At 44.0% G+C, this 576,716-nt stretch overlaps 1 long non-coding RNA gene across 1 annotated transcript; it reads right to left on the bottom strand.

Annotated features, from left to right (window-relative positions):
- Nucleotides 1-6,697: 6,697 nt before the first annotated feature.
- LOC137320579 (uncharacterized) lies at nucleotides 6,698-21,707 on the bottom strand. Its single transcript, XR_010962591.1, has 3 exons — nucleotides 21,674-21,707; nucleotides 21,494-21,585; nucleotides 6,698-6,821 (listed from the first exon to the last, which is right to left on the bottom strand). It is a non-coding gene; the product is annotated as an uncharacterized lncRNA (long non-coding RNA).
- Nucleotides 21,708-576,716: the final 555,009 nt, after the last annotated feature.

Here is a 576,716-nt window from a genome sequence, read left to right as displayed (position 1 = left end):
TCCCTTACCGGCCGTTTCGGCAGCGACACACTCGCCATCGGCCACCGACAGGCAATGTCGCGTGCGGGCGAGGTCGAGCGCCTCCACCTCTGCGTCGGTGAGCTCCACCACTTGCGGCGGCCCACCTCCGGTGCCTGCCCTTTCGCGGTTGTTCTTGCTCCTCTTCTCCTGTGAAGGCAAAACACAGATGTGTGAGTGGGTGCGTCTTGCATCGTGAGACGCATCGAGCATCGGTGTGGTTGGGTTGAGCGTGGCGCGGAACGGATGGGAGGAAGTGTGGGCCACGTGCCCATCCCATTGCATGGGGATTGGGGTGTGTGGTAGTGTTCGGGTGGGGTCAGGGACGGTGGGTACTTGCGTGCACGGCGAGGATGGTGAATGAGTGGCTGTGAGGATTGCTGATGGAGCGCAGTGGTGGCTGTGCAGGAGGGGGTTGTGATCTGCTTGGCGTGATGGTGGGGACGGGATGTGGGAGGGTGCGTTGGTGTACTCACCTTGCCAGACCTAGTCAGGTCATTGAAGCGCTTGCGGCACTGCTCCCAAGTCCTTGGGGTGTTGCCCCTGCTGCTCACCTCCGCCGCCACCTCTGCCCATGCCTTCCTGGTTGCGGCGGCAGGGAACTTGCGCCCATCCTCAGGGAAGAGTGTTTCCCTCCTCCTCCTCACGCCCTCCAGCATCAGCTGCAGTGCCAGATCTGAAAAACGGGGCGCAGCCTTTCCCCTTTGTTGAGCCATTCTCCCAGACCTCTTGCTTGCAGCAGGAGGGGCTTTGGGAGACTGCCCCTTTAACTGGAGCTCCTACATCGCGTCGACGGTACTGCGCATGCGCAGCCGGCCGGCACGCAGCTGGGGAGCGCAGAACCCGGAAGCAGGCCTTAATGGGTCCAATTATCCCGCGATCGCGTGGGGGACGCACACAATTAGCCGTCCGCGTTTTCCACGCTCCCGGAGGACCACCCGCTGGGAACCCGCAGGCCTGCTAAATTCGAGCCCCTCAACACGTGTCTGCACTTGCACAGAAGAACTTGGCAATGCGGCATTCTGGGTGGCCTTGGGGCAGTGTAGGATCTTTCAAATCCCAATGCTATTGCCAGCAAATGTTTACAAGTCGACATTGTTTGGGAAACGGCAACAGTTGGCAGATGTGATTACACCACCTCTTTTTATTTAATTTTTGTTTTATCTTTAAACATTATTACAATAAATTTGATCAGAATTTTCCGTCAGAATATTACGTTGCCATTTTAGTTCATTATCAAAACAGTATATAGATCAGGAACACAGTGTACAGATCAGGTACCTCAGTTAGAAGTTGCGCTTTTGTATATTTATTTAATTTACAGAGAGTCAGTGTGCTAGATAAGTCAATTTGCATTGAGTGAAAGTTGAGACACTGAAGTAGCATGTCATAATCAAATTAACCTCTCATCCAAATTGCTACTCACAGCACATGAATTATTAGAAGAGGAAGAAAGAACTTGCATTTATATAGAGCCCCTAAGCACTTCACTGGAATTATTTTTGAATTCCAGTCACTGTTGTTATGTTGACAAATGCGGCAAACAGCAAATGAGATGAATAACCAACTAATCTGTTTGTGTTGTTGGTTAAGGGATGAATGTTGGTCAGACCACAAGAGAACTCCTTGCACTTCCTCGAATGGGCTCTTTTTAAGTCCAACTGAACAGGCCCGATGCCTCTGTTTAACGTTTCCTCCATTCCTAACAATGCAGTGCTCTATCAGAATAGCCTAGATTGTATGCTCAAATCCCAGAGTGGGGCTTGAAGCACAACCTTTTGACTCTGAAGTGAAAGTACTTCTAATTGAGCCAATTTGACTGCTTAAGATCACTTTAGGGCCTCACCATTCATGCTGTTGGATGCCTCATATTTGATGATGAGATTGGGAGTGAGCTACTTGTGTGGGTGTGCATGCTCAGAGCTTTGCCCAGCAACAACCTAGAGCATTGTTGGGGCAGTGCAAGAAGACTACTGTGCTGTTTTTGTCAGTCAATGCTGATAATTGGACACTACCTGGAAAACACTGATATCATTATGAAATGGCTGATAGTTGGGATGTGTATGATTCGGCCCAGACTGGAGAAGTGAATGAGTCTGCAAGATGGAGATTGTAAGCTACCAGTGAGTTGCTTTATAGAAAGATTTCAACTGTTGAAGACTACTGAGAGATTACCTTGGAATTGTTGCCTCTGTGCCAGGAATGAGAGTTCTAGATGCACAGTCTTACACTTATGGATTTATTAAAGGAAATTATACTCTCAGACAACATACATCATGATGTGAAGGCTATAGGAGACCTCAAGTTACAGTTGTTGTGCTCACTGGTAACATGATCAGCCTTGTCCTCTTAACTTCGTGTTATATTAATGCTTTTATCCTTTAGCTGTGCTATTATCTTTTATCTCTTGCATGAACTTTACTTTTTGTTTACATAAACTTACATGAGCTCTGCATTCCATAGACTTGCTGGCCTAGAAATTCTCTGCACCCATTTTTCAGGTGCATAAACTGTTTAAATTCTAAGAAATGTCTATCAATTCTGATCATCTGTTATGTTTACCATCTAGTCATAGTGGTAATGAATGTAAAGATACAAAATAAATAATGCTCATTGTTAGCCTTGTCTCAATGTTAGCACTCTAAGCTCTGAATTAGAAGGTTGTGAGTTCAAGCCCCACGAGACAGATTTAAGCATATAATCTAAGATGATATTTCATTGCACTACTGATAAGAGTGCTGTATTGCCAGAGGTCTTTGTGAATGGAAATCCATTTCCAGTGGTGTGCCACAGGGCTCAGTGTTGGGTCCCTTGCTGTTTGTGGTATATATTAATGATTTGGACTTGAATGTAGGGGGCATGATTGGAAATTTGCAGACAACACAAAAATTGGCCGTGTAGTTGATAGTGAAGAGGATAGCTGTAGACTCCAAGAAGATATCAATGGGTTGGTGGAGTGGGCGGAAAAGTGGCAAATGGAGTTCAGCCCGGAGAAGTGTGAGGTAATGCACTTAGGGAGGACAAACAGTAAAAGGGAATACGCAGTAAATGGGAATATATTGAGAGGGGTAGAGGAAGTGAGAGACCTTGGAGTGCATATGCACAGGTCCCAGAAGGTGGCAGTACAGGTAGATAAGGTTGTGAAGAAGGCATACAGAATGGTCTCCGTTATTAGCTGAGGTATAGAATACAAAAGCAGGGATGTAATGATGGAACTGTATAAAACGCTGGTAAGGCCACAGCTGGAGTATTGTGCACAGTTCTGATCACCACATTACAGGAAGGACGTAATTGCTCTGGAGAGAGTGCAGAGAAGATTTACAAGAATGTTGCCAGGACTTGAAAATTGCGGCTATGAGGAGAGATTGGATAGACTGGGGTTGTTTTCCTTGGAGCAGAGGAGGCTGAAGGGAGACTTGATTAAGGTGTACAAAATTATGAGGGGCCCAGATAGAGTAGACAGGAAGTACCTGTTTCCCTAGCAGAGAGTTCAAGAACTAGAGGACATAGATTTAAGCTGATTGGCGGAAGGATTAGAGAGGACATGAGGAAAAACTTTTTTACCCAGAGGGTGGTGGGTGTATGGAACTCGCTGCCCAAATTGGTGGTAGAGGCAGGGACCCTCAACTCTTTTAAAAAGTACCTGAACCTGCACCTAAAGTGCTGTAAGCTGCAGGGCTACGGACCGGGTGCTGGAAGGTGGGATTAGAATGGGCACCTGGTTGTTCTTCGAGCCGGTGCGGACACGATGGGCTGAATGGCCCCCTTCTGTGCTGTATCTTTTCTATGGTTCTATGGTTCTATAGGTGCTGTCTGTTGGATGAGACAATAAACCAAGGCCCCATCTGCCTCCTCAGGTGGGTGCAAAAGATCCCATGGCACTATTCCAAGAAGGGAAGAGGAGTTGTTCTGACCAATATTTATCTCCCAGCCAACATCCTAAAACAGATTATCTGGTCAGCTGTCTCATTGCTGTTCGTGGGACCTTGCTATGTGCGATTTGGCTGTCATGTCTGCTTATATTACAAATTCAAAATTAATTAATTGGCTGTGAAATGCTTTGCGTTGTCCTGAGGATGCGAAAGGTGATATATAAGTGCAAGTTCTTTCTAGACAAATAGAAAATAACAGAAATATATTTGGCTGCTATGATAAATATAAAAATATTGGTAGAAGTTCTGTAATCCACAGTTCAACCTACTTCTGCAGATGCCTTTTAAAACTTAAAAAATATTTTTTTCTTGCCATTTAATGCTCCTTCTCTCCTGATGGTCTTTAATTCGTGCTGAGATAGGGTATCATGGGTGCCAGTTACCCTCCTGTGCCATGTGTGAGCTATGACAGTGAGTGCTGCATTGGAAGGCATTACAATTGAACCTAATGCTATCCTCATATGATGACCACACACGGACAATCTGGTGGCAGAGGTGAATGGAAAGTGAAACCTGACTAATCTTCCATCTCTAACCCAGGATGCTGAGGCCAATCGTAGCAGCTGTACTGCTATACTGGCTGAGATGAACTAACTCAACTCAGATCAGGGACTTTCTTGGTCTGTATGGCTCAGTTACTCACTGGATAAATCTCTCCAGGCACATTGGGGTTGATTTTGCAGTGGTGGCGGGTTGGCAGCGGTGGGGGTGAAGGTACATGTAGCAAGCCCACATGAACAAAGCTTACCATTTCCGACATGATCACATGTTGATTGCTGATGATTAACGCAATGACAGGCTGGCTGCCGTCAGGAGCTACAAGGCGATGGGGGGGGGGAGAGAAAGAGAGAGAGTGAGACGTCATCCGGCCTTGGAATGGAAGACCGGTGGCGGGGCGGGGGGGGAAGGAGAGTGAAAGATCTGGAGGGAGAATGGAAGATCGGTGGAGGGGGGGAGAGGAGAAGATCAGGGGTGAAGAGGGGGACATCGGGGGGGAAGAGGGGGACATCAGGGGGAGAGGGTAAGATCGGGGGCGAAGAGGGGGACATTGGGGGGGAGGGGCGACATCAGGGGAGAGGGGAAGATCGGGGGTGAAGAGGAAGACATCGGGGGGGAGAGGGGAAGATCGGGGGTGAAGAGGAAGACATTGGTGGGGAGACGGGAAGATGAGGGGTGAAGAGGGGGAAGTGGGAGGACACGGAGGGGTGGTGAAGAGGGGATATCGGAGAGGGAGACATCCGATATCGGAGCAGGGTATAAAGGTAGGTTCATTTTGTGTTTTAACTTCCTTCTATGGTGTTGTATATAATTTATTTAGTTTCTTTTTCCCTGATCCGACCCTTCATGCCTGGTTTCACCAGGCCTGAATCAGAAGCGGTGGGCAAGCCGCACAGGTAAGTTAAAAATCATTATAATTACTTCATCTGTCACAGGTAAAATGCCTTAAGTACATCAATCAGGTACATTTGGCTCCTTAACTGTCACCCCGCTAGCTTTAATTGCCGGTGGGACTTCTGTTTTCAGGTCGCCCACGCGCACACAGGTGGGTCCTTGGGAAACTCGGAGTTCGGCGGATTGGAGCCGGCTTCCGAACCTGAACGGGGTTTCCGCGATTTTTGGAGCCCCACCGCCCCCAACGCACCCACAATTGCTCCCTAAAATTGAGCCCATTGTCTGGTTCAAATTGGAACATTTAGCAGGTACCAATGGTAACTGTAAACAGCAACGTATTTTCACCCAACAATGACATTCTACAAATAAACTATTGTACATTATACAGTTGGATAATGCTTTATTTTAATTTCTGAAAAAAGCAATTACATTAATGATGTATTAATATACATTTGCAGCACAGTTCTTAGACAATCCATAGCATTCTTCAAAGACTTTGGGGCCTGATAATTGGTGCAAAATGGTTGGCACACTGGACTGCGTCAGAAGAAAGAAGCCCGAAGACCATCCTAAATTCATCCTCGGGGCTCATTGTCATAATTCCGATGATCTGCAGGTACCAATCGGGCATGCCGTCATAACTCCTTGGTCAAAGCCTAACCAATTTTGGCCTGTGCCGAGGCCCACAGGTAAGTCGGTGGGTTGGGGGGAGGGAGAAGATCGGGAGGGTGAGAACATGGGCCGACAGTGACCAACAATTGTTTTATGGAGCAAGGAGGAGAACTCCTGCTGCTTCTGACTCCACAAAAAATGAAATTTCTCAAAGTTTTGGGGCCTTTTTTCAGCTGCCTCCAGAAGTTCCTTTAAGGTCTGATGGTTAGGCTGCTCAAAGATCTTGTGCAACACAAGCTCTGACTAGTCTATCCAAATTTGGGAATTCGGATTGGAAATGGGTGCAGGAGCCTCGTTCCAATATTGAAATGAGGCCTGTGCTCATTTCAGGTGGCCGCCAGGGCTGCCTAAAAAAAGGCCCCAGCCAATGTAGCAGGGATCTCAACACCTGTGTAGATTTGGCACAAGCCTCTGCTCTGCTAAATTGATTATGGTTGAATTTGCCCCCTTTGCTTTTCATTCCGCTCACAATTCCTAATATTTTTTGGTAATTTCTTTCACCACTCTTTCAACATCACCTTCTCATTCCTATCTTCGACATTGCTAATCATATCAATGACAAATTTCTCTGGAAATCTGACAGAAAATCATTCTCCGCCTTCACTGTTGATTCACAAAAGCAGATGGAGCAGAAACAATTTCCGAAAATTGCTCACTGTTGTCATGTGTTAGCAATCAAACCTGTGGTGTTTGGAAGAGACCATTTCAAAGATAGAGCGAATCTTGCAAAACCTTTAGTCTTTCATCTTTTTGTTTATTGTTTTCTTTGAAAATTTCCGATCACCATTCAATTCGTAGATCAACAAACTGCTGAATAGAATAAAATAAATATATTCATTAATGGCGCATGTTAAAATAAAATTAACTTTGCAGCATTTTATTCAGCCTATGTGAACAGCTTTAAATCAGCCTAGTATTATTGTAAGGTCATAAGGAAAAATGAAATGAGAGAAGGACACCAACTATGTACTAATTGCTCCACCGTGGGTTCCAACTAATTTCATTTCCTGAGGAAAGGTTTTGTAATAGCTATCAATCTAACCTTGCTTCCTATATTATCTGCATGACCTGTTGACTTCCTTAGCGTGACATTTGCATGGTTCCAGCGTTCATGAACCTTCATTTTCCAATTAGCATTCAATTATGTCTATCTTTACTTATCCTTATAACCCTCTAAGCAGTCCCTAACAGGACACTCATTCAGCTTTTTCTTAAAGGAGTCAGGCAACACAGAATTAACTGTTTTAGTTGAGAATCTTGCTATATATCCATTATTCTGCAATCTCAGGCCTTACTTAAGGTTGATCTTATTTTCCTATCCTTTAGTTTTGCACAAACATACCAAATTAAATAGCTTGCATCTACATTAGCCATTCCCTTCAGCATTTTAAAAACCTGGATCATGCCACATCCCAATAAAAAATCAATTCAGTTCTGTGACTCACATAAGTCTATCGGTAGATCCATTACCTCAACAGCAGAGTAGTAAACTTCTGCAATGCTATCGAAACAAGGGAGCTCGGTTTGTTTACATTATGGAGTGCAGCCGATGGCGATCTTATATAGTGTAAAAATGTGGACAACCCTGGTCCCTTTCTAAAGAAGGCATAAAGTGATGCTTAATCTCTGCTTGATCTTTTTTACCTAGATGCCTCATGGTTAAAAAGTTTTAGAAATATCCACACAATGTAAAGTAAAATATTTTTAAAAGATTTTAATCAACCTTTTCTAAATAACTCTTAAATTTATCTTTATTAATTCAGTTTAGTACAGCTATGTTATTTGCCCTGTAATAGAGCCTGATAATTCTGACTGTTGATTATGTTTTTGTTATTCATTTGTTTAATAACTTGAGTGAACCATGTGTCCCAAGTGAGGCCAAAATGTGTCCACCAATAAAAACTTCTTCATTTACAGCTGTGACTAACAAACATTCCCTTAGTGAAACACAAATAATTGCCCCAGATACACTGAAAAGCCATGGTTCAGGATATCAGCTCTCATTTGCAAACCTCAGCGCCCGATATCAACAATTACCTTACAAATTCAAAGATGCTGTCACTCCTGCTGCCCCACACTTCAATTGTATCAAACTATTTTTTTTGAAAAGTCATTTTTTCTTTCTGATAACAGCAACAGAATGATAGATTTTAGTTCAGACTATAAACAAAAATAAATACTTTGACTTCGTAGTTAATCACCACTGAACTGCGAAGCAATTCTCTTTCCTTTGACTTTGACGTTGACTTGTTAGAAACTATGTTGGTGCAGAACTAAAAAACGACGACTATCACAGACTGCAACAAATAATGACTAACTTACCTCCAGAGCATCTTCAATTACTTCCTAAAACCAGCCAAGTAAAACATAAAAAGAAGCTATTCCAAAAAAGATATAGAAACCATTTCTCACCCATAATGAAACCAAAAATGACAATCTTTCTAGTACATGATTTCATGCATAAAATAGAGAACAAAGATTGTATGGAGTGTTTTTTCACTGACTAAATAAAATTCTCAAAGCTTTTTTTCCATTTATATATGAAGATAGATACTGACTTTGAGCCAAACTCAGTCAAACATCTAGGGATTAGTGATCACAATATAATAAAGTTTAAGATAATGATTGAGAGATAGATAGATAGTACAAAGATCAAAGTAATAGATTGGAGAAAAGCGAACTATGAGGGAATGAGGATGGAATTAAGGAAGATAAATTAGAGAAAAATATTGACAAAGGGGTAGAACATCAGTGGGCAATACTTATAGGCAAGATCACCAGTGTTCATGAGAAATATAAAAAGTGAGAACAAACTAGCCAAGAATGGGATGCCATAAATAAAGAGGTGAGGATAAAATTGAATCTAATGAAAAAGGAATGCACAAAGTATAGAAACGACGAAGAAGTGGATGACAAAAGGGAACATGATGAGCTTAGGAAACTGGTGAAAAAGACAATTAGGAAGGCAAAGAGGAACTATGAAATGAAAATATCAAAAAATATAAAAATAAATAGTAAGTTATTCTATAGGCACACAAGTAACAAAAGGAGAATTAAGATAGGGATACAGCCACTAAGGAGGACAAGATTCTGGGTCTAGATGAATTGTACCCATGGATACTCAAATAAACTAGGGAGGAGGTGGTAGAGGCACTAATATGTATATATAAAAAATCAATAGAAAAAGGAATAGTGCCAGAGGACTGGCAAACAGCAAATGTAATTCCTACCTTCAAAAAGGGAGATAGAACAAAACCAGGGAACTATACACCAGTTAGCTAAACATCAGTAATATGATAGATACTAGAACCTTTGCTAAATGAGATAACAAAATATCTAGAGATGGAGAATATAATAAAAAAAGAGTATGGATCTCTAAAACGTAGGTCATGTTTAACCATCCCGATTGAATTCTTTGAAGAAGTAACAGGGCACAAAACAGCAATGCAGTGGGATGTGGTGTACATGGACTTTCAGAAGGCCACCAATAAGATGCCACAAAAAAGACTCATGACAAAGCTCAGGGCACGTGGAGTCAGGTAGCAGAATGGATTGAAAGATGGCTACAAAACAGAAAACCGATGGTAGGAGTTAAGAGAAGTTTCTCAGAATGGCAGAAACTGGGAAGCGATGTCCCGCAAGGATGTGTGCTGGGACAACTGTTGTTCACCATACACTGTACACAACTGTTGTTCACCATACACTGTACACAACTGTTGTTCACCATACACTGTACACAACTGTTGTTCACCATACACTGTACACAACTGTTGTTCACCATACACTGTACACAACTGTTGTTCACCATACACTGTACACAAATGTTTTGGACTCAAAAATTGGAGGTATGATGTCGAAATTTGTGGATAATACAAAACTGGGGGGTATACCTTATAATGTGGAAGACTGCACCAAAATACAAGACAACATAAACAGGCTTGCAGAGCAGGCAAATAAATACAATTCAATGCAGTGAAGTGTGAGATAGTTCATTTTTGAGGAAGGAATAAGGAGCCCACTTGTTCCTTGAAAAGTAAGAAACTAAATGGGGTAGAGGAGCAAAGAGATCTAGGAATACAGATGTGCAAATCACTAAAAGTAGCAAAACAAGTTGATAAGACCATAAAGAGTGCAAACAAAGTACTGGGGTTCATTTCTAGAGAAATAAAGTGCAAAAGCAGGGAGGTTGTGTTAAATGTCAATGGAATAGTGGTTAGACCACACTTGGAGTACTGTGTGCAGTTCTGGTCTCCACATTACATAAAGCATATTGAAGTACTGGAGACAGCGCAGAAAAGATTTAAAAGGATGTTACCAGAATTGAGAGAATGCAACTATCAGGAAAGACTGAATAGGCCGGGACTCTTTTCCCTGGAAAGGAGAAGACTAGAGGAGACCTGATAGAGGCATGTAAAATTATGAAGGGGTTCGATGAGGTGGATGTGGTGAAACTGTTTCTACTTGTGGGCGAGTCTGGAAATAAATATAAGATAGGCAATAACAGATTAAATAAAGAATTTAGGAGGGAATAGAGGGATATAGGGGCTGGGTGGGAACATAAGAACATAAGAAATAGGAGCATGAGTAGGCCATATGGCCCCTTGAGCCTGCTCCGCCATTCAATCAGATCATGGCTGATCTTCAACCTCAACTCCACTTTCCCTCCTGATCCCCATATTCCATGATTCCCCAAGAGTCCAAAAATCTATTCATCTCAGCCTTGAAAATATCCAAAGAATCAGCATCAACAGCCCTCTGGGGTAGAGAATTCCAAATATTCACAAACATCTGTATGAAGAAATTCCTCCTCATCTCAGTCTTGAACGGCCGACCCTGTATCCTGCGATTATGCCCCTAGTTCTAGCCTCTCTAACCAGGGGAAACAATCTCTCAGCTTCTACCCTGTCAAACCCCCTCATAATCTTTCATGTTTCAATGAGATCACCTCTCATTCTTCTAAACTCCAGAGAGTATAGGCCCATTCTACACAAGCTCTCTTCATAGGACAACCCTCTCATCCCAGAAATTAATCTAGTGAACATTCGTTGCACCGCCTCTAAGGTAAGTATCTCCTTCCTTAGATAAGGAAACCAAAACTGTACGCATTACTCCGGGTGAGGTCTCACCAATGTCCTATACAACTGTAGTAAGACTTCCTTACTCTTGTACTCCAACCCCTTTGCAATAAAGGTCAACATGCCATTTGACTTTCTAATTGCTTGCTGTACCTGCACACTAACTTTTTAGTAACTGTTTCTTGTATGAGGACACTCAACAACATTAAATAGTTTCTCACCATTTAAAAAATATTCTGTTTTTCTATTCTTCCTACCAAAGTGAATAACCTCACATTGCCACACTTTATACTCCAACTGCTATCTACTCACTCACTTAACCTGTCTATATCCCTTTGCAGACTCTTTGGGTTCAATTTTGAAATGGTGGTAGGTTGGTAGTGGTTGGGGGGGGGGAGGCAGGGGGACTGTGGTGAAGGTGCGCGTGGCAAACTCGAATAAAAAAAATGATCTTTTCCGATTGACAGGCTGGCAGCCGACAGAAGATCGGGAGGAGAGAGAGAGGTCGGGGGGAGAGGGAGAGATTGGGGGGAGAGGGGAAGATCAGGGGGAGAGGGGAAGATTGGGAGGAGAGGGGAAGATCGGGGGGGAGAGGGGAAGATTGGGAGGGAGAGGGACATTGAGGGGAGAGGGGAAGATCGGAGAGGGAAACATCGGGGGGCAGAGAGGGACATCAGAGAGGGACACCGGTGTGGGGGGAGAAGGGGAAATTGGAGAGGGTGACATTGGGGGTGGGGGATACGGACATCAGAGAGGGAGAGAGTGACATCGGGGGGGGAGAAGGGGAGATCGGAGAGGGAGACATCGGGGGGGGGTTAGTGGGACATTGGAGAGGGAGACATCGGTGGGAGAGGGTCACTTCAGAGAGGGGGACATGGGCGATCGGAGCAGGGGGGACAGGTAAGTTTATTTTGTTTTTTAACTTTGTGCAGTGGTTTTTTATTTAGTATATTTAATTTAATTTTGCCTGATCCGGCCCTTCACGGTTCTGGTTTCACCAGGCGTGAATCGGAAGCTGTGGGAAAGCCGCCTGGGTAAGTTTAAAATAATTTTAACTATCTACTATGTCAGAAATAAAGTACCTTAAGTACCTCAACGAGGTACATTTGTTTCTTTAACTATCATCCTGCCGGTTTTAATTGCCAGCGGGACTTCCGCATTCAGGAAGCACGCACACAGGCGCGTCTGTGGGAAACCCTGAAATCAACGGGTTTTGCCGGCTTCCTCACCCACTCGGGATTTCTCCGATTTTAGCAACCCCCCGCCCCCAATGCACCCGCAATTTGCTTTGAAAATCAAGGCCTTCGCATCCTCCTCACAGCTTACTTTTCCACCTAGTTTTGAATCATGAGCAAACTTGGATACTTTACACTCGGTCCCTTCATCTAAGTCATTAATATAGACTGTAAATAGCTGAGGCCCAAGCACCGATCCTTGCAGCACCCCATTAGTTACAGCCTGCCAATCCGAGAATGACCCATTTATCCCTACACTCTGTTTTCTTTAACCAATCCTCTATCCATGCTAATATATTACCCCCAAACCCATGAGCCCTTACCTTGTGTAACAACCTTTTATGTAGCACCTTATCAAATGCCTTTTGAAAATTCAAATATACTACATCCACTGGTTCTCCTTTATCTACCCTGCCAGTTATATCCTCAAAAAACCAGGTTGACTCTGCCTAATCATATTATGATTTTCTAAATGCCCTGTTACCACTTCCCTAATAATGGATTCCAGCATTCTCCAGACAACTGATGTCAGGCTAACTGGCCTGTAGTTCCCTGTTTTCACTCTCGCTCCCTCCTTGAATAGCGGGGTAACATTTGCTACCTTCCAATCCACTGGGACCGTTCCAGAATCTAGAGAATTTTGGAAGATCATAACCAATGCATCCACTATCTCTGCAGTCACTTCTTTTAGAACCCTTGGATGTAGGCCATCAGGCCTGGGCTTTTAGTCCCATTAGTTTGTCCAGTACTTTCCATTAATTGTTTTAAGTTCTTCACTCTCATTTACCCCTTGGCTCCCCATTATTTTTGGTATGCTTTTTGTGTGTCTTCCACTGTGAAGACAGATACAAAATATTTATGTAACGCATCTGCCATTTCCTGATTCCCCATTATAATTTCTCCTGTCTCTAATGGACCAAGGTTTACTTTTGTTACTCTCTTCCTTTTTACATACTTGTAGAAGCTCTTACAATCCGTTTTTATATTTCTTGCTAGTTTACTTTCATATTCTATTTTCTCTCTTTTTATCAATTTTTTGGTCGTCCTTTGTTGGTTTCTAAAACTCTCCCAATCCCCAGGTGTATTACTCATCTTGGCAACATTATAAGCTTCTTCTTTCAATCTAATACTCTCCTTAACTTCTCTAGTTAGCCATGGGTGGATCACTTTTCCCATGGAGTTTTTATTTCTCAATGGAATGTATATTTGTTGAGAATATTGAAATATTCCTTTAAATGTTTGCCATTGCTTTTCAACTGTCAAACCCTTTAATTTAATTTCCCAATCTACCTTTGACAACTCGCCCCTCATACCGATGTAATTGGCTTTATTTAAGTTTAAGACTAGTTTCTGACTTAAGTACGTTACATTCAAACTCAATGTGAAATTCTATCATATTATGATCACTCTTCCCCAGATGATCCTTAACTGTGAGATTACTAATTAACCCTGTCTCATTACATGATACAAGATCTAAAATAGCCTGTTCCCTGGTTGATTCCATGATGTATTGCTCTAGGAAACCACCTCAAATACATTCCATGAACTCGTCTTCCAAACTACCTTTGCCAATTTGATTTGTCCAGTCTATATGCAGATTAAAGTCCCCCATGATTACTGCATTACCTTTGTTACAAGCTCCTATTATTTCATGATGAATACTCTGTCCAATGGTATAGCTACAATTAGAGGGCCCATAAACTACTCCCACCAGTGTTTTCTGCCCCTTGTTTTTTCTAATTTCCACCCATATTGATTCTACTTCCTGATCTTCTGAGCCAAGATCCTTTCTTACCACTGTCCTTATGTCATCCTTTATTATTAGGGCTGCATCCCCTACTTTTCCGTGCATTCAGATAAGGAGCCTTTACTTTTGACTTTTTATCATTTTTTCCTGTTTTGACCTTACTTGTTGTTGCACTATTATTGGTAAACTCTCTGTCCCTTCCTGCCACACTCTGCTTATCTTTACCCAAGTCTCTATGTTGTTCTATTGTCTTAACTTTTCTCATTAGATTTCTAAATTTCCCCTCACCTGACCCCTCCCCCCACCTTTTTAGTTTAAAGCTCCATCTACAGCCCTAATTATTCGATTCACCAGGATGCTGGCCCCAGCCCGGTTTAAGTGGAGCCCGTCCCATCGGAACAGCTCCCTCTTTCCCCAGTACTGGTGCCAGTGCCCCATGAATCGAAACCCCTTCCTCCCACACCACTCTTTGAGCCACACATTTAACTCTCTGTTTGTCCCTGAAGAGGTAATTATAGTGGGAGGAGGCTCTTGTGGAGTATAAACTTTATGTACCATCTACAGGATGCACTGCAGCAACACGCCAAGGCTTCTTTGACAGCGCCTCCCAAACCCGCGACCTCTACCATCTAGAAGGACAAGGACAGCAGCACTTGGGAACAACACCACCTGCACATTCCCCTCCAAGTCACACACCATCTCGACTTGGAAATATATCGCTGTTCCTTCAACATTGCTGGGTCAAAATCCTGGAACTCCCTTCCTAACAGTACTGTGGGAGAACCTTCACCACACGGACTACAGCGGTTCAAGAAGGTGGCTCATTGTGCCACTTTTTGAAGGGCAATTAGGGATGGACAATAAATGCTGGCCTTGCCGGCGACGCCCACATCCCATGAACGAATAAAAAAAAAACACCGACATAGACCAGTTGGGCATAATGGCCTGATTCTGTGCTGCAGGTTCTACATACTTCTGCAATTCCATTCTTGTATATGTCTTCTGAGAGAGATTTTAAGTGATGTACTTAGGCCTGCTCCATAGCAACGACGGAGCTTTCTGCAACAGTCAAGTTCTTAAGAAAATACGCAAAATTCTTTCAAGCATGAGAAAAAAGGATTAAGTGAGACCTTATCAACAATGTAATAGAGCTGCTGATATGAAGCAGAACTATGAGGATTACAGTCCCTTTTGCCAACAGTGAATATGATGTAGTTCACAAATGCAGGTCAATTTGGTATGCAAGGAGCTACTAGAGAAAATCACATTGGCAAGAGCTGCCACATCCAGGATTGTGAAACTAAGGCCCCAATTTCCTAAGGCTCTGCTGGTGATGGAATTTGTTACTGGTGGTAGGTATGGGTAGAAAAATTGGCACCAACCTCACGTATCCAGTTTGTGGATTAGCTAAATTTTACAGTCGTGTTTGTAATGGAAACAGTGGTTATGTTACAGGGATACACAAGTCTAACATAAATAATATATTTGTACAGTTGGTGGTGAGCATCACTCTGTTTCTGCATTGAAAATTATTCCCCTCTACATTCACTTTTTGCTCAATGTCTAAGACATGGGGGAGGAGGAAATTTCCTCCAAGTGAGTTATGCCACCGCTGTATTTTAAAAAAAAGTGTTGTGTCTACTGGTGTTTTATAGAGGGATTTATACACAGGTTTCCTGGGTCTACTCATTTGCATACCCATTGGGGTAGGCATTGGCATAAAACCTGTGTAAAATGGGTGTAAGTAGCTTAACCGCATGGAAACTCAATGGGCAACCTTTAAAAATGCTGTACAGCCTGCACACTTCAGCAGCACACTGGGGAAAGAACCAGACAAGAATAGAATACTGTTTGGTGCTTTCACTTCACTGTGTGCCTTATTCATACTGTTATAGAATCATAGAATCATAGAAGTTTACAACATGTCCATGTCGCCCAGTTTATACCACTAAGCTAGTCCCAATTGCCTGCACTTGGCCCATATCCCTCTATACCCATCTTACCCATGTAACTGTCCAAATGCTTTTTAAAAGACAAAATTGTACCCGCCTCTACTACTGCCTCTGGCAGCTCGTTCCAGACACTCACCACACTTTCAGTGAAAAAATTGCCCCTCTGGACCCTTTTGTATCTCTCCCCTCTCACCTTAAATCTATGCCCCCTTGTTATAGACTCCCCTACCTTTGGGAAAAGATTTTGACTATCTACCTTATCTATGCTCCTCATTATTTTATAGACTTCCATAAGATCACCCCTAAACCTCCTACTCTCCAGGGAAAAAAGTCTCAGTCTATCCAACCTCTCCCTATAAGTCAAACCATCAAGTCCCGGTAGCATCCTAGTAAATCTTTTCTGCACTCTTTCTAGTTTAATAATATCCTTTCTATAATAGGGTGACCAGAACTGTACACAGTATTCCAAGTGTGGCCTTACTAATGTCTTGTACAACTTCAACAAGACATCCCAACTCCTGTATTCAATGTTCTGACCAATGAAACCAAGCATGCTGAATGCCTTCTTCACCACCCTATCCACTTGTGACTCCACTTTCAAGGAGCTATGAACCTGTACTCCTTGATCTCTTTGTTCTATAACTCTCCCCAATGCCCTACCATTAACGGAGTAGGTCCTGGCTTTTCAAGAAGCATAGTAACATCGGCTCCAAGAAGGGATCAGGGCATTGCACCAAGCTAAAGTAGAACATCACAGGACGTCACTCATTCCAGTCTGCAAGCCCTCCTAGAGGTAATTTGGGCTGGAGGCACAGACTTCTGAGTGTGGGTACCACCAATCCACCCGGAAATATCACTTGTGCCACCTGGAGGGTGAGTGCCAACTCTCTCAACCCCAAAACTGCAGAACAGTGTCGCAAAATGTTCCACATCCTCAGGAAGACAGGCAAGGTAACACATTGAACACCTCTGCCTTTCACTCAATATCTTCTTGCAGGATAAATTGGAACACAATACCTACCACAAGTAGGACACCAGAGACAGCTTCCCCAACCTTAAGTACCTCATCCCCTTGAAGGAGAAGGCCATCGAGCTTGTGGAGAGGCACTCAGCTCTTACTTTGGGACATGGTGAGGTTGTCAGCATCTTACAGGTGTCAGTTTACCAACTGAGCATATCCACTGTCATCCCTGTGAAACACCGCACAGGCACAACCTTCCACCCCTCTCTGTCTCCTTTATGCCAAGGGAGTAATGCTCACTCATTCTTAACTTCTAACTTTCAGCTAGATCCACCACAGCAACGGGCGGCACAGGAAGAGGATGATAATGATGGTGAAGAGAATGATAAGGATCAAGCCACCCAGGAGTCGCAGCTGCATGATCCTGCTGTCTCTCAGGATAGCAGCACATGCCAAACCTCCTGCCGGCCACAGCACAGCACTACACTAGTGGAAGGTGGGAGGCAACACAAACTGGCTAGGAGCAAACTGACATAAGACGAGGGTGACCTCAGTCCCATTACCCTTCTATACAGTATGAGGAGCCAGCCACTTTCTGCGATCCTGGTCCTCAGGTGGCATTTAGAAGGAGCACTAGAATAGGTGATAGAAGGGCACATATTGGCACCCAGAAGAAACAAAGTTTTAGGAAAGGAAACAGTGACTGTGTGCACTTTGCAATTGTATTAAAATAGATTGTGCAGTGACATGGTCCTTTGTTATTCATGGAGGTTAGAGTCATACAGGAAAGACTGCATTACTTTGGTGCTGACTTTTTCACTCAGGCGATGATGACTGACACAGTCATGTCTTACATTACAACAGTGACTATCATAGAATCATAGAAAGGTTGCAGCATGGAAGGAGGCCATTTAGCCCATCAAGTTTGTGCCGGCTCTATGCGAGAGCAATCCAGCTAGTCCCACTCCCCTGCCCTATCCCCGTAGCCCTGCAATTTTTTTTCCTTTCAAGTATTTATCCAGTTCCCTTTCGAAGGCCATGATTGAATCTGCCTCCACCACCCCCTCGGGCAGTGCATTCCAGACCCTAACCACTCGCTCTGTAAAAATGTTTTTCCTCATATCACCTTTGATTCTTTTGCCAATCACCTTAAATCTATGTCCTCTGGTTCTTGACCCTTCTGCCAATGGGAACAGTTTCTCTCTATCTACTCTGTCTAGACCCTTCATGATTTTGAATACCTCTACAAAATCTCCTCACTGTTCCAAGGAGAACAACCCCAGCTTCTCCAGACTATCCACCTAACTAAAGTCCCTCATCCCTGGCATCATTCTAGTAAATCTCTTCTGCAACCTTTCTAAGGCCTTCACATCTTACCTGAAGTGCAGTGCCCAGAACTGGACACAATACTCCAGCTGTGGCCGAACCAGTGTTTTATAAAGGTTCATAGGAACATAGGAACAGGAGTAGGCCATTCAGCCCCTCGAGCCTGCTCCACCATTTGATAAGATCATGGCTGATCTGTGATCTTGCTCTATATACCTGCCTTTGGCCCATATCCCTTAATACCTTTGGTTGCCAAAAAGCTATCTATCTCAGTTTTAAATTTAGCAATTGAGCTAGTATCAATTGCCATTTGCAGAAGAGAGTTCCAAACTTCTACCACCCTTTGTGTGCAGAAATGTTTTCGAATCTCACTCCTGAAAGGTCTGGCTCTAATTTTTAGACTGTGCCCCCTACTCCTAAAATTCCCAACCAGCGGAAATAGTTTCTCTCTATCCACCCTATCTGTTCCCCATCCAGTATCTCATCTATATCTTCCTTTACTGAGACTTCAGCACCCCCCCACCACCCCCGACCCTCTCCCGCCTGCCGTGAGGAGTTAATACCAAGGCCATTGTTTTATCACACAGCATGCTAACATCTATCACTTCATGGTTCACAACCAATGAAGATTAAAGTCAGTTTATGTTATTTAAATTGCATTTGCCTCCATGCTTAGCGTATTGCTTTATCAAACATGCAATATGAAAATTTAGAGGCGATCAATTATCTGACAGTTTCAATTATCGACCAATGGGCTTTACTCCATTCTGGTGCATTATGGAGGTTCCACTGTATAATCCGAACTTCAATGAGTATGATTTATGAATTTGCACTTCTGCCAGGGAGCTTTATCCTCCCCCCCCCCACCTCCTCCCCGAGCACATATGGGCTGCGGAAGTCAGTGGGTTTTAGACCTGCAACTTCTTAATGGCCCAGAAATTGCTCTTAAAATAATGGTGAGCCTATTAGTGGCGAAATCGAAGAACAGTCTTTTAATCTTATGCTCTCCTTATTTTGCTTTCTCTATGTCATTTTATAATACCTTATTGGGCACATCCAAGTTTTTAGTTTGCGCCGTCTGTGAATGAACTGCACTTCCAGGTTTTCACAGCGTAGCTTGCTTCAAGCTGCTTGGTTGAGGGGCCTTAGAGATCCTTTCACCACTCACACAGCCCGGGAAAGAACACTGATGTTGTTTGAATTTGCAGTTCAACAAAGTTGACGCCAAAAGGTCCTTTGCTTTTTGTGGTATATAGTAATGATTTTGAGTTAAATATAGGGGGCATGATTAAGAAGTTTGCAGATGATACAAAAATTGGCCATGTGGTTGATAATGAGGAGGAAAGCTGTAAACTGCAGGAAGATATCAATGGACTGGTCAGGTGGGCAGAAAAGTGGCAAATGGATTTCAATCTGGAGAAGTGTGAGGTAATGCATTTGGGGATGGCAAACAAGGCAAGGGAATACACAATACATGGGAGGATACTGAGAGGTGTAGAGGAACAAATGGACCTTGGTGTGCATGTCCACAGATCCCTGATGGTTGCAGGACAGGTGGATAAGGTGGTTAAGAAGGCATATGGAATACTTTCCTTTATTAGCCAAGGCATAGAATATAAGAGCAGGGAGATTATGCTAGAACTGTATAAAACACTAGTTAGGCCATAGCCTGAGTACTGTATACAGTTCTGGTCACCACATTACAGGAAAGATGTGAGGGTAGAGGATAGAGAGGGTACAGAGGAGATTTATGAGGATGTTGCCAGGACTGGAGAATTTTAGCTATGGGGAAAGATTGGATAGGCTGGGGTTGTTTTCTTTGGAACAAAAGGGGCTGAGGGGAGATTTAATTGAGGTGTTTAAAATTATGAGGGGCCTTGATAGAGTTGATAGGAAGGACCTATTTCCCTTAGCAGAGAGGTCAAAATCCAGGGGGGATAGATTTAAAGTAATTGGTAGAAGGATTGAGGGGAGCTGAGGAGAATTCTTTTCATCCAGAGGGTGGTGGGGGTCTGGAACTCACTGCCTGAAAGGGTGGTAGAGGCAGAAACCCTCATCACATTTAAAAATTACTTGGATATGCACTTGAAGTGCCGTAACCTACAAAGCCATGGACCAAGTGCTGAAAAGTGGGATTAGGCACGATAGCTCTTTTTCAGCCGGCACAGACACAATGGGCTGAATGGCCTCCTTCTGTGCTGTAAATTTCTAAGATTCTATGATTCTATGAAAAGAACACGGTAACTTAGTGGGTGAATTTAAATCTAATGAGCTGTGACCATTGCTGGTTCACCACTTGGAGCAATTTATGGGCCAATATACCAACTACCTCAGCAACCCCACAACTTTTATTATTTACATTTTTGTCTCTGTGTGTTTCTCGCTCTCTGCCAGGTCCATGATGACGGGTCATCCGAAAGAGGAATGTCATGTCGTTTCCCAGGAATAGTGTTAATTGCCAAAATAGTAGAGAAATAAAGAGGGAAATAAAGAGTTAATCTTTATAATATATTACAGCCAACAGTATAGTTTTACAAGCTGAGCTCCACTGTGACATTTAAACCATTAACTCCAAATAAATGCACATTTAGTTCAAATAAAGCATCAAATCGCTTCACAGTCACATTTGCCATACTGAATTCTGATTTAAGCAGATATTTATGAGTATGATTCCATCCAAGTATAACATTTTCCCTACTCATTTGTGTTTCATTGGTAAATATGTTATTGTCAGTCTAATACTGACAAGTACAAGCCAGGTTTATGCAACCTGTCCTCATAATTTAACTAGTTAATCCCTATTATCATTTTGGTGAATCTGCGCTGTACTATTTCAAAGGCTATCTTTCCTGAAGTTCAGTGCCCAAAACTGGAATTAAGTACTCTAGATGGGGTCTAACCAAGGCTCTGTACAACTGAAGCATCACTTCCTTACTTTTGAATTCCAACCCTTTTTACCTTTTTGATTACTTTTTATACCTGTGCACCATCTTTTAGTGATTTGTGTACATGGACACCTAAATCTCTTTGTACCTCCACAGCTCCTAGTCTTCCACCATTAAGAAAATATTTTGATTTGTCTTTCTTGGATCCAAACTGGATGATCTCACACTTCCTCCCATTGAACTCCATCTGCTATAGTTATTTTCAATTCTGTGCACTCTCATTGTTGATAATAATAACCTTATCAAACGCTTTCTGGAAGTGCATTTGGAAGGCATCCATAGACACTCCCCTATCCCCTGAATGCTGGAACTTCACAGCAGGTCTGTCTTCTGTTAAGAGAGAAGATAAGTTAATGTTTTGGATGTGAACCCTTCATGAGAATAGAAAATTGGAAACATTGGGTCACAAATTACTCACCTGAGGACTCCATGTTGCAAGAAAGTCCTCTCCGACTGCCGGCGAATCGATGGAGTAGGTTCGCGAATGCGTGCATGCACTGCAAAATACCAAAATCACAAATTTGTTCCCATTGGTTCACCGGCAGTTTGACAGTTATGAATTAAATGGCCACCTACGCTACAATCAAACACAATCAGGAAACATGAGTAAACTTACCCATCTGCCCAGCTGGAACGAAGATACTTACACCACCAAAAGGTACGCTGGAAAATACCAGCCCTACATTACTTTTTGAAAGTGCGGTGACTGTTAATGACTGCGAAACAACAAAAAATTACATTTTAAAAATGTGGAATGTCAAATTACTCTTAGTTTAATATTTTTGATCATTAAAAAAGATTAAAATTAAAAATTTAAACATTTTTTTTACTTTTAATTTCTGTAAGTTTCAGTAAATTAGATAATTTCCTTAGCTTTTTATAATAAGGTATGTTAAATTTTTATTTACACTATCATAGAGAAGTTCACTTTAAATGAATGAGTATTACTTGCCTGCTTGTGGGCGGGGCTTCCATTCTCACAGCCATTCCCCATATGCATCAGCCCACGCTGTTCAAGGCTGGGCTTATCTCATGATTTCTTTCCAGCCTCTCAATTCAAGCAATTCCACGCCATGGATGTGGAGTAAAGTTAAATCCGTTGATTTCATTCGTTGGGGCTGCTGCGGAGTTTGCCACGTCGGTCGGAGCAATTTCCGGCCCTAAGTGTTCCATTTAATGGAATGGAACACAAAATAAAGAGAGTGGGGTAGACGAGTGATAATGTATGGAATGGCTAAAGTGATTTTATTGAAAAATTGGAAAGAGGTGAAGACTGACGAACGTGTATAAAGATCATCCCAGTGAGGCAATGAAACAACATTAAAAGGACAAGGCTGGGATTTTTGTCGGAACAGCTGCCGCTCCTCCACCATGACTTCGCTGGAGGTACAGCAGATACCCTGTTTTTGATGCATTTCTGGCAAAGTTACTGCGGCAGAGCAGGAGCAGCTACTAGGAAACTGTCAATCCACAAAGGTGTGAAAACAGCTAGTGAGATGATCTGCATATACTTCAGGTTCACGTCAGATTCCACGTGTACACTGATGACACCCAGCTGTACCTCATCACCACCTCTCTCGACCCTTCCACTGTCTCTCATTTATCACACTGCTTGTTTGACATCCAGTACTGGATTAGCAAAAATTTCCTCCAACTAAATATTGGGAAGACCAAAGCCTTAGTCTTTAGTCCCCACCGCAAACTTATTACCCTAGCCATCAAGTCCATCCCTCTCCCTGGCCACCAAGGCTGAACCAGACCATTCGCAACCTTGGCATCCTATTTGACCTCACGATGAGCTTCTAACTATATATCCACTCCATCACCAAGACTGCCATTTCCACCGCCGTAGCATCGTCCATCTCCGCCCCTACCTCAGCTCATCTGCTGCTGAAACCCTCATCCATGCCTTTGTTACCTCTAGACTCAACTATTCCAATGCGCTCCTGGCAGACATCCCATTTTCCACCCTCCGTAAACTTGAGCACATCCAAAACTCTGCTGCCCCTCCTAATTCACACCAAGTCCCGTTCTCCCATCATCCCTGTGCTCACTGACCTACATTGGCTCCCGGTGTGGGAGCACCTCGATTTAAAAATTCTCATCCTTGTTTTCAAATCCCTCCATGGCCTCGCCCCTCCCTATCTCTGTAACATCCTTCAGTCCGACAACCTCCCAAGATTTCTGCACTCGCCAATTCTGGCCTTTTGCGCATCCCTGATTTTAATCGGCCCACCATTGGTGGCCATGCCTTCAGCTGCCTAGGCCCTAGGCTCTGGAATTCCCTCCCTAAACCTCTCCACATTTCTACCTCCATCCTCCTTTAAGACAGTTCTTAAAACCTACCTCTTTGACCAAGCTTTTGGTCACCTGTCCTAATATCTCCTTATGTGGCTCGGTGTCAAATTTTGATTGATAACGCTCCTATGAAGCACCTTGAGACGTTTTACTATGTTAAAGGTGCTATATAAATGCAAGTTGTTGTTCTTTTTGTTGCATTCACTTCCACCAGTTTCACCTCTTTCCAGCTTCTGAATAAATGGTTTGGGACGTTTTACTACATTAAAAGCGCTTTATAAATGTAAGTTGTTGTTGTTGAAGAAAATGTGTTTGGGTCTTCAACCTATTATCTCTCTTTGCCCTCCCCTCTTGCTCTGTACAGTTCCATTAACTAGTTCTCTTATTTCCCAGTTTTTAGTTCCAATGAAGGGTCCACACTCCAAACATTAACCTCCCCTTTCTCTTTACAGATGGCATACTTGATATGTATTTCCAGCATTTTATGTTTTTACTTTTGTCTCCTCTTGATTGTTTGAACATAAGAACATAAAAACATAAGCAATAGGAGCATGAGTAGACCATGCCACCCCTCAAGCCTGCTCCACCATTCAATCAGATCATGGCTGATCTTCGACCTCGACTCCACTTTCCCGCCCTATCCCAATATCCCTTGATTCCCCTAGAGTCGAAAAACCTATCCACCTCAGCCTTGAATATATTCAATGACTCAGCATCCACAGTCCTCTGGGGTAGAAAATTCCAAAGATTCACAACACTCTGAGTGAAGAAATTCCTCCTCATCTCAGTCTTGAATGACTGACCCCTTATACTGTGATTATGCCCCCTAGTTCGAGACTCTCTAGCCAGGTGAAATAATCTCTCAGCATCTACCCTGTCAAGCCCCCTCAGAATCTTATATGTTTCAATGAGATCACCTCTCATTCTTCTTAACGCCAGAGAGAATAGGTCCATTCCACTCAACCTCTCCTCATAGAACAACCCACTCATCCCAGGAATTAATCTAGTGAACCTTTGTTGCACTGCCTCCCAGGCAAGTATATCCTTCCTTAGATAAGGAGACCAAAACTGTATGCAGGTTTCACTAAAGCCCTGTACAACTGTAGTAAGACTTCCTTACTCTTGTACTCCATCCCCCTTGCAATAAAGGCCAACATGACATTTGCATTCCTAATTGCCTGCTGTATCTGCATACTAACTTTTTGAGTTTCTTGAACGAGGACAACCAAATCTCTCTGAACACCAACATTTAATAGTTTCTCACCATTTAAAACATATTCTGTTTTTCTATTCGTCCTACCAAAGTGAATATCTCACATTTCTCTACATTATACTCCATCTGCCACCTTCTTGCCCACTCACTTAATCTGTCTATATCCCTTTGCAGACTCTGCAAACTCTCCGGACTTTGGTGCTGTTGGAGTTTCAAGAAAAGCTCAGCAGAGGATAAAGTTTTAATTGCTTGTTACAGGATGACTCTTGTCTTATGTAAAGGACACTGACTTAAAGGGCATTCATCTTTTTTTTTCATCTTTTCTTTCACAAGGGTGCATTCAATGTATAATGACCTGCAGAATCCCTGTCTTAAATCTACTGTCTAGGTTCAGGCTTGAGGTAACGAATGTGGGTTTGGAGTGAGGTGGGGTAACCAATAAGTCCAACTACTACAGTGAACGTATGAGTTATAAAAATGCCACAAAGTAAGGAAATTATATAATTCTTGAGGAGAAGTGTTAAGATTGAAAATCTGCAGTTCAGCACATCCAAGGTAGCTTTCAATAAAATCCATATCCTATTACAACACTGCGGCATGGAGATTCCGCCAGGGGCACAATCTGGAAAACGGGCCCGGAATGCGCTTGACATTGCACCGGTTTTGCCGAGGTGAAGTTACGCCTATGTTTTCACTCAAACATATTTGCATAAGCCTGTAAGTAAAACCTCGCATGAATCAGCGCATATCGATCGTTATTGATTATTGACTGGAACATAACCAATGGGACCTCAAGATTATGAATTAAACTAATTTAAACTGAAAATTTGTTCAAATAATTGCTGCAGCTGAAAAAACAGGACAATCAGTGGTTTCAATTGACTGCTGGTCACAGGTCTTATGCAGCAAGGGCAGATCAATTGACTAAATTTGAACTCATTTAAACTGAATTTAAAGTAATTGTAGCAGCAGTATGAGAAACAGACCCGAGTGAGTCAACAATTGACTGCTGGTCACTGCAGGTCATTAACGATGGATTAATGTGAGCACGGGTGCCTGTGCGCTCGAAATTCTGAGTGCAAAGTGATGAACACCCCCAAATCAAATCAGGGACAGAAAGAGAAATAAAGAGAGGGGAAAGTATAATTGGATTGAGAGAAAAAAAGACAGAATGGAAAAGTAAGAAAAACATTTAAAAATTAAAAAATTGACATTTTAAAAATCCCTAACAACAATTTGCTAAACTCAGGAATGAGATTGAACAATTTAAATTATTCCCTACCTGAGCCAGAGAGGTTGATTGGCATTGCATTAACAATTATCACATTGTTAAAAAGGTACTTATGTTGTTAAGTTCCATCCCTAACTTTCTGTGGCAAGTTTAATGGACAATTAATGCGCAAATCCAGCAAGTTCTTAAAAATAAAGGGGAGGTTAAGGGCGAGATGCTGTTTGTGCGAAGCAATTGCAGAGCGACGTAAATTGACCAGCAAATTGTGGAGATTCACAACTCACACTGTATCTTTTAATTCCCTGAAGTTGCTGGCTGATTTGTTGGTTAATAATGGCGTATATCGTTAACACACCGTTATTTTTCCAGCAAGATCCAGCCCAATATTGTTGTCTGCTGAAAGCAGCAGATTTAACTTAAATGCCAACATAATGTTCAATGTAATATAACATCCCTCTCTCAGTTCACGACAGAGTGAAACTCACCATCGTTGGCTTTAAAACCCAGTAATTGATCCCGAGGTCAAGTAAACTTGCATGAACCGTGCAGAGTTTACTAAATTGTTTTCGTTCACTTTGAGACTAAGGCAAGACTTGGAATAAAAAAAATCCTATATTTAGCATTATTACCAGATGGAGCTTGCATTTCTAGCCTCCGGCTATGAACTGCTAAACTGAGCTGCGGTTAATTTCAGTTTACACTGTTTCAGAGAGCTCAAAACAAATAACCTGGAGCAACTCCTATCAGGAGATAAGTGCTTCCAATAAACTGTTGAAGATGTGCAAGCCCTGTGTCTAATTTGAGTATTTTATGAAATGATTATGTATACTTATTACCTAAATGATAAACAACAATTTAAATTATTATTTAAATCAGTGTATCTTTAATTACTGAACTGTTCATCAAGTCATATCTGATTAAATTTGAAGGGATTACACAACTAGCATTTGACAGGAATGTGGATAATATGTGTGATCATGTGAATCAATTGTTTATTACATGCATGCCCATGCACATCTTCAGTTTTTTTGCTTCTGGAAGACTGGAGTAACATTTTGAGCCATGAGCAGGAAGAATAAAAGGAAAACAAATCAAAATTTATTTGCAATTTCAGAAATTATGGGAGCAAATAAATTAATAAACTTCACAATTTTCGAGACAGATACTCGCTTTACATTTGCAGATCTCTGGTGATGGTGCTTACAGGAGGTCAGAGGGCAACACACGCAACTGCACTTCAGCAATAGAAAAATCTATAGTCCGTGAGGTGATATAATGCTCTTATCCTTATTGAGCAGTGTATAGGCTGTTTTAGAAAGACGGGAGCATTATGCCACCTCCATTGCCCATCAAGAGAAAAAAAAAATTCTATAACTGTGTCCCTTTGCCTCTTTCCTGCTTTATAATTATTTTATGTCACTCTCTGGCTTTTATCTTCCACTCTTTCTTTCTCTTTCTTCTCCCCATAGCTATTGCGCACTTTTCTCATTGTGGTGTCTACGTTATTCTGTCCAACTTATTATTATTGTTTCTGTTTCCCCCTTTCCATAAACCTTTCCTTTCCTCTCTCTTTGATATGTCTCCAATGTCTCTCTTTGGCTCTACCACATGCTAGAGAGGAAAGATGTGAAGGCCTTAGAGAGGGTGCAGAAGAGATTTACTAGAATGATTCCAGGGATGAGGGACTTTAGTTATGTGGATAGACTGGAGAAGCTGGGGCTGATCTCCTTGAAACAGGGAAGGTTAAGAGGAGATTTGATAGAGGTATTCAAAATCATGAAGGGTCTAGATAGAGAGAAACTGTTCCCATTGGCGGAATGGTCAAGAACCAGAGGGCATAGATTTAAGGTGATTGGCAAAAGAACCAAAGGTGACATGAGGAAAAACTTTTTCATACAGTGAGTGGTTAGGATCTGGAATGCACTGCCTTCACTAGGCTGATGGGGGTGGTACAGACAGATTCAATCATGGCTTTCAAAAGGGAACTGGATCAGTATTTGAAAGGAAAAAATTTGCAGGTCTATGGGAATAGGGCAGGGGAGTGGGACTAGCTGGATTGCTCTTACATAGAGCCGGTGCAAACTTGATGGGCCAAGAGGCCTCCTTCCGTGCTGTAACCTTTCTATGATTCTATGATTTCTATGTTCATTTCCATATGTACTTAATGCCCATCTCATACTATTTTAAGGCCTAGGGTACACTGTAGGATGGAAATGAGGGTGGTGTGATGCCATCAGAGGTGTTGTAACATGGATGGTTGAGAGAGAAGGGGGGCTGTGGGTTAGTCCAGGAGCAACTGTGTGTTGGAGATCAATGGGGATGCAGCCAGGATGAAGCAATGAGTAGGATGGGAGGGAATGGATGGGCTGGCTGGGTTGTAGCAACAATAATGATGGGTAACTAAGGGATGACTGTACTTGGGGGGGGTGGGGGAGTGGAAACTGAGACTACTCAGGAGGTGGAAGAACAGGGGCTACTGGGAGTCTGTGGGTCAACAGGAAATGGGTTTGAGGCAATGGGGGTTGGGATAATGAAGCACTGAGGGGATAGGAGTACTGGAGGTGGGACCAGTGGGGTAGGTGATGTAGGAGGAGAGGACTGGAATAGGATAGAAAGTGAAGGTACTGTGGACTAGAAGGGGACTAGGCTGATGGAGAACTGAGGGGGGAGCTGGGAGCACTAAGGGGAGACCCAGCACTAAGGGGAGACGATGGCTGGAAGCACTGGTGGGGAAGACGGGGAATGGGAAAAAATGTGATACAAACTTTGAAGCAGCCCAGGACCCAAGTAATGGCCTGAGCAGGGAACAGAACACTAGTGCCACCTGGAAGCACAATAGAGGTGCTAGGTTTAGAAGATGTGATGTGGAGATGCCGGTGATGGACTGGGGTTGACAAATGTAAAGAATCTTACAACACCAGGTTAGAGTCCAACAATTTTATTTGAAAATCACAAGCTTTCGGAGGCTTCCTCCTTCGTCAGGTGAATGTGGGAATCCTTGAACTTTTCGCATTTATATTCAGAGAACAATACCTGGTGATTACAGATAATCTTTCCAACTGCCCGTTGGAAAGATTATCTGTAATAAGGTTGAGAAGACACAGTTGAGGAACCTGCAGAGCAGTATTGGTAAATATGCACAACACCAATCAACCTGTCTGTGTCTCCATCTCAAATTTTGTCACTTCCCTCCCTTATCTCTCTCTCCTACCTCCATTTTTATTCTCCCTCCTCAAATTTTCTCTCTCTCCACTTCTGAGTCTCTTCCAAATACAGTAGAAAACAGCTAACTGTAACGTAAATCTCTCTTTGTCAGTCTATGTGTCTTACTCATACAATACTGTTTCACTTTTCACTCTATTTCCTGTTGCCCCCTTTTGCGGTCATTATTGGTCTGATTTAATTGCCTCGATCCCTGATTCATTCTCTTTCTGCCCCACACTTAGTCAATTCAAATCTTGCCTAGACCCAATCTGAGTCTTTTCCCACTGTATCTGTATTTGGCTCTCTTGCAATACTTGTGGACAGTCATTGTGAGAGATGAGCTAGTATGTAGTAGGAATTGTTTTTGCTTTCAAAGTTGCCTTTGAAAGAGTGTAAAAGTCCAAACTTCCATTTTTTTTAATGTGGATGGCTGGTTTGGGAAAAGGAAAATTTGCATTGGTGCAGTAGGGGGTCCTCTCCTGAACTTATGGTGAAGGCATACTGTTGGTATATAGCAGAGAGAGATTAACTCTACAGTTAACTATTCTGTATTTGGGAGAGCCTGATACTGGGGTCCCAAAGTGAGAAAATATTCAATTTCCAGGATTCACCTTAAAAGGTAGGTAAATTATCTTTGTTTTAAAAATAAATGAATTAATGGCTATTCTGGTTTAACACAATTTCATGCGCAACTTAGATCAACTTAAAAAAAGGAAAGAGTTCTGAATTTTTTGAGTAAAGGGTAAGGTCTGTATGAATGAAAGGTGAATGGAAGGTCATTATTCCATTGTGGTAACTATTAATTAATTACACTATTTAGATTCATTTTATATATTTAGCAGTTCACCTGCAAAATACATTTTCCTACATGTCCAAAACTGCAAGTCCTCACTATACAAGTTGTAAGTTCTAATCAAGAGTCTATTAGGGACAATTTATCAATGAATTTGATAATTATATCAGCTTACGTTTAATAATTAAGTTCATTATAAAATAGATGTTCCGTTTAGCTTCACATTTATATAGTTTCTTTGTTAAATTGATATATTTTTCTTCATTTTATTACAGATAATGTGCAGAGGAAAATCAGTGGAGGACAGGGGAAAGGTTCGGCTTAGTGGGTAAGGGGGAGGAAAAAGGCAGCAGAGGGAGCTTAATTGACATATTTTTATTCTACATTATGGAATTGGTGGGTAGTTTGTTTTGTTTCTTTTTCCTGCAGCAGTTGCCACAGCAGACATTGGAATCTGCGTCCAGCTCATGTGTGCTGACATTTTTGCTGAAGGATTAAATGTTTCATTGCAATCATAGAACCATAGAAAAGATACAGCACAGAAGGGGGCCATTCGGCCCATCATGTCCGTGCCGGCTCGAAGAACAACCAGGTGTCCATTCTAATCCCACCTACCAGCAGCCGGTCCGTAGTCCTGCAGCTTTCAGCACTTTAGGTGCAGGTCCAGGTACTTTTTAAAAGAGTTGAGGGTCCCTGCCTCTACCACCAATTCGGGCAGTGAATTCCATACACCCACCACCCTCTGGGTAAAAAAGTTTTTCCTCATGTCCCCTCTAACCCTTCCGCCAATCAGCTTAAATCTATGTCCTCTAGTTCTTGAACTCTCCGCTAGGTACTCCCTGTCTACTCTATCGAGGCCCCTCATAATTTTGTACACCTCAATCAAGTCACCCCTCAGCCTCCTCTGCTCCAAGGAAAATAACCCCAGCCTATCCAATCTCTCCTCGTAGCTGCAATTTTCAAGCCCTGGCAACATTCTTGTAAATCTTCTCTGCACTCTCTCCAGAGCAATTACGTCCTTCCTGTAATGTGATGACCAGAACTGCGCACAATACTTCAGCTGTGGCTTTACCAGCATTTTGTACAGTTCCATCATTACATCCCTGCTTTTGTATTCTATACTACGGCTAATAACGGAGGGCATTCTGTATGCCTTCTTCACAACCTTATCTATCAGTACTGCCACATTCAGGGACCTGTGCACATGCACTCCAAGGTCTCTCACTTCCTCTACCCCTCTCAATATATTCCCATTTACTGCGTATTCCCTTTTACTGTTTGCCCGCCCTAAGTGCATTACCTCCGGGTTGAACTCCATTTGACACTTTTCCACCCACTCCACCAACCCATTGATATCTTCTTGGAGTCTACAGCTATCCTCTTCACTATCAACTACATGGCCAATTTTTGTGTCGTCTGCAAATTTGCAAATCATGTCCCCTACATTCAAGTCCAAATCATTAATATATACCACAAACAGCAGGGGACCCAACACTGAGCCCTGTGGCACACCACTGGAAACGGATTTCCATTCGCAAAGACATCCATCGACTTTCACCCTTTGTTTCCTCTCACTGAGCCAATTTTGGATCCGTTTTGCCACATTTCCCTGTATCCCATGGGCGTTTACCTTTCTGACCAGTCTGCCATGTGGGACCTTGTCAAATGCCTTACTAAAATCCATGTAGACATCATCCACTGCACTACCCTCATCAATCCTCCTTGTCACTTCCTCAAAGAATTCAATTAGATTTGTAAGGCATGACCTTCCCTGAACTCCATACTGACTATCCCTGATTAAACCATGCCTTTCCAAGTGACAGTTTATCCTATCTCTCAGTATTGTTTCTAAAAGTTTGCCCACCACTGAGGTAAGGCTGACCGGCTTATAATTGTTCGGCCTTTCCCTCGTACCCTTTTTAAACGATGGGACTACGTTTGCAGTCTTCCAGTCCTCCGGTACATCCCCTGAATCTAGTGAGGATTGGAAAATGATCCTCAGAGCATCCGCTATTTCCTCCCTGACTTCTTTCAATAGCCTAGGAAACAATCGATCCGGCCCTGGTGACTTATCAGCTTTCAAGTACTCCAGTCCCTCTACTACATCCTCTCTCGTTATGTTTACCTTATCCAATAAAACACTGCTATTTATACTGAATAATAATCTGCAATTTATTACCAGAAAATAACAGTACATATATCCGAATGACTCTATATCATTAAGCTTATAAATGGTGTCAGGGAGATTTGGTCAGACTACGCAGACAACGGAATCGCAACTTTTCATGTAAACCAAAATTGAAATAGTCCCAGCTATGAATCAGGTTTTGACACATTGGGCTCAATTTTCACACCCACGATCGGGTGCGTTCGTGGCGGGAGGGCTGCGAAAATCAGGGATTCCCAGAGCGGGTCCGGAGCCCGGCTCCAACCCGCGCACTTCCGGGTTCCCCAATGACGCGCTGACATGTGCGCGCAGCCCCCGCATGTGGGACTCCTGCCGGCAATTAAAGCCAGCGGGGTGCCACTTGAAGTAATTAACCAGGTACTTCAGGTCATTCACAGACCTGATTGACCTGATATTTTAGGAGGGGTGAGATTTTCAGATCAACTGGGACTGTTTCCCGTATTGGGGGAAACACTCCCAGTTGAAATGGACGTGTTTCAGCAATCAGCCTGTGGCAGCTGCAAAGGTCCATTTGACAGGTGGTGGGGGAGACCCTCACTCACTGCAGGAGGCCACTCTGTCACTTTGGACAAAGTTTGGCCTCCACCACCCTCCTCCTAACAATAAAAGTCACCAACCTGCGCACTTACCAAGGTGTCCAGAGACATTTACCTACTTTGCAGACCCCCTCAAATGTACATTTTCCAGATGGGGGCCGCCGTAGCTGCAGTCATGACCTCCTCGGAGGACGAACAGCATCTCCAGCCTCGCCGGCCACGCCGTCCATCTCTGACACGTGGAGCTCCACAACACAGTACTGTCACAGATCCCCCTGCACAGCAGGAGGGAGGGCAACAGCAGAGAGAGATGCGTCGCAGAAGGCACTACCCTCGCCACACGGTCTACAGACCGAGGCTCAGCTTCCTGGACCTCTCTGAGCAGCAGTGCACATGGAGGCTCAGAGTCACTCAACATGTAGTCGTGGACATCTGCAGCCTCTTTCATGCCGAGCTGCTCCTGGCTGGCCCAAGCACCATCTTCTTACCTGTCGCTGTCAAAGTCACCACTGCCCTCAACAACTTCTCCTCCGCATCCTTCCAGGGTACCACCAGTGACATCATTGATGTCTCTCAGTCATCTGCACAAAAGAGCCCTGCAAATACACCCACTCTGCAGTGACACAATTGGTGGCATCAGTTGTGGGTCTTCATAGTGATCCTCAGGAAAGGGCATTATTGCACAAACCAGGCAAGATTCGCAAAGACATGGCAGTAGTGGTGACAATATAATATGTGATGTGAGTTGATCAGAAATTAAATGGAAGTAAAAACCATGACAAACCCTCAAACACCCTTGTGCATCCCCTTCATGCTCACGACTCGTTTGCCTTACACTTATCTACTGCACATATGTGATGCATGCCCTGTGGCTGCAGCACAGGTAGTTGCAGGTTGAGTGAGGCTGACCGTGAAAGAGATGCACGAGAGGGTGAGTATGAGATAGAGCCATGAGATTGTATGAGGATTGGGTTGAGTGGTAGTGTTGGGATGAGTACTGGCGAGGTGACTAAGTGCAGGTAAGATGAGGATGAGCTTTGAGTGGGCGTGAGGGGTGATGTGACAGAGTAGTGTTGGCAGTGCAGAAAGAGATGTGGGGTGGGGGCGGTGATGTGGCAGACGGAGTGTAGGGGAATGAGTAAGTGTACTCACTTGGCTGACCTACTTAGGTCATTGAAGCGCCTCCTGCACTGTATGCAGGTGCGCGATATGTTGACGGTGCAGGTGACCTCCTCTGCCACCTCGAGCCAGGACTTCTTGGTGGCAGAGGCAGGCTGCATCCTCCCGCCCGCCGGGGGGAAGATCTCTGTCCTGCCCCTCCTCCTCACCCCATCCAATAAGACCTGGAGTGAGGCATCATTAAACCTGGGAGCAGCCTTCCCCCTGGGCTGCTCCATGCTGTAATTTTGCCTATTTTCTGCAGCATCAGTCAGTGGAGGACTGCCCCTTTAAATAGGGCTCCTCCAGCTGACACCCTATGCTGCCTTTGCGCAGTCCGCCCGCTGTGCAGCTTTCCAGCGCGAAACCCGAAAGCAAAGGTAAGTACCTTCAATCAAGGTGCGATTGCGTGCGGAGCACGCCGATTTCACCGGGTGCGTTACCCATGCGTCCAGTCGACCCCCCGCTGCCAACCAGCCGCCCTCCTAATATCGGGCCCATGATGGCAAGTTTCAGCTACCAGAAGAGTGAGCTGCTTTCATTGGGAATCTCCCTGACATTTTGGGAGAATTTGAGGCAATATTAATTGCATGAGAACTCATGGCACAGCCTTTTTTAAAAAATATTTATGATTTGCCTATATTTCCCATTATTCTTATCCTAGCTCCCTATTTTAAAAAAATTATTTGCTTCACTTTTATTTTTAATTTTCTCTCAAAATTATTTTTGATATCTGATTTTTTTAAAAAAAGTGACATTATTTTCCCACGGATCCAGGTCATGCTCACTTAAGCTCTCTCCTATGCCTGATCTAAGTCTCCTTTCGCATCTGAGTATGGCTGCAGACTGCATACCCCAGCTCAGTCAGCCTCCCTTTCTGACCTAAACTCCCCATCTTGCCCATGACAGTTCTTCATCCATCTGATTGTATATGTCTAATAATAGCATTTCTAACCAACAGGAAAAATTCAACAATTCAGGGGAAAAAAATCACAATCTTGCCCATAAACGTAATTCCTAAAACTTCCCCTGACTTCCATGAATAGCAAGGTAAACTTTCCCCCTTAATTCACGATCCCCACCCATTTAACTGATCCCCCGCATGCACGTCAATCAGATTTAACAAAACAAAACACTGATTAGTATATAAGGAATGACACTTAGGTGAGGATTGGAGAACAGCAGTCACCTGCAACGCTATTATGACTCCAACAGTACTATGACATTCAACTTGGTAGTATGAAATTAAAATAATATCAGGCTTTGGATTTATTTTTCTCCCCCCTTCTGGTGGTTAAGATCTATTTCTGGGGCTCAAAAGGACACCTTCAATAAAGTGGGTGAGCAACCAACCATTTAATTTTCCTCAGTGTATATAGCAAATCCTTCATGTCTGACGTAATAGCTGGAATCATTTTGCTGGCTGCCGCTCGGCACAGTTGGAGATCAGAACAACAGGATTTAAGCCATGCAACTGGTGCAGTTTACATTAATAGCCTCTTTCCTCTTGGTTGGACATACTGCACCAATAGATTGAGGCAAATGGTTGTAGTTAAGTAGAAACTTACATATTTAAGTTTAGCTTTTGGCACCATAAAGAGAAATCATAAAATCAGAGGGTCATGAGTTTATTCATCATAAAACAACAATAAAATGTATCTAATACAAATTTAAGATTGTTCCTAAAGTTGACTGTACATAAGAGAATTTTTTAAAAATCTCCCCATTAATAAGGAGTTCCAGGTAGCCTTCATTTGCTTGTTAGTTCTAAGTGTTTCATTTTTGTGATAGAACTGTTTTCTCTCACGATTATTGGTGATGTCCAATGTATGTACCAAGGGAAGATTGAACATTGTACCTTTAAAGCTTCTAGCTAACTTCTGACCTGAGGCCTATCTCCTCGGCACTAAGGAAAGATTTGAACATCATGCCTTGACAGCTGTTAGCCTACGCCTGACTTGATTTAAAATAGCTTAACTGTTCTAACTTTCAAAGGAGAGTATTGTAAAAAGAACATATTGGGCCGGATTTTGCTGTGAGAATAATGGTGAGGCTAACAATGCTCAGTGTTAGTTATGTGCAAATCGGACAGCAACTTCCCACGAGCACACATGTGCTGTTAAACACAAGAAACGGGAAGATACTGCCTGAGATGCATCGCCCCTTCGTAAGTTGCGCGAAAATGGCATCTCATCCCATTCAAATGAATTGAACAGCATGAAGATCCTGCACTGATGTCGTAGATATGGACTAAACTCGCCAGAAAAGGTTAGGACTTGTTTGAACTGACGCAAGGAGCCTGTCTTGCCACCATTTAAAGCTTGTGCATATTTAATTAAGCCAGTATTCAGCCGGAGGGAGCTTTTTAGCTGTCAGGGACTTGTACAAAAAGTCTGTGAGAGCCGGATGTCAGATTTTTTCACATTTTTTCCAAATTTATGTAACATCAAAAGAGTCGTGGAAGTGCTTAAAGAAGCCTGTTTGAAAAAGAAGGGCCTGTACGCTTTGGAGTTTAGAAGAATGAGAGGTGACCTCATTGAAACGTACAAGTTTCTGAGTGGGCTTGACAGGTAGATACTGAGAGGTTGTTTCCCCTGGCTGGAGAGTATAGAATTAGGGGACATAGTCTCAGGATCAGGGGTCGGCCATTTAAGACTGAGATGAGGAGGAATTTCTTCGCTCAGAGGGTTGCGACTCCTTGGAATTCTCTGCTCCAGAGGGCAGTGGATGCTGAGTCGTTAAATATGTTCAAGGCTGAGATGGATAGATTTTTGGACTCTAGGGGAATCGAGGGATACAGGGATTGGGCGGGAAAGCGGAGTTGAGGTACAAGGTCAGCCACGATCTTATTGAATAGCGGAGCAGGCTCGAGGGTCCATATGGCATACTCCTGCTCCTATTTCTTATGTTCTTATGTAGGGGAAAAAATGCCTTTTCCACTCTGGATCTCACCGTTTATAAAAAGTTTTCAAAATTTATTTACAATTTTCTATATTTAAGAGGTCATTTGAAGACTCTATTCATTTCTCTGTAAGACTCCTGGTTAAATTGGTGGGCGTGTCTTCTCTTCACTGTTTTTTGTCCCATATGATTAGACTTTCTCTTGCACGTTTCCAAACACTGCTCAGATGCCGTGTAGAGGGCACCGCACTGTATTGCGCTCCCGATGACAGGAACTTTCCATGCATAAACCCATGGAATGTCTATGGGCAAGTGCAAGTTTTACAGAAGTGCTCACAGGCAAAGCTGAGAAATCTTACCTTGAAAACTACAGGACATTCCTAATTCCCTTTGTCAGCCAGTTAATTGCATTTAGAAAGGGAGTGAAACTACATATAATTTTAAAAAGTCTAATTTTTGTAAGAAGTAATAGGCTTAAATCTCTGATTTGCTAATCAGAATTACAATGGATGAGCATTAAAAAAAAATGTACTTTGAATTGCAATGTTGCAGCTTTAACATCAAATCCTCTCATGAGGTAAATATCAAAGAAAAGGTCATCCAAACCAAACTGGTCGTGTCAGCTGCTTTTTCCTAGCAAGCAGTCTTCTGTTTGATGTGTCCAGATATTGCTGTATGAGCAAGTCAGGAAAAGTCAAGGACTGGCTCATTTATTTCAATTTCAGTGTTTTGCTCATCAAGGGCAATTCATCCTGGTCTACGCTGTATAAGAGAACTGAGGTAACTCCAAAAAAACATATTTGCAAAATGTTAACCAGGATAGAAAAAATAATGTTAAACAGCTGCCAAACTCAGTATCACATCTATATACAAAGAAAATGTCAAAGGTGAGAGTAGTGATGATCTGTTATCACGTTCAGCTTTTGCAGCAAATATGCGACAGCTCATCAAGATAAAGGCTGCGAGAAGGGACATCATATTTATTTTTGTTGACTGTGAAATGATAGAAAACTATATGTTTCTACTGAATTGGAGCACTATTGTGACAGATACTGTAATCAGTGTAAATGTTAATGTTGGCAACAATCTCCTAAAAGTGAACAATTTTGCAATCACAGCCTGCGCAAAATAAGAAAAAAAATATTATATTTATATTTACAAAAAGCTAACCCTAATTTGGTTAAAACTTACCAGTTGTAAGTGAAACTCTCTGGGCAACAGTAACATAGGATTACATATGATTTTGAGTTTAAAAACTTTAATTATCTCTGCTCCTCTCATGCTTTCAGATGAGACCAAGATCTCCTCTGCCGATTCAGACGAATCTTAACGACACTATTTAGAATCATAGAACCATAGAATGGCCTCAGCACAGAAGGAGGCCATTCGGCCCATCGAGCCTGTGCCAGCTCTTTGTAACAGCAATCCAGTTAGCCCTATTCCCCCACTCTTTCCCCGTAGCCCTGCAAATTTGAAGAACAGGGAATTCTCCCGGTGTCCTGGTCAACATTGCCTGCATTTCAAATCTAGTTTATGTAAAGCCCTTGAGATTTTTTACCAGAGATCTGTTAAGGCACTATAAAAACATGAATCATTTTATTTTTAGTTTCAGAGACATCAGCAGTTTGCTGTCTCAGGAATCAAAAAGAATCTAAGACTGACAGTAACATTTATAGGGGACTCGCTTTATAATGTTCCTTTCTCAACTTTCACATAAGATAACAAGGATATTAAGAACAGCGAATAGCTAGCCACCCACTTCAGGGAGTGTTGGGCCACATCACCTGGTTAATACCTTCCAGATGATTCCCTGAAGGTTGAGATGTTCCTTAAAATTCAGCTAACACCACCGAGGGATTATTGTAGGCTCCTTTAAAGGATTTTTTTAATCTGGAAAAGAAAGAGAATCCAATACATCAATTGACAGCTTGGAGCACATGAAGGTTACTCTCAGTAAAGGTAAGGAATCTTACAACACCAGGTTATAGTCCAACAAATTTATTTTAAAATCACAAGCTTTCGGAGATTATCTCCTTCGTCAGATGAATGAATGAAAAGGTTCTCAAATCGCATATCTTATACTATGTTGGGACAGCATCACACCAATCAAAAGGTGTCGTTGTTATTCAAACAGGCCAGTCACGGAGAACAGCACGTCCCAGTACACTAGATATACATTGTGTCTATTACACAGGCAGGCAGAAAGAAACTCAAAATGGCAGAGAGAGAGAGAGAGAATTTTAAAAAACATATAATTTTTTTCCCCCCTTCTTCACTGCACAGGACCTCCAACCAACGCTATACACCAGATACATCGACGACATTTTCTTCCTATGGACCCACGGCGAAGAATCACTGAAGAGACTACACGATAACATCAACAAGTTCCATCCCACCATCAAACTCACCATGGACTACTCCTCAGAATCGGTTTCTTTCTTGGACACACAAATCTCCATCAAAGACGGGCACCTCAGCACCTCACACTACCGCAAGCCCACGGATAACCTCACGATGCTCCACTTTTCCAGCTTCCACCCCAACCACGTCAAAGAGGCCATCCCCTATGGACAGGCCCTACGAATACACAGGATCTGCTCAGACGAGGAGGAACGCGATGGACACCTACAGACGCTGAAAGACGCCCTCGTAAGAACGGGATATGACGCTCGACTTGTCGATCGACAGTTCCGACGGGCCACAGCGAAGAATTGCATAGACCTCCTCAGAAGACAAACACGGGACGCAACCAACAGAGTACCCTTTGTCGTCCAGTACTTCCCTGGAGCGGAGAAACTACACCATGTTCTCCGCAGCCTTCAACATGTCATCGATGACGACGAACACCTCGCTAAGGCCATCCCCACGCCTCCACTGCTCGCCTTTAAACAGCCACCCAACCTCAAACAGACCATCGTTCGCAGCAAGTTACCCAGTTTTCAGGAGAACAGCGTCCACGACACCACACAACCCTGCCACGGCAACCTCTGCAAGACATGCTAGATCATCGACACGGATACCACCATCACACGAGAGGACACCACCCACCAGGTACATGGTTCATACTCCTGTGACTCGGCCAATGTTGTTTACCTCATACGTTGCAGGAAAGGATGCCCCGGAGCATGGTACATTGGCGAGACCATGCAGACGCTGCGACAACGGATGAACGGACACCGCGCAACAATTGCCAAACAGGAGGGTTCCCTCCCAGTCGGGGAACACTTTAGCAGTCAAGGACATTCAGCCACCGATCTTCGGGTAAGCGTTCTCCAAGGCGGCCTTCGAGACACACGACAACGCAAAATCGTCGAGCAGAAGTTGATAGCCAAGTTCCGCACCCATGAGGACGGCCTCAACCGGGATCTTGGGTTCATGTCACGCTACACGTAACCCCACCAGCAAAAAGGGGGGGAAAAAATTATATGTTTTTTAAAATTCTCTCTCTCTCTGCCATTTTGAGTTTCTTTCTGCCTGCCTGTGTAATAGACACAATGTATATCTAGTGTACTGGGACGTGCTGTTCTCCGTGAGTGGCCTGTTTGAATAACAACGACACCTTTTGATTGGTGTGATGCTGTCCCAACATAGTATAAGATATGCGATTTGAGAACCTTTTCATTCATTCATCTGACGAAGGAGATAATCTCCGAAAGCTTGTGATTTTAAAATAAATTTGTTGGACTATAACCTGGTGTTGTAAGATTCCTTACATTTGTCCACCCCAGTCCATCACCGGCATCTCCACATCAGTAAAGGTGTTTGGGAACTAAATGAGAAAATAAAGGTTAAAAAGTCTATGCAATGAAGGAATGACTAATTGTGATTGTAAGGGAATAAGGGACTGTAAGGGGAGGGGGCAAGGTTTGGATTGTGAGGGAACTATAGGAGGTGATTCCATGACCCACTGGGAGCACAAAAAAAGGATAGAACAAGAGCTTACAACAGTGCGACACCAAACCTTCGATCCATGCTCCCTGTGAGCGTGTCACCCAACTGGAAGTGTGGGATCATGGGACCACCCCTTACATTCCATCATCAACATAAGCACATGGGTTGGTCAGTAGCACCCAGACTTATTGAAATCCTAACTTCCTCCAGCCTTTCAATTAATCTTTGAATGTTAAGTGATACCATAAGTCAGGTTACATTAAAGCAGGGGATAGTCAAAAGGCCATGGTGAAGGTGTGGACCAATATCCAGAAGCCAAACAATAGCTATTTTGTTCTCGTTTTCTGTTGGTAGGGGATTGTTATATGGTTAGGGAGGAGGATTTACATGAGCTGAGCAGAAGTGACTTGCAAAATACATTTTACAGTTGCTGAGCTCCTGCTGTGCTGTTGGTTGGCACTGATGATGAACACAGTGTTCACCTTTGCTGGAATCAGCAGACCACAATTCCAAATTTGCTTTAAACTTCTCACAAAAATCAGAACGCATCCGTTTGTTAAATTACAACTCCAAAACCATTATGTGCCAGACCTATCAATAAAATTCACCTCTTGTCCATAGATCCTGATGGAAGTTTCCTTTCTCTGATTTTGGCCATTTTTGAATCACAAATACCTTTTTGCTTTTGCAGTGTCTCCTGTGAAATTTTTATTCTATTTAATTTATTCATGTTGCTCTCTGTGGCATAAACAACGTTGTTGTAACTGGAATTTAACCATCACTGAAATGGTTAATGGAATAGGCTGAATTTTATGAGTTGAGAGTTCACAGCATGGATCCTGGCTATACAGAAGTAATGATTGGACAATCGAGTGTGGGGCTAGCACACCTGATTTGTGACCCTCCTGATCTTCTGGCCCTATAACGGGTAACATCAGGAAGGCTGCAAATCAGCTGCACTGATATCTATGTCCAATTGTCCGATCCGCCCTGCTCTCTACTGAAGTTCCACGCTGGGAGTGATAACTCAGAAAATTCACCCCAGCGAATTTCGAACAGCAAGTACCAAAGTGATTAACATGTGCATAATTTAACAGTGCAGTGTAGTAGAAGCAAAATATGTGTATACACTTGGAGCAGCTGTAAAATATACCACTTTTTAAATAATAGTGCAAAATAAAGCTTGTCAATGCAAACTGCACTCAAAATCTTTATTTTATTTTATTCATTCTTGGGATGTGGGAGTTACTGGCTAAGCCCATCCCAGCCTATTGCCCACCCCTAGTTGCCTGAGTAGTGGTTTTGATACAAGTGAGTGGCTTGCTAGGCCTCTTCACAGGGCAGTTAAGCATCAACCACGTTGGTGTGGAACTGGAGTCACAAATAGGCCAAACCGGGTAAGGACAGCAAATGTCCTTCTCTAAAGGACATTAGTGGAACAGTTGGGTTTTTACAACAATCTGATAGCTTCATGGTCACTTATGTTGATACCAGCTCTTTATTTACAGATCTTTTTAAACTGAATTCAAATTCTCAAACTGCCATGCTCTCTGGATTATCAGTCCAGGTCTCTGGATTACTAGTCCAGTAACATAACCATTACACTACTGTATGCTATCATTATATTATGTAATATGAAAGAGAATTGTTGATTTGAACCAGTAAATTGTCTAATTTAATAGCAATGACTGAGAAAATAAAATTCTGAAGAACATGTATATGCTATAAAAAGTTGGTAATAAATGAGTATTAAGTGTTTGTTACTCATTATTCATTAATGATCCTATTCTCTGTTGTTTGGAATTCAGAAACTTTCTTCTGATATCTTTAGTCTGCAGCATAGCAGCAACTATATACCCTCTGTACACTGTTAGGCTGTATACCAGATGAAAAATAGGTGGAATTACTTCAACAACATTATTATAAATGCTTATTATTTTATATATTTTTTGGCATTTGGTGAAAGCACTGATGAAAGACGTTGGGTTAGATCTTGACGTTGTACGATAGTGCAAAGCGGGTGATAGCGAGTCGGCAGCCCGTTTTACATCTCTCCTGATTTTTATTTCCATGGGGAAAATGTAAAATGGGCTGCCGACTTGCTATCATTTTACAGTATCACACAAAGTCAAGATCTACCCCATTGAGTCAAATAAGGGGCGAAAGTGTCACAATATTTCATTTGTGCCAAATAACTATTACATACAGTGTATAATGAGACAATGATTTTCAAAGCACAAAATAAATGCCAGGGTACAATTGAAACATTTGTTATTGTTGAACTAATTGATGTTACCCATTTCCAGTTGCAATGAGCACTGCTTACAAAATACCATTCAAGGACCATGTAAAATAGCTAACATCTTTGTGTGGAACCAATCCATATAGGATTACCATATGTCAGGATAAATAGTTCATAGATAACCTATCATTTAAGTCATCAAGGGAACGTTATGAAATGAAGTAACAAGATAACCCTGTTTACTGTTATATGTTTGGATATTTTGTTGTTGTTTTTGCATGCTGTAATGAGAACTATCCAAAGCCAATTTAAACAATCATGGGTGAAACTATCCTGTCTGTGGTAATCTGCCTAGCTATTTAATGATTAATGTATGTGGTTGTTTGGCATGAACCACACTTTTGATATTATTAGCATAAACTAACATTTTTTACGGTTAATTACAACCATAATAGATTAGCAGCACAGGAGTAAAACAACAGTTAAACCTATTATTAAGGGGTCAATGTGATTATAATAACCAACCAGTCATTGTGTTCAGCTTTGTGTTACAATAAAAGTAGAAGAAAAAAGGGTAAAGTTGGAAGTATGTTTTTACACAGATAGTTATCAGAGCATGGAATGCTTTACCACAAGTGGCGATTGAGGCAGAGACTATTAAATTATTTAAAAGGAAATTAAATAAGTATTTGAAAAGGAAGAATATCAAAAGGATATGGGGAAAGGGCAGGGAATGGTATTAGACACTCTAGTTGAAGAGCTGGCACTGGGAGCGGTTTGATGGGCTGAATGGCTTCCTCCAGTGCTCTAATTTCTATGAGAGCAGACTTATGTCCACGGTTGCCATCTTTTGCAATCATTAGGAGGCAGGCTAGGAGTGAATAAGATCCAAGAAAGGAGTGGGTCAGATCCAAGAGAGGAATGGAACATACCCAAGAGAGGTGGATGGTGTGGGGAGAGGGGGGGATCATGCATTAAGTGCAGTGGTTGTTTTCCTTGTCATTTAGCTCAGTGAATTAACCAGTGTGTAGCTGAGTAAATCAGAGTGGAAGGCTTTAGATTTGATGCTAAGTTAGCTCATCTCAGCTAGGCTGGCGGTGGTGCTGCAATTGACCTCAGAGCTCTGGGATAAAGGGCTGGAAAACCAGCAAGGCACAAAGCATTTTCTATTTTAGAGATTTGGAGATATATCAGTTGGGTCCAGAAATGTACAGGTTGGAGATCGGCCCTGTGCTAGATTGGCATTGGCCACCTTGATTTCTTTTCTCCTTCACAGTGCCTTTTATGTCCATTGGAGGCTCACTGTAGGCCACTGCTCGGATCAGAGAGTTGACCCAGTCTCGCATCCCTCCTCTGCAGTGCTCTGCAGTGCCAGGGAATGTTGGCAGACTCCGCCAGAGCTGGGGAGGCAGTTATTTATCACATTTTTTATTCATTCTCAGGATATGGTCATCGCCAGCAAGGTCAGGATTTATTGTCCATCCCTAGTTGCCCTTGAGCCACTGCAAAGAAAGAACTTGCATTTATACAGCACCTTTCTCAACCTCAGGACGTCCAAAAGGGCTTTAAAGCCAATGAAGTACTTTTTCTTGAAATGTAGTCACTGTTATAATGTAGGAAATGTTGCAGCTAATTTTATGCACAGCAAGGTCCCACAAACAGCAATGTCATAATGACAAGATAATCTGTTTTAGTGATGTTGGTTGAGGGACAAATATTGGCCAGGACACCAGCGAGAATGCCCTTGCTCTTCTTCGAATAGTGCCAAGGAATCTTTTACGTCCACCTGAGAGAGCAGACAAGACCTCGATTTAACGTCTCGTCCGAAAGACAGCATCTCCGACAGTATAGCACTCCCTCGATACTGCACTGGAGTGTAGGCCTAAATCTTGTGCTCAAGTCTCTGGAGTGGGACTTGAACCTGCAACCTTCTAACTCAGAGGTGAGAGTGAGCTGCAAGTCAAATACAACTGCAGCTAACAAAGCTTCCCTCATACCTATGGTAGACATTCATGAAAAGTGGCAGAAAAACATTCATGAGAAATACAGTGAAGCTATCTGCCAGTCAAATGAGTGAATGTTTCTCAGGGGCAGAGTTTGCCTTGTGGGGGATCCCTGCAATTATACTTAAACTTGTCACTGGATCTGCTCGGGGCCCCTGACTGGCTCAGGGCCATATCCAATTGCACAGGTTGCATGGAACGAATGCCACCCCTGCTGTTTCTTACTCAGCTGCTTCCCCAGACTGCTGCTCCAATCTTCAGCCAGAACTGTCTTTTTAAAGGCTGCACTCTAATTTCTGTGCAACTCAGCAGATTATATGGGTTTTATGCCAATGGGTATGCAAATGAGCTGACCCAAGAAATTCTCGGTTAAACACCTCTCCAGATCATCGGTGGGTGCAACAGTTTGTCCTTCAGCATGAAACCGGTGTAGCTCACCATGTAAGCATTCTCTCTCTTTGAATCCAATCTTATCAGCTAAACCACAGCTAGCAACTTGAAGGAAAAACTTCTACAGAGTTCAGGATTTGTGTTGGGGAAAAATATATAGCAGCAGATATAGAGAAATGTTTTTTAACACTAAATCTATTCTTGAGTTCAAATTAGCGCAGACTATCAATTTCTCATTACACTGTACTCATAAATAAAAATGTAACCAAATTAAGCGTACAATTTTAAATAATGCACAGCAAACAAACTGAGTATGATGGTGCAGAGAAGAAATATTTGTAGATCTCCTTTCTTTTTGAGATCTTTCTACGTAATATATTTTTATTAATTTTCCTCTGTGCGCCAGTAGAGGGCTCTGTTACTGTGCTTTGTCTGTAAACCTGTTTTCGCTGTACTGAAACATTTATATGCCAGCAATTGCGTAGTTCAAAAATCATACCATAAAAGGTGTTGAATTTCACTCCACTTTGATTGCAACATGTCCACTGAGCCCTGGATAAGGTGATCACCTGATAGTACAATGATATTCCATTAATTCTAGTACAAAGGCTGGAATGAACACAATGCGCCTTTATAGTTTACATAAGAACATAGGAATTGCTGGACGAAAATAGACCAAAGTCCATCTAGTTTGCCTTCCACCATCCTGGTAGTCTCATGATACAATGATAATGGAGTAGTTGACTGATCATAGCAATCAATCTCCATCAATTAGTCTACAACAGACCCAGAAATAACACGAGGAAAACCCCAGTGGTGGAGAGCCTTGGGAACGACAGGTCCAAAGTCACCTGTTCTCCCCAAGCATTCCACACTTACCACATGCCATGTCTCAAATTACTCATAAACTGTATCCCAAAATGTTATTTTCTGAAAGAAATCTGTCTAATTTGCATTTGAATGAATACATACTAACTGCTTCCACTGTCTCCCGAGGGAGTCTGTTCCATAGAATGACCACTCGCTCACTGAAATATTGGCCTAGGTATTAACCCATGCCACAACCCCACGATGCCCGGGGGAGAGGGTCGAGGGGGGGTGGGGGGGCGTTAAATCGACAAATACGCAAAACGCGACGTTACTCGTGCGCCTGTTGCCTTTTTAACAGCGGCGGATATCGGGGTGCCCGAGAATCCTGCTGTGGGGAGAAGGGTCCATCATTAACATACTTAAATCAGGCTCCTATAATACAATTGGGCACCCGATTTGGAATTAACAGATGCTGCATGGATTTTCCGTGGGTCGGGAAACTTGGCAATGAAACCGAGGCAAGATTGAGGGGCACTTTATCGGGAATGGTTAAAGGTCAGGAGGCCTGATCTGAATAAAGGTTCAGTGCTCACAGCTGCTTTCTCAGTCCCCTCTGGGAAACGGTTTGGTGAGAGTACTTGTTGTGAGAGACTTATTTGTAGCGTTTGGAGGTGTTCACACAGAGAAGATCACAATGGGTGGGGCCATGGCTGCTTTTTTGATTGCACTTTGGAAGAGGAGGAGAATGAGGTTCACCGGCAGCAAGGGCCTGCTGTGGAGGGAGCTGCAGGTGGCCAGCAGAGAAGGGAGCAACAGAGGGGTCGAGGTCACAGGAGGCCCTACCCACCTAACAGGGTCTACAGACAGAGGATCAGCGTACTTGACCTGTTGAAGGAGCAGTGCTTCCAGAGGCTCAGATTGTCATGTCAGGTGGTCGCAGAAATCTGCAGCCTCCTGGAAGAAGACCTGCTGCCTGCTGGACCTGGTGGCCACGCATTACCAGTGGCTGTGAAAGTCACCACCGCCCACAATTTCTTTGCCTCTGGTTCCCTCCAGGGGCACTACAGGAGACATAGCAAGGGTTTTGCTGGCGGCTGCACATAAATGCATAAGGCAGGTGATGGATGGATTGTTTGCCAGGGCTGGGAGTTATGTAAACTTCCCCTGTGATGACAATAGCCAGAATGAGCGGGCACTCGGATTCGCCTCTCTGGTTGGCTTTCCACAGGTGCAGGGTGCCATAGACTGCACACACGTGGCAATTCGAGTACCAACAGATCAACCAGGAACATTCATCAACCACAAAGGATTTTATTCCATCAATGTTCAGCTGGTGTGCAGCCACAAGAAAAGGTTCTTGCAGGTCTGTGCCAGTTTCCCTGGGAGCTTCCACGATGCTTTCATACTGCGGCAGTCCAACATCCCCAACCTGTTCAGACCTGGAACCATCCTTAAAGGGTGGCTGCTAGGCAACAAAGGATACCCCTTCAAACCGGGCTGATGACACCTCTGAGGAACCCTACCGATGAACACCAGGAACCAGGAGCGGTACAACGCGAGCCATATGACAACCATAAGCCACTCAGCATTCCTCATCTGATGAGGATTTCAATGGAGAGGAGGAGGAAGATGGGGAGCACAATGCCAGACTAGCCAATCACGTTGCTGCTCGAGATGCCAGGGATGCCCTAACACCTTGAAGGTTCAGTTAGTCACTCACACTGGACCAAAGTAACTAACACATCCCCCACCCCCCCACCACCACCACATCTTACACAAAGAAGTCCTTTAACTATCCATACGTTCGTTGCACATCCACCAACTGGTCTCAGACAATTCCATGTCTTCACATTCAGCACCAAACAAATGTAAAGCAGAGTTGGCACTCGCCATTCAAGAATGGGGAACAGGGGAAAGTGGTGCAAAGTAATAAATTTAATGTAACTAAATCAATTAAATGTATTAACATATTTTCAAAAACACCCACATACACACCCTCGGTGAATTACAAAGCTTTTCTCTTTCTTTCTCTGGCGCTCCTACATGGTGCAATCCCTGCGGATTCAGCAGAGGTAGTGGTAGGCTGCTCTGATCCTTGATCTGACTTCTGTGATGCTCTTGGTCTACGACTTCTGGGTGTTGGAGCCCTTGAGGGCCCCACCAAAGACTGATCCACCTGTAACTGTGCAAGGGCAGACTGGGTCAGTGGGAGAGGAGGCAGTATTTTGGGCACTGGTTGAAGGGGGGGGAGGGGCAACGGGTGAGACATGAAAACACTTTGAGAGGTGTTTGCACTTTCATTTCCTCTATCACCATCATCCCTCTCCTAGGCCAGTGGCACATCACTCCTGCCTCTTTGTGGAAGAGCAGCTTGGAGAAGATCAGTGGTTCCTTGGAAGTCCACGCCTAATCTGTCTGTCATCATGTGTAAGATGGTCGACATGTTGGCGTCAGAGTTTGCAAGGCCGCCATCAGGGCCTGCAGGGACTCATTAGTGTGCCATGATACAACTTCCACGGAGGAGGCCAGTCTCTCATTGAAAGATTGTATCATCGAAAGGGCCTGTGACATCACACCACAAATGCTTGAGCTGGTCTCCTCCATCCTCTGGAACATTGTAGTTAGTCTGCCTGCTAGGACTGCTAGTACCTCGCACAGTTGCTGCTGACCCTCTATCATTCTCCTTTTCATTGATGACCCCCCGGATTCAGCATCTCTGTCCAACTGAACAGAGCTTGGAGATGACTGCGCCCTCTGACACGGACTCTCCACAGCTATCCCCATCACCGTTCTCTGCTCGTGCTCACTTGTGAAGTCTGATTCACCTGATGAGATTCCACCTAGCTCTCTAAGAGGACCCACAGAAATGCTCCAATCTGCGCTGGTGCCTGGCACACATGCGTCATGTAATAGTGCACCATCAGCTGGAATCAGCTCCTCTGAGGAATCGTCTTCATCTCCAGGCAGGGGCTGCTGCTCTTCACGTGAAGATCCAGGAGGAGAAACGAGAGAGGTATGATTTAATCATGGTACTGTACAAATGTTGAAATGCAAATGATTAAGTTGATCAGATTTCATTAAGTGCTGAAGTCAAGTTTTGTAGGAGATGTGGGTCTGAGAGATTAATTCTGTCACCTTGCAGCAATGCACTCGCCAATGCTGTAGGAGGCAGAGATGCCACTTATGTTCAATGCCTCCTCTTCCGCTATCGTGAGTCCACGATCTGTGGGGGCCCGCCTCCAGTTCTCACCCTCTCCCTTGTATTTTGTGCTCTCTTCTCCTGCAAGGGGGTACAACAGACCTATGAGTGGCTCTAAGGCATGTGTGCATCCGATGAATGCAGTGCATTCGGTGAGGGTCATAATCAGGCAGATGCATCATGAGTGGCACTGGCATACATTTGAGGAATGTGTTGACAGTGCCCTTTGAGGATGTATGCTGAGATCCAAATGAGGTGGTAGTAGATTACATGAGGATAGGGGTGAGTAGCAGTGATGGATGGAGGAAGCGGGAGGTGAGGAAGTGCTTTGAAATGGAACAATGGGTGCTGCTGAAATTTAAGTGGGTGTGAGGAGTAATGTGAATGGAGTACACTTGATAAGACAGAGTGAGGTGCACTAAAGGATGTAGGTGAACCTGCAACTTTGTTCATCTTTCCTGACCTGGTTAGGTCATTGAAACGCTTCTTGCACTGAATCCATGTCCACATTATGATGCTCCTGCTGCTTACTTGTTGCACCACCTCCAGCCACGTCTTCTGCTGATATGGTTAGATGAAGTAGGGAGGGAGGAGGCTCACATGGAGCATAAACACCGGCATGGACCTGTTGGGCTGAATGGCCTGTTTCTGTGCTGTACATTCTATGTAATTTTATGTAATTCTTTGTTGTGGCTGCATGTTTCTTTTTCCCATTGCTGGGAAACAGGACCTCCTTCCTCACCCTTACTACACACAGCAGTAAATCCAGGGGTGCCTCATTGAACCTGGGCGCAGCCTTTGCCCTCCTTCCTTCCATATTCTGCTTCTACTTTTCACAAGACAATGCACAAAACTCCAAACCATCTTCATCAGTGAACTGGGCCTTTAAATAATTCAGGTGAAATTACATCATGCAGGTCCGTGTCACGCCCACTCGCGCATTGGAGATGTGAAGCCCGGAAGTAAAATGATAATGAGACCTCCCTGTTGAAATCGGACATTCCCATGCATCCCACGATGTTGCGCGTTTGTCACCCCGTGTTGCCCTCCCACCCCCCCACCCCGCTGATCCTGGCTCCATGTCCATGTTAATATCGAGCCCATTGTTTCTGCAGGTTAGTTTTGATTTACCCCATTTAAGCACAGGCTGTGTCCTCTGGTTCCATTGTTCTGGACAAGGTGAAATAGCTTGTCATGGTCTACATTATCTAATCCCTTTAGAACCCTAAATGCAGCTATCATATCACCTCTCAACCTTCTCTTTTCCAGTGAGAACATGTCCATCATGACGTATCATGGCACACATTGAAGCTGCCCCATAATTACATAATGTGCAAGTCCACGCAATCAAGCACCTAGGAGGCAGACATAATGGTCCTGATATTTACGGGGAGGGACCGGGGAAGCATGTTTGTGGAGGGGAAACCTGGAAATCCCGGGAATGTAGAGGTCCTGCCGAATTTAACTAGATCTGGTTTTTAGCAGTGACCCTATTGCTGTATCAAACCTTCATGTTGGGGAACACCTGGCCAGCTATGATCGTAATATAATTAGGTTTCATCTTATTGGCCAATCTAATGCTGGTCCCAGAATTTAAGAGTTCTAACTTTACAAAAATGGCTGAAGATCTGGCAAAAGTTGACTGGACAACTCTACTAGATAGGCAATCAAGTACTGAGGACTAATGGTTCTATTTAAAACCATTCTCAAACAAAATGAAGCCATGTTTGTCACAATGGTTAAAAGAAGGGCACATGTTAAAACAAAACCATTATGATTGACTAGGGATGAACAGAGGCTAATTTGATTGAAACAGAAGGTATTCTACATATTTAAAGCATTTAACACACAGGAGAACAGAGAAAAATATTGCATGCAATTAAGGAAGACAAAAACAGCCGTAAGATTAGCTAAGAGATCTCTGAAAAGAAGATGATGAAGAAGTAATTGTGGCAGTAATAGCAAAAGCTTTTTTGCATGTTCAGAAGACCATAAAGGATCATGCAGTGCCAGTAAAGGATACTGTAGGGCAGATTCAAACCAATTCTCAGGCTATGGAAGAGCTGCTAAATTACTATTTTGTATCAGTCTATACTCCTGTAGATGATTCTTATGTTCCAGATGAGGGGTGCTCAGTATTGAATAGCATTATTAATATTAAAATAGATAGTGATGTCATAAGAACATAAGAAATAGGAGCATTTTGGATAAATTAGGAAAGTTCAAAATTGATGGGGCTCCAGGTCTGGATAATATCCATCCAAGGGTAATTAAAGAGATGGGACAGGTGCTTTGGGAACCCTTTGCCCATATCTTCAATAGTTCAATAAAGTCAGGGATAGTTCCCTTAGGCTGGAATCTAGCTCATGTAATTCCTTTTTTCAAAAAAGGGGACAAATCAGAGCCAGGGAACTACAGGCCTATCAGCCTGACATCCATTATTGGGAAGATGTTAGAAGGGATCATAAGAGATGCCCTTTATGATCACTGGGAAAGGGAAGGGGCCATTTGAAATTCACAACACGGCTTCCGAGAAAATAGCTCATGCCTAACAAATTTGGTAGAGTTTTTTGAGGAAGTCATTAGAGTAGTTGATGAGAGAAATGCGGTAAACGTTGTCTACCTGGACTCGCAGAAAGCTTTTGATAAGGTATCTCATACTAGGTTACTTCACAAGATAGAATCTTGTGGTATCAGTAGGAATTTGAAACATTGGATTAGGAATTGGCTCCAATCCAGCAGCCAGAAAGTTGTAGCTTGGAGACCTGCTACTTGTGGTGTCCCCCATGGATCGGTCCTAGGCCCGCTACTCTTCATGGTCTTTATTAATGAGTTGGACAGCGGTGTTGGGAGTATGGTAAGTAAGATGACACAAAATCTGTGCAAGGGTTAAGACAGTAGGGGAGTGCAAACTAATCCAAAAAGATTTAGATATGCCAGGGGAGTGAGCCACACATTGACAAACAGCATTTAATTTAGAGAAATGTAGTACCATGCCTATTGATATGGCCAACACGGAATATATGTATCATTTGCAGGGAACAATACTGAATTAGATTGAGAGAGAAAAAGATTTTGATATTATTGAACATGGATCACTAAAGGTTCACGACCGATGTAGACAAACTGTAACTAACAAGATATTGGATTGTATTAATAGAATCTGTCAGTATACACGTCGCTGTTCAGACCACATCTAGAGTACTGTGCCCAGTTTTGGTCCCCCCACATGGTGAGTGATATAGTGGCCTGGGAAAAGGTCCGGAGGAGAGCTACTAGAATGATTCCTGGCTTAAAGAACTTCAGCTATTCAAATAGGCTCATGGACCTTAGTCTATTTACTTCAGAGCAGCGTAGACTTAAAGGTGACCTGATAGAGATCTATAAAATAATTAAAGGGCTGGCTAGCGTTCCCACTGATAGATTATTCCAGTTTAACTGATTGGGGAGGACCAGGGGACATGAGTTTAAACTATGCAAGAGTATGAATAGACTGGATGGTAGGCAGTTCCTTTTTCCCACAGAATTGTGAGCCTCTGGAATACATTGCTGGCTGGTGTGGTGGGTGCTGACTCTCTGCATGCCTTCAAGAGGGAGCTGGACCGGTCCCTGACTGGGGCAGAGATCGCATCATATAGAAGTTAAGTGCCTTTATAGATAACACTTGGTCCAAATAATCGCCTGGACTGGTTTTGATCACCTGAGGGGGTCAGAGAGGAATTTTACAGAGTATTTTTTCCCTTATTGGCCCTGTTTTTTTTCTCTGATGGTTTGCCCCCTCCCCCCCCTCGGAGATTACATGGCTGCTGGGTTGGGTGTGAGGTGAAGGGTTGGGGGGCAGGTCAGGGGAGGGAAGAAGTAGCCTTGATGGTCCTGCCATCATGGTGTGGAGCAGACTTGATGGTCTTTTCCTGCCCATCAATTCTGTATGTTCGTACGTTCGTATGTCTAGGTGAAAATGAACCATAGTTTTATTTATATATTACATTGCATTTAAATAAAGCACAGGCTCTGTGGGAGCACTCTCACCTCTGTGTCAGAGTCATGGACTCAAGCCCCTTGAGCACACAACCCAGGCTGACACTTCAGTGCAGTACTGTGGAAATGCCGCATTGTCTTTTAGATGAGACATTAAACCGAGGCTTCGCCTGCCTGCTCAAGTAGACGTAACAGACCCCATGGAACTATTTGAAGAAGAGCAGGGAAGTTTATCCCTCAACAAAGACCACCAAAACAGATCATCTGGTCATTTGTCTCATTGATGTTTGTCGGACCTTGCTGTGCCAACTATGCTTGATTTCCTGAGCGCAACCATAATTAATTATTCACAGCGAGGTCCAAGCCAATATTGGGTCTGGCGCTGGGAGCTCTCCAAAGTAGGGTGGCGGGTGTTGTGGGGGAGGGGGGAGAAATTATCAGCGTAAATAGAACTTGGACACTGCAACCAAAATTGAAAGGGATGCAGCCATAGGCAATGGGAGAAAAATAGTTTTAGATTTTCCAAAGGTTATATGGGGCAAAACCCAAGGGAAGGCAATTATATGTGAAGACAGGAAACAGAGCTGTGGCCAAGTGTTGGATCCCTTTTGGATGGCATGAGCTAAAGTTGCTGTTTGGAATGAGGTTTCTTTGTGTCACTGAAGGGGAACTGATGTTCTCATCAGGGAGATATTTATAAGTCACTTTGATGCTCAGTTCAGACATTGCAGGCAGAGTGAGTCAGTCAGGCATGGAGCATGGCATGTGATCACTTGTCATTGTGCTGGTCATTGAAGACTTGATACTGGGAGAAGCCCATCTGGTACAATGCTAGGAACGTAGGAACAGGAGTAGGCCATTCAGCCCTTCGAGCCAGTTCTGCCATTCAATTAGATCATCGCTGATCTGTACCTCAACCCCATTTACCTGCCTTTGCTTGATATCCCTTGATACCCTTACCTAACAGAAATCTATCGATCTCAGTCTTGAAAGCTTCAATTGTCCCAGCATCCATTGCTTTTTAGGGGCAGACTTCCAGATTTCTACTACCCTCTGCGTGAAGAAGTACTTCCTGATCTGGCTCGCAAAAATAACTTCAGGAACAGTTACCGTGGGCAAGTAAGGGGATAAAAAGGTAAATTTATAATCATACAAGTAACTGAGAAAAATTAGGAAGTACCAACACATAAATAAAGTTTTGACATTTCTATCGTGAAAGGTAGAGCAAAGAAAAAGATACTCTAAATAAGTAAGAATAAGAGGCTTTAGAAAGGGATAAAGAAAGTCACTTGCTACTTAAAAAAGTTTTGTTAAGTGGTTAGCAATAGTATTGTAAATATTATGTCTGTGAAACCTTTATCTTTCAGTATCAGTGAATTCCGTAATATTTTTGCCTCCGGTTAATCATGTGATAAAATGCTTTAGTAAATTTGCTGTGATACAGTGATGGGCAAACCACGGTCATGTTTACATGGGATTACATGGAATTCCATAGAATTTACAGTGTTATATATTCTCTATGTGTAGAGTACCAGTAGTATTAATCTAGTTAATGATCATAACAATAACCATCCTCGTTTCTGGCGTGAGATACTGCTGATTAATTGGAAATAAGCACAACTGTTGCCAAAAAAACAATGGGTAGAACCACTAGGATAAATGAGGCAATTTCCTTTGTTGCATTTTGGCAACAATATTGGAAGCTGAACTTTAATTATGTGCTACCACCTGGTTACATGCTACCGAGTTGTCAAATCAAATGATTCAGTAACCTTATACTGTGCTGCCCTTTATCTTGAATATTTCTATCAATAGCAGAAGCACAATAGTTCATCATGTTCCAGGGTTTAGAAACTTAATGCAACTCTGGAAGAAGGAGTAGTGAAGCTAAAAGCTAATCTCAATACTAGCTACTTGTGCAAGACACTGCAGTCCACCAGAGAATATTATTGCAGCCCTTGCTTGATTATAGGCCCACTAGTCCCACGATCGACAGACTGCCAAGACCATTAACACCCCCATATAGCACAGATGCAGAGCTACCATGAGACCGTCAGAGAATATGGATCAGATTTACAGTGGCAGTGCCCTGGATTGGGCACTCACTCTAGTAACCATGAATTCAAATCTTTTTAAAGGGGATTTGGCAACAGAAATCACATTCAAACCCATTAGCTATAAGTGTATTTATTTTTTCCTGCATTAACAATTCGATTTTTTATTTGTTGAACAACTGTCCTGCATATGGAGTATGTTCCACCATTACAGTCTTCCCATGGTCATTTTTGGAGTTCTATGCCACTTGAATATTATAAAGAATGACACGGTAGCAACAAATGGGTGCTCAGCCCCCACTCTCCCTGCTCATCTTTCTCCAATCCTGAGGTGTCAAATTGAGATAAAATGCGATTAACCTTATGCTGTTATCCTAGCAGTTATTTTCGGAAAAAATGTAACTGGACTGTCCATTGTGAAGCCAAATTATTGTTACAGTAAGATTTAAAATATCATTAATTTTAGCTCCCCAAAGGCTCAGTAGGTAAATGCACTCCATGATATGGTATTGATCATCAAGACCTGAAAGGTTCGATCAATTTGTGTGGAATTAGCTAATCTCAGGTGATCTCAGAGAAACAGCCACTGCTGATTGCAACCAATTGATTCCTACTGAATAATATATGTGTGTGGGTATCAGGTGAACACAGAATCGAACATGGCAGTGATGTCTCCTGTGTCAAATAGTCTGCCAAAATTCAGTGGCCACTTAAGGGAAATACTGGAATGTTGCCAACACCGGTGGTAATGTACTCAACCGCCTTCTGAGGGGAGGGGTAAAGATTTTTGTAATACTGTGCCAGGATCAGTATTAAAATGAGTGGGGTTTCAGGATGCAGCATGTCCACAACTTTCTGTCACAGTCCAAGTCCACAGCAATCCAAAAATGAGAGACAGAAGACTCTAATGACAGGCATACCCTTCCTCATATGTGGGTCAGCTGTTGCTTCAACAAGAAAAGATGAATTGCATACAGAGCATTCCTTGAACTGATGCATCTATATAAGGACATGATTTTTGTGAGAAGCTCCTTGCAGAATATTAATTTCTATCATACTGGCATACTATTTTAAAATAATATATTCGCAATCAGATATCAATTGGATTTAATAGCTTCTACGCTACTCCTCCAATTTGGCAGGGATTACTGCCTGATGGGATCTTCTTCTTTTAAATTTGCTGCTGCACAGATTGATCTTTGCATTGCAATTTCCTGATGCCATCCAATTCTCCAGTATCATTATCATTGATTTAAAATGGGTTACAGTAGGGGACTCATCATCCGCATGCTTTTATTGTATATATCTTTACTATTTCTACAAAGTTGCTACCCATATACAAAATGATGGAACTCTTTGAATACTATTATGAAAGTTTGAGACCGCACCTCTTTGGCTTCAAGCCATACTTATTTAAACTTTGTCTGATCCTGATCCATGTCTGGTGACGTTGGAACTAATATTTACTGTTTCTGAATGTTGTTTCTTGTGACTGGTTGTTAATTCACTTAATGGACTGTTTATTTATCACCAAAAAAAAAGGTATACTGCACTAGCTGACAGCATGTTTAATCTAAGATTAGAGACACCGGACAGACATCCCTACCAACTGCAGACATAAAAGATCCTGAGCCCAAAATTCTACAATCCTTTTCAGGCAAAAATGGTGCATTTATGGCATAAGGGGCTAGAATGTGGGGTGCAAGTCAGATACATCTGAGTTACACCTATTCTAAAGTACATGCTAAATTCCAATAGAACTGGCGACTGGCAGAAGATATGCCCGTCCCCAAATTGCTGCATGTTTGCAAATAACAGGATAATGAGAGACAAACCTACTGTCCCAGAAATTCCACCATTTACACCAGATAGCATCAGACTTAAGTGACGCTTGTGGAAAAGAGAGTAACTTAACTGCAGGACTTGTCAAACCAGAAATTGGTTGAATTCATAGGCTTTGACTTCCTGCAAACTTTGTCTGAAATAACAGCTTTGACTGGAGCAATTACAAAAATCTTTTCTCAGCCATGCTGACAAAAAGTGATTCTGCAAACTGTCCTTCAGCAGTTTCAGAGTGGGAAATCTTTCTCTTCCTAACCTTTCATCATGAAGCCCTTACCAATGAGTTCACTATGGCCATTCCGAAATATGCCATTATGATGGAGGCAGAACAGGAGTAATAGGAAGAGCAAATGACAGAAGCATGCAATATTATCCCACATCAAAGGACAAGAAGACTCACCAGAAAGTACTCTTCCAGCAGCGCCTATAGATTATGTCACTTCATTAAGAATGCATCAGAAGAAATCTACTTAAGGAGACAATTTTTTAAAATTATTTGTTCATGGGATGTAGGCATCGCTGGCAAGACCAGCATTTATTGCCCATCCCTAATTGCCCTTGAGAAGGTGGTGGTGAGCCGCCTTCTTGAACCGCTGCAGTCCGTCTGGTGAAGGTTCTCCCACAGTGCTGTTAGGTAGGGAGTTCCAGGATTCTGATCCAGCAACGATGAAGGAATGATGATATGTTTCCAAGTCGGGATAGTGTGTGACTTGGAGGGGAACGTGCAGGTGGTGTTGTTCCCATGTGTCTGCTGCCCTTGTCCTTCTAGATAGTAGAGGTTGCAGGTTTGGGAGGTGCTGTCGAAGAAGCCTTGGCGAGTTACTGCAGTGCATCTTGTAGATGGTACATACTGCAGCCAAGGTGCGCCGGTGGTGGAGGGAGTGAATGTTTAAGGTGGTGAATGGAGTGCCAATCAAGTGGGCTGTTTTGTCCAGGATGGTGACGAGCTTCTTGAGTGTTGTTGGAACTGCACTCATCCAGGTAAGTGGAGAGTATTCCATCACACTCCTGATTTGTGCCTTGTAGATGGTGGAAAGGCTTTGTGGAGTCAGGAGGTGCGTCACTTGCCGCAGAATACCAGCCTCTGACCTGCTCTTGTAGCCACAGTATTTATGTGGCTGGTCCAGTTAAGTTTCTGGTCAATGGTGACCTGCAGGATATTGATGGTGGGGGATTCGGCGATGGTAATGCCGTTGAATGTCAAGGGAAGGTGGTTAGACTCTCTTGTTGGAGATGGTCATTGCCTGGCACTTATCTGGCGCGAATGTTATTTGCCACTTATCAGCCCAAGCCTGGATGTTGTTCAGGTCTTGCTGCATGCGGGCACAGACTGCTTCATTATCTGAGGGGTTGTGAATGAAATTGAACACTGTGCAATCATCAGCGAACATCCAACTTCTGACCTTCTGATGGAGGGAAGATCATTGATGAAGCAGCTGAAGATGGTTGGGCCTAGGACCTGCCCCGAGGAACTGCTGCAGCAATGTCCTGGGGCTGAGATAATTGGCCTCCAACAACCACTATCAGCTTCCTTTGTATTAGGTATGACTCCAGCCACTGAAGAGTTTTCACCCTGATTCCCATTGACTTCAATTTTTCGAGGTCTCCTTGATGCCACACTCCATCAAATGCTGCCTTGATGTCAAGGGCAGTCACTCTCACCTCACCTCTGGAATTCAGCTCTTTTGTCCATGTTTGGACCAAGGCTGTAATGAGGTCTGGAGATGAGTAGTTCTGGCAGAACCCTAACTAAGCATCGGTGAGCAGGTTATTCGTGAGTAAGTGCCGTTTGATACCACTGTCGACGACACCTTCCATCACTTTGCTGATGTTTGAGAATAGACCGATGGGGTGGTAATTGGCCGGATTGGATTTGTCCTGCTTTTTGTGGACAGGACATTCCTGGGCAATTTTCCACATTGTCGGGTAGATGCCAGTGTTGTAGCTGTACTGGAACAGCTTGGCTAGAGACGCAGCTAGTTCTGGAGCACAAGCCTTCAGCACTACAGCCAGGATGTTGTTGGGGCCCATAGCCTTTGCTGTATCCAGTGCACTCAGCCATTTCTTGATATCATGCGGAGTCAATCGAATTGGCTGAAGATTGGCTTCTATAATGGTGGCGATCTTGGGAAGAGGCCGAGATGGACCATCCACTCGGCACCTATGACTGAAGATAGTTGCAAACGCTTCAGCCTTGTCTTTTGCACTCACATGCTGGACTCAGCCATCATTAAGGATGGGGATGTTCACAGAGCATTTTCCTCCCGTTAGTTGTTTAATTGTCCACCACCATTCACAACTGCATGTGGCAGGACTGCAGAGCTTTGAACTGATCCGTTGGTTGTGGGATCGCTTAGCTCTGTCCATAATATGCTGCTTCCGTTGTTTAGCATGCATGTAGTCCTGTGTTGTAGCTTCACCCAGGTTGGCACCTCATTTTTACGTACGCCTGGTGCTGCTCCTGGCATGCTCTTCTACACTCCTCATCGAACTAGGGTTGATCCCCTGGCTTCTTGGTAATGGTAGGGTGAGTAATATGTCAGGCCATGAGGTTACAGATTGTGCTGGAATACATTTCTGCTAATGGCCCACAGCCTCTCATAGATGCCCAGTTTAGAGCAGCTAGATCTGTTCTGACTCTATCCCATTTAGCATGGTGGTAGTGCCACACAACATGTTGGATGGTGTCCTCAGTGTTTAGGCGGGACTTCGTCTCCACAAGGACTGTGCGGTGGTCACTCCTACCAATACTGTCATGGACAGATGCATCTGCGACAGTTAGATTGGTGAGGACGAGGTCAAGCAGATTTTTCCCTCATGTTGGTTCACTCACCACCTGCTGCAGGCCCAGTCTGGCAGCTATGTCCTTCAGGACTCGGCCAGCTCGGTCAGTAGCGGTGCTATTGAGCCACTCTTGGTGATGGACATTGAAGTCCCCCACCCAGAGTACATTATGTGCCCTTGCTACCCTAGTGCTTCCTCCAAGTGTTGCTCAACATGGAGGAGGACTGATCCATCTGCTGAGGGAGGGCAGTAGGTGGTAATCAGCAGGAGGTTCCTTGCCCATTTTTGACCTGATGCCATTACACTTCATGGGGTCCGGAGTCAATGTTGAGGACTTCCAGGGCCACTCCTCCGTGACTGTGTACCACTGTGCTGCCACCTCTGGTGGGTCTGTCTCTGCTGCTGGGACAGGACATACCCATGGATGGTGTTGGAAGAGTCTGGGATGTTGGCTGAAAGGTATGATTCTGTGAGTATGGCTATGTCAGGCTGTTGTTTGACTCGTCTGCGGGACAGCTCTCCCAATTTTGGCACAAGTCCCCAGATGTTAGTGAGGAGGACTTTTCAGGGTCAACTTGGTTTGCTTTTGTCTTTGGCGCCTGGTAGTCCATCCATTTTTTAAATTCTTATTATGACCTTTTGTAGCAGGGTTGTACAACTGAATGGCTTGCTAGGCCATTTCAGAGGGCAATTAAGAATCAACACATTGCTGTGGGTCTGGAGTCACATATGATTGGATGGAGAGAAATTTGTTGAGTGTATTCAGGAGGAATTTCTCATTCAGTATGTGGATGGCCCGACTGGAGAGGGGGCAAAACTTGACCTCCTCTTGGGAAATAAGGAAGGCAGGTGACAGAAGTGTTAGTGAGGGATCACTTTGGGACCAGTGATCATAATTCCATTAGTTTTAAGATAGCTATGGAGAATGATAGGTCTGGCCCAAAAGTTAAAATTCTAAATTGGGGAAAGGCCAATTTTGATGGTATTAGACAAGAACTTTCAGAAGTTGATTGGGAGAGACTGTTGGCAGGCAAAGGGACGTCTGGTAAGTGGGAGTCTTTCAAAAGTGTGTTAACCAGGGTTCAGGGTAAGCACATTCCTTATAAAGTGAAGGGCAAGGCTGGTAGAAGTAGGGAACCTTGGATGACTCGGGAGATTGAGGCCCTAGTCAAAAAGAAGAAGGAGGCATATGACATGCATAGACAGCTGGGATCAAGTGGATCCCTTGAACAGTATTGAGATTGCCGGAGTAGAGTCAAGAGAGAAATCAGGAGGGCAAAAAGGGGACATGAGATTGCTTTGGCAGATAAGGCAAAGGAGAATCCAAAGAGCTTCTACAAATACATAAAGGGCAAAAGAGTAACTAGGGAGAGAGTAGGGCCTCTTAAGGATCAACAAGGTCATCTATGTGCGGAACCACAAGAGATGGGTGAGATCCTAAATGAATATTTTGCATCGGTATTTACAGTTGAGAAAGGCATGGATGTTAGGGAACTTGGGGAAATAAATAGTGATGTCCTGAGGAGTGTATATATTACGGAGAGGGAGGTGCTGGAAGTCTTAACGCGCATCAAGGTAGATAAATCTCCGGGAACTGATGAAATGTATCCCAGGACGTTATGGGAGGTTAGGGAGGAAATTGCGGGTCCCCTAGCAGAGATATTTGAATCATCGACAGCTACAGGTGAGGTGCCTGAAGATTGGAGGGTAGCAAATGTTGTGCCTTTGTTTAAGAAGGGCGGCAGGGAAAAGCCTGGGAACTACAGACCGGTGAGCCTGACATCTGTAGTGTGTAAGTTGTTAGAGGGTATTCTGAGAGACAGGATCTACAGGCATTTGGAGAGTGAGGGACTGATTAGGAACAGTCAGCATGGTTTTGTGAGAGGAAAATCATTTCTCACGAATTTGATTGAATTTTTTGAAGGGGTAACCAAGAAGATAGATGAGGGCTGTGCAGTAGATGTGGTCTACATGAACTTTAGCAAAGCCTTTGACAAGGTACCGCATGGTAGGTTGTTACATAAGGTTAAATCTCACGGGATCCAAGGTGAGGTAGCCAATTGGATACAAAATTGGCTTGACGACAGAAGACAGAGGGTGGTTGTAGAGGGTTGTTTTTCAAACTGGAGGCCTGTGACCAGCAGTGTTCCTCAGGGATCGGTGCTGGGTCCGCTGTTATTTGTTATTTCTTTAATGATTTGGATGAGAATTTAGGAGGCATGGTTAGTAAGTTTGCAGATGACACCACGATTGGTGGCATTGTGGACAGTGAAGAAGGTCATCTAGGATTGCAACGGGATCTTGATAAATTGGGCCAGTGGGCCGATGAATGGCAGATGGAGTTTAATTTAGATAAATGTGAGGTGATGCATTTTGGGAGATCGAATCGGGCCAGGACCTACTCCGTTAATGGTAGGGCGTTGGGGAGAGTTATAGAACAAAGAGATCTAGGAGTACAGGTTCATAGCTCCTTGAAAGTGGAGTCACAGGTGGATAGGGTGGTGAAGAAGGCATTCAGCATGCTCGGTTTCATTGGTCAGAACATTGAATACAGGAGTTGGGATGTCTTGTTGAAGTTGTACAAGACATTAGTCAGGCCACACTTGGAATACTGTGTACAGTTCTGGTCACCCTATTATAGAAAGGATATTATTAAACTAGAAAGAGTGTAGAAAAGATTTACTAGGATGCTACCGGGACTTGATGGTTTGACTTATAGGGAGAGGTTGGATAGACTGAGACTTTTTTCCCTGGAGAGTAGGAGGTTTAGGGGTGATCTTATAGAAGTCTATAAAATAATGAGGGGCATAGATAAGGTAGATAGTCAAAATCTTTTCCCAAAGGTAGGGGAGTCTATAATGAGGGGGCATAGATTTAAGGTGAGAGGGGAGAGATACAAAAGGGTCCAGAGGGGCAATTTTTTCACTCAAAGGGTGGGGAGTGTCTGGAACGAGCTGCGAGAGGCAGTAGTAGAGGCGGGTACAATTTTGTCTTTTAAAACGCATTTGGACAGTTACATGGGTATAGAGGGATATGGGCCAAGTGCAGGCAATTGGGACTAGCTTAGTGGTATAAACTGGACGACATGGTCATGTTGGGCCGAAGGGCCTGTTTCCATTTTGTAAACTTCTGTAATTCTATATAGGCCAGACCAGGTGAAGGCAGCAGGTTTCCTTCCCTAAAGGACACTAGTGAACCAGATAGGTTTTTACAACAATCCGGTAGTTTCATGGTCACCATTACTGCTATTAGTTTTTTTGTTCCAGATGGTATTTAATTAACTGAATTTAAATTCCTCAGTTGCCATGGCAAGATTTGAACTCATGACTCAGGATTATTAATGCAGGCCACTGAATTACCAGTCCAGTAACATAATCACTACACTACCATACCCAATGGATGCATAAGGAGGCATCAAAGGATCATGTAGCTCATCGCAAACTGACATCCAACGGTCTTCTCAAACACAAAATCCAAAGGGCAGGCATAGCTTGGAACACTGAACTCCATCGGAACAGAAGTAGGTCATTCAGCCGCTCTAGTCTTTTTTTTATTCATTCATGAGATGTGGGCGTCGCTGGTGAGGCCAGCATTTATTGCCCATCCCTAATTGCCCTTGAGAAGGTGGTGGTGAGTCGCCTTCTTGAACCGCTGCAGTCCGTCTGGTGAAGGTTCTCCCACAGTGCTGTTAGGTAGGGAGTTCCAGGATTTTGACTCAGCGACGACTCCCCCATTCAATTAGATCATGGCTGATCTGTACCTCAACCTCATCTACTCGCCTTCAGTCCATATCCCCTGCAACCCTACCTAATAAGAAACTGTCAAACTCAATCTTGATAATCTCAATTGACTCAGCATCCACAGACTTTTGGGGGAGAGAATTCCACATTTCGTCTGAAAAAGTGCCTCCTGCTTTAATTCCTGAATGGCCTAGCTCTAATTTCCAGTTTGTGCCCCTTTATTCTGGATTCCCCCACCAGAGGAAATAGCTTCTCTGTATCTACTCTATCAAATCCATTTATAATTTTAAACAACTCAATTAGATCACCCCTCAACCTTCTAATTTCAAGGTAATACAAGCCAAGTTTACGAAACCTGCCCTCACAGCTGATACCTACATGGGTAGTCATCTGAGGGGGCTGGCTGGAAAGGTCAGCAGAAGAGGACAGGGGAACATGACTGCAAGCCCTATCCACACCACTTGTGCTGGGTCCTGGATTTGAGGTGTCCACTGGTCAATACGAGGGCAGACCTAATGGTGTCTGTTAGAGATGGTGCCCCAAAGCTCTTGGAAACCAGTTGCCATTGTTCTCCCCAAACAATTTCTCAGGGTTTCCCAGTGGTCAAAATATCCATGTTGGAGGTCTAGAGGCTTCTCTGTTGGAGGCGTATGAATGCAGTTGATCCTGGTCCTGCAACTCACTCCCAGTAGCATTCATTGTGTCAAATCTTTTACTGGTATTGGCAATGAGGATGGCATTAGGCTCTGCATTGATTTCTGCCATCTGTCTCAGATCTTTCGAGATAGTCCTTACTGCCTCTAGTTGAGTATGATTCTCATCCAGCATCACTTTTGGAGCAGGACCCCAGAAACTGAGTCTACAAGCTTTGGAGCCAGTGACTGCTTTGTGTGGAGCTTCTGTTCTCCAGTATAAAATCCCAATTTTGTTTCTGATTCCTCTGGTCTCATATGTTGTATCTCAAGCAGTAAAAAACCCTCATCAGAACTATCTACATCCCCCTGGGTGTATTTCTCTAGACTGGTGAGAGACAAAAGTGGGTGAATAACAGTATGGGTGAGGATGTGGCTGATTGGGCAGAGGTGGAATACTGCTTGCAATTTTCTTTCTCCTCTCCTCCTCAGTGACATCTTGCTTTGGGTTATCTAGAGGAAAAGAAAGTGAGGAAATGCTAAAATGTTATGCAACTATCATGATGGTTCCTCTGTAACTTTTGAAGGTGCCTGATCATGTTTCTTGCTGGTGCATTTATACAGCCAAACCATTATACAGGCAAGCTGCACAGGGTGTAGATAAACCTGCAGATGCTACTGGCCCTCCTATGTCTCTATCCCCAATAGGTTCAGCCACATGGCTCCTCAGGATCTCCAAGGCTTATGTATCACAGGTCAGAGGTCTGAGATTCCTGGTACCTATGGGCCAGGTTGTCCTGTGAGAAAGAACAAAAGAAGACATGAGTATTGCAGTGAAGGCTGGGTACAGTCTTTTGTTATAACAGTGTGACACATAGTGTTGTAAGAGGAGCAGAAAGCAAGAAAGGATGGGTGTGGTTAGTTAAGGAAGCCTTGATCTTGCATGGCACATTGTGAGGGAAGGCACATTTGTAGGTAGCAGGAGAAACAGGAGGGGAGACAGGATCAAAGATTCATGGTACAATCCTAGACCACTTTGACGACAATGAATAAATATACAGCAAGGAAGGTTCAGGGTTGCAGGTAGCTTACCCTAGTTGGTCTGGTAAGGTTGTTAGATGTCTTCCTGTACTGCAAAGGAGTCTTGGCAGTCAAGGACACACTGCCACCGCCACCTCCCTCTAGAAAGTGCAAACCACATACTTGTCATGACTCTAGCCCAACCCAACACAATCCATCCCTCCTGTTCCATGTCTTCATTAGAAGGACACCCAGGTCAGACTCCCTGAAGTTTGTTGCTCCTCTCTTTGATCTGGCTACCATCCTTCTCGTTTAGGTTGCTTGCTTGCTGCAGTATGGCCATTGCCATTTTAAGCAACAATTGATATTATATCCTGCGCCGCATTATGTATTTGACTTCCCTCCCACTCATCTGGCAATCATTCAATGTGCACTTGGGCCCTAACTCCCACCTTTTCATCATTTTTTCCCACCCTTCCCCAGTGTGCCTGAGGCATTGCTGACTGGATTTACGCAGCTTCCATGTCTCCCAGTATTAAAATGATGTGACCCCACAACTTAGAGAGGTTAGAGCTATGGCATCAGGCCGGTCAGATGTTCCCCTCTGACTCACTTCTGATGGTGTAATGCCACTGACAGAATTTTAGGCCCTAGTATTTCAGTTGATTCATTTTGAGTGTTTGGGGGCTTCCCGATTTAAAGATGATTTTCTCTCCCTTTTATGTTTCTCCACTCCCACAGACAGTATTCTTCAGCTGTGAGGATGCATAGAAATACATAGAAGTTACAACAGTGAAACAGGCAATTGGTCCAACCAGCCCATGTCTGCGTTTACTCTGCACACTTGCAAATAGTCCAAATCACATTTATCCACCGTGTTCCCATATTCCTACATCGATCTATTGAATCTAATTTTGAATGTTGACATAGTTTCTGCCTTGACCACTTACCCTAGAAATGAATTCCACACCCTCACAAATATCTGTGTAAAGAAGTTTCTCCTGCCTTCAGTTCTAAATCTTGTATTTATGGCCCCGAATTCTAAGGCTCTCAACTACTGGAACCAATCTGCTTCAGGAATTGTCCCCTTGGATTGAAAAATTGCCAATGTCACTCACTATTTAAGAAGGTTAGGAGAGATAAACTAGGAAATTATAGGCCTATTAGTCTAACGTCAGTTGTGGGGAAGATACTAGAATCTGTTGTTAGGGACAGAGTGATGGAGCATTTGGACAAATATGAGGTGATCAGAGAGAGCCAGCATGGATTTATAAAGGGTCGGTCATGTCTAACGAACCTAGTTGAATTTTTTGAGGGGTAACAACGTGGTTATTTTCAAATCCCTCCATGGCTTCGCCCCTCCCTATCTCTGTAACCTCCTCCAGCCCTACAACCCTCCAAGATCTCTGCGCTCCTCCAATTCTTATCTCTTGCACATGCCCAATTTTAAATGCTCCACCATTGGCGGCTGTGCCTTCAGTTACCTAGGACCTAACCTCTGGAATTCCCTCCCTAAACCTTTCCGCCACTCTATCTTTCTCTACTCCTTTTAGACGCTCCTTAAAACTTAACTCTTTGACCAAGCTTTTGGTCACCTGTCCTAATGTCTTCTTATGTGGCTCGGCATCAAATTTTGTCTGATAATGCCCCTGTGAAGTGCCTTGGAACATTTTACTACATTAAAGGTGCTATATAAATGCAAGCTGCTGTTGTTTGTTTGTTTGTTTGTTTGTTTGTTTGTTGTTGTTGTTGTTGGTGGTGGTGGTGGTGCTGCTGCTGCTGCTGTTCATATGGACTTCCAGAAAGCATTCGACAAGGTTTCATTTAAGAGACTGTTAACAAAAATGAGAGTACAGGGAATTGGAGGCAACCTATTGGCTTGGATAGGGAATTGGTTAGGAGGTAGGAGACAGCGAATAGGGATAATGGGCCCGATTTTACCAGGAGTGCGGGTTCTCGGCGGGTGGTCCTTCGGGCGCGTGAAAAACGCGGCGTGCGAATTGAGTGCGTCCCGCACGCGATCGCAGGCTGATTGAGGTAATTAGCCGGCAGTTACGGGTTCTCCGCTTCTCAGCTGCGCGCCGGCGGGCTGCGCATGCGCACTGACGTCTGAGCGATGGTGGAGCTCTATTTAAAGGGGCAGTCCACCAAAGCCCTTCCAGCCACAACCAAGAGGTATCGCAATATGGATCAACCCAGGGGTAAGGCTGCTCCACGCTTCACAGACCACGCCCTCCAGGTGCTGCTGGACGGGGTCAGGAGGAGGAGGGAGACGCTGTTCCCCAGTGACGGAAGGAGGTGCCCTGGCTCCGCCACCAAGAAGGCATGGGAGGAGGTGGCGTCGGAGGTTAGCAGCAGGGGCAACACCACCCGAACTTGGATACAGTGTCGCAAGAGATTCAATTACCTCACCAGGTCCGGGAAAGTGAGTACACTAACGCACTCTGCCACACTCCGTCTTCCACATCACCTCAAACACCTCACAACCCCATCTCCACTGACACCACAGCACTCCCGCAACAATCCTCACAGCCACTCAACTATCATCCTCACCGTGCCTGCACGTACCCACCGTCTCTGTCCCCACTCGACCACTACCACACACCCCAATCCCCATACAATGGGATGGCCATGTGGCACACGCATCCTCCCATCCATCTGCCACACGCTCAACCCACCCACACCAATGCTTGAAGCGTCTCACAATGCAATCATCACTCAATTACGCTTTTGTGTTTTGCCATCACAGGAGAAGAGATGCAAGGACGCCCGGGAAAGGGCACGCACCGGAGGGGGCCCGCCACACAAGGTGGCTCTGACGGACGCTGAGGTGGAGGCGTTGGAGATTAGCCACACGCTACATTGCCTGTCCGTGGCGGATGGCGAGGCTGGGTCTGCAGAAACGTCAGGTAAGGGAAAGCTGACACTCAGCACTCATGATCGCGAATGATCTTAGCATCACATGGCATCTGCCGCACCGCCACATTTGTCCACATGCCTGATATTGCCCTCTGTTGTCTTACAGGGCCGTCTGCGAGCGCCGTGTCCGTTGAGGGCGATTCCTCAGAGGACATGCCGGTCTCTGAGGGTGCATCGTCACATATGAGCCAACCATCCACCAGCGCAGATACACACACCTCGGTGGGTCCCCCCCCCCTCAATTAGTTGGGATTGCACATGGTGAGTCACCGCGCACATGTGAGCATGAGCAGACCCTGGTGGCAGGGTCAGCCGCGGAAGGTCCGCGTCAGTGGGAGCACTCTTCTCCAGGCTCTGCTCAGCCGGACCCAGATGCTGAACCCAGGGGGCCACCAGTCAAAAGGAGAGTCGTCGAGGGGCACCAGAACATTGCTGAGGTACTGGGAGAGGTGCCATGCGCACTCTCCACAATCGCACAGAGGATGGAGGAGTCCAACTCCTGCATGAGGGGAATGGTGGCACAGGTGCAGGAGGGTATCGCTGAGATAGTGTCGCAGGGACGTGAAGGCATCTCTGAGATAGTGTCGCGGGTAGGTGCGGGAATGTCTGCGGTGGAGGACAAGCTAGCCTCCCTCGAGTGTCACGCACAGCTCAACATTGAGTCCATGCAGGCCCTCACAACGGCTGTTCGGATTCAGGGTGAGCAACATTCTGCCGCCATAAACAGGTTGACAGATACATTGGAGGTGGCCTTGCAAGGTCTCACACACGTCATCCTAAATGCCGACCAGCAGGGTGGAAGGGGTGATGTGGGCCTTGGCCATGAGAGGGAAGATGGTGAACGGGGACATGGAAGTGGGGACGCTACTCAAGGTGCCCCCATGTCTCACCCGTTGCCCCCCTCTCAACCAGTGCCCGCAATGGTGCCTCCTCTCCAGGTGGCCGAGTCTGCCCCTGCACAGGTGCAGGAGGAGCAGTCTGTGGAGGTGCCCTCATGGGCACCGAAACCCAGGGGGCGTCGGCCCAAAGCATCTACCCGGTCAGGGCACGACCAGGAGCAACCTGCCACTACCTCTGCTGGAGCCACAGGGGTAGCACCACGTAGGGGTTCCCGAAAACGTAAAGCCAAGGTTTTGTGAACACACAGGGAATGCACCAGGGTGTCTGACGAATTGTTATCTTTTTATTTCTAGTCCTTGAATGGACATACAGAATAAACACAACTTTTATCACCAATGCTGCCACCTCTTGTCCATTCTTCTGCGGCTTGTGCAATAGGTCCCTTCCATGCGCCTCATCATGATGACGAAAACCTGGTCCCACCCATTGGGCATAATACAGTGGGTGCAGGAGTACAGGCACCACTCTTCTGTGGAGGGGGCTTGTATAGACCCTCGTCTGTGCACGTGATGATACGTGAACGCCTCACACAGTGTGATGTTAGGAAAACCGTTGGCATATGAGTGCCTCCCTGGCCTGACGAGCACGCAGGTGAGCCGGTGTTCGGCCCATGGGTCGTTCCTCCTCATCTCGCTCGTACCCCTCCTCGTCCTCCTCCTCCTCCTCATCGTCGTCCTCAATGTGGGTGGTGGGTGTGCATGGGGCCTCCTCCAGCGGCACCCCTCTCTGTTGTGCCATGTTGTGCAGGGCACAGCAGACAACTATAATTCGTCCCACTCTGAGTGACGTGTATTGGAGCGCTCCCCCGGAACGATCAAGGCACCTGAAGCGCATCTTGAGCAGCCCTATAGCCTGCTCAATTGTAGACCTGGTAGCAATGTGGCTGTCATTATATCGACGCTGCGGCTCGGTAATGGGGTTCCTCAGAGGTGTCATAAGCCACGTGTGCAGGGGATATCCCTTGTCGCCGAGGAGCCAGCCGTTGCCGGTGTTGGGTGCGTGGAAGAGGGGCGGGACGGTGGACTCCCTGAGGACGAAGGCATCGTGGCAGCTGCCAGGATATCTGGCACACACGTGTAGGAATCTCTGGCGGTGGTCACAAATGAGCTGAGCGTTCATGGAGTGATACCCCTTCCTGTTGATGAACAGCCCTGGCTCATGTGAAGGTGCCCGTATTGCTATGTGGGTGCAATCGATTACACCCTGCACCCGTGGGAAGCCAGCCACAGCATGGAATCCAACCGCCCTCTCCGTCTGGCTGCGCTCATCCATGGCGAAGTTGATGTAGTTCGAGGCCCTGTGGAACAACCCATCGGTGACCTGCCTTATGCACTTGTGTGCAGATGACTGAGAGACCCCGGTGATGTCCCCCGTGGCACCCTGGAAGGATCCGGAGGCGAAGAAGTTGAGGGCAGTGGTGACTTTGACGGCGACGGGTAAGAAGATGCTGCTTGGTCCATCCAGGAGCAGCTCGTCGTTCAGGAGGCTGCAGATGTCGGCGACTACCTGGCGAGTGACTCTGAGCCTACGTATGCACTGCTGCTCAGAGAGGTCCTTGAAGCTGAGCCTCGGTCTGTAGACCCTGTGCCGGAGGGTAGTGCCTCCTGCGACGCATCTCTCTCTGCGGTCGCTCTCCCTCCAGCTGTGCAGGCGGATGTGCCACAGCACCGTGTTGTGGGGATCCACGTCTCTGAGGCGGACGGCGTGGACTGCGAGTCTGCTGAGGCTGGTCATGCTGTTCGTCCTCCGAGGATGTCAATGCAGCCCCCATCTGGCAGGTGTAGGTTTGCGGGGTTGTGCACGGTAGAAAAGTGTGTCCTCGCACAGGGGTTGCGGTTCCATGTCGGTGAATCTTCTTGCTAGGAGGAGGGTGGTGGAGGGCAGGCGTTGACCTATGTTACGGAGTGTCCTCCTGCGTTGGTGAAGGGTCTCCCCCCCAACCTGTGGAATACACCTTGGCAGCTGCCACAGGCTGCTGGCTGCAACACGTCCGTTTGGAGTGAGAGTGTTTCCCCCAGTATGGGAAACAGTCTCAGTTCAACCTAAAATCCCACACTTCCCAAAAAAACATCTCAATCAGGTCAGTTAATGACCTGAAATAGCTACATAAATACTCTCAAGTGGAACCCCGCTGGCTTTAATTGCCTGCGGGATTCCCACCTGCGGGGTCTGCGCGCGCACGCCCCCGGAAGTGGGCGGGATCGAGGCGGGATCTGGTCGGGGTCCTCCATTTCGCGATTTTCGAGGCCCCCCCGCCGAGAACGCACCCGAGAGCGGGTGCTAAAATCGGGCCCAATGTGTATGTACTTAAATTGGCACGATGTGACTAGTGGTGTCCACAGGGATCTGTGGGATCTGCCTCAGCTTTTCATCATATTTATAAATGACTTGGATGAAGGAATAGAGAGCCGTATATCCAAGGTTGCTGATGACACTAAGTTAGGTGGCACTGTAAATAGTGTAGATGGGAGCAGAAAGTTGCAAAGGGACATTGATAGATTGTGTGAGTGGGCAAAACTGTGGTAGATAGAGTTCAATGTGGGAAAGTGTGAGGTCATCCACTTTGGCCCTGAGAAAGATAGATCAGTGTATTTTCTCAATGGTGAGAAGCTAGGAACTGTGGATGAGCAGAGAGATTTAGGGGTCAATGTACAGAAATCACTAAAAGCTAGTGGACAGGTACAAAAATTAATTAAAAAGGCTAATGGAATGTTGGCCTTTATCTTAAGGGGGCTGAAATACAAAGGGATGAAAGATATGTTACAGCTGTACAGAGTTCTTGGTTAGACCCCATCTGGAGTATTGCATTCAGTTCTGTGCAGGAAGGATAGTTTGGCCTTGGAGATGGTGCAGCGCAGATTCACCAGAATGATATGTGTACGTAAAAGATCGCACGGCACTATTCGAAAAAGACCAAGGGAATTATCCTGGACAACATTTATCCCTCAGCCAACACCGCCAAAGACAGATTATCTGGTCATTTATCTCTGCTTCTTTTGGGACAGAGTGATGGAGCATTTGGACAAATATGTTTCCATACATTACAACAGTGACAACAATTCAAAAGTACCTGATTGTCTGTGAAGTGCTTTGGGGTGTCTTAAAGTTGCGAAAAGTGGTGTATAACTATAAATTAATTTAAAATCAAATTTTAAAATATAAAACCAGCAGAGGTCCTGACCCCTTTGTAGGGTGCTGGGCAAAGTTGGATAAAACAAAAAGTTTATTAAGACATTAGAATCAATTTAGGAACAAGCATACAAAAAGTGGCTAAAAAGTACAACTATGGCACTCAAATTTCAGGGGGTTCAATAGACCTGAAAATGTTCCTTAGCTTTTGTTCTATCATATACAACTCCGTCACATTCAAATTTCAAACTTTTCCTCAAATGTATCTGCTCTTAGCACAAAGATTAAAAAGCATCTTATCACTCAGTAAAATTAGTTCTCCATGCCACACTACAGATGTTTATCAAGCACCCACAGCAGGGAGCCAAACCCAGTTGTGGTGCTGAGAGCAATGAGATTCTTTGGTCTCCACACTATCTGCCAATTGGATCTTTCAATTCCATTAGTGGATTTGAAAGAATTAAAAATATGCTGTTTTGAAATTGTTAATTTTCCCAAGTCTTAAATTGTACCACAATATTGATATGTGTAGTCAGAACAATCCAATTTTGATAGTTTAGCAAACTCTGGACTATTTTCCTTCATGACTTTGAAAGATCTGTTCTCTATTAAAGACCTTCATTAGTTGGGGGCGTGTGAGAATAAAAGCAGAAATACATCTTGGTACTAAATTCAATTTCTTTAATGTGCATCAGACTTGTGGTCCAATGGGACAGATTGATGCATGAGCATTTTTCTGGTTCAGTGCTGAGGGCACGGATGCTTTTCCAACTACTGTATGAGTTCAGGCAGAAGTTTAGTGCATCTAACAATTCTGTGCATCTTGATAATAAGTCAAAAATCTGTGCATAATTTTGCATCTGATGTCATGTGGTGTTCTGAATGGACACATTCATCTTTTGCATCCTTAGAACAAAAAAAATGGTAGGACAGTACCTCAGAATCTTAGTATCCATTAACATTTAGATTTACAAACTTGCAGGCATAAATAATTGTTGAAAATATATCGAAGAACAAAAGGCATCTTATTTACAACAGCCTTACTCACTAACCTAAATTTACCATTTTACCACGTAGTTTAGTATAAATGGCCTTTGACAGGTTTTCCACAGATTTAAATGGAAGTGTGCATTTGCACCCAATGCTCTGTCATCAGCTTATTCACATAGCTTCAGATGTAGATTTGGACAGGTTAGATTTGGACAGGTGTCAATTTGGACAGGTGTAGGGAGCACACTAGTGATGGGAGCTGAAAACTGTGACATTTGAAGAGATGGGGACAATTAAAGGGAGGTATCACAACAGGGTTACAAAAAGTTGGAGAGCCTCAAAATCTATCTCATGCCATTAGCAGCTTTTGCCAACGCTGAAGGGACAATGGACTAAGAAGAGACAGGCAAAAATGATGGCAAAGAAAACCTAAGGTTCAAGGCTAATTCTGCAGGCAAGTGATGGAGCACCCCAGCAGCTAACTTCTTGTTTAATTACTTCTGAAGTGGAGGTGGTTGTGAGGAGGGTTGAACTCTATGCCACCCCATGGGACTATCCTGCAGGTCCACATGCTTGTGTAAAGTTGGAGCCAAGTATGAGGCCACTCCTGATTACTACTATCACTGGATGTGGTAGTCCTAGGCTGCATTGGAATATAGGAACAGGGCCAGAATATAGGCCATCCTGCCTTTAGAACCTGTTCCGCCATTCTTCTAGATCATGGCCGATCTGTATTTCAACTCCATTTATCCATTTTCTCCATATCCCTCGATATCCTTACCTAACAAAAATCTATCGATCTCAGTCTTGAAAGCTCCGATTGACCCATCATCCACAGCCTTTCGGGGGAGAGAATTCGATGTGTCCAAGACCCTTTGTGTAAAAAAGTGCTTCCTGATTTCACTTCTGAATGGCCTAGCTCTAATTTTAACATTATGTCCCCGTTCTAAATTTCCCTACTGGAGAAAATAGCTTCTCTGCATCTACCCTATTGAATCCTTTAATCATTTTAAACACCTCAATTAGAACACCCCTCAACCTTCTAAACTCAAGAGAATACAAACCACAATTATGCTTACTGTCCTCATATATTTTAATCCTTTACGCCCCTGTATCATTCTGTAGTTGCAGATATCCCTGCAGCAGATGGAATAGCTCTGCATATACTTTTCTGATCCAGATCTAAGGAGACAGTTCTGCAGGGTCATTGCCAAAGCGTTATGCCAGGGTTCTACAGAAATGATTGGTAGCACATTGGTGGGTCTAGCCATTAAGGGTACACTAGAACTTGATCACCCTGGAATGCTTTTCATTCAGTGCCTTGAAAGCATGACATACTGAGCAAGCATCCAACATTACAGTTCTTCTGGCATTCATATATCTTGATGGTGCCATTGGGTTTGCTGTCCCAGCTCCCTTTGGGAAGAGGAGCCTGGACCTCCTCTAATCCTCTACCAAAGAGAAGGATATTCACCTCTGCCTCCTGAGGCAGGTGTTTGGATCCTGGTGGGTGGGCACCAAGCATTTCTTGTGCAGTCTTAGCTGCCTGCCATCTTTCTGTAGGTCCTTCTCTTCTTCCAGACAAATCAGAAAGGGAAACACATTGCTACCAGTAATGGTGCTGGGAGAAAAACATAAAGAAGGTACAGTTGGCACAAAAGTCATGAGAACCTAAGTGACAACGGGGGTAAAAAAGAAAAAAGGAAAGAAAGAAGCAAAACAGTTAAGAAATGTTGAATGAACTCACCTTAATATTATGATGCTGTTTCTATGACCTCCAATTTACTTACCCCTGCCTAGCAACCCTGGATGTTCATGTGCAAATGGAGCATGTTTAATATCTTACATCCTGCAAAATAGAATGATGTATATCCAATTTAATATTAAAATGAAGTACCCTCCTTTTTGAGCTGGGCACACCCATTGGAAACTGCATTAGAGTTATAGCAGGGCAGGACTTCAACCCATTTTATGCTCTTGGCCACAAAATCAGGTGGATCACTGTTTTTATAAATCTAGCAGAGAGTTGCTGATGAATGCGATGCAAACTGAAACAGGAACTATATTGATGACGGCACTCAGAAATGATTTGTCCAGAATGGTATAAGTAAATTAATTTGTATTCATTGCAAGTTGGAGGAACTGGAGGATACACATTCATTTACCCAACTGCCCCCTCAGAAGGAATAGAGTAGTCTCTAGCCAGGAACATGCGCAGCAAGTTAGCCTTCAACAATTCCTGATGTTTACATTATATTTGACATTGGTGTCCAGGCTGGGAGGGATATACAAGACTGCAATAATTGCACCACCAAGAGGTATTTGAAGGATGCCACAGGGCACTTGTTGATTATTCTTTCAGGTTTGTGGAATTAAGACTAAGTCTCGAGCTATGATTTTAGATTGTTTCACGTGATGAAGAGGGAAGGGTATTGATTACACAGAGAACAGAACATGCAACAGAGCACTCTTTCACCTTGCAGCCAATCACCAGTTAACAGGCCTTCAAGAAAACTCTTGCTCAAATGAGTAATTAGCACATTATTTGTGATAGCAACATTCCTAGAATCAAATAATATCTGGACATTTACTGAGTAGAAACCTTTTCCGTTACAGCAGCTGCATTCATGAAGATCACATACACGAATGGATATTGGATTTATCTGATAGATTTTTGGGAGAGAGGGAAATAAGAGATAAAGGGAAGAGAGGAGAAAAATGAAGAAAGAGATAGAGGGAAGAAGAAAATATGTCCAACAGATATACCCACATACTCATACATCTGTTGCTTTTGACTCAATAAATGTACAGATTGTACTCAATTCCAGAAATATCAATATCACAGAGAGGGGCACCCATTTACTTTAGACACAACTCTTTTCTTTCCTTTACCTTTATCTGTACAGGTAGGAAAACTGTTGTGAAGGTAATTGTAACATAATGCAAATATTGAGACATGACATGTGGTAAGTGTAACATATTTGGGAAGAACACATTTGGACCTATGGGGGTAAATTTCAACCCCACCAAAGGGTGGGTTGGGGGGCGGGTGGGAAGGTAAAAATTGTAAAAGCCGACTGCAACCCGCCTCCAACCTGCCCACTTCCGTTGTTAACGGAGGCGGGTCGAGGGGTGGGCGACCAACCCACTGTCAGGTGGCAGGTCGGTCAGTACAATCTGGGACTCCACTTCAAGAGGTTTTTTATTTTTAACTCCTGCGGGCCGGGATTCCTGGGCCTTCTGATTCATGCCACGTAAGAGGAGACGAGAAGGCCCAGATCAACAGGTAAGTGTCTTTAGTGCACTGCCTGTGGGCCAGGATGAGCAGGAATATTTCTTCCAGGCCCAACAAGCTCACCTGCCGCGATCTGACACATGCAATTAACCAAAGTCTCCCCCCCACCATCTCCAACCCCCTCACAAACTCCGATCCCTGCCACGATCTCCGATACTCCCATGATATCCGACCCCCCACACCTGATGACCAGCCCCCCGATGACCGACCCCCCACCCCCCATGACAGATTCCACCACCCCCCCCACCCCCGATCTAAGACTTACCTGCTGACATCCGCTCCCTGGCTGCTCGCCCGTCCGACTGACAGCCAGCCTGTCAATCTGACTGGCTGTCGGGTGGGAAACCTACTGAAAAAAATTGAAAGATATCCTTACGTCAAAATCGTAAGGACGCCCGGGAAACCCATATTTCTGGATGCCCCACCAGGAAATCACCCCCACCCCCCCCCCCCCCACTGTTGTCTTCCCGCCTCCCGTGTTTCCCAAAGCTCTCCATATTGGTGTTTTCCTCAGTCTGGGCCTGTTGTAGACTAATTGAGATTGATTGCTATGATTAGTCAATAATTGCACTGTCATAGTATCATGTGACTACCAGGATGGTCTTTTTTCATCTAGCAATTCCTATGTAAAAAAATACTGTGATCAATTATAAATTATATTTCCCAGTAGGTGGTGTAACTATAAGACTTTAGTTGTACTGAGTGAACCCTGATCTGCTGCTATAGGCAGACTGCAGTTTTTGGTGGTGTGTTTTGTTGTTTGTTATTTTCTTGTAAAAAATTATTTTCTCAATATATTGGGCGCTAAATTGGACCGTGTAACGCCCGTTATTTCAGCGCTACACGGCCTCTCCGACATCCAAGATGGCGTCCGCCGCACGTCACGGCGTGCACATCCAAGACGCCATCTTGGATGTGCACGCTGTGACGTGCGGCGGACGCCATCTTAGTATAGCAGTTAGCGCAGGTGCAGATAATGAACGCTGGAATCATGTAAAGTAGACAGAAAATGTCTTCAATCAGTGTGCAACGCTGATTTAAAGTGATAGACACCATTTTGGGACTTAACGCTCAACTCAGCGCACAGTTTTAACCTCGAACATCTGAACGTGTCTTAGAGTGCCTGGAAGTCCCCCCACCAGCGTTATTTAAATGGACCATGCAGGATTTACAGGTTAGTGGCTGGATTATTGCTTCTGGCTGCCGAGACATTTGTAACTGTTTTTGGAGGTCTCCTAGACTTGAATACTAGGACACAGGGACATAGCCTAACATTTAGAGCCAGAACGTGCAGGAGTGAAATTAGGAAATGCTTCTACACTCAAAGGGTGGGATACATTTGGAACGCTCTTCTTCAAACGGCAGTTGATGCTAGCTCACTTGTGAATGTTAAATCTGAGATTGATAGATTTCTGTGAACTAAGGGTATTAAGGGATATGGGGCTAAGACGGGTATATGGAGTTAGGTCACAGGTCCACCATGATCTCATTGAATAGTGGAACAGGCTTGAGGGGATAAATGTCTCTGCCACTTGTTGCCTCCTGATATGTGCCACCTTCTCCTGCAAGAAAGCGGGACGTGTGTCTGGGTGATTTGCCTGTCATGGTTGAATAGCTGCCAGTGTGTGTGGCCTGTGAGTTGTGGGTGGGTGGCTTTAAACAGTGGTAATGTGTAAGGGTGAGAGGAAACATCTGGTTGGAAGCGTTGAGTTGAGTACCGATGGAAAGAGTTTGATGGTATGTGGGTGATGGGGGTGTAGTGCGTGGTGCAGTTGGTAGGAGACGCCACTTGTCAGTTGACCTCACTAATTTCGACCATCCATGTCAAAGCATTGAACTTCTTCCTGCACTGCATCCGTGTTCATGATGCTGTGCGCCTGGCATTGACTTTGTCCCCCACTGCCTCCCACTGTGTTTTGGATATATGTCTGGTGGTCCTCTTGCACCACCACTCACCCCAGCCCCCTTCAGAAATAGGATGTCCCTCCTCCTGTCCACCTCTTGTACTAAGATCTCTAGTGCATCAGCAGAGAACCTTGGTGCATGCACTCTCGCAGGCCTGGTACCAACTCAGATCGGCAGATTGGTGAGGTCTGGCGTGCACATTGGAGGATGTGGGATTTAGTAGTGCGCAATCTTTATTCAATGTTTTCAGAAAATAACAGGTACCTGCTACCTTTAAGAGATTTCTAAGCAACTCCCTCGTATTAAGAGATTGAGCTCCCCCTGTTGGTGGAAAGTGCAAATTGCATTGATTCCATGAGCAAGGCCCGGAATGGGTGGGCCTAAACTTGCGCCCTGCCTGCTCAGGGGCCATTGGGCGCGGGGTAATATCACATCATGCTACCCTTGCCCAAAAACAGCCCCTATCCAATTTTCCCCCCATTGTGTCCAATGCTTCATTAAGAAGTATGAGTAAAGAAATTCAAGCCCTGATGGAGGGATTTAGAAATTTATGCAATGATCAAAAGTGTATATCGTTCCAAAAAAACCCGATAAACATTCTGTGTCATTCCTTTCAGGCCATTACTCTTATCCTTTTTTACTATTGATTCTTCAGTATACAGATTATGTATTGATTTTCTTGAAACTATATCCACGAGAAGAAAACGACAGCTGGTCGACAAAAAAGCTGTCTCATTACAAGAGATTGTTAAAGCGATAGTATCCCCTTTGCAAGTGATCTATGTGTGTTTGGAACGCAAGACATAATTAGTGCAAGAAAATGAAAACAACCTTTCAGTAGACAAGTGGTTGAGAATACTAAGTGAAAGCAGTTTACAGTATTTTGTAACATCGTTCTAGATGTCAATACATGCCTATAAAAGGCATTGGGATAGAACTCAGCAGAGCTGGAAAGTACCATTGGAGAAAATTATAATAAAAAGGAAATTAAGGTCATTGTACATTCTGTATGCTGGAGAATTATAAAACTAAAATTCTGACAAAGTTACTTCGAATCATTCCCAAATCCTTCAGCGATTGTTTGCTGTTTGCTTTTAGGGTTGACAATTCTGGTTGAATGTATTCCTGGAGGTTTCATCACCTCCCACCTCCAACTGCCCCACTCAGTCAAATAGCTTTTATTCCCCCAGCTCCAATATTTTATAGCTAACAAACAAAAGTGTTAAAAGAAAATGAAAGACGCAGCATTTTTTTAATTGCCTCTATGATTTTTCTCCCAGGTTGCTCGCAGCAGTATCCAGGAAATTAATCTTTAATTCCTGGAGACTCCAGGACAATCCTGGAGGGTTAGCAATCCTAGTTTGGCCCGAGTGTAGGCTCTCAATTGCACCTAAGCCTTCTCTCAGCAGACATAGGTTCTGCCGGGTCGATTGAGACATTTCTGCTGGAATTCCTGAGGAAGTCTGGGAATGCCTCCAGAAATGCTCACAGAATGCTGCAAAATGATGTAAGGGAGGGGTGGGCAAAAGAAATGCAATTTGTTGGTTAATCCTAAAAGTGACAAATACCTGGAAGATCCGGGTTCTGCCCCAAATTCCAACCCCTCCCGCCACCAGAATTACCTCACAATTGTGCAATTTCTGTCCTGTAATCTTTACTGAATACTTTTGATTTAATCTGAGTAGTGCAAAGATATGTTGTGGTGCTAAATTTCAAGCAGGTGTAGTTTTAGAAAAGATTATTCTGGCTCATTATTTATAGCTAGCGCGTTTCCCATGGTTTTGGTCACAGCTAATCTCTGATATGGAGCACAGTTGTGATGCTCAGTTACTAACCTGGCCTGTGTCATTAAGGCCGCTGTTCCAAATAGGCAAATTCAGGTAATTGTTGCTATTTATAAACAGCTAAGATCAATGAGAAGGCAGTTGTAACTACTTGTAAATCTCTGGCTTCCAGTGAATGACTAGCTTTCTTTTTTAATATTGTTTTGTAGCTGTAACAAAATGTGATGTCTGGTATGTAATATCTGACGTAAGATGTCTGCAGTTTGTCCCACAAGTGCTAGATACAAGACTATATCCAGACTGATAAATAGATTGACAGACAGACGGATATCATGGTCGTATTTAAGTGAGCTTGAGAAGGATTTCCATTCTTATGCAATTGTAGGTAAAAAATGCAATAAACTGAACAAGGTCTTAAATCATACTCCAAAAGTCAATCATGACATAGCACTAATTAACTTTTAAAACATATTTTCAATGCAGAAGCTTATAGAAATATAGAAAAATCAGCCTGCTTTATATGCAAGGCTAAGCAAAAAGACAAATCTTGCCACTTTCAAAGCAATCCAAGGTTAGATTGGTTGCAACCAATTCAAGTTTAGTCTGGACTTGACCCAACTGAATGCTCAAAACAGAAACAATTCAAATTTTCCAGCCTAGATATGTACTCAGTTGCTTTAATTATTGGCCCAGATTTTCCTGTGGACTTGCATCTACATTGTAAAGAATCCTTGAATAGCGCAAAAGAAAGAGGCAATTATGGAGCAAGTGACTTACACCATTAATTATGCCATTCCATATTTTCCTGGGACTTTTGTGCCGCTCCGCAGATACCTTTGCCAAAAACAGTTAGAAGGTAATTATCATAGCTTCGTCTCCAATAAAACCAATGGCGATTGCAATTTTGCTGTATTTAAGCTAGTTTTTATTCAGCTGACACTTAGACTTAAAAATAATGGTCTCAGTGGCCTGGCAGCAGAGTGATTTATTGCTCCAAGATCGGGTTTAAATTCCCAGTTGTTAATAATGTATTACCGTTGCAAAGATTAAACAACTAGGATCCAGGATCCTGCACCTGGGATTTTCAATTTTAATATTGCCACACCATATGTCAGAAGCCCATTCAATTTATGAGATTGTTTTCAGAATTTAAATGACCCCTTCTCTGCTTTCCCCACAGTGCTCAACCTCACTAAAGCCGCTAACACAACAAACATATCTTTTCCAATTACTCTAATTTGCTTATTAATCACTACTGTTTCATCAGTTATGAGTAAATTAATGTACATAAACCTCAAAAACATTTCAAGCCAATTTACTCAGGGGAAAATGAGCAAGTCATTATGTAAATTTTTGCTGTCCACAGACATTTGCGATCTTCAGTCTCATTCAAGCCCAGAACTTTTCAATAAATTAAGAATTCAAGGTTAGCTTTCCTATTTCATTTTATACCCTTTAAACCACAAAAATAAAAATAAATCATTATTTTATTCCTAAATTATTAATCATTTATAATGTAGTGACATTACACAAAACAGAGAAACTGACAAAAATCTCAAAACTCAAAAGGGACATTACAGCTTAAAATAATTGTGGATTAAAGTTTATTTAAAGAGATACACTTCCATTCACTCAAACTGAATGGACGGACCTGTGTCAGTTGGTGAAAGAACTCACAGGAGGGACATATATGTGACTTCATCCTCAGCAACCTTTGTGTTACAGACACGTCTGTCCATGGTAGCTCTGGTAGGAGTGACCACCACACATTCCTTATGAAGATAAATTCTAATTGTTTACCGTGAAGACACCATCTATCATGTGTTATGAAATTACTGCCATGCTAAGTGGAAAATCTATGAGGTGCTGTAGGCCATTAGTCACAGCAGAACTCTATAGCACCACAATCTGTAACCTCATCACCTGATACAGGCCTCACTCCTCCATCACTATTAAACCACGTGATCAACCCTGGTTCAATGGGAGGCGTAGAAGGATGTACCAGAAGCAGCACCAGGCATACTCTAGAATGAGAGACTAAACGTATAAAGTTCCACACAGGGCCACCTGCATGTTAAACACCAAAACAACAAGCCATAGACAGAGTTAAGCAGTCACATGACCAACAGGTAAGAGCAAGGTTCTGTAGCCCAGTTATGAATGGTTGTAGATAATCAGGCAACTAACAGGCGGTTCCTTGATCAACCATCTTCAAATATGGTGGAACCCCGTACCTAAGTGGAAGAGGCAAGCCGCCCCCCAGCCAAACTACTCTAGAACAGCTCTGACATGGCATTTATCTGACAATGTGGGAAATTGCAAAAGTATGTCCTATCCACAAATAGCAGGATAAATCTAATCCACCCTCTTCCAAATCATTAGCAAAGTGCTGGAAGGAGCTAACTCACCTGTAACCTGGTTCAATGAGAACTGGGTCGATGGGTGTTCTTGTAACTGAAAGGCTGTTTCCAGTGGGGTCCGTAGGGATCGCTACAAGTCCCTTGCTTTTTGTGGTATATATTAATGATTGAGACTTAAATGTAGGAGGCATGATTAAGAAGTTTGCAGATGATACAAAAATTGGCCGTGTGGTTGATAGTGAGGAGGAAAGCTGTAGACTGCAGAAAGATATCACTGGACTGGTCAGATGGGCAGAAAAGTGGCAAATGGAATTCAATCCGGAGAAGTGTGAGGTAATGCATTTAGGGAGGGCAAACAAGGCAAGGGAGTACACAATAAATGGGAGGATACTGAGAGGTGTAGAGGAAGAGAGGGACTTTGGAGTGCATGTCCACAGATCCCTGAAGGTAGCAGGACAGGTAGTCAAGGTGGTTAAGAAGGCATATGGAATACTTTCCTTTATTAGCCAAGGCATAGAATATAAGAGCAGGGAGGTTATGCTAGAACTGTATAAAACACTAGTTAGGCCACAGCTACAGTTCTGGTCACCACATTACAGGAAAGATATGATTGCACTAGAAAAGGTACAGAGGAGATTTACGATGATGTTGCCAGGACTGGAGAATTTTAGCTATGAGGAAACATTGGATAGGTTGGGGTTGTTTTCTTTGGAACAGAGGAGGCTGAGGGAAGATTTAATTGAGGTGTATAAAATTATGAGAGGCCGAGATAGAGTGGAGAGGAAGGATCTATTTCCCTTAGCAGAGAGGTCAATAACCACGGGGCATAGATTTAAAGTAATTGGTAGAAGGATTAGAGGGGAGTTGAGGAAAAATGTTTTCAACCAGTGGGTAGTAGGGGGGTAGGGGCCTGGAACTCAATACCTGAAAGGGTGGTAGGGGCAGAAACCCTCATCACATTTATGAAGTACTTGGATATGCACTTGAAGTGCCATAACCTACAAGGCTACGGACCAAGAGCTGGAAAGTGGGTCTAGGTTGGTAGCTCTATTTCGATTGGCATGGACATGATGGGCCAAATAGCCTCCTTCTGTGCCGTAAATTTTCTATGTTTCTAACCTGCTTGCCAATGCTATTCTTGAGCTAGACTTATCACAGTCTTGAGTCAAGAACGCACACGAGCTGAATGCAGCATTTGATTCAAAATGGCACCAAGGAGCCCCAGCAAAACTATAGTCAATGGAAGTCAAGTGGCAGAGTTAAATTTGACACAAAGGAAGATCTCTGCAAGATTTCCTCAGGGTAGAGTTGTCAGCCAAATCATATTTACCTGCATCTCTCCAGCATAGGGTCAGGTGCGGATCTGTTTACTAATGATTTTAGTGTTCAGCTCCATTGACACCTCCTCCAATAATGAAGCAATGCATGCCAATCCACAGCAGGACTTGGGCAATATCCAGTCTTAGTCTGACAAGTGGTAATATTTGCACTACATAAATGGCAGGCAATGAACATCTCCAACAAGAAAAGGCCCAACCACCTTTTCCTGATCTTCAGTGCCACTACCATCGCCAAATCCCTCATCAGCATTCTGGGGTCACAATTCACTGGAAACTTAATTGGACCAGTCATATCAACATTATGGCTACATAAGCTGGACAGGAGCTGGGTACTCTGTGGTGACTCCTCACCCCTCAAAGTTTCTCCACCATCTACAAGGCTCAAGTCAGGAGTGTGATGGATTACTCAACACTCACCTGGATGGGTTCAGCTGCCACAACACTTAAGGAACTCAACATCAGCCAGGACACAGCAGTCTGCTTGATCAGCACCTCAGCCACTGGACTCAATAACTGGTGCACTGTGACGACAGTATGCACTACCTACAAAGTGCATTGCAGTCAGTCACCAAGCTGACTCCCAGTCCCGCAACCTCTACCATCAAAAAGGACAAGAGCAGTAAGATCTTCCGAATGCCATCACTTCCAAATTACACCATCCTGAATTGGACATGTATCACACAAGAATAAAGAAAAAAGACACAAGTACAACTAGCATATAGGAACATAGGAACAGGAGTAGGCCATTCAGCCCCTCGTGCCTGCTCCGCCATTTGATAAGATCATGGCTGATCTGTGATCTAACTCCATATACCTGCCTTTGGCCCATATCCCTTAATACCTTTGGTTGCCAAAAAGCTATTTATCTCAGATTTAAATTTAGCAATTGAGCTAGTATCAATTGCCGTTTGCGGAAGAGAGTTCCAAACTTCTACCACCCTTGCAGAAGCACAGATAAATGACATTTTGCTGATCTGCAACACTGTAAATACCCACAGTCTTATCCAGATGTTCTACAATGTCAAATATAGCCTTACAACTCAAATCTGAAAGTAATATCCTACTGTTTTCTAAGGCAGTGATAAACTGAACCACCAAATTAAGTTGTTGACAAAACAATGCAGCCCCATAGACGTATAATTTTCTATTGAGTAAGCTTGTTGAAGAGGGAACCTGTGCAAATGACGACTCTAAATAAAATCATTGAGAAAGTATATGGAGTTAGATCACAGATCAGCCATGATCTACTGTTGTGGTACTGAAGCCAAAGCAACCTCATATGATGTGTTGATATGCAACTGCCCAACTTAACAATCAAGCATGATATACATTGGCCTGGATTTTTTGTCCACTATCCCACCACAAATCGGGTGGTACAATGGCAGAGGAAGTGGGAAAATCGGGCAGTAAGGCCGACTCCTGTGCTCCCACCCCAACTTCAATTTTCCTCCCACTGCCCTAGTCGGAGGGCCACCTGCTGCCCATTCCTCGTCCATGGCACATAAATGTCAACAGAGAAGCATGGTCCAGAAATCTACCCCATTTTCTTGCATTCTGCTGATCCTCCTGACCCCAGGAGAGGGGTGACAATAATCCCTGGTGCAGTGGTGGAAGGCCGGCTGAAGCCCCTTATAGAGGGAGAGGGCTCAATAGAGAGCACCCATTCCTTCTTTCAGACCTCAACCACTCAACTTTATGGACCTCAGCCCAGTCTGAGGCCTAAAAAAAAAATCACTTCTAAATTTTAAGACTCTTCTGTCCTCTTTAAATGTTCTTCTCCTCTTCAGCTACTGCATTATTGGTGTTGGAGTGGTAGGCCCCAGCCCGAACAGGAATCTCCAGGCTATTATCGCTACAGTGAATGATGTCATTGCAGATCTAATTGGAAGGAAAAACAGAAAGGCAGAATATTATTTAAATGGTGATAGATTGGGGAATGTTGATGTACAAAGGGACCTGGGTGCTCTTGTACACCAGTCACTGAAAGCAAACATGCAGGTGCAGCAAGCAGTTAGGAAGGCAAATGGTATGTTGGCCTTCATTGCAAGAGGCTTTGAGTATAGGAGCAAAGATGTCTTACTACAGTTATACAGGGCCTTGGTGAGACCACGCCTGGAGTATTGTGTGCAGTTTTGGTCTCCTTACCTAAGAAAGGATATACTTGCCATAGAGGGAGTACAGTGAAGGTTCACCAGACTGATTCCTGGGATGGCAGTACTGCCGTATGAGGAGAGATTGGGTCAACTCAGCCTATATTCACTCGAGTTTAGAAGAATGAGAGGGGATCTCATTGAAACATATAAAATTCTGACAGGGCTAGACAGACTGGATGCAGGGAGGATGTTTCCCCTTGTTGGCGGGTCTAGATCGAGGGGTCACAGTCTCAGGATACGGGGTAGGGCATTTAGGACTGAGATGAGGAGAAATTTCTTCATTCAGAGGGTGGTGAACCTGTGGAATTCTCTATCACAGAAGGCTGTGGAGGCCAAGTCATTGAATATATTTAAGGAGCTAAATAGATTTCTAGACACAAAAGGCGTCAAGAGGTATGGGGAGAGAGCGGGAATATGGTATTGGGATAGAGCATCAATCATGATCATATTGAATGGCGGAGCAAGCTCGAAGGGCCGAATGGCCTACTCCTGCTCCTATTTTTCATGTTTCTAGAAAGGTTATCTGAAAGCTAGGCTTAAACTCAGCATGTGAACTGACTGGAGCTCCATCCTAAGCCCAGGTATATTGCTACATACACAGCCTCCACAAATGAAAGCATTTATATTTAGACATTTCATCAGCTACTAAAATCTTCTTGAATGTCATCAGAGAAATAATATTTGGAACCCTGGAGTGTACAGTATCACCAACAACATCTTGCTGTTCAAAACTTACCACACAAATAAATACAAATATGACAGGAATAGCCTAGAAATTTTTGGTTGTATTTTCTCAGGAAAAAAGTGCATTAACTGATCCAAAGAAATTATGGAGCTGAACTATTGCCCTCTTCCATGAAGAACACCATGGCATAGCATAGTTAAAACCAAGAAACTCCTTAGAAAAAAAGAAATGATTGTCTGCATTAACAGCTGTCTACTTGTCAAGCTACAACTGATAATTCCAAAGCACTGTTACAGATGACAGAATTGCTAACCAGCCCGAGGATTGAAGTCAGTATTGGTATCCAGGGCCTCCCTAATGGGAAGATATCTGCTGCTTGAAATGGATGACTACTTGAAATTTCCCAAAAATTGACATAATAATAACAACTTAAGTTAAAGTAATCATGCTAAAGCTCAACAACATCTTTTAACAGATAGCATTCCACGCGTCATTAGAAGTAACAATGTCCCACCCTTTAATGGTACCAAATTTGCCATATTTGCTGGCTATCTTACTTTTCAACACACAAAAACCCTGCATTGCCTCAAGCTAATGGGACGTTCATGGGAATACTGAAGAATTCACTAAGAAGGTGTGCTATGTTTTGTGGGGCAGAAGGAAAGGTGTAAATTAGGAATTATAGAAGTTTCTCAAGAGTCTCTACACAACTCAAAACTTAGCTGATGCTCCACCAGTCTGTCTCTGTTGAATAGACCCTTAGGAATTAAAATTCCCATTCCTACCCATGAAAGAGAAAGATGCTGAGATCTATCAGAGAGGAATAACTATTACAGAGATAAGAAGATATGATGCTCGGCACAAGAATATCAAAGTTAGCAATGAATGAATCCATCACCTCACAACAAGCTCCCAAGCCCTCTTACTCTCAACTTATCTGGTCAATGAGTAAAAAAGGAATGATAATTACTGCCCAGAAGAAAAACCATATGATTAACAGAAACATCTCCATTTTAAGTCTGCATCAGTTAATGCCACTGTTAAAATAGCAATGTAATTTCATATGAATGCATTAAGCAGTCACATGCTAATATTGTTCATTTCTAGGCCTAAGTTTTCAAACATCATATTCATTTGAACAAGTATTAAAAAAAATGGAATGTCAATCCAACCATTACAATAGATACCTGGGAATTAAGAAGGCAATAGATTTAAACCATTTTAACTGCAAGTACTTTTGTGACTGAAAATCATTTATCAGAAAAAGAACTCAAAGACCTTCAACGTTAATAGAAATTATTTTATTTTTCCAAGATTCATCCATGTTTCACCTCATTACATTTCCATTTTAATTGGACTCTCCTATCTTTAAAGAGCTTGGTTAGACCACACTTAGAATACTGTGCACAATTCTGGTCTCTATATTATAAAAAGGATATAGAGGCACTGGAAAAGGTGCAAACAAAATTTATAAGGATGATACCAGAACTGAGAGGTTATACCTATCAGGAAAGATTGAGCAGGCTGGGGCTCTTTACTCTAGAAAAGAGACGACTGAGGGGAGACCTAATAGAGGTCTTGAAAATTATGAAAGGGCTTGATAGGGTAGACATAGAGAAGATGTTTCCATTTGTGGGGGAGACCAAAACTAGGGGCCATGAATATAAGATAGTCACTAATAAATCCACCAGGGAACTCAGGATAAACTTCTTTACCCTAAGAGTGTTTAGAATGTGGAACTTGCTACCACAAGGAGTAGTTGAGGTGAATAGCAGATGCATTTAAGGGGAAGCTAGATGAGCAAATGAGTGAAAAAGGAATAGAAGGATATGCTGATAGGGTTAGATGAATACTGGTGGAAGGAGGCTCGTGTGGAGCGTAAATGCCAGCATAGACCAGCTGGGCCAAATGGCCTGCTTTTGTGCTATAAGTACTGTGTAATTCTATGTACTATTTTCACTATATATTATGTACAGGTTTCATATAACATAAGTTATTTTAAGTAGTATCAGTATGCATGAAACAATTTTTCAAGAAATCACTATTTTTGATGCTTTGGAGAAGTATTTAATGGGTATGTGCATCTTATTTCTCAAATGTAAAAATGGAGTGTAGGGATGATGTCACTGTGAGCCTGAGGCTACTAAAGGTCTGTTCAAATTTAAAAACATCAGAAAAGGTTTCTTGTAAATGTTTTCTGAGCACAGCAGCACATCAGTCACATACTGGTATGTGGCATAGTTGACCGATCATGAAACCATGGTTTGGATGTCACCGTCCAAGCGCTGTGATTTTTGATGCTAAACCTAATTTGCTGTAATTATGATAAACTCTCATTTTCTGCAGTAAAATTACAAAACTAAGGCATTCATCCATAATGAGAAAAACATCAGTGAAACAGTTTAGTGGTTAAAAAAAACATAATTTTCCACAACCATTTGAATGCTGAACGTGTAAAAAGCACATTTGAAGGAGTATTTGTAACGTCTCTTTGTTACAGTTGAAAGTGGTGTGATTTACAGAACAATTGGAATTCTTAATTATATACTTTGTTAAATTTTTTTTGAATTGTTCATGGGATGTGGGCGTCACTGGCAAGGCCAGCATTTATTACACATCCCTAATTGCCCTTGAGAAGGTGGTGATGAGCTGCCTTCTTGAACCGCTGCAGTTCGTGTGGTGAAGGTTCTCCCACAGTGCTATTAGGAAGGGAGTTCCAGGATTTTGACCCAGCGACGATGAAGGAACGGCGATATATTTCCAAGTTGGGATGGTGTGTGACTTGGAGGGGAATGTACAGGTGGTGTTCCCATGTGTTTGCTGCCCTTGTCCTTCTAGGTGGTAGAGATTGCAGGTTTGGGAGGTGCTGTCGAAGAAGCCTTGCCGAGTTGCAGCCTGTGGATGGTACACACTGCAGCCACAGTGCACCGGTGGTGAAGGAAGTGAATGTTTAGGGTGGTGGATGGGGTGCCAATCAAGCGGGCTGCTTTGTCCTGGATGGTGTTGAGCTTCTTGAATGTTGTTGGAGCTGCACTCATCCAGGCAAGTGGAGAGTATTCCATCACACTCCTGACTTGTGCCTTGTAGATGGTGGAAAGGGTTTGGGAAGTCAGGAGGTGAGTCACTCGCCGCAGATTACCCAGCCTCTGACCTGCTCTTGTAGCCATAGTATTTATGTGGTTGGTCCAGTTAAGTTTCTGATCAATGGTGACCCCCCAGGATGTTGATGGTGGGGGATTCGGTGATTGTAATGCCATTGAATGTCAAGGGGAGGTGGTTAGACTCTCTCTTGTTGGAGATGGTCATTGCCTGGCACTTGTCTGGCACGAAAGTTACTTGGCACTTATCAGCCCAAGTCTGGATGTTATCCAGGTCTTGCTACATGCAGGCTCGGACTGCTTCGTTATCTGAGGGGTTGCGAATGGAACTGAACACTGTGCAATCATCAGCGAACATCCCCATTTCTGACCTTATGATGGAGGGAAGGTCATTGATGAAGCAGCTGAAGATGGTTGGGCCTAGGACACTGCCCTGAGGAACTCCTGCAACAATGTCCTGGGGCTGAGATGATTGGCCTCCAACAACCACTGCCATCTTTCTTTGTGCTAGGTATGACTCCAGCCACTGGACAGTTTTCTCCCTGATTCCCATTGACTTCAATTTTACTAGGGCTCCTTGGTGCCACACTCGGTCAAATGCTGCTTTGATGTCAAGGGCAGTCACTCTCACCTCACCTCTGGAATTCAGCTCTATTGTCCATGTTTGGACCAAGGCTGTAATGAGGTCTGGAGCCGAGTGGTCCTGGCGGAACCCAAACTGAGCATCGGTGAGCAGGTTATTGGTGAGTAAGTGCCGCTTGATAGCACTGTCGACGACACCTTCCATCACTTTGCTGATGATTGAGAGTAGACTGATGGGCGGTAATTAGCCGGATTGGATTTATCCTGCTTTTTGTGGGCAGGACATACCTGGACAATTTTCCACATTGTCCGGTAAATGCCAGTGTTGTAGCTGTACTGGAATAGCTTGACTAGAGGCGCAGCTAGTTCTGGAGCACAAGTCTTCAGCACTACAGCCGAGATGTTGTCGGAGCCCATAGCCTTTGCTGTATCCAGTGCACTCAGCCGTTTCTTGCTGTCATATGGAGTGAATCGAATTGGCTGAAGACTGGCTTCTGTGATGGTGGGGATATCGATAGGAGGCTGAGATGGATCATCCACTTGGCACTTCTGGCTGAAGATGGTTGCAAACGCTTCAGCCCTGTCTTTTGCACTCACATGCTGGACTCAGCCATCATTGAGGATGGGGATGTTCATGGAGCCTCCTCCTCCCATTAATTGTTTAATTGTCCACCACCATTCACGACTGAATGTGGCAGGACTGCAGAGCTTTGATCTGATCCGTTGGTTGTGAAATCGCTTAGCTCTGTCTATAGCATGTTGCTTCCGCTGTTTAACATGCATGTAGTCCTGTGTTGTAGCTTCACCAGGTTGGCACCTCATTTTTAGATACGCCAGGTGCTGCTCCTGGCATGCTCTTCTACACTCCTCATTGAACAAGGGTTGATCCCCTGGCTTGTTGGTAATGGTAGAGTGAGGAATATGCCAGGCCATGAGCTTACAGATTGTGCTGGAATACAATTCTGCTGCTGCTGATGGCCCACAGCACCTCATGGATGCCCAGTTTTGAGCTGCTAGATCTGTTCTGAATCTATCCCATTTAGCACGGTGGTAGTGCCACACAACACGTTGGATGGTGTCCTCAGTGTGAAGATGGGACTTCGTCTCCACAAAGACTGTTTGGTGGTCACTCCCACCAATACTGTCATGAACAGATGCATCTGTGACAGGTAGATTGGTGAGGACAAGGTCATGTTAGTTTTTTTCCTCGTGTTGGTTCACTCACCACCTGCTGCAGGCCCAGCCTGACAGCTATGTCCTTCAGGACTTGGCCAGCTTGGTCAGTAGCGGTGCTACCGAGCCACTCTTGGTGATGGACATTGAAGTCCCCCACCCAGAGTACATTCTGTGCCCTTGCTACCCTCTGTGCTTCCTCCAAGTGGTGCTCAACATGGAGGAGGATTGATTCATCTGCTGAGGGAGGGCAGTAGCTGTTAATCAGCAGGAGGTTTTCCTGCCCATGTTTGACCTGATGCCATGAGATTTCATGTGTCCGGAGTCAATGTTGAGGATTCCCAGGGCCACTCCCTCCTGACTGTATATCACTGTACCGCTACCTCTGGTGGGTCTGTCCTGCCGGTGGGACAGGACATACCCAGGGATGGTGATTGAAGATTCTGGGACTTTGGCTGAAAGGTGTGATTCTGTGAGTATAGCCATGTCAGGCTGTTGCTTGACTAGTCTGGAGGACAGGTCTCCCAATTTTGGCACAAGTCCCCAGATGTTAGTGAGGAGGACTTTGCAGGGTCGACTGGGCTTGGTTTGCCTTTGTCGTGTCCGGTGCCTAGTGGTCCGATGCAAGGTTGTCCATCCGATTTTATTCTTATAGTAGCTTTCTATAGCGAGATTGTACAACTAAGTGGCTTGCTAGGGCATTTCAGAGGGCGATTAAGAATCAACCACATTACCGTATGGTAATGATAAAGAAGTTTTGCTGCTCTGAAGCAATCTTGACTTTTACAAACTAAGTACGGTGAAACAACTATATATTTAACCTCTTAATTTTTTTAATAAATATCAAACTGTCATCTAGACTGCTAGATATCACTCTAGGTGTGGTACTGCGCTGTTTTCTTCGATCCTCGAGTTCAATAGTCACTGCAATGTCAGAACCTCTTCAAATGTTAGATTACCATGTTTTCTCTGCATATCATATTGTGGACTAGTTTGTACACAGGATAAAGAATTTTATTCTAAAGAATATTATTTTCTAAACAGATTGGCCAGTGGAAATTCAGGAATCAGACACAACAGAATGTGAGGCTTTTAGATGAGGAGCCACAAGTAAGTGATGATGTAGAGACTCTTCCCCAAAATTATTTTAGAAGGGGAATCTTTTCAGACACTGTTTCATTTCTTGATTGTGTTGTTTCAACTTTGCAATGTTTGAATAAATATTTCAATTTGTATTGTTTGGTTTATACTATGAAATGTGATTTACATAAAATCACAAAGATGACATAAATAGAAGTTGCACTCTGTACAATTGTTTGAATAATTTGTTTGCTAAAAGGCACGTTATGTTATACATACATAGATTGACAAAATGAGGTGCAGAGGGATGAACACACAGCAAGTTTACTAGAGGACTCCAGAAGATGAAAGTGCAGGAAAACCTATAACACTGACTCATCAAAATAACACTTTAGAAAGATTGCAAATATTCCCGTATTTCTGGCATTGAAGAAAAATAAAATTGATACAGAACAGATTTTTTTTACTAAGCAGAAATTGGATTGGGCTCACCCAATTGTTTAGCAAATAACTGTACCTCCTGGTCCTGCAGGTGATTCCAAGTTTGATCTCTAATTTCTTCTAAGTTAGCTGATTTCAGTCAGGTCTCTTTTGGGGATCCTATAGTTGGGTTAGGAAGTAACTAAATCAGCTCATGTTCCAATCCTGCTAGAACATGTACAACTGTGAATGTTGGGTTACAGCAGGATTAGGATCAACTATGATTCTCTCCGCCCTATGGTTGATTGATATGAATTAGTCTCAGGAGGATGTCAGGGCCACAGATGCCTTGTAGAGCCTTCCATAGGAATCAAAGGCTGCCTTGAGGTCTACATATGCAACTGCCAGATGATCTAGAATAAGACAGGGACATGTCCTGGCTCCAACCCTGTTTTGTTATACAATAGACTGGATCCTTGATCGCATATCTGCAAATATCAGCACTATCTTCGATCAGACCAGGACTACACGGATGATGTCGCCTTCCTCGGTCAAGGTGTAAGCCATCTCAGAGACACACTAGAAAGCTTGCAGCGCAAGGCAGCCACTGTTAGACTACTGGCTTCTTAGGCAAAGACTAAAGTCCACAGTTCTATCACAAACACTATGTTACAAGACATTTAAGTTGATGGACTGAATGTGGAGGCAGTGGGCGACTTGATCTTCCTTTGTAACAAACTTTTATCAGATGGGCGTAGGAAACCAGATGGACTGAGGAGAATTGGCTTAGTGGCTTCAGCAATGAAGGACCTGCACAGGGTCTGGAGTCAAAAGATGAAAACCCCTACAAAACTGCAAATTTATCAGACTGCCATCCTTCCAATACTTTTGTATGGATCTGAATCATGGCTGCTGCTTAAGCAAGACATCAAGAGACTGGAAGCATTTCATATAAGCTGTCAAAGGCAGCCGCTGGGAATTAGATGGTTTAACTTCGGTGGCAACACAGATGTAACAACGAGAACCGAACTTGTGAAGATAGAAGTTATTATTAATCGTCGCCGCTGGGCTCTCTTTGGTCTCATAGCCTAAGTTGGAGACAAAATCGGGCACTGAAGATTGGAATGGAGGTCAGGAAGGGACATCAATCTGCTCCGGATTGGAAGTGGTTACGGAGTCGCCCTCGGTTAACCTTGTTATATCAGATCAGTAATGATCCAGTGGAACTCTCTGACACTTGGAATGAAGCCATATAGCATGGTCATGGGCAGTCAACACTACGGACCTCTGCTATCTAAGTGTAATTGCTTGCTTGCTTGACTAGCCTGCCAACACACATTATACAAAGTAGCAGAGGGTCGCCAGTGTGCATCGAACTGCATTCCATGCTGAATCACACTTTCAGGAAAGGATGAGAGAAAGTGAGGGAAAATAAAGCATTTGATAAGTAGGTAAATAGATTAAATTACTATTTTGTATGTTTAAAGAAACATAATTATTTGTCAACTGATGAGAGGGAAAAACTCTAAAGGCTATTTAAAGTAGAACTTGGGAGGTGGCATCACTATAAGGTACCTTCACAGGATGCCTTGGGGTGGAATAGCACATGAGCCGCACTGTACTTGAGGTCAGTGCAAAATCCCATCAGGCTGGTCATCGAGTGATCGGGTGATCACTATGGCAACATCCATGATATAAGCAAGTGAGTGGGACAAGTGGTGGACTTGTGCTGCAAGCAACGGAGCTAATAGCAATGACCATCTCCAACAAGAGAGAGTCTAACCACCTCCCCTTGACATTCAATGGCATTGCCATCGCCGAATCCCCCACAATCAACATCCTGGGGGTCACCATTGACCGGAAACTTAACTGGACCAGCCACATAAATACTGTGGCTACAAGAGTAGGTCAGAGGCTGGGCATTCTGCAGCGAGTGATTCACTTCCTGACTCCCCAAAGCATTTCCACCATCTACAAGGCATAAGTCAGGAGTGTGATGGAATACTCTCCACTTGCCTGGATGAGTGCAGCTCCAACAACGCTCAAGAAACTCGACACCATCCAGGACAAAGCATCCCGCTTTATTGGCACCCCATCCACCACCCTAAAGTTTCACTCCCTTCACCACCGGCGCACAGTGGCTACAGTGTGTACCATCCACAGGATGCGCTGTAACAACTCGCCAAGGCTTCTTCGACAGCACCTCCCAAACCCGTGACTTCTACCACCTAGAAGGGCAAGGGCAGCAGGCACATGGGAACAACACAGTTTTTCCCTCTGCACGTTCCCCTCCAAGTCACACACCATCCCGTCTTGAAAATATATCGCCGTTCCTTCATCGTTGCTGGGTCAAAATCCTGGAACTCCCTAACAGCACTGTAGGAGAACCTTCACCACACGGACTGCAGCGGTTCAAGATGGCAGCTCATCACCACCTTCTCAAGGGCAATTAGGGATGGGCAATAAATGTCGGCCTCTCCAGCGACGCCCACATCCCATGAACGAATAAAAAAAACTTACTCTGCTAACCATGTCCAGCCAACACAAGGGTGGAGCATTACTGTGCATCAAGATTCAGACAGAGCAAAGCATATTTACTGCTGCAGAGTCCCACAGCCCATCCAATCAGTGTGCTGGTCAAAAGTAGGAATACTTGAGCAGGAGGAAAAGATCAGGTGCTGAGAGTTATGGAGAAGTCAAATTTTAATATGAAAACATTGTGTCATTACTCAGATGCTGGATCCAGCCATTGGTTCACGGACCACATCTCTAAATAAAACAGATTTTGTCAAAGGCAGTCATCCAAAATCAAAGAGAATGTTATTCAGTTCTTTTTGACGCATGTTTCCAGTAACACCATAGAAAAGAATTTCTCTATTCTTAAGTGATTGTGATTCACAACATTACGAGAATTCAAGGTTGACATTCATAATTTATTTCTCACTGGATGGATTTCCAATCAAAGTTGAAATCTAAATCAAATCAAAAAACTCTTGATGTAAAATTTGTTGATATCTGAATTTTGCCTTAATTTGGATGGTTCCGTTCCAGCTGTCCCATCAATGTGAAAAAAGGTTCTGGTATTATTAAACAGCAGTTTGATTTTTTTGCTACTTTTTTTAAAGTATCACACATATTTGACTATATGTTTCTAATTATATATAAGGAATGCAATCAATGTTCATAGAATCATAGAATCTTACAGCACAGAAGGAGGCCATTCGGCCCACTTTGCCTGTGCCGGCTGTTTGGAAGAGCTGTCCAATTTTGTCCCATGCCCCAGCTTTTTCCCCATAACCCTGCAGATTAGTCCTCTGCAAGTACATGTCCAATTGCTTTGTGAAATGGAATCTGCTTCTGCCACCCTTTAGGTAGTTCATTCCAAATCTTAACAACCCAGCTGAGGCCCAACCAGTGATTTGTAAAGCTTCAGCATGACTTCCTTGTTTTTGTATTCAATGCCCCTATTTACAAAGCCAACTATCCCATATGCTTTCTTAACCGCCTTATCAATTTGCCCTGCCACCTTCAAAGATTTTGGAATATGCACGTCCAGATCCCTCTGCTCTTGCATCCCTCTCAAAATAGTACCATTTAGATTATACCATGCTGTTCCTCCCAAAGTCCATCACTTCACACTTATCAAATTAAATTGCATCTGCCATGTGTCTGCCCATTTCACCAGTCTGTTTATGTCCTCCTGAAGTCTGCTACTATTCTCCTCACTATTTACTATGTTGCCAAGTTTTGTATCATCCTCAAACTTCAAAATTGTGCTCCCTTAATCCAAATCCAGGTCATTTATATATAACATTAGAATGGGCACCTGGTCGTTCTTCGTGCCGGCGCGGACACAATGGGCCGAATGGCTCCCTTCCTTATGTCCTTATGAGCCGTTAATTAGGTTTTTTTAAATTGAATTTTACTGACCTTTAAATTTAACGTCTCCAGCGCGGGGGTTTCCGGGGCTCGTGAATCTTGTCAGTGCAGCAGAGGCGAGATTGAGCTGCAGTTCATGGGGTATTTAAAGTTGTGATTGCCCCATCTGAATAAAAACTCAGTTATTACAACTGGTGTCTCAGTTCCCTCTGGCAAACATTTGGCAGAGCGTTCTTGTGTTGATACAGCTTTTTAAAACTTTGGAGCCTTTCAAACTGACAAGATCAGGATGGGGGGGGGGGGGGGGTTGCAGGGGGCGAGGGGGGCCGGAGCGCGATGGATGTATTTGAGAGGACACGGAGGAGGAGGAGGAAAATGACCATCCACAGCAGCATCATGCTGTGTTGGGATCTGCAGGTGCTCTAGAGAGAGGCATACAATAAAGATCTGGAGAACAGCAGACAGGGGTGCTGAGTGGAGAACAGCAGAGAGGAGAGCAACAGAGGGGCCAAGGTCACAGGAGGCACTACCCACGTGAGAGGGTTTACAGGCAGAGGCTGAGCTTCCTGGACCTATCTGAAGAGCAGGGCCTACGCAGGCTCAGATTGAGCCGGTGTGCGGTCGCAGACATCTGCAGCCTCCTTGAGGAAGAGCTGCTCCCGGCTGGACCTGGTGGCCATGCATTGCCCGTTGCTGTGAAAGTCATCACTGCACTCAATTTCTTTGGCTCTGGCTCCTTCCAGTGCGCCACCAGAGACATCTCTATGGTGTGTCAGTTGTCTGCATGTAAATGTATAAGGCAGGTGACGGATGCGTTGTTTACCAGGGCATTGGCTTATGTGAACTTGTTCCGCGACGACAATAGCCAGATTGAGAGGTTTTGCCTCGCTAGCTAGCTTCCCATGGGTGCAGGGTACAATCAATTGCACACAAGTGGCAATCCAAGGACCACCACATGAACCAGGAGTTTTCATCAACCACTAGGGGTTTCACTCGATCAATGCACAGCTAGTGTTCACCCACAAGAAGAGATTCATGCAGGTGTGCACCAGATTCTCTGGCAGCTGTCGTGATGCCTTTATGTCATTACCTGTCATGATGTGGCAGACCAACATTCCAGACCTCTTCCTGCCAGGAGACAGACTTCAGGGCTGGCTCATTGGAGAGAAAGGATACCCCCTTCAAACTTGGCTCATGACATCTGTGAGGAACCCCACAAATGAGGTGCAAGAGCACTACAACCAAAGCCACATGACCACCAAGTGTGTCATTGAGCAAGCCATGAAGCGCTTCAGGTGCTTGAATAGGTCTGGTGGCCCCCTTCAGTACTCGCCAGTGAGGGTGTCGAGATTCACAGTGCTGCGTTCTGCACAATGTAACGTAGCACAGAGGATTAGAGGTGGAAGACGATGAAGCTGCTCGTCAATCATCTTCTGATGACGAGGACATTGAAGAAGGAGGAGGAGGACCATGAGCAATATGAAGATGGAGCATCCATTGCCAGACCAGCCATATATATTGCTGCCTGGGATGCCAGGGATGCCCTCATATCTCTAAGGTTCTCTTAATCAGAGTGGGAAAAAGAAACATTAAAATATTACGTCCGGCTCCCACCAGCATCACCACAACCACCAACCCACCAACGCCAAACACACCTCCCCCTTTTCACAAAACAGTGGTGCTGATCAATAAATTTTGTGTGCCGATATAAAAAAAGTAAACTTCACAACATAACATTTCTTTAAACACCCATGTGCGTACTCTTGATGATTTTTTTTTTTATTCGTTCATGGGATGAGGGCATCGCTGGCAAGGCCAGCATTTGTTGCCCATCCTTAATTGCCCTTGAGAAGGTGGTAATAAGCCGCCTTCTTGAACCGCTGCAGTCTGAAGGGATTCGCAAAATTTCACATGTTCCCCCCACCCCGAAGATTTATTGGAGTTATTAAAGAAACCCTGGTGTGACTGTTTTAAAAAATCCAAGGTCTCTCAAAATGGCTGCAGTCAGACACATGGCCGAGGACCGGCAGATTTGAAATTGCATTCTCAACAACTTGGCAGGCTTCGTGTCTCAGACAGGTTTCTTTAAACAATGCAGCTGCATTCTAGCCCTGAGGCAAACTATCAACATGGCCGGCCAACACATCAAAATTCGAGCAGGAAGTGATCGCAGGACAAAAGGTGAACCATCAAGGTACATTCGGAACAATGGTAAAGCAGTTAGCGAACAGATCGATACAGGAAATGGCCATTAATGTAAATGGGCCAGAGATGGGGTCCTTTGTCTTACGTTTCGTGCTTAAATCAAACAATGAAGCAAGCTGATAAGGTATGAGAAAAAAAACCTGTTACCAAGAGGGTATAACTGGGGCTGCCCAGTATCTCTCTCTTCCTCTTCTCTCTTCGCCTCTTGGCCCTGTCCTGTCTGTCTGCTAGCAACTAAGAAGGAAGGCCATTCAGTAAACCTCGCAACCACATGTCGACGGCAACAGCAGGCACAGAGGCCAGGCCTTTTCATCTGTTTTCACCGGTGAGCATTAATTTTCTGGCCGCCACAAGACAACCTAGCATAAGTGTAAGGTTGGGGGTTAAGGGATATTGCTAAACTTGTGATTTTAGAATTTTCCCTCGATGTGTCCGTTTCTTTCAACCCGATAAGTGTAAGACTGTATTACATCCATAGCGATTTCTTTATCTTCTGTATTATACTGTTTACCTTGTAGTTTTAGTTTTCTTATTAATAAACATTGGTTTTCCTTGTACCAATCCACTGGTCTGTTTGTCTGTCTTTGTTACCACTCGATAAGTCCTCAGCTCAGAATCAGGAAGGGGTAAGCGATTCGCAACCGCACTGCGGGCAGGGCAGCTCAGGAAAACATAACTGGCTGACCTATTATAAGCCCGAGTAACAGTAAAAAAGAAACCCCTTACAAGTCCATGAGGTGAAGGTTCTCCCACAGTGCTGTTAGGTAGGGAGTTCCAGGAATTTGTACCAGTGACGACGAAGGAACGGCGATATATTTCCAAGTCGGGATGGTGTGTGACTTGGAGGGGAACGTGCAGGTGGTGTTGTTCCCATGTGCCTGCTGCCCTTGTCCTTCTAGGTGGTAGAGATTGTGGGTTTGGGAGGTGCTGTCAAAGAAGTAATTACAATTATTTTCTCTTATGTGTCCTACCACTTTTACATGGTGCATCCCCTGTGACTTCAGCAAAGGTAGAGGCTCTGCTCAGATCCCTACCCTGACTGCTGAGATGCTTTTGGCGTATAACCTCTGGGATTTGGAGACACGAGAGCCACGCTAAAGACTGCTCCACCTGCACCTGTGCAGGTGCAGACTCGGCCATCAGGAGAGGAGGCAGCAGTTGAATATTTGTTGAGAAGGTTCAATGGGTGAGACGTGGGAGTGCTTTGAGTGGAGTTCCCACTTCTATGACCCCTTTCTCAATCATCCCTCTCCTGGGCCAGCGCCACATCACTCCTACCACCCTGCTGGAGAGCAACTTGGTGCAGATCAGTGATATGTTGTAAGGTCATGGATAAGGTATCTGCCATCTTGGTTAAGGCGGCAGACATCCTGGCTTCCAAAGTGTGCACAACCATGAACACGGCCTGCACATTTGAAAGCTGTGCCTGAAGCTCCATGGAGGCGGCCACTCTCTCCATGGTAGTCATTCTCGCAATTACCTACGACATCAATCCACTACTGTTGGAGTTGGACTCCTCCATCCTCTCCGCTATTGTGGCACATTTTCCAGTACCTCGCAAAGTTGCTCCTGTACCTCTATTATTCTCCTTCTCAATGATGGCCCCCGGATTCAGCATCTATGTCCTACTGAGCAGAGCTTGGAGAGGAGTGCGCCCTCCAACGCCAGCTCTCCACAACTGTCCCTGCCACCATTGTCTGCTCGTGCCCACTTGATGAGTTGTGAATCATCAGTTGAAAATCCAACTGTCTAACATGACCCATCGAAGTGCGAGTATTTATGCTGGTGCATGGCTGTATGTTCTATAATGGTGCAGCCTAGAAGGAATGAGGTCCTCTGAGGAATGTCAGGAAGCTCCGAACATTCATCTTGTACGCGTGAAGGAACTGGAAGACAAAAGAAAGCAATATGAATTAGTTCTGGAAAAGTAACAATCTTGCCAATTCAGTCTTCTCATAGATTAGTCAGTCATTGATAAAATAAAGTCATTATGTGTGTCAAAGATGTTGAAATTCTGTCACCTGGAATCTGCAAGTTGCCAGTCTCTCCATCTCCAATTGAGAGGGGTGCAGATTCGCCATTTATCTCTATGGCGTCCTCCTCTACATCTGTGAGCTGCATTATTTGTAGAGGACCACCTCTATTCCTTTCCCTCTCCCTTGCGTTTTGTGTTCTCTTCTCCTACAATGGGTGAAAGAACAGACCTGTGAGTGACTGAAGTTCACGTATTCACTCAATGGACACAGTGCATTGGGTGAGCGTGACTATCAGATAGATGCAAAACATTGTATAAGGATTGGGGTGAGTGGCAGCGGTGATGGTGAGGAGAGGAAGTGCAAAGAAAGTGAAGGATCGGTGCTGCTGAAACTTAAGTGGGTTTGAGGAGTGATGTAATGGAGTAGGCTTGGCAAGATAGGGTGAGAGGGGGAGTGTTGTACTCCACAGGATGTAGGTGAATCAGCAACTCTACTCACTTTTCCTGACCTGGTTAGGCCATTAAAGCGTTTCCTGCATTGCATCCAAGACCAGTGCTTCTGCTCCTCACCTCCTCAGCCACCTCCAGCCATGTTTTCTTGGTAGCAGAACCAGGTTTCTTCCTCCCATTGCTGGGGTAAATTATTGCCCTCCTGCTCATCACTGCACCCAGCAATACTTCAATGGAAGCATCTGTGAAGCTGGGTGCTGGCCCTGCTCTCTGTGAATCCAGGGCTTCATTTCCTCCTTTGTCCTCCAAATTCCATTTTTGCATTGTCCCTTTAAATTGTGGGCTTCAGATTGCATCATGTGAGTGTGTGAGTGCGCATTACGCCCACTGCGCAACTTGGAGACGCAAAACCCGGAAGAAAAAATGTATTTCTTCAATTAAGTTGCGATCGCAGATTCTGACCCGCTAACTTCACTTCCGGGTTTCGCTTCCGATAAACCTCTCCCCCCCTCTCTTCCTGGCTACAAGTTAAAATTCCAGCCCACCACTCTCTGCCTTCTATCCCTTAGTCAATTATGCATCCAAGTTACCACCGTCCCTTTAATCCCATGTGCTTCTATTTTCCAAGTAGATTTATGGGGGATAGAAGATGGGAGGCCAGCCTGGAGAGCATTGGGATAGTCGAGTGTAGAGGTAACAAAGGCATGGATGAAGATTTCAGCAGCAAATGAACTGAGGCAGGGGCGAAGACGGGTGATGTTACGGTGGTGGCCTCTTCACTACACCTATCTCTTCTTTCAGATTCCTGCTCAACTCCTGAATCATACTCTCCACTGTCACAGACCTCACCCATAACCCTCCACCCAATGCCCCACTCACCCAAGGCAGCTGATGAGAGGCCAGCACCCCCTCACCCTCAAATAGTTTAACCTCCCTCCCTCCCCTCCCATTCTCCGACCCTCTCCTCTCATCCTCGTTCTCGGTTATTTCCCTAAAAAGAGGCTGTGTTTGTTTTCAAAATTCATCTTTGTATTTTTTTAAGAAATCACATTAAAATGAGGGAAGACATTGTCTGTCTATCCACCTTTCTTTCTGTGTGTCTCCATCTGTTTCAGAGGTGTAAGTAATAATTAGTATTGACTTTTTCTGACTGTCCACAAAAAATATAGGTTAGGTAATTAATTAGTCTCAAAGTTCAACTTTTTTTTTAGCAAGTTGATCTAACATTAACATTTCAGCTTAATACACTTTCTGAAGTTTTGGATGAGCTCAAGTTTATGGAGGCTGGAAAATAGGAAACTGGCCTGGGAAGCTTTGGCATAGTCAAGTCCACAGGTAACAATGGCATGGATGAGGATTTCAGCAGCTACCTCTTTTTTAAAACAACTCAAAATAAATTTTATCTCAACAAAGCTTTTGAAATTTATATTGTTTTTCAAAATTATTTGAAGAAAAGCTACCAAGTAGGAAGTGCTAGAAATGAAAGTAACCTATTTCATGAGTACAGCTGACAGAACACTGCTGATACATCCTGGGGAACTAGGTAGACTGCCATGCTTAGACTGCATAATCTAAATTCTTGTAAACAATTTTACAACACCAAGTTATAGTCCAACGATTTTATTTTTAATCCCACAAGCTTTCGGGGGCTTTCCCCTTCCTCAGGCGGTTTTTCCACACCGCCTGAGGAAGGGGAAAGCCCCCGAAAGCTTGTGGGATTAAAAATAAAATCGTTGGACTATAACTTGGTGTTGTAAAATTGTTTACAATTGTTAACCCCAGTCCATCACCGGCATCTCCACATCATAATCTAAATTCAGCATAGAGTCACAGCTCTGGGTAAAACAATCATGTCCAAGCTTAAGCTTTTTGGAGAAGCTGAGGCCTTCAAGTAAAAATGTTAATGAAGACAGTAAAAGGCACAAGACAATTTAGTAACCCATTGAATCATGTATTGTGAAATATGTAATTTAAAAAAAATTGTTCAAATCTTTATTTTGCACGTTAGACACATAATTACTGCAAGAATAAAAAGACATGAAAAAAATTCAGAAAGTATTTTGAACAACTTATGGGAACCTGGTGGCCAAATTGCGCAATTGTGGTGATATACTCGCTATAAAAGAGCAGCTATTGTATGTTACAATGTGACTCCTATAACATTGAAAACAACTATCACAGGGCCACCTACAGGAGTAACAGGTGCGAAGTAGTGAGTTTTCAATGAGATGTACACCCCACATACAGAATGTCATGTATAATAGATATATTTCTATCACTCTGATTTGCAGTCCTTCTCAATATCCCAATTTAAAATGATTATATTAAAATTGCCAAGAGCTCAGAGCTCAAAATTTATATAATGACCGTGGCAAAATATGTGGAGCACTGATTCAGATTGTTCATGTATTGAATGAGTTCATAGAGCCTAAAATGTTTCAGAAACAGGGAAATTATCATTTGGCTGAAGAAACCTGTCATTTTTTGATTTATCTCAATCTCACTTGTCCACTCTATCACCACATACCTCAATCCCTTCTCTCCAGAAAAGCTTCTGGATATATATTGAATTCATTCATAATATTTGCTTTAATGACCTACTTTAATAACTTACCTGACAAGTCCATTAGCCTTTATGTAAATGTGTTCTCTCTGACTTCCCTTCTTAATATTTTTCTTCCATCCCCATCTTTCCCAAAGGGTTTGAACTGAAACTCACTCAGAACCCGACCTTTCTTCTAATATTTGCAATTATTAATGCGTGTTCCATGGTATTTGAACCCAAATTAAATATTTTTTTTTAAATGACAGGCTATCAAAAAAACAAAAATGGAGGGTTCCCCAATGGTTCAATGAGCAAATAAACTAATGGCAAACTGACCTATGAAGATTGAGTAGGTCCCTGGGTCAAACATTACAACTCAGGTTGTAATCAAGTAAGTTTTCTCAAGGTCAATACAGAAGGGAAACTTCATTCGCTGTTAACTGAAGTGTGACCTAAGGTGCAAAGCCATCTGGGATGTGGATGTGCAACAGCTCAACAACAAGCCTGTTAACCATTAATATGTACACTTGAAATAATTACCATAAGCTCTTGACCTTTCTGACTGATGAACAAATAACACTCTGGCAGACCATATATCTCAGGTTACAAATTATAAATCAGGTTCATTAAGACATAGAATCATACAGAGGTAACAACAACAACAACAACAACAACATGAAGTATTAATATAGCGCCTTTAAAGTAGTAAGCTGTCCCAAGGTGATTCTCAGGAGCGATTATTAAACAAAATTTGACATCGAACCACATATGGGGATATTAGGACAGATGACCAAAAGCTTGCTCAAAGAGGTCAGTTTTAAGGAGTGGCTTAAAAGATGAGAGAGAGAGATAGAGAGGCAGAGAGGTTTAGGGAGGCAATTCCAGAACTTAGGGCCTAGGCAGCTGAAGGCACAGCCTCAATGGTGGAGCGAAGAAAATGGAGGATGCACAAGAGGCCAGAATTGGAGGAGCGCAGAGATCTCCAAGGGTTGTAGGGCTGGAGGAAGTTACAAAGGTGGGGAAGGGTGAGGCCATGGAGCGATTTGAAAACAAGGATGTGAATTTTAAAATCAAGGTGTTCCCAGCCCGGGAGCCAACGTAGGTCAGCGGGCACAGGGGTGATGGGTGAATGGGACTTGGTGCGAGTTAGGATATGGGCAGCAGAGTTTTGCATGAGCTCAAGTTTATGGAGGGTGGAAGATCGGAGGTCGGTCAGATGAGCATTGGAATAGTGGAGTCTAAAGGTAACAAAGATGAGAGTTTCAGCAGCAGAGCAGCTGAGGCTGGGGGTCGGGGTGGGGGGGAGACATGCGATAATATGGAGGTGGAAGTAGGTAGTCTTGGTGATGGAGAGGATATGTAGTCAGAGCAAACATAGCAGATTTTTCTTAGATTAGAGTAAATGATAGCAGACTTGATTTTTCCTCTCTTTAGATCTCTTACTCTCCATCTTCACGTAGGTTTTTGCTGCTGTTGGTGTCAATAGATTGGAATTTTAAAATGACTGCTAATGGATATGATTTGTTCTTATCACTTTGAACAGTTAATTAGTCATTTTTCTGAAAGTAAACTCACCTTTGCCAATGCAGTTGTGAGATTATTTTAAATGTGAGGATTTGAGTAAAATTTCTTCACACCTGTGGATGACTGGAATGTGGTCAGCGAGTGACTAGATACAATAAAAAAGCAATTCACACTATTTGGACAGCTATTTAGGATACGTAATTATTGCAAAGCAATAAAACAGACAATTTTGCCACTTTCTCTTGGATCTAACTTGCTACTTTCCCTTGGATCCCATGGGCTTTTACTTTTCTGACCAGTCTGCCATGTGGGATCGCATCAAAAGCCTTGCTAAAATCCATGTAGACTACATTAAATGTGTTACCCTCATCGACCCTCCTTGTTACCGCCTCAAAAATTTCAGTCAAGTTAGTCAGACACGACCTTCCCTTAACAAATCCGTGCTGACTGTCCTTGATTAATCCGTGCCTTTCGAAATGATGATTAATACTGTCCCTCAGATTTTTTCCAGTAATTTGCCCACCACCGAGGTTAGACTGATTGGCCTGTAATTACTCGGTCTATCTCTTTCTCCCTTTTTAAACAATGGTACAACGTTAGCAGTCCTCCAATCCTCCGGCACCATGCCTGTAGCCAGTGAGGATTGGAAAATGATGGTCAGAGCCTCCGTTATTTCCTCTCTTACTTCTTTTAACAGCCTGGGATACATTTCATCCCGGCCTGGCGATTTATCTACTTTCAAAGATGCTAATCCCCTTAATACTTCCTCTCTCACTATGTTTATCCCATCCAATATTTCACACTCCTCCTCCTTAACTACATGTCTGCATCATCCCTCTCTTTCATGGAGACAGGCACAAAGTATTCATTAAGAACCATACCCATGTCTTCCGCCTCCACACACAAGTTACCTTTTGGTCTCTAATAGGCCCTACTCTTTCCTTAGTTATCCTCTTGCTCTTTATGTTTTTATAAAACATCTTTGGGTTTTCCTTGATTTTACTTGCCAATATTTTTTCATGCTGCCTCTTTGCTTTCCTAATTTCCTTTTTAACTTCACCCCTGCATTTTCTATACTCTCCTAGCCTTTTTGCAGTATTGAGCTCTCGGTATCAGACGTAAGCTTTCCTTTTTTGTCTTATCCTACCCTGTATGCTCTTTGACATCCAGTGGGCTCTAGATTTGGGAGTTCCACCCTTTATGTTTGTGGGACTATATTTGCTCTAAACCCTTACTATCTCCTCCTTGAATATCTCCCACTGCTCTGACACTGATTTATCTTCAAGTAGCCGTTTCCAGTCTACTTTTGTCAAATCACATCTCAGCTTAGTAAAATTGGCCTTTCCGCAATTGAGAACTTTTACTCCTATCTCTGTCCTTTTCCATAAGAACATAAGAAATAGGAGCAGGTGTAGGCCACGTGGCCCCTCGAGCCTGCCCTGCCATTCAATCGGGTCATGGCTGATCTTTGACCTCAACTCCACTTACCTACCCAATCCCATATCCCTTGATTCCCCTAGAGTCCAAAAATCTGTTTATCTCAGCCTTGAATATATTCAACGACTCAGCATCCACAGCCCTATAGGGTAGAGAATTCCAAAGATTCACAACCCTCTGAGTGAAGAAATTCCTCCTCATTTCAGTCTTAAATGGCCGACCCCTTATCCTGAGACTATGCCCCCTAGTTCTAGATTCTCCTGCCACGGAAAACAACCTCTCAGCATTTACCCTGTCAAGTCCCCTCATAATCTTATATGTTTCAATTAGATCACCTCTCATTCTTCTAAACTCCAGATAGTATAGGCCCATTCTACTCAATCTTGCCTCATAGGACAACCCTGTCTTCCCAAGAATTAATCTAGTGTACCTTCGCTGCACCGCCTCTAAGATAAGGAGACCAAAACTGTACACTGGGGGTGGGATTTTCATCTCAACTGAGCGTGTTTCCCCTACTGGGGGAAACACTCCCAGTTGAAATGAACATGTTGCAGCCACCAGCCTGTGGCAGCTACAAAGGTCCATTTGGCAGGTGGGGGGAGAGACCCTCACTCATTGCAGGAGGCCACTCTGTCACTTTGGACAAAGTTTGGCCTCCATCACCCTCCACTTAACAATAAAATTCACCAACTTGGAACCTCAACCCCGGTGTGCAGACACATTTACCTACCTTGCGGACCCCCTCAAACGTACATCTTCCAGATGGGGGCCGCCATAGCTGCAGTCATGACCTCCTCAGAGGACGAACAGCATCACCAGCCTCGCCGGCCACGCCGTCCACCTCTGACACGTGGAGAGCTCCACAACACAGTGCTGTGACACATCCACCTGCACAACAGAAGGGAGGGCAACCGCAGACAGAGATGTGTCATAGAAGGCACTACTCTCGCCACAGGGTCTACAGACCGAGACTCAGCTTCCTGGACCTCTCTGAGCAGCAGTGCACACGGAGGCTCAGAGTCACTCGACATGTAGTTGTGGATATCATAGAATCATAGAATCATAGAAGTTACAACATGGAAACAGGCCCTTTGGCCCAACATGTCCATGTCGCCCTGTTTATACCACTAAGCTAGTCCCAATTGCCTGCACTTGGCCCATATCCCTCTATACCCATCTTACCCATGTAACTGTCCAAATGCTTTTTAAAAGACAAAATTGTACCCGCCTCTACTACTGCCTCTCGCAGCTCGTTCCAGACACTCACCACCCTTTGAGTGAAAAAATTGCCCCTCTGGACCCTTTTGTATCTCTCCCCTCTCACCTTAAATCTATGCCCCCTCGTTATAGACTCCCCTACCTTTGGGAAAAGATTTTGACTATCTACCTTATCTATGCCCCTCATTATTTTATAGACTTCTATAAGATCACCCCTTAACCTCATACTCTCCAGGGAATAAAGTCCCAGTCTGTCTAACCTCTCCCTATAAGTCAAACCATCAAGTCCCGGTAGCATCCTAGTAAATCTTTTCTGCACACTTTCTAGTTTAATAATATCCTTTCTATAATAGGGTGACCAGAACTGTACACAGTATTCCAAGTGTGGCCTCACCAATGTCTTGTACAATTTCAACAAGACATCCCAACTCCTGCATTCAATGTTCTGACCAATGAAACCAAGCATGCCGAATGCCTTCTTCACCACCCTATCCACCTGTGACTCCACTTTCAAGGAGCTATGAACCTGTACTCCTAGATCTCTTTGTTCTATAACTCTCCCCAATGCCCTACCATTAACGGAGTAGGTCCTGGCCCGATTCGATCTACCAAAATGCATCACCTCACATTTATCTAAATTAAACTCCATCTGCCATTCATCGGCCCACTGGCCCAATTGATCAAGATCCCGTTGCAATCCTAGATAACCTTCTTCACTGTCCACAATGCCACCAATCTTGGTGTCATCTGCAAACTTAGTAACCATGCCTCTTAAATTCTCATCCAAATCATTAATATAAATAACAAATAACAGCGGACCCAGCACCGATCCCTGAGGCACACCGCTGGTCACAGGCATCAAGTTTGAAAAACAACCCTCTACAACCACCCTCTGTCTTCTGTCGTCAAGCCAATTTTGTATCCAATTGGCTACCTCACCTTGGATCCCGTGAGATTTAACCTTATGTAACAACCTACCATGCGGTACCTTGTCAAAGGCTTTGCTGAAGTCCATGTAGACCACGTCTACTGCACAGCCCTCATCTATCTTCTTGGTTACCCCTTCAAAAAACTCAATCAAATTCGTGAGACATGATTTTCCTCTCACAAAACCATGCTGACTGTTCCTAATCAGTCCCTGCCTCTCCAAATGCCTGTAGATCCAGTCCCTCAGAATAACCTCTAACAACTTACCCACTACAGATGTCAGGCTCACCGGTCTGTAGTTCCCAGGCTTTTACCTGCCGCCCTTCTTAAACAAAGGCACAACATTTGCTACCCTCCAATCTTCAGGCACCTCACCTGTAGCTGTCGATGATTCAAATATCTCTGCTAGGGGACCCGCAATTTCCTCCCTAACCTCCCATAACTTCCTGGGATACATTTCATCAGGTCCTGGAGATTTATCTACCTTGATGCGCGTTAAGACTTCCAGCACCTCCCTCTCTGTAATATGTACACTCCTCAAGACATCACTATTTATTTCCCCAAGTTCCCTAACATCCATGCCTTTCTCAACCATAAATACCGATGTGAAATATTCATTCAGGATCTCACCCATCTCTTGTGGTTCCGCACATAGATGACCTTGTTGATCCTTAAGAGGCCCTACTCTCTCCCTAGTTACTCTTTTGCCCTTTATGTATTTGTAGAAGCTCTGCAGCCTCCTTCATGCCGAGCTGCTCCCGACTGGCCCGAGCACCATCTTCTTATCTGTCGCTGTCAAAGTCACCACTGCCCTCAACAACTTCTCCTCCGCATCCTTCCAGGGTGCCACCGGGGACATCGCCAACATCTCTCAGTCTGCACAAAAGAGCCCTGCAAATACACCTACACCCACTCTGCAGTGACACAATGGGTGGCATCAGTTGTGGGTCTTCATAGCGATCCTTAGGAAAGGGAATTATTGCGCAAACCAGACAAGATTTGCAAAGACATGGCAGTAGTGGTGACAATATAATGTGTAATGTGATCAGAAAACAAATATAAGTAAAAACCATGACAAACCCTCAAACACCCTTGTGCATCCCCTTCATGCTCACGACACGTTTGCCTTACGCTGCCTACTGCACATATGTGATGCATGCCCTGGGGCTGCAGCACAGGTAGTGGCAGGTTGAGTGAGGCTGACTGTGAAAGAGATGCATGAGAGTGTGAGTATGAGATAGAGCCATGAGATTGTATGAGGATTGGGTTGAGTGTTAGTGGTGGGATTAGTATTGGTGAGGTGAGTAAGTGCAGGTAAGATGAGGATAAGCTTTGAGTGGGTGTGAGGAGTGATGTGATAGAGTAGTTTTGGCAGTGCAGAAGGAGGTGGGGGCGGTGATGTGGCAGACAGAGTGTAGGGGAAAGAGTAAGTGTACTCACTTCGGCTGACCTACTTAGGTCATTGAAGCGCCTCCTGCACTGTATGCAGGTGTGTGATATGTTGGTGGTGCTGGTGACCTCCTCTGCCACCTCGAGCCAGGCCTTCGTGGTGGCAGATGCAGGCCACTTCCTCTCGTCCGTCGGGGAGAAAATCTCTGTCCTCCCCCTCCTCCTCACCCCATCCAGTAAGACCTGGAGTGAGGCATCATTAAACCTGGGAACAGCTTTCCCTCTGGGCTGCTGCATGCTGTAATTTTGGCTCCTTTCTGCAGCATCACTCAGTGGAAGATGGCCCCTTTAAATAGGGCTACTCCAGCTGACAGCCTATGATGCGGGTACGCAGTCCGCCCGCTGTGCAGCTTTCAACGCGAAACCCGTAAGCAAAGGTAAGTGCCTTCAATTAGGCTGCGATCGCATGCGGAGCACCCCGAATTCACTGAGTGTGTTACCTACACGCCCAGTTGACCCCCCGCTGCCAACCCCCTTCCCTCCTAATATGGAGCCCCTTGTGGCCTCCTCACAGCTTACTTTCCCACCTAGCTTTGTATCATCAGCAAACTTGGATACATTACATTCGGTCCCTTCATCTATGTCATTAATGTAGATTGTAAATAGCTGAGGCCCAAGCACTGATCCTTGCGACACCCCACTAGTTACAGCCTGCCCGCCTGAAAATGACCCGTTTGTCCCTATTCTCTGTTTTCTGTCCATTAACCAATCCTGTATCCATGCTAATATGTTACCCCCAACCCCATGAGCCCTTATCTTGTGTAACAACCTTTTTTGTGGCACCTTATCGAATGCCTTTTGAAAATCCAAATATACTACATCCACTGTTTCACCTTTATCTACTCTGCTAGTTACATCCTCAAAAAACTCTATTGGTTTGTCAAACATGATTTCCCTCTCATAAAACCATGTTGACTCTGCCTAATCATATTATGATTTTCTAAGTGCCCTGTTACCACTTCATTAATAATACATTCCAGCATTTTCCTGACAACTGATGTCAGGCCAACTGGTCTGTAGTTCCCTGTTTTCTCTCTCTCTCCTTTCTTGAAGAGCAGGGTTACATTTGCTACCTTCCAATCCGTTGGGACCCTTCTGGAATTTTGGAAGATCATAACCAATGCATCCACTATCTCTGTCGCCACCTCTTTTAGAACCCTCTTTTAGGATGTAGGCCATCAGGTCCAGAGGATTTATCATCTTTTAGTCCCATTAGTTTCTCAAGTAATTTTTCTCTACTGATATTAAATACTTTAAGTTCCTCACTCTCATTAGACCCTTGGTTCCCCATTATATCTGTTATGTTTTATGTGTCTTCTACTGTGAAGACAGATACAAAATATTTGTTTAACGCATCTGCCATTTCTTGATTCCCCTTATAATTTCTCCAGTCTCAGCCTCTAAGGGGCCAATGTTTACTTTTGCTACTCTCTTCCTTTTTACAAACTTGTAGAAGCTCTTGCAATCCGTTTTTATATTTCTTGTTAGTTTACTTTCATATTCCATTTTCTCTCTTTTCATCAATCTTTTGGTCATCCTTTGTACGCTAAATCTAACTGAATTATGATCACTACCACAAAAATGCACCGGCGCAGATACTTACATGTCGGTGGGTCCTACTGGAGAGTTAGTTGGATTGTCACCTGGTGAGTCAACACTCACAAGTGAGCACAAGCAGACACTGGTGACAGGGCAGCTGTGGAGAGTCCATGTTGGTGGTTGCACTCCTCTCCAAGCTCTGCTTAGCTGGACACAGATGCTGATCCCCGTGAGTGATTGTTAAAAAGGAGAATGATCGAGGTACAGCAGCATCTTTGCGACGTAATGGAAGAGGTGCCACACTCAGTCTCCACATTAGCACAGAGGGTAGAGGAGTCCATCTCCAGCATTAATGTAATGTTGGAGGAGGCACGTGCGGGAGTGTCTGCAATGAAAGGAATGGCAGCCTCCATGGCACTTCATGCACAGCTCATAAATGAGTCCATTCAAGCCTTGGAAACGGCTGTGCGGACTCAGGGTGAACAACATTCTGCCACCTTAAACAGGCTGACAGATACATTAGAAGTGTCCTTACAAGGCATCATACATGTCCTCTGAGCTGTTGTCCAGCAGAGTAGTATGAGTGATGTGGCCCTGGCCTAGGAGAGGGATGATGGAGAAAGGCGACATGGAAGTGGGGACTCCACTCAAAGCGCTCCCAAGGGTCCCCCGTTGCCCACCCCTCAACCAGTACCCACAATGCTGCCTCCTCTCCAGATGGCCCAGTCTGCCCCTGCACATGGCGGGGCCCTCATGGGCTCCAAAACCCAGCGGGCAAAGGACGAATGCATGTAAGCAGTCGGCATGAATCTGATTAGCCTGCCACTAACTCTGCTAAAGCCACAGGAGAAGCGCCACATAGGAACAGTAGAAAGAGGAAGGCTAAGGTTTTGTAATCATGAAAGGTTTGCACAAGGGTGTCTGCCAGAATGTCATGTTTTTCATTTATATTTGTTTTTGTTAAATGCACATTAAATCTTATAATTGTCACCACCACTGCCACGTCTTGCCCATTCTTGAGTCCCTTTTGTGAAAGCGCCCTTCCACATGCTTCGTCATGAACGGTGAGCCTTGATGCCACCCATTGGGTATGTTCACAATGGGTGTATGTGTGGTTGTAGGAATGTTTTGTGCAAGGGTTGGGGGGGCTGGTGTTGGTGGTGCTTGTTCCAGATGGTCTGAGCACTTGACTATCTTCACTTTGTAGATCTCCTTATGAGAATCTGTCAAATATGAGTGACTCCCTGGCATCACGAGCAGTCAGGTGTGCCGCTGCTCTGCAGATGGGTTGCCCATCGCCCTCCTCCTCCTCTTTCTCCTCTTCAATGTTGATGGCAGATGCAGATGCTTCATGAGCACATGGGACCTCAGCCACTGGTAACCCTCTCTGTTGAGCGACGTTGTGCAGGACGCAACAGACGACTATTATTCTACACACCCTCACCGGTGAGTACTGAAAAGGCTCCTCCAGATTGAGCCAGGCACCTGAAGAGCATTTTGAGCATTCCTATGGCTTGTTCAATGACAGACCTGGTGGTGATGTGGCTGCTGTGCCTCGCTGGTGGGACTTCTCAGAGATGTCATAAGCTATATCTGCAGGGGGTATCCCTTGTCTCTTAAGTTTTTTTTGTGCATGGAAGAGGGCCAGGATGTTGGATTCATGCAGAATGAAGGAATCATGACAGCTGCCAGGGAATTTGGCACACACCTGCAGACCTCCGGTGGTCGCAAACCAGCTGTGCATTGATGGAGTGATATCCCTCTCAGCTGATGAACAGTCCTGGCTCATGTGGAGGTGCTCGGATTGCTACATGCATGCAATCAATTGCACCCTGTATTTGTGGGAAGCCAGCCAGAGAGTGGAAACCCATTGCCCTCTCAGTCTGGCTGATGTCATTGATGGGGAAGTTGACGTAGTCGGATGCCCTGGCAAACAAGCCATCTGTGACCTGTTGTATACACTCACATGCAGACAACTGAGAGACCCCAGCGATGTCACCGGTGCCGCCCTGGAAGGATCCAGAGGCAAAGAAATTGAGAGCGGTGGTGACTTTAACTATGATGGGCAATGCATTGCCACCAGGCTGAGCCGGGAGCAGCTCTGCATGAAGGAGCGTGCAGATGTTTGCAACCACCTGGCGAATCAATCTGAGCCTTCGTAGGCACTGCTCCTCAGAGAGGTCCAGGAAGCTGAGTCTCTGTCTGTAGACCCTCTCACACAGGTAGTGCCTCCTGCGACCTCGGCCCCTCCGTTGTTCCCCTCTCTGCTCTTCTGCAGGTCCTTGTGGCGCACTTCTGTCTTGTGGAACTGCAAGTACCAGAAATGCACGCTGTGCCTGCCATGGATGCTGACATGCCTCCCCCTCAGATGCACTGCTGAATAAATCCATTCCGCCCCCACCCCATCCTGATGGCGTCAGCTTGACGGGGTCCAAAATGTAGGTAAATATGTGTGAATACAAGAATTCTGAGTGTGAACAAAGAAATCTCAGTCTAAACACAAACAACTCTCACCCAAAGGTTTGCCTGAGCGAACTGATTGCCCTGCTGCAAAAACTCACCTTTTCTTCACATGTGTCAATCACTGGTTTGAAGGTCCAAATGGCTGCTGGATGCAACTCACCTCCGTTTCCATGGTGTCTTTCAGAGGCCATGGGAAAAGTGTTGAGGCAGAGTTAAAATCGTTTCCCTGCCTCAATAAACTAAAAATTAAGCCCCTTAAATAGTTTAAGTATCTTAATCGAAACTTTAAATATTGGCCTACGGGCTTTAGTTGCCGGTGGGACTTTCAGCTTGCTGAAGCGCGCGTACGCCCAGATGTGTCTGGGTCGAACGCGGATGTCGGCGGCCTGGAGCCGGGATTCGATCCCCCTCCAAAAAATCATCGCTTTTCATTGCCGCCCCGCCCCCAACCCACCGATCTTGGGGGCTAAATTCATGCGTCTTGGGTTTGCAGGCCAAGCGTGCTCACAATCTGAGAGTTATGATGGTCCCAGGAGCTGGCTATTCCCAGCAAAGATCACTGATCATAGATGACCATCAAATTATTGAACTCAAAATCAAAATACTGCTGATGCTGGAAATCTGAAAATGTAAAACAGAAAAAGCTGGAATTTCTCAGCAAGTCAGGCAGCATCTGTGGAGCGAGAAACAGAGTTAATGTTTCAGGTCAATGACCCTTTGTCAGAACTGGAAGAAGTTGAAGGTTAAACAGTTTTTAAGCAAATACAGAACCAGGGAATGGTGGGGGGGTGGAGGGAGGAAAGAACAAAAGGGCTGGTCTTCGATAGGGTGGAGGGCAAGAGCGATTAAATGACAAATGGGATGATGGTGTAAGGCAAGGAAAGTGGTAATGCGACAGGTTAAGAAACAAAAGATGGGTCTAGAGGAGCTGTAAATGGCCACATCAGAACCATTACCTGCACCTGCTGTCTGAAAAAATGGGAGCAGTGTTTATGATCTGAAGTTATTAAAATCAATGTTGAGTCCAGAAGGTTATAAAGTGCTTTCTCCACTCCCTCCGTGACGCCCTGGTCCATTATTCCATTACCCCCAACACCCGCTCTCCTCCCCAAGACACCGCCCCGTGCGAGCGCAGGAGATGCAACACCTGTCCTTTCCCCTCTTCACTTCCCACTGTTCAGGGCCTCAAACATTCCTTCCAGGTGAAAAGCGATTTACTTCTTTCAATTTAATATACTGTATTCGCTGCTCACAACGTGGTCTCCTCTACATTGGGGAGACCAAACGCAGATGGGTGATCGCTTTGCTGTTCACCTCCGCTCAGTCCGCAAGCGTGACCCTGACTTGCAGGTCGTTTGCCATTTTAATTTCCCGCCCCACTCCCACTCTGACCTCTCTGTCCTCAGCCTCTTACACTGTTCCAATGAAGCTCAACGGAAGCTCGAGGAACAGCACCTCATCTTTCGATTAGGCACTTTACAACCTTCTAGACTCACCACTGATTTCAATAACTTCAGGTCATAATCACTGCTCCCATTTTTTCGAACAGCAGATGCTGGTAATGGTTCTGATGTTGCCATTTACAGCTCCTCCATACCCATCTTTTGTTTCTTTACTTGTCCCAATAACATCCTCCTTACCTTGCACCATCATCCCTTTTGTCATTTAATCACTCCTGCCCTTCACCCTGTCAGAGACTTTCCCTTTTGTTCTTTCTTCCCCACCTTTCCCTGGCTCTGTACTTGCTTAAAAACTATTTAATCTTCAACTTCTTCCAGTTCTGACGAACGATCATTGACCTAAAAGGTTAACTCTGTTTCTTTCTCCACAGATGCTGCCTCACTTGCTGAGTATTTTCCAGCATTTTCTATACATTATTGAACTGTTTGGCCAAGAAGTATAAGTTGGAATTGAGCTTGCAGTTGTCACCAGTATAAGATGACCCATTATTATTTACAAATTCAATACTTAGCACTTGTTCTTCATGTGCTTTCTTCATGGATCAAGGAGAGGCCATCAACTTAAGAGCCACTGAAGAATAACATTTGTCATCACAGTACCATTCAACTGTACATCGCCACCTCTTAGTACCTGTTCAAATACAAACTGAGTTGGATGTCATTGGGAATTAGCAGAGGAATCAAATGATTGTGAATCACCAAGCACTGGTGAAGGCAAGACAGTAGTGCTGGAGAGCAACAAGAGGTAAAGTTTCCTTGCAAAGCTCTAAGCGACTTAAGATCCCTTGACAGCTCTAAGAGGATGCAAATCTCTGGGCCACCCTTGAAACAGAGGCCGCTACAGTACAGTGAATTTCTAGTCACTTGGATTCATGAACAATTCAGTAGAAGGTGCTATGATTCTGTTGTATGGGTCTAATCTCTGTTACCCCCTGTTTAAAGGATTCAGAGATGAACAGTTGCCTTATATAACACATCTCTGCTGCGAAAATTGCTGCACTTGTGGCAACTGGTACGTCAATCTCTCTAACACAGACATTAGTCACAATGCAGCCATCTCTCAGGACTGTTCTCAGTGATGCTATGGACGCTTTAGGCAGTAACAGAAGCCAGATTTACATGATTGATACCAGACAAGGGGCAAAAATTTGTAAGGACATTCACATACTTATCTGCTGCCCAAAATTCGCTTTAAACTTGGACCAGTGTGGCTGAGGGGCAATTCACTCCACCAATTCATGAATGGAATAATTTGGTAATCCATCAAATGTTGGTCACAGGTCCTTGGGCATACAACAACATAAATATCGATTGCAGCCATAGACATTTTGGCACTGATGCTGCATCAGTCTTCCTAAGAGAGAGAGATACTGTACCTCCTGTGTCCTCTGCAGTTAAAGCTTCACATAGCTCCAGCACCAGTACTCCTTACAGTAGGGGAGTCTTTTTTAAAAATTTGTTCATGGGATGTGGGCGTCGCTGGCGAGGTCAGCATTTATTGCCCATCCCTAATTGCCCTTGAGAAGGTGGTGGTAAGCCGCTTTCTTGAACCGCTGCAGTCCCTGTGGTGAAGGTTCTCCCACAGTGCTGTTTGGAAGGGAGTTCCAGGATTTTGACCCAGCGATGATGAAGGAACGGCGATATATTTCCAAGTTGGGATGGTATGTGACTTGGAGAGGAACATCCAGGTGGTGTTGTTCCCATTTGGCTGCTGCCCTTGTCCTTCTCGGTGGTAGAGGTTGCGGGTTTGGGAGGTGCTGTCGAAGAAGTGGTGGTGAGTTGCTGCAGTGCATCCTGTGGATGGTACACACTGCAGCCACTGTGCGCCAGTGGTGAAGGGAGTGAATGTTTAGGGTGGTGGATGGGGTGCCAATCAAGCGGGCTGCTTTGTCCTGGATGGTGTCGAGCTTCTTGAGCTGCACTCTCCAAGCAAGTGGAGAGTATTCCATCACACTCCTAACTTGTGCCTTGTAGATGGTGGAAAGGCTATGGGGAGTCAGGAGGTGAGTCACTCGCCACAGAATACCCAGCCTCTGACCTGCTCTTGTAGCCACAGTATTTATATGGCTGGTCCAGTTAAGTTTCTGGTCAATGGTGACCCCCAGGATGTTGATGGTGGGGGATTCGGCGACGGTAATGCCGTTGAATGTCAAGGGGAGGTGGTTAGACTCTCTCTTGTTGGAGATGGTCATTGCCTGGCACTTGTCTGGCGTGAATGTTACTTGCCACTTATCAGCCCAAGCCTGGATGTTGTCCAGGCCTTGCTGCATGCGGGCACGGAATGCTTCATTATCTGAGGGGTACAGAAAGAAAAAGTAAGAAAAAAATTAACTTATAAATTTTAAGTTTTAAAAATCTCGAACAACAATTTACTACCTGTAGGAATGGTCCACTTTTCCGTTACCCCCAACACCCGCTCTCCTCCCCAAGACACCGCCCCGTGCGAGCACAGGAGATGCAACACCTGTCCTTTCCCCTCTTCACTTCCCACTGTTCAGGGCCCCAAACATTCCTTCCAGGTGAAAAAGCGATTTACTTCTTTCAATTTAATATACTGTATTCGCTGCTCACAACGTGGTCTCCTCTACATCGGGGAGACCAAATGCAGATGGGTGATCGCTTTGCTGTTCACCTCCGCTCAGTCCGCAAGCGTGACCCTGACTTGCAGGTCGTTTGCCATTTTAATTTCCCGCCCCACTCCCACTCTGACCTCTCTGTCCTCAGCCTCTTACACTGTTCCAATGAAGCTCAACCGAAGCTCGAGGAACAGCACCTCATCTTTCAATTAGGCACTTTACATATCTGAGTGTGTGCAGAAAGGCACCAACAGGTAGATTTATATAAAATGTTACGCCACAGCAAGGACCACCAATATGTTAAAAAGAAGCTCTGTTTTGTTTGCCAATTAAACTGTAGATTTAAAAATAATCACTGAACAATGTTAAAATAAAGGGAAAAGAAAGTTCTGTGCCTATATTCATTGTATGTTCATATTGTTACAATTGTATGTTCATATTGTAACATTGTATGTTCATATTGTTACAAATGTGGCATTATTTCCATGGTTCATATTAGACAAAGAACTGTGTCATGAGTTGGTTCTATACCTATCTTGCTATCTGATTATTCTGACAAACATCTCAGGAGAACGTTGTTCATCATATTCTGTCCTGTCTCAAAACTGCTCTTCTTTTCTAGTGATATATATTAGACTTCTTTGCATTTCAGTGTTAAGTAGCATGCAGCAGATTAATTTTCTTCAGCTTTGACTAACCAGTACTGTAAGGCCCCTCATCCTGATTATTCCAAGCATCTGAAGCATTGCTTCAGTTCTCTGAACATATTTGTTCTCTGCAACATTCATGGTAGCAGAATGCCACTTTATAGTTGTTCTCATCTGTGTTTGTGGATTTTTAAAAATTTGTTCTCAGGATGTGGGTGATATTGGCAAAGTTGCATATATGCATTAATTTCCAATTAAACTCGCCACAGAAAGTTGGGGCTGGAACTTAACAAGGTAAGTACCTTTTTAATGATGAGATTTATGTTCCTGCAATGCCACTCAGCCTCTCTGGCCCAGAAAGGGAACAATTTAAACTGTGGTGTCTCATTCCTACAGGTAGTAAATTGTTGTTAGAGATTTTTAAAACTTAAAATTTAAAAGTTAATTTTTTTCTTACTTTTCCTTTCTGTCCCTTTTTTCTCTCTCTTTTACTCCAATTTTTCTTTCCCTCTATTTATCTTTCTGTAACTGATTTGACTTAATTCACCCTATTTCCTTCTGTTTCTTTCTCAATTCTTAAATTTCATTGGTTAATGAGATAGACTGTTGGTCCCGTCATTCACCATTAACCGTTACCAGCTCGCATTTCCAGTGACATGCAGGACAAAAACTTTTCGAGCTGAAGGTTGAGTCTAACTGATGGGACATGTCACGAGATGTCGTGCTCCAGCAAATTGTGGACCAATGTCTTTCTTCTGCTGCTGATGCTGTGGGTCTCTACTAAAGTAAATGTAGGCTTGCATTGCTAGTGCTGCAGTTGGTAATGACACCTCCACGGTGTTACTAAGTTGTCATTTGACAAGGTGCATTGGACTGACGCTGACTTTTCTTCACATACCTGAATTCCACATTTAAGATCTCACAGAATAGCTTATCATTAGTGAAAGCTTATCATTAGTGTTCTTCTCCAAGTTGTCCTACTCTGTTTACAATAACATTAGTTAAGCTACGTTTAACACAAGATAGGGAGAGGACAGGAATTGGATCAGTGTGACTAATTGGGAGGCTGGGTTGCTACATAGAGAGTATCTATTTTTGCTCTTCCCTAACTCTCAATTAATCACTTTGATGAAATTCCTGCCCCTTTCCTGTTCCAGAGGTAGAAGTTGTTTCTGACCTAGTTCTCAATGTTCTTGAACTTCTCATAGAAACATAGAAACACAGAAAATAGGAGCAGGAGTCGGCCATTTGGCCCTACGAGCCTGCTCCGCCATTCAATATGATCATGGCTGATCTCCTATCTCAATACCATATTCCCATATTCTTATTGGAAGTTATGGAAAATTAGTTGCTGGACTGTTAATTCCATCATTCAGTCTATAGTGGTAACATTCCCTTTAATAATGCCCAGTGGATCCTCAAATGCACATCCAAGTACTTTTTAAATGAGTTGAGGGTTTTGGCCTCTACCACCCTTTCAGACAGTGAGTTCCAGACCCCCACCACTCTCTGGGTGAAAAAAGTTCTCTTCAGCTCCCCTCTAATCCTTCTACCAATTACTTTAAATCTATGCTCCCTGGTCACTGACCCCTCTGCTGAGGGAAATAGATCCTTCCTATCCACTCTATCTAGGCCCCTCATAATTTTATACACCTCAATTAAATCACCCCACAGCCTCCTCTGTTCCAATGAGCTCCCTGCTCTTATATTCTATGCCTCGGCTAATAAAGGAAAGTATCCCATATACCTTTTTAACCACCTTATTTACCTGTCCTGCCACCTTCAGGGATCTGTGGACATGCACTCCAAGGTCCCTCTCTTCCTCTACACCTCTCAGTATCCTCCCATTTATTGTGTATTCCCTTGCCTTGTTTGACCGCCCCAAATGCATTACATCACACTTCTTCAGATTGAATTCTATTTGCCACTTTTCTGTCCACCTGACCAGTCCATTACTATCTTCCTGCAGTCTACGGCTTTCCTCCTCACTACCGACCACATGGCCAATTTTTGTATGATCTGCAAACTTCTTAATCATGCCTCTTACATTTAGGTCTAAATCATTAATATATACCACAAAAACCAAGGGACCTAGTACTGAGCCCTGCGGAATCTCACTGGAAACAGTCTTCCAGTCATAAAAACATCCGACGACCATTACCCTTTGCTTCCCACCAATTTTGGATCCAACTTGCCACTTTCCCTTGGATGCCATGGGCTTTTACTTTTTTGACCAGTCTGCCATGTGGGATCTTGTCAAAAGCCTTGCTAAAATCCATGTACACTACATCAAATGATCTACCCTCATCAACTCTCCTTGTTACCGCCTCAAAAAATTTAATCAAGCTAGTCAGACACGACCTTCCCTTAACAAATCCATGCTGACTGTCCTTGAAAACCCGTGCCTTTCTAAATGACGATTTATACTGTCCCTCAGAATTATTTCCAATAATTTGCCCACCACTGAGGTAAGGCTGACTGGCCTGTAATTACTCGGTCTGTCCTTTTCTCCCTTTTAAAACAACGGTATGAAATTAGCAGTCCTCCAATCCTCTGGCAACAGGCCTGTAACCAGAGAATATTGGAAAATGATGGTCTGAGCCTTCCTCCCTTGCTTCTTTTAACAGCCTGAGATACATTTCATCCAGGCCTGGTGATTTATCTACTTTCAAATATGCTAATTTCCTTAATATTTCCTCCTTCACTATGTTTATCCCATTTAATATTTCACACCCCTCCTGCTTAACTACAATGCCTGCATCATCCCCCTATTTTGTGAAGACAGGTGCAAAGTATTCATTAAGAACCATATCCACATCTTTCGCCTCCATCCATAGGTTAGCTTTTGACGACAAGGCGGAAGTGCGGGAAATAGGATGGACACGGTTGAGGGCCCTGTCAACTGCAAGACCTCACCCCTTCCCCACCCTCCCAGAATCACAATAAGGTCCCCCTTGTCCTCACCTTTCACCCCACCAGACTCTACATTCAACACATCATCCTCCACCATTTCCGCCACCTCCAGCGCGAGCCCACCACCAAACGCATCTTCCCCTCCCCTCCCCTTTCAGCATTCCGAAGGGACCGCTCCCTCCGCGACACCCTAGTCCATTCTTCCCTCACCCCCAACACCAGCTCTCCTCCCCACGGCACCTTCCTGTGCGAGCGCAGGAGATGCAACACCTGCCCCTTCACCTCCTCCCTTCCCACCGTCCACGGCCCCAAACACTCCTTCCAGGTGAAACAGCGGTTTACTTGTACTTTTTTCAATTTAGTGTACTGTATTCGCTGCTCACAATGCGTCTCCCCTACATTGAGGAGACCAAACGCAGACTGGGTGAACGCTTTGCTGAACACCTCTGCTCTGTCTGCAAGCGTGACCCTGATCTTCCATCGCTTGCCATTATAATTCCCCTTCCCATTCCCACTCTGACCTCTCTGTCTACGGCCTCTTACACTGTTCCAATGAAGCTCCATGGAAGCTCGATGAAGAGCATCTCATCTTTTGTTTAGGCACTTTACAACCTTCCGAACTCAACATTGATTTCAATAATTTAAGATCATAACCACTGCTTCCATTTTTTCAGTCAGCTGGTGCTGGTAATGGTTCTGCTGCTGCCATTTACAGCTACTCCTGATCAATCTTTTGTTTCTTAACCTGTCCCATTACCACCTTCCTTGCCTTGCATCATCATCCCTTTTGTCATTTAATCACTCGTGCCCTCTACCCTATCAGAGACATTCCCTTTTGTTCTTTCCTCCCCTCCTTCCACCCCTTTCCCTGGCTTTGTACTTGCTCAAAAACTCTAACTCAATTTTAACATCGTCCAGTTCTGAGGATAGGTCTTTGACCTGAAATGTTAACTCTGTTTCTTTCTCTGCAGATGCTGCCTAACTTGCTGAGCTTCTTCAGCATTTTCTGTTTTTATTTCAGCTTAGTAAGATTTGCCTTTCCCTAATTGAAAATGTTTACTCCTGTTCTATCTCTGTCCTTTTCCAGAACTATGCTAAATCTAACTGAATTATGATCACTGCCACCAAAATGTTCTTCCATTGATACTCCTTCCACCTGCCCAGCTTCATTCCCTAAAACTAAGTCCAGAATTGCCCCCTCTCTTGTTAGACTTGCTACGTACTGGCTAAAAGGTTTTCCTGAATGCATTTTAATAATTCTGTACCTTCTATACTTTTTACACTGATTTTATCCCAGTTAATATTAGGGGATTTGAAATCCCCTACTATTACTGCCCTATTATTTTAGCACTTCTCAGAAACTTGCCTACATATTTGCTCTTCTTTCTCCCTTTGATTGCTTGGGGGTGTATAGTACACTCCCAGTAGTGTGATTGCTCCTTTTTGTTCTTCACCTCAACCCATATGGCCTCATTTTGTGGATGACACAAAACTTGGAAGTGTAGTGAACAGTGAGGAGGATAGTGATAGACTTGAAGAGGATATAGACAGGCTGGTGGCATGGACGGACACTTGGCAGATCAAGTTTAACGCAGAGATAAATGTGAGGTGATACATTTCGGTAGGAAGAATGAGGAGAGGCAATATAAACTAATGGGCACAATTCTAAAAAGGGTACAGGAACAGAGAGACCTGGGTGTATAAGTACACAAATCATTGAAGGTGGCAAGGCAGGTTGAGAAAGTGGTTAAAAAAGCATACAGGATGCTGTGCTTTATAAATAGAGGCATAAAGTACAAAAGTATGAAAGTCATGATGAACCTTTATAAAACACTGATTCGGCCACAACTGGAGTATTGTGTCCAGTTCTGGGCATCACACTTTAGGAAGTATGTAAAGGCCTTAGAAAGGGTGCAGAAGAGATTGACTAGAATGATTCAAGGCATGAAGGACTTTAGTTACGTGAATAGACTGGAGAAGTTGGGGTCATTCTCCTTGGAACAGAGAAGGTTGAGAGGAGATTTGATAGAGGTATTCAAAATCATGAAGGGTCTAGACAAAGTAGATAGAGAGAAACTGTTCCTCCATTGGTGGAAGGGTCAAGAACCAGAAGACATAGATTTAAGGTGATTGGCAAATGAACCAAAGATGACATGAGGAAAACATTTTTACACAGCGAGTGGTTAGGATCTGGAATGCACTTCCAGAGGGTGTGGTTGAGACAAATTCAATCATGGCCTTCAAAAGGGAACTGGATAAACACTTGAAAGGAAAAAAATTGCAGGGCTACGGGGATAGGGCGGGGGAGTGGACCTAGCTGGATTGCTCTTGCATAGAATGGCCTTCTTCCACGCTCTAACCTTTCTATGATTCTATGATTTGATGATCCTTCTAACATATCATCCCTCCTCACAGCTGTAATTGTTTCCTTTACTAATATTGCCACCCCCTCCTTTTCTATCCCTCTCTCTATTGTGTCTGAAAACCCTGTAACCAGGATCTGCTTCAGAATGACATGCATACCAATAAAGGCATAATGGGTTCAGCCAACCCAGCAAAGGTTATTTTGTGACAGCAGAGATTGCAATTACACAAAATTAAAATTGCAGTATAATGATCATAATTGTAGTTTACATCAGTAAAATGATTACATTTATAGGAATGTATACAGTGCTGCTTTTGAGGTATAGTTTCTTTCTAGAATTTTGAATGATCCCGTTGGTTAGAATCATAGAATGGTTACAGCACTGAAGGAGGCCATTCGGCCCATCGAGCCCGTGCCAGCTCTTTGTAAGAGCAATCCAGTTAGTCCCATTCCACCGCTGTTTCCCCGTAGCTCTGCAATTTTTTCCCCTTCAAATATTTATCCAATTCCTTTTTGAAAGCCATGATTGAATTTGCTTCCACCACCCTCTCAGGCAGCGAATTCCAGATCGTAACTATTTGCTGCGTAAAAACGTTTTTCCTCATGTCACCTTTCGTTCTTTTGCCAATCACCTTAAGTCTGTGTCCTCTGGCTCTCGACCCTTCCACCAATGGGAACAGTTTCTCTTTATTTACTTTATCTAAACCCTTCATCACTTTGAACACTCCTATCAAATTCCTTCTCAACCTTCTCTGCTCTAAGGAGAACAAGCTCAGCTTCTCCAGACTACCCATGTAACTAAAATCCCTCATCCCTGGAACCATTCTAGTAAATCTTTTCTGCACCCTCTATAAGACATTCACATCCTTCCTAAAATGCAGTGCCCAGAATTGGACACGATACTCCAATTGTGGCTGAAACAATGTTTTATAAAGGTTCAACATAACTTCCTTGCTTTTATAGTCTATGCCTCTATTTATAACCACTTTTTTAACCACTTTCTTAACCTGTCCTGCTCTCAGTTCCTGCATCCCCTTTAGAATTGTACCATTACGTTTATATTGCCTCTCCTTGTTCTTCCTGTCAAAATATATCACTTCTCACTTCTCTTTGTTAAATTTCATCTGCCATGTTTCTGCCCATTCCACCAGCCTGTCAGTGTCCTCTTGAAGTCTATTGCTATCCTCCTCACTGTTGACTACACTTCCAAGTTTTGTGTCATCTGCAAATTTTGAAATTGTGCCCTGTACACCCAAATCCAAGTCATTAATATATATATATAAAAAAAAGCAGTGATCCTGGTACCGACCCCTGGGGAACACAACTGTACACATTCCTTCAGTCCAAAAAATAACTGTAAACCATTACTCTCTGCTCCTATCACTTAGCCAATTTTGTATCCATGCTACCACTGCTCCTTTTATTTCATTGGCTTCAATTTTGCTGACAAGCCTATTATGTGGCACTTTACCAAATGCCTTTTTGAAAGTCCATATACACATCAACCGCATTGCCCTCATCAACCCTCTCTGATACCTCATCAAAAAACTCAACAGGTTAGTTAAACATGATTTGCCTTTAACAAATCCATGCTCGCTTTCCTTTATTAATCCACACTTGTCCAAGTGACTATTAATTTTGTCCCAGATTTCCGTTACTAAAAGTTTCCCCACCACCGAGGTTAAATTGACTGGCTGGTTATGAGGCAAAAAGGGACTAAAGGGATCTTGTCGAACTTCAGATTGATCCTTACAATGAATTTGTCTACATGTCACATGTCTTGTATGTTATGAGTGCCAAACATGGTTATAATTCTACATGGGGAATGTTATTGGAATTTTGCTCTGAAATATTGGATAAAATTTACATTTGGGCTGCTTCTGCCAATTATAAACCTAAATGGACAATTCACCTTCTTCTGTATTTTGTATGTACTGTTCACCATAGTTCAATAGTAAAATGGCATTTCCAGTGGCGACAGCTGCACTCAGCTCCTCCTCCGTGGCTTTATTATGGTATGGAACTAAGACAGAGTTTGCAATTGCAATTCACTGTGGATCCCGGGGATATTGTTCCTCATGTGTTTTGTTTATACTATAATATAAATGTAAGGAATCTTACAACACCAGGTTATAGTCCAACAGTTTTATTTGAAAATCACAAGCTTTCGGAGGCTTTCTCCTCCGAAAGCTTGTGATTTTCAAATAAAACTGTTGGACTATAACCTGGTGTTGTAAGATTCCTTACATTTGTCCACCCCAGTCCATCACCGGCATCTCCACATTATAATATAAATAAGTAGCTACAAAAAACAAAATTGTAACTATATATTTTAAGTACAAAGTATATGGATCACATGTAGCTTAGATGTGTACTGATGATTTGACCCTCTAGCTTACAGCACTGGAGATAAGCAACAGTCCTAATTCCACAAAGCTAAGCTTCTATCAAGCGCCATCTCTATTTTGATCATAAATCCAGGCTCCTGTTTCACTGCTTAGTTGTGTTTAAGGTGGAGAGATGAGTTATAAAACAAGTAGCACAATAGAAATTGTCATACTTGAGTCATCAATGGAATTGTGTAATGACCTCAGTAGTTTCTAAAAAAGATTTAGAACCTGACTGAAGATAAACCCATCAATTATGACTTGGTTGGAGTGAGGCTCAGTCGTTTGGATTTAAAAGAGACACCTATTTTGATGTCCCTCACTTTTAAAGTTACACTATTTTGTGCAATCTGTTTCAATCTTTTTAAGCAAAATTCACATTTCCTTGATGTTAAAAGTCCTGATAAAGATTTTTAAAACATTTAAAATGCCCCAATAAGAACTTGTAACTGGTGATTAAACTGATTTAAGACCCTTAATATACTGGAAATTTACTGGATCGCACTTATGCAGAAAATACATCAAAATTTACTTCAGTTTCTATGCCGACCTTATCAACAAGAACATACGCTGAAATTTCCTGAGAATTGCACTGGCATATGCTGTGATGGAAAAACCGGTGTAAAACAAACGGAAGTCATTGAAGACAATCGGGGAAAACGCGTAACAAAATTAAAGTTTGAAGCCACTAAACAATTATTTATTTACATTAAGCACAGCATGTTTAAATAAATGCAATTGTGGAAGTTTTTCTGTTTTTAATGTAACAGATTCTGATTCCATAAAGAAAGCATTCTAAAATAAATAAAGTGCATTGCAGGAGAAATGAATAAAAATAATAAAAACAATTGTTATAAAACACCAGAAATTGTGACTTCAGGTCCTGTTGCACCTAAAATTCTGGGCATAAGTTTATGTCTGTTCAGGAAACATATGTAATATGGCCTTTTGCAGGGGGCAGAGCTATGTTAATAAGCTAAGTGGGGTTTCGGCAAATGTAAATCAGGTGCGGTGCAAATGATTGAGGACATTTTTGCATGGTGATGCTTTGGTGTAAAACCAGCGTAAATTAGTTCCTTAAATATTTTTTGGAAAAAAGGCGCAACTCACCTCTTATGTCGTAGTTACCCCAAAACTTTCCAGGAAATTCTGAATAAATTGTGTCTGCTCCTTCATTAATTTATTAATTTGTGCTTTCTGCTCTGAAACTTTTAAGAAATAGGAGCAGGAGTAGGCCATATGGCTCCTCGAGCCTGCTCCGCCATTCAATGGCTGATCTTCTACCTCAACTCCATTTTCCTGCCCTATCCCCATATTCCTTGATTCCCTTAGTGTCCAAAAATCTATCGGTCTCAGCCTTGAATATACTCAACGACTGAACATCCACAACACTCTGAGGTAGACAATTCCAAAGGTTCACAACCCTCTGAGTGAAGAAATTTTCCCTCATCTTGATCCAAAATGGCCGACCCCTTATCTTGAGGCTATGAGCCTTAATTCTAGACTCTACAGCCAGGGGGATCAGCCACTCAGCATCTACCGTGTCGCACCCTCTCAGAATCTTATACGTTTCAATGAGATCACCTCTCATTCTTCTAAACTCCAGAGAATATAAGCCCATTTTACTCAATCTCTCATCATAGGACAACCCTCTCATCCCAGGAATCAATCTAGTGAAACTTTGTTGCATCCCTCTAAAGCAAGTATATCCTTCCTTAGATAAGGAGACCAAAACTGTACACAGTATCCAGGTGTGGTCTCACCAGAGCCCAATATAATTGCAGCAAGATTACTTACTCTTATATTCCAGCCCTCTTGCAATAAAGGCTGATATACCATTTGCGTTCCTAATTGCTTGCTGTACCTGTATGTTAACTTTCTATGATTCGTGTACAAGGACACCCAAATCCCTCTGAATACCAACATTTCATAGTCTCTTACCTTTTAAAAAATATTCTGCTTTTCTATTCTTCCCACCAAAGTGGATAATTTCACATTTCCCCACATTATACTCCATCTGCCACCTTCTCACCCACTCACTTAACCTGTCTATATCCCTTTGCAGTCTCTTTGCATTCTCCTCACAGCTGACTTTCCCACCTAGCTTTGTATCGTCAGCAAACCTGGATACATTACACTTGGTCCCCTCATCTAAGTCATTGATATATATTGTAAGCAGCTGAGGCCCAAGCTCTGATCCTTGCGGCACCCCACTACTTACAACCTGCCAACCTGAAAATGACCCATTTATTCCTACTCTCCGTTTTCTGTCCTTTAATCAATCCTCTATCCATGCGAATATATTATATCCAATCCCATAAGCCCTAATTTTGTGTAACAACCTTTTATGTGACACCTTATCGAATGCCTTTTGAAAATCCAAATATACTACATCCACTGGTTCCCTCTTATCTACCCTGCTTGTTACACCCTCAAGAAACTCTAATAGATTTGTCAAACATGATTGCCCTTTCATAAAACCGTATTGACTCTGCCTAATCATATTATGATTTTCTAAGTGCCCTGTTACTACATCTTTAATAATAGATTCTAGCATTTTCTTTGCTGCTGATGTCAGGCTAACTGGCCTATAGTTCTCTGTTTTCTCTCTCCCTCCTTTCTTGAATAGCGCATTTACATTTGTTACCTTCCAATCCACAGGAACTGTTCTAGAATCTAGGGAATGCTGGAAGATCACAACCAATGCATCCACTATCTCTGCAGCCACCTCTTTTAAAACCCTAGGATGTAGGCCATCAGGTCCAAAAGATTTGTTGGCTTTTAGTCCCATTAATTTCTCCGGTACTTTTTCTTTACTAATCTTAATTACTTTAAGTTCCTCACTCTCATTAGACCCTTGGTTCCCCACTATTTCCGGTATGTTTATTGTGTCTTCTACTGTGAAGACAGATATAAAATATTTGTTTAATGTCTCTGCCATTTCCTTATTCCCCATTGTAATTTCTCCTGTCTCTGCCTCTAAGGGACCCATGTTTACTTTTGCTAATTTTCCTTTTTAAATACTTGTAGAAGCTCTTACAATCTGCTAGTTTACTCTCATATTCAATTTTCTCCCTCTATCAATTTCTTGATCATGCTTTGCTGATTTCTAAAACCCTCCCAACCCTCAGGCTTACTACTTTTTTTGGCAACATAATAAACATCTTCTTTTAATCTAATACTATCTTTAACTTCTCTAGTTAGCCATGGTTGGATCACATTTCCCGTGGAGTTCTTATTCCTCAAGGGAATGTATATTCATTGAGAACTATGAATTATTTCTTTAAAAGTTCACCATTGCTTATCTACCATCATTTATTTTAATCTAATGTCCCAATGCACCATAGCCAACTCACACCTCATACCTACATAATTGGCTTTGTTTAAATTTAAGATTCTAGTTTCAGACTTAATATGAAATTCTATCATATTATGATCACTCTGCCACAGAAGATCCTTAATTATAAGATTACTAACTAACCCTGTCTCATTACACAATACTAGATCTAAAATAGCCTGTTCCCTAGTTGGTTCCTCAACATATTTTTCTGGAAAACTGTCTCAAATGCATTCTATGAACTCGTCCTCCAAACTACTTTTGCCAATTTGATTTGCCTGGTATATATGAACATTAAAGTCCCCCACGATTATTGCGTTACCCTTGTTACATGCTCCTCTACTTTCCTGATTCAAACTCTGTCCAACACTATAACTACTGTTAGCGAGCCTATAAACTATTCCCACCAGTGTTTTCTGCCCATTGTTATTTCTTAGCTCCACCAATACTGATTTTACATCCTGATTTTCTGAGCTAAGATCAGGTTTTGTTGGTGTGTCTATGAATTTGTTATTTAACTGGTGTCTGCTGTTCCAGTAATTTGATCTGTGCTTGTTGCTCCATTCATTTATTGGTGTGCCCATTCCTCCATTAATGCATTGATTTGTTGATTCCATTGGTCTATGAATTTGTTGCTTCGCCAATGCCTGCTGTTACTGTAATTTAATTTTCATTTGGTCTGCCCCTTATTGATGTGCCACCCTATTCATTAACAGGCGCTTTCTACTCCATTACTTTATTCATGTTTGCCTGCAGCCCCTTTAAATTACTGCTTTATTGCCGTGTCCACAGTTTTATGAATTTATTGATTTGTTTTTGTGCTTGCTGGTCTATGAATTTATTAATTTACTACTTCTGGACTTAATAATGCTGATACACATTGGTGTATTAACTTATTAATTGGTGTCAGCTCCTCCATTATCATTAATCATTGGTGCCTACTTAGCTGTGCTGAAATATTCATCAGTATGCTTTTGTTGTCAGTGAGTCATGATGCATGTGGTTTGTATTGGTTTCTAAGGATTCAGTTTTCCTATTGTGATTATATAGTGTCAAAATAATCAGTAAAATATTTATTCTAATTTAAGTTCTCAAGTTTATTCAGTTATATTTAATCTCCATATTACTGATGTAGCATCTTGTTTTGTCCACCATTTTAGCGGGTATTGTCATCGCATTCTTTATGAACATAGAGATAGAACTTTTCAACCCTGTTCACATCTTAAGAACATAAGAAATAGGAGCAGGCCAAACGGCCCCTTGAACCTGCTCCGCCATTCAATCAGATCATCGCTGATCTGCCACCTCAACTCCACTTTCCTCCCCAGTCCCCATATCCCTTGATTCCCCTAGAGTCCGAAATCTTGAGTCTCTGTACAAAATCCTGCAGGAAATCAATTAGTATGTATAGAATACTATTCAGCAGCTAAACAACTGAGCATCGGTTACACTAAGCAATATTGGATAGAAACTCCTGTTCGCAATTTAAACAAGTAAATGTATAATACACTTGTGTGACACTCCGTTATTCACAATTTTAACTGAGGCATTAACCCATTCAAAATAAACTGGTTAATGCCTCTCAGTAAACACATCAGGGGCTAAATTAGGCCGCTTAGCACCCGTTGTGTAGGCGCTACAAGGACCCCTTAAGTCCTGAAATTGGCATCCGAGATGTCACGCACACTTCCAGCGTGACGTGCGCAGGATGCCATCTCGGTAAAGATGGTCACCTAACGACTGCCGGCAGCATGTAGAGTAGGGAGATTATGCCGTTAATCAGTGTGCAACGCTGATTTGAAGCAGATGGCATCATTTTCGAACTCCCTGCTCCAGCCAACACACTGTCCTAATCTCGCACAACTGAACTGGATTTAAAGGGCATGAAGGACCCCCACACCAGCGCTATTTAAAGAGAGCATGATGGAGGTACAGGTTAGTTGCTGGATTAGTTATTCCAGCTGCTGGTACAATTGTGGGTATTTGTGGAAGTTTCCTATACTTGGTGAAATTTGCAATATTATATAAGAGAGTGGTCTGGCTGGTCGTGTAGTAGCGTCAGTGGCATTTAAAATAGTGTGCTGAACAAGGTTGCTGATAGACATAGGTGGCCTGCTAGGGCTTCCTCTGGGAATTGAACATAACTGGGAGCATGCAGAGAGGCCACACAGAGCAGGACAACTGCCAGAAGAGGGAGGAGGAGGTGGCGCAGGGCACTCAGCAGGAGGCCATATCCAACGTAAGCTTTCAGGGACCAATTCTCTTATCTCAACTTCAGCGATGACCAGTGCACCTGACGGCTGCGGTTCACTAAAGAAGTCGTGACTGAGATCTGTCAAACGCTGTAGCCAGAACTGCAGCCCCAGAGCAGGGCAAGGACAGCATTGTCTGTGGTTGTCAAGGTAACCATGCTGCTTAATTTTTACAGCTCTGGCTTCTTTCAGGCTGCTGCTAGCGATATAAGTAACATCTCGCAGTTTGCAGTGCACTGCTGTATAAGGGAGGTCATGGAGGCTCTGTACACACTCTGAAACAGATTCATCATGTTCCTTCTGGACAGAGACAAGCAGCATGAGTGAGCACAAGGGTTTGCTCGCATTGCAGGCTTCCCTATGGTGCAGGGTGTCATTGACTGTACGCATATTGCCTTGCGGGCTCCACATCTGAACTCAGCCATAATCATGAACATAAAGGGATCCCACTCCCTCAATGTGCAGATGGTGTGCGACCACACGCAGCAAATCATGCAAGTCAATGCCCGCTACCTTGGCAGCAGTCATGACTCCTTCGTTCTACAGCAATCCAAAGTGCCATCTATATTTCAACCAGCACAGCAAGTCAAAGGCTACTGGGCAACAAGAGTTATCCACTCATGAAGTGGCTCATGACTCCAATCAGGAACTTGTGCACACATGCACAGCAGGCGTACAATGAGAGCCATGCTGCCACACGGAACACCATCGAGCACACCGTAGGCATCCTCAAGCAAAGCTACCATTGCCTGGACCACTCTGGAGGAGCTCTGCAGTACTTAGCTGAGCGGGTCATCAAGATTTGCCGTTGTATGCTGCTTGCTGCACAACCTGGACATTATGAGGGAACAGCCCTTGCCACCGACTATCAGGTGAGAACTTGAGCAAGAGGAAGAGGCAGAGAAGGAAGAGGTGGAGGAGGCAACAAGGTAGACAGGCCCTGTCTGCCAGGGCTCTGGGTCATCAGCTGATTAATGAGCAATACCAGTAACCTCAACAACATCTCCTCATTCACCAACAGCCCCACACTCCTTACCTTTCCGCTCCTACATGAACAACAAATCCTCCTCCTTATGATTACACATTACTGCCTCCCTCAGCCCATTGCAGAAATGAAAACCAACATCAAATGTAAATTCAAATCCAAATTTATAAATTAACACATGTCAAAATGTAAACAAAATGAGACTATTCACCCTTGTGCATTCCCTTAGTGCCTGTCGTTCATGTGCCTTTACCTTTCCTGGTGCTCTTATGAGGCTGGAGCATGGGTGGTGGAAGGCTGCTGACCTTCAATTGAGGAGACTGCAGATTGCCTTGGAGGCCGACCTCGAGCAGCTTTGGGCCTAGAGGGCCCGGCTTCAGATTGCACCATCGCGGCCTGGGCTGCAAGGGCACTGGCGGAGTGGCAGGGATGGGAGTAGGAATACTGTCATCCTGAGAGAGAACAGCAGGTTCCTGTTCCATAGAATGACTGCCACTCTCCTGGGGTGGCTCCTCAGCAATCCTGGTGATCTGTTGGAGAACAGATTGCTGGACTGCTGTGACGCCTGGAAGCTTCTTTCAACCATGGTATCCAGAGCCACGATGGCAGCATTCTAAGCTTCCAAGGCAGTAATCAGAACTTTGATAGAAGTTGTTTGTGCTGCATAGGGAGCTGTGACATTGGTCATCAGATGTTGCATCATGGTGGGTTCCACAGGTGTGCTGATGGAGGTGACCGACCATTCCATGTTGGAAAGGATGGGCTCCAAGCTCTGTGCAAAACCATGCACCGAGTTAGAGGTGGATTATTCCATGCTCCTTGACCTTGTGTGTAGAATATCTGGCAGGCTTTCCAGTGCATCAAGCATTTGGTTGTGTACACCCATCAGCCTTCTTCTATAGTCTGGGCCATCAAAGTCTTCATCTGAGTCCTCTGCAGCAGAACTAGTGTGCAACCTCACCCTCCGATGAGCTGGCACCTGTGTGTCCTATCCTCCTGCCCTGGGTCCTGCGCACTTGTGCCCGGTGTCTCACCATGTGCAGACTCCTCCTCTAGCCTAGCTTCTAAAATATACGCAGTGTCACTCTCGGAGCTGGTGGCTGCGAGTGTAAGATCGAGTGACGAGATCTCTTCATCATCACTGTCGTCTTCCTCTTCCTCCTCTGACTGGGAAGGTTCCGGTTCTTGGGTATCTGAAATGAAAACTGGACAAGGTTTGGTTTGTGGTGAGGAGAAAGTAAGAAGTGCGTGCTTACACCATCTGCAGCTAGTGAGTCAGAAGAGATTGTGGGATGAGGGAGAAGGGAGAAGTGAGAAGAGAGAACTAGGATTCGGAATGTAGAGACCCTCATCACCGATCGCTCCAGCGCCGCCAGTGGCCACGACCTCAGAGATGTCCCTTCCCATAATGGCCAGCACTGTCTCCTCCAGGGGGTTAAAATGTGTCCTTCTTCAGTTGCTCGCTGCTGCCTCCTGTTATGCACCACCTTCTCCTGAAAGAAAGAGGGAAGTTGGTTAGTGAGTGGCTGGCATGGTTGAATAGCTGCCAGTGTGTGTGAACCGTGAGTTGTGGGTGAGAGGCTTGCAACAGTGCTATGCGTGAGGGTCAGGTAAAGCATGTGAATTGAAGGGTTGAGTACTGATTGATAGAGATTGTTGGTAGGTGGGTGATGGAGGTGTAGGGAATTGAGCAGCGGATGTGGCTAATGGTGCAGTTGGTAGGATATGCCATTTGAAGATTGAACTCATTCGCCTTGATAACATTTGTCAGATCATTAGACTGCTTCCTGCACTGCATCCATGTTCTTGGAGCTGTACCCCTGGCGTTGACCTTCGCAGCTACTTTCTCCCACCGCCTCCTGAGCATATGTCTCGAGGGCCTCCTGCCCCCCTGCGGATAGAGGATTTCTCTCCTTCTCTCCACCTCTTGTACCAAGGCCTCCAGTGCATTATCAGATTCAGTTCACAAATGACTCCCATCACTTCTTGCAGTAACAATACACCTCCCCTTTAAGAGTTGCAGGCTGCCTTTAAGTAGTGCTAGCCATTCGCGATAACGGCCCCCTGCTGATGCGTGCAGCCAAAGAACAGCTCAGGTACCACTGGCTGCATGCAACAATCATTTAAAACTGCAGGCAGCACAAATTTAGTGTACCGCCTGCAGCGCAATGAATTCCCCATTTTAACCCCCAATTTAATCCCCATTAAATGTTCATTTGTTAATACTGGTAACAGGAAAGTCATGCCACATTCACCTGTTAATACTGATAACAGCCTTATAACAACGACTGGGACAGCTTTAATTGCACAGTTCACTCTTGTCTCAATTTTATTCAAGCAATCTCAAATTAATAACTAACTTAAATTAGAAGTCAGCTCTGTGGTTATTGCTCATTCCCCAGTTCTCATATTCTGTAGCTATAAGAAAGTAAGATTCTTTTCAACACAATTCTCCTTTGACTGCAGCAATTCTTTTATTGGATAATACAAACTTCATGTGAAGTCAGTCAGTCATAATAGCTTTATTTCTTTGACCTCTTTTGAATGACTATATACCCAACTTCTGTTAGAAAGACATTGTATAACAATCTCCCTTTTCTCCAAAAGCTCTCTACACTTCTATTAACCAAAGCCTTTCTTAAATTTCTTCTCTTGTTTAGATGTTATTTAATTACTTGCCCAACTTTTGTATCATCAGACTGGTCTAATGCAGTGTATGCCATTTTTCATTGTGTACCTACAGAAGCAATAATGGCTCACGATGTCTGTAAATAGAGGGTAGTACCCAAATTTAATGGTCACTCCATACTTATTTATCTCTTAATTCAGTGTCTTTCTCTGCTATCAATCAATAGTCCAAATAAATCAACGTTGTTCCATTGATTTATGCTGCAATATGATACCACAAAGACCACTCCTACTACTGTTGACCCGAATGATTCTAGTTGGGTTGTCCATTCAGGTGAATCCAAAGTTTGATGAATACTATGAGACAACATGTCACCTGTGAATGGCCCATCCTATTTCAAATCCTAAGAATCTCTGTATTTTGTTGGAATTGATAGTTATGCCAGCACTGCAACGACTTCAAAATTATTTCTGTATTGCATTCTGGGAGAGATTTTCTGCTGCCTTTGTTTTCATGTAATGGAGGCAGATGGAGAATCCACAACCCTATGTAGATTCACCTTTGTTTATGTTGCTTGCATTAGAAGCATTAGAAGGAACAAAGACTGTCCAGGTAATAAAAATAATTCAAATTAATCACCAGGCTATCCGTTGCCACTGTAATAGCTATTCATCATAGACCTGCAAGCAAAATTCTTTGAGTTTTACTTCACCCTGGAGGTGAATGAATTATTTGAGTCAGGCTTCTGAGAGGCCGCTCTTAATACATTTTTATTTTGACTAACCATTTTGATTCATCGTGAAGATAACTTTTCAGCTTCCTTTGTGTTAATTTGGACTTCAAACAGAAAAATGCCACATAGCCTCGGCTGAGAGCTATTGTTCCTCAGTGCTTTCCTACTTTGTTGTACTGCTGCCTGGGCTGTGGACTAGTAGGGCACTCCATGTTGGTTCAGTCCCATGTAAAATTTATCATCAACAAACTATGGCGTATGTCGCAGAAGACAACAACAACAGCTTGCATTTATATATCACATTTAACATAGTAAAATGTCCCAAGGTACTTCTCAGGAGCATAATCAGACAAAAATTGACACCGAGCCAAAGAAGGAGACATTAGTACAGGTGATCAAAACCTTGGTCAAAGAGATAGGTATTAAAAAGCATCTTAAAGGAGGAGAGAGAGGTGGAAAGGCTTAGGGAGGGAATTCCAGAGCTTAGAGCCCAGAAGGCTGATGGTACGGCCGCCAATGATGGGGCAAAGGAAGTGGGTGATGCACAAGAAGCCGGAGTTGGAGGATCGCAGAGTTCTCGGAGGGTCATCGGGCTGGAGGTGGTTACAGAGATAGGGAGGGATTTAAACACAAGAATGAGAATTTTAAAATTGAGGAGTTGGTGGAATGGGAGCCAGTGTAGGCCAACGAGCAAAGAGATGATGGGTGAACGGGACTTGGTGTGAGTTGGGATACGGGCAGCAGAGTTTTGGATGCACTTAAGTTTATGGAGGGTGCAAGGGTGGAAGATGGGAGGCTGGCCAGGAGAGCATTGGAATAGTTGAGTTTGGAGGTAACAAAAGCATGGATGAGGATTTCATCAGCAGATGTGCTGAGGCAGAGGTGGAGATGATCAATATTACGGAGGTGGAAGTAGGTGCTCTTTGTGATGAAGAGGATATGGGACAACAAGCAAAGGAGTGTAATTAAGCAAAGTAATGTATTCTATTTAAATCTGCTGTCCACTTTAATGCTTCTATGTAATCAACAACATTTATTTTTAGCCTGAGCTGATGGATCTGAAAGCATGTTTTTTCATAGAATCATAGAAAATTTATGGCACAGAAGGAGGCCACTCGGCCCATCGTGTCCGCGCCAGCCGAAAATGAGCCACCCAGCCAATTCCACTTTCGAGCACTTGGTCTGTAGCCTTGTAGGTCACAGCACTTCAGGTACTTTTTTAATGAGTTGAGGGTTTCTGCCTCTACCACCCTTTCAGGCCGTGAGTTCCAGACCCCCACTACTCTCTGGGTGAAAACATTTTTCCTCAGCTCCACTCTCATCCTTCTACCAATCACTTTAAATCTATGACCCCTAGTTATTGACCTCTCTGCTAAGGGAACTAGCTCCTTCCCATCTACACTACCTAGGCCCCTCTTAATTTTGTACATCTCAATTAAATCACCCTTCAGCCTCCTCTGTTCCAAAGAGAACAACCCAGCCTATCCAAACCTTCCCTCGTAGCTAAAATTCTCCAGTCCTGACAACATCCTCGTAAATCTCCTTCGTACTCTCTCTAGTGCAATCACATCCGTCCTGTATTGTGGTGACCAGAACTGTACACAGTGCTCAAGCTGTGGCCTAACCAGTGTTTTATACAGTTCCAGCATAACCTCTCTGCTCTTATATTCTATGCCTCAGCTAATAAAGGAAAGTATTCCATATGCCTTCTTAACCACCTTACCTACCTGTCCTGCTACCTTCAGGGATCTTTAGACATGCACTCCAAGGTCCCTCACTTCCTCCACATCTTTCAGTGTCCTCCCATTTATTGTGTACGCCTTTGTCTTGTTTGCCCTCCCCAAATGTATTACCTCACACTTTTCTGGATTGAATTCCATTTACTACTTTCCTGCCCACCTGACCAGTCCATTGATATCTTCCTGCAGTCTACAGCTTTCCTCCTCACTATCAATCACATGGCCAATTTTTGTATCATCTGCAAACTCCTTAATCATGCCCCTTACATTTAAGTCCAAATCATTAATATAAATCAGAAAAAACAAGGGACCTAGTACTGAGCCCTGCAGAACCCCACTGGAAACAGCCTTCCAGTCACAAAAACACCCGTCGACCATTACCCTTTGTTTCCTGCCACTGAGCCAATTTTGGATCCAACTTGTCACTCTCCCTTGGATCTCATGGGTTTGTACTTTTTTGACCAGTCTACAATGTGGGACGTTGTCAAAAGCCTTGTTAAAATCCATGTGCACTACATCAAATGCACTGCCCTCATCGACCCTCCTTGTTACCTCCTCAAAAAATTCAATCAGGTCAGTCAGACACGACCTTCCTTTAACAAATCCATGCTGACTGTCCTTGATCACTCCATGCCTTTCTAAGTGACAGTTTATCCTGTCCATCAGAATTGATTCCAATAATTTGCCCACCACCCTTGTTAGACTGACTGGCCTGTAATTACTCAATCCATCCCTCGCTCCCTTTTTAAGCAATGATACAACGTTAGCAGTCCTCCAATCCCCCAGCACCACGCCTGTATCCAGTGAGGATTGGAAAATGATGGTCAGAGCCTCTGCTATTTCCTCCCTGGCTTCTTTTAACAGCCTGGGATACATTTCATCTGGCCCTGGTGATTTTTCTACTTTCAAAGATGCTAATCTCCTTAATACTTCCTCTCTCACTAAGTTTATCCCATCCAATATTTCACACTCCTCCTCCTTAATTACAATATCTGCATCATCCCTCTCTTTTGTGAAGACAGACGCAAAGTATTTATTAAGAACCATACCAACATCTTCTGCCTCCACACATAGGTTACCCTTTTTGGGGCCCGATGTTAGCAGGGCTGCGGGTTCTTGGCAGGGGGGCTATCGGGCGCGTGGGTAACGCGCCCGGCGAAATGAGTCAGCCACCCGCCCGATCGTAGCATAATTGGATCCACTTACCTGTTCCTCCGGGTTCCCCACTGCTGATCTGCGCGTCGGGCGGGCTGCGTATGCGCAGTAAGATCTGTCAGCTGGAGGAGCTCTATTTAAAGGGGCAGTCCTCCACTGACAGATGCTGCAACAAACAGAAAAAATTACAGCATGGAGCAGCCCAGGGGAAAGGCTGCTCCCAGTCTAATGATGCCTCACTCCAGGTATCAATACATGGGGTGAGGAGGAGGGGGAGGACAGAGATCTTTCCCCCGGCAGGCGGGAGGAAGCGGCCTGCCTCTGCCACCAGGAAGGCCTGGCTCGAGGCGGCAGAGGAGGTCACCAGCACCACCAACATATCGCCCACCTGCATACAGTGCAGGAGGCGCTCCAATGACCTCAGTAGGTCAGCCAAAGTGAGTACACTTACTCTTTGCCCTACACTCCGTCTGCCACATCACCGCCCCCACCCCACATCTCCTTCAGCACTGCCAACGCTACTCTGTCACATCACACCTCATACCCACTCAAACCTTATCCTCATCTTACCTGCACCTACTCACCTCGCCAGTACTCATCCCGCCACTACCACTCAACCCAATCCTCATACAATCTCATGGCTCTCTCTCATACTCACCCTCCCATGCATCTCTTTCACGGCCAGCCTCACTCAACCTGCCACTACCTGTGCTGCAGCCACAGGGCATGCATCACATATGTGCAGTAAGCAGCGTAAGGCAAACGTGTCGTGAGCATGAAGGGGATGCACAACGGTGTTTGAGGGTTTGTCATGGTTGTTACTTATATTGAATTTCTGACCAACTCACATTACATATTATATTGGCACCACTACTGCCATGTCTTCGTGAATCTTGTCTGGTTTGTGCAATAATGCCCTCTCCTGAGGATCACTATGAAGACCCACAACTGATGCCACCCATTGTGTCACTGCAGAGTAGGTGTAGGTGTATTTGCAGGGCTCTTTTGCGCAGACGACGGAGAGACGTCGGTGATGTCCCCAGTTGCACCCTGGAAGGATGCGGAGGAGAAGTTGTTGAGGGCAGTGGTGACTTTGACAGCGACAGGTAAGAAGATGGTGCTCGGGCCAGCCAGGAGCAGCTTGGCATGAAGGAGGCTGCAGATGTCCACGACTACATGTCGAGTGACTCTGAGCCTCCGTGTGCACTGCTGCTCAGAGAGGTCCAGGAAGCTGAGCCTCGGTCTATGGACCCTGTGGCGAGGGTAGTGCCCTTTGCGATGCATCTCTCTCTGCGGTAGTCCTCCCTCCTGCTGTACAGGTGGATGTGTCACAGCACTGTGTTGTGGAGCTCCACATGTCAGAGGTGGACGGCGTGGATGGAGAGGCTGGTGAGGCTGGTGATGCTGTTCGCCCTCCGAGGAGGTCATGACTGCAGCTACGGCGGCCCCCATCCGGACGATGTACATCTGAGGGGGTCCGCAAGGTAGGTACATGTCTCTGGACCCCGGGGTAAGTGTGCAAGTTGGTGATTTTGATTGTCAGGAGGAGGGTGGTGGAGGCCAAACTTTGTCCCAAGTGACAGAGTGGCCTCCTGCAATGGGTGAGGGTCTCCCCCCCCCACTTGTCAAATGGACCTTTGCAGCTGCCACAGGCTGACAGCTGCAACACGTCCATTTGAACTAAGAGTGTTTCCCCCAGTGTGGGAAACAGTCCCAGTTTGCTCTAAAATCCCACCCCTCCTCACATAATCCCTTAATCAGGTCAGTTAATGACCTGAACAAGCAAAATAAATACCTTCAAGTGGAACCCCGCTGGCTTTAATTGGATGTGGGATTTCCACCAGCGGGGGCTGCGCGCGCACGCCGGCGCGTCAGCGGGGAACCCGGAAGTGGGCGGGTTCGAGGCGGGCTCCGGTCCTGCTCCAGGATTTCCCGATTTTCGGGGCCCCCCCCGCCAGGAACGCACCCGCTGGCGGGTGCTAAAATGCTGCCCCTGGTCTCTAATAGGCCCTATTCTTTCCTGAGTTATCCTCTTGCTCTTAATGTATTTATAAAACATCTTTGGGTTTTCCTTAATTTTACTTGCCAATATTTTTTCATGCCCTCTCGTTGCTTTCCTAATTTCCTTTTTAATTTTACCCCTGCGCTTTTTATACTCCTCTCGGCTTTCTGTAGTATTGCGTTCTTGGTGTGTGACATGAGCTTTCCTTTTCTGCCTTATCTTACTCTGTATGCTCCTTAACATCCAGGGGGCTGTAGATTTGGCAGTCCCATCCTTTTTCTTTGTGGGAACATGTTTACTCTGAACCCCTTGAATCTTCCCCTTGAATGTCTCCCACTGCTCTGACATTGATTTACATTCAAGTAGCTGTTTCCAGTCCACTTTTGCTAAATTACTTCTTACCTTAGAAAAATTGGCCTTTCCCCAATTGGCAACTTTTAACTCCTGTTCTATCTTTGTCCTTTTCTATAACTATGCTAAAACTAACTGAATTATGATCACTACCACCAAAATGCTCTCCCACTGATACTCCTTCCACCTGCCCAGCCCCATTTCCTAAAACTAAATCCAGAACTGCCCCCTCTCTTGTTGAGCTTGCTATGTACTGGCTAAAACAATTCTCCTGGATGCAATTTAAGAATTTTGCACCCTCTATACCCTTCACACTGTTTGTGTCCAAGTTAATTTTAGGGTAGTTGAAATCCCCTACTATTACTGCCCTACTGTTTTTGCACTTCTCAGAAATTTGCCTACGTATTTGCTCTTCTATCTCCCTCTGACTGTTTGGGGGTTTACAGTACACTCTCAGTAGTGTGACTGCCTCTTTTTTGTTCCTTAGCTCAACTCACATGTCCTCATTTGATGATCCTTCTAACATATCATCCCTCCTCACAGCTGTAATTGTATCTTTAACCAAAATTGCCACCCCCCCTCCTTTTTTATCTCCTTCTCTATCTCGTCTGAAAGCCCTTTTTTCCATCAGTCAGAGACATGCAGAGTTTATGGTGGTATTCTATATTCTGTTCAGTTTACACCCCAACAGTATAAAGGTTCTTCATTCACCCTGTGGCTGCTTTCCTAGTCTTTTTATGCACAACGTCTTCTTTTGATTCCTTGGAGTCAAATGTTTGCCTTTAGAAACTGACTTTTAAATTGAGCATGAATAAAAAGTATCTGGAGTGACTTGAATTGATGAGAGGGAGAAACGGTTTAATCCCTATACTTAAACACTGTTGGTAGGGATTGCGGTCTCATAATCTATTAGACTGCGACTCTAGTTACATAGAGTAACCTATTATCTACCACCGAAATAATGGCAGGGGAGCTGGCAGAGGGACCAGGAGAATGCATTGTTCCTCGGTCCATGTTATTAATTAAACCTTTAGTTCCTGTGAGCTGACCACATGATAATCATTGTTTAAAGGATTAATATTATAAAACATTTAACTTCATATTTGATGTGTAGCTACTTGCAAAACCTTGGGCTCTTTTGGGGAAGGTAATCAATTAGCCAAGAAAAGAAAATTGCAAATGTTGAAAATCTGAAATTAAAAACAGATGGTGCTGGCAATCTGAAAGAGATAGATAATATTCTGGGTGCAAGTCCAATGAAGGGACACACTCGATGTTTCTCTTTCCGACATTGATTGATTTCCAATGTTTTCTGTTTTTATTTCAGGTCAGCAATGAGCTGGTTCAAATAAGAAATTTGCAGCTTGACATGAAATGGAACAATTTGGATTATAAAGTCAATTCAGAGTTCATTATTAATGGCTGGAGCTGTTCTACTGGTGACAGTGTTCCATTACTTTAGTAATGGGGAGAGATGTTCAGGGTGTTGGAATTGGTTGTGGTGTTGGGAATAACGGGTGCTAATATCTTTTGTCAATGCCAATGTTATTTAGATTAAATGTAGGGACAAATCAGGAAGTAGGTATTTTTCACTTGGTGATTTGTTTTTTGGCTGTTGGGGTGAATGGAACATTTCTACTTTTGCCATCTGACATTCACATCACTACATTTGAGATCAGATGTTGTCTATTGCAGTAATTAGGATTGAAACTATTTCTAATAGTGAGGATCTTGTTATTGGTGATTCTTGATTTTTTTACACTGAACAAGATTGGGCCTGAAAAAGATCCTACAATGACTAATCTGCAACAAGCTACCTATAGTGGAACATGACTTTTCAATTTAGCTCCCATTTGTGTGAGTTTTGTCAGATCTGAATTTCCTCAGAGGTGAACCAGCCCAGCCAAGGAACCTGACACTGTGGTTGCTAATCATTGTTTCAGTAAATAGTTCACCTCTGCTTACCTTCAAGTTTGACATAACTTCTTCTAGTTCATCTGTGAATCAGATCTTGATTACAATAGCATCACAGTTTGTAATACCATTTCAAATTTATGCTTTCCAGACGATTTGTTCAATTGTTATTGTGTTCCTGTTCAATCAGTTTGCTGTGCTGCATGTGACAGTGCTTTCAAACTCCTAATGCTCCTGACAGTCCAGCAATGTCCTGTAAATAGTGTTTTATCTTTTTGTCACTGCATACATAAATGTCTTTAAAGGTAATGTTTCAAGCATGTCTCTCTTTTGTTGATTCCTTTAATTCAATTTTTTCCCTAGTGTTTTTTATTAACCCTACCCAATTGCCACCAATTTCTAAGTATTTATCAGTGTAGCAAAAAAAATTGGAAAAATTTGTGTTCTTTGGTGGTCCGCAAAATAGTTTGCGATTTCTAGAACCGTTGCTTCAGTTCAAAGGGGATGCATGTTCTGATCCCAAAAAGCTACCTGGGAACAAAAGATAGATGTGACCCAATTACTAATTTGTGTCAAATTATAACTTTTTTATTGAGTACACAGACCCAACTCATTTTCTGGAAATCTTACAGCACAGAGAGAGAAGATGTTTACCCTCATCAGCCTAAACTGCATTTGAACCCTGGTCCCTGAGGTAAACGGACAGAGGTGACAACCAGTCAATTATCAAAATCCTCTAATTTTATTTCAAGCTCAATGGGGTAGATCTTGACTTAGTACAATTGTGTATTTCCATTGAAGTCAGTGAGAATAAAAATCATGAGAGATGTAAAACGGGCTGCAGACAAACTATCACCCGTTTTACACTATCGCATCAAGTCAAGGTCTACCCAGGATTTGTTTTTACTATGTGTAGTTTCCTTATTTGGGCTGATGTTTGATTTCCTTCTTTTTCTGGAAATGATTTAACTCTCGAAATGGTAGAATTGAGATCTAGGGGGTGAGGTTCCTTGCCGCTTTTGGTGTATTGGCAGTGTATAAACGGGGCAAGAAAGTTTTTGTAGTCGGAAAATCGGGCAGAAGTTGTTTCCACCCATTTTCTACCATTAAAATACATCACTCGAGTTTCCTCACATGTTTTGGCCTTTAAATAAGGACTGTGCTGTGTTGACCGAACAGCCCAATTATCACGTGTTGAGTTCACAGAAAATGTAAACACTAATTGCTAACATCTGTCAGACATGGTATCTTTCTTCATTTAATTTAAACCGAATGTTGAAGGATCTAATTAGCTGCTCTTGTTTTAGAGCAATTAGAATATTTACATTTTCTGACAGCTGTTAAGGAGAGAGGGAAGGAGGACACTGAGATAAATATCCAGGAACCAATCGCAAAACACAAAGTTGAAGGTTTACAGAGGTCCTTTAGAAAGTCACAAACTAGTGCTGTCAGGCCATGCGCTGCCCTTTCTCTCATTGTTGATAGACACCAGGAATCGACCACTTAGTCAAACTTCAGATGAAACCTCCAGTTGCAGTAAACCTCATCTCTATCTTCCACAGTTCTGATAAAACCATAGATTTCCCTCCACAGTGATGCGAGATTCCCCATTGCTGCCAAACTCCAGCAACCCCCCTGCAATGCTGCTAAACTTCAGAACCCGCATCCCAGTCTTGCCAAACTGACAACCATACCACAATGTTACCAAAACCCAGGACGGTTGCCATTGCTACCAAAGTAGAGGACTGCTTACAAGTGCTGTTAATCCCTACTCCACTTCCCAGTATTGCTAAATACCAGTTATCCATCTCCAGTTGATGCATCTTGCATACCAATTTTTGGATATTCTCAGCATTAAAATGGTAAAGCATAAAAATTAAATATATAGGTGAAGGAATATATATATAAAATATTAGTCAATCTCCTATGGCGTTGCATACAGAGAGTGAAAACTAAGTGGGCTCCCAATGTGAAGTGAGGTTAGAGGGCAGCAGAATTTTACAGCAGGTTTTAGGGAGAGCTATGATGGTAGAGGCTATAGAAAGATACTGGGGCAACGTGCGAGGGAGGGGAAATGTAGCACAAACTTGGGGGGGGTACCGGGGGAACCATATTGGGTTTGGTGGGTGGGGGATGGTAGAGGAGGGTTAAAGGTTGGGGCAAGGAGGTGGAAGGGAATGGAGGCAAGACAGAGCATAGAGAGTGGTAGAAGAGAGAGGTGAGCAGGTGTGAAAGAGGAAAAGGAGGGGTGAGGCAGGAAGTGAAAGGGGAAAGGATGAACAGGAGGTGTATCGTGGGAAGAAAATTGGCCCTATATTGAGCTCTGGCCCTTCCTTCCCCCTCTTTGCAGCACTCACTGAAAGGGCCTCTCCATACTGTTATATGCCTCAGACTCTATAACACGTTGGAGGTGGGTAGCAAGCAGTAGAGAATAGGAGTGACAATTGGGAATATCATGGTTCAAGAGAACAAGCTGTTGTGCAATATGCAGCAGACCACTGCGATCTGGGGCTTATTGCAGGGAGCCCTCCCATTCACTCCGACATCCATGCTGTATACGGATCCTGGTTGCGTCCTGGCTTTGATTGTATCTGTGCTGCTTGGGCATGGTACGGTTGCACCAGGTCTGCAGGGGATAACCCTTGTCCTCCAGCTGCCATAATGTCACGCTCCTCCTAGGATCGAATAGCAGGGTGGAGTGTCTGAGAGTAAAAGCATCGTGGCAACTGCCTGGGTACCTTGCACAGACCTACATGATGTTACTCCTGTGATCAGCCACTAGCTGTACATTGATGAAGTGGTACTCTTTTCTATTAATGAATGTTGCTGGCTTGTGTTTCGGTGCCCCGATGGCCACATGTGTATAGTCAATCTACAGTTGAGTAGATTGGGACTCTACTCATTGGAGTTCAGAAGAATGAGAGGCGATCTTATTGAAACATATAAGATTGTGAAGGGGCTTGATCGGGTGGATGCGGTAAGGATGTTCCCAAGGATGGGTGAAACTAGAACTAGGGGGCATAATCTTAGAATAAGGGGCTGCTCTTTCAAAACTGAGATGAGGAGAAACTTCTTCACTCAGAGGGTAGTAGGTCTGTGGAATTTGCTGCCCCAGGAAGCTGTGGAAGCTACATCATTAAATAAATTTAAAACAGAAATAGACAGTTTCCTAGAAGTAAAGGGAATTAGGGGTTATGGGGAGCGAGCAGGAAATTGGACATGAATTTAGATTTGAGGTTAAGATCAGATCAGCCATGATCTTATTGAATGGCGGAGCAGGCTCGAGGGGCCGATTGGCCTACTCCTGCTCCTATTTCTTATGTTCTTATGTTCTTATGTAATCATGCCCTGCATGTGAAGGAAGCCAGCAATTGCCACAAAGCCACAAGCTCTCTCCTGTTGTCTGCTGAGGTTAGTGGGGAAGGCGATGGACGATAAAGGTGAAGAAATACTCCAAAATACTACATGCGGACATTTATTTATGTAAGTGTAGTTTGTGAGGCAAATTGATTTATCTGGATAAGAAAAACTCTAAGCCCGGAATTTCCTCAATCCAATTTACACCAAAAATTATGTTGAAATTTACATCAGTTTCTATGTCGATCTTGCCAACGGGAACTAACACAGACATTTCCTGCAGAGATTATTTAGCTCTTCTGCTCCCCTTCCTCTTCAATTATAATTCAGGACAGAATATGCCCGTTGGGCAGGCCACTGCAGCTGCTTCATCCTTCTGAATGAGTGGGGAGGGGGAGCAGGGCCTGAAAAAATTTGGGTGCACCGAGACTTTGGTTAAGTACAGTGCAGTAAGAAAAATTCAAAAATAAAATTGAAAGAAAATCACTGCCAAGATGCAGAAATCTCAGTTGCACCAATATTAGGTGACAGCACCTAAATATTTGGGCATAATTTACACCAGTGCATTACTGGCGTTATTACAAGCAACTCATACGAGCTGGTCTTTTAATGGGAGCAGAACTATGTAAATGAGTGGCAGAGGGCCCTGCTGGACATATCTCAGAAGTGACGCAAATGGTCGAGGAAATTCCTGATGTTTCAGCGTAAAATCGGTGTAAATCAGTTATGCGCGAGTTTCCTCACAAAAACGCACTATGCTGCTCTTACACTGTAGTTACGCCAATGTTTAGTCAATCTTGTTGTGCAATGTTTAAATTCACATAAAATGCCTAGTTTAACATTTTTTTAATAAATGGTATCAACTTTTTTTTTAACTTTTTAACCTTTCTATTGGGGCTAATTATAATTTATAATCTTTATGTTGTTAGTTCGACTGATTGTTAGAATTTTTATGATGTGTGACATTTAAGTCCTACAACATAGAAAATGGCCATAAAAAGGATGTCTTCAAAACAGCTTCTGCAAGATTTTAATGAATCTGTTTTGCTGTTGCTACATTTCCTTCCTCCCATATATATTGATATATTAAAATCTTAGATCTGTCATCCTTTCCATTATAAATTGTAATGTCCCCATTTAAAACTGAAACTTACCTATGTGAACTTGTTAGGCTTTAATGATACCCTCCTGCCAGTGATGGTGCTATAAGGCTTCAGTGTTGCTTCTCTCAGCCCCGCTGCCTGCACTGCAAAGAAACTTCCTTGCTCCAAACAACTCTACTTCTCTGCTTCTGAAAATGCCCTAAGTTTGCTATTTAATGATATATAATATCAAAACATAAAAATAAGGATAGAATATATTATTTTAAAATGGAGACTGAACTAAGTCAAGTATGACCTGGTCCAATAACCCCATGCCTGCTCATTCCACTTGCCCTGCAGACTTCCTTTGGTCTTCACTTCCCGGGAGATCGACTAGTCTGTAATATAAATTCTGGATATTGAGTGGCTGTCCGACAGATTTATAACTATTTTCCCCACAGACATCGAACACTTTCTTCAACACAGCAATCGGTAGTTAAATCATGGAACAATGCACGCTCACAGATAATCACTTTGATTAAAGTATTTATTCAGCACTTAACCTGGATAGCACCTTTCAGGAGGTGGTCACCCCGCAGCTTAAGAGAGTGCAGGCAGAGAGGGACTGGGTGACTGCCAGACAGACAAGGAGGACCAGACAGGTCGTGCAGGAGTCCCCTGAGTGCATCTCACTCTCTAACCGGGTGAGGGAGAGGGTTCCTCTGCGGAGTGCAGCCAGAACCAAGATCACAGCACCATGGATGGCTCAGCTATTAAGGGGGGGAGGAGAATGGTCAGGAGAGCAAAAGTGATAGGGGATTCTATAGTTAGGGGTGCAGACAGGCGTTTCTGCAGCTGCAGACGTGATTCCAGGATGGTGTGTTGCCTCCCTGATGCCAGGGTCAAGGATGTCACTGAACGGGTGCAGAACATTCTGGGGGGGAGGGTGAACATATGAACAAACATACATACGAACATACAAACATGGAGAGCAGGAGTAGGCCACGCGGCCCCTCGAGACTGCTCTGCCATTTGATAAGATCATGGCTGATCTGATTGTGACCTCAACCCTACTTTCCCATCTACCTACTACAACCTTTGACTCCCTTCTTAATCAGGAATCTATCTAACTCAGCCTTAACAGCCAGAGGTTGTGGTCCATATTAGTACCAACGACATAGGTAGAAAGAGGGATGAGGTCCTGCAGGCAGATGTTAAGGAGTTAGGAAAGAGATTAAGAAGCAGGACCTCAAAGGTAGTAATCTTTAGATTTCTGGGGCAATAGGACCAGGTCTAGGGAAGGTGGGACCTGTACAAGCCGGATGGGTTGCACCTCAACAGATCTGGGACCAATGTTCTCGCAGGGAGTTTCGCTAGTGCTGTGGGGGGGCGGGGGGGGGGGGGTTAAACTAATTTGGCAGGGGGTGGGCACCAGAATGTAGCAATGGAAAGGAGAAACAAGGGGCACAAAGGATCGGGGGAGAAAGATAGCACTAGAGCAAGTAATAGTACAGTATTAGGTGGGATCAATCTAAGAGAGAGTACAAGAAAGCCAAGACTGGTTTGCAGTGTATGTGTGTAAATGCACGAAGCATGATAAACAAGGTTGTTGAGCTGCAGCGCTAATAGCCACATAGGAATATGATGTTGTGGCAGTAACGGAGAGCTGGCTCAAGATAGGGCAGGATTGGGTACTAAATGTTCCTGGATAGGGAGGGAAAGAAAGGAGGGTGGGGGGTGGGGGTTGTGGCAGTATTGATTAAGGAGAATACTGCAGTACTGGAGAGAGAGAGAGTGTCCTGGAGAGGTCAAGGACTGAATCTATTTGGTTAGAGTTAAGAAATAAAAGAGGTGCCATTACGCTACTGGGTGTATTCTATAGGCCACCAACTAGTAGGAAGGATATAGAGGAGCAAATTTGCAGGGAAATTACAGAGGTGCAAAAGCAATAGAGTAGTGATAACGGGGGACTTCAACTATCCTAATATAGACTGGGATAACAATAAAAATATGAGGGGCACAGAGGGGGAGGAATTTTTGAAATATGTTAAGGATAACTTTCTTAACCAGTACGTTTCTGGCCCAATGAGGAAGGAGGCATTGCTGGACTTGGTTCTAGGGAATGAGGTGGGCCAAGGGGAGCAAGTGTCAGTGGGGGAGCATTTAGGGAGCAGCAATCATAAAGTTTAGAATAGCTATGGAAAAGGACACGGACCATTCTAAAGTAAAAATACTCAATTGGAGGAGAACAGATTTGGCCCAGGTAAATTGGAATCAAAGATTGGCAGGAAAAACTGTAATTGAACAGTGGGCGGTCTTTAAGGAGGAGATGGTTCAGGTACAGTCTAGGCACATTCCCACGAGGGAGAAATGTAGGGCAACTAAAGCCAGAGCTCCCTGGATGACAAAAGAGATAGAGAGTAAGATGAAGCAGGAGAAAGGGGCGTATGACAGATGTCAGGTTGATAACACAAGTGAGAACCAGGCAGAATATAAAAAGTTCAAAGGGTAAGTGAAAAAGGAAATAAGAGGGGCAAAGAGAGAGTATGAGAATAGACTGGTGGCCAACATAAAAGGGAATCCAAAAGTCTTCTACAGGCATGTAAACAGTAAATGGGTAGTAAGAGGAGAGGTGAGGCTGACTAGGGACCATAAGGAGATCTACTTATGGAGGCAGAGGGCATGGCCGAGGTATTAAATGAGTACTTTGCATCTGTCTTTACCAAGGAAGTAGATGCTTCCAGAGTCTCTGTAAAGGAAGATATAGTTGAGATACTGGATGGGCTAAAAATTGATAAAGAAGAGGCACTTGAAAGGCTAACTGTACTTAAATTAGATAAGTCACCCGGTCTGGGTGGGATGCATCCTAGTAAGGGAAGTAAGGGTGGAAATTGCGGAGGTACTGGCCATAATCTTCCAAACATCTGTAGATACGGGGGTGGTGTCAGAAGATTGGAGAATTGCAAATGTTACACCCTTGTTCAAAAAAGGCAGAAGAATAAACCAAGCAACTGTAGGCCAGTCAGTTTAACCTCAGTTGTGGGGAAACTTTTAGAAACAATAATCCGGGACAGAATTAACAGTCACTTGGACAAAGGTGGATTGATTAGGGAAAGCCAGCATGGATTTGTTAAAGGCAAATCATGTTTAACTAACCTGATAGAGTTTTTTGATGAGGTAACAGAGAGGGTAGAAGAAGGCAGTGCATTTGATGTGGTATATATGGACTTTCAAAAGGCGTTTGATAAAGTGCTGCATAATAGGCTTATCATCAAGATTGTGGCCCATGTAATAAAGGGGGCAGTAGCAACATGGATACAGGCTAAGGGACAGGAAACAGAGAATAGTGGTGAATGGTTGTTTTTCGGACTGGAGGGAGGTGTACAGTTCCCCAGGGGCAGTGCTGGGAACATTGCTTTTCTTGATATATATTAATGACTTGGACTTGGGTGTACAGGGCAGAATTTCAAAATTTGCAGATGACACAAAATTTGGAAGGGTAGTAAACAGTGAGGAGGATAGTGATAGACTTCAAGAGAATATAGACAGGCTGGTGGCATGGGCGGACACGTGGCAGATGAAATTTAACACAGAAAAATGCGAAGTGATACATTTCAGTAGCAAGAGCAAGGAGAGGCAATATAAACTAGAGGACATGATAAACTAAAAGGGGTAGAGGAACAGAGAGATCTAGAGGTTTACGTGCACAAATCATTGAAGGTGACAGGGCAGTTTGATAACGCAGTTAAAAAAGCATACGAGATCCTGGGCTTTATAAATAGAGGCACAGAGTACAAAAATATGGAAGTTATGATGAATCTTTATAAAACACTGGTTCGGCCACAACTGGAGTATTGTGTCCAGTTCTGGGCACTGCACTTTAGGAAAGATGTGAAGGCCTTAGAGAGGGTGCAGAAGAGATTTACTGGAATGATTCCAGGGATGAGGGATTTTAGTTACGTGGATAGGCTGGAGAAGCTGGGGTTGTTCTCCTTGGAACAGAGACGGTTGCGAGGAGATTTGATAGAGGAATTCAAAACCATAAAGGGTCTAGACAGAGTAGACAGAGAGAAACTGTTCCCATTGGTGGAAGGGTCAAGAACCAGAGGACGTAGATTTAAGGTGATTGGCAAAAGAACCAAAGGTGACATGAGGAAAAACTTTTTTTACACAGCGAGTGATTAGGATCTGGAATGCACTGCCTGAGGGGTTGGTGGAGGCAGATTCAATCATGGCCTTCAAAAGGGAACTGGATAAATACTTGAATGGAAAAAAAATTGCAGGGCTACGGGGAAAGGGCGGGGGAGAGGGACTAGCTGGATTCGGTCGGCTGAATGGCCTCCTTCTGTGTTGTCACCTTTCTATGATTCTAACCTTCCATTTAAAATATTGAAAATAGGACAGATAAAACATGAAAACTAATTTCATCTGTGAGTGTCCTTTGATTTTTTTTAAACTAGCCAAATCACATGGGTGATATCCCAATTTATGGACATTAAAGCACGTTAGACAGATTTCTGTCATTAACTGGTAACACTTGCCACCCAGGAATGCTGCAAATTCCTAAAGATATCTTAACTGGCGACCGGCAACAAGTTAAGACATTTAATTAGAAATTAGTTGGACTTTTTTAACGTATTATCTCTATAAGCGAGATGAGGTACTTCATCTACACCAATGCAATGATGTCACATGCTGCCGGTGGCAGTGAAGGATGAAAAATGGAGACTAGAACCAAAGTGTAAAGGTCACCACTTTTTTCAAAGATTGAACTGTTTTTTTAGATGAAGCAACTTATCACATCCAAAGATACTTTCGTATAGCTAAGCGAGCCCAACCAAAAGGACGAAAACAATTATGGACCATAATATCTCATAAAGCTAAAGTATTATATATTCCATAACCATCACAGGATTGCCACAGATGGAGATGGATTAATAACCTCAAACGGGTGAAAAAGAGGAAAGTGCATTACAATGAAGAGCACAGCAAAGAAGACCATGTGTTTGTCTAAAAACACTTGGGCCCTGATATTAACACAGGTGGGGGGGTGGGGCAGAGGGCGATAGGGGACAACAAACGCACAACATCGTGGGATGCGTGAGAATGTCCGATTTCAACAGGGGTGCCTCATTATCAATTTACTCTCCACTGCGCATGAGCGGGCGTAATACAGACCAGCATGACGTGATTTCAGCTCAACTATTTAAAGGCCCAGTTCACAGATGGAATGGAAGAGGGGGTTTGTAGTTTTGTACATTGTGTTGAAAGAAGCAGAAGCAGAGTTATGGAAGGAAAGAGGGCAAAGGCTGAGCCCAGGTTCCATGAGGCGTCCTTGGATATATTGCCGGGTGCAGTAAGGGCGAGAAAGGAGATCTTGTTTTCCAGCAATGAGAAAAGAAACCTGCAGCCACTACAAAGAAGGTGTGGCTGGAGGTGGTGCAGGAAGTAAGCAGCAGGAGAGTTATAATGAGAACATGGATACAGTGCTATGAAGCTTTTTAATGACCAAACCAAGTCAGGAATGGTGAGCAAAGTTGCATATTCACCTACATCATGTAGTGCACTCCCTCTGTCTTGTCAAGCGTACTCCATTCACATCACTCCTCATGCCCACTTAAGTTTCAGCTGCACCCATCGTTCCATTTCAATGCGCATCCTCACTTCCCCCTTCCACCATCCGCCACTGCCACTCACCCCAATCCTCATGTAATCTGACACCACCTCCTTAAATGCATGCCAGTGCCACTTGTATCACTCTGCTTGATTGTCACCCTCACCAAATACACTGCACCCATTGGATGCACACTTACCTTACTGCCACTCATGGGAAGTCGTGCCCTTTGCAGCAGAAGAGGACACAAAATACAAGAGGGAGGGTGAGGACCACAGGTGGAGTCCCACAGATCATGGAGCTCATCAAAGCGGAAGAGCGGCATCTCTGCCTCCTTCAGCATCGAAGATGGCGAGACTGGTAGTTTATTGCTGCAGGGTGACAGAATTAATCTCTCAAATCCATATATCTGACAAGACAAATTCATCTTGGCTTGACTTCAGCACTTAATGAAATATGATCACCTTAATCATGCGCCTTCAACATTTGTACAGTCCCATGACTAAATTAGATCCGTCTCTTCTCTTCTCCAGGACCATCACATGAGGAACAGCACCCCCTGCCCGTAGATGACGAGGAGTTCATTCCTGCTGAGGGCACACTGTCACAGGACACGTGCGCCAGGCACCAGCGCAGGTACAAGCACTTTGGTGGGTCCTCATAGAGACTCAGGTGGGATCTGATCAGGTGAATCACACTTCACAAGTGAGCACAAGCAGAGAGTGGTGGTAGGGACAGCTGTGGAGAGTTTGCGTTGGAGGGTGTAGCCATCGCCAAGCTCTGCTCAGCTGGACAGAGATGCTGAACCTTGGGGAGGGTTTATTGGAAAGGAAAATGATAGAAGGTCAGCGGTAGCTGTGAGATGGTACTTGCAATCCCACCAGGCACACTAACCAGAATGTTCCAGAGGATGGAAGAGGCCAGCTTGAACATTTGTGCAGTGATGTCACAGGCCCTTTTGAAGATAGAGTCTTCTGTTGAGAGTCTGGCCTTCTCTGTGGAATTTGAATCATGACACACTAATGAGTCCCTAAAGGCCCAGATGAAGGCCTTGCAAATTCTGAATGCCAACATGTCTTCAGCCTTACACAGGCTGACAGATAGATTAGATATGGGCTTCCAAGGCATCACTGATTCCTACCAAGCTGCTCTCCTGCAGAGAGGCAGGACTGATGTGCCTCTGGCCCAGGAGATGGACTATGGCGATAGGGGAGATGAAAGTACAAACTCCTCTCAAAGTGTTTCCAAGTCTCACCGGTTGCCACCTCCTCAACCAGTATGTGACATACTGCCTCCTCTCCCACTGGCCCAGTCTGTCCCTGCACAGGTGCAGGTGGAACAGTCTTTGGCAGGGCCCTCACGGACTCCAACACCTAGAGGTAATCGGCTGCGAGCACCTCAAAATTCAGATCAAGGATCAGAACAACCTACTACTACTGCTGCTGAAATCACAGAGATTGCACCATGTGGAAGTGCCAGAGAGAGCAAGAGAAAAGCTTTGTAGTTCACCGAGGGTATGTACATGGGTGGTTTTGAAAATTTGATAATACGGATAATTTATTAAGTCACATTAAATTTATTACTTTGCACCACTTCCCTGTGTTCCCCATTCTTGAATGGCGAGTGCCAACTCTGCTTTGCATTTGTTTAGTGCTGAATGTGGAGACATGAAGTGACTGACACAAATTGGTGGATATGGAACGAGTGGATGGATGGTTACAGGATTGCGTGTGTAAGGCGGGGCAGGGTGGGGGGGGGGGTTGGTGAGCATAGGATGTTATTGTTACTTCGGTCCAGTGTGAATGACTAGCTGAACCTTCAAGCTACTAGTGTATCCCTGGCATCTCAAGCAGCAATGTGATCGGCTGGTCTTGCGTTGGGCACTCCATCTTCCTCCTCCTCATTATCCCCCTCACCGTTGGAATCCCCATCAGATGAGGAGTGCTGAGCAGCTTGTTCCCCCTACACCTCTAGTCCTCGCTGCTGTGATATGTTGTGCAGAAAGTAGCACCACGATTATCCAAGGGACCCTCGCTGATGAGTATGCAAGGGCACCTCCAGACCTGTGCAGGCACCTGAAACGCAACTTGAACGTACTGATGGCTTTCTCGATGACACATCTGATTGTCATATGTCTTACATTGTAACGCTCCTGGTGTTCATCAGTGGGGCTCCTCACAGGTGTCATCAGCCAGGTTTGAAGGGGTATCTTTTGTCGCCTAGCAGTCACCCCTTAAGGCTAGTTGTAGGTCTGAACAGGTCGTGGATGTTGGACTGACGCAGTATGAAAGCATCATGGGAGCTTCCAGGGAATCTGGCACAGACCTGCATGAACCTTTTCTTGTGGCTGTACACCAGCTGAACATTGATGGGATGAAATCCCTTGTGGATGATGAATGCTCCAGGTTGATCTGTTGGTGCTCAGATTGCCACGTGTGTGCAATCGATGGCACCCTGCACCTGTGAGAAGCTAACCAGAGACGCAAATCCAAGTTCCTGTTCATTCTGGCTATTGTTATCTCAGGGGAAGTTTACATAATTCCCAGCCCTGGCAAACAATTCATCCATCACTTGCCTTATCCACTTATGTGCAACCGACTGCGAACCCCTTGCCTATGTCTTCGGTAGCACCCTGGAAGGATCCAGAGGCAGAGAAATTGGGGGCGATGGTGACTTTCACAGCCACTGATAATGCGTGGCCACTGGGTCCAGCAGGCAGCAGGTCTTCTTCCAGGAGACTGTAGATGTCTGCGACCACCCGACATAACAATCTCAGACTTTGAAAGCACTGCTCCTCTGACAGTCAAGGAAGCTGATCCTCTGTCTGTAGACCCTGTTAGGTGGGTAGTGCCTCCTGCGACCTTGACCTCTCTGTTGCTCTCTTCTCTGCTGGCCACCTGCAGCTCCCTCCACAGCCTGCCCTTGCTGCTGATGATGCTAATTCTCTTCCTCATCCGAAGTCCAATCAAAAGAAGCCATCGCGCCACTCATCGTGATATTCTCTGTGCGAACACCTCCAAACGTTACAAATAAGTCTCTCACACCAAGTACTCTCACCAAACCGTGTCCCACAGGGAACTGTGAGCACTGAACCTTTATTGGGATGTGGGCATGGCTGACAAGGCCAGCATTTATTGCCCATCCCTAATTGCCCTTGAGAAGGTGGTGGTGAGCCGCCTTCTTGAACCGCTGCAGTCCCCGAGGTGAAGGTTCTCCCACAGTGCTTTTAGGGTGGGAGTTCTGGGATTTTGACCCAGCGACGATGAAGGAAAGGCGATATATTTCCAAGTTGGGATGGTGTGTGACTTGGAGCGGAACGTGCAGGTGGTGTTGTTCCCATGCGCCTGCTGCCCTTTTCCTTCTAGGTGGTAGAGATTGTGAGTTTGAGAGGTGCTGTCGAAGAAGCCATGGCGAGTTGCTGCAGTGCATTGTGGATGGTACACACTGCAGCCACAGTGCGCCGGTGGTGAAGGGAGTGAATGTTTAGGGTGGTGGATGGGGTGCCAATCAAGCGGGCTGCTTTGTCCTGGACGGTGTCGAGCTTCTTGAGTGATTTTGGAGCTGCACACATCCAGGCAAGTGGAGAGTATTCCATCACACTCCTGACTTGTGCCTTGTAGATGGTGGAAAGGCTTTCGGGAGTCAGGAGGTGAGTCACTCGTCGCAGAATACCCAGTCTCTGAACTGCTCTTGTAGCCATAGTATTTATGTGGCTGGTCCAGTTAAGTTTCTGATCAATGGTGACCCCCAGGATGTTGATGGTGGGGGATTTGGTGATGGTAATGCCGTTGAATGTCAAGGGGAGGTGGTTAGACTCTCTCGTTCGTGATGGTCATTGCTTGGCACTTGTCTGGCGCGAATGTTACTTGCCACTTATTACCCCAAGCCTGGATGTTGTCCAGGTCTTGCTGTATGCGGGCACAGACTGCTTCATTATCTGAGGGGTTGCGAATGGAACTGAACACTGTGCAATCATCAGCGAACATTCCCATTTCTTACCTTTTGATGGAGGAAAGTTCATTGATGACGCAGCTGAAGATGGTTTGGCCTAGGACACTGCCCCGAGGAACTCCTGCAGCAATGTCCTTGGGCTCAGATGATTGGCCTCCAGCAACCACTACCATCTTCCTTTGTGCTAGGTATGACTCCTGCCACTGGAGAGTTTTCCTCCTGATTCCCATTGACTTCAATTTTACTAGTGCTCCTTGGCACCACACTTGATTAAATACTGCCTTGACGTCAAGGGCAGTCACTCTCACCTCGCCTCTGGAATTCAGCTCTTTTTTCCATGTTTGGACCAAGGCTGTAATCAGGTCTGGAGCCGAGTGGTCCTGGCAGAACCCAAACTGGCATCGGTGAGCAGGTTATTGGTGAGTAAGTGCCATTTGATAGCACTGTCGACGACACCTTCCATCACTTTGCTGATGATTGAGAGTAGACTGATGGGGCGGTAATTGGCCGGATTGGATTTGTCCTGTTTTTTGTGGACAGGACATACCTGGGCAATTTTCCACATTGTCGGGTAGATGCCAGTGTTGTAGCTGCAGTGGAGTAGCTTGGCTAGAGGTGTGGCTAGTTCTCGAGCACAAGCTTTCAGCACTACAGCCGGGATGTTGTCGGGGCCCATAGCCTTTGCTGTATCCAATGCACTCAGCCTTTTCTTGATTGGCTGAAGACTGGCTGCTGTGATGGTGGGGATATCGGGAGGCGGCCGAGATGGATCATCCACTCAGCGCTTCTGGCTGAAGACCTTTTACCACCCCAATAAAGTGGTGCTGAATCTTTCCTCGGTTTCACTGCTGAGTTTCCCGATCTCCGGAAATCCCAGGCAGCATTCGTTAATTCCAAAGCGGGTTCCCAATCACATTATAGAAGCCTGATTTAATTATGTTGATGACTGACCAGCCTCTCCATGGTGCGATACTTGGACGCCCCATTTTGCTGAATTCTAAACTGTTCCCAATCTTCAGGCTTGCCGCTTTTTCTGGCAATTTTATATGTCTCCTCTTTGGATCTAATACTATCCATAATTTTTTTTGTAAGCCACGGTTGAGCCACCTTTCCTGTTTTATTTTTGCACCAGACTAGAATGAATAATTGTTGTAATTCTTGCACACGTTCTTTAAATATTAGCCATTGCCTATCCACCGTCATCCCTTTTAGTAAAGTTCCCCAATCTATCATAGCCAACTCGCACCTCATACTTTCGTAATTTCCTTTATTTAGATTCAGGACCCTAGCTTCGGATTCAACTACTTCACTCTCCATCTTAATGAGGAATTCTATCATGTTATGGTCGGTCTTCCCTAAGGGATCCCGCACAACAAGATTGTTAATTAATCCTTTCTCATTGCACGATACCCAGTCTAGGATCACCTCTTCACTAGTTGGTTCCTCAACGTATTGGTCTAGAAAACCATCATGTACACACTCCACAAATTCCTCCCCACAGTATTATTGCTAATTTGGTTTGACCAATCTATATGTAGATTAAAGTCACCCATGATTATAATTGTACCCATCTTGCATTCATCTCTAATTTTCTGTTTCTGTCAAGGCTGATACACTTTGCCATTAAAACCAGTGCATGTTTAGTCAAAACTCATCACTAGATCAATTCAGTTGGACCAAAGATTGATGACTTTAACTCCCTTTAAAGCTTAAGTGTGGGACTTGAATACTACTCCCCTATCTAGAGAATCTTTTTAACATTTTTCATGTTTAACATTTAATAGGTGCCATATCCAACGATCTATTGAATTTAGTGCACACTTCCAGCGTAAGAATGCTTATATTTATTATAGCGCCTTTCAAAACTTCAGGACATCCCAACATGCTTCATAGCTGATTAAGTATTTTTGAAGTCATATTGTAATGTAGGCAGCCAATTTCAATACAGCAAGGTCCCACAAACAGCAGTGACAGAAATGATCAATTAAATGGTTTTAGTGACGTTGGTTAAGAGATAAATGTTGGCCAGGACACCTGGAAACTTGTCTGCTCTTCGTTGTTCTTTTACGTCAACCTGAGAGAGCAGATGGGATCCTGGTTTAACATCTCATCTTAAAGATGGCACCTCCAAAAGTGTCACACACCCTAAGTACTGCATTGGAATGTCAGCCAAGATTATATCCTTCAGTCTCTGGATTTGGCCTTGAACCTATGTCCTTCTGACCCGGAGGCAAGAATGTTACCCAGTGTGTCAAGGCTGATACCCATTACCAATAAAATAGAGGAACTAGAGTACAAACCTAGCTAGACAGGAATGATGTGGTAACCTGTGCAAGGTTGTGAGTAAATGCACCAATGTGCAAGATTTATTATTAGTATGGATAGGGAAAAGAGGAGAGGAAAGGAATGGAGGTATAAACAAGGGACATATTTGTAGTGGTGGAAAGGAGGCATCTAAATGAATCTAATCAGTAGGTGAAATCACTATAGGTAGGCCTAAGAAACATGAAAGGTTATAAGAAATTGGTATAGAAGTGCTTTATAGACCCCTGATTCATGATTTAGCAGATGAATGTATGTAGAGACAGCAAGGCCTATAAGAAGAAAAATGTGGTAATAGTGGGAGATTTTAACTTGCATGTAGATTCAGATAGAAGTAGAAGCACAAGTAGAAAAAGGAATAGATTTATTGAGTACATTCAAGATAATTTCCTATAGCATTATGTTTTAAATCCAACAAGAGAGCTATATTTTATTTCAGTTCTGAATGAGAGCCAGAAATAGTTCATAACCTGGTGGTAAGAGAGCATCTGGGGATTAGTGAACATAATATGATTGAATTCGCGATTAATGCTGAAGGAGGGAAAGGATGACCACAAACTGAGTGAGGTTCCAGATTTAACCAAGGTTGATTTTAATAGGATGAGAAAGGGATTGACTGCAATAGGGTGGGAGAAATTGTTACACAGTAAATTTACAGATCAACAGTGCAATCTGTTGAAATTCATCAGTGGTTTACAAAACAAGCATATACACAGCTGAAAGGAAAAAGTAGTATTCTGTAGTGATGCAGCCAGGATATATGAGAGGTACTGGACTAGTATTAAAAGGAGAAGGCTCATTATGTAAGGGCGAAGAATAGTGACAAAAATAAGGACAACAAGGATTATAGAAAGCAATGAAATAGTAACCAACGAAATGATGAGAACTTATGAGTGAATATGAAGCAAACCTTAAAAAAGGTATTAAGTGTAATAGCAAAAGGTTTTGTAAGCACATGAAGAAAAAATACTAGTAAGGGAGGTGGTGAGCACATTAAAGTGGATTTAGATATGTGGAGGAAAATTTCATGGTGGAATTGCTAAATGAAGATTTTGCATTGATCTTGACAAAAGAAAAGGAAGTCTCCAGATCAGTGAGAGAGAGAGAAACTTACAGACATTAGTCTATAAACAGAAAAATTGGGAAAAAATAATGGGAAAGAAGCCAGACAAAACACCAACCTAGACAGTCTCTATCCAAAGTTATTAAAAGAAAAGAAAAGAGGAAATTGAGGACACATAAGTTAGTTTCCAAAGTTTACTTGATTCAGAAATGGAACCAAAGGTTTTGAAGATAGAAAACATTACACTATTGTTCAAAAAGGAGATAGAAACAAACAAAGGGTATGAATTGTGTTGGATAATTTCTTCCTTATCCTTTTAATAGATTCAAAAAGCTAGAGACAATAATATGTCTGACAATTAACTTAATTTATTATTGTTTCTAAACATTCATCTTAAAACTTCATATAGAGCAGTACACATTAGCCCCACGTCTAATACTTGAGTGTAGGGACCTTAGCAGGAATCGTGAGCATTGTTTATCCAAGTCTGGTCATGCAACCTCATCTTTAAGGTAGCCAAAGTTCCTACTGAGTGAAACTTTTTATCTTTTTATACCATTTTCTTTCCTTGTCTAGTTCTTGCTGGATTCAACTTTACTCGGTGTTTTATGACACTGAGATCATTGAACAGATTGCTAGATAATTATTGGGGGCCTTATGTCTTGTTATATTGTATCTTTGCTTTCCATCTTTGCTCTTCCTGAATTATGGCCTTTGTGGTACATGCCTTTGACAACTTGGGCCCGATTTTAGCACCCGGTCTCGGGTGCGTTCTCGGCGGGGGGGCCTCTAAAATCCCGAAATCGAGGAGAGGGACCGGATCGCGCCTCGATCCCGCCCACTTCCGGGTTCCGCGCTGACGTGTGGGGGTGCGTGCGCAGCCCCCGCTGGTGGGAATCCTGCAGGCAATTAAAGCCAGCGGGGTTCCACTTGAGTGTATTTATCTAGGTATTTCAGGTCATTAAATGACCTGATTGAGCTGTCTTTTTAACAAGTGTGGGATTTTACCGTGAAATGAGACTGTTTCCCATACTGGGGGAAACACTCACACTCCCAACGGACGCGTTGCAGCCAGCAGCCTGTGGTAGCTGCCAAGGTGCATTCCACAGGTGGGGGGGGGAGGGGGGGGGAGAGCCTTCACCAACGCAGGAGGACACTCCGTAACATTGGGCAACGCCTGCCCTCCATCACCCTCCTCCAAGCCAGAAGATTCACCGGCGTGGAAGTGCAACCCCTGTGCGAGGACACACATTTCTAGCGTGCACAACCCTGCAGACCTACACCTGCCAGATGGGTGCTGCGTTGACATCCTCGGAGGACGAACAGCATGACCAGCCTCAGCAGCCTCGCAGTCCACGCCGTCCGCCTCAGAGACGTGCATCCCCACAACACGGTGCTGTGGCACACCCACCTGCACAGCAGGATGGAGGGCATCCGCAGAGAGAGATGCGTCGCAGGAGGCACTACCCTCCGCACAGGGTCTACAGACCGAGGCTCAGCTTCATGGACCTCTCTGAGCAGCAGTGCATACGGAGGCTCAGAGTCACTCGCCAGGTAGTCGCCGACATCTGCAGCCTCCTGAACGATGAGCTGCTCCTGGATGGACCAAGCAGCATCTTCTTACCCGTCGCCGTCAAAGTCACCACTGCCCTCAACTTCTTCGCCTCCGGATCCTTCCAGGGTGCCACGGGGGACATCACCGGGGTCTCTCAGTCATCTGCACACAAGTGCATAAGGCAGGTCACCGATGGGTTGTTCCACAGGGCCTCGAACTACATCAACTTCGCCATGGATGAGTGCAGCCAGACGGAGAGGGCGGTTGGATTCCATGCCATGGCTGGCTTCCCACGGGTACAGGGTGTAATCGATTGCACCCACATAGCAATACGGGCACCTCCACATGAGCCAGGACTGTTCATCAACAGGAAAGGGTATCACTCCATGAACGCCCAGCTCATTTGTGACCACCGCCAGAGATTCCTACACGTGTGTGCCAGATATCCTGGCAGCTGCCACGATGCCTTCGTCCTCAGGGAGTCCACCGTCCCGCCCCTCTTCCACGCACCCAACACCGGCAACAGCTGGCTCCTTGGCGACAAGGGATATCCCCTGCACACGTGGTTTATGACACCTCTGAGGAACCCCATTACCGAGCCGCAGCGTCGATATAATGACAGCCACATTGCTACCAGGTCTACAATTGAGCAGGCTATAGGGCTGCTCAAGATGCGCTTCAGGTGCCTTGATCGTTCCGGGGGAGCGCTCCAATACACGCCATTCAGAGTGGGACGAATTATAGTTGTCTGCTGTGCCCTGCATAACATGGCACTACAGAGAGGGGTGCCGCTGGAGAAGGCCCCATGCACACCCGTCACCCACATTGAGGACGACAATGAGGAAGAGGAGGAGGAGGAGGAAGAGGAGGAGGGAGAGGAGGAACGACCCATGGGCCGAACACCGGCTCACCTGCGTGCTCGTCAGGCCAGGGAGGCACTCATATGCCAACGGTTCTCCTAACATCACACTGTGTGAGGCGTTCACATGTCATAACATGCACAGACGAGGGTCCATACAGGCTCCCTCCACAGAAGAGTGGTGCCTGTACACCTGCACCCACTGTATTATGCTCAATGGGTGGGACGGGGTGGTCGTCGTCATGATGAGGCGCACGGAAGGGACATATTGCACAAGCCGCAGAATTATGGACAAGAGGTGGCTGCATTGGTGAGAAAAAGTGAGTTTATTTTGTGTTGACATTCAAAGAGTGGAAATTAAAAAAAAATAGACAAACACCCTGGTGCAATCCCTGTGTGCTCACGGAACTTTAGGCTTTCGTTTCCGGGTACCCCTACGTGGTGCTAGCCCTGTGGCTCCAGCAGAGGTGGTGGCAGGTTGCTCCTGTTCGTGCCCTGATCTGGTAGATGCTTTGGGCCGACGCCCCCTGGGTTTCGGTGCCCGTGAGGGCACCTCCACAGACTGCTCCTCCTGCACCTGTGCAGGGGCAGACTCAGCCACCTGGAGAGGATGGACTATTGCGGGCACTGGTTGAGAGGGGGGCAACGGGTGAGACGTGGGGGCGCCTTGAGTAGCGTCCACACTTCCATTTCCCCGTTCATCATCTTCCCTCTCATGGCCAAGGCCCACATCACCCCTTCCACCCTGCTGGACGGCAGTTTGGATGACGTGGGTGAGACCTTGCAAGGCCACCTCCAATGTATCTGTCAACCTGTTGATGGCGGCAGAATGTTGCTCACCCTGAATCCGAACAGCCGTTGTGAGGGCCTGGATGGACTCATTGGTGAGCTGTGCGTGACGCTCGAGGGAGGCTAGCCTGTCCTCCACCGCAGACGTTCCCACACCTACCCGCGACACTATCTCATTGATGCCTTCACGTCCCTGCAACAATATCTCGGCAATACCCTCCTGCACCTGTGCCACCATTCCCCTCATGCAGGAGTTGGACTCCTCCATCCTCCGTGCGATTGTGGAGAGTGCGCGTGGCACCTCTCCCAGTGCCTCAGCAATGTGCTGGTGCCCCTCGACGACTCTCCTTTTGACTGGTGGCCCCCTGGGTTCAGCATCTGGGTCCGGCTGAGCAGAGCCTGGAGAAGAGTGCTCCCACCGACGCGGACCCTCCGCGGCTGACCCTGCCACCAGGGTCTGCTCATGCTCACGTGTGCGCGGTGACTCACCATGTGCAATCCCAACTAACTGAGGGGGGGGACTCACCGAGGTGTGTGTATCTGCGCTGGTGGATGCAAGGCTCATGTGTGACGATGCACCCTCAGAGACGGGCATGTCCTCTGAGGAATCGCCCTCAACCGAAACGTCGATCGCAGACGGCACTGCAAGAGAACAGAGGGCAATATCAGGCATGTGTCCAAATGTGGCGGTGCGGCATATGCCATGTGATGCTAAGATCATTCACGATCATGAGTGATGAGTGCCAGCTTTCCCTTACCGGCCATTTCGCCAGAACCAGACTCGCCATCCGCCACCGACAGGCAATGCAGCGTGCGGCTGATTTCCAGTGCCTCGATCTCGGCGTCTGTCAGGGCCACCTCGTGTGGCGGGCCCCCTCCGGTGCGTGCCCTATCGCGTGCGTTCCTGGCCCTCTTCTCCTGTGAGGGCAAAACACAAAAAAGTTATTGAGTGATGATTACAATGTGAGACGCTTCAAGCATTGGTGTGAGTGGGTTGAGCGTGTGCCAGATGGATGGGAGGATGCGTGTGCCACATGGCCATCCCATTGTATGGGCATTGGAGTGTGTAGTAGTGGTCGAGTGGGGACAGGGACGGTGGGTACGTGCAGGCACTGTGAGGATGATAGTTGGGTGGCTGTGAGGATTGGTGCGGGAGCGCAGTGCTGTCAGTGGAGATGGGGTTGTGAGGTGTTTGAGATGATGTGGAAGACGGAGTGAGGCAGAGTGCGTTAGTGTACTCACCTTCCCGGACCTGGTGAGGTCATTGAATCTCTTGCGGCACTGAATCCAAGTGCGGGTGGTGTTTCCCCTGCTTGTGACCTCAGCGGCCACCTCCTCCCATGCCCTCTTGGTGGCGCTGGCAGGGCACCTCCTTCCATCCGTGGGGAACAGCGTCTCCCTCCTCATGCGGACCCTGTCCAGCAGTACCTGGAGGGCGTGGTCCGTGAAACGGGGAGCAGCCTTACCCCTGTGCTCCTCCATCCTTCATGGAGTATGAAGGGATTCGCAAAATTTCACATGTTCCCCCCACCCCGAAGATTTATTGGAGTTATTAAAGAAACCCTGGTGTGACTGTTTTAAAAATCCAGGGTCTCTCAAAATGGCTGCAGTCAGACACATGGCCGAGGACCGGCAGATTTGAAATTGCATTCTCAACAACTCGGCAGGTTTCGTGTTTCAGACAGGTTTCTTTAAACAATGCAGCTGCATTCTAGCCCTGAGACAAGCTATCAACATGGCCGGCCAACACATCAAAATTCGAGCAGGAAGTGATCGCAGGACAAAAGGTGAACCATCAAGGTACATTCGGAACAATGGTAAAGCAGTTATGGAACAGATCGATACAGGAACCGGCCATTAATGTAAATGGGCCAGAAATTAGGTCCTTTGTCTTAAAGCAGTTATGGAACTCAGAAATACAGGAATTGGCCATTAATGTAAATGGGCCAGAGATGGGGTCCTTTGTCTTAACTTTCGTGCTTAAATCAAACAATGAAGCAAGCTGATGAGGTATGAAAAAAACCTGTTACCAAGAGGGTATAACTGGGGCTGCCCAGTATCTCTCTTCTCTGCTCTCTTCGCCTGGTGGCCGGGGTCCTGCTGCTCACTAGCTCAGACTTGAGAAGGAAGGCCATCCAGAAAAACCTCGCAAACGCAGCAGGAGGCCAGGCCTTTTCATCTGTTTCACCGGTGAGCATTAATTTTCTGGCCGCCACAAGACAACCTAGCATAAGTGTAAGGTTGGGGGTTAAGGGATATTGCTGAACTTGTGATTTTAGAATTTTCCCTCGATGTGTCCGTTTCTTTCAACCCGATAAGTGTAAGACTGTATTACATCCATAGCGATTTCTTTATCTTCTGTATTATACTGTTTACCTTGTAGTTTTAGTTTTCTTATTAATAAACATTGGTTTTCCTTGTACCAATCCACTGGTCTGTTTGTCTGTCTTTGTTACCACTCGATAAGTCCTCAGCTCAGAATCAGGAAGGGGTAAGCGATTCGCAACCGCACTGCGGGCAGGGCAGCTCAGGAAAACATAACTGGCTGACCTATTATAAGCCCGAGAAACAGTAAAAAAGAAACCCCTTACAAGTATAGTTTGTGGCTGGAGGGGCTTTGGTGGACTGCCCCTTTAAATAGAGCGCCACCATCGCTCAGACGTCAATCCGCAGGCCGCCGGCACGCAGCTGAGAAGCGCGGAACCCGTAACTGCCGGCTAATTACATCAATCATCCCGCGATTACGCGCGCAACGCACTCAATTCGCACGGCGCGTTTTCCTCGAGCCCGACTGACCACCCGCTGCCAACCCGCACCCCCGGTAAAATCGGGCCCCTTATCTCTTGTAATCTCTATAGTAAAAGAAACCAACCTAGTCCCTTATTTATACTGCAGTAATATCCTTCCTTTACACTCTCCCCTCCCCTCTGTGATAAAAAAGCCTGCCTTTTAAAAGCTTACGTGTGTTAACCTGACAACCCTTTAGCCTCATATCATATCATTAATGCCAACTAATTAATTTATTTAATAATCTATTTGTGCCTATCCTTACAGAGTACAATGTCTTTGGCCCTGAAATTCATATCAAAAGATAAGATTTGCGAGCACACAGTTTAAATCAATTCTGTCTGCATTCGCTTTTCTGTCTGTATTAGAATAATGTAAAAACATATCTATATACATACAAATTGTCTTGGAGGTTCTCCCGCTCATCCTAAGGATCTTCAGTGGAAGAGCTCTGGAAACTCCAGAAAAATGGCACAAACTGATTGTCTGGGCTTTTCATGACTCTTTCGCCAGATGAGCTGGAGAACAGATGCGGAAATCCATCCTATGAGTAATCTGTTAAAAGTTTGATCCCTTGTACAAAGAGACTAGAGGCTGTTTTGTTTCAAAGTACAAAGGTTTTATTAAGAAGTTACAATATAAAGATGTTAAAATACAAAAGTACAATTATAACATACCAAATAAGACATTAGGTTACAACCTGGCAAAGCTAACATTGACAAGATTCCAAAGGTCGTTGTGATAACATTTGAGTGGTCCAGTCATGTTCCGAGAACATTCTGACAAATACGATTTTGGTCTCGATTGATATATGTTATTATAATCATCCATTAGTTCTTCCAGGACGTTGAGAACCCCCTCCTCCATTTTTGAATCCGCACCGCAATCATTCCTTCTGCCACATTCCACAAGAAGGCAGAAACAGACAGCTAATGGTTTCCCATGCAATGATCCTATACACATGAGATAATAATGGAGACAGGGTGCCTCATTACTTGGACACATCGAGGACACACTATTATAACAAGATTTAAGCAATCTTTAGCTGAAGGTTGACAATATTCAGTAGAAATCCTGTAAACTGCTTTTCTTACATATCCCACCTGTTGAGCCTACACAAGTATCCCCCTTAGGCTCACATTTCCACCCCAACCTTAGCTCACGGCTCGGTAGTGCAATGCATCCATTTGCATATTCACCTTTTTATACATTGAGGATACTGCACAAAACATTACAATAGCAATTACAATGAGAACAAACTGGGTAAGAATTAAAACCTGTGAGAGGATTTTAGCCCATGGATGTTGTCCGACATTATACGCTGTTTCCCACCATCGATGCTCTCCTAGCTGTCCTATATCCCTTTCTATGGCCGCATTACATTGTTATAGATCAATTAGATGGTGCTGTAATGTGACCGTCCAGTCAAGTATAGTTTTAAGACTCAATGACTGTGGTGGAATCGGATGTCCAAACTGTATAACCGCCTTCTCGGCCTACCGGTTTCCATTTAAATTTCCGTAGCATTATGAACGTTCACTGGGATCAGGACTGAGCTTGCAATGGTGATAAGCAAAGTCCGATGTCGTTACACAGTAACGACCTCTTCCCATGTATTTGTGTCTTGCTCGTCCTGATTTCCATCTTTGAACACTAAAAGTACAATTAGGGGAGTTCTCATCGAGGGTGAAACCACAAGCCGGGACACTATTTTGGGTGACATCACACTGATACATCCACGTGGCCTTGATCAGAGTACAGCAAGATAAAGAATTCTTTATACCCCTCTGCTCATGCAAGTTCTCCTTTATCTGGATTTGTTATTCACATTATTTGACCCTTTATCAGAACTGCTCAGGGTTTGTGCGTACACAAGCTCCCTGTATCTTGACATGCTCGAGGTCCACTTTCCATAAAACTAAAAGCTATTTCTAGACAGTTTTGTGTATTGGTTTTCTTCCCTATCATAAGAAATTCTTTTAAAAAGCTGTCTGAAGCCAATTTTAAATCACATTATTATGTCTATATAACATAATCATATGTTAAAAAAATACAGATTTTTTTTCCCCTTGATTTGAGGTATGTTGGAGCAGGAGCTCAGCTTCCATTATTCTGGCCTCGGAGAAAATCCAACACCAATTCAGCAGGATAGTATCTGGGATGAAAAAATTTAGCTATGATGAGAGGCTGGAGTCCGTAGCGATGAAAAAGTTAAGGGATGATCTGTTGAGGATTTTAAAATAATGAAGGAAATTGATTTGATAGTAGAGGATTCCAAAACAAAGGGAGATAATGTAGAATTGAATTAAGTCAAATAAAAGAGAATGCAGAAAAAAAATCACAAAGGGTTGTAAAAATGTGAAATGTACTGCCCCATATATGTAGAATCAATTGAAGTGATTAAAAGGCAGATAGGTAGTTGGGATGTAAGGATATTAAGTGATATAGATAAAGAGCATGAAGTTCCAATTAAAAGGCTAGAGTTGCCATGACTAACAAAATGGCAGAGCAGGCTTGATAGGCCAATGTATCAATGTATTCTGTTCCTGTGTAATGCTGAAACAGTCATCTTTATGTGTGTTTGAAGTGTCTTAAATATTTTCTGATCGAAGCCTTTCCCCCTCTGGGGCTAGAGTTCATGGGGCTTCAAGAGTCAGCTGAATGAAAAGGTTCAACCAAGAAACAGACTGCATCTTGTAGAATGTAACACAAGTACAAGTAGCCTGCCTCCCTTTGAGTCTAATGAACAGTACATTTTGGAGCTGGGGATGCAAGATGTGCATTGTTTTTTTAATTGTATACGGCCAGTTTTGTCTTTGGAGCATGCCAGGACTCTGTAATCCACTCCCCCTCCCTCTCCAATCCAGCAATGGAAAAGCCTTGACAGCACTAAAACCAGGGAAGCTATTACCAGCAGGAGTGAGTGCTTGAAGAGATTTTTTTTGTATCAGAATGAGAAAACCCAGACTGAAATTTTGACTTCCATGTGAGAAAACTGCATTCAGTGATATGCATGGTTGAATTGCAGTGAATGAAGGACCTTTAATTTTATTTTGCATGCATTTGAGGAAGACACTATATAGCTATGTAACATTATTGGTATCATTAGATAGGCAGCCATGTGCATATCATTGTGCATTATTAAGTCACCATTAGAGATAACTGAATTATGCACTGTGACCTACTTTAAATACCCAAACTACTTTGAGTCAGCCTTGAGTCAGTGTTTTAGGTTGAATGTTTAATGAAGAATTGGTGAGAAATGAAGAGATACAGAGTAGTGAAGAACCTACTGAGTGAATTGTGAATGGAGACATCATTGCAATACCAATTCATTGTTCAAGTGTGGTTCAAATTATTCTCGAAAGCTGTTCACGCCGTGAACCAATAATAATTTACAAACGTGTACTAATTTGTTTTCTTTGATATGGGAAATCTCAGCTTAATGTTCCAGACTAAGCAATTGTAAAGGAATTCATTGTAAAAATACCACAGCGGGAAAAGATTGATCTGTAAAACTAGACATAAATTATTGAATTTAAAGCAGTTTTTAAAACTCAAGCCATCAAAATGTAATTTAAATACCATATCGGAATATTTTGAGGAATTGTACTCACCAAATTTATTATTTAAAATGTAATAATTCTTGTAGATCAAAACTCTTCATTTAAAATGTTTATCACATTGATTCTATTAATCAATGTTAAAACATCCTTGTCCACTCAGAGGGAATTGTTATTTGCATAAAATTCTAATTAGTGTTTTATTTTCAGTTTAGAATTTGTGACTGTGAGAGATTGCTCATGACCTCCTTTAAGACTAATAGCATTCAGAATGATTTATTGTTGTACTTTGATCTAAGCCAGTGGCTTCTGTTTGTCGAAATCATTCTCTTATTTAGAGACATACAGATCAAAATTAGTGGTGTATTCAGTGTATCTTTTGTATCATTATTAGGTTCTGATGTGTAATCAATTATGACTAATTAATCAAATTCAGGAGCTACCTATTCCCTGAAATATTTCTGTGTTATGATCTGGATAGTGAAGTAAGTTAGGACACTCCTTTTTTCAAGAGCCCTTGGGGGGTAATTTTAACTTTAGATGACGGTGTAAAATGGATGATATCGAACTGGCTGCCTACTATACACGCCTCCTGATTATCCCTTCCATTCACTTCAATGGAAAGGAAAATCAGACGTGGTGTATAATGGGCGGCTAATTCAATATCGTCCGGTTTACACAATCATCTAAAGTTAAAACTCCCCCTTGAGTTCACAATCTAGCCTGACATTTCAGTAAAGAAGGAAGTGCTGCGTTACTAATCTTTTGGGAGAGATTAAATTGAGGTGCTATCTGCCAGTTGACTCTTCAAAGAACAACAAGAAGTTCTCCTGGTGCCCTGGGCAACATTCTTCCCTCAAATAACACCACCAAAAACAGATTAACTTGTCACTAATCTCATTTGCTGTTCATGGCATCTTGTGCACAACTTAGCTGCTGCATTTACCTACAATTCAAGAGTAATTCATTGGATCAGAAGTGATTTGGGACCTCCTGAGGATGTGACTCGATGGTATGCCAATTCACTTCATTCGTTCTTCTTAATTCTGGCATCTGAGTCAATGAAAGTCTCATACCTCTGTAAAGGCACTAAATGAAATGAGTTTGGACTATTTTGAACATGTTTTCTATCCTATAAATTCTAAGTATACAATGAAAACTGACCATAATTCAGCAACTAAGTGAATCATTTCACTTTGGGCACAACAATGGCTGATATGAGAAATGGAAACATTACACTGATGTTGAAATGGGTGCTCTTCAATGATTTGAGGTACATCTACATCAGTTTCTTTAAATTATTTTTTTACATAGAATTACATAGAATCTATAGCACAGAAACAGGCCATTCAGCCCAACTGATCTATGCCAGTGTTTATACTCCACATGAGCTTCCTCCCACACTAATTAACTCTTCCCACCCTACACCCATGTCTCTCTATTCCCGTCTCCCTCCACTATTCATCAAGCCTCTCCTTAAATGAAGTAATGCTATCTGCTTCAACCACTTCATGTGACAGCGAGTTCCACATTCTCACCACTCTGTGTAAAGAAATTACTCCTAAATTCTTTATTTGATCTGTTAGTGGCTATCATGTATTTCTGCCCCTTTGTTCTGGACTCACCCACAGGTAGAAACAGTTTCTCCACATCAATCCTATCAAACCCCTTCATAATTTTAAAGGCCTCTGCATCAGGTCTCCTCTTAATTTTCTCCTTTCCAGAGAAAAGAGTGCTAGCCTACTCAATCGTTTCTGAGAGTTGCATCCTCTCAATTTTGGTAACATCCTTGTAAATCATTTCTGCACTTTCTCCAGCACTTGAATATTGTTTTTGGAGACCAAAACTGTACACAGTACTCCAAGTGTGGTCTAACCATGGTTGTGTAGAAATGTTAACATTACCTCCCTGCTTTGCATTCTATTTCTCTAGAAATTAACCCCGATACTTTGTTTGCACTCTTTATGATCTTATCAACTTGAGTTATTGCTTTTAGTGATTTATGTATCTGCAGTCCCAGATCTCTTTGCTCCTGAACTTGTAAGGAATAAGTGGCCTCCATATTCCTCCTACCAAAATGAACTACCTCACACTTTGCTATATTGAATTTCATTTGCCATTTATCCACCCACTATGCAAGCCTATTTACATCTTCCTGTATTTTGGTGCAGTCCTCCACATTATTAGCTAAACCCCTCCCCCCAATTTAGTAACATCTACAAATTTCGACACCATAACATACCTCCAAGTTCTGAGTCCAAATCATTAATGTATATGGTGAACAACAGTGATCCCAACGGGACACCCACTTCCCACTTTCTGCCAGTCTGAGAAACTTCCCTTAACTCCTACCCTCTGTCTTATAGCCATCTTTTAATCCATTCTGCTATCTGATCCCTGAGTCCACATGCCCTGACTTTTGTCAGGAGTCTTTTATAAGGCACCTTATAAGAGGCCTTCTGAAAGTTCTCCCTCAATCAGTAGTAATTCTGAGTGCAATTATCAACTGTAGCCTTATTTTATGCATGGTGCTAATGTTTCTTTAAGAAAAACAGGTAGTGTTTATTTTTCCTCATGTTCTGAGTGATAGCATTTAAAATCACTGCAGTCTTTTGATGAAGGCAGTGGTGGGGTGGGTGGGGTGGGTGGGGGGGGCGGGGGCGGTGGACTTCAAGTGGGTAGGTAGACAATAATATTTTCTTCAGTGTGATAGTATAACTGGCAGGGGAAATTAGATTGGTTAAAAGTTGGCACTGTCTGTTAGCATCCTGATTACTTTTCATAGCTAAGAAGGCAAAGAAGTGGAACAGGACTCCAAGATTGCTCAACTGTTATATGAAATTCAAAGTGGCCCACTTGCACCTTGGGAGGAAACAATACCCATGAGAATCCTGCAAATGCTAAAACAAATATCCCCCAGTCCAAGTGTTTGCACATGTCAGTCCATGCTACTTTTCCACCAGTGAAGAATGATCATTTGGGTAATGGCAAACGAGGTTGGGGTTACAATATATTAAGCTGGATGTTACACTATGTCATTTTCTCAACCACTGCAGCGGTATACTGTAGTATGGAACTTGTACAATAGTGTATGTGCTGATGAAAGTTATTTTTGTGAAAATCCAGTTGTCGCATACATAATTGAACAAAGCTATTTATTAACTTGCAAAATATAATTATTCTGTGCAAACTGTAAATGAGAAGCTTCTCTTTAATATTTGTATCTTCCTTATGTATTTAGTTTTGACCCAGAATCAGTTTAAAGCTGAGGATACGCAACAAGATGTTATGCAAGATGTATCGGTTGGAGTTAGATATCTGATCGTTAACAGTGCTGGGTAGGGGAAGTGGCATTTGGCTGCATTGAGGATGGCCCTGGGCTTTGGTAGCAATGGGGGATGGTGTTGGACTTTGGCAGAAAACTGTGGGGGGAGGAAGGTCCCGGAGTTTGGCAGCATTGCATTGGGGTGGAATGTAGGGTTTGGCTCACTGGTGGATTCCTAGTGCCAGTCAGTAGTGAAGGAAAGGGGATGACATGGGGCTGACAGCATTGCCGAGGAGCAGATCTGGCAGCACCAGTTTGTAAGAGATCTCTGCAAAAATTAGAATTTAAAAAAAAAATTGATTTGGTTTTCAAAGTCTCTATCTCTGTTTCTCTCTCCACTGGTCCTATAGTCGCACCTTCTTTCTGCAGGGCTGTGGCATGGGATACTGACCATTCTATTGTGTATTCTGTTGCCGCCAGGTAAAACTCTTGAGAGTGTCTAAGGTAGTGCTGTTTCTGCCTATCCCCTATCTCCATGCGGGAATCCTGGCTTATGAAAAAGTTCAGTCTTTTATTCCTCAACTGCTCCTATGTGGATCTTGAATGTGGTTCTGAGAAAACAATCACAGTCTTTTGAACCTAGGGGTTCCAGTGGGTTGAAGTCTGTTCTCATGGAAGACAGTAACTTTACTTAGTTTCATCTCAGCATGGAAGGTTAGTGAACTGCATACTTTAGTGGCAGTCCCAATTTATCTTGTCTGGAATGTTGACTAGGGAATTTGCAAGCCCCGTCTCTCCTTTATGAATAAAATTGATTCTGAGTGGTTCTATGGGGAAATCCATTGCTGAAGTTTTAAAGGCTGCTTCAAGATTTTCCGTCAAAAAGAATTATCGCTAAGCTGATATGCAGAAGGCATCAGGCTTTTATGTAGATAGAATAAAAGCTTCTTATGAATCTACAACAACATGCATTTATATAGCACCTTTAACATAATAAGAAGTCCCAAGATGCTTCATAGGAGCATTATCAACCAAAATTTGACATCAAGCCACATGAGCTGTTAGGACATGTGACCAAAAGCTTGGTCAAAGAGGTAGGTTTTAAGGATCATCTTAAAGAAGGAGGGAGGAGCAGACCAGTTTAGGGAGGGAATTCCAGAGTTTAGGGCCGAGGCAGCAATAGGCATGGCTGCCAATGGTAGAGCGATGAAAATCGGGGATGCACAAGAGGCCAGAATTGGAGGAGCACAGAGATCTAGGAGGGTTGGAGAGGTTACAGAGATAGGGAGGGGCAAAGCCATGGAGGGATTTGAAAACAAGGATGAAAATTTTCAAAATGAAGCATTTCCAGACCGGGAACCAAAGTAAGTCTGCGAGCACAGGGGTGATGGGTGAATGGGACAGTGCGAGTTCGGATATGGGCAGCAGAGTTTAGGATGAGCTCATGTTTACGGAGAGTGCAAGGTGGGAGTCTAAAGGGCGCAAAGGCATGGATGAGGTTTTCAGCAGCAGATAAGCTGAGGCGGGGGCTGGGACGGGCCATGTTACGGAGGCAGTCTTGGTAATGGAGAGGATGTGGGGTTGGAAGCTCAGCTCTGGGTCAAATAGGATGCCAAGTTTGCGAACGGTTTGGTTCAGTCTCAGACAGTGGCCAGAGAGAGGGGTGGAGTCTCTACTAAATTGTATAATTCAGAAACAAGACATTAGGTAAACCCATTACACGGTCTGTTGTCCTTTCTTTAGTAGTGAAGTGCATCTCGGTAGGTCATAGAGTCATAGAGTCATAGAGTCATAGAGTTATACAGCACGGATAGAGGCCCTTCGGCCCATCGTGTCCGCGCCGGCCATCAGCCCTGTCTACTCTAATCCCATATTCCAGCATTTGGTCCGTAGCCTTGTATGCTATGGCATTTCAAGTGCTCATCCAAATGCTTCTTGAATGTTGTGAGGGTTCCTGCCTCCACAACCCTTTCAGGCAGTGAGTTCCAGACTCCAACCACCCTCTGGGTGAAAAAGTTCTTTCTCAAATCCCCTCTAAACCTCCCGCCTTTTACCTTGAATCTATGTCCCCTTGTTATAGTACCCTCAACGAAGGGAAAAAGCTCCTGAGTATCCATCCTATCTGTGCCCCTCATAATTTTGTACACCTCAATCATGTTCCCCCTCAGCCTCCTCTGCTCCAAGGAAAACAAACCCAATCTTCCCAGTCTCTCTTCATAGCTGAAGCGCTCCAGCCCTGGTAACATCCTGGTGAATCTCCTCTGCACCCTCTCCAAAGCGATCACATCCTTCCTGTAGTGTAGAGCTAACTTTCTTCACTGTGTTACTCCGTGGCAAGGCAGGACCTTGCCACGGAGTAACACAGTGAAGAAAGTTAGAGTTTTATCTACGTGTGGTTTGGATCAATCTTGGGCTAAAGTTTAGAGGTTTCCATTCAAGGCCATCTTTAAGGTAGCAATATGGAGAACTGTATAAGGTTTAACTAAGTGCTACTGACTGGACTTGACAATTAAGGAAAGTAAATAGTTTGCCAGTGCTGTGCTCCTAGCTGACCTGAAGACGTAAATCCTCAGAATCCCATTACCAATTTTCTGCAGCGCTTTGGTGTATATATGTGGAGGTTGAATAAATGAGGAAGAATATTTGATTGCCCACCTTAGGTGTGTTGTCCTCATTATTTGAAATAGGTTTAAACTTCACATTAGAGCTTCCTCTGAGGCTATCCTTCATTTTCTTTCTAATCCAGCTTGAAACTACTCCACTGTTTTACGTTTCAATGGGCTCTCGGATCCTTGAAAATTCATTAGGCCACAAATCGCTTCTGAAATAATGGAGGAGTTGAGCAGCGCTGCCTGTTGTTAGTGGTGAATTGAAGGAGCAAGTTCTGGCCTTCGCACATGCGCAATGAAACGTGGGAATCCAGAACTTGCTCCTCGTGGTTCGCCGGCAATATGACAGCTTTGAATTAAAGGGACATCGCACGCTGCAATCAGAGAAATCATTGAAAAAGCACCAACTTGCTTATCTGCCCAGCTGGAAAGTAACTAATTACGGCAGCAAACAGGTACGCTTAAAAATACAGGTCTAATCTACGTTTTAACAGTGCGGTAAGTCTTAATGACTGCCAAACAGCTAAAAATTAACTTTTAAAAACATGGAGTCTCATATTACTCCTTGTTTTTTTTCACTTTTCCCTTCTGTCTCTAATTTAATTCAATTACTACTTTGGCTTTTTATAATGAAAATGTAATTTTTTTATTTACAATTACATACAGAATACTAACTTTAAATGAATGAAGTCTGCCTGCCTGTTTGCATAATGCGGCCCGAATCTGTGGGCGTGACTTCTCTTCCTGACAGATTTTGTGGGCGTGTCTTCTCCTCTCAGACTTTTCTAGCGGCGGCAACTCACGCTGCTCAGAGGCTGGGTTGATAGTGCACAATTTTTTTAAAGTTCAAATTCAAGCAATTCGACACCACAGAGCCCGCAGTAAGTATTTTTGTTAATTTAGTTCACAGGAGCGGCGGTGACTGTTGCCTCGCCACTCAGAGCGATTTCTGGCCCACTATTACTCACTTCAGGTGGAGAACTGAGGGCACAGGCCAGAATGAGGCAGGTGTATACAGTAGACTAGGGGGAGGAGTGCTTTACCACTCAGGGCAAATATTTCTTAAAGGGATATCGTCCCTTTGTATTTTTCTTCTCTGGAATGACGGTAATATTTTATGCGTATGTGGAAACTGATCTTCCTTCAAACATGGATATTTTAATATTTTTCTCTTATGATAAGAATACTGTTATGCATACCTTGAAACTGCCTTGGTTACCTTCTTTCACATTTTGTTTGTTGACGCAGGGTAATGATCAAAGATTCACAGTAAATCAATACATCTGTTCTTTCCCTTTCAGGATATATTAACTGCTGTCTTATATAAAAATCCTCTCAGCAGGATTGGATTTCTGAAGAAAAGCTCTAGTCAACAATCATGGGTCTCTCGGTATGGCTTAGACTTCTGCTGTGGTGAAACTTCATCCTTAGAAAGAGGCTAATGGTAATACTTAAGTGAAAATGGATTGAAATGGATTTTGAAAATAGTTTTCATTTTTGAAGCAGCATAGTAAGTTTGCTTTTATTGCTTTCTTTCTTCATATGCAGTACCTCATGTCAAGTTTTCCATGAATATTTAGTCTGTAATTTAAGGACAGAATGGACCGTAATAACATCTACCACCTGTGGTACTATCGGTGTTTCTTTCATCAGGTTGTATAATTCTTCCCTATCTCTGTATTGTATATTGTTCTTGGCGAACAGTGTTTATAGTTAGTTCAACCAGCTGGTTGTTAGCTGAAACCCCCAGTACAATTTATGTCTTAAATATGATGGCTTCTGGCAATTAGAGGAAAAGAGCTATTTAAAAAGACAAAATCTTCTTTAAGAAGTATTTGCAGATAAGTTTTTCTTCTACTGAATTACACAAATGCAGCGTCCAAGTGATTTCTCCAACTCCAAGCTTTCCCTTCCTCTTGCCCAACATGTACAACATGATTGATACTTCCATCGGTTTGCTCCACAAGTATTTTGCCTCCATCTTCGATGGCATGATCCTGACAGATTCTGGATGGTCTTTCCACCCCGTACATTTCCCTTGATATAACAGCCATCTTCCATGGTCTCAAATCTTAGAGCTGCAGTCTTGAATGTACTTAGTGTGCAACCACCCAGTGTTGTTCACCGCCGGATCTGGGTTGAGCACCTCAAGTACATTATGTCCTTTCCGCAACCAAATCCTATTATTACCATTTTTCCAAAATCACCCTGGAAACCCATAATAGCTCCAAACTCCTCTTCTCAATCACAAACCACCTCTCTCCCTGCACCCTCCATCCTCATCTTGGATACTAAATTCAAGGAGCTCATTTTCTTTCTCATGTCCAAAGTTGAAGCCAGCCATGCAACTACTTCCTCCAAAGATTTCTCTCCACTCCACGTTTCTTCTTATCCCAACTTCATCCCTCCTCCATTTTGCAACACTCAACAGTTTTTCCTCTAGGCCTAACTATACTTATCACTGCTGTTCATTCACCACCTGCTTCATTAACCCCACCCCTTTCCTAACCTAGCCCTTGACTCTCCAGCTTACAATACTGGACTCCGTGCTCATCAATGACATTATCAATCACCATTCTACAGTTTAATCTCCACAGCACTTACACAGCCTTGGTCAAAGTCACCAATGGCATCCTCTGCAACTGTGACCATGACACAGTTGACCACTCTAATTCTCTTGGACTGTTTTCCCTCTGCATTCCAACTGCACGACTTTCTTACAGTCCCAACCATACCTGTGTCAATACAGTCATACCGTCTCCTCCCATGACCACATGGTCACATCTGGTATTCCCCAAGGCTCCATTATTGGCCCCTTCTTATTTTTTATATACTGCCTGTTGGTGACATCATCCGTAATCGTGGAGTCAGTGTCACAGAAGAGCCCATGATTCCTCCCTGCCGTAAGCAGCAATTTCAAGGCTATTGCTATTCTCTTCAACTGCCTGTACTACATTGTCCGAAATGAGCCAAAATGTTCCTAACTCAATGCTGGTAAAACTGATAACACCTTCCTCAGCTACTAATAGAAACTATATGTGTCTGACCTCAAATTCACCAACCTTCTAAATGATCAGTTTATGTTAAATATGGAGGTACAGAATCTCAGCACCTCTTTTGACCTCAAGTTAATCATCAAGCCTATTCTCCTCTGGAACATTTTCCGCCTACACTTAACCTCTTCCTCACTGCTGCTAAATCACTAATCCACATTTTCAGCACCTCGATACTCAAGTTCACCACTGCTTTCCTTCCTTGGCTCCATGCCTCTGCAACTTCCGATTGATGCAGAATTTCGTACGCTGTGGCCCTGATTTTAGAATGGAGGTGGGATGGCAGCGGGAGGGGGTGAATGGGCGTGGGTAACCCAATGAATAAAATATGTCTGTTTCCCACGCAATTGCAAGTGAATTGGTGCCACTTAACGTGGCTTCCGTGTTTGCCCCAAGAAAACTGCGCAGCAGGCGGACTGCACACCCGCATCACAGGCTGCAAGCTGGGGGAGCTCTATTTAAAGGGCCATTGCTCCAAAGGCTTTTGCTGGAGCAAAGACCCAGAAATCACAATGGAGCAGCACAGGGGCAAGGCTTCTCCAAGGTTCAACGATGCCTCACTGCAGCAGCTACTGGACTGGGTGAGGAGAATGAGGGAAGTCTTTTACCCGGCGGACGGGAGGAAGTGGCCTGCCTCTGCCACAAAGAAGACCTGGCTCAAGGTGGCAGATGAGGTCACCAGCAGCAGCAACATCTCCCGCACCTGGATCCAGTGCAGGAAGCGCTTCAATGACCTAATTAGGTCAGCAAAAGTGAGTAGACTTATTGATTCTCCTACATTCCGTCTTCCACATCACCCCCCCCCCCCCCACCCCCCCAACTCATTCTGCACTGCCAACACTACTCTATCACATCACTCCTCACACCCACTTAAAGCTCATCCTCAACTTACCTGCACTTCCTCAGCACGTCCTCACCTCCCCATTAGTCACCCCACCACTACCACTCACCCCAATCCTGATCCAATGTCATGGCTCTGTCTCATACTCACTCTCTGATGCACCTCTTTCACGGTCAGCCTTACCCAAAGCAATGCATTCATCGGTTGGCCACTTCACCATCACTCACTCACATGTCTGTACTTTCTCTGTAAAGTGCACGAGAGAGGGCGAGGACTGGAGGGGGGGCCGCAACAAGTAGTGTTCCTCACAGAGGCGGAGGAGGAGGCCCTGCAGATCAGCCACGCCCTCGAGTGCCTGTCTGTCGGGGATGACGAGACTGGCATCCCACAAACGTTGGGTGACACAACTGTAACATTCATCACACACAATATGAATTTGTTAACAATGCCTTGCCACGTTCAACACCTCAGTATGCTCATCGCAACATGACACATCTGTGATGATGCTTAATATTGTCTTCTGTTCTCTTACAGGCAGTTCAACAACCGCAGTGATGGCAGAGTGTGATTCCTCAGAGAACCTGCTGGCCTCTGAGGGCGCACCGTCACATCCTAGTGAGCCATCCACCATCGCAGATACTCACACCTCGGTGGGTCCTAGTAGTGAGTTAATTGGATTGGCATCTGGTGAGTCACCACACACAAGTGAGCACGGGCAGACACTGGTGGCAGGGACAGCTGAGGAGAGTCTGCGACGGTGGGAGCACTGCTCTCCAGGCTCTGCTCAGCTTGACACTGATGCTGAACCCCAGGGGCCATCCTTTAAAAGGAGAATGATCGAGGGACAGCAGCACATTTGCGAGATACTGGAACAGGTGCCACGCGCACTCTCCACAAAATTGCAGAGGATGGAGGAGTCCAACTCCTGCATTAGTGGAATGGTGGCACAGGTACGGCAGGGAATCTCTGAGATACTTTAACAGGAACGTGAGAAAGTGTCTGGGATAGTGTCACAGGTAAGTGCGGGAATGTCTGTGGTGGAGAGAAGGCTAGCCTCCGTTGTGCTTCAAGCACGGCTAACAAATGAGTCCATTCAGGCCCCAACAAAGGTCGTTCGGACTCAGGGTGAACAACATTCTGCTGCCTTAAACAGGCAGGCAGATACTTTACATCTGGGTTTCCAAGGCCTCATACATGTCCTCCAAACTGTTCTCCAGCAGCGTGGTAGGAGTGATGTGGGTCTGGTCCACGAGAGGGATGATGGCAAAAGAGGACATGGAAGTGGGGACGCCACTCAAAATGCTCCCACCTCTCACCCATTGCCCCCCTCTCAACCAGTACCCGCAATGATGCCTCCTCTCCAGGTGGCCAAGTCTGCCCCTGCACTGGTGCAGGTAGAGCAGTCTTTGGAGGGGCCCTCACAGGCTCCAAAACCCAGAGGGTGTGGGCCCAAAGCATCAAATCAGTCAGGGCATGAACATGAGCAACTTGCCACTACCTCTGCCACAGCTACAGGGGATGCACCAGGTAGAAGCGGTAAGAAGAGGAAGCCTAAGGATTTGTGAGCACGAAGGGTATGCACAAGGGTGTCTGACAGATGGTCATGTTTTTCATTCATATTTGGTTTTGGTTAAAGTGACATTAAATATTATCATTCTCACCACTACTGCCACATCTTGCCCATTCTTCACTGGCTTTTGTGATAGGGCCCTTTCATGAGCTTCATGATAAACGGCGACATTTGATGCCACCCTTTGGGTCACTCGACAGTGGGTGTATGTGTAGTTGCAGGACTGTTTTGTGCGGGGGGGATGGTGGGTGGCGTTGCTGGTGTTGGGGCTGCTCTTTCCAGGTGGTCTGAGGACTGGACTCTTCACACTTTCTGATGTTCGGAGAACCATTCACATATCACAAGCAGCCAGGTGAGCCGCTGCTCTACCCATGGGTTCATCCTCCTCCTCCTCCTCCTCCTCCTCCTCCTCAATGTGGATGGCAGATGTGGATGGGGCCTCCTCAAGCAGCACCCCTCTCTATTGTGCCATGTTGTGCAGGACACAACACACTACCATAATGCATCCCATTCTGTCTGATGCGTATTGAAGCGTTCCCCCAGAACGATCAAGGCACCTAAATCGCATCTTCAGCAGCCCTATAGCATGCTCAATTGTCGGCCTGGTGGCGATGTGGCTGTCGTTATATCGACACTGTTGCTCGGTGTGCAGGAGGTATCCCTTGTCCCGAGGAGCCAGCCCTTAAGGGTGTTCAGTGCGTGGAAGAGAGGCAGGATGTTGGATTCCCTCAGAATGAAGGAATCGTGGCAACTGCCAGGAAATCTGGTGCACACGTGAAGGAATCTTTTGCGGTGGTCACAAACCAGCTGAGTGTTGATGGAGTGTTGATATTGATGAACACTCCTAGTTCCTGTGGAGGTGCTCAGATTGCTATATGGGTGCATTCGATTACACCCTGCACCCATCGGATGCCAGCCACTGCGTAGAATCCCACTGCCCACTCCGTCTGGCTGAGGTCGTCCATGGGGAAGTTGACATACTGCGAGGCTCTGCGTCGGTGACCTGCCTTATGCACTTGTGTGCAGACGACTGAGAGACCCCGGTGAGGTCACCGGTGGCACCCTGGAATGATCCAGAGGCGAAGAAGTTGAGGGCAGTGGTGACTTTAAATGCGACAGATAATGAGATGCTGCTCGGCCCAGCCGGGAGCAGCTGGGCATGAAGGAGGCTGCAGATATCTGCGACCACCTGGTGACTCACTCTGAGCCTCTGTATGCACTGCTCCTCAGAGAGGTCCAGGAAGCTGAGACTTAGTCTGTAGACCCTGTTACGAGGTTAGTGCCTCCTGCAACGTTGCTCTCTCTGTTGTTGCCCTCAATGCTCTTGTGCAGGTGCCTGTGGCGCAGCCCTGTGTTGTGGAGCTACAAGTGGCGAAGTGCACGCCGTGCCTGGTGAGGATGGTGACGTTGCTTGTCCTCGGATGTAGTGGTGAATGCCAAGGCGCCCCCCCATCCTGATGGTGTGAGTTTTAGCGTGTCCAAAAAGTTGGTAAATATGTGTGAACAGAAGAATTCTGGGTGGAAACTAAGAATTTTCAGTGAAAAACACAAAGATCTCCCAGCCAAAAATTTGTCTGAAAGAACTGAGTGCCCTGCTGCAAGAACTCAACTTTTATCCTCATCTGTCAAACAAGCATTTGAATGTCCTATTGGCTGACGGCTGAAACACATCTGGTAGAACATGGAGTGTTTCCCACAGCACGGGAAACGCACTGAGGATGTTTGAAAATTGGACCCCTGCCTCAATGTGGACAAAATTAAGTACTTCACATACTTCAAGTATCTAAATAACTCTCTTAAGAATCATCCCGCCGGCTTTAATTGCCGGTGGGACTTCCGCATTCGTGAGGCCCGCGCACCCAGACACATCAATGGGGAACCCGGAAGTCTGTGGGTTGGAGCCAGGTCCTGAACCCGCTCAGGATTTCCCCAATTTTCGGAGCCCCCACCCCCCCGCCCCCAACGCTACTTCATTCTAAAATCGGGGCCTGTGTCTTCTTCCACATATGATCTTACACAACCTATCACATCTGTCCTTTCAGCATTCAATGGCTTCCTGTGCCCCAGTTAATTAACTTCAAGATCCTCATCCTAGTGGAGGGTGCGAGCCAGGATGTACAGCTGATCTCTGCCAGGTCTACATCCCCACACATGCCTCTGACATCAGGTTACTGTTCATTACCCATTTTATCCAATCTACCATTGATGGCTTTCAACCACTCTATCCCTGCCCTCTGGAAGTATCTATCAAAATCGTCATCCACCTTCAACCCTGCCTTCAAAAGTTTCCTAAAAGCCTTTTTATTTGACCATGTTTTTGTGTCCCCCTCTCCACCATCAGAATGTTTCTTTTCCCTCTTTGACTCTGCTTGGTGTCCACCTTTTCAAAAACTTGTTAAATGCTCTGAGGTGTTTTCTTTCTGTAAAGAGCACTATAGAAATATAAGATGTTGAATGTAAATTGTAAATTAAAACATAATATCCTCTGAAATGCAATGCACTACCACCAGAGCTACCAGGTCACCCAGTACTGAGGACAACCATCAGTCTAAGAACCAATGATTGTCCTTGGTATTGGGCAAACTGGCTCAAGACCTGCATTACATAGAATTACATAGAACTTACAGCACAGAAACAGGTCATTAGGTCCAACTAGTCCATGCTGGTGTTGATGCTCCACACAAGTCTCTTCCCACCCCTCTCCATCTAACCCTATCAGCATATTCTTCTATTCCTTTCTCTCTCATGTGCTTATCTAGCTTCAGCTTAAATGCATCTATGCTATTCACCTCAACTACTCCTTGTAGTGGCGTGTTTCACATTCTTGCCACTCTTTGGGTAAAGCATTTTCCCCTGAATTCTGTATGGGATTCATAGGCGATTACCCTATATTTATGGCCTCTAATTTTGGTCTCCCCCACTATTGGAAACATCGGGGTTAAATTGGTTAACCCCTGAAAATGGGCGTGGGGGTTACTGTGTGCGATAAACCTGCGCCTAGTCGTTGAGATGCAGGCAGCATGTAACATTCATGCTGCCTGCTGTTTTACATGATTGCTACGTACAGCCAGCCCTATCTGCGCTGTTAAGTGGCTGCTCACCAGCAGGGGGCCCAGGTATCGCGAGTGGCTAGCACGACTTAAAGGTAGACTGCACCTCTTAAAGGGAAGGTGCACTGTGGCTGCAGGAACTGGTGGAAGTCAATGGTGAAGTGAATCTGTGCTGTAATATAATAAAGCATGGTGATGATGGGAACTCTGAAATTTTAATGAGCAACAACTTGGTTGATCAAAGTTTGTGGAACTCTTATATTTTCAAAATATAAGATACGGGTCTGAACGGAGATCAGACATCAAACACAGTTCCCCAGGGGCAGTGCTTTTCTTGATATATATTAATGACTTGGACTTGGGTGTACAGGGCAGAATTTCAAAATTTGCAGATGACACAGAACTTGGAAGGGTAGTAAATAGTGAGGAGGATAGTGATAGACTTCAAAACAGGCTGTTGGCATGGGCGGACACGTGGCTGATGAAATTTAATACAGGGAAGTGCGAAGTGATACATTTCAGTAGGAAGAACGAGGAGAGGCAATATAAACTAAAGGGCACAATTCTAAAGGGAGCGCAGGAACAGAGAGATTCTGGTGCTTTATGTGCATAAATCGTTGAAGGTGGCAGGGCAGGTTGAGAAAGCGGTTTAAAGAGCACACGGGATCCTGGGCTTAATAAATAGTGGCATAGAATACAAAGGCAAGGAAGTCATGATGAGCCTTTATAAAACATTGGTTCGGCCACAACTGGAATGTTGTGTCCAATTCTGGGCACCACTCTTTAAGAATGATGTGAAGGCCTTAGAGGGGGTGCAGAAGAAATTTACTAGAAAGGTTTCAAGGATGAAGTTACGTGGACAGACTGAAGAAGCTAGGGTTGTTCTCCTTAGAGCAGAGAAGGTTAAGAGGAGATTTGATAGAGGTTTCAAAATCATGAAGGGTCCAGACAGAATAGATAGAGAGAAACTGTTCCCATTGGCGGAAAGGTGAAGAACCAGAGGACATAGATTTAAGATGATTGGCAAAAGAACCAAAGGTGACATGAGGAAAAGCTTTTTTACACACTGAGTAGTTGTGATCTGGAATGCACTGCCTGAGGGGGTGGTTAAGGCAGATTCAATCATGGCTTTCAAAAGGGAATTGGATAAGTATTTGAAGACAAAAGATTTGCAGGGCAACGGGGAAAGGACGGGGGAGTGGGACTAGTTGGATTGCTCTTGCAGAGAGCCAGCACAGACTCGATGGGCCGAATGTCCTCTTTACGTGCTGTAACCATTCACTATTTCTATGATTCTATGATAATCCTTTTTATAATATGGAGACCAGAACTATGCACAGTACTCTCAGTGAGGTCCAACCAAGTTTCGATGCAAGATAACTTCTCTTCTTTTCAATTTTATCCCTCTTGCAATAACCCCAATGATTTTTTTTTGCTGTTTTTATGGCCTTAATAACTTTCATAGCTGCTTTTAGTGATTTGTGTATCTGTACCCCTAGATCCCTTTGCGACCCTAGCCCATTTAGACTCTTATTTTCCAAATGGTATGTGGCCTCCTTATTTTTCCTATCAAAATGTACCACCTCACACTTAATTATATTGAAATTGAATTGCAAATTGCACGTCCATTCTGCAAATTTATTAATGTCCTCTTGTAATTCTCTGCGTCTTCCTCAGTATTAACTACACCCCAATTTGTTGTCATCCACAAATTTTGAAATTGTACTTCCGATTCCCGAGTCCAAATCATTTATGTAAATTGTGAACAACAATGGTCCCAGCTCCGATTCCAATGGAACACCACTTCCCACCTTTTGCCAATCTGAGCAACTACCCTTAAACCCAACTCGTTGTTTTCTGTTCTGTAGCTAGCTTGCTATCCATTTTGCGATTCATGCCCTGACTCCACATGCTCTGACCTTAGTCATGGGTCTACTATGTGGTACCTTATCGAAAATCTTTTGAAAATCCAAATATATTACATCTACTACATTACTCTTGTCTGATCTTCCTGTTACTTTTTCAAACAATTCAATAAGGTTGGTCAAGCATAACCTTCCCTTTTGAAATCCGTGCTGACTATTCTTTAATATATTTTTGTTTTCTAGATGTTTTTCTTTTACATTTTTCAGTAAAGATTTCATTATTTTTCCAATCGATTATGGTCTAGTTCCCTGGCCTTATTCTATCTCCCTTTTTAAATATAGGTACAATCAGACACAAATATCCCCAGAACATCACTAGGCTCCTAAGAGTTCAAATAGATAGAATCCTCCATCCAGTCACCAGGAATAATCCCCAAATAAAAATATTCTTGAGCATTTACCTTTTGTGGCTCCAACCACAGATGTTTACTACAAAGAATACATTTTAGTCGCATGTCAAAACCTGTGCAGGTGAATAGACTGGGGACATTTTGGCATTGCAGAAAGGAACTTTTATTCTTATTTGCTTTTGGTCTGCCATTTTGTTGAGTCAGATTTAGATTTTTCTGAATTGATTTGAAGAGGCCAAATTCAGGCCAGATTACATTAAAACTTTGGATTTCTCACACATCAATGACAGGGGTGTGTCAGATTGACTGAAGTTTAGATTTTTTTTTAAAAATTGCATTTAAAATATTGTTTGGAACCAATAATTGAAGAGATAAAAATATAGGGCATTTGCAAAGATTAAAAAGTAATCATGGGTTTTCCTTTAAAAGCAGCATCATAGATAAAAGTTGTCTTAAAAACAAATGCACTCTTTTGCAGTGTGGAGTGTTTGTAAATTTATCTTTAGAAAATGTCTGTATAATGCAGTAAATGGGGGAAAGAAAGGTACACTGTAACCAACCATTTGAAACATGCCAAGTGCAGCTCGCTAACAGTTTAATGACCTTTTTATAATTTTTGTGTTAAAATTCACCTGATGATTGAACTTCTCTGCCTGCTGTTTCTTTTCTTCATTCTCATTTGTTCAACTAACTTATCCATAAATCAGGGACAGTGTAAGAACACTAGAAAATACACGTCATTATATTTTTTGTGTCTTCTCCATCCTGAGCACCATACCCACCAAGTAAAAACTGATTGATTGTTCTCTCGCATCTGCTACTGTAGGACTCATCTGCAGTGCATCTCAATGTGAATCCATGTGTATTAATGCAACAAACTTGGCACGTAGTATATTCATCATGGAAGTGGAGACTTTGAATAACGGAAGAACATGCTGTGTTAATGATGAAATGTATGGCATTAATTTGTCTAGCATCTCAGACTGACACAAAAGCTGTCTCAATAAAGTACATTACCTGTACAAAAAGTGTTTGTTTCCTTTGGCGATAGCATACAGTGCCTCTTTTGACACATGGATGATATCCATCAAAATATGAGATTTTATACCATCTGTATATGTTAGAATGAAAAAGTAGCCACTTAACCAAAATATTTCATCTTACTAAGTCTCATGGGTACTGGTAACAGGAAGTCATTTAAATAAAACATGAGTGATATAATGCTGTGACAGTGTACTATGATTTAATGGTACAATGTAAGCTGATGTATAATAACATATTTTACCGAAGGAGCACAACGCTATAAATAAAGGAAGTAATATTTCTTTTAAATACTTCCCTGCTGTATTTGTTACTTCATGAAAGTGGTAATTACTGTTCACACTCCAATTAAATTATCGATTCCCTGTGGTGATTCTGTAATATTACATCAAGATATCAACAAAATAATTTTGAATAAAGTCAATAAGTATTATTAAGATTCATACGTGTCTGAAAGCTTGCTAATCAATTTCCATGGGAAGCTCTCATGTGGATAAAATGTCAGAAACACAGTGTTAGTATTTGCAGTGACTTGGCATTGTAATCCTTAATATCAAGTAGATGCATTCACCTAATTACTTGATTAAATTAACACATCACTATGCTTAATGTCACTTCAGCATGATTTCCCAAGTAACATCCATCAGCAAATGTTAATGTGAACTTGCTGATGTCAAGCATTATCACCAAGGCTATAACTGACTTTTTTTATTAAAACCACCGTGGTTCAATTCTTATGTCGAAACAATTTTAATTTTTATTAATAAATTGAACCTGGTTTCTATTCTACTTCCTTCTCTTCTTAAAGATTTGGCCTCTCCTAAAATAAGTAGAGAAGGTATGAGCTCTAAGTCAGTTGGAATATGTTCATATATTGGCAAATCTACAGTTCAGTTTGGCTTTGCCTGTATTAAGTTATGAAGTATAGGAGTAAGGAGGAAGTGGTGACATCAGAGGTATGTCATTATTCACTATTAAAAGCTCTTGGTTTTAAAGATTGTAAAATACATTAAATATACAGACTCTAAAATTTACAAGTGGTACAACGGATTACATATGAAAACTGAAGAGAAAATACCACAATTTTAAAAATGGAGCAAGGTTAAAAAGTCATATCTGCCTGCTCTGCTGTAATAATATACAATCTGCTTGTTCATTGTATGTTAAGAAAGATGGCAAATCTATTCCAAGAATTTCAGCAGACCATCTAACCGTTCTCTTGCTGTTGCAAGTCATTATCAAAACAAGGCGTTGCATTCTGCTGGTTTAGTGCCATGAATACGGAGCATCATCTGGAACATGAACAACCTTTGCCTTAATTACCCAACCCCAGGAGAGGCACCAGGCCAAGTAAACAACTTTAATACCTCGCTGTGAGTAAATGTTAATTGCTTTAGTGCAATACGTAACTTGTTTCTGTCAGCTGCAGGTATTTTAAAATAAAGATGTCCCATTACATTTATTTATAATCTTTTTTCTTTGCAATTGTGGTTGCTTGAAATCGCATATATGTGGAAATGTAATTCAATTCAGTACAGTTTTCACGTATTTCATTAGAAAAGTGATTACTGGACCCAATCATTCATGTCCCTTGCAGCTTTTAAAACCTGCATTTTCACTATAATTAGAGGGTATTGTCTATCAATTTGTCTTAAAGTGTGAATGTACTTTATTTAAAATAAGTATAAGTGCCGACTATTACAAACATACATTTTATTGTAAAGATAATGGTATTATGATCAGGTTACTGTACATTAAGATAAAAAACATGTATTTATATAGTGCCTTTAACGTAGTAAAATGTCCCAAGGCACTTCACAGGACCGTAATCAGGCAAATATTGACACTGAGTCAAAGTAGGAGACACTAGGACAGGTAAAAGCTTGGTGAAAGAGGTAGGTTTTATGAAGCATCTTAAAGGAGGAGAGCAAGGCAGAAAGGTTTAAGGAGGCAATTCCAGAGCTTAGGGCCGAGACAGCTGAGGCTGGGGCTAAGGAAGTGGGGGACGCATAAGAGACCAGGGTTGGAGGAACGCAGAGTTTTTGGAGGGGTGTAGGAGGATACAGAGATAGAGAGAGGCTATGGAGAGATTTGAACACGAGGATGAGAATTTTAAAATTGAGGTATTGGTGGACCTGGAGCCAATGTAGGTCAGCGAGCACTGGGGTGTTGGGTGAGCGGGACTAGGTTTGAGTTAGGATATGGGCAGTAGAGTTAGGATGAGCTTAAGTTTATAGAGGGTAGAAGATGGGAGGCCGGCCAGGAATAGATAAAATTCCAAGTTAATTAAGTGATGCGCATTGCTATTCCTGAGTAAACAGCGTTTACCACTCCTCCAGATTCTATGTATAAACAACCCATTAGAACTATTTTGTGCTAAACACGTTCTGTATTTTTAGCTGTTACATTGCTTTCATGTTGTTTTAGTTACAATTATTAATAATTTCACTTTCAGCCTCAGTATGTAAATAGCTGTGGCTCAGTGGTTAGCACTCTCGCCTTTGAGTCAGAAGATTGTGGGTTCAAATTCCACTCCAGAGACTTGAACACATAATCTAGGCTGACACTCCCAGTGCAGTACTGAGGGAGTTCTGCAATGTCAGATGATGCCCTCTCAGCTGGATGTAAAAGATCCATTGGCTCTATTTCGAAGAACAGCAGGGGAGTTCTCCCTGGTGTCCTGGCCAATATTTATCCCTCAACTAACATCACTAAAAACAGAATATCTGGTCATTATCACATTGCTGTTTGTGAGAGCTTGTTGTGCACAAATTGACTGGTGCGATTCCTACATCACAACAGTGACTTCACTTCAAAAATACTTAATTGGCTGTAAAGCACTTTGGGATGTCCTGAGGTCATGAAAGGCGATATATAGATGCAAATCGTTTTTCTTGGTTATGTAAATATTAATCAAAAAATTCTTAATGAGGATGTTATAGAATAGAATCATAGAAAGGTTACAGCACAGAAGGAGGCTATTCAGCCCATTGAGTCCATGCTGGCTCTTTGCAAGAGAAATCCAGCTGGTCCCACTCCCCCACTGTATCCCTGTAGCCCTGCAATTTTTTTCCTTTCAAGTACTTATCCACTTCTCTTTTGAAAGCCATGAGTCAATCTTCCTCCACCACCCTCTCTGGCAGTGCATTCCAGATCCTAACCACTCGCAGCGTAAAAAAGTTTTTCCTCATATCACCTTTGGTTCTTTTGCCAATCACCTTAAATCTATATCCTCTGGTTCTTGATCCTTCTGCCAATGGGAACAGTTTCTCTCTATCTACTCTGTCTAGACTCTTCATGATTTTGAATACCTCTATCAAATCTCCTCTTAACCTTCTCTGTTCCAAGGAGAACAACCCCAGCTTCTCCAGTCTATCCACGTAACTAAAGTCCCTCAACCCTGGAATCAATCCAGTAAATTTCTTCTGCACCCTCTCTAAGGCCTTCACATCTTTCCTAAAGTGCGGTGCCCAGAACTGGACACAATACTCCAGTTGTGGCCGAATCAGTGTTTTATAAAAGTTCATCATGACTTCCTTGCTTTTGTACTCTATGCCTCTATTTATAAAGACCAGGATCCCGTATGTTTTTAACCACTTTCTGAACCTGCCCTGCCACCTTCAATGATTTGTGCACATATACCTCCAGATCTCTCTGTTCCTGTACCCTCTTTAGAAATGTGCCGTTTAGTTTATATTACCTCTCCTCATTCTTCCTACCGAAATGTATCACCTCGGAATGTTTCTGCGTTAAATTTCATCTGCCACCTATCCACTCATGCCACCAGCCTGTCTATATCCTCTTGAAGTCTATCACTATCCTCCTCACTATTTACTACCCTTCCAAGTTTTGTGTCATCTGCAAATTTTGAAATTGTGCCCTGTATACCCAAGTCCAAGTCATTAATATATATCAAGAAAAGCAGCGGTCCCAGCACCGACCCCTGGGGAACACCACTGTACACCTCCCTCCAGTCCAAAAAACAACTATTCATCACTACTCTCTGTTTCCTGTTCCTTAGCCAATTCTGTATCCATGCTGCTACTGCCCCTTTTATTCCATGGGCTTCAATCTTGATGACAAGCCTATTATGCATCGCTTTATCAAACGCCTTTTGAAAGTCCATATATACCACACCAAATGCATTGCCCTCATCTACCCTCACTGTTACCTCCTCAAAAAACTCTATCAAGTTAGTTAAACATGAATTGCCTTTAACAAATCCATGCTGGCTTTCCCCAGTCAATCCACACTTGGCCAAGTGACTGCTAATTCTGTCCCAGACTATCGTTTCTAAAAGTTTCCCCACCGCCGAGGTTAAACTGACTGGCCACTAGTAGTCCATTAGTAGTTGATGGAAAGTGTCTAAGGTATATACAAGACACAGAAATTCTTAGGAATAAGCTGCAGGTTATTTCTTGATCAAACATGACGCAGTAATTATGCTGCATTGAAATATGTGACATGAGTGTAGATGTGCAATGCTTACCAGGAGCAAATACATTTTTTTCTGTTTGATGCATTGTCTACTGACCTCTTCTAAACAATATCAGTGCATCATTTAAGGGAAGAATGGATAAATATTTGAAGCAGAGGAAGCCACAGTGCTATGGGAAGAGAGCAGGGCAATGGGATTAGTTTTGGATTGCTCGAGCTAACAGCTGACCCAGAGCAATGGGCTGAATGGCCACCTACCTTTGCTGTTTTATGATTCTAAATTACAAATGGTATATTTGGTACAAATCTATTCAACATTATTATACTTCCAGCTGTAAGATGGGAGAGATACCACGATGGTAAATCTGAGAGCTATGTCATGATAGAAAAGGAAATTCTTTAAAGAGGCTCTCATATTGAAGTTTATCTCCCATACTTTATCATTATTTATTTTCAGAATGTGGGCTGCATTTATTGCCCATCTCTAGTTGTCAAGAGAAGATGGTGGTGGGCTGGCTCCTTTTTTCCTTTATTTTCTTCCATCCCCTTTTCCTCTCCTCAAGATGTTGACACCTGGACAACAGTTGCATGGGTGCCGGTTGCCCTCCAAGACCTCGCCTGAATGGCCATTTTTCATGTGCAAGCCTAGACAGTGAGGGGTGACCAGTTATTTGCCTGCAGGGAGCATCAGGGCCAAACTTGATCCTACTTCTTGGAACATACATCTGAATAGCCCAGTATGTCTTTCTTAAACAACTTGCATGAAGAAGGTCATCTGTTTAACTTCCCGCTGCTGCAAAAATGGTTGATTATTGCGGTTAGCACATGCAGTCCATTTTCCAGACTTTGTGCATACTCAGCTTCTACGTACATTATGAGGGATGTAGAAGGGAGGAATATTTTGTTTTTGACAGTCAGAAAAGGCATTTATTTGACTTTGGTGGGGGTGGGGGTGTTATACGGTGGGTTGTTGTTATACGGGTAGCCAGACTTGTCTACTTGAGTACAGTTGCATGGATCCTGCTACCTCAGCAAAAGTGGACATTCTTTATGTGTGAATTAGGTGCTGACTATCAACAGGCTACTTGAACATAAAGGGTATCACAACTGGGCTAATTCAGTTTTTATCTTACGCATGTGTGTGCAAATATGAGACGAAATATACTCACAATGAAACTCTTACTTACCAGTAGGGTTCACTGGTTAATGATCAAGAGCAGGATCCTGGCTAATTCCCCCTGCCCCCTGCAGTTTGGGATCCTGAGACTAATTGCAGCAACTTTAACACTTCCCCAGATGAGATCCATTAACTAAGCACAACCCAAGGTTCCTACTTGGAAAGTTCATATATGGCTTGATGTCATGCTATCCTTGATCATTCAGCTATTGGGAAACTGCTGAAGTGTTATCAAAGGGAAAGATGTACAGAATGAATGAGCAAACTCAAATTAACATAGTAACATAGCAAATTAACATCAAAACATTCCACAAACCATAGATGAGATAAATGCGAGTTGAACTGTTTTTAAGTGGTGGTGTTTGAAGGAGGGATGTTGACCTGGACAATGGGAGAACTCCACTTTTCTTTGAGTACTGCTGTGGAATATTTTATGGTCACCTGAGCAGGCGAATGAGGCTTTAGTTTCCAACTGTGCACCTGAATGTTGACACTTCCAAAAATGGAGCGCTCCCTCAGTGCTGGACTAGAGTGTCAGCCGATGTGCTCAAGTCCTGGATTGGGGCTTGAACGCTAACTTTCTGATGGAGAGGCAACAGTGCTACCAACTGAGCCAAACTGACAGATGTAACTACATAACATATATCATGTTTTTTCTGGGCACAATATTTACCTTTGCTTACACAGATTAGCAGATCTGTAGAATTTAGTTGCAAATCTATCTGATTGAGAATTATTAAACAAAATCTGGAGGGATTAACATTCCTAATTATCCTAATAAGACACAAGGTAAAAACAAAACCCTCTTATAACCCTCCTTCCGTTTTGATGACAGTTAGTGGGTCTTCCCCAGCCCATCCAATGTCCTCCCCGGCTCAATCAGGTTGGCTGCTGGGTGCAAACCCCTGAAGTGAAATTTGTTGACCTCATTAAGCGATCACGACCCGCCAACTTACCTTCCGGGTTTCACACCCGAAAATCTTCCTCCCCCGCTCCCTTCCCTGCTCAAGGTCAAAATTCTGGCCCATGGTGTCAGGATTGGATATTGTCTCTAAGAAAAAAGGAAGAGACCAAACCCAGGAGAGGGAGAAGAGGCTCAAGCTGGGGCGGCAGGTGGTCTTCCTGCAGGCTCAGTTGGCAAACAGAGAAAAGAGGCTGGTGCTGGTTAGACAGATCCATGAGCTGCATGAGGAGTGCAAGCACCTCAACAAGCAGCACAGGACCGAGATGAGGACCCAGCTGGAAAAGCTGGAGAATGAGCTGCAGGCCACTGAGGACGCCAAAATCCACATGGAGGTCTCCCTGAAGGCTCATTTGGTGGATGTGAAGAAGAAGCAATCCATCACTGAACAGGTGGAAAGATGTGCAAAAATATTGCTGTTCTGACGATGGCCAAGGAAATTGAAGGCGACTTGAAAGAGTACAGGAACAAGTTGGCAGGTCTCGATGAGAGTTCTCGGAATAACAAGACCCTCCAGGAGCAACTCACTTCTCTGCAGGGGACTTTTGGAGGGGGAGAAAACAAAAAGGTGGAAACACAAATAGTTGGGGCCATTTGAGATGACAAACTTGATGTCCTGCAATCAGCGCAGCTTAAAGGAATCAAAGTGGAAACCCAAATGGACCTCAGACAAGAAACAGATATGTCGGGACTTCAACAGTGTAAAGACACAGAAAGGGCTGTTAAGGCACCAAAAGAGGATGAAGTGGAGGTAAACAATGGAGCGACCGATAAACCCGTAATCAGGTTGGAGTCTCTGGGAGATTGAGCCTGCACTAAAACTTCAACTGAAGGGTGTAAAGAAAAATCAGTACCTCAGAGGTCAAATAAAGATGAAAACCAGGGAAAGGGGAAGAAGGATTCCTCTGGGGTAAGAGGAACAAAGCACAAGGGTAAAACCCACAGGAGGACCAAATCGAGGGGCAGGCACAAACCACCAGAATCAAGTGGAGTGAGGGATGGTTGCTTCAACATGGAGGATGAAGTCAAATGCTTGCAGTCTGAAAAAGCGATGCAGTCGCTCGTCATCCTGCAAAGTATGGCCAAGGAGCAGCGGCTGGAGCTGGGATGGTTAAGGAGAAACCCCAAAAAAACAGTTCCAATCTCTGAAAAACCCAAGGAATGGACTCCATGGCCATTACCTGAATTTGTTCACAATGTTATAGGATTGAATGCTGGTGCGGACACTGGAGAGTTCCGTTTCTAAAAACATTTAGGTCAAAGAGGGAAAAATTCAAGGAGGAAAAGTCCAAAGATGTAACAGCAACAGAAGTTATTAAGCAGTGGAAAGAGAAAAAGAAGAAAGTCGACCCCAGTGAGAGTGCAGAAGAAACGCTAAAGGTTATTTCTGAGGTAGTAATAACACCAGAGTACCCAGTGGAGGAGTCCTTTACTGAAGAGTCAATTGAAATGGATTCCGCAGTCTCACAGTTGACTGAAACCCCGGTGATGTCCGCAGAAGGCAATTCTATACGGGAATGCAGTTGCCCTCTCGAAAGTTATACCTTACGGTAGAAATCACTTAAACCCCTGGCTCTTTGCTTAACAGAGTGAGAGAGTCACATCCAAGATAGGGATATCACTTTATGACCTTAATTACTTTTAATAACTTCCAGCCTGAGTATAAAAGTCTGGAGGTGGGGAAGAGAGAGAGAAAAAAAAAGAAAGTAAACTGAACTAAACTGAACTGTGAGGGAGAAGTGGAAAGCTGGAAAGTACTACCCATCTATTGCATTGAATTATGTAAGGATTGAATGTGGGTGATTAATCCGCATGGAGAAGTGTGAAGCAGAAGCAACAGAGAAAGTTAAGTGGTAGGATGGAATGTACTACCGATAAATATCTGGTGCATTGTATCATATAAAGACTCAATGTGGGGGAATAAACCACACTTGGAGATATGGTCTTCGTGTATAATTGATTCCTGGAACCTGAGTCTGTATCGGCTGGTTACATAACATAAAATTACATAGAATCTATAGCGTAGGTGTTCTGCCCAACTGGTCTATGACGGTGTTTTGTATACTCCATGTGAGCCTCCTCTCTAATTGCCTCTTCTCATATGCATCAAGCCTCCCCTTTAAAAGCATCAATGCTATCTACTTCAACCACTCCATGTGGTAGCAAATTCCACATTCTCGCCATTCTCTGTGTGAAGAAATTGATCTGTTGTTAAGAGTCCAAGAGCGAGAGGAGAGTCCGAGAGGTGAGCGCAGTGCAAAAGGAGAGCGCGAGAGGAGAGTCCGAAAGGTGAGCGCAGTGTAAAAGGAGAGTCCCGAGAGGAGAGTCCGAGAGGTGAGCGCAGTGTAAAAGGAGAGTCCCGAGAGCGGGAAGAGACTACGAGAGGTGAATGCAGTGTAAATCTAAGGCTTGTCATGGCAGCAGAGCTCGGACCCATGATATGCTCCTCCTGCACTATGTGGGAAGCCATGGACGCTACAGGTGTCCCTGGCGACCATGTGTGCAGGAAGTGTGTCCAGCTGCAGCTACTGGCTAACCGTATTTCGGAGCTGGAGCTGCGGGTGGATTCACTGTGGAGCATCCTTGATGCTGAGATTATCGTGGATAGCATGTTCAGTGAAGTCGTCACACCGCAGGTAACAATTACACAGGCAGAAAGGAAATGGGTGACCACCAGACAGAGTAAAAGGACTAGGCAGGTAGAGCAGGAGTCCTTTGGGTCCTTCCCCCTCTCAAATAGATATACCGCTTTGGATACTGTTGGGGAAGATGGATTATCAGGGGAAAGCAGCAAGAGTCAAGTTTTTTTTTTATTCGTTCATGGGATGTGGACGTCGGTGGCGAGGCCAGCATTAATTAATCATCCCTAATTGCCCTTGAGAAGGTGGTGGTGAGCTGCCTTCTTGAACCGCTGCAGTCCGTGTGGTGAAGGTTCTTCCACAGTGCTGTTAGGAAGGGAGTTCCAGGATTTTGACCCAGCGACGATGAAGGAACGGCGATATATTTCCAAGTCGGGATGGTGTGTGACTTGGAGGGGAACGTGCAGGTGGTTTTGTTCCCATGTACCTGCTGCTCTTGTCCTTCTAGGTGGTAGAGGTCGCGGGTTTGGGAGGTGCTGTCGAAGAAGCCTTGGCAAGTTGCTGGAGTGCATCCTGTTGATGGTACACACTGCAGCTACTGTGCGCCGGTGGTGAAGGGAGTGAATGTTTAGGGTGGTGGATGGGGTGCCAATCAAGCGGGCTGCATGTCCTGGATGGTGTTGAGCTTCTTGAGTGTTGTTGGAGAGTATTCCATCACACTCCTGACTTGTGCCTTGTAGATGGTGGAAAGGCGTTGGGGAGTCAGGAGGTGAGTCACTCGCCGCAGAATAACCAGCCTCTGACCTGCTCTTGTAGCCACAGTATTTATATGGCTGGTCCAGTTAAGATTCTGGTCAATGGTGACCCCCAGGATGTTGGTGGTGGGGGATTCGGCGATGGTAATGCCATTGAATGTCAAGGGGAGGTGATTAGACTCTCTCTTGTTGGAGATGGTCATTGCCTGGCACTTGTCTGGCGCGAATGTTACTTGCCACTTAAGAGCCCAAGCCTGGATGTTGTCCTGGTCTTGCTGCATGCAGGCTCGAATTGCTTCATTAGCTGAGGGGTTGCGAATGGAACTGAACACTGTGCAGTCATCTGCGAACATCCCCATTTCTGACCTTATGATGGAGGGAAGGTCATTGATGAAGCAGCTGAAGATGGTTGGGCCCAGGGCACTGCCTTGAGGAACACCTGCAGCAATATCCTGGGGCTGAGATGATTGGCCTCCAACAACCACTACCACCTTCCTTTGTGGTAGGTATGACTCCAGCCACTGGAGAGTTTTCCCCCTGATTCCCATTGACTTCAATTTTACTAGGGCTCCTTTGTGCCACACTCAGTCAAATGCTGCCTTGATGTCAAGGGCAGTCACTCTCACCTCACCTCTGGAATTCAGCTCTTTTTCCATGTTTGGACCAACGCTGTAATGAGGTCTGGAGCCGAGTGGTCCTGGCGGATCCCAAACTGAGCATCGGTGAGCAGGTTATTGGTGAGTAAGTGCCGCTTGATAGCACTGTCGATGACACCTTCCATCACTTTGCTGATGATTGAGAGTAGACTGATGGGGTGGTAATTGGCAGGATTGGATTTGTCCTGCTTTTTGTGGACAGGACATACCTGGGCAATTTTCCACATTATTGGTTAGATGCCAGTGTTGTAGCTGTACTGGAACAGTTTGGCTGGAGGTGCAGCTAGTTCTGGAGCACAAGTCTTCAGCACTACAGCCGGGATGTTGTCGGGGCCCATAGCCTTTGCTCTATCCAGTGCATTCAGCCATTTCTTGATATCACCTGGAGTGAATCGAATTGGCTGAAGACTGGCTTCTGTGATGGTGGGGATATCGGGAGGAGGCCGAGATGGATCATCCACTCGGCACTTCTGGCTGAAGATGGTTGCAAACGCTTCAGCCTTGTCTTTTGCACTCACGTGCTGGACTCCGCCATCATTGAGGATGGGGATGTTTGCAGTGCCTCCTCCTCCCGTTAGTTGTTCAATTGTCCACCACAATTCACGACTCGATGTGGCAGGACTGCAGAGCTTTTATCTGATCCGTTGGTTGTGGAATCGATTAGCCCTGTCTATAGCATGTTGCTTCCGCTGTTTAGCAAGCATGTAGTCCTGAGTTGTAGCTTCACCAGGTTGGCACTTCATTTTTAGGTACGCCTGGTGCTGTTCCTGGCATGCTCTTCTACACTCCTCATTGAACCAGGGTTGATCCCCTGTCTTGTTGGTAATGGTAGAGTGAGGAATATGCCGAGCCATGATGTTACAGATTGTGGTGGAATACAATTCTGCTGCTGCTGATGGCCCACAGCACCGCATGGATGCCCAGTTTTGAGCTGCTAGATCTGTTCTGAATATATCCCATTTAGCACGGTGGTAGTGCCACACAACACGTTGGATGGTGTCCTCACTGTGAAGACGGGACTTCATCTCCATGAGGACTGTGCGGTGGTCACTCCTTCCAATACTGTCATGGACAGATGCATTTACGACAGGTAGATTGGTGAGCATGAGGTCAAGTAAGTTTTTCCCTCGTGTTGGTTCACTCACCACCTGCCGCAGGCCCAGTGTATCGGCTATGTCCTTTTGAACTCGGCCAGCTCGGTCAGTAGTGGTGCTACCGAGCTACTCTTGGTGATGGACATTGATGTCCCCCACCCAGAGTACATTCTGTGCCTTTGCTATCCCCAGTGCTTCCTCCAAGTGGTGTTCAACATGGAGGAAGACTGATTCATCATCCGAGGGAGGGCGGTAGGTGGTAATCATCAGGAGGTTGCCTTGCCCATGTTTGACCTAATGCCATGAGATTTCATGGGGTCCAGAGTCAATGTTGAGGACTCCCAGGGCCACTCCCTCCTGACTGTATATCACTGTACCGCCACCTCTGGTAGGTCTGTCCTGCCAGTGGGACAGGACATACCCACGGATGATGATGGAAGTGTCTGGGACGTTGGCTGAAAGGTATGATTCTGTGAGTATGGCTATGTCAGGCGGTTGCTTGACTAGTCTGTGGGACAGCTCTGCCAATTTTGGAACAAGTCCCCAGATGTTAGTTGCAGGGTCGACTGGGCTTGGTTTGCCTTTGTCATGTCTGGTGCCTCGTGGTCCGATGCCCGGTGGTCCGTCCGGTTTTATTCTTATTGTAACACCACGGGTGGCTCTGCTACACAGGAGGGGAGGAATAAGAGTGGCAGGGCTATATTGATAGGGGATTCAATTGTAAGGGGAACAGACAGGCGTTTCTGCGGGCGCAAACGTGACTCCAGGATGGTATGTTGTCTCCCTGGTGCTAGGGTCAAGGATGTCGTGGAGCGGTTGCAGGGCATTTTGGTGGGGGAGGGTGAACAGCCAATAGACGTGGTCCATATTGGTACCAACGACATGGGTTAAAAAAAGGGATGAGGTCCTGCAAGGTGAATTTAAGGAGTTTGGAGATAAATTAAAAAGCAGGACCTCAAAGGTAGTGATCTCAGGATTACTACCAGTGCCATGTGCTCGTGAGTATAGGAACAGGAGAATAGACCAGATGAATGCATGGCTGCAGGGATGGTGTCGGAAGGAGGGATTTCGATTCCTGGGACATTGGGACCAGTTCTGGGGAAGGTGGGACCTGTCCAAGCGGGATGGGTTATACCCGAGCAGGACCAGGACCGATGTCCTCGCGGGTGTTTGCCAGTGCTGTTGGGGAAGGTTTAAGCTAGAATGGCAGGGGGTTGGGAACCTGAGCAGGGAGATAGAGGAGGTGGAAACAAGGATAGAAACAAAAGACAGAAAGGGAAGAAGCAATAGTGGAAGGCAGAGAAAACAAGGGCGAAAGACAAATAGCGCCATAGTGAAAAATAAAACTAAGATGACTGGTAATCTTAAAAAGATAAGTCTAAAGGCATTGGGCCCGATGTTAGCAGGGCTGCGGGTTCTCGGCGAGGGGGGCTATTGGGCGCATGGGTAACGCGCCCGGTGAAATTAGTCAGTTTCCCGCGCGATTGTAGGATCCAATCCACGAATTGGATCCACTTACCTGCTCCTCCGGGTTCACCGCTGCTGATCTGCGCGTCGGGTGGGCTGCGCATGCGCAGTAAGATCTGTCAGCTGGAGGCGCTCTATTTAAAGGGGCAGTCCTCCACTGACAGGTGCTGCAACAAATAGCAAAAATTACAGCATGGAGCAGCCCAGGGGGAAGGCTGCTCCCAGTTTTATGATGCCTCACTCCAGGTATCAATACATGGGGTGAGGAGGAGGGGAAGGACAGAGATCTTCCTCCCGGCGTGCGGGAGGAAGTGGCCTGCGTCTGCCACCAGGAAGGCCTGGCTCGAGGTGGCAGAGGAGGTCACCAGCGCAACCAACATATCGCCCTCCTGCATACAGTGCAGGAAGCGCTCCAATGACCTCAGTAGGTCAGCCAAAGTGAGTACACGTAGTCTTTCCCCTACACTCCGTCTGCCACATCACTGCCCCACCCCACATCTCCTTCAGCACTGCCAACACAACTCTGTCACATCACCCCTCATACCCACTCAAACCTCATCCTCGTCTTACCTGCACCTGCTCACCTCGCCAGTACTCATCCCGCCACTACCACTCAACCCAATCCTCATACAATCTCATGGCTCTCTCTCATACTCACCCTCTCGTGCATCTCTTTCACGGCCAGCCTCACTCAACCTGCCACTACCTGTGCTGCAGCCACAGGGCAGCGTAAGGCAAACGTGTCGTGAGCATGAAGGGGATGCACAAGGGTGTCTGAGGGTTTGTCATGGGTGTTACTTATATTGACTTTCTGACCAACTCACATTACATATTATATTGGCACCACTACTGCCATGTCTTCGCGAATCCTGTCTGGTTTGTGCAATAATGCCCGCTCCTGAGGATCACTATGAGGACCCACAACTGATGCCACCCATTGTGTCACTGCAGAGTGGGTGTAGGTGTATTTGCAGGGCTCTTCTGCGCAGACGACTGGGAGACATCGGCGATGTGCCCGGTTGCACCCTGGAAGGATGCGGAGGAGAAGTCGTTGAGGGCAGTGGTGACTTTGACAGCAACAGGTCAGAAGATGGTGCTTGGGCCAGCCAGGAGCAGCTCGGCATGAAAGAGGCTGCAGATGTCCACGACTACATGTCGAGTGACTCTGAGCCTCCGTGTGCACTGCTGCTCGGAGAGGTCCAGGAAGCTGAGCCTCGGTCTGTGGACCCTGTGGCGAGGGTAGTGCCCTCTGCGACGCATCTCTCTCTGCGGTAGCCCTCCCTCCTGCTGTACGGGTGGATGTGTCACAGCACTCTGTTGTGGAGCTCCACGTGTCAGAGGTGGACGGCATGGATGGCAAGGTTGGTGAGGCTGGTGATGCTGTTCGCCCTCCGAGGAGGTCATGACTGCAGCTACGGCGGCCCCCATCCGCAAGATGTACATCTGAGGGGGTCCGCAAGGTAGGTACATGTCTCCGGACCCCGGGGTAAGTGTGCAGGTGGGTGACTTTGACTGTCAGGAGGAGGGTGGTGGAGGCCAAACTTTGTCCAAAGTGACAGAGTGGCCTCCTGCAATGGGTGAGGGTCTCCCCCCCCCCCCACCTGTCAAATGGGCCTTTGCAGCTGCCACAGGCTGACAGCTGCAACAGGTCCATTTGACCTGGGAGTGTTTCCCCCAGTGTGGGAAACAGTACCACTTTGTTCTAAAATCCCTCACAATCCCTTAATCAGGTCAGTTAATGACCTGAAATGCCTAAATAAATACTGTCAAGTGGCATCCCGCTGGCTTTAATTGCCTGCGGGATTCCCACCAGCGGGGGCTGTGCGCGCACGCCGGCGCGTCAGCGGGGAACCCGGAAGTGCGCGGGTTCGGGGCGGGCTCCGGTACCGCGCCGGGATTCTCCGATTTTCGGAGCCCCCCCGCCAGGAACGCGCCCGGTAGTGGGTGCTAAAATAGAGCCCATTGTGTCTTAATGCACGGAGCATTCACAATAGGCTAGATGAATTAACAGCGCAGATAGATAGTAACGGTTATGATATAGTTGCGAATACGGAGACATGGCTGCAGGGTGACCAAGGATGGGAACTGAACATCCAGGGGTATTCGATATTTAGGAAGAATGGGCAAAAAGGGAAAGGAGGTGGGGTAGTGTTAGTAAAGGAGGAAATCAATGCAATAGTGAGGAAGGATATTGGCTCGGAAAATCACGATGTGGAATCTGTATGGGTGGAGCTATGAAACACCAAGGGGCAGAAAACATTGGTAGGGGTTGTCTATATGCCCCCAAACAGTAGTGGAGATGTAGGGGAGGGCATTAAACAGGAAATTAGAGACGCACGCAAGAAGGGTACAACTATAATAATGGGTGACTTTAATATATATATTGATTGGTCAAACCAAATTAGCAACAATAATATGGGGGAGGAATTCCTGGAGTGTGTAAGTGATGGTTTTCTAGACCAATACGTTGAGGAACCAACTAGAGAACAGGTGATTCTAGACTGGGTATTGTGCAATGAGAAAGGATTAATTAACAATCTTGTTGTGCGGGGTCCCTTGGGGAAGAGCGACCATAACATGACAGAATTCCTCATTAAGGTGGAGAGTGAAGTAGTTGAATCCGAAACTAGGGTCCTGAATCTAAATAAAGTAAATTATGGAAGTATGAGGTGCGAGTTGGCTATGATAGATTGGGGAACTTTACTAAAAGGGATGACGGTGGATAGGCAATGGCTAATATTTAAAGAACGTGTGCAGGAATTACAACAATTATTCATTCCTGTCTGGCGCAAAAATAAAACAGGAAAGGTGGCTCAACCGTGGCTTACAAAAGAAATTAGGGATAGTATTAGATCCAAAGAGGAGGCATATAAAATTGCCAGAAAAAGAGGCAAGCCTGAGGATTAGGAGCAGTTTAGAATTCAGCAAAGGAGGACAGAGATTGATTAAGAGGAGAAAAATAGAGTATGAGAGTAAACTAGCAAGGAACATAAAAACTGACTGTAAAAGCTTCTATAAATATGTCAAGAGAAAAAGATTATTGAAGACAAATGTAGGTCCCTTACAGTCAGAAATGGGGGAAATTAGAATGGGGAACAAAGAAATGGCAGAACAATTAAACACATACTTTGGTCCTGTCTTCACAAAGGAGGACACAAATAACCTTCCGGAAATGTTAGGGAACCAAGGGTCTAGTGAGAGAGAGGAAATGAAGGAAAGCAGCATTAAGAAAAAAAATAGTGCTCGGGAAATTAATGGGCCTGAAAGCTGACAAATCCCCAGGGCCTGATAATTTACATCCCAGAGTACGAAAGGAAGTGGCCCTGGAAATAGAGGATGCATTGGTGATCATCTTCCAAAATTCTATAGACTCTGGAACAGTTCCTACAGATTGGAGGGTGCCAAATGTAACCCCACTATTTAAAAAAGGAGGGAGAGAAAAAAAACAGGGAATTACAGACCAGTTAGCCTAACATCAGTAGTGGGGAAAATGTTAGAGTTTACTATAAAAGATGTGATAACAGAATACTTGGAAGGCATTAACAGGATTGGACAAAGTCAGCATGGGTTTATGAAAGGAAAATCATGCTTAACAAATCTACTGGAGTTTTTTGAGGATGTAACTAGTAGAATAGATAGGGGAGAACCAGTGAATGTGGTGTATTTGGATTTTGATAAGGTCCCACACAAGAGGTTAGTGTGCAAAATTAAAGCACATGGGATTGGGGCGAATATATTGGCATGGATTGAGAATTGGTTGACAGACAGGAAACAGAGAGTTGGAATAAACGGGTCTTTTTCCGGGTGGCAGGCAGTGACTAATGGGGTACCGCAGGGACCAGTGCTTGGGCCCCAGCTATTCACAATATATATCAATGATTTGGATGAGGGAACTAAATGTAACATTTCCAAGTTTGCAGATGGCACAAAGCTGGGGTGGAATGTGAGCTGTGAGGAGGATGCAAAGAAGCTCCATTGTGATTTAGACAAGTTGGGTGAGTGGGCAAGAACATGACAGATGCAGTATAACATGGATAAATGTGAGGTTATCCACTTTGGTTGTAAAAACAGAAAGGCAGATTATTATCTGAATGGTGGTGAATTGAGAAAAGGGGAGGTCCAACGAGACCTGGGTGTCCTTGTACACCAGTCGCTGAAAGTGAGCATTCAGGTGCAGCAAGCAGTTAGGAAGGCGAATGGTATGTTGGCCTTCATTGCAAGACGATTTAAGTACAGGAGTAGAGATAACTTACTGCAGTTGTATGGGGCCTTGGTGAGGCAACATCTGGAGTATTGTGTGCAGTTTTAGTCTCCTTATCTGAGGAAGGACATCCTTGACAAGGAGGGCGTGCAACGAAGGTTTACCAGACTGATTCCTGGGATGGCAGAACTGACATATGAGGAGAGATTGGGTCGACTAGGCCTATATTCACCAGAGTTTAGAAGAATGAGAGGTGATCTCATCGAAACATATAAAATTCTAACAGGTCTAGACACACTAGACGCAGGGAGGATGTTCCCAATGGCTGGGGAGTCCAGAACCAGGGGTCACAGTCCCAGGATACGGGGTATGCCATTTAGAACCGAGATGAGGGGAAATTTCTTCACTCTGAGGATGGTGAATCTGTGGAATTCTCTACCATGGAAGGCAGTGGAGGCCAAGTCATTAAATCTATTCAAGAAGGATATAGATATATTTCTTAATGCTAAAGGGATCAAGGGATATGGGGAAAAAGCGGGAACAGGGTACTGAGTTAGACGACCAGCCATGATCATTTTGAATGGCAGAGCAGGCCCGAAGGGCCGAATGGCCTACTCTTGCTCCTATTTTCTATGTTTCTGTGGTTTCTATGTTAATGGGTATCTTATATTTATGTCCCCTTGTTCTGGACACATCCACAAGTGGAAACAGGATGGATGTGGAGAACTATCAAACTTGTGGGAGCCTTTCCAGTTCTCCTGAGATTGATTTTGGACCAGTACAATTTGAGATATTTAAACCATTCATCTTTTATACTGGATTTCTTGGGGAAAATCTATATTTGACAAGGCTCAGTGGAGCAGAGGTGAAACATTGGTTTACACTTATCTGCATTTGCAGAAAACAAACTTTGCCTGAGATTATTTCAGTGTGCATTTAATCTAAACACAAATAAGTTTATTGATGGGATATGATTCCTACTGGTATTAAAGGAACACTCCAGGGATGCTCACAAAAGTCATGTTTGTGAGCCACTGCTGGAATCTGTCAGCAGCTTAATTAAACAATTAATGCAAACTTCACAATGTTTTGCTTTTCAGCTCACAAATTGATGTCTCAATTATTCTTATGGTAGTAGTTGTTATAATGTTTCATGCTCATTTTCAGAGCACTAGAACATTAAAATCTGTGGTGAAAAAAGATGTCAACTCTACATACCCAACTCTGGTGCTGACACTGGCACTGAGCTGAATTAAAATTTGATAGTACAAAGGCTTTGCAAACATTGTTTTTGTCTCAGATATTATTTGTGTATGTGCTCCCCCAGGTCTCTCATGCTTCCTACCAAAATTCATCACTTCACACTTCTGTGTTAAATTTCATCTGCCGCATGTCTGCCCATTTCACCAGCTTGCCTGTCCTCTTGAAGTCTATTACTATCCTCCTCACTGTTTACTATAGGGGTGTAACATTTGCAATCCTCCAGTTCTCCGGCACCATCCCCATATCTAAGGAGGATTGGAAGATTGTGGCCAGAGCATCTGCAATTTCCACCCTTACTTCTTTCAGTAACCTGGGATGCATCCCATCTGGACCGGGTGACTTTTCTACTTTGAGTACTGCCAATCTTATAAGTACCTCCTCTTTATCTATTTTTATTCTATCCAATATCACTGCTACCTCCTCCTTTACTGCTACATTGGCAGCATCCTCTTCTCTAGTAAAGACGGATGTGAAGTATTCATTTAGTGCCTCCGCCATGCCCTCTGCTTCCACAAGAAGATCTCCTTTTTTGTCCATAATTAGCCCCACCCTTCCCTTGACTATACTTTTCCTATTTATATGTTTATAAAAGACTTTTGGGTTCCCTTTTATGTTTGCTGCTAATCTATTCTCATACTCGCTTTTTGACCCTCTTATTCCCTTTTTTTCATCTCCTCTGCACTTTCTGTATTCAGCCTGGCTCTCCACTGTATTATGGACCTTACATTCATCATAAGCCTCCTTTTTCTGTTTCATTTTTATCTCTATATCTTTATTCATCCAGGGAGCTCTGACTTTGGATGCCCTTCCTTTCCCCCTCATAGTGATGTGTCTACTTTGTACTCAAACCAACTCCTCCTTGAAGGTGACCCATTGATCTATGCACTAGAACGCCCAGATCTCTTTCTTTCTCCACTGACTTCAGTACTTTTCCCTGAAGGGTGGTACATATATTCAGCATTCGCCCTGCCCACATGCATAACACTGCACTTTTCTAATTTAAACTTAATTTGCCAGCCACAAGCCCAGTTCCTCAGCGCATCTAGATCCGCCTGTAGTAGTCAAGGATAGTCTACAGTCCTGACTCTCGCACATGTCTTGGTATCATCTGCAAACTTGCAGATCATTCCCCCAACATCTAGAGCATTAATAAAAATAGTAAACAGCAACAGTTCTAACACTGACCCCTTCGGGACATCACTGGACATCAAGCAGATCTAAATCCACTTACAACCAATTTCTGCCTGTGCATGCTTTAGACATTGTTTTCCACAATTTTTCTGTCTATCACATTTTCACATTGTTCTCAATGATTGATGTTAATTTAAGGATAAGCATCTGCTTGACATGTGTTTTCAACTACTGATGCCCAACAGCTAGAGAAACGTGAAAAGCACAAGCTTTAGGGCGACATCAAATGCACGACAGTGCATTTAGAGAATAAATAGCAAATATCAAGTTATCCCAGGTTGCTGTGGTCCAGCGCATTGTGCCATGGAATGGTTGTGATTTCACATAATGCATAATCACGTTTTCCGACTAGGGGAAACTAAACATTTCTCAATAATCTGAGGGAAAGTCACCGTGGACTACTCACATGCATTTTCTAACATCCAAATCAAGATTCACATTTTGCAGAAGTTTTGGCCAGGCTTACTTGCTCTCTTTATCAGGATATGGGCTATGGCCCAAATTGAGCAAAAAGAGAATGGATGAAAAATTAATATATATTAGGTAGAAATAGACAATTACTTCACTTCCATTTTCTGAAAAGATCCACATCTACATACACGAGATTTAGGCTCTTTTGAATATCTGATTTTTGACACAAAAGTAATTTGATGCTTATCCTTTCTCTTCAAGATACATCTCTTCATAAATATGAAAATGTCGCTGTTAATTAGAACATTTGAATTGAATATCATATCATTGTCTGTAGTCTTATTATTTCCATTTATTGTTGCTCCATTATGTTTTTGTTTGAATATGTTCTGCAAGCTCCAAACCTGAATATTTCCCCGATCTTGTGTAAGGTAGCACTGTTGAATCAGCACATAGAAATGAAGCCAGAAGGAATGGCAGGAAAATCGGTTGTTATCAACAAACAAATGGCCAAGGAAGAGTATCTAATGAATGTTGACGTGGCTAAGTTTATTCACAGTGTAAGTTCTTCACCTGTATAGAAATCATAATATAATGTACAGTCATGTTGGAAGATTTTGATCCAGGAAAAGATATTAAATAATTATGATCATCCACTTATTGCAACAGCCCTCAGTGAAGCATACTTGGCTTCATGCTGTTCCTTAGGTTCAATAAATTGCTCTTGTTGCTGACAACATTCAACTCTTAAATTGCTAACTTCCTTTTAGAAAGACAATAACAATCAAATCTCAAACTCTCTCCCACACAATAATGTTATTTTGTTCACTGATACTTGTGTGTCTTTCAGAGACAAAGTTCATCATCAACTGCTGAACCAGAGTTGTTGGAATGTGCTTTAAAATATGGTGAAGCTCTGAACTTGCCTTTTGGCATCAAACTCGAATCCGTCGGATCTTCACTGTGGGGTGGGTGGGGAAAAAAAAATCACTGTTACTGCGTTTCTTTAAAGCACTCACATTTGGGCCATACAATAGGTCAATAGTAACTAACAGTGACAATTGAATCATTGCATAGTTTGATAACACTGCCAACCAGCAGATATAAATGTTGGTGCTGCACTTTGTGCTGCAAATCTATTTTACAGTGATGCAGTTTACTATACCATCTATGCCTTCCCTTGGAATTGGAATGCATATAAATAAATGTATACTTGCACCTGATGTAGCAAGTCCAAAAAAGGTCTTGGTGCTTTGTGTTTTTCTTTAAATGATGCAATTGAGAAAGTCAATGTCAAGTTAACTCATTTCTTCCACTACACCAATATGAAAATGTATCAAAAATAAAAGTAAATGGGCTTATTGATAGTCAGTGGTGTGAAAATTATTTTTGCCTCAAAATAAATAGGTAAAATAGAGCCTCAAAGCACACCAAGGGATAGACCTTAATTAGATTTTTACAAAATAAATTGGGGGATGAAAGTTATGCTTATCAAGGTCAAGGGTCTTTCTGGTCTGGGGAATGGAACATCTTGTCACTTTTTGCTGGCACTTCCAGCGTTAAGCACTCCCAGGTTAGGTATAACATGGCCAGATGCAACTTCATCTACTTATTGTTATAACAATGTGCCTTGACCAGAGGTTTGCCCTGTACTGCAAAACTGACATTTTGCATTTCCCACATCAGCCATCCTTTCCATCCTATGACTGAGAAAATCAATTTTATACCATTTGTTATGAAACCATCAATAATGTTTTTACTGATATGCATCTGATATTCGACAAAGCAATGCAGTATTTCCACCTTCACCATAAATCTATTTAATTGCTGGTGCCTGAACACTCCATTAATTCTGTTTCGATCCCCTCTTTCATAGGATTCAGAGTAGAAAGAATAAGGCGATTAAGGCATCAAGGAAAATGTGTCTGCATTGTCGTGAGACAAAAGGAACACGATTCATCTTGTAATGCATGAGTGTTAATGCACTATCAAGAAGAAGAAAGCATGTTATGTTTATTGTATAACATGTTGGACAATTTCATGTCTTTGTAATCTCTTCTTCATTTTTTTATCCATAGTTGTCATGTTTAGAGGGAGTCAACTCTGTCTTCATCTTAAATGGAAAAGGTTGAAAAATATTAGTTATCTAATGGCATTGGTGAATAAGTGAAGCTATGTCTACTCTTTGATGTTTTGTTAAAGAATTACTTGTGTGCCATTCAAGCAAAAAGAGAAACAGATAAATGTCACTACAGAGCTGATTCCTCAACTAGCCAATAGACTCTGAAACATTCTTGATCAGTGAGGCAACGATTGATGAGAAATTCTCACAACTCAGTGTTTTCCAAAAATCCAACACTTGCAAAGTATTATAACAAATGTTAACATCTTATTGGAGTACTTTTCCTGTTGGTGTTTGTGTTTGCAATATTTTGTGTTTAAGTAGTTAGTGCTGACAACATCTTTGGGAATCGGCTGGGAAAGACTACTGAGCCCAAATTTAACAATCGATTCAACAATTTATTTAGTTTGCTGATTTATTCTGGCTGAATTGAATAGTCAAAATACTGAAATATTGTAGGTGAAAGAAATAGATCGTATGATTATTTGGAATGTCAAAGTACTTATTCCTGGATATAATTTATTCTCAGAATGTGAGTACTGCTGGCAAAGCCATATTTATTGCTCATCCCTAGCTGCCCTGAGATCGTGATGGTTGCTGCCTTCTTTTACAGCTGCAGTCCGTATGGTAGTTGTGCTCCCACAATTGTGTTACTGACCAAAGAAAGAAAGATTTATAGTGCCTTTCACAACCTCAGGACATCCCAAAGCGCTTTACAATGGAGTACTCTTGAAGTGTAGTCACTGTGTAATGTAGGAAACGCGGCAGCCAATTTGTGAGCAGCAAGCTCCCACAAACAGCAATGTGATAATGTGATAATTGCTTTTAGTGGTGTTTGTTGAGGGATAAATGTTGGCCAGGACCCCAGGGAGAACTCCCTTGCTCTTTGGAATAATGCCATGGGGTCTTTTACATCTACCTGAATGGGCAGATGCGACCTCGGTTTAACGTCTCATCTGAAAGGAATCTCAATATATGTTCAAGTGAGGATGGTACTTGACTTGAAGGGGAACCCTGAGGTGATGGTGTTCCCAAAACATTGCTGCATAGCAAGCAATTGCGGTGCATCTTGTAGATTGCACATACTACTGAGAATCCCTACGTGGTCAGTTTTCAGTAAAATATTAAAATGTCTACGTGGCAAAGAAGCAGAATGCAAAATGGTTAGAAAGGGTTAATTAGTTAGTAACTGAGATTGATACAAGTGGCCTGGCCCTCCTGCTGGGCCATATGTTTGCTTAGTCAGCAGGCCTGCATTGTCTTATCAATGATAGGTCTTTGATGTGAGTCAAGGACTGGTCTGAATGTCTCCATGTTTATGGCAGATCAATATAGGGAACGAGCTTAGCCAAAGTTGAAAGACATTCCAGGTTGGGAGATAAGGAACAGAAGGAACAGGGAAGAACATTCTAAGTTGGAAAGTGAGGAAGTTATCCCCTTTGATGTCTAACAGCAGCATGATCAGCACATGGACGATTTATGATTGGTCGGAAATAATGTAACCTCGCATGGCAACCTGTGCCCGGCTTATGATTGGTGTTGACCCTCGTTAAGTATGTTCCAACCCTATTGATTTGTATAAAAACGTGTGGATTTCTGTATGTTTCTTGTTCTTGCTCTGCCAGCATAGAGGGACTCTATCAGGAGTCCAAATCAATGCTGCAGACTAAGAACCCTGCTATTAAAGATGTGTTGGACTTTAAAATGTATTCGACTTCAGTTATTACTGAACCAGACTGAGGGGAAAGAATCCGGATCGTCACTACAAGAGAGGCTTTGGGGAGTCAAGAGGTGAGTCACTCGCAGCATATCCAGTTAAGCTTCTAGTCACCAACTGCCCCAAGATGTTGATTATGTGAGGCCATTGGAAATCAGGGGTGTTTGCTAGGCTTTCTCTTGTTGCAAATGGTCACTGGCACTTAGTGGTGTGGATGTTACCCACCACTTTTCTGCCCAAACCTCGATGTTGTTCATGTGCTGCTGGGTGTCCGTAAAGTGACTCAAAATTGTGTTTAATTTCACAGCTCCATGCAACACTCTCCACCCCAGCTCCGTAATGGTGCAGGAGAAGATCGCCGAATATAAAGCCTTCTATTGCGGGCTCCCGCCTTTGCCGGACGGCCTATTGGTTTGTTTTCAAATAGTCCTGCTCTTGTTTGAGCAGTGCTGTCGGATCTTTTACCTGTAGTTGAGGGGGCAAATGGGGCCTTGTTTTAACGTGGTATCAGCAAGATAGCGCCTCTGACAATGTAGCACTTCAGTATTTCACTGAACTGCCAGCCAGTATTATGTGCTCATGTTCTGGAGTAGAGCTTGAACCCATAACCTTCTAACTCAGGCAGGATGCTACCACTGAACCAAACCTGACACTGTTCTTTTATGTGCAAGTTTTAGCTAAAAACTAGATGTGAGTATAAAGCAGGTAGTAGTATTTTATACACGCACTTAGTTTTTGATTATAAATAGCCAACAGATGAATATACCTCAGTGTTCAGACTATTTGCGTACTGATTGGGGTTCACTCAATCCTTTCCAATTCAAATCCCATATCTAACCTCCTTTTCATCTCCAAGGTCCTTGAACACATTGCCAGTTCAATCAATGCTCATGCAGCTTTGTGCTTACCTCTCAAAATTCCCTCTTTAAATCTCTACACAGCAGGAAGACAGCCTAAATAAATCACTAATGATGTCCTCTGTGATTATGACTATGTCGCATTCTCTCTCTCTGTCTTGCTTGACCTTTCTGTGGTGTTGCACACAGTCATCCATTCCTGTATCCTATATTGTGTTTCCACTGTAGGACCACCCAGGCCTGGTTCCATTCCTACGTGTCTTGACAAAGTCATCACATCTTCAACAGTGGTTTCTCTTTCCACCCTACCTACCTCTCTGGAGTACCCCAAGATTCCATTCTTGGTCCATCCTCTTTAGTGTTTATGTGAGGATCCTTGGAGACAATATCTGCAGACATGGTTCAGTTTTTAAATGTATATGCATCCAGCTCTACCCTTTCACTATCAGCTCAATTCCATGATCAGCTCTGCCATTTGCAGACAGCCTTTATGACATCAAGTGGTTGGATGAGCCAAAGTATTCTCCAGTTGAACTGTCATCTCATTTGGCTCCTGTCTAAAAACTCTCTATACCTTTACTCTTGACTCCATTGCCTTCTCGAGCTGCTCACTTAGATTAAAATATAGAGGATATGCAACTTCATTGTCCTGTTTGAATTGGAGTTCAAACCTCACATCCTATCCATTGTAAAGATGATATCTTTCCTCCTCTGGAGGATTGTCCATCTTTGCCCCTACCTTATCTCCACCGGATACCCTCTGTGAGTAAAATGTGTTGTAAAGTTACTTGCATCTTATGCACATTTTGTAAAGTGATAGTTAAGTAATAGAAATTGTGAGGCCTGTATCTTTCAGTATCTGTAAGATAAGTAATATTTTTACCTCAAAACGGTGATAATATATCTATAATGGGCCAGAAATCGCTCCGAGTGGCGAGGCAACGCTCACCGCAGCTCCCGCAAATTAAGTTAACGAAAATACTTACTGCGGGCTCTGTGGCATTGAATTGCTTGAATGCGAACTTTAAAAAAAATGTGGGCTATCAACCCAGCCTCTGAGCAGCTTGAGTTGCCGTGCGGCTGGAAAAGTGTGTGAGGAGAAGACACGCCCACAGAACCTGTCGGGAAGAGAAGCCACGCCCACAGATTCAGGCTACACTGCTCAACCAGGCAAGCAGACTTCATTCATTTAAATTTAATATTCTATATGTCATTGTAAATAAAAATTTTAATTTTTTTGCTAAAAAGTCAAAGAAATAATTGAATTAAAGAGACAGAAGGGAAAAGTAAAATAAAAGCTTAATTTTTAATTTAAATTTTATTTTTTAAAAAAAACTATTAAAATAAGGAGTAATATGAGACTTCACATTTTTAAAAGTTAATTTTTAGTTGTTTGGTAGTCATTAAGACTTACCATGTGTTATGTTAGACACTTTTATTGAGTACTATAGCAGTACTCAATATAGAAGATTCATATTCATGAAAAGTTTATGGTAAGTTCTTAATTTTTGTGGCAGCTGTAATTTTCTTGCATTCTGTCTGTACATTTCTAGGTCTCCACTTTGTAGACTCCCAAGGTTTTGAGTTCAATGTTTGACTTATCAAGGTCAAGATACACATTGGACTCTCCCGAGCAAATGTTTTGCTGACTGAGTTGCTGTGTGACAATGTTGATATGAGGGAATGGGGACAATCACAAGACTCCGAGAGGAAGAAACTTTAATTTGACTGGTTTAGAAAGCATCCATGAAAATTAAAAACTCCCAGCTGATAAGTATCCCATAGTCACTACATTGTTCCTCACATTGGACAACTGGTATGTGGTTCTTAGTGTTGTTTAATGGTATTATGGCAGTCTGCTCATACTTAGGATAAGACAAACATTAACTCTTTGAATTTATTTAACTAATGGTTTAGGAGAAACTTTTTAAAAAATGGCCTCTGCTGACTGTTGTAAAAGCTTTGTTTAAAATGATTTGTGAAGCAATCACATCTGTAAAGTGCTTTGCCTTAGGATTCTACATAATGTCTATATTGCAGAAAAAGGCACTAAACTATAATGAATCTCTATGAAAGTAACATTCCAGTATACAATCTGATCACATGAATCTTTTAAGCAGTTTGTGATGATTTATTTTGGATTGTAGATTATGGTCAATAAAACAATATTCAGGCCTTAAATGCAAAGTACAACAATGCCACAATATGAATATCAGACAAAATGGGAGTGAAAAAGTATATTTAGAAATGTATTCCTCTAATATACTAGCTCTCCCATCATGGTATTTGAATAACGCCAACATTTTTTCACTATTAAGCAGAAAGGAAACAGTTTGGTTTTAACCTGTCCATCAGAATATGATTTAAGTATCTATGAAGGGAACATCATTAAAAGAAAAGACAGCAAAGCAATTGGCTTCCAATAGTCAGCGTATATTCTAGCTGTGCAATAGACTCAGCCCAGTAGCATTAAAAATTGACAGCATAGTCTTTTATACTTGTGTATATATGAACATACAAAATTGATGGGCAGGAAAAGACCAACTGGTCCATCAAGCTTGCCCCACACCTCATGATGGCTGGGGCATCAGGACTAGACACCCACTCCCCAGAGCCATGTAATCTCCTGGGAGAGGCAAAAAAAAAGTGAAAAGTCCCAGGGCCAATAAGGAAAAAAAATAATCTGGAGAATTCCTCTCCGACCCCCTCCAATGATCAAAACCAGTCCAGGAGATCACATGGACCAAGTATTATCTGTAAAGACACCTTACCTTCTATATGATGCGATCTCTGCCCCAGTCAGGAACCGGTCCAGCTCCCTCTTGAAGGTATGATGTGGAGATGCTGGTGATGGACTGGGGTTCCTGGATCACAATGTCTTCACCTTCAATAACCAGTTCTTTACCCAAACACACGGAACAGCCATGGGGAACAAATTCGCACCCCAATACGCCAACATTTTCATGCACAAGTTCGAGCAGGACTTCTTCACTGCACAGGACCTCCAACCAACACTATACACCAGATACATCGACGACATTTTCTTTCTATGGACCCACGGTGAGGAATCACTAAAGAGACTACACGATAACATCAACAAGTTCCATCCCACCATCAAGCTCACCATGGACTACTCCTCAGAATCAGTTTCTTTCTTGGACACACGAATCTCCATCAAAGACGGGCACCTCAGCACCTCACTCTACCGCAAGCCCACAGACAACCTCACGATGCTCCACTTTTCCAGCTTCCACCCTAACCACGTCAAAGAGGCCATCCCCTATGGACAGGCCCTGCGAATACACAGGGTCTGCTCAGACGAGGAGGAACGCGATGGACACCTACAGACGCTGAAAGACGCCCTAGTAAGAACAGGATATGATGCTCGACTCATCGATCGACAGTTCTGACGGGCCACAGCGAAAAATCGCGTAGACCTCCTCAGAAGACTAACACGGGACGCAACCAACAGAGTACCCTTTGTCGTCCAGTACTTCCCCGGAGCGGAGAAACTACACCATGTTCTCCGCAGCCTTCAACATGTCATCAATGATGACGGACACCTCGCTATGGCCATCCCCACACCTCCACTACTCGCCTTTAAACAGCCACCCAACCTCAAACAGACCATCGTTCGCAGCAAATTACCCAGCTTTCAGGAGAACAGCGTCCACGACACCACACAACCCTGCCACGGTAACCTCTGCAAGACATGCCAGATCATCGACACAGATACCACCATCACACGAGAGGACACCACCCACCAGGTGCACGGTTCATACTCCTGTGACTCGGCCAACGTTGTCTACCTCATACGTTGCAGGAAAGGATGCCCCAGAGCATGGTACATTGGCGAGACCATGCAGACGCTGCGACAACGGATGAACGGACACCGCGCAACAATCGCCAAACAGGAGGGTTCTCTCCCTGTCGGGGAACACTTCAGCAGTCATGGACATTCAGCCACCGACCTTCGGGTAAGCATACTCCAAGGCGGCCTTCGAGACACACGACAACGCAAAATCGTCGAGCAGAAATTAATAGCCAAGTTCCACACCCATGAGGACGGCCTCAACCGGGATCTTGGGTTCATGTCACACTACACGTAACCCCACCAGCGAACAAATGTTATCTGTTTTAATATAACGGGTCATTGACTGTCTTCCTTCTCTCTCTCTCTCTCTTTTTTTTTGGGGGTTGTATATTCAGTGGCCTTTTAGATGACACCTTTCTGTCTGCTCACTGTGATTGCCTTGGCAACGGGCAGTAATCACCAGGCATTGTTCTATGTTTTTCAAATGCGAAGGATTCGAAAATATCATTTCCACCATCCGCCCGACGAAGGAGGAAGCCTCCGAAAGCTTGTGGAATTTAATTTAAAATAAATTTGTTGGACTATAACTTGGTGTTGTAAAATTGTTTACTCTTGAAGGTATGCAGAGAGTCAGCACCCACCACACCAGCCGGCAATGTATTCCAGAGGCTCACTACTCTCTGGGAAAAGAAAAACTGCCTAACATCCAGTCTATTCCTACTCTTACATAGTTTTAAACCAACAAGTATGTGTGTGTAAGTGTAATCTACCTTTATAGTTAAAAAGTTTGTGCCTAGCGCATGTCTGAGTGCTTGAGAAAATGTAGTTCACACATGATAACAAAAAATGTCACACTTGCAAAGGGTCACATTCCCTCTCAATACCAGCACCAAGCTCCAGAATGGGGGGCAAACAGAAAGACAGAGTACATAAAAAGAATCAGAGAGTGGGAAGTAAGAAAAGAAACAGTTATATGAAGACAGACACAATTTTTATTTTGTCCATAACCAAAGTTAAAGGAGATCCCCCAGTATGATATAATATTACATTGAAAATGTGGTGGTATAATGTACCTGTTGTAAAACATCATGTCCTCCAATTTAGTGTGAACAATGCCACAGAAAATCCACCAGAGTATATATTGCAACATGTTGATGCAGGCCCAGGACCCAGTGGTCAATTGGACATACAAACTAGATTTTAAAACAAGTGAGGTTTATTCAACCACGTTGTGTCTTTACTTGCAGTGATGAACAAGACAGTGCTAGGTATTACTTTCCAGTCTCCCTCTTATTCATCCCTATTCCTTCCTTTCACCAACAGAACCATTTCCCTGTCTTTTATCCTTACAGGCTGGGAGTCGTTCCCGATTAAAGGTCAATGATTTCTTAAAACTAAACCGCCTTTTATATAAATTCTTAAAGTTGTATCACTATCTCGGATACAGAGCTCCCAACATCCTATGGCTTGCATATTGTCCTTCTCACCCTGTTATATATCCCCCCCACCAGCAAAGAGCCAGAGGCTTGAGCGATTTCTGTTGTAAGGCACGACATTCGAGGGAGGGCACCCGCGTTCCCATGCGCTGACCCAGCTCTTTGTGCAATTGTAAAGGCATATAGTTGGAGGGACAAAAACCAACATGTAACCCATGCATTCTTTACCTTATTCGTTCACACCCACCTAAGGGAGGCATGATCCTCTACCAGCCAGAAGGTTCTCCCTAATAAATAACACTTTAGTGTCTCCCACCCACCATTTGTTCTCTAAACACTCCTTCTCGACTATAGCATAGTTGCGTTCTCGAGGTAGCAACTTTCTACTCAGGTACGTTATGGGATGCTCGGCCCCTTCGATAACCTGGGATAGTACTGCCGCTAACCCAATATCCGATGCATCCGTCTGGAGGATGAACTCCCAGGAGAAATCCGGAATGATCAGTACTGAGTCGGAGCATAAGGCATCCCGGAGGTCCCCAAATGTAATTCCCCCTCTAGGGTTCCATCGGACTATATTTGCCTCCCAAGATTTGATTAGATCTGTCAAAGGGGCTGCTCTGGTGATGAAGTCTGGGATCATTCACCGATAATATCTGACAAGGCCCAGAAAAGTATGTTCTTGTGTTTTTGTGGTGGGTCTGGGCCATTTCCTGGGCCTCTACTTTGTCAAGTTGGGGTTTAACTAGTCCGTCCCTGACTGCAAGTAACACACCCCAACAAACCCAAATGGCATTTCTCTCTTGGCCGTCAAACCTGCCTTTTTTAAGCTATCCAGTAGCACTTCTGATTTTTGTTGATGGGACTTCAAGGAGGAATTGGTTCGGGTACAGAGTAAACATGTTCCCATAAGGGGGAAAGAAAGGGCATCCAAAGCTACAGCTCCATTTTGTGGAGTATCAAAAGGCTCAAAGACTTGGATGAAGGGACCGAATGTATGGTTGCTAAAGGTAGGTAGGAAAGTAAGCTGTGGAGGGGACATAAGGGGCTCGATTTTACCGGCGGGTTTCCTGTGCGTTTCCAGCGGTGGGGCCTCGAAAATCCCGATCTCCAGGCACGTGACCGGATCGCGCCACGATCCCGCCCACTTCTGGGTTCCCCGATGACGTGCGGGGGTGCGTGCGTAGCCCCCGCTGGTGGGAATCCCGCAGGCAATTAAAGCCAGCGGGATGCCACTTGACAGTATTTATTTCGCTTGTTCAGGTCATTAACTGACCTGATTAAGGGACTGTGTGTGATTTTGGAGAAACATGGGACTGTTTCACAAACTGGGGGAAACAGTCCTAGTTGAACTGGACGTGTTGCAGCCGTCAGCCTGTGGCAGCTGCAAAGGTCCATTTGACAGGTGGGGGGGGGGGGTGGGGGGGGGGGAGACCCTCAGCCATTGCAGGAGGCCGCTCTGTCACTTGGGACAAAGTGTGGCCTCCACCACCCCCCTCCTGACGGTCAAAGTCACCAACCTGCACACTCACCCCGGGGTCCGGAGACATGTGCCTACCTTGCGGACCCCCTCAGATGTACATATTGCGGATGGGGGCCGTCGTAGCTGCAGTCATGACCTCCTCGGAGGGCGAACAGAATCACCAGCCTCACCAGCCTCGCCATCCACGCCGTCCACCTCTGACACATGGAGCTCCACAACAGAGTGCTGTGACACATCCACCTGTACAGCAGGAGGGAGGGCTACCGCAGAGAGAGACGCGTCGCAGAGGGCACTACCCTCACCACAGGGTCCACAGACCGAGGCGCAGCTCCCCGGACCTCTCTGAGCAGCAGTGCACACGGAGGCGCAGATTCACTCGACATGTAGTCGTGGACATCTGCAGCCTCTTTCATGCCGAGCTGCTCCTGGCTGGCCCCAGCACCATCTGCTTACCTGTCGCTGCCAAAGTCACCACTGCCCTCCACAAGTTCTCCTCCGCATCCTTCCAGGGTGCAGCCGGGTACACTGCCAATGTCTCTCAGTCGTCTGCGTGGAAGAGCCCTGCAAATACACCTGCACCTGACACAATGGGTGGCATCAGTGGTGGGTCCTCCTAGTGATACCCAGGAGCGGGCATTATTGCACAAAACAGACAGGATTCGCGGAGACATGGCAGTGGTGGTGCCAATATAATGTGATGTGAGTTGTTCTGAAATTCAATATAGGTAACACCCATGACAAACCCTCAAACACCCTTGTGCATCCCCTTCATGCTCACGACACGTTTGCCTTACGCTGCCTACTGCACATATGTGATGCATGCCCTGTGGCTGAAGCACAGGTGGTGGCAGGTTGAGTGAGGCTGGCCGTGAGGAAGATGCACGAGAGGGTGCGTATGGGATAGAGCCATGAGATTATATGAGGATTGGGTTGCGTGTTAGTGGCGGGGTGAGTACTCGCGAGGTGAGTAGGTGCAGGTAAGATGAGGATGGGGTTTGAGTGGGTATGAGGGGTGATGTGACAGAGTGGTGTTGGCGGTGCCGAAGGAGATGTGGGGTGGGGGCAGTGTTGTGGCAGACGGAGTGTAGGGGAAAGACTACGTGTTCTCACTGTGGCTGACCTACTGCGGTCATTGGAGCGCCTCCTGCACTGTATGCAGGTGGGCGATATGTTGGTGGTGCAGGTGACCTCCTCTGCCACCTCGAGCCAGGCCTTCTTGGTGGCAGAGGCAGGCCGCTTCCTCCCGCCGCCGGGTGGAAGATCTCTGTCCTCCCCCTCCTCCTCACCCCATCTGGTGATACCTGGGGTAAGGCATCATTAAACTGGGAGCAGCCTTCCCCCTGGGCTGCTCCATGCTGTAATATGTTCTATTGGTTGCAGCATCTGTCAGTGCAGGACTGCCCCTTTAACTAGAGAGCCTCCAGCTGACAGATCGTACTGCGCATGCGCAGCCCGCCCGACGCGCAGACCAGCAGCGCGGAGCCCGGAGGAGCAGGTAATTGGATCCCATTAGTGGTTTGCCTGCTACGATCGCGCGGGCAACCCACTAATTTCACCGAGCGTGTTGACCACCCTCCCGAAACCCAACCCGCCGGAAACCCGCAGGCCTGCTAAAATCAGGCCCAAGGAGTCTGCAAAGGGATATCGATAGATTAATGAGTGGGCAAAAATTTGGCAGATGGAGTATAATGTGGGAAAATGTGAACTTGTCCACTTTGGCAGGAGGAATAGAAAAGCAGTGTATTATTTAAATGGAGAGATTGCAGAACTGAGAGGGATCTGCGTGTCCTAGTACGTGAATCACAAAAAGTTAGTAAGCAGGTACAACAAGTGATTAGGAAGGCAAATGAAATGTTGTAATTTATTGCAAGAGGAATGGAATATCAAAGTAGAGACATTTGCTACAGTTGTACAGGGCATTGGTGAGACAACATCGAGAATACTGTGTGCAGTTTTGGTCTCCTTATTTAAGAAAGGACATAATTGCTTTGGAGGCAGTTCAGAGAAGGTTCACTCGACTGATTCCTGGGATGAGGGGGTTATCTTATGAGTGGTAAATGCTGAGAGGATGTTTCCCCTTGTGAGAGAGACTAGAACTAGTGGACACAATTTTAAAATAAGGGGTCTCCCATTTAAGACGTAGATGAGGAGAATTTTTTTCTCTGAGGGTCGTAATTCTGTGGAACTCCCTTCCCCAGGGAGCGATAGAGGCAGGGTCATTGAATATTTTTAAGGCTGAGTTAGATAGATTCCTGATTAACAAGGGAGTCCAAGGTTATAGTAGGTAGACAGGAAAGTAGGATTGAGGTCACAATCAGATCAGCCATGATCAAATAATGATGTGGAGATGCCGGTGATGGACTGGGGTTGACAATTGTAAACAATTTTACAACACCAAGTTATAGTCCAGCAATTTTATTTTAAATTCACAAGCTTTCGGAGGCTTCCTGCTTCGTCAGGTGAACGATGTGAAAAATCGTCACATCGTTCACCTGACGAAGGAGGAAGCCTCCGAAAGCTTGTGAATTTAAAATAAAATTGCTGGACTATAACTTGGTGTTGTAAAATTGTTTACAATGATCAAATTAAATTGCAGAGCAGGCTCGAGGAGTCAAATGGCCTACTCCTGCTCTTAATTCGTATGTTTGTATGCTCCCAGGATGACTATAGATATAGAGATTAAAATGAAACAGAAAAAAGAAGCTTATGATGAATGCAAAGTTCATAATACAGTAGAGAACCACGTTGAATATAGCAAGTACAGAGGAGATCTAAAAAAGGAATAAGAGGGGCAAAGAGAGAGTATGAGAATAAATGGCTAACATAAAAGGGAACCCAAAAGTATTTTATACACATATAAATAGTAAAAGGGTAGTCAAAGGAAGTGTGGGACCAATTTGGGACAAAAAAGGAGATCTTCTTGTGGAGGCAGAGGGCATGGCTGAGGCAGTAAATGAATACTTCACATCCGTCTTCACTAGAGAAGACAATGCTGCCATTGTAGCAGTAAAGAAGGAGGTAATAGTGATATTGGATAGGGTAAAAATAGATAAAGAGGAGGTACTTATAAGATTTGCAGTACTCAAAGTAGAAAAGTCACCCGGTCCAGATGAGTTGCATCCTAGTTTACTGAGGGAAGTATGGATAGAAATTGCAGAGGCTCTGGTCAATGCTCCTTAGATATGGGGATGGTGCCAGAGAGCTGGAGGATTGCAAATGTTACACCCCTGATCAAAAAAGGGGAGAGGGTTAAACCTGGCAATTACAGGCCAGTCAGCCTAACGTCATGGTGGGGAATGTTTTAGAGACATTAATCCTGGACAAAATAAATTGGCACTTGGAAAAGTATGAGCTAATAAATAAATAAAAGTCAGCATGGATTTGTTAAAGGAAAATTGTGTTTGACTAACTTGATTGAGTTCTTTGATGAAGTAATGGAGAGGGTTGATGAGGGTAATGCGGTTGATATTGTGTATATGGACTGTCAAAAGGCATTTGATAAAGTACCACATAATAGACTTGTTAGCAAAATTAAAGCCCAAACGGACAGTGGCAGCTTGGATACAAAATTGGCTAGGGGACAGAAAGCAGAGAGTTGTTTTTCAGACTAGAGGGAAGTACACAGTGGTGTTCCCCAGGGGTCAGTATTAGGATCACTGTTCTTTTTGATATATATTAATGACCTGAACCTGGGTATAGAGGTTAGAATTTCAAAGTATGCAGAGCATACAAAACTTGGAAATGTGGTAAACAATGTGGAGAATAGTACCAGACTTCAGGAGGACATAGACAGACTGGTGAAATGGGCAGACACATGGCAGACGAAATTTAACGCAGAGAAGTTTGAAGTGATGCATTTTGGTAGGAAGAACGAGGAGACACAAAATAAACTAAATGGTACAATTTTAAAGGGGGTGCAGGAATAGAGACCTGAAGATGGCAGGACAAGTTGAGAAGGCTGTTAAATAAGCATATGGGACCCTGGGATTTATTACATATGAACATACAAATTAAGAGCAGGAGTAGGCCATTCGGCCCCTCGAGCCTGCTCTGCCAATTGATAAGATCATGGCTGATCTGATTGCAACCTCAACCCTAGTTTAAATAATATACTGCTTTTCTATTCCTCCTGCCAAAGTGGACAAGTTCACATTTCCCCACATTATACTCCATCTGCCAAATTTTTGCCCACTCACTTAACCTATCTATATCCCTTTGCAGACTCGTTATGTCCTCTTCACAACTTACTTTCCTACCTACCTTTGTGTCATCAGCAAATTTAGCAACTATACATTGGTCCCTTCATCCAAGTCATTGATATCGATTGTAAATAGTTGAGGTCCAAGCACTGATCCCTGTGGCACTCCACTCGTTACATTGTATCAACCTGAAAATGACCCATTTATGCCAGCTCTCTGTTCCCTGTTAGCTAAACAATCCTTTATCCATGCTAATATGTTAACCCCTATACCATGAGCTCTTATTTTGTGTAGTCGCCTTTGATGTGGCACCTTGTCAGAATCCTTCTGGAAATCCAAGTGCACCACATCCACAGGATCCCCTTTATCCACGTTGCTTGTTACTTCCTCAAAGAACTCGAATAAAGAGTTCAAGCACGATTTCCCTTTCACAAATCCATGTTGATTCTACTTGATCGCATTGAGATTTTCTAAGTGCCCTGCTATAACCTCCTCAATAATAGATTCTAGCATTTTCCCCATGACAGATGTTAGCAGCTAACTGGCCTGTAGTTTCCTGCTTTCTGTCTCCCTCCTTTCTTGAATAGAAGAGTTACATTTGCCCTTTTCCAATCTGATGGGACCCTTCCAGAATCTAGGGAATTTTGGAAAATTAATACCAATGCATCTACTATCCCTGCAGCCACTTCTTTTAAGACCCTAGGATGAAGTCTGTCAGAACCTGGGGACTTGTCAGCTTTTAGTTCTAATAATTTTTTCAGACTCCTTTCCCTGGTGATTGTAAATGTTTTAAGTTCCTCCCTCCCTTTATCTCTTGATTCACAATTATTTCTGGCATGTTATTTGTATCCTCTACAGTGAAGACGGACCCAAAATATCTGTTCAATTCATCCGCCATTTCCTTATTCTCCATTATTAATTCCCCAGACTCACTCTCTAAAGGACCAACGCTCACTTTACTTACTCTTTTCCTTTTTGAATACCTGTAGAGACTCTCACTATCTGTTTTTATATTTCTAGCTAGCTTTCTCTCCTTCTCTGATGTCTCCCTCCTTATTATTATTTTAGTCATTCTTTGCTGTTTCTTATATTTTGTCCAATCTTCTGACCTGCCACTAATCTTCGCTGAATTGTATGCTTTTTCTTTCAATTTGATACTATCTTTAACTTCCTTAGTTAGCCACGGATGGTACGTTCTTCCCCTAGAGTCTTTCTTTCTCACTGGAATGTATCTTTGCTGAGTGTGATGAAATATCTCATCAAATGTCTGCCACTGCATCTCTACTGACATATCCCTTAACCTAAGTTCCCAGTTCATTTTAGCCAGTTCTGTCTTCATGCCCTCATAATTGCCCTTATTTAAGTTTAAAATACTAGTCTTAGACTTACTCTTCTCTCCCTCAAACTGAAACGAAATTCAATCATATTGTGATCACTGCTACCCAGAGGCTCCTTTACAATGAGGTAATTAATTAATCCTGACTCATTGCACATTACCTGATCTAGAATAGCCTGCTCTCTGTTGGCTCTAGAACTTGCTGCTCGAAGCAACTGTCCCGAAAGCACTCTATGAACTCATCTTCCAGGCTACCTTTGCCAATCAGATTCTTCCAATCTATATGTAGATTAAAATCACCCATGATTATCGCTGTTCCTTTAGCCAAGCCCCCATTATTTCTTCCTGTATATCCTGTCCTACAATGTGGTTACTGTTTGGGGGCCTATAAACTGCACCCAAAAGTGACTTTTCGCCTTTACTATTTCTTATCTCTACCCAAACTGATTCTACATCTTGATCTTTAGAACTAAAAGAGGTAATGAGTACAAAAGCAAGGAAGTTATGCTAAACCACTGGTTAGGCCTCAGGTGGAGTATTTTGTTCAATTCTGGGCACCATATTTTAGGAAGGATGTCAAGGTCTTAATTTGCAGAAGAGATTTACTAGAGTGGTAAGCAAAATACTGCAGATGCTGGAAATCTGAAATAAAACCAGAAAATGCTGGAGAAGCTCAGCAAGTGAGGCAGCATCTGTGGAGAAAGAAACAGAGTTAATGGGGTCGATTTTCGGATGGCCAAGCAGGTGCATTCGTGGTGGAGGGGCTGCCAAATTCGGGATTCCCTGGGCGGGTCCGGAGCGCGGCTCCAACCCACCCACTTCCGGGTTCCCCAATGACGCGCTTAGATGCGCGTGCAGCCCTCGCATGCGGGACTCCCACCAGCAATTAAAGCCGGCAGGATCTCACTTAAACCAATTAATGTGATAGTTCAGGTTGTTTGCAGACCTGATTGGGAGGATATTTTAGGAGGGGTGGGATTTTCATCTCAACTGAGTGTGTTTCCCGTACTGGGGGAAACACTCCCAGTTGAAATGGATGTGTTGCAGCCACCAGCCTGTGGCAGCTGCAAAGGTCTATTTGACAGGTATGGGCAGGGCGGGGGGGGGGGGGGTGGAGACCCTCATTGCAGGAGGCCACTCTGTCACTTTGGACAAAGTTTGGCCTGCACCACCCTCCTCCTAACACTAAAATTCACAATCTTGGAACCTCAACCCCAGTGTGCAGACACATTTACCTACCTTGCGGACCCCCTCAAACGTACATCTTCCGGATGGGGGCCGCCATAGCTGCAGTCATGACCTCCTCGGAGGGCGAACAGCATCACCAGCCTCGCCGGCCACGCCATCCACCTCCGACACATGGAGCTCCACAACACAGTGCTGTGACACATCCACCTGCACAGCAGGAGGGAGGGCAACCGCAGAGAGAGATGCATCGCAGAAGGCACTACCCTCGCCACAGGGTCCACAGACCGAGGCTCAAATTCCTGGACCTCTCTGAGCAGCAGTGCATATGGACGCTCAGAGTCACTCGACATGTAGTCGTGGACATCTGCAGCCTCCTTCATGCCGAGCTGCTCCCGGCTGGTCCAAGCACCATCTTCTTACCGATCGCTGTCAAAGTCACCACTGCCCTCAACAACTTCTCCTCCGCATCCTTCCAGAGTGCCAGCGGGGACATCGCCAGTGTCTCTCAGTCGTCTGCACAAAAGAGCCCTGCAAATACACCTACACCCACTCTGCAGTGACACAATGGGTGGCATCAGGTGTGGGTCTTCAGTGTGATCCTCAGGAAAGGGAATTATTGCACAAACCAGACAAGATTTGCAAAGACGTGGCAGTAGCAGTGATAACAAATTTTAATGTGCTTGGCAAAACAAACAGAACTAAATGAAAAACATGACATTCTGTCATACACCCTTGTGCATCCCCTTTGTGCTCACAAAACCTTCGCCTTACGTTTACGGGAACCCCTATGTGGTGCTTCCCCTGTGGCTTCAGCAGAGGTAGTGGCAGGTTGCTCTTGCCCATGCCCTGACCGATGAGATGCTTTGCGCGGACGCCCTCTGGGTTTCGGTGCCCGTGTCCAAAGACTGCTCCACCTGCACCTGTGCAGGGGCAGTCTCGGCCACTTGGAGGGGAGACAGCATTGCGGGTACTGGTTGAGAGGGGGACAATGGGTGAGACGTGTGAGCGCTTTGAGTGGCGTCCCCACTTCCATGTCCCCTTTCGCCATCATCCCTCTCCTGGCCCAGGCCCACATCACTCCTTCAACCCTGCAGGACGATAGTATGGAGGACTTGTGTGAAGCCTTGAAAGGCCAGTTGTAATGTATCTGTCAGCCTGTTTAAGGCGGCAGAATATTGCTCGCCTTGAATCCGAATGGCCGTTGTCAGGGCCTGAATGGACTCATTGTTGAGCTGTGCTTGAAGCTCGATGGAGGCTAGCCTTTCCTCCATCGCAGACATTCCTGCACCAACCCGCGACACTATCTCATAGATGCCTTCATGTCCCTGTGACAGTATCTCGGAGATACTCTCCTGTATCTATGCCACCATTCCACTCATGCAGGAGTTGGACTCCTCCATCCTCTTCGCGATTGTGGAGAGTGCGCGTGGCAACTGTTTCAGTACCTTGGCAATGTGCTGCTGGCCCTCGATGGCTGGCCCCCAGGGTTCAGCATCTGGCTCCAACTGAGCAGAGCCTGGAGAACAGTGCTCCCACCGACGCGGACTCTCCATGGCTGCCCCTGCCACCAGGGTGGTGGCAGGGGCAGCCATGCTCGTGTTCACATGTGCGTGGTGACTCACCATGAGCAATCCCAACTAACTGAGGACGGGGACCCACCGAGGTGTGTGTATCTGCGCTGGCGGATGGCTGGCTCAGATGTGACGATGCACCCTCAGAGACAGGCAGGTCCTCTGAGGAATCGCCCTCCACAGTCACGGCGTTCGCAGATGGCCCTGCAAGAGAACAGAAAGCAATATTAAGCATGTGGACAGATGTTGAGGTGCTGCAGATGCCAAGTGATGTTAAGATCATTCACTATCATGAGTGCTGAGTGTTAGATTTCTATCACCAGCCGTTTGTGCGCTCCCAGTCTCGGCGTCCGCCACGGACAGGCACTCCAGCGTGCGACTTATTTCTATTGCCTGCTGCTCCGCGTCTGTTAGGACCACCTCCAGTCCTTGCCCTCTCCTGGGCATTCTGGCATCTCTTCTTCTAACAAGGCAAAACACAGAGAGGCGTGATTGAGTGATGGTTGCATGGTGACCCACTGTATGCATTGGTGTGGGTGTGGTTGAGCGTGAGGGAGATGCATGGGAGGGTGCATGTGAGACATAGCCATGAGATTGTATGAGGATTGGGTTGCGTGGTCATGTTCGAATGGGAACTGGGGCGGTGAGTAAGTGCAGGCAAGGTGAGGATGATGGTTGAGTGGATGTGAGAACTGATATGAGAGCGTTGTGGTGGCAGTGCAGAAGGAGTTGTGTGGTGGTGGAGGTGATGTGGAAGACGGAGTGTGGGAGAATGCGTACGTATACTCACTTTGGCTGACCTGGTTAGGTCATTAAAGCGCTTCCTGCACTGGACCCAGGTTCGGCCGACATTGCAGCTGCTGACCTCCTCTGTCACCTCGAGCCAGGTCTTCTTGGTGGCAGAGGGAGGCCACCTCCTCCCATCAGATGGGAAAAACGTTTCCCTCCTATTTCTCACACCATCGAGCAGCACCTGGAGTGAGGAGTCTGAGAACCTTGAAGCAGCCTTGCCTCTGGCCTACTCCATTCTATTATTTTGGTTCTTGGATGCAGGAGGAGCATTGGAGGACTGCCCCTTTAAATAGGGCTCCTCCTGCTGACAGCCTATGATGCGGGTGCGCAGTGCGCCCGCTGCGCGAGTCTGCAACGGGAAACCTGGAAGCACGCGTAAGTACATTCAATTAGGCTGCGATCGTGTGCGGAGCACCCCGATTTCACTGGGCGCGTTACCCACGCTTGCAGTCGACCCCCCGCTGCCAATCCGCCTCCCTCCTAATATCAGGTCCAATGTTTCAGATTGAAGACCTTTCGTCAGAACTGGAAGATTTTAAAGAGTTAAAGTTTTTAAGCAAATACAGAGCCAGAGAAAGGCGGGAGGAGGAAAGAGAGGGGTGGGAAGGGTGGAAATTGGAAGCAAAGTTGATGAAATTTCCAATTTCCAATTTCCACCCTTCCCTCGCCTTCACATGGTCCATCTCCATTTCTCAACTTCTCCAACTCCATTTCTGGGGATAGGCTGTCAACCAATATCTACTATAAGCCCACCAACTCCCACAGCTATCTAGATTACATTTCCTCCCACCCCGCTTCCTGTAAGGACTCTATTCCCTTTTCCCTGCTTCTCCGACTCTATCGCAACTGTTCTGACAATGTCACCTTCCACACCAGTGCTTCCGATATGTCTCCCTCAACCGAGGATTACCCTCCACTGTAGTGCCCTCGACCGTGTCCATCCCATTTCCCGCACTTCTACCCTCATCCCTTTCCCTCCCCCCCAGAACCATGATAGGGTCCCCTTTGTCCTCACCTTCCACTCCACCAGCCTCCACATTCAATGTATCATCCTCCGCCATTTCTGCCACCTCCAGCACGATGCCACCACCAAACACATCTTCCCCTCCCCTCCCATTTCAGCATTCTGAAGGCACTGCTCCCTCCATGACACCCTGGTCCACTCTTCCATCACTCCCAACACCCACTATCTTCCCCACAGCACCTTCCCGTGCGAGCGCAGGAGATGCAACACCTGCTCTTTCACCTCCTCCCTTCCCACCGTTCAGGGCCTCAAACACTCCTTCCAGGTGAAACAGTGGTTTACTTGTATGTCTTTCAATTTAGTAAGCTCGAGTAACAGCACCTCATCTTTCGTTTTGGCACTTTACAACCTTCCGGACTCAACATTGATTTCAATAACTTCAGATCATAACCACTGCTCCCATTTTTTCGGCCAGCTGGTGCTGGTAATGGTTCTGCTGTTGCCATTCACAGCTACTCCTGACCAATCTTTTGTTTCTTAACCTGTCCCATTATCACCTTCCTCGCCTTGCATCATCATCCCTTTTGTCACTTAATCACTCTTGGCCTCTACCCTATCTTGCACCTTCCCTTTTGTTCTTTCCTCCCCTCCCCTCCCTCCCCCATGTCTTGCTTAAAAACTTTAAATTTTTATCATCTTCCAGTTCTGATGAAAGGTCTTCGATCTGAAATGTTAACTCTGTTTCTTTCTCCACAGATGCTGCCTCACTTGCTGAGCTTCTCCAGCATTTTCTGTTTTTGTTTACTAGAATAACTGAGGGACTTCAGTTATGTGGAGAGATTGGAGAAGCTGGGGTTGTTGTCCTTAGACCAGAGAAGGTCAAAGGGAGAATTGATAGAGGTGTTCAAAATCATGAATGGTTTTGACATAGTAATGAGGAGAAATTGTTTCCAGTGACAGAAAGGTCAGTAACCAGAGGACACAGATTTAAAGTGATTGGCAAAAGAACCAGAGGCGACATGAGGAAATATTTTTTTACGCAGCAAGTTGTAATGATCTGGAACGCACTGCCTGAAAGGGTGGTGGAAGCAGATTCAGTAGTAGTTTTGAAAGGGGAATTGGATAAATACTTGAAGGGGAAAAAATTCCCTTCACGTATTTATCCAATATATACTGGGGATATGGGGAAAGAGCAGGGGAATGGGACTAATTGGAAAGCTCTTTCAAAGAGCCGGCACAGGCACATTGGGCCGAATGGTCTCCTCCTGTGTTGTACCTACTGTGAAACTATGACTCCCGGTCATCGCTGTAGATTACGATATCATCTAGGTATGCAGTGGTGTACTGAGCATGAGGCCTCAAAATCCAATCCATTAACTGCTGAAAAGTGGCAGGAGCCCTGTGCAGCCCAAAAAGCATCACTCAGTACTGGTATAGCCCTCCAGGTGTTACAAAGGCCGTTTTATCTTTGGCAGAATCCGTTAACGGTATCTGTCAATACCCTTTCGTAAGGTTCAGGATAGACAAGAAGTTGACATTTCCCAGACGTCCAATTATCCACCCTAGGCATGGGGCAAGCATCAAACTTGGATGCGTAGTTTAATTCTCTAAAATCATTACAGAATTTCCACGACCCATCGGATTTTGGTACACTAACTATAGGATTTGCCCATTCACTGAGACTTTTCTATTACCCCGAGCTCTAGCATTGTCCTGATCTCTTGGGAGACCTCCTGTCTCTTCACCTCAGGGATCTGGTACGGTTTCACCGGGACCGTTTTCCCCAGAGGTGTTACGATATCATGTTTAATAACATGAGTTTGCCCTGGATCGAGAAGTAAAAACATCCAAATTTCTTTCGACTAATTTTAGCAGCTTTAGTTGCTGCTGTGCCGTTGGTTATTCAGCCAGGTGAACTTCCTGGGTTTCTCAGGTCTTAGTTTCCAAATGATGTTCCAGCTCGAAACTGAGGCCAAGACTCAGACAGAAGGCTCTCCTGATCTCTCCATGGTTTTAGCAGATTAGTATCATAGACCTACTCCTTCCGTCTTCTCCCAGGCTGACTAACTTTGTCGTTTACAGGCCCTACTTGTTCCACAATCTCGTATGGGCCCTGCCACTGAGTCACTAGTTTGCTCCTGGGCGTGGGAAGCAGAAGCAAAATTTGGTCACCCTGACGGAATGGCCTCACCCTGGCCTGCTTATTGTAGTAGACCTATTGTTTTTCTTGGGCCTTTTCCAGGTGTTCCCTTACTATAGGAGTGACTGTCTCCACCCTCTCCCTCATTTTCAGGATGTGTTCCACCACATTCCGCGAAGGACTATTCTGTTGCTCCCATTCCTCTCTAATAATATCTAGAAGCTCACGGGGTTGTCTCCCATGGAGAAGCTCGAAAGGTGAAAAGGCCATGGAGGCCTGGGGATCTTCTCCAATTGCAAATATTTTGTACGGTAACAAGCCATCCCAGTTCTTGCCATCTCTGTCTATTACTTTCTGTAATATACTTTTCAAACTTTTATTGAAACGTTGTAAAAACCCATCAGTCTGGGGATGATATTTTGAGATTCATAGAGCCTTAATCTTTAACAATGCACATAGGTCTCCCGTTAGTTTCGATAGAAACAGAGTTCCCTGATCTGGCAGAATCTCTTTGGGAATTCCTAGAAAATACCATTACCAATTCATTGCCAAAGTTTTTTGATGCCATGGGAATAGCTTCTGGACACCTGGTCGCATAATCAACTATTACTAGAATATACTGGTATCTCTTGGCAGATCTTTTCAAAGGCCCCACCAGGTCCATAGCAATTCTTTTGAAGGGTACATCAGTTATGGGTAGGGGGACAAACGGAGTATGGAGACAAGGTTTAGGTTCTGTCAATTAACATTCTGGACTGGAATTACAATACATTAGCACTTCTGTATAATTCCCTAGGCAAAAAGAAATCGTAAGATTTTCTCCTGGGCTTTTTCTGCCCCAAGATGTCCGCCAAACAAGTGTTTATGGGCCAGATTTAATACTAGCTGTCAAAAGGGTTTTGAAACCAATAGTTTTTCTACCTCTACCTCGTGCTCACTGGTCACTCTGTACAATAAATCATTCTCAATTATATAGTAAGGCCCAATCCTTTTTATTTTACCTTCAACCGGGTGTCCATTAACTGATACTACATCAGTTTTCACATTCTGAAAAGCCGAGTCATCAGCCTATCCCCATTTAAAATCTGTCATACCCATGGGATACTCCACGAGGGAGTCTTCCCTTCTCCTAAGGTCCTTTAGTGCTCTTCTAGAGGAAGGGGTCTGAGTTGATCTCATACTAAAATAGTAGGGACCTGTTCTCTAGCTCTTTGAGCCTTATCTTGCCTCCGCTCTCCTTTAGATTTTCATTTCTTCCCAACCCCCTGAAATAGGTTGGGGTCCACAAAAGGAAAATTGAGTGAACTCCTCATTAGTGTCTATGTCTGACATGGGCCTATTCTGGACCTCGTTTGTAAACGAGAGCTTCAAATTCCAGAAAATCCCTTCCCAGGATCATTGGTTGATGAAGGTCTGGAACAACCCCTGCGGTAGTCGCCTGACTTTTCCCATCATATGCCAAAGTCACCATAGCAATGGGGTATTACTGCATATCCCCATGCACACACCAGACCCCTGTTATGGACCCATGAAGTAATTGGGACAGTCAGACCAGATTGGCAGCTACCAAGGTCATGGCACTATCAGAATCAGTCAGCACAGTGACCTCTTTACCGTTTAACTTTATGGGCTTTAATAAAACACAATGGGTGGCCTCCACATGGCTCATGGTTTGCACTAGGCCAATCCAATAATCCTCACCAGAGGCTGGGTTCTGGTTTCCAAGACGACAGTCTGTACGTTCCCTAACGTTAAGACATCATGTTGCAAATGCCCTAACCCATCACAACGATAACACCTTAACAGCCTATTAACATTTTTAACTTTGTTATCAAAAATGTTACAATGTCCCTTCACAGCTTCTTGCTGCACTTCAGAACACCACTGCCAACGCCCCCCCACCACCCCCCAACACAGTTTTACCAGGATTTCCACATTTCTTCAGACTAAGAGGACACCATCGGGTCCTGGTGGAAGGGACATCTCCTCAATCACAAGCCAGTTCCTCTGTCACCAGATGTCGCTCTACTGCAACTCTCCAGTGGCTGGAGTCATACCTCGCACAAAGGAAGATGGTAGTGGTTGTTGGAGGCCAATCATCTGAGCCCAAGGACATTGCTGCAGGAGTTCCTCACGGCAGTGTCCTAGGCCCAACCATCTTCAGCTGCTTCATCAATGACCTTCCCTCCATCATAAGGTCAGAAATGGGGATGTTCGCTGATGATTGCACAGTGTTCAGTTCCATTCGCAAATAATGAAGCAGTCCGAGCCCATATGCAGCAAGACCTGGACAGCATCCAGGCTTGGGCTCATAAGTGGCAAGTAACATTCGCGCCAGACAAATGCCAGGCAATGACCATCTCCAACAAGAGAGAATCAAATCACCTCCCCTTGACATTCAACGGCATTACCATCGCTAAATCCCCCACCATCAACATCCTGGGGGTCACCATTGACCAGAAACTTAACTGGACCAGCCATATAAATACTGTGGCTACAAGAGTAGGTCAGAGGCTGGGTATTCTGCGGCGAGTGACTCACCTCCTGACTCCCCAAAGCCTTTCCACCATCTACAAGGCACAAGTCAGGAGTGTGATGGAATACTCTCCACTTGCCTGGATGAGTGCAGCTCCAACAACACTCAAGAAGCTCGACACCATCCAGGACAAAGCAGCCCACTTGATTGGCACCCCATCCACCACCCTGAACATTCGCTCCCTTCACCACCAGTGCACCGTTGCTGCCGTGTGTACCATCTACAGGATGCACTGCTGCAACTCGCCAAGGCTTCTTCGACAGCACCTCCCAAACCCTCGACCTCCACCAAGGGTAGCAGGCACATGGGAACAACACCACCTGCACGTTTCCCTCCAAGACTTGGAAATATATCACCGTTCCTTCGTCGTCGCTGGGTCAAAATCCTGGATCTCCCTAACTAACAGCACTGTGGGAGAACCTTCACCACACGGACTGCATCGGTTCAAGAAGGCGGCTCACCACCACCTTCTCAAGGGCAATTAGGGATGGGCAATAAATGCTGGCCCTGCCAGCGATGCCCACATCCCATGAACGATTTCTTTTAAAAAGCGTACGAAGCTCTGGGCTTTATAAATAGAGGCATAGAGTACAAATGCAAGGAAGTTATGTTGAACCTTTATACAACTAGTGTATTGTATCCAATTCTGTGCACCATACTTTAGAAAAGATGCGAAGGCCTTACAGAAAAGATTTACTAGAATAATTCCAGGGATGAGGGATTTCAGTTACATTGCTAGACTGGAGAAGCTGGGGTGTTCTCCTTAGAGCAGAGAATGTTGAGAGGAGATTTGATAGAAGTGTTTAAAATCATGACAGGTTAGGATAAAGTAAATAAAGAGAAACTGTTCCTATTGGCGGAAGGGTCGAGAACCAGAGGACACAGATTTAAGGTAATTGGCAAAAGAACCAAAGGTGACGTGAGGAAAAACTTTTTTATTCAACAAGTAATTATGATCTGGAATTCATCTGAAAGGGTGGTGAATGCAGATTCAATCATGGCTTTCAAGAAGGAATTGGATAAATATTTGAAGGAAAAAATTTGCAGGGCTACAGGGAAAGACCGAGGCAATGGGACTAACAGGATTGCTCTTACAAAGAGTCAGCATGGGCTCGATGGGCCAAGTGGCCTCCTTCTGTGCTGTGACCAATCTATGATTGTATGATTCTATGATAGGTGTGTCATTATGATGGAATCGATGATGCCTGATGTGACCTGCCCAAGCATGCATCTGTTTGCTGACAGAATTTCAATCGGGGTTGTGGTTAAGGAAAATATTATTATTCTGGGCTCTCTATATCCAGCAATTCTCATCTTTGCTGATCCGCCCATGAGTTCGGGCATGCCTACTGAGGGGACGTGAAGGTTGGTACAAAAGGATTGAAGCCACATCTCAATTTTACACTTGATTTCAGAGGATGGAGAGCAAACTGTGGTTGACGTCTTTAGACACTAATCTTCTGGAGAAGACCATCAGTGATATTAGTACACTTATGGACAGTAACACTGATGCTCCTAAACTTCCTAAACTGTTACAGTTTAAAATAAAAAGGGTACAGTCTTCATGAAGAGGTGTTTGGCAAACCTCCATCTGTTTGCAAGCATGAATAAAAAAAAACTAAATTGTATTGAAATGCATCACAGTCATATCATGTCATTGGGCCAGATTTTCCTGTGAGCGGCGAATGAATGGCGCCTACCTTTCGTTAGATTTGCACTTGCCCATAGACTTTTCATGGGCTTTTGCACGGCAAGTTCCTCTCATTGGGCATGCAATCCAATGTGGCGCCCTCTACTGGGCATCAGGGACTTGTGTGAACGGTGCAAGCAATTGTGTATCACCTTAACTAATCAGATTTAAGCATCGTTAATGAGCAGCGCAGGGTCAGGACCAGGAAGTGTAAGTAAGAATATTGAATTCAGTGTCAAATCAGGTACAGAAAGCGAAATAAAGACTTGGTAAGAAAGATTGAATTAAGAGACAGGGATAAAAGAGACAGAAAGAAAAAGTAAAAAAATAAAAATGTTTAAATTTCTGGATTTCTGCCTTTAACTGCGTATGTCCAGTCGCCGTTCGTTGCTCTACCATTTGCACAGAAATAATGGTGAGCTCTGTTAGGCTCGCCGTTATTTTCACAGGAAAATCCGGCCCATAATGACAAAATTATGGTGCTTTAATTTTCCAAGCAAAAATATTTGCTGCTCATGAAAACAGTGCCCCTTTAGGAGGGTTCTCGCAGTTCTTGGGATTTAACTGGATGTGGTTCTTCAACATAAGATTAGGTTGGTCCTTGTTCTGTGAAAGTGACCACTTGCCTGATATCCCATTGAATGAAAAGATTTGTACTGCTCGGGAAATTTACCAAACCAAAACAAATCCAAATTTTTATTTTAGTTATTTACAAAATACTGTTAATAGAGTAAAATTATCCAGAACATAGGATGTAAGAAAATATGGACTAGGAGAATCTATTCTGCCCAAAAACCTGTTTGTTCCACAGACCATGTGCAATTTATCCTACTGCAGATTCTGTTGCAGTTACTCAATCTCTTGAATCAAAAAAACTTCCAAGAAAATGAAACTGAAATTTCTCCCTGACTCCCAAAAATACAAGTACTCCAGGGGATCAATTTTCTAGATGTCAGCTACTCGGGCCTTCAGTGGAGGAATTACTTGTGTAACACAAGTTGTCTCTTCTAATACATCAAATGGTGTTATTCAATCCATTATCAGCAGTGTCACTTCTCTGCGTCAGCTTAACAGATCTAACCTTTGCAAACATTCTTGGCCCCCTTTCTAATGACTGTCATATTTTGTGATGCTAATAATGTCAGTAATTGTGTTGTCTATTTCTAATTCTTATAATTTATCCCGAATTCCCCTTGTATATCTACCTGTATATTCTTAAAAATCTTGCACATAGTGTGTACTTCTTGTATCCGTTAACATTCCTGTGTCACTCTTTAAATATGAAACACTGATATGTCAGCATGTCACAATGGAAAAACTTACCTAAACATGTCAACATGGAACCACCTTGGTTTGTTGATGAACTAATTGAATCGCTCAGTGTTTTTCAAAAAAAAACTGCCATATTTTTCTCATTTCATGTCCAGAATCAGGTTATAAACAAAATTTTTAAAAATGACAAATTTCACAAAGTGTGATTAAAGCTATCATTGAATTGATTTTGTGTGTGTCACGTTTCAGGATATTTTGTCTATTTTTCCACAAAATGGATTTGGAAAAAGAGTTACTTTAATTGTTGCGTTTTAAAGTACAGTGCATTTATGCAATTTAAAAATGGGAGGAGGGCAAAATGATAGGTGGTCAAGATGCTAATGAGCCAGCTTTGATGAATGTAAATAAGCAATTTTTTAGCTTATTTCTATAATTGATAAAGACTTCACACCCACTCTATATGAAAAGTCATCAATCCCTTTTCATGGCTGTGAACAGTGAGATATGTAAGACAGACACAAGGGCAGGCACCCATTACAAACTGGATGTTGTACATGCAGTGAGATTTACAGAAACAGAAAGCAGTGAAGCAATGAGGCCAAAAAGGATATGATGCAGAGGGAATTAGAAATGAATTTGTTGAAGTGAAGCAGGACAGCACACTGATATGGGGAATCAAAACACATTGTACCGATTGAACGAAGTGAATCTGATCATAATTGTTTTTTTGCACATTCAATTGCTGTGAAATAAAGCAGCTTAATGATTTGTATCGAGCCTCATATCACTATGTGTTTGTTCTATCCTCCCTTGGACAGATTATAGAAATACACATATGAAAGACATGAATATCTGGCTCAGGTCTCTGCAAGGGTATTATTGTTGCCACAGCCCCGCCCCTCCCCCCTCCGGGTTATGCTATAATGCAACTGGGCAGAGTGAATCAACTCCCATAAAAGTAAAATGCTCAAAGCACTTGTTGGAGTGATTGATGCCACTGAATCTGAGAACGTATCAATGGCAAGAAAAATCAGGCGGGCTGTATAACAGGCAGCAGATCCAATACCACCAGTTGAAAGTTACCCCCAATATCTTTCCTCATCTTAATTTGAGTTCTTTAAATAATCAGCTAAATTCAGAAGGTAACAGAAAACGTCTGTGTTTTGTTGATGGTTAGAAAATGTAAACATTCTAAAACCTGACAACTATGACAGAGAAATTCATAGAGATACAGTTACAGGAGCCAATCACAAATCAAATTTAAAGTTTGCAGAGATCACTTAGAAAAAGTTACAAACTAATGCCACCAGATCTGGGATGTTTGCCATTCATTCAATGCTGTTGGGGCCATGCCATATCCTTCCCCTCATTTCTAACAGAGAGCATGACTCTACCAGTGAGCCAAAACCCAATTTCCACTCTTTCTCCCAAACATCCAGTTCTCTTTCCACGGGACCAAAAGGATCCCCTCCATGCTGCCACACACCATTGATGTGATGTCAAACTTAAGGACTCCCAACCTAGTTTCTGCCAAAAGTAGGACCATTCTTTGGTGATACCAAAGCCCAAGATTGTCCCCCAGTGCCACCAAAGCAGATGACCCTCCCCAATGCTACTGAAGCATAGGTCTGCCCCAGTGCAGCCAAACCGCACTCCCCAAATCCAGTAACTACCAGATATCTAACTGCAGCCGATACATCTTGCATACCCCCTTGCTGTATATTTTCAGCTGTAAAACTGGTAAGGGATAAAAATTAAGTACATAGATAAAGGAATGTATTATATAATATATATGCCATTCATTTATGGTTTTCACAGAATAATGGACAAAGTCATGGAATTCGATCTCCAAAACACCATGATATCATTTAATAAAGTTGAAATTTATCTTACTCGAGAGCTGTGAATTAATGGCCCTGATACTATCCCCTAAATCGCATTAACACCTCAATTGTTATAAAACAGAGATTCCACTGTATCACAGTGAGCAATGCCACAGGTGATTTGCTGTTTAGTATGAAAACATGCTGAAATTCCATCTTATCTCTGAATCATTTATTATCTGTCTATTACATATTAAATGCAGTATGTGGGGCACGTGCTTTATTATAAGTATCTGCAGTACCTGTTACTGATGATTGTGATGGACTTTTTCAATGTTAAAGGTTTCAAACTGATGCACGATAGCTGCCAACTTATATTGGAAGAATATCATGCTGAGATTGCACAATCTGGTCACTGGGCTCTTATAAATCACTCAAGAAGCTTTACAAATGTTTTTCATCTACCATTGTTTTTCTCATTAGCTGAAATTTCTAAAACAAGGGTTTAAACAAAAAAAAACATACTTCACACTAGAACATGATTAAAATCATCCATTGGACATCTTTGTTAAAGTTTTTACATGAAGGTCTCAGACTCTGTCAAAAATCTAAGCTTTATCCAGATGATTATAAAGAGCATCTCTTATAATCCCTTCAAGCATCTTACCTGTAAATGACGTCATACTAATGTGGCTGTAGTTCCTTTGATCTAACTTGTCACCATTTACTGAAAATCGTAACTACATGACCATCCTTCCAATACAAAGGAACAATCGCAGACTCTAGTGAGCTGTTAATGATATGACCAAGGGGCTTGCAAAGCACATGTCCCCTCTCTTTAATCACTCTCGGATGGATGCAGTCTGGTCCAGCAGCCTGATCTATTTTAAGTTCCTTATTCTGTCGAGTATGATATCCTCAGTTATTTTAATAATTAAATTTCAATTTTTCTATCTATTAATTACTTAGCTGGAGATTCAGACTTTTAGTTAATATATATTGAATTTCTTTGAAAATGTTTTACAGTTTAAGAGAGATAAAGTTAACTAACAGTCATTTTACTGAGTGCACTTTACTGTCATAACACTATGACTCAATTTTCAAAGTGAAAAACAAGTGGATTGGGGGCAGGGAGGCATTGAAAATTGCCACCATTTCAGATCCGTCCCCAACCCGCCTACAACCCACCCATTTCCGGTTTTCACTGGGACGGGAAGAGGGGCGGGTGAGCAACCCGCTCCCAGGAGACAGAACGCGCCTTAAAACCTTTCAAGTAGGCTTCGGGCCTCCATTTTTCTGGACTTTCCGATTTCAACCCCGGGAGGCCGGGATTTCTGGGCCTTCTGTTTTACGCCTCTTGAAAGGAGGCGAGAAGGCCTGAAACTAACAGGTAGCTTGTGGGCCCGGAGGAGCAGAAGTGCTTCCCCAGGCCCAACAAGCCTACCTGCACCAACCCCCACACCGATCGCGGACCGCAGACCACGATCCTCCCCCATACCCCCGGCCCCGATCCTCTCCCCACTCTGATCCTCCAATCCCCGATCCTCCCCCCACTGCGATCCTCCCTCCCCGACCCCCGATCCGCCCCCCAACCCCCGATCCTCCCCTTCAGTGATCGCGGACCCCAGTGATGACCCCCGATCCCAACACCCCTCCCCGTGACTGACACCTAATCCTATCCCCCATGACTCACAACCCCCATGTTAACCTATGCCCACCAATGCCAACCTATGCCCACCCATGCCCCTGTGCCCACCCATGCCTCTGTGCCCACCCATGCCCCCCCCCCACCATCCATACAAGCAAAGACTTACCTGTCCTTTCCCTGGCTGGTCTCCCATCTGACTGAGACCAGCCTGTCAATCAGGCCGGTCAGTCAGGAGGGAAACCAACAAAAAAAAATAAAAGATGCTCTTACGTCAAAATTGTAAGGACGTCCGGGAATCCCGTACTAATGGGTTTCCCTACCTCAATTTGACATCCCTACCCACTTCCCGGCTCAGTTTTAAAGCCAATCAAAAAATACATTATGTACAAAAAAGTCCTCCATGTGGGCAAGTACCTCTAACTATCACCAGGGAAGAATAAACATGACGGGCGCTAAATTGGGCCATGTAGCGCCCGTTGTTTCGACGCTACACAGCCTCTCCGACATCCAAGATGGCGTCTTGGATGCGCACGCACGTTTCCTGCGTGACGTGCGCCAGACGCCATCTTGGTATAGGAGTTAGCGCAGGTGCAGATAAGGAACACTGGAATCATGTAAAGTAGGGAGAAAATGGCTACACTCAGTGTACAACGCTGATTAAAAGTGATACAACTCAACATACAGTCTTAACCCCGACCATCTGAACGTGTCTTAGAGTGCCTGAAGGACCCCCCACCGGTGCTATTTAAAGGGACCATGCAAGATTTACAGGTTAGTGGGTCAATTATTGCCTCTGGCTGCGAAGACATTTGTAACTGTTTTTGGAGGTCTCCTAGACTTGAATACTAGGACTAGGGGACATAGCCTAACATTTAGAACCAGGACGTGCAGGAGTGAAGTTAGGAAATGCTTCTACACGCAAAGGATGGGAGACGTTTGGAACGCTCTTCTACAGACGGCAGTTGATGCTAGCTCACTTGTGAATGTTAGATCTGAGATTGATAGATTTCTGTGAACCAAGGGTATTAAGGGATATGGGGCTACAGTGGGTATATGGAGTTAGTTCACAGGTCCACCATGATCTCACTGAATGGTGGAACAGGCTCAAGGGGCTAAATGCCACTGCCACTTGCTGCCTCTTGATATATGCCACTTTCTCCTGCAAGAAAGCGGGACGTGTGCCTGGGTGATGTGCCTGTCATGGTTGAATAGCTGCCAGTGTGTGTGGTCTGTGAGTTGTGGGTGGGCGGCTTGAAACAGTGGTAATGTGTAAGGGCGAGAGGAAACATCTGATTGGAAGAGTTGAGTACTGATGGAAAGAGTTTATTGGTATGTGGGTGATGGGGGGCGTAGTGCATGGTGCAGTTGGTAGGAGACATCACTTGACAGTTGACCTCACTCACCTTGCCCACTCATGTCAAAGCATTGAACTTCTTCCTGCACTACATCCATGTTCATGATGCTGTGCGCCTGGCATTGACTTTGTTCCCCGCTGCCTCCCACTGCCTTTTGAGTATATGTCTGGAGGGCCTCTTGCACCCCCCACCACCCCATCACCCCTACCCCCTGCGGATATAGGATGTCTCTCCTTCTGTCCACCTCTTGCACCCAAGGTCTCTAGTGCATCAGCAGAGAACCTTGGTGCATGCACTCTCACAGGCCTGGTACAAACTCAGATCGGCAGATTGGTGAGGTCTGGCGTGCAGATTGGAAGATGTGGGATTTAGTAGTGCGCAACCATTATTCAATGTTTTAACATAACTCATCAGTGTGTAAACATAGGGATGGGATCTGCATCTGTGTTTTACGTGTGCAATGTCTGATCTCTGTTCAGACTCCATGCAGACAGTAGACTGTTATTTTCAGCAAATAACAGGCACCAGCTACCTTTAAGAGATTTCTAAGAAACATCCTCCCTTTAAGAGATGGAGCTCCCTCTGATGGTGGAAAGTGCAATTGCATTCATTCCATGTGCAAGGCCTGGAAAGGAACACTGATTGAAGGTAAGTGCTCCCTTGGGACCAAACTTGCGTCCTGCCTGCCCAGGGTCCGTCGGGCGCGGGGTGTTAGCACATCGAGCTACCATCGCCAGAACGGACCCTTATCCAATTTTTCCCCCAATTTCTGTTCCTGCCTGTCATAATCAAAAAATGATTTTTATCACTTTGCTAAAGGTAGACATTTAAATGTTATTTTTCAGATCTCTGACAATGCTTAGATCACTAAGTTATAGTCCAACAAATTTATTTTAAATTCCACAAGCTTTCAGAGGCTTCCTCCTTCCTCAGGTGAACGGTGTGGAAATTGTTGGACTATAACTTGGTGTTGTAAAATTGTTTACAATTGTCAACCCCAGTCCATCACCGGCATCTCCACATCAATGCTTAGATCATTCAGCTACCTACATATAATCCCCCCCAGTGAAAACTCCCAGCAGTCACAGATATTCCAGCGGTTGACAGCTGTGCCACTGACATCATAATTACATTTTTAACCATTTCCTTCTCACTTTAACTTTCACAGTTTATCTTTTATCATTCTGCTCCTGTCTTCCAATATTTACTCCATATTTTCTTACCTCCCTTTGTCTTTCATTTAATTCCTCTTCACTTTATTCTCTTGCCGTCTTTATTTCAGTCTTTATACTCACCCTTTTAATTTCCTATTTTACTTGGCTTTGCTTTAATTTTGATCCTTTTTTATATTTGTCTTTTTATTTCCTTCACTCCTTTTACTTACCTTGCATTCATTTATTTACAATTCGTTCAGCCCCAGTTTCTATTTCTTTTACGCCTCTTCCCCCACCACACGGTGATCACAGGTGGAAGTTTCTCGCACCAAGGCCCCGATATTTAGGGGTAGGCGGGGAGGGAGGAGATCAGGTTCGGGGGAAGAGATCGGGTTTGGGGGAAGAGATCGGGGGTCGGGGAAGAGATCAGGGGTCGGGGAGAGATTGGGGGTCGGGGAAGTGATCGCGGATCGGAGGACGAGATCACGGGTTGGGGTAGAGATTGGGAGTTGGGGAAGATCGGGGGTTGCGGGAAGAGATCGCGGGTCGGGGTAAGTGATCGCGGGTCGTGGGAGATCTCACGGCTTGGGGAGAGATCGCGGGTCGGGGAGAGTTCGCGGGGGCTTTGAAGAGATCGCAGGTCGGGGGAGACATCGCAGGGGTTTCAAGAGATCGCAGGTCAGGGGAGAGATTGAGGGTCGAGGGAGAGATCTTGGGTCAGGGGAGAGATTGCAGGTTGCGGGGGGAGATCGCGGGGGGATGAGAGCCTGGGACAGAGAGGCTTTGGATCGTGGGTCAGAGGGGGCTGCGGTTTGTGGGTCGGCCTGGTGATCGTGGGGAGGGAAACCGATCAAAGGTTTGCTTGGGGGTCCGGGGGAAAGCACCCCTGCTTCTCCAAGCCCATTAGTAATGCTGGAAAGGCACTTACCTGCTGGATCCAGCAGTTCTCGCCTCCCTTTACCTGCTGGGTTTCTCGAGCCCTGGGAAACCCTTCCCACAGCCGTTAAATCTAAAAGTCTGTTTAAAATTTGAGACCTCATGAACATTTTCAAATAACTGACCCACCTCTCGAGAGCAGGTTCGTCCCCTGGCTCCCCCCCCCACAACCCACCTCTGTTGAAATGGGATGTTCGAGGCCGTTGGTGTCGGATTTCAGATTTTTGAAATTTTAACCACTGTCCTGGCCATCATGGGGGGGTTAAAACTCCTCCCAAGTCTTTCAGTTAGTGACAGAAATAACTTGGAATTATATCGCCGTTCCTTCATCGTCGCTGGGTCAAAATCCTGGAACTCCCTTCCTAACAGCACTGAGGGAGAACCTTCACCACACGGACTCCAGTGGTTCAAGAAGGCGGCTCACCACCACCTTCTCAAGGGCAATTAGAGATGGGCAATAAATGCTGGCCTTGCCAGCGACGCCCACATCCCATGAACGAATAAAAAAAAATCTTAATTGCTTCTGAAGATTGATAGGTTTCACATTGCTATTCCAGTTTTCTCTGAGCTTGATGTACAGAATGGTCCAGATACTTCAAGCTGTAACTTGTCCAGAAAGTTCACGTTGTAACTTCCATTAGTAAATTATGTCCAATAACTTGTCTAACAATCGGTGCAAATACAAACAGTCATTTCGAACTCTCTGCAGAAGACAGTTCCTAATCCGGGATTGAATTTTCTATCATCAGTGGAAATAAAAAAGAAAATTTGTATATGGGAAATCTGAAATAAAAACACTAATGCACAGCAGGTCTGTTGACAATTGAAAAAAATAAGACAGGTTTTCTTTTTTTAAGATGCTACCAGACCTGCTGTGAATATCAAACATTTTTTGTTTTTATTTCTGCAGTCAGATGTTCTCAGGGAATAGGATATTGACTCTTTATTTGAGTATTACTGAAATAAGCATGTACAGAAAAAAATGACAATGAAGTGAAGACTTTCTAAAACTGTTTTTCAACTCAACTTTTTCTAACTTAAATTGTTATGACTGGAGCTACAAGGTTAGATAGATTCAGTACTTTGCAACAATAGCAATTCTGTTGCAATTTAGATTCTTTAACAAAGTAAATGCAATAAAATTAATCAAAAATTAAATGTTAATTTTCTACCATGCAAACCTCTATTTTTTTAAAGGACGCGCCCGGTTGTTTCTTCTCACTAATGCACCGCTGACTGCTTTTATGTTCAGTAGTCAATGGAGTTTGCTCATTTGACAGTGTGAGGTTGCTCTGGGGATGCCTACTGTTTCTGTACCAGCCTGAGGAAGAGAAGATCAAATCGAGTAATTACTAAGATAAAAAATGATTACTTCTCCCTGTTTAAAAGAAAACTAAACAGAACAGCCCTGAAAATACCTCAGGCTTTTGTGGCCTGAGTGTGACGTGTGTATTTATAACCCGCATCTCTCTTTTTTCAATATAAAACAGAAAATGCTGGAGAAGCTCAGCAAGTGAGGCAGCATCTGTGGAGAAAGAAACAGAGTTAACATTTCAGGTCGATGACCCTTCGTCAGAACTGGAAGAAGTTGAAGATTAAACAGTTTTTAAGCAACTACAGAACCAGGGAAAGAGGGGGAGGAAGGGGACGGGAGGAAAGAACAAGAGGGAAGGTCTGTGATAGGGTGGAGGGCAGGAGTGATTAAATGACAAACAGGATGATGGTGCAAGGCAAAGTGGGTGGTAATGGGAGAAGTAAAGAAACAAAAGATGGGTCTAGAGGAGCTGTAAATGGCAACATCAGAACCATTACCAGCACCTGCTGTCCGAAAAAATGGGAGCAGTGGTTATGATCTGAAGTTATTGAAATCAATGTTGAGTCCAGAAGGTTGTAAAGTGCCTAAACGAAAGATGAGGTGCTGTTCCTCGAGCTTCCGTTGAGCTTCATTCGAACAGTGTAAGAGGCCGAGGACAGAGAGGTCAGAGTGGAGTGGGAAGGGGAATTAAAATGGCAAGCGACCGGCAGGTCAGGGTCACGCTTGCAGACAGAGCGGAGGTGTTCAGCAAAGTGATCACCCCGTCTGCGTTTGGCCTCTCCAATGTAGAGGAGGCTGCATTGTGAGCAGCAAATACAGTGTACTAAATTGAAAGAAGTACAAGTAAATTGCTGTTTCACCTGGAAGAAGTGTTTGGGGCCCTGGACGGTGGGAAAGGAGGAGGTGAAGGGGCAGGTGTTGCATGTCCTGTGCTCGCATGGGAAGATGCAGTGGGGAGGAGAGCGTGTGTTGGGGGTGATGGAAGAGTGGATCAGAGTGTCTTGGAGGGAGCAGTACCTTCGGAATGCTGAAATGGGAGGGGAAGATTTTTTTTGGTGGTGGCATCGTGCTGCAGGTGGCAGAAATGGCAGAGGATGATACATTGACTGTGGAGGCTGGTGGGGTGGAAGGTGAGGACAAGGGGACCCTATCGTGGTTACGGGATGGAGGGAATGGGATGAGCATAGAAGTGCGGGAAATGGGATGGACACGGTCGAGGGCCCTGTCAACTACATTGGAGGGGAATTCTCGGTTAAGGAAAAAGGAAGACATATCAGAAGCACTGGTGTGGAAGGTGGCATCGTCAGAACAGTTGCAATAGAGACGGAGAAACTGGGAGAAGGGAATAGAGTCCTTACAGGAAGCAGGGTGGGAGGAAGTGTAATCAAGGTAGCTGTGGGAGTCGTTGGGTTTATAGTAGATATTGGTCGTTAGCCTATCCCCAGAAATGGAGATAGAGAAGTCGAGGAAGGGAAGGGAAGAGTCGGAGATGGACCATGTGAAGGCGAGGGAAGGGTGGAAATTGGAAGCAAGGTTGATGAAACTTTCCAGTTCGAGGCGACAGCTGGAAACGGCACCGATACAGTCATCAATGTACTGGAAAAAGAGGTGAGGGAGGAGACCCGAGTAGGACATGGAACAAAGAATGTTCCATGTATCCCACATAGAGGCAGAGATAGCTAGGACCCATACGGGTTCCCATAGCGACACCTTTTATTTGGAGGAAGTGAGTGGAGTCAAAGGAGAAGTTGTTCAACATAATAACAAGTTCAGCCAGGCAGAGGAAGATGGTGGTGGTGGGTGGGGACAGATTGGACCTCCATTCAAGGAAGAAGCGGAGGGCCCCCAGACCGTCCTAGTGGGGGAAGGAGGTGTAGAGGGACTGGACATCCAGGATGAAAAGGAGACTGTTAGAGCCGGGGAACTGGAAACTGTAGAAGTGGTGGAGGGTGTCAGAAGAGTCGCGGATGTTGGTCGGAAGAGATTGGACAAGGGGAAGTTAATGTGTTTTTTCTCCTCCACAGTTGTATGGAGATTTTTATTTTGGTTGCCCATTCTGATTTGATAACAAACCAGTTCTTATGTTTCAAAGTAATTGTATTAAATCACAATGAAGGCCTATCTTCACCTTCTCTTGGACTAGACAATAAATGCAGCTTTGCCAGCATATGCCACATCCTGAGAACAAATAAAAAGAATTGAGTTTCCTACATTTGTTGAGCATCCACATAGAAATGAAAAACTGCTATCCCAATAATATTTAAATCATTCTGATCCTTTGAGACTTTAAAATCTTCCCCGTATCTGCACAAACAGTGTGCTCTCCCCCCAGCCTGTACTTCTGGACTTCAGTTTCCTTATTCTCCAGTCATCAGTAATGTTCTTACTGTTGTTCCTCACCAGGAAAATGTACTTCAGAGTCATTGTTTACTTGGTTGACTTTCTGAGTACACAGTTCAATTAGTCTCCCAATTAATTCTTTGCAAGTACCTTTGAACAAGTTGTAAGTTTTTATAGATTTTCCCTGCCAGTTAGGATTCATTTTTGATGTTAATACTTTGTCTTCAGCTTATTTTGTTTTGCATTACCTCTTCTAATCAAGGCCTGTGTTATATATTGTTACTTTACTTGAGTTTCTTCCCTCAATTGATTCAACCGGGTACCAGTTAACGATACAAATATTGATGAAACCTGTACTAAATTATTATATGGGATCTGGGATTCATTGTGTAAAGCAGTCAACTCATATGGGTACTGATCGACAAAGAGCATTTAGGTAAATTATGGAAACACATACATGTTCCTCATGGATATGTTACCTAAAGAGACCTCAGAGCAACTTTAGCATTGCAGTGAGGTTCCTTTTGAGGTTTTTAACTTGTACTCTGTTATCAAAGTTGATCATCAGTTCCAAAATATTAATGATATATTTACTGTGATAATTTTTTGGTTTATGAAGAACAACAAAGTGATTTGCCAAATGTTAGGCCTCTTTCATAATTCCCTGAAAGCATCCAAATGTCCTGTGAAGTAACGTTCCTTATAGTTTGCAAACATGTCAGTGTGTGTAAACTTTTAGATTCCATAACAGGATATTTTTCCATTTTATCTTATTTCCTGAATTCCCTTCACTGTGTGACACTTAAGCTCCAATTTTAACTCGAATTAGGAATCGGGGTTGCAGGGCCGAAGGGCTGGGAAGTCGAGCATGAGGCCAGGGAGATTTTAACTCCCAGGCCTCATTTACACACCCCAACACTGACTCCCACCCGAAGCTGGTGGGAATGATGTCACTGCCGGTGGGCGGGAGTCAAAACTCATGGGGTGGGACAGCCGCCACCGGGGACCCACGAAAACAGTTCTCGGCAGTGTAAGTAAGGAATTGGGGAGGGATTCGAAAGTCTGTGATTGGTTGGGGGTGGGGAGGGGGGGTGGTGGAGAGCTGTGGTAGGGGGAGCCCGAGGTATCCTTTAAAGGAAACTTTAAAATTGAGAAAAAAGACACTTGCCTGGGCCTCCTCTGGCCAGGACCCTTGCTGCCGCCAGGTTTCACTGGCAGGTTTGAGATCGTGTGTGCATTAGTTAGGCCCATGGTTAAAATGGAGTGCACTTGCTGATGATTTCATCGGGACGCAACTTTGCCATTCCAAGTAGTTCTTGGCGGCTAGTTAAAATGGTAGGGGGCAGGAATGTGGCAGGATCCCCACTGTCGGCCCAGTATCAAGAGGGAATGACATGAGGAATCAAAAAATCAAGAAAAAGTCAAAAAGTAACATCACAAGACAAGGAGGAACGCCAAGGGTAAGACAATAAGTATTTATTTTTTGATTAGTTTTTAGTGGTTATTGTTTTTAGTGATTAGTGTCTTTAGTGGTTGGTTAATGCTTTTAGAGGTTAGCGTTTTAGTGTTAGCTAAACAGTAAATTGCTTTAAAGCTAAACAAGCAGTTTAAATAACTGTTAGTTAACATGGCAGGACAGCTGGGGCCTGTCGCCTGCACATCCTGTGCCATGTGGGAACTCCAGAACACTTTGTGTGTCCTGGAAAACCACATTTGCAGGAAGTACCGCCAACTGCTCAAGCTCGAGCTCCGAGTTTCTGAACTTGAGGGGTGGCTGGCATCATTACAGAGCATACGGGAAGTTGAGAATTTTGTGTATAGCACGTTTCAGGAGGTGGTCGCCCCACAGCTACAGAGAGTTCAGTCGGAGACGGAGTGGGTGAACACCAGAGAGACTAGGAGGTACAGGCAGGCAGTGAAGGAATCCCTGGGTGTGTGGCACTCACAAACCGGTATTCAGTGTTGAATGCCAGTGAGGATGTTGACACGTCGGGGGAGTGCAGTCAGGAACAAATCCACAGTATCGTGGGAGACTCGGCTACACAGGGGGCAAAAGAAATGCAGTTGTTATAGGGGATTCGATAGTCAGGGGGATAGACAGGCATTTCTGCAACTGCTGACATGTGTCCCTCATGGTATGTTGCCTCCCTGGTTCCAGGGTAAAGGACATCACAGAGAGGGTGCAGAACGTTTTGAGGGGGGAAGGGGAACAGCCAGAAGTCATGGTCCATGTGAGAACCAATGACATAAGAAGGAAAAGGGTTGAGGTCCTGTAGTTAGAGTTTCAGGAGCTAGGGAGGAAGTTAAAAAGCAGGACTTCAAAGGTAGTAATCTCTGAATTACTCCCAGTGCCACACGCAAGTGAGTATAGGAATAATAGGATAAGACAGGTTAATGCATGGCTGAAGAAATGGTGCAGGAGGAAGAGCTTCAGATTCCTGGGGCATTGGGACCAGTTTTGGGGCAGGAGGGACCTGTTCAAGATGGGCAAGGTTGCACCTCAACAGAGCTGAGATCAATGTCCTCGCAGGGAAGTTAGCTAGTGCTGTGGAGAAGGGTTTAAACTAATTTGGCAGGGGGATGGGCATCAGGATGAAACATTAGAGAGGAGAAACAAAGTGCACAGAGGACTGAGAGGGACAAATAGTAAAGAATAGTTTAGAAATAGGAGGCATCAGACAGGGGGCAAATGCAAGGCAGTCTAAGATGAGTTTGGAGTGCATGTGCTTAAATGCACGTAGCATGGTAAATAAGGTTAATGAGCTGCAGTGGCAATAATAGAGACCTGGGTCAAATAAGGGGAGGATTGGGTATTTAATATTCCTGGCTACAAGGTATTCAGTAAAGGTAGAGAAGGAAAGAAAGGAAGGGGTGGCAGTATTAATCAAATAAACTATTATAGCATTGGAAAGGAATGATGTAGGTGAGGGATCAAAGACAGAATCTATTTGGTTAGAATTAATGAACAATCGAGGAACTAGTCGCTACTGGCTATATATTATAGGCCAAACAAATGGTGGGAAGGAGATAGATGCACAAATTTGCAGGCAAGTTACAAAAAGATGCAAAAACTATAGAGTAGAGATAATGGGTGATTTTGATTATCCCAATATAGACTGGGGCAATAACAATTTAAAGGGCAAAGAGGGGGAGGAATTCCTGAAATGTGTATAAGAGAACTTTCTTGATCAGTGTGTTTCCAGCCCAATGAGCAAGGAAACAGTGCTGGATCTAATTCTGGGGAATGAAGTGGGGCAAGTAGGGGAGTATTTGGGGAACAGTGATCATAATATCATTAGGTTTAAATAGTTATGGGAAAGGACAAGGAACAATCAAATGTGAGAATATTTAACTGGAGGAGGACTAATTTCAGTGAGTTAAAAGGGGATCTTGTCCAGTTGGAATCAAGTTATGATCACTACTCTTTTTGATATCTATTAATGACCTGGACTTGGATATACAGGATGTAATTTCAAAAATTGCAGGTGACATGAAACTCTGAAATATAGTAAACAATGTGGAGGATAGTAACAGACTTCAGGACATAGACAGACTGGTGAAATGGGCAGACAGATGGCAGATGAAATTTAATGCAGAGAAGTGTGAAGTGATACATTTTGGTAGGAAAAATGAGAAGAAGCAATATTAAATAAATGGTACAATTTTAAAGGGGGTGCAGGAACGGAGAAGCCTGGGGGTGTATGTACACAAATCTTTGAAGTTGGCAGGACAAGTTGAGAAGCATATTGGATCCTAGGCTTTATTAATAAAGGCATTATAAAAGCAAGGAAGTTATGCTAAACTTTATAAAACACTGGTTAGGCCACAGCTGGAGTATTGTGTTCAATTTTGGGCACCACACTTTAGGAAGGATGTCAAGGCCTTAGAGAGAGTGCAGAAGAAATTTACTAGAATGGTGCCAGGGATGAGGGACTTCAGTTGTGTGGAGGGATTGGAGAAGCTGGGGTTGTTCTCCTTAGAACGGAGATGGTTAAGGGGAGATTTGATAGAGGTGTTCAAAATCATGAATGGTTTTGACAGAGTAAGTAAGGAGAAACTGTTCCCACTGGCAGAAGGGCCGGTAACCAGAGGACACAGATTTAAGGTGATTGGCAAAAGAGCCAGAAGCGACATGAGGAAACATTTTTTTACGCAGCGATTTGTAATGATCTGGAATGCACTGCCTGAAAGGGTGGTGGAAGCAGATTCAATATTAACTTTGAAAAGGGAATTGGATAAATATTTGAAGGGAAAACATTTGCAGAGGTATGGGGGAAATGCAGAGGAAAGAGCAGGAGAATGGGCTAATTTGATAGTTCTTTCTAAGATCAAGTTTATTTGGGTGAGAGATGGGAAGCCAGCAAAGAGAACATTGGAATAATTGAGTCTAGTGGCAACAAAGGCATGAATAAGGGTTTTAGCAGAAGATGAGCTGAGGCAGGGGCAGAAGCGGGCAATGTTACGGAGGAGGGTCTTGGTGATGGAGTGCATATATGGTCGGAAACTCATGTTACAGTTCAATAGGATGCCAAGGTTGCGAACAGTCTGATTCAGCCTCAGACGGTGGCCAGGGAGAGCGATGGAGTCGGTGGCTAGCGTATAGAGTTTGTGGCTGGGACCGGAAACAATGGCTTCAGTCTTCCCAATATTTAGTTGGAGGAAATTTCTGCTCATTCAATACTGGATGTCGGACAAGCAGCGTAACAAATCAAAGGCAGTGGTGGGGTCGAGAGAGGTAGTGATGAGGTAGATCTGGGTGTCGTCAGCATATATGTGGAACCTGACATTGTGTTTTTGCTCAATGTCGCTGAGGGGCAGCATGTAGATGAGAAATAGGAGGGGTCGAAGGATAGATGCTTGGGGGACTCCAGAGTAACAGTGTGGGAGCAGGAAGAGAAGCCCTTGCAGGTGGTTCTCTGGCTATGACTGGATAGATAGGAACTGGAAGCAGGCGAGGGCAGTCCCACCCAGCTGGACGACAGAGGAGAGGCATTGGAGGAGGATGGTGTGGACAGCCATGTCAAAGGCTGCAGACAGGTCAAGAAGGATGATAGGGATTGGTTACCACGGTCACAGCCACTTAGGATGTCATTTGTGACTTTGATAAGGGCTGTATCAATACTGTGGCAGAGGAGGAAACCTGATTGTAGGAATTTAAGATGGGCATGGATTTGGGTGGTGACAATACCTTCAAGGACTTTTGTAAACAATTTTACAACACCAAGTTATAGTCCAGCAATTTTATTTTAAATTCACAAGCTTTCGGAGGCTTCCTCCTTCCTCAGGTAAATGTTCAGGAGCTCCTTGAAGCCTAGGCATTTATACATATAGAACAATACATGGTGTTTACAGACTGCCCCTGCAACTGCCCGTTGCCAAGGCAATCACCGTGTTCAGACAGAGAGGTGTCACCTGCAGAACCCCCGAATACACATTCAACAAAAAAACAAACAGGAAAAAAAAACAGAGAGACATTCATCCACCGACCTTCGGGTAAGCGTACTCCAAGGCGGCCTTCGAGACACACGACAACGCAAAATCGTCGAGCAGAAATTGATAGCCAAGTTCCGCACCCATGTGGACGGCCTCAACCGGGGTCTTGGGTTCATGTCACGCTACACGTTACCCCACCAGCGAACAAATGTTATCTGTTTTTAATATAATGGGTCATTTGCTGGCTTTCTCTGCCTTCCGGATGTTTCTGCCTCTCTCTGTTTTTTTTTCCTGTTTGTTTTTTTGTTGAATGTGTATTCGGGGGTTCTGCAGGTGACACCTCTCTGTCTGAACACGGTGATTGCCTTGGCAACGGGCAGTTGCAGGGGCAGTCTGTAAACACCATGTATTGTTCTATATGTATAAATGTGTAGGCTTCAAGGAGCTCCTGAACATTTACCTGAGGAAGGAGGAAGCCTCCGAAAGCTTGTGAATTTAAAATAAAATTGCTGGACTATAACTTGGTGTTGTAAAATTGTTTACAATTGTCAACCCCAGTCCATCACCGGCATCTCCACTTCAAGGACTTTGGAGAGGAAAGGAAGGTTGGAGATGGGGTGGTAATTTGCAAGGACAGAGGGGTCAATGGTGGGTTTTTTGTGGAGGGAGTGATGACGTTAGGTTTAAAGCAAAGGGGGACAGTACCTGAGGAGAGTGATTCATCAATAACATCAGCTAATATCAGCTAACAAAAGTAGTTTGGAGGACAAGTTCATGGAATGCAAAGAAAAAAGTTTTCTAGAACAATATGTTGAGGAACCAACTAGGGAGCCGGCAATTTTAGATCTAGTATTGTGTAAGGTGATAGGGCTAATTAGTAATCTTACAGTTAAGGGCCCTCTGGAGCAGAGAGATCATAATATGATAAAATTTCATATTGAGTTTGAGAGTGATGTAGTTAAGTCCGAAACTGGAGTTTTAAATTTAAACAAAGCCAATTATGTAGGTATGAGGGGCGAGTTGGCTAAGATGGATTGGGAAATTAGATTACAAGATATGACAGTAGATAAGCAATGGCAAACATTTAAAGAAATAATTCATAATTCTCAATGAATATACAATACTTTGAGGAATAAAAACTCCACGGGAAAAGTGATCCAACCGTGGCTAACGAGAGAAGTTAAAGATAGTATTAGATTAAAAGAAGATGCTTACAATGTTGCCAAAAAGAGTAGTGAGCCTAAGGACTCTAAATCTTTAACCCTAAAGTTTTAGAAATCAGCAAAGGATCACCAAAAAATTGATAAAGTGGAGAAAATTGAATATGAGAGTAAACTAGCAAGAAATATAAAAACAGATTGTAAGAGCTTCTACAAGTATGTAAAAAGAAAGAGATTAGCGAAAGTAAATGTGGGTCCCTTGGAGGCAGAGACAGGAGTAATTATAATGGGGAATAAGGAAATGGCAGAAATATGAAACAAATATTTTGTATCTGTCTTCACAGTAGAAGACACAATAAACACACCAGAAATAGTGGGGAACCAAGGGGCTAATGAGAGTGAGGAACTTAAAGTAATTAAATTTAGTAAAGAAGAAGTACTGGAGAAATTAATAAGACTAAAAGCCAACAAATCCCCTGAACCTGATGGCCTAGGGTTTTAAAAGAGGTGGCTGCAGACATAGTGCATGCATTGGTTTTGATCTTCCAGAATTCCCTAGATGCTAGAACGGTCCCTGTGGATTGGAAGGCAGCAAATGTAATCCCAATGTACAAGAAAAGAGGGAGAGAGAAAACAGGGAACTTTAGGCCAGTTAGCCTGACATCAATAGTAGGGAAAATGCTAGAATCTATTATTAAGAACGTAGCAACGGGGCACTTAACAAATCATATTATGATTAGGCAGATTCAACACAGTTTTATGAAAGGGAAATTGTGTTTGACAAATCAATTAGAGTTTTTTGAGGGTGTAACTAGCAGGGTAGATAAGGGGGAACCAGTGGATGTAGTATATTTGGATTTTCAAAAGGCATTCGATAAGGTGCCACGCAAGAGGTTGTTACACAAGATTAGGGCTCATGGGATTAGGGTAATATATTAGCATCGGTTGAGGATTGGTTAACGGACAGAAAATAGAGAGCAGGAATAAATGGGTCAGTTTTGGGTTGGCAGTTTGTAACAAGTGGGGTGCTGCAAGGATCAATGGTTGGGCCTCAGCTGTTTACAATATATACCAATGACTTAGATAAGAGGACCGAATGTATTGTATCCAAGTTTGCTGACGATACAAAGCTAGGTGGGAAAGTAAGCTGTGAGGAGAATGCAAAGAGGCTGCAAAGAGATATAGACAGGTTAAGTGAATGGGTGAGAAGGTGGCAGATGGAATATAATGTGGGGAAATGTGAAATTATTCACTTTGGTAGGAAGAAAAGAAAAGCAGAATATTTTTTAAAAGCTGAGAGACTAAGAAATGTTGGTAGTCAGAGGGATTCGGGTGTCCTTGCACATGAATCACTGAAAGTTTACACGCAGACAGAGCAAGCAATTAGGAAAGCAAATCGTATGTCAGCCTTTATTGCAAGGGGGCTGGAGTATAAGAATAAGGAGGTCTTGTTGCAATTATATAGGGCTCTGGTGAGACCACACCTGGAGTACTGTGTACAGTTTTGGTCTCCTTACCTAAGGAAGGATATAATTGCCTTAGAGGGGGTGCAACAAAGGTTCACTAGATTGATTCCTGGGATGAGAGGGTTGTTTTGTGAGGAGAGATTGAGTAGAATGGGCCTATGTTCTCTGGAGTTTAGAAGAATGAGAGGTGATCTCATTGAAACATACAAAATTCTTAGAGGGCATGACAGGGTAGATGGTATTTCCCCTGGCTGGAGAGTCTAGAACTAGGGGTCATAGTCTCAAGATAAGGGTTCGGCCATTTAGAACCGAGGTGAGGAAAAGTTTCTTCACCTAGTGGGTTGTGAATCTTTGGAATTCTCTGCCCCAGGGGACTGTGGTTGCTCATTCGTTGAGTATATTCAAGACAGATTTTCGGACATTAAGGGAATCAAGAGCTATGGGGATAGGGCGGTATGTGGAGTGGAAGTAATAGATCAGCTATGATCTCATTGAATGATGGAGCAGGCTCCTGCTCCTACTTTCTTATGTTGCTATGTTTTTATGTTCTACCATGCTAGAACACTTTCTTATAACTTCCTCAAACAAGCAATGAACTTTAAATTCACAGGCTTGTGCTTTATTGATGGAATGGGTAAATATACTACTTACAGTGTTTCTGAGCCAGTCTGCTACAAATGCCTCAGATTTAACCCCTGGTCTGTACTAAATTAGTAGATTGCAACTGTGGCAGCAACTTGCTTCATCTTTAGCCTGCTGATATTAGACATAGGGAATAGAAAAATATTTGGCTTCCTCCTCATGACTGCTATCCCGTGGCCCCTGCTTGAAAATGTAATTGTTTGGATGTCAGATGAGGACTGCAATGCCCACCTTGCGCCTCAGTTCAACAACCTGACAGCACTTGCTCTCTGGACTTGCACAAGAGAAATGATCATTAGGGTAATAAAATGGTGTGGGCTGCTGACACACTGCTCATGGAAGTATGTTGCCCCGGTTAAGATAAATTAATTAAACACAGATCAGGTATTGAATTGTTTTGTCTTGGTGATATATTAAGCCACGTCTTTATCAATTAGCCAATAGGAATAATCCTTCTGGATTCTTTATAAGCCATCTCTACTCCATAAAGATCTTAGGGAGCTTTTTAAATCTAATTTAACTTGAAACTTACTTAAACAATACTCTTATTTTTGTAGATCTGCTATGTTGGGTATTCAGCTGAAAAAGAGTTTTTCAGATAGTCATACGTATCAACCTAGAAAACTAAAAACTAGACCAACAGTTTCAAAAAAGCTGACAGCTCAAGAACAAGCCTGCTTATAGCCAGTGACATGAAAACAAAGAGTTACAGACTTGTAACTTAAACATTTCTGAATGAGTCCAGAGGGCATGCTCCTCTGGAAAATTTTGAATTTTAACAGTAAAAATGGTACAGTGTGGCTAATTTGAGGACTTTAATACTTCACAATTAATAGATTCTTGTTTTACAAAAAGAGAAACAAAGTGACAGTTGGGTTTTCAACCAAGTGATCAGCCTGTCACTTCTCCAGAAATTAGCTCAAAGATCTTGTAGTGGGTGCTGTAGTGGGTGGTGGTGTGTGTCAGCTTCACCTCTGACTACTGAGCGGTCCAAATCGCTCCCATTCCCTGGGTTCTAGACCTTGGACTTATTTGGGGGTTGTGACAAAGTGCAGCAGACAACTGGTTTTGGTACAAGAAAAGAAACTGGGTTTATTGAAGTCACAAATGAACTTATAACATTAGGATAACACTGAGATTATGCAGACCAACAAAGTACACTTAGTTAAGAATGGGGAACACACGGCATAACGAGGGAAAATCACCCTACTAATCCCCTTACCCTTGTCCCACCCCAAAACCTAACTAAATTGAACTAGGAGAGGTCAGGGATCATGCTCACCAAAACCAGGGTTCCTTGACAGTTCGAAATCCAGCCAGGTAAGCCGGTTGCAGTTTTGGGGTACGCTCTTTGTGTCCTCTGGGCCCTGCCGTCCCCACCTGGTCCTGGTCTGTGGAATCTGCGAAGGTTCTTCAGTTGGATAGAGTCTGTTGGTACGGTAAGGCGCAGTTGTGGGTGGACGATCTTCGTGGAGGATTGCGGTTGCCTTGTTGCTGCTCCAAAACTGCTGTTTAAAACTGAACTGCCTCGAACCTGCTCCAAAACCAACTCCTTTGTTTCGTAACTGGACCCCCAGTTATACTGTTTTTCGAATTTCTTGTCTGATTCCAAAACAAGGTTAGTTCTTTGTCTGATTATGGTGGACTTCTTCCGGTGATTGTTGGTTTCCTGTCCCCATAACTAGGCTTGAACTGAAAGCCATTGTATTGATGGGTTTGCATAATTGCATTGATTGCTGAGCGATAATTTATGCAAGGTTTTGATGGGCTTTAGTTTCGTGTAAGCTGAAGTCTTTCTCTGGGTTGATAGTTTTAAAGGGAAGAATGCGTATTCTGTCTACTCTCATTGTCTGGTTTTCAGGAACAATCCACACTGTCCCAACAAGCCCGGGCATGTCTGCAGGGATCCATATTTAACCCAGCAGTTGGGTCCTCTGCCATAAAAGTCCAAAAGTCATATCCTCGTTGATGATATGAAAAATGTGGGAATTTTGAGAACCCTTCAATTTCCATGTCCAACCCTACTACTCCAGTCAGAGAGGTACTCTATTCCGTCCATGATCCAGTTCACCGAGGCATTCTACTCTTGTGTATTGGACTAGAAACAAATTGATCATGAGTTGAAATCCCTCCATGGTAAATTGTGAAATTGATTTAAATATTTCTGGTTATTTGTGGGATACAACCAGAAAAATAACCATGAAAGCTTCTAGTAAATTGCAAACTTGTTCACTCAGGTCCTTTAGGGAAAGGAGCCCACCACACCTCCCTCCCCCCTCCCCGCCAACCCCCCATTACCCGGTCTGGCCTACAGGTGGTTGATTCTTAATGGCCTTTTTGAGTGGCCTACCAAAATACTCTGTCGTAAGCAATCGCAACCAAATTTAAAAATATTCAGATCTAGGCCTCATTGTAGCCTTGATCCAGAAATGTTTACAGGTGCTGAATGCCTGAGGAAAGGTGAGAGTAGCTGCCCTCGACATCAAGGCAGCATTTGACCAAATTTGGCACCAAGGAGCCCGAGCAAAACTGAGGTCAATGGGGGTCAAAGGGAAAACCCTGCAGTGGGTGGAGTCAGACCTGACACAAAGCATGGTTGCCGGAAGCCAATCATTGCTACCTTAGCAGCTCCTCAGGACTTCAAATTCCTCTGTCCGTTATACATCATCTTGACTTGGACATGTCACCATTTCTTTCTTGTCGTTAGGCCAAAACCCTGGAATTACTTACTTAATGCTATTGTGAGAGCACCATCACCACAGAGAAGGTCCACTTTCTCAGGGCAACTAGGGGTGGGCAATAAATGCAGTGTTGCCCACATCCCAAAAACAAGTTTAAAAAAGATACCCCATTCACAGAGCCACTATCGTCTATCCAACTCCAAACCCTTTTACAGAAATATTTACTCCCCTCCAACCTTCCCAGTTAATTCTGGCACTCGTTTACCTCCCTTCCCCCGACCCAAATTCAATTTCCCATTCTCCTTCCACCCTCAGTTCTAGCTAGCATTCTCTATCCTCCCCAGCCCTTTCAGTTTAATTTGGCAGTCCCCACCCTTCATTGTTATCTCCTTCTTCCCCCCATCTCCTTCCTCCTTGCCGTTTCCTTCCCCCCAGGTGCTACTGATGGTTTTGCGCTTTGCTCTGCTGATTATCTGTATTGATTGCACATGATTAACATGTGTTGATAATGGATCTAATAGCTGTATCTCCAGTCAGATGCAATTAACGTGAACAGGGATTAGTGTTCTTCCTCATCCTTTCCACACCAGTTCTTGATCCTGGTGCTGTAATGTGAATAGAAAGAAAGAACTTGCATTTATATAGCGCCTTTCACAACTTCAGGACATCTCAAAGCACTTTACAGCTAATTAAGTACTTTTGAAGCATAATCACTATTGTAATGTAGGAAATGTGGCAGCCAATTTGCACACAGCAAGTTCCCACAAACAGCAATGTCATAACGACCAAATAATCTTCTCTTTTAGTACTGTGTTAGTAATGGGTTAGTAATGTTTCATTTTAGCTATGAGAAAAGATTGGATGGGCTGGGGTTGTTTTCTTTGGAACAAAGGAGGCTGAGGGGAGATTTAATTGAGGTATATAAAATTATGATGGGACTAGATAGAGTGGATAGGGAGGACCCATCTCCCTTAACAGAGAGGTCAGTGACCAGTGGCATAGATTTAAAGTAATTGGTAGAAGGATTAGAGGGGAGCTGAGGAGAAGTTTTTTCACCCAGAGGGTGGTGGGCGTCTGGAATCACTGCCTGAAAGGGTGGTAGAGGCAGAAACCCTCAACTCATTTAAAAAGTACTTGGATGAGCACTTGTAGTGCCGTAACCTACAGGGCTACAGACCAAGTGCTGGGAAGTGGGATTAAGCTGGATAGCTCCTTTTCGGCCAGCACGGACACGATGGGCCGAATGGACTCCTTCTGTGCTGTAACTTTCTCTGATTTTATGTTGATTGAGGGATAAATATTGGCCAGTCACTGGGCAGAACTCCCCTGCTCTACTTCAAATAGTGCCATGGGATCTCTTACGTCCGCCAGAGAGGGCAGATGGGACCTTGATTTAACGTCTCATCTGAAAGATAGCACCTCCGACAGTGCAGCATTGCATCAATACTGCACGGGAGTGTCAGCCTAGATAACATGCACAAGTCTCTGGAGTGAGACTTGAACCCACAACCTTCTGACTCAGAGGTGAGAGTGATACCAATGTGACACAGTTGACACCTAATGGCTAGAACTAGATAGACCCAATACACTTCAGGTCTACAATGTATGTCCAGTGCCGGGGCAGACGGGGAACCTGGAAAATCAACCCCCAAGATCTCCTCTTGGGTACTTTTTGGATTGAAAGCACTTGCCCAAAAAAATAAATTTAAAGTTGAATTTACATTTTTTTTAAAAGTCCCATATTTTGAGGAAACCTTGTGTAGATGCTGCTTTCGATTTAAAGCAAAGGTTGTTTCTGGGTAATGGATAGAAGATTCTGAGGAGGAGCAATAGTGGGGACTGGAATAATGTGCTGGAATGATAACAAATTGGTAAAATTAACCATAGAAATGTTATATTCATTTTATGGCACAAACCAGGATAACCTTTTACTCACATTGAAGCAGGGAATAAATCTCATCCATTCTTTTGAGACCAATTAAAACAGAAAGAACATCACACAAGATGTTAGAACTGGAGGACAAATTTCACGATAATGGTATTTAATGGCTAAACTGCAGCCCCCTCAACAGATTTACTGTCTTCAGGTTGCTGACTGTGTAAGGCTTTTTATATCATTCACTGTAACTGGTTTAATTTGATTAAATCTTCACACACGCTGAAAATAGCTCCTGCGCCAAAGATTTTATTTTACCTCATTCATTTGGTGGCCAAAATGTATAACTTTAAAAAATAGCAGATTATCCTTTTAATATTTCGTACTTGTTTTATTGACTACTTTTGGTGTATTTGGAGACGCTTGCTTTATTTTTCAAGAAGCTTTGTTAATCTTTTAGTGATGCTTTGCTTGTGAATTACTGCAGCTTTTATAAAGTTGGAGGAAGAATTGTTGCACCTACGTATTGTAGCAAAGTATTGTACATTTTAATCCACCAGTGCCAATAAGTCCCATTGGGTCTATGAATAAGTACTGAATTATATTTTTACCATGCTTTCACATGGGCATATTGTGAGGTCTAAAAGCAATGAGAGCTTTAGTGCCAGCATCACAGGGGTTGCATGAACAATTAAGAGAAAATTCATATAGCAAATGGTCATGTCTCTCAGAAAAGTCTCCAGAGTAAGTCACTGTGTAGAACAAAGTACAAGGACTTATTATGTCGGCTATTGCGGCAGCCATTTTATGCCAATAGCATCTCACAAACCATCTCTCGGTCCATTCCTCTTAATCGCATTAAACTTACGGCATTCTAGAAGAGGAAGAATCAGAGACACAACATATGTGTGCCATAAAAACCTGCTTCCTTCAAAATTCTCACCCGAATGCAACTTGTCCTGGAAGTCAGATTTATCTTTATATTGATTTTAAACTGCTGCTAACATTTACTTAACACGGAATTGTTGCCACTCTTGTAAATTTGCTGTTAAAATTGTGATGCGTTGATGTCCTCTCTGATGCAATGATACTGCTTTTGTTGCTAAAACATCACTCATCTCGGGCATAATAACTTGTCCATCGCATAATTATGTGGTGAAAATAGTGCTAATTTCTTCTTGTAATATGCCAAAACAAAATATTTGAAATTACCCTCAAGACATCCACAGTCCCTCTTGAATTGAACTTTTTTTGTGCAATGTTGCCTGATTTCCATGATGGTCTAGTGATTATTTTGTTTCAAGATGCAAATTTCTCTGCTTGTCTAGGGAGACTTTTACTCCTGCAGAGCCAGTACTTTGTTGTAGATTTTAGATATGCATCATCCAAATTTCTAGGGTATAAATTCAACTTAAAATTCGACAGTCATCTGAATGCTCATCCCTTCCTTTTCATGTTTTATTTAAACTTTTGAGGGGAAAATAACAAGGAGACTGAACATGGCTCAGATGCCTCTCCTTTCTCTGTTTATAGATTTGAGAAAAAAAGGGTATCTTTGCAAGAGACCCTGATCAGTTCCTCAGAGAAGCTGCTCAGGTGAAATGAATATACAGTGAAGACTGCTTACTGTCAGAAGAAAATTAAATAAATGTCATTGAAATCAAAACTTAAGCAGAGAAATGCTCAGAATACGATTTGTTAAACTGAAATGCATATCGAAATAAATGCATAGGTTACCGAAAGGATTTATGAAGATTATTTAAAAGGTCAGTATTAATGCAGAAAATTACACTAATAGTCTTCATTTACCAGCTTAATTATTACACTCAGGAAGGGTATGGAATGTAAATGTCTATGGATATGTGCTAATTAGATACTTATGCCTTGACCTAAAACAGATGAATAAAATTGAGATGCATGTGCAGTTGCAGCTGGCCATAAAATTTCTGAACAACTTTTAGCTTGCTGTGAAGCTCAAGTCTGTTGAAGACTTGAATACTGCTCCCATATCTGGGAGACCTTTCAAACACCTCTCAAATTTTGGACCATATACAAAAAAAAACTGTTAGGCGACTCCTCTGACCTGCAACTCAATCTCTGTCTCTCTGTCTCTATTTGTGTGTGTCTGTCCCTTTCTTTTTTTTAGTCTCTCTCTCCCTCACTGTCTCTCTGCTCTTTCTGCCTCCTTCCCCCTCTCCTCACACAACCTTTCTTGTTTTTGTCAATTTGCTTTGGACAGTGCTTCTCTGAGCTTACCTCTCTTATTCTTTGTGTGACTTTAAGGAGCTAATGGACCTTTTCACCTCCAAGATTGCAACAATTTGTATGGCTGCATGTGTCTCCTTCAACCCTATCCTTGCTCTAGAGCTGCTCCTCATTTTTATCCCAACCCTGAAGGTCATTTCTATGAGACCCGTCTCTTCCTCCCTTGATCCCCATCTCCCTAAATCCTGATGTGGAGATGCCGGTGATGGACTGGGGTTGACAATTGTAAACAATTTTACAACACCAAGTTATAGTCCAGCAATTTTATTTTAAATTCACAAGCTTTCGGAGGCTTCCTCCTTCGTCAGGAACATTTACCTGACGAAGGAGGAAGCCTCCGAAAGCTTGTGAATTTAAAATAAAATTGCTGGACTATAACTTGGTGTTGTAAAATTGTTTACAATTCCCTAAATCCTGACCACTCAACTACCTTTCCTTGTCCTAGAGCTTGTTGATATTGTTAAAAGTACCCGGACCTGCACCTAAAATGCTGTAAGCTGCAGTGCTATGGACCGGGTGCTGGAAGGTGGGATTAGAATGGGCACCTGGTTGTTCTTCGATCCGACGCGGACACGATGGGCCGAACGGCCCCCTTCTGTGCTGTATCTTTTCTCTGGTTCTATGGTTCTATGTTAATAGCACCTTTGCACGGGTATCATTCTTCTCATTCAAAACTGCCAACATCACTCCCCCCTCAAAATGTCTTGCCTCAACCCTTCCAACTATTGCCCAATCACTAACTTCCCTTTTCTCTCTAAGGTTCTCCTCAAATGCTTTGTCGCCATTGCATGCTTGCAATTTTCTCTTTGAACCTGGCCAGCTTCAACCTGGCTTCCATTCTACTTCTGGAACTAAAGGTTTACTAGTCTAAGCCACCAACGACATCCTTTGTGATTGTGACTATGGTGCTTTGTTCTTTGATGTCTCTACAGATGACCACTCCATTCTTGTCCACATCCACGGGACAACCCCCACGTAGTTCAACTCCCACTTGTTAGCTGTTATATCTCCAGCAATGATTTTCCTTCCTGCCCCTGCATTGTCACCTCTGGAGTACCCGAGGTTCCATACCTTATACCCCTCCTTTTCCTTGTTTACATATTACATGTTGATAACTTTATCTGTTGGCATGTGGCCAATGTCCATACGTGTGCTCATGAAACATATCTCAATTTTTCCACCATCACCCTTAATTCCATGATCAGCTCTATGGTGTCAGACTGTCCAACACCAAATCATGGATGAGTTAGTATACCCTCCAGTTGAACACTAGGAAGACCAAAGTCATCTTATTTGGTTCCTGCCAAAATCTCTGTACTCTCATGGTGATTCTATCCCACTCCCTAGCTGCTCATTCGTCCTTTCTTGTGTTGAAACACTTGTCCACGTTCTTGTTACCTCCAGGCTCAACTTCTCCAATGCTCTGCTCGCTAGCTTTCCAAGCTTCACCATACAAGTAGGAGTGGAACAGAGGGGCGGTTCCACAGAGGTGGACTATGGAGGAGGATGGAGTGGCCAACTGTGTCAAATGCAATAGAGAAGTCAAGGAGGGACCAAGCACCATGTTTACAATCAGATGTTATTGGTGACTTTAACCAGGGCGGTTTCAACGCTGTTAATAGCGCAGAACCCAGATTGAAGAGATTCAAACAGAGAACTTGCCTTAAACTCTGTCTCATATTAAGTTCTACTCATCCATCACTCCATCCTTGCAGACATCCATTGGCCCTTTATTCCACCAAAGCATCAAATTCAAAATCTTAATTCTCATTTACAAATCCCTATGCTCTATAACTTCCTCCAGTCCCATGTTCTAGCCCATGCTCTTTGATCCTCTGACTCTGGCCTCCTATAGACCACCTCTCCAACCCTAGTCTACTATTGGTGGCAGAGCCTTCAACCATCTCAGCTCTATTCTTTGGAACACTCTCCCTAAACCCCTCCACTTTTCACCTTGTTTTGACAATTTCTTCAAATTCTTCCACAACTCCTTGGTGTCCGTTGGTCTTTTGTGACATCTCTTGGGGCAGTTTCTATTTTAAAGGTGTAATATAAAGTTAAGTTATTGTTATTGGTTCAAATGCACTATCCCATATACTTCTCCTACCCTCTGCATCCTGACTCTGTTGAAACCAAGACTTGTTGCACAATATCTTACTTAAAATTATTCTCTTCAAGAATCTCAAAACTATAGTATAACTTTTTTCATTAGTTTGAATGATCTGATAGCAATTTGAATGATGGCTAGTTTTCCTAAAGTAGATAAGTCACCTGGTCTGGATGGGATGCATCCTAGGTTGCTGAGGGAAGTAAGGGTGGAAATTGTGGCCATAATCTTCCAAACATCCGTATATATGGGGGTGGTGCCAAAGGACTGGAGAATTGCAAATGTTACCCCCTTGTTCAAAAAAGGGTGTAAGGATAATCCCGACAACTATAGGCCAGTCAGTTTAACCTTAGTGGTGGGGAAACTTTTAGAAATGATAATCCGGGACAGAATTAACAGTCACCTGGATGAGTGTGGATTGATTAGGGAAAGCCAGCACAGATTTGTTAAAGGCAAATCGTGTTTAACTAACCTGATAGAATTTTTTGATGAGGTAACACAGAGGATAGGTGAGGGCAATGTAATTGATGTGGTATATACGGACTTTCAAAAGGCGTTTGATAAAGTGCCACATGATAGGCTTATCATCAAGATTGCAGCCCATGGAATAAAGGGGACAGTAGCAACATGGATACGGAATTGACTAAGGGGCAGGAAACAGAGAGTAGTGGTGTTTTTCGGACTGGAAGGGGGTGTAAAGTGGTGTTCCCCAGGGGTCGGTGCTGGGACCACTACTTTTCTTGATATATATTAATGACTTGGATTTGGATGTACAGGGCACAATTTTAAAATTTGCAGATGAAACAAAACTTGGAAGGATCTGGAATACATTGCCCAAGGGGGTGATGGAGGCAGATTCAATCATGGCCTTCAAAAGGGAACTGGATAAGTACTTGAAAGGAAAAAGTTTGCAGGGCTACAGGGAAAGGGCGGGGGAGTGGGATGAGCTGGATTGCTCTTGCATAGAGCCGGCACAGACTCGATGGGCTGAATGGCCTCCTTCCATGCTGTAACCTTTCTATGATTCTATTCTATGCTCCTTACCTCTTTATCTTTCCTTCCTATTGAAATTTTCAGGCTCTTAAAACCCAAGCATAACCTTCTCACTAATTTTTGATCGCTCCCATCTTCTCGTTTACTATTTCTGACCTTGGTGATGTCCCACACTGTTGCATTGGCCCTTCACCTTGGTTTTTCAATAAAATAAAAAGATCTGGACTAGCTGAGTGTAAAACATTTTTTTTTTAAAAAAGCTAAATTATATAAACAAGTTAATGCTATATTGGGCGGTAAATGGCCAAAACAATGGGCGCTACACGTCCTCTCTGACATCCAAGATGGCGTCTTGGATGCGCACGGTGACGTCGCCAAACACCATCTTGGTATAGGAGTTAGCGCAGGCGCAAATACCGAACACTGGAAGCATGTAAAGTAGGGAGAAAATGCGTGCAATCAGTGTGCAACGCTGATTTAAAGTGATAGACACCATTTTCGACCTTAACGCTCAACTCAACGTACTCTCTTAACCCCTGAACGTGTCTTGGAGTGCCTGAAGGACCCCTATCAGCTCTATTTAAAGGGGCCATGCAGGTGTTGCAGGTCAGTTGCTGGATTATTTCTTCTGGCTGCTGGAGGAGTAGAAAGTGTTTTTTGAAGCTCCCTATTCTTACTGAGAGTTCCTAGACTACTTTTGAGAGTGCTTTACTGGTCGGAAAGTTACAACCCTGGTGGAACAACATTCCTGCCAACCATGGGTGGTCTGTTGGGGCATTGAGCATGACTGGGATCATGCAGAGAGGCCACGAATAGCAGGTCAAGCTACGAGGAGACGGAGGACTAGGAGGCGCAGGGCACTGAGCAGGAAGCCCTACCTAATGAGGGCCTTCCGGAACCAATTCTCTTACCTTAACATGACCGAGGAGGATTACATCCAATGCCTGAGGTTCACCGAGGAAGCCGTGACCGAGATCTGTCAACTGGTGCGGCCACAACTGCAGCCTCAGAGCAGGGCGAGGACAGCATTGCCTGTGGCTGTGAAGGTCACCGTGGCGCTGAATTTCTTTGGCTCAGGATCATTTCCGGCCTCAGCTGGTGACATGTGCAACATCTCGCAGTGTGCAGTGCACTGCTGCATAAGGGAGGTAACAGACGCATTGTACCATATGAGGTACAGGTTCATCACCTTCCCTCTCCACAGGGAGAAGCAGAACGAGCGAGCACGGGGGTTCGCCCACATTGCTGGCTTCTCCGTGGTGCAGGGTGCCATTGACTGTATGCATATTGCCCTGCGTGCCCCGCACATCAACTCAGCCGTCTTCGTCAACCAAAAGGGCTTCCACTCCCTCAATGTGCAGCTGGTGTGCGACCACATGGAGGTCGATGTCCGCTGCGCTGGGAGCAGTCATGACGTCTTCGTCATGCGGCAGTCCAACGTGCCAGCTATCTTTTACCCGACTCGGCAAATCAAAGGCTGGCTACTGGGTGACAAAGGATATCCCCTCATGCCGTGGCTCATGACACCAGTCAGGAACCCACACACATGTGCACAGCAGGCTATATTGAGAGCCATGCTGCCACATGCATCATCATGGAGCACACCATAGGCTTCCTCAAACAATGCTGCCTGGACCGGTCTGGAGGAGCCCTGCAGTACTCCCCTAAGCGGGTGGGCAGATTTGTGGTGGTCTGCTGCATGCTGCACAACCTCGCCATTATGAGGGACCAGCCTTTGCCACCAATGATTGCAGAAGACCCTAAGCCAGAGGTGGAGGAGGAAGAGGCTGAGGAGGAGGAGGACGAGGAGGAGGAAGTGGAGGACGGAAGAGAAAATGGAGGAAGACGCAAGGGTGCAACAGGAACCACACGCCTTGTCTGCAAGGGCTCTGCGTGCTCGCCTGATCCGTGCCCGCTATCAATAATTTGAACTACATCCCCCAACTCACCAACAGTCCTACACTCCCCACCTTTCCCCTCCCACAAGACAATCAAATCGCCCTCCATCTGATTACACATTGGTGTCCCTCTCACCTCATTGCATAAATAAAAACCATCACCAAATGTAAAATCAAAGTCTCATTTATCAATGAATAAATCAAATTATGCAAACATAACAGAACTATTCACCCTTGTGCATTCCCTTAGTGCCTTTTGTTCGTGTGCCTTTACCTATCCTAGTGCTCCTACGAGGTGCTTTCCCAGTGGCTGGAGCATGGGTGGTGGGAGGCTGCTGGCCTTCAATGGAGGAGTGTGCAGATGGTCTTGGAGGACGACCTACAGAACATTTTGGAGGGGGAGGGCGAACAGCCAGCTGTCGTGGTGCACATAGGCACCAACGATATAGGTAAAAAAGGGGATGAGGTCCTAAAAGCAGAATATAGGGAGTTAGGAGGTAAATTAAAAAATAGGACCTCAAAGGTAGTAATCTCAGGATTGCTGCCAGTGCCACGTGCTAGTCAGAGTAGAAATAGGAGGATATTTCAAATGAATACGTGGCTAGAGGAATGGTGCAAGGGGGAGGGATTCAAATTCCTGGGACACTGGAAACGGTTCTGGGGGAGGTGGGACCAGTACAAACCGGACGGTCTGCACCTGGGCAGGGCCGGGACCGCTGTCCTAGGAGGAGTGTTTGCTAGTGCTGTTGGGGAGGGTTTAAACTAAAGTGGCAGGGGGTTGGGAACCTGAGCAGGGAGAGAGAGGAAAGCGTAACAGGAAGGGACAGAAGGTATGGAGTAATAGGTAAAGTGTTAAAAAAGGAAAAAGCAGGAACTAAGCGTCACAAAACAGATTTGAAAGTTCTTTATCTGAATGCACGTAGCATTCGTAATAAAATGGACGAGTTAACGGCACAAATAACTACGTATGGGTATGATCTTGTGGCCATTACAGAAACATGGCTGCAGGGTGACAACGACTGGGAATTAAATATGCCAGGGTATTTAACAATCAGGAAGGACAGGCAGGAAGGAAGGGGAGGTGGGGTGGCTATGTTAATAAAGGAAGGAATCACTGTAATACAGAGAAATGATATTGGGACAAAGCATCAAGATAATGAAACAGTTTGGGTGGAGATAAGGAATAATAAGGGAAAAAAAACATTAGTGGGCGTAGTATATAGGCCTCCTAATAGTTGCAACTCTGCTGGAAGAAGTATTAATCAGGAGATAGTCGGGGCATGTAATAAGGGAACAGCCATAATTATGGGGGATTTTAATTATCATATTAACTGGACAAATCAAATTGGGCAGAGCAGCCTTGAGGACGAGTTCATTGAGTGCATCAGGGATGGATTTCTTGAGCAGTATGTAACTGATCCTACAAGGGGGCAGGCAACCTTGGACCTGGTCCTGTGTAATGAGTCAGGATTAATTAATAATGTCCTAGTTAAGGATCCCCTTGGAACGAGCGACCACAACATGGTTGAATTCCATATCCAATTAGAGGGTGAGAAGGTTGATTCTCAAACAAGCGTACTGAGCTGGAATAAAGGAGACTATGATGGTATGAGAGCGGAATTGATTAAAGTGGACTGGGAAAATAGATTAAAGGGTAAGACGGTACATGAGCAGTGGTGTTCATTTAGGGAGTTATTTTACAACTTTCAAAATAAATATATTCCACTGAGGAAAAAAGGGTGTAAAAGAAATGACAGCCACCCGTGGCTAAGTAAAGAAATCAAGGATAGTATCCGACTAAAAACAAGGACATATAAGGTAGCCAAACTTAGTGGGAGGATAGAAGATTGGGAATTCTTCAAAAGACAGCAAAAAGTAACTAAAGGATTGATTAAGAAAGGGAAGTTAGATTATGAAAAGAAATTAGCAAAAAATATAAAAACAGATAGCAAGAGTTTCTATAGTTATATAAAAAGAAAAAGGGTGGCTAAGGCAAACATAGGTCCCTTAGAGGATGAGACCGGGAAATTAATGGTGGGAAACATGGAGATGGCAAAAATGCTGAACAAATATTTTGTTTCAGTCTTTACAGTAGAGGACACTAAGAATATCCCAACACTGGACAAACAGGGGACTCTCGGGGGGGAGGAGCTAAATACGATTAAAATCACTCAAGAGATGGTACTCAGTAAAATAATGGGACTCAAGGCGGATAAATCCCCTGGACCTGATGGCTTCCATCCTAGGGTCTTGAGGGAAGTGGCAGTAGGGATTGTGGATGCTTTGGTGATAGTTTTCCAAAATTCCCTGGACTCAGGAGAGGTCCCGGCAGATTGGAAAACTGCTAATGTAACACCCTTATTTAAAAAGGGTAGTAGGCAGAAGGCTGGAAATTATAGGCCAGTTAGCTTAACATCTGTGGTGGGTAAAATTTTGGAGTCTATTATTAAGGAGACAGTAACGAAACATTTAGATAAGCATAATTTAATAGGACAAAGTCAGCATGGCTTTATGAAGGGGAAGTCATGTCTGACAAATTTGCTTGAGTTCTTCGAGGATATAACGTATAGGGTGGATAAAGGGGAACCAGTGGACGTAGTGTATTTAGACTTCCAGAATGCATTCGACAAGGTGCCACATAAAAGATTATTACTTAAGATAAAAAATCACGGGATTGGGGGTAATATTCTGGCATGGGTGGAGGATTGGTTATCGAACAGGAAGCAGAGAGTTGGGATAAATGGTTCATTTTCGGACTGGCAACCAGTAACCAGTGGTGTTCCACAGGGGTCGGTGCTGGGTCCCCAACTCTTTACAATCTATATTAACGATTTGGAGGAGGGGACCGAGTGCAACATATCAAAATTTGCAGATGATACAAAGATGGGAGGGAAAGTAGAGAGTGAGGAGGACATAAAAAACCTGCAAGGGGATATAGACAGGCTGGGTGAGTGGGCGGAGATTTGGCAGATGCAATATAATATTGGAAAATGTGAGGTTATGCACTTTGGCAGGAAAAATCAGAGAGCAAGTTATTTTCTTAATGGCGAGAGACTGGAAAGTACTGCAGTACAAAGGGATCTGGGGGTCCTAGTGCAAGAAAATCAAAAAGTTGGTATGCAGGTGCAGCAGGTGATCAAGAAAGCCAACGGAATGTTGGCTTTTATTGCAAGGGGGATAGAATATAAAAACAAGGAGGTATTGCTGCAGTTATACAAGGTATTGGTGAGACCGCACCTGGAATACTGCATACAGTTTTGGTCTCCATACTTAAGAAAAGACATATTTGCTCTCGAGGCAGTACAAAGAAGGTTCACTCGGTTAATCCCGGGGATGAGGGGGCGGACATATGAGGAGAGGTTGAGTAGATTGGGACTCTACTCATTGGAGTTCAGAAGAATGAGAGGCGATCTTATTGAAACATATAAGATTGTGAAGGGTCTTGATCGGGTGGATGCAGTAAGGATGTTCCCAAAGATGGGTGAAACTAGAACTAGGGGGCATAATCTTAGAATAAGGGGCTGCTCTTTCAAAACTGAGATGAGGAGAAACTTCTTCACTCAGAGGGTGGTAGGTCTGTGGAATTTGCTGCCCCAGGAAGCTGTGGAAGCTACATCATTAGATAAATTTAAAACAGAAATAGACAGTTTCCTAGAAGTAAAGGGAATTAGGGGTTATGGGGAGCGGGCAGGAAATTGGACATGAAGCTGAGTTCGGATCGGTCAATGCCCTGTGGGTGGCGGAGAGGGCCCAGGGGCTATGTGGCCGGGTCCTGCTCCGACTTCTTGTGTTCTTTAGATTTGTGGTTGGGATCAGATCAGCCATGATCTTATTGAATGGCGGAGCAGGCTCGAGGGGCCGATTGGCCTACTCCTGCTCCAATTTCTTATGTTCTTATGTTCTTATGACCTCGAGCAGCTCTGGGCCGGGAGAGCCCAGCTTCAGACTGCACCACCTCAGCATGGGCTGCAGCAGTCTGGCCTGGCTGGCCAATAGGCAACAGCAGGGGCAATGGCGGAGTGGCAGGGATGGGAGCGGGAAGGCTGTCGTCCTGACAGAGGACGGCAGGTCCGACTCCCATGGCGCCACTGCCACTCTCCCAGGGCGGAGTCTCAGCAATCCTGGTGATCAGCTGGAGAACGGATTGCTGGAGTGCCGAGATGCCCTTAAATCTCGTTCCACTGTGGTCCCCAGACCCACGTTAACAGCAGTCTGAGCTTCCATGGCAGCAGTCTGAGCTGAAAATGCAGCAGTCAGACCTTGGATGGCAGCTGTTTGTGCCTCAATGGAAGCTGTGACGTCAGTTGTCAGACGCTATATCATGGTGGGTTCCACAGGTGCGCTCATGGAGGTGACCACCCATTCCATGTTGGAAAGGATGGGCTCCAAGCTCTGAGCAAAGCTCTGCGCCAAGTTGGAGCTGGACTCCCCCATGTCCCTTCTCATTGTGTGCAGGCTTTCTGGCAGGCTTTCCAGTGCCCCAAGCATTTGTTGGTGTACGCCCATCAATTGTCTTCTGTAGCCTGGCCCATCGAAGTCATCATCTGACTCCTCTACAGCAGAACTAGTGAGTGACCTCGCCCTCTGGCGAGCTGGCACCTGTGATATCCGTTCCCCCCGCCCCGGCTCCTGCGCACTTGTGCTCGGTGTCTCACCACGTGCAGATCCCTCCTCTAACCTAACCTCTAAAGGACGCGCAGTGTCAGTCTCTGAGCTGGTGGAAGCAAGTGTCAGGTCGAGTGACGGTGTAGCTTCAGTGTCCTCCTCCTCCTCTTCCTCCTCCAGGGTGCCACCACATGTTCTTGGGTATCTGCAATGAGAAAGGGAAACAGGTTGAGTTGTGGAATGGGGAGAGGAGCAAGTAAGACATGTGTGCTGACAGCATATGCAGCACATGAGTCAGAAAAGATTATGGGAGGAGGCTGATGTGGAAAAGGAGAAGGAGCATTAGATATGCAGACCCCCTTCACCGGGACCTCGGCACATTGTGATGGCTGCAGCGACGGCCCGCCCAATGTTCCTAAGCACTCTCTCCTCTAGGGAGGTGAGGATGTGTAAATGTGCCTGTCCACCCTCAGGTCCCTCCTGCTGCCGGCTGTTATGCTCCACCTTCTCCTACAAGACAGAGGATGGTGTGTCAGTGAGTGTCCAACAAGGTGTGTAGGTGATGTGCCTGTCATGGCTGAATAGCTGCCAGTTTGTGTGACTTGTGAGTGGTGGTTGTGTGGCCTGCAAGTGTGGTACTATGTGCTGGTGAGATGCAGCATGCCGAGTGCAGCATTGAGTATAGATGGGGGGTGTTTGTTGGTGGGAGGGTGGGTGACGGTGAGTGTGATGCGTGGTGCAGGGTTATAGTTGGTAGGATGTGCCACTTGACACTTGCAGTCGCTCACCTTGACCACTTGTGTCAAATCATTGAACTTCTTTTGGCACTGCACCCACGTGCGTGCTGCCATCTGACCCCAAATGTGCCAGGTACAGAAGCAACAATCAATTAAAAAAATGCTTCTACACTTTTTGTTTAAAAATCATGGGAGGAAATGGAAGGAGTGTTTATGTTGCATCACAAAAGGAAATTTTGCTCCCCAACGTCGCTCAAGGGTTTTGCCAAGCAGACACAAAAACATAATAAGTCCATTCAGAAGGAATTTGAATATTTAATAGTGCCTTTCTCACCCTGCACAGAATAATTAATTTAGTGCACTGAAGCACTGAGAAGCAGGGACCAAGCATTACCTACCATGGCAGCATTCCCATAATTAACCCCCCTGGCACCACCGATGTAATAAGTCTCTTTAATGGCACTCGGTTCCCTGCACAACTGATGAGTTATTTTGTCAGGTTATCAGATGACTCATGCTTATGAATGTTTGCTTGATTTCCATGTCATTGTTACATCTGGTTGTCCCAACAACAGGCAGATCAAATAACAATGTGCACCTTTCCTGATTAGCAAAGAAAGAATCCTGCGATTTGCTTAATTACTAGAGTCCCAGCTTGATATAATGCTTAGGATGGAGGTTTCACAACAGTGGTCAGAATCTTAAACCGTGTGCACGTGTTTTGACTTCAGGCATCACAGCTTCCTATGTGCAAATCCTCCATCTGATTGGCCAAAATTTCATAGGCCTAAAACAACAACAAATCGCAAGTGAACAGGTGGACAATATATCAACTGATTGTGGAGAAAGCAGACCAATGTATGCCTATTGAAGAACTGTTAAGGACTTTGACCAAGCTTTTGGTCACATGACTCAATATGTCCTTATGTGGCTTGATGTCAAATTTTGATTGATAAAGCTCCTGTGAAGCGCCTTGGGACATTTTACTACTTTAAAGGCACTATATAAATGCAAGTTGTTGTCGTTTTTCATATGTTCGTTCATTAAAAGGCATGCTCAGACAACATTCACTATGGACCGTCAGGATGCTACTTACAGGCTTGTTTCAACGAGAGCTGCAGCACTCCTGGGATGGGAATGGGATAGTGGATAAATAAGGGGCAAAGATGTTAAGAATTGCTAAAGACCTGATGATCTTCAAGTAAGTTGTCAGCTGTGGCTCAATGCTAGCACTCACACCTCTATCAGAAGATTGTGGATTCAAGTCCCATTTCAGAGACTTGAGCACAAAATCCAGGCTGTTACTCCATAGTGATGGAGTGCTGTACCATCAGAGGTGCCATCTTTCAGACGAGACGCCCTCTCAGGTGGATGTAAAAGATTCCAAGGCACTATTTCAAAGAGGAACTGTGGAGTTCTCCCTGGTGTCCTGGTCAATATTTATCCCTCAACCAACAGCACTAAAACAGATTATCTGATCATTGTGGGATCTTGTTGTATGCAAATTGACTGCCATGTTTCCTACATCACAACAGTAACTACACTTCAAAGTATTTAATTGGCTGTGCAGGATATTCCTTATTTCGTGTGATTTTTGGAACTGGAGAATAGTCAAGCAAAGAAAGTCACCCTCACTCACGGTAGTTTCATTAATCAAAAGTAATTATTTAATGATGTTATCATTCTTACGATCATTCATGAAGCAAAATCAAACCATACATATGACTTTCCTCTATAAAATCCTGCTATACACTTAATAATTCATAACGTTATTATGTAATGACTTAACAATTCATACACACATCAGGCAAATCATCAATACATATACCACCTTTAAACCAAAGCTTTTGCTCATCGGGCCTGAGGGTTGATCAGCTCTTCAGTCCTTGAGGTCCTTTTCGTCTTGCGTGATGTTCAACTGCACTGCGTGTTCCTTGTGACTGCCGGGTGGTGAAGAGGCTGCTCTTCTCTCAAAGTCTTCTTTTTATATTATTTTTTACCAATAGGACATAGAATTGGGGAGTGTCATTCCTTTTGCCCAATTGCTCCCTGTTGCAAGGCCTCAATCATTAACATATCTCAATGATTGACAGTTTAGGCTTTGATCATGTGACCGGAGACCCTTTTGATGTAGAAAAGACCATGTGCTCGAACCATGAAATGTAAAAGATCCTTTTACTATCTCTGTTTATGGCCTTTCATGTAGAGATAGCCCCTTTGATGCCTATACACAGACATCCTTAATGGTCCTGATGTCTCCAATTTTGATTGCTTCATTGATTTCAAATCCATTTCTTATACCATTTGACCATATGCTGGATGTAATACCACTTGATGTTACACAACTCCCAGCTCTTTGAACAGACTACCAGATAGGAATGAAAGGGCCAATGCCTTTTCACACCTATCATTGCTTTCCTGATCCGAAGCCTTTGATGTATGCCCTTGTTGCCTTTTCTTACATTACCCCCTGCTGTGTTGAAAAGCTTGTGTTTCAAAAAGCCTATGTGTTTTGAAAGCCTGACAATGCTTTAAGCTCAATATGATCCATCTAGCTTATTTATTTAATAATCTAGATATCTATCCGCAGTACAATGTCCTCGATCCCGAAACTCATACTTATCCAATGCCATCAGCGTCATTGAGGGAAAATAGGATTTGCGAGAACAAAGTTTTTGCAGGTTTTCCAATATCTTTGTTTAAAAGGGGCACAGTTAACCCTTTCCTTCAAATGTCTTTTGTTAAAGGGGTTTTGAACCCCACAGCTGTAAAGTGCTTTGGGACGTCCTGATGTCTTTCTTTCTTTCTTTCATAAGATAGGAGGTTATGAGGGCAGTGAAGAGTCAGCTCATGAAAGCATGGAGCCAACAGGATTTAAATTCTAAAGAAGTCGATCTGCCTATTATTAACAATACTCAATGAATTTCCGATAGCCTTATGGAAGGTTCACAAAGACAGTAGATGACTTTTGCGAGGAAATTTTTAGAAATTTGGCAAAATTAAAGCCAACCCATTCTACACTTTAAAGTCATCAACTGGATTTGCCCAAGTTTTATAACATTTGATTCCAAAGTTTCATTAACTTTTGAGTTCACAGTGTGCAGATCCAATTTTCTTTTTCTTTTGCTTCCCTATATGGGAGCACCATCACCACAGTGATTCAAGGAGAAAGCCCACCACCACCTCGGGGCAACTAGGGATAGGCAATGAATGCGATAACACTTCTGAGAAAAAACATCTCCGTTTCCACTCCTCTCCTGAAGGCATTGTACTATCCTGTTCCACAACTGCCAGTCACCCTCTGATACCTTGCTAAAATGACCATTCATTTATCAGAGATTCTAGATTGTGAGTACTAGCTGACAAGTTGACCACATCATAGGTACCATCGCAGGCAACCTCGATCCTGTCCTTCCTATACGTCCACAGGGGCACTTTCCAAGAGGAGTCACTGGGTGGCGATTAGGAGTGGGAGCCCAGGCTGTTTTCCCCTCCCTAACCCAGGAGCACTATGACCAATTGTAACACCCTTTTTGCTGATTTGATTATGATCACCTAACTCAGCACTGGCAGGTTGGAACTTGGCACCTTCCTGTCTGTATGGCTAGCAACTCAATGGATAAACTTGTTGCATATTAGTTGCGAACAAGGTAACTTTCTTGAATATATTTTGGGGAAATACTGCATTCCAGTCTGTAAAGACAAATATTTTGAACTTTCGATATGTTCTGTACGTCTGTATTCATGCCTAATAAAGTTACATGCAGATGAAGGTGCACCAGTCCTGGATACTAAGTCTACTATTCTTTTATCTGTGAGCATTTTTTAATTCATTCTCCAGATGTGGGCATCACTGACAAGGCCAGCATTTATTGCCTATTCCTATTTTTCTTGAGAAGGTGGTGATACAACTGAATGGCTTGCTGGACCACTTCGGAGGGCAGTTAAGAGCAGTTGGAGTTGGCCTGGAGTCACATTTAGGCAGCAGGTTTCCTTCCCTAAAGGACATTAGTGAACCGGTTGGATTTTTACGACAATCTGACAGCTTCATGGTCACTTTTTATTGTACCGGCATTTTTATTGGCCCAATATCAGAACCAGTGCGCTAACGTACCTTGCCAGGAGACACCACTAGAATTACTTAACATTTCTAAACTGTTATCATGGAAATACAACATCTGTCCGAAATGGGCGCAGTCAGAAGTGCGGCTGCTCCGCTCGCTCATTCGTGCCAGCGTGAGGCCCAGACCAAATTCGGGTTCGAGCCTCATTTAAGTGCCGCTGGCAAGCTGATGTTTATTTTTTTTAAAAAGCTGCAGTGTTTAAGTGTCAAGCTGAGACCCTGTGCACATTTAATGTAGGAGACCCTTAGACAGTGTCATGAGCCTGGTTTTCTTGCTCCAATAGCCTACCAACAGATGTTGAAGTGACAGTTCAATGGTACAGACTGCAGAGCTATGGAAATGACACTGATGAAAAGTGAGAGTAACTAATGAGAGTGGTTGAGCTGAAATATAATTGGGAAACCAGTTAAATGGCAATGTAGAGGGTTGAATTTTTATTAAGTCTCTCTAGCAGAATCTGCTTTGAGTCAAAAGATGAAAAGATAATATGGCAATCTAACCTTTTTATAATTTACCTTTATAATAATTTAGTGACACATAGTTGATTTAAAATTCAGTTACACACTAATTGGCAGTGTTGCAGAATGAATAAAGCGCAGAATTAATTGCTCCCCAAGGTATGGAACACCGCCTCTGACTGAATATATGTCTTCCTTAAAAAAAAATGACATTTTATAACTTATTCAGAGCTTGGATCTGTGCATGTAAAGTAGCAGAAAATTAAAACAAAAACAATGTCAAGGTTCACTTGTAAACTGTGCATTATTAACATGTACCTACTTTGTCTGAACTGTATTATACAGGTGATGTTAACAGACAACATTTTTTTTTCTGGGAACACAAAATCAATCCCAATACTTGAGATTGCCAGTCCTTTCATTAAACACCACTGTGCCACCTGTTACTGTTTATCCTTTGCACAATTATTTTATATAGTAAGATAAGTTAAAGGCTCAAGCTGCAAAAAAGTGAAAAGACCCAAGTGTGCTTTTTTTGTTATTTTCCTAAACATTCTTGCAGAGTTTGTGAACTTTAGACTATAGTGATAATGCAGGTAAAGATTGCAGACTGGTAACAAAAGCAAAATACTGCAGATGCTGGAAATCTGAAATAAAAACAGAAAATACTCAGCAGGTCAGGCAGCATCTGTGGAGAGAGAAACAAAGTTAATGGACTCGCTTTAAACTCTTTGTGGCCATGAGGAGCAAAACTGCTCCCCCCAGGCCCACCAAGGAATACTTAGACTTCCCCAGCTCTGGCATACCCTGGTCTTTGGGCAATTCCTAGCCCCGGAATCCTCCCGTTTGCAACATGAGAAGGGAACCCGCAGTCTTCCCCAACATCCAATCGTGCAATGGGAATGCCTAGGCCTTTCCCTGATCCCAACACGATTGCATTGCAACTTCTTCACCCATTGACTGCTGGGGACCGTTCCCATGGGTTCCTGGCTGCGGCCTCCTGCCGCCAGATTCCCACTCCTGCCCGCTGGCCAGGTAGTCAATCTGGCCGTGTTTCAGGCGGAAATCAGCAAATATTTATTCAAATGAGGCTTCGATGTTAAAATCGGCAGGGTCTCCTCACCCCTGACATTGCCGTGTTTTTCCCCTGCTACCAGGCTCCCGTGTATCCCTCTTGACCTCCTGTAAAAATTGAGGCCAATGTTTCAGGCCGATGACCTTCCATCAGAATGTTATCTGGCATGTAACATACAATTGGCCCACTGGAGTAATACTGCCCTCTACACAGCCCTTCAGGTCACTGCAAGCTCATCAAGAAAAGAGTCTAGACCAACTAATATTTAATGTTAGGAAGGGGAGGTTGGGAGGCAGCTGTTCTTTCCGAACATTGAAAACATTCCACACAAAGTTGTTTAAGTTCACACTTTTGAAATATGTCTGTGAATCTGGTGTGAGATGGTCTGCTAACCATTCGTCTGAATCTGAAAAAAAATCACACAACTTCCCCACAACCTTATCCAAAACATTCTTCAATGCCTCCAACAATTTCCCTCCGCAGTGACTTTCCCTTCCTTAATGGCCTTAGCTTTATCTTGCCTTCTATGGGGTTTTGATATTTGAGATGATCAACTATTATAATATTTTTTTAAAAGACTGTCCCAGGCCTTGGACTACAATTCCATGAGCCATCACATGACTTGCTTGGCACAAAAATGCATGTGCAGGCAGTGGCAGTGGTGTGCATTTTGAAAATAACAATTTTCCAATATGTTGCCACATTTGCACAGTTTTATGTTTGTTTTCTAGCACATCTACTGTCATTTGCATGGGATAGGATGGCCAGATCTGACTTTGCTTTGAGAGACCACTGCATTATCTGTGCCTACTCCAGCCATGTTCCTGCTGCAGGACACTACCTTGGCATTTTTACCTGGAGCAGATCTCCAAAAAGTAGAAGAGCACCATGTATTATAATGCTGGCTGCAAAATAACCTTTCAATCAGTGCCTACATATCAATATATTGTGTTATGTGGTGGTGTTCTTGAGGGTCTGCTTGTGTACAGTGAATGGTTATGGGGTGGGAGAACCGAACAAAAGCCTCAAAAGGCTTTCAGGTTCATCTTCTCCCATTGTTCTATGTTCTCATTGCCAAAAGGCTGTGGATGTTGAGTCAATGGAAATTTTAAGATTGAGATTGATGGACTTTTGTTTGGTAAGGGTATCAAGGAATATGCAGCAAAGGCGAGTAAATGGATTTGTGGTACTGATCAACCATAATTTAATTGAATGGTGGAACAACCTCAAGGGGCTGTATGGCCTAATAAAGTTCCTACTTTCCAATAATGTTCAGTTTGGCCTGCTCAAAAACTATCAGAGGATGGAAGCTTGAGGAGATTCCTCCCATCTGCATTTGTTCTCACTTGTTAAGAGCTAACTTGTCTTTTAAGCATAGAGGTTCAAAATTTGAAGAACATATAGACTGGGGGAGGGCGTGGGATGTTATAGTTACTTTAGTCCATTGTGAGTGACTAACTGAATCTTCGAGCTATTAAGGCCTGCCTGGCACCCTTGAGCAGCAATGTGATCGGCTGGTCTGGTGTTGGGCACCACATCTTCCTCTTCCTCACCATTGGAATCCTCATTAGATGAGGAGTGCTCAGTAGCTTGTTCCTCCTGCACCTATGGTCCTCGCTGCTGCGTTACATGTGCAGTACACAGCACACTACGATTATCCTAGAGACCCTCGCTGGTGACTACTGAAGGGCACCTGAAACATAACTTGAACCTACTGATGGCTTGTTCAATGACACATCTGGTTTTCATATGGCTCACGTTGCAGTGCTGCTGGTGTTCATCGGTGGGTTTCCTCAGAGGTGTCATCAGCCAGGTTTGAAGGGGTATCCTTTGTCACCTAGCAGCCACCCTTTAAGGCTGGTTGCAGGTATGAACAGGTCGGGGATATTGGACTGGCACAGTATGAAAGCATCGTGGCAGCTCCCAGGAAATCTGAACTTTTCCTTGTGGTTGCACACCAGTTGAACATTGATGGGATGAAATCCCTTGCAGTTGATGAATGCTCCAGGTTCATCTGCTGGTGCTCGGATTGCCACGTGTGTGCAGTCGATGGCACCCTGCACCTGTGGGAAGCCAACCAGAGACATGAATCTGAGTGCCCACGCATTCTAACTATTGTCATCACAGGAGGAGGTTTACATATCTCCCAGCCCTGGCAAACAATCCATCAGTCACCTGCCTTATGCATTTATGTGCAGCCGACTGCGCAACCCTCGCTATGTCTCTGGTAACACCCTGAAAGGAACCAAAGGCAAAGAAATTGAGGCCGGTAGTGACTTTTGCAGCCACTCGTAATGTGTGGCCACCAGGTCCAGCAGACAGCAGGTCTTCTTCTAGGAGGCTGCAGATTTCTGCGACCACCTGACATGACAATCTGAGCCTCTGGAAGCACTGCTCCTCCAACAGGTCAAGGAAGCTGATCCTCTGTCTGTAGACCCTGTTAGGTGGGTATTGCCTCCTGTGACTTCGACCCCTCTGTCGCTCCCTTCTCTGCTGGCCACCTGCAGTTCCCTCCACAAATCGCCCTTGCTGCTGATGATGCTTATTCTCTTCCTCGTCCGAAGTCCAATCAAAAGCAGCAATGGCACTACCCATTGTGATCTTCTCTGTGTGAACACCTCCAAATGCTACAAATAAGTCTCTCACACCAAGTACTCTCACCAAACCGCTTCCCAGAGGGAACTGAGAAAGCAGCTGTGAGCAGTAAACCTTTATTCAGACCTCTAACTGCCCCGATAAAGTGCCGCTCAATCACACCTCGGTTTCACAGCTGAGTTTTCCTACCCCCAGGAAACCCATGCAGCATCCGTTAATTCCAAATCTGGATCCCAATTGCATTACAGGAGCCTGATTAAAATATGTTAATATCCGTCCCGCCTGTCCACGGCGGGATACTCAGACATCCCGATATCTGCCCGCTGCAAAAAAGGCGGCGGGTTAGAATTGTGTTTCACATATTTGACAGTTTAACCACTCCCCCGACCCTCTCCCGCCCGACTTGGGCGGGGTTATTACCGAGCACAGCGTTTACCCTGCTCTCCTGTACCAAAACAAGTTAACCCTCCTCAAACACATGTCATACAGCAGCATCTCCACTTCACCACCTATACATCTGGGCAGGGGTTCAGTTGCTATGGTATTCCGTGGATTCTTCAGAAACCGCGATGGTGGATGAAAAATCCCCGCCCCCTCAGAATGATCACTTCCCTTTAAATGACTACTGCAGCGTAAAAAATCCTGCTTACCAGTGTAAGAGCTCCCAGGTGCAACCTGCTTTGCAGGCAGAACAATTAGGGAGGCCTGAACCCAAACAGACAGGAACATCTGTACTCAGTCCATCAGGTGGAAGCCTCAGTGTACACTATACCTTTTCTGGATATGCACTCAGCATAAAATCTGCCCAACAGTTTTATTTTGCCTGTGAACAATAGCATGGGATATCAATTAGTTCTAAACCCCACTGCTGCCATCGCTCCCCCCAGAAATGTGAGAATAACTTCAAATATTTAATATTATTTCAGGGTTCAGGTGATATTTATAAATAGTTCTAGCTGAAATTGCTGCCTTTCATCCACACAACTTAATATCATTTTCAGCCAGATGTCTTTAGTGAGGAGGACAACTTGCAGGCAGATGTATGCCTTCAATGCCATTGAATCAACCAGCCATGAGACAGTGTGAAAAGGGAGAAATAGGTTTGCTGGCGTATTTCAATCTTTACTCATCAACCGGCAGAGACTGTCAAGTTTCCCTCCTAATTGAAGATTGAACACAATTGTGAGTTTAGACCCAGAATTTGTCTTGTGTTTGCCTCTAGGCAATTCACCTACTACATTTAGAGATGTTGGCTCACCCCAGAGAAATGTACCATCTACTGACTGAAATTGATTGTTTTACAGAAAATGAGGAACTTTAAAAAGTGTGTGTTTATTTCATGGCTATTGGTCTTTGTAATTAATTAAGTAATTGGGGAGATCAGGAGAAATTTTTTACACAGCGAGTTGTTATGATCTGGAATGCACCGCCTGAAAGGATGGTGGTAGCAGATTCAATAGTGACTTTTAAAAGGTAATTGGATAAATACTCAAAATGGAAACATTTTCAGGGCTTTGGTGAAGGTGAAAGAGAAGGGGAGTGGGGCTAATCAGGTAGCTTTTTCAAAGAGCCACACAGGCATGATGGGACGAATGGCCTCCTTCTCTGCAGTAAGATTCTATGATTCTATGAACATATGACTTGATTTTCTGTTGAGATATTAGAGGTGCTAAATTTGGCTGTGTAACGCTCTGACATCCAAAATGCGTCTTGGCTGCGCACGCACGTTTCCAGCGTGACGTGCACCGGACGCCATCTTGGTATAGGAGTTAGCGCATGTGCAAATACCGAAGCATGTAAAGTAAGGAGAAAATGCGTGCAATCAGTGCGCAACGCTGATTTAAAGTGATAGACACCATTTTGGAACTTAATGCTCAACTCAAAAGCACAGTCTTAACCATGGCCATCTGAACATGTCTTACAGTGCCTGGAGGAGCCCCCACCAGCACTATTTAAAGGGACCATGCAGGATTTACAGGTTGGTTGCTGGATTATTGCTTCTGGCTGCTGGTGGAATAGGAAGTGTTTTTTGAAGTTCCCTATTCTTACTAAGAGTTCCTATAGTACATTTGAGAGTGGTTTGGCAGGTATTGTCTTACGGTTCGGAAAGTTACAACTGTGGTTGCACAACATTCCTGGCAACCTTAGGTGGTCTGCTAGGGCTCCCACTGGGTATTGAGCATGACTGGGAGCATGCAGAGAGGCCACGCATAGCAGGTCAAGCTGTGAGGAGAGGGAGGACGAGGAGGAGGCGCAGGGCACTGAGCAGGAGGCCGTATCAATGAGGGCCTTCCGGGACCAATTCTCTTACCTCAACATGACCGAGGTGGATTGCATCCGATGCCTGAGGTTCACCGAGGAAGCCGTGACCGAGATCTGTCAACTGGTGCGGCCAAAACTGCAGCCTCAGAGCAGGGCGAGGACAGCATTGCCTGTGGCTGTGAAGGTCACCATGGCGCTGAATTTCTACAGCTCAGGATCATTTCAGGCCTCTGCTGGCGACATGTGCAACATCTCGCAGTATGCAGTGCACTGCTGCATAAGGGAGGTCACAGACGCACTGCACCACATGAGGAACAGGTTCATCACCTTCCCTCTCCACAGAGACAAGCAGAACAAGCGAGCACGGCGATTCGCTCGCATTGCTGGCTTCCCCATGGTGCGGGGTGCCATTGACTGTACGCAGATTGTCCTGAGTGCCCCGTATATCAACTCGTCCATCTTCATAAACCAAAAGGGCTTCCACTCCCTGAACTTGCAGCTGGTTTTCTGTACACATTGAATCATGGAGGTCGATGCCCGCTACACTGGGAGCAGTCATGACGCCTTTGTCATGTGGAAGTCCAACGTGCCAGCTATCTTTCACCTGCCTTGGCAAGTCAAAAGACGGCTACTGGGCGACAAAGGCTATCCCCTCACGCCGTGGCTCATGACACTGGTCAGGAACCCACGCACACGTGCACAGCAGGCCTATAATGAGAGCCATGCTGCCACACACAACATTGTGGTGCACACTATAGGCCTCCTCAAACAACACTTCCGCTGACTGGACTGGTCTGGAGGAGCCCTGCAGTACTCCCCTGAGCGGGTGGGCAGATTTGTGGTGGTCTGCTGCACAACCTCGCCATTATGAGGGACCAGCCTTTGCCACCAATGATTGCAGAAGATCCTGAGCCAGAGGTAGAGGAGGAGGAGGCTGAGGAGAAGGGGGAGGAGCCGGAAGAGGAAGTGGAGGAAGATGCAAGGGTGCAACAGGAACCACACGCCTTGTCTGCAAGGGCTCTGCGTGCTCGCCTGATCCGTGCCCTCTGTCAATAATATTAACTACATCCCCCAACTCACCAACAGTCCTACACTCCCCACCTTTCCGCTCCCACAAGACAAATCAAATCGTCCTCCATCTGATTTCCCCCTCAGCTCATCGCACAAATAAAAACCACCACCTAATGCAAATTCAAAGTCACATTTATCAATGAATAAATGAAATTATGCAAACATAACAGAACTATTCAACCTTGTGCATTCCCTTAGTGCCTGTTGTTCGTGTGCCTTTACCTATCCTAGTGCTCCTACAAGATGCTTTCCCAGTGGCTGGAGCATGGGTGGTGTGAGGCTGCTGACCGTCAATGGAGGAGCGTGCAGATGGCCTTGGAGGACGACCTCGAGCAGCTCAGGGCTGGAAGGGCCCGGCTTCAAACTGCACCATCTCAGCATGGGCTGCAGCAATCTGGCCTGGCTGGCCAATAGGCAACAACAAGGTAGCATTCATAGAGGGTGGGACATATTGTGTCACCATAAGTGCGCCTCACTACCAGCATAGACAGCACATCTGGTGTCCGGTGAGTGACAGCAGTTTCTGCTTTAAACCGGAGGCAAAAGTTCAAGTGGCCCAGGAACGGATTGTCCCCATTCCTGAACCCTCCACTGTTCACCTCACTGTCAGGGAAAACATAACCAATCTGCAAGACTATGTCACATTCTTCGGCTATAAAATGCCCCCTCTACCCGAACATCTTACTGCCCTACTCAAAGCCGTAGAAATATCACAAAAACATTTCTATACTCCAGAACAAAAGACAGTCGAGATAGGGTCCGAGATTTCGGATATCATAGTTCCACCCTGGTGGGATATTTTTGAAAGTATAGAGATCCCTTCCTGGATCAGAATGGCTTCCCATATTTTAGTGGTCTGCCAGCTCGGTATAGTTTTCTACTTACTGGGCACAAAGTGCAAGGGGAGGGATAGAATGCTCCGATCCCGACATGAGAGAGCATGGGACGAGCATTACAATAAAGTCTATGACCAGGTATGGGACGAGCCTTAATCGTTATTAAGATAAAGTTTTGTGACCGTGTATTATTTTTTGATGTATGTACCATATTTTCCAAGTGGTGCAGGGGTGTTGGACCCCTTCCGTGCTTGGATATGAATGTAACTGAATTCTTACCTGTGTCTGCATTTGAACACTACACCTAAAGGGGAATGTATGTTTTGGGTCTTAGATAGGTAAACTACAGGGGAAGGTTGGCTCTCGAGGATTGAGAATTTTGCTCACCCAGCATGATACTCTAGCAAGAAAAGTATCACAGGGGAGACTGTAAGATTCTCAAAATTCACAGATCCCCCAAAACTCGGAGAAAAACCCTAAAAAAAAGGACTTTGGACTCTTTTCTCACCATTTCAGGGTGATGAAATATTGAGCCTAACAAAGGGTGATTCAACGTCAAAAACCAAGATTTGGTATTCTAAAAAGGCATGTTTGGGCTTGTAAAGGAAAAAAAAGGCTGCAACAGGAGTGGGATCAACCTCTGTAATACACGGTTTGAGTATTGGAGTTAATCAAACTGTCTGGGGAACTGTGTGACCTCACTCAGCCCCTACCAGACATTTACATTCAGACAATAGACCCACGGAAGAGCAGTCTCCACCCAAATTACAGGACCCATCCAAAACATGCATAAAACAAATCCGATCAGCCCACTCCATAGAAATCTCAGGCCCAGTCAGGAAACTCGAAACCTGAGCACAATCACTACAATCAAACAAGAGCTCAACAACTCATGAAACCATCCCGAAACCACTTCACACATTTCATAAACAAGTTACTCTTAACGAGCCAGCCAAAATCTTACAATAAACCAGGTCAGATTTGGCACGCAGATAAGGAGGCTTCAATTAGTATAACTGAAGGCCCATTTTCTCAAGAAGTTCAGTTCAGCCAGGAGCTCGACAGCTCGGGAGACAACAGTTCAACAAGGCGAGGGGGCAACATAAAGAAGTTCAACAGAGAAGGTCAGCAGCTCTAGGAGCAGGCCGACACACAAGAAGAAACCAGAGCAACAGCCCCGGTGACCATCGGACACCTCGCGGCAACAAGGGCCTTACGAAACAACCAACCGAATATTAGCACCAACCAACCGGGTAATACAACCGGATAATATTGAGCCACCGCGACCAAAGAAAACCAAATTGGGAGAAAACTGAAGATCCGCAAAGTTTCCACACTACAGTCTATTCCTGACTTACCCCTGAGTGAGTTTTCTACTCAAAAGACTCTAAATCCTATCACTTTATGAGATAGGGGCCGAGATTTCGGATATTATAGTTCCACCCTATCGCATCAGCGGACTTATGAAGACTGACCAGCTACGCAGTTGAAGTCCTCTACCGCGTCCGGGGTACGGCAGACACCAACCAACATATACAGCGAAGCCCGAAATCGCGAACCAGCTCAACTGTCAAGGATTCGTTTGGTGAGCATTATCTCTGGCCCTTTAGAGCCCAACTTAGCTAGTAAAGTGGGATTAGGAGGGGTGAGGTATCTTTCTACTGTAATTTCCCTCGTGTGTACTGAAGTGTTCCCCATTTTATTAGAGTGTTAAGATTGTTGGGTTGTATTTTCTCTCTTGAATAAAGGTCAAAGTTTCTTGCACCAAAACCAGTTGTCTGCTGCACTTTTGTCACAACCCCCAAATAAGTCCAAGGTCTAGAAACAAGGGAGTGGGAGCGATTCGAACCGCTCAGAAGTCAGAGGTGAAGCTGACACACACCACCACCCCCTACATCGTATTGCTTGTCCAACATGAAGTCATGGATTAGCCACAGTTTTCTCTTATTGAACATGTGACAAACCAGGGCCATATTATTTGGCTTGTGCTAACAAACTCTGTACTCTTAGCTCAGGCTCTACCTCCCTTCCTAACTGATTACTCAGGCTGAACCAAATGGTTCACAATAATCCTCTTGAGGGTTTGTTTTTTTCAATTGTCATGCCTAACAACTTAAACTCCCTCTGCGTGATCTCAAATATACTTCTAGTTATGTCATTAGTTCCGATATGGACCACATTTTCGGCTGCTCGCCCTGTCTTTCCAGAATTTTTCCGCCTGTCATTCACCCAGGCACCAAAGAAGCAATGTACCATTTGGAATTCCTGGTGACGACCTCAAAAAAGGCTGTCTGTACCACTCATTAAAGAGTTCCTCACTACTACCACACTCCCCTTCTTGTAGTCCACCTGCCTCTGACCTCCTTGTATAGCGCCACATTGTTTTTCAAGACTGCTTTCCTCTGATTTACAGTCACTGTCTGCCTCATACGTGTCCAAAACTAAGTATCTACTGCATATTGGACACTTTGGCACCCTTTTATGTCTGCAAAACGGACACAGCGTCAACCAATTCCTAGGCCTGCATCTTTTTCTGCACTCACCTTCTGCTCACAATGGTTTCTTATGCAGATTATTCAAATGAGCTACTGAGTGATAAGGAAAGGTGCCAGCCTTTATCCATCTGTCGAATTCTATCGCTTAAAGTCACCCAGCTAGGTATATTCAACCAAAGAACCCTGAGAGAACTGTTTAGCTGAATTTTGAGTTGCAGAAGGGAAATGAGTAATGCACAGCAGTTTGCAATATGCAGGTAAAACCATTTGAACAAATTTATGATTAAGGTGCTTTAAGGCAAGGTCTGCTGCAGTAAATTTATATTAATTTAATACCTCTTTATAGTAGACCCAGGGGTAAATTTTAATCCGGAGCTGGGAAGAGGGCGGTGGTGGGGGGTGAATTTTTGATGGGAAACGATTTTGACGTAAGGACGTCTTCTAATTTTTTTTTGTCGGTTTTCCGCGGGACAGTCCAGCCAAATTGATAAACTGGCCATCAGTCAGACGGGAGAAGGACCAGGAAGCAGATGGTGCCAGCAGGTAAGTCTTAGATGGGAGGGTGGGTCGGGGTTCATCGGTGGGAATCAGGGTCATTGTGGGGTCGGTCATCGGGGAGGGTCATCGGGGGGGAGTCATGGGGGGGGTCGGAGGTTATCGGGGGGTTAGGAGTCATCGGGGGGTTAGTCATCGGGTGTCATGGGGGGGTCGGTCATTGGGGGGTCAGGAATCAGTGGGGGGTCGGTGATCGGGAGGAGTCCTCGGGGGGGAAAACGGTCATGGGGTCAGAGGTCACCGGGGGGCCGGAAATAGTGGGGGCCTGGTTGGAGATCGTGGGGGGGTGGTGGGAGATCGTAGGGGGTCGGAGATCGTGGGGGGGGGGGGATTGGAGGTGGGGGGAGGGGGTCAGTCGATCGCATGTGTGGGATCCTGCAGGTTAGGTTGTTGGGCCTGGGGGAACTACTCCTGCTCCTCCGGGCCCACAAGCTGTGCAATAAAGGCAATTACTGCTGAGCTGGACCTTCTCGCCTCCTCTTACCTGGCGTGAAGTAGAAAGCCTGGAGTTAATAATAAAAAACTGTCAAAGTGGAGGCCAGCAGCCTCCTTAAAAGCTTTCACTGACCGACCCGCCTCCTGAGAGTGGTTTGATTGCCTGCCTTTCGACCTGCCTCTGTGAAAACTGGAAGTGGGTGGGTTGGAGGCGAGTTGGGGTCGAGTTTTAGTTTTTTACAATTTTTACCTTCTCACCCACCCCCAACCTACCCATTGGTGGGGTTAACATTTCTGGTTTCTCTTGACAAAAGTAGTATTACGTTGGTGAAAGCTATAAGATTGTTCTAGGCACAGCTTGTGTATCCTTTCTCCAATTTTGATGCTCAGAAGAACTGCTTCACTTCACACAGAGACCTGTGACAATGCTGAGAGATGCAAAGCTTTTTCTGCTCCATTTAAGATACAGGTATACAATTTGTGACTGGACAGTTTGCTGCTGTTAGCATATATTCTGTTGGTGCAGACTCGCATAGCCAAATGAATCCGTGGCTGTGAAAACTGATATAAGTGGAGAGATTCAATCCCAATCCAAACATGAGGAGAAGTGACAGAGATTAATCTCCAAATCAGTTAGCCCACCAGTGCACTGATTATATTCTGTTTTATTGTAAGCAGCAAAAGAACCACGTTGCTGTCCATCAGAAATATGTGGCGTGCTTATTTATCTGATATTTTATCTTTTCATTTTGAAAATGTGCACTTTTTAATTTCAGTTCATCATACCTCAATGATTTTTTTTTTAGTACCTTTTCATTTCATAATCTTCCATTACATGTACAGGCAACTGTTACACTGAGTTGCTTAGGGATCTAATGTATTCTTTTCCTGAAGCCAGAATGGATTTTTTTTTTAAAAGACGATTCTCTGGTAGCTTTCAGCAATCCTTGGAGAATGAAACTGAATACAGTACAAGCACTTTGGATTAAAATGTGGCTTTGTAAATGTTTTGTGTTTCTTTATTGAACTATGGATTATTTTAAAACCTCCAGTACTTATTTAGTTGAATTATATAATTCAATTTGTATGAGCCAAATAGCTGGTTTTAACATATCAACAATACTCTTTTTCTTTGAGTATTCATTTTTGATTGCCAACATTTTTTCTCTCTGTTGGCCTTCTGAAGAATTTAATCTGATGTTCAAAGTTAAATATATGATCAATGTACTTTGTAAACTTCCCGCTGTAGATTCCCAATGAACAGTCCTGTATTGCGATGCTGCTATGTGACTGAAACATAATTCTTACAAAGGCACAATAGTAAAACATATGTTCATAGCCAAGGAAACTAATGCCAGCCATATTTTCTCTATTTTGTTTCAAAATACAGAAAATATGATATTGTAAATTTGAGTTTCATAGTAGACAAGTACAGTGAAATGAAATGTATTCCTCTGAAACTCATTTAGTTCAAATTTTAATGGATTTGAATAGCTGTGGGCAGTTCTAGGTCTTCAACCAGCCCACTCACTGTTATAAACTGTTTAAATAGGAATTAATTTAAATTTTAATAAAATATGAATATGTACAAAACCAGAATTTTCTCATGATATGTCCCATTACTGACTTGTTTGCTTTGATTCTTTCAGCTAGTTTCTGTGAGTCTGCCATTCAGCCACTGGAGAATACATCATCTCTCAAATTGCTGTGGAATATTTTCCATTCTCTGCTGATGAGAAAGATCATTTACACTCCTGATGCTCCCATTGTTCAGTGCATTGTTAAAGGGATACACCAAATGGAATAATACTGAATAAAAAGAAAATTGGTGTGTCTCTTCTTGTAACTATCTGCTTGTCTGCTATTCTCAAATTCTCTGCTCTCCCTCTCCTCTCTCTTTTTCATTTTCTCTCTCTCCTTCTCTCTTCTACACACAACCAATGAGGAATAAGAACATTGACATAGTCACTTGTAAATTCCGTACAGTTACAAAACTTATTGTCCTAACAGAATGCATATGGTGGTATTCTGTAACCTATGGTGTCTTATCGTGTAATGTGTGATGTTGCTGAAATTTAGTGCCATTGTGGTATTTAACATGGCCACATTCTGAGCTATAGAGTGGGGATATTTGACTATGGCTCTTCATTCAGCCAAAGCCCAGGTACACAATCAAAGGAAATGTAGCAGAACAAAAACCTCAACTTATAGAGAGAGAGAGGACCAGACTTGTACAGCGGAAATCTTTTTATTTATAGCATATAATAATTTACTTTATGGATAAATTGGATTTTTTAAAAGCTATTTAATTTCTTAATGTATTATGTTATGCAATTTATATGGTTATATGTTCACCTGGGCCTGAATCAAGATGGCAGCTGAAACCAATTTGAAAAAGTAATTTGATTAATATGATTCGTTTATTATGCAGTAGCAGATTGACACCTTTATAAAAAAGAATTAACAATTGAATTAATTGGTTTTGTGCAGTTTCCTTGTTAGCTTTTCAGGACCTGTCTAGATTTGACTGAATCAACATAGTTAACTTAACAGATAACTGGTTATTGGAGCCAATTGAAAAAACATGAATGATTTTTTTTCATGCTATGGGAAAAGTTAATTTGCTATCTTACACATTAAATATATAATGTGCACGGAATAAGAACTCTGTTAATGACGATATTTATGGTCGTGACATGAAACTCAATCTTGGTGGTCCAGAAAGGGAACAATTGAAACTGTGGAGTTTCACTCCTGCAGGTTATATATTTGGCCAGAATTTGCTGTCAAAATAATGGTAAGGTTAATGGCGCTCAACTTTATTTATGGGTAAATGATACAGCAATTTCAGACGAGGAGCAGATGAGGTTAAATGTGAATATCCAAAAGTTGTTGACTGAGTTGCGCCGCTCTGCCGTTAGCTTCGCGATAAAGGCTTCCCGCCCTTTACCTCCCAGGTTTTTTTAGGAACTTGCCATATTTGCCCATTAATTGCCCATTAAACTTGCCACAGAAAACTGAGTCTTGTCATTACAAGTATAAGTACCCTTTTTAACAATGTGATAAGTGTTAATGGTTGTCAATCAACCTCTCTGGCACCAAAATTAAATATTACAAGTGTGGAGTCTCATTCCTTCAGGTTTTGAATTTTTCGGGGAGATTTTTAAGACGTCAAATTTAAAACAAAAATCTTTATTTTCCTTTCTGTCTCTTTTCTCTCTTTCTCTTAATACAATTTTTCTTTCCCTCTCTTTATCTTTCTTTCTGTATCTAATTTGACTCTAATTCACCCTATTTCCTTCTCCGTCGTTTGCTCTGTTTCTTCCTCTATATTTAAATCTCACTGGTTAAGGAGATAGACCGTTGATCTCATCATTCACCAAGGTCCTAGATAACCCATTGACCTCACCACTTCATTATCAATTTGCACATCCAGCAATTTGCAGCATAAAAATAATTGGAGCTGAAGGGCGAGGAAAAAAATCTAACTCACGGCGCTCACCATGAGATGCCCCGCTCCAGCAAATTCTGGGCCAATGCCTGAAATAGGGCGTTTAAAAGAAGTAATCGATGTCTAAACAATGCAAAGAATGTTTGCAAATGAAGAGTTTGGAAGGAGCAAATGAAGTTCAGTGTGCAGCTGATAAACTATCAGCATAAGTGCAAGTAACATTTTAAGTTACCCTCGTGTTGTAGATATTATTCTCAAACAGCATTTAGTTATAAACATTAAAAGTTTGTGTATGTTCTACATTTCCAGTAAAGCAAATACTTCCTGCAATAATTTCCTGTCACACTTTCTTTGTTACACTTTTTCCATTACACCTGCCTGTCAGACTTAAGACTTGCCTCTTTGTTATACTTTCAAGACCTCAAAACCCTCTCCCAAACAACTGAGGTCTCCCCAAACCCCCAAACACCCTTCACTCCTCCTAAATCCCATCACTGTCTTCCAACTGCTCCCAGACCACACGCATCACCCTCCCAACTCTATCAAACCACATGCAGCTCTACTCAGCTCCTTTCTACACATTTACCTACCTACGAACCTGCAATCAGAACATTTTCCCTACCATCATCCTGTGTAACTGCCATTAAAAAAGTAAGACATCAAATTCAGTACATTGGTAAATAAACATCTAATAATCAAGGTCACTGATTTGCAATTTCCATGAAAACATGGACATAATCAAATAATTTGAACCCAAAAATATCTCCAACATTCCCATAATACTTCAAATAAACAAAATTGCACTTTTATTACAAACATGATAAATCAGTGAGCCCGATAATATGACATGTAACGATGTATCTTCTGATGTGCCATGCGACTGTCATGGGAGTTAGGTTCATGTAATTGTGTATACCTATTTACAGTAGGTACACTCATCTTTTATGTCACATCTCTCTGTCACGCTTAATTACTGACAAGTGTATTCCAGGTAAGTTTCTTGCAGCTGTTTGGCTTATATACAAATTTCTTCCAACAATTTTAATCTAATGACGTCAGCCATTTGGAATGTATTGAGGGACTCCACCAGCAACACAAAACTCTGGTTATGTGGAGAGGTATCAATCCAATGTGTGATGGTGCAGTTGGTAACAAAATATCTTTAGTTTCTGAAAGTCCAGAGGGATTGGTGCCCTCCTGGTAATACATTCATCTGATCAACATTACGGAAGTCGACATCTTACTGGTTCTAATGAACATATCGATATTAGACTCTGTGTTGCCTAATCCCCAGCCATGGTGACATTGCATCCTAGCAATGATAACTCACTGCCCATCATAATGTGGTCACTCTGAGAAACATACATCAGGATGAGAATTGGTAAATGGTGGGCACCTAGAGAGGCAGACTTTCTTTTTAAGGCATATAGGCTTCTGTGCTGATGACATATTTTCCGATGCATTACCAAAAGAGGACCCCTCTTTCCAGCATGCTGCGAAGAATGGCTTTATTAAAAATGGTACAGTGGTGATGTTCAAGCACAGAGGTACGTTTTACCTTCTGTGGCTGCGGATTGCTACATTGAGTTACATCGAAACTACAGCACAGAAACAGGCCATTCGGCCCAACTGGTCTATGCCAGTGTTTATGCTCCACACGAGTCTCCTCCCTCCCTACTTCATCTAACTCTATCAGCATACCCTTCTATTCCTTTCTCCCTCGAGTGCTTATCTAGCTTCCCTTAAATGCATCTATGCTATTTGCCTCAACTACTCCTTGTGGTGGCGCATTCCACATTCTGACCACTCTTTGGATCAAGAAGTTTCTCCTGAATTCCTAATTGGATTTATTAGCGACTGTTTGATATTTATGACCTCTAGCTTTGGACTACCCCACAAGAGGGACCATGTTCTCTATGCCTACGCTATCAAACCCGATCATTATCTTAAAGACCTCTATCAGGACACCCCTCAGACTTCTCTATTTTAGAGCAAAGAGTCTCAGGCTATTCAACTTGTCCTGATAAGGATATCCTTTCAGTTCTGGCATCATCCTTGTGAATCTTTTTGCACCCTCTCCAATGCCTCTATGTACTTCCTACAATATGGAGACCAGAACTGTGCACAGTACGCCAAGTGTGGCCTAACCAAAGTTCTATACAAGTTTAACATAACTTATTTGCTTTTCAATTCTATCCTTCTAGAAATGAACCCTGGTGCTTGATTCCCCTTTTACATTGGTGTTGCTGCTTTTAGTGATTTCTGTATCCGTACCCCTAGTTCCTTTGTTCCTCTATCTCATTTAGAATCTTGTTATCCAAGTGGAATGTGGCCTCCTTATTCTTCCTACCAAAATGCACCACCTCGCACTTATCTATAATTGCTGCTTGTTTATCTTTAGGTTCTTACCTACAGTATTTTGAATGCAGAATTTTCTTGCGTGATGCCAGGATTCTATTTGAATGACTTTGTATTATTAAATCAGCTCATCCCTAATTCTTAGCTCCTAATTCTGCGCTGAAATGGTCATTAAATAAAATGCAATTCTGGGATCTTCTGCACTCAACTTTATAGCTCTATTTTGCCAACCTCAGGGAGTCCAGTGCAGCATTACTGTTTACATGCTGGAAATAATGCTGCATAAGAGTCATATCTTTTCACATGAACCTAGATATTTTAGTACCAAAGATCAAACCTTAAAACAGTGAATCTGTCTCCAGTGGATGTTATTGCCTCACACGTTGCTTTGAAAACAAATAGAACTTCATAAAAAAAATGATTGTGCCTGCAGTAGCTGGAATGCATTGCCAGAAATGAGCATTTTACGATGAGCGAAAACATCAAATAATATCTAACACAATCTATATGTGATTTAACTGAAATTTTCCATTTAAAGAGTTATTTTCATTTTTTTTCACATTTCCAAGGCGAACAGTACTTTTCAAGCAACAGGAACTTTGAAGGAGTTGGCTGAAGCTTGGCATCAATAATGTCTGTGGATTTGGAAGATACCATTCAAATAAATGGATTGAGGGTAAGTATAGGACATCCATGTGTGCATGTTAGATTTTGAATCGGTTGCATACTATTGTAACTATTTTCATACAGAGATCTACACTGAAATCAGTTAATTCATGTATTGTGCAACTTTGGTGAGTCCTTACTAGTTTAGTTATAAATTTTAGGCTCTAAGTTTGGGTGTTAGCAGACATTGTTAAGAACATGATATTGTTCAACCAGTTTGTGTATTATTTAACTTTCCGAATTTGCATGGATCCTTCAGATTGATATGCCTGAACATCTCTTTTACATGATCCAAAAATTACAAAAATGTAGCACTTATGCATTAATATCTTGGGCATCTGCAGTCATAATTGAGATCTTCATGGCCTTGCTACTCATCAGACCCTGACCCATTCTGTTGTCATTTTTGAGATAGAGCGCTGGACACAGTTGGATATATTCATTCAGATATAATGTACAAAATTACAAGATTGTACCAGATTGCTTGGTATGATATTAAGTATAAATCATGGTTAGTTTGAATACAGTTGCTGCTGCAGCATTGCCAACTGCTAAGAGGTGCAAGAGATTGATCTGGGGTGATTGGCCCTCTAATTTTAGCCTCCCTCCTCTTGGGGAAACATTTACACAATTTGCACCTTCACTAACGATGCAACTGTGGATCAGAAACCGTAAAGAGTGCAAACTAAGTAATGGGGTTCATCTCCAGAAGAATAGAATACAACAGTAGGGAGGTAATGTTAAATTTATGTAGAACCTTGGTTAAACCACACTTTGAGTACAATGTGCAGTTCTGGTCTCGATAGTACAAAAAGAATATTGAAGCACTGGAGAAAGTGCAGAAAAGATTTACAAAGATGATACCAGAATTGAGAGGGTGCAGTTATCAGGAAAGAATGAACAAACTGAGGCTATTTTCTGTAGAAAGGAGAAGACTATAGGAGATCTGATAGAGATCTTTAAAATTATGATGAGATTTAACCAATGAGGAAGCAAAATAAAAGTTGTGCAACCGATGAAGAAATAACAGGGGTTATTCTGTGATTGAAGGGTACGGTAGCATAATGGTTAAGTTACTGGACTAGAAATCCAGAGGCCTGGACTAATAATCCAGAATCATGAGTTCAAATCCTGCTATGGCAGATGGGGAATTTGAATTCAATTCATTAAATAAAAAATCAGGAATTATAATACTAGTATCAGTAATCGTGGCGATGAAACTACCGGATTGTCGTAAAAACCCATTTGGTTCACTTATGCCCTTCAGGGAAGGAAACCTGCCATCCTGACCCGGTCTGGCCGAGATGTGACTCCAGACCCATAGCAATGTGGTTGATTCTTAATTGCCCTCTGAAATGGCTTAGCATTTGTAAAATCCACTCAGTTGTAAAATCTCGATTTTAAAAAAAAGTCAAAATAAGAATAAAACCGGATGGACCACAAGGCACCGGACTTGACAAAGGCAAACCAAGCCCAGTCGACCCTGCAAAGTTCTCCTCACTAACATCAGGGGACTTGTGCCAAAATTGGGAGAGCTGTCCCACAGACTAGTCAAGCAACAGCCAGGCATAGCCATACTCACAGAATCATACGTCCCAGACTCTTCCATCACCATCCCAAGGTATGTCCTGTCCCACCGGCAGGACAGACCCACCAGAGGTGGCGGTACAGTGATATACAGTCAGGAGGGAGTGGCCCTGGGAGTCCTCAACATTGCCTTTGGATCCCATGAAATCTCATGGCATCAGGTCAAACATGGGCAAGGAAACCTCCTGCTGATTACCACCTACCGCCCTCCCTCAGCTGATGAATCAGTCCTCCTCCATGTTGAACACCACTTGGAGGATGCACTGAGGGTAGCGAAGGGCACAGAATGTACTCTGGGTGGGGGACTTCAATGTCCATCACCAAGAGCGGCTGAGTAGCACCACTACTGACCGAGCTGGCCGAGTCCTGAAGAACATAGCTGCCAGACTGGGCCTGTGACAGATGGTGAGCGAAACAACACGAGCGGAAAAACTTACTTGACCTCGTCCTCACCAATCTACCTGTCGCAGATGCATCTGTCCATGACAGTATTGATCGGAGTGACCACCGCACAGTCCTCGTGGAGATGAAGACCCGTCTTCGCACTGAGGACACCATCCAACGTGTTGTGTGGCACTACCACCGTGCTAAATGGGATAGATTCAGAACAGATCTAGCAGCTCAAAACTGGGCATCCATGAGGCGCTGTGGGCCATCAGCAGCAGCAGAATTGTATTCCACCACAATCTGTAACCTCATGGCCCGGCATATTCCTCACTCTACCATTACCAACAAGCCAGGGGATCAACCCTGGTTCAATGAGGAGTGTAGAAGAACATGCCAGAAGCAGCACCAGGCGGACCGAAAAATGAAGTGCCAACCTGGTGAAGCTACAACTCAGGACTACATGCTTGCTAAACAGCGGAAGCAACATGCTTTAGACAGAGCTAAGCGATTCCACAACCAACGGATCAGATCAAAGCTCTGCAGTCCTGCCACATCCAGTTGTGAATGGTGGTGGACAATTAAACAACTAACTGGAGGAGGAGGCTCTGCAAACATCCCCATCCTCAACGATGGCAGAATCCAGCACGTGAGTGCAAAAGACAAGGCTGAAGCGTTTGCAACCATCTTCAGCCAGAAGTGCCGAATGGATGATCCATCTCGGCCTCCTCTCGATATCCCCACCATCACAGAAGCCAGTCTTCAGCCAATTCGATTCACTCCACGTGATATCAAGAAACGGCTGAGTGCACTGGATACAGCAAAGGCAATAGGCCCCGACAACATCCCGGCTGTAGTGCTGAAGAATTGTGCTCCAGAACTAGCTGCACCTCTAGCCAAGCTGTCCCAGTACAGCTACAACACTGGTATCTACCCGACAATGTGGAAAATTGCCCAGGTATGTCCTGTCCACAAAAAGCAGGACAAATCCAATCCGGCCAATTACCGCCCCATCAGTCTACTCTCGATCATCAGCAAAGTGATGGAAGGTTTCGTCGACAGTGCTATCAAGCAGCACTTACTCACTGATAACCTGCTCACTGATGCTCAGTTTGGGTTCCATCAGGACCACTCGGCTCCAGACCTCATTACAGCCTTGGTCCAAACATGGACAAAAGAGCTGAATTCCAGAGGTGAGGTGAGAGTGACTGCCCTTGACATCAAGGCAGCATTTGACCAAGTGTGGCACCAAGGAGCCCTAGTAAAATTGAAGTCAACGGGAATCAGGGGGAAAACTCTCCAGTGGCTGGAGTCATACCTAGCACAAAGGAAGATGGTAGTGGTTGTTGGAGGCCAATCATCTCAGCCCTGGGACATTGCTTCAGGAGTTCCTCAGGGCAGTGTCCTGGGCCCAACCATCTTCAGCTGCTTCATCAATGACCTTCCCTCCATCATAAGGTCAGACATGGGGATTCGCTGATGATTGCACAGTGTTCAGTTCCATTCGCAACCCCTCAGCTAATGAAACAGTCCGAGCCCGCATACAGCAAGACCTGGACAACATCCAGGCTTGGGCTCATAAGTGGCAAGTAACATTCGTGCCAGACAGTGCCAGGCAATGACCATCTCCAACAAGAGAGAGTCTAACCACCTCCCCTTGACATTCAACGACATTGCCATTGCCAAATCCCCCACCATCAACATCCTGGGAGTCACCGTTGACCTGAAACTTAACTGGACCAGCCATATAAATACTGTGGCTGCAAGAGCAGGCCAGAGGCTGGGTATTCTGCGGCGAGTGACTCACCTCCTGACTCCCCAAAGCCTTTCCACCATCTACAAGGCACAAATCAGGAGTGTGATGGAATACTCTCCACTTGCCTGGATGAGTGCAGCTCCAACAACACTCAAGAAGCTCAACACCATCCAGGACAAAGCAGCCCGCTTGATTGGCACCCCATCCACCACCCTAAACATTCACTCCCTTCACCACCGGCACACATTGACTGCAGTGTGTACCATCCACAGGATGCACTGCAGCAACTCGCCAAGGCTTCTTCGACAGCACCTCCCAAACTCGCGACCTCTATCATCTAGAAGGACAAGAGCAGCAGGTACATGGGAACAACACCACCTGCACGTTCCCCTTCAAGTCACACACCATCCCGACTTGGAAATATATCGCCGTTCCTTCATCGTCGCTGGGTCAAAATCCTGGAACTCCCTTCCTAACAGCACTGTGGGAGAACCTTCACCACACGGACTGCAGCAGTTCAAGAAGGCGGCTCACCACCACCTTCTCGAGGGCAATTAGGGATGGGCAATAGATGCCGGCCTCGCCAGCGACGCCCACATCCCGTGAACGAATAAAAAAAAAGGATCTACTTGGGGAGTAAATCTGGCAGGAAACATTTCTCAGGAAGTTGTGAGTGTTTGGCCTGTGATGTTCCATCCATTCATTTTAAAGTTGGAATATTGCACAATTTGCCAAGATGCACTCCCTGTGACCACTGCTCCCCCCAGATCACAGATTCACTACTAATGTATCAACTCACATTTCTCTAGTGACTTTAACAAGTGACAATGATGTGCCAAGGTGATTCATGCAGGTGAACACAGGTGCCAAGCATCAGTAGTTATCTTATGATTTTGTGAGCAAGAAAGATTTGCCAACACTGGAACTGGTATAACACAAGGGCCAGTGCAGCCTCACGAATAGGGCTAATAGGGCCTCATTCTCAGAGCCCAATACCTCTGTTGTTCCTTTTCCTCTTCCATTATTATGCAGAACAGGGCTATGGCCATTGGGACAGTCATTTTAGCTGCTTAGTTCTTCTGAGCGCATGAGGGAGGGTTGGAGGTTGAAACAATTGTGGGTGTACTGAGACAGCACTTTGGTTAAGTGTAGTGAGAAAAATTAGAAAAGAATCACCAAGAAAGTCTTTATCAAACTCCAGAAATCTCAGTTATGCTGATATCAGTTGACTTTGGGCGTAAATCTATGCCAGTGTATTGCTGTCGAAAATGAAGGAAACTGGCTTAAGTTGAACTTTTGCATGGGATAGAGTTTCAGTGGATGTATCCGGCCCAAACGATTGAGGAAATTTGCACGTGCCAATGTTTCAGCGTAAAACTGACGTAAATCAGTTACGTGGTAATTTCCTTGGAAAAAAGGTGCAAAAGGTGCCACTTTGACACCATGGCATTCAAGGAAATTATTTTCACATGTTCAAATAAAAAACCTTTTGGACATTTTTGACAAAGAAGACTGTCACAAACTAGAATTATGCTTCAAACGGTACTAGACTCAAGTAGTATGAGACAGGCTTCTTGAAGAGGCCTTGGCTTTCGTGTGTATCAAAGTCAGATCGGGACCTAATTCTGGAGTTATGCTAGCAGTTTCCTGTTGATAGGCATGTGAAATCACTTAACATTGATATGAAAGTGATAGTGTAAGTGCAGGCTAATAAGCAAATAAAACAATTACAGTGATTGTACCAGATTCCTGTCAGTGTTATTTTAAGACAGGCATTAATCTGTTTGCATCAAATGTGTTAATACCTTAAAGTAATGATGGGAGGAATTCTGTGCATGAATCCTAAATGCTCACACGAAAAGATCACCCGTTGGGAAATTTTCCCTATATTGGCTGTAGGTGTGGGTGACTCCGAGGTAAGCAAATGTGGTTTTACCATCCAGACAAAAAGAAATCGAAGATATCCAGCAAGAAAGATCACGGACCTCTCTTTTGCAGATGACACTGCTCTCTGCTGTGACGCAGTACAGATGGACAGAAGTTATTAAACAAGGTTCAAATAGAACCAACACGAGTTGGTCTTCAAATGAATGGAGAGAAAATCAAATGTATGATGCTGATCACCAACGAAGAAACAAGAGAATTGAGAACCATATAACATAAAGTATTAGATGAGGGCAGCAACTTTAAATACTGGGGATCATGGTTTCGAGAAACAGAGAAGGATGTCAACTCTAGAATAGTGAGGCTTGGTCAGTTTGCAATCAAATGAATAAAGTCTGGAAGTGCAAAGAGCTGGGCAGAAAAGATATGATCAAGATATTCAGAAGCACAATGAAGTCAATGTTGTTATATGGTGCTGACACTTGGACATTTACGAAGAAACTGGAAAAGAAACTGGATGGCAGCTACACAAGACGATTGAAAAAACCTTAAATGTCAGCTGGAAAGATTATATTGCCAATGAGATACGATAGTTGGGCTAAGAAGTTTGCAGATGATGCAAAAATTGGCCGTGTGGTTGATAGTGAGGAGGAAAGCTGTAGACTGCAAGAAGATATCAATGGACTGGTCAGGTGGGCAGAAAAGTGGCAAATGGAATTCAATCCAGAGAAATATGAGGTAATGCATTTGGGGAGGGCAAACAAGGCAAGGGAATATACAATAAATGAAAGGATACTGAGAGGTGTAAAGAAAGTGAGGGACCTTGGAGTGCATGTCCACAGATCCCTGAACATAGCAGGACAGGTAGATAAGGTGGTTAAGAAGGCATATGGAATACTTTCCTTTATTAGCCGAGGCATAAAATATAAGAGCAGGGAGGTTATGCTGGAACTGTATAAAACACTAGTTAGGCCACAGCTTGAGTACTGCGTACAGTTCTGGTCACACAGAGGAGATTTATGAGGATGTTGCCAGGACTGGGGAATTTTAGCTATGAGGAAAGATTGGATAGGCTGGGGTTGTTTTCCTTGCAACAGAGAAGGCTGAGGGGTGATGAGGTGTACAAAATTATGAGGGGCCTGGATAGAGTGAATAGAAATGGCCTATTTCCCTTAGCAGAGAGGTCAATAACTAGGGGGAATAGATTTGAAGTGATTGGTCGAAGGATCAAAGGGGAGCTGAGGAAAAATGTTTTCACCCAGAGGGTGTTGGCGTCTGGAGCTCACTGCATGAAAGGGTGGTAGAGGCAGAAACCCTCAACTCATTTAAAAAGTACCTGGATGTGCACCTGAAGTGTTGTAATCTACAGGGCTACGGACCAAGTGCTGGAAAGTGGGATTCAGCTGGATAGCTCTTTTTTGGCTAGCACGGACACACTGGGCTGATTGACCTCCTTCTGTGCCGTAAATTTTCTATGGTTCTTTGGTTCTATGATTCTAATCAGCCTAAATGTTACTAAATATGGGAAACTGTAACCTGTGTGCCATAATATGCGTGTATTAATCTTGCCATCATTTTGCTTGTTGCAGGCCAAGTTCAAACACTATGGCAATACATAGGCAGGAATGGATGGTGGTCATTCCGAGTGAAACCCCTGCATTTGTGGCTTTATTGAGCCTGCAATCCTCATTGGAGTTGTTCCGCACTGGAGGGGGCGTCTACTAAAAGGTGTGCATTTGTTTGGCGAAGTTGGAATGATGAGAGATCGGCTCAGACTTCAGAACCATGTTAGCCCCCTCTTCTACATCAGTGGTATTGCTATGATTACCACATGTTTACAGCAGCTTAGGGTACTCTCTCCACAGATGAGGACAGTGCCTTAGTGGCACAGGAAACTGAAATAACGAGACAGATGTGCCCCCACACCCACGCTATCAATTTCACTGAACACTTGGCATTGTCCTAGGGGTACTAATACCTCACTTTCTGAGCAAGACTAGACCTCGTCCAGTGTGGTAGCACAGCAGACCAGATGTTGGATCTGGTGAAATGTACAGAGATAGCAATAGATTACACAGATCTGTGTCACCTGCTGCAGCTCTTGTTTTGATAGAGGTAAAGGCCCCTTAGCTGATCCTTTGTTAGATCAGCTGGCTTAGAACCATGGAGGTAGGGTTCTCTGGATTGCATTCTAATATAGTGCACATTGCGTCTGCAATATCTGGAAGCACAGCTCTAACATGTGAAAGCTCAATGTTTGCACACAGAGCTGCTCTGGATGCAGAGGATGTCAGATTATAAGAAGCTGTCAAGGCCACTTTTAATTCTTTAGGGGAAAGAGCCTTTGAGATGGAACAAAGGAGTTTGTGTAGCCGCAAGGGTTTCTGTTGGTGCCGGTCCAAGAACTGTCCTGAGTCCATGCATTGATTGTCATGATTGGCATGGTTGGTGAGTCTCCTGTGCAACTACAGAGTGTGAATGACTATCTGGCTTGCAAAACTTCAGATCCTTGCCGAGGGTCAACAACATTCCATGCCAGTCCTGGGAATGATGCAGTGCATTGTTTGCACATGGAGGCAACAGGCCTTATTTATCTAGGCTGCAGCAAATATGGCAGTGTCTGCAAATATACCCTTGGGCTAGGAAGCACATGGAGTAAAGCGAGAGGAACACCAGTCATTGTTGTTATTGTACATTAAACATTTGTTGTTTCTCGTCCCTTCTGCAAACACATTACAGCCTTTACACTGCCTCTGTAGTCAGCACATGCGAAACATTGCATGCTGATTTCATGGCTGAGGTGGAGACACACATGTTGACCCTCACTGCAGTTTGGATAGCCTCTTAGAAGTAACCAGGATACAACAAAACCAGAATTATCCCACAGGAATTTCACCTTTGTTGGAAAACACTTGGCAGCTATCAGCTCCAGCAGGGGACAGAACCTTTCCTAAAGCTGTTTCGGGGGGGAATTCAATTCGCCCAGATCAGGCCCTGCCCACAAAACTGGCCACGCCCCCAGGTCAAAATTGCGAGATTCAATTGCAATTACATTCTACTGTGCTGCCCGATTGCGCTGGTTCATTGAAGATTTTATATTTGTAATTATGCAAATGAATTTTAGCGGAAACTTGAACTGTAACCTAACCAGCGCAATTTCAAGCACATTTAGAGCGCAATTTCCCGATTGCGCCCAAAGCGGAAACTTTACCCCCAGATGTTTAAGGTCCAACGCTATTAATATATGTGCTGTGTATTCTTTTTCAAGGTGTTCTTCTAGCTTCCCGAAGGACAAACGGAGAACAGTAACAATGTTGAAGCACAGCTGATGAATGTCACAATGATTTGCTGGTGTTACTAGCTGCTTGGCAACAAAGGTTTGTCCACATCAATCACATCCTTGAGACTCCTTTTTGCTCTGCTTATCTCCTGAAGGCTGCAGCTCATTAGTCTCCAGCATGCCTATGCCACTCGCAGTTGTAATATTGTGGAGCATACAGCACACCGTCACTAGTTTGCATACTTGAGCACGTAATTTAGACTGACACTCCATTGTACTGAGGGAATGCTGCATTGTCAAAGCGCTTTCTTTTTCAGACAGTAAGTCGAGACCCCATCTGCTCTCTTAGGTGGACATAAAAGGTCCTATGGCACTTTTCATTGCCTGTATAAAAGCCTCCAGCCATTTAAGAATATAAATACGACAACACTTCAACTCAATCAACAGAATTATGGTTTGAAGAGCACATTTATTGTCATGCTTGACTAAAGAATGGAGCTCAAAAGAGGTAAAAGAGGAAATAGATCACATGATCAGCGATGTTGGATTATCACACAAACGCAAAGATATGGTGAGAAATCTCTTGGGTATGAAAATAGGTATATGCTATGATGTATTTTATCTTTACAGGTGTCAATTTTGACTCTGAGTCAGAAGGTTGTGAGTTCAAGCCCCAATCCAGAGAATTGAGCACATAATCTGTGCAGACACTTCTTGCAATACTGAGGGAGTGCTACACTGTGATAGTAATTCTCTTTTTGAGATGTTAATTTGAAGCCCCAACTGCTCCCTCAGGTGGACATGAACGATCCCATGGGACTTTTCGAAGAAGACCAAGGATGTTCTCCTGGTGTCCCAGCAAACATTTATCCCTCAAGCAGCATTTCAAATAGATTATCTGATCATTTATCGCATTGTTGTTTGTTGGGAATTTGCATCAAATCAGGACACGACAAAGGCACACCCAGTGTAGCCCAGTCAACCCTACAAAGACCTCCGCATTAACATCTGGAGACTGGTGCCAAAGTTGGGAGAGCCAAGCAACAGCCCGACATAGTCATACTCACAGAATCATACCTATCAGCCAATGTCCCAAACTCCTCAATCATTATCCCTGGGTATATCATGTTACACTTGCTCTCTCAGATGGACATGAAAGATCCCATGGCACTATTTTGAAGAAAAGCAGGGGAGTTTTCCCCAGTATTCTAGCCAATATTCACCCTTCAATCAACCTCATTAAAATAGATTATCTGGTCATTATCAGCTTGTTGTTTGTGAGAGCTTGCTGTATTCAAATTGGCTGACACATTTCCTGTATTACAACAGTGACTACATTTCAAAAGTGCTTCATTGGCTTTAAAGCACTTTAGGATGTCTGGGGGTCATGAAAGGCACTATATAAATGCAAGTCTTTGTTTCTTTCTTTCTATCTGCAGGCCGCACTGCAACAACTCGCCAAGGCTCCTTCAGCAGCACCTTCCATAACCACAACCTCCACCGCCTAGAATCACAAGGGCAGCAGGGGCATGGGAACACCATCACATCCAAGTTTCCCTCAGAGTCACACAGTGTCCTGACTCGGTCCATGTATCTATGGATAGTGTGCAATATAATAGGTTAACGGCTTGGCACTGGTAAAGAGCATCATGGGTTAATTAGTATAGGGAGTCACAGTGAAAGCATAGAAAGAGAGACAAACTGAATTCTGCTGAATACATAGAACAGACTGCTTGAGCAAGAATAAATACAAAACAGAACTTAAAAAACTGCAATCAAAGCTAATTATAAGATAAGTAGAGTGCTTAGCTTAGATGGAATTTGTATCATAAAACCTTGGTACTGTAGCAGATAAATAGAGTTGCCAACTCTGGTTGGGTGTATTCCTGGAGGTATCATCACATGACTTTCCATTTCTAGCCGTTCCATCCCCACGCTTCCGCCATTGGTCACCCAACACATCCATCCTTGCTGCACACTCCCTTCCCACATCAATTGGAAAGCCAATACGCTATCAGTTACCCAATTTGATTATGCTTGACTGTCAGTCACACAGCCATTTTAATCCCATCTCCAAGATTTTTATAACAAATAAATGTTCAAAGAAAATGAAAAAAATCACACAATTTTTTTTAATGTCCCTATGATTTTTCTCCTGGGTTGCTCGCAGCAGTGCCCTGAAGATGAATCTGTAATACCTGGAGACTCCAGGACAATCCTGGAGGGTTGGAAACCCTAGGGATAAAGTACTGACATGGATACAAAATCCGGGCCTGGTGAAACAGGTCACAGAAGCATTCCTAGATTCAGCAGAAAGTCAGCAGGAGTTTGCATCGAAACAGATCGTGTATGGGGCTGAAGAACCAGAGTGAGTGGTTTGAGTCTGTTTTAAACAAACAAAATAGCACTTGGTGCTAAAGGTAGTGGACGTTAGAAATAATTAATTCTTATCTATTACAATGAAGATGAGCTCAGACCAGGGGTATGAGGAGGCTAAGACCAATGGGAGGGGGTTAAGTATATGGTGGACAAAATAATAGACCATAAGGCTAGAGGTTCAGGCCTCAAGAACTAATTTAATCTGGTTTTGCCAAAGGAGAAGACCTAACATTCATGAGGGACTAGACTATTTTTTATTCGTTCATGGGATGTAGGCGTCGCTGGCAAGGCCAGCATTTATTGCCCATCCCTAATTGCCCTTGAGAAGGTGGTGGTGAGCTGCCTTCTTGAACCGCTGCAGTCTGTGTGGTGAAGGTTCTCCCACAGTACTGTTAAGAAGGGAGTTCAAGGGTTTTGACCCAGCAACGATGAAGGAACGGCGATATATTTCCAAGTTGGGATGGTGTGTGACTTGGAGGGGAACGTGCAGGTGGTGTTGTTCCTATGTGCCTGTTGCCCTTGTCCTTCTAGGTGGTAGATATTGCGGGTTTGGGAGGTGCTGTCGAAGAAGCTTTGGCGAGTTGCTGCAGTGCACCCTGTGGATGGTACACACTGCATTCATGGCGCGATGGTGGTGAAAGGAGTGAATGTTTAGATGGTGGATGGGGTGTCAATCAAGCGGGCTGCTTTGTCCTGGATGGTGTCGAGCTTCTTGAGTGTTGTTGGAGCTGCACTCATCCAGGCAAGTGGAGAGTATTCCATCACACTCCTGACTTGTGCCTTGTAGATGGTGGAAAGGCTTTGGGGAGTCAGGAGGTGAGTCACTCGCCGCAGAATACCCAGCCTCTGACCTACTCTTGTAGCCACAGTATTTATGTGGCTGGTCCAGTTTAGTTTCTGGTCAATGGTGACCCCCAGGATGTTGATGGTGGGGGATTTGGCAATGGTAATGTCGTTGAATGTCAAGGGGAAGTGGTTAGACTCTCTCTTGTTGGAGATGGTCATTGCCTGGCACTTGTCTGGCACGAATGTCACTTGCCACTTGTAAGCCCAAGCCTGGATGTTGTCCAGGTCTTGCTGCATATGGGTACGAACGGCTTCTTATCTGAGGAGTTGCAAATGGAACTGAACACTGTGCAATCATCAGCGAGCATCCCCATTTCTGACCTTATGATGGAGGGAAGGTCATTGATGAAGCAGCTGAAGATGTTTGAGGCTAGGACACTGCCCTGAGGAAAGCCTGCAGCAATATCCAGCAGCTAAGATGATTGGCCTCCAACAACCACCACCATCTTCCTTTGTGCTAGGCATGACTCCAGCCACTGGAGAGTTTTTCCCCTGATTCCCATTGATTTCAATTTTACTAGGGCTCCTCAGTGCCACACTCGGTCAAATGCTGCCTTGATGTCAAGGGCAGTTACTCTCACCTCACCTCTGGAATTCAGCTCTTTTGTCCATGTTTTGACCAAAGCTGTAATGAGGTCTGGAGCCGAGTGGTTCTGGCGGAACCCAAACTGAGCATCGGTGAGCAGGTTATTGGTGAGTAAGTGCCGCTTAATAGCACTGTCGACGACACCTTCCATCACCTTGCTGATGATTGAGAGTAGACTGATGGGGTGGTAATTGGCAGGATTGGATTTGTCCTGCTTTTTGTGGAGAGGACATACCTGGACAATTTTCCACATTGTCGGGTAGATGTTGTGTTGTAGCTGTACTGGAACAGTTTGACTAGAGGCACAGCTAGTTCTGGAGCACAAGTCTTCAGCACTACAGCCGGGATGTTGTCGGGGCCCATAGCCTTTATTGTATCCTGTGCACTCAGCCGTTTCTTGATATCACGTGAAGGGAATCGAATTGGCTGAAGACTGCCTTCTATGATGGCTGGGATATCGGGAGGAGGCCGAGATGAATCATCCACTCGGCACTTCTGGCTGAAGATGGTTGCAAACGCTTCGACCTTGTCTTTTGCACTCACGTGCTGGACTCAGCCATCATTAAGGATGGGGATGTTTACAGAGCCTCCTCCTCCCGTTAGTTGTTTAATTGTCCACCACCATTCACGTTTGGATGTGGCAGGATTGCAGATCTTTGAACTGATCCGTTGGTTGTACAATCACTTAGCTCTGTCTATAGCATGTTGCTTCCGCTGTTTAGCATGCATGTAGTCCTGTGTTGTGGCTTCACCAGTTTGGCACCTCATTTTTAGGTACGCCTGGTGCTGCTCCTGGCATGCTCTTCTACACTCCTCATTGAACCAGGATTGATCCCCGGCTTGTAGAGTGAGGAATATGCCGGTCCATGAGGTTACAGATTGTGCTGGTATCCAATTCTGCTGCTGCTGATAACCCACAGTGCTTCATGAATGCCCAGTTTTGAGCTGCTAGATCTGTTCAGAATCTATCCCATTTAGCACGGTGGTAGTGCTACACAACACGTTGGATGGTGTCCTCAGTGTGAAGACAGGACTTCATCTCCACAAGTACTGTGCGGTGGTCACTCCTACCAATACTGTCATGGACAGATGGATCTGCGACAGTCAGATTGGTGAGGATGAGGTCAAGTATGTTTTTCCTTCCTGTTGGTTCACTCACCAGCTGTCGCAGCCCCAGTCTGGCAGTTGTCTCCTTCAGGACTCGGCCAGCTCAGTCAGTAGTGGTGCTACCGAGCCACTTTTGGTGATGGACATTGAAGTCCCCCACCCAGAGTACATGCTGTGCCCTTGCTACCCTCAATGCTTCCTACAAGTGGTGCTCAACATGGAGGAGGACTGATTCATCAGCTGAGGGACGGCAGTAGGAGGAAATCAGCAGGAGGTTTCCTTGCCCATGTTTGACCTGATGCCATGAGATTTCTTGGGGTCCGGAGTCAATGTTGAGGACTCCCAGGGCCACTCCATCCTGACTGTATATCACTGTACTGCTACTTCTGGTGGGTTTGTCCTTCCGGTGGGACAGGACGTACCCAGGGATGGTGATGGAAGAGTCTGGAACATTGGCTGAAAGGTATGATTCTGTGAGTATGGCTGTGTGAGGCTGTTGCTTGAGTATTCTGTGGGACAGCTCTCCCAATTTTGGCACAAGTCCCCAGATGTTAGTGAGGAGGACTTTGCAGGGTCGACTGGGCTTGGTTTGCCTTTGTCGTGTCTGGTGCCTCGTGGTCCGATGCCGGGTGATCCGTCCTGTTTTATTCTTATTATGACTTTCATTTCGCGAGATTGTACAATTGAGTAGCTTGCTAGGCAATTTCAGAGGGTGATTAAGAGTCAACCACATTGTTGTGGGTCTGGAGTCACATGTAGGCCAGACCGGGTAAGGACGGCAGATTTCTTTCCCTAAAGGGCGTTAGTGAACCAGGTGGGTTTTTTACAACAATCCGGTAGTTTCATGGGCACCATTACTGATACTAGTTTCTTTTTATTCTAGATTTTATTTAGTTAATTGAATTTAAATTCCCCAGCTGCCATGACAAGATTTGAACTCATGACTCCAGAGGTATTAGTCCAGGCCTACCATGAGATTACTCGTCCAGTAACATAACTACTACGCTACCACTACATCGTTATAATCAATGTTAATGAAAAGGCTAGTGTTTTACTATAAGTGTGTGATGCCTATGAGGGTCAGCAGTAGATCCTAATTGAGGAGCTTGGAATAAGGCAGTCCTTGGTTCTTGGAAATTTCCCATTTGCAACTAACTAGACGTAGTGCTTGCATATATGTAAACTGCAACCATTTAACTTAATATAATCTTGGAGAATTTCACTTTAGCCTCTCAACCATATTTTGAAATTCTACATTCCAGCTGTATTGTACTTCCTTCATTGTCTCTGGGTCAAAATGCTGGAACTACCAGCCTAACAGTATTGTTTCAGTACCTTCGCCATATGGACTGCAGACGAAAGCCCATGAACATCTTCTCAAGGGCAACTATGAATGGGCAATGAATGCCAGCCTTGCCAGTGTCGCCCACATCCTGAGAATGAGTAATTTTAAAAATTCATATCAACAGAACCTTTGTTTTATTTTGGATGAACAGGGCACCAATTAGAGGCTTGCTCCTATCAAATCCCCATGGCAGCTTGAAAAGACCCTGAATAATAAATATTCAGCAGCTGTGTTCACAGAGGATTGATCCATTAACTGGAGTCCCACAAGATGGCAAAACTCAATAGCTATCTCCCTCAGTAACCACAGGCATCACATGCACTGCCATGGAGTTGTATTTAGATATATTTTTCTGTGTGTGTCTGATGCCAGGAGCTGTGAGGTTTTATGTAGTCTGCACTCCCTTTGAGCCCTCTGCCTTCCGTGGCTACACACTAAATCCAAATAAATACTTGTAATGAAGCTAATTTGCGAATATTTACTTTTGCTTCAGTTCAAAGAAAGGGCAAACAATGCACCATTTTATTTTCAAGGTAATTTCCATGTAACCGAGTTATGCTGGTTTTACATGAAAACATCGCTGTGCATGAATTTCCTCGATCATTTGCGCCACTTCCGAATTAGGTCCGTCGAAACCCCACTTATCTCATTAATGTAGGAGGGTGTGGGGATGGTCCCCGCACTCGGAAGGGAGCATCAGCTCCAGGCTCGCGATCGGAGATGGAGGGAGGCTGGAGATCGGGAGGGAGGGGGGAGGCTGGAGATCCGGGGGAGGGCTCGTGATCAGGTGAGGTGGGGGAGGATGGAGATCGGGAGGGGGGCTCGCAATCGGGAGAGGGGGAGAGGTCGTGGATCGGGAGAGGGGGAGGCTGGAGATCGGTGGGGGGAGGCTGGAGATCGGAAGGGAGGTGGGGGAGGCTGGAGATCGGGAATGGGGGCCCGCGATCGGGAGAGGGGAAGAGGCTGGGGATCGGGAGCGGGGGGGAGGCTGGAGATCGCGGCCGGCTGGTAGGATCTGGCCATGATCGGTAGGGGAGTAGCCCGGTTCATAGGAGGCCCAGGCTTCTTTGTGAGGCCTGGAGGAGCACACCTGCCCCTCTTGGCCCACAAGAAAACCTAAAACGGCAGGAAGTAAGTGGGATTGGTGGGGATAACTCAGATTCTTTATTTTAACTGCGCCCCACCCCACCCCTCGCCCCGCTATGTTTCCACCATGGTGGGGGCAGTTAAAATTGGGACCGTTATTTCTGGTGTTTCATATGTCAGGGGTTTCTTTTTTACTGTTTCTCGGGCTTATAATAGGTCAGTCAGTTATGTTTTCCTGAGCTGCCCTGCCCGCAGTGCGGTTGCGAATCGCTTACCCCTTCCTGATTCTGAGCTGAGGACTTATCGAGTGGTAACAAAGACAGACAAACAGACCAGTGGATTGGTACAAGGAAAACCAATGTTTATTAATAAGAAAACTAAAACTACAAGATAAACAGTATAATACAGAAGATAAAAAGAAAGAAATCGCTATGGATGTAATACAGTCTTACACTTATCGGGGGTGGAAGAAACGGACACATCGAGGGAAAATTCTAAAATCACAAGTTTAGCAATATCCCCTTTAACCCCCAACCTTACACCTATGCTGAGCTGTCTTGTGGCAGCCAGAAAATTAATGCTCACCGGTGAAAACAGATGAAAAGGCCTGGCCCCTGTGCCTGCTGTTGCCGTCGACATGTGGTTGCGAGGTTTACTGGATGGCCTTCCTTCTTAGCTGCTAGCAGACAGACAGGACACCGGGCCAGGAGGCGAAGAGAGAGAGAGATACTGGGCAAGCCCCAGTTATAGTCTCCCTATAATGGGTTATTCCATTGTCCGATTTGGGCTGAAAACGTAAGACAAAAGGGGTCCCAATCTCTGGCCCATTTACATAATGGCCGGTTCCTGTCCATAACTGCTTTAAGACAAAGGACCCCAATCTCTGTCCCATTTACATAATGGCCGTTTCCTGTACTGATCTGTTCCATAACTGCTTTACCATTGTTCCGAATGTACCTTGATGGTCTATCTTTTGTCCTGGGATTTCTTCCTGCTCGAATTTTGATGTGTTGGCCGGCCATGTTGATGGCTTGCCTCAGGGCTAGAATGCAGCTGCATTGTTTAAAGAAACCTGTCTGAGACACGAAGCCTGCCAAGTTGTTAGAGAATGCAATTTCAAATCTGCCGGTCCTCGGCCATGTGTCTGACTGCAGCCATTTTGAGAGACCCTGGATTTTTAAAACAGTCACACCAGGGTTTCTTTAATAACTCCAATAAATCTTCGGGGTGGGGGGAACATGTGAAATTTTGCAAATCCCTTCACTCCCCCCTGTGGATACTTAAACTTGCTTGAAGTGTCCATGCAAGGTGAGCAAAGATTTCTGACCGTCGCAAACAACCTTCCCCTTTATTTACCTATCCCTAATCCCTCGACACATACATTCCCTTACTTGGAGAGAACCCCAGTGTATGGCAGGCATTCGGATAGAAAACAAGGTTGAATTACAACAATCCCAGCACGGAGGGGTCCAAATACCCCTGCACCACTTGGGATGAAACAGTATTTCGCATACTATACAACACAACAATGAACAATCTTTATTCAAAACAACATCAAAACGAAAACTTACTTTATTGAAAACAACAAACGGAAGGGACCATCTTTATTAAAATAATGAAACAGGCTGCCATCACTCGCAAGGGATGCGTCCCCGAACTCACACGGGTGTTTCGTCTACCCGAGCATACTGGTCCTTCCATACCCTTTGTGTTGTAACTACTACCTCGAGACCCCTATTCCTACACTGGACGCAAACCAGGTAGAGGACGATCCCGAGCTGACAGATTACTAGCACGTGTGATGCCAGACGAATCCAGGAGGGGACCTCTATATTCTCAAAGATGTCCCACCAGGGTGGGGTCGTAATACTCAGAATATCGGCCCCTATCTGGACAGTCTTCTGTTCCAGCGTGTAAAAATGTTTTTGGGACACCCCTACTGCTTTTAATAATTTAACGAGGTGTTCTGGGAGAGGGGGGATCTGGTAGCCGAAGTGGGCTACATACTTTTGGAGGTTGGTGAAATTCTCTTTCACAGTGAGGTGAACAGTGGATGGTTCAGGGATGGGGACAATTCGTATCTGTGCCACTTGAACTTCTGCCTCGGGTTTAAAGCAGAAACTGCTGTCACTCACCGCACACCAGCTGTGCTGACCGTGCTGGTAGTGAGACGCTGCTGTGGTGACGCAATATGTCCCACCTCCTATATACGCCACCTGTGGGGGAACATGGGCTTGTGCCATGGCTTCCATGGTGCAGTTTATAGGCTTCGCGTCAGCAGCTTTGAATCCGCACTGCGGTTTTGAATAGGCGTTCAAGTGCTGGGGACACAGGATTATGTGTGATCCCCGGCTCTGGCACCCCGAGAGGTCAGTACCCGTCATAGCGTGCTCCCACTTTATGACGTAGGGCGGGACCGCTGTGAAACGAACGTGTGCACCCCCCTGAATGACACCAATGTTCTCCACCCTGTACACCGGCTTAAATTGCGTTTTTAAACCATTAATCTGGGTCCGCAGCTCGATGTCATCTCAGCTGTTGATGACAGAAGACCCCGTGTTAAAACCAGTTAAGACATCGTTAAAAACACCCCTTCTTTGTCTCCCAATCCCGTCCAAAAGCTCGTGGGTGTTTAGTCTGGTTCTGTCACCGTCTGAAAAATCAAACTGATAAAATTTAACATCTGGCCGGGCCCCATACAGGCTGCCTGGCTCGGGTGAAGTGTGAGCGGGTCCCTGGACCTCGGCTCACGTAGACAACACTGGAACGGTTCCATCTTAAAATTACATTACGGTTCCACACCTTATAATAAACCTATACATCTTAACTTAAAACTACAAACTTAACTGCTAAAGTTATATACATCCGCCGCCCGTCTCCGAGCGGCCAGCTCAAATTCTGTCAGGACTGCTGCAGGCTGCTCCCTGCGGCTTGGCTGTACTGAGCTTTACTCCGGTCCCTCACAGCCCGCGACTGCTGGCTGAGGACCTTTGTCTTTCGACTTAACTTTAACGCGGGAGGTAGCCCTTTTAAACTGGGGAGCCGGTGACCATGTCTTCCTAGGCTGGGGTGTCCGAGGGGACCTCCTAGGAAGTGCTGTTGGTGGGGCTACCCTGGCGAGTGGACCCTTGCTGTGGGTCGCAGTCCTCGCTGGCTGGGAGCTTTTCCCCTGTGGCTCCTCCCTTCCCAAGTCTGAGCTGGGGACAGGCAACCCCTCGCTGCCTGCTGCCGGTTGCTGAGAGTCTTCCTCTCCAGGTTCAGAACCTGGGTCGGGGGCGGGGCTACCTGCCTCGGGCTCCTCCTCCTCCCCACCTGAGTCCCAGAAGAGAGGGGGAATGGTTTGGACAGGGGTCTGGGTGACTCCTCCCCTGACGCATGTGACTGTGCCTGCATGTGCTGCCTGTGAGCTGGGAGCTGCTGGGAGCTGGGGATTTCTAACCTCGGGTTGGATCCCAGCTGCCTGCTTTTTCGCCTCCACAGTACTGTCGGTAGCTCTTGGACCGCTCCCCTCCGAGCCTTGTCTATGGCTCTTTCCCCTGCGCGGACGGTCAGGCCCAGGAATTTCACCTCCTTCTGGTCGATCTGCACTTTTTTTTCTAGTCATAGCGGGGCATCGTCAGGGGGGGCTGAGGGAGCTACCACACCAGTAGTGGCTGCTATTCTTCCCTGGCTGGCCATAAAAGATCGCATGGCCTCAAAAAATGACTCCATGGCAGCGGGGGCAATTCCTGTCTCTGCCTCCCCCGTCGCTGCCTTTTGGGCTGGGGCAGTGGGATTCTTTCCCTTGGTATCCTTCCAGGGGTTTTTACAATCTTTGCGCCCGTGACCGTTCTTCCCGCACCCATAGCAGTTTAACTTAGCCTGGGCGGGACGATTCCCTTCCTGGTGCCATTCCCTTTTATACTGGGTCCCTTGTTTAACCTCGTGGACTTTCCCCTTGGGTTGGGGCGTCTCGATACCCCTGATATTTTTTAATGCTATCGTGAGCTGGCGGATCACCGTTTCCTCGGTGGTCTGGGGGCTACGGGGGTCAAACCAGGCCGCAGCTCGTGTTCGAATTTGGGGCAGGCAGTTTGCAATGAGACAGCGGAGCCAGTGGGCCGATTGATCTCTGTCCAGGAATGTCCGCCCTGGCATTCCCGGGCATGTGCTCCGGTAGACTGGCCACAGCCTGTCTGCGAAAGCCTGTGGGGACTCCCCAGGGAGCTGTACCGTTTTTCCCACCCGGGCAAACGGACTCCCGTCATTTAGTCCCATGGCCTCCAATATCTCATCCCTTAACTCCTTGTAATCTTTCTGCCCCCTTTTGCACTCATCTGATAAGGTTTGGAGGAGGTCACCCCCCAGAGAAAACAGCAGCATTTTTGCTTGTTCTGCTTCATCGCAGTCATTAACGCATGCTGCCTGCTCTATCTCACGGAAGTGCAGAGAGGGGTCTCCCTCCACTGTAAGCTTAGGGATATGGCTCACCATGGCCCTGAGCTGTGGGGTGCCATGCGGCACTACAAACTGGTTCTGGATGGCCCCTAGGTCCTCGCCATCGGCGGGCGGGCCGTACCTCCGTTGTCGGAGGGGGTACACTGGTCCCGGTCCTGGTCTATCTACCAGGGCTTGCTGGGTCTCCCCTAATGCTTCATCCTCCACCCCACCCTTGCTGCCAGACCTCCTGAAAACTCGGGGCTATGGGTGATGGCCGTGAAGCCTCTGGTTCCCTAACCAGTGTCGTTCTGGGAGCTGCCTGTGGGACTTTCCTGCTTGGGTTGCCGGTAAAATCCGACTGGCCCGCCTTCGGGCTAAGGAGGCATACCATGCCCTTCGCCCTCGCTAAGGCCATGCCCAAACGTTCTATTTCTTGCCTGCAGGGGCCATGATCTGCGTCTTCAAACCCCTGGGCACAGGCCAGCTTATATGCTGCCTTTACCTCACCTACTTTCTCCTCCTGCTCTTTTAATTCTTGCGTGAGGCTGTGGATCTTATCCATTAACCTAACCTCACTGCCTCTCACCTCTCTGACCTGGTATTCCAGGTGTTCCATTCTACCTCTAGCGCTACTTTTGAGCTCAGCGATCTGGTATTCCAGGCGCTCTACCTTTGCCTGGTGGTCCCTTGCCATCTGCGCCCTTTCTTGGTTTATTGCCTCGAGCGCTGCTAACCCTTGCTCTTCGGCTGCTGTCTTTTCCTGCAGCTCTCGGGTCAACTGTTTAATCTTGGCTGCTCGCGCTGCTACAGCACGGTCTAGAACTAAGACCTGCTTTTCAAAACACAAGAGCCAGACCGCCTTCTCAATACCTTTCTTATACTGTTTACTTGCTGTCCACTGGATGGCTGCATCTATGGGACGCTCGGCCTTTAACATATCGCCCACCCACTTTTTCGCGATATTTACCTTGCCGCACACATAGGCAGACAACCTTATCTCCATTGCGGATTCCTCCTCCGCACCACTGTCTGCCTTGTTACACACTTTCGCCTCAGCTCCTGCCTGACTCGCCATTTCTGTAAGGGGTTTCTTTTTTACTGTTTCTCGGGCTTATAATAGGTCAGCCAGTTATGTTTTCCTGAGCTGCCCTGCCCGCAGTGCGGTTGCGAATCGCTTACCCCTTCCTGATTCTGAGCTGAGGACTTATCGAGTGGTAACAAAGACAGACAAACAGACCAGTGGATTGGTACAAGGAAAACCAATGTTTATTAATAAGAAAACTAAAACTACAAGATAAACAGTATAATACAGAAGATAAAAAGAAAGAAATCGCTATGGATGTAATACAGTCTTACACTTATCGGGGGTGGAAGAAACGGACACATCGAGGGAAAATTCTAAAATCACAAGTTTAGCAATATCCCCTTTAACCCCCAACCTTACACTTATGCTAGGTTGTCTTGTGGCAGCCAGAAAATTAATGCTCACCGGTGAAAACAGATGAAAAGGCCTGGCCCCTGTGCCTGCTGTTGCCGTCGACATGTGGTTGCGAGGTTTACTGGATGGCCTTCCTTCTTAGCTGCTAGCAGACAGACAGGACACCGGGCCAGCAGGCAAAGAGAGAGAGATACTGGGCAAGCCCCAGTTATAGTCTCCCTATAATGGGTTATTCCATTGTCCGATTTGGGCTGAAAACGTAAGACAAAAGGGGTCCCAATCTCTGGCCCATTTACATAATGGCCGGTTCCTGTCCATAACTGCTTTAAGACAAAGGACCCCAATCTCTGTCCCATTTACATTATGGCCGTTTCCTGTACTGATCTGTTCCATAACTGCTTTACCATTGTTCCGAATGTTCCTTGATGGTCTATCTTTTGTCCTGGGATTTCTTCCTGCTCGAATTTTGATGTGTTGGCCGGCATTGTGCAAGGAAACCTGTCTGAGACACGAAGCCTGCCAAGTTGTTAGAGAATGCAATTTCAAATCTGCCGGTCCTCGGCCATGTGTCTGACTGCAGCCATTTTGAGAGACCCTGGATTTTTAAAACAGTCACACCAGGGTTTCTTTAATAACTCCAATAAATCTTCGGGGTGGGGGGAACATGTGAAATTTTGCGAATCCCTTCACATAGCAATTTTTTTTGTGATTTTTAAAACATTCTCCTCACTGAGACCTGCACTGTATTTTCCACAACTTTGAATGTTTTTTTATCCGAATCTGTTACATTAAAAGGAGAAAATCTTTTACAATTGTATTTTTTTCAACACACTGTACTTAATGTTCATAAATGATGCTTTGATGCCTTCAAACTTTAATTTTCATAACATCAATAAGCTAAAAAAGGACTTAAAGAAGAAAGATGGTGTATGTTCTGCACTTTCTTGGGTCCCGATTGTTTATACTGATTTCCACTTGTTTTACGCCGATATTTACGACGTATGCTTATGAAATTCTCAGGAAATTTCGACGTAAGCTCATGTCGGCCAGTTCAGGATAGAAACCAATGTACTTTCGGCATAAGTTGAATCAAGGATATTGTAGCCCAGGGCACCAGGGCAAAACCCTAGCTGAGAAATGAACCCCAGAAAATAAAGAGGAAACCTACATTTATGTAGCACACAGATACAAAGCTTTCTAAGCTTGGTTGTTGAACTGTAGTTTGCTAAGTATTATTTTTAGCTGCGAGGATTTTTTTTCCTGAACAAGCATGCTTCCTGCAAAAAGACCTTCGATTTAACTCTTCTTTTGGCAACAATTTGGTTGTGATTTCCCCTGTGACTCCTTGCATGAAGACAACAGATGGCGTCTTTATGCATGACCATTTTTCTCAGGAAAGACCAAATGTTGTCAGTCTAAATTTTGTCTATTTCTTAATTGGCTGATAGAAATATTTGCTTGTCAACAAGAATCAACGAGCAGCATATAGAACCAGTGGCATATAACGTCTTGATTTAATTCTACATAATTTATATGGCACTGCTCACAGACAGAATTTTCAACATAATTTTGAAATATTAAACTGAACATTACAAATCCATATCCCCTAATATATGTATATCATTTGCTCGCCATTATCAACTTATGAGGCTTGAAATTACTGTTGATATCGACGTATGGCATTCCTCTCTCCACTATTTTAAAGGAGGCATTAATACATTTATTTTAAGTCGGTTAATGCTTCTGTTAAAATAGTGTACAGAAGAATATCATACAAATACATTAAGTGTTCATCCATTAATATTGCCAACAGTAATTTCTTGTTTTAAAATGCCTTCTCTAACTTGGAGCCCTCAGTTTACTTTTTTATTCAATACAATTATCCTCATTTATCATTCCTCCTACTGATTCAAAATATATTTGTGCAAAATTATGTTTATCTTTTATTTTAATAACCTATGCATTTGCACATAGATTATATTCTCACCCCTTAACAGAATACATTACATTCCATCCTTCAAAACTGAGATCCAATGAGCAGGATTTTAATATGCCCGTGGGAAGAGTCCAGGGCGGCATGATTTGCGGGTGTGAAACCCGGAAGGGAAGTAGGTGGGTCGCGAATGTGGCAATCAAAGCCTCTTCCGGGTTTTGCGCCCGGCAGTCAGCCTGATTGACAGGCTGGCTGCTGAAAGGAGCTGCACATCCGTGAGGGGGACGGGGGAGAAAGAGAGAGAGAGACACCTCATCGGCAGTTAGGATAGAGATGGTGAGGGGGGAGCAAAGATCAGAGTGGAGACATCGGACATTGGGATCAGAGTGGAGACATCGGACATTGGGATCAGAGTGGAGACATCGGACATTGGGATCAGAGTGGAGACATCGGACATTGGGATCAGAGTGGAGACATCGGACATTGGGATCAGAGTGGAGACATCGGACATTGGGATTAGAGTGGAGACATCGGACATTGGGATCAGAGTGGAGACATCGGACATTGGGATCAGAGTGGAGACATCGGACATTGGGATCAGAGTGGAGACATCGGACATTGGGATCAGAGTGGAGACATCGGACATTGGGATCAGAGTGGAGACATCGGACATTGGGATCAGAGTGGAGACATCGGACATTGGGATCAGAGTGGAGACATCGGACATTGGGATCAGAGTGGAGACATCGGACATTGGGATTAGAGTGGAGACATCGGACATTGGGATTAGAGTGGAGACATCGGACATTGGGATCAGAGTGGAGACATCGGACATTGGGATCAGAGTGGAGACATCGGACATTGGGATTAGAGTGGAGACATCGGACATTGGGATCAGAGTGGAGACATGGGAGATCAGGGTTTTTGGGGGGGTGGGGGTTGGTTGTTCAGGCAACATCGTTTTTAAGGAATGTTTATTTGTTTTTTTTTACAATGGGAAATGTAATTTTATTTAATTTATTTAGTCTGTTTATCATTGATCCGGCCCTTCCCGTCTGGTTTCACTAGGCGTGAATTGGAAGCTGTGGGAAAGCCGCCCAGGTAACGTTAAAATCCTTTTAAGTGTCCATTACAGAAAAAGTAAACTACTTTAAGTACCTCAATGAGGTAAAGTTGCCCCTTTAATTATCGGCCCGCCGGATTTAAGTGGGGGCGAGACTTCTTGGTGACTGATGTGCGCATGCACACAGATTTGCTTGAGTTTCATTCAAAAATGTACAGGTTCCAGCCAGGATGTCTGCCCTGCCCCCTCCCAAAAACAGTGATTTTGATTCCCCCCCGCACCAACCCACCCGTTTTTCCCTTTTAAAACCTTGTCCAATGCTTCTGGTGGAATTTCAAGATCCCAGTATTTGAAGAAAAGCAGAAAGTTCTTCTGGTGTCTTTGACTGACATTTTCACCCTCAACCGACCCTAAATACATGTTTGGGAGCAAGACCTCATAAATTGTCATAAAGGGGACGTTTTATTTGTGATACGTTATTTGCAGCATCTGCATTTGATTGTTGAATGCAAATACTGCCAAATCAAAACTAGCATTTGTGACCAACTTACGCAAATTAATTGAATCAAAAAATGCTTCATTATTGGATTATTTGATCATAGTGAATTTATTGTAACAGTGAATGTTTTGCAATTGCTAGAATCTATGTTTCAGGAGTCAAACAAATAGGGGATGAATTTCCATGGAGGTTTTCCCGCTCATCCGTCATAACTTTGGCAGAAGAGGCTCGGGATCCCCAGACAAATTATATCCTCAGGCTCTCCACTAAGTTTAGTAATCAATGGACCGCGGGCAGTTTTATGACATGCACTGGAGATAGGCGAGGCTCCCTGCCACAGGCATGTATTGGAAAATTATCCTGATATACAGGTTAAATTGTTTTAAATTCGTGATGTGGAGATGCCGGTGATGGACTAGGGTGGACAAATGTAAGGAGTCGTACAACACCAGGTTATAGTCCAACAGCTTTATTTGAAATCACAAGCTTTCGGAGCTTTTCTCCTTCGTCAGGTGACGAAGGAGAAAAGCTCCGAAAGCTTGTGATTTCAAATAAAGCTGTTGGACTATAACCTGGTGTTGTACGACTCCTTACATTTGTTTTAAATTAATTTTTCATGACTTTTTTCATTTATATGTTCCTAAAAAATATACATTTCCTCTAAAGATTCTGGTACCCAGGTGCAACAGATGATATTCGTTACATCGGGGGAGGTTTTGCACATACCCTGGATATGATGGACCATGGAATTATTCAAGCATATTTTAATGCTACCCAACCTCTTGGAGTCTATGTACAGCAATTGCCTTATCTGTGTTATGATGAAGATGTAGATAAGGATCAGTCATGTTAAAAAAAATTGTATATTTACACACTGTACTGTTTTACCACTGGGCAAACTTATGTCAGTGCTTCTCTTGAGCTATTTTTTTATTCATTCATGGGATGTGGGCGTCGCTGGCGAGGCCAGCATTTATTGCCCATCCCTAATTGCCCATGAGAAGGTGGTGGTGAGCCGCCTTCTTGAACCGCTGCGGTCCGTGTGGTGAAGGTTCTCCCACAGTGCTGTTAGGAAGGAAGTTCCAGGATTTTGACCCAGCGACAATGAAGGAACGGCAATATATTTCCAAATCGGGATGGTGTGTGACTTGGAGGGGAACGTGCAGGTGGTGTTGTTCCCATGTGCCTGTTGCTCTTGTCCTTCTAGGTGGTAGAGGTCGCGGGTTTGGGAGGTGCTGTCGAAGAAGCCTTGGCGAGTTGCTGCAGTGCATCCTGTGGATGGTACACACTGCAGCCACTGTGCGCTGGTGGTGAAGGGAGTGAATGTTTAGGGTGGTGGATGGGGTGCCAATCAAGTGGGCTGCTTTGTCCTGGATGCTGTCGAGCTTCTTGAGTGTTGTTGGAGCTGCACTCATCCAGGCAAGTGGAAAATATTCCATCACACTCCTGACTTGTGCCTTGTAGATGGTGGAAAGGCTTTGGGGAGTCAGGAGGTGAGTCACTCGCCGCAGAATACCCAGCCTCTGACCTGCTCTTGTAGCCACAGTATTTATATGGCTGGTCCAGTTAAGTTTCTGGTCAATGGTGACCCCCAGGATGTTGATGGTGGGGGATTCTGCGATGGTAATGCCGTTGAATGTCAAGGGGAGGTGGTTAGACTCTCTCTTGTTGGAGATGGTCATTGCCTGGCACTCACCTGGTGCGAATGTTACTTGCCACTTATGAGCCCAAGCCTGGATGTTGTCCAGATCGTGCTGCATGCGGACTCGGACTGCTTCATTATCTGAGGGGTTGTGAATGGAACTGAACAATGTGCAATCATCAGCGAACATCCCCATTTCTGACCTTATGATGGAGGGAAGGTCATTGATGAAGCAGCTGAAGATGGTTGGGCCTTGGACACTGCCCTGTGGAATTCCTGCAGCAATGTCCTGGGGCTGAGGTGATTGGCCTCCAACAACCACTACCATCTTCCTATTACATTTTACGTGCCTGACATACCAATTTCACCTCCTATGAAAAAGTGCTTGGCACCTGCTCAGTGTCTCTATTCAACAACAAAAGAATGATCTGGAATTCATTGGGCTCGATTTTGCAATGATGGCGGGTTGGCAGCGGGTGGGGTAAAGGTGCGCGTGGCAAACCCTCATGAACAAAACATACTGTTTCCGACGCGATCGCATGGCGATTGCTGATGATTAACGTCCTCTCCGGGTTTCGTGCCCGGCAGCCAGCCTGATTGACAGGCTGACTGCCATCAGGAGCTGCAACGCGACGGTGGGGGGAGAGAATGAGAGAGAGCGAGAGGTCATCTGGTGCTGGACTGGAAGACCGGGGCGGGGGAGAGAGGGGAAGATCAGGGGAGAGAGGGGAAGATCGGGGAGAAGAGGGGAAGATCGGGGAGGAGAGGGGAAGATCGGGGAGGAGAGGGGAAGATCGGGGGGGAGAGGGGAAGATCGGGGGGGGGGAGAGGGGAAGATTGGGGGAAGATCAGAAGGACATCGAGGAGGGTGAAAAGTGGGACATCGGAGAAGGAGACATCGGACATCAGAGCAGGGTGCAAAGGTAGGTTCATTTTGTGTTTTCACTTCTGTCTATGGTTTTTTATTTAATTTATTTAGTTTGTTTTTCCCTGATCCGTCCCTTCACACCTGGTTTCACCCGGCGTGAATCAGAAGCAGTGGGCAAGCTGCCCAGGTAAGTTAAAAATCGTTCTAATTACTTCATCTGTCACAGGCAAAATGCCTTAAGTACCTCAATGAGGTACATTTGGCTTTAATTGCCGGTGGGAGTTCCGTTTTCGGGTCGCCTGCGCGCACACAGGTGGGCCCCTGGGAAACTCAGAAGTCGGCGGGTTGGAGCCAGCTTCTGAACCCGAACGGGATTTCCACAATTTTCGGAGCCCCCCCGCCCCCAACACACCCGCAATTGCCCCCTAAAATCATCCCCACCGTGTGGGTAATTCAGGGGTGTGAACCCACAAACTGTGGCTCAGCAAGTTTCAACTCCAACCTGTTCTTCAAAATGACAGGGGTTTTTACAATGGGTCCTGGACTGTTTCCTTTATCAGTATGTTGATATTCCAGCAAGGAGGTATGTAGTGCTAGAACTGGATCTGGGTGATGGAGCAGGTCAAGTAAATAACCTGAAGGCATCATCTGTGGCGGAGTTGGTAGTATTCTTGTCTCTGATGTTAGAAGGTTGCGGGTTCAAGTCCCACTCCAGATACTTGAGCATAAAACCCAGACTGACATTTCAGTGCCATACTGAGGGAGTGTTGCACCCTCAGAGGTGCTGTCCTTCGGCTGAGATGTTAAACCAAGGCACCTTCTGCCCTCTCAAGTGGACAAAAAGATCCCATGGCACTATTTCAAAGAAGAACGAGGGACTTCTCCCTGGTGTCCTGGCCAATATTTATCCCTCAACCAACATCACTAAAACACATCATCTAGTCATTATCACATTGCTATTTGTGGGACCTTGTGTGCAAATTGGCTTTGGCCTTACAACAGTGACTATGCTTCAAAAGTACTTCATTGCTGTAAAGCACTTTGGGATATCCTGAGGTCATGAAAGGCGCTATATAAATGCAAGTCTTTCTTTATTTCACTTGGGAGACATCAGCAACAATAACAACTCACATTTTAAAAAGTGCCTTTAACATAGAAAGACGCCCCAAGGCACTTTACAGAGGCATTAGTAATGCAGACGTCGAGCCAAAGAAGGAGAGATTATGAGGGGCTAACCAAATGTTTGATCAAAGATTTGGGTTTTAAAGAGGGTCTTTAAGGAGGAGAGAGAGGCAGAGGAGTTTATGGAGTGTGGAGAATGAAAGATTGGAATAATCGGGTCTAGAGGTGACAAAGGTTTCGATGAGGGTTTCAATGACAGATGGGCAGAGGCAGATGATATTATGAAAGTGTAAATCGGTGGTCTTTGTGATGGAAAGGGTATGAGATTGAAAGCTCAGCTTGGTGTCAAACAGGACGAAAGGTCTTCGACCTGAAATGTTAACTCTGTTTCTTTCTCCACAGATGTTGCCTGACTTGCTGAGTTTTTCCAGCATTTTCTGTTTTTATTTCAGATTTCCATCATCTGCAGTATTTTGCTTTTGCCAAAGTTGTAAGCAGTCCGGTTCAGCTTGAGACCATCACCAGGGAAGATGAAGTCTATGGTGATGATATGGAATTTGTGGTGGGGCTGAAAATGAAGGCTTCTGTTTTTCCAGTGTTTAACTGCTGGATGTTGCAGCTCATCTAGGACTGGATATAGAACTAACAGTCTATTAGCACAGAAGCAGTGGAGAGGTCAAGACAGATGATGGAGAGGTAGAACTGAGTGACAACTGCGTGCCTGTGACAGCTAGCCATTTGTTTGTGGATGATGTTGAAAAGAGGTAGCAAAGAGATGAGCAGCAGGAGAGGGCCAATGATGGATCCTTGGTGATGGTGCAGGAGTGGGTAGAGAAGCCAGTGCTAGAGATGGTCTGGTTGTAATTGGATAGGTAACAGTGGAAACCAAATGAGAACAGTTCCACAGAGCTGGACAATGGAGGAAAGATGTTGGAGAGGGATTGTATAATGGACCATATCAAATGATGCAGAGGACAAGGAGGGATAATACAGTCACGGAAAACATTGTTCATGATTTTGGTTCAGGCCGTTTCTGTTCTGTGGGATGGGAAGAACTCTAATTGTAAAGATTCCAACAGGAAATTGTGGGAGAAATAGGCATAGATGTGGAAGGTGATGATGTTTTCAAGGACCTCGGAGAGGAAAGTAACCAGCAGTGGGAGATATTTAAATCTGAGATAGTTAAGGTACAGGTTAAATACATTCTAAATAAACGTAAAAGGTGGATTCATCAAAGACTGGGGTTCAATGGATGAATAGAGAAGTTAAAGTAAAAATTAGATTTTTAAAAAAGTTATCTAATAAATAGAGGGAGAATAATACAGAAGAAAGCCTTAGAAATATAAATATAGAAGGAAAGCAAAAAGGGAAATTAGGAAGGTTGAAAGTAAATATGGACAAAGAATGGCATTTAGGGAAATAACAAGAGCTTTTATAAGAATATAAATAAAAGGACCCGTGGAGGATGTAGAAGAGTCACTTCTGGAGATAATTATTCAAAAGAAAACTGTACTAATAAAGTTAATGGGACTAAAAGAAGACAAGTCACTCGGTTGCAGTGCTGTGCATCTCAGAATACTAAGGGAGGTTGGGGAGGAGATAGCAGAGATAGCCATCATCATTTTCCAGAACTTTTTGGGAATCTGAAATTGTGCCAAAGAACTGGAAGATGGCAAATGTTCAAGAAAGCAGAAAAGGATATGCTAGCAAATTGTAGACTAGTTACCTCTCTGTGGATAAACTTCAAAAAGCAACCAATGTGTGCTGCACCTGTCTTGTCCAGGGTAAGGTGTGCCTGTCCCAAACCATTAACACCCCCAGTGTTGGCCTATGTCTTGGTAGAGCCTTGCACCAGCAAAAAGGGGAGGAAAGTCAAGCAGGCTTAGAAAAGCAGCAGCCAGAAGGCCCCAAGGCCCGAAGATCCCTTGGATAAGCTTCAGAAATGTTTTAACGTACCTTTTGGGTCGTCTTCAACTGCTGTTGGACTCAACAGAACCTTCGGTTTACCTCCTTTTTATTAAACTTTGTGCCTGGTGATGACCATTCTCCAGGGGCAAACATCAGGAAGATTAGTGCTCTATAGTCCATAACATGGAATGAAATTTGATGAAAACTGAGAATGAAATCCATGCTGCCTAATCAAGGATAGGCAGCATGGATTTATAAGGAGAGCTTTATTCAACTCATTTAATTGGGAATTTCAAGGAAATCACCACATATAGATGAAGAGAATGTGGTTTATTAAGATGTGGATTTTCAGAAGGCTTTTTACAAGGTGTCACATTAGAGATCTGTTGGAAAAATTAAAGTATGTAGGATTAAAGGCAATGTAGGCAGATGGATAAAGAGATGGACATGTGAAAGGAAGCAGAGAGTAGGAATAAGTGGATATTTTTCCAGATTGGTGGCATATAGGTGGTGGTGTGCCTTAGTGATCTGTACTGAGATGTTTTTTGTTTATGGAACTGATTTTAACATAACACAAGGGGAATGATATTAATGCTTCTTGATGATGCCAAATTAGGGGACGTGGCAAAATATGAGAAGAATACGAGAAATTGCAGGAGGGCATGGACAGGTAAGGAAGAGAAGGCAAATGCAGAGAAAGTGAAGTTTTATGTTTTGGAGAAAAAGAACTATGAAGGGAGATATAGTGGTGTAGATACACAGAACTTTGGGAGTGCTGGTAGAAAAGGCCACAGAAAGGCAAATGGGAATTTGCGTTTTATATCGTGACATTGAATATAGAAAGAAGAGATGTTGAATTTTTTACATAAGCATTGATTAGCTCACAGATGGAATATTGCATGCAGTTTTGGGCACCTCATTATAAGAAGGATATTAAAGCCATGAAAAGGGCATAGAAAAGATTCAGTAAAATATTATGAGGAATGAGAGGTTATGTTTGTGAAAAAAGATTAGAAAAACTGGGACTTTTTCCATCGGAGTAGAGAACGTTAAGAGGGAGTTAAGAGCTATTCAACTTTCTGAAAGGTTCTGAGTGTAAATCGTGAACAATTGTTTCCATGACCAAATTGGTAACAAAGAGTAAGGATCATCGCTAGAAGAATTAAGAGAAAAATTAGAAGATTTTTTTCACACAAAAGGTTATTAGAATATAGAATGTCTAACCGCATAGCTTTTGAGGCAAATATTATGACATCATTTAAAAAGGAGCTGGATAAGTATTTGAAAATGAAGAGCATAAAAGGATAAAGGGAGTGGGCAGGAAAGTGACATTGAAGCAGATAGCTCCAGTTAAGGAGCAACTGCAAAAGCTCGATGGACATAATGGCCTCGATATTTACAGGGAGGCGGGGAGGACGTGGGGGAGCACAGTGGCACGGGGAAAACCCAGCAAGGTCGGGAATGCGGAGGTTCTGCCAGATGGTCCCCAGCAACTGGAAGGGGGGAGGTAGCGAGAGATTAGAGCCTGGGAGGGAGGTCGGTCGCCGATCACAGGAGGAAGGGAGGAAGGGAGCAAGTGATCAGGGCTGGAGGGAGGGTGTTCGGCGATTCCAGCTGGAGAGAGAGAGGCTGAAGGCTTCGTTGAGGGGCCGGGGGGAGCACTCCTGTTCCTCCTGGCCCACAAGGTGTGCTGTAAAAGGCACTTACTTTCTTGAACCGGCAGCTCTCACCTCCCTTTCACTCCTAGGTTTTCCAAGCCCGGGGAAACCAGCACTGCAAATGTTAAGTTTAAATCAGGCTCGCAATTGCACTGTGGAAACCTGATTTAAATATGTTAGTGAAGTGCCCCGCCTCTCGGGGGGCGGGACACTCGCACGTCACAAAACCTGCCGCCGTAAAAACGGCAACAGGCGCGTACACAGTGGGTTGGGGACCCGTTACTCATTTAAAATTTTTAATCCCTCTCCCATCCGTCATGGGGGGGTTGTTATCGAGTTTAATGCCTCTTTCTCTGCTGTAATTTCTATGATTTGGCTTTGTTATATTTGATTTTAAAAGCAGGATTTTATTTGTTTTAAATATTGCTTTGTAGTAACTTTTTGGAAACGCCAGAATATGTAAAACTATTTTGTTGTGTTTAGGTTGGTACATTGTTTGTGGTTTCTGCAAGAGAACAAATGAGATACTTCATCTCTCAACAGGTCTCTTCTATTCTAATTATTTAATATTAACTTTTTATTTATTTGTTTTGAGTGATTAAAGTCTTTTGAGATCCTTGCCTAGTGGATAATGAATAATTATAAGTTGACTTAACAGTAATCGCCTTCATTGTCATAATTAACTGTGAACCATGCCATCAGAACCTATTGTAACAATTACTCGAAATACTTTTGCAAATCACTTTGATTTGATCCTAATGACAAGAATCTGCATTAATCAAGAGCACAAGATGGGTAACAGAAATTGGCTGAACTCTTCTTGGAATTTGAGCAACAAAACTGTTTTTGTACAAATTGTTATAAATTAAGAATCTGTTTCCCTAACGTACATAAGTTATGAACTTCAACTTTTGCTGATTTTAATTTGAGCTATTTCTAATTTGATGAAATATTTTCTCCCACTCATTCTTCAAAAACAATGCATGATTCGACTGACATTTTATTTGCATAGTTAGTTTCTAATGGATTGAGATTTAGATAGCCAAGTTTAGAAAATCAATCCTCTCACGTATTAGCTCCCATTTGTGCTTTATTTTCCTGCTGTGCTTTTTGGGAGGAACTCTAAGTTTAACTCCAATTGAGAATCCTTTGTGGAAAAAGATGACCAGGACTATGGGGATCTGTAGTTCATCTGATTTCCTATAATGATGTGCACATATTTGTTCACTCTAGAGAACGTTGATGTGATGCTGCAGGCAATATTTGAGCCACATTCATTAGAATTAGTTTCAGGTCATCTGCAATTAGTTAGATATGTTTAGTTGGAGATGGTACTGGAAACCACATTACAGGAAAGATGTGATTGCACCAGAGATGTTACAAAGGAGATTTATGAGGATGTTGCCAGGACTGGAGAATTTTAGCTATGAGGAAAGATTGGATAGGCTGAGTTTGTTCTTTTTGGAACAGAGGAAGCTGAGGGGAGATTTAATTGAGGTGTATAAAATTATGAGGGGCCTAGATAGAATGGATAGGAAGGACTTATTTCCCTTAGCAGAGATGTCAATAACCAGGGGACATAGATTTAAAGTAATTGTTAGAAGGATTAGAGGGGAGCTGAGGAAAAATGTTTTCACCCAGAGGGTGGTTGGAATCTGGAACTCACTGCCTGAGAGGGTGGTAGAGGCAGAAACCCTCATCACATTTAAAAAGTACTTGGATATGCACTTGAAGTGCCGTAACCTACATGGCTACAGACCAAGAACAGGAAAGTGAAATTAGGCTGGATAGCCCTTCTTCGTCCGGCACAGACATGATGGGTGAAATGGCTTCCTTCTGCGTCGTAAATTTCTATGATTCTATGATTCTATCGTACTGACACACAGTAATTTTGGCAGAAACAATTGGTACATTTCTATTATTTGGTAATATAGCCAGTTAAGGAAGTTACCATAATGAGGGAAAAATTGGATAAGGCTCCGTTTTGGGTGGTGATAGCATGATGCACTACCACGCCGTGCCCGACGGACCCTATGCAGGCAGCAGGTGAACTTCTCCGTGCAGCCAGCGCAACCCGCGCTGCTGAGAGGCTGCACGGAGAATGAGGAAGTTGGAAAAGGAGCGTGCACAGCGCACGTCATCAGCAGCCTGCACTACTTAAAGGTGCAGGCACATTTCAAATGGCAGATACACAGCTTACTTGCAGGAGGGAAAGATGGCCAGGAGAATAACTGGACCGGCACGAGAGAGGGCGCCACGCTTCTCGGATGATGCTCTGGAGGCCCTGGTAGAAGGCGTGGACGATAGGAGGGTCGGCAGCAGGAGGGACCTGAGGGTGGATGGGCACATTTGCACCCCCTAGAGGAGACAGTGCTCAGGATCATTGGGCAGGCCGTCGCTGTAGCTGTCAAAACATGGAGGTCCCGGTGAAGGGGGTCTCTGCATATCTAATGCTCCTTCTCCTTTTCCACATCTCCCTCCTCCCATAATCGTTTCTGACTCACGGGCTGCACATGCTGTCAGCACACACGTCTTACTTGCTCCTCTCCCCATTCCACAATTCAATCTGTTTCCCTTTCTCATTGCAGATACTCAAGAACACGTGGCGGCACTGTCTGAGAAGGAGGAGAGGGAGAAGGACACTGAAGCCACATCATCACTCGATCTGACACTTGCTTCCACCAGCTCAGAGACTGACACTGCGCGTCCTTTAGAGATTAGGTTAGAGGAGGGATCTGCATGTGGTGAGACACCGAGCACAAGTGCACAGGAGCCGGGGCAAAGGGAACGGATACCACAGGGGCCAGCTCGCCAGAGGGTGAGGTCACTCACTAGTTCTGCTGCAGAGCAGTCAGATGAGGACTTTGATGGGCCAGGCTACAGAAGACAGCTGATGGGCATACACCAACAAATGCTTGGGGCACTGGAAAGCCTGCCAGAAAGCTTGCGCACAATGAGAAGGGACATGGAGGAGTCCAGCTCCAACTTGGCACAGAGCTTTGCGCAGAGCTTGGAGCCCATCCTTTCCAAATGGAACGGGTGGTCACCTCCATCAGCGCACCTGTGGAACCCACTGTGATACAGCGTCTGATGACTTACGTCACAGCTTCCATTGCAGCACAAACATCTGCTATCCAGGTTTTACTGCTGCATTTGCAACTCAGACTGCTGCCTTGGATGCTCAGACTGCTGCTATCGTGGCTCTGGGGACCACTGTGGAACGGGGCTTCCAGGGCATCACAGCACTCCAGCAATCCATTCTCCAGCTGATCAACAGGATTGCTAAGGCACCGCCCTAGGAGAGTGGCAGTGGTGCCATGGCAGTCGGACGACAGCCTTCCTGCTCCCACCCCTGCCTCTCTGCCAGTGCCCCTGTTGTTGCCTATCAGCCAGCCAGGCCAGAATGCTGCAGCCCAGTCTGGAATGGTGCAGTCTGAAGCTGGGCTCTCCCGGCTCAGAGCTGCTCGAGGTCGTCCTCCAAGGCCATCTGCGCGCTCCTCCATTGAAGGCCAGCAGCCTTCCACCACCCATGCTCCAGCCACTGGGGAAGAACCTCATAGGAGCACTAGGATAGGTAAAGGCACACGAACAAAAGGCACTAAGGGAATGCACAAGGGTGAATAGTTCTGTTATGCTTGTATAATTTCATTTATTCATTGGTAAATGAGACTTTGATTTTGCATTTGGTGGTGGTTTTTATTTATGTGATGAGGTGAGAGGGACACCAATGTGTAATCAGATGGAGGGCGATTTGATTGTCTTGTGGGAACGGAAAGGTGGGGAGTGTAGGACTGTTGGTGAGTTGGGGGATGTAGTTCAAATTATTGATAGCGGGCACGGATCAGGTGAGCACGCAGAGCCCTTGCAGACAAGACGTGTGGTTCCTGTTGCACCCTTGCGTCTTCCTCCACTACCTCTTCACCCCCTCCTCCTCCTCGTCCTCCTCCTCCTCAGCCTCTTCTTCTTCTTCCTTCTCAGCCACTTTCTCCTCCTGCTCCTCCGCCTCTTCCTCCTCAGCCTCTTCCTCCTCCACCTCTGGCTCAGGGTCTTCTCCAATCATTGGTGGCAAAGGCTGGTCCCTTATGATGGCTAGGTTGTGCAGCATGCAGCAGACCACCCGCTCAGGGGAGTACTGCAGGGCTCCTCCAGACCGGTCTAGGCAGCGGAAGTGTTGTTTGAGGAGGCCTATGGTGTGCTCCATAATGTTGTGTGTGGCAGCATGGCTCTCATTATAGGCCTGCTGTGCACGTGTGCGTGGGTTCCTGACCGGTTTCATGAGCCACAGCATGAGGGGATAGCCCTTGTCGCCCAGTAGCCAGCCTTTAACTTGCCGAGTCAGGTGACAGATAGCTGGCACGTTGGACTGCCGCATGACGAAGACATCGTGACCGCTCCCAGGGTAGCGGACACCGACCTCCATGATTCGATGCGTGTGGTCGCACACCAACTGCACGTTGAGGGAGTGGATGCCCTTTCGGTTGACGAAGACGGCTGAGTTGATATGCGGGGCATGCACGGCAATATGTGTACAGTCAATGGCACCCTGCACCATGGGGAAGAAAGCAAACCGGGCAAACCCCCGTACTCACTCGCTCTGCTTCTCTCTGTGGAGAGGAAAGGTGATGAACCTGTTCCTCATGTGGTACAGTGTGTCTGTGACCTCCCTTATGCAGCATTGCACTGCATACTGCGAGATGTTGCACATGTCGCCAGCTTGAAATGCTCCCAAGCCATAGAAATTCAACAGAGGGGTCAGTGACCAGGGGGTATAAATTTAAAGTAAACTAAAATCCATGTGGACTACATCAAATGCGTTACCACAATCGACCCTCCTTGTAATCTCCTCAAAAAATTCAATCAAGTTAGTCAGACACGGCCTTCCCTTAATAAATCCATGCTGACTATCCTTGATTAATACATGCTTTTCCAAACAACTATTTATGTTGTCCCTCAGAATTGATTCCAATAATTTGCCCATCACTGAGATTAGACTGACTGGCCTGTAATTACTCGGTCTATCCCTTTCTCCCTTTTAAACGATGGTCCAACATTAGCACTCCTCTAATCTTCCGGCACCATGCCTATTGCCATGGAGGATTGGAAAATGATGGTCAAAGCCTCCGTTATTTCATCTCTTGCTTCTCTTAACAGCCTGGGATACATTTCATCCGGGCCTGGTGATTTATCTACTTTCAAGGATGCTAAACCCTTTAATATTTCCTTCCCACTATGTTTATCCCATCCAATATTTCAAACTCCTCCTCCTTAACCATAATCTCTGCATCGTCCCTCTCTTTTGTGAAGACAGAAACAAAGGGGTCAATTTTCGGATGGCCGAGCGGGTGCGTCATGGCGGGGGGGCTCCTAAAATTGGGGATTCTCGGAGCGGGTCCAGAGCCCGGCTCCAACCCGCCCACTTCTGGGTTCCCCAATGACGCAAATCGGTGCGCACGCAGTCCCCGCATGCGGGACTCCCACCGGCAATCAAAGCCGGCGGGATCCCATTTAAGGTCATTATCTGGGTATTGAGGTCATTGACAGACCTCATTAGTTGGAAATTTTAGGAAGATTCCAATTTTGGACTACCCAGAGCGTGTTTCCCATGCTGGGGGAAACAGTCCCTGTTTAAACAGACGTGTTGCAGCCAGCAGCTGCAAAGGTCCATTTAACAGATGCGGGGTAAACCCTCATTCATTGCAGTAGGGCACTCTGTCACCTCAGACAAAGTTTTGCCTGCCACACTGTTGTCTCCACACTCCAAATTATTAAATCATACCCTAAACTCTGCTGTCCAAACACATTTACCTACTTTGTGGACCCCCTCACACTCACGCCATCAGGATGGGTCGTGGGGGGGGGTCCATTGCTGCATTCATCACTCCATTGGAGGACGAGCAACTCACCAGCCTCGCCAGGCATGCCGTCCACCTCCGTCACGTGGAGCTACACAACACAGTGCTGCGCCACAGGCACCTGCACAAAGTCATCGTGAAATTATACATACACCCACTGTAGGGTGACCCAATGGGTGGCATCAAGGGTGTTCATGGAGAACCTCATAAAAGGGCATTATCGCACAAGCCAGTCAAGAATGGCCAAGACGTGGCAGTAGTGGTGACAATATAATATGTAATGTGAGTTGATCAGAAATCAAATATAAGTAAAAACCATGACAAACCCTCACACACCCTTGTGCATCCCCTTCATGCTCACGACACATTTGCCTTGCGCTTCCTACTGCACATACGTGATGCATGCCCTGTGGCTACAGCACAGGTAGTGGCAGGTGGGGTGAGGCTGACCGTGAAAGAGATGCATGAGAAGGTGAATATGAGATAGAGCCATGAGATTGTATGAGGATTGGGTTGAGTGGTAGTGGTGGGACGAGTACTGGCGAGGTGAGTAAGTGCAGGTAAGATGAGGATGAGCTTTGAGTGGGTGTGAGGAGTGATGTGATAGAGTAGTGCTGGCAGTGCAGAAGGAGATGTGGGGTGGGGACAGTGATGTAGCAGACGGAGTGTAGGGGAATGAGTAAGTGTACTTACTTCGGCTGACCTACTTAGGTCATTGAAATGCCTCCTGCACTGTATGCAGATGCGTGATATGTTGGTGGTGCTGGTGACCTCCTCTGCCACCTCAAGCCAGGCCTTCATGGTGGCAGAGGCAGGCCACTTCCTTCCGTCCGCCGGGGAGAAGATCTCTGTCCTCCCCCTCCTCCTCACCCCATCCAGCAGGACCTGGAGTGAGGCATCATTAAACCTGGGAGCAGCCTTCTCCCTGGGCTGCTCCATGCTGTAATTTTGGCTCCTTTCTGCGGCATTAGTCAGTGGAGGACTGCCCCTTTAAATTGGGCTCATCCAGGTGACAGCCTATGAAGCGGGTGCGCAGTCCGCCCGCTGCGCAGCTTTCCAGCGTGAAACCCGAAAGCCAAGGTAAGTGGCTTCAATTTACTTACGATCGCGTGCGGAACCCATCGATTTTACTGGGGGGTTTACCCACTCGCCCAGTCGACCCCCCACTGGCAACCCGCCTCCCTCCTAATATCAGGCCCAAAGTAAGAAACGTGCATGATGCTGACAAGGGGTGCCTCAAATGAAAATGGAAATGTTTTCATTTCCCAGCATTATACATGCTGCACTTTGATAAGCACAAAACAAATTCTGTTATTTACATTCCCAACACTGGAAGAAAATCACTGCCCTCATATGGAATCTATCTTAAACTGCACTTCTACTACAACAAGCTTTGCACCAATGCCACGATGCTGTAGTGTAAATCTAGAAGCAGGACCCAACCTGATCCACTAGAGCAAAGTGGATTGAGAGTCATCGTCCCAAGGAGTTTCAATCCCTTCACTCCAGAGCCAAGTCGGGCTATGCTTCAAAATTCACACTACAAATTTAGCATTACTGCTAAGCTAAATTACTTCACATCGATGTCACAGTATAAAAGCAGTTTGGAAGCAGAAATCCGTATTATCAATTTGTTATTAAAAGCTGTACTTTTGTGGTGGAGCACAGTTTGTAAAGATGTTATTAAAACAAATCAAAGCACTCTTTCACCTCCTCGACAATCCTTATGTTTTTAAATTGCAATTACAATGCTTACATTAATTTTTTCACAATGTATGAAATATATTAAATGCATAATAACCATTATTTGTATTTAATGCACCGTTGTATGATACCTGTTCTAACAGCCATGTTTGTAGTATATGAAGATATTAAATTCATAAAGAAAGCTATTATTATGATACTGTGACAGTAAAGATCAAATGAATGCGAGTCCTAAAAAATGTTATAGCTCTGATCCTTTATCAATTATATTTCACCTTAGTTGTCTCCATGGTGCTGTTTAAATTATTAAGCATTGACATTATTTTAGGCATTAATTATTTAGCATGTAAAATGGATCAGAGAGTAAGAGATACTCAAGGTTTGATGATAGAGCCGAAGTTATAGGTTCAATGCCTGCAGTCTGAAAAATGTTAAGTGAGACTGGCAATGAATAGAATGGAATGTCTCAATTGATATTAGTGGCAGAATCTTGATATAGAGTAACATTCATTTATTTTAAAGCAGTAATAAGGAGACAACATTTCTACCTATCTTTGGCACTATTTTAAATTTGGACAGGTTGAAGGAACTTTCTGCATTCCAACTCATCCAAAGCCTGACTTACTTTGGCCCAGGAAATGGTACAATAGAAGCAGTATGCTCACTATTATATCTATATCTGTACTTGAGTCAGAGGTATAATCAAAAGAGGCAGCATTGCCTGGTTTCAAAATCTGCTGAATCAAATATTACAAATTAAAAAAAATAGTATCCTCTAGGTAGATAATAGTACAAATTAAAATAAGAGGTTTTCTTTGGCCTGGTTTTAAAAGCTGATAGTGTTAATTATTTTTTTTAGGTCACCACATAAGTATGTGTGTCTCTTCTTTCGTGTCTGCTTCTCTATCCTTTCCTATGTTGTAGATTTCTTTTTGCTTGTCTCAAATTCATTCCATCCCCATCCCTTACCTATATCTTTCTTCCATTCTCTTCTTTCCCTTTATGCTTGATTGGCAGCTATTGAAAGAAGACAGATAATAAACGAAGGCTCCCACTAGAATTATCACTTACCATCAAGTGTCTGAAGTCAAGGAAAGCATCCTTATGGTCTCGGTACATTCTTTGCATGCTGGTGAATATTCTTTGCCAAAAATGTAATTAGTACATTGCAGGCAGGTCTATGGGTGATCATGTGAATCAAGTCCTCTTTCATGAGTTGGAGGAAACTCTCAACTGCTTTGCATGGGCTGCAAGATGAAGGATAGTAACAGAGAGTCATGCCAGACAAGTTTTGATTAGAAATTTGTTTCCAGCATAGATGATTTTTTTTAGAAGATCTGTGTGATATCAATTGAAAGTCAATCTCTTTGGACCACACTTTTTTTTCCCATTGTTTGATCTTGGCATTATGTCTGTATGCTTCAAATTAAAATTTCAGACTTTTAATATTTGATCTAAAATTAGAGCCACATCTTTTTAGTAACTAGGTTAGAGGGAAACTTATGTCAAGTTATACTTTTTGTTACACCAGCTATTTTTCAAAGAATATGTTTGTTTCTTCAATTCCTGATAGCAGAAGTTTCATCATGTAAATGAAATGCTGTCTTAAAAAAGAGCTAGCTACCCTAAGCTGGTCTCTCTCATGCCTGATAGTGGATTCTGGGTGACGTTCGCAGAACATAAGAACATAAGAAATAGGAGCAGGAGTAGGCCACATGGCCCCTCGAGCCTGCTCCACCATTCAATCAGATCATGGCTGATTGTCGACCTCAACTCCACTTTCCTGCCCGATCCCCATATCCCTTGATTCCCTAGAGTCCAAAAATCTATCCATCTCAGCCTTGAATATCGGTCTTGAAGCTCCTACTTTCTTGGCCCTGGTAATGTCACCTGTTATAGGAAGATATGTAAGGTAGGGACAAAACTACATTTAGAAATGCAGAAAAAAAGGATACTTAGTGCATCTCCAAGTATGCAATTAATGAGAAGTGATTTTTCAGCAAAAATCAACATGGGGTTTACTTTAAATGTTAGATATTCTGTTGCAGTTTAAGATGCATCTTTAGGCATTTTCTGTACATGTTTTTCCAAACAGATCCACACAGTACATTGGGAGCACACTTTCCATGTTCATGACACTGGCTTTTATGTTTTAAATCTACTTGATCAGCAAATGGATAGTATACAAAAAAGGAAAGGTGTTTGAAGGTGATGTCAAAGATGGTGAGTCCGAGAAACAGCTTATTTTGGTTTGCATGGTTCACGGACTGTATAGTCATTCTAGCTATATCATCAGCATTACTCACTGTGTTTTGAAAGGTTAGTTGAGTATTTTAAATTTAATGAGATGCCATCTTCATAATTACAAAATGTAGAGCAAAACTGTTGTTGTTTTGTAAATGATTTGCACACAATGCACTCTATGATTATCAGTCTTAATCAGGAAGAAAAGATAATGTTGAAGAATTTTGGTTAATTGTATCATGGAATCTATCATGTTCACTTTTTTTGTTGAGAAAACATGACTTGCGAAACTGCTTACTATCTCATTCTCTGCCTCTCCATTATGACTTTGGCCTGGATTTATTCTGTGGCCTTTGACATTGCAATTGGCTGTTTGTCAGATACAAGCTAGCTCATTCGATGTATTAATTCAGACTCTGCAATACACAATTTCATTGCTTGTCTACCAGCTGTCAGAGTTCGTTAGCTATTTTCTGAGTACTTCGCTGAAAGGATCAGTTACAAATATCGTCCTCTTCAAATATTATACATTAGACGTTGTTCACTTATTTTTGGATGCATCATGCAGATGTTAACTGTCAAGTTTGTGTATTTTAATTTCATCATGAACTAGAATTAATTATTTAAACTGTCAATGGAAAATCTTTTGAAAACATGAATTGTTCAACTAACTCTTTATTTAATGTACCACAAGACCAGATAAGTAATTCCACAAGTGTTCAACAGTGAACATAACAGATGTCTAAAATACAATTGTAAACCACTTTAAAATGGGATAAGTAAGAGATTCCCCAATGTCCCAGCATGTAAATACATAGTTTCAACCCTGGCCTCAACCATGAGAAAAGAGGTCCATTAAAATTGGCCTCTATGTCCTCGGGCTAGAGGGGATATCAGCCATGGTTCTTGCTTCTGATTGCTATGCAGTGACCCCGGCTGCCAAATATGGACATAAGATGAGGAGTTGATGAGGCTTAGCTGAAATGCTCTCACCCATGGTTAAACAGCTTGGATGCATTTGCTGTCTGGGGTCCCACATGAAGAATGGTCATATTGGTGAGGTACCAGAGAGTTGCGAATGCCTGTTGAACTGAGTAAGAGTCATTGGGGGTAATTTTGAATTTGGGTGACAATGGGTCGGCCGCCCGTTATACATCTCTCCCAATTTTCTTTTCTATTAAAGTCAATGGAAATGAAAATCGGGAGAAATGTATAACGGGCGGCTGATCTAATATCGCCCGTTATATACTATTGCCCAAAGTCAAAATTACCCCCATTGTCTTCATAACAGGATAGAAGAATGATTAACCAACTTGACAAACAAAGCAATGCGACATTTTTAATATCGGTGTAACTACTTGTATTGTTTCCTAGTGTATTCAATACACATCAACTGTGAATTAATTATAATCAGGAGACAATATGGAGACTAAGCATTATGTTCATTAAATAGCAGTAAAAATGCAATCATTAAAATGGTACATATTAAAGTGCACAATAACTAATTATTGTTTATAAATTATTATTAATTTTCATGGTAAATCCGTGGATTAAGGTGCCTTAGCCAATTAAATTTCATCATTTATAAACCTAATTTCTGTCAAGAGCAAAAACATCTGTATTAAATTATTACTAGAAGATTTTAGAGATTCCAAGAGACAGTGGTTATGATGAATCATTTGTGCTGTTGCAGTGTGAAATCCAATCTCTGATTAGTTCATATTCATAAATAATGTCTCCTGAGCTTGTATCCACAAACAAGCCTTAATCTTATTTCCTTTTGACAAAACAACTCAAGGGATGCCTACATTTGTAAAATCTATGAGATTTCTATGACATTGCCAAAATGAATGCAATTACCACAGGAGAATGAATCATCATAGCTTGTCTGAAATGCAGTCTTAATATTTGTCATTTTGGATTTTTGGCTCGCATGTAGCTGTAAAGCAATGTGGGCTAATGAATCCATTTATATATATGTATGGTGTTTGTATGTTTATTGTCTTCATCTGACAGTGAAGCAAATTCTCATGTCTGCAAAGTGCAGTGGAGTAATGAATGCAGAATGGGAATATCTGAGTATTAACCCGTCCGCCAAATGAGTTAGTGAAAAGTTAGGCTTTAGAGTGACTACTGTTACTCGGGAAAACTGACCATGGTCACTTATGCAACCATATTACACACCGGTATCTGGAAATACTTCGCTCTTAGCAGGGCCTGGTGTGTGGATCTCCACTAATCTACACAATTTCACTGTTAATTGACAGTAATTGTATTTTACTTGTCAGGATAATATCTGATGCATTTCAATTCTTTTGCAGCAGAATGACAGGATTCTATTCCATTTCAGGTCTATCTAGCTAGTAAAATCATTATACCATGGACTGTTAAATTATAAATGTCTATAATCCTTCCTCTCAATCTGTTGTTTAATTTCCTTGCTTACTCTCAGGTTTTTGCGCTCGCTATCTCATTCTCTGTCTCTGTATTATGACTTTGGCCTGGATTTACTCAGTGACCATGATTGTCAAAGGAATAGTGTATGAGAATGAAATTCTTCTGAAAGAGATGGCGGGAATGAAGACACTGAGCAATGGCACCTATTGGCTGAGCTGGTTTATCAGCAGCTTCACCCCACTTTATGTCAGTCCATTACTGCTCACAATCATACTGAAGGTGATCAATCCCAATAATTCCAAATATAATTTAAGATTCAGTTATGAATTTAGATGCATTCATACAAAATCATTTTTTCTTCTGTTTTTAAAAGAGTTTACGTTCTATCGCATTTGGTTGGCACATAGGCACACAGGTTTTATTTGCTATTTGTCATGAAATTTCCCCAAATTATTTGTGATTCACATTTTTCACACTTCTTCAATAAATTGCACCAGTTGAAATTTCCATCTGAATTATTGACTCAGTCTTGCTTGCAGGGCACATGGGCGAGGCAAGTACAATGAAGTTAAATTCATTCTATAAAGTAGCATTACAAATTGCCTGCTGGATGGGGAATGATTGGCACTACAATTCTGCATAAAAGCGTTTGATCTGTCACTTAATTGGCTAGATACTGATGTAATGCCTTCAGCTTCAGCTTTTTAATGACACCCAGTAATTCTTAACTTGCAGACTAGCTAAGGAAAAGAAAATTGTAACTTCCATATACCTGATTGATACTGTGGGTGGAACAGTGTAAATTTGGGACTTAAATTAGAGTCTAGAAAGCAATGCTCTTATGTGAAGCTGTTATTGCTTTAAAACTCAGTACCCACGGACCAGTTGAACCAGGAACACTTCTCACCACGATGGACGTCTCGGCACTATACACCAGTATCCCCCACGATGACGGCATCGCTGCGACAGCATCAATACTCAACACCAACAACAGCCAATCTCCGGAAGCCATCCTACAACTCATCCGCTTCATCCTGGATCACAATGTCTTCACCTTCGATAACCAGTTCTTTACCCAAACACACGGAACAGCCATGGGGACCAAATTCGCACCCCAATACGCCAACATTTTCATGCACAAGTTCGAGCAGGACTTCTTCACTGCACAAGACCTCCAACCAACACTATACACCAGATACATCGACGACATTTTCTTTCTATGGACCCACGGCAAGGAATCACTAAAGAGACTACACGATAACATCAACAAGTTCCATCCCACCATCAAGCTCACCATGGACTACTCCTCAGAATCAGTTTCTTTCTTGGACACACGAATCTCCATCAAAGACGGGCACCTCAGCACCTCACTCTACCGCAAGCCCACGGACAACCTCACGATGCTCCACTTTTCCAGCTTCCACCCTAACCACGTCAAAGAGGCCATCCCCTATGGACAGGCCCTGCGAATACACAGGGTCTGCTCAGACGAGGAGGAACGCGATGGACACCTACAGACGCTGAAAGACGCCCTAGTAAGAACGGGATATGACGCTCGACTCATCGATCGACAGTTCCGACGGGCCACAGCAAAAAATCGCATAGACCTCCTCAGGAGACTAACACGGGACGCAACCAACAGAGTACCCTTTGTCGTCCAGTACTTCCCCGGAGCGGAGAAACTACGCCATGTTCTCCGCAGCCTTCAACATGTCATCAATGAGGACAAACACCTCGCTATGGCCATCCCCACACCTCCACTACTCGCCTTTAAACAGCCACCCAACCTCAAACAGACCATCGTTCGCAGCAAATTACCCAGCTTTCAAGAGAACAGCGTCCACGACGCCACACAACCCTGCCACGGTAACCTCTGCAAGACATGCCAGATCATCGACACAGATACCACCATCACACGAGATGACACCACCCACCAGGTGCATGGTTCATACTCCTGTGACTCGGCCAACGTTGTCTACCTCATACGTTGCAGGAAAGGATGCCCCAGAGCATGGTACATTGGCGAGACCATGCAGACGCTGCGACAACGGATGAACGGACACCACGCAACAATCGCCAAACAGGAGGGTTCCCTCCCAGTCGGGGAACACTTCAGCAGTCATGGACATTCATCCACCGACCTTCGGGTAAGCGTACTCCAAGGCGGCCTTCGAGACACACGACAACGCAAAATCGTCGAGCAGAAATTGATAGCCAAGTTCCGCACCCATGAGGACGGCCTCAACCGGGATCTTGGGTTCATGTCACGCTACACGTTACCCCACCAGCGAACAAATGTTATCTGTTTTTAATATAATGGGTCATTTGCTGGCTCTCTCTGCCTTCCGGATGTTTCTGCCTCTCTCTGTGTTTTTTTTCTCTGTTTTTTTTTCCCTGTTTGTTTTTTTGTTGAATGTGTATTCGGGGGTTCTGCAGGTGACACCTCTCTGTCTGAACACGGTGATTGCCTTGGCAACGGGCAGTTGCAGGGGCAGTCTGTAAACACCATGTATTGTTCAATATGTATAAATGCGTAGGCTTCAAGGAGCTCTTGAAACATTTGCCTGAGGAAGGAGAAAATCTCCGAAAGCTTGTGAATTTAAAATAAAATTGCTGGACTATAACTTGGTGTTGTAAAATTGTTTACAATTGCTTTATATGTAGCAAGCCTCAAAGGAAAGAAAGTATCTGAGCAATGGAAAATATTGAGCTTTTTCAATATTGAGCTGATTCAATATTGAGCTGCTTCTTGAGCTGCTTTTGAAGGGAACATACTGATATTCGCTGTATCATTAAGCCCACGTGTGCTTATGTAATTTTAATCAACTAAACAAGTGAAACAGAGGTGATCATTGATTTCCTGGCTACTGCTTATTTTGAGAAATAAATGGAAATGATATCAATAAGGTAACTCACCATGTTTATTAACTGCTCCTGTGCTGCACAAGCTAACTCCAAGCAAATGACAAGAATGTGAAAACCAAATGTAAGCATTAAGAATTGAATTTCAAAAGCGCTCAAAACCAGTAAGCGGTCAGCTACCTGCTGGATGATTGAATGTCTCAGAAGAGTACTTTTTCATCTTGGAGAGCTTAGTGAGAATCCATCCAAAGGGAGGATGAAGAAAGGGTCCTCTCTTTGACACCCTAACGGATATATAAAGCCCTTGAAAGACTATTACAAGAAAAGATTTACTAGAATGGTTCCAGGGATGACGGACTTCAGTTACGTGGATAGACTGGAGAAGCTAGGGTTTTTCTCCTTAGAGCAGAGAAGGTTGAGAGGAGATTTGATTGAGGTGTTCAAAATCATGAGGAGTCTAGGCAGAGTAGATAGAGAAAAACTATTCCCATTGGCGGAAGGGTCAAGAACCAGAGGACACAGATTTAAAGTGATTGGCAAAAGAAGCAAAGGTGACATAAGGAAAAACTTTTACACAGCCAGTGGTTATGATCTGGTATGCACTGCCTGAGGGGGCGATGGAGGCAGATTTAATCAAGGCTTTCAAAAGGGAATTGGATAAGTGCTTGAAGGGAAAAAAATTGCAGGGCTATGGGGAAAGGGCAGGAGAGTGGAACTAGCTGGATTGCTCTTGCAGAGAGCCGGTAAAGTTTCGACGGGCCGAGTGGCCTCCTTCTGTGAAGTAACCATGTTATGATTCTTTAAGATCTCAATGATAAAGAAAGCAACATCAACCCAATATAAGTAACACTGTGCTCGATGCCCCAACCTTTGCAGAAGCAACACCACTAGTAATGCATTTAACTTGTCAGTAATTTCATTCTTATTAACTGAACTTTAGATAATTTTTACAGTTACCCAAAATGTAAAATTTAATAAAATGGCTTCTCTCTGTTAACTATACATACACCCAATCTAGAGTTAAATCATATGACAGAATTTCAAGAAATCTAATGCTTCATTTTTCATTTTACAAATTAAAAGTGGCAGTACTGTATATCAATCTCAATTCGACATCCAAAATATATAATGCTAGGATGCAAGAATCTCAACTAAAATGATCCAATGACGAATCTGTGTGGACCTTTCTTGGCTTCCTTCACGACCTTCTGCCTGTCCATCGCCTCTTCATCAGTTACATCAGCTTTTCTTAGAGTCTCATCACCTTGCTCGAGAGGTTTTATCGCAATAGTCGGAAGGCTCATGAACATAGGTGCAAAGAATTCATTTAGACTACTTATTATTCCTTAATCACTCAATATAATGTCATCTTTGGATCCCTTCAGGGACTGCCTGACTTACTGACTGCCTGTTTGCTACCTATATGTTTATAAAATCCTTCCACATTGTGTTTTATTTTTGCAGTAGTGTTGATCTCGTATGTTTTAGCTCTCTTAACCAGTTTCTTAATCTCTCTGATGTTATTATAATCATCCCTGTCCTTTGGTCTTCTTGTAACTTTGTACTTTAAAAGGTCTCTTTTTTTTGTCCTTGTAAGAATTTTGGACATTGGGTCAAACCCCATTTTATTCTTTTGAACTACTGGACGATTCAATATAAAGGGTTAACCAGTCTCTTTAAGGATTTGGACATTCACTTGGATACTACATTTACAGTACATTTGAAAGCAACGGTTAACTTGCCCTGGATATTACAGTACAAATGCACAATTGCAAAACAGCGAAGTGCAGACCATTTAAACTGGACAGTTGGACATCAGTTTAACACTACAGGAGCAATAAAGTACAGAAACTGTATACAGGCTGTGACTTTCAATAACAACTGATAAGGAAAAGCTTCCAGAAGGTTTTCAATGTCAACAACTGCGAAGGACAAAGAACTGATAGGACACCTGGCTTCATGTAGAGGGGAGGATATAAGGGGTTCATACAGTTCATGAGTGATCCAACCAGCCATCCATCTTAATGCTATGGACAAATTGGGCCTTCTCGTCTCTTAGTTCACACCTATTTGCTCAGAAGCAAAGAAAGATAAGACATTGTAGCAGTCAAGACAACAGACAACATCGGAGAAGCTGGAAGAAGTTTCAAGAGTTAATGACTACAGCATGAGTTCCTTCAACAAAACTTTGTCACTGAACTTTGACAAAAAGACTTTGATTCTGACCTTTGATCAAACCACTTTGTCTCTAAACTTTGATGAAAAGACAAGCCTTGATGAGAATAATTTCAACACAACACCTGTTACCACAATAATCAACTCCCTACTTTTGGACCTAAACGACTGATTTGAACTAGACGACTGCTTTAATGCATAAGGTTGTATCTGTTACTTGCTCGCTTTGCTTTATGCCTGCTCATATCCTCTTTTAAATCATTAAGTAAGGGACGTTGCAAACCCCCACTTGTATTATCGGGTAGAATAATCCTTGTATTAATTGAACTGCTTCATGCTTGCTATGTGCTCTTTTTAAATTACTAAATAAAGAATCACTTTGATTCACAAAACTACCATGTCAGGTGGATTTCTTTGCATGAAATATCGTCCAGATCCATGAATCTCTGGGAAAGACCCTAAATTCCCTACAGGAAGCAATTCAAGTGGATACTCCTTCCCTTGGGCCTATCTTTGGTGGTCCATTGGCTGAGCCTGCTGAGTCGACTATGCTGTATGAGAGGACATGGCCGCCAGCAGTCTTTCAAGTGTGCATTGGAAAAGAGACCAAATGGCTGGAAAGGTGAAGCGATCAGCAGGGCCGATCATGTCCTTTCGCGAAATGGTGACAGCACCAGAAATGCAAGGCAACAGACACGAGTGGAAGCCAGAAATTTCCACAGGAAAAACCCAGCGTGGGAACTCCTGCAAAATGGAGATGCCAGAGTCCGCACGAAAAAGAAAAGCTGAAAACTCAGAGGCTGCGTCAATTACCTTTGAAATAGCCAAAGGGACTGTCCATGAGGCATGCGAACATAGAATCATAGAATCATAGAAAGGTTACAGCACGGAAGGAGGCCATTTGACCCATTGAGTACGTGCCGGCTCTATGTAAGAGCAATCCAGCTAGTTCCACTCCCCTGCCCTATCCCCGTAGCCCTGCAAATTTTTTCCTTTCAAGTACTTATCCAGTTCCCTTTTGAAGACCATGATTGAATCTGCCACCACCACCCCCTCGGGCAGTGCATTCCAGATCCTAACCACTCGCTGCGTTAAAAAAAGTTTTTCCTCACGTCACATTTGGTTCTTTTGCCAATCACCTAAAATCTATGTCCTTTGGTTCTTGACCCTTCCGCCAAAGGGAACAGTTTCTCTCTGTCTATTCTGTCTTGACCCTTCATGATTTTAAATACCTCTATCAAATCACCTCTCAGCCATCTCTGTTCCAAGCTTCTCTGGTCTATCCCAGCTTCTCTGGTCTATCTACGTAACTAAAGTCCCTCATTTCTGGAATCATTCTAATAAACCTTTTCTGCGTGGCAAGAACTTGGGTGGCAAGAACTTGGTGAAATGATTGAGATGGCAATTATTGGGCATGGATCCGGGTCAGCACAGGGTAATGCCAATGCCTTCTCCAAGGCATACTGCCTTGCAATGCAGGCCGCTAGAGCCAATGGCTCGATGCTGGACGGGGAGGGAAGAAAGATTTGTAGCAGGGTAACTGAGGACCGGTAGGTCAGCTGTAGGTTGATGAGGGCTCTGATCCCCGAACAAGGGTATGACCCTTTTAAGAAACCTCATCTTTAAAAAGTAACTGACGCTGAAGTGGGTGGAGACGTTCTCCAGTCAGGTCCAGAGAAGTAAGACCCCTGAACTGGAAGCCGGAAGCCAGCTGAGGTCAGATATAGTTGTGGCTGGGCCCTGAGAGCTGAAGGCAGCTGGAAGGACCAGGGAATTGTAGAGTGTTCTAGATGTTGCCAACATCAACTGTACTCTGTAGTGTGGCTTTGTGTTGCTGCAAGGGAACCCTGAACAGAGCCTTAGAACAGGAAGCTGGAAGGCAGCTGGGGCTGGCCTGGGCTCTGAGACCTGAAAGAAGCTGATGAGCTGAAATGCAGTTGAGGGTCAGCTGAGGACAGCTGAAAGTGCCTGGGAGTGGGAAAGAGTACTAGGTGTTACCAAAGGCACTGTGTAGTGGGAAAGTGCACTAGCCATTGTCCTAGGTAGTGTGACTTTGTGTTGTATGAATTAAAAGAAAAGTATTTTGAATTACGAATTGGTTCAAGGACTCTCATTTGTTGGACGAAGAAGGCTACAAGATGGTAGGACCCTGTGACAAAGGGTTTTCACCCACTCAATGTCCAGATGGTGTGTGAAGCCAGCCACATTATTCATTACATGAATGCTTGCGATCCAAACAGCTGCCATAATGCTTTTGTGCTTTGCCAATCTACTATCCATAATTATTCAGCCAGATGCATGTGTCTGGATGGTTTCTTGATAACCAGGGATACTCTGTGGAACTATGGTTGATAAACGCATTTTGTCATCCAAAAACAGCAGAGGAGAGTAGGTACAATGAAGCACTCGGTGCAATGAGAATTCTAATTGAGTAGTTCTGCTTCAGATGTGTGAATTGGTCTCGATGAACTGCTACATTGCAGCCTTTCAAGGGTTCTGAGAATCACAGTATTATGCTGCACAATTTGGTAATTGCAAAGGATTATAAGAACATAAAAACATAAGAAATAGAAGCAGGAGTTGGCCATACGGTCCCTCGAGCCTGCACCACCATTCAATATGATCATGGCTGATCTTTTACCTCAAGATTGATCTTTCTTTCTGTAGGTGAGGAAGTGAGAGAAGAACAAAGTCCACAGGATCAGCAACAGGAAGACGTTTTGAATGTGGAGGAGGAGGAGGTGGTACTGACTGCCAATACCACATTCTTGTTTGGCTTCCCGCCCCCTGTGACAAGAAACCGATCCCTCCTTGCCTTTATTTCTTCAAGAAGAGCCTCCACAGAGTCACCTGTGAATTTTGGGGTGCTAGCCATTGCTGCTGTCCCAGAAGCTGCTGCGCTTTCAGACGTTGATTTATGTACTGTCAGGATTTCCAAAAGTTGCCTGCCCCTTTAAGCAGCTGCAACAATTTATATTTACAGCTGCGCTGCATTTCTCCCTCCCTGGAGGCAGTCAGATACTATTCTAAGCCCACCCTGAATATTAACTTAACCCTGTCCCATTTTCCTGGCGCAGGGCTACCATGGGGTCAAACTGGCAGGCAGACATCTTGCTCTGCTGCAATTCTGGAAGGAAAATCCAAGCCATTTTCTCTCCTGTCACTTCCATTATAGTCATCTCAATTTATCCATATTAAATTGAAAGTCACCCATAACAATTGTGTTTGGTCCCCCCCATAATTCTCTTTTTTTGAATACAAAGTTTCACATCCGGTATCTCTTCTTGGTGGCCAATAACAAAATTCCAATCTTTTAGGGTTTTCCCCCTTGGTATCATCAAACCACAACACTTTCGCCTCATCTGTGCTTGATTCTGATTTGTCTTAGTGCTTTATCACTATGTTCTCTTCAACAGAAAAAGCTACCCCTCTTAGCTTATTCTTTCTTTCCGTATGGAGCAATCTAGATCCTCTTTAAATTTACCCTCCACTTTATCATTATTTAGCCAAGTCTCTGATACCCATAATGTTATAACCTCCATTGTTATCACAGGCTTAGAAATCTCCAATTTTATGTCTAAGGCTCCTAATATTTGCACATAGAATTTTGAAGGCTTATTCCTATACCTCAGCCTGGCACGTCATTTAATGTTATCACCTTTTTTTTAACAGCTGTATCACTACAGTGCACCACCGTTTTAGTTGTCACCTTCCCTACACTTGTGCTGCCTTACACTGTCCCTTCCTCTGTACTGTATCTTCTGTGCTCTCTATCATCACTTGTTATAATATCCACTATTCTAACCATCACGAAGCCTTTAATTGGCCCTGCTCTCTGCCTTGAAAGTTTCTTATACAATCCTTGCCACTTGTTAAAGTTAAATAACAATCCATGACTAAACCTTCACATTCAATGTTGTTAATGTTGGGCCAGATTTTGCAGCAGCAGGACATCTAACAGTGTCTGCCATTAGTTAGATTTGCCCTTGCATCGTTTAGATCAAAACATTTTTGCCCACTAATTTGCTGAAAGTGCAAGCTGATCAAGTGCAGTGAGGGTAACAGGGCATCTGGAACCTGAGTGAACAGGGAAACCAACAGGGTAAATCCTTAACCTAATGAGATTTAAGCATTGGGAAATAAATAGTGGAAGGACTAAGAAGGAGGGTGAATTAAAGGAGGTGGATTCATTGTCAAATCAGATAGAGAAAGAGAGGGAAAGATTGGATTAGGAGAGGGAGAAAAAGTGACAGAAAGGAAAAGTAAGAAAAAGAATTTTAAAGTTTAAAATTTGACATTTTTAAAATCTCCTAAAACAATTCACATGCAGAAGAAATGAGACTCCATACTTATAATAGTTAATTTTCACTGCCAGAGAGGTTGATTGGCAGTCATTAACACTTATCACTAAAAGGGTCATTAAAAGGGTACTTATGCTTGTAATGACGAGACTTAACTTTCTGTGGCGGATTTAGTTTATATCTAACGAGCAAATACAGCAACTTCATGACATTCATAGAATTCCATAGGATTTACAGCACAGAAACATGCCATTCGGCCCAATTGGTCTATGCTGGTGTTTATGCTCCACATGAGCCTCCTCCCTCCCTACTTCATCTCACCCTATCAGCATATCCTTCCATTCCTTTCTTCCTCATGCACTTATCTAGCTTCCCCTTAAATGCATCTATGCTATTCGCCTCAACCGCGCCCTGTGGAGGCGAGATCCAACATTTGTTTTTCTACTTTACAGAAACTCTATAAATGTAGGTGGTGATTTTGTTGTTGTGAGCAGCCGAGGCCTGGCGTTAAGCCTTTCAGTGATACTGGATTGAATGATTCCAACCTCCCTTCCCCTTGATCCGACCCCTGGTGCAGAGACTCACCGACTACCTGGGGCCCTCTGGAGATAAAGGGGGAAAAAAATTGGATAAGGGTCATTTTTGGGCGCGGGTAGCATGATGCGCTAGTACCTCGTGCCCAATGATCCCTGCGCAAGCAGGACGCGAGTTTCGGCTGGCCCGAGGACTCACCTGCAATCAGCGTTCCATTCCGGGCCTTGCACATGGAATCAATGCAATTTGCACTTTCCACCAGCAAGGGGAACTCAATCTCTTAAAGGGAGGATGTTTCTTAGAAACCTCTTGAAGATAGCTGGTACCTGTTATTTGCTGAAAATAACAGTCTCCTGTCTGCATGGAGTCTGAAAAGAGATCAGACATCGCACACATAAAACACAGATGCAGATCCCATCCCTATGTTTACACACTGATGAGTTATTGAATAAAGGTTGCGCACTACTAAATCCCACATCCTCCAATCCGCATGCCAGACCTCACCAATCTGCCGATCTCAGTTGTTACCAGGTCTGCGAGAGTGCATGCACCAAGTTTCTCTGCTGATGCACAAGAGACCTTGGTGCAAGAGGTGGACAGAAGGAGGGACATCATATATCCACAGTGCGGGGGGTGGGGGAGCAAGAGGCCCTCCAGACATTTATCCAAAAGGCAGTGGGAAGCAGTGGGGGACAAAGTCAATGCCAGGTGCACAGCATCATGAACATGGATTCAGTGCAGGAAGAAGTTCAATGCTTTGACACGAGTGGTCCAGGTGAATGAGGACAACTGTCAAGTGGAGTCTCCTACCAACTGCACCACGCACTACACCCCCCATCACCCACATACCAATAAACTCTTTCCATCAGTACTCAACTCTTCCAACCAGGTGCTTCCTCTCACCCTTACACATTACCACTGCTTCAAGCCGCCCACCCACAACTCACAGGCCACACAAACTGGCAGCTATTCAACCATGCCAGGCACATCACCCAGACACACATCCCGCTTTCTTGCAGAAGAAGGTGGCACATAACAGGAGGCAGCAAGTGGCAGTGGCATTTAGCCCCTCGAGCCTGTTCCACCATTCAGTGAGATCATGGTGGACCTGTGACCTAACTCCATATACCCGCCTTAGCCCCATATCCCCTAATACTCTTGGTTCACAGAAATCTATCAATCTCAGATTTAACATTCACAAGTGAGCTAGCATCAACTGTCACCTGCAGAAGAGCGTTCCAAATGTCTCCTAGCTTTTGCGTGTAGAAGCATTTCCTAACTTCACTCCTGCACATCCTGGCTCTAAATGTTAGGGTGTGTCCCCGCGTCCTAGTATTCATGTCTAGGAGACCTCCAAAAACAGTTACAAATGTCTCGGCAGCCAGAAGCAATAATCCAGCCACTAACCTGTAAATCCTGCATGGTCCCTTTAAATAGCGCTGGTGGGGGGGGGTCCTCCAGGCACTCTAAGACACGTTCAGACAGTTGAGGTTAAGACTGTGCGTTGAGTTGAGCGTTAAGTCCCAAAATGGTGTCTATCACTTTAAATCAGCATTGCACACTGATCGAAGCCATTTTCTCCCTACTTTACATGATTCCAGCGTTCAATATCTGCCCCTGCACTAACTCCTGTACCAAGATGGCGTCCTGTGCACGTCACGCTGGAAACATGCATGCGCATCCAAGATGTCATCTTGGATGTCAGAGAGGCCGAATTAACGGGCGCTACATGACCGAATTTAGCACCCAACATCTTTGATCTAAAAAAACACCATTCAGGGGTTCCTGGCAGGTCAGCTTGACGTTCGAGGGAAGGAGGGAGGCAGGGGCCATCTGGTTACTCTGGGCCCGCCAGTCTGTCATTTAACGCATGTCAACAGTGAGGCAGCCAGCAAAATTTTCGCAAAGCTAACAACGGAGCGGTGCAACTCGGACAGCGACTTTTGGATATTCACATTTAACCACGCATCTGCCACCCGCCTGAAGTTGCTGTGTGATTTATACATAAATAACGCTGAGCACCAATAGCCTCACCGTTATTTTGACAGCAAAATTGAGCCCATTACTTGCATTGTCATTGTTTATCTCCACAGACACACTTCTAATCACTAACTTTCTTGCATGCACATAAACTAATTCCCAGTGTCCTGTTCATGCAGACATAGTTTCTGCAGTTCCCAACTCCTTAAGGATTTGCCTGCTAATTATAGAAAAATCAAAGCTATAGAGCTTTTGGGAGAAGGGAAATCAAATCCATATCCAAACAAAATATATTCTTCATTGTATCTAGAACATGTTTTCTTAGCAATATCCCAAGGGTTATTTTTGTGACACTTTAACAAGATCTACACTGAGGCGTGTTTGCCATTTAAGATCAGATTTGTTTTGTATTTTAAAAGATCAGTACCTTGACATAGAAAAGCTGCCCGCACACAAACAGATACACGCGCGTGAGTGAGTGAGTGTGTGTGTATATCTATATATGTGTGTTGCAGGGTCTCCTTTCTCCTCTGCATACAGATGGGTTTTTATACATTTGAAAAGAATGAAACTGGACAAATTTGCATGGGACATACAGCATTGAGATATAATTCCTCCTTCTTGAGCTGACGACACAAAACTGTATTCTTCGGAATTTGTTTTTATTTTATTTAATTTTATCCTTTTGCTGTTTTCCAAAATCATGTTGTCTTTCTTCAGCTAGCCAGCCAGGCAGTCAGCAATAATTTGTTTGACAGAAGGTTTAAAATAGGCATCCCTAATGATTTTTCCCTACCTTGAGATGGAGCAATCTGTTGCCTTGAGGCACCCCATCTAATGATCCAGGAAATAACCAACACAACTGGTTGATCAAGAATAGACCCATATGAATGTCAGTGGAGGATGGGAATGAACTCAGGGCTCTTTTGGGACTGTGCCTTTCTGCTATTAAAGTTATTGGCTGCTCAAGTCAATGACATATCTGAATTACCATGCTTCTACCAAGCAACTGATTTACTGTTTCTGCCTTAGAGTGCTCCAGTCCATTTGATTCCTTTCTCTACCTGTCTCACATTTAAATGGATTCCTCAGGGAAGTGTGCTTATTCGCATTTTGTTTTTCATCTTGATCAATGACCTGGTGGACATCATCAGAAGCAATTTTGCTTTATTTTCTAATTGATTGTGCCATCCTCCATAAATCGGTTAACTGAAAGATTATTGGCAACTGAGCCTTTGAAGGCAGATATAGGCAGAATGGGACAACAACAACTTCCATTTATATAGCTCATTTAATGTGGTAAAACGTCCCAAAGCGCTTGACGGGAGCATTATCGAATAAAATTTGACATTGAACCACATAAGGAGATTTTAGGACAAGTGACCAAAATCTTGGTCAAAGAAGTTCGTTTTAAGGAGTGTCCTAAAAGAGGAGAGAGAGGTAGAGAGTCAGAGGATTAGGGAGGGATTTACAGAGCTTAGGGCCTAGGCAGATGAAGGCACAGCCGCCAATGGTGCAGCGATTAAAATCAGGGATGTGCAAAAGGCAAGAATTGGAAGAGCGCAGAGATCTCGGAGGTTTGTAAGGCTGGAGGAGGTTACAGAGATCGGAAGGACAGAGGCCATGGAGGGATTTGAAAACAAGGATGAGAATTTTAAAATCGAGGCATTGCCGGACCAGGAGCCAACGTAGGTCAGCGAGCACAGGGGTGGATGGGTGAACGGAACTTGGTGCGAGTTAGGATATGTGCAGCAGAGTTTTGGATGAGCTCAAGTTTATGGAGGGTGCAAGGTGGGAGGCCAGCCAGGAGAGCTTTGCAATAGTTGAGATTAGAAGTAACAAAGGCATGGATGAGCATTTCAACAGCAGATGAGCTGAGGCAGGGGTGGAGACCTGCGATGTTATGGAGATGGAAGCAGGCGGCCTTGGTGATGGATAGGATATGGGGTCGGAAGCTCAGCTCAGGGCCAAGGTTGCAAACAGTCTGGTTTAGCCTCAGACAGTTGCGTGGGAGAGAGATGGAGTCAGGACAGTAAAAAGACATGTGACATGTCGCCTATGATATGGAGAAGGCCGATACAGTAACTCAGCTAACAAAAGCTGACCATGATTTAACATCCCAGCTCTGCTCTTTTAAGTTATCAAGCTCTGTTCAGTTATAGAGATTTAGTTATTTGACTTATGCTAATCACATTTTGTCTGTGATGGAGAAAACAAATAGCAAAGGTGGTTGAAAAATTTACAATAGTGGTAATCCTCAAAAAAAAAGCTTGAACCTACTTGTGACCATATAATTTTGATATTCTATAAAACCTATACCTGTCCAGTAACAGAATGTTCCAATAATGTTTGGAAGGCTGCAGAGAAAATGTATCACTTGATTCTAAGTTTACTGCAATTCGAAGTCACTAGCCTAGAAATTGGATTGTGCTTCACCAACTTTATAGGCATAAAATAGGTGGCTAAGGGTCCAATATGGCGTGCAGCGTGCGCATGTTCATTCCATCCTGGAAGTGCGTCGCCTACCATATTGATAGAATCATAGAATCATAGAAAGTTACGGCACAGAAGGAGGCCATTCGGCCCATCGTGTCCATGCCGGCCGATAAAGAGCTATCCAGCTTAATCCTACTTTCCAGCAATTGGTCAGAAGCCCTGTAGGTTACGGAACTTCAAGTACACAACCAAGTACTTTTTAAATGAGTTGAGGGTTTCTGCCTCTACCACCCTTTCAGGCAGTGAGTTCCAGGCCCCCTCGGCCCTCTGGGTGAAAACATTTCTCCTCAGCTCCCCTCCAATTCTCTACCAATTACTTTAAATCTATGCCCCCTGGTCACTGACTCCTCTGCTAAGGGAAATAGGTCCTCCCTAGCCACTCTATCTAGTCCCGTCATAATTTTATATACCTCAATTAAATCTCCCCTCAGTCTCCTCTGTTCTAAAGAAAACAATCCCAGCCTATCCAACCTTTTCTCATAGCTAAAATTCTCCAGCCCTGGCAACATCCTTGTAAATCTCTTCTGTAACCTCTCTAGTGCAATCACATCTTTCCTGTAATGTGTACTACTGTACACAGCACTCCTGTAATACTACTGTACGCAGTACTCAAGCTGTGGCCTAACCAATGTTTTATACAGTTCTAGCATGACCTCCCTGCTCTTATATTGTAGGCATCGGCTAACAAAGGAAAGTATCCCGTATGCCTTTTTAACCACCTTATCCACCTGTCCTGCTACCTTCAGGGATTTGTAGATATGCATTCCAAGGTCCCTCACTTCCTCTTCACCTCTCAGTATCCTCCCATTTATTATGTACTCACCTGCCTTGTTTGCCCTCCCCAATGCATTACCTCACACTTCTCCGGATTGAATTCCATTTGCCACTTTTCTGCTCACCTGACCAGTCGATCGATATCTTCCTGCAATCTACAGCTTTCCTCCTCACTATCTACCATACAGCCAATTTTTGTACCATCTGCAAACTTCTTGATCAAGCCCCCCACATTCAAGTCCAAATCATTAATATATACCACAAAAAGCAAGGGACCTAGTAACAAGCCTGGTGGAATCCCACTGGAAACAGCTCTTCAGTCGCAAAAACACCCGTTAGCCATTATCCTTTGCTTCCTGCCACTGAGCCAATTTTGGATCCAAACTAGCCACTTTCCCTTGAATCCCATGGGCTTTTACTTTTTTGATCAATCTGCCATATGGGACCTTGTCAAAAGCCTTATTAAAATCCATGTAAACTACATCAAACACGTTACCCTCATTGGCCCTCCTTGTTAACTCCTCAAAAAATTCAATCAATTTAGTCAGAGACAATCCTCCCTTAACAAATCCATGCTGACTGTCCTTGATTAACCTGTGCCTTTCTAAATGATGATTTATGCGATCCCTCAGAATTGATTCCAGTAATTTGCTCAGCACCGAGGTTAGACTGACGGGCCTATAATTAATTGGCCTGTCTTTTTAAACAATGGTACAACGTTAGCAGTCCTCCAATCCTCCGGCACCAAGCCTGTAGCCAGGGAGGATTGGAAAATGATGGCCAGAGCTGCTTTTATTTCCTCCCTTGCTTGTTTTACAGCCTGGGATACATTTCATCCAGGCCTGGCGATTTATCTACTTTCAAAGATGCTAAACTGCTTAATACTTCCTTTCGCACTCTGTTTATCCCATCCAATATTTCACACTCCTCCTCCGTAATTACAATCTCTGCATTGTCCCCCTCTTTTGTGAAGACAGAGGCAAAGTATTCATTAAGAACCATACCAACATCTTCTGCCTCCACACATAGGTTACCTTTTTGGTCTCTTATAGGTCCTACTCTTTCTTTAGTTATCATCTTGCTCTTTATGTATTTATTAAACATTTTTGGGTTTTCCTTAATTTTACTTGCCCGAAGCATGTGAAGTAAGGAGAAAATGGATACAATCAGCGTGCAACGCACAGTCTTAACCCCGACCATCTGAACGTGTCTCAGAGTGTGTGGAGGACCCCCACCTGCGCTATTTAAAGGGACCATGCAGGATTTACAGGTTACTGGCTGAATTATCGCTTCTGGCTGCGGAAAGATTTGCAACTCTTTTTGGAGTTCTCCTATACTTGAATACTAGGACACGGGGACATAGCCTAACATTTAGACCCAAGACATGCAGGAGTGAAGTTAGGAAATGCGTCTACTTGCAAAGGGTGGGAGAAGTTTGGAACGCTCTTCTGCAAACAGCAGTTGATGCTAGTTCACTTGTGAATTCTAAATCTGAGATTGATAGATTTCTGTGAACCAAGGGTATTAAGGGATATGGGGCTTAGGTGGGTATATGGAGTTAGGTCACAGGTCAACCATGATCTCATTGAATGGTGGAACAGGCTCGAGGGACTAAATGCCACAGATACTTGCTGCCTCCTGTTATGTGCCACCTTCTTCTGCAAGAAAGCGTGACGTGTGTCTGGGTGATGTGCCTGTCATGGTTGAATAGCTGCCAGTGTGTGTGGCCTGTGAATTGTAGGTGTGCGGCTTGCAACAGTGGTAATGTATAAGGGTGAGAGGAAGCATCTGACTGGAAGAGTTGAGTACTGATGGAAAGAGTTTGTTGGTATGTGGGTGATGGGGGGTGTAGTACGTGGACCAGTGAATGTGGCTAGTGGTTTAGTTGGTAGGAGACGCCACTTGACAGTTGACCTCACTCGCCTTGACCACTCATGTTTTAGCATTGAACTTCTTCCTGCATTGCATCCATGTTCGTGGTGCTATATGCCTGGCATTGACTTCATCCCCCGCTGCCTCCCACTGCCTTTTGGTCATATGTCTGGAGGCCTCTTGCCACCCATCCACCCCACGACCCATCCACCCTGGCGTATATAGGATGTCCCTCCTTCTGTCCACCTCTTACACCAAGACCTTTAGTGCATCGGCAGAGAACCTTGGTGCATGCACTCTCGCAGGCCTGGTAGCAACTCAGACGGGCAGATTGGTGAGGTCAGGCATGCAGATTAGTAGTGCGCAACCTTTATTCAGTGTTTTAACATAACTCATCGGTGTGTAAACATAGGACGAGACCTGCATCTGAGTTTTATGTGTGCGATGTCTGATCTCCATTCAGATTCCGTGCAGACAGCAGACTGTTATTTTTAGCAAATAACAGCTAACGGCCACCTTTAAGAGATTTTAAAAGACATCCTCCCTTTAAGAGATTGGAGCTCCTCCTGCTAGCTGGAAGTGCGAATTGCATTGTATTATCGTGCAAGGCCTGGATTGACAGTGAGTTCTGAGGCCGGACGAAATTCTCGTCCTGCCTGTGCAGGGGCCATTGGGCGCGGGTTAATACCGGATCACGCTACCTACACCCAATAATAGGCCCTATGGAATTTTTCCCCCACTGTTTCCATTTGTGGGGAGTCCAAAAGTAGGGGCCATAAATATAAGATAGTCACAATTAAATCCAATAAATAATTCAGGAGAAATTTGTTTACCCAGAGGGTGGAATTTGCTGCCATAAGGAATAGTTGAGGCGAACAGCGTAGATGCCTTTAAGGGGAAGCTAGATAAGCACATGAGGGAGAAAGGAATAAAAGGATATGCAGATCGGGTTAGATGAAGTAGGGTGGGAGGAGGCCCGTCTGAAGCATAAACACCAGCACAGATCAGTTAGGCTGAATGGCCTGTTCCTGTGCTGCAAAGTCTATGTAATTCTATATAATTCTATGTAAGTAAACACAGGCAATGGCACAAAGAAAGAAGGGAATTGTTCTTGGGATGTGGGTAACACTGGTAAAGCAGCATTTATTGCCCATTCCCAGTTGCCCTGAGCACGTTAGCAGTCAACTGGAGTCACATGTAGGCCCGAGCAAGTATTCCCTGAAGAACAGTAATGAACCAATTGGATTTTAATAGCAATCTGACAGCTTTCATGGTCATTTTTTTCTTGATTCCAGCCCAAACATTACGATTGACTTCAATTTCATAACATAATGGGATTTGAGTTCAAACTACTTGAATTACTTATCCAGTACCATGACTATTACACTTCTATATCTGCTTCATCTATAGCACCAATTGTAGATTTCTTATCTGATGTACTAAGCAAAATATATATTGTCCATAGTTAAAACTAATGACTATTTGAAGTGTTTATCTCAGTAATGTTTGAATACAGAGAATAATGAGAATACCATCTATTACAATAATAGTCACTTTTGCAGTATAATGATGAAATTTGATTTTCATAAGGTGTTGAGAGCATCATTTTCGCACACAGACCCATATCCCACAATGACCTAACAGAACTTCAAACACTCTGAACGCTGAAAATTAAGCTGACTGACTTCTCCAGCAATGCCATCTTTCATTTTATGAGTACCATAAAAATGCATTCCACCAAAGGAAATAGGATATTGATTTTATTTTTATTATAAATCAGTAGTAATGTTTGATTTATACTAAGCTTTCATAACAAAATGTACATGACGTGCATGTAATACTTTCACTTATACAAGAATTGTGTTTTGCAAGCAAACCTCTCTTAGTTGTTGTAATTCTCCATTTTGTTGCATGTCCTGTATATATTTTGTCTGTTTGTAATTCCAAATGGACGTAACATTTTTCCATTTGAGTAAAAGTGAACGTGCGTAATATCTTAGACTAACCTTAACATATTACTTGCAGTTTTGGGTAAATTGTTCATTGCTCGTCCATTCCTTAGACTCTTGTTTTCTTACTAGAAATCTGTACTTAAAACAAAATAGCATATAACAAAAAGAGCTAATGAAAAAATATCGTGATCTATTGAATCAGGATGATGATTGTTTAATGAAGCCAAAGTGAAAATTTATGATTTTTACATAGAAATGATGTTTAGCTGCAAACAGTGCAAAATCTATGAGAACAAAAACAGCTTTCTGCAATGAAAGTAATAATTGGGAGCTTGAACACTTGCAAATGTGCTGAATATCTTAAATTGTAATTCATAATGAAACCAAATCCCAACAAGTATCACTCATTGGATTTACAGCTACTCATTTTGTTGAAAAATGTGACCTATTTTTATATGTGCTGCTCTTAAACATAAAAAGCAGGTTCCAAATATTTAAATGGTTTGCAATCTGTACCACTCTCGCTGATTATAATTGCTAGTCCTCATTCCTAACAGCTTTTTAACGTTGACAGTTCTGGGTAACCACTCTAACAATTACCTCTTGAGTTGACTTCAGGTCATCTTCAGGTGGATTTGAGAGTTGAGTTTCTGGACATCAGTCATGTTTCCTATCACCTACTGATTCCCCGAAAAAAAGCAGTGCCTTGTTCATTGAATCAGCTTTCTGATCCCAGTGGAGTTTACCAGTTTGTGATGTAGGGTATCTTTCGGATAAGGAATGGAAGCTTTAGCCACACAGGTGCAGGGTTTACAAGAAGAGACTATAGCTGAGCGAGGCAGTCTACAGGATGAGAAGATTCTACTTGGGAGTAACAAGGAGTCGTGACTGAGCAAGTTGAGCCTCTTCAAAATGTTTCAATTTTGAAGATATTAGGAATGATCTTTATGGTTAAAAACAGAGTCTTAGATTTCAGACACATTTAAATATAAACATATATATTTGTCCCAGTTCTTGAGTTTTTATACCGGATATTTTCTTGCTTTTGATGATTACCCCCATAAGTGAAATTTGTGTCCTCTACAATCTGGAAGGCAACCTTTTTTCCGCCGAATATCTAGATAAACAAAAATGTCACCCAAGGATCCTAACAGAACCTATACTCCACACATTGGTTACTGAAAAACATCACGTACTACCATGTAAATTCTGCTCTTATTATAGACAACAAACAGTATAAATATTCTTACTAAATTGAGTCACAGGCTTCAAACCAACAAATGGCTTTATTTACATAAGGTAGATAAATGAACAGTACATACTTTCATACAGTGAGCCAACTTTCCCTACACAAGTCGATATATAAAGAAGTGACTGGCTGACCCGTTAAACATGGGTCCTAAAACGCTTAATCCTTCCTGACTAAACTGGTTTAGGCTTTTAAAACTTAGACAGCCTTTTTGCTGCTGGCTGGAACATTTATATACAATCTAACTGCCCATTCTCTCTCTGAATGAGAGCTATCACTATAAGTCTATGAGATAAGGTCTCTGCCAACTGAGCTGTCAATCACAGAGTTCCAGCCAATCAAAGGCCCATGCTTTTTCTCATTAGTCACAAACCGTGTCAGTCAAGGTCACTATCTCCAGGTTGAGAGCGTATCCTATGATGTGTGACCAGAGTGCCTCCAGGTGTCTGTTTGGCTGCATGCTCTACTCTCTTAAATGAATGGAAGGACCCTGCAAAGAGCAAAGTGTCACAAAGATATTTCTGTGGAATAATGGGGCCACCTCTGATAATTGTGTAATATTTTTGTGGCTGTAAATAATTACTTCCTCTAGGATGATTAAACTATTAAAATTACAAACCAATATTGTGTGGACCAAAACAACTTACTCCTCTCCCTGACAACTGGCTGGTTTGAGCAGACAGTTTCTGTTGACAAGATGCTTTATGTATCCTTGATAGTTAAGCCCTTACATACCAGAAAAAGTTTTTAAAATTCAAAACAAGCAAACATCCATTCTGCCACATTCTTTATGAGATGTGATAAAAGAAAGCATCAAATATACTTCCAAACAACAGGTCTGCTGAAATAACAAAGTTGCAGCCAGACACACAGTCATTGAATAAACCATTGTGTCAAGGTGATTTTGGTATTTGAATCATTTATCAGCAGGTAGGGCCTTTACAATATGATCTAGTTAAACTGTGCAGAATCATAGAATCATACAGCACAGAAGGAGGCCATTCAGCCCATTGAGTCTGTGCCAGCTCTTTGAAGAGCTATCTAATTAGTCCCACTCCCCTGCTATTTCCCCATAGCCCTGCAAATTTCTCCTTTTCAAGTATATATCCAATTGCCTCCAATTCCCAGAAGGGTTGAAGTATTTAGCAAACTGCTTTGCCTTATCATTAAGAAGGGCTTGAATGAGAAAATAAATCTGATCTATGACCATGGAGAACAAAGACTGCAACTCCCTGCAGCAGATGTTGAGGTTCCATTAGAAGAGGTTGTTAGAAGCAATCTGATTGCCATCCATTTCAATTAAGGGAATCTCAACTGCCAAGGCAAGAAACGCTATATACTGATCTAGCTGGTATCTTTGGACTCATCTTACCAACCTTGCATCCCTAAGAAATTTAAAACACCATTCCCATCAATATTTCCCTATGCCTAGTCATCTGTACGTATGATGATGATTGTTTGTCCATCATTGTCGATGATGACAGCTTTTGATTTAATACAGGTTGTGGGTTCTCAAATCCAATTTTCGCAAGGAATGTTTTCCCTCACACAGGACATCGGATGTCAGATTGGCCCAAGGGTTGATCTTTCCTTGATTTCCTTTGGGATTTCTTTTCTTCGGCTAGCTGGATACGACTTGCTTCAAGCTTTGTTGTGCCATTGTGAATCATCTTTTGTTACTTATGCCTGTCACAAGCATCATGTTCCCATGTGTCAGTTGAGATGCCACATTTTTTTAGATTGGTCTTTAGGCAATCCTTACATCTTTGAACTAACCACCACAAGAGCATTTACCAAACTTCAGCTCACCGTAGAATACCTTCTTGGGTAGTCTAGTATCAAGCATTTGGACTAAGTGACCAGCCCACCTTAGCTGCACCTTTATTACCATTGCCTCTATGCCTGGCATGCTTGCTCTTCTAAGGATCTCAGTGTCCAGAATCTTGTGCCATCATCAAATTTTCATGGTCTTACTGAGGCAATCTAGGTGTAAATGATTGAGTTTTCTGATGTAGTGACTGTAGGGGGTACAGCTATCACACACATACAAGAAGGATGTTATAACTAATGCCATGTCAACCTTAAGTTTTATTGCCAATTTAATGCCCTTTTTATCCCATAACCTCAAACAAAGCCTTCCTAAAGCACGACTGACTTTAAACAATCTGTGGTTCATTTCATCATCTAGGAGTGCATCACGTGACATGGTGCTGCCTAGGTAGGTGAACACTGCAGACAGCATTTGCCCTTCGATGATAATATTGGGTGGCACATAAGGTTTTCCAAAGGTCGGCTGATATATAACTTCCGGAGGAGTCGCTGCCCTAAGCTTGACATGTATGCTCAAGCTGTCAGGAAATGCGTCAACGCCAGATTCATCAGCCGCACTCACAAGACAGTGCAGAATGTCACCCGAGCACAACGCAACGCCATCGACGCTCTCAAGACCAACCACAACATCGTCATCAAACCAGCGGACAAAGGAGGCGCCATCGTCATACAGAACAGAACGGACTATTGCAAAGAAGCATACCGACAATTGGACAACCAGGAATACTACAGACGGTTACCCGCAGATCCGACCTAAGAACACACCCACCAGCTCAACAAACTGATCAAGACCTTCGATCCAGACCTTCAAATCATCCTACGTGCTCTCATCCCACGCACTCCCTGCGTGGGAGACTTCTACTGCCTCCCAAAGATACACAAAGCCAACATACCCGGACGTCCTATCGTATCAGGCAACGGAACCCTGTGTGAGAACCTCTCTGGATACGTTGAGGGCATCCTGAAACCCATCGTACAGGGAACCCCCAGCTTCTGTCGTGACACTACAGACTTCCTACAAAAACTCAGCACCCACGAACCAGTTGAACCAGGAACACTTCTCACCACGATGGACGTCTCGGCACTCTACACCATTATCCCCCACGATGACGGCATCGCTGCAACAGCATCAATACTCAACACCAACAACAGCCAATCTCCAGACGCCATCCTACAACTCATCCGCTTCATCCTGGATCACAATGTCTTCACCTTCGACAACCAGTTCTTTACCCAAACACACGGAACAGCCATGGGGAACAAATTTGCACCCCAATACGCCAACATTTTCATGCACAAGTTCGAGCAGGACTTCTTCACTGCACAGGACCTCCAACCAACGCTATACACCAGATACATCGACGACATTTTCTTCCTATGGACCCACGGCGAAGAATCACTGAAGAGACTACACGATAACATCAACAAGTTCCATCCCACCATCAAGCTCACCATGGACTACTCCTCAGAATCAGTTTCTTTCTTGGACACACGAATCTCCATCAAAGACGGGCACCTCAGCACCTCACTCTACCGCAAGCCCACGGACAACCTCACGATGCTCCACTTTTCCAGCTTCCACCCTAGCCACGTCAAAGAGGCCATCCCCTATGGACAGGCCCAGCGAATACACAGGATCTGCTCAGACGAGGAGGAACGCGATGGACACCTACAGACACTGAAAGACGCCCTCGTAAGAACGGGGTATGACGCTCGACTCGTCGATCGACAGTTCCGATGGGCCACAGCAAAAAATCGCATAGACCTCCTCAGAAGACTAACACGGGATGCAACCAACAGAGTACCCTTCGTCGTCCAGTACTTTCCCGGAGCGGAGAAACTACACCATGTTCTCCGCAGCCTTCAACATGTCATCGATGACGACGAACACCTCGCTATGGCCATCCCCACACCTCCACTACTCGCCTTCAAACAGCCACCCAACCTCAAACAGACCATCGTTCGCAGCAAATTACCCAGCTTTCAGGAGAACAGCGTCCACGACATCACACAACCCTGCCATGGCAACCTCTGCAAGACATGCCAGATCATCGACACAGATACCACCATCACACGAGAGGACACCACCCACCAGGTGCATGGTTCATACTCCTGTGACTCGGCCAACGTTGTCTACCTCATACGTTGCAGGAAAGGATGCCCCGGAGCATGGTACATTGGCGAGACCATGCAGACACTGCGACAACGGATGAACGGACACCGCGCAACAATCGCCAGACAGGAGGGTTCCCTCCAAGTCGGGGAACACTTCAGCAGTCAAGGACATTCAGCCACCGATCTTCGGGTAAGCGTTCTCCAAGGCGGCCTTTGAGACACACAACAACGCAAAATCCTCGAGCAGAAATTGATAGCCAAGTTCCGCACACATGAGGACGGCCTCAACCGGGATCTTGGGTTCATGTCACGCTACAGGTAACCCCACCAGCGAAAAAAAGTTATCTGTTTTTAATACAACGGGTCATTCTCTCTCTTTCTCTTCCTTTCGGATGTTTTTCTCTCTCTCTCTCTCTCTGTCTTTTGTTCTGGCCGTTTGTATATTCGGTGGTCCTGTATGTAATGTCGCTCTGTCTGAACACTTTGATTGCCTTGACAACGGGCAGTTGGAAAGATTATCTGCACTCACCAGGCATTGTTCTCTGACTATAAATGCGGTAACGTTCAAGGAATCCCACACTTCACCTGACGAAGGAGAAAGCCTCCGAAAGCTTGTGATTTTCAAATAAAACAGTTGGACTATAACCTGGTGTTGTAAGAGTCCTTACATTTGTCAACCCCAGTCCATCACCGGCATCTCCACAAAATAGAAGAACATTACCTCTTGACAAATTACCTAGTCAGTAGCCCAGGCAGCGAGATTGTGCCCTCGTGATATAACACCTCAGTGGTGGAGAAGGACTAACTCTATTGGTGGTGGTAAAGTCTGGTCTGAGTGTAAAATGTAGCACTGACGGCATGCACCATTTTAAAATTTGCAATATGCAGTGCTATTTCATTTGATTGGATTTTCTTCATGATAATTGGTTTTATTAATATTTTCAATCATTGATGGTGTTGTTTTAGTGCTGTGTTAAACCTATGTCAGAATGTGCAGGGTACTGCAAAATATTATTGCAAAATACTGTACTAGCATATTCTGCTGTACAGTAATTGGCTGCTAAAAGCAAACATTGAATATTTACCCCTTTCTTTATGCTCTATATTTTTATTTTTGTGTTACTTTCACCATCACAGGTATGTAAATTGCCTCGCTTACATGATTTTCTCTTTTTCTGATTTCTGTTGCAGTGCGATTTACCTGCTACCATTATCGCTGTGTTCTTTGCTTTCAGTTTGAGATTACTGTTTCATCCTTCCCTGTTAACCTTTGTCAGAAGTCTCTGCATATAGTTTACATACGGGAGTCATGAGGGAAGTTAAAAATAGTTGTTTTTTGGGTCATAAACACAACATTTTCTGACTTTGCATTCCCGGTGTGAAGCCCACGTTAAATCCAGAAGTGGAGCCAGGAAACCCAATGAACAGCCATTTCAACTCCCACTTGCCCTCAACCCACCCGTTCTTCAGGGTTAAAATTACACCCGTCATCTCAGAATGAAGAGGAACTTACCTTCATAGATAAGCAGAATAAAAGTGAAGATGATTGTTGAACTGTTTAATTAATATTCATTCATCTAGCATTGCTTAGAATAGTCACAAATAGGTTAGATTTCATGACCTGATACAGGGATGAGTAATCATCTGCCATAATTAAGTCATTTTAATACTCATTTTCACCTATCTGCTTGAACCTTTAATTCTCCACAGCTTTGGATAAATATTTCCAAATTGATTTTAATTACATATAATTATATTATTGCTAATATTTTTGTTCTTAAGCTAAAACCACCTATCCTGGAAGTGGGCTTATCCATATGAAACCTGGTGAAGACATACAAAACTGGTAAAAAAAAGTTGCAGTTGATTGTCCTATTGTGAACTTCTATGAAGGTCGAATAAAATCTTACCTTGGACATAAACGGAGCTGGAAAAACTACTACAATGCATGGTTTGTGATTTATTTCAGTCATTTGTCTTCAATTTTAGAACACAGTGAAATTCTTTTCATAGTGAAATCTAGGTTGCTGTGACACATTGTCATTATATCAGGAGGGAGCTGCTTGACTGTTACTGACTGACAGTTACCTGTAATGGAGAAAGCAGCAAGTTAAAACTCAATTATAGTATGCAATCAACCTAACTTGAAATTATTGTATTCTTGACTCTGGTTCAAAAATGGCCTAATCCATCACATGTGCCAAAATCCTCTGCTCCTTCAGATTGTGAGCCTGACATCAAACTTTAGCTGCTTTAATAATATATTTTAATCCCAAGACTGACTCCATGGGGCAAATTTTAACACCCCAGGATAGGTGGGAGGGGGGGCAGGGGGTTTAAAATTTCAAAAATTGGAAACCCGATCCAAACCTGCCTTCAACATGCCTCTGGTTTCAATGAAGGCGAGAAGGGAGGCAGGTGACTCACCTGCTCTTGAGAGGCGGATCATTAATTTAAATATTTTAATGAGGCTGCGTGCCTCAAATTTTACCAGCGTTTTACTTTTAACGGCTGCGGGCCAGGTTTCCCAGGGCTCAGGAAACCCAGCAGCTGAAGGGAGGTGAGAACGGCTCTATCTAGCAGGTAAGTAACAATGCCTGTGGGCTAGTAGGAGCAGGAGTGCATCCCCCCGGCCCCCCAAGCTAACTTGCTTCCCCCCGCCCCCCCGTGATCCGTTGACCCCCACTGCGCTCCATCGACCCCCCCCCCAAGCGATCCGCCTCCCTTCTGATGCCATTCCCGATCTTTCCCACAAACCACAATCTCCCTCCCTCCCCTCCCGACCCATGATCTCCCCTCCCCAACCCACGATCCCCCCCCCGACCCACAATCACTCCCCTTGACCCACGATCTCCCCCTCTCGACCCACGATCTCTCCAGCGCAGGCCCTCCCGCACGGCAGACAGTGTTTCAATCTGTCTGGCTGCTGGACAGAAAAATTTTTTGTTAGTTGCCCGCTACGACTGCCCCCTCCCCCTCCACCCCGCTTCCTCGCCACCTCCCCGTAAATATCGAGGTATGTACATGCTGGAATAAAGGCTTTCTTCAAAAGCACAACCATGAGTAGATACAGACAATGTTAAAAATAGATTTTGTGACTAAAAACAATAGTTTTGATTCTCGTAGATTTCCCATTTAAACATGAATATACCAAAAAAATGTTAATGGCTTTTGGTTTAAGAACATAAGAACATAAGAAATAGGAGCAGGAGTAGGCCAATCGGCCCCTCGAGCCTGCTCCGCCATTCCATAAGATCATGGCTGATCTGATCCTAACCTCAAATCTAAATTCATGTCCAATTTCCTGCCCGCTCCCCGTAACCCCTAATTCCCTTTACTTCTAGGAAACTGTCTATTTCTGTTTTAAATTTATTCAATGATGTAGCTTCCACAGCTTCTTGGGGCAGCAAATTCCACAGACCTACTATCCTCTGAGTGAAGAAGTTTCTCCTCATCTCAGTTTTGAAAGAGCAGCCCCTTATTCTAAGATTATGCCCCCTAGTTCTAGTTTCACCCATCCTTGGGAACATCCTTACCACATCCACCCGATCAAGCCCCTTCACAATCTTATATGTTTCAATAAGATCGCCTCTCATTCTTCTGAACTCCAATGAGTAGAGTCCCAATCTACTCAACCTCTCCTCATATGTCCGCCCCCTCATCCCCGGGATTAACCGAGTGAACCTTCTTTGTACTGCCTCGAGAACAAGTATGTCTTTTCTTAAGTATGGAAGTTTCGTATAATGGTAGAATTTTATAGTCCCTAATTATTTCAGCATTGGAAATGGAAATTCTTATCATCCATTTGGTTGTGTTGGAATTCTCGTTTAACTTACTAAATCGTTAAATTATTGGGCCGAATCTTGCAGGAAATATAACGGCGTGTTAACGATGCACGCCGTTATTAATGTGCAAATCGGCCAGCAACTTCAGGGGATTAAGAGATACAGTGCGAGTTGCAATTCTCCAGAACTTGCTGATCGATTTACACAGCTCTGCCATTAGCTTCTTAGAAATGGCATCTCGCCCTTAGCCTCTCTGTTATTTTTAAGAACTTGCTAGATTTGCACATTAATTGTCCGTTAAACTCGCCGCAGAAAGTTAGAGCTGGAACTTAGCAGCGTGAGTGCCTTTTTAACAACTTAATAATTGCTAATGTGAGAACAATCAACCTCTCTGGCCCATGTAGGGAACAATTTAAACTGTTCAATCTCATTCCTGCATGTAGTAAATTGTTGTTAGACATTTTAAAAATGTCAAATTTTTAATTTTTAATTTTTTTCTTACTTTTCCTTTCTGTCTATTTTTTTTCTCTCTCTCTTAATTCAATCTTTCTTTTCCTCTCTTTATTTCTCTTTCTGTACCTGATTTGATTCAAATTCACCCTCCTTCTCTGTCATTACTCTATTTTGTTCTCAATCCTTAAATCTCATTGGTTAAGGCGATACACCGTTCACTAAGGTCCCAGATGCCCCGTTGCCCCCCCCGCGCTGCTATCAGCTCACACTTCCATCAAGTTAGGCGCAAAAAAATTTCGAGCTGAAGGTACAGTAAGAAGTCTAACTGTGGCTACAAGAGCAGGTTAGAGGCTGGGTATTCTGCAGTGAGTGACTCACCTCCTGACTCCTCAAAGCCTTTCCAGCATCTACAAGGCACAAGTCAGGAGTGTGATGGAATACTCTCCACTTGCCTGGATGAGTGCAGCTCCAACAACACTCAAGAAGCTCGACACCATCCAGGACAAAGCAGCCCGCTTGATTGGCACCCCATCCACCACCCTAAACATTCACTCCCTTCACCACCGGCGCACAGTGGCTGCAGTGTGCACCATCCACAGGATGCACTGCAGCAACTCGCCAAGGCTTCTTCGACGGCACCTCCCAAACCCGCGACCTCTACCACCTAGAAGGACAAGAGCAGCAGGTACATGGGAACAACACCACCTGCACGTTCCCCTCAAGTCACAAACCATCCCGACTTGGAAATATATCGCCATTGCTTCATTGTCGCTGGGTCAAAATCCTGGAACTCCCTTCCTAACAGCACTGTGGGAGAACCTTCACCACACGGACTGCAGCGGTTCAAGAAGGCGGCTCACCACCATCTTCTCAAGGGCAATTAGGGATGGGCAATAAATGCTGGCCTCACCAGCGACTCCCACATCCCATGAACGAATTAAAAAAAAATAATGGCCTACGCCGCGAGATGCCCACTCCAACAAGATCTGGCCCATTCTTTTGATTTGGTTTGCAGTATTATTCTTCTGATCAAAAAGAACTTGGTAATTCTATTAAAATTTCCATGTTCCACATAGACATAGAAACTGTTTGTATCACTTAGTTGTTGCTGGCATTCTCACCATTACATTTGTGACAACTCTTTAATATTTTTAATCAGATATAAATGTATGATTTATGTTTGCTGTGAAGCCTCTAAATCAAAGAGTTAACAAGATGTATTTCACACACATGGGATCAAAAGCTGGGGGTTTCAAATAGCTCTGGATATCTTTCAACAACTGGCGTTTGATTAGAACAGTTTAGGTAACACTCACTGCTCGAGGGACAAGCTAATACAAAAAGGCTTATGAGGGGCACAGTCTTGCTGAATTCCCTGTACCATGAGAAAAATAATTGCTCATTATTTAACTGAGCCTCTTGACCTCAAATCAAAGAAATTGATTTTTACAAATTCTCTGATAATATAGTTTGTTTTTTCCCTTGCTTTGTTTGCACAATTTCTCTCTCCTTCACAGTGACTCATCTCTCCCATATCATTCCCATTTCCTATACGTCTGTCACATACATACCATGGGGGGAGTTTTAAACCCCCTTGACGAACGGGATCTCCCCAATGCCTCCGCTCACCCCCCCGACCTCTGATCTCCACAAGGCTTCTGACCTCCAACCCCGACCTCCGATTCCCCCCCCCCGATCCGCCTCCCAACCTCTGATCCCCCCGACCTCCAATCCCCCACAACCTCTGATCCCTCCCGACCTCCGATCTCCGCCCCCGACCTCTGGAGTCCCACCGACCTCCAATCTGCCTCCCATCTCCGCAAGGCCTCAAATCCTCCCCGACCTCTGATCCCCCTCCTACCTTCGATCTCCTCCCACCCTCCGATCTCTCCAAGGCCTCAAATCCCCCCCACCCCGACCTCCGACCTCAACACGGCCTCCAATCTCCCCAATGATTCCAATCTCTGACACCGCCCCCCCCAACCACGACCTCCAATCTCCCCAAGGCCTCTCCGAGCTCCTCAAGTCCTTTTTGATCTCCTCCCAGCCTTTCCAATCTCCGCAAAGGCTTTCCAATTTCTCCCTCCCTTCCTCTCTCATCTCCCCTCCCCGGCTACGGCCTGTTGCCGCAGGCCTTCCCGCATGGCAGCTAGTCAGCCTGTCAAACTGGCTAGCTGCCTGCCGGGAATTGGAGACAAAGGAGGTGATTTTAGACCCCAAGAATGGGTGGGTTGGGGACGGGTAGGAGTTGAAAATAATTGTTTTTTTTGGGTCGCAACTGCAAAATCTTTGGACTTTGCGTTCCCAGTGGGAAGCCTGTACTTTTACGCGCCAACGTTAAACCCGAAAATAAAACCGGGTTGTGGTTATGACCCAAAAAGCAACAGTTTTCAACTCCCACCCACCCCCAACCCACCTGTTCTTGTGGTTTAAAATCACCCCCCAAAAAATTTAAATGGGGTCCTACCATTGAATTCGTCAGGACCTCCGGGTTACCCGCATTTCCGGGTTTCTCGGCCACTATGACCCCCGCTCCCTCCCCACCTCCCTGTAAATATTGAGGCCCGTCTCTCTTACTCTCCATATGTATTTCTTTCCTCTCCAAATATCTTTCTCTCATCTCCATATGATATTTTTTTATTCATTCATGGGATGTGGGCGTCGCTGGCAAGGCCAGCATTTATTGCCCATCCCTAATTGCCTAAAAGGTGGTGGTGAGCCACTTTTTTTTTTTTATTCGTTCACGGGATGTGGGCGTCGCTGGCAAGGCCGGCATTTATTGCCCATCCCTAATTGCCCTCGAGAAGGTGGTGGTGAGCCGCCTTCTTGAACCGCTGCAGTCCGTGTGGTGACGGTTCTCCCACAGTGATGTTAGGAAGGGAGTTCCAGGATTTTGACCCAGCGACAATGAAGGAATGGCGATATATTTCCAAGTCGGGATGGTGTGTGACTTGGAGGGGAACGTGCAGGTGGTGTTGTTCCCATGCGCCTGCTGCCCTTGTCCTTCTAGGTGGTAGAGGTCGCGGGTTTGGGAGGTGCTGTCGAAGAAGCCTTGGCGAGTTGCTGCAGTGCATCCTGTGGATGGTACACACTGCAGCCACAGTGCGCCGGTGGTGAAGGGAGTGAATGTTTAGGGTGGTGGATGGGGTGCCAATCAAGCGGGCTGCTTTATCTTGGATGGTGTCGAGCTTCTTGAGTGTTGTTGGAGCTGCACTCATCCAGGCAAGTGGAGAGTATTCCATCACACTCCTGACTTGTGCCTTGTAGATGGTGGAAAGGCTTTGGGGAGTCAGGAGGTGAGTCACTCGCCGCAGAATACCCAGCCTCTCACCTGCTCTCGTAGCCACAGTATTTATATGGCTGGTCCAGTTAAGTTTCTGGTCAATGGTGACCCCCAGGAGCTTGATGGTGGGGGATTCGGCGATGGTAATGCCGTTGAATGTCAAGGGGAGGTGGTTAGACTCTCTCTTGTTGGAGATGGTCATTGCCTGGCACTTATCTGGCGCGAATGTTACTTGCCACTTATGAGCCCAAGCCTGGATGTTGTCCAGGTCTTGCTGCATGCAGGCTCGGACTGCTTCATTATCTGAGGGGTTGCGAATGGAACTGAACACTGTGCAGTCATCAGCGAACATCCCCATTTCTGACCTTATGATGGAGGGAAGGTCATTGATCAAGCAGCTGAAGATGGTTGGGCCTAGGACACTGCCCTGAGGAACTCCTGCAGCAATGCCCTGGGGCTGAGATGATTGGCCTCCAACAACCACTACCATCTTCCTTTGTGCTAGGTATGACTCCAGCCACTGGAGAGTTTTCCCCCTGATTCCCATTGACTTCAATTTTACTAGGGCTCCTTGGTGCCACACTCAGTCAAATGCTGCCTTGATGTCAAGGGCAGTCACTCTCACCTCACCTCTGGAATTCAGCTCTTTTGTCCATGTTTGGACCAAGGCTGTAATGAGGTCTGGAGCCGAGTGGTCCTGGCGGAACCCAAACTGAGCATCGGTGAGCAGGTTATTGGTGAGTAAGTGCCGCTTGATAGCACTGTCGACGAAACCTTCCATCACTTTGCTGATGATTGAGAGTAGACTGATGGGGCGGTAATTGGCCGGATTGGATTTGTCCTGCTTTTTGTGGACAGGACATACCTGGGCAATTTTCCACATTGTTGGGTGGATGCCAGTGTTGTAGCTGTACTGGAACAGCTTGGCTAGAGGCGCAGCTAGTTCTGGAGCACAAGTCTTCAGCACTACAGCTGGGATGTTGTCGGGGCCCATAGCCTTTGCTGTATCCAGTGCACTCAGCCGTTTCTTGATATCACGTGGAGTGAATCGAATTGGCCGAAGACTGGCTTCCGTGATGGTGGGGATATCGGGAGGAGGCTGAGATGGATTATCCACTCGGCACTTCTGGCTGAAGATGGTTGCAAACGCTTCAGCCTTGTCTTTTGCACTCACGTGCTGGACTCCGCCATCATTGAGAATGGGGATGTTTGCAGAGCCTCCTCCTCCCGTTAGTTGTTTAATTGTCCACCACCATTCACGACTGGATGTGGCAGGACTGCAGAGCTTTGATCTGATCCGTTGGTTGTGGAATCGCTTAGCTCTGTCTATAGCATGTTGCTTCCGCTGTTTAGCATGCATGTTGTCCTGAGTTGTAGCTTCACCAGGTTGGCACCTCATTTTTAGGTACGCCTGGTACTGCTCCTGGCATGCTCTTCTACACTCCTCATTGAACCAGGGTTGATCCCCTGGCTTGTTGGTAATGGTAGAGTGAGGAATATGCCGGGCCATGAGGTTACAGATTGTGCTGGAATACAATTCTGCTGCTGCTGATGGCCCACAGCGCCTCATGGATGCCCAGTTTTGAGCTGCTAGATCTGTTCTGAATCTATCCCATTTAGCACGGTGGTAGTGCCACACAACACGTTGGATGGTGTCCTCAGTGCGAAGACGGGATTTCATCTCCACGAGGACTGTGCGGTGGTCACTCCTACCAATACTGTCATGGACAGATGCATTTGCGACAGGTAGATTGGTGAGGACGAGGTCAAGTAAGTTTTTCCCTCGTGTTGGTTCGCTCACCACCTGCCGCAGGCCCAGTCTAGCAGCTATGTCCTTAAGAACTCGGCCAGCTCGGTCAGTAGTGGTGCTACCGAGCCACTCTTGGTGATGGACATTGAAGTCCCCCACCCAGAGTACATTTTGTGCCCTTGCTGCCCTCAGTGCTTCCTCCAAGTGGTGTTCAACATGGAGGAGGACTGATTCATCAGCTGAGGGAGGACGGTAGGTGGTAATCAGCAGGAGGTTTCCTTGCCCATGTTTGACCTGATGCCATGAGATTTCATGGGGTCCAGAGTCAATGTTGAGGACTCCCAGGGCCACTCCCTCCTGACTGTATATCACTGTACCGCCACCTCTGGTGGGTCTGTCCTGTCGGTGGGACAGGACATACCCAGGGATGGTGATGGAAGAGTCTGGGACGTTGGCTGAAAGATATGATTCTGTGAGTATGGCTATGTCAGGCTGTTGCTTGACTAGCCTGTGGGACAGCTCTCCCAATTTTGGCACAAGTCCCCAGATGTTAGTAAGGAGGACCTTGCAGGGTCGACTGGGCTTGGTGTTTTGCCGTTGTCGTGTCCGGTGCCTAGTGGTCCGATGCCGGGTGGTCCGTCCGGTTTTATTCTTATTATGACTTTTCGTAGCGAGATTTTACAACTGAGTGGCTTGCTAGGCCATTTCAGAGGGCAATTAAGAATCAACCACATTGCTGTGGGTCTGGAGTCACATATAGGCCAGACCGGGTAAGGGCGGCAGGCTTCCTTCCCTGAAGGACAGTAGTGAACCAGATGGGTTTTTACGACAATCCGGTAGTTTTATGGCCATCATTACTGATACTGGTATTTTAATTCCAGATTTTTATTTAATTAATTGAATTTTAATTAATTAATTGAATTTAAATTCGCCAGCTGCCGTGGCGGGATTTGAACTCATGACTCTGGATTTTAGTCCAGGCCTCTGGATTACTAGCCCAGTAACATAACCACTATGCTTTGCATATGCAAATACATCGACTAACACCTGCTTCAGGTCCCCGCTGCAATATTGGTTTTCCCCGAGGCACACTGCCTGCACTCGGAAACCAACTGTGCATGAGGAAAGGTAAGTTACTTACCTGTAAACCACCCTCCCAATCGTCGCCGCTCCCCACCCCTCCAGCCCCGAGATCCCCCACCTCCAGGCCCTGGCCCTGACCTCCGGTCTCTACCCTGACATCCCCGACCTCCAGGCTCCCTGATCTCCCACTTCCCTCTGCCCCGGCCACCGCTCACTTACCTGTGGGCAGCTGCAGTGCTAGCAGCAGCCCAAACTTGCAGCACTTACCTGCGTGGCCTCCTCCCGCAGCATTGTCTCTATTTGAATGAGGTCCGATGCCCAATATCAGGGACTCTTTGGACCTACCATTCATGTCCAGGGTAAGTACCCTGCGTGGGAGGTGCACCCAAAAATGGGCACTCCCGAATTTCTAGGTCAAGCTGTCTATTTCCTCACCAAACTGAAGAAATTTGTGATGCATCTTACACAAAGTTTCCGATTCTAAAGCTTTATTCCTATTGCCATCACTGTCCCTTCCCTCTTTTGTTCTGTGCTTCTGGTTGTACTATTGGAAAGAAAAACATGCTACACTCCTTACAATTGTATTCTCTCTTACCTGTAAAATATAGGTCACATCTCATCTTATACTCATTATCTTCCAGAACTAGCATCTGGAATAATGCTGCTGATATTTGCTACAAACTGTCCTGTTCGGAAGTGACTGGTCTCACTTGTATTGATAGTGATACTTAATTAAAGCCCCTGGATTTTTGTCCAAAAGTTCACTTTGTCAACTATCAGTTGCTTCAAAATTGCCAATTAAGGCTAGCTTCATGTCGCAACTCAAAAATGTGCCCACTTTTCTCATATTTGTGATCTGGCAAAACAAACTTCAGCCGAGAAATGACAATTACTGATGTTAGCAGACACATGTATTTTTGTGAAATCCCTCCATTTGCTAATTTAGCAGAGGCCATTCTCCCATGTAAAATAAATGGGTTAACGGCCATGTTAAAATAATAGACTGTTATATGAACATGTTAAGCATCTCTCTGCAAATATCACCAACAGTATTTTCTAAGCTCTAGAGTAGACTCCAGCGTGCGTTGTGTAACAGTGCTAAAAACCGTACAGCTTAAAAAGGTTTAAAAGGCAATTTGGGGGTGATAAGTAGTGAGCACATGAGTATACTGTGGTGCTGTGCCATTGGTTCTCAGTTCCCCTGAGACAAGGAAAGTTGAAAGGAGAGTCAATTTACTCCAATTATTTTTATTTGTATGAAAAATGCTTACAGTTTTGAGCAGATGTTGTACAATTTTATTACATGGTGCTTTCAGGCAAATGCAATGACACATTGGGGATGCTGGTACAGTTAAGTGTGAGCTGAAAACAATATGTTTTGCGGTGGTCAGTGAGATTTGGTTGTGTCTGTCAGGTTCAGCTGAGTTGGGAAGGCATCCAGGGTTTTGTCTGCACAGGAGGTGGAGGCGATTTTTGTTTATCTACCTCTCTGATTTCAAGCTTGAACAAGTAAAATGAAAAAATCAATGATAAACTAGCATTGACTTCCCACCCGAGGCCTGCCCAATCCCTGATTTTTGAGCAGGCCTCAAATTAGGCCACAAACATTCCCCTAGGTGGCAGCCTCATTATTCCATGCAAATCAGAGTCTTATGATGTCTTTAGGACCCTGATGCCATTTTCATCTTCACCAGCACGGCGTCCACTCTGTGAATATTATTAAATTATTGATTTAGCAGTTTTAAGCCTTCAGGATTTAGCCATGAAGTAAGAATAGTGGAAGCAAGTTCATCTGCACACAAAAGATACTCCAGAATTGACTGTTTAATCATGAAGGAGATGCACCTTTCCTGAGTCAAGAGGTGCCGTTTAGGGCCCATAGCAATCACCAACTCATCCTAACTTACCCATCACCCCACCTCTAGCCCTGGTGCCTAAATCCCACACTCTTTAGTGACCCAAAGTTTATGTCAGTGATTTTCAACTGCCACCTGCTCCATTTTCCAGCATAAACAGAATGGCTGGGAGTTGAAAATTGGAAAAGAAAATCACCAACCCACTAGCTGCCCAAGGCCTGCCCGACCCGATTTTCAGGTGGGCCTCTAAATGGGTGGCCAGCACTCCTGTCCAAAACAATTACTCCTCCACCAAGAAACATGGATCACTGTAAATTCAGAGAAACCTGGAAAAAAGATTCCACCACCTTACCAATCTTTTTCTCTCCCAGCTCTTCCCAAAGGTGGCACAATCATTGGACTCCCCAATATCAGCCAAGGAGATCAATCCAAAAATTCTTGTCCAGAAAATCCACCAAACTAAAGAGCTACCCAGCTGAGTCTTACAAGGTCCTGCTTCCTGAAATGCTAAACCTCTTCTACCACATTGCATAGCCAGGCATCCTCCCAGACACTTTTAAGGCAGATATAATCCATAACACGGAAAAGCCTCCAATTTTTGTTCACACTGTGAACTCAACACTGACTACAAAACAATTTCCAAGATCCTGCCTACCAAACTGGACATAGTTACCCCACCCCAATTTAGTTCACCCAATGGGCTTTATATGGGGCTGCTATTCTGGGGAAGCACTAAACTCCTGCTGACTATGATTTAGCACTGCAACCACAATAACTGCCCTGCCCTGGCACTCTCTTTGGACACAGAAAAAGTTTTCAACTGTATGGAATCCCTTCTTGCTGTACTTGGATGGATGGCTGAAAGTGAATTTTGAAAAAATTGCTCCAAACCTGCGTCTAACAGGTGCACCAATGGCCTAAGCAACCCTGCATTCCTCTTCAAAGAGGGACCATACAAAGATTGCTATTTTTCCTTTTTACTCTTTGTCTTGGCCATAAAGCCCCCAGTTGCAAGCATCAGGGCGAGCACAAAAATTCATGGAGTAGATGATGGAGGTGCTGAATACAACATATTACTGTTTGCTGATGGTATCCTTCATTATATAACTAACTTCTCCACCTCACTCGCCTTCCAAAAAATCAAGAATTCAGCCTACTTTCAAGGGCATCACAACAATCAAATGTAAGTCAGGACCTGGCCTCAAATACCTCCAAGTAACAGTAACTTCCAAATGCACTAGCCTTTACTCCACTCTCTGAAGGATGGGTCAACTTATTCCATTTTCTGCAACCTGCTAGTTACTATATTAAGAGTAGCAAAAGTAGAGACTTGGGGCTAGTGGACCTTTCCCATCCCATCAGAAATAGTATATGATGTGAAGGGGCATGAAACATATAGTAGACAATAGTGAAGGAAGAAAAAACAAAAGTGTAAATCTTGCTCAAATTGGATTCCTGCTGAAAATAAGTTTGAGAATTTGGTGCTTTTAAACCGAATGACTAAATCTCCCAAGATTTGATATGATATACTAAGAAGTTATAAAAGACTTCCACACGAGTGGTATAGCTTCATGTTGCATTGCTACCCATTATTTATACCAATTATTTATTGTACCATTGTGGGAACACAGCTGGGATAATTTTTCAAGACTGATAAAGCGAGGAAGTTGAATTAATATTACCAGACTCATTAGTCAAGGTGGGTTTCAACAAATCGTATAATTTCAGCTGTGTTTGCTAATTCAACTCCCTCAGTCTGTTGGAATTCGTTACACTCTCAAGCTAGTTTCCATCATCACCTCCTGTTTCAACAAAGAAAATGAACAAATCAACAGAAATAAATGGGGAAAAATAGTTTAATTTTCAAATTTGGTAATGATATTAAGTTTTTTGTTGATCTGATGAAATCTCTGCCAGACCTAGGAGCTTCCGTGACATGCCATAGCGTTGTCATGCTAAGTAAATGGTAACATTGTTTTTTTTTATCAAAAGTCCAATCATCACTACCTCATTTCACTCCTTGTAATCAACAACAATATAAAAGAAGTGTTTTGGCTCACTGGGATAAGCTGATGCTGGCAGAAGTGTCTAATTTAAAGGAGATCTCACCCTGGAGAAACTTTGCTGGTATCTCAGCTTTGTCTCAATATATTTCCTTATTTTCCCCCTTGAGGAGCAACTGAGGTATACTTTAAACTGCCAAAGTGAGGAACTCTCTGGTCACCTGCAAATTTTTGACATGTCTACTCATTGTAAAGGAACATGGGCTTCCCTGTGGGGCTCTTCTGCATGCCAAGTTAATAGAGGAGGACAAGGATTTCCAAAGATACCAAAGAAGAGCATGATGGCATAGCAGATGGATGAGATGAACTCATCATTTGCCCAGAGCATGAGTGAAGGTATATACCTTGACAGACAGATTCACCAATGAAGCCTTGTGTCAGCTTTTGCAATGAGACCTGCAGCCCATATCAGATGCTTGAATAGCTCTACCAATGAATGTCTTAACCATTTTTGACACTGGCTCCTTCCAAGCTGCAACAGGGCATCTGTTTAACATCATCCAGGGTGCCTGAATTCACTAGATAATGAATGCCCTCTAAGGAAAGCTAGGGAAGTAATCTATTTTGGAATTACATCAAAACAACAGTATGAAAGGGCCATTCAGTTCTAAAGTTCAAGAGGCAGTAGATGGATATCATGTTTCATTTTAGGCCCTTACTGTTAATTCATCAAATTTCTGAACATACAAATAGTTTATGATTAGCAGCAACTGAGTATCTGTGCAAATGCATGATTTTCTAGAAGTTGACACAATTTTTTGTCAAGAGGCAGTCCAGCCTCCTAGCTCTATTCAGGGAAAGCAGTCTGGATGATGAAGCATTCCTCTTGCTTCTCAATTACCACTCCAGCAGCTGAATTTGTCTCAATGTTCAGTTGCTGAGGATGCCACTTAAAGTGGAGTCATAAGACTGGAAACAAGGAGAATAATAAAACTTACTTGGCTTCCTCCGACCACTCTGCTGCCTCCCGCTAGGTTTCAAGCTAAAACCATGTTAGCCCACCGATGGCTTTATTGGGCCACAACTTTCACATTTTAATTAGGCCCCCGCCTGCGTCTGACAGACAGCCTCCACGCTACCAGAATCCCAGCAGTTAAAATGGCAGGAGCACAGCAGCTTCCCCCCGGCTGTCATTTTAACACTCTGGCCGCACCATTCTCGCCAGGCGGGCTTGGTTTAAAATAAAAGCTTGTGTTTCTGTCCTGGTAATTCTCAATTTAATTCTTTTAGTGCGTTCTCTATTTTTGTTTCTTTTCCATTCCATTGTTAAAAAGTTAATTTGTATGTGTTTATTTGTATGCTTGGAAACCAAGAAGCTTACTGACATGTAGTTGAGAAAGTATTTTCAGTGTTGAGGTCACCCTTTATTCAGTGACAGAACTCTTCCCCTCTGAGTCAGAAGGCTATGAGTTCAAGCCCCACTCCAGAAACTTAAGCACATAATCCCGGATGACACTACCAGTGAGGGAGTGCCGCGCTGCCCAAAGTGACATCTTTCAGATGAAACGTTAAACCGAAGCCCCGTCTGCCCTCTCAGGTGGATGTAAAAGATCCCACGGCACTATTTGTAGAAGAACAGGAGAGTTCTTCATGTGTCCTAGCCAACATTTATCCCTCAACCCATTACTAAAACAGTTTATCTGGTCATTTAACTCATCGCTGTTTTTGGGACCATGCTGTGCATAAATTGACTGCCGTGCTTCCTACATTATAACAGTGAATACACTTCAAAAGTATTTCATTGGCTGGTAAGCACTTTGGGACATCCTAAGGTCATGAAAACCGCTTTTTTTGATTTGTTGTTTTTGCAGTTGTAGGTCCTGATTGGCAGAATTTCTCAACTGTCCATACTTGATTGAATCTACATGGCTAAAATAACATATGGTGGTTAATAGACTCAATCAAAAAAAACATTACAACTGATTTTTCATGAAACAGATGCATTTAAAGTGTGACTTACAAATTTAAGGTATGATCATGCTATAAGCAAGATTTTGAATTATGTAGATGTCTTCAAACTTGTTATACAGTAGGCCCTAAATCTTCATAGGTAAGATGTAATGAATTGTTTTCATTTTTTTTAAATTCAATCCAGGGATATGGGCCTTACTGGCATTTATTGCCCATCCCCATTTGCCCTGACTGAGTGGCTTGCTAGGCCACTTCAGAGGGCAGTTAAGAGTCAACCACGTTGGTGTGGGACTGGAGTCACATATAAGCCAGACCAGGTAAGGTCGGCAGGTTTCCTTCTGTAATGGACATTAGTGAACCAGTTGGGTTTTTACGACAATCTGACAGACTCATGGTCACTTTTAATCGTACCAGTTTTTTATTTTTAAAATGCGATTTACTCAAAGTTTTAATTTCAGATGAAGATTGTTCCAAGGCTATTAGCTCAGATATATCACATTATTGTTGAGAAAGCTTTATTTTGCAGTCTGATCTCACAGGACGACTTTGATATCTCCTCCAATGTACATGATTCATGACCTGGATTCATAATTTTGGGGTAAATCATTGTGGAGAACAGGATGATTCGTAACCAGTTCTTCATGGCTCCTCATAATGAATCTATTGTTGAAAGGAACCATAGCATTGTGCACACATACTGTAAGAAACAAATGCTTAGCTTTGGCCCTCAAAAGAAAATTGCTTTTCACAACTCGTGAGGTGGAGTGCGAGACTGCTGATTAAACTCAGCAAGGTCCTTCAGTAACTGATTTTGCGCGAGTCACTCATTTTAGATTAAAGCTGTACTTATCAGAGAATGGCTAATAAACTTCAAATACCCTCTACTCTTGGAAAATGTATTCAAACTGTTAAAGATCTTTTGTACAATCGTGTAAATATATCCTGTGTAGTGAAGAGTAAAAATCAAGCCAAAATACAACAGTGAAGGAAAGATAAGGCTTTGTTCTCCACCTTCAAATTTGAATAAAGTTGAATTACACCCAATTTGAATCTGTGTGTGATATTGGAATTGTCTCTTGCTGCTGGGTTAGAATGATTAAGATTCGAATAACGTGCTAAAGGACGGAAGGCACACTTGTGTACCCTTGGCTGCCATTTCCATTGCCTGTTCCCTTGGGTAGAATCGACCAAAGAATCCCTTCACGGTTTAAAAAAAAATCTCCTGCAAGAAGCTTAGCAGTTTCAGGATGATGTTGCTTCTGGTATGTACAAAATATAAATCTCAGTTTTTGGAAAGACTGTTCATTATCTGGAAAGAACAACTCAAGAGTTTAAAAGATTCTGAGCCTTAATTTCTAATATGCCCATGGGAGCAATGACAGCATTCATCCCATATAGTATCATGGTATGGTGCATCACAAGAGGAAGCCATTCAGCCCATCGTGCCTTTGCCGGCTCTTTGAAAGAGCTATCCAATTAGTCCCAATCCCCTGCTCTTTCCCCACAGTCCTGTGAATTTTTTCCCTCCAAATATTTATCCAATTCCCTTTTGAAAGTTACTATTGACTCTGCTTCCACCACCCTTTCAGGCAGCGCATTCCAGATCATAATAACTCTCTGCATAAAAAAATGTTTCCTCATAGCTTCTCTGGTTCTTTAGCCAATCACCTTACATCTGTGTCCTCTGGTTACCGACACTTCTGCAACTGGAAACTGTTTCTCCTTCTTTACTCTATCAAAACTGTTCATGATTTTGAACACCTCTATCAAATCTCCTCTCAACCTTCTCTGCTCTAAGGAAAACAACCCCAGCTTCTCCACATAACTGAAGTCCCTTATCCCTGGTACCATTTTAGTAAATCTCTTCTGTACCCTCTGGAAGGCCTTGAAATCCTTCCTAAAGTGTGGTGCCCTGAATTGAACACAATACTCCAGCTGAGGCCTAACCAGTGTTTTGTAAAGGTTTTTAGCATAATTTCCTTGCCTTTGAACACTGTGGGCTCAATTTTAAAAAGGTGGCGGGATGGCAGCGGGGGGTTGGGGGGGGAAATCAATGGGCAAGCCCAGATAATAAAAACTTATCATTCCCCATGCGATAGCAACTCAATTGGTGGCCCTTAACGTGGCTTCCGGGTTTGCCGTCCGAAAGCTGCGCTGCGGGCGGACGGCGCACCCGCATGACTGGCTGTCAGCTGAAGCGTCTCTATTTAAAGGGCCATTGCTCCAATGGATTTTGCTGGAGCAAAGACCAAAAAGACACAACGGAGCAGCACGAGGGCAAGGCTGCTTCAAAATTTAATGATGCCTCACTTCAGGTGCTACTGGCCGGGGTGAGGAGGAGGAGACAACTATTTTACCCAGCCGATAAGAGGATGTGCCGGGCTTCTGCCACCAAGAAGGCCTGGCTCGAGGTGGCAGAGGAGGTCACCAGCAGCAGCAACACCTCCTGCACTTGGGTCCAGTGCAGGAAGCGCTTCAATGACCTAACCAGGTCATGAAAAGTGAGTACACATTTTGATTCTTCAGCATTCCATGGTACACATCACCTCCCCCACCCCCCCCAACTCATTCTGCACTGCCAAGATTACTCCATCACATCACTCCTCACACCCACTTAAGGCTCATCCTCAACTTACCTTCACTTCCTGAGCACTTCCTCATCTCCCCATTTGTCACCCCACCACTACCAGTCATCCCAATCCTGATCCAATGAGATGTCTCTGTCTCATACTCACTCGCTGATGCACCTCTTTCACGGTCAGCCTCACCCAAAGCAATGTATTCATCGGCTGACCACTTCACCATCACTCACTCACACGTCTGTACTTTCTCTCCTTCTAGGAGTAGAGAGCTTAAAATACACGTGAGAGGTCGAAGACAGGAGGGGGGGCAAAATAAATAGTGGGCCTCACAGAGGCAGACGAGAAGGTGTTCAGCCACACCCTCGAGTGTCTGTCTGTTGGGGATGGTGAGACTGGCACCCCACAAATGTCTGGTGACAAAAAATTAACATTCATCACATACATGAATTGATGTTAACAATGATTGGCATATTGAACACCTTAGTATGCTCATCACAACAGGACACATCTGTGATGATGCTTAATATTGCCTTCTGTTCTCTTACAGGCCATTCAATGCGCAAAGGCGGGAGAGGGCGATTCCTCAGATGAGCTCCCGGCCTCTGAGGGTGCATCGTCACATCATAATGAGCCTCCCACCAGCGCAGATACTCACACCTCAGTGGGTCCTAGTGGTCAGTTAGTTGGGTTGGCACCTCGTGAATCACCACACACATGTGAGCACGAGCAGACACTGATGGCAGAGACAGCTGTGGAGAGTTCACGTCGATGGGCATACTACTCTCCAGGATCTGCTCAGCTGGATGCAGATGCTGAACCCCAGGGGCCATCCTTTAAAAGGAGAATGATCGAGGGACATTTGTGAGGTACTGGAACAGGTGCTATGCACACTTTCCACAATAGTGCAGAGGATGGATGGAGTCCAACTCCTGCATGAGTGGAATGGTGGCACAGGTACGGGAGGGAATCTCTGAGATGGTGTCACAGGTACGTGAGCCACTGTCTGAGATGGTGTCGCACGTAACAGCTGAAATGTCTGAGATAGTTTCGCAAATAAGTGCGGGAATGTCTGCGATGGAGAGAGTGGCAGCCTCTATTGAGCTTCAAGCACGGCTCACAAATGAGTCCATTCAGGCCCTGACAACGGCTGTTCGGACTCACGGTGACCAACATTCTGCTGCCTTAAACAGGCAGACAGATACTTTAGACGTAGCCTTCCAAGGTATCACAGATGTCCTCCAAACTGTTGTCCAGCAGGGTGGTAGGAGTGATGTAGGCCTGGCCCAGGAGAGACATGATGGTGAAAGGGGATATGGAAGTGGGGACGCCACTCAAAGCGCTCCCACGTCTCACCCGTTGCCCCCCTCTCAACCAGTATCCGCAATGCTGCCTCCTCTCCAGGTGGCCGAGTCTGCCCCTGCATAGATGCAGGTGGAGCAGTCTTTGGAGGGGCCCTCACAGGCTCCAAAACCCAGAGGGCGTAGGCCCAAAGCATCTCAGCAGTCAGGGCAAGAACATGAGCAACCTGCCACTACCTCTGCTGCAGCCACAGGGGATGCATCACGTAGAAGTAGTGGAAAGAAAAAGGCTAAAGATTTGTGATCACGAAGGGTACGCACAAGGGTGTCTGACAGACTGTCATGTTTTTCATTTATATTTGTTTTTTATTAAAGTCACATTAAATGTTATCATTCTCACCACTACTGCCACGTCTTGCCCTTTTGTGATAGCGCCCTTTCATGTGCTTCATCATGAACGGCGACACTTGATTCCACCCAGTGGGTTACTTTACAGTGGGTATATGTGTAGTTGCAGGATTGTTTTGTGCAGGGGGGAGAGGGGCTGGTGTTGGTGCTGCTCTTTCCAGGTGGTGTGAGGACAGGACTCTCTTTACTTTCTGATCTTACGAGAATCGTTTACATATGAGTGACTCTCTGGACTCACAAGCAGCCTGGTGAGCCGCTGCTCTGCCCATGGGTTCATCCTCCTCCTCCTCCTCCTCCTACTCCTGCTGCTCCTCAAAATGGATGGTAGATGTGGAAGGTGGATGAGGGGATCGGGCCTCCTCAATCAGTACCCCTCTCTGTAGTGCCATGTTGTGCAGGACACAACACACTACTATAATGCGACCCACTCTCGCTGGTGCGTATTGAAGTGCTCCCCCAGAACGATCGAGGCACCGGAAACGCATCTTGAGCAGCCCTATCGCATGTTCAATTATAGACCTGGTGGCGATGCGGCTGTCATTGTATCGATGCTGTTGCTCACTGATGGGGTTCCTCAGAGGTGTCATGAGCCATGTGTGCAGGGGGTATCCCTTGTCCCTGAGGAACCATCCCTTAAGGGTGTTCGGTGCGTGGAAGAGGGGCGGGATGTTGGATTCCCTCAGAATGACCGTATCATGGCAGCTGTCAGGGAATCGGACGCACACGAGAAGGAATCTTTTGCGGTGGTCACAAACAAGCTGAGTGTTGATGGAGTGATACCTCTTTCTGTTGATGAACAGTCCTGACTCGTGTGGAGGTGCTCGGATTGCTGTATGCCTGCAGTCGATTGCACCCTGTACCCATTGGAAGCCAGCCACAGGGTGGAATCCCATTGCCCTCTCCGTCTGGCTGAGGTCGTCCATGAGGAAGTTGACGTAGTGCGAGGCCCTGCGAAACAAGCCGTCGGTGACCTGCCTTATGCACTTGTGTGCAGACGACTGAGAGACCCCGGCGATGTCACCGGTGGCACCCTGGAACGATCCGGAGGCAAAGAATTTGAGGGCAGTGGTGACTTTAACAGCGATGGGTAATGTAATGTCGCCAGGCCCAGCCGGGTGCAGCTTGGCATAAAGGAGGCTGCAGATGTCTGCGACCACCAGGCGACTCACTCTGAGCCTCCGTATGCACTGCTCCTCAGAGAGGTCCAGGAAGCTGAGCCTCAGTCCGCAGACCCTCTGGCGAGGGTAGTGTCTCCCGCGATGTCACTCCCTCTGTTGTTGCCCTCTGTGCTCTTGTACAGGTGCCTGTGGTGCAGCACTGTGTTGTGGAGCTCCAAGTAGCGGAAGTGCACGCCGTGCCTGGTGAGGATGGTGAAGTTCCTCGTCCTTAGATGTACTGGTGAATGCAGCCATCGCGCCCCCCCATCCTGATGGTGTCAGTTTGAGAGGGTCCGAAAAGTTGGTAAATATGTGTAAACAGAACAATTCTGAGTGGAAACCAAGAATTTTCGGTCTAAACACAAAGATCTCCTAGCCAAAAGTTTGCCTGAGCGAACTGAGTGCCCTGCTGGAATAACTCACCTTTTATCCCCATCTGTCAAACAGGCATTTAAATGTCAAATGGCTGCTGGCTGAAACACAGCTCCTTCACCATGGTATGTTTCACACAGCACGGGAAACATGCTGAGGCAGCATTGAAATCGCTTGCCTTCATAGTTAATTGGATTTATGTACATTTCAAGTACTTTAAGTACTTGATTTAGTGTTTTAAATACCTTCCCGCCGGCAAATAAAGCCGGCAGAACTTCCGGGTTCTGGAACGCGCACGCACCCAGATGACTCTGGGTCGTGCACGTTCTTCAGCATGTTGGAGCCGGGATTCCTGCCCGCTCCAGAAGATCCCGATTTTCATTGCCCCGCACCCCCGCCCCCACGCACCCGAACTTTTCTTTTAAAATTGAGCCCTATGCCTCTGTTAATAAAGGCAGCGGACAAAGGAGGAGCCATCGTCATACAGAACAGAACGGACTATTGCAAAGAAGCATACCGACAACTGGACAACCAGGAACACGACAGACGGTTACCCACAGATCCGACCAAAGAACACACCCACCAGCTCAACAAATTGATCAAGAACTTCGACCCAGACCTTCAAAGCATCCTACGTGCTCTCATCCCACGCACTCCCTGCGTGGGAGACTTCTACTGCCTCCCAAAGATACACAAAGCCAACACACCCGGACGTCCTATCGTATCAGGCAACGGAACCCTGTGTGAGAACCTCTCTGGATACATCGAGGGCATCCTGAAACCCATCGTACAGGGAACCCCCAGCTTCTGTCGCGACACTACAGACTTCCTACAAAAACTCAGCACCCACGGACCAGTTGAACCAGGAACACTTCTCACCACGATGGACGTCTCGGCACTCTACACCAGTATCCCCCACGATGACGGCATCGCTGCAACAGCATCAATACTCAACACCAACAACAGCCAATCTCCAGACGCCATCCTACAACTCATCCGCTTCATCCTGGATCACAATGTCTTCACCTTCAATAACCAGTTCTTTACCCAAACACACGGAACAGCCATGGGGAACAAATTCGCACCCCAATACGCCAACATTTTCATGCACAAGTTCGAGCAGGACTTCTTCACTGCACAGGACCTCCAACCAACGCTATACACCAGATACATCGACGACATTTTCTTTCTATGGACCCACGGCGAAGAATCACTGAAGAAACTACAAGATAACATCAACAAGTTCCATCCCACCATCAAGCTCACCATGGACTACTCCTCAGAATCGGTTTCTTTCTTGGACACACGAATCTCCATCAAAGACGGGCACCTCAGCACCTCACTCTACCGCAAGCCCACGGACAACCTCACGATGCTCCACTTTTCCAGCTTCCACCCTAACCACGTCAAAGAGGCCATCCCCTATGGACAGGCCCTGCGAATACACAGGATCTGCTCAGACGAGGAGGAACGCGATGGACACCTACAGACGCTGAAAGACGCCCTCGTAAGAACGGGATATGACGCTCGACTCATCGATCGACAGTTCCGACGGGCCACAGCGAAAAATCGCATAGCCATCCTCAAAAGACTAACACGGGACGCAACCAACAGAGTACCCTTCTTCGTCCAGTACTTCCCCGGAGCGGAGAAACTACGCCACGTTCTCCGCAGCCTTCAACATGTCATCGATGACGACAAACACCTCGCTAAGGCCATCCCCACGCCTCCACTACTCACCTTCAAACAGCCACCCAACCTCAAACAGACCACCGTTCGCAGCAAATTACCCAGCTTTCAGGAGAACACCCTGCCACGGCAACCTCTGCAAGACATGCCAGATCATCGACACAGATACCACCATCACACGAGAGGACACCATCCACCAGGTACATGGTTCATACTCCTGTGACTCGGCCAACGTTGTCTACCTCATATGTTGCAGGAAAGGATGCCCCGGAGCATGGTACATTGGCGAGACCATGCAGACACTGCGACAACGGATGAACGGACACCGCGCAACAATCGCCAGACAGGAGGGTTCCCTCCCAGTTGGGGAACACTTCAGCAGTCAAGGACATTCAGCCACCGATCTTCGGTAAGCGTTCTCCAAGGCGGCCTTCGAGACACACGACAACGCAAAATCGTCGAGCAGAAATTGATAGCCAAGTTCCGCACCCATGAGGACGGCCTCAACCGGGACCTTGGGTTCATGTCACGCTACACGTAACCCCACCAGCGAATAAAAGTTATCTGTTTTTAATACAACGGGTCATTCTCTCTCTTTCTCTTCCTTTCGGATGTTTCTCTCTCTCTCTCTCTCTCTCTGTCTTTTGTTCTGGCCGTTTGTATATTCGGTGGTCCTGTAGGTAACACATCTCTGTCTGAACACTTTGATTGCCTTGACAACGGGCAGTTGGAAAGATTATCTGTAATCACCAGGTATTGTTCTCTGAATATAAATGCAAAACGTTCAAGGATTCCCACATTCACCTGACGAAGGAGAAAGCCTCCGAAAGCTTGTGATTTTCAAATAAAATTGTTGGACTATAACCTGGTGTTGTAAGATTCTTTACCTCTGTTAATAAAGCTAAGGATCCCTAAGGCGATCTTATTGAAACATATAAGATTGTGAAGGGGCTTGATTGGGTGGATGCGGTAAGGATGTTCCCAAGGATGGGTGAAACTAGAACTAGGGGGCATAATCTTAGAATAAGGGGCTGCTCTTTCAAAACTGAGATGAGGAGAAACTTCTTCACTCAGAGGGTAGTAGGTCTGTGGAATTTGCTGCCCCAGGAAGCTGTGGAAGCTACATCATTAAATAAATTTAAAACAGAAATAGACAGTTTCCTAGAAGTAAAGGGAATTAGGAGTTACAAGGAGCGGGCAGGAAATTGGACATGACTTTAGATTTGAGGTTAGGATCAGATCAGCCATGATCTTATGGAATGGCGGAGCAGGCTCGAGGGGCCGATTGGCCTACTCCTGCTCCTATTTCTTATGTTCTTATATTCATATGCTTTTTAATCGGCCTTCACAACTTGTCCTGCCACCTTCAAAGATTTGTATACATACACTCCCAGGTTTCTCTGTTCCTGCACTCCCTTTAAAATTGTACCATTTAGTTTAAATTGCCTGTCCTCATTCTGCTTTCCAAAATGTATCACTTCACAATTGTCTGTGTTAAATTTCATCTCTGCCCATTTCACCAGCCTGTCTATGTCCTTCTGAAGTCTGTTACTATCCTCTACATTATTTACTACATTTCCAAACTTTGTGTCATCTGCAAACTTTGAAATTATACCCTCTATACCCAAGTCCAAGTCATTAATATATATCAAAACGAGCAGCGGTCCTAATACCGACCCCTGGGGAACACCATGGTATTCTTCCCTCCAGTCTGAAAAACAACTGTTCACCACTACTCTCTGCTTTCTGTCCCTTAGCCAATTTTGTATCCACATTGCCACTGTCCCTTTAATCTTATGAGCTTTAATTTTGCTAGCAAGACTATTACGTGGTACTTTATCCAATGACCTTTGAAAGTCCATATACACAACAACAACCATACTACCCTCATCAATACTCTCTGTTACTTTATCGAAGAACTCAGCCCATACTTTTCCAAGTTCCAATTAATTTTGTCCCGGATTATTGTCTCTAAAAGTTTTCCTACCACCAATGTTAAGCTGACTGGCCTGTAATTGCTGGGTTTATCCCTCCCCCCTTTTTCTAGCAAGGGTATAACATTTGCAATCCTTCAGTCCTCTGGCACCATCCCATATCTAAAGAAGATTGGAAGATTGTGGCCAGAGCCTCTGTAATTTCCACCCTTACTTCCCTCAGTAACCTAGGATGCATCTCATCTGGACTGGGTGACTTTTCTACTTTGAGTACTGCCAATCTTCTAATTACCTCCTCTTTATCTATTTTTATCCATCCAATATCATTACTACCTCCTCCTTTACGGCTACATTGGCAGGGGCATCCTCTTCTCTAGTGAAGACTAGAGGTGAAGTATTCATTTAGTACCTCAGCCATGCCCTCTGCCTCCACAAGAAAATCTCCTTTTTTGTCTCTAATTGGCTCCAACCTTACTTTGACTATCCTTTTACTATTTATATGTTTATAAAAGACTTTTGAATTCCCTTTTATGTTAGCCACTTATCCATTCTCATACTCTTTGCCCCTCTTATTCCCTTTTTTAGATCTCCTCTGTACTTTCTGTATTCAGCTTGGTTCTTTACTGTCTTATGAACCTTACATTTGTCCTAAACCTCCTTTTTCTGTTTCTTTTTAAGCTCGATATCTTTATTCATCCGGGAGCTCTAGTTTTGGATTGTCTTTCCTTTCCCCCTCGTGGGAATGTGTCTACTCTGCACCCAAATCAACTCCTCCTTGAAGACCTCTCATTTTTCAATTACTGTTTTGCCTACTAATTTTTGATTCCAATCCACCTGGGCAAGATCCCTTTTTAACTCACTGAAGTTAGCCCTCCTCCAGTTAAGTATTTTTACTCCTGATTGTTCCTTGTCCTTTTCCATAACTATTCTAAACCTAGTGATATAATAATCACTGTTCCCCAAATGCTCCCCCACTGAAACGTGCTGCACTTACCAGAATTAGTTGTTGTTCCTTAATTCTAACCAAATAGATTCTAACCAGATAGATTATGTAAGTGAAAAGGTAATACCTTTAATGTTTGAGTTGAAAATCTCTTATAGTACTATCATTTTAATGAGGAACAGTTCAAGAGTTCCCCTCCAAGTCACACACTATCTCGACTTGGAAATATATCGCCATTCCTTCATCGTCGCTGGGTCAAAATCCTGGAACTGCCTACCTAGCAGTACTGTGGGAGAACCTTCACCACACGGACTGCAGCGGTTCAAGAAGGTGGCTCACCACCACCTTCTCAAGGGCAATTAGGGATGGGTAATAAATGTTGGCCTTGCCAGCGACGCCCACATCCCATGAACGAATATTAAAAAAAGTTCAAGAGTTTTGGCGCAGAAATTATATTGCCTTTAAATTGGGAGCTCTTGCTCCCTGTTAAGGGACTTTCCTTCTTAAACCATGCTGGAGGCTGATTTTGCTGCTTTAACATACACAGTGCTTCAGTAAATTATGGTCGCTAATGCAAAAAGGAACAGGCCTGGAGTGTATTATATTTTTGCCTGAATGCAAAGATAAATATGGCCACCATTAACAAGGGAAAGTCTCCCTTGCACTTAACAAGATGTTAAGCAGGGAGGCGGGGTGGAGAGGACACTTGCTTTACTCTTGCTATAATGGGACATTTTTGTTTAATTTGGTCTTAAGTAGAAAATAAAAAGTCACCCTCCACAGATGAGACTTGCTTTGGGTATTTTTTTTTCCATATGCATACAAGACCTTGTTTGGGGACATTGTCCTGCCAGGTGCTTCCAGTGACTCCTCAAGCTGCTGCGTGTCTTTTATTTTGTTCTTTCAACCCACGTCCTTCCCGTGAGCTCAGCCGTGTGCTTACATTGGGAAAAATAGTCATCTGTAGTAAGTTTTGCACTTGTCCTGGGAGTAGTACAGCACACGACAATGGAGTTCATCGAGCTTTCTGACACAACATTTTTACTAGTCTTGTTACAATGTTTGACAACCTGTAGGAAAGTTTACATCTGTTGGCTAAGTGCAGAAAAGTTTTAAACATGTTTATAAACAACGGGTTTATGGATTTTCTACAATTAGCACAGTGGGCAAATCTCCCCCATCGTTCAAAAATTTTGCTGTGTTATACAGTAGAATAAAAAATATAATGCAGAATAAGCATATTACAAATTAAACCTGTGTATGCCAATATGCTAGTGTAACACAATATTTAAGAACAAAGTTATATAAAAGCATCCAACCATTCAAAAATATAAATACTGCAACTCTTCAATTCTATCAGCAGGCTTATGGTGGAAGAGCACATTTATACTTTTGTTCACATGAAGGAATGATGCTCAAAGGAGGTGAAAGAAGAAATAGATCACATGATCAGTGATGTTGGATTACCACATAAGTGCAAAGATATGGTGAAAAATCTATGTTTAAAATGTGTTTAGTTTGAGTGAATGGTTGTTAACCATTTGCTTCACACTATACTTAGATATTTGAAATGATTTTAACAAAGATTCAAGTTCCAAATTAACATTTCCCTTCCCCACCTTCAACAAATCCTAACTTTTTAGATGGATAGAATATAAAATCTGGCAGCAAAACTAAGTGTTGAAGTGTGTTACATTAGAACATAAGGAATAGGAGCAGAAGTAAACCTTACAGCCCCTCGAGCCTGCTCCATCATTCAATCAGATCATGGCTGATCTTTGACCTCAACTCCACTTTCCCGCCTGATCCCCATATCACTTGATTCCCCTAGAGTCCAAAAACCTATCTATCTCAGCCTTGAATATACTCAACGACTGAGCATCCACAGCCCTCTGGGGCAGAGAATTCTAAAGATTCACAACCCTCTGCATGAAGAAATTCCTCCTCATCTCAGTCTTGAATGGCCGACCCCTTATACTGCGATAATGCCTCCTAGTTCAAGTCTCTCCAGCCATGGGAAATAACCTCTCAGCATCTACCCTGTCAAGCCCCCTCATGATCTTATATGTTTCAATGAGATCACATCTCATTCCTCTAAATTCCAGTGAGTATAGGCCCATTCTGCCCAACCTCTCTTCATTGGACAACCCTCTCATCCCAGGAATTAATCTAGTGAACCTTCATCACACCGCCTCGAAGGCAAGTATATCCTTCCTTAGATAAAGAGACCAAAACTGTACGCAGTACTCCAGGTGAAGTCTCACTAAAGCCCTGTACAATTGTAGTAAGACTTCCTTACTCTTGTACTTCAACCCCCTTGCAATAAAGGCCAACATGCCATTTGCTTTCCTTATTGCCTGCTGTATCTGCACACTAACTTTTTGAGATTCTTGTACGAGGACACCCAAATCTCTCTGAACACCAACATTTAATAGTTTCTCACCATTTAAACAATATTCTGCTTTTCTATTCTTCCTACCAAAGTGAATAACCTCACATTTCCCCACATTATACTCCATCTGCCACCTTCTTTCCCACTCACTTAATCTGTTTATATCCCTTTGCAGACTCTTTGTGTCCTCCTCATAGCTTGCTTTGCCACCTAGCTTTGTACCATCAGCAAACTTGGATACATTACACTCAGTCCCTTCATCTAAGTCATTAATATAGATAGTAAATAGCTGAGGCCCAAGCACTGATCATTGCGACACCCCACTAGTTACAGACAGCCAACCTCAGAATGACCCGTTTATCCCTAATCTCTGTTTTCTGTCCTTCAACTAATCCTTCATCTAATATACCAATGCTAATATATTACCCCCAACCCCATGAGCCCTTACCTTGTGTAACAATCTTTTATGTGGCACCTTACCGAAAGCCTTTTGAAAATCCAAATGTATTACATCCTCTGGTTCTGCCTTATCTACCCTGCTAGTTACATCTTCAAAAAACTAATAAATTTGTCAAACACGATTTCTCTTTCATAAAACCATGTTGACTCTGCCTAATCATATTATGATTTTCTAAGTCCCTGTTGCCACTTCCTTAATAATGGGTTCCAGCATTTTCCCGATGACTGATGTCAGACTAACTGACCTGTAGTTCCCTGTTTTCTCTCTCCCTCCTTTCTTGAATAGCGGGGTAACATTTGCTACCTTCCAATCCACTGGGACCGTTCCAGAATCTAGAGAATTTTGGAAGATCACAATCAATGCATCCACTATCTCTGCAGCCAGTTCTTTTAGAACCCCAGGATGTAGGCCAACAGGCCTGGGCTTTTAGTCCCATTAGTTTGTCGAGTACTTTTTCTTCAGCGATATTAATTGTTTTAAGTTTCTCACTCTCATTTACCCCTTGGTCCCTTATTATTTTTGGTATGCTTTGTGTGTCTTCTACTGTGATGACAGATACAAAATATTTGCTTAACGCATCTGCCATTTTCTGATTCCCCATTATAATTTCTCCTGTCTCAGCCTCTAAGGAAACAACATTTACTTTTGCTACTTTTTACATACTTGTAGAAACTCTTACAATCTCTTTTTATATTTCTTGCTAGTTTACTTTCATATTCTATTTTCTCCCTTTTTATCAATTTTTTGGTCATCCTTTGTTGGTTTCTAAAACTCTCCCAAACCCCAGGCTTATTACTCTTCTTGGCAACATTATAGGCCTCTTCATTCTATCTAATATTCTCTTTAACTTCTTTAGTTAGCCACATGTGGATCACTTTTCCTGTGGCGTTTTTATTTCTCAATGGAATGTATATTTGTTGAGAATATTGAAATATTTCTTTAAATGTTTGCTATTGCTTTTCAACTGTCAAACCCTTAAATTTAATTTCCCAATATACCTTTGACAACTCGCCCCTCATACCTATGTAATTGGCTTTATTTAAGTTTAAGACTCTAGTTTCTGACTTAAGTAGGTTACTTTCAAACTCAATGTGAAATTCTATCATATTATGATCACTCTTCCCCAGAGGTTCTTTTACTATGAGATTACTAATTAAGCCTATCTCATTACATAATACAAGATCTATAATAGCCTGTTCCCTGGTTGGTTCCATGACATATTGCTCTAGGAAACCATCTTGAATACATTCCATGAACTCGTCTTCCAAAGTACCTTTACCAATTTGATTTGTCCAGTCCAGATGACTGCATTTCTTTTGTTACAAGCTCCTATTATTTCATGATTAATACTGTGACCAGCAGTTTTGCTACTATTAGGGGGTTTATAAATTACCCCCACCTGTGTTTTCTGCCCTTTGTTTTTTCTAATTTTCACCCAGATTGATTCTACTTCCTGATCTTCTGAGCCAAGATCCTTTCTCACCACTGTCTTTATGTCATCCTTTATTATTAGGGCTGCACCCCCTCCTTTTCCATTCTGTCTGTCTTTTCTAAACGTCATGTACCCTGGAATATTTAGTTCCCAACCTTGGTCATTTTGCAACCATGTCGCCGATTTTTGGGTGACGGAGCAAGTGCATTGGGGGTGGGGGGGGTCCGAAAATCGCTAAAATGCAGAGAGGGTTCGGAGCCCGGCTCCAATCCACTGACTTCCAGGTTCTCCAGTGACGCGTCCGGGTGCGCGCGCCTCCCAAATGCAGGAGTCCCACCGGCAATTAAAGCCGGCGGGATGATAATTTGCATAGTTTCTCCGATAGTTGAGTTACTTGAACTACTTGATTGAGTAGACATTTTGGCAGGCGTGTGATTTTCAAGGATCCTCAGTGTGTTTCCCGTGCTGTGGGAAACACTCCCTATTGGAGCAGACGTGTTTCACTCAGCAGCCAGTGGGAGATGCAAATGATTATTTGACAGGTTGGGAGAAAACCTCATTTATTGCAGCAGAGCACTCTGTCACTTCAGACAAAGTTTTGGCCGCAAGACCTTTGTGTTTTCACTCAAAATTCTTACTTTCCACCTAAAACTCTGCTGTGCAAACATATTTAACTACTTTGCGGATCCCCTCAAACTCACACCGTCAGGGTGGGGGACGTCATGGTTGCATTCACCACTTCACCCGGGGACAAGCAACATCACCAGCCTCGCCAGGCACAGCATCCACCTCCGCCACGTGGAGCTCCACAACACAGTACTGCACTACAGGCACCTGCACAACAGCACAGAGGGCAACAACAGAGAGAACAACATTGTAGGAGGCACTATCCTCGCAACAGGGTCTACAGACCGAGGCTCAGCTTCCTGGACCTCTCTGAGGAGCAGTGCATACGGAGGATCAGAGTCAGACGCCACGTAGTCGCAGATATCTGCAGCCTCCTTCATGCCGAGCTGCTCCCGGCTGGGCCGAGCAGCATCTCCTTACCTGTCACTGTCAAAGTCACCACTGCCCTCAACTTCTTTGCCTTCGGATCATTCCAGGGTGCCACTGGGGACATCGCCGGGGTCTCTCAGTCATCTGCACACAAGTGCATAAGGCAGGTCACCGACAGCTTGATTCGCAGGGCCTCGCATTACGTCAACATCCCCATGGACGACCTCAGCCAGACGGAGAGGGCAGTGGGATTCCACGCTGTGGCTGGCTTCCCATGGGTGCAGGGTTTAATCAATTGCACCCATATCGCAATACAAGCACCTCAACAGGAAGGGCTATCACTCCATCAACACTCAGCTCATTTGTGACCACCGCAAGAGATTCCTTCACGTGTGCGCCAGATTCCCTGGCAGCTGCCACGATTCTTGCACCCGGGAGTCCAACATCCCACCCCTCTTCCACGCACCGAACACCGGCAAGGGCTGGCTCCTCGGGGACAAGGGATACCCCCTGCACACGTGCCTCATGACACCTCTGAGGAACCCCATCACCGAGCAACAGCATTGATATAATGACAGCCACGTCACCACCAGGTCTACAATTGAGCATGCTATAGGGCTGCTCAAGATGTGCTTCAGGTGCCTTGATCGTTCTGGGGGAGCACTTCAGTACGCACCAGACAGAGTGGGATGCATTATAGTCGTGTGTTGTGCCCTGCACAACATGGCACAACAGAGAGGGGTGCCGCTTGAGGAGGCCTCATCCACATTGAGGAGGAGGAGCAGGAACAACCCATGGGCAGAACAGGGGCTCACATGGCTGCTCGTGAGGCCAGGGAGTCACTTATATGTGAACGGTTCTCCTAACATCAGACAGTGTGAAGAGTCCAGTCCTCACACCACCTGGATAGAGCAGCGGCCACACCAACAAACCCCCTCATCGCTGCACAAAACAGTCCTGCAACTACACATGCGTCCACTGTAGAGTGACCCAATGGGTGACATCAAGTGTCGGCGTTCATGGTGAACCTCATGAAAGGGCCTTATTACAGAAGCCAATCAAGCATGGCCAAGACGTAGCGGTAGTGGTGACAATAATAATATTTAATGTGAGTTTAACAAAAAGCAAATATAAATAAAAAGCATGACCAACCGTCAAACACACTTGTGCATCCCCTTCATGCTCACAAAACCTTCGCCTTTTGCTTCCGGCTACTTCTACATGGTGCATCCCCTGTGGCTGCAGCAGAGGTAGTGGCAGGTTGCTCTTGTACAGGGCCTGACCGATTAAATGCTTTGGGCCTAAGCCCTTTGGGTTTTGGTGCCCGCGTGGGCCCCTCCAAAGACTGCTCCACCTGCACCTGTGCAGGGGCTGACTTGGCCACCTGGAGAGGAGGCAGCATTTGCGGGCACAGGTTGAGAGGAGAGCAACGGGTGAGACGTGGGGATGCTTTAAGTGGCATCCCCATTTCCATGTCCCCTATTGCCATCATCCCTCCCCTGGGCCAGGACCACCTCACTCCTATCACTCTGATGGACGACAGTTTGGAGGAGATGTGTGAAACCTTGTAAGGCCAGTGCTAGTGTATCTGTCTGCCTGTTTAAGACGGCAGAATGTTGTTCACCCTGTGTCCACACAGCCGTTGTCAGGGCCTGAATGGACATATTTGTGAGCTGTGCTTGAAGCTCCATGGAGCCTAGCCTTCCCTCCATCACAGACATTCCTGCACTTACCCACGACACTATCTCAGAGATGCCCTCCCTTACCTGTGCCACCATTCCACTCATGCAGGAGTTGGACTCCTCCATCCCCTGCGCGATTGTGGAGAGTGCGCTTTGCACCTGTTCCAGCACCTCGCAAATGTTCTGCTGCCTTTCGATCATTCTCCTTTTAAAGGATGGCCCCCAGCGTTCAGCATCTGTGTCCAGCTGAGCTGAGCCTGGAGACGAGTGCTCCCACTGACGCGGACTCTCCACAGCTGCCCCTGCCACCAGTGTCTGCTCGTGCTCACGTGTGTGGTAACTCACCATGTGCGACCGAAACTAACTGCGAACGGGGACCCATCAAGGGGTGAGTATCTGCGCTGGTGGATGGCTCACTCAGATGTGAAAGTGCACCCTCAGAGGCCGGCAAGTCCTCTGAGGAATCGCCCTTCGCTGTCACAGCAGTCACTGAAGGCCCTATAAAAGAACAGGAGACAATATTAAGCATGATCACAGCTGTGTCATGTTGTGATCAGAATACTGAGGTGCTGAAGATGGCAAGGCATGTTAACATCAATTCATATTGCGTGTGCTGAATGTTAAAGTTCTGTCGCTAGACATTTGTCGGGTGCCAGTCTTGGCATCCCCAACGGACAGGCACTCGAGGGTGCGGCTCAGCTCCAGCGCCTCCTGCCCCGCATCTGTGACGACAACGATCTGTTGCGGACCCCCTCCGGTCCTTGCCCTCCCCCGTGCATTCTGCGCTCTCTTCTCCTATAAGGGGAGAAAGTAGGGACGCATGAGTGAGTGATGGTGACGTGGCCAACCGATGAATGCATTGGTTTGGGTGAGGCTGACCGTGAAAGCGATGCATCAGAGGGTGAGTATGAGACAGAGCCATGATATTGTATGAGGATTGGGTTGAGTTGTAGTGGTGGAGTGAGTAATGTGGAGGTGAGGAAGTGGTGAGGAAGTGCAGGTAAGTTGAGGATGAGCTTTGAGTGGGTGTGAGGAGTGATGTGATAGAGTAGTGTTGGCAGTGCATCACGAGTTGGGGGGTGTGGGTGGTGATGTGGAAGACGAAATGTAGGAGAATGAGTAAGTGTACTCACTTTTGCTGACCTATTTAGGTCATTGAAGCGCTTCCTGCACTGGATCCAGGTGTGGGAGATGTTGCTGCTGCTGGTGACCTCCTCTGCCACCTCAAGCCAGGCCTTCTTGGTGGCAGAGGCAGGCCACTTCCTCCCATCCGCTGGGTGAAAGGCATCCCTCCTCCTCACCCCATCCAGTAGCACCTGGAGTGAGGCATCACTGAATCTAGGAGCAGCCTTTCTCCTGTGTTGCTCCACTGTGTTGTCAATTGTAAACAATTTTACAACACCAAGTTATAGTCCAGCAATTTTATTTTAAATTCACAAGCTTTCGGAGGCTTCCTCCTTCCTCAGGTAAATGTTCAGGAGTTGTCCTTGGGAAGGTGGTGGTGAACCTTTTTTTTATTCATTCATGGGATGTGGGTGTCACTGGCGAGGCCAGCATTTATTGCCCATCCCTAATTGCCCTTGAGAAGGTGGTGGTGAGCCGCCTTCCTGAACAGCTGCAGTCCGTGTGGTGACGGTTCTCCCACAGTGCTGTTAGGAAGGGAGTTCCAGGATTTTGACTCAGTGACGATGAAGGAACGATGATATATTTCCAAGTCGGGATGGTGTGTGACTTGGAGGGGAACGTGCAGGTGCTGGTGTTCCCATGCACTTGCTGCTCTTGTCCTTCAGGTTGGTAGAGGTCGCGGGTTTGGGAAGTGCTGTCGAAGAATCCTTGGTAAATAGCTGCAGTGCATCTTGTAGATAGTACACACTGCAGCCACGGTGGTGGAGGGAGTCAATGTTTAGGGTGGTGGATGGGGTGCCAATCAAGCGGGCTGCTTTGTCCTGGATGGTGTCAAGCTTCTTTAGTGTTGTTAGAGCTGCACTCATCCAAGCAAATGGAAAGTATTCTATCACACTCCTGACTTGTGCCTTGTAGATGGTGGAAAGACTTTGGGGAGTCAGGAGGTGAGTCACTCACTGCAGAATACCCAGCCTCTGACCTGCTCTTGTAGCCAGAATATTTATGTAGCTGGTCCAGTTAAGTTTCTGGTCAACGGTGATCTTCAGGATATTGATGGTGGGGGATTTGGCGATGGTAATGCCGCTGAATGTCAAGGGGAGGTGATTAGACTCTCTCTTTTTGGAGACGGTCATTGCCTGGAACTTGAAATGCTGCACTCTGTGTGGTGATGGTACTCCCACAGTGCTGTTATGTAGTGAGTTCCATGATTTTGATGCAGCAACGATGAAGGAATGGCAAAATATGTCCAAATCAGGATGATGGGGGCTTGGAATTGATGGTGTTCCCAAGCACCTGCTACCCTTGTTGATTGAAATAACTTGGATTGATTTATGTTCTAGTTAGCTCTCCAGGGCATGCAATTAAAGATTTAAATTCTTTGATCTAAGAGATGTTCACACTGGGGAAAGCAGATTATAAGTTTGGACATGCTGCGCTAGCTGTTTAGAAAAGACATGCTCTTTCTAATATTAATATTTGATGATGTTCTTGAAGGTGAGATTGTCAGTATAATACTTGACTGCGTAGTTCTTGAAGGTGAATTGAAAATATCTTTGATGTTCTCCCAGGCAGTGCATTGTAGCAACAATGTTAGAGAGCTGCTAGTTTAGTCTGCCACTTATGTAGATTTGTCGATCGCCTATAATATATATTGTTTTTGCAGTTTTTCCACAAATTATGTTTGTTTTAAAAATTCTACATTATTAGCAGAAAATGTACCATAAATTTTAGAAGTACAGAAGTGCTTGGGCAGATCAGAAAATCTTTATGAACAAGAGCTGTTTGATGCCAACAACAACAACTTGCATTTATATAGTGCCTACAATGCAGAAAAATGTCCCAAAGCACTTTACAGAGACGTAATCAGACAAAAATGGATGCCAAGCCGAAGAAAATGATACCAGGAGGGGTGACCAAAGAGGTGGGCTTTGAAAAGGACCTTGAAGGACCAACAACAACTTGCATTTATATAGTGACTTTAACATAGTAACATGTCCCAAGGAGCTTCAAAGGACCGTAATCAAAGAAAATTTGACACCGAGCCACATATTAGGACAGGTGACCAAAAGTTTTGTCAAAGAGGTAGGTTTCAAGGAGCGTCTTAAAGCACGAGAGAGAAGTAAAGATGCAGAGAGGTTTAGGGAGGGAATTTCAGAACTTAGGACCTAGGCAGCTGATGGCATGGCCGCCAATGGTGGGGCGATGGAAATCAGGGATGCGCAAGAAGCTGGAAGTATAGGAGCACAGAGATCTTGGAGGGTCTGGAGGAGGTTACAGAGATGGGAAGAGAGTAAGTTGGAGAGGCAAAGGTTTAGGGGGCAATTGCATAGGCAGCTCAAGGTACAGTGAATGGAGGCAGGATGCGTAAAAGGTCAGAGTCAAAAGGAACGGAAAGTTCAGGGGTGAGTTATAGGGCTGGAAGAGGTTACAGAGATCGGGAGGATGAGGCCATGCGGGGATTTAAACATGAGCATGAGAATTTTAAATTTGAGATGTTGGGGAGGCAGTGTAGGTCAACAAAGACAGAGCTGCTGTGGGATAGGATACAGGCAGCAGAGTTTTGGATGAGCTGAAATTTACTGAGGATGGAGAATGAGAGGCTGGCCAGGAGAGCATTAGAATAGTCAAGTTTAGAGTTGACAAAGTTATAGATGAGGGTTTCTGAGGCAGTGGCAGAGGCAGGAGATGTTATGGAGGTGGAAGTAGGCACTCTTTGTGAAGGAGCAAATATGGAGTTAGAAGCTCAGATCGGAGTCGAATAGGAGGTCAAGATTGCGATCAGTTTGGTTCAACCTGAGGCAATGGTTGGGCAGAGCGATATAATTGGCGGTGAGGGTACAGGGTTTGTAACAGGGGCCAAAGAGGTAGGCTTCAGTCCTCCCAATGTTTAACTGGAGGAAATTGCAGCTCATCCATGGCTGGATATCGGAGAAGCAGTCTGACAACAAAGAGACAGTGGAAAGGTTAGGATAGGTGGCGGAGAGGTATAGCCCCAAATACACCTATGTAAATGCCAAGGGGGTTTGTGTACGGCATCTTTCTGGAGGGAAGGGCGCTGCCTTTATTCCGTAAAAATAGTCACTTCACTTCAAAAGTAATTCCTAATGTGAAACACTTCAGCCTCGATTTTAACCCCCCATGATGGGAGCCCGATTTAAAATTCACTGCTGCTGCGTGGGTTTCCCACGAATTTGGAAAACCGGCAGTGAAAGGGAGGCGGGAGCTGCTGGAGTGCTCCCACCAGCCCTTCAAGGAAGCCTTCGGGCTCCTCCCTGCAGATCATGGCCTCTCTCACCCCCTTCCCGATCAGCGAACCCCCCCCCAACCACTCCAGCCCTGATGGCTTCTCTCTCCCTCCAGCCGATCGTGGCCAATACCACCCTCCGATCCAAGCCCCGTTCGCCGATCTTCCTCTCTCCCGTGATGGCCTTTCCCCCCATCCCACTGGCCAAGCCCCGATTGCCGACCTCTCCATGCTGTGATCATGGCCGACCTACCCCCGCCCCAAGCCCTAAACACTAACCTCTGCAGCCAACCCCCCCACCCCCCCCCCGATTGCCGGGGGCCGCCTTCAAGGCTCCCTGGCTGCGGCCGGGCAGATGGTCAGCCTATCAATTTGGCCGGCTGCTGGGCAGGAAATGGAAAAAAAATTATAATAAGGTACTGCCATTAAATTCTACAGGACATCCACACCTCTGGCCTTGCTGGGTGCTTCAGCCATTTTAAACCTCCACTGCACCCTCCCCGCCTCCCCGTAAATATTGGGGCCTTTGAAACATTTCAATGTGAAAAGTTGTTATATCAATGCAATTACTATTTATTTATAATTACAGGTAATAACTGACAAAAAGTAAGCATTTTCATCATAGATTTAGGTTGGTACTGACTTATTTAATTCTGATACAGTACTAAGCTGATAAGAATCAGTTTCTATCACAGAAATCTTATCTTGGCTTAGCTCAATACAGTGTTGTGATGAATGTTCAGCTTTCACCAGGCAGTTTGTTTAAGGGAGAAACCAAGTCACTCAATTCAATTACAAACACATTATGTGACTTATTCAAAAATAGATCTGATTTATGTCTCGTTGAATTGAACAGTTTTAAGTTTTGCCTGGCACCAGTTTCTGTTTTGAAGTAATTTATCAGCCTGCCTTTTTCTAATCACTGAGATTGATTTAGAGTTTTCAAAGAGACACAATTAGATAAGGCAGACAATTTGCTATAGTTGGTGAGAATTTAAGAACCACCGTGTAAAAAAATAATTTCTAACATAGCCTTCGCACAGAGTTGCAAGCTATTTGTTACAGCTACTATGCAAGGAGTTAGCAAATTTTAAAAACTGTAAAAATACATGTTTTGTTATCGCTGTTATTCATTTGCTTCACTAGTTTTGTAAATTTGTTTATCGGTTAAAGCCCATAACAAGGTCTAGTGTAGTGTTATTCTGCTGCTTTCAAAGATAAGGATGAGCTCATGGAGGCACAGGATAGAACTAGTAGCTGAAGTAATTTAAGAAATAAGACCTCCATTTGTCTTCTGGGGACAATATAATAATTAACCTAGATTTCCAGGCAAGTGGAAATACTCTTGAGAACTAAGGAAACTAGGGCTTACCGACAAGAATAGGTTGAAAAATAGAAACCATTAATATTTAGAGTATAAAAGGTAAAAGAAACCAAAATATGACAATAATGACCTCAATTTTAGATCAAAAATCAAGCTTCAGATGTAAATAACTTCAAATTGCAGCCAAACTCTTTCCTATGAATGAGTGCAATCAAAGCATTTTTTTATAAATGTGCATATAATACAATTATGATTTCCTTATTTCCAACTATTTAGAAGTGAGTTTGATGTTGATAATGTTTATAAATTGTTGCGTAAATAAACTACAAAATCCATCTAGATTCTTTCAATCATCCATGCATATAAATTCATCATCAAAGTATACAAGACATCTAAGATTAATTCCTCTAAATTTGAGTATCTAGCAAATGTAAATGACTTTATGGCTCGAAATTGCATGGAACCTTTCAGCGTAACTATGGTGTAAGAGCAGGGTACTACCTTTTTTGTGAAGAAATTTGCATGTAACTAATTTGCACTGGTTTAATGCTGAAACATTGGAACTCGTGAATTTCTTCGATTGTTTGCCCTGCTTCTGAGATGCTTCTGCTGAAGCCCTATGCTGCTCATTTACATAGCTCTGCCCCAAAAGACCAGTCCATGTGAGTTTCCTGCATTTACGCCACTATCACACTGACGTAGATTTACGCCTAAACATTTAAGAACAGCACGACCCGAAGTCATCTGATATCAGTGTAACTAAAATTTCTGGAGTTTGATAGCAATCTTCTTCTTGAGTTTTTCATACGAAGGCCTGCACTATATTTAACCAAAGTGCTGCGAGTCTTACTGCATCTGAAATTGTTTGAACCCCTCTCCCATGCATTCAGAAGGACAAAGTAGCTGGAATGGCCTTCCCAATGGGCGTACCCCTGTTCTGAATAATAGTGGAAGAGGAAGAGGAGCAGCAGAGGCAAGAGGCCCTATGGGTGAGGCGCCATGGCACAAGACAGCTGCCCACTCGCTATTAGCCCTAATGGTGGTGGTCCATTTGCGCTGGTTTTTATGTTCCATCATAGACAAATGAGCTCCACAGGAAATTTAGGTGTCAGTTCCTGTTGGCAACATCTGCATAGAGACCGGTATAAATTTTGATGTAGCTTATATTTAAATTACAGGCCTGTATCTTTAAATGCCTATATAGATCCATAGCTAGATAAAATGCTTGCTTCTGCTTTATTTTTGTCGCAATAGAAATTTTGACATAATTAAGGTAACTTTCATTTTTGCTTACAGTGTAGGGGGAATGCAGAGGGAGCTGTCGGTCATCATTGCTTTTGTGGAGGGATCTAAAACTGTGAAATTAGATAAACCCGTGTGCTGGAAGAGGAATTTGGGAGCTGCTTCTAAAGCAAGGCACAGTTAGTTGGCCAAGGTCAGATAGGATTTATTGACCCACAGTAAAAGTAACTAGGGGTATGCGGCTGACCAAACCTGTGCTTACAATTTCAAATCAACCCTCACAGATCATTTTATGCTGCAAAGTTTGGCTCATGATACAGCGCCAACCGATGTTCTTGCAGGGCAAAGTACACAACATTAAGCTATCATATTAACTCATTTTAATTGCTTGTCTCTTTTCAAATGTCACAGGAATCATTATATGCTCCCTGTTGCATCTTAAATCATGTTAAAGCTAACGGAGAAAAGAGTTTTATGTTGATTGATAATGTTTGTTAATTTTTGTGTAAGCATGTATCAAGGTGAGGGCTCACAGTACTGGGAAATCAAACATTTTCTCATTTTTGCATCTAGGGATAACATCAAGGATTGCCTTATCAGGGAATGCTTATCTTGAATTTGTTTTTATGTCATAAATGTAGTCTGGGAACTATGATTTTTTTTTACACTTCCAAGGTCTTAAAAAACCATAAATTTAGTTTAGAAATTATATTTTAAACATGAATCATGCCACCACTTGTAAAAATGACCCTAACCTGCTCTTGACTCTGTTGCAAGTCAGCTAACTAGTCAGCTTCCCTTGTGGAGTTGTATATTGTACCTCACTGTAATCTTTGGCATGTCCTCATTGTTTCCTGAGTGATATACGTCATACTTGTATACTGCTCCATATCCAAAGATTCCTGCAATTGATGTGTTTTAATTTGTACTGTTACTTCAGTTCGACCTAAAAAATAAAATTAAACCCACACAATAGAATTCTAAACAACTTGCATGTATTGGTTTTAATAATATCTTACTAATTAAGTGGTGCTTTTCAGTTTAATATTGTACACTCTCAATACTCCTTTCATGCATACACTGTCTTTTTCAAAACCTAGTAAATGAATACTTAAGTGCTTCAACAGCTAGAAGATGGTGCCAGCGAGGACCAGTGAGGTTCAAAGATCATTGCAGTGCACAAAATGTTCTGTGAATACTGATTCATATCTAAATTAAATTGAACTGATAATTACAATTCTCATGCGGTCTGGATGTTTCTGTAGTCATTCAAATGACAGATGACATGTGTCAGCAAGTATTGTCTCTCTTCCTGAACAAACCTGGTGGACAATCTAATTTCTTACATTTGACCCTTATTTGTAAGTTCAATGAGGCCATTTATGCTACATAAATTATTAAATATCAGTTTTGTTTCATTTATTGTCTTTATTACCTCTGTTGCTGTCCAGATGGAGTGGAGCAAGCCTTTTAAAATGGGTTTCTTCAGATTAACTGTGCAAGATGAAATCATTTAAGGAAGGTTTTTAAGTTCTGCTTCAAAATATGGTTTAATGTTGTCTTTCAGACATCTGTTTTCAAATTACTAAGTTTGTTGTACAATTTGAAATGAGTGCTCAGTATCTTGTTGAATCAACAGTCACTGGTTGATTTATGGATTTTGTTTTATTATTTAAAATTCTTCAATTTACAATTGACTTAATTTATAGACATAATTAATAATGCATATAAATTCTTATTCTAGACCACTTCTGTTCCTAACCAATAATGCAGTGACTCAATAAAGCAATTACAAAAACATTTTACATTGGTTTAAGAAAACTTCAGATTAAATTATATCAATTTACACTGAAAGTGAGACTGAAATTCCCCATCCTCATAATAATAAAGTTCTCCACAGCCAACCATTTTACATGCTATGAGTGTTTGATATGTAAAATCAACACCCCATTGTTAGAGATTAAGATTGAGAAATAGTAATGGAAACCATTTTACACCAAATAATCATTTATATTGTGATAATATATTCCATTTTTAGACTATTTCTGTAGTTAAAAAAATTAAAATTGAAAGACTGCAAAAAGGCTGAAATTGGGGCAGGAATTGCTTCCGAAATACGGAGAGCTCAACGGCGCTGTCCGTTGTTAGTGGCAAAATGGAGGAGCAAGTTTTGGTGTTCGCACATGCGCAGTGAAACGCGGAAATCCAGAACTTGTTCCTAGTGGTTCGCCAGCAATATGACAGCTTCAAATTAAAGAGACATTGCATGCTGAAATCAAAAAAATCATTGAAAAAGTGCAAATTTGCTTATCTGCCCAGCTGGAAAGTAACTACTTATGCCACCAAAAGGTACACTTAAAAATACAGTTCTAAACTAAGTTTTAACAACGCGTTAAGTCTTATTGACTGCCAAACAAGTTAGTGGGCTAGTGTAAATCTATGAAGCGGCGAGGAGCATTGGTTGGACGCTCCGAGCGATTTCTACCCCAATGTGCCTATACAGAGGTTGTGTGTAGCCTGCTTCTGGGCCGGGTCACATATTATTTACATTTAGATTTGCTTTATCACCTCAACTGGAATCTCAGTTCTCTTTTTATACCTTAGTAACCCAAACATGCTTTCTGTGCAACATTAGGATCATAATACTTGGTAGGCCTAGGGACATCTTGCTGGGGGCTGGTACCGGAAGTGGTTATAAGGTTATGGATGCAAAGGCTATAAATTAGAAACTGTATAAATGGAATGAGATCATAGCCATAAAAGGGGAAAGATGAAAAGGAAGGAAGAAGTTAGAAGGAGTAAGTCGAGGTTAGACAGTTGTAACAGACTATTGTTCTAGGGCAGCATCCTTTGTATCCTCGGTGTTGGGCGTGAGTATATGTAACATCTAATCTTTAATAAATCTGCAAGCGTTTTTGACTTCATGTTTAAACTTATTATTAAGGCAGACACAGGACTGCGGCGTTTCCCTATAATATTACAAAATTCACATTCCTGACACCCATTGTGCACCTTGAAAAGTTGGCAGCGAAAGGTCCTGTAGACTTATGAGAGAGGTAGTGCCCAATATGATTGAGAACTGTATAATAAAGGTGATGCAATATAAAATTATCCTAGTTTGTAGTTGACTTCAGATAAATATCTGATCCACAGAAGTAACTGTGGTATTCCAAACTACTTCCCACTCACTCTGGCCAAATTCCTGATCCAAAGGGTGTGGTGCAGTGGGTTAGGCATTGGCCTTTCATGTCTGGGACCAGATTTTAAATCCAGCCCACAATGCTGAGATGAAAGATTTCTGGCTGTATGTGAAATTCCTGGCCAGTATTCCTAGCCTGTATGTGAAATCAATTTGGACAGTTTCAAGTCAGTTCCTGGTGGATTTGGACCCACAGCACAAAACTGCCCCTACTTTGGTACCAATTACCACTAAATTAATAAACCAACTTAAAGTGCATTTACATTGCAACTATCACTCAACACCAATGCTGCAGTTACTGTGCAAATGCAGCCTGAATCCAGAGTTGGGGTCTGACTTGACGCCAGAGTGAGATAACCTGGAGTAAGCAGTCTCACTCCACTTTACTTCAGAGTCAATTTGAGACTTAGCTCAAGTCATGGACAAACCAAACCACCGTTAGCAAAATCAAAGCCATTCTCTTTGGTTCATGACTGCATTTGCAAGCCTCTGGCTTCAACTCCAACAACCTCCCCACTACACATTCAGGCAGAACCAGATAGTGTGTGAGCTCTGTGTTTCGCTCAATGCTGAGCTGACCTCTTTCCCACACAGAGTCGGTTGACAACTCTGCATTCTTCCACCTCCTGAACATTGCTCACTTGCCTCCCTATTTCTCTTCCTCAGCTTCAGAAATCCTAATCCATGCCTATAATATCAGATTGATTGGTCCACCCCCCTTTCTCCACCCTTTGCAAGCTTCAGTCAATCTAAAATTTTGCAGTCTGAGCATTTTCTTGCACAAGCCCCATATTACGTGATTGACTCTGAAGTGGCTTAGCAAGTCACTCAATTATAAACAATTGCTACAAAGTTCACTAACATCATAAGCACTGTATTATTTCAAGAAGAAAGCCTACCACCAACACCTCAGGACAATTAGTGATGCACAATAAATGTGACCTTATCAGTGTCACTGACATCCTACAAACAAATAGGTAAAAAATCAGTCCTATCCGAGCCAAGCTCTTATGACCCAACATATTTACTTCATCTAATCTGGGGGATCCTCTTCAACTGTATATCCCACCCACGATGCTCAGTATCAGCCTTAGCTCAGTCGTAACCCTCTTATCTCTGAGTCAGAAGGTTGTGGTTGCAGTCCCTCTCTAGAGACTTGAGCATGTAATCCAGGCTGACACTTCAGTGAGGGAGTGCTGCACTGTTGGAGATGGCGTCTTTCAGATGAGATGTTAAACAGAGGTCAATTCTTTATGTTCGCGTCACCACGGGATCAGTCTACTTAAAAATTATTCCAGATTTCCTAGTCCACCTCCATTGGTGGGGGGGAGGGGGGAGGGCAGAAGCTATCACTTTCCAGCAGCTGCTGCCACCGTGCCTTCCTCCTGGAGACCACCACCCACGGGCTCAGGGATATGCGAGTCTAGATCCTCCAGTCCCATGGGCATCTCATCTGCCAAGTTAAGGGTGATGTGAAGATGCCGGTGATGGACTGGGGTGGACTGGGAAGCCTCTGAAAGCTTGTGATTTCAAATAAAGCTGTTGGACTATAACCTGGTGTTGTAAGACTCCTTACAGTTAAGGGTGAGCCATTTCTGTAGGGCAAAATCGTGTGGTGTGCAACAGACCACCATAATCTTCATTACTTTATCAGGAGCTTATTGTAGAACACCCCTTGACTTGTACAGGCACCTGAAGATGGTTTATGCACCCCAGTGGGCCTCTCCACCACCAGGTCACCGTGTGTATGTGGTTGTACCTTTCCTGTGCTGCATTGTTGGTGATGCGAATGGTGTCAACAGCCATGGCTTGTCCCCCAGGATCTATCCACCTCCTTGTCTATCCCTGCTGAATAAGTCAGGAATGTTGGAATGGTGAAGGACAAATACATTGTGAGTGCTTCCCCAATACTCTGAGTTAACATGCAGGATCCTTAGTTGGACATCGCAGACAATTAGCACATTTGACGAGTTGTAACCCTTCCTGTTGATCAAAATGACAGGTTCCTCACGTCGAGCCTTCAGTACCATGTGGGTCCCACCAATAGCCCCCTGCACTCTGGCAATCCTGTGGAAGTTAATGGACCTATCTCTGCTCCGCAAGGGACATGACATATTTCATGAAGTCGGATGCGCTGCTGAAGAGGGCATCTGTCATCTGTTGAACGCAGGTCCTCACATCTCCTTGGCTGATATTACAGATGTCTCCAATGTCCGACTGGAAGGAATCGGAGCTGTAGATATTGAGGTGTGCAAATGTCCCAGCACCTTATGGCACAACGCAAATAATGGCATAACTCACCTACTCCATTATTTCCTCGAACTTTTACATTAAAATAATGGCGCATGTTGTTAATGATGTTATTACTGTGGTGCAATTTCCAGCAAATTCAGGCTCTATATGTTTAGCGAGATTTAGCTGTTTAAAAATCCTGAGTAAACAGTTGAATCACCACAATATCTAATGTGGCATTATTTTTTCTTTCTCATGAGGTGTAGATTGTACTGCTCACAACCATTTAACAAAATTTTCCCTTTGAGCCAATCATTCTGAATTTGGGCCAATACTAGCATTTATATGAATATCTGAGTTTTAGCCCAGTTTGGATTTGAAAATCTTTTACTACTTATCCGTTACTGGCTATTATTTTTTGTCTTCCGGGTGACGTAACATTCCCCACAATGTGAGTCCGCAAATGAAGCAGTCACTTACATATTTATGAAAATAAATCCAAACAGAGCTATCTAGCAATAAATAGATTTAGAAATGCATAAATTGCATTTATTCTGACCAATTCTTCCTTCGTGGCAGTGTCAAGGAGCTTTATTTATTCTCTCTCGCTCTCTCCCCATTCCACATCTTTTTGTTTGTGGCTCGGTGTCAAATTTTGTTTGATAACGCTCTTGTAAAGAGCCTTGGGACGTTTTACTATGTTAAAGGTGTTATATAAATGCAAGTTGTTATTTTTGTTGTTATGGAATATGATTTCTGATTTCTGTACCCTTTCTCTAATGGATGCTGCTGTTGTGAATAATTTGCTCCATTACTGATCTATAGATGCACCAGTCAATAGCAGTTCAGAGACATTGGCCAAGACGATTAGTAACAAAAACACACTCCATGATCAAATAAAAGACCAAATGTTAGGTGGCACAAGGTTCATGGGAACTACCTGATATAATGATTCTCTCTGTATAGCTAGCTTTGTAATGTGCTATTTGTAATACTGGTATTTTTTTGAAGATTTACACAGCAGATGCAGGAAAGCAAATAGGTTTCAGTTGTGCAGTTCTTTCTCAATAAACATCCATGGAATAATTTCTCTCATTTAACCCTCATGATTTTAATATTCGGAACTCAGATGAAAGTATTGGTCTTAATATAACTGTGGAATAGGATAGAATTTCAAATTAACTTGTTTATCTTTTTCTAAATATTTATCTATTGAAAGTAGCTTAAATTATGTTTCACTTATGTGACGATTATAGGTCATACAATCAAACTGCCTACCTACCAAATGGATGTCACTGATATTTTGGGAGGTCACAATGCTATAATTTCACACAGAAAGCTGTGCTGTTGTCGTTCATCCATGTTTGTGAAGAAATGCTTTGGCATTGGATATTTCCTCACTATTGTAAAATCTGATGCTGATAAAACGTCAACACCTATGTTGCAAACAAAAGTCAACATGACTTCAGAGGTAATGTTTTAGTTTCAGTATTTTGGGTAGATGAGAATGCTTTTGATAAACCACTGTTACTTAGAACTATGTATAAATGACAGCACAGAAATAGGGTCAATGTTGGTGCTTATCCTCCAAATGAGTAGTAGTTCTAACCCCATGTGCCTGCTCAGTTCCCATAGCCCTTTATTCCCCTTTCCTTCAATTATCTATTCTTAAGTGTTGACTTGGTCTCTGCTTCATTCACTAATTCTGGTAATGCATTCCATAGCCTCACAACCCTCTGTGTGTAAAAAAAAGTTTATTTTGCTCTCTGTCCTAAATCTCTTACGTTTAATCTGATATCTATGTGCCCTTATTGTAGACCCCTCAATCACTGGAAATGGTGGCCTAGAAATTCAGGTGGCCCATTTTTGGTACAATCCCTGCGTCTGAATGGTGAGGCCCGAGGCCCCCCTGATATTGGTCCTCGAGCTTCATTTCCATCAAACCAGCGAGGCGCAAAGAACCCGCTGGCAAAAAGTGAATGAAGGTAGGGGATCGGGGGAGAGGAGCAGCGGTGACCCACGTTTTTTACATGTGGGGTTGGGTGGACCATTCCTGCTTCTCCCAGCTTCGCATTCAGGTAAGTGTATTTCAAATACTTACCTTGTTTGTTGCAGCTTAATAGACCATCCCAAGATTTGGTTTATCTGAGTGCTAGGCAAACCAATCTTGCAGTGGGGGGCCTCAAACAGGCATCCGGCCTTTCATTTACATATGCAAAGGGTCTAATACCTGTTTCAGTATGGGCACGGCACAATGGTTTTTGGCCTTTCCCATATGGCTGGCGGTGTACTTCGGGCCGGAAATGTTTGTGTGCTTCCTGCCTGCCGTAATGGGGGCTGAGTAGGCCAGTTAGTGCCCTAAAAACAGACGCTGCATGCCTGAATTTATAGGCCTATCTGTCTCTATCTGCTCGACCCCATTCCTTCATAATTTTAAACGCCTCTATCAAATCATCCTGTAATTTCCTCTGTCCTAATGACAACAGCTCCAATTTTTTGCTTCTTAAGTGAACTATTGCTTCTTCTTTTCCTCTCACTCATTACATGATCACATTTGGGGGACATAATTGTGTTACGTACTGCTCTGGCTACTGTCTGCTAACTGCAACCATTGTCTGGCACATCAGTGACTGTCATTGAGAAAACATTACCATTAGAGATAAATCAGAGAGGGCACTCTCTACAAGTTATCAGTGAACATAATATCCTATTTTCCAATTTTCTGCAAATGCAGAAATCTATTCTGTATGGGAAAAGAATTGACAGTCTTTCCAAATGCTGTATGTTTGAAATATATTAAAATATAATTCTCAAAAAATATGAAGCTGTCATTTTTAACAGCCTTTGGACAGGTTTGGTTTTCCATAAAATACATGTTAGATTACTTCATAGAAACTTCCAACCTGCACTATTGAATGTGGGGCAAGGCCTAAGGTTTTGCATTGCTGAGAAATGCTATCCTTGAACCAGGATTTTCCTTTGAGCTAACATTTTTATAATCATGTTACCCTATTTTCAGATCTTTACATGGCAGCCCGTTTAACGACTCATTTTGAGCAAACTAGAGAAATTAAAGTCCAGTATTTTCAAATGTAATTGCTTTTTAGATCTTCAGGTGGACCCATATCCAGATATTCAAGGTAAGACTATTACTCACACGCATGTATGTGTCAATAAAAATTAGTAAATCCTAGTTAATCACTTGTGGCATTGGGAGCAAGTGAAGTCTTCAGGTGATTTGTGTTTAGAGAGTCACAGATAATTGGACTGGAGACATAGCTGTAACTCAGTCACCATTTAAAAGTTATATATTCTGTTATTTTCATATAATAGTTTGATTTCATGTTATTACTAGTTGATATCCTGCGGTATTGCAGGCAGAAAATGTGGTCTCTTTCATACCTGTCTCTGATGTCTTTGTGCTGCTGTTTCTCTCTGTCTCTCCTCTTCTACTTTAGACTTTCTTTTTCTACTTTTGTCCCTCTTCCTTCTGTTCTGATTTTTTCCTTCTCTGATCTCTTCTGCTTCTCTCTGTTTTTTTCTTCATAGCTTCTTTCCTTAGTTGGGAGGTGGTGAGTGGCACGGAGTAGTGTGAGGACAAAAAGGACCTCCACTACCTGCAGGGAAAATGAATTCATTCATGGCTTTTTACCATCCTGTCTCTCTATCAATCAAGTTTCCCCCCGCAATGTCACTCCCATCGCATCCTCTTCCCATTGCCCTTCCCACTATCCCTCCTCTTCTTATCACTCTCTCACTTCCATCAGTAAGCCTACCTCTTCCCCTTTGAACTACTAGTTCAATGCTAGTATCCTCCCCTCCCCCTTCACCTCTGCTCAACTCACTTTTAACTATCCATCCAATTCGCCACCCCCTCACTACCCCCAACGGTGGATAGTGAGAAGCCTGCTCACTTTCAACCAGTTTCCCTCATGCCGGCCCCTTTCTACCATCCCTGCATATCTGTTTCCCTCAAAGGGATCTCATTTGACTTCAAAATTCAAATTCTTCTTTAAAAAAAATCAAATTAGAATGACAAAAGTCACTACCTGACCCCTACTGTCCTTTGCCTTTGCCTTTGCCCCTGCCCCTGCCCCTGCCCCTGCCCCTACCCCTCCTCTATCTCTATCTTTGTTTGTGTATCTGTCTCTCCCTGTCTTTTGTAGGTATTATCAATTAGAATCTCGGAATCACAGGTGTAAACAATTAGGACATTTATTTTTTCTAACTGTCAACAAATACAGATGAAATAATTTGTTGGCTTCAAAATCTAACTAGTTTATTTCTAAACTTGAACTGTCTGATAGTATTAACGATGGGCATTTTTTGATAGGTTCAGGTGTAGGCTTGGCTTAGGGTAGCACTTTTGCTCTTCAGTCAGAAGATTATGAGTTCAATCTCCAATATGAAACTGCGCAAATTATCCAAGCTGACACTTCAGTGCAGTATTGACCTCCCATCTGCCTGATCAGGAGGATGTAAAAGATCCCACAGTACTATTCAAAGAGGAGTTCTACTACCCTCCTGGTCAACTCTCGCACTCAACCAACAACACCAATAATAGATTATCCAGGCATTCATTTATTTCCTATAGCTCTGAGCAAATTAGCTCTGCATTTGTCTGTACAACAATAATGAATAACTTCAAATGCAATGCTGTGATTATAAACTGCTTTGGGATTTTTGAAGGGCGTGAAAGGCACTATATAAATTCATGTTCTGTCTTTTCATTCATACAGTATAAAGCTTGTTGGCAGACGGAAACCTGCTTCCTGAAGACATTCAATCTTGTATTTTTAAATTGAAACCATTTGAATGTTTGATCTATCACAATTGGTTATATATTGCTGTTCCATGCCTTACTATAAAAACTAGCCATTCATTAATTTTTATATACGGACTTGTGAGAATGCTGAGATCAGTAAACCGTTAAATCTTGCAAGGAATACTAATCAAAGGGCACTAGATGAATCTTTAACCTCTTTACCTTAACTCCTCCGTAAAGAATTGTCTGGAAAATAACCATCCACATCTAAAGTTTGTTAGATGCCGAAAATTTAGCTCACTTGAACAATCTCACATAAAATGGTCCAAAATATATTGACAATCACACAAACCAACCAGTCTTCAGAGACACAGTACACTACTGGGTGAATGATTTAACCTCTTCTTGCCAAAATGATCAAAAAGGAAGTCGGACCATGAAGTCATAAAGGAGCATTTCTTTAATAATATTTAAGATAATAGAATTAACACCATATTAAAACTAAACATTAATTTTTACACAAAGTACTTGAGCATATATTATTAACTATTACAATCAGAAGCCCTTTAAGTAATTTAAGTGTATCACAATAACTCAGCATTAGCTGGACTCTACTTACTATATACAATAAATTAGTCTCAGTGTTCAAGATTGACATAAAGTTTGCATGGTTAGTTTACAGTTAGACTCCTTGTATAGTTGATAAATTAATAGTTTTATATAAAATGTTTACAATGTATGTTTAGTTTGGTCCAGCATGTTGCTGATACACTCATAGCTTTAGCAAAATTATTCCTTACTTTCATACAGCCTTGTCCTTCCAAGCTGGTCATAGTACATTTGGCTGTGTCGCTTCCCTCTCTGCATGTGTTACCTCGGGGCCATTGACGTGTTGAATTTCTATCTGTGGATATGGTATCCATTTCCTCCAGAGACGACTGCCTCTCTTCCGGATAGATCCAACCTTGCATGTCTGTTGTTACCCCTGGACGAAATTATAATTTCTGTTTCCTTGTTCTCATGGAAACTGAATGATTATATAATAGGTGACACCTTTTAAATGACTGCCTATGACCTGCTAGACTTCTCAAACGTTGAAGTCTTGCTCTTTACAGTTGCTCAGCTTAGAGGTCTTGCTTCACCAACTATTATTTTCTGAACTCTTTTCCAGATTTAGCCAAGCCTCTGTGAACTCCTATAACTTTTTTCATTCACTATCTGTTCGGTTTTGTTGTCAAAAACACAATCTTTAATTAATTTATTTAATTCATTCTCGGGATGTGGGCATCGCTATCAAAGCCAGCATTTATTGCCCATTCCTAATTGCCCTTGAGAAGGTGGTGGTGAGTGGTCTTCTTGAAATGCAGTAGTCCATGTGGTGAAGGTTCTCCCACAGTGCTGTTGGGATTCCAGGATTTAATCCAGCAACGATGAAATGACAACCATGTAATTCTAGAAGGTAAAATCCCTTTCCCACCTATTCCAATAGCTGACCAATTTGAGTGATACATTTTATTGCAAGGATATCTATTTTTGGTATTGATAACTTAGACAAATACATGTCCAATATATGATGAGCAAATTTTAATTACTTGATTGAGGCCAGAACTGCTAATTAACAGTGACCAGAGCTGATTGAATATACTTAACAGGAAAGGCTGAACAGGCTGGGGCTCTTTTCTCTAGAAAAGAGAAAGCTGAGCGATTACCTGATAGAGGTCTTTAAGATAATGAAAAGGTTTGATAGAGTAGACGTAGAGAAAATGTTTCCACTTGTTGGGGAATCCAAAACTGGAGGTCATATACGTAAGATCATCACTAATAAATCCAATAGGGAATTCAGGAGAAACTCCTTCACCCAAAGAGTGGTAAAAATGTGGAACATACCAAAAGGAGTAGTTGAGGCAAATAGCATAGATGCATTTCAGGGTAAGCGAGATAAGCACACGAGGGAGAAAGAAATAGAAGGGTATGCTGAATGGGTCAGATGAAGTAGGGAGGGAGAATAAATGCCGGCATAGACCAGTTGGGCTGAATTGCCCTTTTTCTCTGCTGTAGACTCGATGTAACTCGATGTAATTCGATGTAACTCCTTTCACTTACTGCAGTACGAGAATCCAATATAAGGATTTCTTTGCTTTTAGCTGGGCCTGTTACTTCTTATCTTGGTCAGACAACATAACCCTGTACCTAAGTCTTGGCCATTAACTTCGCCTAGCTGCTCTTCTTTTTATACTGCTGCTTTAGCATTAACTCTAAGTTTTCCTAAAGTTCAGCGACATTGTTGCAAACCCCATTTTTAGCTTCTTTAAGCTGTTTTTCCCACAGGCTATTTTTAAAAATTCATTCATGGGATGTGAGCGTTGCTGGTGAGGCCGGCATTTATTGCCCATCCCTAATTGCCCTTGAGAAGGTGGTGGTGAGCCGCCTTCTTGAACCGCTGCAGTCCGTGTGGTGAAGGTTCTCCCATAGTGCTGTTAGGAAGGGAGTTCCAGGATTTTGACCCAGCGACGATGAAGGAACAGCGATATATTTCCAAGTCAGGATGGTGTGTGATTTGGAGGGGAACGTGCAGGTGGTGTTGTTCTGCCATGGTGTTGTTCAGTGGTTGTCTGGCTCCTGGACTACAGTTGTTGATGTTTACCATGGTCCAGCCACTGCCTAAACAAGACAGCAATTCATCCATCACAGTAATGCAGCAAGTCTGTTGAATAAACTGATTCAAAATAAAAATATTGCATAACTTGCTAATACTAAAAGATATGGGCTTCACATCTACATAAAATTTATTATACAGCTTATTTACCACTTTACAAAAATTGTTTAAGATGCATTCTTTTCTTATTGTTTCTCTAAAACCTTTTATTCCCAGTATTTACATTATCATTTTTGTTTTGGCTTCACCATCCATGATAGATTTGCAGAATTTGTGTTATATGCAAATACTCCATCGATCCATCTTGCCTACCCAAAATTTTCCTTCTTTTCCTTGGTTATATACATGATTATAAGTTTTTATCCCCCTCTCTTTTACTTGCCGTGGTATCATAGAATCATAGAATCAGAGAAAGGTTACAGCACAGAAGAAGGCCATTCGTCCCTTCAAGCCCGTGCCGACTCTTTGTAAGAGCAGTCCAGTTAGTCCCATTCCCCCACTCTTTCCCCGTAGTCCTGCAAATTTTTTCCCTTCAAGTATTTATCCAATTCTTTTTTGAAAGTCATGATTGAATCTGCTTCCACCAGCCTTTCAGGCAGTGCATTCCAGATCATAACTGCTCGCTGCGTAAAAAAGTTTTTCCTCATGTCGCATTTGGTTCTTTTGCCAATCACCTTAAATCTGTGGCCTCTGGTTCTTGACACTTCTGCCAATGAGAACAGTTTCTCTTTATTTACTTTACCTAAACCCTTCATGATTTTGAACACTTCTATCAAATCTCCTCTTAGCCTTTTCTGCTCTAAGGAGAACAACCCCAGTTTCTCCAGTCTATCCATGTAACTGAAATCCCTCATCCCTTGAACCATTCTAGTAAATCTTTTCTGCACCCTCTCTAAGGACTTCACACCCTTCCTGCAGTGCCCAGAATTTAACACAATACTCCAGTTGTGGCTGAACCAATGTTTTATAAAGATTCAACATAACTTCCTTTCTTTTGTACTCTATGCCTCTATTTATAAAGCCCAGGATCCCATATGCTTTTTTAACCGCTTTCTCAACCTATCCTGCCACCTTCAAAGATTTGTGCACATATACCCTCATGCCTCTCTGGTCCTGAACCTCCTTTAGAATTGTACCATTTAATTTATAATGCCTCTCCTCGTTCTTCCTGCCAAAAAATATCATTTTGCACTTTTCTGCATTAAATTTCATCTGCCATGTGTCCGCCCATTCCACCACCTGTCTATGTCCTCTTGAAGTCTATCACTATCCTCCTCCCTGTTTACTACGCTTCCAAGTTTTGTGTCATCTGCAAATTTTGAATTTGTGCCCTGTACACCCAAGTCCAAGTCATTAATATATATCAAAAAAAGCAATAGTCATAGTACCGACTCCTGGGGAACACTACTGTATACCTCCCTCCAGTCTGAAAAACAACCGTTCACCACTACTCTCTGTTTCTTGTCACTTAGCCATTTTCATATCCATGTTGCCACTGCCCCTTTTATTCCATGGACTTCAATTTTGCTAAGAAGCCTGTTATGTGGCACTTTATCAAATGCCTTTTGGAAGTCCATATACACCACATCAACCGTATTGTCTTCATCGACCCTCTCTGTTACCTCATCAAAAAACTCAATCAAGTTAGTTAAACACAATTTGCCTTTAACAAATCCATGTTGGCTTTCCTTTATTTATCCAAACTTGTCCAATTGACTATTAATTCTGTCCCGGATTATCGTTTCTAAAAGCTTCCCCACCACTGAGGTTAAACTGACTGGCCTGTAATTGCTGGATTTATCCTTACACACTTTTGAACAAGGGTGTAACATTTGCAATTCTCCAGTCCTCTGGCACCATCCCCATATCTAAGGATTGGAAGATTACGGCCAGCACCTCTGCAATTTCCACCCTTACTTCGCTCAGCAACCTAGGATGCATCCCATCTGGACCAGGTGACCTATCTACTTTAAGTACAGCCAGTCTTTCTAGTACCTCCTCTTTATCAATTTTTAACCCATTCAGTATCTCAACTACCTTCACTTTTACTATGACTTTGGCAGTATCTTCTTCTTTAGTTAAGGCAGATTCAAAGTATTCATTTAATACCTCAGCCATGCCCTTTGCCTCCATGCGTAGATCTCCTTTTTAGTCCCTAATCGGCTAAGGTAGATTTGTCTTTTCCTTGATGATGCTGTTACCGGTGTAGCACTGCAAAGGGAAGTTTTTCCCACAATTCAGTCACCATTGACTAGGACCTGACTAGATGGCCATGGTTCAGCCTGGCTAATGACTCAAGCAGCAGTGTCTGAAGTTAATCTCACAACACCTCATAAGCATCCCCTTCTAGCCTTGGCAGATGTCAGTCCCCTCCAGCAACACAGAAAACTTCATCCCAAACAACACAGTTCATTCAGAATTTTAATTTGATGGCTTATACTGCTCGACAAACCATTCACATTTCATAGTTGTTATTAAAATGTTCTGCCCGTGTCACAGTGTGCTCTTGTTTCTGTAGTTCCACAGGGGCAGAGGCAGAACTGTAACTATTATGGCATCTCCTCCATGCTCTCCCTCTCGCACTCCCAGGTGTGGGTAAAGGATGTGTCTTGTTTTTTCTTACACAATATGGCAGGTGGTGGACTTCCCTTTTGGGGCCTTAGTAGTCTGAGCAGCATCTAAAAAACAGGCACTGCACAGTCCAATTTCGAGGCCAAGATGTTTGATTACGTATAAATAATAGGGCAGGCCAGTAATGTATTGGTATTGATATTTGAAATGCCACACTGCTGTGTAGTACCTGTCTCTCACTGCTACTAGGGGTGAAAGTATATGCAGTGTTTGGTGTGTAAGTAGGGATAGTCTATAGGGATAAACTTTTGGCCATTTCTTACCACAATTGAACATTGAACTGGTGAGTAGCTCATTGACTGTTCGAGAAGCACTAAAGGCTCATTATTACAGCTAACTGAATCTTTGGCCCCAATTTTGATTGACCCCACCTGGCAGTAACCGGGCCAGGAAGCCGGGGGCTGTTAAAATAACACCAGTCAGTTACCCCCACTGATCTTGCTTCCTTCCCGTCATGTCCCAATATTAACCTGCTCTGAGCAGGACACCCGCAGGAAGGAAGCTGGATCCTGCTTTAAATATGCAGTGCTGGTCCGATGATGTTATCAGGACCTAATCTGCAATTTCAAGGTGAGGCCTGGGCTGGGGGACAGTGTCAGTTCTCCCATCAGGCCAAATCTGCCAGGAGCCGGATCCTGGGCCAGAAGGGCCCAGAAGGTAAGTTTTACATTTGCTTTTCAGGTTCCTTTTGGGCCAGGAGGGGCAGGAGTGCTATTCCGTGCCTCATAAGGAAGCCTTGGGCCTCCCTTCAACCGGGCTATCCCTATCGTGGCCAGATTGTCCTCTCCCTGATCAAGGCCAGACCCCCTTCCTCCTCTCGACCACGGTCAGACTCCCCCACCCCAATCACAGCCAGACCCCCCCTCCCCTAATCATGGCCAGATTCCTCTCTCCCCGATCACAGCCAGACCCCCCTCTCCCCCGATCACGGCCAGACCCCCCTCCCCCCGATCACGGCCAGATCCCCCTCCCCCCGATCACGGCCAGATCCCCCTCTCCCCCGATCACGGCCAGACCCCCCTCTCCCCCGATCACGGCCAGACCCCCCTCCCCCCGATCACAGCCAGACCCCCCTCCCCCCGATCACAGCCAGACCCCCCTCCCCCCGATCACGGCCAGACCCCCCTCCCCCTGATCACGGCCAGACCCCCCCTCCCCCACCCCGATCATGGCCAGACCCCTCCCCCAGTAACTTCCCGGGACCATTCCCATTGGTCCCCAGCTGCCGCTTATTTGCGCTCCCACCCCACTGGTCAGACTGTCAATCTGGCCGGCTGTCAGGCGGAAATCTACAGCAGATTATTTAAATGAGGCCCTACCTTTAGGATCACGTCCTGGGCCTTGCCGGGTTTTCCCCGTGCTACCCTGCTCCTCCGCACACTCCCGCCTCCGTGTGAACATCGGGGCCATTCTCTCAGAACCATACATTTCAAAATCAAAATTTGTTCCTAGGTTTCTGTTAGTGATGTCGGTATATCCACTAATATCTCTCTTACAGATACATTACTCCTTCGTTCTGTTATAAGAATAAAAATATACAGCTTCACTGTTAAATTATCATTTTCTGTGTGGATTTACAATCATTGGCCTTATGAAATAGTTTTTAAATGAAAAAGTGACTTATTTTATTGTTTCCTATCTGAAAAGTAAATACCACTTCACATATCTCACATATCTCCTCTCTCTCTCTCTCTCCCTCCATAAATTTCAGTCCTAACATTTCCCCAATCTTATGCTGGACATGTACATTGGATGCTAGGATTATCTCGGGAACTTAGAGCACAATGTGTCATTTATGTTATCGATTCTGGGGTCTTTGTCAATTTTTACACTGAAGTTAACACAATATGCACACCTACTATCTGAGGTAGGTTGTGCTCTTTTCAAAGTCAGGGGTAGCACTGAGCGCTTGGATCTAAACTAGAGGTTGGAAAATACAATGATGTTAAATGACAAATGCTCATTTAATTTTGATGATGTTCCAATGTCTGTTATTTTAACAAAGGTTGAAGAAACAGGATACAGTTGTGATGAGAGACTAAAAACTGGGGCTGAATTAATTGGAGTGGAGAAGATTAAATGGGAAATATAGAAGTGGTCAAAATTATGAAAAGATTTGAGAGGATAAAGGGTAAAAGATTGATCAACCAGTGAAAATAATCAGAAACAAGAAAACATTGGGAGGTAATTTTAACCCCAAAGAACAGGCGGGCTGCGGTCGGGTGGAATGTAAAAATTATATTTTTTTGAAGTGGGATCGCAAACCGGCTCCAATGCACCCACTTCCAGATTTAACCCAGGCATGTTTGGTGCGCACACATCCAAAACCCAGAAGTCCCATCCCCACTTAATGACAGTGGGCATATTGTTAAAGGGGCAATGTACCTCATTGCTATAGTTGAGGCATCTAATTTTTTGTGCATTAAAAAGGTAAAATGAATTTAACCTTACCTGTATGGGTTTCTCTTCGCTTCCGATTCTCATCAGATGAAAGCATGCGAGAAGGGCTGGATCCAGGAGATGAGTGCCTTTATTTCATTGCTTATGGGCCCAGAGGAACAGGAGTGTGTAATCCAGGCCCAACAAGCTCACTTGGTGCAATTGGACCCATGTGATCACTGCCCCCCCCCCCACAGATGGTCGATCACCCCTGTTGGTGGCTGGCCGGTGGTCGCATGGGGAACCCAGAATTACTAATACTTACCTTTAATTGAGTTGCGATCACAGAATGGACTCACTTGGCTTCTGGATTTCCTACATGAACATGCGCTGAGTTCCCGGCTCCAAGCTAAAATCATATCCACAGACTCAGAATTATTTCTAGAGCTTAAAGGCAGAAGTTTGAAAGAATTTATTTTAATGCACAGGGTTATTATAATATGGAATTCTTAATAGCATTGGTTATTGAACCTGAATGAGTAATGATATCAGAGCGGGAACCAGAAACACCAACACCAACTCAGGCACAAAGAGCCAAATGGGCTCCTCTTGTCTTGACATTTCTATGATTCCATGAAAAATAATGTGGGGCCTGAGCAGCAAGAGTTCAAAGATGAAGTTAATAGTCAGTTAAAAGAAAGATTTGCACAGTCCCTTCTCATGTCTGTCAGAAATGTCTCAGAGCACTTCACATCCTTTCAAGTGCAGTGATTGTTGTTAAGTAGGGGAATGTTGAAGCTATTTGTCATGTAGTAAGATCCCACAAACAGCAATTAATCTATAGAGAGATGTTAGTAGCATTAAACACATTCTGCCGGTACTTCACCCACTGATCAATGGCCTATAGTTTTGGATTGAGTTGCCTTGCAGCTGTAGTTTGGTTAACTGGTCTTGAGATAAAGTGGTAGATGATTTTATCTGCAATCGTATTGATATTTGTCTCCAGTTCAACTAACAATTCATCAATAAAGGCCAGTGAGACAATTCAATCAATCTTACTTTCATTATGTATCATTGCCATTGATAGTATTGGAGAAAAAAGAAGACTTTGCATTTCTATAGAGCCTTTCATGACCCTAGAATGTCCCAAAGGGCTTTACAGTCAATGAAGTACTTTTGAAGTATAATCACTGTTGTAATGTAAGAAAACAGCAGACAAACTGTTCGCAAAAATGAAAGTGCATTAAATTGGAGGCAACCTTTTCACATGGGTAGGGAATTGGTTAGGAGATAGGAGACAGAGAATAGGGATAATGGTTACGTACTCCAATTGGCAGGATATGACTAGTGGTGTTTCCCTGGGATCTGTACTGCGGCCTTATCTTTTCACTCAATAACTTAAATGAAGCATTAGACAGGTCTATGTTCAAGTTTGCTGACGAGACTAAGTTTGGTGGCACAGTAAGTAGTGTAGATGGGAGCAGAAAGTTGCAAAAGGACATTGATAGATTGAGTGGGCAAAACGGCAGCAGATGGAGTTCAACGTGGGGAAGTGTGACGTCGTCCACTTTGAACCTAAGAAAGATAGATCAGAGTATTTTCTAAATGGTGAGAAGCTAGGAACTGTGGATGAGCAGAGAGATTTAGGGGTCAATGTACAGAAATCACTAAAAACTAGTGGACATGCACAAAAAATAATTAAAAAGGCTAATGGAATACAAAGGGGTGGAAGTTATGTTGCAGAGCTTTGGTTAGACTCCATCTGGAGTATTGCGTTCAGTTCTGGGCACCGCACCTCAGGAAGGATATATTGGCCTTGGATGCAGACTGATAGCGGGGCTAAAAGGGTTAAATTAGGAGAACAAATTGCATAGACTAGGCTTGTATTCCCTTGAGTATAGAAGATTAAGGGGTGATCTAATCGAGGTGGTTAAGATGATTAAACTATTTCCTCTGGCAGGGGAGTCCAGAACACGGAAGCATAATATTAAAATTAGAGCTAAGCCTTTCAAGGATGATGTCAGGAAACAATTCTTCACACAAAGGGTAGTAGGAATCTGGAACTCTCTCCCCCAAAAAGCTGTTGAGGCTAGATCAATTTAAAATTTCAATACTGAGATTGATAGATTTTTGTTCGGTAATGTATTAAGGGATATGGCACCAAAGTGGGTAAATGGAGTTAAGGTACAGATCAGCCATGATCTAATTGAATGGTGGAACATGCTCGATGGGCTGAATGGCTTAATCCTATGTAACTATGCAGAGCAAGGTCCCACAAACAGCAATAGGATGAATGACCAGATAATCTGTTTTAGTAATATTGATTGAGGGATAAATGTTGGCTAGGCCACCAGGAGTACTCCCCCTGCTCCTCTTTGAATAGTGTCATGTTATTGTTTACATCCACTTGACAGCGCAGACAGGGCATTGGTTTAATGTCTCATTAGAAAGACAGCACCTCCAACTGTGCAGCACTCCCTTGGCACAGCACTGTGTCAGCCTGGATTATGTGTTCAAACCTCTGGAGTTGGGCTTGAACCCACAACCTTCTGACTCAGAGGTGAGAGCGTTACCACTGAGCCCAGGTTGGCACCTTGAAGGATGTTGAAGTTAGATAATAAATTGACTACAAGTTCTATTCATCTTCATTTCTGTTGAGAGGGGGAACAAAGCTAGATAACAAGCTAAGACACTGGAGCCTTTGCATTGCTGTGTGCTTTTACAGTCTTTTTGTAACATGCCAATCTTTTTAGCTGGCGAGGTTCAGGTCAATTAGGTGGAATTCAACCCCTATTATTGGGGTTGCTTAAACAGAGTCTTCCACAAAAAAGATGATTTGAAGTGGAAATATTCCAAGGGAGTTAAATTCGATAACCCCCGAATCCGGGTGCAGGGGTCGCGGTGTGTGATTAACCCACGCCCGGTCGTTCAGATGCGGGCAGCACATGAGAATCGTGCTGCTGGCATATCTCCATGATTGCTACAAGCAGCCAGCGCTGTTGAGCGGCTGCAAACATCAGCAGGGGGCCGATGTGGGGCGTGGCCAGCACTGCTTAAAGGCAGCCTGCACCTCTTAAAGGGGAGGTGCACTGTCAATGCAATCGGTGGAGGAAGACAAGTGGAATGGCTGGACATGCAAGATAACGTGCATCGAGGTTCTCCAATGACGCACTGGAGGCCATGATGGAGGAGGCGGATGCACAGAGGGCCAATCTGTACCTATAGGGCAGCAGTCGACCCTCCAGATATCAACTGCGGAGGCAGTGGGAGCAAATGTCCCTGAAGGTGAGTACCAGGAGCATTGCACTCACGCACATGGATGCAGTGCAGGAAAAAGTTCAATGATTTGACACGAATGGTCAAGGTGAGTGAATGCAAGTGTCAAGTGGCACATCCTACCAACCACAACACTGCTCCACGCACAACAACCCCGTCACCCACCCACCAACAAATGCTTCCCATCTGTACACAATACTGCATTTCGGATGCTGCATCTCACCCTCACATAGTACCACTCTTGCAATCCACGCACCCATAATTCACAGGTCACAAACACTGGCAGCTATTCGACCATGACGGGCACATCACCCAAATATCATGTAGGACACTCGCTGACACACTTCCCTCTGCCTTGCAGGAAAAGGTTGCGCATAACAGTCGGCAGCAGGAAAGAATGGACGGAAGACAGTCACACCTACACGTCCTCATCCCCATGGATGAGACCGTGCTGCGGATCATTGGGCGGGCCATCGCTGCGGCCGTGACCACTGGCGGTGCTGGAGGTATCGAAGAGGTGGGGGGGGGGGGTCTCTGCATACCTAATCCTCCTTCTCGTTTCCCACATCTCCCTCATCCCACAATCTTTTCTTACTCACGTGCTGAAGATGGTGTCAGCTCACATATCTTACTTTCTCCTCTCCCCGCTCCACAACTCAACTCGTCTCCCTTTGTCATTGCAGATACCCAAGAACTGGAGCCGGCACCGTCCGAGGAGGAGGAGGAGGAGGAGGAGGAGGAGGACACTGACACTGAAGACACACCGTCAATTGTTCTGACACCCGCTTCTGCCAGCTCAGATACTGACACTGTGTGTCCTTTAGGTTAGAGGAGGGATCTGCACATGGTGAGATACCGGGCACAAGTGCGCAGGAGCCGATACCACAGGTGTCAGCTCGTCGGAGAGCAAGGTCACTCACTAGTTCTTCTGCCGAGGAGTCAGATGATGACTTTGATGGGCCAGGCTACAGAAGACGGCTGATGGGCGTACACCAACAAATGCTTGGGGCACTGGAAAGCCTGCCAGAAAGCCTGCAGACAATGAGAAGGGGCATGGAGGAGTCCAGCTCCAACTTGGCACAGGGCTTTGTACAGAGCTTGGAGCCCATCCTTTCCAACATGGAACAGGTGGTCACCTCCATCAACACACCTGTGGAACCCACCATGATGCAGTGTCTGATGACTGATATCACAGCTGCCATTGCAGCACAAACAGCATCCACTGCAGCAGAAACAGATACCATCAAAGGTCTGTATGCTTCATTTGGAGCTCAGACTGCCGCCTTGAAAGCTCAGACTGCTGCAATCGTGGTTCTGGGTTCCATTCTGGAACGGGACTACCAGGGCGTCACAGCACTCCAGCAATCTGTTCTCCAACAGATCACAGGATTGCTGAGATGCCGCCCCGGGAGAGTGGCAGTGGTGCCATGACAGTCGAACCTGCTGTCCTCTCTCGGGATGACAGCATTCCTGCTCCCACCCCTGCCACTCCGCCAGTACCCTTGCTGTTGCCCGTCAGCCAGCCAGGCCAGACTGCTGCAGCACCACGTCAAGATGGTGCAGTCTGAAGCCGGGGCCACCTGGCTTAGAGCTGCTTGAGGTCATCCTCCAAGGCCATCTGCACTCTCCTCAATTGAAGGTCAGCTGCCTCCCACCACCCAAGTTCCAGCCACTGGGGATGGACCTCGTAGGAGCACTAGAAAAGGAAAAGGCACACGAGCGACAGGCACTGAGGGAATGCACAAGGGTGAAAAGTGTAATGTTGTATACATGATTTCATGTGTAAGTTTATAAATTTGTATTTGACGTCACAGTTGGTGGTGGTTTTTATTTATGCGATGAGCTGCAGGAGGAAGCAATGTGTAATCATGAGGAGGACGATTGGATGGTCATGTGAGAGGAAAAGTGAGGAGTGTAGGACTGTTGGTGACTTGGGAGGTGTCGTTGAGGTTACTGATATCGCTCATGAATAAGATGAGCACGCAGAGCCCTGGCAGACAGGGCCCGTGCACCTTGTTGCCTCCTTGCCTCTTCCTCCACTTCCTCCTCCGTCTCCTCCTCCTCCTCCTCTTCCTCTGCCTCTGGCTCAGGCTCAGGGTCTTGCGGATAGGCGGTGGCAAGGGCTGTCCTCTCATAAGGGTGAGGTTGTGCAGCATACAATGATGAAACTTAATACCCGCTCAGCGGAATACTGAAGGGCTCCTCCAGAACGGTCCAGGCAGCGGAAGCGTTTCTTTAGGATGCCTATGGTGTAGGCCTGTTCTGCACGTGTGCATGCGTTCCTGACCAGAGTCATGAGCCACCTCATGAGGGGATATCCTTTGTCGCCCAGTAGGCAGCCTTTGACTTGCCGTGCCGGTTGAAATATAGGTGGGACATTGGACTGCCGCATAATGAAGGCGACATGACTGCTGCCAGGGTAGCGGGCATTGACCTGCATGATGCTCTGTGTGTGGCCACATATCAGCTGAACATTGAGGGAATGGAACCCCTTTCCGTTCATGAAGATGGCTGAGTTGGGATGTGGAACATGCATGGCAATAGGTGTGCAGTCAATGGCACCCTGCACCATTCGGAAGCCTGCAATGCATGCAAACCCTCGTGCTCGCTCATTCTGCTCCTCTCTGTCAAGAGGGAATGTTATGAATCTGTTGTGCAGCTCATACAGTGCCTCTGTTGCCTCCCTTATGCAGCAGTGCACTGCAAACTGCGGGATGTTTCACATATCGCCACCAGCGGCCTGAAAGGATTCAGAGCCGTAAAATTTCAGCACCACGGTTACCTTCGCAGTGACAGGCAATGCTGTCCTTGGCCTGCTCTGAGGCTGCAGTTGTGGCTGCTGCAGTTGACAAATCTCCGTCACGAACTCTTTCATGAACTGCAGCCGTTGGATGCATTGATCTTCGCTCAAGATGAGGTAAGAGAATGGGTCCCTGAAGGACTTCATTGAATATGGCCTCCTGCTCAGTACCCTGTGCCTCCTCCTCCTCCTCCCTCTCCTCGCAGTCCTGGTCTGCGTGGCCTATCTGCATTTTCCCAGTCATGTTCAATGCCCAGTGGGAGCCCTGGCAGGCCACCTATGGTTGGCAGAAATCTTGTTCAGCAAACTGTTGTAATTGTGACCAACTGTAATGCAGGATCTGCCAGACCACTCTCTATATAATATTGCAGCTTTCTCCAAATATAGGAAGCTTCAACAAACACATACAAGTGCATCAACAGCCAGAAGCAATGATCCAGCAACTAACCTGCAACACCTGCTTGATCCCTTTAAATAGCACTGGTGGGGGATCCTCCATGTTGTCTACGACCTGTTCAGCTATGCATTAGCTGGAGCTTTGAGCTCCAAAATCGTATCTGTCTCTTTAAATCAGCGTCACACACTGATCTAATGCATATTCTCCTTACTTTACATGCTCCCGGCATTCGTTATCTGCGCGTGTGCCAAGATGGCGTCTGCCGCACATCGCAATAGAAGCGTGCATGCACATTCAGGACATCATTTTGGGTCCTTAGATGGCCGCGCAGTGCCTACAAAATGGGTGCCATACGGTCCAATTTATGGCCTTAAATGTTTTAAGACAAGTAATGACCAAATTATGAGAAAACAGAGTTTCATTACATTACAATGATGCACTGATTGATTGGAGACACTGGGGGTGACCTTGGTTTTTAATCTCCAAATAACAGTGTAGCAATGGTGATTTGCAGCCACAGTGGAACACTAACATTTTACAGCTACACCACTGTTTGGACCACATAAAATAAAAATCAATTGAGACCATTATCATTAGACTTCATGGCAACCTGGTTATCTGAGCTTCACTTCCAGGTGTTCTTCACTTAATGCATTTTATGTCAGTTTGCTGCAGGGAAAGTTCTCCGTCCAACTCGAGACATATTCAGACAGTTAATTTTAATCAATCAGGTTAGATGAATGAGTTTTATTCTAACCAGAGGGGTTTCAATAATCATCATCAATCTTGAGAGATAGTTGATAATTGCTTAAATGATTACAATAATGATTATTATGAGTATGAATGGAATTCAAACTATCCAAACTGATTTGTGTCATGTGAAGGTCTATTGGGTTGAATTGAAACATATAAAATTCTGAGACGGATTGACAGGGTAGATGCTGAGAGGCTGTTTCCCCTGGCTGGAAGTAGGGGGCATGGTCTCAGGATAAGGAGTTGGCCATTTACGACTGAGATGAGGAGGAATTTCTTCACTCAGAGGGTTGTGAATCTTTGGAATTCTCGACCCCAGAGGGTGGTGGATGCTCAGTTATTGAATATATTCAAGGCTGAGATCGATAGATTTTTGGACTCTAAGGGAATCAAGGATATGGGGATCGGGCGGGAAAGTGGAGTTGAGGTCGAAGATCAGCCATGATCTTATTGACTGGCAAAGCAGGCTCGGGGGTTGGGGGGTGGTGCAGTATGGTCTAATCCTGCCCCTATTTCTTATGTTCTTATGTTTATATGAATGGTGCCATTGAATATTTAGATAGACTAAAATTCATGAGTGCAGAAATAGTGCAATTGGACCAACTGGTGCATGTTAGAACTGAATCTGCACACAAAGCAATGATAAATATATTTAAAATCCATGCTGTATGTTTCAATTAAATTTTTTAAGTGTTAATGTAAAATTGTTACATATTGAGCAATTTATTTTTATATGTTAAGATCTTTCAACCTTACCTTATAGCTCAGATGCCTTAAACTAGCTCTCAGTGTGGTTGCCTTTTGCTGCCCTGTTTTCAGTGTCTCGATATCCTTCAGGTGCCATGTCAGCTAAAAGTGCAAACAGTATTTCAGGTGTGGCGAAGCCTTGTACAGAATTGATATCACCATCTGGAATTGTGCATCTGGTTATCTTTCCCTTACTGCTGCCACACATACGTTATTAGTTTCAGTGAGCTATCTATACATACACTCAGATCCCTCTACTGTGTTGTGTCCAATGATCTAGAGGCATTTAGTTTATACTTCCACTGTTTATTTATTTTGCCTAGTCTCATACCTTCCATTTCTCACGTTAAATGCTATTTTCAGCTCACTTTCACAACCTCTGCTTTGTATCTGTATTTGTTTGCCTCTTCCCTACTATTTGAAACCCTCTCCCCTCAATTGGTTATCATCTGCAGACTGAGAAGTTTGCCTTCTGTCCGCAGATCCAAATCAATTTTATACACTGTAAACAGCAATGGTCCCCAAATTGACCCAGCCTGAGACCCTTTACTTAAACTCTATTCACAACCACCATTTACTTTTTCTGGTTCAGCCAAAGTTCAGTCCAAAAGTAAAAGTGAACCTGTACAATAGTTTTGCAGTTTTTATTCCATGACAGATGACTAATATGATAAGAAATCTTTTACATCAGTGGATTAAAAGCACAATTTTTAGAGTGAGAGTGGCTTCAATTCATATCAGTAAAACGGCAAATGCAGAATCATTCTATGGCATACATCACTCATGCCACGTCCGACAGTACGTTGATGCAGTAAAATCAGTGCCATTAAAGGCAAGGTGAATTTGAAGACTTTTGTCATTATGTCATCCAGCCATGTGAGGTTTTTTTTTTAGTAGGACTGAGTCTCTTTGATGCAATTAGGATCTTTGAGCATTACAACATTCTCCTTTCTCCATCCTTTGTGGAAGTTAATGTAGTTCCTACAGTTCAGTAGCAGTTAGTTTTAGAAATGTTACTGTATTTCTCAATTAATGTTCACCTTTATCCTTCCAGAATTCGGAATAGGTAATGTCATCTCAGTTCTGAATAAAGAACATAAGAACATAAGAAATAGGAGCAGGAGTAGGCCATCCGACCCCTCGAGCCTTCTCCGCCATTCAACAAGATCATGGCTGATCTTCTACCTCAACACCATTTTTCTGCACCATCCCTCTATCCCTTGATGCCTTTAATATCTAGAAATCTATCAATCTCTGTTTTGAATGTACTCAATGACTGAGCCTCCACAGCCCTCTGGGGTAGAGAATTCCAAAGATTCACCACCCTCTGAGTGAAGAAATGTTTCTTCATCTCAGTCCTAAATGGCCTACCCCTTATTCTGAGACTGTGACCCCTGGTTCTAGACTCCTCAGCCAGGGAAGATATCCTCCTTGTATCTACCCTGTTGAGTCCTGTAAGAATTTTGTAAGTTTCAATGAGATCACCTCTCATTCTTCTAAACTCTAGAGAATACGGTCTAGTCTACTCAATCTCTCCTCATATGACAATCCCGCCATCCCAGGAATTAGTCTGGTGAACCTTCGTTGCACTCCCTCTATGTCAAGTATATCCTTTCTTAGGTAAGGAGGCCTAATCTTACATAGGCATTGAAATATTGGGAGAGCAAAATGGAGTAAGGAAGTTAGCAGTAGAATAACATTTCTGGCACTCTAGAAAGCCAAGGTAAGGTGAACCACAGGAAATTTGAGTCTTCAAATATGGATAAGTGAGCCACCAAGTTCCAGTAACAAACCAGGAAAGACTCTTGTTGGAACTTCCTTGATGGTTCTTTTGTCCACATTTATAATTAAATCAGCGGATTCAAATTTCCTGTGTTCTCGGGTGCTGTGTTGCCTCAACTGAAATGCCAAGGTACCCAAGTGGGCCGATAGCTGGCAAGTGCCAGCAATGAGCCAATATTTTTCCTCAACAAGGCAGGTAAATACCAACAATGGGACCACCTTGATGAGTGAGGCAACCATCTTAAATTGGAGTATCATTGCACCCCCATTATTCACATGGGGGCAGCAGTAGTTTGCCCTGTCAGCACCTATGGCATCTTTTCATTTGAGAATGATTTAACCAAAATAAGGATTCAAATTGAGAGAAACATGGTTATCTCTGACTTTCTTAAGACTATATTGTTAGCAGTAAGTCAAGCAGCTGTTTTCCAGTGACTGCACTGATTTCTGTTTGAGTATAAGTGAAAACATTTACTGTCACATAATTGTCTAAAGGGCCTTAATGCCCCCAAGACAGATTATCACCTTTACTTCTTTTACCAGCATTTTTATGCAAAAGTTCAGCAGCACAAGTTGAGTTTTAACGATAAGATTGATATCAGCCTTTTCATGCAGCAAATAACACAGAATGGTGGAAAATGAATATGAACACAAAAATCCAGGACTATCCAACTCTGGGGCCCTGATATTTACGGGGAGGTGGGGACGGTGCTGGGGAGGCTGAAAACGGCCAAGGAACCCAGCAAGGCCGGGGATGCAGATGTCCTGCCGAACTTAACTATCATTTTTTTTGTTTTGCCTCCCGCACGGCCAAATTGACAGCCTGGCCGGCAGCTGGGAGGGAGGACTAGTGGCAGGAGGCTGCAGCTGGGAACCCTTTTGGACGGTCTCCAGCAATCGGGAGGGCAGAAGGTCTGCAATCGCGGCAGGGGGGAGAGAGGGGCCATCATAGCCACCTCTCCACAGCGGGACACTCGAACGCCATGTTACCAGCCACCGTAAAAAAGGCAGGTGGGCGTGATGAGATCGTGTTCCCCATATTAAAGTCTTTAAACCACCCCCCCCCCACCACCTGACCCTCTCCCACCCATCGTGGGGTTGTTAATATCGAGGCCTGGATCTCTGGATTAATGCTGCATTCAGCGATTTCCAACACTTTCTAAATGACAATTTTAAACTTTCAATTATCGCAAAGAGGCTGTGAGGGATATAAACAGGTTAAGTGATTGGGCAAGAAGGTGGCAGATGGAGTATAATGTGGGGAAATGTGAAATTATCCACTTTAGTAGGAAACATAGAAAAGCAGAATATTTTTTAAAAGATGAAAGACCAATAAATGTTGGTATTCAGAGGGATTAGGGTGTCCTTGTGTATGAATCACATAAAGTTAACATGCAGGTACAGCAAGCAATCAGGAAAGCAAATATTATGTTAGCCTCTATTGCAAGGGGGTTGGAGTATAAGAGTAAGGAAGGCAATTATATAGGGCTTTGATGAGACAACATCGTGATAGCAATAGTGATAGGGGACCCAATAGTTAGGGGAACAGACAGGCGTTTCTGCGGCCGCAGATGTGTAAGATTCTCAAAATTCACAGAACCCCCAAAACTCGGAGAAAACCCCTAAAGAAATTCACTTTTTCCCTGAGTATGGAAAAACTTTGGCCATTGACTGAAATCCTAAGATGGAAGGAAAGGTGAGAGGTCACCAGATGAATCCACAACACACACGTGGAAGGTGGGAGAATTACTGCTTCAGACATGTCTCTGTTTTAATGCAAAACCGACAGCAGGGGGTCGACACTCAGCAGTAATTCGAAAGGCAGTCGGCCATTGAAAGAGGTAACTGCTCCAGACATGGTGGGGCCATGTCTTTGTTTTAAGCAACACCTAGGACGTTGGATACAAAAGGAAGCCTTGTGTGACAAGCTCTAAAAAATCGGAATTAACAATGACACCATCGGAAGAAGCAATTGCAACATGATGAGGGACCATCAAAAAGCCATCAAAGATTCTTAAGGACTTTGTAAGAACTGTTTAAACAGAAATGAAGTGCCTTTTTTTAAAAAAAAGGTGACGAAGACCATTGTAAGAGAGGGATACACAAGTGGAAACTCAAAACCTCTCTCTCTCTCTCTCTCTCTCTGGCTTGCTGGCTTTGCTGGGCTGCTTGTGTTGGTTCTGACTGGAAGGAAGAGCAGCTTCCAGAGAACAACAAGGAAAGGAATTCTACAGAGAAGATCAGCAGCTCTAGAAGCAGGCCGACACACAAGAAGAAACCAGATCAACAGCCCCAGTGACCATCGGACACCTCGCGGCAACAAGGGCCTTACGAAACAACCGACCGAATATTGCCACCAACCAACCGGGTAATATTGGGCCACCGCAACCAAAGAAAACCAACTCGGGAGAAAACCGAAGATCCGCAAAGTTTCCACTCTACAATCTATTTCTGACTTACCTCTGGATGAATTAGTGTCAAAGATTCGTTTGGTGAGCATTATCTCTGGCCCTTTAGAGTCCAACTTAGCTAGTACAGTGGGATTGGGAGGGGTGAGGTATCTTTCTACGGTAATTTCTCTCATGTGTACCGAAGTGTTCCCCATTTTATTAGAGTGTTAAGATTGTTGTGTTGTATTTCCTCTCTTGAATAAAGGTCAAAGTTCTTGCACCAAAACCAGTTGTCTGCTGCACTTTGTCACAACCCCCAAATAAGTCCAAGGTCTAGAACCCAGGGAGTGGGAGCGATTCGGACCGCTCAGAAGTCAGAGGCGAAGCTGCAACACACCACCACCCACTACAGACGTGATTCCAGGATGGTATGTTGCCTCCCCTGGTGCCAGGGTCAAGGATATCACTGAGCGGCTGCAGAACATTCTGAAGGGGGAGGGTGAACAGCCAGAGGTCGTGGTCCAAATCAGTACCAACGACATTTGCGGAAAAAGGAATGAGGTCCTGCAGGAAGAGTTCAGGGAGTTAGGAAAGAGATTAACAATCGGGACCTCAGAGGTCGTAATCCCAGGATTACTCCCGGTGCCAAGCGCTAGTGAGTATAGAAATAGGAGGATAGAGCAGATGAATGCGTGGCTGGAGACATGGTGCAGGAGGGAAGGCTTTAGATTCCTGGGGCATTGGGACTAGTTCTGGGGGAAGTGAGCCCTGCACAGGCCGAACGGGTTGCAGCTCAACAGAGCTGGGACCAATGTCCTTGCGGGGAGGTTCGCTAGTTCTGTGGGGGAGGGTTTAAACTAATTTGGCAGCGGGTTGGGCACCAGGATGTAGCATTGGAAAGGAGAAATAAGGTGCACAAAGGATTGGGAGAGACAGATAACACTAGAATAAGAAATAATACGGTATTATATGGGATCAGACTAAGAGAAGGTCTAAGAAAGGTTTACAGTGCATGTATCTAAATGCACGAAGCGTAGTAAACAAGGTTGATGAGCTGCAGGCACAATTAGCCACATGGGAATATGATGTTGTGGCTGTAATGGAGACCTGGCTCAACATAGGGCAGGATTGGGTACTGAATATTCCTGGATACAAGATTCTGGCCCGTCGGAACTGTCGACTCATCGATCGACAGTTCCGACGGGCCACAGCAAAAAATCGCATAGACCTCCTCAGGAGACTAACACGGGACGCAACCAACAGAGTACCCTTTGTCGTCCAGTACTTCCCCGGAGCAGAGAAACTACTCCATGTTCTCCGCAGCCTACAACATGTCATCAATGACGACGAACACCTCGCTATGGCCATCCCCACACCTCCACTACTCGCCTTTAAACAGCCACCCAACCTCAAACAGACCATCGTTCGCAGCAAATTACCTAGCTTTCAAGAGAACAGCGTCCACGACACCACACAACCCTGCCACGGTAACCTCTGTAAGACATGCCAGATCATCGACACAGATACCACCATCACACGAGAGGACACCACCCACCAGGTGCATGGTTCATACTCCTGTGACTCGGCCAACGTTGTCTACCTCATACGTTGCAGGAAAGGATGCCCCAGAGCATGGTACATTGGCGAGACCATGCAGACGCTGCGACAACGGATGAACGGACACCGCGCAACAATCGCCAGACAGGAGGGTTCCCTCCCAGTCGGGGAACACTTCAGCAGTCATGGACATTCATCCACCGACCTTCGGGTAAGCGTACTCCAAGGCGGCCTTCGAGACACACGACAACGCAAAATCGTCGAGCAGAAATTGATAGCCAAGTTCCGCACCCATGAGGACGGCCTCAACCGGGATCTTGGGTTCATGTCACGCTACACGTTACCCCACCAGCGAACAAATGTTATCTGTTTTTAATATAACGGGTCAGTTGCTGTCTTTTCTATGTTTCTACCTCTCTATCTCTGTTTTTTTTTGTTTGTTGTTTTTTTTTGGTGATTTGTATATTCTGAGACCTTGCAGGTAACACCTGTCTGTCTGCACACTGATTGCCTTGGCAACGGGCAGTTGAAAAAACTGTCTGTAATCACCAAGCATTGTTCTGTGAATTATAAATGCGATTTCATTTCGAGGATTTCATTTCGTTCACCTGAGGAAGGAGGAAGCCTCCGAAAGCTTGTGAATTTAAAATAAAATTGCTGGACTATAACTTGGTGTTGTAAAATTGTTTACAATTGTCAACCCCAGTCGCATCTCCACATCATGGATACAAGATGTTCAGGAAAGACAGGAAAGGAAAGAAAGGAGGGTGGGGGAGGGGAGGCGTGGTGGCAGTATTAATCAAGGATAATATTGCAGTGCTGGAGAGAGAGGATGTCCTGGAGAGGTCAAAGACAGAATCTATTTGGTTAGAGTTAAGAAACAATAGAGGTGCCATTACACAACTGGGTATACTCTATTGGCCACCAACTAGTGAGAAGGAGATAGATGAGCAAATTTGCAGGGAAATTGCAGAGATGGGCAACAATCATAGAATAGTGATAATGGGGGACTTCAACTATCCTAATATAGACTGGGATATATTATATATTATATTATATAATAGTGTAAAGGGCAAAGGGGGGAGGAATTTTTGAAGTGTGTTCAGGAGAACTTTCTTGACTAGTACGTTTCTGGCCCAACGAGGAAGGAGGCATTGCTGGATCTGGTTCTGGGAAATGAGGTGGGCCAAGTGGAGCAAGTGTCAGTGGGGGAACATTTAGGGAACAGCGATCATAGTATCATCAGGTTTAGATGAGCTATGGAAAATGACAAGGGCCACTGTAAAATAAAAATACTCAATTGGAGGAGGGCCAAATTCAATGGGATGAGAACAGGTCTGGCCCGCGTAAATTGGAATCAAAGATTGGCAGGCAAAACTGTAATTGAAAAATGGGCAGCCTTTAAAGTGGAGATGGTTCAGGTACAGTCTAGATACATTCCCACAAGGGAGAAAGGTAGGGCAACTAAAGCCAGAGCCCCCTGGGTGACAAGAGAAGTAGAGTGTAAAATGAAGCAGAAAAAAGGGGCATATGACAGATGTCAGGTTGATAATAAGTGAGAACTAGGCAGAATATAGAATGTTCAGAGGGGAAGCAAAAAAGGAAATAAAAGAGGCAAAAAGAGATTATGAGAATAGTCTGGCGGCTAAAATAAAAGTAATCCAAAAGTTTTCTATCGGAATGTAAACAGTAAACGGGTAGTAAGAGGAGGGGTAGAACCAATTAGGAACAAAAAGGAGATCTACGGATGGAGGAAGAGGGTATGGCTGAGGTACTAAATAAGTTCTTTGTACCTGTCTTTACCAAGGAAGAAGATGCTGCCAAAGTCACAGTAAGTGAAGAGGTAGTTGAGATACTGGATGGGCTAAAAATTGATAAAGAGGAGATACTAAATAGGCTAGCTGTACTTAAAGTAGTTAAGTCAGCCAGTCCGGATGGGATGAATCCTAGGTTGCTGAGGGAAGTAAAGGTGGAAATTGCGGAGGTACTGGCCATAATCTTCCTGACTTGGAAATATATCGCCGTTCCTTCATCGTCACTGGGTCAAAATCCTGGAACTCCCTACCTAACAGCACTGTGGGAGAACCTTTATCATACGCACTGCAGCAGTTCAAGATGGTGGTTCATCACCACCTTTTCAAGGGCAATTAGGGATGGGCAATAAATGCTGGCCATGCCATCGACGCCTACATCCCATGAATGAATTAAAAGAATCATCCTTAGTTACGGGGATGGTGCCCGAGAACTGGAGAATTGCAAATGTTCAAAAAAGGGTGTAAAAATAAATCCAGCAACTACAGGCCAGTCAGTTTAACCTCAGTTGTGGGGTAACTTTTGTGATAATCTGGAACAAAATTAACAGTCACTTGGACAAGTGTGGATTAATTAAGGAAAGCCAGCACAGATTTGTTAAAGACAAATCATGTTTAACCAATTTGGTTGACTTTTTTGATGAGGTAACAGAGAGGGTCGATGACGGCAATATTGTTGATGTGGTGTATATCGACTTCCAAAAGGCATTTGATAAAGTGGCGCATAATAAGCTTGTTATCAAATTTGAAGCCCATAGAATAAAGGATGCAGTAGCAGCATGGTTACGAAATTGGCTAAGTGATAGGAAACAAAGACTAGTGGTGAACGGTTGTTTTTTGGACTGGAGGGAGGTGTACAGTGGTATTCCCCAGGGGTTGGTACGAGGACCATTGCTTTTTTGATGTATATCAATGACTTGGAATTGAGTGTACAGAGCACAATTTCAAAATTTGCAGATGACACAAAACTTGGAAGTGTAGTGAACAGTGAGGAGGATAGTGATAGACTTCAAGAGGACATAGACAGGCTGGTGGAATAGGCAGACATGTGGCAGATGAAATTCAACGCAGAAAAGTGTGAAATGATACATTTTGGTAGGAAAACCGAGGAGAGGCAATATAAACTGAAGGGTACAATTCTGAAAGGGGTGCAGGAACAGAAAGATCTGGGGGTATATGTGCACAAATCATTGAAGGTGGCAGGGCAGGTTAAGAAAGCATACGGGGTCCTGGGCTTTATAAATGGAAGCCTCCGAAAGCTTGTGAATTTAAAATAAAATTGCTGGACTATAACTTGGTGTTGTAAAATTGTTTACAATTGTCAACCCCAGTCCATCACCGGCATCTCCACATCATTTATAAATGGAGGCATAGAGTACAAAAGCAAGGAGGTGATGATGAACCTATATCAAACACTGGTTTGGCCACACCTAGAGTATGCATCCAGTTCTGGGCACCACGCTTTAGGAGGGATGTGAAGGCCTCAGAGAGTGTGCAGAAGAGATTTACTAGAATGAATCCAGGGATGAAGGACTTCAGTTACGTGCATAGACTGGAGAAGCTGGGATTGTTCTCCTTAGAGCAGAGAAGGTTGAGAGGAGATTTGATAGAGGTATTCAAAATCATGAAGGGTCTGGACAGTGTAGATAGAGAGAAACTGTTCCTATTGGCTGAGGGCTCAAGAACCAGAGGACACAGATTTAAGGTGATTGGCAAAAGAGCCAAAGGTGACATGATTAAAAACTTTTTTACACAGCGAGTATTTGTGATCTGGAATGCACAGCCTGATGGGGTGGTGGAGGCAGATTCAATTATGGCTTTCAAAAGGGAACTGGATAAGAACTTGAAGGGAAAAAATTTGCAGGGCTATGGGGATAGGGCGGGGAAGTGGGATTAGCTGGATTGCTTTTGCAGAGAACCGGCATGGACTCGACGGGCTGAATGGCCTCCTTCCATGCTGTAACCATCCTACGATTCTTTGACACCTGGAGTACAGTAATAAAAAGAGAAAATGCTGACAAAAGTTCATCGACCTGAAACGTTAACTCTGTTTCTTTCTTCACAGATGCTGCCTGACTAGCTGAGCATTTCCAGCATTTTCTCTTTTTATTTCAGATTTTCAGCATCCGCAGTATTTTGCTTTTGACCTGGAGTACTGTGTACAGTTCTGGTCTCCTTATCTAAGGAAGGATATACTTGCCTTAGACCGGGTGCAACGAAGGTTCACTAGATTGATTCCTGGGATGAGAGGGTTGTCCTATGAGGAGAGATTGAATAGAATGGGCCTATATTCTGTGGAGTTTAGAGGAATGAGATGATCTCATTGAAACGTGTAAGTGACAGGGTAGATGCTGAGAGGCTATTTCCCCTCGCTGAAGCATCTAGAACTAGAGGGTCATAGTCTCAGGATAAGAGGTCGGCCATTGAGGACTGAGGTGAGGAAAAATATCTGCACTCAGAGGGTTGTGAATCTTTGGAATTCTCTACCTCAGAGGGCTGTAGATGCTCAGTCATTGAGTATATTCAAAACTGAGATCGATAGATTGTTGGACACTGAGGGAATCAAGGGATATGGGGGTAGGGCAGGAAAATGGAGTTGAGGTAGAAGATCAGTCATGATCTTATTGAATGGCAGAGTAGGCTCGAGGGGCCGTATGGCCTACTCCTGCTCCTATTTCTTATATTCTTACATACTCAGGCTTTAACCAAAGCCTCATTTATTATTACTTCAAGCCTTGATCCAACCCAATGCCCATCTATTTCCTCCTGATTGAGAAACTGTAAAAACTGAGAGGAAATACTTATTAACCATCATTGCTATTCCTTTACTCTAAATTACAAGACTCTAAGCAGTCCCATACCTATTTTGACAATCTTTCAACTTCTTACATATGCTTTTAAAAGCCCATGCTATTTTCCCTTAAATTGATTGCCAATGTTTTTTACTTCCTCTTATTTTTCCTAGTCTCCTACTTTGCTTTCTTTCTATACTTTTTTTGTATTTTTCGCCCTTCCCTTCTGTATTATCCCACCTATATCTATCATATGCTTACTTTTAAACCTCATCACTCTATTATTCAATGGCATCCCAACCTTTGATGCACCCTCCTTACTTTTTGTTGTAATGTATTTAACCTGTACGTAATTAAAGATTGAACAATTGAATCAATAGGTTCCAGTTACATTGAAAATCATATAATAAATAGCAATAATTGTAAACCTTATAAATTTTTGCCTGCATTTATCAAAATTGAAATTCAAAGTCATTGATATTTTTAGACATTAACGATCATTCTGAAGGGTTCAATTATGATTTAGATTTTGTAATCTGTATCATGGCCAAGATTCATTAAAATATGCAAGCGTCCATGTAGTTTGTGAAAGAAACAGCACAATGTAAATGTATACTTTTAAGAAATATTGTATGCAGTTCTGGGAACTCCATTAAAGGAAAATATTCGGGCCAAGGAAGGAGTACGGTGAAGATATACTAGAATGATACCACGAATGAGAGTTTCTAGTTATGCAAAAAAACAATTGAAGAATTGGAGCTTATTTCACTGAAACAGAGAAGGTTGAGAGAGGGATGTTATCGACTTTATTCAAAAATATGAAGGATTTTGAGAAGGTAAATAATGAAAGATTGTTTTCATTGATCGGCAAATTGGTAACGTGGGGGCATCACTAGAATAACGAATGGGGAATTTGGAAAGATTTTTTTCCGCAGACGGTTATTAGAAAATGGAATGTTTTACCAGAAGTAGTTATTGAGATCAAGACTATAAAATAATTTAAAGAGGAATTATATATGACATTAAATGTACAGCACAGAAACAGGCCATTCAGCTCCATGCCAACGTTTATGCTCCACTCAAGCCTCCTCCCACCCTACTTCATCTAACCTAATATAGGTTTTTGAAAAAGAATATTAAAAGATATGGGAAAAGAGCATGCAAATAATATCAGAGTAGATAGCTCTAGATAAAGAGCTAACACCAGCATAGGTACCCATTGCGCCCCTTTTAGCAATCTCCAAAGGGCCCATCAAGGCACCATTGCTGCCTTCTTATGAGCAGAAACCCCAAAAGTCCAATCCTTCCCTCTCACCAACCTTTCCACTCAGCACACCAGCTGAGAGATAATCTTGCCAACTTCCTTCCTGTCCCAATTACTCCATTTACCATTAGCCCCTTGGACTCTACCAGAGAACCAACAATCATCCCCCTTCTCCAAATTTCCCTCCAGGATGTCCATTCACTCATGTACAAGGCCCTTGCCATAGATGACTTTATTGTGGATGATTGCATAGACATCCTGCGTTTGACAGAAACTTGGCGGGAGGGTGGTAGCACCTTGCCCCTTACTGAAGCCTCCTTGCATAGCTGTTCTTTCTAACGTTTGCCCTGCCAAAATCACCACATTGAGACTTTCTCTTCCTTCAAACACCTCATCTTGTTCTACACCTCTGACCACTCCTTTAAAATCATCATAGTTTACCGTGCTTACAAACCCTACCCTGAGTTTCTCACCAAGATATCCTCCCTCCTATCCTCCCACTATGCACTGTGACTTTTCAACCTTGGTAGTTTCAATCTTCATCTCAACTCCCATTGTCCTCTCTCTGAAATCACTAACCTCCTCCTGTCTTCCTTAAACCTCGCCCTCCATATAAACTCTCTTACCCATACTCATGGCCATTGCTTGACCTTCCCATCTCCCTTGGCCTCTCTATTCCCATGGTCGCTAACATCGACAAGGCCATCTCCAGCCATTACCTCGTGTCCCTCACACCCACATCCCCCTTCCAACACCACTTCCTTCTTTGCCGTTCCTCTCCCCCAGAAACACTACCCCAAATCACTTACAAGTACATTTTCTAAATCCCTACTGCCTAACCTTTGGCCCTCCATTGCCCACAATACTTCTGCACTGCAGCTGTCGATCTGCTTAACCGCTCCCTCATGACCACCTTTGATGCCTTTGTTCCCAGCAATACCTTTACTCTCTCACATTCAGACCAACCCCCCAAGTCCAAGGGGTGTGTAGTTGAGCAGATGAGGAGCGCAACTGGTTTAGCCATCCATCACCAGATTTGGCAGAAGCACATCAATTGCTTTCGGGCCGCACTCTCCTCTGCCAAAATCACCTACTATTCCAGGATCACCATGGATAGCAAAGATAACTCTTGTCTTCTTTTCTAGCAATCGTCTCCTTAAACCTCTCTCCCCTGTACCCCTCCAGCAACAAGTGCAAGAAACTCATGGACTTCTTTATCACTAAGATTGAGAGCATCTGTTCAGTTGCATCTGCTACCCCTTGCCAACTAAGCCAAATCTCCTCCCAGGCTCCCCTTAGCCCTAGCTTTGAACCTGTGTTCTCTCCTATCTCCACTTATGCCATCTCTGAGCTCATCTTGTCCATGAGACCCACTCCTGCTCCCTTGACCCTGTTCCCACTAAATCACTGACCACACAACTTCCCTTCCTGACCCCCATGTTAGCTGACACTGTGAATGGTATCCTCCGCTCAGGTACTCTTCTTTTCACTTTCAAAACTACCATCATCTCCATCTTCTTCAAAAAACTCACCTTTGACTCTTCTGTCCTTGCAAACTACTGCCCATCTCCAACCTCCCTTTCCTCTCCAAAGTTCCCAAACCCATGCCTATCTTTTCTGCAACTTCATGTTCGAATCGTTCCAATCAGCTTTCCATTCCTGCCACAGCACTGAAATGGCCATAACCAAAATCACAAATTCCATCCTCCGTGACTGTGACCATGATGCATTATCCCTCTTCTTCTTCCTTGACCTCTCTGCAGCCTTTGACATGATGGACCACACCATCCAAATCCTTGTCTACGTTGTCCAACTCAGTGGAATTACCCTTGCTCAGATCCAATCATCTATCTGTTCATAGCCAGACCACCTCCAGAAATGGCTTATCTTCCAACCCCGAACTGTTACCTCCAGAGTCCCCCAAAGGTCTTTCTTGGCCCCGTCCACTTCCTTATCTACATGCTGCTCCTTGTTGACATCATCTGCAGACATCAAGTTAGCATTCACATGTACTCTGATGACATCCAACTCTACCTCTCCACTACCTCTCTTGACCTGTCCACTGTCTCTGCTTAGATGAGCTGCAATTTCCATTAGTTAAACATTGGGAAGACTGAAGCCTTCATATTCAGTTCCTTTCACGTAGTCCGTTTCTTTACCACTGATTCCATTCCCTTCCCAAGCCATTGTCTCAGGCTGAACCAGACTGTTCACAATCTCGACATGCTATTCCCCACGTTGAGCTTCAGACTCCATATCCTTTCCATCACAAAGACCACCTACTTCGTAACCCGTCTCAGCTCATCTGCTATTGAAACCCTTATCCACGTCTTTAACACCTCCAGACTTGGCTGTTCCAATGCTCTGCTTGCTGACCTCCCATTCTCCACCTTCTAAATTCAGTGCATCCAAAATTCTGTTGCCCAAATCCTATCCCACACTAAGTCCTGCTCACCCATCACCATTGTCCTTGCTGACATATATTGCATTCCAGCACCCCTGTGCTTAATTTTATATTCTCATCCTCAGTCTAAATCCCTTCATATCCTCCCCTGCCCTATCTTTGTAACCTCCTCCAGCCTTACAGCCCTTCCCAAACACTCTGCTCCTTTGACCCTGGCCTTTTGTGCATCCCCCTCTCTTCACCTCTCTATTGGCAGCCGTGCCTTCAGCCGTCTAGGCTCTAAGCTCTGGAATTCCCACCCTAAACTCTGCCCTCTTTCCACGTTCCTCGACTCTTTCAAGTCCCTTCTTAAAACCCACCTCTTTCTCCAAGCTTTTAGTCACCCCTCATAGTATCTCCTTCTTGTTTTGGCATCTATTTTTGTTTGATTGCTCCTATGTGAAGCACCTTGGGACATTTGTCTATGTTAAGGGTGCTATATAAATGCAAGTTGTTGTTGTTGATGTACCAAATACTGTGCAATAATTTCCATGGTTCTATAAATATCTTTTACAGTACAAAGAACAAAAATTCTAAGACTAGTAATTATTATAACTCTAGTTCAGGATTATAGATGGTCAGCAGTGTAATGTGCCAATTTACTATGAGTGAGAACAATTCGACCATGGCTCTCATGAGTTATTTCAGCAATTGTGAATGAAGCAGGAAACATTCCACTGTATAATCTTGCATACCATTTTCTGGAATACATGTGGAGTATTTTTTCCCAAGTATAATAGCAACAATATCTTTATTTTAATGATATACTCATATACGTATAGCTCAAAAGTATCCAGAAATGTTCAATATCACTGCTGTCAGCCTTGGTTTAGTGGTAGCACTCTCACCTTGGGGTTCAAATCTCACTCCAGAGACTTCAGCACATAATCTAACCTGAAACTTCAGTGCAGTACTGAGAGAGTACTGTACTATCGGAGATGCCGTCTTTCGGATGAGACATTAAATCAAGGTCTGTCTGCCCTCTTAGATGGACATCCAAGAAGAGCAAGGCAGTTCTCACCATGTCCTGACCAATATGTATCCCTCAACCGACGTAGCTAAAACAGTTTAATTGGTCATTCATCTCATTACTGTTTGTGGGACTTTGCTGTGTGAAAATTGGCTGCTAGTTTTCCATACATTACAACAGTAACTACATTTCAAAAAGTACTTCATTTGGGGCATCCTGAAGTCATGAAAGGCACAATTTAAATAGAAACATGCTTTTTCTATCTTCTATGTGTAATAAATCATATTTTCATCCAAATTGTGGAAACAATGTTAATGTTGACTTGTGAATTATTAGTTTGATCATTCAAACCAATAATTATTCTGTCAGTTTTAATTTAACAGTAATTGAAAGCCATTAGAACCCTTTCTACAGCTTCTGGATTGTTATCCTATTGCTTGCAATTCAGGAAGACTGTGAGCTGGATACAGTTTCTCATTTTGTTTCAGACTTTAATCAACTAGCCTACGTGGTTAGATCAATCAGATTTAATAGTTATTTTCATTTATCTTTGTTCTGTCATTGGTCCCATGGCATTAGCAGTGCACACAAAGTAATTGAATTTAGTTGAAATCAAATAAGAAGAAACTATTTTGCAGGGCATAATCAGTTTATCTGTAGCTGGGTTCTGTACTGAAAGCACAAGCTTGGTTTCTGTGTTTTTCAGTATGATGATATATTTTTGCTTCGTAGTGCAGATGAGGTTATTAGATGTGACACCAGTACCATTGGTGACCTTACAGGTATGTGAGCCACTAAACAGGATTCTTTAACTACCATTGTCTTTTGATTGTAGTCTCTTTTAGAAGCGATGAATGATTATGCGTTATCCCATTTCTATACAAACACAGACCATTATTGAGACTTGTAGAATAAAAATATTTGCCCGGAGGGTTATAAAAAGGGAAGTCAGAGCACAAAGCCCTCTATACCCTTCACACTGCTTGTGTCCAAGTTAATATTAGGGTAGTTGAAATCCCCTACTATTACTGCCCTACTGTTTTTCCACTTCACAGAAATGTACCTAAATATTTGCTCTTCTATCACCCTCTGACTGTTTGGGGGTCTTTAGTACACTCCCAGCAATGTGACTGCCCCTTTTTTGTTCCTCAGATCAACCCATATGGCCTCATTTGATGATCCTTCTAACATATTATCTGTCCTCACAGCTGTAATTATTTCTTTAACCAAAATTGCCACCCCCCCTCCTTTTTTATCCCCTTCTCTATTTCATCTGAAAACCCTGTAACCAGGAATGTTCAGCTGCAATTCCTGCCCCTCTTTAAGCCATGTTTCTGTAATAGCTAAGATATCGTACTGCCACATGTCCATATGTGCCCTCAGCTCATCTTATTCATTATACTCCTTGTATTGAGGTATATACCTTTAAGCGCTGCCAAACTCCCTTGCTATTTATTTTCTAATCTTTGCTTCCTCTGCCTTCTTAAGTCACTTACTAATTTTCTGTCTTCTATCTCCAGTTCTGATTCTGTCCCATCTGAATCTACACTCAAGTTCCCATCCCCCTGCCAAGCTAGTTTAAATCCTCCCCAACAGCACTAGAAACCACCCCACAAGGATATTGGTCCTGGCCCTGTTGAGGTGCAACCTGTCCGACTTGTAACTAAGGAAAGAGCAGAGGCTATTAAAGCCCAAAAAGGTAACCTATGTGTGGAGACGGAAGATGTTGGTGTGGTTCTTAATGAATATTTTGCATCTGTCTTCACAAAAGACAGGGACGATGCAGACATTGTAGTTAAGGAGGAGGAGTATGAAATATTGGATGGGATAAATTTAGTGAGAGAGGAAGTATTAAGGGGATTAGCATCTTTGAAAGCAGATAAATCACCAGGGCCGGATGAAATGTATCCCAGGCTGTTACAAGAAGCAAGGGAGGAAATAACGGAGGCTCTGACCATACTTTTCCAATCCTCACTTGCTACAAGCATGGTGCTGGGGGATTGGAAGACTGCTAACATTGTACCATTGTTTAAAAAGGAATCGAGGGATAGATTGAGTAATTACAGGCCAGTCAGTCTAACTTGGGTGGTGGGCAAATTAATGGAATCAATTCTGAGGGACAGGATAAACCGTCAAGTCAAGGGCAGTCAGCATGAATTTGTTAAGGGAAGGTCATGTCTGACTAACTTGATTGAATTTTTTGAGAAAGTAACAAGGATGATCGATGAGGGTAATGCATTTGATGTAGTCTACATGGATTTTAGCAAGGCTTTTGACAAGATCCCACTTGGCAGACTGGTCAAAAAAGTACAAGCTCATAGGATCCATGGGAAAGTGGCCAGTTGGATCCAAAATTGGCTCAGCGGCAGTAAGCAAAGGGCAATGGTCAACGGGTGTTTTGTGACCAGAAGGCTGTTTCCAGTGGGGTTCCACAGAGCTCAGTGCTAGGTCCCTTGCTTTTTGAGATATATATTAATGATTTGGACTAAAATGTAGGGGGCATGATTAAGAAGTTTGCAGGTGATACAAAAATTGGCCGTGTGGTTGATAGTGAGGAGGAAAGCTGTAGACTGCAGGAAGATATCAATGGACTGGTCGGGTGGGCAGAAAAGTGTCAAACAGAATTCAATCTGGAGAAGTGTGTAAAGATAAAGCCAGCAACTATAGACCAGTCAGTTTTTTTCATTCGTTCATGGGATGTGGGCGTCGTTGGCGAGGCCAGCATTTATTGCCCATCCCTAATTGCCCTTGAGAAGGTGGTGGTGAGCCGCCTTCTTGAACCGCTGCAGTCCGTGTGGTGAAGGTTCTCGCACAGTGCTGTTAGGAAGGGAGTTCCAGGATTTTGACCCCGCGACGATGAAGGAATAGTGATATATTTCCAAGTCAGGATGGTGTGTGACTTGGAGGGGAACGTGCAGGTGGTGTGGTTCCCATTTGCCTGCTGCTCTTGTCCTTCTAGGTGGTAGAGGTTGCGGGTTTGGGAGGTGCTGTTGAAGAAGCCTTGGCGAGTTGCTGCAGTGCATCCTGTGGATGGTACACACTGCAGCCACGGTACGCCGGTGGTGAAGGGAGTGAATGGTTAGGGTGGTGGATGGGGTGCCAATCAAGCGGGTTGCTTTGTCCTGGATGGTGTCGAGCTTATGGAGTGTTGTTGGAGCTGCACTCATCCAGGCAAGTGGAGAGTATTCCATCACACTCCTGACTTGTGCCTTGTAGATGGTGAAAGACTTTGGAGAGTCAGGAGGTGAGTTTAACCTCGGTGGTGGGGAAATGTTTGGAAACGATAATCCGGGACAAAATTAACAGTCACTTGGACGAGCATGGTTTGATTAGGGAAATCCAGCATGGATTTGTTAAAGGCAAATCGTGTTCAACTAACTTGATAGAGTTTTTTGATGAGGTAACAGAGAGGGTAGATGAGGGCAATGCAGTTGATGTGGTGTATATGGATTTTCAAAAAGTGTTTGATAAAGTGCCACATGGTAGGCTTGCTATTAAGATTGCGGCGCATGTAATAAAGGGGGACATAGCAACATGGGTACAGAATTGGCTAAATGACAGGAAACAGAGACTGGTGGTGAACGGTTGTTTTTCAGACTGGAGGGCGTGTATAGAGTGTTCCCCAGGGGTCGGTGCGGGGTCCACTGCTTTTCTTGATATATATTAATGACTTGGACTTGGATGTACAGGGCACAATTTCAAAATTTACAGGTGAAACAAAACTTGGAAGGGTAGTGAACAATGAGGAGGATAGCGATAGACTTCAAGAGGTTATAGACATGCTGGTGGCATGGGTGGACACTTGGAAGATGAAGCTTAACCGGAAAAATGCGAGGTGATGCATCTCGGTATGAAAAATGAGAAAAGGCAATATAAACTAGAGGGCACAATTCTAAAAGGTGTAGAGGAACAGAGGGATCTAGGGGTATATGTGTACATATCATTGAGGGTGGCAGGGCAGGTTGAGAAAGTGGTTAAAAAAGCATATGGGGTCCTGGGCTTTATAAATAGAGGCATGGAGTACAAAAGCAAGGAAGTCATGATGAACCTTTATAAATCACTGGTTCAACCACATCTCGAGTATTGTGTCCAGTTCTGGGTACCATACTTTAGGAAGGATGTGAAGGCCTTAGAGAGGGTGCATAGGAGATTTACTAGAATGATTCCAGGGATGAGGGACTTAAATTACGTGGATAGACTGGAGAAGCTGGGATTGTTCTCCTTGGAACAGAAAAGGTCGAGAGGAGATTTGAAAGAGGTGTTCAAAATCATGAAGGGTCCAGACAGAGTGGATAGAAAGAAACTGTTCCCATTGGGCGGAAGGGTCAAGAACCAGAGGACATAGATTTAAGGTGATTGGCAAAAGAACGAAAGGTGACATGAGGGAAAACTTTTTTATACAGCGAGTGGTTAGGATCTGGAACGCAATGCCCGAGGGGATGGTGGAGGCAGATTCAATCATGGCCTTCAAAAGGAAACTGGATAAGTACGTGAAACTAGAAAATGTGCAGGGCCACGGGGATAGGATGGGGGAGTGGGACTAGCTGGATTGCTCTTGCATTGAGTTGGTGCGGACTCCTTGGGCCGAATGGCCTCCTTCCATGCGGTAACCTTTCTATGATTCTATGATTCTATGAAGTGTGAGGTAATGCATTTGGGGAAGGCAAACAAGGTAAGGGAGTACACAATAAATGGGAGGATACTGAAAGGTGTAGAGGAAGTGAGGAACCTTCGAGTGCATGTTCACAGATCCCTGAAGGTAGCAGGACAGGTAAATAAAGTGGTTAAGAGGGCATACAGGATATTTTCCTTTATTAGTCGAGGCCGAGAATAAAAGAGCAGTGAGGTAATGCTGGAACTGTATAAAACATTGGTTAAGCCACAGCCTGAGTACTGTGTACAGTTCTGGTCACCACATTACAGGAAGGATGTAATTGCACCAGAGAGGGTGCAGAGGAGATTTACGAGGATATTGCCAGGACTGGAGAATTTTAGCTATGAGGAAAGATTGTATAGGCTGGGGTTGTTCTGTTTGGAACAGGGGAGGCTGAGGGGTGATTTAAATGAGGTGTACACATCTAGAGTATTGTGTGCAGTTTTGGTCTCCTTATCTGAGGAAGGATGTCCTTGCCATGGAGGGAGTGCAACGAAGGATTACCAAACTGATTCCTGGGATGGCAGGACTGACGTATGAGGAGAGATTGGGTCGACTAGGCCTATATTTACAAGAGTTTAGAAGAATGAAAGGTGATCTCGTTGAAACATATAAAATTCTAACAGGACTAGACAGACTAGATGCAGGGAGGATGTTTCCTGATGGCTGGGGAGTCCAGAACCAGGGGTCACATTCTCAGGATACGGGGTAGGCCATTTAGAAACAAGATGAGGAGAAATTTCTTCACTCAGAGGGTGGTGAACCTGTGGAATTCTCTACCACAGAAGGCAGTGGAGGCCAAGTCATTAGATGTATTCAAGAAGGATATAGATATATTTCTTAATGCTAGAGGGATCAAGGGATATGGGGAAAAAGTAGGAACAGGGTACTGAGTTAGACGATCAGCCATGATAGGCCGAATGGCCTACTCTTGCTCCGATTTTCTAAGTTTCTATGTTTCTATGTTATGAGGGGCCTAGATAGAGTGGATAGGAAGGACATATTTTCCTTAGCAGAGAGGTCAATAACCAGGGGGCAAGGACTTAAAGTCATTGGTAGAAGGTTTAGAGGGGAGCTGAGGAAAATATTTTTCGCCCATAGGGTGATAGGGGTATGGAACTCATTGCCTGAAAGGGTGATAGAGGCAGAAACCCTCAACACATTTAAAAAGTACTTGAATGTGCACCTGAAGTGCTGTGACCTACAAGGCTACGGACCAAGTGCTGGAAAGAGGGTTTAGGCTGGGTGGCTCATATTCGCCCGGCGCGGACATGTTGGGCCGAATGGCCTCCTTCTGTGCCATCAATTTTCTATGATTTTCTATGATTCTATGACAGCAGCTATACAAAGAAAATAGGGCCAGAAACCGGATGCGTATATTGTGATCCATGATTAACCCGCGCCCAATGCTTCCTTCACAGGCAGAATGAGACATTCGTCCTGCCTGATGACTTACCTTCAAGCAGCATTAACAACTAGGCCTGACATGGGGATTCAAGGCAAGGCACACTTTCCATCAGCAGGGACAGCCCCAATCTCTTAAAGGAAGGATGTCGCTTCCACTCTCTTAAAGCTAGCTGGTGCCAGTTATTTGCTAAATATAACAGTCTGCTGTCTTCACGGAGTCTGAACGGAGATCAGACATTGCACACATTAAACACAGATGCAGATGCAGATCCCATCCCAATGTTTAAAAACTGATGAGTTATGTTAAAACATTGAATAAAGGTTGCACACTATTAAATCCCACATCCTCCGATCTGCATGCCAGACCTCACCAATCTGCCGATCTGTATTTGTACTGCGAGAGTGTGTGCAACTAAGTTCTCTGCTGATGCATTAGAGGCCTTGGTGCAAGAGATGGACAGAAGGAGGGACATCTTATATCCGCGGTGGGTGGCAAGAGACCCTCCTGACATATGTCCAAAAGTCTGAGAGCAGCAGCGGGGGATGAATTCAATACCAGGCGCACATCACCATGAACATGGATAATTTGCATAGTTTGTCAGATAGTTGAGGTACTTCAACTACTTGATTGACTAGGAATCGCCCTCTGCCGTCACAGTAGTCGCTGAAGGCCCTGTAAGAGAACAGAAGGCAATATTAAGCATGATCACTGATGTGTTATGTTGCGATGAGCATACTGAGGTGCTGAAGATGGCAAGGCATGTTAACATCAATTCAAATTGTGTGTACTGAATGTTAAAGTTCTGTCACCAGTCGTTTGTCGGGTGCCAGTCTCAGCGTCCGCGACGGACAGGCACTCGAGGGTGCGGCTCAGCTTCAGCGCCTCCTGCTCCGCATCTGTGAGTACGACTATCTAATGCGGCCCCTCTCCAGTCGTTGCCCTCTCCCCTGCATTCTGGGCTCTCTTCTCCTATAAGGGGAGAAAGTACAGACGCATGAGTAAGTGATGCATTGGTTTGGGTGCAGCTGACTGCGAAAGAGATGCATCAGAGGGTGCGTATGAGACAGAACCATGACATTGTATGAGGATTGGGTTGAGTGTTAGTGGTGAGGTGAGTAACGGGGAGGTGAGGAAGTGGTGAGGAAGTGCAGGTAAGTTGAGGATGAGCTTTGAGTGGGTGTGGGGAGTGATGTGATAGAGTAGTGTTGACAGTGCAGCATGAGTTGGGGGGTGGGGGCGGTGATGTGGAAGACGGGGTGTAGGAGAATGAGTAAGTGTACTCACTTTGACTGACCTAGTTAGGTCATTGAAACACTGGATCCAGGTGCGGGAGATGTTGCTGCTGCTGGTGACCTCCTCTGCTATCTCGAGCCAGGCCTTCTTGGTGGCAGAGGCACTTCCTCCCATCCATCGGGTGGAAGTCATCCCTCCTCCTCCTCATCCCATCCAGTAGCACCTGGTGTGAGGCATCACTAAATCTAGGAGCAGCCTTTCCCCTGTGCTGCTCCATTGTGCTGTGTGGGTGTTTGCTTCAGGAGCAGCCATTGGAGGACTGCCCCTTTAAGTCGAGCGCCTCCAGCTGACAGCCTGTGATGTGGGTGCGCAGTTCTCCCGCTGCGCAGCTTTCGGACAGCAAACCCGGAAGCCACGTTAAATGGCTCCAATTGACCCGGGATGATTTATTGGGTGGGTTACCCACACGGCCGATCGTCCCCCCGCTGCCATCCCACCTCCCTGCTAATATCGGGGCCCATGAGTTGGTCTTATCAATGATTGACCTGTTGCACACCTCAGCGTGCTCATTGCAAACAAACTTCTGCGATGATTGTTAATATTCCTTTATGTTTTCTTCCAGGGCCTTCAAGAATTGATGTCGAGGCAGGGACCATGGAAGAAGGCGATTCCTTAGAGGAACTCAATTCCCCTGAGAGTGCACAGTCATGTCACATCCAGTCATGTACCAGTGCAGATACTTGCACTTCGGTTGGTCCTGTTAGGCAGATAGTTGGGTTGTCCCCAGGTGATTCAACACTCACAAGTGAGCATGAGCTGACACTGGTGGCAGAGGCAGCGAAGGAGTCTGTGTCAGTGGCGCACTCATCTCCAAGTTCTGCGCAGCTGGACGCTGATCATGAATTCCGGGGGGCCATTGTTGAGAATGAGAATGATAGCGGTACAGCTGCACCTTTGCGAGGTAATGAAAAACGTGCCATGCACGCTCTCCACGTTAGCGGAGAGGATGGCGAGGGCTCCTCTACCATTATAGAACGGTGACACAGGTATGGTTTTTTTTATTCGTTCATGGGATGTGGGCGTCGCAAGCGAGGCCGGCATTTATTGCCCATCCCTAATTGCCCTTGAGAAGGTGGTGAGCCGCCTTCTTGAACCGCTGCAGTCCATGTGGTGAAGGTTCTCCCACAGTGCTGTTAGGAAGGGAGTTCCAGGATTTTGACCCTGCGACGATGAAGGAACGGCGATATATTTCCAAGTCGAGATGGTGTGTGACTTGGAGGAGAACGCGCAGGTGGTGTTGTTCCCATGTACCTGCTGCTCTTGTCCTTCTAGGTGGTAGAGGTCGCGGGTTTGGGAGGTGCTGTCGGAGAAGCCTTGGCGAGTTGCTGCAGTGCATCCTGTGGATGGTACACACTGCAGCCACTGTGCACCGGTGGTGAAGGGAGTGAATGTTTAGGGTGGTAGATGGGGTGCCAATCAAGTGGGCTGCTTTGTCCTGGATGCTGTCGAGCTTCTTGAGTGTTGTTGAAGCTGCACTCATCCAGGCAAGTGGAGAGTATTCCATCACACTCCTGACTTGTGCCTTGTAGATGATGGAAAGGCTTTGGGGAGTCAGGAGGTGAGTCACTCGCCACAGAATACCCAGCCTCTGACCTGCTCTTGTAGCCACAGTATTTATATGGCTGGTCCAGTTAAGTTTCTGGTCAATGGTGACCCCCAGGATGTTGATGGTGGGGGATTCGGCGATGGTAATGCCGTTGAATGTCAAGGGGAGGTGGTTAGACTCTCTCTTGTTGGAGATGGTCATTGCCTGGCACTTGTCTGGCGCAAATGTTACTTGTCACTTATCAGCCCAAGCCTGGATGTTGTCCAGGTCTTGCTGCATGTGCGCTCGGCTGCTTCATTATCTGAGGGGTTGCGAATGGAACTGAAAACTGTGCAATCATCAGCGAGCATCCCCATTTCTGACCTTATGATGGAGGGAAGGTCTTGATGAAGCAGCTGAAGATGGTTGGGCCGAGGACACTGCCCTGAGGAACTCCTACAGCAATGTCCTGGGGCTGAGATGATTGGCCTCCAACAACCACTACCATCTTCCTTTGTGCTGGGTATGACTCCAGCCACTGGAGAGTTTTCCCCCTGATTCCCATTGACTTCAATTTTACTTGAGCTCCTTGGTGCCACACTCGATCAAATGCTGCCTTGATGTCAAGGGCAGTCACTCTCACCTCATCTCTGGAATTCAGCTCTTTTGTCCATGTTTGGACCAAGGCTGTAATGAGGTCTGGAGCCGAGTGGTCCTGGCGGAACCCAAACTGAGCATCGGTGAGCAGGTGATTAGTGAGTAAGTACCACTTGATAGCACTGTCGACGACACCTTCCATCACTGATGATTGAGAGTAGACTGATGGGGCGGTAATTGGCCGGATTGGATTTGTCCTGCTTTTTGTGGACAGGACATACCTGGGCAATTTTCCACATTGTCGGGTAGATGCCAGTGTTGTAGCTGTACTGGAACAGCTTGGCTAGAGGCGCAGCTAGTTCTGGAGCACAAGTCTTCAGCACTACAGCCGGGATGTTGTCGGAGCCCATAGCCTTTGTTGTATCCAGTGCACTCAGCTGTTTCTTGATATCACGTGGAGTGAATCGAATTGGCTGAAGACCTGCTTCTGTGATGGTGGGGATATTGGGAGGAGGCCAAAATGTATCATCCACTCTGCACTTCTGGCTGAAGATGGTTGCAAACGCTTCAGCCTTGTCTTTTGCACTCACATGCTGGACTCCGCCATCATTGACGATGGGGATGTTTACAGAGCCTCCTCCTCCGGAATGTCTGCGATGGATAGAATGGCGGCCCTCATTGAGGTTCAAGCATGGCTCTCGAGTGAGTCCAGTCAGGCCGTGCAGACTCAGGATGCCAACGTGTCTGCCACCTTAAACAGGCAGACAGATACTTTAGCTGTCACCTTCAAACACATCACAGACCTGCTCCAAGCTGTTGTCCAGCAAAATGATAGGAGTGATGTGGCCCTGGCCCAGGAGTTAGATGATGGCAAAATGGGACATGGAAGTGGGGATTCCACTCAAAGCACTCCCATGTGTCACCCATTGCCCCCCCTCCATCTCAACCAGTACCCACAATGCTGCCTCCTCTCTTGATGGCCGAGTCTGCCCCCTGCACAGGTACAGGTGGAGCAGTCTTTGGCAGGGCCCTCACGGGCTCCAAAACGCAGAAGTTATAGGCCAAGAGCATTTCAGTAGTCAGAGCATGAATCTGAGCAACCTGCCACTACCTCTGCTGAAGCCATAGGGATGCACCCCGTCGAAGCATTCGAAAGAGGAAGGCTAAGGATTTGTAATAACCAAGGATATGCACCAGGGTATTTGACAAAATGACATGTTTTTCATTTATATTTGTTTTTTTTTACATGCACCTTAAATGTTATAATTGTCACCACCACTGCCACCTCTTGCCCTTTCTTGAGTCCCTTTTATGAAAGTGCCCTTTCGTGTGCTTCAACATGAAAGCCAATACTTGATGCCACCCATTGGGTGCATTTACAATGGGTGTATCCGTGGTTGAAAGACTGTTTTGTGTAAATGGAATGGGGGGAGAGGCAAATGTTGGTGGTGGTGATTGTTCCAGGTGGTCTGAGTAGTTCACTGCCTTCAGTTTGCAGATCTCATTATGAAAACCTGTTAGTGAATCCCTTGCATCACGAGCAGCCATGTGAGCCACTGCTTTGGTGTTGGGTTCCCCATTTTCGTCCTCCTCCTCCACAACATCTTCTTCAATGTTGCCGGCAGATGAGGATGCTTCATGAGCACATTCGAGCTCTTTCACCTCTAACCCTCTCTGCTGAACGATGTTATGCAGGACGCAACACACCACTATTATTCTGCACACTGTGGCTGCAGTGTGTACCATCCACAGGATGCACTGCAGCAACTCGTCAAGGCTTCTTCGACAGCACCTCCCAAACCCGCGACCTCTACCACCTAGAAGGACAAGAGCAGCAGGTACATGTGATATCGGCCCCTCGGTTGGTCCCTTCTCTGCTCTTCTCCAGGTCCTTGTGGCACATCTCTGTCTTGTGCACCTGCAACTCCCAGAACTGCATGCCATGCCTGCCGCAGATGGTGATGTACCTCCTCCTCATATGTAATGTAGAATAAATCCATTGAGCCACCCATCTTGATGTTGTCAGTTTGAGGGGGTCCAAAATGTAGGTTAATGTGGCTGAACACAAGAATTCTCAGTGTGAACAAAGAAATCTCAGACTAAACACAAAGAACTCCCAAGCCAAAGCTTTGTCTGAGAGAACTGAGTACCCTGCTGAAAAAACTCACTTTTTATTGAGATGTGTCAATCGCTGGTTTAAAGGTCCAAATGAGGGTCGGCTGCAACTCACCTCCATTTGTAAGGTATGTTTCAGAGGCCATGGGAGACACGTTCAGGGAAAGTTAAAATCATTTTTGTAACTCAATGCACAAAAAATTAATCCCCATAAGTGCTTTAAGTATTTTAATTTGCCCTTCAAATATCGGCCCACCAGAGGACTTCCGTGTTTCAGAAGTATGCCCATTCAAACACGCCTGGGTCTAACCTGAAAGTGGGCGTGTTGGTGCCAGGATGCAGTCACCCTCCAATTTCTCAGAATTTTCACTGCCCACCAGCCCCCAATCTACCCATTCTTGGGGGTTAAAATTTACCCACATGTAACAATGTAACATCGTAGAATGCAGATCAATGCCCACTTCCCAGGCAGCAGCCATGATGCTTTAATTTTACGGCCATCACCAGTCACAAGCTTATTTGAAGGCAAAGAAAGACTAAGAGGATGGCTTCTTGGAGGCTTATCCCTTGCTCTCTAGCCCTGGCTAATGCCATCTTGCTCCACCCCCAGGCAGAAGCAGAGCTCAGATATAATGCAGCCTATGTCATGGTCAGGGTTATTATTGGCATCTTGAAGCAGCAGTTCAGGTCTCTCAACAGATCAGGGTTGTCTCACAGTACAGCCCATCCTCACCCCTCCCATCAAGGGACCAAACTATGGAGGAGGAGGCCAACTCGCAATGAAAGCAAATATGGATTCAGACACTGATCATTGAAATGTATCAGTAGAAGCATCAGTGCCAGGAACTAAGCACCCATCCAGGATTCATTCAGCCAAGGCACTGTCTGTTCACATAGCAACAAAATAGTGGACACTTCTGTTCACATAGCAACAAGCATCTTCTGCAACGTTGCACTTCCTCAGCTATCATTTAAAGTCATTATTTCTTTTGCTGTCACCTTATTCTACACAATCAGAAACAAACTCTTAGGGCAAAATTGAAATACAGTGCAATCAATTTGTGTCATGTGTCAATCAATGATGTTAGCATCTTTTTACATGCTTCCCCTTAGTGTTAGCTTATAGTGTGTGACTTCTAACCTGTACCTATGGCTTCTAAGTGTTTACCTGTGGAAGGAGTAAATGTGCTGACTGGCTACTGGGTTTCAGTGTGAGCCAATTAGGATCCAAGTGGACCTGTACCTCCCTGTGCTGGTTCCTGGGATGGTCTTGCCACTGAATCTGCCATGTCTGGTACTGTCTGTTTTCGGGCCTAATACTATGTGCAGGAGGCTGAATGGATCAGATGTTCATCACCCTGAGAGTATGGGTATCGTAGCGTAACAGGCATTACAATCTAGAGGTTGAGAGTTCAAATCCTACTGTAGCAAGCTGTGAAATTGAGTTTAGTAAATCTGTTTATTTGTGAATTACATAGAAATTACAGCACAGTATTGAGACATGGATTAGGGAAGAAACAGTGGGAAGACTTATATGGTCGAATAACCACCCAATGTCAGACAAGTCGAGACATGTCCTTGCCTAGCAATTAACTTCCTATTGTGTAGATGTAAATGGTATCACTTGAGACCACATTTAATCTCATTAACTGTTAAACTACCTTTGGCGACCTTTGAACTTACTAGTTGGTGAACAACAAACTGAGACAGCCAGTCTGGGAGACAAAAATGAGCCAAGTGCAGGGAAGTCATACTTCACTCTAGACAGGACACAGTAATCTGTGTGAGATCAAACTTTGATGGGAGAAGTATCACACATAGTTCGAGTGAACAAACACACAACAATCTTTGTAAGGAAATGACCATTTCGAAGCCAATTGTTTTTGAATGGTGTTTGAGTCACTATGTATTAGATGAGTTTCGGCGGGCGAGTCCAGAGTGTGTGGAAGGGGTAGCATTAATGAACCATGCATTGTCAGCCAGTGGTTTACAATACTGAAGCTACTGTCTCTACCGTACCGTATCCAGAGGCAGGTTGGAATTAAAGAACGCATATCTACGTTTGAGTGCACCCTGTTTGTTGAAACTGCTTTTAATAAAGGATAGACTTTCTTTTAATTGGAAGAAGCCTACCGTATTCTGCTTACTATAAGTATTCGTTAACATTCGTTAACCACACTCGTTAACACACAGAAACAGGCCATTCAGCCTAACAGTCCTATGCCAGTGTTTATGCTCCACACAAGCCTCCTCCCACTCTACTTCATCTAACACTATCAGCATAGCCTTCTATTCCTTTCTTCCTCACGTACCTATCTAGATTCACCTTATAATGTATCTATGCTGTTCATCTCAACTACTCTATGTGGTAGCAAGTTCCACATTCTAACCACTCTCTGGGTAAAGAAGTTTCTCCTGAATATTTATGACCCCTAGTTTTGGACCAGAAAAAATGACCAAGGCGTAGGAAGGCATTCAGTCATACAATTGCCTACTGAAGAAAAAGCCCACCAGTCCCTTCTCAGGGCAACTAGGGTTGAGCAATAAATGTGGTCTCACCAGCATTGCCCCCTTTCTGAGAATATATTTTCAAAAAAGAAAGCAGCCTATTCCAGCCATGCTCTCGCAGATGGGCACCCCCTCAGCATCTTCATTCAACTAAATGGCTACAAACCTGAAGGGGACAAGGTCTGTGAGGTTCTGCCTCAAGTTGATACCCATCTGATAAACAACATGCTGAGAGCCAGACAAGGGAAACTATTGAAGATTGGAGTCCAAATATTTCTATAGCAGCAGCCTAAACATTTGCAAGAGATACTCCAACTGGATTTAGGACCTGTACCACTGTGGGCTCTGCTGCAGGTGCCCCTGAAATTACTATGCCCTCCATGGTAGAGAACCCTGCACAGATGCAGCTAGGAGCTGCCTCCTAGCCAGACGTTGCAGGATTCTTTGGACATTTAAGTAACTCCTGAAGAAGATCCTGCTCAGTCAACAATCTTCTATTATGAGCAAACCCTTTGAGGTCCAAATCCTTAAGCAATTTAGCTGGAGGAGAAAACAAGCTCCCCTTCAGTCATAGTATCCTGCTCCTCCTCTGCCACCAGTATTACCATTCCTCTCCCATATATTATGACTCACCCAGTGCTACTTCCTCAAACTTCATTTTTTATTTGTTCTCAGGATGTGAGTGACTCTGGCAAAGCTGCATTGAGAAGCTGATCATGGGCTGTCTCCTTGAACCATTGCAATCTTTATGATGACAGTTCTCCTAAATGCTGTTGGGTCAGGAATTCCATGAATTTCACCTAGCCACTTTGAAGGAATGGCAAAATATGTCCAAGTCCCGCTCATGTGTTCCTTGTGTCACTGTGTCAATATATTTGACCCTACTTAACACTATCAGCACAAGGGCTGCAATGGTTCTTGGAGAAGGTACATCACCACCACATCAGGGCAGCTAGGAGTGGGCAATAAATACAGATCGGTCAGCATTGTTCATATCATGAGAACAATTATTTTAAAACAATGCTATTTTATCCTGCAAGCCAATAAGTAGTCTTGAGATACTAGAAATTTAAGGAGCAGATAGACAGATTGACATATGTTCAAACTGCAGCCCATCCTGCACATTAGTAAATGCATCATGTAGCTAAATTGTGTTAGAAGGATTTGGCTGTTTGATGGTCCTTTAGATGCTGAATATGGTAACAATTTCAGACCTAAGTTGACATTTGTCACAAAGCACAAAGCACAAATTGACAAAGTATTTGTGCCTTGCTATGTTATGGCCATGCACAATTAAACTCTCAAAGAGCTGTAAGGTCAAATGAACACTTCGGATGTGATGGCAATAATTGATAAAGGTTATGAGGAAACACTTTGTGACATGCATACTTGACATACAAAGCTGTTCCGTTGCCTTACCTTGGCATCTTTGTTTAGGTCTGCGATCATCTTGCACATTTGGAGCCAGGTCTTCTGAGTGATGCAGACAGCATTGACCCTGTCAGCTATGTTCTAGCAGGTTTGCTGCACCAATTATTTCAATGCCAAAGAGGATAGCTCTCCTTTCGTTCACTTGGTCGAGCATCAGTACTACTGCAACATTAGTAGATCTGCCAGGGCATGAGTGAGAATTCTCCATTGTTGCTAGAATTTTAAGGTGAAGATCCCTTCCAAGCAGGAATGCTGCAGTATAATGGCTGGCGGAGTTTGCTGTTGACCTCATGAATGCTCCATTTGGCAGCCTACCATGTGGACGGAAGCTGACACGGAATGGACAAGGTACGCAATCCTGCATATCAGGAATAAACAACCATGCAAGTGTCGTCATGGAAACCACCTACAACATACCATTTACCCAATTTGTGCAGCAACAGGAATTTCTAGGCTAATGTGAGACAATACAGAGACGAAGAGTGGTGTCATGTGCAGAAATGTGAACATTGCCTCTGGAGTTTTGGTTGGAATCCTAAGTAGTTATAGGATAATTGATGCTTGATGTGGCAACTGTTCCATGTGAAAGAAATCAGACAGTTTATGATTTTAAATCAGGCATTATTCTACATGCCATAAAGTAAATAATGAGCGAATACTCTATTAAAGGGAAGCCATAGGAGCCCTTCACTTCAGTAGTATTTAACATAAAATAGGATTTATAGTTATATCAGAATCATTCATGGTGGCGTATGAAAATGTGTAACTGAGGAGAGCTGAGCCTCATAAATTGTAGTGTTGCAGCTGTGAGTGGTTTATGACCAGTGTCTTGAGTGCCGTATTTTTTCACACAACCCTACGGAAACCACAACTACTGTTCTTGTTCATTCTTATAAAAATTCTTACTGGATTGAAAAGCACTACATCAGTGAAAGCAGCACTGAAAACGTAACCCCATTTCATTGTTACCAAAATCTCATATGATACACGCTGTAAGAATATGGTTTACAACCAAGCATGGTCAAATATCCCATCTTGCATTGCTCGCATAAAGTTCCCAAGCATCTTAGCAAGAGGGTGGATGTTGGAGGGGAGGGGGCGAAGTCGTGTCTCGGTGTGTGTGCACAAAGATAGTTTGTAAAAGACAGAGAATGCTGCAATTTCAGAATTATAAATAGCCAAAGGTCAAGAGATGGCCAGTTGCTAGATGCTATAACGTTAGAAGGTGGTTTACACCAAAACAACAGATGTGGTTGCTATGAAACCAACAGTGGTGGGTGTGCAAGGTTGAATGGGGGGGGGGAGCTGTACTTAGATAAGAAAGGTCACACATTCCTCAAAGGAACAAACAGCTTGTAAACAGAGATGAGTGTTGAGGTAAAATTAGTTACATTACGTAAAACAGCTTATCTTGAGTTGCTAACATGGCGTGAGCATGGTGGGAGGACTTACCACCATGAAATAAGACCAAAGATGCTTACGTGCAGAACAACACAGCCGAATAGTATAAAGATAGGGCATGCTCCCTCCCAAAGGGTAGAGCTCTATAGGCAGTCGGAAGTCCAGCCACAGGCAGCCTACGGAGGCCGAGTCTGATCAACTGGGGTCCACGGAAAATCAAGATGTGTTACTTGCTTGACATTTAATGTAATCTGACGACAGTTGTTTTATAAGTATAATACTGTTGTGAGTCAATCTATTAAAGCTTGCTATTTTATAACTACTCAGGTTAGTATCACACGGCCGTTATTGTTGAAGGATTAACAACCCTTTTGTAGCAACAGTAATGGGCAAATCTGCTAACAAATGATGTCCCTGGATGGGCCCAAGTTTTAAAAGTTTAATCATAACTGCCATTAAGAGATTGACTGAGTAATTCCAAAGAGAGAGAAGGAGTCAGGGTGAGAGAGAGATAGTGAGAGAGATACAAAGGCACAAAGAGAGAGAGGGCAAGAGATCAGAGAGAGAAAGAAAGAAATCAGAGAGAGAGAGAGAGAGGAAAGAATAAACCTTGGCAAGTGCACGGATGGTTTTTGTTCTAAGCGAAAGGGAAGAGGGAAAGAATTTGTGCAGGAGGACGAGAAGTTAAGATGAGTCCTTTCACAGCAGACAGAGGCTGTAAAGGAATTATGTAAAAAAGTTACAAGCTACAGAATGTGTTCTTTGTTTTAAAAGCCTGTCTTAGTGCATTCTTTTCGTTGTTGCGAGCTATGCCCCCTTTTCAATGTTTGCTTTGTGTTCTCTGTGAAGGCTAATGAGTCTTTCAATTAACAGTGGAAGAAATTAAACTTAACCTCCTGTCTATACGACATCAATTTGGAAATGTTGGTCTAACTAAAAATAAGGTGAATGAACTGAAAAATTATCTTCCCTGACACGAAAGCGTTTTTTAAAATTTACATGAAAACTGCCTTTATGCACATTGCGTGAGTTGTTTATTTTTCTGCAAAGAAGTTAATCCCTTCAAAGGACACCGCCATCTGTTTTTAATTCATCGAGCAACAACCTTTGCATTTATTTAAAATAAGTTTCCTAATGTAAGTGGATATTTCCCCACATGATAGAAGGAAATATTGGGCATCATTTTTGAGTTCCCTTTGCTGACTATTCCTCCTGGAGTGAGGTAATTAGATTAATTCAAGGAAACATGTGTGGAGTCCTCTCTGGTTCCGGGATAAAGGTTAACAGAAGAAAAAAATGAATTGTTTGTTGCTTTTAACCCCTTGTGCTCTCAAGAAGAGCCACAATGGATTTTCTGTGTTTCTTTTTAAACAGGGGACTATGGGTTTTCTGGACAACAAAAGTGTTGGTACAGGAAATGATCCATTGGTGTTAAGAATTTATGGGCTACAAATTGGGCCATCTAGCGCCCGTTGTTTCGGCGCTACGCGGCCTCCCGAACATCCAAAATGAATGTGCACGCTTGCTACTAGCGTGATGTGCACTGGACGCCATCTTGGTAAAGGGTTTAGCACATGTGCAAATAACAAACACCGCAGTGTGTAAAGTAAGGAGAAAATGTGTGCGATCAGTGTGCAGCACTGATTTAAAGTGATAGATACCATTTTGAGACTTAACGCTCTACCGAATGCACTGTCTTAACCACGACCATCTGAACATGTCTTAGGGTGCCTGGAGGAACCCCCGCCAGCACTATTTAAAGGGACTATTCAGGATTTACAGGTTAGTTGCTGGATTATTGCTTCTGGCTGCTGATGCATTTGTACCTGTTTTTGGATGTCCCCTATACTTGAATACTAGGACAAGTGGACATAGCCTAACATTGAGACCCAGGAGTGAAGTTAGGAAATGCTTCTGCACGTAAAGGGTGGAAGATGTAACTGCCTTCTGCAGAAGAACCAATGATATTAAGGGATATGGGGCTCAGGCGGGCATACCATTCAATGAGATCAACCATGATCTCATTGAATGGTACAACAGGCACGAGGGGTTAAATGCCACTAAGACTTGCTGCCTTCTGTTATGTACCACTTTCTCCTGCAAGAAAGTGGGACATGTCAGGGTGATGTCAGGGTGATGTGCCTATCATGATTGAATACCTGCCAGTATGTGTGGCCTGTAAGTTGTAGGTGTGCAGTTTGCAACAATGGAACTATGTAAAGGTGAGAGGAAGCATCTGATTGAAAGAATTTGTTGGTATGTGGGTGATGGCGGTGGAGTGCATGGAGCAGTGGATGCGGCTAGTGGTGCAGTGGGTAGGAGATGCTACTTGACAGTTGACCTCACTCACCTTGACCACTTGTGGCAAAGCATTGAACTTCTTCCTGCACTGCATTCATGTACATGGTGCTATGCGCCTGGCATTGACTGCATCCCCTACTGCCTCCTACTGCCTTTTGAGCATATGTCCGGAGGGCCTCTTCCCCCCCTCCTACCCCCTGCAGATATAGGATGCCCCTCCTTCTGTCCGCCTCTTGCACTAAGGCCTCTGGTGCATCAGCAGAGAACCTTGGTGCACACACTCTCGCAGGCCAGGTACCAACTCGGACCCGCAGATTGGTGAGGTGTGGCATTCAGTTTGGAGGATGTGGGATTTAGTGGTGTGCAACCATTACTCAATATTTGAAAATAATTCAACCGTTTGAAACATAGGGATGGGACCTACACCTGTGTTTTATGTGTACGATGTCTGATTTCCATTCAGACTCCGTGCATTTTTAGCAAATAACAGGTCAGAGAGTCAGCCTACCTTTAAGAGATTGGGGCTCCCTCTGCTAGTGAAAAGTGCTCGTGTCAACGCTCATTTGGAACATTGCTTTCAGGTGAATACTGAGGCTGGACGAATGTCTCGTCCTGTCAGTGAAGGGAGCACCAGGCGTGGGTTAATCACGATCGTGATACATATGCCCGGTTTCCGGCCCTATCCAATTTAACCCCCTAAGGCCTTATCTGCAGACATCAGCCGATATCAAATGTCACAGCATGGTGATGTTTTGGATTGAGACTTAAGGTCAAATCTCTTCTGTACTTAATTAAGAATATACCAAGTTGCTTTTCCTCTTTTGAAAATGTTTTGCTAAAAGTAATTACAAGTACTTCTGTCTCTACTGTAAAACCACTAAACCTGGGCATAATTTGTTTCTGAAATTGGAATTGATAAGATAAATTGATATGAGTTGCTGTACAAGCACTCAAGAAGCAAAAATTTACCTGTAGTTTAAGGGGATAATCAGATTATATTTTAAAATAAAAGGAGTCCAGTCTAAATGGTCCCTATCCAATGCTGTGTGTGAAGGAAGAAAGTATTTTGGGGGTAAAATACATTGACAAGTCCTGTCCGTCCAAAAACACTGCTCTAGAATTTAGATAAAGAAAAGTGGTCCAAGAAGAATTTAAGTAAAATAAACAAAAAACATGTATTGAGATACTGGACTGTAAATATTGTATTGGGCAGTAAAGTTCCTCCAGGGCTCATGAATTGTAATATAATGGGATGTATAAACTTGGATGAGAGGAAGTGATTGAGGATATAAGATAGAAACAGAGAAATTACATGGGAATTTCTCTAAAGGCATTACCAAGGGTGATTATGGGTAAATAAATCACCTGGGCATGATTTACCAAAAGATATCAGTCTGGTATAAATGTACAATCTAGTGAAAGTCAGGAAAGTGGAGTTGAGAATAGCTGATTGATAGCTATCTCTTGGAGATATTTGTCTCCTTGCCTATACTGAACAATAAGAAAACTGCATTTGATAGCCTGAACACTACCCGAGACTTCAGAACCATGCTCAGTTACTTGACAACAGCATGACATGAAATGGATAATGTGGCTCAGGAGAGTGAGAAAACCTTTTAAGCAAGGCACTGACACATGTTCCATACAGAAACCGATTAATTAGCGAAACAATCAAGAAACACTGGTACCTATCAGAGGGATTGAAATTAAAGTAAAGAGGGACATAGTAATTCGGATTTCCAAAAATTCAGGGTTAGATTCCTTTCAGTTAACAATGAAATTGGGCTAGCAAGAAATAATACTTAGCAAAAATATCCACAAGATGGATATTAGTAAAAGGAGAGCCGGAGAATCTTTTAAGTCCATGATTTCTTGCAATATGTATATGTTATGTGTGCTTATGTAATGTTGATATAATGTAAACTCAAGATGATTTTGGCAAGACCAAGAAGAAAGTTGAGGGATAAAGTGAAAATTGAACTAGGGTGGTTTCACTCAGGTACAAGAGGAGGGAATGTAAGAATATGTAAGCATGGTCAAATATTCCATCTCGCATGGCTCGCATAAAGCTCCCAAGCATCTTAGCAAGAAGACGGATGTTAGAGAGGGGTGAAGTCATGTCTCGGTGTGTGTGAACAAAGACAGTTTGTAAAAGACAGAGAATGCTGAAATTTCAGAACTACAAACACCCAAAGGTCAAGAGATGGCCAGTTTCTAGATGCTATAACGTTAGAAGGTGGTTTACACCAAAACAACAAATGTGGTTGCTATGAAACCAACATTGGTGGGGCGTGCAGGGTTGAATGGGGGGCTGTACTTAGATAAGAAAGGCCACACGTTCCTCAAAGGAACAAACAGCTTGTAAACAGAGATGAGTGTTGAAGTAATTAGCTACATTACGTAAAACAGCTTATCTTGAGTTGCTAATGTGGCGTTGGCACGGTGGGAGGACTTACCACCATGAGATAAGACCAGAGATGCTTACATACAGAACAGCGCAACCGAATAGCATAAAGATAAAGCACACTCCCTCCCAAAGGTTAGAGCTCTCGGGACGATCAGAAGTCCAGCCACAGGCAGCCTACGGAGGTCGAGTCTGATCAACTTGAATCCGCGGGAAATGAGGTTGTGTTACTTGCTTGTCATTTAATGTAATCTGAAGACAGTTGTATTATAACAATCATACTGTTATGAATCAATCTATTAAAGCTTGTTATTTTATAACCACACGGGCTAGTGTCATGCATCAGTTATTGTTGAAGGATTGACAACCCTTTTGTAGCGACATTAGCAGGTAAATCCACTAACACAGTCAAAAACATAACACTTTGCAAGCAAAGTTATTTGCAATCATTTATTCACTTGTGAAATGTATTTCATTGCATTAAAAACCCACTCCAAACCAATTTATTGGTCATTCATGGGGCTTGGCTGCTTAAGACTTGAAAGCTTGGAATGTTCTATGATTGCAACAGAAATAATGATAGACACGTTTGTCATTTCAAAATGATATGTAGCTGCAAGAGGTAAGTATTTCCTTTACCAGAATCAAAACAGCCAATATGATCACCCTTTTATAGAACAAAGCTAAAACAGCTTAACCTATGATCGATATCATAGATCTAGATCGAAATCATTACTTATTCTGTGAAGCTCACTGCATCATAACAGTTAAAAGAATAATACATTTATTGAAAAAAAAACAGCTGAATAAATGCAAACATCTAGAATTCTTTTCAATTGATTTTTTTTTGGGGAAAAAAAGCCCTTTTAATTTTTTTGCCCCTCCCTTTTCTTTCTTGCAGACTTGATATTCAAAGTGTTCCTTCCTTCATATTGTGAGACAAAAATGTGGTAGTTGGCGCTTACAGAACCAAGTTGCTGGCCTGCTTTGTGCCCATTTTGGTTGAATCAATAAACCAAGATTTATAACATGTGCTGTTCCTTTAAACAAAATGGCAGTACCAACATACAAAATCTGAGTCTTTGTACATGTATGTTCCCATGTTTTTCTACAATTTCTTGAGAAAGAAAGAAAGTAAATAGAAAGAAAGACTTGTATTTATATAGTGCCTTTCACGACCTTAGAACATCCCAAAGCGCTTTGCAACCATTGATGTACTTTTGAAATGTATTCACTGTTGTAATGTAGGAAAAATGGCAGTCAATCTGCGCACAGCAAATTCCCACAAACAGCAATGAGATTATGACCAGATAATCTGTTTTAGTGATGTTGGTTGAGGGATAATGAAAGGTAAACATGCATTAGCAAAGTCAAACCAATTTTAGAATTGCTTTTCTCCAATCCTAGCTCATTTCGGTCTCTTGAATTGACCCAACTTCCTGCCATACAGATCAACACAGTGTTATTTTAGGAGCCCACGCTCCATTCAGTTAGGTATTCAAAATTATCATGTGGCTTTTCTCATGCAATTGGATTTAACTTGAAGAGCAAATACATTTTTTTGCTGACATTAAGTCCATTTCTCAGTTTGCTTTGTTTCCTCTCTTATTTGTAATCGAAAAAAACAAGCATATAGAGGTTGCTGTTTAGTACCGCACTGATTGTTAATTAATATGATAACCATCCATGGTCTTGTGCCATATAATAAATGGGGATGGACAAAGAAGAAGGAACTTAAAATGTATTATATTCATTTACATTTCATTGCTTTTAATTTGCTTGTCCATTTTCAGGTGAAAATGCTATTACAAGACTGATCGTGAAGCACTCTCTCGAGGCTCAGATTATTGAGAGTATTGACTAAGAGATTACATATATTTTACCTTACGAAGAAGCACAAAATGGCACTTTTGCTAAATTATTTAAAAACCTGGAAATGGAATTCCAGGCTCTGGGCATTTTTAGGTTTGGAATTTCAGATACTACATTTGAAGAGGTTTTCAATTAACAACTTTAATTTCTCTAATTAGCAAACTGTTAAGGATGGTTCTAATGGGTTTGCATTAAAGCTGTAATGAACCAAGTACCAGAAACAGATACTTTATGTTATAATGCAGACTAACACACAAAATGGATGCTGGAGGCATGTCAGTGTAGGCCATTACTTAGCATGATAATAGAAGGATCCCTACTCTGAGCTCATCATCACATTTATTTGAGAAAAAGCCTGCTGGGAAAACTCGTGCGAAACATATCCACTCATATTAAAACTAGGAACGTAGGAACATAGGAACAGGAGTAGGCCATTCGGCCCCTCTTGCCTGCTCCACCATTTGATAAGATCATGGCTGATCTGTGATCTAACTCAATATACCTGCCCTTGGCCCATATCCCTTAATACCTTTGGTTGCCAAAAAGCTGTCTATCTCAGATTTAAATTTAGCAATTGAGCTAGTATCAATTGCCGTTTGCGGAAGAGAGTTCCAAACTTCTACAACCCTTTGTGTGTAGAAATGTTTTCTAATCTCGCTCCTGAAAGGTATGGTTCTAATTTTTAGACTGTGCCCCCTACTCCTAAAATCCCCAACCAGCGGAAATAGTTTCTCTCTATCCACCCTATCTGTTCCCCTTAATATCTTATAAACTTCAATCAGATCACCCCTTAACTTTTTAAACTCTGGAGAATACAACCCCAATTTGTGTAATCTCTCCTCGTAACTTAACCCTTGAAGTCCGGGTATCATTCTAGTAAAACTACGCTGCGCTCCCTCCAAGGCCAATATGTCCTTCCGAAGGTGCGGTGCCCAGAACTGCTCACAGTACTCCAGGTGCGGTCTAACCAGGGTTTTGTATAGCTGCAGCATAACTTCAGCCCCCTTGTACTCTAGTCCTCTAGATATAAAGGCCAGCATTAGCCTTCTTGGTTGTTTTCTGCACCTGTTCATGACACTTCATAATTTCTGTGGGAGCAAAGGGAATTCTCCATACCCCACATAAATTGAATACAGTGCAGTACAAAGCGAGACAAAACTGAGCACTTTTCATCCGACAGTGATCTCCATAAGAGGAGTGTCAAGAGCAGTTGCATGTGACAGCTTGCCCTCTCTCCGTGCACCTAGCACACAAAGCAAGTGAGCTGATACAAGCATAACTACTCAGATCTTTCAACCTGCCAATCTAGGGCAGATTCCACATAAATGGCATAAATCAGTAGCGTCTGGTTTTGTCTTTTCTGTTTACCTGGACTCCTCTGTTTCACTTGTTGAAAATTTTCCACTGGCATGAATAACTTGCTATATACAGTTAGGGTGCACCACTCCATATACCAATGGTCAGCGACAGAGGGTGGCAGGCTGGGAGTTTCAATCATGTGGCTACTGAGTGCTGCTGATTGGTGAGTGATATCACAAGGCACGGATCTGAGGGTTAGAGGTGTTAGAGATTGATCTAAAATTTTGATGGGGTTCTCCCAGTCCCCGGCCATATCTCCCTGCAAAAAAACGGTGGAAACTCTAAGTAACCCAGTGTTTTGGAGGTTACACCAGTCCTCCGCTGGAGTTATGGCAGGAAATTGGGAATCAAAAAGATTTAGGGCAGCATAAGATGTAATTTGCCTATAAAAAGAAAAAAAAATGCATAATTCGCCAGCACTTCCATGTAATGAATAGTAGATGGCTGACACCATGAAGACAAAGAACTTGTAGCAGTAGATGGTAAATGCCAGAAACAGTGCTGAACCTACAAATGACTTTAGGTCTTTCAGAATATTCTCAAAATGGACAAATTTGAATTGCTTTAAGATTTTCAATTGAATTTGATGCTTAGCTGTAATAGGCATTAAATGTAAAACCTCAGATCATTCCAATTAGATCCATTGAGCAATTATGGTGCAGCAAGATGGATCAAGATTGTGGAGGGATTTGAAAATGAGAGCAAGAATTTTGAAGTTTAATTGCTGAGGAACAATGAAGTAGTGTTTTTGGACGAGTTCAGGGTATTGGGTACAGGAAACGAATAGAGCTGTGGGTTTTTGGATTAGCTGATATTTGTGAGTTGAAGAGGCCAGTGAGGAGAGCACTTGAAAAATTAATTCTTGAGGTATTGAAGGTGTTGATGAGGACTTCAGTAGTGGAGTGCTTGGCATAAGGAAAGTAAGCAGGTAATGTTCTGAAGGTGGAAGATGTCTGCCTCTTAGTGAGATGTCAGATAATGAGTTGACATTTCAGCCCAGTGACAAACAATGCAAGGTTGCATGCCACCAGATTAAGCTTGAGCGGGTAGCCAAGGAGGTTTATGGAGTCAGTGTCTGAGAGCACAGATGTTGGTGAGAGCTAAACAGGAAGGTTTCAGTTTTTCCAGTGCGAAACTGCAGCTTTAACTCCCCCAGGACTTGATGTTGTACGGGCAGTGGATGACACAGCAAGAAGTCCAGGAGACAATGGTAGGAGGAAAGACAGAGTAGGTGTTCATATCCAAACTGACCCATTCTTATGGATGAATTTGAGAGGTAGGTGATGAATAGGAGGAGACCAAGCATAGATCTTTGGGGCACAACAGAGATGACTATGCGGCATAGAAAGAGGTAGTGAGATGCCAATGATATTCAAAGGACTTGGAGAGAAAAGGCAGGTTGGCATTAGGAAAGTACTTTGTGTGGATACAGAGGTCAAAGATGGGCTTTTGGAGAAGAGAGGTGATAATTCCAGTTTGAAAGAGATGGGAATAATGCTTCTAGATAGGATGAAATTGGCAATATTAGCATAATTAGCTAAGAAAGGGAAGTTTGGTGGTCAAGAATTGGGTTGGAAGGAGGTGGAAGGATCATGTGGGCTTCATTGAATCTGATGAGGGTTGGAGAGGAGATGGGGAAAAGAAAGAACAAAAATGCATTAATATAACACCTCTCACACCCTAAGGATGCCCTAAAGTGCTTTACAGCATTGAATTACTATTGAAGTATTGTTTTGTAGATAAATATAGCAGCCAATTTGTGCACATCAAAATTCCACAAACAGCAATGAGATAAATGGCCAATTAATCTGTTTTGGTGGTGTTGGCAAAGGATAAATGTTGGCCAGGACACCAATGAACTCCCATCCTCATCCTCAAATGGTGCCATGGGCTCTTTTACTCACTGGAAGGACATACAGGGTTTTATTTAACATTTCACCTAAAAGATGAAAAGAAGAAATGATACTCTCAGTACTGCACTGAAGTGTCAGTCTAGATTGTGTGCTCAAGTACTGCAGTGGGGCTTAAACCTTCTGACTTTGAGGTGACAGGTGCAGAATGTAAGTGAGGGGACTGGATTGGGAAGGAATTAAGAGCAGTGGGGGCAGAGGTGTGGAGAAGGTGGAAGAGACAATGATGGCTGAGCAGATGGCTTCAATTTTGAAACAAAGGAGCCAATAAGCTTCTCACATCTAGACTTAGGTTAGAGAAAGAAGGTTAGAGGAAGTGAATGGCGGTGGTGAAAAGCTTGGGGTTGTACCTGCCCTCCAGAATGACCCTGAGAAATAGGAGGGGATTTGACAATGGGAAAGGAGAGGCGCTTTGCTATAGGTGGTCATAGAAAATCTCACAGTGGACAGTCAGGTTGGACATACATCATGTCCTCTAGTTTGTGGCCCATGGACAAGTTCACAACTAGGGGATGATGAGATCATCCGGGATCTGCTGGAGTTGTGTGTGCCAAAGATTGAGGCAAGACTGTTATTGAACAACGGTGGCATGGTGCTGATGTGGGTAGTGAGCATTGGTAAAAGTATTTTTTTTCCCAGAATTAGAAAGGAAAGGTAAAGAAGTTAGAGGCAGCTAAAAGAAAGTGTATGGTGAACAAGATGAAAATGAATTGGAATGACCCTGTCAGTGTTTGTGAATTTGGAGGTGGCGAGGCCTCCTGTACCAGCAAGATTGAGTGAGTCACTGTGAAGGTGGATGAGACAGTTCATGTGGAGGGTGAAATTGAGGAGGAAAGGAGATCAGTGTGTTCAGTTGAATTTGACAAGCGTAGTTACTGAGGTTAAGGAGTTAAGTTCAAAGGTTGAATGAGGCCAGAAGGGAGGGGATTCCTTGAAGAAGGTGAGGTTGGAAAGGTTTGTATGTCGAATGTTCAAATAAGGAAAGTTGCCAGAGGCCTAGGGGGATAGGCTAAGATGAGACCTGGAGCGGAGTGCTGCACAGCATCCATGGCAGTTAAGGTGGGGCACATGGTGGAACATGTAACTGGGCAGGGTAGCCTCAGTAAGAAGGAAAGAATCACTGTCAGTGAATTTAATCAAAGAATTCTCTTCCTTCTCTCCGCTTCCACTTCCCAAGCACAGCAACAAGCTGAGGCTTTCCTAATAACCTGATGAATATACCAAAAGTTTAAAATATAATTGGTTTGTTTGTTTTTTCAGATTTTCACTATAATTGTACTGCTTCAATTCTGCTGAAGAATATTTTAAGGAAACATATTCTTAAAAAATCTTAAAGTAATCAGCAATGTTGGAAGGCAACCTGGGAACAATTATTTATTTGCCTTTGATCTTTGAGGCAATTAGATTGAGACTGAGCACTGTGCACATTTTATAATACAGCGATTCTAGCTTTCAACCAATATTTTATTGATTGTAACAGTGTGAAATATTATACAGTAGCAAATTGGTCTTGCAGATCATTCATTAGTTTCACTGGAAAATTCTTCAGAATTTTTTTTGGGACTCAAAGACTTAAATTTCTGTGGCAAGTTTAATGGGCAATTAAAGGACAAATGCAGCAAGTTCCTAAAAAAAAAGGGGAGGCTAAGGGCAAGATGCCATTTTCACAAATCTAAAGGTGGAGCGAGGCAACTCGGATAGCAACTTTTGGATATTCGCATTTAACAGCGCATCTGTTCCTCACCTGAAACTGCTGTACTATTTACCCATAAATAACGGCAAGCACCATTAGTCTTGCCGTTATTTTGACAGCAAATTCTGGCCCGTTATGGTCCACAGCAGGTCTAGCAGGTGATGGTTTCTAGTGCAGAGACTGATACAGCAAATATGTAGCTAGCAAAACTGGTAATGTCCTCCACAATATTGTTAGTGACTCATTAGAGATGAGCGTGGTGCCTCAATACTGCAAAATAGCTAATATTTAAAAAGGGGTATCTGATGAGCCTGGAGCTTGCAGGCTATTGATCCTGATATTTGTTGTGGGTAAAATATCAGAAGGCATTCTGAAAGAAGAGGCAAAGGTACAGTATGGAAAGAAGGAATCATCATGGATTCATGGGAGAGAGATTTTGCCGAATAAAATTTCTGGAGTTCTTGGAGGAAATGACGGACTTTATTGACAATGGGAATTTTGTTGAGGTGATAGGTTTAGATTTCGGGAAAGCTTTTGATAACGTGCCACACAAGCAATTAGTTCATCAGTAGGGAATTCATGGAGTAGGAAGCAGGCTTCCGAGGCAGAGTGAGAATAAGACAAACCGGCAAAAGCAAAGGGTGCTTTGTGAATGGAGTTGTGTCAAAATGGCAAACAGCCATTGTTCACCGTTTATTGTGTAAAACCATAGACTTGCTACATTTATGAAGTATTGGGTAGATTTTCACTATCTCGATGATGATCTGGTGGAGTGGGTCACCTGCCCGTTACAGGACCTGCCCAATTTTCATTCCATCGATTTCATTCCATTGATTTCTGGCAGATGAATATCTACCCCTATATTTCAATGATTGCTCTCTTTAGTATAATATATCCTTTTGATTTATTTTCTTGATGTTTGATGTATTTCCTTTTTTTGGTTTTGTCTTTTTCTAATTCATTTTTAATCTTTTATATAATGGTGTATTTTTAAATGATTTCTCTTCTAAACATTTAATATTGTTTCTAGTCATAGATTTTGTTTTCAGGTTTATAACCTGCTTACTTTTCACTGTGATGTGGAGATGCCAGTGATGGACTAGGGTGGACAAATGTAAGGAGTCGTACAACACCAGGTTATAGTCCAACAGCTTTATTTGGAATCACAAGCTTTCGGAGCTTTCCTCCTTCGTCAGGTGAGTATAGGATTCCGTAAATGCACAGCATATATAGTCAGAGAACAATGCCTGGTGATTACAGATAATCTTTCCAACTGCTCGTTATCACACCTCAGCATAGATATAATCAAAGCAATCAAAGGAGTGGATGGTGTTCAGACAGAGAAACATTACATCCCAGACTACTGAATACACAAGCGGTCATAACACAAAGACAGAGAGAGAGAGAGAGAGAGAGACAACCGAAAGGCAGAGAAAGAAAGAGAATGACCAGTTGTATTAAAAACAGATAACTTTTTTTCGTTGGTGGGGTTACATGTAGCATGACATGAACCCAAGATCCCAGTTGAGGCCGTCCTCATGGGTACGGAACCAGGTACATGGTTCATACTCCTGTGACTCGGCCAATGTTGTCCACCTCATACGTTGCAGGAAAGGATGCCCCGGAGCATGGTACATCGGCGAGACCATGCAGACACTGCGACAACGGATGAACGGATACCACGCAACAATCGCCAGACAGGAGGGTTCCCTCCCAGTCGGGGAACACTTCAGCAGTCAAGGACATTCAGCCTTCGATCTTCAGGTAAGCGTTCTCCAAGGCGGCCTTCGAGACACACGACAACGCAAAATCGTCGAGCTGAAATTGATAGCCAAGTTCCTCTTATATTCTGTGCCTCAGCTAATAAAGGAAAGTATCCTGTATGCCTTCTTAACCACCTTATCTACCTGCCCTGCTACCTTCAGGGATCTGTGGACATGAACTCGAAGGTCTCTCTCTTCCTCTACACCTCTCATTATCCTCCCATTTATTGTGTACTTCCTTCCATTGTTTGCCCTCCCCAAATGCATTACCTCACACTTCTCTGGATTGAATTCCATTTGCCACTTTTCTGCCCATCTGACCAGTCCATTGATATCTTCCTGTAATCTACAGCTTTCGTCCTCACTATCAACCACACGGCCAATTTTTGTTTCATCTGCAAACTTCTTGATCAAGCCCCCCACACTCAAGTCCAAATCATTAATATATACAACAAAGAGCAAGGGACTTCGTACTGAGCCTTGCGGAACCCCACTGGAAACAGCCTTCCAGTCGCAAAAACACCTGTCAACCATTACCCTTTGTTTCCTGCCACTGAGCCAATTTTGGATCCAACTAGTAACTTTCCCTCGGATCCCATGTGCTTTTATTTTTTGACCAGTCTGCCATGTGGGACCTTGTCAAAAAGATCTTTGCACAACCTCCCAGGCTTGAATGTCTCCCTTCTGTATCCATGAAGAGAACAGCATGTAGTATCAATAATGAGTAATTAATAATTACTCAGCACTATACAGCTTAATCGTGACTTGCTTCGACTCATACTCTACTGTTTTGGCTATACAGTTATGCATTCTGTTTGCTTCATTGATCATTCTACTGCACAATGATCGTACATGTTAGGTGCCCAATCTACTAATACCTGTAGTTCTCTTTCACATTTCCACACCTTTCATAGAGTACTTATATACCATTTTTTTCTTCCTATGTGCATTACTTTACACTTGTTCATATTAAATTTTATCTGCTCTTGTTACACCCAGGTACATATTTTATCAATTTTATTTTTCAGGTCTCTGGCTGCTTCCCTAGATTCAGCTCACCCTTTCCCTGGAACTGGAAGCAATTATATTACAGGAAGAACTGGACTTCACAGCATTAATTGAAACCTGGTTGCAAACTGGACAAGAATGGAAAATAAACCTATTGAGATATCATAAATTCTGGAGGGATAGATGAGATAAGAAAGGAGATAGAGTGGCAATATTGGTAAAAGGTTGTAGAGAGGGTTAATGTAGACAAGGAAGGGATACAGACAGAGTCCATGGGCCGGATTTCGCTATGAGTAGCGAACGAATGGCACCAGTCATTCATTAGAATAGCACTTGCCCATAGACTTTCTATGGGGTTTTTGCACGGTAACTTGCTGTAAATTACAGAACCAAACAGCACGGCACTTTCTACAGGGCAACTGGGACCTGTGTGAACAGGTCAAGCAGCTGTGTATCTCTTTAACCAATCATGTTGAAGAATGGTTAATGAGCAGCGCAGTCTGAACCAGGAAATGTAAGTTAGAATATTGAATTCAATGTCAAATCAGGTAGAGTAAGCAAAATAAAGTGAGGGAAAGAAAGATTGGATTGAGAGACAGAGATAAAGGAGACAGAAGGGAAAAGTAAGAAAAAAAATGTTTATTTACATTTTTAAATTTTGTTTAAATCTCCAACAACAAATAAAAGCTGAAGGAATGAGACTCTGCGCTAGTAATAGTTAATTTTCAGTGCCAGAGAGGTTGTTTGGCAGTTTTTAAGACTTACCACACCATTAAAAGGGTACATACAATGGAATTGACAAGCCCTAACTTTTTTTAGCGAGTTTAGTTCGTACCTACGACATCAGTACAGGAACTTCATGCTGTGGGAGTCAGCCGGCGAGATGCCATTTTCGTGCAGTTATTGGAGGAGCATCGCACCTCGGCCAGCAACTGCATATAACTGCGCATGTGCGGTCGCTCGAAGTTACTGTCCGATTTCCACATACTCACCGTTATCTTTACAGCAAAATCTGGCCCAATATTTTTTCTTATTCATTCATGGGATGTGGGCGTCGCTGGCGAGGCTGGCATTTATTGCCCATCCCTAATTGCCCTTGAGAAGGTGGTGGTCAGCCACCTTCTTGAACCGCTGCAGTCCGTGTGGTGAAGGTTCTCCCACAGTGCTGTTAGGAAGGGAGTTCCAGGATTTTGACCCAGCGACGATGAAGGAACGGCAATATATTTCCAAGTCGGGATGGTGTGTGACTTGGAGGGGAACGTACTGGTGGTGTTGTTCCCCTGTACCTGCTGCTCTTGTCCTTCTAGGTGGTAGATGTCATGGGCTTGGGAGGTGCTGTCGAAGAAGCCTTGGCGAGTTGCTACAGTGCATCCTGTGGATGATACACACTGCAGCCACTGTGCGCCGGTGTTGAAGGGAGTGAATGTTTAGGGTGGTGGATGGGATGCCAATCAAGTGGGCTGCTTTGTCCTGGATGGTGTCGAGCTTCTTGAGTGTTGTTGGAGCTGCACTCATCCAGGCAAGTGGAGAGTATTCCATCACACTCCTGACTTGTGCCTTGTAGATGGTAGAAAGGCTTTGGGGAGTCAGGAGGTGAGTCACTCGCCGCAGAATACCAAGCCTCTGACCTGCTCTTGTAGCCACAGTATTTATATGGCTGCTCCAGTTAAGTTTCTGGTCAATGGTGACCCCCAGGATGTTGATGGTGGGGGATTCGGCGATGGTAATGCCGTTGAATGTCAAGGGGAGGTGGTTAGATTCTCTCTTGTTGGAGAGCTCAAGGATAAAAAAAGGCTTGTTACAATAGTAGGGGTATGTTACAGATTTGTGATCCTAATTGTGGAATGAAATGGAAGAGGAAATCTACAGTCAGATTAGAGAGATTAATTGAAATAACAATTATTTTTCTGGGCAATTTTAATTATTCTCTTATTGATTGTAATGGACAGGGAATAAGTGAAGAAAAGGGAATGGAATTCCTAAAACATGTTCAGTATGTTAGACCTACAAGGACAGAGGGATTGCTAGATCTGGTTATGAATGATGCAATCGATCAGGTTGATGAGGTAGTAGTGTTGGAGGGCATTTATAAAGTGTATGGAAGGAATAGGTCAGAAAGTAGCTGGGAGGAGGATTTGCTTAGTATGCCCTCTTTGCAAGGAGACAGCAATATTTTACCTACATTTCAACAGTGACTACAATTCAAAAGTACTTCATTGGCTGTAAAGCACCATATAAATGCAAGTCTTTCTTTCTTTCTCTATATCATCTTTCCAGTTCTGGCTGCTAATCAGTACGAGAGAGCCTTCTGATTTGCCCGCATTGCTGGATTTCCCCAGGTGCAAAGTCTCCTCAATAATCTGTTGCCTTACAGCTGTGGCAGCTGGCAGCACTGCTTGGCCTTGCTCTTCCTCATCATCCTCTTCTTCCTCACCCCCTTCTTTATCTTGCTGTGGAACTTCTTCCTCCTGTGGCAGCTGCAAGGCTTGGTCTCTCTGAATGGTATAGTTGTGTAATATGCAGCAAACCACGACAAATCTGGTGACTCAGTTGGGACTATACAACAACGACAACTATACTGCGGGACTCCACCAGATTAGTCCAGGACCTGGAACCTTAGCTTGAGGACACCTATGATTTGCTTAATGAGAGCTCTGGTTTGAGTGTGGCTCTCATTGTATTGGTGCTCAGCATCTGTGCCCGGGTTGAATAGTTACATAGAGTCTACAGCACAGAAACAGGTCATTCAGCCCATCCATGCCAGCGTTTCTGCTCCACGTGATTCTACACAGCAGTCATGAGCCAGGAGTAGAGGGGATGCCCCCTGACACCCGCTGGTCTGATTTTGAGTCTAAGACAAAAGGGGATTGAGGACTGGATTATGAAAGCCACAAGGGTAGTGGCTCATGGTGTTGGGGGTAACATATTAGGATGGATAGAGGATTGGTTAAAGGTCAGAAAGCAGAGAGTAGGGATAAATAAGTCATTCTCAGGTTGGCAGGCTGTAACTAGTGGGGTGTTACAAGGATCGGTGCTTGGGCCTCAGCTATTTACAATCTATATTAATGACTTAGATGAGGGGACTGAGTGTAGTGTATCCAAGTTTGCTGACGATACAAAGCTAGGTGGGAAAGTAAGCTGTGAGGAGGACACAAAGGGCTCAATTTTAATTCGGAAGTGTGGGTGCGTTGGGGGCCGGGGGCTATGAAAATCAGAGAAATGAGGAGCGGGAAACGAACCCCGCTCCAACACGCTGACTTCCGGGTCTCACAAAGACGCATCTGGGTGCGCGTGCTGTTCCTGAACCCGAAGGTCCTGCTGGCTTTAAAGAAGCAAATGTACCTCATTGAGGTACTTAAGGTACTTTATTTCTTACATATTAGATCATTAAAACGATTTTCAACTTACCTGGGCAGCTTTCCTGCGGCTTCCGATTCATGCCTGGTGAAACCAGGACCGTAAGGGGCTGGATCAGGCAAAAATAAACTAAATAAATGAAATAAAATAACATTTCACAATGTAAAAAAATAAATAAACCTGCCTTTGGAACAATATTACCTGCATCCCCCTGCTCCAATGTCCGATGTCTCTCCAAGCTCTCCCCCCGATGTCTCCCTGTCCGATCTCTCCCCGATGTCTCCCCACCCGATGTCTCCTTCTCTGATGTCTCCCTCTCCACTGCCTCCCCCCGCCCCCGATGTCTCCCCCCACCTGATGTCTCCCTCTCCGATATCTCCCTCTCCGATGTCCCTCCGAGGTCTCCCCCCACCCACTGCTCTGATGTCCGATGTGTCCGATGTGCCCCCCCACCCCGACCTTTGCCCCTCCCCGATCTTTGTCAGCCCCCATCTTTGCTCCCCCCCCCTCCACTTTCTCTTGCAGCACCGGATGATGTCTCTCTCTCTCTCTCTCTTTCTCCGCCCCCCGCCCCGGCATTGTAGCTCCTGTCGATAGGCAGCCTGCCATTCAGGCTGGCTGCCAGGCGTGAAACCTGGAAACAAGATTAATGAGCATCAATTACCTCACGATCGCGTGGTGAAAGGTAAGTTTTTATTTTTCGGGTCTGCCGCACGCCCACTGATCCCCACCCCACCCCCCCGCTGCCCTCTAGCCAACCTTTTAAATTTGAGCCCAAAGAGTCTACAAAAGGATATAGACAGATTAAGTAAGTGGGCAAGAAGTTGGCAGATGGAGTATAATATGAGGAAATATGAAGTTATTCACTTTGGTGAACGAATAGAAAAGCAGAATATTTTTTAAATGGTGAGAAACTATTAAATGTTGGTGTTCAGAGAGATTTGGGTGTCCTCGTACAAGAAACACAAAAAGTTAGTATGCAGGTACAGCAGGCAATAAGGAAAGCAAATGACAGGTTGGCCTTTATTGCAAGGGGGTTGGAGTACAAGAGTAAGGAAGTCTTACTACAAGTGTACAGGTGAGACCTCACCTGGATTACTGCGTGCAGTTTTGGTCCCTTATCTAAGGAAGGATACACTTGCCATGGAGGCGGTGCAATGAAGTTTCACTAAAATAATTCCTGGGTGAAGAGAGTTGTCCTATGAAGAGAGGTTGAGTAGAATGGGCCTATACTCTCTGGAATTTAGAAGAATGAGAGGTGATTTTATTGAAACATATAAGATTATGAGGCGGCTTAAGAGGGTGGATGCTGAGAGGCTGTTTCCCATGACTAGAGAGTCTAGAACTAAGAGGCATATTCGCAGGATAAGGGGTTGGCCATTCAAGACTGAGACGAGGAGGAATTTCTTCACGCAAAGGGTTGTGAATCTTTGAAATTCTCTACCCCAGAGGGCTGTGGATGCTGCGTCATTGAATATATTCAAGGCTGAGATGGATAGATTTTTGGACTCCAGGGGAATCAAGGGACATGGGGATCAGGCGGGAAAGTGCAGTTGAGGTCGAAGATCAGCCAAGATCAGGCTCGAGTTGCTTATGGCCTACTCCTGCTCCTATTTCTTATGTTCCTCTGTTCTTATGTTCCCAGCCACAGGCTCCAATTCCTGCTGCAACAGGTGATACAGGTCAGTGATCGCCTGCCTGCTGAGGCGGAGCCTCCCCATACACTGCTCCTCTGACATGTTGATATACAACACCCTGTTCCGGAATACCTGCATGCTGTAACGTCTCTTTGGCCCTTTGCCTGCTTTGATGTCTTCTTTGACACTCCACAGGTCTTTGCTGCCCTGCTTGCTGATATTGTTGCTGCTGCTGTTGCCGTGTCACAGCTTCAATGGTATTCCCAGCAACATTCCTATGTTTTCCAATACTCCTGCAGCCAGTGAAGTCAAATACTGCAGCTGTATGCAAAGATGAGTTCTCCAACAGCTCTGTAGTACCAAAAATTGTCAAAACTCAGCCAAAGGAGCCAAAAAATGACTGCAAAAATTCCCAGCACCCTAAAATGACTATCCAGAGAATTAGTTATTGAAGGTGGGGATCCCTTTAAATATCGTTGCTTCAGCCAGCTTCCTGAATGTTCGCGCGATGTTTTTCTGGCGGGCACAAGGATGAGCGAATAAAGGCACCAATTTCCCAAAAGGGGTCCTAATGCAAAATCATTTTGTGAGGCTGCCATGGATGCCTAAGGAGCACCTTAACCAGGATGGCGGCGGCGGTTACTTGTTTGCAGTTCCGGCACAGGACGTCCCCCTACAAAATTGCCAAGTGGAACGTCGGTTTCCCGCCCAAAAACTTGGTGAAATGCAAACATATGTCGACCCCAGAGAGTTGTGAGGGTGTAGAACTCGTTTCCAGTACTAATGGCTGAGGCAGAAACTATGTCAACTTTCAAGATTAGATTGGATAGGTGGATGAAGGAAACGGATATAATGGGATACGGGAATAGGGCGGGTAAACATGATTAGGATTATTCGGATTATTTGTTCATTGGTCCGAATGGCCCGTTTCCATGTAGTAACTTCGATATATTTCTATGTATTTCCCACAGTTTGACGTCATCAACAAATTTAACTGGTTTGAATTGAATTCCTGAATCTAAGTCATCGATATGAGTTAGAAACAGTCGGGGTCCAACACCGATCTGTGGGGCACTTCATCCAGCATTTGCACCATGTCAATTCTCCTGCAACAACTCTTACTGCTTTCTACCCCATCAACCAATTACTTGTCCATTCTTAGATTTTACCCTGAGTCACTGCCATTTTAAGTTCAAGTAGAGGGCTTTTGAGTACAATTTGTCAAATAGATTTTGGAAGTCCAGGTAACCATGCCTTAAAATGGCGATAAACGTTGTCAAAACAAATTAAGGAGTTTGGTCAAAAAAAAAATTATTCCTTTCCAAATCCATGCTGGCTGTTATCGATTAGGTATTATTATCATACAGGTCATCCTCAAATTTACTCCTGATAATCAATACTATTATTTTTCTAATATTGATTTGGACCGATCAGTCTAAAGTTGCCCAGGCCTGTTTAATCATCCTTTTTGAAAATGAATACTGTGTCGACTTCTTTCCAATGTGGCAGGACTGCCGCAGTGTTCATTGGTTCACTCATAATGATACTCAGCAGCTCTCATCTGTTGCCTCCCTTATTACACAAGGATAAGTGGAATCCAACCTTGGGCATTTATTTAACCTGTCTTACCATCGCAATTTCATTTATATTGAAGTTGTTTATATGACTTGGCATATCAGCAATTCTGGTGACCGCATTGCTCACATCTTCTCTAGTAAATACTTGGAGGCAGTAATCATTTAGTATTGTATGTTAACCATTTTACATTCAATTTCCGCCTGTTATCATCCTTTAGGGTTTTCACCATTCCTTACACTGTCCATTTCCACCCATAGTACTGAAAGAATTTCTTACTAAGTGTTGGCCTAGAAATTCGACCATGCAGCGCCCTTTTATCGGATAGTAAACTGCCCCTTAAGCTTCCAATATGGTGGGCAGGAAATGCATGCTCATTTTGAGAGGAAGTGCACCACACGCCATATTGGTGTAGGCAAAATAATCGGCATCCGGCACCCACGCCTAAAACAGGCATTTGGCCCTTTGCATATTCAAATAAAGGGCCTAACGCCTGTTTGAAACCCCCTCTGCAATATTGGATTGCTCAAAACGCAGTCAGTGCCGTGCCAACTGCATTCAAGAAAAACAGGTTTACAGCAGCCCAATAGATGATCCTTAAAGGGATCACTGCAGGCTGCAACCAACAAGCTAAGTGTTTAAAATATAAAATATACTCTTCTTTATTTTCTGTAAGGTTTGAAGAAATGCCGACATGAACTAAATAACTTTATGCATGGACCCTTAAAAATGATAAGTCCAAATAGGGCAATGTGTAAAGAGTAAAGCTTGCTGACCTTGTTACAATTACACAGGCCATAACTGTGGATTAGGCTTCCTAAGTGTATGGAGCTGTGAACCATGAATGGAATATCAAAAAGATGAGAGCATTACTGCACTCAGAATTTAAATTGGAGCAAAGCTATTATCAGTCAGAACGCAGTTTGCTAAAATGTAGTGTTCTTGAAGTAATTGAGCCCAGCCTCAATTTACACTGGGCTTGTAAACACTTAGAGAGAAAATGCTGGAAAACAGCATGAAGCACATCACTAAAGCTGAACTGTCTTCTACCATACTAAGTATATAAAATTAAATTCTGCCGGTGTTTTAAATTCAAAACACAGTCTTTATTATTTTCCATCTCTATAACCAATCTCCAGTTCCTTTCTAGAAGTGGCTATTTTATGATCCATCAGGTTATGATTTCACTCTAGCCCCCTAGCACTGTATAGTTGTCTCAATCTGTCTTCATTTTCCTCCCCTCCTCATGGACGCTGCTGTTTCATTCTTTTCTATCTCTCATTTGCACACAACATACATACGCATGCACAGGAGCAAGTGACTGCAGTATAGTGATGCATTGTGTTGGAGCACCAGCTCGCTGCACTCTGGGATAGTAGGATTTGTTTTCATTTCTGTGACCTTCCACACACTGGCATGAATTGGATCAAAGATTTACTGTAGGGATGCACTACGTGGATAGCAAATAACATCCCACAGTGATGGAGGGAGAATCGGAGCATGGTCATCCAGGCCAGTTTCAGAGGCATGTCTGCAAGCAACTTTTATTGAGCCAGAAGCCGCTATAGAAATGATCAGTTTAGATTAGTTGTACCTTGGTTGTTTATGGGAAATAATTAACCAGAGAGGTACAGAAATATAAAGATTTAAATTGCACAATGATGCACAGCATTAGAAAATCTGAGAGGATTTGGTCAGTTACAGACTTATCAGAACCATGTAGTCTGTGAAATTAAATCCATTCATAAAAGGGTTGGAAGAAGGGCAGGAGAGATACAAAAATAAACTGCATTGTTCAGCCCATGGGATAACTCACATCAGATACACTGGAACATCCCTGTGTTATTTATTCAGGCCAACTACTTTTATAATGGTTCTTCTCAGTCAGTGCCAAACATGTGCATTCTATGTTTTATTTGAACAACATTGGTGATGGGTATATAAGAGATTTCTTACTCCATAGTGAATTCAGAGGCAATTTGATGTCAAAGTAAACAGATCACTGTAAGCATAATATCCTCCACTGTGTTGACTGTGAACTCAGTGTTCACCTGTTGTTGATATAATTTAACCCCACAGTGAATCTGGATTTTGGGTACTTCAAGCTTGTGTTCTGACATTAGCTTTCATAGAATCAAAGAATCACAGAAATTTACGCACAGAAGGAGGCCATTCGGCCCTTTCATTGAACCTGAAACCGTAGAGACCACTAACCAGGTTAAACTCTCTTCACAAATCAATGGATTCATGGGGAACATGTGCACATAATGGGTGGTCAGCGGGTGAAGCACGCCCATCACTCACCCATTGTTACTACCTTGTGGCACGAGCCATTTTGAGGCCCAGGCCTCAGTTACATGCAGCCAATGAGCTGCAGGTGCCACATCCATGCTACAAGGCAACTTGTCAGTTCGGGAGGACAGAAAATCAGTTGACTCCTACGACGAACTCCACCGAGAGTCAAAGCTTGGATCGGGGGCGGGGGGCGGTGGCGGAGCTGGTCCTGGGGAGGTAGCACATTGTATGGGCCAGCAGTGAGCCAGAGTTTTTCTGTGGGTCTAGGAAGAACTGCTTCTGCTCCTCCTGGCTCCAGAAAAATAAAAGTTAAAAAGAAAGTTCATCCTTTATCCAGGCAGTCTCCAGCAGTCCTTTTAAGGAGCATTGGTTCAGCTGCTCAATGCCAGTTCAAATGGGTAGAGCATGTGTGGTATTATGTACGTCATAGGACGCTGATTTGCATATTACAAGTGGCCTTGGGTGCTCCAGTCACCTATCTCAGGACTTAGGAACAGGAGTAGGCCATTCAGCCCCTGTTTTGCCATTTAAGTAGATCATGTCTGATCTGTACCTCAGCTCCATCTATCCGCCTTTGTTCCATATCCCTTGATACCCTGACCCAACAAACATCTGTCGATCTCAGAATTTAAAATGTCAATTGTCCCAGCATCCACAGTCTTTTGGGGGAGCGAGTTCCAAATTTTCACCATCCTTTGTGTGAAAAATTGCTTCCTGATTTTGCTCCTGAATGACCTAGCTTTAATTTTAAGATTGTGTCCCCTTGTTCTAGATTCCCCCTCAAGAGGAAATGGTTTCTTTCTACCTACCCTATTGAATCCTTTTAACATTTTAAACACCTCAATTAGATCATGCCCCAATCTTCTAAACTCAAGGCAATACAAACCCAAGTTTATGCAATCTGATCTCATAATTTAACCCTCAGGATCTTCAACATAGGAGAGAATATAGTCAGGGGGATAGATACTGTTCTCTGCAGCCACGACAGAGAATCCCAAAGGCTGTGTTGCTTGACCGGTGCTAGGGTTAAGGACATCTCCTCATGGCTGGAAAAGAACTTGGGGGGGGGAGGATCCAGTTGTCATGGTCCACATAGGGACCAAAAACATAGGTAGAACTAGAAATGAGGTTCTGCTAAGACAGTTTGAGGAGCTAGGGTCTAAATTAATAAGCAGAACTTCAAAGGTAATAATCTCTGGATTACTACCTGAGCCACGTGCAAATTGGCACAGGGACAAACAGATCAGAGAGTTAAATGCATGGCTCAAAGAGTGGTGTGGGAGACAGGGGTTTCGATTCATGGGGCACTGGCACCAGTACTGGGGAAAGAGGGAGCTGTTCCTACAGGACGGGGTCCATTTAAACCGGGCTTGGACCAGCATCCTGGCAAATCGAATAACTAGGGCTGTAGACAGAAATTTAAATTAAAAAGGGGGGGGTGGGAGGGTTCAGGTGAGGGGAAATTTACAAATCTAATGAGAAAAGTTAAGACAATAGAACAACATAGAGACTTGGGTAAAGATAAGCAGAGTGTGGCAGGAAGGGACAGAGAGTTTACCAATAATAGTGCAACAACAAGGTCAAAGCAGGAAAAAATGGTAAAAAGTCAAAATTAAAGGCTCTTTATTTGAATGCACAGAGCATTCATAACAAGATAGAGGAATTAGTTGCACAAATAGAGATAAATGGGTTTGACCTAATAGCCATTATAGAGACATGGTTGCAAAATGAACAAGGTTGGGAAATAAATATTCAGGATACATGACATTTAGAAAAGACAGGCAGAATGGAAAAGGAAGTTGTGTAGCTCTAATAATAAAGAATGATATAAGGACAGTGGTGAGAAAGGATCTTGGTTCAGAAGATCAGGAAGTAGAATCATTATGGGTGGAAATAAGAAATAACAAGGGGCAGAAAACACTGGTGGGAGTAGTTTATAGGCCCCCTAATAGTAGTTATGCTGTTGGACAGAGTAGTAATCATGAAATAACAGGAGCTTGTAACAAAGGTAATGCAGTAATCATGGGGGACTTTAATTTTCATATGGACTGGACAAATCAAATTGGCAAAGGTAGTTTGGAGGACGAGTTCATGGAATGTATTCAAGATGGTTTCCTAGAGCAATATGTCATGGAACCAACCAGGGAACAGGCTATTTTAGATCTTGTATTGTGTAATGAGACAGGGTTAATTAGTAATCTCACAGTAAAGGATCCTCTGGGGAAGAGCAATCATAATATGATAGAATTTCACATTGAGTTTGAAAATAACATATTTAAGTCAGAGACTAGAGTCTTGAACTTAAATAAAGCCAATTACATTGGTATGAGGGGTGAGTTGTCAAAGGTTAATTGGGAAATTAAATTTAAGGGTTTGACAGTTGAAAAGCAATGGCAAACATTTAAAGGAATATTTCAATATTCTCAAAAATATACATTCCATTGAGAAATAAAAATTCCATGGGAATAGTGATCCACATGTGTCTAACTAAAGAAGTTAAGGAGAGTATTAGATTGAAAGAAGAGGCCTATAATGTTGCCAAGAAGAGTAATAAGCCTGGGGATTGGGAGAATTTAAGAAACCAACAAAGGACCACCAAAAAATTGATAAAATGGGAAAAAATAGAATATGAAAGTAAACTAGCAAGAAATATAAAAACAGATTGTAAGAGCTTCTACACATATGTAAAAAGGAAGACAGTAGCAAAAGTAAATGTTGGTCCCTTAGAGGCTGAGACAGGAGAAATTATAATGGGGAAACAGGAAATGGCAGATCCGTTAAACAAATATTTTGTATCTGTCATCACAGTAGAAGACACAAAAAGCCTATCAAAAATTATGGGGAACCAAGGGGTAAATGAGAGTGAGGAACTTAAAACAATTAATATCATTAGAGAAAAGGTACTGGACAAACTGATGGGACTAAAAGCTGACAAATCCCCTGGACTGATGGCCTACATCAGAGGGTTCTAAAAGTGGTGGCTGCAGAGATAGTGGATGCATTGGTTATGATTTTCCAAAATTCGCTAGATTCTGGAATGGTCCTAGTGGATTGGAAGGTAGCAAATGTTACCCCGCTAGTCAAGAAGGGAGGGAAAGAGAAAACAGGGAACTACAGGCCAGTTAGCATGACATCGGTCATCGGGAAAATGCTGGAATCTATTATTAAGGATGTGGTAACAGGGCACTTAGAAAATCATAATATGATTAGGCAGAGTCCACATGGTTTTATGAAAGGGAAATCGTGTTTGACAAATTTATTCAAGTTTTTTGAGGATGTAACTAGCAGGGTAGATAGAGGGGAGCCAGTGGATGTTGTATATTTGGATTTTCAAAAGGCATTCGATAAGGTGCCCCATAAAAGGTTAGGAGTCGCACAACACCCGATTATAGTCCAACAGCTTTATTTGAAATCACAAGTTTTCGGAGCTTTGCTCCTTCGTCAGGTGAAGTGAAGAGTTACATAAAGGCACAGCACATATAGTCAGAAAACAATGCCTGGTGATTACAGATAATCTTTCGAACTGCCCTTTATCACGCGAAGGAGCAAAGCTCCGAAACCTTGTGATTTCAAATAAAGCTGTTGGACTATAACCTGGTGTTGTACGACTCCTTACATTTGTCCACCCCAGTCCATCACCGGCATCTCCACATCACATAAAAGGTTGTTACACAAGGTGAAGGCTCATGGGGTTGGGAGTAATATATTAACATGGATAAAGGATTGGTTAAAGGACAGAAAACAGAGACTAGGGATAAATGGGTCATTCTCAGGTTGGCAGGCTGTAACTAGTGGGGTGCCGCAAGGATCGGTGCTTGGGCCTCAACTATTTAAAATTTGTATTAATGACTTTGGTGAAGGGACCGAGTGCAATGTATCCAAGTTTGCTGATGATACAAAGCTAGGTGGAAAAGTAAGCTGTGAGGAGGACACAAAGAGTCTGCAAAGGGATATAGACAGGTTAAGTGAGTGGACAAGAAGGCGGCAGATGGAGTATAATGTGGGGAAATGTGAGGATATTCGCTTTGATAGGAAGAATAGAAAAACAGAATATTTTTTAAATGGTGAGAAATTATTAAATGTTGGTGTTCAGAGAGACTTGGGTGTCTTTGTACAAGAAATTCAAAAAAAAGTTAGTATGCAGGTACAGCAGGCAATTAGGAGGGCAAATGGCATGTTGGCTTTTATTGCAAGCGGGTTGGAATACAAGAGTAAGGAAGTCTTACTACAATTGTACAGGGCATTGGTGAGACCACACCTGGAGTACTGCATACAGTTTTGGTCTCCTTATCTAAGGAAGGATAAACTTGCCTTAGAGGCGGTGCAACAAAGGATCACTAGATTAATTCTCGGGATGAGACGGTTGTCCTATGACGAGGTTGAGTAGAATGGGCCTATGCTCTCTAGAGTTTAGAAGAATGAGAGGTGATCTCATTGAAACATATAAGATTCTGAGGGGGCTTGACAGGGTAGATGCTGAGAGATTGTTTCCCCTGGCTAGAGAGTCTAGAACTAGAGGGCATAATCGCAGGATAGGGGGCCGGCCATTCAAGACTGAGATGAGGAGGAATTTCTTCATGCAGAGGGTTGTGAATCTTTGGAATTCTCTACCCCAGAGGGCTGTGGATGCTGAGTTATTGAATATATTCAAGGCTGAGATGGATAGATTTTTCGACTCTAGGGGAATTAAGGGATATGGGGATCGGGCAGGAAAGTGGAGTTGAGGTCGAAGATCAGCCATGATCTTATTGAATGGTGGAGCAGGCTCGTGGGGCTGTATGGCCTACTCCTCCTCCTATTTCTTATGTTCTTATGTTTTCAACATGGTACAAGGACTCGTTCACGCCCAGGGGGTGATGTTCAGAGGCACGAGGAATTGAGTGCCCCCTCCTCCTGCTCATTCTCACCCTCAGTGGTCCCTCAATCACACTTTGAACTGCAGAATTGTTTGTAAACAGTCAGAAATTTAAAATGGTTGTTGTTTATAAGAAGTTATGTTGATGAGTTTTGATCTTTCAAAATTTTTTTATTACCGTTGAATAATATTTCATTGAAAGTGTTATTACAGGAAGATATTTGCACAATCTTTAAAAGCATACACTACTTTTTAACTGACTACCTCAACATAGTGTTACCACTGCTGGCCTTTAACTCCTCGGGAACCTCCTCATTGCACCTGCTGCATTGCTGCCCATCAATGCTGCTGTATGTAGAGGGGTGTAGAGCCCGTCTTTTCTGACTGCTGGTACTAAGACAGTTACATTTCCATTAGTTGATTCTTGCTTAGTATTCCTCTAATTTTGTACAGATGTTGGTTATTGCACTGTTGCACTGAATAAAAGTTTGTGTGTTTGTTTCAATCTTGCATTTCCTTCTTTGCATTCATGGCCCCACGGGGATCAGTCCACAGCAACACAGCCTCTCTGGCCTCTACTACTGTGCCTTCCTCTGGGAGGCTGCCACCCATGGGCTCACGGGCATGCGAGTCGCCCTCCTCTGGTACCATGGGCATCTCATCTGCCAAGTTAAGGGTGAGCCCTTCCTGCTGGGCAAAATCATGTAGTGTGCCACAGACCACCACAATCTTCACCACTCTATATCAGGGGCCTACTGTAGGATGTGCCTCGACATGCCAGGTACCTGAAGCTTGGTTTATGCACCCCAATGCTCCTCTCCACCACATGCTGGGTCTCCGCATGTACATAGTTGTACCTTTTGTGTGCTGCCTTGTTGGTGGTGCAGAATGGTGCCATCAACCACAGCTTCAGGGAGTAGGCTGTGTCTCCCAAGATCCATCCACCTCCTTGTCCCTACCTGCTGAATAAGTCATGGATGGTGGAGTGGCGAAGGACAAAGGAGTTGTGAAAGTGGTATAGAAAGAGATGGCGGTCCTCAAAGTAATTGCCTTCAGTCACTAACAGGACTCTGGATAGCAAGAAAAGACAACCAAAACTGAGAGAATTAGAAACAAAAACCTCTGAGAACAATTTCCAGACTGCAGAGGTGACACTCCACAGCTTTAATGATTCCTTTGTTGGCTTCCTGGGCTGAGGGTCCTGTGAAGACCATAAATCATGTCAAAACCAGATCACCCGTGTCATTATTTATCAGTCTAAGTGGCTGTGGCACGAATAATGGGGTAAATCCAGCAAACTGGTAATTGCCATTGACTGCAATGGTGGGCTGAGCGACGAGAATGGATTTTTATCTGCTTAGGCGAGGCTATCGGCAGAGCATCACAAATGTCCTAGCAACTTATGGCACAACGCATCTAATGGCATAACACACTTACTCCAATATTTAGACTAGGTAAAATATGAATTCAAGTTTCATAGCAGTTGTAGTAGCTGTTACATGTTCTGCACCTTTCCTTGGGCAGATAAGAAGTACACTTCTTCTCAAAGGATTTAATTTAGCATTTTTTGCAATAATTGGTGTGCCTCAGTGGCTTAGAGAGTACATGTACTGCTTGGTGTGGTGCTGAAACATATGAATCAGGACTGATCACAGATGCAAGAGCAGGGAGGCATCTAACTGGCTTCAGCATGCCTGGGGAACAAAGAGGAAAATACGCCAGGGCTCCCCCTTCTGATGATCCTCCAATGACCCCTGGTGAAAGTACACATATGTGGACGTTAGTTGGGCACAGGTTAAGTTTGACTGTCATGGCTCCACTGGTTGAATAGATTGCCATCGTCTATAATCAGACTTTCACTTGTGTGGCTGCATGAATGAGGTACTGGAAGTCCATCTTAACATGAATAGCCCTCTTTTGAAAAGGAGGGGCATGGGAGAAAGTAAAAGAAGAAAAGAAAAGCTCATTCCTATATATACGTTCTATGTCTATTTATGTAAAGCTGTGGGAAAGGCAACGGGAAAGGCTACTCTTTCCTAGTTATTGGCTCAAGAATCTCACGTGTGAGACTTGAGTTAGGATCTACCCTAGGGCAGAACACAACGGATGGATTTATGTACGGTGATAATGACTTTGTTGTGCTGTATTGTGCTTTTGTAAATATCAGGTTGAGATGCTGCATTTTCTGATGCAGTTCTCTACGCTAAAAATAGGTTTTATTTACCCGTTTGTTTATAAAAGCAGCCAATTCAGGGCCTGAAAGTCACAAACTTGGGATTTGTAGAGTTTCAAACTTGTATTACTTTTCTGGACCACCTAACTTTTGCTGCTGGCCATTTTGAAATTTTTTCTTTGTAATTTTGGTGGCACTTGTTATTTCTTTAACTTGTCTTGGACTCTATGCCTCTGCTGAGCTACCAAATTTTATCTTGTAAAAACTTGTTGAAGCAAGAGCAATTTACTTTATCTTATGAAACACTCAATCTCAATTTGTGAGGTCTTTTCTTTAACCAAAATTTTAACCTTTATTACCAATAAAAATTAAATATTTTCTTTTACATTTTTTTTTACTTTGGCCATTTCGAGACTACATATGTCAACCATAGATCAACAATAGTAAATATGGCCAAATCAATGAAAAACCAAGTAAAATTAATTTAAACTTAGGAAAAAAGATAATTATCTTTGTTGTCTCGGTTAATAAAGAATAATGAATTTGTATCACAGCCAACATAATTCAGACGAGCAGCCAGCACCACTTAGTGGTTTATATCCATGAAATATTAATTCTAATAATTGTATTTTATATAATCTGGATTCTTATCTAGAATTGTATATCTTTTGATTCAAATAATCTTCACTGCAAAAAAAAATCGCTGCAGTTTCAGTAATACTTGATGAAACTCTGCGAATTAAAGCAAAATAGAAGGCAGGCCAAATAACAAACCATAGAGGGAGGTCATTCAGCCCATTGTCTGTGCAATGGCTCTTCGAGAGCAATCCAAAACTAATCCAACAACTTGTATTTGCACAGTGTCTTTAACATAGAAAGATGTCCCAAGGCACCTTACAGAAACATAAGGAAATGACAAAATGGATGCTGGGACAAAAAGTTATTCACCGGGAATTTCCTCAGGAGGCTTTCCCGATCGGCCATCGTAATTTAGGCGAAAGATCGGTGGAAACCCCATTTACGTTTCTATCCGGGGTTTCTGCCAGATATGTTGGCCAATTGGGAGAACCTTTGAGGAAAGAGGGGTGTTCAAATGATTGGTCAAAGAGGTGGATTATAAGGAGGAACTTAAACGAGGAGAAAGAGGTAGAGAGGCAAAAGGATTTATTAAGAAATTCCAGAGAGTGGGGCCTAGGTAACTGATGGCACAGCCACCAATGGTGCAGAGAAGACAGTGGAAGATGCACAAGAGGTCAGAGTCAGAAGAATAGAGAATTCGGGGTAGAGGAGGGTTACAAAGAAAGGGAAGGGTGAGGCCATGAAGGGATTTAAGTAAAAGGTTAAGAATTTTAAATTTGAAGTGGGAGCCAATGTAGGTCAGCAACAGCAGATGTGATGGGTGAGCGGGACTAGGTGCAGAAGAGGTTATGGGCCTCAAAGTTTTAGATCAGTTGAAATTTACAGGGGATGGGAAATAGGAGGCCAGTCATAACAGCTAATGTGAAATTGAGTCTGGGGGTAATAAAGGCATGGGTGAGTTTTTCAGTGGCAGATATGCTGAGGCAGGGTCAAGATAGGCAATATCAAGGAGGTGGAAGTAAGTGGTCTTTGTAATGGAGAGAATATGGCGTTAGAAGCTCAACTCAGGGTCAGATAGGGCAGTGAGGTTGTGAACAGTCTGATTCAGGCTGAGACAGCAGTGAGGGAAGGGGATGGAGTCAGTGACATGGACACAGAGTTTGTGACAGGAGTCAACGCTGAAGGTTTTGATCTTCCAAATATTACACTGGAGAAAATTGTAGCTTGTCCAATAGTGAATGCCGGACAAGCAGTCTGACAGTCAGAGGCAGTGGAGGACTCAAGAGCGTTAGACAGGTAGAGCTGGGTGTCATCCACGTACATGTAAAAGCTGACCTCATGTCTGCAGATGATGTTACCAAGAGGGCAGCATGTAAATGAGAAAGAGATGACCAAGGAACAATCATTAGTGTGAAGGTCTGTGGGTGATAATTAGAGATGTTCTGGCAATGATCAAATAGGTAAGAGTGGAACCAAGTGAGGATATTTTTGCCCTCGAGGATGATTCTAGAGTAATGGGTGCTTTTGGCAGAGGAGGGACAGGTCCAGTAGAGCTTGGTGTGGTCCAGTCAAAGCTGGCAATGGATGGTTAACGAGTTGTGCGTGAGGTACTCTCAAATCTGTGCCCTTGGACTAGAGGGAGCAAAGATGAGGGCTGTGCCGGGGGAATATCAGAAATAGGAGACAGTGAAGGTTTTGCTGGGGTTGACAGCATTGAAGATAGAGGTGAGGGAGCAGTTGTGCAAATCAACTGCTGCAGAGGTATCATTGCGAATGAAGACTAAAGGCTGGGCAGTTGGAAGTTTGAGAGTGCAGTTGTAAGCAGCTTGGGAGATAATTTTTTCCATAGCGGATTCAGAAGGAACTGGGGTTGAAAAAATGTAGGGAGATTTGGTTGGTTTGGTATACAAGGACATGCCTTGTTGGTGATTGAGCCCATGGGAGATTGCAAAGTCGAGAGGGTGGCCTTGAATATGAATAGGCAAATTTACTTGGAGAGAGAGAGGTTTAGGGAGGACATGAGAGTGGAAAATTCAAAGGAGAGGGGGCAAGGGGAACTGAGGTGAAGGTTAAAATCACTGAGGATGAGGAGTCACTCATTGCAGAGGCTGATGTAGGAAAGGAGGAAAGATATCTCCAGAAGAAATTCAGGGGAAGGGAGGTGATAAATAACAAGAATTTTAAAGGAGAGAGCGATGCTCAAAGGACGTGTCGCGGGAGAGCCCGAAGTGTGACTTGGTGAGCCAAATGAGAGCTAGCAGGAGCAGATCAGAGTTAACCCAGCAGTGAACAAAGGCACCCAATGGAAGAGTAAAAACTGAGACCACAGAAGACAATAAAACAGTTCAGGTAGTGAAATAGAAGCAGTCCAGCAGAGAATACTGTCTCAGTTGAAAGCAGCAACAAAATGGAGATGACCAACAGAGAAATATTGCTCAATCTTTGTATGAAGAACAATCTCCTCATATCTGTCCTAAAGTTATCTTTTACTAGTTTGAACCTGTGTCCCATCCTATTTCTTATCTACACACTGCCCCTCAGTGACATCATCTGAAGAAATGACTTAAGGTCTCACATGTACGCTGTCAAGACCCAGCTCTAACTCACCACCACCGCTCTTGACTTCTCCACTGCCTTTGTTGGACTGCTTGTCCAACATCCAATCCTGGATGAGCTGAAATTTCCTCCAATTAAACATTAGGAAGACCAAAGCCATTGTCTTCAGCCCCCACCACAAACACCATTCCCTAGTCACTGATTCTATCCCCCTCCCCGACCACTGTCTCAAGCTGAACCAGGCTGTTCGCAACCTCAGCGTCCTATTTGATCCTGAGCTGAGCTTCCGACTCCATAACCTCTCTATCACAAAGAACGCCTGCTTCCACCTCCGTAACATTGCCTGTGCCTAAGCCCATCTCGTGCTGAAACCCTCATCCATGCTTTTGTTACCTCCAGACATCACTATTCCAATACTCTCCTGGATAGCCTTCCATCTTATTCCCTCCATAAACTTGAGCTCATTCAAAACTCTGCTGCCCATATCCTAACTTGCACCATGTTCCAATTCACCTATCACCACAGTACTTGCTGACCTAAATTCTCATCCTTGTTTTCAAATCCCTCCATGGCCTTGCCCATCCCTATTTCTGTATCCTCCTCCAGCCGTACAACCCTCCAAGAACCCCGCGTCCTTCCAACTTTGGCCACTTGTGCATTCCCCACTTTCTTCGCCCCACTATTGGAGGCCGTACCTTCAGCCATATAGGCCTTAGGTTATGGAATCCATCCCTAAACCTCTCCTCCTCTCCACCTCTCTCTCCTCCTTTAAGATGCTCCTTAAAACCTACCTTTTTGACCAAGATTTAGTCACTTGTCCTAATACCTCTTATGGATGGTGTAAATTTTTGTCTCATTATGCTCCTGTGAAGCGCCTTGGAATGTTTTACAATGTTAAAGGTGCTATATAAATGCAAGTTTTCATTTTCATTATCCTAGCTTTGCTCAAAGAGTGGTGAGTATGTGGAACTTGCTACCCTGTGGAGTGGTTGAGACGAATAGCATAGATGCATTTAAGGGAAAGCTAGATAAGTAAATGAGGGAGAAAGGAATAGAAGGATATATTGATAGGGTTAGATGATGTAAGGTGGGAGGAGGCTCGTATGGAGCATAAACACTGGCATTGATCTGTTGGGCCGAAAGGCCTATTTCTGTGCTGTAAAATTCTGTGTAATTCTATGTAGCGTTACAGTTAAATTTAAAGTAGTATTCTGGATTAACATTTTCCATACCACTTACTATTTTATATACCTCCTTAAGATCACCTCTCAGATGTCTCCTTTCCAGGCTGAAAAGCCCAAGTATCTCCAACCTTTTCTCATAACTCAGACTTATGACACTGCGGATCAGGCTTGTAGCTCTTCTTTGCACTGCCACCAATAGTTGAATGTCTCCTTTGTCTCTCGGCAACCAGAACTGGACACAGCGCTCAAAATGTAGTCTGACCAGATTACCGTACGGTTTGAGCATGACTTCCTCTTACATTTTTTTTATTCATTCATGGGATGTGGGTGTCGCTGGCAATTATTGCCCATCCCTAATTGCCCTTGAGAAGGTGGTGATGAGCCACCTCCTTGAACCGCTGCAATCCGTGTGGTGAAGGTTCTCCCACAGTGCTGTTAGGTAGGGAGTTGCAGGATTTTGACCCAGCGACGATGAAGGAATGCGATACATTTCCAAATCAGGATGATGTCTGACTTGGATGTGAACTTGCGGGTGGTGGTGTTCCCATCTGCCTGCTGCCCTTGTCCTTCTAGGTGGTAAGTGTTGTGTGTTTGGGAGGTGCTGGAGAAGAAGCCTTGGTGAGTTGCTGCAGTGCATCTTGTAGATGGTATACACTGCAGACATGGTGCGCCAGTGGTGGAGGGAGTGAATGTTTAAGGTGGTGGATGGGGTGCCAACCCAATTGCATTCTACTGTTGTGACTATGTAGTTTTACATACCGATTGCTTTATTGGTTGCTGCTCTCCATTGGCTGGACATGTTGAGCATGGAGTCTACTAAGGCTTTTTCAACTTCATCCTTAGATATTTCAACACCATTTATGAAGTATGTTTGTTGCCAATTTTTCATTCTTATATGCAGTACTTTACAATTGTCTTTATTAAATTTCATCTGCCATCATTTGGCCAATTTATATATTTTGCCTTAACTCATTCTGTAATTTCTGGGCTGCCTCCTTCGATTCAATTGCCCCTCTGAGTTTTGTTTCATCTGTAAATAAACACTTTGACCACTTTGCATTGAATTGCTGAATCTAAGTCATTGATGTAAATTAGTAACACTAGTGGTCACAAGAATGAACCAGGAGGTACCCCACTCAGTACTTCCCCAATCCTGACATTAATCTTTTAAGCAGTCCCCACTGTTTTTTATTCTTCAGCCAGGTTTTCCCCTGAATCCCCAAATTGTTGCGATTAATCAGTAACCTTTGAAATGGAACTTTATCAAAGCCTTTTGGAAGCCTAAATATACAATGTCAGTCGACTTGGCTTGTCACTACCTCAAAGAAATCAATAAGATTGGTTAGGCATGATCTTTCCCATCTTCCCATGTTGACTGCTGGTTGACTAGGTTGTTGTTGTACAGATAATCCTCAAGTTTACTCCTGAGAACCAATTTTGTTATTTTACACACAAGTGAAAACTAGTAGAACTGAAGTTGCCTCTGTCTGCTTTGTCACCCTTTGTGAATATGGGTACTACGTTAGCCTATTCCTTGTTTTTCCTCCCAGAATGTATTATCTCACCCTTCTCCATCTTAAATTGTATCAATCACCTATCTTCCCGTTCCACTAACCTGTTTATATCTTTCTGAAGCCTTTTACAGTCCTTCATAGTTTTGCATCATCAACAAATTGTGAGGTTGTGTTCTCTATGCTCAAGTCTAAATCCTGTCTATATACCTGGACCCAGGCTTCCACCACTTCCACCTCTTTGACAATCTAAGCAATACACTTTTACCCTTCCATACTCTTCATCAACCATGCAGCTGAATTTCCTCATATACCATATGCCTGAACTTCTGTAATAAACCTCCTATGAGACACCTTATCGAATGTCTTCATAAAATCCTTAAACAGCACATTAACTGCCTTCCCTTTATCTATCCAGTCAGCCACTTCTTCAAAAAACTCTATTTAATTTGTCAAACATGTCTTCCCTTTAACAAATCCATGCTGACTGTCCTTGATTAGTCCATTCATAAATGCAAGTTAATTTTATCTCAAATTATGGGACGATGTAACTAGATTCAGAAAGATTAAATCTGCTAAGAAAAACTCAGCATTATGTCTCGCAGCTGTTTCTTTCTTTTCTCTAGTCGCGTCCACTATTGCCTTTAATACCCCTTTTAGTAAGGATGAGTTATTACCTTTAAGGGACATGCAGGCCCTAACTACTATATCTCTTGCAAGTGAACCACACAGACAATATGAATAATTAATTCAACAACTGCTTGCAAAAATTTTTTTAAATAAATTACGTTGTTCATTTCTATATTGTTGATTGGAACTATCCATGTCACTTAGGCTCAAAACAATAAGCATTGAGTGTCATTGCGATCATAAAGCATTTAGGCACGGTAGTAGTCTAGGAGGGAGAAATCATTACCGCACTGTTTAATAGAAAATGTTTAGCTACTGGGGTTTATAAAAAAAACTGGTGTATAATCAGTTATTCATATTCCCAAGCTAATAGTTGGCTATGAATATTTTGTAACTGTTACACTGATTCTTACTTTGTAATTACTGTTCATTCGCAATAACAATTTTAAATAGGTTATATTTTCCTGAGTGTAATTAGTTCAAGACAGCACATCTCTTTTTTTATTTGGATGTCTTTGATGACATTATCTGTGGACTCAATTGTAAGGTTATTTATTTTTCAAAATTAAATTCATGTTCAGAACTAATTTATTATTAGCTTCTCAGTATATTACAAGACCATTTCTAATGCACAAGATGTATTCTATAATGTCCAGTTATTGTCATTTCATTGTCGTAAATGTATTCTGACAAATACCAGTGTAACCTTGAAAATTGAAAATATTTCAATTTAAAAAAGAAGTTAATTTAGAAAAAAGAATAAATTAATGTTGCAGCAGGTGTACAGCTCCGCACCAGCAGAATCTATCACAGATCACCAGATATAGAGCTCTGAAACAGCAGGATCTTTCAGAGATCAGCAGGTATAGCAGCTCTGAACCATCACAGTCTATTACAAATCAGCAGGTATAGAAGCTCTGCACCAGCAGAATCTATCACAGATCAACGAGTATAGTAATTCTGCACCAGCAGAGTCTATCAGAGATCAGCCCGTACAGTGAATACTAACTCTTGTGTGATGTGTTCTCCGCCCCAGCCAGGAATAGGTTCAGCTCTCGTTTGAAGGAATACAGTGAATCAGCATTCACCGCACGAGTCAACAGTTTGTTCCACGCTCCACTATTCGTTGGATAAACAAGAACCACCTAACACCCAATCTGGTTCTGCCATTATATAACTTGTAAGTGTGACCCCTTGTCTTCCCAAACCTAGTCAGTCGAAATAATTAGTCTACATACACACAGTCTCATCCCTTCATTATTTTATAAACCTTGATAAAATCACCCCTGAGTTTACGCTACTCTAAAGTATAAAGACCCAGCTCGTTGAGACTATATGGTAACTAAGGTGTTTTAAACTAAGTTATTCTCGTGGCCATCCTCTGCACCCTTTCCAAAGCTTCATTGTCCCCTACCATATGAGGAGACCAAAATTCAGCACAGTATTCTAACTGAGGCCTAACGAATGTCTTGTACAAAGACAAAATGGTATGCTTTGTTTCGTAGTGGATTGTCCTGTGAATGCTAGAACCCTATTCATTTCATGCCATTGCTCATAGACCTTTAGAGATCGATGCACTAAAACACCCAGATCTCTTTCTTTCACCACTGGCTTTAATTCTTTTTCTTCTAGGGTGTGAGTACATTTAGCATTTTACCTGCCCACTTGCATGGCACTACACTTTTCTAAGTTAAACATGATGGGCGTTATTTTGGACTTTGTGCGATAGTGTTATACGGGTGATAGCGAATCGACAGCCTCTTTTACATGTCTCCGGGTTGTTATTTCCATTGATCTCAATAAAAATCGAGAGAGATGCAAAACGTGCTGCCAACTCACTATCATCTGTTTTACACTATCACACAAATTCAAGATCTACCTCCCATTTCTCAAACAAGGGCCCAATCCCCCAGCACATCTAGGTCTGCTTATAGTAGTCCAACATCCTCTACAGTAGCTAACTCTTGCACATATCTTGGTGTCATCCGCAAACTTACAGATCATTCACCCAATACCTAATCAATGTAAATAGTAAATAGCAAAGGTCCTAACACCGATCCCTACAGGACACTAGAGATACTGGAGTGAAATTCGACTTGGGTGTGGACCCAAAACAGGTGATATCACATCCGACACCAATGGAACTGAATTTCATTCAGGGTGCGTAACTGCCGAGAGATGTGATACCGCACGTTTTGCATCCTCGACAAGTCGAATTTCATCCCCACTGTGTCATAAATCTTTGCACATTTATTGGACATTCTATACCATAAGCTATGTTTGCTCAAAAATTCTCCAACTCCCCATTCCTCCTCAATGATGTGGTATAATTTAATATTGGCAATCAGAATCATTTAAATTTAAAACTGATTTTTTAATTTATTTTGATCTTGCAATTCATCAAATTCAAACTGCAGGAAAATCACTACATTTGTTATCCGTTTCCATCACAGACATTCTCAGACAGATAGTGACATAGTCATAGTAAGTTCTTTGAGTCCTTATTAAAAACCCAAACCTTCGAGCAGAGGTTACAATGAGATTCGTCTTTTGTTTTATTTTTATTAGGAGAAAATTTATTTAAAAGAGATTGGAACACAAGTCCAAGAGAATCACAGCAGATGAACATCTCAAATGTTGAAGAAAACCCTGCAATTAATGAAATTGAATGCTGACTCTGGTATGATTTACTACATACCTGTTCACTAAATGTTTATCTAATTTGCTGCATGCAACCACTTCAAGCAATATTACACAATTTCCCAATTAATTTTTCAATGACCAATGTGACACAATGTCAATGTAATCTGCTAGTCCTTTTTCTGAAAATATGAACTAAGTTAGTGCCCATTCATTTACTCTTGAGGCACTTGTTATCATTCAGTGGTCATGCCTAAAAGGAAGAGGTTTGTCTTAGTCAAATGATAGTTATGTGACGTGAAGATTTTGTGGAATGGCAATTGTTCATAACATTTCACTGTCAGGATATATATGTTCACTAGCAGATCCCCTGTGATGCTGCTCATGGTAGATCGGAGGATGTACTTTATAAGGAAATTAGTAAGGCATTATACCATGCAATGGATCACAGAACTTCTTGTTGATAAAGTGAAACTTTGTATAACTTTGTGCATGCATGGGTGTGTTTATGCTTCTAATGTTGCAAATCGAGTGTCAAGGCCTGAACTGACTTTGAAGCAGATTGCCTGGAGGAAGGAATCTCGCTTCACTTCACAGGTCAAGCCCTGACTGTCACAGGCTGTGACACACCAATGCTATTTTTGTAGTGTGAATACAGTACTGGAGGTGGTAATTGCTGTGGCTCCCTTGGTCAATTAGAGACCAGTTGTTCTTAGACATATCCTTAAGTTCATGAGAGGTCAAAATTACTTTTATTTTATGTATACCTTTTTTAAGTGAGATGAGTTAGATGATGTTCTCTGTGGCGGGGAGGTTTCTGATTACACCGGAAATAATTAACTTTATTTTATATAAATATATATGAATGCCATGGAAATGTGATTATGTGATTGTGTAACACAAAGTATATATTCATCACTGCTAACACCATAGTTTTATCAAGCATTGCTTTATATATGGGCAAATTGGCAGAGACACATGTAATGTTACAGAGAATGCACCATCAAGCATGTAATGAGCAGAACAGATTTTTTGTTCTCTTTTGAACATGTTCCATGGTTACATAGAATTACATAGAATGTACAGCACAGAAACAGGCCATTCACCCCAACAGGTCCAGGTGTTTATGCTCCACACAAGCGTTCTCCTTTCCTACTTCATCTAACCCTGTCAGCATTTCCTTCTATCCCTTTCTCCCTCATGTGTCAATCTAGCTTCCCCTTAAATGCATCTACATTAGTCGCCTCAAATACATTTTGTGGTAGCGAGTTCCACATTCTTACCACTCTCCAGGTAAAGAAGTTTCTTCTGAATTGCCTATTGGATTTATTAGAGACTATCTTATATTTATGGCCCCTAGTTCTGGTGTCCCCCGCAAGTAGAAACATCTTCTCTATGTCTACCCTATCAAACCCTTTCATAATCTTAAAGGCCTCTATCAGGTCACCCCTCAGTCTTGTCTTTACTAAAGAAAAGAGCTGCAGCTTGCTCAATCTTTCCTGATAGGTATAACCTCTCAGTTCTGGTATCATCATTTTTGCACCTGCTACAGTGCTTCTATATCCTTTTTTATAATATGGTGACCGGAACTGTTCACAGTATAACAAATGTGGTCTGACCAAGGTTCTATACAAGTTTAACATAACTTCTCTGCTTTTCAATTCTATCCCTCTAGAAATGAACTCCAGTGCTTATTTTGCCTTTTTTATGGCCTTATTAATCTGTGTCACTACTTTTAGTGATTTGTGCATCTATACCCCCAGATCCCTCTGCTCCTCTACCCTGTTTAGACTCTTATTATCCAACAACAACAACAACTACTTGCATTTATATAGCACTTTTAACATAGTAAAACGTCCCAAGGCGCTTCACAGGAGTGATTATCAAACAAAATTTGGCACCAAGCTACATATTAGGACTGCTGACCAAAAGCTTGGTCAAAAAGGTAGGTTTAAAGAAACGTCGTAAGGGAGGAGAGAGAGGTAGAATGGTGGAGAGATTTAGGAAGAGGATTTCCAGAGCTTAGGCCCTAGACAGCTAAAGGCACGGCCGCCAATGGTGGAGCGATTAAAATTGGGGACATGCAAGAGGCAAGAGTGCAGAAATCTAGGAGGGTTGTAGGGCTGGAGGAGGTTACAGAGATAAGAAGGGGCGAGGCCATGGAGGGATTTGAAAACCAGGATAAGAATTTTAAAATCGAGGCATTCCTGGACTGGGAGCCAATGTAGGTCAACGAGCACAGGGTTGATGGGAGAACGGGACTTGATGCGAATTAGGATAAGTGTAGCAGAGTTTTGGATGAGCTCAAGTTTATGGAGGGTGGAAGATGAGAGGCCAGCAAAGAGAGCATTGGAGTTGTTGAATCTACAAGTTAGAAAGGCATGGCTGAGGGATTCAGCAGCAGATGAGCTGAGGCAGGGGCAAAGAAGGGCAAAGTTATGGAGGTGGAAGTAGGCGGTCTTTGTGATGCAGTGGATATGTGGTTGGAAGCTCATCTCAGGGTCAAATAGGAAGGCAAGATTCCGAGTGGTCTGAATCAGCCTAAGACCGTGGCCAGGGAGAGAGATGGAGTCGGTGGCTAGGGAATGGAGTTCACGGCGGGGACCAAAGACAATGAATTTGGTCTTCCCATTTTCCCAGTGATTCTCTGGCTATGACTAGATAGATAAGAATGGAACCAAGCGAGCGCAGTCTCACTCAGTTGGATGATGGAGGAGAGGCGTTGGAGGAGGATGGTGTGGTCAACCGTGTCAAAGGCTGCAGGTTGAGAAGGATTAGGAGGGATAGTTTACCATCGTCACATCACATAGGATGTCATTTGTGACTTTGATAAGGGCTGTTTCAATATCGTGGCAGGGGCGGAAACCTGATTGGAGGGATTCAAACATGGAGTTGCAGGAAAGATGGGCACTGATTTGGGAGGCGACAACATGTTCAAGGATTTTGGATAGGAAAGGGAGGTTGGGGATGGGGCAAGCAGTATGTGGCCCCCTTATTCTTCCCACCAAAATGTAATACCTCACACTTATTTATATTGAAATTCATTTGCTAATTACACACCCATTCTGCAAGTTTATTAATGTCTTCCTGTATTTTGTCGCAGCCCTCCTTGTTATTAACTATACCTCCCAATTTGGTGTTGTCCGCAAATTTTGAAATTGTACTTCCGATTCCCGAGTCCAAATCGTTTATGTAAATGGTGAACAATAATGTTCCCAGCACCGATCCTTGTGGAACACCACTTCCCACCTTTTGCCAGTCTGAGTAACTACCTTTAACCCCTACTCTCTGTTTTCTGTTTTGCAGCCACCTTGCTATTCATTCTACTAGTTGTCCCCTGACTCCACATGCTCTGACCTTAGTCATGAGTCTACTATGCGGTACCTTATAAAAGGCCTTTTGAAAATCCAAATACATCTACTACATCTACTACATTATACTTGTCTACCCTTGTTACTTCTTCAAAGAATTCAATAAGGTTGGTTAAGCATGACCTTCCCTTTTGAAATCCTTGCTGACTATTCTTTATTATATTTTTGTTTTCTAAATGTTTTTCTATTACATCTTTGAGTAAGGATTCCATTATTTGTCCCACCACCAATGTTAAGCTAATTGGTCTATAGTTTCCTGGACTGGTTCTATCTCCCTTTTTTAAATATAGGAATCACATTAGCTGACTGCCAGTCCTCTGGCACTATTCCCTTTTCTAATGAATTTTTTATATATATATGATAGTGCCTCTGCTATTGCTTCCCTAACTTCTTTTAGTCTGCACAGATACAAACTGTCTGAATGAATGTGTACTCCCACATTGTCTGCCAGTCACAGATTCTCTTCGTATCTTGTTAGCAATTTAGCTTTAAATTTCATAGGGCAACTCTCCCTGTTGGTTAGATAAAAGATGAAAAAACAGAGATGGAATATAAGAGCAAAACCATGTACCTTGTTTGATAAGGACAGCCCTGAATCTAACTTCTGAACTAAGAAAGGGAAAAATGAATGTAAGGACGCTTAAGAAACGCTGCAGAACAATTTGATGACATGGTTTGGAACTCTCTTCCGCAAACGGCAATTGATACTAGCTCAATTGCTAAATTTAAATCTGAGATAGATAGCTTTTTGGCAACCAAAGGTATTAAGGGATATGGGCCAAAGGCAGGTATATGGAGTTAGATCACAGATCAGCCATGATTTTATCAAATGGCGGAGCAGGCACGAGGGGCTGAATGGCCTACTCCTGTTCCTATGTTCCTATGTTTTCACCATTTAGAAAATACTCTGATCTATGTTTCTTAGGTCCAAAGTGGATGACCTCACACTTCCACTCGTTGAACTCTATCTGCCACAGTTTTGCCCACTTACTTAATCTATCAATGTCGCTTTGTAACTTTGTAACTGCTTCCATCTACACTCAAAAGGGTGATGAAATGTTACCATTCAAGTTTCTGTGTGATCAGTGGTATATGGTTTTGTTTTGATATTATGTCTCTGCTTTATGAACAATGGACTAAATTTTACTCACATTTTACCACTTCTATGTTGTGATGACATTGCAATTTGCTGCATTCGATTACTACTTCTTCAACAGTGAAGCATGAATTTTGCAGCCAGCCATTACAATAGAGGGATTGTAGATAGTTTGAATGTTTCTGTTTTTGTTGAGGCACACCTTCAGTCCTCCAATTGCAATCCTGCCAGTTTACAGTTAGCACAGCAATAGAGGGACTTTGCTATACTCAATTCATAAAAATGCACAAGAGCTGAGCCCTGGTGGCTCAGTGGAGCAATGCATTACTGAATTAATGTACTTGCTGACTGTACTTGGGATGCCGAGTCTGGGGTTTGCCCACTGCTCCAGCAGAGCAACTTGGTTCTTCTATGGAATGCTTACTTTCCTATTCTATATTTTTCTTGAAAAATAACCAATAAAGGAGATTTGAATTAAAGCATCTTCAGAGCTATTCCTTTCATATCTGACAACCTTACCTAGCTTTAACCCTTCTTACCCTTCGTTAACTCCTGTCACATTTCACTTTAGGGCACTGCACATATGCTCGACAAGTACAGTTCTCAATCGGCACTCAGAGTACAATCACAACGCTATGGGTGAAGGTAAAGTAATGTACTTGTCCCACTTCCTTGCAATGATGTGGTGAAGTACTGAAAAAGTGTTTCAGCAATATCTGGGGCCTCATCCATTCACTGTGTATATCGATGGGTATGAAACCTAGAGGGAGTGGTGTTGAAATGTGCAGATGATACCAAAATACGAGGTGTTGCTAATTCTTCAGACGATCAAATGAAACGGCACAGGGATATTGATAAAATGGGGGGTAATGGGCTAAAATATGGCAGATGGAATTCAATGTTGGTAAAAAAATAAACGATAGTAATTGGACTCTGAATGAATTGGGCTCGGTGGTGTGGGGGAGCAGAGGGATTAGGGGATATTAGTCCGCAGAGCATCAAAGGCAGCACCTCAGGTTGATAAGGCCATAAAAAAGCAAATGGAATTTTTGGTTTTCTCATGAGACGCATAGAATATAAAAGCTCAGAGAAGCCAAGCTGAGGCTATATAAAATCTTAATAAGATCTCTGTTAAAGTGCAATGTGTCGTATTGGGCTCCTCACTATAGGAAGGATATTGAGGCTTTAGAGAGGTTACAATGCAGATTCACTAGGATGCTGCCTGATATGGAGAAATACAAATTCAAAAAAAGACTTGAAAAATTGGGTAGTTTTTGTTAGAACAACACCTATTATGTGGTAATATGTTTGAAGTGTTTAAAATTATGAAAGGGTGGGACAGGGTAGATAGAAGGAGACTGTTTCTGGTAGTTGAGGGGTCAAGTACAAGGAGTCATAGATACAAGATTAAAGTAATAGATTTAGAACAGAGAACAAGATAAACTTCTTGACACAGAGAGTTGCGAGGCTGTAGAATTAATTTTCAGGGTTAGTGTTTGAGGCGGAAACAATGGCCGGGAATTTCCTCAGAGTTGCTCTCACTCCTCTGCCGTAACTTCACCGGAAGTGCAAGGGAAACCCTTTTTACGCATGTGAATGGGATATCCACCGCAGTTTTGGTGAAGTTACGGTAACAGGTGGGAGCAGCTCTGAGGAAATTCCCAGCCAATATTATGACTTAGATATAAAATATATGCCAAGCAACATATTATTTTGTTACAAGTGTTCTGTGTTTAACAATGGTGTCGGGTTTGCCTCAGGCTGAATGAAATACAGTATAAGATGCAGCACAGCTAGTCTCATGAGGGTAAAATGTTGGCCAGGAGCCAAACAATAAATGGACCTGTCCGTGGGTAAGACGCAATATTAAATTGAATGAATGCTGCTATTAATGAATAATTTTAATAGTAGCTGTCAAAATTATTTTACCACATCTTTTGATTTACTGGTTGGGGGGAAACTATTTCACCTTATACCTAATATAAAGAAACAACATATTTGCCTTTCACCTTTTTACCTTTTAATGTTTGTTTATTATGCAATCATATATTAAATATACCATGCACTTCATTGGCTCTTGTAATTTTTTATTTTGCTTTCTATATAGAGGGTGCACATTTGTGAATCAGACTTTTAAATATAAGTTGTGTTCGTGTTATAGTATGTGGGGTGGTGTTTCTGCTTATTTCCATTAGCTTTGCGCCCGTATTCCAGTGCCATTGGCTAAAGCAGGGAATTTTAAATGTAAGTTATGCCCAAAAACACTTATGTTCATATTTTTCACGATCTATTGCGCTGGTTCAAGATTAAATTCGCTTGGATCAGGCCCTGCCCACAAAACTGGCCACGCCCCTAAGTTGATATTGCGAGATTACATAGGAACATAGGAACAGGAGTAGGCCATTTAGCCCCTCGAGCCTGTTCCACCATTCAATGAGATCATGGCTGATCTGTGACCTAACTCCATATACCCACCTTAGCCCCATATCCCTTAATACCTTTGGTTAACAAAAATCTATTAATCTCAGATTTAAAATGAACTTTAAAATGAACAATTGAGCTAGCATCAACGGCCATTTGCAGAAGAGAGTTCCAAACTTCTACCACCATTTGCATGTAGAAGTGTTTCCAAACTTCACTCCTGAAAGTCCTGGCTCTAATTTTTAGGCTATGTCCCCTAGCCCTAGATTCCCCAACCAGCGGAAATAGTTTCTCTCTATCTACCCTATCAGTTCCGCTTAATATCTTGAAAACTTTGATCAAATCACCCCTTAATATTCTAAATTTCAGGGAAAACAACCCTCAGTTGTGTAATCTCTCCTCATAATTTAATGAGTCCTTAGACCAGGTATCATTCTAGTAAATCTATGCTGCACTCCCTCCAAGGCCAATATTTCCTTCCTTAAGGTGCGGTGCCCAGAACTGAACACAATACTCCATGTGTGATCTAACCAGGGCTTTGTAAAGCTGTAGCTTAACTTCTACCCTCTTGTATTCTAGTCCTCTAGGTATAAAGGCCAGGATTCCATTAGCCTTTTTGATTATTTTCTGTACCTGTCCATGACATTTTAATGATCTATGTACATGGACCCCTAAGTCTCTTTGGATCTCCACTGTTTCGAGCTTTGCACCATTTAGAAAGTACTCTGATCTATCCTTTTTAGGTCTAAAGTGGATGGCCTCATACTTACCTACATTGAAATCCATTTGCCACAGTTTTGCCCATTCACTTAATCTATTAAATCTCTCTGTAATGTTATGCTTCCATCCACACTGCTTACAATGCTGCCTATCTTTGTGACATCGGCAAACTTGGATATGTGGCTCTTTATCCCATCATCTACATCGCTAATAAAAGTCAGTGAATAGTTGAGGCCCCAACACAGATCCTCTAGTCACATCTTGCCAATTTGAGTACATGCCCATTAGCCCTATTATCTGTCTCCTGCCACTCAGCCAATTTCCTAACAAGGTCAATAATTTGCTCTCAATTCCATGAGCATCAACTTTAGCTAACAGTCTTTTATAAGGGACTTTATCGAATGCCTTCTGGATTCTGCCAATTGAGCTAGTTAGGAAAGGCTCTTCAAATTGTTAATTTTCTTAGGTGCACTAGTAGGCACGTTTTAAAAGTCTTTTCATATCAAAAAATATTTAATTTACTAAGAAACTGATTAATGTACACCAATACACCTATAAAAACTGATCTATGTACATGGACCCCTAAGTCTCTTTGGACCTCCACTGTTTCGAGCTTTTCACCATTTAGAAACTACTCTGATCTATCCTCTTTAGGTCCAAAGTGGATGGCCTCATACTGACCTACACTGAAATCCATTTGCCACAGTTTTGCCCATTCACTTAATCTATTAATATCTCGCTAAAAAAAATTAAATTTAAAATTTTACATTTTTAAAATCACCAACAACAATTAATATCTGAAGGAATTTGACTCCACATTTTCAATAGTTAATTTTCAGTGCCGGAGAGGTGGATTGGCAGTAATTAACACTTATCCTGTCGTTAAAAAGGTACTTACACTTGAAATGACTTGACTTAACTTTCTGTGGCAAGTTTAGTTCGTAGCTACCGCGCAAATACAGCAACTTCACACCGTTCAATGCATTTCAAAGGTGAGGCAGACAGCGCGATGCCGTTTTCTCAGAGTTAACGGTGGAGTGGCGCAACTCGGACAGCAAATTTTGGATATTCGTGTTTAACCATGCATCTGCTTCTCGCCTGGAGTTACTGTACCATTTGTGCATAAACAATAGTGAGCGCCATTAGCCTCATGGTTAATTTGACAGCAAAATCTGGCCCATTACTTTTTTAAAAGTTCTGAAACACATTTTAAACTCCTCGTTAGCATGTGATATTTGGAATGTATGAACAAAACATCTAAACACAGATCCTGATAACCTAATTTTATATTTTCTAGAATTTACCAATTTTAATTCAATCAGTTCCAAATTTCTTAGTAAGGAGACAGCTAAACAAGACAGACCAATCAAATAGCTCAAGATTACTTATTCAATTTTTGTTGTTGATCTTTTTTTAACCTTCAGCCAATTAATTTACAGTTTGCACTTAATCATAGAATTTGCATGAAAAATTATCACTGGCATCACTACAATACTTTGAATAAAACAAATTGAATTTTTATTACAATCTCAATAAATCAGTGGGCCTAATAATAGAGTATACTTCACATAACATGAAATAATGTATCCTCCGACTCACCATCGTTGAAGATCTGGTAGTATTTGCAAGTATATATGTATCTTTGTATATACATGCATTTCCTGTCTACAAACTTCATTTCCTGTTTTCATGATTTTTGGTCATGCTTTTATGTCAACATTTAACATTAAAAGTGCCGACTGAGAATTCCCAATATCAGCTGGTCCCAGCAACATCGTAGTTGCATGCTCCAGCCACTAGGTGAGGTTATAACTCCGGTGTATCCTGTAGCACTGTACCCTCCGACACACTGTGAGCATTGCCATGGGAGATTTGTGTGTTAATAAGTAATATATATTTTTAGTAGATCTCCTGTGGCAGTGCTCGTGGTGAGTCAGAGGGAATGCTGCTTTATACAACGGAACATACAATTTAATCAGGACCACTGAAATATACCAATTAGATAAGTGTTATGGGAGTATTTGCAGTAATTTTGGATTCAAACCATATGATTATGCCCACATATTCATGGAAACTGTAAATAAGCAGCCTTTATTATTAATCTTTTATTATTCATTCTTGGGCTCTGCGCATCGCTGGCAAGGCCGGCATTTATTGCCCCATCCCTTGTTGCCCTTGAGATGGTGGTGGGCCTTCTTCTTGAACCGCTGCAGTCCATGTGGTGAAGGTTCTGTTAAGTAGGGAGTTCAAGGATTTTGACCCAGCGACGCTGAAGGACCATCAATATATGTCCAAGTCAGGCTGGTGTGTGACTTGATGGGGAACTTGGAACTGATGGTTTTCCCATGCATCTGCTGCCCTTATTCCTCTAGGTGGTGGAGGTCGCAGGTTTGGGAGGTGCTGTCAAAGAACTATAGCAAACTAATCTATAATCAATTAAAAACAACCCTTAATTAATAAGAAAAATTATGCTGTAGAGCCATAATTCCAGGTGGGGCTACTTCAATGTAGGTTTAAATAAAAGGCTGTGATTTGCCTGCCTCTGCAGTTTGACAAAATCTCCCTGATGAACTGAAGGTGTCTGTGCAGATGGCAGGTGAAGACAGGATTACGCTCATCTGTGGAGTTCCAAGTAACCTATCACATGAAGAATGACTGTTTGGACAAGTTTTTGGAAGGCTGCCACTTTCCAGTGAACCATAAGGAAGATTTTCCTCTTTCTTGCTCCTAAGGAATATTTGTTCCCAGGTGCAAATTAGAGGAAATTGGAGTGGAGACCTGTCATGACGGGTCTCTGCACCCAGTACATTGCCCTGGAATTTCTGGGGTTTTCCCAATTGACTATAACTGGCACTGTGCCTGCAGTAGACACAGGCCTAGCCGAGGGATGCACTTCTTTGATGCTGTATTCTAACGGAGGTGCATTCAAAGGAACCTGGTGTTGGGGCTTCCGCCGGGACCCACTACAAACTAAAGAGTCTGCAAGGCCTGGGGGAAGCCCAAAAGTGAAAGAAGAGCATAAAATGCCTCTGGTTTTTCAAGTTTTTAGACTCCCCCCACAAGACAACCCATGGGCCTCAGGCCCACAGCCATAAGGCCACAATGCCTGGAACCAGGAGTACAGCAACAGGTCTCTTAGCTCTGCAGCCCTATTCTTATTAACAAACCTAGAGCAAGGTCCTGCCAGGGGCGCTCCTGCACTGAGTCTGTGCCTGGGCCAGGAAAATGGTCCAGGCTAGGAAAATTGCAGGCACCTCTCCCCTCACCGGCACAGCATGCCTCCAATATGCTGTGCCTGCCAGGTGCCCAGAGAGGAAAATTGGCCCTTGCATCTTGGCATGAGTTGCCACCTTTAGGAAAGAAGGACAGTGAGAAAATTAGAGCAGGAAAGAAAAGTTCTAATTTACTTTCAATATAAAAAATAGTTGGTGATCTGGAACCTTCATGGATTTTCTGGATCCAGGAGCAACAACCTGTGGTATTCCGTTACTACAGGATCAAGTTGGAACATCGTAGACAAAAGCCCCAAATTTTCTCAGGATGCGATCCCAATCACCTGGATCATGCCAATGATCCTGGGACTGTGTTCTTCAGCGTTGACTCGATCAGAGTTTGTGGACCCACCGGGGTGGGGGGAGGGGTGGAGGGAGGGAGGCGCGGAACAAACGATTATCATGGGCAGATGGGCAAAAGCACCACTACAGTCTCATTTCTGGCACCTACCCGACCCACGCAGCTAAACGTTCCGGCACCTGCCTGTAATTCAGGGGAAAGAGCTTGCTCTTGCCACACCCCTGCTCCCAAACCTGACCATGCCCTCCTTGACCCTCTGTATAAGATTGGCCATTCTGAGTTTTATTTTAAAAATTGTGCCTTTTATTTGGGGGTCCAGGCTGCTTCACTGGTTGAGGCCAAGTTTTTGTCGATTTGGAGGTTGGTACACCTCAACTCATTCTGAGTAACCGGCCTCCAGAGATAAATTAAATCCCAAAATAGTGAGTACCCATTTCCCAACTGCACCCCCCAACATCCCCCAGCTCCGCCCTTGAACAATATTTGCCTTGTAAGGGGTGGGTGGAGATTCCTCCTCTTAGAGGCAAATCAGAAACTCCCAGAAGCAGGTGAGAGAGTCCCACCATAACCGAATGTCCTTGGCTTTCCGAAGAATTTTACCCCATCCTCTGCCGGAATTAAGGCAGGAGATCAGCAGAAACTTGGAGAATTTTTGGTCCCAATATTACTATTTTAGATTAAGATTTTATTTTAAAAAAAGGACATAAAATATAAAACATTTGGACAAAACGCTTATGTAACAGTTCTAAATGATAAGAACATAAGAAAGGCATTGAATAAAACATGGCCATTTGACTGATTTGAGTCCAATCCTTCCACCAACCACACTTAATATGCTCTGTCGTTAACTCCACACAATCCAACTAATGCCCTGAGGTAAAGCTCTGGCCCAGAGGTATAGCAAGCAAACTGCAGATATCTCTCTATCTTTACATCCTATACATTATCTCTAATCAGTCATTTTGCTTGTGTGACACTTCTATAGTCCTAGCAGATTAAGAACCATTATATTCCACACAACATTCCCTCAAATTTGTCTGTGTTTCTCCTTATTACCCGCATATTAATTCCTAACAAGGTATAACGTAAGCAGAATAAAAAGAAAAAAGGAACAGCCCTCCATATAAAAATAAGACTTATTAAATTGTTGTTAATTAGGCAATAAGGAATGAGAAGGCATGTTTTAGTGGTCCAGTACATGAGTTGGCCTGATTTCATTATTGTCTGTAGATTGCTTGCTTTTATTAGTCAACATTTATGACCGTGTTTAACTCCTTTTCTAACATTGTATGTGGTCATCTGAACACTGCCAACGCGGCAATGAAGCAAAGCAATTAATGATCCATTGGTTTGAAGAAAAGTGAACATTTGCTCCACATCATGTGACACCCTTACCTAACAAAAATCGATCGATCTCAGTCTTAAAAGCTCCAATTGTCCCCCAGCATCCGCAGCCTTTTGGGGAGAGAGTTCCATATTTCCACTACCCTTTGTGTGGGAAAAGTGCTTCCTGATTTCCCTCTTGAATGGCCTAGCTGTGATTTTAAGATTATGTCCCCTTGTTCTTGATTCCCCCCCCAGAGGGAAAAGTTTCTCTCTACCTACCCTAGCTAGATAAACACATGAGGGAGAAAGGAATAGAAGGATATGTTGATGGAATTAGATGAAGAAGGGTGGGAGAAGGCTGACATGGACATGGTCCTGTTGGGCCAAATAGCCTGTTCCTGTGCTGAACATGCTATGTAATTCTATGTAATACGCTATAGAATTGAACATTTTAGATAATTGTACTTTCCATTTAAAGAAACATCCTTTGCATGGCTCTTATAAAGTGAAAGATTCTTTATTGTTTTTTCAAAAACTTTTTATAACTTAATTATTTCACTATTTGCCCTTTCTCAGTAGCTTCTTATTATTAAATCCCCAATATCATGAATTGAAGAATTTACTGGCACAAAGCACAGTTGATTCAACTGCGAAGGTAAAATTAACATAACTGGCTAATATGTTCCCTCTGAATTGATATTTTTTGGCTTATTCAGTTATGGTTTTGAATCAATGTTTTCCTTCTATAAACAGTGAATTACAAAATGCCCTCCAAAAAGAAATGCTCATAGAATTTCAATCCTTGATGTGTTTTATTTTGTGCATGATTACAAAATGTGCCAGCAGCAATTAATACTCTGGTATTCCCGAGAATGATTTGCTTTCACTCGGGAAATTATATTTTGACCTTTAGACAAAGAGATCTTAAATTAGTGCCACAAAAGTAAAATTTGTTTGGCAGCTTTAAGGAAGCTGGTGTTGGGATTAATCACTATTGGTTTTAATAATGTGAGATTCTCTTTAAACAATTGAATTTGATTACAATTGATGGGCATTCTGCTGACAAAGATCACAGTACTCAAGTAGTCTATGAAAGGATCAAGATGGCATGTAGTCAGAACACTTGGATTCAGCGCTGCAATTACTAACTCCTAGTTTGCTCATTTCTGCTGATCTGATGGCCAGTTTTCATTCCGCTTAAATATCTGTCCCCGGGTGCGAGGGACTTATTCTGCTGCCCACCTTTCATTGGCACACACATGCAAATGCAATGGGTGGCATTCAGTGTCTGAAATCCTGCCGGCTTTGCCCCTGTTGCACAGAATTGACGTTGCTGTAACTTATGCACAGATAAATGAGGCGTAGCTGGGTCATGAGCAGATCCACTGGGTGGAAGTGATTCATGTCAATGTGCATACTGCTTGAAAAGCTTCTACCCATTTCCCAAGTGTTCCTGCATAATTCGGGATTTAAAAAAAAATGTTTTGGGGAGCAGCTGAGCTGCACATCAAGCTGCCATAGTGTGGGCCTCTCTGGTCATCAACACATTTATAATGCCCATCCATGTTGAGGAATACTGTTCAGTAGTACCCACACGCACACAATGAGTTTTCTTAGGTTCTGCAGATTTTATGAAAGGCTGAATGAGGAGCTCGTACTTTGGCGGCTTTACTTCAGCAAGAACATTCCAGGTAAGTGATGCCATTTAGATGATAAGCATACAGACCCAATCATTTAACAGAGCAGCTCTGTCCATGGCTGTCAAAGTCATCACAGTTCTCAACTTTTAAGCCACACGTAGTTTCAAGCTGCAAACGGAGATTTGTGCTGTATCAGCCAGGGAGCCATCTGCGTCTATATCATATTATAGTATCATAGCAGGTACAGGAGGAGGCCATTCGGCCCATCATGCCTGTGCCGGCTCTTTGAAAGAGCTATCCAAGAGATATGGGCCCCAACAACATCCCGGCTGTAGTGCTGAAGACTTGTGCTCCAGAACTAACCACACCTCTAACCAAACTGTTCCAGTACAGCTACAACAGTGGCATCTACCCGACAATGTGGAAAATTGTCCAGGTATGACCTGTCCACAAAAAGCAGGACAAATCCAATCCGGCCAATTACCGCACCATCAGTCTACTCTCAATCATTAACAAAGTGATTGAAGGTGTCGTCGACAGTGCTATCAAGCGGCACTTACTCACTAATAACCTGCTCAGCGATGCTCAATTTGGGTTCCGCCAGGACCATACAGCTCCAGACCTCATTACAGCCAAACATGGACAAAAGAGCTGAATTCCAGAGGTGAGGTGAGAGTGACTGCCATTGTCATCAAGGCAGTATTTGACCGAGTGTGACACCAAGGAGCCCTAGTAAAATTGATGTCAATGGGAATCAGGGGGAAAACCCTCGAGTGGCTGGAATCATACATAGCACAAAGGTAGTGGTTGTTGGACGCCAATTGTCTCAGCCCCAGGACATTGCTGCAGGAGTTCCTCAGGGCAGTGTCCTAGGCCCAACCATCTTCAGCTGCTTCATCAATGATCTTCCCTCCATCATAAGGTCAGAAGTGGGGATGTTCGCTGATGATTGCACAATGTTCAGTTCCATTCACAACCCCTCAGATAATGAAGCAGTCCGTTCCCGCATGCAGCAAGACCTGGACAACATCCAGGCTTGGGCTGATAATGGCAAGTAACATTCGCATCAGACAAATGCCAGGCAATGACCATTTCCAACAAGAGAGAGTCTAACCACCTCCCCTTGACATTCAACGGCATTACCATCACTGAATCCCCCACCATCATCATCCTGGGGGTCACCATTGACCAGAAACTAAACTGGACCAGCCACATAAATACTGTGGCTACAAGAGCGGGTCAGAGGCTGGGTATTCTGTGGTGAGTGGCTCTCCTCCTGACTCCACAAATCCTTTCCACCATCTACAAGGCACAAGTCAGGAGTGTGATGGAATACTCTTCACTTGCCTGGATGAGTGCAGCTCCAACAACACTCAAGAAGCTTGACACTATCCAGGACAAAGACATTCGTTTGATTGGCACTCCATCCACCACTTTAAACATTCACTCCCTCCATCACCGGTGCACTGTGGCTGCAGTGTGTACCATCTACAAGATGCACTGCAGCAACTCACCAAAGCTTCTTCAACAGCACCTCCCAAACCCAAGACCTCTACCACCTAGAAGGACAAGGGCAGCAGGCACATGGGAACACCACCACCTGCACGTTCCCCTTCAAGTCACAGACCATCCTGACTTGGAAATATATCGCCGTTCCTTCATCGTCGCTGGGTCAAAATCCTGGAACTCCCTTCCTAACAGCACTGTGGGAGAACCTTCACCACACGGACTGCAGCGGTTCAAGAAGGCGGCTCACCACCACTTTCTCAAGGGCAATTTGGGATGGGCAATAAATGCTGGCCTTGCCAGCAACGCCCACATCCCATAAATGAATTTTAAAAAGTAGTCTCATACCCCTGCTGTTTCCTCATAGCCCCGGAATTTATTTCTCTTCAAGTATTTATCTAATTCCCTTTTGAAAGTTACTATTGAATCAGCTTCCACCATCCTTTCAGGCAATGCATTCCAGATCATTACAACTCACTGTGTAAAAAAAAATGTTTCCTCATGTCACCTCTGACTCTTCTGCCGATCACCTTAAATCTGTGTCCTCTGGTTACCAACCTTTCTGCCAATGGAAACAGTTTCTCCTTATTTCCTCTATCAAAACCGTTTATGATTTTGAATACCTCCATCAAATCTCCCCTTAACCTTCTCTGTTCTAAGGTGAACAATGCCAGTTTCTCCACTCTCTCCACATAACTAAAGTCCCTCATCCCTGGCACCATTCTAGTAAATCTCTTCTGCACCCTCTCTAAGGCCTTGATATCCTTCCTAAAGTGTGGTGCCCAGAATTGAACACAGTGCTCCAGCTGCAGTCAAACCAGTGTTTTATAAAGATTTAGCATAACTTCCTTGCTTTTGTACTCTACGCCTCTATTAGTAAAGCCCAGGATCCCATTTGCTTTTTTTAACAGCCTTCTCAACTTGTCCTGCTATCTTCAAAGATTTGTATACATACACCCTGAGGTCTGTTAGTTCCTGCACTCGCTTTAAAATTGTACCATTTAGTTTAAATTGCCTCTCCTCATTCTCCCTACCAAAATATATCAACTCACACTTCTCTGCGTTAAATTTCATCTGCCATGTGTCTGCCCATTTCACCAGCCTGTCTATGTCCTCCTGAAGTCTGTTACTATCCTTCACATTGTTTACTACATTTCTGCGTTTAGTGTTACCTGCAAACTTTGAAATTATACCCTCTATACCCAAGTCCAGGTCATTAATATATATCAGAAAGAGCAGTGGTCCTAATACTGACCCCTCGGGAACACCACTGTATACTTCCCTCCAGTCTGAAAATTAACCATTCATCATTACTCTCTGCTTTCTGTCCCTTAACCAATTTTGTATCCATACTGCCACCATCCCTTTAGTCCGATGGGCTTTAATTTTGATAAAAAGTCTATTATGTGGAACTTTATCAAATGCCTTTTGAAAGTCCATATACACAACATCAACCGCATTACCCTCATCAACCCTCTCTGCTATTTCATCAAAGAACTCAATCAAGTTAGTCAAATGTAATTTTCCTTTAACAAATCCGTGCTGACTTTCAATTATTAGCTGATTAATTTTGTCCCAAATTATTATCTTTAAAAGTTTCCCCACAACTGACGTTAGGCTGACTGGCCTGTAATTGTTGGGTTTATCACACTCCCCTTTTATGAACAGGGGTGTAACATTTGCAATCAACCAGTCCTCTGGCACCGTCGCCATTTCTAAGGAGGATTGGAAGATTGTGGCAAGACCCTCCACAATTTCCACCCTTACTTCCCTCAGATAACCTAGGATGCATCTCATCTGGACCGGGTGACTTTTCTACTTTGAGTATTTCCAATCTTTTAAGTGCCTCCTCTTTATCTATTTTTATCCTATACAATGTCGTTACTATCTGATCCCTTACTGCTACAATGGCAGCATCCTCTTCTTTAGTGAAAACCATGCAAAGTATGAATTTAGTACTTCAGCCATGCCCTCTGCCTCTATAAGAAGATCTCATTTTTTGTCGCACCCATCCTTTGACTACGATTTTACTATTTATATGTTTATAAAAGACTTTTGGGTTCCTTTTTATTTTAGCGGCTAATCTATTCTTGTACTGTTTCTTTGCCCCTCTTATTTCCTTTTTTAGATCTCCTCTGTACTTTCGGAATTCAGCCTGGTTCTCTATTGTATTATGAACCTTACATTTGTCATAAGCCACCTTTTTCTATTTCATTTTAATCTCTACAGCTTTGGATGCCCTTCCTTTCCCCCTAGTGGGAATGTGTCTATTCTGTACCTGAACCATCTCCTCCTTGAAGACTTCCCATTGTTCAATTGCTGTTTTGCCTAACAATTTTTGATTCCAATCCATCTGGGCAATATCCCTTTTTAACTCACTGAAATTAACCCCCCTCCAGTTAAGTATTTTCACATTTGATTGGTCCTTATTCTTTCCTATAACTATTCTAAGCCTAATGATATTATGATCACTGTTCCCTAAATGCTCCCCCACTGAAAAATGCTCCACTTGCCATACTTCATTCCCCAGAACGAGAACCAGCACTGCTTCCTTCCTCGGTGGGCTGGAAACACACTGTTCAAATAAGTTCTCTTGTAAACATTTCAGGAATTCTTCCCCCTCTTTGCCCTTTACAATGATACTATCCCAGTCTATATTGGGATAATTGAAGTCCACCATTATCACTCTATAGTTCTTGCATCTTTCTGTAATTTGCTTGCAAATTTTCTCCCCTATCTCCTTCCCACCATTTGTTGGCCTATAGTATACAACCTGTAGCATAATAGCTCCTCTATTGTTCCTTAATTCTAACTAAGTAAATTCTGTCTTTGACCCCTCAACTACATCATCCCTTTCCAGTGCGGTAATAGTTTCTTTGATCAATACTGCCAGGCCTCCTCCTTTCTTTCCTTCCCTATTTTTCCTTCATAATTTGTAGCCAGGAATATTAAGCACCCATTCCTCCCCTTCTTTGAGCCAGGTCTCTGTTATTGCCACTTTATCATAGTCCCATGTGGCAACTTGAGCCTGCAGCTCACCAACTTTATTTACCATGCTACATGCATTTATGCACATGCCCACGAAACTCATCTTGGACTGCCTAGCATTTGCCCCCAGTGTGATCGCTCCTATTTCTGAACTATTCTTTACTCCAGTTCTATTTGTCATTCCCAGTCCTCTGTTGTTTCTCCTCTCTAATGTTTCATCCTGGTGCCCAAACCCCTGCCAAATTAGTTTAAACCCTCCCCCACAGCACTATTGAACCTCCCCGCAAGGACATTGGTCTGAGCTCTGTTGAGGTGCAACCCCTCCATCTTGAACAGATCCCTCCTGCCCCAGAACTGGTTCCAATGCCCCAGGAATCTGAAGCCCTTCCTCCTTCACCATTCCGCCAGCCATGCATTAATCTGTCTTATCCTACTATTCCTACATTCACTAACATGTTGCACTGGAGATTACTACCTTTGAGGTCCAGCTTTTTAACTTTCTCCCTAGCTTCTGAAACTCTGACTGCAGGACCTCAACCCTTTTCCTTACTATGTCATTGGTTCCCACATGGACCACTACTTCTGGCTGTTCCCCTTCCCCCCTCAAAATTTTGGCACCCTCTCCATGATGTCCCTTACCCTGGCACCAGGGAGACAACACATCATGCGAGACTCACAAGGTGGTTGCAGATACGCCTGTCTATCCCCCCACTATCAAATCCCCTATAACAACTGCATTTCTTTTGCCCCCCTGTGCAGCCGAGTCTCCCACGGTGCTGTGGATTTGCTTCTGACTGCACTGCCCCGAGGTGTCAACACCCTCACTGGTATTCAACAGTAAATACAAGTTTGTGAGTGCAACACTCCCAGCGGATTCCTGCACTGGCTGCCGTTCCTCCTAGTCTGTCTGGTGTTCACCCATTCCCTCTCTGCCCAAACTCCATAGCTGCGGGGTGACCACTTCCTGAAACATGCTATCAATGAAACTCACAGATTCACTTATACTATAGTAACTCCAGCCGCCCCGCAAACGCAGAAATTTGAGCTTGAGCTCAAGCAGTTGGCAACACTTCCTGCGTAGAATCATAGAATCATAGAAAGGTTACAGCACGGAAGGAGGCCATTCGGGCCATCCAGCTAGTCCCACTCCCCCGTAATCCTGCAATTGTTTTCCTTTCAAGTACTTAACCTGTTCCATTTTGAAGGCCACGATTGAATCTGCCTCAACCACCCACTCGGGCAGTGCATTCCAGATTCTAACAACTCGCTGTGTAAAAAAATGTTTCCTTATGTCACCTTTGGTTCTTTTGCCAGTCACCTTAAATCTATGCCATTTGATTTTTGACCCTTCCACCACTGGGAACAGTTTCTCTCTATCTATTTATCCTAGACCCTTCATGATTTTGAATACCTCTATCAAATCTCTTCTCAATCTTTTCTGTTCCAAGGAGAACAAACTCCAGTCTATCCACGTAACTAGAGACCCTCATCCCTGGAATTATGGCCCCCTTTAACAAAAACCTCGTTAGACCTCAAGATCTCGTTAAACAACAAAGCCAAATCGAAGGTCAATATCATATTTATTTTATGAATTGGTCTCCTGTAGCATTGGACATGGGCAGTCATGGTCAAGTACAGTATTCAGGTCAAGCAGACGGAGGAAGGGGTAGGGGAGGTATGGGGAGGGAGAGGGAATGGATTGGGGGAGAGAAAAGGGATTGGAGAGATGAGGGAAGTAGGAACAATGAGGAGGGAAATAGAATGGGATAGGGAAGGGGAGACAGAGCAGCAGGGAGGGGGATGGGGACAGGACTGAGAAGGGGAGAGAGAAGAATGAGGATGGGGAAGAGGATGAGGGAAAGGGAGGGGACAGAAAGAAAGGGTGGGAGAGGTAGAAGACAGGGAGCATGCAGTGGGATGGACGATGTTTGGAAGATTAGCAATGGGTGGGGAACAGTTTTTCATGGTCAGTTTTAATGGTCTATGGTGGGGGGTGGGGTTGCAGTGGGTCAGGAATGATTTTTCTTCTCAATGGGGAGGAGGGGATGTGGGTGAACGTCGATTCATCTTCGTGGTGAAGTTGAGGTTTTACTTGATGTTTGGGGGGATTGCAGGGGTCGAATTTGAGGTTGGGGGCCAATTACTGCTAAGTAGAGAGATGGTTGTGATGTTCCTCATTTGGGTAGGGGGAATGCTGCTCAGAGAGGACAGGAAAGATTTCAAATGGGGGGGAAGCAAATGCTGGTTATTGTGGAGGGAAAGTGAATGGGCAGAATTTGAACTTGGTGGGTGGGAGCCAGTAGCTAGATTCCTGCTTGGTGGGGGGTTGGGGCCAGTGAATTACAAGGCACTGAGCCATGTGTGGGTCCAAGTTCTGCTCAGTGGGGGCCTTGGGTTTGAAGTGCTCCTAAGTGGGTTGTGGAGAATGAAATATTTCTCAGTGAGGGAGTGGCAAATGCTCACCAAGATGACTCTTGAGGCATCCAATTGCTGGTCAGTGGGAGGGCAGGTCAAATTTTCCTTGGTTGGAAGTCTGCCAAAAACCTGATTCATTAGGGGGTGGGGAATAGGACCAAGAAATGGGTGGCATGTAAAGGTGTGTAAACTAGGGTGGTGGGTGGGTGGACATTTGAGGAAGCCAGGACTGGACCTTTTGTCACTTGTCTTTGATGTCCAGCTTGAAATAGAGAAGGGGATGGGGCCTCACTGTTATGCAAAGAACACACCTCAAAAAAATCATATTGCTAATCAACTGTGTGTTACAATCATGCAGTAGGTGCTATGTATTATTGTTACCTTGAAAACTCTGGTGAGGTCATTGAACTTTTTTGGCATCACAGCCATTTCCTAGGAACTATGCTTCTGACATTGACCTTCTTTGCAACGTCTTCCCACTGATGGTGGAATTGTTGCCTGGAAGGTTTTCTGCCCCATGGGAGGAAGAGGATCTTTGAGTCAGTGGACAAGTAGCAGAATGGATAGCAAGGTGCTACAAAACAGAAAACAGAAAACAGAGGGTAGGGGTTAAAGGTAGTTACTCAGACTTACAAAAGCTAGGATGTGGTGTTCCACAAGGATCAGTGCTGGGACCACTGTTGTTCACCATTTATATAAATGCAGCTCCAACAACACTCAAGAAGCTTGACACCATCCAGGACAAAGCAGCCCGCTTGATTGGCACCCCATCCGCCAACCTAAACATTCACTCCCTTCATCACTGGTGCACCGCAGCTGCAATGTATACCATCTACAGGATGCACTGCAGTAACTCTCCAAGGCTTCTTCGACAGCACCTCCCAAACCCACGACATCTACCACCTAGAAGGACAAGAGCAGCAGACACATGGGAACAACACCATCTGCACGTTCCCCTTCAAGTCACACACCATTCTGACTTAGAAATATATCACTGTTCCTTCTTTGTCGCTGGGTCAAAATCCTGGAACTCTCTACCTAACAGCACTGTGGGAGAACCTTCACCACACAGACTGCAGCGGTTCCAGAAGGCAGCTCATCACCACCTTCTCAAGGGAAATTAGGGATGGGCAATAAATGCTGGCCTTGCCAGCGACACCCACGTCTCATGAACAAATAAAAAAAATAGAATTACATAGAATGTATAGCACAGAAACAGGCCATTCAGCCCAACAGATTCATGCAGGTGTTTATTCTCCACATGAGCCTCCTCCCTCCCTACTTCATCTAACCCAATCAGCATATCCTTCTATTCTTTCTCCCTCATGTGTTTATCTAGCTTCCCCTTAAATGCATCTATGCTAGTCGCCTCAATTACTCCTTGTGGTAGGGAGTTCCACATTCTAACCATTCTCTGGATAAAGAAGTTTCTCCTGAATTACCTAGTGGATTTATTAGTGACTATCTTATATTTATGGCCCTTAGTTCTGGTCTCCCCAACAAGTGGGAACATCTTCTCCATGTCTACCCTATTAAACCCTTTCATAATCTTAAAGACCTCTATCAGGTCACCCCTCAGTCATCTCTTTTCTACAGAAAAGTGCCCCAGCTTGCTTAATCTTTCTTAGTTCTGGTATCATCTTAGTAAATCTTTTTTGCAACTTCTTCAGTGCCTTTATGTCCTTTTTATACATATGGAGACCAGAATTGTTCACAGTGCTCCAAGTGTGGTCTCACCAAGGTTCTATACAAGTTTAACATTACTTCTCTGTTTTTCAGTTCTATCCCTCTCGAAATGAACCCCAGTGTTTGGTTTGCTATTTATATGTCTTTATTCACCTGCATCGTTACTTTTAGTGATTTGTGTATCTGCACTCCCAGATGCCCCTGCTCCTCTACCTTATTTAGACTCTTATTATCCAAGCAGTATGTGGCCTCCTTATTCTCCACCAAAATGTAGTACCTCACACTTATCTATATTGAAATTCATTTGCCAATTACAAGCCCATTCTGCAAGTTTATTAATGTCTTCCTGTATTTTGTCCCAATCCTCCTTGGTATTAACTATACCTCCCAATTTGGTGTCGTCCGCAAATTTTGAATTTGTATTTCCGATTCTCGAGTCCAAATCGTTTATGTAAATGGTGAACAACAGTGGTCCCAGCACTGATCCTTGTGGAACACCACTTCCCACCTTTTGCCAGTCTGAGTAACTACCCTTAGCCCCTACTCTCTGTTTTTTGTTTTGTAGCCACCTTGCTATCTATTTTGCTACTTGTCCCCTGACTCCACATGCTTTGACCTTAGTCATGAGTCTACTATGTGGTACATTATCGAAGGCCTTTTGAAAATCCAAATATATTACATCTACTGCATTACTGTAGTCTATCTTTTCTGTTACTTCGTAAAAGAATTCAATAAGCTTCGTCACGCATGACCATCCCTTTTGAAATCCATGCTATCTATTCCTTATTATAGTTTTGGTTTCTAGATATTTTTCTATTACATCATTGATTAAGGATGTTATTATCTTTCCTACCAGCGATCTTAAGCTCATTGGTCTATAGTTCCCTGAACTGGTTCTATCTTAATTTTTAAATATAGGAATAACATTAGCTGCCTGCCAGTCCTCTGGCACTATTCCCTTTTCTAATGTATTTTTATATACATATAATGGCGCCTCTCTTATCTCTTTCTAACAGCTTTTAATATGTATGGGTCCAATCCATCCAGACCAAGGGTTTTATCCTCTCTAAGTTTGATTAGTTTATCAATTATCTCCCCCTTTCTATCTTAAATGTCTTTGTATCTTTTTTGATCTCATCTTCTAAAGTCATTCCCACCATGTTACTCTCCCTGGTAAATACTGAGGCAAGGTACTCAAAGGATATTTCTGCCATTTCGATGTCATTACCTGTGAATTTATCATGTGTATCCCTTAGTGGCCCTCTGCCTATTCTGATTTTTCTTTTGTTACTTATGTGTTGGTAGAATACATTACTATTTATTTTTATATTTCTTGATAATTTAATTTTGTAGTTTCTCTTTGCCTTCCTAATTGTTTTTTTTAACTTCTTTCCTAACCTTTTCGTATTCCCTTTTGTCATCCTCTCCTTTGTTGTCTATATATTTAGTGCATGCCTTTTTCTTTAGTTTCAATTTTGCCCTTATTTCTTTATTCACCCATGGTGTATCATTACTGGCTGGTTTGTTCTTGCTTTTTAGTGGGATATATTTCTCCTGGACTCTATTGATCACTGCTTTAAATGATTCCCACTGCTGTTCTATTTATTTGTTTATCAGTAAATGTTTCCAGTTTATTTTTTCTTGTTCCATTCTCATTCCCTGAAAATCAGCCTTTTTTCCAATTTAGTACTTTGGTCTTTGTTTTACTAACATCCTTCTCAATCTTTATCTTAAGCCTTATTATGTTGTGATCACTATTGCCTAGATGTTCCCCTATGCTTACTTCTCTTATCAGTTCTGGTTCATTTCCCATTACTAGATCCAGCAGTGCTTCTTCTCTTGTTGGGCTTTTTACATACTGGGTAAGAAAGGAGTCCTGCACACATTGTAAAAACTCCATTCCCTGTACCCCTTTATCTACCTTTTCTTGCCAGTTTATTTGGGGATATTTAAAATCTCCCATGGTTATTATTCTACGTCCTTTACTCATTTCACATATTTGCTTACATATTTCTTCCTCCACCTCCTTTCCACTATTAGGTGGTCCGTAGTATACCTCTATTAATGTGATCAATCCCTTCTTATCTTTTATTTCAATCCATATGTATTCTATTTTTATCCTTCTGTTAGTTTTATCCCTTTTTTCTACTGCCGTTATGTTATCTCTAATTAGTACAGCTACTCCACCCCCTCTTCTTTCACTATCCTTTCTGATTATATTATAACCTGCAATATTTACTTGCCAGTCCTGTTCTTTGTGTAGCCTTGTTTCAGTTATTTCTACTACATCTGGTTCCTCGCTATGAACCATTGCCTCCAGTTCCCCCATTTTGTTTTGGACACTGTGTACATTGCTGTACAAGCAGTTTAATTCATCTTTAATTGTTGTTTCTTTTACTTTATTTTTAACGTTCCTTTTATACTTCTGTCTTATAACTGTATTTATAACTGTGTGTCTTGACTGTTTATATTATCTTTATTCCTTACCCTGGTCTGACCTTTACACTCATGCCCTGTTTCTTTTATCTTTAAACTTTTGTTATTGCTACCAGATCCCTCCCCCATCTTGCTAAATACTCTCTTACTCTCAGATCACACCTCCACCACATCCAACCTCCCTTCTCACAATATTCCTCTCTTCCTCTATTCCTGCTTCCCTTCACTCTCTTGCAATCACTGCACCACACTTCACTACACCTGCTTCTCATCTTACTCACATAGAAACATAGGAATTACTGGATGAAAAAAGACCAAGGTCCATCCAGTTTGCTTTCTACCTTCCTGGTAGTCATATGATACAATGATAATGGAATTATTGACTAATCATCAATCTCTATCAATTAGTCTACAACAGACCCAAACATTATGTGAGGAAAACCCTAGTGCTGGAGAACCTTGGGAACCATGGGCTCAATTTTAATTTGGAAGTGCGGGTGCGTTGGGGGCGGGGGGGCTACAAAAATCGGGGAAATGAGGTGAAGGAAACCAACTTGGCTCCAACACGCCAACATCTGCGTCTCACAAAGACACATCTGGGTGTGGGTGCCGTTCCCGAAGCCAGAAGTCCCGCCGGCAATTAAAGTTGGTGGGATGATATTTAAAGAAACAAATGTACCTCATTGAGATACTTAAAGTACTTTATTCCTTACAGATTAGGTAGTTAAAACAATTTTTAACTTACTTGAGTGGCTTTCCCACGGCTTCCGATTCAGGCGTGAACGGCAGGATCAGGCAAAAATAAAGTAAATAAATGAAATAAATTAACATTTCACAACATAAAAAAAATAAAGCTACCTTTGAAATGATGTCACCTGCACCCCCCTGCTCCAATGTCCAATGTCTCTCCAATGTCTCCCCCCGATGTCTCCCTCTCCGATGTCACTCCCCTCGATGTCTCCCCCCACCCATCGCCGATGTCTCCCTCTCTGATGTTTCCCTCTTCGATGTCTCCCTCTCCGTTGTCTCCACGAGGTCTCCCCCCCCAACCTTGCTCCGTTGTCCGATGTCCCCCCACCCCGATCTTTGCCCCCCCCCCATCGTTGTCCCCCCTGCCCCCATCTTTGTCCCCCCCCCCACCCTCACTCTCTCTTGCAGCGCTGGATGACGTCTCTCTCTCTCTCTCTTTCTCCGCCGCCCCCCCCCCCAGCATTGCAGCTCCTGTTGGCAGTCAGCCTTTCAATCAGGCTGGCTGCCGGGTGCGAAACCCGGAAACAAGGTTAATGAGCATCAATTACCTCGCGATCGGGTGGGGAAAGGTAAGTTTTTATTTTTCGGGTTTGCCGCATGCCCATTGACTGCCTTGCTGCCATCCCACCACCCTTTTAAAATTGAACCCCATAGGTCCAAAGTTACCTGTTCCTCCCAAGCATGCTACACTTACCAATTACCATATGTCCTGTCACAAATTACTCATATACTGCATTCCAAAATGTTATTTTCTGAAAGAAATCTATCTAACTAGCATTTGAATGAATCAATACAAGCTCCTTCCATCATCTCCCTAGAGATCCTTTCTACAGATTGAGCACTCGCGCACTGAAATATTGTTTCCGCAGATTAGTTTTGAATTTACTCCCCTTCAAGTGCAGACAGTGTCTTGTGTCCTGGATTTGTTGTAATTTTTTTAAATGAATAGTTCGGGATTTGAAGTGCAATGCTTTGAAGTGTGAGGGACATGCTGCCATGCTCTACCCCTCTGGACTACACGTAAGACTTTTATTATTTAAATAAATTTGTCTAGCCGTGTACAAGATATTACGTTCTCCTTCAAATATAACTTCTAGTGTAGATGTTTAATGCACAAAAAATGGAGAAAATGACAACTTGCAATTTTAGTCAAGTCTGCCTTTTAATTAGTTTCCTGTTGATCTTTTAGTTACGAAGTAGTAATCTATTATGACTGTGTTCAATTCAAATGTGAAAAAGTATAATATTGCACTAAAAGTGGGATTTCTGACAAAATAACAACTCCACTATGAGTGGTTTCCAACATATAACTTTACAGCACAGTGGGCAATTCCAATTAATATATTTTGTTAACATTATCAATTCTATTCGCTACTGAGCCCCATTTGAATTGTTTTATTTTCAACAAAGCTTCTTTGGTAATGGTAATGTTTGTTTTTGGCCCATGCCCCTCCAGCTGCATGTTTTTAGTTTTGTCAGACAGCCTTTCCAGCTGCACAATATATGCATTTGTTGGCCTCCCACCAGGCTCAATCCTAGATGAAATTAAAGTTAATACTGACAAAGTATAATGGCTCAAATTGTTCTGTCTGGTGTAATATTACCAGCAGGATAGCATACATGCTAACCATCAGTTTTTAAGCTGAGATCTTGGTATGCCTGGCGCCAACATTTCGAGGATGCCATGTTGGGGGCAGAGCCTCCACCCATCCCAAATATGGTCATCAAAGTAAAGGGACAAGGCCAGATTGAGGACTCTGAGCTTCAGAGTTCCTGTTCCCTGGGACTTATTTGGAACCAATGTATAGTCCATACAGGTACACCTGGTGAGACCAGGCATACTGACCAACCCAGCAAAGGATGTGGAGACCATCTGGGATAGTGGCATGCCCTAAAATCTGCCAGCACATTAAAAAAAATTCTGTTTTAAAATCAGACCTTTAACAAGAGTTGTCAGGGGGAGGGCCAACTGCATTTTTTTCTGGTGGGGGGTGCCTCATACCTCACCTTGTCTGGGCTGTCGCAAACAGACTTTCCAGCATTGCTGAAATGGCAGGTGTCTCAGTTGTGCCTACTAATAGTAGGTAAATGAATGGACTTATTCCATATCCCACATGGGGTAGAGATGGAGATCTGGGACAGGCATATCTCAGCATGTAAGCCAAAGTGCCCCACCTATAGATTTTCAGGACAATGGTAAATAAGTTAATAAAATGCAGAATTTAACAACTTTAATTTATTTTCAAAGGATCCTCCTTGGGCGTATCCAGCTATTGTCTTGTACAAGGGTTTTTTTCTTCTTGAAAAGTTTCAGTCACTTTTTGGAGAGGGAATTTGATGGCAATGAAAGGGGAGGTAAATGGATGGCAATAAAGGAGAAAAGGGTGAGGTGATAATGAAGGGGAGAGAAAAAGGGGCAGATGTTAGGACTGTGCTTCTGGGGGGTGGGGAAGAGGAGAGATGCAAGGGTCGTGGAGCAAAGAGAGCCAAAATCTACCAAAAGGAAGTATGGGGAGCGAGAGTGCCAGCATGCACTGGAGCGGGGAGGGAAGAGTACCAGCTTGAACAAGGGAGAATGCAAGAAGAGTACCATCTTAGCTAGGTTGGAGGAGGAGAGGAATGACAACGTGAACTAAAAAAGTTTGAGATGATAATATCTCTGTCAAAAAGTTGGAGCATTGGATGAGGCACTTTGTTGCTGCAAACTTGATCCATAGGGGGTAGAGTGCATTTGGGAACTGGGGGAGGGAGATGCATTGAATGGATGTGGGAAATGATGATTGAGATAACTTTTTGCTAATGGATGGTCTGATGAAATACAAATGCCACTTTGGCGTCCATTTTTTTGGATTAAGATCTATTAATCGTGGAGTATAAAACAATTTAACTTAACCAGAAGGCATCACTTATAATGTAAACATTCAAATTTTTTGCAGGGGAGTCTACCCCCAGACTACCAACTTTGTGCCTTTTTGAGTTTTGGATTTTTCCTTCATGCATTTTGTTTCCTCCAATACAAAGAATGTGTATATCTATTGTTTACATTACTAACCCCTGTAACTATCATATTTTTACATCTCAGGTCAGCTCTTTTAGCCTTTGGGGACCGTCTGCTTTTTTGAAACCATTGTGATTTAGGCTGTGTCTGACCAATCTTAACTCTTGGTCACAACAGAAAACAGAAGAGTCTTTTATGAACCAAAACATGTGCCTTTATTCATGCTGTGAATGAGACATCGTGCCACAGGACCACCAAATACCAGTTAATGACAGAATAACGGGGTCTCCAAAGACCATGGGCGCTAAATTGGGCTGTGTAGCGCCTGTTGTTTCGGCGCTACACTGTCTCTCCGACATCCAAGATGGTGTCTTGGCTACGCACGCACATTTCCAGCGTGACATGCGCCGGACGCCATCTTGGTATAGGAGTTAGCACAGGTGCAGATAACGAGATCTGGAAGCATGTAAAGTAAGGAAAATATGCATGCAATCAGTGTGCAATGCTGATTTAAAGTGATAGACACCAGTTTGGCACTTAACGTTCAACTCAACGCATAGTCTTAACTCCGACCATATGATCGTGTCTTACAATGCCTGGAGGACCCCCCCACCAGCGCTATTTAAAGGGACCATGCAGGTGTTGCAGGTTAGTTGCTGGATTATTGCTTCTGGCTGCTGGTGGAATAGGAAATGTTTTTTGAAGCTCTCTATGCTTACTGAGAGTTCCTAGAGTACATTTGAGAGGTACTGCCATATGATTCGGAAAGTTACAACCGTGGTTGAACAACATTCGTGGCAACCATGGGTGGTCTGCTAGGGCTCCAGCTGGGCAGTGAGCATGACTGGGAGCATGCAGAGAGGCCACGCATAGCAAATTCGGCTGCGTGGGAGGACGAGTAGGCGCAGGGCACTGAGCAGGAGGCCCAATCCAATGAGGGCCTTCAGGGACCAAATCTCTTACCCCAACATGACCGAGGAGGATTGCGTCCGACACCTGAGGTTCACCAAGGAAGCCGTAACAGAGATCTGTCAACTGGTGCGGCCATAACTGCAGCCTCAGAGCAGGGCAAGGACAGCATTGCCTGTGGCTGTGAAGGTCACCGTAGTGCTGAATTTCTACAGCTCAGGATCATTTCAGGCCTCTGCTGGTGACATGTGCAACATCTCGCAGTATGCAGTGCACTGCTGCATAAGGGAGGTCACAGACGCACTGTACCACTTGAGGAACAGGTTCATCACCTTCCCTCTCCACAGAGACAAGCAGAACGAGGGAGCAGGGGGGTTTGCTTGCATTGCTGGCTTCCCCATGGTGCAAGGTGCCATTGACTGTATGCGTAAAGACCTGCTTGCCCCACATATCAACTCGGCCATCTTCATCAACCGAAAGGGCTTCCACTCCCTCAACGTGCAGCTGGTGTGCGACCACACGCATCGAATCATGGAGGTCGGTGCCCGCTACCCTGGGAGTAGTCATGACGCCTTCGTCGTGCAGCAGTCCAACGTGCCAGCTATCTTTCATCCGACTCAGCAAGTCAAAGGTTGGCGACTGCGCAACAAGGGCTATCCCTTCACGTCGTGGTTCATGACACCGGTCAGGAACCCACGCACAAGTACACAGCAGGCCTATAATGAGAGCCATGCTGCCACACTCAACATCGTGGAGCACACCATAGGCCTCCTCAAACAACGATTCTGCTGCCTGGACCGGTCTGGAGGAGCCCTGCAGTACTCTCCTGAGTGGGTGGGCAGACTCATGGTGGTCTGCTGCATGCTGCACAACCTCGCCATCATGAGGGACCAGCCTTTGCCAACAATGATTGGAGAAGACCCTGAGCCAGTTGTGGAGGAGGAGGAGGAGGCTGAGGAGGAGGAAGGGGAGGAGCCGGAAGAGGAAGTGGAGGAAAACACAAGTGGAGGAACCACACGCCTTGTCTGCAAGGGCTCTGCGTGCTCACCTGATCCATGCCCTCTATCAATAATGTCAACTACATCCCCCAACTCAACAACAGATCTACATTTCTCATCTTTTCGCTCCCACAAGACAATCAAATCGGTCTCCAACTGATTGCACATTGGTTTCCCCCTCAGCTCATCGCACAAATAAAAACCACCACAAAATGCAAATTCAAAGTCAAATTTATCAATGAATAAATGAAATCATGCAAACATAACAGAACTGTTCACCCTTGTGCATTCCCTTAGTGCCTTTTGTTCGTTTGCCTTCACCTATCTTAGTGCTCCGACGAGGTGCTTCCCCAGCGTCTGGAGCATGGGTGATGGGAGGCTGCTGGCCTTCAATGGAGGAGTGTGCAGATGGCCTTGGAGGACAACCTCGAGCAGCTCTGGACCGGGAGGGCCCTGCTTCAGACTGCACCATCTCAGCATGGGCTGCAGCAGTCTAGCCTGGCTGGCCGATAGGCAACAACAGGGACACTGGTGGAGTGGCAGGGGTGGGAACAGGAAGGCTGTCATCCTGAGAGAGGACAGCAGGTCTGACTGCCATGGCGCCACTGCCACTCTCCCGGGACGGCACTTCAGCAATCCTGGTGATCAGCTGGAGAACGGATTGCTGGAGTGCTGTGATGCCCTGGAAGCCTCGTGCTATAGTGGTCCCCAGAGTCACGATAGCAGTAGTCTGAGCTTCCATTGCAGCAGTCTGAGCTTCCATTGCAGCAGTCTGAGCTTCCATTGCAGCAGTCTGAGCTTCCATTGCAGCAGTCTGAGCTTCCATTGCAGCAGTATGAGAAGCAACCATAACTTGCAGACGTTTGATGACATCGGTTTGTGCTGCAATGGAAGCTGTGACATCAGTCATCAGACGCTGTATCATGCTGGGTTCCACAGGTGTGCTGATGGAGGTGACCACCCGTTCCATGTTGGAAAGGATGGGCTCCAAGCTTTGCACAAAGCCCTCTGCCAAGTTGGTGCTGAACTCCTCCATGCCCTTTCTCATTGTGCGCAGGCTTTCTGGCAGGCTTTCCAGTGCCCCAAGCATTTGGTGGTGTACGCCCATCAGCTGTCTTCTGTAGCCTGGCCCATCAACGTCCTCATCTGACTGCTCTGCAGCAGTACTAGTGAGCGACCTCGCCCTCCGGCGAGCTGGCCCCTGTGGTATCCGTTCCCTCCGCCCCGGCTCCTGCACACTTGTGCTCGGTGTCTCACCACGTGCAGATCCCTCCTCTAAACTAATCTCTAAATGACACGCAGTGTCAGTCTCTGAGTTGGTGGAAGTGATGGTCAGATTGAGTGACGGTGTGGCTTCAGTGTCCCCCTCCTCCTCCTCCTCCCCCTCTGATGGTGCCGCCACATGTTCTTGGGTATCTGCAATGACAAAGGGAAACAGGTTATGTTGTGGAGCGGGGAGAGGAGCAAGTAAAATATGCGTGTCGACAGCATCTGCAGCACTTGAGTCAGAAAAGATTATGGGAGGAGGGAGATTTGGGAAACGAGAAGGAGCATTAGATATGCAGAGACCCCCTTCATTGGGACCTCCAATGCAGCATGTTATCACGGCTGCAGTGACGGCCAGCCCAATGATCCAAAGCACTGTCTCCCCTTGGGGGGTGAGGATGTGTAAGCTTCCCTGTCCACCCTCAGGTCCCTCCTGCTGCCGGCTGGTATACGCCACCTTCTCCTACAAGACAGAGGACAGTGTGTCAGTGAGTATCCTGCAAGGTGTGTGGGTGATGTGCCTGTCATGGTAGAATAGCTGCCAGTGTATGTGGCCTGCAAGTGTGGTACTATGTGCAGGTGAGATGCAGCATGCCGAGTGCAGCATTGCGTATGGATGGGCGGTGTTTGTTGGTGGGTGGGTGACAGGGGGTGTGATGAGTGCAGCAGTGGTGCAGTTGGTAGGATGTACCACTTGGCACTTGCATTCACTCTGCTTGACCACTTGTGTCAAATCATAGAATCATAGAATCATAGAATCATAGAAGTTACAACATGGAAACAGGCCCTTCGGCCCAACATGTCCATGTCGCCCAGTTTATACCACTAAGCTAGTCCCAATTGCCTGCACTTGGCCCATATCCCTCGATACCCATCTTCCCCATGTAACTGTCCAAATGCTTTTTAAAAGACAAAATTGTACCCGCCTCTACTACTGCCTCTGGCAGCTCGTTCCAGACACTCACCACCCTTTGAGTGAAAAAATTGCCCCTCTGGATCCTTTTGTATCTCTCCCCTCTCACCTTAAATCTGTGCCCCCTCGTTATAGACTCCCCTACCTTTGGGAAAAGATTTTGACTATCGACCTTATCTATGCCCCTCATTATTTTATAGACTTCTATAAGATCACCCCTTAACCTCCTACTCTCCAGGGAAAAAAGTCCCAGTCTGTCTAACCTCTCCCTGTAAGTCAAACCATCAAGTCCCGGTAGCATCCTAGTAAATCTTTTCTGCACTCTTTCTAGTTTAATAATATCCTTTCTATAATAGGGTGACCAGAACTGTACACAGTACTCCAAGTGTGGCCTCACCAATGCCCTGTACAACTTCAACAAGACATCCCAACTCCTGCATTCAATGTTCTGACCAATGAAACCAAGCATGCTGAATGCCTTCTTCACCACCCTATCCACCTGTGACTCCACTTTCAAGGAGCTATGAATCTGTACTCCTAGATCTCTTTGTTCTATAACTCTCCCCAACGCCCTACCATTAACGGAGTAGGTCCTGGCCCGATTCGATCTACCAAAATGCATCACCTCACATTTATCTAAATTAAACTCCATCTGCCATTCATCGGCCCACTGGCCCAATTTATCAAGATCCCGTTGCAATCCTAGATAACCTTCTTCACTGTCCACAATGCCACCAATCTTGGTGTCATCTGCAAACTTACTAACCATGCCTCCTAAATTCTCATCCAAATCATTAATATAAATAACAAATAACAGCGGACCCAGCACCGATCCCTGAGGCACACCGCTGGACACAGGCATCCAGTTTGAAAAACAACCCTCGACAACCACCCTCTGTCTTCTGTCGTCAAGCCAATTTTGTATCCAATTGGCTACCTCACCTTGGATCCCATGAGATTTAACCTTATGTAACAACCTACCATGCGGTACCTTGTCAAATGCTTTGCTGAAGTCCATGTAGACCACGTCTACTGCACAGCCCTCATCTATCTTCTTGGTTACCCCTTCAAAAAACTCAATCAAATTCGTGAGACATGATTTTCCTCTCACAAAACCATGCTGACTGTTCCTAATTAGTCCCTGCCTCTCCAAATGCCTGTAGATTCTGTCCCTCAGAATACCCTCTAACAACTTACCCACTACAGATGTCAGGCTCACTGGTCTGTAGTTCCCAGGCTTTTCCCTGCCGCCCTTCTTAAACAAAGGCACAACATTTGCTACCCTCCAATCTTCAGGCACCTCACCTGTAGCGGTGGATGATTCAAATATCTCTGCTAGGGGACCCGCAATTTCCTCCCTAACCTCCCATAACGTCCTGGGATACATTTCATCAGGTCCCGGAGATTTATCTACCTTGATGCGCGTTAAGACTTCCAGCACCTCCCTCTCTGTAATATGTACACTCCTCAAGACATCACTATTTATTTCCCCAAGTTCCCGAACATCCATGCCTTTCTCAACCGTAAATACCGATGTGAAATATTCATTCAGGATCTCACCCATCTCTTGTGGTTCCGCACATAGATGACCTTGTTGATCCTTAAGAGGCCCTACTCTCTCCCTAGTTACCCTTTTGCCCTTTATGTATTTGTAGAAGCTCTTTGGATTCACCTTTGCCTGATCTGCCAAAGCAATCTCATATCCCCTTTTTGCCCTCCTGATTTCTCTCTTAACTCTACTCCGGCAATCTCTATACTCTTCAAGGGATCCACTTGATCCCAGCTGCCTATGCATGTCATATGCCTCCTTCTTATTTTTGACTAGTGCCTCAATCTCCCGAGTCATCCAAGGTTCCCTACTTCTACCAGCCTTGCCCTTCACTTTATAAGGAATGTGCTTACCCTGAACCCTGGTTAACACACTTTTGAAAGCCTCCCACTTACCAGACGTCCCTTTGCCTGCCAACAGACTCTCCCAATCAACTTCTGAAAGTTCCTGTCTAATACCATCAAAATTGGCCTTTCCCCAATTTAGAATTTTAACTTTTGGGCCAGACCTATCCTTCTCCATAGCTATCTTAAAACGAATGGATTTATGATCACTGGTCCCAAAGTGATCCCTCACTAACACTTCTGTCACCTGCCCTTCCTTATTTCCCAAGAGGAGGTCAAGTTTTGCCCCCTCTCTAGTCGGGCCATCCACATACTGAATGAGAAATTCCTCCTGAATACACTCAACAAATTTCTCTCCATCCAAGCCCCTAATGCTATGGCTGTCCCAGTCAATGTTGGGAAAGTTAAAGTCCCCCACTATTACCACCCTATTTTTCTTGCAGCTGTCTGTAATCTCCTTACATATTTGCTCCTCAATTTCCCGTTGACTATTTGGGGGTCTGTAGTACAATCCTATCAAAGTGATCTCTCCCTTCTTATTTTTCAGTTCTACCCATATGGACTCAGTGGGCGAACCCTCGGATATATCCCCTCTCACTACTGCCGTGATGTTCTCCCTAATCAAGAACGCAACTCCCCCTCCTCTCTTACCTCCTGCTCTATCTTTCCTATAGCATCTGTACCCTGGAACATTGAGCTGCCAGTCCTGCCCCTCCCTTAGCCATGTTTCAGTAATAGCTATAACATCCCAGTCCCATGTACCCATCCATGCACTGAGTTCATCTGCCTTGCCCATCAGACTTCTTGCATTGAAATAAATGCAGTTTAATCTAGTCTTCCCTTGGTCTTTGCCCTGCTTTCTCAGACCATCTGTCCGGTCATGTTCTGTACACTCTCCCTTACTGCCTTTTGTTTCTGTCACCACTTTATTTCCCACTGACTTCCTGCATCGGTTCCCATCCCCCTGCCACATTAGTTTAAACCCTCCCCAAAAGCACTAGCAAACACTCCCCCTAGGACATTGGTTCCAGTCCTGCCCAGATGCAGACCGTCCAATTTGTACTGGTCCCACCTCCCCCAGAACCGGTTCCAATGGCCCAGGAATTTGAATCCCTCCCTCTTGAACTTCTTTCGACACTGCACCCACGTGCGTGGTGCCATGCTCCTGGCGTTCACTTCCTGCGCCACAACCTGCCAATGCCTGCGGTGTTGCAGTCTGGAGGGTCCCCTGCCACCCTGCAGGTACATGTTGGCCGTCCTTCCATCCACCCCTTCTACCAGGGCTTCCAGTCCATCATCCAAGAAGCAAGGGGCCCTCTCTCGCACCGGTCCAGCCATCCTTGCGGCCATCTTTCCCTCCTCCTAGTGAACTGTGCATGTTCCATTTAAAATATGCACCTACACCTTTCAGAGGTGCAGGCTGATGATGACGTGCACTGAGCATGTCTCATTTCCAGCTTCCACATTCTCCTTGCAGCCACTTAAAGCCCTCATGTCTCACCCGTTGCCCCCCTCTCAACCAGTACTCAAGTGCTGCCTCCTCTCCAGATGGCCGAGTCTGCCCCTGAACAGGTGCAGGTGGAACAGTCTTTGGAGGGGCCCTCACGGGCACCAAAAGCCAGAGAGCGAAGGCCCAAAGCATCAATTCGGTCAGGGTATGAACAAGAGCAACCTGCCACTACCTCTGCTGCAGCCATAGGGGATGCATCACGTAGGAGTAGTCGGAAGAGAAAGGCGACAGTTTTGTAAGCACAAAGGGGATGCACAAGGGTGTTTGACGGTTTGTCATGTTTTTTATTTATTTTTGCTTTTTGTTAAACTCACATTAAATATTATTATTGTCACCACGACAACCACGTCTTGGCCATTCTTGACTGGCTTCTGTGATAAGTCTCTTTCATGAGGTTCACCATGAACACTGACACTTGATGCCACCCATTGGGTCACTCTACAGTGGGTGTATGTGTCGTTACAGGCCTATTTTGTGCAGTGAGGTGTGGGCGCTGCTCTACCGAGATGGTGTGAGGATTGGACTCTTCACACTGTCTAATGTTAGGAGAACCGTTCACATATCAGTGATTCCCTGGCCTCATGAGCAGCCAGGTGAGCCGCTGCTCTGCCCATGGGTCGCTCCTGCTCCTGCTCCTTCTCCTCCTCAATGTGGGTGGCAGATGCGGATGGGGTCTCCTCAAGTGGCACCCCTCTCTGTTGTGCCATGTTGTGCAGGACACAACCCATGACTATAATGCATCCCACTCTCTCTGGTGCGTATTGAAGCATTCCCCCAGAGCGATCAAGGCACCTGAAGCGTATCTTGAGCAGCCCTATAGCATTGAAGACCTGGTGGCGATGTGCCTGTCGTTATATCGACGCTGTTGCTCAGTGATGGGGTTCCTCAGAGGTGTCATTAGCCATGTGTGCAGGGGGGTATCCCTTGTCCCCGAGGAGCCAGCCCTTAAGGGTATTCGGTGTGTGGAAGAGGGGCGGAATGTTGGACTCGCGGAGGATGAAGGAATCATGGCAGCTGCCAGGGAATTCTGGCGCACACGTGTGTAAGCGGTTTTCTCGGGCATACCAAAAACACACTTTTACTGTAAGTTCTGGAACGATAGGGATTATAAGGACAGATCAGACTCGGACATATGTTTTTGAGCTCAACCGTATTGTGTTTAATAAGATTAACAATAACACTAGTAAACAGTACAAACAGTACAACCCTGGCTTGTCCAATAAGCCCTACCATGCTAAATTACCACGGCCTAATAAGAGAAACCTCCCACGAAATAAACTAACACAGGACCCCCCCAGCACTAAAACCGTCTAAGGTTTGGTTGGGACTTACAATCTCCCCCTCACACAGCTAAGTGGTCTTGTGGATGTGTAGGCATAGGCAATATGCTCACTCCGATTGCCCATTGTTTTGCTTGCAGTTTCTTCCTGCACGTCTCGCTCCTGGTTCCGTACTGCCGACGCAGTATCCAAGCTCCAGTTTGAGTCGAGGTCCATTGATGAGGGATGAAGAGCAGCGCTCAGCTTCTGGCGGTGTTCCATTGAATCGAGCCGAGCCCCACTCGGGAGACTCGCTGTAGATTGATGCCGAGGAGCAGACAGCAGAGAGCTGAGCCGAGCAAGGAACCATTGCCAAACGGCTCCTTATATCCCCAAAACCCATCACCTTTTCTCCCACCAATACTGATCGATGCATTGACTCAGGTGATCTGTCTGGACCCCCCCTCCCCCGGGGCCAGGAGTGACTCATAACCTTTGAAATCTTTGTGAAAAATGCTATTTCGTTTTCCCGCTCCCAGGCCTTGTACCTGGAGAGACAATGGGTGCTGATTACTGGGTATCTGTCGTTTCCTGAGTTGATGGCCCCCATTAGCAGGTAATGGGTTTTGATCTCAAACCGATCTTGCTTAACTGGCTTCTCTTCTGGAAGACAATGGCCCGGCCATCTCCTGCCTTCCACCAGTTTCGGTTGGGACTGGGTGTCTCTGAGTTACCTCTCGGGGTATTGTTCCCAGTAATCATGTTAAATGGTGATGACGTCAATCGGCCTGGGTTCCCTTCCACCCAGCCTGTCAGTGTGAAATGTCCGTTTGTATATGAATGCACCTTAGTCAGGTTAGCCTGGCTCGAAACTCCTGCCAGTCAATTCTATTCCCTAAGCCACTCCCACAAGCTTGCCAAACAGTACAGTTCTTTCTTGGGGGTATTGGATTTAAAATATGATTCATAACAATGGCCAGAACGCTAGTGCTAAAGAAGGAATCTTTTGCGGTTGTCACAAACGAGCTGAGCGTTGATGGAGTGATAGCCCTTCCTGTTGATGAACAGTCCTGGCTTGCGCGGAGGTGCTCGTATTGCTATATGGGTGCAATCAATTGCATCCTGCACCCGTGGGAAGTCAGCCATAGAGTGGAATCCCACTGCCCTCTCCGTCTGGCTGAGGTCATCCAGAGGGAAGTTGATGTACTGTGAGGCCCTGCGAAACAAGCCGTCGGTAACCTGTCTTGTGCACTTGTGTGCAGACCCCGGCGATGTCCCTGGTGACACTCTGGAATGATCTGGAGGCAAAGAAGTTGAGTGCAGTGGTGACTTTAACAGCAACAGGAAAGGAGATGCTGCTCGGCCCAGCTGGGAGCAGTTCAGCATGAAGGAGGTTGCAGGGACTACTTGACGACTGACTCTGAGCCTCCGTATGCACTGCTCCTCAGAGAGGTCCAGGAAGCTGAGCCTCGGTCTGTAGACCCTGTGATGAGGGTAGTGCCTCCTGCGACGTCGCTCTCTCTGTTGTTGCCCTCTGTGCTCTTGTGCAGGTGCCTGTGGCGCAGCACTGTGTTGTGGAGCTTCACGTGACGGAGGTGGATGCCATGCGTGGTGAGGCTGGTGATGTTGCTCGTCCTCGGATGAAGTAGTGAATGCAGCCATGGCGCCTCCATCCTAATGGTGTCAGTTTGAGGGGGTCCGCAAAGTAGTTAAATATGTTTGAACAGCTGAATTTTGAGTGGAAAGTAAGAATTTTCAGTGAAAATACGAAGATATTGCAGCCAAAACTTTTTCCGAAATAACTGAATGCCCTGCTGCAATAACTGACCTTTTATCGCCATCTGTCAAATAAGCATTTGAATGTCCCACTGGCTGCTGGCTGAAACACATCTGTTGCACCATGGAGTGTTTCCCACAGCATGGGAAACACGCTGAGGATGCTTCAAAATCACACCCCTGCCAAACTGTGGAGAAAATTAAGTAGTTCAACTACTTAAACTAGCTCAACAACTGTGTAAAGTATCATCCTGCGGTTTTAATTGCCGGTGGGACTTCCGCATTCGGGAGGCACGCTCACACCCAGACGCGTCAGTGGGGAACCCGGAAGTCTGTGGGTTGGAGCCGTTCTCTGAACCCGAACGGGATTTCCCCAATTTTCAAAGCCTCCTGCCCCCAATGCATCCGCAATTTCCCGGGAAAATCGAGTCCCAAGTATCATTTTCAGGAACTGGACCAAAGTGAACTGAACTTAAATTTTGAACAGTGAACTAAAGATATTAAAGTAATACTGAAGTAAATATCCCCAGGTCAACAGTCCTCTAAATATAGTGCGGGCATTCAATCAAATTCAAAAATGCATGGCACATTAGGCGCATGCAACACCCAAAGCAAGTATTTTGCCACTGGCACACATCACTGAAATGAAACGGCGAAGATTAACCATTTTGAGTACTGAATGTCTTTTGGAACTTCCACGTTTGTTACCTGCCAAAAATGATTAATCACTGTTGACACCTTTTTCAGGCCTTGTATAATCTATTAATGATTTGCCACATGTAATCTGATTAGCTCCAGGATAAAGCTTCTGCATCCCATCTAATCTGCAAATCAATTGTCTGCAGTGCCTTGCAGATGGCTGGGCTCCAGCCCCCATTTTGTAGTTTGGTAAGGAAAGTCAACTCCCATCTTAAAGTAGTTATTTCAAACCCATGTTACCTTGTATATCTACAGTAACAAAACAAAAAAAATGCAGAAATTGCCCCGATTTGACATAAAATGAAGCTTTATGTCTTTAACCATGTAATTCTGACAATTTTAGTACCTTCAAACTGGGTCAATGAAATAGATACAAACACTGAAAGATTTTTGTTGATAACAGGATGACTTTGCTTGACAACTCCACTCTCTCCCCTGCTACCAAGGGTGAAACTTTGGAGCTCCATTCCCAGTGCAGGTCCAAAAAGAAATAAAATCAATCCAGGTCATTGGCCTGGCAAATTGGTTGAGTATTGTCATGTAATCTTGGGACCAAACTAAAGTTAAGGCCTGGTAGAGTTTAGCCTACCTGGGACTTCCATCCCAGTTATATCAAAGTCATTAATTTTGCCTTGGGCATGGGGTCCCAAAAGAAAGCTGAAAATAAAACAAAGAGGAATTGAAATTGGAGGGGACACCTTAAATTGAACTAATTTGAATGGAATTCTGTCTGTCAAGCTAACAAAATAAGGTATTCCATGAATATATCTGACAGGTAAGTGTCAAAGGCTGAAATGATCCCTTTACTTGTACTTTGCTGGAATTACATAAACCAATTTTACCATGATGTGTTGGTTTATAGTAATGATGCCCCTGAAAAAGAGTATATATCACACCTGGTTGACCCTGGATTTGGAACATGATGCATGAAAATTTACCCAATATCGTAAGCCTTTTATTAAATGTTCTGTATCATGCTCTGAGTATTTGGCAATATTAAAACACTCTTCGGCCAAAATATTATAACATTATATATAATTTATCAATCTATAATTTCATTGATTAGGTGATACTTGTAAATATATAATGAAACTACAGTAGAAATTGAGGGGTGAATTGGGTCCTTCCACCTCTGAAACCAGAGCTCAAAACCAGTCCAGAATGATAAGGTCTTAGAGAAATTAATTTGGTTAATCTCAATCTAATGCCTAGTGAGCATGGGTCCACAATACAAAAATGGCCCTAATTCAGCATTAATCGACACTACGTTGACAATCTCACTCCATGAGACCACATGATGGCTGGTGTTCAAGTGGAAATGCAGTTGGAAGTGCTCTTCTGAAGTTGGGTAAGAGTTACATTGGTGAGGTGGAGCAGAGAGAGCTTCATCTGCCTCAAGACTTGCTTTTGGTGGGGTTGCTTATTGCTGAGTGCCTGAAATAGAAAGTGTTCATTTGCCCAATGCTAATAACAATAAGAACAACTTGTATTTATATAGCGTCTTTAACATAGAAAACGTTGAGAGATGCTTCACAGAAAGTAAGGGAATAGATGTCAAGCCACAGAAAGAGAGGTTAGGAGAGGTGACAGAAAGCTTGTTTGAAAAGAAAGGTTTTTAAAGGTGGAGAGAGAAGTGGAGAGAGATGCAGGGGTTTAGGGAGGGAGTCTTGGTGGGTAGAGGTGAGGAGCCTGAAGGTTAGTGAAAGGGATGAGTCAGTGTCAGAGGAGCATAGCGATGCGGAAGGAGGTTGCAGAGATAGGGTGGAGCAAGGCTGTGTAGGTATTTGAAGACGAGAACAAGGATTTTGAATGTAATGCAGTAAGTGACAAGGAGCTAATGTAAGTCAGCAAGAATAGGAGTGATGATTGAACGGCATTTAGTGAGGTACTAATATTTCTCACCTTGATGAGAACTGAAAGATGTTAAAATGATTTAAGTGCATTACAACAAGAAGTGCTAAAAACTCTATGAACAAATCACTGTAATTCAGCATTTTAGTCAATCGTAGTAAATGCTATTAGAAGAAAAAAGGCAACCAAAGCACTCAACTGATAAATATTCTCTCCAATGCTTTTGCTCAGGAAGCTTCCCTGTACAAGCCATGGTTCAGACTGTTACAACCCATCAGTGCCACCATCTGTTAATAATCTATGTCTGAATGGTAACTGGAGTATGGAAAACCTTACCCCTCTTGTCAGTGCAGCAATTCACAAAGACAATTATGTTGCCAGACTGCCCTTCTGGGGTTTAAGGGCTGCCTGCTGTTGAGGTAAGGAATTTGTGTTGTACCTGGCCTCGGTCTGTTTAAATGCAGGATGTAAAAGATAATCAGAGATACATGAGTTTTCTTAATTTTCAAACACATATGCATATAAGTACACATATGCATATGTTGATGGATCAATTGTAGCGTTGTCAGGTTTGGGAAGAAAGTAATATATTTTGTACTTCATAAATGATAGTTTAGTGCTCATCACAGTTTGTTTTCAAGATCTCATCAGTATGAAGCTTTCTAGATTATTTGGCATAGAAGAGAGAAGGTGTCATCCTATGACAGTGAGCCACAGAGCTCAGCAGAGCTGTCACAACAATTAGGAACATGTCTCTCCAGCTGTATTTCAGTAATGAACCCCTGACAGTACCACTAAAGTACAGTTTGGAACTAATAATTCAACCAGACTTGCCACATGCAAATTGCACTCAGTATTTTCAGTAAAATAGATTACAGCTAGAGCTTTGTTTGGTTATTAATTCCAAAATAAGAAAGGATGTAAAAAATGGTGTGTTAGGATTTTTGAATGTCACAATCACTTTATACTGCAACATTTTCTCATATGTTCTATTTTGCTGTTAATATATCCACACAGATTGTAGCATCCTCTGTAATTTTTTACTCTTAACTTCACTCATTATAATTCTCTGAATAATTAAGATATTGATGTAGAAAAGCACTTTATTTGGTTTATTATCTCCTAGCATACTCATTCAGAGTTGTAATAAAAATCTATAAAGGATCAACAAAGAATCTTCCAAAACAATTGCCAGAGGATTAAAGACATTACTAATGGTGAAAAACAAACATTTCTGAGCCAGACAATTTAAAACTACAAGCAGCAGAAACATGTTCATCTCTTAGTCCAGATATGATCACTTTTGGTGGAAACAAATGACAACTGAATAAGTGACCTTACTGCCTCTCTAAAGCTCTTGCACACTTTTTTTTTCTACTGTCCTTCAGAGATTTCTTGCTAAGGTTCTCTAAATCAGTAAATGGTAGTAGGGTTGGATCATCCAGCTGCAAATGCATTTTCCTTCCTATTTTTTTCTTGCCAACCTTTTCCTCTCCTTCCCTCTTGAAGGCATTGACTCCTTGCTTCAGGTCTCCAAGGGTATGGATTGCCCTCCAGCATCATACCAAAATAGTCATCTTTTTTGTGTGAGCCTTGCGAGTGAGTAAACATTATTCATCCACAAGGAACATCATATACAAGCCTGATTTTATCCTCACCCAACACTCATATACAGGTGCTTTCAGAAGGGGCTGCAGGATAGTGATGAAGAGTAGGAGCAGTCCCCTCCCTAGTCCATAGGTACTTAGAGCAATTACAGAACCCTTATTGTCACCCCACCAAGATCAGTGAACTCTAGACCAGGGATCAAACCTGGGACCTTTCTAGTCTGCATGACTCTTATAGAAAAGAAAAGAAAGAGCTTGCATTAATATAGCGGCTTTTACAACCTCAGGACGTCCCAAAGCACTTTACAGCCAATGAAGTACTTTTGAAGTGTAGTCACTGATATAATATAGGAAACATAGCAGCAAATTTGCTGTGGGTCCCAAAAACATGAATAACCAGATAATTTGCTTTAGTGGTGTTGGTAACCACTGAATAAACTTCAGGGTAAGCTCAGGTGCATTAACACTGAATTGATCAGGGCTGCCATTTTCTATCATATTGCCTACCATCATAGCACAAACAATTCAGCTGACGGAGCACTTTTTCCACTGACCGAAAGCTGAGCTTCCAATTATATTTTACCTACAAATAATTGGAAATGACTACCTTAATCATCTCAAGTCATGTGACCAGCACAGATATGAAATGTTTCCACTCTGCAAAAGAACAGAAAATGGAGTTCATAGAATCGTACAGCACAGAAGGAAGCCATTCGGCCCATTATGCCTGTGCCGGCTCTTTGGAAGAGCTATCCGATTAGTCCTATTCTCCTGTTCTAATAGCCCTGAAGCTCATTTCAAGTAGCTTAGCAGACACAAGTGGCGGAAACCTAAGCTACCAACTGCAGCACTCAAAATATTTATTAAACAGCTTATAAAATTGAAAGGATTATTTCTAGATATGAAATTTGCTGCTAATTTGAAATCTACAACTGATTGTCATTGCAAGAGTATATGTAGACAGCAGGAAACACATCAGGAACTTAAATTACATCTAAAAATGACAAAGAGAAGACTCCCTATGCAAGAAACAGATGTGATTAAAGAGAAAGAATTGACATGACAAGAACCACAAAGGACAGAAATATTCCACTAATGGTTCAAAGACTTGACTTAATATCTGACTCAAAAAATTCAGTTAAGTTTTACTTTATGAATCCATCACTCATATCTAATACATTACAGTCTCTACTATTACCATTGCATATGGTATAATAAATAATGCCGGTCCTTTAAACCATATATGAATGTTCTTGGTCGATAAGTCTCATAAGTTCAAATCAGTCAACTTTAATTTTCAAAATTAAAATATCTGCAACATTTTATCATATGGTCCTGCAGTTCATTTATAATCTAACATGAAATCAGTTGAATTTTGCCCTTATGTCTCCACCAATGATTCTCCTGCTCCTCCATCATGACTTCGGCAGAAAGCCTGTTTTGCCAAAGTGATGGCGGTGGGGCAGGGAAAAGCCTGAGGAAATTTCCATCAATACTATAAACTATTAGAAAGTTAGCTAACTATTATAAAGTCAGAACTATTAGTAGGTTAAAACTATTCGAAGGTTAAAACTATTAGAAGGTTAGAACTATTAGAAGGTTAGAACTATTAGAAGATTAGAACTATTAGAAGATTAGAAACATAAACATAGAAACATAGAAAATAGGAGCAAGAGTAGGCCATTCGGCCCTTCGGGTCTACTCCGCCATTCAAAATGATCATGGCTGATCATCTAACTCAGTACCCTGTTCCCGTTTTTTCCCCATATCCCTTGATCCCTTTAGCATTAAGAAATATATCTATCTCCTTCTTGAATACATCTAATGACTTGGCCTCCACTGCCTTCTGTGGTAGAGAATTCCACAGGTTCACCACCCTCTGAGTGAAGAAATTTCTCCTCATCTCGGTTCTAAATGGCATACTCCGTATCCTGAGACTATGACCCCTGGTTCTGGACTTCCCAGCCATCGGGAACATCCTCCCTGCATCTAGTCTGTCTAGTCCTGTTAGAATTTTATATGTTTCGATGAGATCACCTCTCATTCTTCTAAACTCTAGTGAATATAGGCCTAGTCGACCCAATCTCTCCTCATACGTCAGTCCTGCCATCCCAGGAATCATTAGAATTATTAGAAGGTTAGAACTAGTAGAAGGTTAGCTAACTATTAGAATGTAACCCAACTATTCAAAGATTAGAACTTTTAGAAGGTTAGAATTATTGGAAGGTTAGAACTATTAGAAGGTTAGCTGACAATTAGAAATTAACCCAACTATTCAAAGGTAACCCAAATATTAGAAGGTAACCCAACTATTAGAAGATTAGAACTATTTGAAGGTTAGAATTATTAGGTTAGAATTATTAGAAGGTTAGCCAAAACCAATATTTATAATCAAAATGCAATTTTTCAACTGCAGGGCATGGGTGGAAAATGTATTGAAATCTGGATAATTCCTTCATTATTTGCAGCAGTTTTCCATGTTGAGCATATGTGCAAGGAACATAGATTGTGTCTCTAAAGGTGTAATACCCTTTCCCTGAACAACAAGATTTTGGATATAATGCTGCACATTGCTTGCGCTCCCTCTTGTGGCAGCCCCGTATGGTAATATTAGACAAAATAACAATAATGAACATAAGAACTGAAGGAAACATAAAAAGGGAAATGAGTATCTGTTCCATTGAAATAAGTATAATTTGTACTGTCACAATGATCTCTTGAATAACCACAGTTAAATCTCCAAGAATCCATCTGTTGTGTTCTGCCCTAGGACAGGTCCTAACTCAAGTCTCACACAAGATTCTTGAGCCACTTACTCGAGAAGAGTAGCTGAGGTGGCTTCCTGTTGCCTTTCTCATGGTTTTTATCTTTGGAGTAACTTCTCTTAGGTGGGTTGCAACCAAGTCTAAAGAGCTTCATCTATCCTTTTATGATGAGGGTTCGCCACCCGGACCCGTTGGACACAAGTACCCCACCAGACGTCAACCCAGTATTCACAGCCATCGCTCTGGTCTCCGCTCTGCAGGGTTGTCTGGAGTGGGGCCAGAACTCATCCCTTCTGATTCAGAGGCAGGAATACTAACACTGAGCAAGTAGTCACTGCATCCGGACACGAGCACCTGCTAGATGGCAACTCAATATTAGAGACCATACTCTAGTCGTCAGATCCCCAAGTAGAGAAAATGCTAAAATTTCCTCCTTGACTCTCCCAAAGGCACTTGAATAAAAACACCAGGAGATTGGTCAAATATTATAGTGCACATTGTGAAGCCCTGTCCTGTTGCATTCTACAATTGATGCTCCCATGGTCCCAACGGGACTGGATTCGTAGGGGGTGATTTTCATCTTCCGCCAATATCATGTGGGCGGTGGGCAGGCGTCCACTATACCTATCAGATTACGTCATCGTGAGACACGAACCATTTTCATGTTTGTGCTACATCACAGTTATCATGGTGAGCTGATGGTGCTAATCATACTTGTTATTCGCAGCTTGCCCATGGGGAAGATCAGGGGTCGGGAGAGGAGGCCGGGTGTCGAGAGAGCAGGCTGGGGGTTGGGAACGGAGGCTGGGCAGGGGGGACGATTGGGGGTTGGGAGCAGATTATGAAAGTGTTTTCAATTGATCAATTTACTGTAGATAGATTGATGTTGCAGATATCCCCTGCAGATATTGCCTGGAAGGAGCTGGAGGCATAGAATTTTTAAAAAATTCATTCATGGGTTGTGGGTGTTGCTGGCAAGGCCAGCATTTATTGCCCATCCCTAATTGCACTCGAGAAGATGGTGGTGAGCCACCTTCTTGAACCACTGCAGTCCATGTGGTGAAGGTTCTCCCACAGTGCTGTTATTGAGGCATTGTGATTATAAGGACTATGTCAGTGCCATCCCTGTGATGATGATTGTCTGTAGGTCAGCTTGCAGCAGATGGCACAATTTGTGACTGCTTCACTGGTGAACTTCAGCCTGCAAAGACAGTTACCTACTGAAAGACCTAAGTGTTTGTGCAGGATCCATAGACGTAGGTCAGTGAATAAGAGCCGGTGTGGGCAGACTGCCTCAGATGCAGACAAACCTCTCTAGCATCCCCTTTATTCGTCCTCTTCTTTCACCTCTTAAAAAACATAGGAATAGAGGATTACAGTTTCACAATTTTGGTTGCAGCAATAAAAATTCCAGCTGGCTCAGAATGTTATTCGCCTTTAACGCCCATCTTATGTGGCCAAACTAAGCGCATAACAGGATATAAGAGTAAAAGTTGAGAAATCGCAGGATAATTAACTTGCCAGCAATTTTCTTCCCCTGCTCACCTCAGATCCACTGAACAATCGATAGAGTATGGGGCAGGAAATTCCAGCCATTATCTCTTGTTAGAGACCAAACCATAAGACCATTAGTGACTGTGAATGAAAAGGTATTCTGATTGTGGTAACTTATGTTTCCTTTTCCTTTTTGGTGGCTGAGGTTGCTGCAAAGGTGTAAACAATCAAACTCTAGTTAACAACTTCCAATAGGTAAGGAATATTACAGAAAGCAAGTGTCATTAGTTTTTGCTTTGAGAACAATTAGCAGGAAATACAAACATTTTCATATCTCTTAACAAAACATCACAAAGCAAACCTTATTTCCCTTCTGAGCTAGTACTACATTTTGATGATGGCTTGTACAATTGCCCTACTTTTTTTGTTGTTGTTGCTAAGGGACGAGGAAAGGTCCAAGCAAATTTTTACTAGTAAACAATGAAAAGAATAAATTTCAAAGCAATTATTGCCAGAATCAGAAAAATTACTTACAGAAGTTGCATCAATTCTGCTCCCATTTGAAACTCGACTGTAATGTGTTAAAATACATTGGACCATAATTTGCTGCAGCAGGGCATCTAATTGTGTCTGCCATTAGTTAGACTTGCCCTTGCACGTTTAGGTTTTTAAATTTTTTGTGTGGCAAGTTGCTGAAAGTACGAGCTGATAACGTCGCAGCGAGGGAAACAGGGCATCTGGGACCTGAGTAAACAGGGTAAGCAACTGTGTATCTCCTTAACTAACCAGATTGAAGGATTGAGAGATTAACAGCACATGGACTGAGAAGGAAGTGTGAGTGGCGCAGCTAGGACAGCAACTTTTGGATTTTTGAGTTCAACCGCGTATCTGCTCGTCACTGAAGCTGCTGTAGCATTTGTGCATAAATAACGGCAAGTGCCATTAGTCTCACCGTTATTTTGACAGAAAAATCTGGGCCATTGTGCTTTTACTTAAACTAAAGCTACAAAAAAGGTTAAACGTCAGGGTGTAATTAGATATTACATTTTGATTGTGCAATATTCAGAAAGACCAATAAGCCGAGTGAATGAACGCAGATCTGCTTCCTCTTTGTATCAAGGTTCATGAGTGTTTTAGCTTTTACTTTGTGTTGTGTTTGTTTTGCATTGACTTTGAGTGGAGAGGGCATCCAGTATTTCAGGGCTGCATCTATTGGTTATTTTATGTGCCAGACACTGTGTCGTTGTGGTTTAGGGAGGTATTGCTTTGTTTGACATGATGGGCTGGAATGGTTCATGAGGACCATTTATATGTCTGTTTAAATCAGTCTCATGTTCTCACACCTATATTTGGGAATCAAATAGAGCTAGCAATTCTCATTAATTACAAACAGAACCAAACCACTGTATAAGGGTAATCCACAGGATGATTATCCACTCCCCACCCCTCAAAAAATGCTTGTTGAAAAGCAATGAGAAATGTGAACAGGATTCATATCTTAGATTGTGGTACTGCTATTTGTTCATTAATGTGCTGAGTCAAAATCATGTTGTAACAATAAAATCTTAGACTTAGAATGTGCAGTAAGAAAACTGTTCAAGTAGACACTGGGGGTGCTTCGTTCTTCTGAATGACATCAATTAACTATGATTTGTTAGACAGAAAGCACCATGGGACTATTTGATGGCAAAATATTCCTTTAAGTTCCAAATTCAACTGCTACGTAAAATGGCTCCACTTATGCAATGGGCTGCCTGATATAACACAAACAATTTAAGAAGCCACACATTTATACTCAATTATCACTGACCGTTTGTTTACTGTGATATTTCACACAAAAACTAAAGTTTAAGTGTTATAAAGTAATTTTAATTTAAATAGTGAATCTTAATGATTTCAAAAGCAATAAAAGTCTGACTGAAACACCTACATACAGTGAAGTATCTTTAATGACCATCTTTGGGACTGCTATCAGGAGGCTTTCTTGTCAGGTAGGCTCTAAAATTGAGTCTCCAGTCTAAAGTATTAATAAATTGTGACTGTCACTAGCTGGTCACTATACATGGGTGGTCTTTCAGGCACATTTCATTGTATGTGAGACATGAATTGGTAGTTTTGAAAGTTTATGTAGTAAATCTAATAAGTGCATCAGGAAATCAGTTCTTGTAGTCTATTTCTTCTTTATTTATGTAATACCTTTCTGTTTCAACTTGTAGAAATCAAAACTGTTTATCCATTTTGCACTCATCAAACCAGTATCAATTTTTGTTTGAGTCATTGTAGTGCTGTGGGCAAAGGAGTAACTAAAAATAAAGACTTATATTTAAATAGCACCTTTCATGACCTCAGGATGTCCCAAACCGTTTACAGCCAATTAAGTACTTTTGAAGTGTAGTCACTGTTGTAATGTAGGCAATGAGGCAGCCAATTTGCGCACAGCAAGGTCCAACAAACAGCAATATGATAACGATCAAATAATCTGTCCAGTGATGTTGGTTCATTGATAAATATTTGGCCAAGACTCCAGGGAGAACTCCTTTACTCTTCTGAGAATAGTGCCCTGGGATGTTTTATGTCCACCTGAGAGGACAGATAGGGCCTCTGTTTAACGTCTCATCCAAAAGACGGCACCTCCAACAGTGCAGCACTCGTTTAGCACTGCATGGGAGTGTCAGCCTAGATTTTGTGCTCAAGTCTCTGGAGTGGGACTTGAGCCCCCAACCTTCTGACTCAAAGGCAAGAGTATAACCACTGAGCACGGCTGACATTTAGTCAATCAAAGCAAATTTTGTCATCCCGGTATGCTGCAACATAATTAATTTTGCTAGGGACAAGTAGAATTTCAACAACGGACTTAATAGCCAAATTTTTTCTTCTATTCTCCCACCCCTCCCGCTCAGGTCTCCCCTCCCCTTCTGATAGCGCTGGGTTAGTTTTTTAAAATTCATTCTAGGGATGTGGGCATCGCTGGCAAGGCCGATATTTACTACCCATGCCTAGTTGCCCTGAGAAGGAGGTGGCGGGCTATCTTCTTGAACCGCTGCACTCCATGTGGTGTAGGTATTTCTAACAATGCTGTTAGGACAGTTCCATAGTGCAGACGGTATCCAAATGCCTTTTCTTCATTTATGGGTTTGTCAATGTGTGTTGCAAGGTTTTTCAGCTCTGGGGGCATTACAGCATAACTTGATCTATCTTTCCCCAATATCTACTGACGTACATACCATCAGTCATCATGAGGTAGTAATCAGGAGAAGAAGTCCTGGCTAATTCTTTTCCGCTTGAGGCCAGTCATAGCACCCCCGCATTGTCCCAAAATTGTTTTTACTAATAAGTACAGCATTCTGGTTACTACTTGCTCACAAAATTAATACATTGCTGTAAATTGCTCTTAAATGACTTCTATTTTGTTGGAATAACCAACTAGAGTCAAATCAAAAAGTAATTAGAAAGACATGCATTATAAAAACCCTAGGTATTATAATCTGTGGTACTGACACATTACCTTCTTCTTACCTTCCTATGACTGTTAACACATTTGTAGAATAATTTTTATTGCTGAGATTCATTAACTCTTCCATTATTCTCTACCATTTTAGTTTCCCACATATTAAGCTACTGATTTCACTAACACCTCATGGGACAGATAAAGGGTAGGCTAGTGGAAAATTGGAGGGTGGAACACCCTACACTATTCTTGTAAATATCTTGGCAGCACAAGAATATCATTAACAGCAGCCTGAGAGGTCGCTGACCGAAACACTTGTGAAGTTTGCTCTTGGCTAGTAAATAGTGCTTTGCGAGGAGAGAAAAGAATCATAAAATGGGAGGAAATTATTAAAAATTAATTTTGCCCACTTCTATGCATTAAATCCGCCTGATAATATTGATCACTGATTAGGTGTCAGCTGTAGCTTGGTGGTCGCACTCTCACCTCTGATTCAGAAGGTTGTAGGTTCTAGTCCCAATCCAGAGACTTGAGCACATAATCTAGGTTGACATTCCATTGCAGTACTGATGGAGTGCTGCACTGTCACAGGTGCCGTCTTTCAGATGAGACGTTAAACAAAGGCCCCAACTGCCCTCTCAGGTGCACGTAAAAGATACCATGGCACTATTTTGAAGCAGAGCAAGGAAGTTCCCTCTGGTGTCCTGGCCAAATATTGATCCCTCAACTAACACCACTAAAACATATTGGGCCAGAAATCACGCAGACCCCGGCATTGCAATGCTCACCGCAGCTCCTGCTAATTAAATTAACAAAAATATTCACTGCAGGCTCTGTAGCATTGAATTGCTTGATTTTGAACTTTTAAAAAATTGTGCACTATCAACTCAGCCTCCGAGCAGCGTGAGTTGACAGGCATGGAACAGTCTGTGAGAATAGAAAACACGCCCACAAAATCTGTTAGGAAGAGAAGTCACGCCCACAAATTCAGGCTGCATTGCTCAAACAGGCAAGCAGACTTCATTCATTTAAAGTTAGTATTCTGGATGTCATTGTAAATAAAAATGTTAATGTTTAATAAAAAGCCAAAGAAACTAAATTAAAGGGACAGAAGGGAAAAGTAAAATAAATATTAATCTTAAATTTTTCTTTTAATAATCAAAAACTATTAAAATAAGAAGTAATATGAGACTCCACATTTTTAAAAGTTAATTTTTAGTTGTTTGGCAGCCATTAAGACTAACCGCGCATTTTAAAACTTAATTTAGACTTGTATTTTTAAGCGCACCTGTTTGGTGGCGTAATTAATTACTTTCCAGCTGAGCAGATAAGCAAGTTGGTGCTTTTTCAATGATTTCTCTGATTGCAGCGTGCGATGTCCCTTTAATTCAATGCTGTCATATCGCCGGTGAACCACTAGGAGCAAGTTCATGATTTCCGCGTTTCCACTGCTCCTTCAATTCACCACTAGAAACTGAGAGCGCTGTTGAGCTCCTCCGTTATTTCAGGAGCGATTTCTGACCCATTATCTGATCATTATCACATTGCTGTTTGTGGGACCTTGCTGTTTGCAAATTGGCTGCCCCATTTCCTACAATACAACAGTGATTACACCTCAAAAATACTTCATTGGTTGTACAACCATGACCTGAAAGGGGATATACAAATGCAAGTCTTTCTTTTTCTTTCTTTTGTCATCAAGAAGGCCCCCCACCAGATTCTCAGAGCATCTATGGATGGGCAATAAAGGCCAGCCTTGCCAGCAAAGCCCACAGCCTAAGAATGAATTTTAATAAATTGAAAAATATAAAATCATTTTTTACAGATGTAATACAAAATAAAAAAAGATGCCTATAAAGTTGCCTAGTTGAATACTCAGTGGACAGGAATTTAGTAACATGGAAATAAGTCTATACAGGGGTAAAAACTATCTCTTTAATGCTTCCTTCTAAGTGGAGTGGCTTGTTTAGAACTTTACTGTTCCTGTATGCGCATCAAAAATCTTTTCTGGCATGAGGAGAATGAGCAGATAGAAAATCTGTGTCTCTTCTGCATCTCAGTAATATACCTATAAATGAAATGATGTTGATTTTGGTCATAATTTACATTACTACATCATGAATATATGAGAAAAGGTTTGCCAAACAATGGACCATAATTTGCTGTGACAGGGCACCTAACGGCATCTGCCGTCAGTTAGACTTGCCCTGGCACGTTTAGGTTTTAAAATTTTTTTGCGTGGCAAGTTGCTGAAAGTGCGAGCTGATAACGTCACAGTGAGGGAAACAGGGCATCTGGGAGCTGAGTGAACAGGGCAAGCAACTGGGTATCTCCTCAACTAATCAGATTGAAAGATTGTGGAATTAACAGCACAAGGACTGAAAAGGAAGTGTAAATTAGAGTGGGTGAGTTCAATGTCAAATCAGGTACAGAAAGAGAGGGAAAGGTTGGATTAAGAGAGAAAAAAAAGTGACAGAAAAGAAAAGTAAGAAAAAAGTTTTAATTTTAAATTTTACATTTTGAAATCTCCAACAACAATTAAAATATGAAGGAATGAGATTCCACACTTGGAATAGTTAATTTTCAGTGCCAGAGAGGTTGACTGGCAGTAATTAACACTTATCACATTGTTAAAAGGATACTTAGACTGAAATGGACAAAACTTAACTTTCTGAGACAAGTTTAGTTCGTATCTACCGCGCAAATACAGCAACATCACACTGTTCAATGCATGTCAATGGTGAGTCAGACAGCGAGATGCCGTTTTCGCGAAGCTAACGGCAGAGTGGCACATCTCGGACAGCAACTTTTAGATTTCTGCGTTTAACCGCCTGAAGTTGCTGTAGCATTTGCGCATAAATAACAGCAAGCACCATTAGCCTCACCGTTACTTTAACAGCAAATTATGGCCCAATACCTCGAACAAATGGTTGTAAAATAATTCATGGTTTTAACTTTTTTAAAAAATTGCTCTGCTGGATGAGTTTCGATCCCTGGGACCTGTTTTCTGATTATGTAAATTTAATTCATCATTGTACATCCAATAAATGTGCCCATTTGACAGTCATCTTCTATCATTGCTGACATTGTATTTTTTACATGCAAAGCAAATTGCATCACACGAATGTGCATTTTATCTTCACAGTTTTATGCATTGGATTTAATTTTCATTTAATTGCTTAATTAAAGGATTAAATTTGAATGTCTTCTCATAATAAGATGTAGAGTACTTCTAGTAAAAGAATGGGCTGTACATCACTGCTATCCGTTCTACCATGACATAAAACATTTGCACAGCTTTGTGACAGTCTTATTCTTTTAACATCAAGTGTAAAGTATTACAGTGAAACATCTGAGTCATGTGACATTCAATCGTGTGACCTTTGATCACATGATATTTGATCACATGACTTCTACAAATGTTATTGTATTTACCGAATAAAGGTTGGGTCTCCTGTAGTTGACTATTTTTCCTTGTGGTTTTGCACCAGCAGCTGTTGTGTGACAAGTTCTAAGAACCATGAGGCCACCCCGATTGCACCTTCTTAAACACGATGAGGGAAAAATTTGATAACGGTTGGTTTCGGGCAGGGGTAGCGTGATGCGCTAATACCACATGCCCGATGGACCCTATGCAGGCAGCGCGTGAACTTTGTGCGGCCTGCTAATTATCATGATATCTCCGTGCAGCCAGTGCAGCTCGCGCTGCTGAGAGGCTGCACGGAGAATGAGGAAGTTGGAAATGGGGCGTGGACAGCGCACGTCATCAGCAGCCTGCACCTCTTAAAGGTATAGGTGCACATTTCGAATGGCAGGTACACAGCTTACTTGGAGGAGGGAAAGATGGCCACGAGAATAGCTAGATCTGCATGAGTGAGGGATCCAGGCTTCTCTGATGATGATCTGGATGCCCTGGTGGAAGGCGTAGACTAAAGGAGAGCCAACATGTACCCGGAGGGTGGCCAGAGACCTTCCAGACTGCAGCTCCGCAGGCATTGGCAGGCTTTAGTGCGGGAGGTAAACACCAGGAGCATAGCACCATGCACGTGGGTGCAGTGCTGAAAGAAGTTCAAAGATTTGACATGAGTTGTCAAGGTGAATGAGTGCAAATGTCAAGTGGCACATCCTACCAACTGCACCACTGCTCCATGCATCACACTCCCCGTTATCCACCCACCAACAAACACTGCCCATCCATATGCAATGCTGCACTCGGCATGCTGCATCTCACCCGCATATAGTACCACACTTGCAGGCCACGCAACCACCACTCACAAGTCACACAAACTGGCAGTTATTCAACCACGACAGGCACATCACCCACACACCTTGCAGGATACTCACTGACACACTGTCCTCTGTCTTGCAGGAGAAGGTGGCGCATAACAGCCTGCAGCCGTTCTCACCCACCAGAGGAGACAGTGCTCAGGATCATTGGGTGGGCCGTCGCTGCAGCCGTCACAACATGCCACGCTGGAGGTCCCGATGCAGGGGGCCACTGCATAACTAATGCTTCTTCTCCTTTTGCACATCTCCCTCCTCCCATAATCTTTTCTGACTCACGTGCCGCACATGCTGTCAGCATATACGTCTTACTTACTCCTCTCCCCGCTCCACAACTCAACCTGTTTCCCTTTGTCATTGCAGATACCCAAGAACACGTGGCAGCACCGTCCGAGAAGGAGGAGGAGGAGGAGGAGGGGGACATTGAAGACACACCGTCACCCGACATTTGCTTCCACCAGCTCAGAGACTGACACTGCATGTCATTTAGAGGTTAGTTTAGAGGAGGGATCTGCTCATGGTGAGACACCGAGCACAAGTGTGCAGGAGCCGGGGCGGGGGGAACGAATACCACAGGTGCCAGCTCGCCGGAGGGCGAGGTCACTCACTAGTTCTTCTGCAGAGGAGTCAGATGAGGACTTCGATGGGCCAGGCTACAGAAGACGGCTGATGGGCGTACACCACCAAATGCTTGGGGCACTGGAAAACCTGCCAGAAAGCCTGCAGACAATGAGAAGGGGCATGGAGGAGTCCAGCTCTAACTTCGCACAGGGCTTTGTGAAGAGCTTGGAGCCCATCCTTTCCAACATGGAATGGGTGGTCACCTCCATCAGCACACCTGTGGAACCCACCATGATGCAGCGTTGAAAAAGCGCCAACTTGCTTATCTGCCCAGCTGGAAAGTAGGTGAATAGTGTTGGTGGGGAGTCCTTCAGGCAATGTAAGACGTGTTCAGATGGTCAGGGTTTAGACTGTGCGTTGAGTTGAGCGTTAAGGTAAAAAATGGTGTCTATCACTTTAAATCAGCGTTGCACACTGATTGCATGCATTTTCTCCCTACTTTACAAGCTTCCAGCATTCGGTATTTGCGCCTGCGCTAACTCCTACAACAAGATGGCATCTGGCGCATGTCACGCTGGAAACGTGCGTGCGCATCCGAGACGCCATCTTGGATGTCAGAGAGTTCGTGTAGTGCCGAAACAATGGGCACTACATGGCCCAATTTAGCGCGCATAGTGCATAAAGTTGATTGAACGAGTTCCGACTTGAATTTTCACACTTAAAGAAGGAATATATGGCGTAAGTTTGGCACATTCCTTGGGCCCCGATTGTTTATGCTGACTTATACCCATTTTTATGTTCTTGCGTATTCTAATTAGATTGGTGGGCAAAATTCCAGCGTATCTTGAGATTGGGAAAATGGGTGCGGGAATGTGCGCACTTGCAGTTCTAACTTCCGGGATGCATTCACGCAGGAAATTCAAAGCTAAAGTATCAGTACCCACTTTCTAAGATCTTTTAGAAGCCAAACTAGGTTTTATGCAAAATCAATAATAAGATTCCTTGTTTCAATAATTTTAGCTCAGTCATTTGTTTCATTTGAAATCTATCTTTTGCTAGAATTATCTATATACTATATTGAAAGTCCCATCTAAATTAACATAAGTACATAGAGATTATTGGTTGGTTGATCCTGAATGTGAATTTGCCCTGAAATTGCAATACAATTGCCGTGCTGTAGTTTTAGACATTATTGATTTCCTATACAACATATTGCTCAGTCTTTATCATAAATAACCAATACCATAATTTCACCAGTTTCTATTTATGAAAAGATTACACCATACCATACGGACTATATAGTAACAAATACAAAGGGCCAGAAATCGCGTAGAGGGCAAGGCAACACACACCATACCTCGTGAATTTGAACTTTGAACAAAATGTGTGCTGTCATCCCTGGAAACGTCTGTTAGGGAGAGAGGTCACGACCACAGATTCAGGCTGCATTGCTCAAGCAGGCAAGCAGACTTCATTCATTTAAAGTTAGTATTCTGGATGTCATTATAAATTTTAAAAATTATATAAGAAAAATAAATAATTGAATTAAAGAGACAGAAGGGAAAAGTAAAAAAATGTTTTTTTTTTCATTTTTAATTTTTTTAAACTATTAAAATAAGGAGTAATATGAGACACCGCATTTTTAAAAGTTAATTTTTAGTTGTTTGGAAGTCATTAAGAATAACCGCGCTTTTAAAACTTAGTTTAGACCTGGTATTTTTAAGCGTACCTGTTTGGTGGCGTAATTAGTTACTTTCCAGCAGGGCAGATAAGCAAGTTGGCGCTTTTCAATGATTTCTCTGATTGCAGCGTGCGCTGTCCCTTTAATTCGAAGCTGTCACATCGCCGCGAAACACAAGGAGCAATTTCACGATATCTGCGTTTCCACTGCGCGTGTGCAAACACGGGAACTCGCTCTTTCATTTCACCACTAAAAACGGAGAGTGCTGTTGAACTCCTCCGTTATTTCGGGAATGATTTCAGGCCCAAAATGTTAATTATTTTCATAGGCTGTTATTAATCTCTCCACCATCATATGACAACTCAAGTGCACAGACCATGTTGATTGGTTGATATGTTTACACCTGAAATTGAGAAACAGATGGAAAATGTTCACTGAATGAAATACTCAGAATATCAATACAGCATTTTGTTTTAGTGAGTACTCCAAAAGAACAGGATGAATAGTTTCCTTGGCTTACATACGAAGGTGGTCTACATATGGAGTGAAGTTCAATGTCCTTGAAGTTTTGTTATGAAAATAAAGAACGTAACAGGGATTAAGGTGCTTTCCTTTCATAGGTGTTGTCTGGGTGAGTCTGAGTTCCAGGTTTTGCAAGGTTTCCAAACACCTGGGAACAGGAGCACTGTGTGCATCAAATTAGTCATCCAATATAATTTTCAACTGTTGAAAGCTGACATGCACAGCTGTTGTGAAAATACCAATGAGAGAATCTCAAAGAGTCACCTTAAAGAGCTACATTCTTTCTCTAAGACTGTACAGCCATAACTGTAGGATTCCTTAGCTAGCAGATGCTATGGGCCAGATTTTGCTGTAGCAGAGCATCGAACGGTGTCTGCCATTAGTTAGACTTGTCCCTGCGCCCTTTAACAAAACATTTTTGTACAATAAGTTGCTGAAAGTGTGAGCTGATAATGTCACAGCGAGGGAAACAGGGCAAATGGGACCTGAGTGAACAGGGCAAGCAACTGGGTATCTCCCTAACCAATCAGATTGAAGGATTGAGAAATAAACAGCGGAGGCACTGAGAAAGAAGTGTAAATTAGAGTAGGTGAATTCAATGTCAAATTAGGTACAGAAAGAGAAATAAGGATTAGATTAAGAGAGAGAGAAAAAAGAGGCAGCAAGGAAAAGTAAAAAAAAGTAAACATTTTTTTAATTTGACATTTTTAAAGTCTCCTACAAGGATTAATACTTGAATGACTGAGGCTCCACACTTGTAATAGTTAATTATCAGTGCCAGAGAGGTTGATTGGCAGTAATTAACAATTATCACGTTGTTGAAAGGGCACTTACGCTTGTAATGACAAGGCTTAACTTTCTGCGATGGGTTTAGCTCGTATCTACCGCGCAAATACAGCAACTTCACGTCATTCAATGATGGTGAGCCAGGCAGTGAGATACTGTTTTCAAAAGCTAATGGTGGAGCAGCACAACTCAGACCGCAACTTTTGGATATTGGCATTTAACCGTGTACCTGCTCTTCGCCTGAAGTTGCTGTACCATTTAGCATAAATAACCATGAGTACCGTTAGCCTCACCATTATTTTGATAGCAAATTCTGGCCCATTTTCCCATATAGTTCCAGGAGAGATGCTTATTCCCTGGGTCACTGAGGCTCCCATAAAAGCCAGCATGATGGTTGCTGTTCGTCCCATGTTAACTTTACTACAACCAACCATTGATGTAGCACATTATGGATATCAGAGAGTGAGGTATTCTTCTCTTAGATACAGGAAATCATGTTTGAGAAGGATCTTTCCATTTTCCAAGCTTCTTGTGCACCATAGTGCGTATGTCATTGATACTAATCCAGGTCTGCTGTAGATACCTTCTCGGATTCAGTGGTGTCAATTAGTCCTGTAAGTGGATCCTATATCTTACATGCTGGAGTACATTCAGGCTATCCAATATCTACTTATATGATAGCATAACCCAAGGGTGTAACAATGATACTTCTTTGTGATCTGACCTGAATATTCATGTCTTTTGCACATGCACCCATATGTCTCTCCAGTCTTTTCGAACAGAACGAGAAAGCATCTGCTAAGATGAGGCCAGATACAAATCGTTAAACTAACATAATTCATAGCAAGTGAATTCCATGTCTTCCATGCTGGACAGAGCAACAGTTACAATCAGACTCAGTTCAATCACTCTGACTTATCTTTGCATAATTCAAAAAAATGAACACCTTAAAGAACTACATTCTCTCTCCAAAACTGTACAGCCTTGACTGGAGGACTCCTTGGCCAGTGGACCCCATGTAGCCACAGTCAGAGTATTTTGGAGAGATGCTTCTCTGCATCAGTTAATTGACTACCTTTACTTAAACAAAACAATTCCCAATTACTCTCCTGCATTCTCGTTCTGAGCCTGGTGAAAACATGCTCTTGCACCTTTCTGTTTACAACCCTGAATGACTACCCATGTCTCTGTTTTGTTATCTCCCTGTGTCACAGCACGAATGGATGGCCTAGGACAACTTCGACCGAGTGCCAGTGACCAGGGACCTCCCAACACAATGGCTAACAAATTGCTTATCATTTACAGTCTTTGGGGAAACAACATCAAAGCTTAGCTCCTTGACATTTTAACTATCTTTTGTTTCAATGCCTTTTTAAAACTTGTGTGAATACACTTTGCTTTAGAACACAATCTTAAATGTAACTTTTTCTTTCCAAGTCCTTTCTGAGGAACAATGGTTGAAAAAAACCAAAACCTGACAGTCATCTTGATGCTCCAGCACCCTCACTTTGAAAGATCATTGAACATCATACCTTGGTTTCTGGAGTAGAAAGCTTTTGATCTGTCCTGAGCCTTTCTAAACTACCCTCAGCAAGTGAATAAGTCCTCTGAGCTCATTGAGTGCTTTAGCACTGCTGATTCACAATGTTCTAATGATGTCTCTGCATTTGTACTGGTGCCTGGTTTTGGAAGTAGCGTGCAGTGTGTGATGTGGCAATGTTTTGGAACTTGAATAGTTCAGGCTATTCCGTAGAGAGAAAATGACAAGGTTAGATAATAGCAAGGAAGAACAAGGATAGTCTACCATGGTGGAAAAATGCTGCTTATCTGTGGATGCTGCAAAGAAAATGTTAACTATAATCAAAAAGGATGACATTTTTAACTCTTATTGCAGACTACAATATTAACATGGAGGTAGGATCTGAGCGAGGTGGGGGGAGGTAGGAGTTAGGGGACGATAAACACGCAATATCGTGGGACGCGTGGGAATGTCCAATTTCAACAGGGTTGCCTCATTATCATTTCACTTCTGGGATTCATGTCTCCACTGTGCGTGATCGGGCGTGATCCGGCCAGCATGACCCGATTTCACCTCGACTATTTAAAGGCCCACTTCACAGATGCGTTTTGGAGGAGTTGTGTGAATTGTATTGAGTGAAGTGGGAATTGCAATGGAATCAGGGAGGGCAAAGGCTGCGCCCCGTTTTAATCAAGCATCCCTAGAAGTACTGCTGAGAGCAGAAAGGGCGAGGAAGGGGGTGCTCTTTGCTACCAATGGCAAAAAAAACCTGCTGCCACAACAAAGAAGGCATGACTGGAGGTGGCCCAAGAGGTGAGCAGCAGGAATGTTGTCATGAGAACATGAATCCAGTGTAGGAAACGTTTCAATCATAAAAAGTCTGATAGCCAGGTGGTGAAGGATGGAATACTACAGCCTAATCTTCACTTACTTCCAAGCCTTTGTTCTCAGAGATCCCCCTTACACACTGTGTACCCCCAAGATAAGCTCCCTCCTATAAATGGATACAAGAGAGTACCCAATTGATACACCCCACCTGAATACAATTAATACTAATTGATATAAATCACATGGATACAATTACCAACAATGACCTAACCAGGTGATCAAAGCTGCAGATTCACCGACATCCTGTAGTGCAACTCCCCTCGCACTCTGTCTTCTTAATCGTACACTACTCACATGACTCCTCACACCCATTTAAGTTCAGCAGCACCAGTCATTCCATTTCACTGCACTTCTTCACCTCCCCCTTTCTCCATTCACCTCTGCCACTCACCCCAATCCTTATGTAATATGATCCCAACTCAGTCAGCTCCCCCAATTCTCAACACACATCCTCAAATGCCTGCCAGTAACACTGGTGCTTGATAGTCACCCTCCCGAATGCACCATCAGGTGCACACATGTAGGGCACTCATAGGTCTGTGTTGTCTCTTTGCAGGAGAAAAGAGCGGAAAATACAAGGGAGAGGGAGAGGACCGAAGGTGGACAACCAAAGATTATGGAGCTCACAAATGCTGCGCAGGAGGTTTTGGAGTTAAGTGGCATGTCAGCGTCAGAGATGGCAAGACTCGGAACTCATTGCTGCAGGGTGACAGAATTAATCTCTCTGACCCACATCTCCTACAAGACTAAATCATCTTGACTTGAATTCAGCACCAAATGAAATATGATCACCTTAATCATGTGCATTTCAACATTTGTACGTTCCCATGACTAGATCGTTTCTTTCTCATAGTATCATAGAATGGTGCAGCAAAGGAAAAGGTCTTTAGAATCATAGAATGATAGAAAGGTTACAGCACGGAAGGAGGCCATTCGGCCCATCAAGTCCGCGCTGGCTCTATGCAAGAGCAATCCAGCTAGTCCCATTCCCCTGTGCTATCCCCGTAGCCCTGCAAATATTTTCCTTTCAAGTACTTATCCAGTTCTGTTTTGAAGGCCATGATTGAATCTGCCTCCACCACCTCCTCAGGCAGTGCATTCCAGATCCTAACCACTTGCTGTGTTAAAAAGTATTTCCTCATGTCATCTTTGGTTCTTTTCCCAATCACCTTAAATCTATGTCCTCTGGTTCTTGACCATTCTGCCAATGGGAACAGTTTCTCTCTATCTACTCTGTCTAGACCCTTCATGATTTTGAGTACCTCCATCAAATCTCCTCGCAACCGTCTCTGTTCCAAGGAGAACAGCCCCAGCTTCTCCAGTCTATTCAAGTAACTAAAGCCCCTCATCCCTGGAATCAGTGTTCAGTTCCATTCGCAACACCTCAAATAATGAAGCAGTCCGAGCCCGCATGCAGCAATACCTGGACAACATCCAGGCTTGGGCTGATAAGTGGCAAGTAACATTCGTACCAGGCAAGTGCCAGACAATGACCATCTCCAACAAGAGAGAGTCTAACCACCAACCCCTGACATTCAACGGCATTACTATCGCCGAATCCCCCACCATCAACATCCTGGGGGTTACCATTGACCAGAAACTTAACTGGACCAGCCATATAAATACTGTGGCTACAAGAGCAGGTCAGAGGCTGGGTATTCTGCGGCGAGTGTCTCACCTCCTGACTCCCCAAAGCCTTTACACCATCTACAAGACACAAGTCAGGAGTGTGATGGAATACTCTTCACTTGCCTGGATGAGTGCAGCTCCAACAACACTCAAGAAGCTCGACACCATCCAGGGCAAAGCAGCCCGCTTGATTGGCACCCCATCCACCACCCTAAACATTCACTCCCTTCACCACCGGCGCACAGTGGCTGCAGTGTGTACCATCAACAGGATGCACTGCAGCAACTCGCCAAGGCTTCTTCGACAGCACCTCCCAAACCCGCGACCTCTACCACCTAGAAGGACAAGAGCAGCAGGTACATGGGAACAACACCACCTGCACGTTCCCCTCCAAGTCACACACATCCCGACTTGGAAATATATCGCCGTTCCTTCATCATCGCTGGGTCAAAATCCTGGAACTCCCTTCCTAACAGCACTGTGGGAGAACCTTCACCACACGGACTGCAGCGGTTCAAGAAGGCAGCTCACGAACACCTTCTCAAGGGCAATTAGGGATGGGCAATAAATGTTGGCCTCGCCAGCGACACCCACATCCCATGAACGAATAAAAAAAAAATTCTAGTAAATCACTTCTCCATCCTCTCTAACGCCTTCACATCTTTCCTGAAGTGCGGTGCCCGGAACTGGACACAATACTCCAGTTGTGGCCGAACCAGTGTTTTATGAAGGTTCATCATGACTTCCATACTTTTGTACTCTACGCCTCTATTTATAAACCCCAGGATCCCGTATGATTTTTTAATCACTTTCTCAACCTGCCCTGCCACCTTCAATGATTTGTGCACATATACCCCTAGATCTCTCTGTTCCTGTACCCCTTTTATAGAGTTGAGCCCTCTGGTTTAGATTGCCTCTCCTCGTTCTTCCTACTGAAATGTATCACTTCACATTTTTCAGCGTAAAATTTCATCTGCCACGTGTCCGCCCATGTCACTAGCCTGTTTATATCCTCTTGAAGTCTATCACTATCCTCCTCACTGTTTACTACCCTTCCAAGTTTTGTGACATCTGTAAATTTTAAAGTTGTGTCCTGTACACCCAAGTCCAAGTCATTAATATATATCAAGAAAAGCAGTGATCCCAGCACTGACCCCTGGGGAACACCATTGTACACCTCCCTCCAGTCCGAAAAACAACTGCTCACCATTACTCTCTGTGTCCTGTCACTTAGCTAATTCTGTATCCATGTTGCTACTGCCCCCTTTATTCCATGGGCCACAATCTTGATGATAAGCCTACCCTACGGCACTTTATCAAACACCTTTTGAAAGTCCATATACTCCACATCAACTGTATTACCCTCATCTACCCTCTCTGTTACTGCATCAAAAAACTCTATCAAGTTAGTTTGCCTTTAATAAATCTGTGCTAATAAATCCCTAATCAATTCACACTTGTCCAGGTGACTGCTAAATCTGTCCCGAATTATCGTTTCTAAAAGTTTCCCCACCACCGAGGTTAAACTGACTGGCCTGTAGATGCTGGGTTTATCCTTACACCCTTTTTTGAACAAGGGTGTAACATTTGCAATTCTCCAGTCCTCTGGCACCACCTGTATCTATGGATGTTTGGAAGATTATGGCCAGTACCTCCACAATTTACTCCCTTACTTCCCTCAGCAACCTGGGATGCATTCCATCCGGACCGGGTGACTTACATACTTTAAGTACAGCTAGCCTTTCTTGTACCTCTTCTTTATCAATTTTTAGTCCATCCAGTATCTCAACTATATCTTCCTTTACTGAGACTCTGGCAGCATCTTCTTCCTTGTTAAAGGCAGATGCAAAGTACTCATTTAGTACCACGGCCATCCCCTCTGCCTCCATGAGTAGATTTCCTTTATGGTCCCAAATCAGCCCCACCCCTCCTCTTACTACCCATTTACTGTTTACATGCCTGTAGAAGACTTTTGGATTCCCTTTCATGTTGGCCTCCAGTCTATTCTCATACTCTCTCTTTGCCCCTCTTATTTCCTTTTTCACTTCCCCTCTGAACTTTCGGCCCATCGTGCCTGTGCCGGCTCTTTGAAAAAGCCATCCAATTAGTCCCACTCCCCTGGTCTTTCCCCATAGCCCTGTAAAATAGCGAAAAGTCTCTTCTCTCCTCCAGGGCCATCACACGAAGATCAGCAGCCCCTGCCCTTTGCAGATGAGGATTCCTCAGAGGAGCTGATTCCTTCTGAAGGTGCACCGTCAAACGACATGTGCAGACGCGGCACCAGCACACATACAAGCTCTTGGGTGGGTCCTGTTAGACAGTTAGGTGGAATGTAACGTGGTGAATCACATGGGAGAGAGTGGTGGTAGGGACAGCTGTGGAGAGTCTTGCGCTCCTCTCCAAGCTCTGCTCAGTGGACAGATACTGAACCCAGGTAGCCATCAATGAAAAGGAGAATGATAGAGGGTTAGCAGTAACTGTGCGAGGTACAGGCAGTCCTGCGAGGCACATCTTCCACAATATCACAGAGGATGGAGGAGTCCAGCTCAAACATTTTTGGATTGATGTCACAGGCTTTTGCAAGAATGTCTTCCATGGAGAGAATGGCCTCCTCTGTGGAACTTGTATCACAGTGCATTAATCAGTCCCTGCAGGCCCTGACGGCAGCTCTACAAACTATGGATGCTAACATTTCTGCTGCCTTAAACAGGGTGACAGATAAATTAGCCATGGGCTTACAAGGGGTCACTGATCTGCTCCAAGCTGCTCTCCTGCAGATAGATAAGAGAGGGACAATGGCGATAGGGGAGATGAAAGTGAATACTCCTCTCAAAGCGTTTGCATGTCTCACCCGTTGCCGCCCCCACAACCAGCACCCGCAATGCTGCCTCCTCTCCCACTGGCCCAGTCTGCCCTTGCACAGGTGCAGGTGAAGCAGTCTTTGGCGGAGCCCTCATGGGTCCAAAACCCAGAGGTCATCGGCCAAGAGCACCTCAGATGTCAGAGCAGGGATCAAAGCCACCTGTCACTACCTCAGCTGAAGCCGCAGGGATTGCACCATGTAAAAGTGCCAGAGAAAGAAAATTAAAAGCTTTGTAGTTCTCCAAGAGTATGCACATAGGTGTATTTGAAAAAGCTTTGTTATTATTGTTAATTTATTAACTCAGATAAAATTTATTACTTTGCAACACTTTCCCATGTTCTCAATTTTTTGCCTGGTGACTGCTAACTCAGGTTTTCAATTGTTTGGTGCTGAATATGAAGACATGAATTGACTGAGACCAATTGGTGCCTGTGCAACGGGTGTGTAAGTGAGGGGGAGGGGTTGGGGTTGTGATAGTTACTTTGGCCCATTGTGAGTGACTAACTGAACCTTCGAGCTATTAGGTCATCTCTGGCATCCCGAGCAGCAATATGAGCGGCTGGTCTGATGTTGGGGGCCTCATCTTCCTCCTCCTCGCCATTGGAACCCTCATCAGATGAGGAGTGCTGAGCAGCCTGTTCCCCCTGCACCTCTAGTCCTCATGGCTGTGCTATGTTGTTCAGAATGCAGCACACTAAGATTATCCTAGGGACCCTCGCTGGTGAGTACCGAAGGACGCCTTCAGACCTGTTCAGGCACCTGAAGAGCATTTTGAGCATGCCGATGGCTTGCTCGATGATACATCTGGTTGTCATGTGTCTTGCGTTGTAGCGCTCCTGGTTTTTATCGGTGGGGCTCTCCAGGGGTATCATCAGCCAGTTTTGAAAGGGGTACCTTTTGTCGCCTAGCAGTCACCCCTTAAGGCTGGTACTAGGTCTGAACAGGTCGGGGATGTTGGACTGACGCAGTATGAAAGCATCATGGCAGCTCCCAGGGAATCTGGTGCAGACCTGCATGAACCTTTTCTTGTGGTTGCACATCAGGTGAACATTGATGGAATAAAATCCTTTGCAGTTGATGAATGCTCCTAGTTGATTTATTGGTGTTCAGATTGCCACGTGTGTGCAGTCGATGGCACCCTGCACCTGTGGGAAGCCAACCAGAGATGGAATCCGATTATCCGCTCATTCTGACTACTGTCATCACAGGGGATATTTACATACCTCCCAGCCCTGGCAAACAATCCATCCATCACCTGCCTTATGCATTTATGTGCAGCCGACTGCAAGACCCTCGCTATGTCTCCTGTAGCGTCCCTGGAAGGAACCAGAGGCAAAGAAATTGCGGGCGGTGGTGACTTTCACAGCCACTGGTAATGCGTGGCCACCAGGTCCAGCAGGCAGCAGGTCTTCTTCCAGGAGGCTGCAGATTTCAACCACCTGACATGACAATCTGAGCCTGCAACCACCTGACATGACAATCTGAGCATTGTTCCTCCAACAGGTCAAGGAAGCTGATCCTCTGTCTGTAGACCCTGTTAGGTGGGATAGTGCCTCCTGTGACCTTGACCCTTCTATTGCTCCCTTCACTGCTGGCCACCTGCAGCTCCCTCCACAGCAGGCCCTTCCTGCTAATGATGCTGATTGTCTTCCTCGTCCGTAGTCTAATGGAAATCAGCCATGGCACTGCCTATCGTGACAGTCTCTGTGCAAACACCTCCAATCTCTACAAATAAATCCCTCACAATTACTCTCACCAAACTGTTTCCCAGAGAGAACTGAAAAAGCAGCTGTGAGCACTGAACCTTTATTCAGATCAGGCCTCCTGACCTTTAACCACCCTGATAAAGTTCCGCTCAATCTCGCCTCGGTTTCACTGGCGAGTTTCCCGAACCCCTGGAAATCTGTGCAGGAGGCGTTAATTTCAAATCACTGGCAAAATTGATTGATAGGAGCCTTATTTAAATGTGATAATGACGGACCTGCCTCTCCAGAGCTGGTTACTCGGAACACCCTGATATCCACCATGGTAAAAACAGAAATGGTAACCTTGCACGGTATATTAGGTTCATGTTTCATGATGTGATGATTTAACCCCCCTCTCTGAACCTCTCCTGCCCATTGTGGGGGAGTTAACACCGAGGCACATATTTCTATCAGTTAAGGTGGAGTGGACAATTGAGGCACTCATTTCCATTGTTTGACAAGAACACAAGAAATACTTGTTTGGCATCATAACTTAGGCCTTGTCAACTAAGTTATGCAAGTGCTTAGTTTTGAAATATAAGATTCCTACGAATGCAATTTTGTTTATGATATTGAATAAACAGAAGCTGGTCACAATGCCCCTGTAACAATAATATTTTGAATGCTTCTAAAGCAGCTATTGATCCATTTAACTAGTACAAACACCTCTAGGTTCAATAATCCAGCAGTGGAGCACAACGACAAAATCCTGATATACCCACAAATCTTTACATGTGCTCAAGATTGCGTTGGCAATCCTGGCTTTCCTCTTCCAGGTCATGAGAAACAAAGTCAGCAAACCTGAGGTACATTAAGTCATTGTAACGCTGTTATATTGAGAGCTAACCACAACCTTGCTATAATGAGGTCAACATAATCATTGAGGACCTTTTTTATTTAAATTTTCTACCAGCTGTTCTTCCTTTCCCAGATTTGGCCATCCATTCTCAGCTCCATAATGTCCCTTTTGTTCAGACTTCAGTCTTTGTGCTACTAAAATTTCTGCTTGTCTTTATTGTTTGGGAGTATACTATTGGATGTCTGCTTGATAGGGCTCATCACAGGCTTCTAACAACAACAACAACTTGCATTTATATAGTGCCTTTATCTTTTTAAAACGTCCCAAAGCGCTTCACAGGAACGATAATCAAACAAAATTTGACACCGAGCCAGAAAGTTGTATGCCCACCATTTCCTAGAACAAGGCATTAATTTATCCTAAAGGAAATTAGATATTTCAGCACAATTAATATGAAACAGTGGCACAGTTTCTATCTATCTCTTTGTGCTTTTTTCCTCACCTTTTTTTTATTCATTAATCCATTTTGATGGGATAGAGATCCTGAGAGCAATACTAAAGACAAACAAATAATCCATTTATGCTTTCTACTTACGTTTTACCACTTTTCACTAATATTAGCACTAACAGGACACTTACCAGTTTCAGTGCCAGATACTCCATTCAGCCTCAGCTATTTTCTCCAGATTCTGCTTGCCAAACAGTTCCACCACAGCCTCCTCGTGTTGGCACTTTAAGTTCTTCTTATGTGGGCTGAGGCCAATTTCTATGTTTATTATATCTTGAGTCCATTTCCTGACTTCTTGCCAGGTTCCACAGTTGTCACCCAGTACCCACCTGCTGGTGATGTCTTCACCAAGCTTGGTTTCTTGCTTGTAGATTGAGGGTGTGTGCCCTTGACCCAAATATTGGTGTAGGCCTGGCCGGCAGCTCTTCAATAAAGATAGACATCACTGCAATGGAGGTCAGTTCATTTCTGGTAGGGGTTATTTCTTACTTGTTAAGATGCTAAACTGTGAGAATCATGACTTCACTATTAGTAGTTTGCAAAACAGAGTATCACGGGTATTTCAGAGCAAACTCCAGCATTGACACGAGTTTATTAACTGCTCCAATTAAAGGAGCAGCTGGTTTTGGAAAGTTTTTTGCTAGATACCTAAAAGCTGATATCTAGAAACTTGACCCCTTCATGAGAGAGTTGCAGTCTCTCTCTCTGACTTGCTCTCTCTCCTTAATGAAAAAATAAATAGAATGCACAATCATCAAGTGTAACAATCTATGATCGCTATCTGACTGTTTAGAATTAGTGTCGAAAGAGTGCTAGGTGACATTTCACACACATGCATTGTCATTTTTATTTCTACCGATTCCCTATTGTCCATGTTGTGCTGCCCCCAAGACAGATGCATACCCTAGTGACACAATAATGAGAGGAGACTAGTGCAGTGTTTATTAAAATAAATTACCATTGATCAGAAATCTCTCAATGAATCATTCAATTCAATAGGTTGCTGAGGGAAGTAAGGGTGGAAATTGTGGAGGGACAGGCCATAATCTTCCAATCATCCTTAGATCCGGGGGTGGTGCCAAAGGACTGGAGAGTTGCAAATATTACACCCTTGTTCAAAAAAGGGTGTAAGGATAAACCCAGCAACTACAGGCCAGTCAGTTTAACCTCGGTGGTGGGGAAACTTTTAGAAACGATAATCTGGGACAAAATTAACAGTCACTTGGACAAGTGTGGATTAATTAAGGAAAGCCAGCACAGAATTGTTAAAGGCAAATCATGTTTAACTAACTTGATTGAGTTTTTAATGATGTAACAGAGAGGGTGGATGAGGGCAATGTTGATGTGGTTTATATGGACTTCCAAAAGGCGTTTGATAAAATGCCGCATAATAGGCTTGTCATCAAAGTTGAAGCCCATGGAATAAAAGGGGCAGTGGCAGCATGGATACGAAATTGGCTAAGTAACATGAAACAGAGAGTAGTGGTGAACGGTTGTTTTTTGGACTGGAGGGAGGTGTACAGTGGTGTTTCCCAGGGGTCGGTACTAGGACCACTGCTTTTCTTGATATATATCAATGACTTGGACTTGGGTGTACAGGGCACAATTTCAAAATTTGCAAATGACACAGAAATTGGAAGGGTAATGAACAGTGAGGAGGATATTGATAGACTTCAAGAGGACATTGACAGTCTGGTGGAACTGGCAGGCATGTGGCAGATGAAATTCAATGCAGAAAAGTGTGAATTAATACATTTTGGTAGGAAGAATGAGGAGAGGCAATATAAACTAAAGGGTACAATTCTAAAAGGGGAACAGGAACATAGAGGTCTGGGGTTGTAAGACTGCAAATATGGAAAATACTGTAAAAACACTATAAAACTGCAAGACATGAAATAGGCTGCAAGATATGAAACAGTTAACCCCAGGTGCCAGTCAAAGACACTCCAGCCCATGATCAGTTTCAGAGACTCATTACATCAAACAGTGAGGCCCTGGTGAAGACACATTAACATCGAGACAATGTATAATCAAACTGAGCCTCTGGGCCATGCTCAGTCTCGGACAAGAACGGAAAGCCTTTCACACCTAAACAATGCTGTGAGCCAAGGGCCCATCACAGTGAGGAATACCACATTGTCCTGATGCTGTGCAGGTAGTGGGGAGGAAATAAGTAATTGTTTCTCGACCTCACAGGTCTGCACAACTAAGGAATTTTGAATTGAGAAGCCCAGATGAAGAGGTGTGAATGTCAAGTAATCCAACAAAATGATAGCTGAAACCACAGATGAGGCCCAGGTGGGGGTTTGCATAACTGGAACACTATAAGAAGGTACAAAAGCAGCACGCGGAGGCTGCAGTCAGGTGAAGACGAACGGAGACCAGTCACCTGCAGATCCAGGCCTACAATCAACATCGGTAACGACCAGCCACGTGGGTGATTGTAAGTTCCAGGCAAACCACTAAGGTGTTTGCACTGCGGAGGCTGCAGTCAGAGGAAGAAGGACAGAATTCCTTATTTTGTGTGATTCTTAGACATTGGATGAATAGTCAAGCAAAGAACGTCACCCTCACGATAGTTTCGTTAATCAAAAGTAATTATTTAATGATGTTATCATTCATATGAGCATTCATGAAGCAAAATCAAACCATACATATGACTTTCCTCTATAAAATCCTGCTATACACTTAATAATTCATAACGTTATTATGTAATGACTTAACAATTCATACACACATCAGGCAAATCATCAATACATATACCACCTTTAAACCAAGGATTTTGCTCATTAGGCTTGAGGGTTGATCAGCTCTTCAGTATTCGAGGTCCTCTTCTTGCGTGATGTTCAACTGTAGTGTGTGTTCCTTGTGACTGCCAGGTGGTGAAGAATAGAAGAGAGACTGTTCTTCTCTCAGAGTTTTCTTTTTATATTTATAAGACGTAGGATTGGGGAGGGTCATTCTTATTGTCCAATCGCTCCCTTTAGCTATGCCTGAATCATTAACATACCTCAATGTATGTTTAGGCTTTGATCATGTGACTGGCGACCCTGTGATTTAGAAAAGACCATGGGCTCAAATTTAAAATCAAATTGCGGGTGCGTTGGGGCTGCCAAAATGGTGAAAATCCCGAGCGGGTTCGGAAGCCGGCTCCAACCCGCCGACTTCCGGGTTTCCCATAGACGGGCCTCTGAGTGTGCCTGTTTTACAAATCCGGAAGTCCCGCCAGCAATTATAGCCGGCTGAATGATAGTCAAAGAAACAAATGTGCCTCGTTGAGGTACTTAAGGTACTTTATTTCTGACATAGTAGATAGTTAAAACGATTTTAAACTTACCTGGGCGGCTTTCCCACGGCTTCCGATTCACGCCAGGTGAAACCAGACATGACGGGCCGGATCAGGCAAAAATAAATGAAATAAATGAAATAAAAAATCATTGCACAAAGTTAAAAAAAAAATAAACCTACCTTTCCACCTTGCTCCGATGGCCCCCTCTCTGATGTCCCTCTGTCCTCCCGATGTCTCCCTCCGATCTCCCCCCCCCACCCCGATGTCTCTCTCTCCAATGTCCTTCTCAGCCCCCAAGGTCTCCCTCCCCGATCTTCCCCTCTCCCCCCACCGCCCCGCCAATGTCCCTCTCCGATCTCCCGCTCTCCCCCCACCCCGATCTTCAGTGCCCTCCACTCTCTGTTCCGGCGCCAGATAATGTCTCTCTCTCTTTCTTTCCCCCCACCTCAGCATTGCAGCTCCTGTCGGCAGCCAGCCAGTCAATCAGGCTGGCTGCCGGGCACGAAACCTGGTAACAACTTTAATCACCATCAATTACATCGCGATCGCGTCGGAAAAGGTAAGTTTTTTTAATTCGGGTTTGCCACGCACACCTTCACCCCTCCCGCTGTCAACCCACCACCATTTCAAAATTGAGCCCCATGATTTCGAACGATGG

Source organism: Heptranchias perlo, chromosome 4, assembly GCF_035084215.1.
Source record: "Heptranchias perlo isolate sHepPer1 chromosome 4, sHepPer1.hap1, whole genome shotgun sequence".
Taxonomy (NCBI): Eukaryota; Metazoa; Chordata; class Chondrichthyes; order Hexanchiformes; family Hexanchidae; genus Heptranchias; species Heptranchias perlo.
The sequence above is the reverse complement of the archived record's forward strand: the minus strand, read 5'-3'. Positions and strand labels throughout refer to the sequence as shown.